The 576716-nt window shown below is 41.3% G+C and overlaps 7 protein-coding genes and 1 pseudogene across 14 annotated transcripts; 7 read left to right on the forward strand and 1 right to left on the reverse strand.

Annotated features, from left to right (window-relative positions):
• Window positions 1-2687: 2687 nt before the first annotated feature.
• On the forward strand, window positions 2688-123755 carry gnai2b (guanine nucleotide binding protein (G protein), alpha inhibiting activity polypeptide 2b; the record flags this gene model as incomplete). Its single annotated transcript, XM_080424706.1, has 8 exons — window positions 2688-2805; window positions 91828-91870; window positions 93935-94076; window positions 104301-104461; window positions 112673-112801; window positions 115887-116016; window positions 118361-118514; window positions 123565-123755. The coding sequence occupies 8 exons, from the start codon at window positions 2688-2690 to the stop codon at window positions 123753-123755; spliced, it is 1068 nt and encodes a 355-aa protein (XP_080280832.1).
• LOC308082932 (phospholipid hydroperoxide glutathione peroxidase-like) lies at window positions 60930-61481 on the forward strand (annotated as a pseudogene). The gene has a single exon. The product of its transcript is annotated as a phospholipid hydroperoxide glutathione peroxidase-like (transcript).
• Window positions 123756-130118: 6363 nt separating the features above from the next.
• inka1b (inka box actin regulator 1b) lies at window positions 130119-134645 on the forward strand. Its single transcript, XM_080423668.1, has 3 exons — window positions 130119-130287; window positions 130957-131009; window positions 133635-134645. Exons 2-3 carry the CDS (start codon window positions 131007-131009, stop codon window positions 134565-134567), a joined length of 936 nt encoding a protein of 311 aa, XP_080279794.1. The 5' UTR covers window positions 130119-130287; window positions 130957-131006; the 3' UTR covers window positions 134568-134645.
• An 813-nt stretch (window positions 134646-135458) lies between these two features.
• Window positions 135459-270785, reverse strand: uba7 (ubiquitin-like modifier activating enzyme 7). Of its 2 annotated transcripts, none has more exons than XM_080424409.1 (24): window positions 270652-270785; window positions 269766-269934; window positions 269539-269673; window positions 269272-269378; window positions 268915-269005; window positions 268648-268774; window positions 257807-257904; window positions 257561-257710; window positions 256854-256994; window positions 255443-255559; window positions 254601-254678; window positions 235219-235374; window positions 230381-230546; window positions 224745-224941; window positions 224202-224266; window positions 215751-215946; window positions 209321-209395; window positions 203883-204087; window positions 203336-203427; window positions 198919-199011; window positions 194019-194210; window positions 144991-145092; window positions 142441-142532; window positions 135459-138389 (listed from the first exon to the last, which is right to left on the reverse strand). In XM_080424409.1, exons 1-24 carry the CDS (start codon window positions 270696-270698, stop codon window positions 138260-138262), a joined length of 3021 nt encoding a protein of 1006 aa, XP_080280535.1. In that variant the 5' UTR covers window positions 270699-270785; the 3' UTR covers window positions 135459-138259. The 2 variants fall into 2 exon arrangements, with proteins under 2 accessions (XP_080280535.1, XP_080280534.1); XM_080424408.1 differs by having other exon boundaries at window positions 254601-254681.
• A 4600-nt stretch (window positions 270786-275385) lies between these two features.
• Window positions 275386-310347, forward strand: mst1ra (macrophage stimulating 1 receptor a). Of its 3 annotated transcripts, none has more exons than XR_013932933.1 (22): window positions 275386-275667; window positions 279758-281034; window positions 286328-286504; window positions 287588-287707; window positions 288360-288530; window positions 289869-290032; window positions 292196-292331; window positions 292461-292597; window positions 293485-293655; window positions 294605-294692; window positions 295220-295444; window positions 296802-296948; window positions 297540-297699; window positions 298215-298304; window positions 299836-300024; window positions 301459-301539; window positions 301953-302134; window positions 303601-303710; window positions 305146-305311; window positions 305923-306059; window positions 306800-307563; window positions 307598-310347. XR_013932933.1 is itself a non-coding variant. In XM_080424368.1 (21 exons), the coding sequence occupies exons 2-21, from the start codon at window positions 279841-279843 to the stop codon at window positions 307011-307013; spliced, it is 4059 nt and encodes a 1352-aa protein (XP_080280494.1). In that variant the 5' UTR covers window positions 275386-275667; window positions 279758-279840; the 3' UTR covers window positions 307014-310347. The 3 variants fall into 3 exon arrangements, 1 of the variants encoding a protein (XP_080280494.1); XR_013932934.1 differs by having other exon boundaries at window positions 306800-307485; window positions 307581-310347; XM_080424368.1 differs by having other exon boundaries at window positions 306800-310347.
• A 128407-nt stretch (window positions 310348-438754) lies between these two features.
• Window positions 438755-441247, forward strand: LOC308082933 (nibrin-like; the record flags this gene model as incomplete). The annotated part of the gene is made up of 1 exon (XM_080425013.1): window positions 438755-441247. The coding sequence occupies one exon, from the start codon at window positions 438755-438757 to the stop codon at window positions 441245-441247; it is 2493 nt and encodes an 830-aa protein (XP_080281139.1).
• A 5121-nt stretch (window positions 441248-446368) lies between these two features.
• On the forward strand, window positions 446369-460109 carry camkva (CaM kinase-like vesicle-associated a; the record flags this gene model as incomplete). Its single annotated transcript, XM_080425014.1, has 10 exons — window positions 446369-446467; window positions 448378-448509; window positions 451129-451203; window positions 454335-454473; window positions 454925-455045; window positions 455911-455986; window positions 456693-456829; window positions 458982-459060; window positions 459335-459422; window positions 459885-460109. The coding sequence occupies exons 1-10, from the start codon at window positions 446376-446378 to the stop codon at window positions 460107-460109; spliced, it is 1164 nt and encodes a 387-aa protein (XP_080281140.1). The 5' UTR covers window positions 446369-446375.
• A 13114-nt stretch (window positions 460110-473223) lies between these two features.
• Window positions 473224-493093, forward strand: rbm6 (RNA binding motif protein 6). Of its 4 annotated transcripts, none has more exons than XM_080424607.1 (24): window positions 473224-473307; window positions 474886-474954; window positions 475149-476655; window positions 476795-476884; window positions 476997-477066; window positions 478366-478439; window positions 481128-481202; window positions 481579-481894; window positions 482433-482590; window positions 482677-482777; window positions 482872-482941; window positions 483053-483227; window positions 483831-483889; window positions 484663-484786; window positions 485091-485188; window positions 485567-485807; window positions 486190-486389; window positions 487291-487437; window positions 487897-487959; window positions 488499-488723; window positions 489403-489477; window positions 489572-489672; window positions 490434-490485; window positions 491086-493093. In XM_080424607.1, exons 2-24 carry the CDS (start codon window positions 474908-474910, stop codon window positions 491176-491178), a joined length of 4161 nt encoding a protein of 1386 aa, XP_080280733.1. In that variant the 5' UTR covers window positions 473224-473307; window positions 474886-474907; the 3' UTR covers window positions 491179-493093. The 4 variants fall into 4 exon arrangements, with proteins under 4 accessions (XP_080280733.1, XP_080280734.1, XP_080280736.1 ...); XM_080424608.1 differs by having other exon boundaries at window positions 486193-486389; XM_080424610.1 differs by having other exon boundaries at window positions 483053-483203.
• Window positions 493094-576716: the final 83623 nt, after the last annotated feature.

The raw sequence follows: 576716 nt of genomic DNA on the forward strand, positions 1-576716 counted from the left end.
GAACTCAAACAATCACACATCTCGGTGGCAGTGGTGGAAAGTAACTAAGTACATTTACTTAAGTACTGTACTTAAGTACAATTTTGAGGTATTTGTACTTTACTTGAGTATTTCCAATTTCCAATACTTTTACTTCTACTCCACTACATCTTATACTTTTACTCCGCTACATTTATTTGAAAACTTTAGTTACTAGTTACTTTGTAGATTTTGATTACCGGTATTATCACAAAACATACATTAACCACATTGTGAGCTTGTAGATCTGCTATTTTCAAAAGATTTTCATACATTGAAAACCTGAAATAGGACATTCTGCCTAATGGGTACTTTTACTTTTGGTACTTTAAGTACATTTTAATGCCAATACTTTTGTACTTTTACTCAAATACATTTTGAATTCCGGACTTTTAGTTTGACTTGTAACAGAATAGGCTATTTCTATATTGCAGTAGTGATACTTTTACTTAAGTAAAACATTGGAGTACCACTGCTTGGCGGTGATGATGTCCACACAAAACACTTAAAGGTAGGGTAAGTGATTTTCTTTGGTTAAAATACGTGTTAAATAGCTCTATATTCTGATAGTACTCATTGCTTTAGAGTGTTTGTTCAGTATAAGGAGTCTCCTTGTCTCTCCAGCTCTTTATAAAACAGAAAATGCATTTTCGTTTCAGTTTCAGTTCCAATTTTATCCAATCAGGATAGAGAACTCAATCAGGATATAGATTAAACAAGTGAAATTCGAAGTGATGACACTAAGAAATGAGCAGGCAAAATTGGAACTGGAACACTATAACAATGAAGCTTAACTCTATAAACGCCATTGACTCGAAAACGCGTCAATTGCTACTTAATCCACCCCCGCCGTCGACGCGTTAGACGCGTTGGACGCGTGTTCATTGTTTAATCTCTGATTGCGCTATGCTGCTTAATATTCAATGTTATTTTCGAGTTCCACTTACTTCACCCACATCTGCATCCGGTTTCATGACCTGGGTTCCGTTTCCGGTTTTTGATTATTTTTCGTCCAGAATAGGTTAACACACGGTTTTTCACACGGTATAACAAACGAACGGACAGGTTCTCTTCTATAATCTATGGTCTGGGTGACGATCAGTCATCGCCGTCGTGTATCACATCGTAATTTTGGCCGATCGGACAATCTGAGACCACGTCACATCCGTTTTGATGCATTTCACTGTTTGACTGTGTGTGTGAGGAGCGAGTGGCTCATTGAGCTGATCAAGCTGTCATGTGCTGCTCTCTAGTGGCGGATTTGTGCTCTGTCTTTAAAAAAAGAACTCTGATAATATATTTTCATGAAAAATTACAAAATATAAAAATAAAAAACACGAAAATTGCTGGCAATGGGGGAGTACTTTATGAAAATACTCTGGCAGGAAAAATGGGTACTTTCTCCTGATTGGCTGAGATTTTGACACCTACCGGAAAATGTATTTTCTGTTTATTAAAGAGCTGGAGAGACGGGGAGACTCCTGTTACTGAACAAACACTCTATAGCAATGATTACTATCAGAATATAGTGCTTTAACCTTTTAACAAAATACTTTTTGTTTTAACCCAAAAATATCACTTACCCTACCTTTAACACATAGCTTTTACACGCGCATTATTTTAAGTCGGCGTGTGTAATTGGATAATAGCGACACATGTGTCCAACTAGATTGGTTAGCGAACCATGGTTGGCTAACCAATCAACTGTCTATAGATTGCCTAATTGAGCACAGATCAGTAGACTAGCAGTGGTTCCCAAACTTTTTTAGCTCATGATGACCCAAAAAAGAAATTATTAGACGTTTGTATGGGACCCAACTAGTCGGAAATAGCAGATCTACAAGCTTGGCGCCACGTTGTGAGCTTGTATTGGCTATTTTCACTACTTCTTAAACATTTTGTTTTTGAATTAATGGAATTTCTTTGATTGTTTAGATTTAAAAAAATATATTATTCATGAAACTATTTTTTTTTTAAAGTCTTTTTTTTTCATGAAAAAAAATGCTATTTTTTTTTGATTATTGGAGGATTTTTATTTTATTTTTACATTTACCCGTGACCCATAAAAATGTGTCCGCGACCCACAAATGGGCCCCGACCCACTGCTTGGGAAACAGTGCATTAGCCTGTCCTGTGGAAGAACAGTTGGAAGAGAGAGAGAGAGAGCAGGATGGATCCTCTTTGAATGGATAAGACTCTGAGTGGTGGAATTACCAAATGGACCTCCAATCCGCTATATAATAACAGCTGTGCGAGCGCATCTCTGATTTGGTGTTAAAGTCAAATGACATTCAAGCTCGAATAACCGAATTGGACATCAAATTGACTTTAGGAGGTGAAGTCTGGGCTTAAATATTTTTTGTCTTTTTTCTTTACTATTGTCAGTGTCACGGTTTTAGAATTTAGGGCGGTTTATTTGGACTGCATTAGCCTTGGATCAAGACTATCCTAGATGTATTTGATCGATTTTGACATTTGCATATCATAGATACGAAAGTCAATCAGACTCGATAAAACACATCTATGATATAGTCTTGATCCAAGGCTATAGGTCCTGCATATTGGTTTTGGCATCCGATCCGGGGCTGTCTGTTACACAAGGGAATTCATATAACGGTCATCATCACCATAGCAGCTGCCTTGCTGTTGGATTGGAACCGTCAACCGCCATGGGCTGCACGGTGAGCGCCGAGGATAAAGCCGCCGTCGAGAGATCCAAGATGATCGACAAGAACCTCCGCGAGGACGGCGACAAGGCGGCGAGAGAAGTGAAGCTGCTTTTGTTAGGTAGGTAAGTTATTGCTTCTTTGACCTACCTAACCTATTAGGCAACGTTGTCTTTGTCTCGCTACTAGCCGACCGACTACTCCATTGTAAAGGAATTGGGACGCCACCATCACTTGCAATTTAGGAAACATCTGGACTGGATGATGATGATGCACTGCAGGCAGCACTGTAGCGATGCTGTGTGATCTGTCAACTTTAATTCGGGCGCGCACGCACGCACGCACGCACGCACACACACACACACACACCCACACACACACACCCCACACACACACACACACACACACACACACACACACACACACACACACACACACACACACACACACACACACACACACACACACACACCTGGCTCCTGGCAAATCTTATAGGGAGGGCTAATTGATTGTATATAGGCTATTGTGTGTGTGTGTGTGTGTGTGTGTGTGTGTGTGTGTGTGTGTGTGTGTGTGTGTGTGTGTGTGTGTGTATAATATATATATATATGAATATATTATTCAGCTAGTTAACTTTGACATTGACATTTTTCTAATCTAATTTACCTACGTGCAGACTACAAATACAGTAGGCCCATGTGTGTCCCAACCTGAAAATGTAGATTATTTTCTGTTTAATCAACCCGATCTCCAGAGATTACCGTAACATTGCACGGAACGAGTGCACTTCATTCCGTGGATAGCCGCCTCGGAACTCCCGAAATGCGTGCATATGGTACGGCGCTGCCTTTGTGACAAAACCATTTCGGAGGCGCGCAGTCACAGGCGAATTGTCACCCCGTGAAGGACCACCGAGGGAGCTAAGGCGACCGAGTTGCCGTCCTGAACGGTGGGACATTCGCCTGTGCCTACTCAGCGCCGTTTGAGTTATGTACCGATAGGCACAGAATCGTAAATTTTATTGTGCGGACTGCTCTGCTTCCGGGTTTTTCCGTGTTGCGACTGGTTACGCCCACCGTGGGACTCGCCGTACATATGCACGCAATTTGGGAGTTCCGAGGCGACTATCCACGGAATGAAGTGCACTCGTTCCGTGCAATGTTACGGTATTCTCTGGAGATCAGGCTGGTTTAATAGAGAGCTGGAGAGACCCCTGTTACTGAACAAATTATTACTATCAGAATAGAGCTCCAGGGTGGGAGGTGGGGGGTATCATTGAGAACCAATCATAAAACGACTTTATCAAGCTGTGGGCTGGCACACGGGAGAACGCATTGAGAGTTTTAAAGCTGCTTTGCCCCCAAAGGGGCGGGCCGATAGACACCACTTTTGGTATAACACCATACAATGGCCAGTCACAGCATTTAGAGTTACATGGTAGAATTAAAAAAAATCTCTTTCTCTTCTCCCATGGGGGGGGGGGGGGGTCGTCACCTGCATTGTACATAATAGACAAGCCGTCACTTGCACACACACACACACACACACACACACACACACACGCGCACACGCACACGCACCACACACACACACACACACACACACACACACACACACACACACACACACACACACACACACACACACACACACACACACACACACACACACACACCTCCACCTCCTCCTAAAGCTGCAGTGTGAAGATTCTCACCCTTTGAACTATATGTTCAAGGGAGGGTGAGTGTTCATCCATGACTGCTGCTAGAAATGACACAAATTTGATAGCATCTTGTAATTACATTCTCAACAGGACAGTAGCATTTTACCCATGAATCTTCTGTTAATACATGCAGTGACATCTTACCTAAGGCTATATCTGTCTTACTTTTACGCACAACTAATCTTGATGTATAGCCTGTGAAATTATAATTAGAAGAACCCAATTCTAGTTTATACACTACACTGAAGGTGGGAGGCACGAGTTGTTGGCGTGTAAACTCTGCACCTTTAGAAAGGTCTTCTCCATAGATATATTACAGTGTATTCCATTATCGCCAACTTTCAAGCAAACGTCAGTAGGCTACATATACACAAGTAAGACGCGCGAACGCTGGAAGCGAACACAGCTCGAAAATATTCTGTATGTACGGACTTGTAATCCGTGTTATTTCACCGTGATGGGGAGAGAACATGACATTGTGTGTGTGTGTGTGTGTGTGTGTTTTGCAGGCTGTTGTGCATTTTAATCAGAGCATTGTCTACATTCCTGCACTCTGGCGCACTCTGGCGGCTGCACACAGGCAGTGCACGCACACAGAGACACAGAGACACAGAGACACAGACACACACACAACCCGAGCACGGTTTCATAGTAAGCTGCACTTGGGCGGAGGCGCGGCTTCGCTGCGCCTCCTTCCGCGTTCGCAACAAGGCATTGTACAGCAGCCATATTGGAAATAAATTGGGCCTCTTCCTTACTTCCTTCACACTTGTTACAAATGATTCTAATGAAGGCTCTGTTCCATTTAGTGTAGCACATTGGTTCTCAAACCTTTCAATTTCAAACTCTCAGAGTGTACAAATGGAACCAAATGGACCCTTACGGGTCCATTTGGTCCCATTTGTACACTCTCAGAGTTACACACCCATAAGAGGCCATTTGGAACCCCCTCAAGAAACCATGAGGGTCCCTGGACCACACTTTGAGACCCACTGGTGTAGCATAGAGTTTCCAATGAGTCAACATGCACAATATCAGCACCCTGACTCTGTTTGACCAGAATGGAACAGAGCCTTCATTAGTATCATTGGTAACACATGTGAAGGAAGTAAGAAGAGGCCCAATTTCTATCTATATGGCTGCTGTGCATAGAGCCTATTATGATTACAATCTCTTACAGTAGGTTGTGACACCGGTCTAAAGTAAGGTGCTCTGGGTTAAATTACACTCTCCTCCTCTGAAGTGGTTGCCAAGTGAGACTTGGTGGATAAAATCATTATTGTTTAACTACCTCTTGGGATCTGTTGGCCCCTTTTTTTCTCTTTCAAACAATGTTCTTTATATATTTCATTCTGGGAATTGATTCAATCATCATTCAGAGCCAGTGTTCCATGCTAATGCTTTTGCCCAAATTGATTCCTCTCCCCAACTACTTTTGCACTTCAGTGGACTTGCACTCCCCATTCATTTGTTTGTGTGTGTGTGTGTGTGTGTGTGTGTGTGGGTGTGTGTGTGTGTGTGTGTGTGTGTGTGTGTGTGTGTGCGTGCGTGCGTGCGTGCGTGCGTGCGTGCGTGCGTGCGTGCGTGCGTGCGTGCGTGCGTGCGTGCGTGCGTGCGTGCGTGCGTGCGTGCGTGTGTGTGTGTGGGCCTATGTGTGTGGGCCTATGTGTCTCTCCGTAATGGGGATGCAGTTGGTTAGACAACGCTGCTCTATGAGCGCATGCTGTGAAAAGGCAATGTTGTACAACCACAGCACAAGTGCAGCAACTCATTTAGTTCAGCAACCCATGACTTCCTTGCTGGCTCAGAAAATACATGCTACAGTTATTCACCACTTAAACCCCATATACTTCAGTTGACCGGTGTCCCCCAGGGGTCTATACTTATTACTTGGGCCCTAGCCTGCTGCAACCCTCCTGATTTCGTGTATAAAGGGGCGTGTGTATAGAGCCGGCGAGAGACGGCGCCTGATCCCATTGGTTCACCGATCTGTCCGTCAACCCCCGCCCCGTTAACACAACATTACGAGCGACGCCCACTGCACTCTGGTTGGTTGGGAAATGAAACACTTCCTCATACCCAGTACAGGCTATAGTTGGGCCATTTTTTAGCAAAACTAAGCAATAAAAGCCTGGAGATCGAGGCTACTTGGGCCCTAACTTTTTTCCCCTGTGCACCAAAGTCTCTTTGTGAAAATAGCCGATCTGTAGGTTGGCTCATATATTTTCTATGAATGTTCGTCTATTACTACATGCCCATAATAGAGATGCGAGGGATGAAGGGACTGTTGATATGAGACCTGTGACCGCCCGCACGCACGCACGCACGCACGCACGCACGCACGCACGCACGCACGCACGCACGCACGCACGCACGCACGCACGCACGCACGCACGCAGGGGGGGGGGGGGGGGGCATTTATTAGCCAAAAAGCACTGGATGTGGTTCTAGCGTGTCCCTGAGGGCAGCAGCTGGAATATGCTGGCTTGAATAAGAAGGGTCAGATATAATGATGTTGGCATGTTTAATCATCCGTTGGATGTAGAGGAATTCTACTGAGGGGAGGGACCAGTGATATTAAGAGCCTGACAGAAGCCAGATTTTTGTTTCCTACACCGATCCCAATTTTGGAGCGTCCTAGACCACCGATTACCTATATTTCTTTACTGATATTTTGTACAAAAGGAAGGACTAAATCAGTTCTAATAAGTTTTAAAAACTTTGCTTTGATTAAAGTTTGTCCAAAATAGAAAATGCCAAAATAGCCAAACTCAAGCCCATAATGCAAAATCCAAAATATGACGCCAGGTTTAAAGTGATTAAAATCGGGACACATTGCCTGCGTAATTGCAGATCAGACGTTGTCAAGGAAAGTCAAATAATCGCCAATAATCGGCCAAACCAGTGTATCGGTCCGGCTCTAATGATTTTGGATGCTCTGTTTATAATGCGCTGCATTTTGTGTTGTGAGTGACGGTCCAGATTACCGTGCCAAACTGTGATGGATGATGAGAGAATACTCTGAATGATGGCTGCGAAGAACAGCTGTGAAATACAGCTGTGTCGTCGTGTGTTGCTGATGAGGTGGACCGCTTGGGTATTCCAGCCGAGGGACTTATTGATGTGAGTTCCAAGGAATTTGAAACACTTCGTTATGCGATGCGATTGCAGTTGATGTGAATCAGTGGTGGAAAGTAACTAAGTACATTTACTTAAGTACTGTACTTAAGTACAATTTTGAGGTATTTGTACTTTACTTGAGTATTTCCAATTTCCAATACTTTTACTTCTACTCCACTACATCTCAGAGGCAAATATAGTACTTCTACTCCACTACAATTATTTGAAAACTTTAGTTACTAGTTACTTTTCAGATATAAATGATTATATTATAAAACTTACATTAACCACTTTAGCCCTATTTTATACATAGGCTATTTGAAAATAGCCGATCTACAAGCTCACAACGCGTCGCATCGTGAGCTTGTAGATCTGCTATTTTCAAACTTTTTTGTACTTTTACTTTTGGTACTTTAAGTACATTTTGATACCAATACTTTTGTACTTTTACTCAAGTAAATTTAGAATTCCAGACTTTTACTTGTAACGGAATACTTCTACATTACAGTATTGATACTTTTACGCAAAAACTTTTTCCACCACTGATGATTGTTCACTATGATTGTTCCTTTGTCGCCCATTGACATCTCTATATCCATAGACAGATGGAATGTCATTCAATGTGCATTTCTTTTCTAACAGTTATTGATAGAGTTCGAGGGGGCTGGATAGTAGGCTACTGAAAACAGAGACAAATATGTGTTCGTACGTGTTCTTTGAGTTCAGGCGTTCTAGTGATTGATGGAGTGCAAAGTTGACCACATCCTCCACGGAACGGCTAGCTCAGTATGCTAATTGCAAAATATCCAGAGATGAGGAGGTCTGAAAAGGTCTGAAAAAAATATTTTTATAGCAACAGAAGTAAGAGCAAATGGCAGGAGGGGCGAACTCCACTTGCGACTGCGACGGGTCGCTTCGACGGCTGTCTATCTCGTCGCAACGGGTGCCCATCGTCGCGGGTGCCTGACTCGTCCCGACGGGTCGCCACGGGTGCCCATCGTCTCGACGGGCGCCTGACTCGTCGCCACGGGTGCCCATCGTCTCGACGGGTGCCTGAGTCGTCGCGACGATTGCCCATCGTCTCGACGGGGGCCTGTTTTTGTCGGCGTTTCACCCGTGCGTCGGAGAACGGGCGCTCGTGGTCGCATCTGCCTCTCTCCCTCCTTCCCTCCTTCCTATGTGTGTGCTCCCCCCCCCCCCCACCCGACCGCCTCCCCCTGTGGGGTAGGGGGTCGGGTGGGGGGTCCCTGCGGACCTTTGGGGGGGGGGGGGGGGGTCCGGTTCCCCTTGGGAATCCCTTTACGCATGCCTTCATTTGTCCCCGTGAATTAGGGCTGCATTCCCTAAGTTAACTTTCAATTTTATTGCTTCCATTATTTTAATCCAATAACCATATGTTGCATCACATTTTATCGATTGATATAACTTCAATAACCTCCGGAAATAAGGATTTTTTTTTATTCGATTTGAACGTTTAATGGCCTATTGAAAAGACAAGTGTTTCTTTTTTTTTTCCTTTTACGCACGAGAGAGAGAGAGAGAGAGAGAGAGAGAGAGAGAGAGAGAGAGAGAGAGAGAGAAAGAGAGAGAGAGGGGGGGGGGAGAGAGAGAAAGAGAGAGCGCACGCAAGCAGACGGAATGTGTTCACGCTCGTCCTTCTGGGGGGTCCCCGGGAGACCCCCCCAACGCAATAGATAACACAGAAATCACACTATACAATGCATTTACATTCAGCCGATCTACGAGCTCATATCTGCTGCTTTGCGAAAGCCGCGCATTGCGACGTATTCTGTCTGTCTGTCTGTCTGTCTGTCTGTCTGTCAGTCAAAGGTCCGCGGCCGTAACACACACACACAAATGAGAAACCCCGCTCGCCACACGTCCCCTCCAAAGTGGATAAATAATAATTAAAGAATAATAAATTATATGAATATCTATCTATCTATCTATCTATCTATCTATCTATCTATCTATCTATCTATCTATCTATCTATCTATCTATCTATCTATCTATCTATCTATCTATCTATCTATCTATCTATGTCAAGCTCTTTACCAAAAGTAGCCGATCTACAAGCTCACAACGCCTCACGCTGCGAGGCGATGGAGCGTGTAGATTGGCTTGTAAATCGATCTGTCTGTCTGTCTGTCTGTCTGTCTGTCTGTCTGTCTGTCTGTCAAAGGTCCGCGGCCGTAACACACACACAAATGCGCAACCCCGCTCGCCACACGTCCCCTCCAAGGTGAATAAATAATAATTAAAGAATAATAAATAATATTATCTATCTATCCATCTATCTATCTATCTATATGTCAAGGTCATTACCAAAAATAGCCGATCTACAAGCTCACAACGCCTCACGCTGCGAGGCGATCGAGCTTGTAGATTGGCTTGTAGATCGATCTGTCTGTCTGTCTGTCTGTCTGTCTGTCTGTCTGTCTGTCTGTCTGTCTGTCTGTCTGTCTGTCTGTCTGTCTGTCTGTCTGTCTGTCTGTCTGTCTGGCTATCTATCTATCTATATCTGTCAAGCTTTTTGCCAAAAAGAGCCAATCTACAAGCTCACTACGCTAGGAAGACCCCCAAGAATATTAGGCTAAAGTTAGCTATATGTACAGTACACGTTGTGTATTATTATGTTACAACATGCACTTACGTGCGTAATTACGCAAGTGTAAAATTCCGCTGTTACGGTAGTTGTTCCACTCAGAGAAGGGGGGGGGGGGCACCTTCATGTCTCAGGAAGCCCACAAATTATATGTATTTGGCCGTGGACCCATACCTCTATGCGTGGACCCCAGAGAGGAGAGAAGGAGAGAGAGAGAGAGAGAGAGAGAGGGAGGGAGAGAGAGAGAGAGAGAGAGAGAGAGAGAGAGAGAGAGAGAGAGAGAGAGAGAGAGAGAGAGAGAGAATGCTTTTTTTCCATTTGTTAAAGTGCTAATAACAACAACAATAATTTGGTGCAGCGTTAATGGAGGATCAAAGAAAGTCTGATTATATTTTGGTTAATTTAATATACCTGTTCATTAATAATCATCGTATTAATCTAAACACTGACAAGATGCAGCAAGGTGGATCGGCGAAAATAACATGGGAGACAGTTATTCGACCTGAAATCCCAACAAATGATGACACTGAAGAGGGCACAGAAGAATGAAGATCTCCATTTATGTTAAAATGTCCATTAAAGCCGGACTTTGATACAATTTTCGGTAATTATTTTGGAGCAAAAACACATCTCAGACATTTGTCTTTTTTTTTAAATGGAAATAAATATCATTTAATAACTTCAAAATTAACTTTATTACAGCTTAATTTTTGCATTCGAAAAACATGGCTCTGAAGTCAACAAAATAAAAGAATAAAAATTCGAAGAAAAAAAAAGGTTCTGCTAATAACTTTCATTGGCATCAATCCAATCTACAATGTCACAATGCGTCGCTTGTGTTAGCTTGTAGATCTGGTTATTTCAAAAGATTTGTATGAAATTTGGACATTTAAATTTTTTTTTATTACATAGGCCTACAGCTGCTTTACTGGACCGGCCATAATACACGGACTGTGGGTCTCCTTTCTTTAATATCTAATTTCATTGATTGATATGATCATAACGCATAACGTTACAGCTTTGATTATGTGGATTGACTGCCCTTATCAAAGCATCAAGTAATAAAACGTGCATACCCAAGTGCCGCAGTATTTTATTTATTTTGGCTAATCTATTTGAGAACGGGGTAGCTAATCATGAACGAGTTTAGCCCTGAAACATCAATGTCATATCATGACAGTCATGGATGAACTTCAACCTGTTGTTTGCAATGTCTCCCTTTTTAGACCGTAAATCACATAAACGTTCATATTTCAAATAAATAAAGTGCTGACCTCATGGCCACGGATGTTACATTTATGGACGTTTACTCATTAATACCAGTATCTTCTGTATTGTTCAATAAAAAACATTTGAATCGGATTGGTGGACATTTCTTCCGTATTTTCTCTATGTGCTTTCAAATACGTGACCCCATTGGTTGAGAGGTGTATTGCAGTCATATACATTAAATGAGACAATGGCCACCGATCGGATTAAAGTATTTTTATTGAACAATACGGACGAGACAAGTACTTTGGAGGGCCCGAACATAATTTTAACATCCCTGGCCATGGGGTAAGCAATTCATATTTGGAATTTGAACGTGTAGGCAGATGAGTCGAACCTATAAAGTCTGTTCACACCAAAGTACGATAAATATAACTGCATAACAATAATCGTCCACACTGATGAACATCCCCCCACCCCCCCAGAACAGAAGTGTCATTTTATCTGACGGTCTGAGGTTGGCAGGTATAGCCTATAGAGAGACAGCGGTATCCGAAATCGACCTGATAGCCTATGCCAACAGCAGCGGCTTGTTTTCATAGACCTCGTTGCCACTAGCAGTGTTGCTTAATCTCTCTTGCAACGCTGCTCGCCCAGAACGGACGCTGAGCAGCTCGTCTGCAGATGTGTAAAGTAACTAAGTACATTTACTCAAGTACTTTACTGAAATGTTGTCTTATACATTACGCTGTGTCACGGTGATTTGAACCGGCGTATATAGTAGCCGAGGCGAGAGTCTTCAGACTTTAAAAAAAAGAGGGAAAAAAAGAGGATTGTAATAGAAGGGTCGGCTTTTAATTGCTTATTTCAAGGCACTCCCAGTCATTAATAGAGGGCCGGTTTTTAATTGAATAGAGGTCACTATTAGAGGATTTACTCACAACGCCTCGCAGCGTGAGTTGTGAGGTTGTAGATTTTTGGCAAAGAGCTATCAGTGTATGGGAAAAAAGACCAGGAGACCTGGTTCTGCCAGACCCAGACTTCACATGACGTGTCAGCCTGTGTCTATGCCCATGAATGGCCGGGCTTCGCACGACGTGTGTCCCTTCTATGCCCATGTATGGACAGACTTTTTGGGGGGGACAGAATTTATTTGGGCTGGGGCCGGAGGACAAAGTGACCATGCCCATGTATGGACGAAACAGGTACAAAGCCTCATGCAAGCCCGACCCCTTGGGTCTGGCAAAAAGAGCAGACCACGTAAACAAAAGAGAGAGAGAGAGAGAGAGAGAGAGAGAGAGAGAGAGAGAGAGAGAGAGAGGGGGATGGATGGATGGATGGATGGATAGATAATATAATTTATTATTCTTTAATTATTATTTATTCACCTTGGAGGGGACGTGTGGCGAGCGGGGTTGCGCATTTGTGTGTGTGTGTTACGGCCGCTTTGACAGACAGACAGACAGACAGACAGACAGACAGACAGACAGACAGACAGACAGACAGACAGACAGAATACGTCGCAATGCGCGGCTTTCGCAAAGCAGCAGATATGAGCTCGTAGATCGGCTGAATGTAAATGCATTGTATAGTGTGATTTCTGTGTTATCTATTGCGTTGGGGGGGTCTCCCGGGGACCCCCCAGAAGGACGAGCGTGAACACATTCCGTCTGCTTGCGTGCGCTCTCTCTTTCTCTCTCTCTCCCCCCCTCTCTCTCTCTTTCTCTCTCTCTCTCTCTCTCTCTCTCTCTCTCTCTCTCTCTCTCTCGTGCGTAAAAGGAAAAAAAAAAGAAACACTTGTCTTTTCAATAGGCCATTAAACGTTCAAATCGAATAAAAAAAAATCCTTATTTCCGGAGGTTATTGAAGTTATATCAATCGATAAAATGTGATGCAACATATGGTTATTGGATTAAAATAATGGAAGCAATAAAATTGAAAGTTAACTTAGGGAATGCAGCCCTAATTCACGGGGACAAATGAAGGCATGCGTAAAGGGATTCCCAAGGGGACCCGGACCCCCCCCCCCCCCCCAAAGGGGGAGGCGGTCGGGTGGGGGGGGGGGGAGCACACACATAGGAAGGAGGGAAGGAGGGAGAGAGGCAGATGCGACCACGAGCGCCCGTTCTCCGACGCACGGGTGAAACGCCGACAAAAACAGGCCCCCGTCGAGACGATGGGCAATCGTCGCGACGACTCAGGCACCCGTCGAGACGATGGGCACCCGTGGCGACCCGTCGGGACGAGTCAGGCACCCGCGACGATGGGCACCCGTTGCGACGAGATAGACAGCCGTCGAAGCGACCCGTCGCAGTCGCAAGTGGAGCTCGCTGTCTCTCGCAAATGGACTGAAATTATTGAGGCTGGAGTATGCTGGCAGATATGTACAGGGATGGTGGAGAGTTTGAAATATGATGGGACAGGGTGCATTGACTTAAAGGAGTAGTTCAGCCAAATAATTACTTATTTTGTGGATTCAAGGCTAAATGGGGTGTGTAACTGATAGAAAATAAGTAATTATTTGGATGAACTACTCCTTTAAAGAGGTGTTCAATGTTCTTAAAAACCTGGACCTGTTAAAAACCTGGACCATATGAGCGGCACAGTGATGCAGTGCAGCGGTGCTAACTGCTAAGTGGCCGGAGGCATTATGTTGTCCGTCCGTCACTCCGTCTGTCTGTCCGTCCACAAGCTCACATCGTGAGCTTGTAGATCTGCTACTGTATTTTCGCTCTGTTTTAATTTTTGAAACGTTTTTTATCCATGTCCTCAATCCAGCTCAGTCTTAACCCATTAAGACCGGGAACGCATCTGTGTGTCATTTTTAGATTTCTTTGGCTATTCAAAAATAGATAGCGTGGCACCGAGTGCCGCGCTATGAGCTTGTATATCTGCTCTTTTTTTTTTTATCGTGAAAATGTGTGCAAATCTTTGAATATATTTTTCTTAAAGCCAAATTTTTTCACTCAAATCTTTGCTTCGGGGGGATTCTACAAATGTCTTCTAAATCCTAACAGTTTTTTGAAAAAACGTATGTTAAAAAAAATTAACTCAATTTTTTTTCATGTCAAGGACCCCCGAAATTATATGTATTTGGCCGTGGACCCCCATCTCAAAATATTTTGTTCCAGGGACCCCCCAGAAACAAAGATTTGAGTTAAAAATGTATATATATATATATTCAAAGATTTGCACACGTTTTCACGATTTCTTTCCAAAAATAGCTGATCTACAATCTCCTAGCGCGGCACTCGGTGCCGCGTGCGCTATGAGCTTGTAGATCTGCTATTTTTGAATAGCCAAAGAAATCAAAAAATTACACACAGATGCGTTTCCGGTCTTAAAGAGTTAAGCTGACAAGCCCAAAAACGCTCAGATGTTCAGGTATACTATTTGGAGGTCATGGTGAGTTTTCACATAACATTTGGGCTGACAACTTACAGTAGAGTAGTGATTACATTATGCAGAGGATAGCCCACTCATCCTGGCAAGGCGTGACGGTAGCCACTGAGGCATGAAAGTGGTATATGTCAAACCTTTTTGATGACTTTATGGCACGTGGCCGAGCCTGCTGCTGCCTTTCATCACAGATTGTCAGAAGCAGTACCGTATGCGTGACGTGTTCCCTTTTGTTCTCGCCGAATGACTGAATTGAGTCAGTATCTACCTATCTCTATGTAGTCAGAAAATCCACAGTGAGATATCGACCGGAGCCCTCCTCATTATGTTCACCCCTGTGGTGATGGTCTTCCATTAACCCTTTCAGACCGGGAACGCATCTGTGTCATTTTAAGATTTTCTTTGGGATATTCAAAAATAGCAGATATACAAGCTCATAGCGCGGCACCGAGTGCCGCGCTATGAGCTTGTAGATCTGCTATTTTATGAAAAATCATAAATCATAAATTTTTTGCTGTAAAAATATTTGTATCAGCGCAGGCGGGGCCCCCCCTGCTGGTGCCCCGACCCGCACCGCATCACTTGCTACCCCTCCGTTACGCCACTGGTGACTGTACCGGTAGCAGAATGGATTTGCACAGTGTTGACATTACGAGGGGAGGAAGTTACAGTTGTACATGCTGTATTGACTTAGAATACAATATTGGCCTATAAATGTATATTGTAAATGTCTAGCATTAAAAACATGCCATTTGCAATGCTCTAGAAGCGTCTCTCTACTGTAAAACGTTAGATTAAATTTATATTGAGGATGCAGTATAAGTATCCTTATATATTATGTTTAATAGGGAGTTTAGGTGAGTTTACCACGGTGGACTTTACAAAACTACTCAACTATGATTACTGAATGTTGGGGGTATTTGAACATCCAGCATTTAAAATGATCTGTTACCCTGCCTTTAACCACTTAAATAATTGGTTGACCGTAGTCCCTCAGGGCTCTGAACAAGTAACGTTTCTGTTTTTGCTCTACATTGAATATACAGAATAGCCGATCTACAAGTGACAAATTGTCAGCTTGTAGATCTGCTATTTCCTGCGAAAGTTTTAATCACAATAGGGATGCTGGGGTTTTCCAGAATACAAAAAAATATATTTATCGTTTATTGCCGAATTATAACATCCAGTAAGTATTGTTTTTGTTCTCCTTATTTGAATATCCAACATTTAAAATGATCTGTTGCCCTGCCTTTAACCCACCTCATCCGTGTCTGTGTTGCCAATGCTATTGTAGCCTGCTGGTTAAGTGTAAGTAAGTGGGTTTGACGGACACTACTTTAGGACTAAAACAAATAAATTAACACATTAATTACATTTGGAAAAAAAGAGAGGCCACACTGTGGCACTGTGTTCTCTGACTGACTGGGTTTTAGAGTAAATAACACGTTTGGTGTTGATAAGGGTGTGTGTGTGTGTGTGTGTGTGGGGGGCCGTTTTCTACAGAAATGCTAGATTACCAGCTTCAATGTTTGAAAAGTACTTCTCAAAAACCCAACGCATTGTTGTGAATTTAGTTGACCCTCCATGTGGTCCTAAGAGTCTCCTAACTAAGGGTGATGGTGAGGAGTGGTGGAAAAAGTACTTAAATGTTTTAAGTAAAAGTATCAATACTGCAATGTAGAAGTACTCTGTTAATCGACAATTGGAAATACTCCAGTAAAGTAAAAGTACCTCAAAATTGTACTTAAGTACAGTACTTGAGTAAATGTACTTAGTTACTTTACACCACTGGTGGTGGTGAGTGATGGCTCAGTTGAGTGACGACTGATGAGATGACACCGGGCGGTAGTGATGAGCGGGTCAACCCGCGGCGCGGGTGGTCGAGTCAGGATTTCAGAGGCAATTATGCGGGCTGCGGGTGAGCGGGTCAGCCGCTCTCACACGCAAAAAAAAACAAAAAAATCACATGCTCTTGTTTTGTCTTTATTCCTAATAAGAATAGGAATAATAATAATAACAATAAAACAGTTTGAATACACTTGGGGTGTATACTTTTATTATTATTTTCTAACCTTCATGATTTGCGGGGCGGGTTGAGCCATAGATTTATATATGGGTTCGCGGGGCGGGTTGAGGCGGGTTGGGTTCCGTGGCGGGGCGGGTCATGAAAAAACCCGACCCGCACATCACTACCGGGCGGGCAGTATCACACGACAAGTTCTAAAGTTTATTACACTCATAAAGAATATACACACCAGAAGATATGAGACATGGAAGAGAATGAGTAGGAATACAACAGATGCATCTCGTATTATCATTGTGAACAGGCGTCAGTCTATCTGACAAAGTGGTTGATGGCCATGGTGTCAAGTGTATCAGTATGTGCTTGATGAGAGTGATTCAACACATGTATTTACTGGGTCAAGCAGATACATGTCAGTCCTATAATCATAACAGGCATTGATTGCACCGGACTGTCCCATACTTTGAGAAATCAAGGCGTGATTCAATGCTGCCTTTACACCAAAAAAAATAATAGAACGCTTGGACTAAAAGACTAAAACCCATGCTGTGAAAGACCATGCTACAACATACTTAGCCTCGATCTCCAGGCTTTTTATTTTCCTTCGCGTTTTGCTCAAAAATAAGAGCCTGGACCAGCCTGTTGACGTTCCTGGCATAGTAAGTGTTTCATTTCCCCAACAAACCAGAGTGCAGTGGGCGTTGCTCCAAATGTTGTGACGTCAGGGCTCTCAATGCTGCACATTAGGGGAGGAGGAGGGGCATGGGGCGAGGTGGGGGCTGACGGACAGATTGGTGAACCAATGGGATCTTGCAGAATTTTTCTCCGAAGATTTTGAACCCGCCCCTCTAGACCAGATGTCAGACGCACTAGTCCAAACTGGGCGTTATGACTTCAAATCAATATCACCATTTGTTTTAAAGGTTTTGCCTCGATTACGATTAATGAACAATTATTATATATTTTTTTATAAATCTTTTTATTGGAGAATACAAATTTAACTAACAATAACATTTACAGCTCTCCATATATTTTTCTTTTTTTTAAGCAAGACATTGACCATACAATAAAACACTATCACAAGATACAAATAAAATGACAGTAAACAATAACACAAAGAAAAAACAAAACAAAACAGACAGATATAACTATTATTTTAAAACAATCTACAGGTATAATGAAAACATAGAAAATATGATATTTGCATTTTTTTTTTTTTATTAATTTCCTTTTAATTTAATTGACCAGCCCAAAGGCTTCCGTATTCTTCCCATGCTGAATAAACTTGATGCTAATTCCTTTTTCTGGCCAGACATTTAATGTTCTCCTTATGCCGAAAAATAGGAACGGTTCCAACGTGAGAGCTTCCGAGCCAACATTTAATTAAATTGAGTCCATTCATAGACTCAGAGCAGGTCATCAGTCAAACATTATGGTTAGACAGTGATACCCTCTGGTATGCATCATCTTTTTCAAAATATCTTACAGCATTGATTCTCAACCTTTTCGCAACCAGATTTGGGACCCCAATCTATGGACCAGTAAGGGTCCATTTGGTTCCATTCGTGCACTCTCAGAGTTACAGACCCGTAAGGGTACATTTGGACCCCTTCTGGTCCCCAGACCCCACATTGAGAACCATTGTCTTACAGAATACCCCCCCCCCCCTCCAACATTGTATCTTAGGCCATTTCCTTCTTTTATTATATTGTCATCATCAATCATTTCTAGCCTACTTTAATTTTTGCATTACATTGTCTCAATCTTTGCATCTTTACATTTGAATTAACTCGAGTTATTGGTAGCTTCCATACCCACATACTGTATCATTATTTCAGGAACTGTATAATTATACTGCTGTATGCCATGCAACAGATGATAGTTATATTATCCCTTTACATTACTGTAACTATATTACCATAATCTTGTTGCAGCTAATACGCAGATAATTATTTTTAAGAAGGGAGGCAGTGAGCAGATAAATGACTGTTCCTTTACCTTAAAACAACTCTTGTTAACCAATGTGGATAGTCCACTCCTTAAAGATGTGACTCAGAGACAAGTGATGATGGTGCCATGCCATTAGTCAGACAGTCCACCAAAGCACCATTGGTCCGATTGGCGTGCATGATTACTGAACCTAAGCCTAACCTCACAATAACCCAACATTTGTTGATTATTTGTACTGTACGTGATGTCCTAATGGGTAGCCCTAGTGATGACCACGTTTAAAGTAAACTATGAGTCCTGCAGATGACCACTTCACAACTAACCTCAAACTGCTGGACTGCACTTACATGTATCTAGTCATATCTCTATTGACTGCCACTACTCATGTCTGTTAGTCATGTCTCTATTGACTTCTACTTTTGATTGATTGATTGATTGATTGAATAATTTATTAACAGTTTGCAAACATAAGCACAGAGGTACAGATTTATACAAAAGGATGCTAAAAGGACAACCCAAAAAAGCCTATGGCTTATATCCAAATTAAACATATCAGACAGTCTACATTTCCCAAAAGAAAATATATGTATTTATTTCAGTCTGACCAGAAGCAGGGATAAAACATGTCCCGACCTGCCATACAAATGAGTGACCATGAGGGGGGGATATCCAAAGCAGAAGCATGAATTCTCCCCCTCCCCCTATAGCAAATCCAGTGTTTCGTGCAGGTATAGCACGGATGTGTGCTGTGTGGTAGACATAATATAGTGGGAAGTGGGTTCTAATTATTGCCTGGTGCATGGTGGTGGTATATGACACCTAGCAGAGTGTTAGCCTCACTGCATGTGGAAATGTGAGAGTCAACCCACGACAGACATTAACCCATTCAATCCGGGAACGCATCCGCGTCATTTTTAGATTTCTTTTGGCTTTGATTTGACTTGATTTGATTTGACTCTCACACTTCCACATTGTAGATCTGCTATTTTAGAAAATGTGTGCAAATCTATACATTTTAAGGCAAACATTTGTAACTCAAATCTTTGCTTCTGGGGGTCCCTGGAACAAAATATTTTGAGATGGGGGTCTGCAGCCAAATGCATATCTAAAAATGTTTTCTAACACTATGTTGCTATATCAGTGGTGCTCCAACTTTTCCATGTCAAGGACCCCCAAAATGTTATGTATTTGGCCGCGGACCCCCATCTCAAAATGCTCGCTTAAAAAAATATGAATTCAAAGATTTGCACAAATGTTTTCTTGATTTTTCTTGCTTGTAGATCTGCTATTTTTTAATAGCCAAAGTATCAAATAATGGTTAAAGTGGTTACACAGATGCGTTCCTGTCTTAATGGGTTAAGTGTTGATGAGTGTTATTGTTTAGAATCGGTGTGCAAATGTGCACCATCTCACACAGGGCAGTCACCATCATGACATTTTACTTGACTTTTTATGATGATTTAATCAATTTAATGGTGTATTTGTGTTTTTGGCATTGCACATTGGAACATACTGTATACATACAAATAATATTTCTGTTTGCTCAGTGCACATAGTCTTCTTGCTTATAACTTAAATATATTGTTACTATTACTAGGGGTCACGATACGCCTAATCGACGATTCGATTCGACTTTTGATTTTAACACATTGCGTGCCAATCGCGTAGTTCTGCGCTAACCTAAATAATTGCGCAGCGTGCCAGTCGCGTAGTTCTACGCGATGTGGTCTTTTTTTTTTTCACATTTCATTGTAGGCCTTCCTCGCAGTGACACATTTCATTGTAGCACACCCGGATATGGAAATATCCGTATCCGGAGATTTTCGTTCCCACCCGCCGGCGCTCTAAATCTTCCCCTAATCCGCCATTATCTCTGAGTTTTTTTTCTCCTTGCTGAACGCTGTTTAACATAAACCGCGACTACTGCAAAATGGAATGTCGCCCATTGAAACGGTCTTCTCTGGGCCACTCACACAGCTACCCTGTGTGTCTACAAACAGTTTAACGCACGATCTTAAGGTATTTAGCAAGGTCTGTGGCGACGTGAAAAAAATAAAAAATAAATCGCTGGTACATTATGATATTAAACTCTGGCGTGGAATGTGTTAAGGTCGCGATTCAATCCTTTTTTACAGCACTGACGGTTATATCATTATTAGGCTATTGAGTCTTGATTTGTAAAGAAAAACAATTGTTTCTCAATAAATAACTTGTTTGAAATAACAAATGAGAGTCTAAAATAATAAAACGTTTAACTTATGAACAATTTAAACGTTGGGTTTTATGCCCTAACAACTTTCATTGACATTTTCATATTCTTCTTTAAACAGTATTTGAAAAGTTAAGATTTTTAAGTGGCCATGACTGCCTTCCAAAGTTGTGGGCCCTGGGTAGGCAACCCGGCCTGGGGGAGATCTGTGCTCAGAGGAGCAGACTATTGCCTTCACGTTCTCATACTGTACATCGCATCAACACACTTGTGCTCAAATGCGATCTGCTTGGCACTTTGTAATGTGGTTCTAGAAGGCTGATTAAATGTTTGAATCCAGCGTTCTCCGGCCGCCCCTGAAAAGGGTCGCATGTCGCCACGACTGCGCTCGTTATTTCTTGAGTGCGGACAGCTGGTCTAATGATGTGGGAGTTTGGCTCTGTCAACTCGGCTGTCCGAGTGTCATGCTCCTTTTTTCCCCGTCGGAAGCACACATGATGCACAGGAAAACGACAACAGTGTGAATACTTGTGTGTTTTTAAAAGCAAGTAGGCCTACTCCAGTACTTGAACTCAAGTACAAGTTTAACTGAGCAACTTTCACTTGTAGTTGAATAATATTTGCCCGGGAGTATCTATACTTTGACCCAAGTACTGGCGGTGATTACTTTGTTCCACTGCTACTAGTACTCAGCTATGCAATTCAGAATATCCACCATGATGACTGCTCATTAGAACGCCCTGGGTTACATACTTCTATTTCAGAGTTCAGAACCAGCTCTAGCCTTCGGGCAAGATAAGCCAGCGTTAGGAGTTTGACGTGATTTATGAACTGTGTGTGTGTGTGTGTGTGTGTGTGTGTGTGTGTGTGTGTGTGTGTGTGTGTGTGTGTGTGTGTGTGTGGTGAACTCATAATACCTCAGTCTGGTGAAATGGCACTATATTCTGCAGCTCATAACTCTGTGCTTCTCAAACATTTTCATGTCCAGAACCCTGAAATGTATGTATTTTTTGTCCAGAACCCTGAAATTTATGTATTTTTTGGCCGTGCCGTGGACCCCCTTCGGAAATGTTTTTTTGTGCCAGGCGACCCCGTAAGAGAAGATTTGTGTTTGAAGATTTCTTCCCCAATTTTAAGGTTTTTCAAAATGTTTGGAAAATAGCAGATCCACAAGCTCACAACGCCCCGCGGCCGCGACGAGTTGTGAGCTTGTAGATGCAAGTGTACAAGTGTCCTATTCAATGATCAAAGGGAACTGAACAATGTCAACAATTTGTGGATCAATTGTTTCAGGGAGCTAAGTTATGAAATATAATTTCCAACATAAATGTAATAACTGAGCTCCCACACAAGTGTAGTTGAAATATACAATGCAATTATATTAATATGTATTATACTTAAAGGTAGGGTAAGTGATTTTCAAAATAAGTGTTAAATAGCTCTATATTCTGATAGTACTCATTGCTATAGAGTGTTTGTTCAGCAGCAGGAGTCTCCATGTCTCTCCAGCACTTTAAACAGAAAATAAATTTTCAGGTCGTGATACCAATTTTATCCAATAAGGATAGAGAACTCATTCAGGATACAGATTAAACAAGTGAAATTGGAAGTGATGACACTAAGAAATGAGCAGACACAATTGGAACTGGAACACTATAAAAATGAAGCTGATAAATGGGTACTCTCTTCTGATTGGCTGACATTTTGTCACCTACCTGAAAATGTATTTTGTGTTTATTAAAGAGTTGGAGAGACGGGGGGGACCACTGTTACTGAACAAACACTCTATAGCAATGATTACTATCACAATATAGACCTTTAACCTTTTAACACAAAACCTTTTGTTTTAACCAAAACATATCACTTACCCTACCTTTAACCACTTAAACTCATAATAATGTAATGTACGTCATTGACTGGTGTCCCCATCAACAGTGGTGTAAAGTAACTAAGTACATTTACTCAAGTACTGTACTTAAGTACAATTTTGAGGTACTTTTACTTTACTGGAGTATTTTCAATTGTCTATACTCTTACTTCTACTCCATTACATCTCAGAGGCAAATATTGTACTTTTACATACTCCACTACAATTAGTTGAAAACTTTAGTTACTAGTTACTTTGTAGATATAAATTATGATATTATAAAACATACATTAACCACTTTAGCCCTATTTTATACATAGGCTATTTCGCGACGCTTTGTGAGCTTGTAGATCTGCAATTTTTTTTTAACTTTTGATTTCGATACCAATACTTTTACTCCAGTATTTTTTTTAAACTTGTAACAGAGTACTTCTACATTGTAGTATTGATACTTTTACTTAAGTAAAACGTTTGAGTACTTTTTTCCACCACTGCCCATCAATAGTTGATTTACTGCACAAGTACGGTAAATGTTGATAGGATATTTTCTTTGAATGTTCGCCTATTATGACAGGCCCATAATAAGGACGACACCAGGGTTCATGTGGTTAATAGAACCATACTAATGGCAGAGTTTATCTACCAGATGGTGTTTTTTCAACTGCCAGGCACTCAGCCGGTGCCTCTTAGCTTTTTATGAGGTAATAAATGGTAAATGGTGCATTTGCTGTATATATTGCCCCTTTATCCAAGCTTCTTTAACCCATTCAATCCGGGAACGCGTCATTTTAAGATTTCTTTGGCTATTCAAAAATAGCAGATCTACAAGCTCATAGCGCGGCACCGAGTGCCGTGCTATGAGCTTTAGATCTGCTATTTTTGAAAAATCATGATCATTTTTGCAAATCTTTGAATATATATACAGTATATTTTTAAAGCGAACATCTGTAACTCAAATCTTTTCTTCATGGGGGTCCCTGGAACAAAACATTTTGAGATGGGGGTCCGCGGCCAAATACATGTTTTCTAAATCCTAACAGTTTCTTGCTATATCAGTGGCGCTCCAACCTTTCTATGTCAAGGACCCCCAAAATGATATGTATTTGGCCGTGGACCCCCATCTCAAAATACGTTGTTCCAGGGACCCCCCAGAAGCACAGATCGGAGTTAAAAATGTTTGCTTCAAAACATATATATATATATTTTAAAAGATTTGCAAAAAAAATCCACGATAAAATAAAAAAAAAGCAGATCGACAAGCTCGTAGCGCGGCGCTGAGCTTGTATATCTCTATTTTCTGAATAGCCAAAGAAATCTGAAAATGACACAGATGCATTCCGGGTCTTAACGGGTTAATGACACTTTGGCACTAAGCCAGGAGGAGCCGGGGATTGAACCGGGAACCTTCGGTGTCCCAAGCGGCCACTCTGCCTCCTGTCCGGCCACCGCTGCCAAGGCCATGACAGACATTCAGTGGAAAATGCTTATGTGTCTGAGGAAACAAAATGTGAAATACTCACTGTGTTTTAACTCATTAACCGCTAGAGTAAAAACATCGTCTATAGCTGCCCTTGCCAGCGATTTCAATAACCTTTGATAAATCATAGAATATTATTCTTCGCAACGATCCACCCTTTAAAAGACGTAGTAGAATCTCGTAGAATCGGAGATTTCGCTCTTTTTGCCGCCGCGATAAACCGTTCCATAGTTATTGGCAGTTGAATGTAGCTTGTTTTTGCCAAAAAGCAACAGAAAGCAGAGAATTTTTATAAATCCTATACACGGTAACTAAACCACTGAAAACACCACATGACAAGTGACTCGTCTGAGATTGGCTGAGATTGGCTTCCAAAGTTTGCAGGAGTGCTCCGTTTTGAGCAAAATGCCTCAAATCATGAACGTAGCGTGCGATTGCCGTGTTACTTTGCACGCACATTCCCACTAGGCCGAGGAAGAAATGCCACCCTAAATTTTTCAAATCAGCCTCATTGTGGCGCTATAACAGGCCGATTCACATTTTTACCCGTAACTGGACCGATCGGCGTGAAACTTTGCACGCACATAATAATTTGATGGAAGATGCTAATGTCTCCAATAGGAGACTCTGCAAGTCATCAAATTATTGGCTTAGGAATGCGACAAAAACAAAAAAATCTCCATGAATTTTTGGGTGAACTACTACTACTAAGCAATTCCATTACAATGTCATTCTACATCATTTCCATCTCTCTTTTTTTTCTCTTCTTCTTAATTTTTTTCATATAAGATGGATCTGGTGAGATTGAATAGAGAGGACCTACAGTAGAGTGGATGATATAAGTGCGGGCTGGGTTTTCCCGTTAATAGGCTACTACTAATGTAATAGGAGTAGTGTCTTTTTATCCATATAGCCTAATGCAGTGATTCCCCCAAGCCCCCCCAGATTGATATGCATTAGGCAATGGGCCTCCATTTGATACCATTTTATGTCTCTGGGACCCCACAATGAAATCCTCAGAGTTTATTTTACCCATTCAATCCGGGAACACATACAGTGGTAGCCAGTTGGTTTCTTCACCATTTTCAAACCAGTACCTTTTTCACCCCCAGGTACCTTTTTCGGCCACACCCCCAGATTCTCAGACACGCCCCCCAGATGTATTGTATCTAATTTCAACATGTAGTGTGGCCATTCAGCCACAGGGTGGCGCGTTCACACTGAGCACCATCACAGTGACTGTATCTCCTTCCACATTTATCTACAATCTACAAACTCACTGTGAGCTTGTAGATCTGCTATTTTCAATCGGCTGAAATATATTTAGGGCTGAAGTGGTTTGTGTGTTTTGTAATTGTAATCAAAATCTACAAAGTAACTAGTAGTAACCAAAAGTTTTCATTTAATTGTAGTGGAGTAAAAGTACAATATTTTCCTCTGAGATGTAGTGGAGTAGAAGTAAAAGTATTAAATACTCCAGTAAAGTAAAAGTACCTCAAAATAATTATTGTACTTAAGCACAGTACTTGCGTAATTTTCAGATGGGGGTTCCTGGCACAACACTTTTTCAGATGGGGGTCCGCAGCCCAAACACATATTAATCTGGGGGTCCTTGACTTGAAAAGGTTTGAGAACCACTGCTGTAAGAGTCCATATGGACCCCTAGTGGGCCCCGGACCTGATGTTGAGAAACAGTGTCTAGATCAGTGGTTCTCAAAGTGTGGTCTGGGGACCCCCAGGGGCTCCAGGGGGTCCCCAGCTAAATGATTGAATCAGTTGATTCAGTTACAGATCTACAGAGCAGAGGAAATAGCTAGGGACAAGCCCCAACCCCCCACGTGGCTGCTACTTCTTTGTTCAAAAGCAGGGCACAGATTTGCATGTCAATGTCACTGGCTGACGCAGGAAGTCACACAAGACACATACACACAGACTCTCAGCTGAGGTTACTTGAAAATAGCTATTCTTCAAGCTGAGAGACAGATGAAGCAGGGACCCCTTAGCTGAGAGACAGATGAAGCAGGGACCCCTTAGCTGAGAGAGAGATGAAGCAGGGACCCCTTAGCTTAGAGATCTCTCTCTCTCTCTCTCTCTCTCTCTCTCTCTCTCTCTCTCTCTCTCTCTCTCTCTCTCTCTCTCTCTCTCTCTCTCTCTCTCTCTCTCTCTCTCTCTCTCAGTTAAGGGGTCCCTGTTTCATTGTGTTAAAACTGCAGGACAAGCAGGTCAAACCCCAGAGCAGAGGAAATAGCTCATCTACAAGCTTATTCCCCCCCACTACAACTTTAGGGGAACATTAGCCAAAAATAGCAAATCTACAAGGTGAAAACACATCACAATGAGACTTTGTAGATGTGCTATTTTCTGTAATTTTCAGTTAATGTGGTCACATACAAGCCTGGCTCAGAGACAAAATCAAACATACTTCTTCTCCTCTGGGGGTCCCTGACACAACACATTTTCAGATGGGGGTCCCTGGCACAACACGTTTTCAGATGGGGGTCCCTGGCACAACACGTTTTCAGATGGGGGTCCCTGGCAAAACACATTTTCAGATGGGGGTCCCTGGCACAATACATTTTCAGACGGGGGTCCCTGGCACAACACATTTTCAGATGGGGGTCCCTGACACAACATGTTTTCAGATGGGGGTCCCTGGCACAATACATTTTCAGATGGGGGTCCCTGGCACAACACTTTTTCAGATGGGGGTCCGCAGCCCAAACACATATTAATCTTGGGATCCTTGACTTGAAAAGGTTTGAGAACCACTGCTGTAAGAGTCCATATGGACCCCTAGTGGGCCCCGGACCTGATGTTGAGAAACAGTGTCTAGATCAGTGGTTCTCAAAGTGTGGTCTGGGGACCCCCAGGGGCTCCAGGGGGTCCCCAGCTAAATGATTGAATCAGTTGATTCAGTTACAGATCTACAGAGCAGAGGAAATAGCTAGGGACAAGCCCCAACCCCCGACGTGGCTGCTACTTCTTTGTTCAAAAGCAGGGCACAGATTTGCATTTCAATGTCACTGGCTGACGCAGGAAGTCACACAAGACACATACACACAGACTCTCAGCTGAGGTTACTTGAAAATAGCTATTCTTCAAGCTGAGAGACAGATGAAGCAGGGACCCCTTAGCTGAGAGACAGATGAAGCAGGGACCCCTTAGCTGAGAGAGAGATGAAGCAGGGACCCCTTAGCTTAGAGATCTCGCTCTCTCTCTCTCTCTCTCTCTCTCTCTCTCTCTCTCTCTCTCTCTCTCTCTCTCTCTCTCTCTCTCTCTCAGTTAAGGGGTCCCTGTTTCATTGTGTTAAAACTGCAGGACAAGCAGGTCAAACCCCAGAGCAGAGGAAATAGCTCATCTACAAGCTTATTCCCCCCTATTAGTTAGTGAAAAGGATCTGCAAAGTTGGAGGTCAGGGTACGATTCCTACTTGGGTCGCCTAGACTAGAGCCTTGTGAAAAATGATGGTGTTTTTTACTTTACTGGAGTATTACTGTAGTTTGAGTTGCTATTTTTGAATAGCCAAATAAATCTAAAATGACAGAGACATTACTTTGTAGATCTTGATTACAATTACAGAACACACTAACCACTTCAGCCCTACAGTATATATATTTTGAGTCATTATTATTGTCTCCGCCGAAGGTGGAGAATATGTTTTCGCTTTGTGTGAGCAAACATTGTTAGCCAAGCTAACATTGGGCAAGCTCCACGTGACACGTGTCAATTTGTTGACACCAATGCCTCTGATTGGCTAGAGGGACGCGTGACGAAATAAAATTCTATAAATAGGTGTGTCACTTCAAAAAGCTGCTACTTTTTGAAGTGAGGTAAAACAGGATCAATCAGACTTGATTGGAACAGTACCTTCAGTAAGTCCAAGTCACCCGTCTGTGCGTGTGTGTTTCCCTCTGAGAACACCTAACATTGGTCAAGCAAAGGCGCAGAAGGCCAAAGCTAAGAAAGCATACTCATCTACAATTGTAACGTAGAAGAGGACTAGAGTTGAAATGATCCCACAACAAAGCCGAACTCTTAATACGTGTCAATATGTTGACATCAATGTCTCTGATTGGCTAGAGGGACGCATGACGAAATACAATCCTATAATAAAAAGGTGTGTCACTTCAAAAAGCCGTTTACGTTTTTGAAGCGAGGTAAGACAGGATCAATCAGTCTTGATTGGAACAGTATCTTCTAGTCCAAATCACCCGTCCGTGCGTGTGTGTGTCCCTTTGAGAACACCTGACATTGGTCAAGCAAAGGCGCAGAAGGCCAAAGCTAAGAAAGCATACTCATCTACAACAGTAACACAGAAGAGGACTAGAGTTGAATTTTTAAACATTAGAAGACAAAATATGATTTTTAAATCATTTTTTTAAAAATAAATATTTCTTTAACATACACCTTTTTATTTAAGTACAGTATATATCTTTTACTCTACTGTATCTCATTAGTTATTGCTATGATAATATAATTGCTATAGTCTGCTGGCGGAGACTTGTGCTCCGAGGAGCACATTTTCTAGTTATTATTATTATTATTATTATTATTATTATTACCCTTATTAAAAGAAAATATATATATTGTGATACAAAATGCCTAAATAAAGCAATAGATATGAAATACATACTGTAATGAAATTGAAATGAAAAAGGTTGAGAATCACTGGGTTAAACTGTAGAATATAGTTAAAGGGATATTTCACTTTAAATACAAATTGAAATGTGTGTGTAAACCCTTTACACACACGTGTTTTTTAAATTGTCTCTTTAACAAGAAAAAATGCAGTGCAAATAGGACTTGGTTTAGAATAGTACCAATAGTTGCTCGGCCCTGCCATCTACTGTCCACTTACTGTATTGCACGGTGGGAAAAAAAATTATGCTAAACTCCTCCCTCCAAGGCAAAACCACCCCCCCAGAGGGGTGTGGCTTTGATGGGTACCTGAGAGGTACTGATCTAGTGGGTACCCAATGTGATGATCTCAACTGGCTACCACTGTACAAATGTCTTCTAAATCCTAACTGGTTTCTGAAAAACGTATGTTGCTATATCAGTGGTGCTCAAACTTTTTCATGTCAAGGACCCCAAACTTGGCCAACACTGTTTATATAGTTATTTGAGTGAAATATTTGTCACCACTTCTCCAGTCGACCCCATTGCTGACACTGACACAGGTCCTTTGCCATATTACTGAGAAATGCTATTAAAATAGGACCAGATCCTCTGGGGTGGTTAAGCTGGACGTATACTTCGTCGTACGACATCCTCGCATGCTGAACATGTCTGACTTAAGCTCACAATCCGTAGCAGAAGTGTTGTGAGATTGTAGATCGCCTATTTTCGATGACAAGAGGTTATCGAAGCAGCATCGAACATGGCTACTGCATAGCACACTTCATTTACTATTTTTTCCCCCCTAATTTTTCTAATTGCCCCCTCGCCCCACTTTGAAAAGTACTGGTCTAGATGTGTGTGTGTGTGTGTGTGTGTGTGTGTGTGTGTGTGTGTGCGCGTGCCTACTCTTGCAGGTGTCCATGTTTGTTGATATAAAGTTAAAAATATCATAAGTTCTTTGTCACTGTATGTTTGTATCCTAGGAGCAGTGAGCAGCTGTTGGTTGTAGCGCTCGGGGAGCTGTTTTAGGGGTTTAAGTGTCTTGCTCAGTTTGACGCTTTGACACATTGTTGAGGCCTGGAATCGAACCTGGGACCTTTGCCTTCCCAGGCGGGCTCTCTAACGATTCAACTATGGCGGCCCCATGTTGCCATGGTTACCTGATGTGTCCAATCACAGTACGTTGAGGCCGGTCTGGAGTCACATGGAACTCCATTTTTTGGAAAATTACGTCATATTTGATGAGTCAGGATTTGAGCAGCTGGATTTAAAGGCTGATTCCACACAGTTCGAGGAAAGTAGTGAAAGAGAAGCAGACTTTTCGTCCTCCAATTAAAACCATTTGAGCACAGAGTGGAAGTAAAGACTGACCAGTCCTGGATCGTAACTTGAGACAGCTGGAGAAGACACTCAGTCAAGAGATGAAGAACAAGCTGTGCGATGCTGATATGAGGAGGATCCAGCAATATGAGGTGGATGTAACTTTGGACCCTGATACAGCACAACGCACACTCATCCTGTCTGAGGATGGAAAACAAGTGCGTTGTGGAAATGTATGGAAGAATCTCCCAGACAACAAAGAGAGATTCTCTACAAGTTTCAAGGTCTTAGGAAAACAAAGCTTCTCCTCAGGAAGGTTTTACTATGAGGTTCAGGTTGGATGGAAAACTGCCTGGAGTGTAGGAGTGGTCAAAGAGTCCATCGACAGGAAGGGATACATCTATGTGGATCCGATTCCCAACAAGGGTTACTGGACTATAGGGACGAGGTGGATCCTCCCTGTAAGAGAGGTGCTCCATAAAGTGGGAGTGTTTGTGGATTATGAGGAGGGTCTGGTCTCCTTTTATGATGTGGAGACCAAAGTTCACCTCTACACTTTCACTGGCTGCACCTTCACTGAGAGACTCTACCCATACTTCTGTAACCGTTATGGTAACTCTGTTCCTCTGATCATCTGTCCTGTCAATCACACTGATTGACAGGATTAATCCTTACATTTACAATAGAATGTGTAAATTACACAGTATAATTGTAACTCTGAACTTATCTGCTTATCTGCAGCAGTTAGGGCTTCAGTGCCTTGCTCAAGGACGCTTCATCCGGTTCAAAACACTGGTGACGACTTAAAAGGCAGTCAAGGTCACATCACCTCACCTCCTGACCTTCAGGACATGATCCACCCCTACGCCCCTTCACAAACACATACTGTTTGACTGTAATTGGATTCATACATTTGTTGGCGGGCTGGGACCTATTTCTTATCCAAAAAACTAAACGTATCACGAACACAACATCCAATCAACCCCAAATTAGAATCACATAGAGCACACCTCCAAAAAGCTAATTTCTATGTTTTTATTTAACGTAGTGAGTGGTTATACAAGCACACCAGTGCATGCAGCAGTACAGGTGGTTTCATAGAGTTACTTCTCTGAGACAAGAGTTACAAGGTCGACCAGACGTTGAGACTCAGTGGCCTAAGAAGCAACATATATATTTTTTTAATTGGATGATCTGACTACCCTGCTCCCTTGGTTTAAGCACTTAGAATACAACACCCATGTTATGTTTCATCTCCAAAGACTCAGGTTTGCGTGGTTGTTATTTCTGCTTGTCTCTGTGGATTAATTGCATACTGTGGTATCCGGAAGGCATTTTATCGCAGGATAATTCTGTTTCCATTGTTCAGTAAAGCTCCACTGCTCAATATTTCAGTGGTTGGACATGGCGGTGAATTCAAGCTTCATCACACCTGCTCTTGTAGATTACAATAACACTTGATGCTATCTCTTCCAATTCCACTGCGTTTCATAATTTATTAGGAAATCAGTGTGGGTGCAACAATGTTACGTCTAGAGCTTGTACAGTCCTCTATTTTCGCTAATTTTTAAACATTTGGGGAATTTAAAAAAAGAAAGTTTGAACATTTATGTCAATAATGAAATGCCCTGATAATCAAACCAAAGAAAGAGGTCCTGCACACTGTCCGGACCTTGCAAAAATGTTTTTTTTCTTTATTTAGGTCAACGTTTTGGTCGTTAGACCTTCATCAGGACAGACAAAATAGACTTATCTGATCAGAGATCAGACGTCGGCCTTCTTCTAAAAAATTATGAAATGGAGATGTCCGGTTCAAACTGGCACAATATGTTTTGAACCCATTAAGACCGGGAACGTATTTTTAGATTTCTTTGGGCTATTCAAAAATAGCAGATATACAAGCTCATAGCTATAAGCTATGAGCTTGTAGATCTGCTATTTCTTTGAGCTTGCAGATCTGCTTATTTAAAGCGAACATTTGGAACTCAAATCTTTGCTTCTGGGGGATTCTACAAATGTCTTCTAAATCCTAACTAATGTTGCTATAATATCAGTGGTTCTCAAAAATTATATGTTTTTGGTCATGGACCTCCCATCTCAAAATATTTTGTTCCAGGGATCCACAGAAGGTCCTTACACACCGGGGGCGATTTTTTCATGCGAATAATACGTTTTTTTAAAAAACCTTACAAAGTCAATGCAAGCTTCCACATCAAAGACGAAGTTTCTCGGAGCGAAAAAGCGGATTTTATTTATTAGGACTGCAGTCGAATTTAGCGTACATTCGCATAATCGCCGGTGTGTAATGACCTTAACACTTTAAAATGTTTGCTTTAAAAAATATATATTCAAAGATTTGCTACACATTTTCACGATTTTGGCTATGAGCTTGTATATCTGCAATTTTTGAATAGCCAAAGAAATCTTAAAATGACACAAAAATGTATCCCGGTCTTAAAGGGTTAAATGTTTCTCTTCTTTCCATTTGGCCCCCATGGTGGCCTCTTCACTTTGAAACCCACTGGCCTAAAGCGCTGCCATGCACCACATGGAAGATTTAGAGCCACCACAGACAGACACTCACTCTCTGCACTTCTCATCTCTGCCATAACGGCTGCTGGAAGTCATCCAGGACCAAACCTGGTCTAACGTTGTGTTGCCCTGAGGCAACAGACGAACAAAAACATCTCCGCCAGGATCGAGGCACACCCCTACCTCCCCTACCTCCCTCCATCGTTGCATATGTGATGAGTGATGACATTGTCAAGGTTTCTGTCTGACAGCAACGATGTGATGCAAATGTGGGGTATCGATCATATCAAGAGTTTTGACGTTTTTTTTTTTGTTTGTTTGTAAAATAGGCCACACACTTCTTCCCCGCTCACTCATTTTATTGGACACGGACATGTCTGGTATATGTATATATTTCTTATTCAGACAAATTAAAGGCTTATAAAGGTAGTTTGTTGCCTGAGGGCAACACCATGCCATACTGCATTATAGAGGGCTCATGTCTTAGTTGAAGCTAGTGCCACAGTATCCCTCTAAATAACTCGAAAATCCGGTTAATAGTTTATTGATCCACAACATTGCCAGATGTATTTCAGAGCAGATTTAATACTTGCGGAGGTCTTGTTTTCTAGATGAAATGCTGTGGAAATGGACATTGAGCTGAGTAGTTCAGATCGTACCAATAAAGCACTCTTGCAGGCTGTGAAGATGGAATATTGCTCAATAAATCAGGCAGGTGAATGGTACTGTATAGGATAGCTGCTACCTCTCACTTTTATAGCTTAATATCTCAACTTTTTGTCAAGTATGAGCATTGGTGGAAGAAGTAGGCTACTATTTTTTTTTTTACTTGAGTAAAAGTAACAATTCCACAATATAAAATATACTCTGTTACAAGTGAAAGGCCTGTATTCAACATTTTACTTGAGTAAAAGTACAAAAGTATTGACATCCCAATATCCAACGTAAAAGTACTGACATGTTTTCATAATCTGTCAAAGTTCTTCGAAAATAACAGATCTACAAGATGTGACGCAGCGTGGGGCTTGTAGATCGGCTATTTTTTAATAACCAAAGTATAAAACAAGGCTTAAGTGGTTATTTGTTGATTAATAATCTGAATATACAAAGTAACTAAAGTTTCAAGTAATTATAGTGGAGCAATAATCCCATTTATTTTGAGCATGAGCATGATATGCAAGGGCGTCACTTCTAGAGTGGATTGACTCAAAGTCACGCCTAAATGTACATTGTACAAATTGAAGGAACATTTTACATAACGCACTGAAATAACAAATGAATGACAATATGTTATTTATCCAGGTGATGTCCATTATGTAAAAGTTTGCCAGTTCTTCAGGGCTGCTATCTGTAATAGTGACGGTCTTTTTGCTGCCATTATAACAACATTTACACCTGTGTGCGTATAAGTGAGCAAATCACACTGTTGCATATAGTGTAGATCTTCAGCACTATGGTGTAAAGCTGCTTTACATCAATTTTGGCCTTTACTGCTTTCAACACATGAACCCATTCTGGAAAATGCAGCTGTCCTCCCGACACAAGTCAATTCCACCATATTATATCATGAAATTTCAATTATACAAATAATGACACGAGTATCAATCAAAAGCAAAGAGAGAAACATTAGCGTTGGTCCTTCTCAATCGGGTTTAATCAGGGATGGTTGCCGTCGGGCAGAAACCTCATATCTCCGTGTAGACCTTTTATGTTTTTTGTCGTAACTGAATGATTGTCCTTCATCATACAAGAGTGTCGCACAAAATGTAGTGAAAATAGTAGGCCTATCCCCGACTAAGGATTTCTATAGTCGAATCTGATTGGCCAAATGTTGCTTATAGTCGATTAATAGTCGACTAATGCAACACCAAAAAATAAAAATATATATGTATATATATATTTTTTTTTTAATTAAATGTTTTGGTATGATTCGACTGAGATTGGCTGTCGAATCAGTCTGATTCGACAGCCATTCTCTGTCGAATCATGCAAAAAATGTTTTGCAATAGAGGAACATTCCATTTGGGCTGTAGGGGTGCTTAATGTCTGATTTAAAGACGGGGTGCCGTGATTTTCAGTGATTTCTTCCCCCCCTAAAACATAATCATCAGGTATTATGGTTATACTAGGAGGAAGATTTTTTTCAAAAAAGTATACAGAAATTGTTAAAATTATGTTTTTATGTGGACACGCCTCCAGTTCATTAAGTATACCTGGTTCTCACCTTAGCACCTCCTCCACCACCTTAGCACCACCCACCTATCCTAGTCCCTCCTCCTCCTCATACATAGGTTTCCGCGCGACGTCATCACAGAGCAGAATGCGCAATCTGCGCATGCCCGGGGTAGAACGAACCCGGAAGTGCCCTTCACTCTGTTGTTGTGTTCGGGAGTTAGATAGGCATAATGCTGCTATTATAGGCATAATAGGCATAATGCTGCTATTGTATACAAATAAAAGACGAACAGATCCAACTTCCGACAAATCATTTTTATTGAGTAAACAAGATATTACAAACGGCATAATTTAATCTACTTTCATTAAACCCGGTGAAGACCATTTCTTTTATGAATGTAGATTTGACCAGAGCTGCTGCGGGTAATAGCGCCCTCTATAGGCTCACCCCTCCACTGCGCGCACATATCCTCTCATGTTTACAAACAGGAAACCTGTCTATACCCACACCTGTTGTGTTATGATAATGAGGGGGAGGGTACCTTTGTCACTAAAGGGCTGTTTTTCTATTGGCACGTTTGACCCTCAAGGTTTCAGCCTCCAGGTAGAAACTCAAAATAGTCGTAGAGAAGACATAAAACACCATAAAAACACCACCAGGGGGCTTAATGAAGTTCTATCAACCTCATAGACACATGAAAAACAGAAAAAGTGCAAAACCATGGCACCACCTCTTTAACATATACTTGCTTGGTTTCTCCCAATAAATCATGATGTATATCCTATTTTTGGCAAACTATTAGTTAATTAATTTAACAAATTGGGCCAATCTCTCAGTCGAATAATGATTTGAAAAAAAAATAAAGATTAGTCGACTATTCGAATAATCGAGGTCAGGCCTAGAAAATAGCAGATCTACAAGCTTTTTTACTCAAGTCCAAAATTGGAGTACACCTTCCATCACTGGCTTTGAGACATCTCAGACGCTTGGCAGTCGTCACAAACAGCCCTTGTCCGGGGGTGGTGTTGCCTGTTGTCTGTCCTAATCCTTTTGGCTATCCTCAAGCAAAAAGATGGGGGTTGTCAGCGTGATATAACTATGAGAGTGACGACACTAGAATAGACTCCCATTGTAAGAATGGAATGCGGAAGCTCTCTTTCTATCTCAATGAGGACGTTCCAATGTTTGGAACTACAGGAGGCAACATCCCGCTTTGCGGCGAGATCAAAGCGTGTCACGACTCTCTCTCTCTATGGGCCTGGTCTGGGTCAACCACACATTAGGGTTGGGATCCTTTAGGATTTTAACAATTCCGGTTCCTAAACGATTCCCTAACATAACGGTCCAATTCCTTAACGGTTCCCTTTAAACGATTCCTAAATATATATATACATATTATTTAATTCTGGCAATCATTATACTTTTTGATAAACACAAATTAAATCATACATGCAGTATACATATCGTTGCTGTTGGGCAGAAACCAGCTAACTCCATTTTGACGCTTTTGCATTTTTTCCCCATACATCAGGGCCATTGAACACCCTTTATGTCTGTGTGTTGAAAAAAAAATTGAACCAATGAAAAGTATTAAAGAGCGGTTCTGACAAAACCTGCTAACTCCATTGGAGTTAGCTGGTTTTGCTGACTCCAGGCTTCACCCCCTTTTGACCTCTAACCTCATTGTGATTATGATGGTCCTTGAAATTAAAAAGTTTGATTCCGGTTCCTCAATGTTGGATTCGGTTCCTTCCGGATCCCAGCCCTAAACGCACAATGGCCCATCTGACCCACATCTCTCGCTTCCCTACACTATCAGAGCAGTGTCAGTATAAATCTCAGATCTACAATCCCTGGTGTCAGCTGACTGAAATGTGTCCGTGTCCTTGTGCTGGTGGGAAGTAGCTGAGCCAATCTAGCACCGTAGCTATGGCAACTAGTGCTGTGTGCGTGTGCGTGTGCGTGTGCGTGTGCGTGTGCGTGTGCGTGTGCGCGTGCGCGTGCGCGCGCGCGCGTGTGTGTGTCATGGCATATTATTGTGACAGTGAAGTTCAAGTATAGGGTGAGGCCAGTGTCCAAACTTGTCAAAACACACGCACGCACGCACGCACGCACGCACGCACGCACGCACGCACGCACGCACGCACGCACGCACGCACGCACGCACGCACGCACGCACGCTCACACACGCACGCTCACACACGCACGCTCACACACGCACGCTCACACAGACAGACAGAGCCTCAAGCACATAAATACAAGCGTGCTCATTTCTGTCCCAGAGTGTGATATAAGCACAGGTGAGGCAGAAATAGAAAGCTGGTATGTCAGCTGTGGGTTGTATTCAGACGTGTTAAAAATAATAATATATATATATATATATATATATATATATATATATATATATATATATATATATATATATATATATATATATATATATATATTCTCACATGGTCACATAACGATGTGTTTGATATCTCCGAGTCAGAGAGTGTAAATCGCCTGTTACTTGTGAAGACTGAGTCCTGTCCATGCTTCGGTGGTTAATGTTTTGTAACCAGTTTTGATGAGTAAGCTTTTGTGGAGATCTTGTACAGGCTGCCTCCCTCATATAACTTTTCAATTCGAGTGGTAATTTATGGGTTGTGTATCCATACGCAGGTATTGATTAGCAGTAGCATAGCACCGTGGTTTCACATACATGTTTCAACACAACGACCCCACAGTGAACTAAAGGACGGTCGTGGCTGGATGTTTCGAGTTGCACAGGTTTCCATTTAATGTTAAATGCTGTGTATCATCTGGTAATCAGAAGGTCACCGGTTTTGCGGCCCGGTCAGTGGCGTTTCCGGCCATCCCGGGCACCCTATAGGCGAGATCACCAACCGGCGGAAAACAAATGGCCGTCTAAAATTTTGTTCTTACAATCACAATATCAAAAAGCAGGTGCGCAACACATTTTTGCAGTTAGCAAATGTGAAGCATGACACTTAAGGATTTGGGTCTTCAACAGGGGGTCCGGGACCCCTAGGGGGTCCTCAGAGCTACTACAGGGGGGCTGCCAAAATCTTTGTGTGAAAGTTTTTTTTTTATTATTTTTTTTACTTAAACCAGTTGAACCCCAGCATACCTATTCTGAGGTAGCCTGACACTCTGCCTGAATTTTCATTTCGTTTCACTCCATTATTCAGTCTGAAAGCCCTCTCAATGCAGCCGATTTCTGAGATGGGGGTGTGGCCAAAGTTTTTTTTTCAAAGACTCTTTGGCGATTGGTTCATACTGGATTATCCCGATCCCGATTCGTCGTACAGATTTTCAACCGAGAAACACCCGCCTTCGACAGCGTCACCAGACCCTGAATGCGAGGCAAACGATTCAGGGGGTGGAGCCAGGCTAATTCTGAGGAGAACTTTAGCCGAAAATAGTAGATCTACAAGCTCACAACGCCTCGCAGTTGTGAGCTTATAGATCAGCTATTTTCGGCAAAGAGGTTTGGTGTAGAGGGAAAAAAGAGCAAACCAAGTACAGAGTGAAAGGCCTACTAAGTATTAACGGTTTACGTGGTTAAATGTCAGAAAATACACATTAACATCAAACCAACATACACTGATGACAGTGCTGTCATAACAAGTCTATGAAGCTATCTACGAAATGCGGGACTAATATTGGTAAAACAGGAAAAAGAAAAGACAGATATTATTATCATAATATGATGTTAACGTCATGATACGGAGGTAATTGGTCAAAACATATTTAGATTTTATAATTGCCCAGGCCTAAAACACACAAACAAGGGTGCACTAATTAAACTATGCAAACGGGATGCCATTTATATGTCGCCGCTGATGTCATTTCCTCTCAAATGCTTTATGTGACCCCGCAGCATGTGTAAATGTCAGTGTGAAATGGCTTCCCGGCGGCGACCTTTAAACAAAAACCTTCGGAGAATGCAAAGTCGTGTCACTGTCGTAAAGGACGGTCCCCAACGCCGCACCCTGTAAATGAGATGATTAACCCTTTCATGTCTTTCATGTCTCTCACGTTTGTAATTGCTATACTTGTGAGGGCATCAACATTTCAAGACGGCGATTTCATGAATGCCATTTAACCACGTAAACCCCATATGGGTAACCGTAGTTCCTCAGGGCTCAATACTAGTGTTTTCTCTGTTTTCTGTTATTGTGGGGAAAGCTTTCGCTGAAAATAGCCGAGCGACAAGCTCACGAAGCGTCGCGTTGCGTCGCGATGTGAGCTTGTCGATCTGCTATTTTCAGCAAAAGCTTTCCTCACAATAACGATGCTGGGGTTTAAGTGGTTAAAAAAACTACATTTGGCATTTTTAACGATAAGCCGAAAGCCATCTACAAGCTTGCATTGTGAGCTTGTAGATCGGCTATTTTCCGGTGCGCGACACCAGTTTGCAACCAAGTGCAAATCAGGCATCTCTAATATCTCTAATCCCTAAACCTAACTCCTAAATGTCTACTCCTACTACTACGGGAAAGCATCATTTTAGATTTTAACCGCTTTAATCATTATTTTATACTTTGGCTATTAAAAAAGAAAAGCAGATATACAAGCTCATAGCACGGCACCGAATGCCGCACTACGAGCTTGTAGGTCTGCTATTTATGAAAAATCTTGAACATTTGTGCAAATCTTTGAATACATTTATTTTTTTAAACAACATTTTTAACTCAAATCGTTGCTTCTGGGGGTCCCTGGAACAACACATTTTACAAATGTTCGCTTAAAAGAATATACATTCAAAGCTTTGCACGCATTTTCAGGATTTTTCAAAAATAGCAGATCTACAAGCTCATTGCGCGGCACTCGGTGCCGCGCTATGAGCTTGTATATCTGCAATTTTTTAAATAGCCAAGGACATCTGAAATGACAGAGATGTGTTCCCGCATTGAATGGATTAATGGACCTATTATCTTCACTGTAGGGCTACTGTGAGTATCCATGTAATAAGCAGGATAATGAACAGTCAGCCTGTCATTACTGAGAAATAATAAAGCCCTTCAGTGTGATGATTAGACCCCTCTGCATCATATCGGAGTCTAATCACCCCGTTCATTATCCCTTACATATCGTTGCTGTCTGGTGGAAACCTTGTATCTCCATATTTCAACTTGTTAGGTTCTTTTTCCCCGTAAAAGAATGCCCTTACTTACATCATACGACAGTGTCAGACGAAAGTAGCCAAAAATCCGATGTGAGCTTGTAGATGATCGGCTATTTTTGCTACAGTATATTAGAAAGTGGTTAAGCGTGTCTGTGGGATTCATACATATTGAACCAATGGAAAGTATTAACAAGAGCTTGAGACTAAATAATAACTACATTGGATCCATTGGAACACAGGTTCACAGGTTCTTCTGTTTCCTGAAAAGTAACGTTTTTTTTTTGGACATACAAGGTTTTCACCCGACACACGACCATATACAGTACTACTGTATGTGACATGGCTTGGTTTTAAAGGGATAGTTCACCCCTTTCTATCGAATAGTCACCCCATGGAGACTTGAATTCATAGATATCTTTTAGTTTTTGTCGCACTCCTAAGGCAATAATTTGATGACCAGCGAACCGGTAGGCAGCGGTTACGGTAGGAGACACAAAGGATTGTGACAAAAACAAAAAAAATATCCATGAATTCAAGTCTCCATGGGGTGACTAATCGATTGAAAAAAACATATTTTTTGGGTGAACTATATCCCTTTAATGGCTGCATTCGGATTGGTCAATCAACAGCATTCTCTGGTCTGTTATTTCTAGATAGCAAAAGCAACAGGCAAAAAAAAGCGCACACCAATATTGTCGAGGTGCTGACCACGGTGCTGCAGACTTTGAAGAAAAAGGAAGAGGCCGCACTGCTGTTAGCCATGATGCAAAAAAATATGTTAATATAGAGCCAAGGTTTCGGCCTGATATATGGACTTTTCAGGGTATATGATTCATTTCTAGATAGCAAACCACTCGCTCTGCCTCTGTTTGCTATCTGTTAATGGAACTGGAAACTTGTGAGCTACAGTCATTTAAGCTTGCTTACAGTAATACAGTAATCGTGAGTAAACCATCTAATCATGAAATAACGCCCTTCGGGGTGATTCTTGCATCACCCTGTTGGGATTTATGTATTTTGCAATAACGGCTGGCTTGCTGCTCATTAGTGCTTATCTTCAGGGAACGGGCGGAAACCTTGTATCTCTAAAACGGTTCCCTTTTAAAGGAACCGTTCTTTCGCGAGCTTGTAGATCAGCTATTTATACTTTAGTGCGACACTCTTGTATGTTGAAGTAGGGCCTTGTTAATTTACAAAAAAAAAAAAAAACGTTTAAAATATGGAGATAAGAGGTTTCTGCCCGACAACAAGACTTAATCATTCAGACAGCCAATAATGTATGACCCGTTTACAAGTATACCAAGATCTGTGTTTGGATTATGCATGAACCATTTCACTGACTTTTGACATGATAGAATGGGTCCTCTCCATCTATTGGGCAGTAGTTCTTGCTTTGTATTAATAGTCACAGTGTAGAGAGACGGGAAATAGGGAGGGAGAGAGTCTGGGAGTTTTGCTATTTGCTTTTAAATCTATCAATGGTCTGCCCCCCGCCCCCCATATATGGCTGAACTTTAAGGCCCCATAATCCATACAGAGCTCTTAGACTCTGCTGACCAGTCACTGCTGACTGTGCCATCAAATCTAACCCTCAAAACCAGAGGTGACCGCGCTTTTGCGGTGGCTGCCCCAGAGCTGTGGAACAATCCCCCCCCCCCACATCAGATCTGCTTAAAACTCACCTTTGCTCACCGTGTTCTCTCCTCCGCGTCATCAGTGCCCAGCCATACCCTAGGTGGGGTTGGCGAAAGGGCCTTTCTGTGTGGAGTTTGCATGTTCTCCCCGTGTCTCCTAGGTACCCTCACAAAAAACATGCAGTAATCCTGATGGAGGGGAAAAGGAACTGGTGGAATAACGTGTTACTTCCACTCGCTACGTCCTACCGGGGAAACCCCCCCCCCCCCCCTTCCCCTGTCAGGTGATAAGAAGCGGCCTGCTCACTCCTCATGTGTTGAAGGAAGCTTGAGCTCAGTTCGGGCCTCTCCCCAGGCTGGCAGAGAGAGAGTAGCGCCCAGGATTACATGCTTAGGCAATTGGCACTGGGTGAAAAAATGGGTTAAAAAAATTGTGGGGTAAAAAATTTAAAAATTAAAATAAATCACCTTTTCTCTCTGGCTTTAACAACATCCAATCCTAAATATTACGTTTTTTGTTTGCGCTTAGCCTACACGGTGCTCAATGTACAATTCCTGTTTTAACTCCTATCTAACATTCCTACCTTCTGTGTACATAGGTGTAAATGTACAATCTCACTCTTTGTCTGTGTCTCCTGTAGGCTATGTATAGGCCTACATGCCATGTGTTTTATACATGTTATGTGTTTTTGTTCTTTGTTTTGATGTATTGCTTTGCTTTCACCTGTGCAGCACTTTGGTTAAGGTTGTGTGAAAGGTGCTCTATAAGGTTGTGTGAAAGGTGCTCTATAAATAAAGTTTGATTGATTGATTGGGGGTTGACGTGCAGCAAATGGTCTGCCCAGCCGGGTAATGGAACCGAGGACTCGCTGTCAGTTACCAGAGACTATGTGGTACACGCCCTAACCACTCTGTCCCTGCCCTGAAAATCCAGCTTTTTTAACATACAGTACTGTATTAAGACCTGAGGTCGATTCTACAATTGTCTTCTAAATCCTAACAGATTTCTGAAAAACGTATGTTGCTATATCAGTGGTGCTAAAACCTTTTCATGTCAAGGACCCCGAAAGATATATGTATTTGGCCGCCGAACCCCATCTCAAAATATTTTGTTCCAGGGACCCCCAGAAGCACGGATTTTCGCTTTAAAATAATATATATATTCAAAGATTTTACAAAATGTTCAAGATTTTTCAAAAATAGCAGATCTACAAGCTCGTAGCGCGGCACTAAGTGACGCGCTACGAGCTTGTAGATCTGCTATTTTTGAATAGCCAAAGTATAGAATAATGCTTTTTTCGCTAAAACCTCAAATGACACAGATGTTTTCCCTGTTTTAATGGGTTAAAAAGTGTTATAAATGTGCAACATTTCTTAAGAATGTTACCCTGCCTGCTGGGTGACATTACATGGACATAGTCATGGACTTTAAATACCTTGTGATGTTAAGTCAGAGTGACTGCCTTGACAGTCTGCCCCGCTGTATGTCTAATACTGATCATCCAGTATGAAGGCTTAATGCCTCCTGTGGTCCCGTCCCATGCATGTTTGCTGAAGTCTGCAACTATTTTTTGCACGCATGCAGTTACAGTATGTGCAACATGTGTGTGGAAGGCAGTGGTTCTCAAAGTGTGGTTCGGGGACCCCCAGGGGGTCCTTGAGAAGGTACCGGAAGGATCCCCAGTAGAGGAACAGACAATGAAGCCCTAGATATTAGAAAATATCTGATATATAAGTTCATAACGTTGTGAGCTTGTAGTTCAGCTAATTTAGAAACACATCTTCTCTTACTCACTGGGTACAAAACCTTTTCAGATGGGGTTCCATGGCAAAATACTTTTGGGGTCCTTGAGATGAAGATGTTTTGAGAAACACTGGAATAAGCTGAGGTACTATACAAACACAAGGCCCTAGGTTTTATGCTAATTAACCCATTTAAGACCAGGAACGCATAGTGTGTCATTTTAAGATTTATTTGGCTATTTCTTTTTTTTCTTTTTTTTTACCGTGAACATTTTTGCAAATCTTAACAAATTTCTTCCAAATCCTATCAGTTTTCAGACAAACTTATGTTGCTATTATATCAGTGGTTCTCAAACTTTTTCATGTCAAGGACCCCCAAAATCATATGTATTTGGTCACCGACCCCTGTTAAAATATGTTGTTCCAGGGACCCCCAGAAGCAAAGATGCGTTCCCGGTCTTTGTGGAATAATGGACCAGAGATGAACAAGACTGATCTGTAGCCAGAAGTATTAGACCGGAGAAGAAAGAGACAGATTGATCTATAGCAAACATTATTGAACCAGAGAAGAAGAGATGACTGATGTGTAGCCAGCATCATTGGTCAGGAGAAGAAGAGTGCGTTGTGCCTCAAGTCCTTTACCTGTTAATTTGACACAGCTTCCCCATCTGTTCCTGTGGCTTCGACGCTAATTGACTCAACACCCCCCCTCCTGTGCTGCTCATTTTCCACTGCCTAGAATCTTAAGGGCATTGGTTCTCAACGTCGGGTTCGGGGACCCTCAGGGGTCCTTCGGGGGGTCCCCAGCAAAAGTAGTTAACGTAGCGTCACAATAATTTTAACCACGTTATACATTTATATATTGGCTATTCAAAAATAGCAGATCTACAAGCTCGCAGCGCGGCACGAAACATCTGCTATTTTTGAAAATGTTTGAAAGATATCGAAAATGTTTAATCATTTAGATTTTTTTTAACATAAATCTTTTCTTCTGGGGGTTCCTGGCACGAAACATTTTCAGATGGGGGTGCACGGCCAAATATATATCAATTTGGGGGTCCTTGGCACAAAAAAGTTTGAGAATCACTGCTTTAGGGCAGTGGTTTTCAACCTGTGGGCGGGGGCCCACTGGTGGGTCATAAGGATATTGCAAGTGGGCCCCCAATTATTTGAATGATAATGTATATTATTATTATTAATAGCTATTATCAATGGATTCGAACCCACAACCGGTGGGCCGGCACTTTATCACTGCACTACCTGAGGCCCGAGCGCTCTTACAATTATCACAAAAATAACACACAAGCTCACAACGTGTCGCGAATGCGACACGTTGTGAGCTTGTAGATCGGTAATTTTTTGCCGAGAGATTTGGTGTAGAGAATCAGAATCAGAATCAGAATCAGAATCAGAATCAGTTTTATTGTCACATCACAGGTTTACAAGGTAAAAAAGTGGGTGAAATTCTTTTTTGTACATCGTTCCCATCGCAACGTTAGTTTCCATAGAAAGAAGAGGGGGGGGGAGAAGAAGAGGGTGGGGGGTAAGTGGGAAGGAGATCAAAACAAGAGAGCAACAGAAGGCCAGACAAGTTATCTACATATTTACAAATTACCTGAGATAATAAAAACTAAAAAAACTAAACTAAGGTGCCTGAGCATAGCAGCAATGTATTGTATACTGTGCATGTTATACTTATACTGTGCATGATAGACAATGGACGTTAAGGTGCTTAGAGGAAAAGGAGCACAATTAAAAAGACCAAAAAAAAAGTCAGTGCGTTATACAAGGGATTAAGGTGCAAAAGGTCAGTGCGTGTCCACCTAGAGTGGACTGACCCTAGTATAATCCGCATGTAGCTCCATGAGGGAGTGCAACAAAAAGTCATTTGTACCTGGTGTAGTCCACAGGTGTGTCCGAGGGGGGGCTAAAGTCCAAGTCATTGTCCCTGGTATAATCCACAGGTGTGTTCAGGAAGAGCCAGAAAAAGTCTGCGCTGCCTGTTGTCAGGCTGCTGAACAAGGCCTATGCCTCATTCAGGCTTATGCCCCATTCAGCATTCTGACAGCAGCCGGATTGAAACTACACCAGTACCTGGTGGTGGAACTCTTGATACTGCGGTAGAGCCCCTTGCCCGGTCGCGGTCGTTGTAGGGGGTTGAACAGTCTGTGACTTGGGTGGTGCTTGTCCTTGATGATGCGCTTGGCTTTGACCACGCACCGCTTTTTGTACAGTTCCTGGAGCGCTGGGAGCTCGATTCCCATTATCCGCTCTGCCGATCGCACTACTCGTTGTAGGCTGATCTTTTCTCGGGCAGTGCAGTTCCCGTACCAGGCCGTGACACAGCCTGTTAGGATGCCTTCGACAGAACTGTTGTAGTATAGCCTGAGGATGCGACGTCCTACTCCGAGCTTCTTCAGGCGGCGGAGCCAGTACAGTCGCTGCTGAGCCTTTTTCCTCACGTGTGTGGAGTGCGTCTCCCATTTGAGGTCCTCCTCGATGTAGAGTAGATATAAAAAAGTGGTCAAAGTACAACTCCGGTTCTCCATGACATTATGTAAAAAAAAACTAATCACAGTCATTTCCTTTAAAACCCCAGAAGAAACATGTCTTCATTGTGATGTCTTCATCTGATCCAAGCCAACAATGGATCGATTGATCGTTAAAATAAGCACGCTCCGAAAAAGCACGCGGCCCACCCATCTGTCCACTTAACAAGTGGTCAGACGGGTGGGCTGCGAACGTGCATGTGAGTCAGGTGTGTGAGTATGCAGGCTCATGCTTGGCTGTGTGCACGTGCGTGCGTGTGTGCGTGCGTGTGTGCGTGTGTGTGTGTGTGGTGCTCAGGACAGTCCTGATGAGATGGTTTCACCTCACAGCAAGTTACATAGATTGTGTGGGACCTGTCCTGTGCTGTTAGGCATGGTGGCCGATACTATAGGCCCTATAGCAGTTTTTTGCCATGCCTGCCCTGCTTCTTACATTCGAACATTGTCTTTCCATTTCTGGAGACAAAATACTCTTATTAACTCTTTCACTGCCAGGAATGAATTCATTCATCCGTCTCCAGTCCTCTTGCCGGCGAAAACAGCGATTTTACTGTACCTTTGAAAAATCATGGAATATTCTCCGTGACCTCTGTCCTCACGGAGATCGGCTCATTACACGCACAGGGGTGTCGTAGTATAGGGGGAAAACATTGTCCGGTCGTGATCCTCCATTCCAGAGTTATGGCCGTTTCAATGTGGCTTGTTTTTTGAAAAAAAGCATAAAAAGTGTCAGTATTGATGTTGACTACAGTAAGGATTCTGTAGAAACTCTGCCTGCACTGTTGTTACTATGGGTCCAGTATGATGGTCAAATATCTATCTCTATCTATATACTGTATATCTTTCTCTGTGGCAAAAGGTAAATTTAGACCACTGCTGATCCTGCATATTTTGTGTCAGTGTGATTTGCCTTTCGTGGGCGAATGGCCCAATGGTCTTATCATTTGCAGACACACTATAATAAACTAGAAAAAGTGCTCCTCGGAGCACAGGTCTCCGCCAGGTCAGGTAGGTTATTGTGGGCCAGCAATGTTCAGAATTTGCCAATCAGGATGGAATATAAAAAATCGGACGGAATGATCTTTATCATTTGACTATAGAGATAATGTGTACTGATTTGCATGATGTTTGGACAAAATATGTAGGAGTAATATAAAAAATATGAATCGGCCTCCTGGTGGCACTATAATAGGGCAATGTGAAAAGGGTGGCGTTTGTTCTTCAACGTAGTGCGAATGTGCGTGCAAAGTTCCACCACAATCGGACGCTGCGTTCATGATTTGCGGCATTTTGTTCAAAACGGGCCACTCCTGCAAACTTTAGATGTCAATGTTAGCCAATCAGGATGGAATATGAAAAATCAAATAGATCCATCTTGATCACATGACTATAGAGATCATGTGTACCGATTTGCGTGAAATTTGGATAAAATATGAAAGCTTAATCTCAAAATATGTGTTTTACATAAGTCGGCCTCCTGGTGGCGCTATAAAAGGCTAATGTGAAAAATGCAGGGCAGATGTTTTTCCTTGGCCTCTAGGGAGTATGCGTGCAAAGTTTCACGCAGATCGGTGCAGTTACACTTACAAATGCAAATTGGCCTTTTATAGCGCCACCATGAGGCTGATTTGAAAACGTTCAAGTGGCATTTGTTCCTCGGCATAGTGGGAATGTGCGTGTGAAATTTCACGGAAATCGCAAGCTGCGTTCATGATTTGAGGCATTTAGTTCAAAATGGACCAAAACTGCAAACTTTGGAAGGCAACTGTAGCCAATGAAGATAGAATATGGCTAATCTGACAGATCCGTGTTGATCACATGACTATAGAGATACTGTGTACTGATTTGCGTGATGTTTGGATAAAATCTGTAGGAGTGATATGAAATAATGGGTTTTGCACAAATTGGCCTCCTGGTGGCGCTATAACAGGTCCATGTAAAAAAATTGGGGCAGAGGTTCTGAATTGGCATCCAGGGAGTGTGTGTGCACAGTTTTGCAGTGACCGGGCCAACGGTGCCAGAGATTAGCTGTTCACAGACAGATGGACGGACGGACACACAAACGGACGGACACACAAACGGACGGACGGACGGACAGGGGGTAAAACATACTCTCTCGCCATGCCTTTCGGCCTGGCGGAGACAATAATAAGCATCAGAGTCACAGACACTTTTTCATGGGGATACTCTACCTAAATCTGACTTGAATACATGTATCTTCATGGTCTTATCTTATACAATGTAATGGATCAGGATGGGAATCTTATTTCATTTTCTCATTGCCTCCCAGATAGTCACAACAGAGACTAAGATTGATTGTTGTTATCGATTCCCATATCTGTACTATCAATCTCACTTTCAATGGCGGGGGGGCAAAGATACTGCGAGCTTCCTTTGTATCAAGCCCACTTCACCAGACATGAAACAATTAAACATTATTTATTGTTTCCCACCACACTGGTTCTTAACACATTCCCCGCCAGAGGGTTTTTTTTTTTTTACTTCCCCCAATGCCAGCATTGTTTTAACCTTTTTTAACAATTTTTTAAGTAGTCACAAAATATTTTCCGTGATCACCGTCCTCACGGTGATCCCCTCATTACACACACACAGGAGTCTCGTAGAATCGTGGGAAAAAAAATCCGATTGCGGTAATCCGTTCCATAATTGCAGCCAGTTGAAAATAGCATGTTTCACCCAAAATAACATGGTAAAAAAAAAAAGTACACAGGAGCCGAGATACAGGATTTTAAAGTAATAAGTTAACCAAGGAGTGAATGGAGCTAGAAATCTTTGGATCGCGATATCTCTGGTTCTGTGTGGATTATTTTTTTTTGAACAACGGTTATACTCGTTGTTGGCGGTAAACGGGTGTATTTTTCAACAACGGTTTTACTCGTGTTTGGCAGGTAATAGGATCCCTGGCTAAATACGCCTTATATGCCTTAATCCTATATCAAAATTGCCTAGAGGGTCAACCGACGGTGGGTGGACGTCACAAACGTAGCATGTGGACCTGCGAGGCGCACTGTTGTTCCGATCCGCACTAAACCGGTCAGGGGTCTGCTATCAGAATAGCCACACCAGAGACCATGTGTGGCGCACCCATTGCTCCGCCCCCTCTGTGCAGTGGTGTAAAGTAACTAAGTACATTTACCGAAGTACTGTACTTAGGTACAATTTTGAGGTATCTTTTACTTCACTGGAGTATTTCCAATTTTTAGTACTTTTACTTCTACTCCACTACATCTCAGAGGCAAATATTGTACTTTTACTCCACTACAATTATTTGAAAACGTTAGTTACTAGTTACTTTGTAGATTTTGATTATTATGACAAAACAGTATTAACCACTTCTGCCCTATATACATTTTGGCTCTCAATGCGTCGCATCGCGACGCATTGTGAGCTTGTAGATATGCTGTTTTCAAAAGATTCTTAGACATTTTAGACATTTTAGAACGTGTGAAATGGCCGGGACATACTGCATAATGAGTACTTTTACTTTTGTACTTTAAGTATATTTTGATACCAATACTTTTGTACTTTTACTCAAGTAAATGTTTTATTCCGGACTTTTACTAAGTAACAGAGAATATCTACATTGCAGTATTGATACTTTTACTGAAGTTTCAACAGCCGCACAGTGTTGTCTATCAGTAGCCAAAGAGCTCATCCATTACTTCACTGTATGTGATCAATGCCCTACTTTGCCTACTACACTGTCCAAACCGATTGATTGAAGGGTGGTAGTAGTACAGATATCAGAATCGATAAAAAGCAATCAATCTTCCCTGTTGTGGCTAGCTCTGAGTCTGAGTGCATTGATTTTTAAAGGTTGTCTGGAAAGTGGAAACTGTAGGCTACCAATTTACAATTTAGGCATTTAGCAGACGCTCTTATCCAGAGCAACTTAAAATATGCAAGGTAAACACATACATCAAATGCAGAGAGACAGTGTGCCTCAGTAAACTAGGATCACAGGTAGAACCTACCAGTGAGCAACTAGAAAGTAGGTAGGGTAAGTGATGTGTTTTTGTTAAAAGATTAAAGCACTATATTCTGATAGTAAGCATGGTTATAGAGTGTTTGTTCAGTAACAGAGGCCTCCCCGTCTTTCTGGCTCTATAATAAACAGAAAATACATTTTCAGGTGTATTTAAAAATGTCCATACCCATTTATCAGCTTCAATTTGATAGTGTTCCAGTTCCAATTGTGTCTGCTCATTTCTTAGTGCCATCTGTTCCAATTTCACTTGTTTCATCTGTATTCTGTGCAAGTTCTCTCTCCTGATTGGATAAAATAGGTATCCTGACTGTTTACTGAAGAGCAGGAGAGATGGGGAGACTCCTGTAGGGGTCTATACGCAGCCTCCTCTTTTTCCATTTTTACAGAAAATCTCTTCGCTAAAAATAAACCAATCTACAAGCCCTCGAGGTTGTGAGTTTGTAGAGTTTGTAGAGTTCAGTTCTTTCCCTGAATGTTCGCCTACTGTATTATGACATGTCAAGAATAGAGTTCATGTGGTTAAAATGATTGATCAAACCATGCCATGCATCTCATACTCACTCGACAGATATGATAGAAACATTTTATGTAATATTTGAATTAGTGGTTGTATGTTGAGACAGTGTCAAATATAATGCTTAGAACACAGTATGAAAACTTTTTGGGGGATCTGGGCCCACTTGAACATCTTGAAAGCGTCGCGACCCACCCATGAGCATGTTTATTTTAATGATCAATCAATTGATTGTGTTCCGGCTTGACACATACAGTAGAAGTAATTTTTTCAAGGTTTAATTTGTATTTATTTATTAGTATTATTATTTTTTAAATATGTTTATATTAATAAAATAAGAAAAAGAGGTTGCGCATCAACAATGGGGTTTCTCAGTTTAAGTGCTAGACCCACAATCCAGTTTACACATCAAAAGTAGGAGTTGAAAAAATCTCCAAAAAGGGTCGCACATCCAAAATTTCTAATCAACGGAAGACAAAGTACTCACATTTCCACTTTTTTATTGGCACACACCAATAAACAAATCTTCCATTGATTTGAAATTTTGGATGTGTGCCCCTTTTTGGGATTTTTTTCAATTCCTACTTTAGATTTTTATATTAACCCATTGAGACCGGGAACGCATCTGTGTGTCATTTTTAGATTTCTTTGGCTATTCAAAAATAGCAGATATACAAGCTCATAGCGCTATGAGCTTGTAGATCTGCTATTTTTGAAAAATTTTGAAAAATGGTGAACATCTTTTTTAAGCGTTAGGATTTAGAAACTATTAAAAAAAAATCGGCCTCAGGTCTTAATGGGTTAATGTTATATTATCATTGAAATCTTGCCAATTATTTGGGGACCCATATCCTCACGGGGCTCCCGGCCCACAGGTTGGGATGGGAATGGCTGATCCACTGCATTACCATAATGAAGAAAGAGCGCGCATTGATTCCTTTCTAAATCAGTCTAGTGGGCTAATGTCTACAGTATTCTCTTTGCCATCCGATACTTCCTGCAACCTGTCACACACATCGGGCCCAGAACCACTTAACCTGCTGGGAAAGCTATATTCCTGAGCTTAGTGTAATCTAGTAGTCAATATACACCCAGTGAACTGAGATTGGAACCCACTTTCAGAATCCCTGAGGCGGTGGGAGGTAAGTAACTAAGTACATTTACTCAAGTGCTGTGCGAATCCCGGCATGCCTATATTCTGGGGGGACATGCGCTGAAAAATCTCAATTGCCATTTTTAGATTTCTTTGGCTATTCAAAAATAGCAGATCTACAAGCTCATAGCGCGGCACCGAGTGCCGCGCTATGAGCTTGTAGATCTACTATTTTTTTTAAATCGTGATTTTCTTTGCAAATCTTTGAATATATATATATTTTTAAAGAAATTTTTAACTCAAATATTTGCTTCTGGGGGGTCCCTGGAAGAGCATATTTTGAGATGGGGGTCCGCGGCCAAATACATATAATTTTGGGGGTCCTTGACATGAAAAAAGTTTGAGAACCAGTTATATTATAGCAACATAGTTTTTTTTCAAAAGAACTGTTAGGATTTAGAAAACATTTGTAGAATCCCCCAGAAGCAAAGATTTACACAAATGTTCACGATTTAAAAAAAATAGCAGATCTACAAGCTCATAGTGCGGCACTCGGTGCCTCGACGAGCTCACAGCACGTCGAGTGTTTTTATATTGTTGTATCGCTACTTTTACTTAAGTAAATAATCTGAGTACTTCTTCCACCTCTGGCCGTCACAGAGGACTATCATCAGAGCTTTGATCAGTGATTTGTCCAAGCCAGACTGAAAGAGGGCTCTGCCCCTGTAGCACACTGCTACCTTCACTAGTCCCCTTTCCTTGCAACCTCCCTTACTTCCTTCCCTAACCCTGTAGATCGGCTATTTTCTAAAAAGAATTACGCCACCATAGTACAACCAAGTATAATACAGGTTACGTGGTTAATCAGACTAATTGATTAGGAGATACATGAGAAAAACTAAATGTATATATTAAAAAAACGTTTTATTAATATATATTAAAAAAATGCTTCTCAATTAATTGATTAACCTACAAGAGACAGATTTTTTTAAATATATTTAAATGTTATTCCACAGTTTTGCAGTTGTACATCACATACCTATATATGAATATATAGAACATAATATCGCATAAATACATTTACTGGCAGGTTTACAGGTTTACCAGCAATTTCAAGGTCAAGGTCAGTGCTTTCTTGTGAAACATCCCCTTCGGTTATCCCCCTGCTCCCAAATACCCCCTCCCTACCTGCCCACCAGCCTACCCACCCCTTAGTATTAAACGAGAGGAAGAGGGGAAGGGAAAATAAAAATGTTAAGAAAAGAAGGAAAAATAAAAATAAAAATATAAATAAGAGAAGTGAGAATAAAAAAGAAGAAAAGAGAAAAAAAGAAAAAAGAGAAACGAAAGAAAAAGAAAGAGTGAACACAGCATGTTGTCTCTGCCTCGAATGGTGCATGCACCTCATGGGTTGTGATTCGGAACTCAGAATCCACACCTTAAAATTTCGGGTGGTTTATCTAATCAGGTAGATGGTTTGTAGTGCATCAAAGTGGGAGATGAGAGGCTGCCAGTGTTTATAAAAAATGTCAAATTGAATGGACAGCAAATTGAATCTTTTCTAGTTTAAAAAATGTCATTAAATCCCATAACCATGATGCGTTTGAAGGAGGTAAGTGTTTTTTCCATAAAAGGAGGATTCGACGACGAGCCAGATTACATTGACTGCCAGAGTTAAAACCTCGTTCATAGCAGCCCTTGCCAGCGATTTTCGTGTTTTTTTGTTTCGTTATTTTGTTATTTAATTCACATATAGAAAGTCTATCTGGACAGTTGAATCGTTTTGATCGTTCCACCACTAGAGAGCAGCACATACCAGCTTGATCGCCTCTCGATCACACTCGCCCCCCGCCACACCCACTCACACAGTCAAACACATGAACCGGAAGTGAAATGTCTCAGATTCTGTGATCGGCGAAAATTACGATGTGATACACAACGGGGATGACTGTTCGTCACCCAGACCATAGATTATAGGAGGGGAGGTCTCCGATCGTTTTTTATAGCGTGTGAAAAACCGTTTGTTTCCCTATTATGGTCGAAAATGACTGGGGGGAAAAATGTAAAACCGGAAACGGAACCCAAGTCATGAAACCGGATGCAGTGGTGGTTGAAGTAAGTGGAACCTGAAACTTAGCCTGATTCATAACAGAATAAAGTGATCAGAGCATAAAGATCAATAAAGACCATAGATCGCATTAATGCGATCCTGGTGGCCAGGCGTGCTATTTATTAGATCGCATTAATGCGATAATGGCGGCCAATGAGTTAAGTCAATTATTGCTTCTTAATATCGGTTTCGGTATATCTTCGATTAATTGCCCAGCCCTAATACAACATACTTACATACATATACTACTACATTTATTGTTGCTGTTGAAACCGCATACAGTATGTCCAAAACTGTTATTTTTCAAGATTCAAAAGAAACAATTTGCAAAAATTGCAGATCTGCTATTATTTTTGATACTTTTGGGTGAAACCGTAGTATGAGCAAGTATAGGCCATTCGTTTACGGAAAAAAACATAAGGAAATGAATGGAGATAAGAGGTTTCTGCCCAACAGCGATGGATGATATACTGCACATTCTCTCTGTTCTCTCCTTTCCCTCCCATTGCCTCCAAGCCTGCAGAACGCCTTACATCTCATCATGCATCACATCAGCCCACATGCTCAACCCCGCCATGTGTAAAGTAACTAAGTACATTTACTAAAGTACTGTACTTAAGTACAATTTTGAGGTATTTGTACTTTACTTGAGTAGGCCTATATCCAATTTCCAATACTTGTACTTCTACTCCACTACATCTCAAAGGCAAATATTGTACGTTGTACTCCACTACAATTATTTGAAAACTTGAGATCCTAGTTACTTTGTAGATTTTGAGTAAAACATACATCAACCACTTCAGTCCTATATACATTTCGGCCATTTGAAAATAGCCGATCTACAAGCTCACATTGCGTGGCTATGCGACGCATTGTGAGCTTGTAGATCTGCTATTTTCAAAAGATGTTTATACACTTGAAAACATTTTGCACAATGACTACATTTACTTTTGGTACTTTAAGTACATTTTGATGCCAATACTTTTATACTTTTACTCAAGTACATTTTGAATTCCGAACTTTTACTCGTAACAGAGTATTTCTACATTGCAGTATTGATACTTTTACTTACGTAAAACATTTGAGTTATTTTTCTACCACTGCCGACATCCCACCAGCTTTCACTGAACTAAAGGGTTAATGTTTTACACTCCATTCCCCTCCTCCGCCTCCAAAATCTGATGAAAGCCATTGTCAGTGGTCTGATACTAGAGACTGATGTCCCACTTGATTACATTGGAAGAGAGATACTGGAATTCTCTGGAAGACAGTGACTGATCAAAGCTGTTGGAGCGGTTCAGTTCAGCAGTTTTTTTTAGTAGTAGTTGAAAGCTTCTGTCACCTCAGAACTTCCTTATATTTACCTCTTGATGCAACTGTTTTTAAATTGCCTGTACTTATAGGTCATTCACTGATGTACTTTGACAAGATATACGCTGATGTATTTGTATTTGACCTATCTTTATTCTTTATTTTGTACCCTACTTTCTCTTTTGTTGTTTAAAGGGAAAGGCCACTTTGGTAGAGGTTTGGGTTGTGTAGTTACCTTGCCATGATGTAACTCCAAAGGTGGACAAGAAGAGGAAAAAAAAGCTCCAGTGATTAGAAATTGATACTTCAAAATATGCTCCTCATTGACTTGAAGTTGATTAACACAATATAGAACATCACCAATCCCGGTACTGTTGTTTTTGAAATAAAAATGTTAACTTCCTGTTGATTTTACTATTTGAAGATCCGGATCCACGGATCCACGGATCCAGTCCGGGTTTTCTTCCTAATAAAAACAGGAACAGGAAGTTAACAGTACAGTACTGGGTTTGGTGATATTCTTTATTGTCTGAATCAACTTCTAATCACTGGAGCAATTATTTTTGATTTCTTGTCCACCTTTGGAGTTACATCATGGCAATGGTAACCACACAACCCAAACCTCTACCAAAGTGTTCTTGCCCTTCAACAGCTGATGGTTGGTGGTGCGGCTGAGAGAGGGTGAGCAAGCTATCAGTGTATGAATGTCTCCGTGACCGTGTACTTGTATTGTATTATATTGCATGTTCTTATGTCTTATGTTGTGCATGAGTTTATGGGACCCCCTTGCAAATGAGATGCCGCTTCTCAAGGGGAAATCCTTTCAATAAATCCTGAACAGTCTGAAGTTTCACATCCTGGTTTGACAACTGACAACTGAATTTCCCCCGGGATCAATAAAGTCCATCGATCTGTTTGTTGAATTTCAACGCTGTTCATGTTAAGAATAAAAAGTACTTTCCCTCTTTATTCCAATATTCCCCCCTCTGTTCTTTTAACCCATTGAATCCGGGAACGCATGTCTGTCATTTTAGATTTCTTTGGCTATTCAGAAATAGCAGATATACAAACTCATAGCGAGTGCCGCGCTATGAGCTTGTAGATCTGCTATTTTTGAAAAATTGTGAAAATGTGTGCAAATCTTTGAATATATATTATTTAACATTTGTAAAATATTTTGTTCCAGGAACGCCCAGATGCAAAGATTTGTTTATAAATGTTCGCTTTAAAAAAACATGTATACCCAAAGATTTGCACAACTTTTCAAGATTTTTCAAAAATAGCAGATCTACAAGCTCATAGCGGGGCACTCGGTGAGCTTGTAGATCTGCTATTTTTGAACAGCCAAAGAAATCTAAAAATGACAGAGACGTGTTCCCGGATTCAATGGGTTAAAAAAATGGCATCCTATAAAAAATGTAGAGTGTGAAATAGACTCGTACGTTCAATAATGGTTCGACTGATCTTTATTTACACCGTCCTTTGAGCACGTTTTTGTGCATGGGTGGATCTATTGGGACACTGCATGTCAGTTCAATTAAAGCACATAGTAGGCCAATGTATAGGTTCACATCTTTCATGTTCCGTGGAAGGAAATGTAATGAATTCAAATCCAATCTCATCTCTAAAACGCATGCGGCATTAGCTATGTTTCCCACGTTTCCCTCGGTGGCCTCCCGACTGACAGGCAAGAAATGAATTATTCAGCACTGTCGCTGCTGTGTTACCTTTTAACCTAGACCTGAGGCCGATTCTACAAATACCCAGTGGTGTAAAGTAACTAAGTACATTTACTTGAGTATTTCCGATTTTCAGTACTTCTACTCCACTACATCTCAGAGGCAAATATTGTGCTTTTGCTCCACTACATTTATTTGAAAACTTTAGTTACTAGTACTTGAGTAAAAGTACTCATTATGCGGAATGTCCCATTCCACAACATTCCTTTGAAAATAGCAGAAGCTCACAACGCGTGGCAAAGCTATCTTCGAATTTCCAAAGTATAAAATAGGGCTTAGCTGGTTAATGTATTATGTTTTGTCTTAATAATCCAAATCTGCAAAGTAACTAGTAACTAAAGCTGTCAAATAATTGTAGTGGAGAAAAAGTACAATATTTCCCTCTGAGATGTAGAGTAGAAGTATAAAGAATTGAAAAATGGAAACTCCAGTAGAGTAAAGATACCTAAAAAATGCAGTTAAAGTACAGTACTTGAGTAAATATAGGCTACTTTAGTTACTTTCCACCCCTAACACAATACTGTAGCTCTAGTAGCAGTTGTTTGATCCAAGGATTTATTTAATGACCGCGGCTCAGAGCAAGGCAGGCTGCTGTGCACGGATAAATCCTGCTAATATCGTCATTTCACAACATGGCGAGTTCCATTCAACCCCCCCAGTTTGCATACGGGTCCATTTTGGATCCATTTGTACACTCTTGGAGTTACAGAATTGTAAGGTTCCATTTGGCTGGTATTTTTTACTTTATTGGAGTATTTCCAATTTTCAGTACTTGTTCTACTCCACTACATCTCGGAGGCAAATATTGTACTTTTACTCCACTACAATTATTTGAAAACTTGAGTTAGCCTACTAGTTACTTTGTAGAAGGGCTTTTTTCCCCCAGACTTTATTATATAACACGTATCTCTAAAACACATGAAAGACACAAATGGCAAATTATGTAGCAAAGCTCTGTTATAAATTGATATCTTTGAAACATCTTCCTAGTATGAAAATCCTAGTATGAAAATCATGCAGCCACTTTCATATTAAACTATGCGATGGACCTGTGCTATTATACTAGTTTCTTAATGACAACGTACCATTTTAACCTATAGCGCACCATAATGCTACATGTTTAGCAAAGAGTGGTATTTTACAATTGTAATAATATTTTTTATTTTGTTCAGTTATTTAAAAAGAAAAGGCCGCTCAGTGACTTAAAAACAAACAATGCCATTTTAAAATCTATTCTGAATGCCACAGGTAGCCATTGCAGGGAGGCCAGAACAGAGGTAATGTGGTTGTATTTTCTGGTTCTCGTGAGAACCCTAGCTGCAGTATGTTGGAGGCGGTTCATAGATTTACGTGTTAGTCCGGAAAATAGGGAATTACAGAAGCTCAGGTCAGTTTGTGAATCAGAAAATGAAATAAGTCATTTTGGCAATGTTCCTGGTTTGGCAGATGGATGAGTTGGTGATGCTGGGAAAAAAAATAAAATCTTTATATTGTTTTTGAGGACGTGTGTTGAATATTACCCTACCCCCAGATTCCAGGCCTCATGGGAGCACTGCAAACCATGTGTTTGTTGCAGCTGGCATACACTGTCCCTGTGTGCTTTTGGTCACATTATGTGTCTCTACGGAAAGGTACACTGCTAACATAATGATAGGCAGGTCTCTTTGGGAGGGACAGCGAGTGCATTTTCCGGCAGCAGAAGATGCCGCGGCGGAGCAGCGGGCTGCCGGCGGGGGAGCAGCGTGAAGCCGGCGGCAGAGCGGCAGGTGCCGGGAGGCGGGGCGGCAGCAGCAGAGGCGGAGCGGCAGTTTCCTATGCCTAAACCTAACCCCTAAACCTAACCTCAGTAAAACTATACCTAAACCTAACCCTAACCCCTAAACCTAACCTCAGTAAAACTATACCTAAACCTAACCCTAACCCCTAAACCTAACCTCAGTAAAACTATACCTAAACCTAACCCTAACCCCTAACCCTAACCTCAGTAATATTTTATTACAAGGATTGGTAGGCTATAGTCCTACTGATTCCACGCTGCCGCTCCACCGCCGGCGACTGACGCTCCTCCGCCGACAGCCTGCCGCTCCGCCGCCGGCAGTCACTGCCGGCAGCTGCCGCTCCTCCACCGGCAGTTCCGCACCAGCATCCGCTGCCGGAAAATGCACTCGCTCCTTCTGCTCCTTCTCCTTCTTTGAGTGGTGTTGAGGTTCTGATGTTACAAGCAGAGCACTCCCTGTCATGCTGATGACCTACTTTGAATACATTGGTTCCACTCCAGGATTATGGTGCATGGTGTGGTGTACCCTACCATGTATAAAGGAAACCCTGTCATCTCTCCTACAGCCCCCCACAGCACAAGACCGGATGGCTACCTTGAAGCACAACATCTCAGAAGTCCGATTGTCCAGAACCGCCGATCCAACCGCTATGCCCAATTGCCCATGTATGTGACCAACTGACTTCAAACTCGGTGCACACATCTGCGAGGACCTGAGGGAGTGTGGTACCCGGCCAGATAGGTGGTTGTTATGAACCGACGATCCGACCGATATGCCCATATTTGGGCATGCCAGTGCATTTCTGTGTTTCTCGAGGACGTACGTATCAACTTCTAACTCTGCGTATGTGTTGCCGAGGCCCAAGGGGGTGGCGTGCCAGGTGTGTAAGTCAGTGGGATCAGCAAATCTCCAAAACGATCTATAAATCCACAAATCCCCCATATGGTGATCCCCGATGTCTTCAATATGACGCCATAGACTGGCCTCCAAGTACAACAGGCTCAGCGCGCGTGTTCCGACCATTCAACTCCAACGCGACGCCAGACTGCTGCACAACGACATGGCGGACGAGTCAGACGAAATTGTTGCACGGCTGGACTCCTTAATTGACGGTGTAGAGAATGAGCTAGTGCTGAAGTGGCTGAGCGACATGAAGGTGTTCGCTCAGGATCCTCGAAATCTTGAAAGGTGGTGGGAGCAGCGGAAGGACATGGAGGAGGAGCAGACCGAACCAAACATTGCAGACACGAGCGTCTCGCCGCCGACAGACATACCACCAAGTGAACCCCAAACGCCACCCCTGCCGAAGGACATACCACCAAGTGAACCCCAAACGCCACCCCCGCCGAAGGACATACCACCAAGTGAACCCCAAACGCCACCCCCGCCGGAGGACATACCACCAAGTGAACCCCAAACGCCACCCCCGCCGATCCAGGTTGCGATCTCCCTGTGTGGAAGAGTCGATGAAAGCAACCCTGAGGCTGCTTATGAAGCGTTCAGAAGGCACTACGTCTCCTATGGGGAATATGCCAAGGAACCAGATCGCTACATTGATGATGATGATCTGTGTGTGAAAATAGGCCCAAGATACTATAACGGCCAAGATGCATATGATGAAATATTAGCTTTGTTTGAAAAAGAAAACCCTGATAGAAATGAAGAGGCTTAGCGGACAACACCGCAGAGGAAATGCTGAAGAGACAAAGTAACATTTACAGCAGGAGGATATGAAGGCCTTCCCCAACCCCCCCAAACAAGAAAGAAAATAAAGCAAATAATGACGCAAAAAAAATAATATATAATGATAATCCCTGCATATCTCGAGAACCATCCGACCGATACACTTCAAACTCGGCGTGTGTGCTACCAAGGACCAAATCTCTAGAGTGTGCCAACAGCAGAACCGGGCGGTGCTATTACCTTAAACATGAAGTAGGAATAAACTGTTCCTGTTTAACACGAAAAAGGAGGTCGTGCTCCCAGAGGCAAAAACAAATACTTTTTTTTTCTTTTTTTTTAACCGAATGGCTTCCCAGACTGCAGAGGACCTAAGGGAGAGCCGTGCCTGGTGTGAAGTCGGTGGGATCAGCGGAGCTCCAAATGTCAACAAATCCCCATATATGGAGTGCCCTGATGTCATCAATATACTGTCCTCATAGATGGGCCTCCAAGTACTATGATTATGGATACTGCACTAAACACTCGACCCGAGGGGGTTCCGTGCCCGGTGTGGAAGTTCAGATCAGCAGTTCTCCCAAAATATCAGTCATTCCACAAAATCCCATTTATGGAGATTCCCTGATGTCATCGGTATGAGGTCATAGTGCTGACATTGACTTGCCTCGAAGTACTAAGTACTATTGAAGCCGTCAATGCTTGTTTTAGGAGCTGGGAACCATGGGGAACAGTGCAACGAATGCGCAAACAGGAGAGTCCATCTGTGGGTTCTCCGCTAAGGACATAGACGGCAACGAGGTGTCCCTAGAGAAGTACAAAGGCTTGGTTTGTATCGTCACTAACGTGGCCTCTAAATGAGGAAAGACCAAAGTGAACTACACTCAGCTAGCGGGAATGCACGCCTCGTACGCTGAGGAAGGTTTACGCATCCTGGCTTTCCCCTGCAACCAGTTTGGAAGGCAGGAGCCAGGCACCGACGCCGAGATCAAAGAGTTTGCCAGAGGTTACAACGCAGAGTTCGACCTCTTCAGTAAGACTGAGGTGAACGGAGACAACGCTCACCCTCTCTGGAATTGGATGAAGGCACAGCCCAACGGCAAGGGGACGTGGCTGTTGGGAAACGACATCAAATGGAACTTCACCAAGTTTCTCATCGACAGAGAGGGGCAGGTGGTCAAGAGATATGGGCCATTAGATGACCCTGTTGTGGTTGAGAAGGACATGCTGACACACTTGTCTCAACCTTTTGAATTTCAAGGACCCCCAGTTTGATATGATTTGGGCAATAGGTCTTTTTTTATGTCTTTGACCCCAATCTCCACAAATTCCTCAGTGTTAATTGAACTGACTAACTACAGACCAGTAAGGGCTAGGGACCCCCTGGAACCCTGTTAACTCTTTAAACTGCCAGATTAATAGTGTGACGCTACTGCCAGTGAAAACGAGCGATTTTACTGACCTTTGAAAAATCATGGAATATTATCCGTGATCGCCATCCTCACGGTGATCGCCTCATTACACACAGGGGTCTCGGGAGTCCCGGAAAAAAAGATTGTCCGCTCGTGGTAACCCGTTGCATAGCTGTGGCCAGTTGAATGTGGCTTGTTTTTGCCGTAAAGCAAGAGGAACGGATATTATTTCCCACAGGAAATAAACAGGAAGTAAATTAGCCGTTTAAAAACAAAATGACGTCAATTCCGGGTCTGTCGTCATCTGGTAGTGAAAGCATCATTCATAGGGTAGCGAACAGCGTCCACTGGTGGAAAACCCACTGAAAACACAAATCTTGTCATTCTCGTCAGTGGCAGGCTGCGCCTTGGCAGAATCCGCAGGCAAAGAGTTAATGCAACAGATTCCTCCGCCCGTGTGTGCGTGCCTTGGCCTCTCCCATGGGCCGCTGGGTTTTGGTGGAGGGGGGGGGGCGTATCTGGACCAGTGACGGCCTGTCTTGTAAACCCAGCAATGGGGAGGACAGGCCTGATGACCCCTAGCGTGCAACCAGACCCCCCAGAGCCACCCCCCCCCCCCATTGTACCCCATATAACCAGAGGGAGGATCATAGACGAATGGCTCATTTCTATTGTCGCTCAACAAAAGAAAATATATTTTTTCTGAGTAAGTAGGTTGGAGTGGCCCTCGCGAACGATGGCGTCTATCCCCTTTACAATGCAGTGTTGAGAACCACTGCACAGGGGTGGAAAGTAACTAAATACATTTACTCAGGTACTGTACTGTACAATTTTGAGGATTTTTTTTACTTTACTGGAGTAATTCCAATTTTCAATACTTTTACTTCTACTCCAGTCTCGGAGGCAAATATTGTACTTTTACTCCACTACAGTTATTTGAAAACTTTAGTTACTAGTTACTTTGTAGATTTTGATTATTACTACAAGACATGCATTATCCACTTTAGCCATATACTTCGGCTATTTGAAAATAGACGATCTACAAGATCACAACGCGTCGCATCGCGACGCGTTGTGAGCTTGTAGATCGGCTATTTTCAAAAGATTTGTATAGATATTGTGAAATGGGACATTCTGCATAATGAGTACTTTCTACTTTCGGTACTTTAAGTACATTTTTGATGCCAATACTTTTGTATTTTTACTCAAGCGGCCATAGCTGAGTGGTTAGTGAGCCCGCCTAGGGAACCAGCTGGCCCTGGTTGCCCCAGGTTCGATTCCAGGCTATCCCAGCATATGTGCCGATGATATGAAATTTGTCCCTGAGCAAGACTCTTAACCCCAATTGCTCACAGGTTCTCATTGGAAACAAGACTGCAAGGACTTTCATGAACGACCTGTTAAAAGGAATTATCCTTATCCTAAGTAAATTTTAAATCCCAGTCTTTTACTTGTAATTGAGTATTTCTAGATTGTACTGAGTACTTTTTCCAACACTGCCACTGCATTAGGACGTGAACACATTGCAGCCAGTCTGTATATAGCGCTGCTTCAGCACTGAACACCACAATGTGATTTGTGTTGCTTTGTTCACTGAGTGCACACATAGTAACTTACTATTGAAAGCTAAAGATTGGATTTCTTCTTTTTTTTCCTCTCTCCCCACTGTGTGGCTGGTAGCTCCATGGTGCCTGGTTGATATTGGATAACGTTGCTGTCAGGCAGAAAAACCTTGTATCTCCATAATTCACCTTTTTTATGTTTTTTCCCCCCCGGAAACTGTATGGCCTACTTCGTGGTGCAAGAGTGTCACACAAAAGTAGCGAAAATAGCTGATCTACAAGCTCACGACACATCGCGATGAGATGCATTGTTAGCTTGTATATCTACTATTTCTGAAACATTTTGAAAGTGAAAGTGGTTTGTGGTCTGTGGGTTGTATAAACCTTTTTTTTTATATATATATTTTTTATCTTTATTGATAAAAACAGTAGACTGACAAGAAACGGGGAGAGATGGGGGGGGGGTAACATGCAGCAAAGGTCACGCTGTCAGGCCTAGGTGCCCAGACGGTTACGCCAACCGTCAGGGCCTTATAAAACATATTTAGCCAATGAAAAGTAATTAACAAGAGCGTGTGACTAGATAACTACATTGGATTCATTGGAACGCAGGTTCCCCATTTCCTGAAACCTGTTTTTGGATGTACAAGGTTTCCACCTGACAGCCTCAATAAGAAACCTATTTATATGTACAGTGATATCCTTTGGAGGAACAACAGTACTGAAAAGAAGGGAAAAAATGGGAGGAAACTAAAGAGTCCTCAGTGTTTTGGATGACATAAATGAGAGGCTCAGCGCTGCTATGCCTCAGTAAGCAGCTCATCTCTGGGCAATCTTTATGGGGCGGCAGTGGCTCAGGAGGTACAGAGGCTCTTTGTTTGGGAATTGGACGTTTCCCGGTTCGATCCCCTGCTTTTGATTGATTGATTGAATACTTTATTAGCAGTTTGCAGAAAAAAAGGATATGAAGGTACAGTTCAATACAAGGTCAGCGAAGAGGATTTAAAATCCATTTTAAATTTAAAATCCAAGAAATCCAAGAAAGCTCCTCCTATAGCGTAGATGTGAGCAAGACCCTGTGATATCCAAGCCTTTTAATTTCAAGGACTCCCAGTGTGGTATGCATTAAGGCCAATTGACCCCACTTTTGATTATGATTTGTATCTCTCTGACTCCAATCTGTTAATTTATCTCTGGGAGTGTACAAATGGAATCAAATGGACCCGTAAGGGTCCATTTGATTCCATTTGTACGCTCTCAGAGTTGCACGCCCGTAAGGGTCCGATTGGTTTTCTATCAATCATTTAGCTGGGGACCCCCTGGAGGCCCCCTCAAGGACCCCTGAGAACCACTGCCCTAACTGCTCCTGATGACGCACGTTGTAAAGTGCTTTGGATCAAGTGACTCTCAACCTTTTTCGTTCGTTTCAAGAAGTTTGAACAAGATATCCATACTTCAAACGTATGTCCAGAAGAAATACGCAGGTGGTCTGGAGGAAGATTTCACGGCCAAAAACGTTTCAGTTCAGAGAATTTATTAAAGAAAACGAGAACACCTCAGCAAGGCCACTCACTGGCTTCTGCAGCTTATAATAAGAGGAATGAGTGTTTCTGAATGTTGATATAGTATAGCACTCCAACAGTGGTGGAGCAAATACTCTGTTAAAGCTTAACTTAACTTAAAGCTCTGTTATGTAAATTAGTTTTAGTGAATAAAATGTTATTTTGTCCAATCCTTACGGTAGAGTATGTCAATCCAATATACTGTAAAGTATACCGAAAGTAGCTAAATACATTTACTCAAGTTATGTACTTAAGTACAATTTAGAGGTATACTTGAGTATTTAAGTTTTTTGACAAACCTTTGGCAGCAGCAGGTTAGATATACTGTAGACCTTCGGACAGAAGCTTTGTGTGGTGCAATAGGCTGCAGAGGAAGGGTGGATTGATTGATTGATTGATTGAATACTTTATTAGCAGGTTTGCTAACAGTACAGGTAGTACAGTCAAAGGTTATGCTAAATGGATAACACAAAAAGCCTCAGGGGGGTTGTTTCCAGTGGTGGAAAAAGTACTCAATTGCTTTACTTAAGTAAAAGTATCAATACTGCAATGTAGAAATACTCTGTTACAAGTAAAAGTCTAAATTTACAGGAGTAAAAGTGCAAAGGTATCAAAATGTACTTAAAGTACCAAAAGTAAAAGTAATCATTATGCAAGTTTTCAAATGTATAACAATCATTTGAAAAGAGCAGATCTACAAGCTCACAATGCGTCTCATCGCAACACAGAGTTGGAAGATCGGCTATTTTCAAATTGCCGAAATGTATACAGAGCTGAAGTGGTTAATGTATGTTTTGTAATAATAATCAAAATCGAGAAAGTAACTAGTAACTAAAGGTTTTCAAATAAATGTAGTGGAGTAAAAGTACAATATTTGCATCCGAGATGTAGTGGAGTAGAAGTAAAAGTATTGCCAATGGGAAATACTCAAGTAAAGTACAAATACCTCAAAATTGTACATAAGTAAATGTACTTAGTTATTTTCCACCACTGGTTGTTTCCAACTTTCCGTTGTGGTCCATAATAAAGACCACTTCAACTGTGAGTGTGAATACAATGTGACAGTATTTACCACAAATAGCAATGCTACAGAAAAAAAACGGGGAGAAAAAAAACGTTTTCACTGTGCATCTGCAAGCAGGTGACAGCTTTTAACTAACAGGTACAGTACTCGGTACAGTACTCCCTGTTTTAATTAGGCACATCAGTCACAACTCCCTTATAGAGGCACAAATATAACCCCTGTGGAATACTGGAATAAAACAAACCCATATAAAGAACAATAAACAGCAGCACATAACAGCAATATTTATTCAGTTTTTCTTCCATTTTGTCTGACAGAGAACTCCTTAACCGTTAAAGTGTCTATATAAGTGTCTGCAACAAAAGTAACAGTACAATAAATGGAATTAAGGTAACCACACACTATAAATCTAGCTGAAAGCTTGTAAAAAATAGATATTTTTAGTCTGCTAATGAGGCCAGTAAAAATCTAATTTGCGCATAAATTCACCTTCAGTGGACTGGACATCAGAGAAGGGTGATTCAGACTGCTTTGACAGATTCTAGATCTCTGTCTATTTTTAACTGGTCCCAGATTTGAAAATGATGCTCTCTGTTGGCATTGGTTACAGTCACAGTCATAAATAGCCAGAGTGCTGCTATATAAACATTTGGTAACACTGACTGTAGCGTCCTTCCTCTTACAAGTTGCAGCATTTATTGCCCTTGCTGAGGTGTACTTGTTTTCTTTCATAAAGTCTCGGAATTGTCTGGATTGCCTGAAAGTAAGAGCTTAGAAGGGCTTATAGCGCAAAGTCAAAACTGGAAGACGATAACCAAGGACCGTCGGTTCTCTTATCGATCTCTAGGTGTAAGCCTATATACAGTACCGTAGTACAACAGAAAGGTTTCTGATATCATGTAGATTCTCGTGACGTCTATTGAAAACGTGTCTGGCTTGCAGACAGAAATCGGGCGTGTGCCCCGTGAGGCACGTCCGAGTGAGTGCCAACGTCGAGATGGCTCCACTGACAATCTATTTTGTTGCTTGACATTTTGATAACATAATCACATTGCTATTGTAATGGCAATTATTATTGTATGGCAATTTTTTAACTTTTTCCAATGTCCCTTTACCCGTTGCCATTAATACACCGGTAGGGAGATATCTTACACACACCCAGTATGTGTAATTTAGTTTGTTGTTTATTGGCATAGTTGCACAGAGACATGAACATATAGCAGGTTATTCCGATGTCTGTGTGTTGTAACGTGTTGCTCTGTATTGGTGTGGTGTGTGCGCTGACTGCACTCACTTTACTCCTATGTCACCTGTGTCCTCACACCCATTACCAGGCTGCCGTAGGTGTTAGAAAACGCAAAAACCTTTAGAAGGTGTTTTCTCAGCTTCTAGATCTCTGGTTTAACAACCTTCAAATAAGCAAATCTTAAAATATATTTCAATCTATGACACATCATTTGAAAGCTTACATTCTGTACTTTCATAATTTGTAATAAAAAACAAACTCATAAATGACCAAGGCCTACATGTGGAACAAAGCTCTGGACTTTGATCTGATACTGTACATCGTTTAATTGATTGAATACTTTATTCAGTTTGCAAAAACAAGACACGGTGGCACAGATTTATACAAAAGAATGCTAAAAGCAGTGGTTTTCAAACTTTTTCATGCCAAGGACCCCTAAATTGATATGCATTTTGCCACGGACCCCCATCTGAAAATGTTGTGTCAGGGACCCCCAGAAGCAAAGATTTTAGTTAAAAATGTTTGCTTAAAAAAATATATATATTCAAAGATTTGCACACATTTTCAACATTTTTCAAAAATAGCAGATCTACAAGCTCATAGCGCGGCACTCGGTGCCGCGCTATGAGCTTGTAGATCTGCTATTTTTGAATAGCCAAAGCTAATTGGTTAAAATGATTGTGACGCTATGTTAACTAATTTTGCTGGGGACCCCCTGGTACCCCCCCAAGGACCACTGGTGGTCCCCGGAGCACTGGTTGACAACCACTGCTAAAAGGATGACCGAGATAAGGATGACCGAGATAAGCCCTCAGGGCTTGTTTCCATTAAGGCCCTGTGTAAAAAAAGACATTTAAAGACAAACAACAATATACAATAATATGCAAAAAAAACATCATATGAAAGAAAGATGTACAGTAAACAGTTTGAGGGGGGGTGGGGGCATTTCCGGTGACTTTCTACTTTTTCCAGTGGCCAGTTTCGATTGGCCATATATAGGTGCTCTTTTAGAGCGGTTTTGAAGGAGGGGAAGGAGTCACACTGTGTATGGCTGTTTGTAGAGCATTCCACATTCTGGTGGCAGAGCAGTGGAACGAATTTGACCCAGTTTTTGTGCCGAAACTGGGTTGAGTGAGATCAAGGGGGCTCCTTCTGGTGTTGTGCCTGCCCTCTGTGTGTCTTTTACGCTATTAAAGTAGTCTGACAGGTACATGGGTATCCCTGTATTCTCGCGTATCTTGAAGACCAGGCCCAATGCACGTTGCTTTGATAATAATAATAATAACTAGAAAATGTGCTCCTCGGAGCACAAGTCTCCGCCAGAAGACCTGTGCTATTTTAATAGCACGGGTCGTCTTGGTAGAACGGGTCGTCTTGGTAGAATGCGCGTGGTTTTTGGTGTTCTGCAGGGGCGTCTGAATATGTAGTGTCTGCATCTAAAAAATGTTCTTCTTGAAGCAATGTGTCATATGGGAGTCGTCGTAATTGACTGGTTTGTTCAAATGCTTGTCTGTCTTCTTCATCTTCATTGTCTTGAACAGTTTCAGCAGTTGATTGGTGTGTTTGATCTATGTCAGTTTTCTCTAGTGCTACATAATGTATTTGATCAAGGTGGCCAATTGATACAGTATTAAGACTTCGGCCTTGTTGTGGGATCAATTCAACTCTATAGTCCTCTTCTGTGTTACTGTTGTCCTCTTCTGCGCCTTTGCTTGACCAATGTTAGGTGTTCTCAGAGGGACACACACACTGGAAGGTACTGGAAGGTACTGAAGGTACTGTTCCAATCAAGACTGATTGATCCTGTCTTACCTCACTTCAAAAGATAAATGGCCTTTTGAAGTGACACACCTATTTATAGGATTTTATTTCGTCATGCGTCCCTCTAGCCAATCAAAGGCATTGGTGTCAACATATTGACACGTGTCACGTGGAGCTTGACCAATGTTAGCTTGGCTAGGGGCCATGCTAACACACGGCGGGACGAAGCGAAAACATACTCTCCACCTCCGGCGGAGACAATAATAATAATAATACTTATATATATAGCGCTATTCATAGTACCCAAAGTCGCTTTGCAAAACAAATAAAAAAGAAACAACTTTATTAACAGATAAAGTCTTTAAAAGGCTACAACTTGAACAAGGAGAAAAACACAAGCTAAGACTAAAAGGCAGAAAGGGAGATTTGATTTAAGTTAGGCGGGGAAAGCGAGTCTGAAAAGGTGGGTTTTTGAGGGAGGCTTTGAACACTTTACAGGCTTTGAACAGGCTTTACTCTGTCCTCTACCCTGAGCCATCCCACCCTAGCATAATGAGCAGGGCTTAGGTGAGTTCTGGGTGTAAAGGCGGTTACACACCGGCGAATATGCGAATATACGCAAAATTCGGACTCGTTCCGAATAATTAAAAGACGCTTTTTTCGCTCCGCGAAACTGGTGTGGAAGCTTGCATTGACTTTATAAGGTTTTAAAAAAAAACATATTATTCGCATGAAAAAAATCGCCCCGGTGTGTAAGGACCTTAAAGGTATCATGACATTCATTTTCACTTTTTTTATTTTCAATGTTTTATTTGGGGTTTTATGACCTCAATTACACCCCAAAAACCTGAACTTAGAACATTCAGTGGATTTTCTGTGGTCTGGGGTTTTCTGAATAATTAGGCTGAAAAGTAATCTGAGCTTGGCCCTTCGACAGTGAGGTCACAGTCGATTAATCCCGCCCACTCTCCTCCTCGCCCCTCCCCTCCCCTATCCTTTCCTTTGGGGGGGGCGGAGCAGAGGTGATGATTGACAGGCAAAATCCCTCACCAGCGACACCCGCAGGCAAAGATTTCTTTTTTCATTGCAGTTGAAAAGGCTTTAGAAATGTGAGAGAAAAACACCTGCCATGGATCACTGGAATGGAATTTTCACTTAAAACTTTTTGTACACTTTTGAAGGACCAGGACAAAGACTTTGAATGTGGTGTAAAAGTGAATGTCATTAAACCTTTAAGGCCTATAGTAGTAACCTGACCAGTTTGTTTTGAGAGGTCTGCTGTTTTGTTTTGAATGCCTTTGAGGTGCTATGTACGTGCATAGTCGAAATAACGTTGGATGAGTGCTCCTGCTAGTGTCCTCAGTGTGTTCTTAGTTCTTACTGACCACTGAGAAGATCCTGAATAGAAAACTTGTTCTTTGTTGACTTTTCTGATGACTTTTGTTGCCATTTTTTCACTTGAGACTTTGGCCTCTAAGATACAACCCATAGGTAATGTTGTCTTTCCTTGTGACTGTCAGGTAGAAACCTTGTATGTCCAAAACGGATCCGTTTTTAAATCATTTTTAAAAGGATTTAAAATAGTGAGAGAAAGAATTTGCATGAATGTGCAAAAAGAATATCAGCGTGTTGTACACGTGATAGTTTGCCCAAATAATTACTTATTTTCTATCAATTACACCCCCCATGAAGCCTTGAATTCATGGAGATTTTTTTGTTTTTGTTGCACTCCTACAGTAAGCCAATAATTTGATGACCAGGTCATTGGTCAGTAGGAGACTCACCGGAGACTCCGCTGGTCATCAATTTATTGGCTCAGGAATGTTACAAAAACAAAAAAATCTCCATGAATTCAAGGCTTCTTGGGGTGTGAAAATAAAAACAAATGCATATCAAACTGGGGCTACTTGAAATTCAAAAGGTTGAGAATCACTGCTCTGCAGTATATCTCCCTTAAAAAATATTATCATAAACTATTTTCTGATAAGACGGGGGCGGCCAGGTTCATTAAACTGCCCTGGTGGTGTAGCTTTCTGGGGCCGTATATCTCGCCTGTACTCCAAGCCTCCCTGAGGGGGGCGTAAATGGCTGATTCATGCCTCGTCGGAGCTCGCACCGACGGTGCCGCGCGCCGAACATAGCCGATCTACAAGCCCACAACGTGTCACGGACGCGACACGTTGTGGGCTTGTAGATCTGCTATGATCGGCGCGCGGCACCGTCGTACGACGAGGCGTAAAACGCACTTCCACTGCATGAGGAGTCTGTTCTCCAGCGTCTCCAGCCTATCAATTACAGCTGCACTCAGCACTTTCCCGCTAAAACGAGGTGAACTGACCTATTTTGTAGCCCGTACCGCTGGGTGGAAGTGCATTTTGCCGATGCCAAGGGAGATACACTTACTGTAATTTAATTTTAAAACTCTGTTTCGCAATATTTGGCACCGACGGCAAACCATGCAGTCGGCTGCCAAAGATGCAACACACGCACGCACACACACAAAAGGAGAGACAGACAGAATTCCATCAGCAATGTAATTAGAGTTGTGTTTTTGTGAAGTAATTACATTCATTGGTTAATGTTGTACGTCGCAGGTAAAGAGGCTTCGACCAAATTATTGTTCTGCCAATATATTGTACCAATTTGCATATTGAGTGATATTTATTGGGAGTTTTTCCTCCAGACTGTTGAATACCGTACCAATGACGTTTATTAGAGAAGGGAGGCAGTGGCTCTGGCTCTGCCGGGAGAGGGATAGTCTGGTTACCTAACGTGCAATCACGCTTCAGCATTTCCTAATTCCCCCATAAGATGGGAAAGCTACACTCTCATTGACTGCTGTTTTCAAATCACACCTCCTCATTTCCATTTAATGGAAATGCTCGATTCTAATTAGCTGGGGAAAAGATGGAGGTGGAGATAAAGAATTTGGAGACACCTGATTCGTTTTTCTGCAACCAACCAGCAAGCGTTCCTTCCAGCTTCTCTCATCTTTTTTTTTTCAAGCACAGGTGTGTTGATTAGGCTACAGCTGAACTTATGGTGAACTCTGCTTGCAAGTTGCTATGACATCAAAGGGGCTCCAATGGAGCTGAAACCTTGCCCTTTTCCAGTAAAGAGTTTAATAGCAATTATTTAAAAAAATGTGTATATTTTGCAATAAATCTTTATTTCTACAGCTGTACTTTTGACTTGTTTCTACCAAAGATATCTGTAAAAATAGCAGTCAAGCAAATATATTTTATTTTGTGTGTGTTGTGTGTGTGTGTGTGTGTGTGTGTGTGTGTGTGTGTGTGTGTGTGTGTGTGTGTGTGTGTGTGTGTGTGTGTGTGTGTGTGTGTGTGTGTGTGCTACACGCTGCATACAACTCAGTCCATAATTATAATATGGTATATATATATATACTGTATGCATACACTATAATTATGGACTGAGTTATACACACACACACACACACACACACACACACACACACACACACACACACACACACACACACACACACACACACACACACACACACAGTAGCACAAGACTGTATAATCTATGTCACACACTTCATATAAAGATCAGTCCATAATAATTCAGCTCTGTACATCATACAATTAACACATTGAATGCCAAAAACGGTCCGGACCGTTTTTGAGGGTCCAAACGAGAAGTGCCGAAAACGGTCCGGACCGTTTTTGACCCAATTCTATTTTTATACATGTGGGCCACGTGGGGCGCTAAAACGAAACTTTGACATCACCCAAGGAGTTTCTGAGAATAAGAGGCTGGATGTGGCTCCATGTCAAAAATCCTTCCGGTCGGCGTTTTCAATGTTATCTCCTTGACTAAAAGCTTAATATCTCCATTTCTTTTTAACGTGGTGGAAACGAGCCGTTTTCGATCGGCGATCACGCTGCAATGGAGGGTCGCGTTGGAAATATTATTGTTCCAGGCGTTAGTCGGGACCCTCCGCCGTCTCGCACGCACGCTTTGTTTACATGCACTTCCGCGTCTGGGCTTCTCACAGCACGAAACGTATAACGCAAGTGGATGGAAGAAATGCAGGCACTCAACGTATAATATTTTAATAAACCTCTGGCACCCAATGTGTTAAAATATCACTACAGTAAAGTATTTAACAATACAAAATATAACTACTTGGCTGTATGGCAATCTCATAAGACACTGACCTCTTTGTGTCACTAATTAAATGATATTTGAAAGATTCATATCACTTGGTAAGACTTTGGGTGGGTTAGAGAGATGTTCCGGTCGGGAATCGAACTGGTGACCTTTCGATCCACAGCTCCCCCTTCCTCCTCCCCCACAGCTTCTCCTCCCCCCTCCTTCCCCTTTTTTCCTCTTCTTCCCCCCCTCACCCAGGCTATTGTTCCCCAGCTTTAACTGAGGAGGCAGTGCAGCCGTCTAGGAATCGGAAGGTTCCTGGTTCGATCCCCGCGCCTCCTCCTATGTCCGCGTGTCGAAGTGTCCTTGAGCAAGACATTAAACCCTTCCCCTCCCGATGAGCAGGGCGGTGCCTTGCGTGGTTTTCTCCACTGTTGGTGTGTATGAAGCTCCATTGAATTGTGTGAATGTGAAATACATTTGGAGCTTTGGAAAAAGGCACTATATAAATGCAGTCCCTTTACCATTTAGAAGTACTTTTCGGGGCAATTCTATTTTGAATTTGCAGGAGTTTTTTTTCTTTGTTTTTTGTACTCAATGTTTTATAATAAAAAGAGAATCGCTCTAGTAACGCATTCTTTAGCTTTTGTTAACTTATTTGCACAGAAAAGTTCAAATGAATATCGGCACAAGATATTATCTATCGCCAGCGTCAGTTAAAAATAAAAGTGGTATCTGTGTTTAAGAAGAAAACCCTACTGAAGGGCCTGTTCACACTAAGCACGTTAACGTTAACGATAACTCGATAAAATATAAACGATTATAAATTAATATAAACTATTCTAATTGAAGTGAATTGCAGTGTCCACACCATCGTTTAGATCACTTTCAGCATGATCTTCTGAACAATAGAAACATTGACAGCCATTACAAATCCATCATGCAATCAGTCTCATTCACCTTCGCAAAGTTTTGTTATGGACGGAGATGAGGAGACGATGATTATGAATAGCTAACGCTAGCCGGTAGGCCAGCCTGATCTCCAGAGATTACCGTAACATTGCACGGAACGAGTGCACTTCATTCCGTGGATAGCCGCCTCGGAACTCCCGAATTGCGTGCATATGTACGGCGAGTCCCACGGTGGGCGTAACCAGTCGCAACCCGGAAAAACCCGGAAGCAGAGCAGTCCCCACAAAAAAAATTACGATTCTGTGCCTATCGGTACATAACTCAAACGGCGCTGAGTAGGCACAGGCGAACGTCCCACCGTTCAGGACGGCAACTCGGTCGCCTTAGCTCCCTCGGTGGTCCTTCACGGGGTGACAGTTCGCCTGTGACTGCGCGCCTCCGAAATGGTTTTGTCACAAAGGGAGCGCCGTACATATGCACGCAATTCGGGAGTTCCGAGGCGGCTATCCACGGAATGAAGTGCACTCGTTCCGTGCAATGTTACGGTAATCTCTGGAGATCGGGTTAGGTAGGCTCTTGAGGTAAGGCCATTACCTCAGGTAGGCTTTGCCGTTCTTCAGTGTGGACGCTAACTTAATTATCTTTCTGGTTGTAGTTATCGTGCTTGGGGCAAAATGGCCCTTAATTTAGGACAGTTTCTTGGTGGGGGGGGGGGGCGTGTGTGTGTGTGTGTGTGTGTGTGTGTGTGTGTGTGTGTGTGTGTGTGTGTGTGTGTGTGTGTGTGTGTGTGTGTGTGTGTGTGTGTGTGTGTGTGTGTGTGTGTGTGTGTGTGACAAGGTCTTTTGGACTCTGGGTTATCCTGTTATTTGGCTGTGTCCATTAATTCCTGCAGAGTTGTCCTTCTGTTTGTCCTCAGTGCAAAAACAACTCAAAACCCTGAGGGGGTGAGTCCCTGTGAACCCAGTTTGTCACACCTGTCCTTGTGAATCCAGGAAATGTCATTATCATCATACTGTATCTGCCATATTGCTTGTACTTAAGTAGTCACGAAGGCCTGGTAATAAATTACATCGGTATATCACTGTTGAATACACAGTTGCTCTAGGGCAGTGGTTCTTAAATGTATTTGTATTTGACCCCTATCTGAAAATATTTTGCGCCAAGATTTGTGTTGTGAAAATATGTAGTATTTTTTTAGAATTAGCATACGTGTTGTGAGCTTGTAGATCAGCTAATTTCAAAAGGTTGACACATTTTTAACATAAAAAAGAAGTGACATGGGCCATTCATAATGAGTACTTTTGCTATGGTACTCTAAAGGCGGCTTTCCATATACATGGACTTACCTAGCCCCACCCCACACCGCCCACCACAGCAACGGTTTCCACTACAATGAAGTGGGTAGAGTGGTGTGTAAGTGGTACTAAACTGGTGCCTAAAAAGTACCCAGTCTTGGGTAGGTCTGAGCTGGGCTAAGCGGGGCTAAAGCTGTGACTGCTATTGATTGGTCGGCTCACAGCTGTGTCTGTCCACTCAGGTCTCTGTAAAATGTAAACACTACGGTAGCAGTGTTGCCATGTCCACTTATTATAAGCGACATTGGGCTTATTTTTCTGTAAAGTTGCTTGTAAATATTGGTAGTACTTTTACTCCACTACAATTATCTGAAAACGTATTAGTTACTAGTTACTAGTTACTTTTCAGATATAAATGATTACATTATAAAACATACATTAACCACTTAAGCCCTATTTTATACCTAGGTTATTTGAAAATAGCCGATCTACAAGCTCACAACGCATCGCATCATTGTAGATCTGCTATTTTCAAACATTTTAGTACTTACTTTTGGTACCTTAAGTACATTTTGATACCAATAGTTTTTGTACTTTTACTCAAGTAATTCCAGACTTTCACTTGTAGATGCTTCTACATTGCAGTATTGATACTTTTACTTAAGTAAAACATTTGAGTACTTTTTCCACCACTGCTTGTTTCTAAAATGTAGTTGATTATTTGGGGCTTGTTTCCATATGTTGTTGAAACCAGTGGTTCTTAAACATTTTCATGTATTTGTCAACATTATATATGTATATATATTTTTTAAATAGCAGATGCACACACTCACAATGCGTCGCATCGCTACGCGTTGTGAATTTGTAGATCTGCTATTTTCAAATAGCCGTAGATAGTCGCTTCTTTTGGGATTGTTTTCATAGACCTGATTGCTTATTTTTTTCTGCTAAACCTGGCAACAATGAATGTGCGACGATACACGCTAATAATGTTTTTTATATAAGTGATGGCAACGTGTTTAGACACCACACAGGTCTTCCCAACAATAGCGAAGATTAAAGTCAGGGTGAACATGGCCAAATAATAACTTAAGAGCCAAACTAGCTCTGAGGAAGCAAGCTAGCATTTAGGCTAACCCTGTAGCCTGAGGCTAAGTTGGTGTGTTAAAGAAAGGGGCGTTGATTTCCTTCGGGAGGGGAGGGGAGGGTGGGGATTTTGCGAGTGGGGACTTTTGTGCAATGGAAACGCAAGACATTTTGAAGCGGTGTGGTGCGGTTCTGGACTGTACTGGACAGTGTCGTGCTTAAGCTGTGATGGAAAAGGGGCTTAAGTATGTTTTGATGCCGATACATTTGTATTTTTACTCTTTGAATACAGGCCTTTTACTTGTAGCAGAGTATTTCTATATTGTGGCATTGCCCTAACCTGTCCTCTCTTCTCATCAGCATGTGTGCTATCTGTTGAAATTAGATGCGCGGGTGGCGTGCTGCGTTCATGTTATCAAACGCGTCACGGTTGTTGATGTAGCATGAGTCTGGCTGCGTGCTGCGCAGGTGTCTGCAAACAGCTTGTAACGGAGATGGACTAATGTACTAATTCACCCCCCGCCAGGTCTTTTGGATATCACCTTTATTTCACTAGTAGGAAGTCACCCTGAGATTGGAAACTTGTTTTACAAATGAGAGCTAGCCAAGACAGGACCAAAGCAGTATAAAACAACATAAAACAATTATTTTTTAAAACACCCCCAAGGAAAAACAATAACCAATGAAGTACACAACAAATTGCTGGCAAGTATGAGATGATAACGTTTTGTAACTTTGCAGTGACTTGCATTCAGTGTAAAACAAAGAAAAGGTGGGTTTTGAGTGTGGTTTTAAACGTGGTGAGGGTGGGGGCAGCTCTGATGTGATGCCGGGAGTGAGTTCCACAGTGACGGGGCGGCCACCGCGAGAAGGCCCTGTCACCCCCAGGTTCGCTTATTTGTCCTGAGGGTGTCCAGGAGGTTGGCATCACCCGACCTGAGGGAGCGGGATGAGAAGTGTGGCGTTGGATGAGTTCAGAGAGGTTGTTGAGGGCTTTGTAGGTAGTGATTAGTATTTTTGAAGTCTTTTCTGTGCTTGACTGCAGTGGAGGTAATGGAGGACTGGTGTGATGTGGTCCCTAGATTGGGTTCTGGAAAAGATGACCATTTTCAACAATTCGACCTTGTTCACACCATCAGCTAAAAATATCAGCGTTTCTTTCAGGGCTTTTAAGGAAATTGCTGCAATCTGGTCGAGGAGAGTGGATTGGGTCATTTTAAGAAACTCAAAGTTGTTCCTCGGTGCTAAACTTTCTACAAATCACAAGAGGCGTCGAAAGTGGGTCGTTTTCTTAATTCCACTTTTTTTTTTATCGTTTCCAGATGCAGGCCATGTTGACTCAACTCTACATTTCCATGTCAATTGCAATTTTGGGTAGACTATTTCTGAGAATGATTATTTACTGTTCTGTGCCTATCGGTATGCAACTTGGAACGGCACTGAATCAGCAGAAGCTGGCTTCACGCCACTCACTCAACTAGGGCTCCCTGGCCTGGGGCGTGCCTCTCTGGGCCTCAAGCCCGCTGCTGACAGCGCGGACTAAACATCCCAAAACACTGCCATTGTCCTTTATACTTTTAACAGTAAACAGAATTGAAGCCACCACGGGACCCCCCCCCCCCCCCCCACTACATCGCATACAATTGTGTTGCAGATTAACCTTTTTAGATTTCATAGATGGCTTCATTAACTATCATCAGTGTTGTGTAAATGAATGTTTATTGTTCACTTCAGACATTTAACCACAAACCTTCAATACTTGGTACTTGATTTGCTCCTTTTGCACCTCTTTGCCGAAAATAGCCGATCTACAAGCTCACAACGCCTCGCAGCGCGAGGCGTTGCGAGCTTGTAGATCTGCTATTTTCGGCAAATGTTCCTCAGAATAGAGATGCTAGGGTTCAAATGGTTAATTAAAAAAAAAGAAATCCTATCATAAAGATTTGGCGGACCCCTGGAGTAACCCCGAGGACCCCTAGGGGTCCCGGACCCCCTGTTGGAGGTTAAATTGAGAATCGACTCGCAAATTTGGTCCGAAAAATCACCCAAGTACTCGTACTTATTATTTCCCCTACATCGTTCAGCCATGCTGGTGCTGCATGCAACGAGGCAATCCATCAAAGTGAACGTGGTTTACACAGTGCTTCACAAGCTTCTCTTTCATCATGAAATGATGGACAGCACATTGATCCTCAGAGAGAACAGGCCTGTACCCGGTGTCAAGGATGGTCTGGTCACATCTATATCAGTGGTACTACTGGTACCCACCAGAGACGTTGTGAAAACGTGTAACATTCAACAACCTCTAAGCCAAGTGCAGCAGTGATTCTCAAAACCTTTTTTCATTCCAAGGACCCCCAGTTTGATTATGCATTAGACCAGTGGTTCTCAAACTTTTTCATGTCAAGGACCCCCAAAATGGATATATGTTTGGCTGGAGACCCCCATCGGAAAATGTTTTGTGCCAGGGACCCCCAGAAGGGAAGATTTGAGTTAAAAACGTTCGCTTGAATATATATTCAAAGATTTGCAAAAAAAATTAAGATTTTTCAGAAATAGCAGATGTACAAGCTCTGAGCAAGCTATGAGCTTGTACATCTGCTATTTTTGAATACCCCCCCCAAGGACCCCTGGGGGTCCCCGGACCCCACTTTGAGAACCAATGCATTAGACCACAGACCCCCATTTGATAAAGATTTTTAACGGGCGGCCATAGCTGAGTGGTTAGTGAGCCCGCCTAGGGAGCCAGAGGCCCTGGTTGCCCCAGGTACGATTCCAGGCCACGCCAGCATATGTGTCGTCGATGAAATGAAATTTGTCCCTGAGCAAGACTCTTAACCCCTAATTGCTCACAGGTCCTCATTGGAAACAAGCCCGCAAGGACTTTCATGAATGTCCTGTTAAAAAGGAATTATCCTTATAACCCTTTAAGAACTGAGGCCGATTCTAGAATTGTCTTCTAAACAGTTTTCTGAAAAACTATATATAAAAAAAGCTATATATCGTTGCTGTCGGGCATAAACCTCTGTGTTTTTTCGTAAATGAATGCCCTACTTGATCACACTACAGCGTCACACAAAAGCACCAAAAGTAGCAGATCTACAAGCTCTGTTAGATCTGCTACGTTTGCTATTTTTGAATTTGAACCCTAAAAAGTAACAGTTTTGGACATAGGGTTTCCACCCGACAGAGACGATATATAGCTAAAGTCTAAAATGACACAGATGCTTTCCTGATTTTAATGGGTTCACTTATTTAACGATCTAGCTAAGTGTGGGAGCTTGTAGAATGTAGATCGAATATTTTCGATCCCCCCCCCCCAGAATAAGGACACTATAGCCTATAGGGTTCATGTCATTTAGCATGAGCATTCACACATCGTGCCTCCTGTCTCTGGAATGCTCTCCCTCCAGCTGTTAGAGATGCAGACTCTTTGGAAATGTTTAAATCTAGGCTAAAAACCCATCTTTCTCCTTACATTACGGTTCCCCCTAGTTTTATCGATTTCATCGTTATGTCCACCTCTTCTTACCTTGTGGCAGTGGCGGAACAACTCAAAGCCGGGCCGGGAGGCACAGCACAGTGATCAGGCCCCCCCCTGCGCATGCACGCACGCGCGGGTTTTCGGCAGATTCGGTCACTTTTTGGGGGGCTTTTTGTCACTTTATTTCGGTTTTAGGGTTAGGTTAGGGTTATGTTGTTTAATTCATATTTTTGCCTGATTTTACCGATTTATTATCTGACGGCCCGGGCCCTCCTGGGTCGTGGGCCCGGAGGCGGCCGCCTCCCTGGCCTCCCCGGACGCTCCGCCACTGCCCTGTGGTTTTTAACCCATTTAGACCGGGAAAGAATCTGTGTAATTTTTAGATTTCTTTGGGCTATTCAAAAATAGCAGATCTACAAGCTCGTAGCGCGGCACAGAGAGAGCTTGTAGATCTGCTATTTTCTTTTATTCGTGAAAATGTTAGCAAATCTTTGAATATATATATATTTTCAAAGCAAACATTTTGTAACTCAAATCTGTGCTTCTGGGGGAACAGTTTTTTGAAAAAAACGTATGTTGCTATAATCAGCTAGCCTGGTAAACCCTCCCTCCGGAAATCTCATTTCCATTTGATCACTCCTGGAATCAAATGGAAATGAGATTTCCGGAGGGAGGGTTTACCAGGCTAATAATCAGCGGCCCCAAACCTTTTTCATGTCAAGGACCCCCAAAATGATACGTATTTGGCCGCGGACCCCCATCTCAAATATGTTGTTCCAGGGACCCCCCAGAAGCAGAGAATTTTTCACGAAAATAGCAGATCTAGATGACGACGTGTTGTGAGCTAGTAGATCTGTTATTTTCAAATAGCTTATGTATACAATAGGGCTAAAGTAGTTAATGTATGTTTTATAATATAATAATTGATAATTGCAAAGTAAGTAGTCACTAAAGTTTTCAGATAAAGCACAATATTTATAAAATAGCATTTAAAATAGCAGATCTACAAGCATACAACGCATTGCATCGCGACACGTTGTAAACCTTTAGATCGGCTATTTTCGAGCAAAACAGTCGAGTGCCATCAGGTGTTAATTTTGCTAACTAAAACTATGTCTGCCTTTTTCATTGACAAAAACTAAATAAAAATTGCACTATGATGACAAAACTATGACTAAATATATGGACAATTTCGTCAACAAATAAAAACCAGACAAAAATGTTAAGGAGGGACGAGTGGAGAAGAGATCCAGTAGAACTAAGACAAGTCATATTATGCTTGGGTGTCGCTCTCCGAAAATAGATGATATACGAGCTCACAACGCTTGTAGATCTGCTATTTTTGGCATGCAGCTAAGTATGAATCAGGCATTACAACGCCATCGTGGCCCACCAGAATACATTCATGTCGACTAAATGAACTGTTTTAGTTGACTAAAATCGTATGATATGTAGTCAACTAAAATTGTACTAAATCTAAGACTTTCAGATGACTAAAATATGACTAAAACTAAATGGAATTTTACTCAAAATTAACACTGGTACCATCAGTGTAACAGTGATAGAACAGATTTTGAGCAGGAGATGAGAGAGCCAAGAGAGTTAGTGTAGAAATAGAAAAGGAGGGGGCCAAGTACAGACCCCTGGGGAACCCCAGTCAGGAGGGTGCGGTGGATGAGAGCAAACCTTTTCAAGAAACCTGGTAGGTCCGGTCAGTCAGGAAATAAGGAGGAGGAGAACCAAGGGTTCTTACACCTGACATAAGCGGAGGCCTATTTTTGTTACTTTTGTGTGACACTGTAGTATGACAAACGTATACTTTTATGTTTTCATTTACAAAAACACATAAAACATTGGATTATGGAGATACAAGGTTTCTGCCTGACAGTGACGACATGATTAGTAGTGAAAGTAGCGTTGCGAGCTTGTAGACCTGCTATTTCCAATATTTGTTTTGAAAAATATTTAAAAATGTCTATTTTTCACAATATAATGACCCAGAAATGCCAAGTTATGATTGTGTGCACCATGTTTAAAATGTTGGACTGCCGGCTCCAAACAGGCCTCGTGCTGCCGACCCCAGGCACCGCTGTTGGAGACGTGCGTTGCAAATGATGTGTCCCTGCAGCACATTAGCAACACCGCTACACACACCGTCACTGATAGAGCTTGTTATTTTTGTACATGGGCTGATGGCGCCCTACTTCACAGTGATACCACGTCATACCACAGTGTCACACGAAATGTAGCAAAAAATAGCCGATCTACAAGCTCAAAATGCATTGCGATGCAACACAATTTAACCCGTTAAGACCTGAAGGCCGATTCTACAAAATGTCTTCTAAATCCTAACAGTTTTCTGAAACACTTACGTTGCTATAATATCAGTGGTTCTCAAACTTTTTCATGTCAAGGAATCCCAAAATGATATGTATTTAGCCACGGACCCCCATCTCAAAATGTCTTGTTCTAGGGACCCCCTGAAGCGAAGATTTGAGTTACAAATGTGGCCTTTAAAAGATTTAAAGATTTGCACAAATGTTCGGGATTTTTCAATAATAGCAGATCTACAAGCTATGAGCTTGTAGATCTGCTTTTTTTTAAAAGCCAAAGTATGAAATAATGGTTAAAGTGGTTCAAATCTAAAATGACAGATGCTTTCCCGGTCTTGGGTGGGTTAAGCTCATAGATCGGCTATTTTTGGTTCTTTCGAATGCTGAAAAGTTACGGTTTTGGACCCGACAGCAGCAATATACTGTAAACGGTGCTTAAGTGGTTAAAAGGGATTCTAAAAATTGACATGAATACTATAATATGCTTCCAGTCGCTAGTTTAAAGTCTCCTTTCAATCATCATGATATGCGTTTTGGTTTTATTTTAAAATTGACGATAAAGTAGGTTATGCTCTGGGAGGGGCGGGATGATTTGATTGACAAGCTACACAACCAATAGCATTCATTCCCCGCCCGGCCGCCCCCCCCCTTTTGATTGACAAGCTACCCAACCAATAATGGTCTGGTGTCATTCTGCAGGATATGACGCGATATGACGCGATATTGAAAGATGGCGGATTGCACACAGCTGAACAATCGGCTTCATTTACGGTCTGTAGAATCTAGGGGCGTAACGCTGTCCATTCATTTTATACAGTCTATGGTAGGAGCAGGCAACCAGTGCAACATGAATAAAATGGAAGTCCCGCACACTGGTGTAGTTTATTAGGCTACAACGGACAATGACCAAACTGACACAGAAATCACTATTCAAAAAGCTAGTAAAGAGACACCTGGGAAAATATTTGTCGTAGGATGTTCTAGATTGTTTTTCATGCATTTTAATTAGTCTTATATGTATGTGTTCTTAAATTTATTTTGTATGTGAACTATAAAGTTGAATGTACTTTTTATTTTTTATACATGTTTTGTCTTTTTAAATGTATGTTTTAAATGTACATGTATTGTTTTTATATGTGGACCCCAGGAAGACTAGCGGTGCTTTAGGGCACAGCTAATGGGGATCCTAACAAATAAACGTTTCAGTATAAACGACCTTGAAGGTCGTCTAAACCGAAACGTTGTAGCCTAATAAACTACTCCTGTAAGTGAAGACAGTGTGCGGGACTTCCACTTTTATGCACTTTTAAATAAATACAACTAAAACTGATTTAGTGCTCTGCCAAGCAAACATTCAACCTTGACATAAGGTGTGTAAACAAACACAAGGATAATCACTTAGGCATCCAGCTGTTAAAAATCACACTCCTGTCCTCCTCATTAGCACCTGACTAATCATGTGTCCACACCATAGTGATGACTCGTCTGTCGCTCTGGCCTATTGCATTGTGTGCCACATGGAGCAGTTAAGGTCCCGCATACTTAAATTAGGATTTAGATTTTGACGATTTACAATCACTATACCATAGCATTAGTTTTGGTCATGTGCCTGTCTGCTGTGGAGCTGAACTAATGTAATCACAATTCATAATTATATGAACATAAATAATGAACAGACAGTGGTGGAAAAAGTACTCAAATTCTTTACTTAAGTAAAAGTACCAATAATGCAATATAGAAATACTTTGTTACAAGAAAAAGTCCAGAATTCAAAATTTACTTTGTAAAAGTATAAACGTATTGGCATCAAAATGTACTTAAAGTACCAAAAGTAAAAGTACTAAAATGTTTGAAAATAGCAGATCTACAAGCTCACAACACGTCGCGATGCGACGCGTTGTGAGCTTGTAGATCGGCTATTTTCAAATAACCTATGTATAAATTAGGGCTTAAATGGTTCATATATGTTTCATAATATCATAATTTATATCTGAAAAGTAAAATAACTAGTAACTAAAGCTTTCAAATAATTGTAGTGGGGTAAAAGTATAATATTTGCCTCTGAGATGTAGTGGAGTAGAAGCAAAAGTATTGGAAATTGGAAATACTCAAGTAAAGTACAAATACCTCAAAATTGTACTTAAGTAAAGTACTTAAGTAAATGTACTTGTTACTTTACACCGCTGTGGACAGATAAATAAATAACTACCCAAAAAAATCAATAACTACTAGCATGCTTACTCCCTCAGGTTAGGGTGATAAGCTGACCTGAATGTCGTTAAGTGTAAACCTACAGGAGCGAGTGACCGCTGCAATGTGTGCCTTGAAGGACAGTTGACTGTCAGGACAATTGGAAGTTGGAACCAGTGTTTCCAAGTCCGCTTATTATAGGCGATTTTGGGCTTGTTTTTCTGTAAAGTTGCTTGTAAATATTGGTATTGCCGGTTGTGTTTTTTTTTGCCTTGTTTCTAAAGTGTACTTGCTTATTTGGACTTGCTGTCTAATGTTGTTTAAAACAGTTGTTTTCATGGCAAGGACCCCCAAATTTATATATGTACAGTATTTGTCAGCGGATCACCAGCTGAAAAGATTTGGTGCTGGTAACCTTTTGTCAAGATTTGTTTTGAAAATACTAATAACAGATCTACAAGCATCGCAACACGTTGTAAACCTTTAGATCGTCTATTTTCGAGAAAAACAGTCGAGTGCCATCCAGTGTAAATTTTGTCAACTAAAACTATGACGGAGAATGTTCGTCTGCCTTTTTCACTAACAAAAACTAAATAAAAACTAAGCTTTGATGACAAAACCATGACCATATTGACAATTTCGACAAAAAAAACTATACTAAAATGTTAGTGAGGGACTACTGGAGAAGAGCAGAACTAAGACAAGTCATATATTATGCTTGGTTGCGCACAGGTGTCACTCTCCGAAAATAGCTGATATACACTTGTACTGTAGATCTGCTATTTTCGTATAAAAGTATAAATCAAGCATTACGACGCCATCGCTGCCCGCCAGAATACATTTATGTCGACTAAATCAAAAATCGTATATTTAGTCGACTAAAATTTTACTAAAACTAAAACATTCCAGATGACTAAATGTGACTAAAACTAAATGGAATTTTACTCAAAAGACTAAAAACTAAATCAAAATTTGCTGTCAAAATTAACACTGGTACCATCAGTGTAACAGTGATAGGAGAGCTTCTGAGCATGAGATGACAGAGCCAAGAGAGTTAGTGTAGAGCGAGAAAAGGAGGGGGCCAAGTACAGACCCCTGGGGAACCCCAGTCAGGAGGGTACGATGGATGAGAGCAAACCTTTTCAAGAAACCTGGTAGGTCCGGCCAGTCAGTAAATAAGGAGGAGAACCACTTTAATGTTGTCACAGTGATGCCAAGGGTTCTTACATTTGACAGAAGCTGAGGCCTATTTTTTGTTACTTTTGTGTGACACTGTAGTATGACAAACGTATACTTTTATGTTTTAATTTACAAAAACACATCAAACATTGGATTATGGAGATACAAGGTTTCTGCCTGATAGCGACGACATGATTAGTAGTGCAAGTAGCGTTGCGAGCTTGTAGACCTGCTATTTCCAACATATTTTTTTTTAATCTTGAAAAATGTCTATTTTTCACAGATAATGACCCAGAAATGCCAAGTTATGATTGTGTGCACCATGTTTAACCTATTTAGACCTGAGGGCCGATTCTACAAATGTCTTCTAAATCCAAAGCAAAGATTTTTGAGTTCCAAAAAATATATGCATCAAAGATTTTCCCAAATGTTCAAGATTTTTCAAAAATAGCAGATCTGCAAGCTCGTAGCGCGGCACTCGGTGCCGCGCTACGAGCTTGTATATCTGTTATTTTTGAATAGCCAAAGAAATGTAAAATGACAGGTCTTAATGGGTTAAAATGTTCGACTGCCGGCTCCAAACAGGCCTCGTGCTGCCGACCCCAGGCACCGCTGTTGGAGACGTGCGTTGCAAATGATGTGTCCCTGCAGCACATTAGCAACACCGCTACACACACCGTCACAGATAGAGCGTGTTATTTTTGTACATGGGCTGATGGCGCCCTACTTCGTCATGCCACAGTGTCACACGAAATGTAGCAAAAATAGCCGATCTACAAGCTCAAACTGCACTGCGATGCAACACAATTTAACCCGTTAAGACCTGAAGGCCGATTCTACAAAATGTCTTCTAAATCCTAACAGTTTTCTGAAACACTTATGTTGCTATAATATCAGTGCATGGTTCTCAAACTTTTTCATGTCAAGGAATCCCAAAATTCTATGTATTTAGCCACGGACCCCCATCTCAAAATGTTTTGTTCTAGGGACCCCCTGAAGCGAAGATTTGAGTTACAAATGTGGCCTTTAAAAGATTTAAAGATTTGCACAAATGTTCGGGATTTTTCAATAATAGCAGATCTACCGGTCTTGGGTAGGTTAAGCTCATAGATCGGCTATTTTTGGTACTTTTGAATCCTGAAAAGTTACGGTTTTGGACCCGACAGCAGCAATATACTGTAAACTGTTAAGACTGAGTTTTGTTCAGAACCCAAATGCAACCACTCAGGAGACAGGAAAGGGTTAATGCCTTGCGAGGCGTTTTAATGTCCAAAATAATACACAAAACTGAACATGTATAGATATATCTATATAAATCTACATGGATATACATATATAACTAGTGGCACAAATATATATGTATATATGTAGATATTATATAATATAAAACTATACTTAGGGAGAGTCCATGAGAGTAGTCAGAGTCCAAGCATGTGGTCGGTAGCCAAACAAACGATCCAGAGGAATGGTGGTGGCAAGCAGGGAGTGGCACTGCAGATCTGGAGTGAGACAAAAAACAAGCGATCAGAATGATTGCAGCAAAACCACAGAAAATAGCTCTACAGGGTACGGACAGCAACAATGTAGGCTTCAGCTATACTTGCCAGGTAATTCTATGGGAAGATCTGGCAAGGGGCGGAGTCAAGGCAGGGTTCTTGAAGACTCTGGTGATGATGGGAAAATGGAAACAGGTGTGCAGTGCCACACCCAGTCAGCTTGCCACAGGGAGGAGAATGATGAAGTGAGCCTGAGTGTCTAGGTGGAAGAATGAGAACGGCGCACTGGATTGTGCACAGGAACTCCAGACGTAGAAGGTGCAGGTGAAGGGTTCGAAACCGTAACAGTAAACAGGGCTTAAGTGGTTAAAAGGGATTCAAAAAATTGACATGAATACTATATGCTTCCAGTCGCTAGTTTAAAGTCTCCTTTCAATCATCATGATATGCGTTTTGGTAAACTATGGTCCCATTTATTTTAAAATTTACGATAAAGTAGGTTATGCTCTGGGAGGGGCGGGATGATTTGATTGACAAGCTACACAACCAATAGCATTCATTCCCCGCCCCCCCTTTTGATTGACAAGCTACCCAACCAATAATGGTCTGGTGTCATTCTGCAGGATATGACGCGATATGGCGCGATATTTACATGTATTGTTTTTATATGTGGACCCCAGGAAGACTAGCGGTGCTTTAGGGCACAGCTAATGGGGATCCTAACAAATAAACGTTTCAGTAGGCTATAAGCGACCTTGAAGGTCGTCTAAACCGAAACGTTGTAGCCTAATAAACTACTCCTGTAAGTGAAGAAAGTGTGCGGGACTTCCACTTTTATGCACTTATAAATAAATACAACTAAAACTGATTTAGTGCTCTGCCAAGTAAACATTCAACCTTGACATAAGGTGTGTAAACAAACACAAGGATAATCACTTAGGCATCCAGCTGTTAAAAATCACACTCCTGTCCTCCTCATTAGCACCTGACTAATCATGTGTCCACACCATAGTGATGACTCGTCTGTCGCTCTGGCCTATTGCATTGTGTGTCACATGGAGCAGTTAAGGTCCCGCATACTTTGTCATTATATATCATCGGGGAAGCAAACCTAAATTAGGATTTAGATTTTGACGATTTACAATCACTATACCATAGCATTAGTTTTGGTCATGTGCCTGTCTGCTGTGGAGCTGAACTAATGTAATCAGAATTAATATATGAACATAAATAATGAACAGACAGTGTTGGAAAAAGTACTCAAATTCTTTACTTAAGTAAAAGTACCAATACTGCAATATAGAAATACTTTGTTACAAGAAAAAGTACCAAAAGTAAAAGTACTAAAATGTTTGAAAATAGCAGATCTACAAGCTCACAACACGTCGCGATGCGACGTGTTGTGAGCTTGTAGATCGTCTATTTTCAAATAGCCTATGTATAAAATAGGGCTTAAATGGTTCATAAATGTTTCATAATATCATAATTTATGATATTGGGGTAAAAGTATAATATTTGCCTCTGAGATGTTGTGGAGTAGAAGCAAAAGTATTGGAAATTGGAAATACTCAAGTAAAGTACGAATACCTCAAAATTGTACTACAGTACTTAAGTAAATGTACTTGTTACTTTACACCGCTGTGAACAGATAAATAAATAACTACCCAAAAAAATGCAATAACTACTAGCATGCTTACTCCCTCAGGTTAGGGTGATAAGCTGACCTGAATGTCGTTAAGTGTAAACCTACAGGAGTGAGTGACCGCTGCAATGTGTGCCTTGAAGGACAGTTGACTGTCAGGACAATTGGAAGTTGGAACCAGTGTTTCAAAGTCCGCTTATTACAGGCGATTTTGGGCTTGTTTTTCTGTAAAGTTGCTTGTAAATATTGGTATTGCAGGTTGTGTTTTTTTTTGCCTTGTTTCTAAAGTGTACTTGCTTATTTGGACTTGCTGTCTAATGTTGTTAGAACAGTTGTTCTCAAACATTTTCATGGCAAGGACCTCCAAATTAATATATGTACAGTATTTGTCAGCGGACCACCAGCTGAAAAGATTTGGTGCTGGTAACCTTTTGTCAAGATTTGTTTTGAAAATACTAATAACAGATCTACAAGCATCGCAACACGTTGTAAACCTTTAGATCGGCTATTTTCGAGAAAAACAGTCGAGTGCCATCCAGTGTTCATTTTATCAACTAAAACTATATGACGGAGAATGTTCATCTGCCTTTTTCACTGACGAAAACTAAATAAAAACTAAACTTTGATGACAAAACCATGACTAAATATATTGACAATTTCGACAAAAAAAACTATACTAAAATGTTAGTGAGGGACTACTGGAGAAGAGCAGAACTAAGACAAGTCATATTACGCTTGGTTGCGCACAGGTGTCACTCTCCGAAAATAGCGGATACACTTGTACTGTAGATCTGCTATTTTCGGCATGCAGCTAAGTATAAATCAAGCATTACGACGCCATCGCTGCCCGCCAGAATACATTTATGTCGACTAAATCAAAAATTGTATATTTAGTCGACTAAAATTTTACTAAAACTAAAACATTCCAGATGACTAAATGTGACAAAAACTAAATGGAATTTTACTCAAAAGACTAAAAACTAAATCAAAATTTGCTGTCAAAATTGACACTGGTACCATCGGTGTAACAGTGATAGGGGAGCTTCTGAGCATGAGATGACAGAGCCAAGAGAGTTAGTGTAGAGCGAGAAAAGGAGGGGGCCAAGTACAGACCCCTGGGGAACCCCAGTCAGGAGGGTACGATGGATGAGAGCAAACCTTTTCAAGAAACCTGGTAGGTCCGGCCAGTCAGTAAATAAGGAGGAGAACCACTTTAATGTTGTCACAGTGATGCCAAGGGTTCTTACATTTGACAGAAGCTGAGGCCTATTTTTTGTTACTTTTGTGTGACACTGTAGTATGACAAACGTATACTTTTATGTTTTAATTTACAAAAACACATCAAACATTGGATTATGGAGATACAAGGTTTCTGCCTGATAGCGACAACATGATTAGTAGTGAAAGTAGCGTTGCGAGCTTGTAGACCTGCTATTTCCCCCCCAAAAAAATCCAAATTTAATCTTGAAAAATTTCTATTTTTCACAGATAATGACCCAGAAATGCCAAGTTATGATTGTGTGCACCATGTTTAACCTATTTAGACCTGAGGGCCGATTCTACAAATGTCTTCTAAATCCAAAGCAAAGATTTGAGTTAAAAAAAATATATGCATCAAAGATTTGCCCAAATGTTCAAGATTTTTCAAAAATAGCGCGCCACTCGGTGCCGTGCTACGAGCTTGTAGATCTGCTATTTTTGAATAGCCAAAGACATCAAAAAGACACAGGTGCGTTCCCGGTCTTAATGGGTTAAAATGTTCGACTGCCGGCTCCAAACAGGCCTCGTGCTGCCGACCCCAGGCGCCGCTGTTGGAGACGTGCGTTGCAAATGATGTGTCCCTGCAGCACATTAGCAACACCGCTACACACACCGTCACTGATAGAGCGTGTTATTTTTGTACATGGGCTGATGGCGCCCTACTTCGTCATGCCACAGTGTCACACGAAATGTAGCAAAAATAGCCGATCTACAAGCTCAAAATGCATTGCGATGCAACACAATTTAACCTGTTAAGACCTGAAGGCCGATTCTACAAAATGTCTTCTAAATCCTAACAGTTAACACTTATGTTGCTATAATATCAGTGCATGGTTCTCAAACTTTTTCATGTCAAGGAATCCCAAAATTCTATGTATTTAGCCATGGACCCCCATCTCAAAATGTTTTGTTCTAGGGACCCCCTGAAGCAAAGATTTGAGTTACAAATGTGGCCTTTAAAAGATTTAAAGATTTGCACAATGTTCGGGATTTTTCAATAATAGCAGATCTACAAGCTCTGTGCCGCGATATGAGCTTGTAGATCTGCTATTTTTTTAAAGCCAAAGTATAAAATAATGGTTAAAGTGGTTAGAATCTAAAATGACAGATGCTTTCCCGGTCTTGGTTGGGTTAAGCTCATAGATCGGCTATTTTTGGTACTTTTGAATCCTGAAAAGTTACAGTTTTGGACCCGACGGCAGCAACATATTGTAAACAGGGCTTAAGTGGTTAAAAGGGATTCTCACAAGCCTCATGAGGAGCGAGTTGGGAGACGAGGCAGCGCCAAGTAAAAGAAGAACAGAGAGAGAAATCAATGCTCCACCATTGGCAGGTTTCCTGCACACAGCTTCAGTACCTGACCCCGTAGGGGCACAAATAAATAACGTCTGGGCATGGCACCAAAAGATCACCCCCTCACCTCACCTCTCCTCTCTGTGGATGAGAGCTAGGCAGTCAGGTGAGTGTGTGTGTGTGTGTGAATATGATGAGGGCTGGCAGGTTGGAGCGGTCCCCTGAGCGGTGGATCAAGGCAGTTTTGAGCTGATGCCAGGTGACAGACAGGACAGGGTCGGGTCACTGTGGTGCCACGAATGAGTCACACAGTCAGTGGACTCTGAGAACAGCCGTTCTCACTGGTTGCGCACGTGAAAAAAAAGAATCTGCTCTGGGCGGGAAGAAAAAAACAATTCTGCACGTATTCTCATTGAAATGCATTTAATTGACCAGCAGACGTACTACTGTGGCCACGTTTGGCGAGAACAGTCACACACAAGCCTCCCCCCATTTGATACCCTAATTTAAATTGTCTGTGTTTGTTTAACACAGACCCAAAAGGGTCCATTTGGACCCCACGTTGTGAAACAGTGTACTACAGGATGGGGCGAGCGAACCATGATGCTGAATGTTCACCTATTATCACAGAATATGGACACTGTGGTTATGCTTATGTATATTTATTTGTCTTTTTACAAGGGAAACCATAGCAAGAGTTGACTTCTGTGTACAGGAAGACTGAAAGATTGAACAGCTCATGCATAAATGTGTGTTTTATGTCAACAGGTGCTGGGGAGTCAGGGAAGAGCACCATCGTCAAGCAGATGAAGTGAGTCACACAAAGAATGTTCTTTATTGTTATATTTGGTTTACGGGTACAAGAGCAAAATTCAGCCATCAATGATAATGATAATAATACTACATTATAATAAACATTGTCTTTGGAGCCTAGCTGAACACATTGGACCACACAGCTTGATAACCTGTGACTTACCGGACGAGACCAAATCTGAATGCTTTGGTCCAAGCAATAATTGATATTCATCCTAAAATCAATAAACAATCTTTACTGTTTTTGGCAGTAAATATTGTGCAACAATGTTTTATGAAATAAGTGAGGGATAGTTTTTTTTTTCTTTCTTTTTTTTAATACACCAATTAATCAAGTGAAACTCTCAAACCCACCAAACCATGGCTATAGGCCCAACTGAGGTGAACAGAGCAAAGCGGAAAAAAAATTAAACATTTTTTTATTCATGATGTATTTTTGGTAAGTTTGGGTCCCGGGGGGGACACCGAATGTCTCTTTTGGGTCTCGAGACAACATGTTTGGGAACCACCGTTACTGCGGAATGCGCTATTGAGACAAGTAATACACTTCGATGGAAGTTGAGCTGAAGGAGGCATTTAAGGAGAAGAACTACTATGTCTCTTCAACTGCCGTCATCTGGACAGGAAAAGATTTCCCAGGATAAATGAGTCGCGTTTGTAGAGAATGCAGCTGTCAGTGCTGTGGCATGAAAATGGATCGGGGGAGAGACGCATAATGTTGTAGGCGCGGAGATGGAACAGATTAATTCACTTTATTCACAGATTTATGGACTTTAAAATAAGCCGAGGGACACTGTAACTCCTATTTCACTGCGGGGAAAGTTAGACTTGAGTCCTCAGCTGACTGTTGCCTGATAATGCAAGTCCTGCCAACACGCAAATCACCAAGTTCCACCAAGGCGCTTGGAAATTGTAACCACGCACACACAAACACACCCATGCACGCGTGTCCAGCTTATGTCCAGCAAACTGCCCGACATAAAACAGCAGTCATACCTCACACCAGTTCTGGAATTTCATCATTATTTTGTGTATTTTTTTTAGGTCACAAAGGCCAAATGCCTGGGCTGGAAGGCCATCAAACAAAACAATGTATATATATAATGTAGTGTGTATATCTGTCTGTCTCTTATATGTCATCATGATTTGTGTGCATGGGGATCTCATCTTAAACAAGCTCAGTGCTTAATGAGTCTTCCAGTTTAGTAGACCTTGTATTGTGAATTTGTACTTCCATGTACTGTTATTCTCATGTCTTATTAAATAAAGTACATCAATCAATCAATCAATGATTTTACGTCCACAAATTATATAATTCTTTTTTTTTATTAAACATAGTACAACTATCAGTGAAATGAATAGTTAATACGTGCTCAGCCCTGGAATAATTAGAGTCACTGAACTCATTTGAAGATGGGGATGGGGAGTCACGGGGGGATAAGAATTCAGAATCTCAACAAAACACACTGCTGTTTAAAAACTGTATTGACAGTAAAGAGACAGAGAAGAAAATGGTACTCTCAGCTAGGGCAGTTTTGGCGGAGCATCAAGGCCACTGTGGCCGAAGGGCATATAATTTTTTTAAGGGGCAGAAGCAGGGGCGCCGATTTATGTCCGCGCTTTTGGGTGCGCAACGCACGCGCACTAGATAAATACAGCACTTGCCTTGCTCAAAATAAATCCTTAATATATTTTTTTCATCAAAGACGGAGTGCCTTGGATTTCTTTTCGTTGCAAGTCTGCAGTCCACACCATTTGGGAGTTAAGCAGTACTTATATGAAAAAACTTTTTCGTAAATACAGCACCCATCTGATCGTTTTTGAGTGGTGCCAGCCACTCCTACACTTGACCGTGTGTGTGGGTCTGTCCGTTTGTCCGTCCGTTTGAGCACGGCCTCAACAGCTGCAGCTGATTGCAACACTCTTCACACTGGGTGTGATTTTTATTCTTCCTGACCAGTATTTAGTTTTCCGTTTTTTTTTTCTTTTAATTTATTTTATTACTCCTGCTTATAATCGTGTAATTAAGCGATGTTCCACTTGTTGTTGTTGTTGTTGACAGGATCATCCATGAAGCAGGCTACTCAGAAGATGAGCGTAGGCAGTACAGAGCTGTGGTGTTCAGTAACACCTTACAGTCCATCATGGCCATCGTTAAAGCTATGAACAGTCTGCAGATAAACTACGATGACCCATCACGAGAGGTAAGAGGCACGCACACGCACACACACACACACACACACACACACACACACACACACACACACACACACACACACACACACACACACACACACACACACACACACGCACACAAACTATTGTAACCTGCCGGTGCAAGGAATTTACTATAGCAATAATAATAAATATACTAGTGTAAGATAGTATATAATAATATAATATAGTATTACAATAATGTTAGATAGTATATAATGGTATAGTATAAGAATCTTACTATAAATGCAGGGAATCTCTGTACGTACGTCGTACCTATGTACGTCTGTAATCCACGTACCTCGAGAACCGTTCGCCCGACCGACTTCATATTCGGCACACACGCCGCAGACGACCCGAGGGAGTGCAGTGCCTGGTGGTCACTGTCAGTCGGAGAGGCGGCTGTCCAGAATCGCCAGAAAAGGCTCTGGCCCTACGGCCCAAATGCCATGTTTGCCATGGCAACCTAGTGGTGTAAAGTAACTAAGTAAATTTACTTTTGTACTGTACTTAAGTACACTTTTGAGGACTTTTTTACTTCTCCGGAGTGTTCTCAATTTTCAGTACTTTTACTTCTACTCCACTATATCTCAGAGGCAAACATTATACTTTTATTCCACTACAATTATTTGAAAACTTGAGTTACTAGTTTCTTTGTAAATTTTGATTATTATTACAAAACATACATTAACCACTTCAGCCCTATATACATTTCGGCCATTTGAAAATAGCGGATCTACAAGCTCACAATGGGTCGCATCGCGACGTAGTGTGAGCTTGTGGATCGGCTATTTTCAAAAGATTTTTATACATTTGAAAACTTGAAATAGGACATCGTGACTAAGTAAGTAAAGTTAAAGTTTGAATTCCAGACTTTTACTTGTAACAGTAGAGTATTTCTACATTGCAGTATTGATACTTTTACCTAAGTAAGAAACGTGAGTACTTTTACCACCACTGTGGCAACCCCAGCCTAAGCTTGGTTCCCCACCACTCGGCTCCCTCTGACATAGATTAATGTGCAGCAAGAAATAGCTCAGATAACATCATATCAAACAATAAGCAATCTAGAATGAATCTAAACAAAGCACCAGTGGCGATATAAAGGAGGGGATATAAAGTCAAACATTTAGTACATTATACAAACAAACAAATCATCAAAGCAAGTTATTTGTTTTGCGTAGTTGTCCGTGTGTTCTCCAGTGGTGGAAAGTAACTAAGTACATTTACTTAAGTACTGTACTTAAGTAACATTTTGAGGTATTTGTACTTTACTTGAGTATTTCCAATTTCCAATACTTTTACTTCTACTCCACTACATCTCAGAGGCAACTATTGTACTTTTACTCCACTACAATTATTTGAAAACTTTAGTTACTATTTACTTTTCAGATATAAATTATCATATTATAAAACATACATTAACCACTTCAGCCCTATTTTATACTTAGGCTATTTTCGAATATTTTAGTTTTGGTACTTTAAGTATATTTTGATGCCAATACTTTTGTACTTTTACTCAAGTAAATTTTGAATTCCGGACTTGTACTTGTAACAGAGTACTTCTACATTGCAGTATTGATACTTTTACTTAAGTAAAACATTTGAGTACTTTTTCCACCACTGCATACAGGTACCTAGTTGTCCGTGTGTTCTCTCCTATCATTCCCTCTCATCACATGAACCCACCATGTCAACTCTGCACATGGAATCAACCTGAGTGAACACAAGATGTAGATCTAATACCAGAGTTCAAGAAACATCATTTAAACATACAGTATAGGCCTACATGCAACACGTTACTCCCCCTGGCACCAGAATAAATCAAACTTAAGTGTTGAGACCCAGGTCGCAAGACCCACGGCCAGCAACCACCACGCAGCTTATCGTTTTTGGCAGACAGCAGGGCATTTAACTCATTCACTGCCAGGAATTCATGAATGAATTCATCCGTCTACCATCCCCTTGCCAGCGAAAACGGCGATTTTACTGTACCTTTGAAAAATCATTCTCCATGACCTCCTTCCTCGCGGACACCTGCTCGTTAAAATTGGCCAGCTGGATTTTTTCTAAGTGTTTTTTGAAAAACAACAGAAATCTGCGAAAAATTGACTTTTGTGAATCCTTTAAAGGAGAATTTTGGACTACGTTTTTCTTACCTTTTCTATGACGTTATGATATCTTAGGATGAATGGTACAGTAGAAAATTTTCATAACTCGATCCCGGGTCCGCCACAGCTTAAAACGTGCGCGGATAGGCCTTGCGTTAGATCGCATAAGAAAAGCTATTAAAATATGCAAGGCCTATCCGCGCACGTTTTAAGCTGTGGCGGACCCGGGATCGAGTTATGAAATCTCCTTTAACACATTGAATGCCAAAAACGGTCCGGACCGTTTTTGAGGGTCCAAACGAGAAGTGCCGAAAACGGTCCGGACCGTTTTTGACCCAATTCTATTTTTATACATGTGGGCCACGTGGGGCGCTAAAACGAAACTTTGACATCACCCAAGGAGTTTCTGAGAAGAAGAGGCTGGATGTGGCTCCATGTCAAAAATCCTTCCGGTCGGCGTTTTCAATGTTATCTCCTTGACTAAAAGCTTAATATCTCCATTTCTTTTTAATGTGGTGGAAACGAGCCGTTTTCGATCGGCGATCACGCTGCAATGGAGGGTCGCGTTGGAAATATTATTGTTCCAGGCGTTAGTCGGGACCCTCCGCCGTCTCGCACGCACGCTTTGTTTACATGCACTTCCGCGTCGGGGCTTCTCACAGCACGAAACGTATAACGCAAGTGGATGGAAGAAATGCAGGCACTCAACGTATAATATTTTAATAAACCTCTGGCACCCAATGTGTTAACATGGAAGCAGGTGATCTTTTTGTGATCACGTGATTTCTGGGTTTACTCTTCAGCAGCGCACCCCCCCCTCCCATCCAAAGAAATATTAGAAAATCAATACTGATCGGCAACATGAGAGCGGAAAGCGCAGCTGTCCCTACGGTGGCCCCAAAGGCCACTTAAAGGACAACTTCACCGATTTTCAACCTATCTTCATATAATTGGTCCTCACTACTACTCATGATAAAATGGTAAAAAAAAATTCTACTCGTTTTCTCAGAGGAGGGCTGTGGACAGTTCAGAGTCCCGTCTACCAGTGACATCATCAATGGGGAATCCAAGCTAATAGAAACTGCAGGCTTTCTATTCCTGGAAAGTTGCAATGCAATAAAAGAGGCCATTGTTCTTGTGTTAATACAAATCTAAATAAAAAATGTGAAATCTTGTTGGGAAAAAAAATCATGCCTAACGATGATGTCACTGGTAGACGGATTTCTGAACTGTCCACAGCCCTCCTATGAGACACAGACCAAGTAGAAAAAAATGGTACCATTTTATCATGAGTATTAGTGAGGACCAATTATATGAAGATAGGTTGAAAATCGGTGAAGTCGTCCTTTAAGACCGGTGTCGCGCACCAGAGATAGCTGACCTACAAGCTCACAGTGTGTCGCAGGCGCAGCACTTTCTTGGTGTTAGTATAAAAGCATATAAAGGACCCCGGGCAGTAGCATTCTGAATCAACTGCAGTCGTCTGACATTTGTTTTCGGGAGACCTGTAAAGACACTGTTACAGTATTAGTCGTGTCTACTGAAGATGAATGGATGAATAATGGGATGGATGAAAAGCTCACAAAATGTGTCGCGTTGCGACGCATTGTGAGCTTGTAGATCGGTTATTTTCACTACTTGTGTGCGACACTCTTGTATGCTGAAGTAGGGCATTCATTTACAAAAGAAATATGGAAATATGGAGAAATATGGAAAATATGAATGGAGATACAAGGTTTTTGCCCGACAGCAACGCAATGCCGCAAAACCAGTGGTGGAAAAAGTACTCACATTTCTTACTTAAGTTAAAGTATCGATTCTGCATTGTAAAAATAGTCTGTTACTGTTTACTTTAAATAGCAGATCTACAAGCTCACAACGCGTCGCGATGCGACGCATTGTGATCTTGTAGATCTGCTATTTTCAAATAGCCTAGGTATAAAATAGGGCTAAAGTGGTTAAAGTATGTTTTATAATGTAATAATTGAGTATCTACAAAGTAACTAGTAACTAAAGTTTTACAATATTTGCCTCTGAGATGTAATGGAGTAGAACTAAAAGTATAGACAATTGGAAATACTCCAGTAAAGTAAAAGTACCTCAAAATTTTACTTAAAGGGATACTTCACTTTCGGGCCGGGGACACATTTAAAAAAAATATTAAAAATAAATGAAAAAAGTTATGGAAAATTCATGGCCCCCTCACGACACGCAGTGTCCTACTAATGTGTGAGGGGGCCATGAATTTTCCATAACTTTTTTCATTTATTTTTAATATATTTTTTAAATGTGTCCCCGGCCCGAAAGTGAAGTATCCCTTTAAGTACAGGACTTGAGTAAATGTACTTAGTAACTTTATCACCACTGTGCAAAACACAACTGCCCTTCAGGGAGGAATAAAGTTGCCGGTGAAGTTGCCCTGTAGTTGAGTCAGAGAAAGTGGAGGAGAGGATACGCAGTAAATGTAAATGACAGAGTGAGAGGGCCGGGGCCCAATAAGACCCAAATGTGCAAGATAAGGCCAAGCCACTGTGAGCTCATTGTGGGAATGGATTGATTTGAGGCTGTTGGCAGGGCACATTTTAAATGTGTGAGTATATATTTTATTTCGCTTTTTGCAGCGCTGGCAACACTGTAAATCCAAGGGCTCAGACCCTCTCTGAGCCCCAACCTGCTAGTGCAAACACAGACTGTTTTACATGACTTCTTTTGGTTTTGTTTTTAAAAAAAAAGTAATGCAGTGGATTCCTAACTATCACTTTTTTAACTGGGGAGTAGGACCCCCTGGAACCCCCTCAATGACCCCTGGGGGTCCCCTGCACCCAACTTTGAGAACTAGTGTTGCAATGCATGGCCATGTCCCTTGTCTGGGTGCACCCCTCCATTCCTAAACCCCCCCACTCCTACACCCCCCCATTCCGAACCCCCCCCCCCCCCCCCCACTCCTACACCCCCCCATTCCGAATTTTTTTTTAGGAGTGGGGGGTGTAGGAGTGGGGGGGTTTTTAAAACTTGGAGTAAACCCTGCCATTCCGAAAAATAGATATAAATCCTATCTATCTAACTTTTTTCTTTTTTTTTTTTTTGTGCGGGGGGTGCATATGGGGCACCCCTCCTGTGAAAAAGTCTCCCGGGCGAGGCGCCGACTCGCTCCAGAACGTACCTATGGAGCTTGGCCGTCGCGAAGCCCGGGGCGAGGCTCCGTCTCCGTCTCCGCCGGGTGGCCCGAGCGGGGCCCCCTCCTTTGAAATTCTCTCCCGGGAGTCTCTGCAACTTTTCCCAGCCCGGATATATGGACCAGCGTGCGGACGCTGGGGACGGACGGCAGGCCTGCCCGAATGCAGGGCCCGCCGTCGGCCACGGTGGCCACTCTAGTCTCGCACTGTGTTCCGAGGAACCACGCCGCCCGCAAGGGCCGTGGAACCCGCTACGTTTTCTGACTGATAGGCACTCGGAGTCGTTACCCGCCTCTTGCAAGGGCCCCGTCGGCACCTCGCGTGCTTCGGCGGACGCTGCTTGCAGCCTGCGGGCCCGACCAGGCGCGGAGGGACCACGTGCGGAGAGGCCTCGGTGGCCTGTCCTCCGCACTCCTCCGCGGCCGACCCCGGCCAAGCGAGACCGAGACGCACCGTCTGTCCTAGTTGCCTTGCAACGGACCGCCCGAGGGCCCCGCGGTCGGCCTCGCCTCGAGCCCCATCACAGGGCTCGGCGAAGAGCTCCGTATGCCGCGGGGGCGCGAAGGCGCGCTCCGGAGACTCCGTTTCTCAAACCCTGCTTGTGTCGTGTACCGAGTTAATCGAACGAGATTCCCACTGTCCCCTACCCAGCGAAACCATAGCCAAGAGAAATGAAATCGGCTCAGGCCATAGAGGGAAGAAGACAATCCTCAGCGAGGAAACAAGACTCTGCTAATGGGCATGATAACTATTGCGGCAGCGCTTGTACCACCAGGTATATGCGGTCCGTAGGCCGCAGGACCCCCCGACTTATCGCCCGTCGAGGGGTGCTTAAGAGTGGGCGCTAAGTCCATAATAGTCCCATGGGCGCGCCAGGCCGTTTGTACTACCAGGTCCCTGCGGTGCTTTGGCCGTGGCCTGTCACTTCACTTAACGCCCGTGGAGGGGTGCTTAAGAGTGGGTCCACGGGACCGCCTGGGGAGCCGGGTGTCCCCCGGAGGCGTGGGTCCCCCGGACTGGAGCGAGTACCCAGCTTCGAGGCTCCCTGGGCCGGGTCGAGGCTTCCCCGGGGGTCCCCGGCTGGAGAGTCCTGAGCCCGGCCAGGGTCGAGCTTCTGGAGCCAGGGACCCCCCGGGACCCCCGGGGGTCCCCGGACTGGAGCGAGTACCCAGCTTCGAGGCCTCCCCGGGGGTCCCTGGGGGTCCCTGGCCGGAGAGGCCTGAGCCGACCGGCCGAGTGGCCAGGGTCGAGTCTCTGGAGCCAGGGACCCCCGGTTTTTTTTTTTTTTTTTCGGGGGGGGTGCCCACAAAAAAAATAAAATAATTAGGTAGATAGGATTTATATCTATTTTTCGGAATGAGTCCACAAAAAAAATAATTGCAGGGGGGTGCCCCATATGCACCCCCCCCCCCGCAAAAAAAAAAAAATTAGATAGATAGGATTTATATCAATTTTTCGGAATGGCAGGGTTTACTCCAAGTTTTCAAAACCCCCCCACTCCTACACCCCCCCACTCCGAAAAAAAAATTAGGAATGGGGGGGTGTAGGAGTGGGGGGGGGGGGGGGTTTCGGAATGGGGGGGTGTAGGAGTGGGGGGGGTTTAGGAATGGAGGGGTGCACTTTGTCTTTGTCTGGATACTGAAGTCAAGCCTCATGTTAAAGGTAGGGGATACTTTTTTTTGTTAAAGGAGGAGTTCACCCAAAAAATGACTTATTTTCTATCAATTGCACACCCTATGAAGCCTTGAAGTCTTTTTTGTTTTTGTCGCATTCCTAAGCTAATAATTTGATTCCCGTCTCCTACCGGCTAATGTATCCGGTAGGAGACACAAAGTAGATTATTTGTGTCTCCTACCGGAAATACACACGGTCATCAAATTATTGTCTTAGGAATGCCACAAAAACAAAAATAAATCCATGAAACCAAGGCTTCATGGGGTGTGTAATTGATAAGTCATTTTTTGGGTGAATTCCTCCTTTAAAGTAAGTGTTAAATAGCTCTATATTCTGATTGTAATCATTGCTATAGATTGTTTGTTCAGTAACACAGGTCTCCATGTCTCTCTAGCTCTTCAGTAAAGCAGAACATGCATTTTCAGGTTGGGATACCAATTTTATCCAATCAGGAGCGAGAACTCTACATGATACTGGATAAACAAGTGAAATTGGAAGGGATGACACAAAGAAATGAGCAGACAATATTGGAATTGGAACACTCTCCTGATTGGACGGAATTGGCAACCCACCTGAACATTTATTTTCTGTTTATTAAAGAGCTGAAGAGACAGGGAGACCCCTGTTATTGAACAAACAGTCTATAGAAATGGTTACTATCAATATAGAGTATTATAGTATAATAATATAATATTATTATTATTTATTAAAACTTAAAGTTAAAATATGGAGATGCAACAATATGCACTTTAGTGCAAGTAACAGTGTAAGCAAAACCGACAAGGGCCTATTTACAGATTCAATGCAGTTTTGTTTTGTTTTGTTTAGTTTCTTTTTTGTACCCTCTCAGGTGTAGACGGGGTGAATGGGAGAGGATAAAACTCTTACAAAGATTTATCACTGTTTGAATAAACAGATAAACCCCCGTATGTCTCGTTTAGTTCTTCGGTATGAGACAACACAGATTTGTATCGCTGTGCTAGCTTAACCTTTCTGTCCTTGCTGCAGTACAAAGCCTCCACACCCATTACCGTTTTTTATTTAGCTATACATTATATATATGTGTCCAGATACGAGCCACAGCGACTATAAAAGACAAATAATTCTACCTAAATTATTTAGCATTCCTCTCCAGATCACTGGTTTTCAACGTGGGGTCCAGGGGACCCCCAGGTGGTCCTCGAGGTGGTCTCTGTGCGGTCAAAGTTAGGAACAAAATGGATGGTTTATGGGTCTGGAACTCTGAGCAAAATTAACACTTTGACAGTGTCGAAAAATAAATGCTAATTAGACAAATTTTCAGCTTCACCCAGCTGAGTGCTTCTCAAGTGAGAGTGGGGGGGTGGGGGGTTAGGGGTCAAGTGCCTTGCTCAGGGACACCTCAACACATTACTGTGGCCTGGAATCGAACCTGGGATCTTCTACTTCCCAGAACAGCTATGGCCGCCCCAAACAAATATAAAGAATAATATTAAAATGGGGATCTATGCACCTGATGTATATGTCACAGGTAAATTGGCATTCCAGGTAAATTGGAAGGGGAGCGCTTGTTTTTAGGCGCGGGGCTGCGAGGCGAGGCTTTGATGCGAGGACGACAACAAGAAGATAGCAACCAGGAAATATAAGCATCAGGCTTAGTGGCGCACTTCGATAATAATTGGACTCCCCATCCACTACCACTGGGAGTCTTGTCTTGACTCCCGCTTGGGACATTACTTTTTCAAACAACCGCGGACTACTTTCTTTCGCCGATAAAGTATAGTTTTGGACCATGACAGAGGCGCGCCGACTCAGCAGACCTTGAGGCCGAGGAGTCGCGCCCGAGCGCCTCCAGGCGCGAGTGCCCGCGACGACCGGCCGATGGTCTGCTAGTCGACTAAGCGCCGTCCGAGTTATGTACCGATAGGCACAGAATCGTAAATGATGTTGTGGGGACTGCTTTTGCCCCAACTGCCACTCACTGCACTAACATAGCCCGCCAGCACTGCCCCCTCGCCCCCTTGTGCTTCAACTGCATGGAATAAGGCTGTTCGCGGGTGTGTGTGCGTGTGTGTGTGTGTGTGTGTGTGTGTGTGTGTGTGTGTGTGTGCGTGTGCGTGTGCGTGTGTGTGTTTGCGTGTGTGTGTTTGTGTGTGTGTGTGCATGCGTGTGTGCGTGCTCGTTTGTGCGCGTGTGCATGCGTGCGTGTGTGGTGTGGGGCTCATGTCTGGCTTGCATTGCCCTCTAGCGTTGATTCTACAGAATTGCCTGGGGGGCGGTGAAAACAAGCGCTTCTTTTCCAATTTACCTGGAATGCCAATTTACCTGTAACATATATATGAAACTGGGGGTCCTTGAACTTGGAAAAAGGCTGGGAATCACTGCTCTCGATAATGTGTGCATTTTAGCTGTGTTTCTCTCTGTTTCATAGATGAGTCAAGCATTATTACGTCCTTGACTCATTGCTCCTCTGATTGGATCATACACATACAGTCTGGTGTTAGAAATTAGGCTTTCTCTGTTAGTGTGGGAAGCGGTGTTGATTTCGTCGACTAAAACTATGACGAAAAATGTTCATCAACTACCTTTTTTCACTGACGACAACAAAATAAAAACTAAGCTACGATGACTAAAACTATGACTAAATATATTGACAATTTCGTCAACAAAATTGTTGACGAAATTGACTAAAATGTTAGTGAGGGACGAGTGGAGAAGAGATCCAGTAGAACTAAAAGACACGTCATTTTATGTAATATTGCAACAATACTGCTAGATGAACCATCCTTGAGTACACTTCACACCAGTGGTGCACAAAGTCAAAATCAACACTGGTGTGAGGCAGTGGTGGACAGTAACTATAGCACATTTACTTGAGTACATTTTTGTATTAGTATTGCGAGCTGCTGACTTTCACTCTGCTACATTTTAAATAGAAATGTTGTACTTTTGACTCCACTACATTTCTAGGAAGGGACTCTTAGGAACCAAACTTATATTACACAAATATATTGTGAATTAACCACTTAAGCCCCATTTCCGTTATAGTGAAAATAGCCGATGTACGAGCTTGTAGATCTGCTATTCTCACTATTGTTGAGCATTTCTGAACATTTACTTCGTAATTTGTTCTTTTGAGTGCTTGAGTATTTACTTGAGTATATATACTTTGTGCACCACTGGTGTGAAGTGTTCCCTTAAATTCAAGGATGGTTCAAACGGTTTAAATCAGAATTATTTCAATCTCAAAATGTTGTCTGTCGCCCCCCTGCAGGAGGATGTCCGCCAGCTCTCTGCCTTGCTGCCGGCAGCTGAAGAACAGGGTATCCTGCCCGGCGACATGGCCAACGTGATCAGGCGACTGTGGTCCGACAGTGGCACACAAAGCTGCTTTAAACGCTCACGAGAGTACCAGCTAGACGACTCGGCAGCATAGTGAGTTTCACATCATATTCTATATCTCTGCTGTCGGGCAGAAACCAGCTAACTCCAAAATGTAAATTTTCAGGAAATGACTAAAACAAAACAAAAAGTGTAGTTAGGAGGTTTTGTTCATCATTGAACAGCTGAATGGACCTCCAAGCTTAGCTCACAATGAGGGTTGAGGTCAAAAGGGGTGGAGCCTGGAGTCAGCAAAACCAGCTGACTCCACCCCCCTTTGGTGGAGTAAGCTGGTTTAGCAGAAAGTTTGATGATCCAATGGAGTTAGCTGGTTTTGTCAGAAGCGCTTTTTGATACTTTTCATTGGTTCAATATTTTTATTTACCAACACACAGACGTAAAGGGTGTTCAATAGCACTGATTTATGGAAGAAAATGCAAAAGCGTCAAAATGGAGTTAGCTGGTTTCTGCCCGACAACAACGATATCGTGTAGGGTTGGGATCCGGAACCAACATTTAGTGACCGTAATCGGTTCCATCACATTCGGAACCGTTTCCGGGAACCGGTTTATCACACCGTCAGAGCTGGTATGTGGACTTCACGTCAGCTATTACAATTACAATAACGGTGGTCTTTTAATTTCAACTCTGTGAGCGTACCAATGGAACCAAATGGACCCTCACGGGTCCATTTGGTTCCATTTGTACGCTCACAGAGTCACAGGCCTGTAAGGGTCCATTTGGAACCCCCTGTAGGAAACTTTTAAAGGGAACCGTTAAGGAATTGGACATTTAAGAGGGAATCGTAAAAATCCTAAAGGATTCCGACCCTAATATTGTGGTGCATGCTCTGTTATTATTCTTTTTTTTTTAAAGGTGAAGGTGGCACAAGGGTAAAGCACCATTCCACCACTGCTGAATCAAGGGGCTTCGAATCCACCGCGGTGAATCCAGTTTGGCCGAGCATTCATTGATAAGAAGTCTCAAAAGGAGGATAAGACTCTATGCACAGCAGCCATATTGGAAGGAAATTGGGCCTTTTCCTTACTTCCTTCACAGGTGTTACCAATGATACTAATGAAGGCTCCGTTCCATTTCGTGTAGCACAGTGGTTCTCAAACGTTTTAATTTCAAGGACCCCCATAACTCTGAGAGTGTACAAATGGAACCAAATGGACCCTTATGGGTCCATTTGGTTCCATTTGTACACTCTCAGAGTTACACACCCGTATTGAACCCCTTCAAGGAACCATGAGGGTACCTGGACCACACTTTGAGACCCACTGGTGTAGCAGCAGAGTGTTTCCAGGGAGCCAATGTGGCACTATATTAGCACCCTGACTCTGTTTGACCAGAATGGAACAGAGCCTTCATTAGCATCATTGGTAACACCTTTGAAGATCACTCTTTACAATATGGTTGCTGTGCATAGATAGAGCCTATTTGGTTGTGTTTGGGGCAAGGAAGCCGAGCAGGGAGCGTGATATTTTGTCACTGCACAAACTCCTACGGGCTGGGAAGGCACCTGTCAGCGGGGAACGTTGAACAGGAGGAGTAGGACGGAGGCGTTACGCGACGTCCTCCCGGTGGGGGCTCCTTCCTCCCTGGCAGTTGACCCAGTAGGGTACAACAGCAGTGGCAAGCAGTGGGAGGAATTAATTGGGCATTATGAATAAATTAGGAAGCAAAAGGGTAAAGATAATTGGCTTCTTAAAAACAACCTCTGGTCATAAGAGTGAAATCTTCTGGCTTCACCCCCTTTCATGCCTAGTTTCTACTCTGACGCATGAAAATATTCGATTCTATAAGCTCACAACGCGTCGCGGATGCCATAGTACGAAGGAGTATAAATCGGACTTCAATCAACTCTGTTTTTCGACTCCCAATAAGAAGGCTGTCACGGCCACTTCCGCATGCACTTGTCTGCAGCACTTCAGTCAATATGCAACCTTTTATCTCTGTCTCACCACTCTAAATGTAAATGTAGCCAGGTCTGAAACCACAAAGTCAGTTGAATCTCTTCCTCATCTCTCTAATTTATTTTTCATTAAAAATGTTAACCTTTTAAGACCGGGAACGCGTCTGTGTCACTTTATATTTCTTTGGCTATTCAAAAATAGCAGATCTACAAGCTCATAGCGCGGCACCGAGTGCCGCGCTATGAGCTTGTAGCTCTGCTATTTTTGAAAAGATAAGTCGTGAAAATGTCTGCAAATCTTATACATTTTTAACACAAATATTTGCTTCTGGGGGTCCCTTATTTTCAGATGGATGCCCGGGGCCGAATACATATCATTTTGGGGGTCCTTGCATGAAAAAGCTTGAGAACCACTGATATTATAACAACATACGTTTAAAAAAAAAAAATTAGGATTTAGAAGACATTTGTAGAATCCCCCAGAAGCAAAGATTTGAGTAAAAAAAATCAAAATAGCAGATCTACAAGCTCATAGCGCGGCACTCGGTGCCGCACTATGAGCTTGTAGATCTGCAATTTTTTAATAGCCCAAATACATTTTTAATGACACAGTTCCCGGTCTTAAATGGTTAAAAGAGACAGTTCTTTCCAGCCCTCTTAAGTCACAGTTTAATATGTTGTTGTACGATGAAGAAATCAAAGTGTTTTTATGAAACGTATACAGTATTTTAGTAAGTCCTTATTTATAAGTAAGTTATACATTACATTTATTCTAATGATACAGTCATCATTAGATTTCCTTTGGTTAAAATAAGTGTTAAATAGCTCTATATTCTGATTCATTGCTATAGAGCAGGGGTTCTCAAACTTTTTTATGCCACGTTCCCATTTTATGGTGGAATATTTTTGGCGACCCCACAGCTTATTTATAGAGCGATTTCAAAGTGGAAATAAATAATATTGTTGGCCTTATATATGAATATTTATTAGAAAATTAAATTAAAGCAGTGATTCCTGCAGATTTGTAAGACTATCTTATCAATGAAATGAATGAATAATGTTTGTTAGAGTGTTTTTTTATGCCTTTATTTGGACAGGACAGTTAGTAGGCTGATAGGAAATGGGGGGGAAGACATACAGCAAAGGTCGTTGGGAACGGGAGTCGAACCTGCGACACGTTGTCATGCTGGATTACCAGCTTATGTGGTATGCGCCTGGACCGCTAGGAAGCGGACACCCTGCGTGGAATAGAGTGTTTTTCAGTGAGAGTTTATGTTTAATAAACATAAACTACCTGTTCAGGTCAAGATTCCAATTTTATCCAATCAGGATAGAGAACTGTCAGGATACAGATTAAACAGTAACAGTGAAATTGGAAGTGATGACTCAAAGAAATGAGCAGACAAAATGTATAACTAACTGGAACACTATAAAATATATGAAGCTGATAAATTGATATCTCTCCCAATTGGCTGAAATGTTTTCACCTACCTGAACATTTATTTTCTGTTTATTAAAGAGCTGGAGAGACGGGGAAACATTTAAACAAACACTCTGTAGCAATGATTACTATCACAATATAGTGCTTTAACCTTTTAACAAAAAACGTTTAGTTTTAACCCAAAAATATCACTTACCCTACCTTTAATTTCATTTAATTTTCATTTCTAAATGTATACAACATCCATATGGTCCTCTAAATATAATAATGTTTTGGTAGTTTTTAAAAGTAAACAGAATTGAAGTCTGTCTTCAAATCACAAATTTTATCGCAATATACACTGAAACATTACAATTGGATATTTCCCCCCACCAGCCCTAATAGTTGGTCAGTCTCCCACTTGACATTGTATCAGCTAATATTATGTTGCTCATCTGTAGTGCTGTGACTGATCTAATGACGACATCGTTGTTTCTGCATCGGTCTTAAAGGTTTAATGACATTCACTTTTACACCACATTCAAAGTCTTTGTCCTGGTCCTTCAAAAGTGTACAAAAAGTTTTAAGTGAAAATTCCATTCCAGTGATCAATGGCAGGTGTTTTTCTCTCACATTTCTAAAGCCTTTTCAACTGCAATGAAAAAAGAAATCTTTGCCTGCGGGTGTCGCTGGTGAGGGATTTTGCCTGTCAATCATCGCCTCTGCTCCGCCCCCCCCAAAGGAAAGGATAGGGGAGGGGAGGGGCGAGGAGGAGAGTGGGCGGGATTATTCGACAGTGACCTCACTGTCGAAGGGCCAAGCTCAGATTACTTTTCAGCCTAATTATTCGGAAAACCCCAGACCACAGAAAATCCACTGAATGTTTTAAGTTCAGGTTTTTTGGGTGTAATTGAGGTCATAAAACCCCAAATAAAACATTGAAAATAAAAAAAGTGAAAATGAATGTCATGATACCTTTAATGATGCAATCGTGCTACCGCAGTTTCCCTGTGAGCTATTATAGATGACCGAGTATCAGTGGTGGAAAAAGTACTCAAATATTTTACTTAAGTAAAAGTATCAATACTGTAATGTAGAAGTACTCTGTTACAAGTAAAAGTCCGGAATTCAAAATGTACTTGAGTAAAAGTATAAAAGTATTGGTATCAAAATGTACTTAAAGTACCACAAGTAAAACTACAAAAGAAATTGAAAATAGCAGATCTACAAGCTCACAACGTGTCGCGATGCGACACGTTTTGAGCTTGTAGATTGGCTATTTTCAAATAGCCTATGTATAAAATAGGGCTAAAGTGATTAATGTATGTTTTATAACATAATAATTTATATCTGCAAAGTAACTAGTAACGTAAAGTTTTCAAATTATTGTAGTGGAGTAAAAGTACAATATTTGCCTCTGAGATGTAGTGGAGTAGAAGTAAAAGTATAGACAATTGGAAATACTCCAGTAAAGTAAAAGTACCTCAACATTTTACTTAAGTACAGTACTTGAGTAAATGTACTTAGTTACTTTACACCACTGCCGAGTATAGACATAATAACACATTGACTGGTCATTTCTGCCTCTCTCATGGGATTGTCTGATGCAATGACTTTAAAAACTGACATCAGCAGAAGGTAATAATACAGCTCTGTCCTCAGGAGCACCGCAAAATGCTGTAAAGGATTTCTCATGGACAGCTTAAGATAAGATACAATAAACCTCTATTGATGCCCTGAGGGAAATTCAGGTGTCACAGCAGTAGTGGTGGAAGAAGTACTCTGATATATATATTTTTTTTAACTTAAAGTAATACTAGGTAACTTTTTCAATAAAACTAAAGTTAAATTGTATATCTTTTGTGAGTGGCAAATGTTTCACAACACCCACTCCATGAATTTCACCCCCGAAAGCCTTTTATTTATATATTTTCTATTGAACAGTGTCGGGGGAGACTCTCCCGCGAAAATGACGTCATCTGGCCGGAAAACGGAAGCGGAAATGCACCGGTTTCCTGTTTGGCCAGGAACTACCTCACCGGTTTCCTGTTTGGCCAGGAACTACCGCGCTAATAACAAAAAGGAAACTCACGCTGATTTTAAGAGATTGTTTGATTTGAAGATCGAAAAACAACAGAAAAAGAAAACACAGCTCACGGTAACTAAAGCTCCACTGGCTAAGAGAAAAACAATTAAAAGAACGCTTTTTGAAACGCTTCCGTCTTCCGGTGAAAACGAATGGAATTCTGGGTAACAGAGGAATAAACGAACGGCCTGCAGTGACGGTAATGACCAGCAGAGGCTGCTAAAAATCGTTATTTGTGGACCTGCATTGTATAACTTTAAGTGAAAGTAGCAATACCAGGATGTAGAAAGAATCTGTTACAAGTAAAAGTCCTGTATTCAAAATGTTATTGAATAAAGGTAAAAACGTATTGGCATCAAAATATATTTAAATTACCAAAAGAAAAAGTATCCCTTGTGTAGATTGCATTTCACAATTTTTTTCAAAGGTTTTCAAAATGTGTCACAATCTTTCGAAAACAGAAGATCTACAAGCTCACAACATGGGCTTATTAATAGGTTAATATATCATTTGTAATTGTAAATCTACAAAGTAACTTGTAATTGATTTGTAAAAGATTTCAAAATAATCATTCATCATAAAATTACAATATTTACCTCTGAGATGTAGTGGAGTAGAAGAATAAAGTATTGAAAAATGGGCATACTCAAGTAAAGTAAAAGTACCTCAGAACTGTACTTAAGTACGGCTTAGTTACTTTGTCCACCACTGCTTTAAAATGGCATCAGCTCAGCAGAGGATAATGCAAATCTGCACCTCAGGAGCACAACAAAAGGCTCTAAAGAATACTTTCCTCTCATTCCCTGCTTAAACCATTCAGACCGGGAATGCATCTGTGTCATTTTAAGATTTCTTAGGCAATTCAAAAATAGCAGATATACAAGCTCATAGCGCAGCGCTATGAGCTTGTAGATCTGCAATGTTCTTTTTTATCGTGGGAAAATGTGTGCAAATCTTTGAATATATATATATATTTTTTTAAAGCGAACATTTTTAACTCAAATCCTGGGGGTCCCTGGAACAGCATATTTTGGGATGGGGGTCCGTTGCCAAATACATATAATTTTGGGGGTCCTTGACATGAAAACAGTTTGAGAACCACTGATATAATAGCAACATAAAGTTTTTTCAAAGAACTGTTAGGATTTAGAAGACATTTTGTAGAATCCCCCAGAAGCTAAGATTTGAGTTACAAATGTTCGCTTTAAAAATGTATATATTCAAAGATTTGCACCAAATTTTCACGCTCTTTCCAAAAAATTGCAGATCTACAAGCTCATAGTGCGGAACTCGGTGCCGCGCCATGAGCTTGTAGATCTGCTATTTTTTTAAATAGCCAAAGAAATCTTAAAATGACACACAGATGCGTTCCCGGTCTGAATGGGTTAAGATAAGATAGATACTATAATGCTTTATTGATTGCCGAAGGGAAATTCAAGTGTCACAGTCTCAAACAGCAGTGAGAAGGAGACGCAGTAGAGTAAAAGAGCCAAGAAACAAAAGATAAAATATAATCAAATAAAATACTGCGCAGATATAGGCCCCTGATATAGAAGTTCTGCCCTGGATCTCCGAATGAGTCCATGAGAGTGAACTCTGCCGTATTGAGTGGGAATGGGAAGGTCGCTTCTGTTGATTTATCGGCTCTGTTGAAGTGTCCCCGAATAAGACACTTAACCCCTAACTGCTCCCCAGATGAAAGTATTATTAATAGTGCCCTCCTCACTGGCCTCCTGGGCATGCTCTTTTAAGCCCCTCCAAATGATCCAGAAGGCCGCAGCACGCCTGGTCTTCAGCCAGCCAAGTTTTACCCTATTTTCCGCTCCCTCTATTGGCTCCCGGTTGCAGCCCGCACCGAGTACAAGAGTACGTTGGCCTACAAATCAACCAAAGGCATACTTGTTTTTTTCGATAACTTTGTTACGTGTTTTTTCGATAACTTTTTTCATTTCTTTTTTATATTTTTGGGGTAAAATGAAAAAAATAAAATACGATAAAAAAATAAAATAAAATAAATGAAAAAGGTAATCGAAAAAACACGGCCACCAGAACCAAGGACGGGTTTTTGATGAATCTAACATGTTAAAAATTGAGTTTGAAGTTATAATGGGTTTGTATAGGAAGGGAAGTCTGATAAAATTAATATCAAATATCTAAATACTGAATCAAGCAACTTAAAAACGGTCTGGGGGGCTCACATAAGCCTATGTAGACAATAAAATGACCCAAAGTTTTTTTTTAAGTGAAATATCCCTTTAAGTACAATTTTGAGGTATTTTTTACTTTACTGGAGTATTTTAAATTTTCAGTACTTTTACTTCTACTCCACTACATCCCAGAGGCAAATATTGTACTTTTACTGCACTACAATTATTTGAAAACTTTAGTTACTAGTTGCAATTATAAATGATGATATTTTAAAATATACATTAACCACTTCAGCCCTATTTTATGCCTAGGCTATTTGAAAATAGCCGATCTACAAGCTCAGAACGCGTCGCGATGCGACACGTTGTGAGCTTGTAGATCTGCTATTTTCAAACATTTTAGTACTTTTACTTTTGGTACTTTAAGTACATTTTGATACCAATACTTTTCTACTTTTACTCAAGTACATTTTGAATGTCTGACTTTTACTTGTAATGGAGTATTCCTATATTGCAGTATTGATACTTTTACTTCATCCTGCTTCATAATTCATAATGTGTTTTTGTATGTTTGGGTCCTGGGGAGACACCAAATGTATCTTTTATGTAGGGCTCGAATTGAAAGGTTTGGGAACCACTGTGTTCTCCCATGCATTTTTGCTTCATTGCATTGATTGATTTGGATCGTTGACAGCTACTTGAATGACATGGAGAGGATAGCCAAGGCAGACTACGTCCCCACCGAGCAGGACGTGCTGAGGACCCGCGTGAAGACCACCGGCATCGTGGAGACACATTTCACCTTCAAGGAACTGCACTTCAAGTAAGCATTCATACAACGAAAGGCTTGTTTATTGTACTATAGCGGCGGTTCCCAATGAACCTTCTCTGGATCAGGGCCCACTCGAGTGAACAGTTACAATAGCCTGCTCACTCTCACATATTTTTCCAACACGCCCATCCACAGCCGCCTACATTGAATGTCACATCAGCAGCATAAAAACAAATAGATTATCTATCTATCTATCTATCTATCTATCTGTCTGTCTGTCTGTCTGTCTGTCTGTCTGTCTATATATATATATATATATATATATATATATATATATATATATATATATATATATACATACATAATAACGAAATTGTGATAAGATTGTGGATCGGGATTCTGGCTGAAAATGTTAGTTTTGCGATATTGCCCACCCATATGAATGGTTATATCAGCATGCAATTGGGCATTGTACTGATGACATCAGGGATATCCATATATGGCCATAAAAGGGACAAGGACTGACAGATAGAGAGATCGCCATATATGGTTAGATCAGTCAGATCGGCAGTGCGACGATCTGACTTTAAACTAGAGACTGAAAGACTTTAAACTAGAGACTGAAAGCATAACATATTTATGACAATATTAAAGTAATAAAATCGAGTGCGGTCAAATAACAAAACGATGGAGCTTGCACAAAAACAAATTTCACCCACTGTTTTACCCCCGTAAACCTGTGATGAGACAATAACGTTTATTCTGATTCTGATACCCATTGAGTTTAATGACATGAAAGGTCTTCTGCAACCAGCTGGCGGGGAAATAGAGACATCTTTTAGGCGATTAGCGTTTTCGTAATTTCCGCATTGGCTTCATATTCAGCGACGAAAACTCACCGCCTATTATTTTGGACGTTGTTTTGAAAGTGAGGGCCGCCCGCCAGAGAAGAAAATAAATAGTACAAACGGAAAACAAAATTCAATTGTCTTGTCTGCCTGAGGGCTCATGCTGTATCTTTGGCTGTGACTCGTTTCCAGATCAACTGGCTTCACTACGTGACATTTACTCTCCATCACAGACTTTTTGTTCAGTGTGAATAATACATGGAGGCAATCAATAAGCAGACAGTCGCTGTCTCACTTTTGTTTGCCAAAACGTGAAGCGAAGCAGCCTCCTTTCAGACACACACAATTCATCTTTTTGGGGATAAAGGGGGTTTTGTTGATGGATGGGACCCAGCCTAGAGTACTGGAGGCAAGCTGGGCACGTGCAGACCTTTTGGTTGGCAGACACTCAGTGGTGGAAAGTAACTAAGTACATTTACTCAAGTATGCTATTGAAGTACAATTGCTTTTACTTTACGTGAGTATTTCTGTTTCGATGCTTTATTCTTCTACTCCACTACATCTCAGAGGCAGATATTGTACTTGCACTACAATATTTACTTGCACTACAATTATGTGAAAGCTTTAGTTTTTAGTTACTTTGCAGATTTAGATTATTAATATAAAACATACAGTAGATTAACTATTTAACCCTATTTTATCAACAAGCTCAAAATGCTTCGCAATGTGATTAGCTATTGTTGAAAGATGTACATTTTGCATAATGTACTTTAAGCATATCTTTGATGCCAATTATTTTACTCAAGTAAACATTTGAATGCAGGCCTTTTACTTGTTTAATGTGGCATTTCTACTAAAAGATCGAAGGCGTTCTTCCACGACTAGTTGGCAGAAACTTGACAACACTCTATAGAGTTGTCCTGGCAGAGTTCATGTGCAGGGCATCTGTTTTCTACACGGCAAGGACTGTTTGTTGACTTATAAAGGCTTCCATCACGGTCACCAGATTGTCCACCATAGTCAAGTGATTCGCTCTGCACAAGCTTAACAGCCTGATCAGACAGGCTTTGCAGACGTCTTTTCTTTAGTCCACAAAGCAGAGCACCTTGCAGGGCCGTTTTTTCCCTTGACGCAAGTAAATTGCTTTAACTGCTTTGAGTTGAATTCTTTTGATCTGGGGCATTCAAGGTGATACTCTTAAAACCCCATGAAAAACGCAATGCTCCCTGTGGCACAAAAACAGCGGGCAAAAGCTTCGGCCTCACGTCAATCACAAAATGATGCCTGATGTCTGATAGGGCACACACCATGCTAATCACATCTTGACTTCTGCACATTTACAGAGATTGGCCCTGCCTTAAAAATAATGTTGTTTCCTCGAGTATATGCATACAGTATGTTTACTCAAGTCGATTCCAGCTGACATTTGTAAACGCCATTATTCACTGTCATTCATGATAACATGTTGTGGAAAAGCACTCTACGAGACTTTAAAGTTTCTATGTGTAATTCACCCTTTTGAAAGTAACTACGCTGTTTAAATTACTGTATTACTCTTATACAGATACATTCAAACCAGTGGTGGAAGAAGTATTACAATTTTGTACTTAAGTAAAAGTATCAATACTGCAATGTAGAAATACTCTGTTACAAGTAAGAGTCCGGAATTCAAAATGTGCTCAAGTAAAAGTATAAAAGTATTGGAATAAAAATGTACTTAAAGTACAAAAGTAAAAGTACTCATTATGCGGAATGTCCCATTTCACAAGTTTTCAAATGCGACGCATTGTGAGCTTGTAGATCTGCTATTTTCAAATGGCAGAAATGTATACAGGGCTGACGTGGTTAATGTATGTTTTGTACTAATAATCAACATCTACAAAGTAACTAGTAACTAAAGTTTTCAAATAGTTGTAGTGGAGTAAAAGTACAATATTTGCCTCTGAGATGTAATGGAGTAGAAGTAAAAGTATTGGAAATTGGAAATACTCAAGTAAAGTACAAATACCTCAAAATTGTACTTAAGTGCTGTACTTAGTTAATATTACTAATATACTATATACTTAGTTACTTTCCACCACTGATTCAAACACAAAAAGCATGTCTGAGACCCAAAACAGGTCCACAAGCCTACATGTTTGGTAATGCGCAGCTGCAAATGACATGTCAGCCTTCACCTTTCTCTTTTCCTCCATCCATCGTCTATCTCTTTCCCCTACACCTTCTCTTTCACTGCTTTCTTTTTGTGTCCCCCCCCCCCTCCCTCTGCTCCCCCACCCCGATGGCAGGATGTTTGACGTGGGCGGTCAGCGTTCAGAGAGGAAGAAGTGGATCCACTGTTTTGAAGGGGTCACCGCCATCATCTTCTGTGTCGCCCTGAGCGCCTACGACTTGATGCTGGCCGAAGATGAGGAGATGGTAAGGAATCATTGTGTGTGTGTGTGTGTGTGTGTGTGTGTGTGTGTGTGTGTGTGTGTGTGTGTGTGTGTGTGTGTGTGTGTGTGTGTGTGTGTGTGTGTGCTATCAACCATTTAGCTGGGGACCCACTGGAAACACCCCCCCCCACACACACACACACCTGGGGGTCACCAAACCCCGAGAACCAGTGCTGTACCAAGATGCTGGAACCACCCCGTCTAGCACTAACTTACCATGTTCTGTTCATGTCACCTGGAACCACCCCGTCTAGCACTAACAATCATACCACGTTTTGTTGGCGTCACCTGCTCACTCTGATGTTGGTAGAACTGTAACTGAACCTCTGGGCCTTTTCTGCATACAATATCATGGTTCTTCAACAGGGGGTCCTCAAGAGTTAACCACCTGAACCTGTAGGATCCCTCCCTTATTCTGAGGGGAACATTCGTCAAAGATAGCAGATAGATCAGCTTTACTTGGTTTGGTGGAACTAAAGAGCAAACCAAGTACAGTGCCAACGGTCAAGTATCGAGTTTGTGGTTAAATGTCTGAAAATACACATTAACATGAATCCAACATATTAACAGAAAATATAATGTTTAAACAAAAAAACATAAATAAAAAAAACATTAATTTACTATAAATTACTAGTACTATCAATGAAATCTAAAAAGTGTAAACACAATGTTGTACAGTGGGCTATGTAGTGGGGCTCCCTGCTTCATCTCTCTCTCAGCTAAAGGGTCCTTGGCCTGAAAAACCCCTGCTCAGTAGACGAATCCACAAGAGCGCTGGCACCGCGCTGCCATAGCTGCGGTGTCGCTGTACAGAGCGGCAGCCGCTTGACACCGTAGTTATGAATGCCGTTCTGTGGATTCGTCTATAGTCTATAGTGAGTTGCAGACACATCACTCTCCTTTGTGGAGGAGTAGAGTAGGCTGTTTGCATTAAAATGAATGGGTGTACATTGTGAAGTGCCCACTGAGTGTACTTGCTGAGTGATAATGATGCAAAGAACAAACTGTGCTAGTTTGGCATCACAGTTTAAATATAGAACAACACTGACACCTAGAGGCCCATGTTTGAACTTTAGTTAAGTTGGGTTTAACATACACTGGTTCTTAGCATGGGGTCCAGGGCCCAACCAGGGGTCCAAATGGACCCTTACAGGTCTGTAGCCTAACTAAGAGAGTGTACAGGGTCCATTTGGTCTGCATGCAGATAAACAGGGGATGGAGAAAGAGGGGACACATTATCGGTTCTACATCCTCTTTCTCTACCTCTTCCCTGAACATTAACCTTTCAGGAACCCTGTGAAAGGGCTATTTCAAAAGGCAGCCATGGGGCATAGACGGCCTAGTGGTTAAGGCACATACCACATATAGGCTCTAATGCAGCTTGAGAGCGAGTCACAGGTTCGATTCCCAAGCCCAGCAGTGTTTGCTCCGTGTCACTCCCCTTCTCTCCCTGTGCTATCCAAAATAAAGACAGAAAAGTCAAAAAAAAATGAAAGGCAGCCATAGTACTTACAGATGATGTTTTATAACACCCCATGACATGGGGCATTCACCCCATTCACCCCAGTTTTATTTCATGGCTTCCGTGTAGTTTAGCCAAATTGAACACTTCAAATCCTTCAAGCTCCAAAACAGAGAAAATAGAGTGCCGTTGGGAGCCAGGATGTGATGTTGGAATAGGAATATTTGTCTTCTGGTTAAGAGCAGGAAGGAGTCACATGCAAAGTCATGCACAGAATAGGCTTTTTTTGTTGTTGTTTTGCAAAAAGTATGTTGCAAGCAGGCATGCAGAACCGTCATGAAACTGGGGGACAGTGTCAGTGTCAGTGGTGTAAAGTAACTAAGTACGTTTACTCAAGTACTGTACTACACTACTCTGAGGTATTTTTTACATTACTGGAGTATTTCCAGTTTTCAGTACTTTTACTTCTACTCCACTACATCTCAGAGGCAAATATGGTACTTTTACTCCACTACAATTATTTGAAAACTTTAGTTACTTTGTAGATTTGGATTATGATTAGTAATGCAAAAACATACATTAACCACTTCAACACTATGTACATTTTGGCCATTTGAAAATAGCAGATCTACAAGATTGTTATACAATCTATACATTTGAAAACTTGTGAAATGGGACATTCTGCATAATGAGTACTTTTGGTACTTTAAGTACATTTTGATGCCAATACTTTTGTACTTTTCCTCAAGTACATTTTGAATTCCGGACTTTTACTTGTAATAGAGTATTTTTATATTGTAAAAAAAAAATTGTACTTTTTCCACCACTGGTCAGTGGTCTAACCTATAGCTCTCCGTCCCTGCAGAACCGCATGCATGAGAGCATGAAGCTGTTTGACTCCATCTGCAACAACAAGTGGTTCACAGAGACCTCCATCATCCTCTTCCTCAACAAGAAGGACCTGTTTGAGGAGAAGATCTGTCGCAGCCCGCTCTCCATCTGCTTCCCTGAATATGCAGGTAGGTGGCGCTGTCGCGCACAATGGCTGAGCTTAATTTAATATGCTTCATCAGTGGAAAGAAAACTAAAAGGACGTTATTTTCAGCAGTTTAGAATATGTCATTGTTAGGGGCCTCCGGGTGTGTAGACACAGTAAAGGCAAGATTATTTGTGGTAGCTCATTTCAACAACAAGGCCATTCTATTTTCTTTACATAAAACATTAAGCAAAAGGAAAACATTATTAAAGGATGTTTGAATTCGATAAACAGGAAGAAAAGACAAGTTAAACACCTATCTCCTTAACTCATTCACTGCCATAGGACGACTTTGCCGACTTTTTTCCAAAGGCCCAAACTTTGACGACTTTGGACGATTTTTTTTTTACATTTTATTCTATTTCTCCACAGAACCAGGAGATAACGTGATCCAAATATTTACTGCTCCATTCACTTCCTGGTTAAAGTATTTGGGACATTTTCTGTATCTCGGCTCCTGTGTTTTACTGTGTATTTTTGGCGAGACATGCTATTTTCAACGGCGTATGACAAGCGGACGGGAGGTCGTGATGACATTTTTTTTTTTTTTGTGGAAGCACAGTGAAACCCTCCGTGATTAGCAACCATCAGGGGATCGATCATACTGGAGATAAATATTCTGTCACTATTTAAAAAGGTAAAAAGATCGAAAGATCGCTGGCAGTGGATGATTGATTGATTTATTTATTCTGGCAGTGAATGAGTTAATAGGAAACACCTGATTAAGACACATAGCAAAAAAAACGGAATAAAAGGACATTTGAATGCAATAAAAGTAAATGTAGTATAAAATAAAACAGAAAAATCTGAGCAAGATTAGAGTGCAGAATAATAATAACAAGAAAAAATCTAATAAAAACTCAATAAAAGGCAGCATCAAACAGAAAGGTCTTTCCTGTGCTCTAAAAGAAGTGAGAGTTGCACAGCAGACCTTGCAGTTTTCTGAGAGTTTCTTCCAGATAATGTGAACGCTGCTTCTCCGTGTTCAGAGGTAAAACACTTAACACAGCGGAGGCCACGTTCGATTCAGGGCAGTGCCTCCAGTTTAGAGGCACCACAACCAACACTGTTGTCAAAGTCAGTCCACGAGTGGGAAGCCAACAGCTGTTCAGTGGGGAAGGGAACCGGTGAAGACAGTGTGAACATCTGCGCGCATTAAGCTCTGCCGGTTCAACTCATTGTTAAGTGAGAAATAAGGTCCAGAGCATTAGGAAGGTTGTTTCATTGCCATTATATACTGCACATAATCTCTCGTGAGGGAGAACATTAAAATATATATTTGTACTAATGTGTAGCAGTAGGACGGTTATCTTTTATCCAATTAATTAAAATACATTTTCTGGCTGAGTTTATGACATAGCTTGGAATATAAAAATGGAAGATTAATCTCTACTTAGGGGAGACCCAAGATGAAAGCTCCCGAATGCGTCTTTATTTTAACCCTAAACAGTAGCGTCCCCAGGAATTACATTTAGGGCAGGCGAGATTTTCTTTGCTTTTTTGGACGGACCTTTTAGACAAAGTATTATAAATGTAATTGTGCTGTTTACATTTTTTGCCTATTAAAATATTCAATCAATCAAGATCTATAGGCCATTTACAGCACAAAGGATATATTGAGCGATCCATTGTGCAGTCTGTGAAGGACTTTATGCTGTTTCTTTTATTAGTCTATTGCAGGTGAAAGTGTTCAAGTCAAGAGTCAATGGCCTCCTGCCAGCCATGCTCAATGTATTCATTGTTTACGTCCTTATCTCCCACTTAGGAGTTTACCTCCAGAGTGCCAAGGGAATATAACGGAGAAAAAAAGGACAAGATGAAGTGTGACACATTTTTACAATTACAAATAGAATCCTCCACTTTGCTGTGAAAGGGAACCATGAGGCAGGGGCAAACACAGTGAATTAACCCTTTAAGACCGGGAACGCATCTGTGTGTCATTTTCAGATTTCTTTGGCTATTTAAAAAAAATAGTGTAATTTGTTTTTAAAAGCTAACATTTTTAACTCTGTTACAACTTCTGGGGGTCCCTGGAACAAAATATTTTGAGATGGGGGTCCACGGCCAAATTCATTTTCAAAGAAACTGTTAGGATTTAGAAGACATTTGCAGAATCCCCAGAAGCAAAGATTTGAGTTACAAATGTTCGCTTTAAAAATATATATATATTAAAAGATTTACAGACATTTTAACGATTTTTTTCAAAAATAGCAGATCTACAAGCTCATAGCGTGGCCACGCTGGGGATTCAGTCTGCAGTCCTGACTGGGGATGGGGGTCATTCCACGGCAGGGGAGCCAGGAGGGAGAACAGTTTAGGCCCAGGATGCATGGAGCACTAGCCAGGATGTAATAGGGAAAAGGGAGGGACAGACAGGGACTGTGTTAGCTGATCTATAAGTGTGCATGAAGTGGTGTAGGGGTGGGATCATGTCCTGAAGATAAGTGGGTGACCATGCCCTTATTGCCTTGTAGGTCATCACCAGTGCTTTGAATTGGAGGCGGGCAGCAACCAAAGGCTAGTGAAGGGGGGGGGGGGGGGGATTCACGTATAAATGTAGGGAGGTTTAAGATATGTTGACCACATTTTCAAAAACCCTTAATCACTTGCAGGGAATCCAATTTCAGAAATAGTGAAAATGGCAGATCTGTTATTCTTTTACTTTTCTTTCTTCAGGATGGGGGACAATTAAATTAGCACTTGGCACACCTAGAGACTGCACCTTTCAACAGTACACTGAACATGATAAACATCTATGTAAGAACTCAAAACAAGTGGTGTTATTTTCGTAGTGAAGACCGGGACATTTTAGTGGGGACTCAGGTCATGTGGTTGTCTAAACCCTCCCCAGACCAACAGTGGGGGTTTGCATTGAACGGAGCCGTAGTACACATTACACAATTACAATTCAGGCATCTAGCAGACGCTATTATCCTGAGCGACTTACAAGTGCAAATCCGAGGAAGCAGAGAAAGCATGAACCCCAGTCAACAAACATAAGGTAAATAATCACATAAGTCGAGTGCAGAGAGAACAATGTAATGCCTCAAAGAAACTAGGATAATACTCTGTCTAAACAACATGCTGTTTAAATAACATTATTAACATTTTGTGGTCAAGAGAAAACTAATCTAAATAACAAAAACATGTCAACAAGTAACCAACGTGTATTGGCATAGTAAACTATCATCTATCGAACAAAGCTGACAAGAAGGGATACGAGGAGAGAGAAGTGCAATGGCAAATGGCTAGTAAGTTCAGCCAAGGGGGAGTTTATTCCATTGTTTTATTGGGGAGCCTGGAAGGAGAAGAAGGACAGTGGTTTTCAACTGGTGGTCCGTGGACCACTGGTGGTCCGTGAAAGTATTGCATGTGGTCCCTGACCATGCATTCAGTAATGCAGGAAATTGAGGATTGTATTATATTTTGGTGAACTTAGACCACCACAACTGTCATGTAATATGAGGACAGTGGAATTAAAGACATTATCATGACTATTATCAGTGGTCATTTGAGGAGGCTTGTGCTTCATTTCCAAATTTACTTCAAGCTGAACAACTACTACATCAGAGGATCAGCTCATTAAGATCCACAGACTCTGTCAGGAGGCAGTGAGGCACATGTATGAAACACAGCCCCTTGTGAAGTTCTGGATATGAGTTGCCAGAGCTTACAGTAAAAGCAATGACGTGTGTGTGTGTGTGTGTGTGTGTGTGTGTGTGTGTGTGTGTGTGTGTGTGTGTGTGTGTGTGTGTGTGTGTGTGTGTGTGCGTGTGCGTATGCGTGCTTTTCCCCCCGTGTTTTTTCTCTTTCTTGCTTCTTTTTTTACACGTTTTGCAACCACGTATCTCTGTGAGAGTTTTCTTTTTTTTCCCCACACATACCTGCATACCTGAAGGATAAGTAGAGGGCAGGTTTGGAGCCAGAAAATTATATGACTGTCTCATGTCCACTGTGACTGTATATAGCCAAGAATAAACAGACTCTGTGCAACTCAAGGAAGAAGACAAATAAAAAGAAAAAAGTTGATTCTATAGCCAGGATAGTGGTCCTTACTGGCCGGTGGTCCTTGGTTCACAATCATGGTACATGTTGATTACTTTTGATGCAGTAATGGTCTTATTTTATTTTAGAGGAATTAAAAAGCTCTTAAAAGGTCCTCTTAAATTGTCACTTTAGAACTGTGCAGATACCCTGTATACACTTATAGGCCTATACTGAAAAAAGCAAATCATCTGGGTACCCCCTCGGAATCATGTGGGGACCCCCCTGGGTTTCCCGGCCCCACAGTTTGAGAACCGCTGTGTTATACAGGGGGGAATGGTGTCAGAGGAATAACAGTCCAATCACATAGCATTGATTCAGGCTGACAAAAGAAGCACAAACCTATAGGTCAGTTCCTATCAGTGGTGGAAAGTAACTAAGTACATTTACTCAAGTACTGTACTTCAGTACAATTTTGAGGTACTTTTACTTCACTGGAGTATTTCAAATTTTCACTACTTTTACTACCCCATTACATCTCAGAGGCAAATATTGTACTTTTACTCCACTACAATTATTTGAAAAATTTAGTTACTTGTTACTTTGTAGATTTAAATTATTACATGCATTAACTACTTCAGCCCTATTTAAACTTTGGCTATTGGAAAATAGTCCAATAAATAAATAATATCTACAAACTCACAACGCGTTGCATCGTGATGCGTTGTGAACTTGTAGATCTGCTATTTTCAAAAAATATATATCAATATATATAAATGCATATACATATGATAACTTGTGAAACGGGACATTCTGCAAGTACTTTTACTTTTGATACTTTAAGTACATTTTGATGGCAATACTTTTGTACTTTTACGCAAGTACATTTTGATTACCGGACTTTTACTTGTGACGGAGTGTTTCTACATTGCAGTATTGATACTTTTACTTTGAAATTGAGTACTTTTTCCACCACTGGTTCCTATGTGCATAATGTTCCTACGGGGGAAGCTATACTTCCTCACCGTATCCACATTCTCGCCTCCCAGGAGCCAGCAAGTATGACGAAGCGGCCAGTTACATCCAGACCAAGTTCGAGGACCTGAACAAGAAGAAGGACACTAAAGAGATCTACACCCACTTCACCTGTGCCACCGACACCCAGAACGTTCAGTTCGTCTTTGACGCCGTCACCGACGTCATCATCAAGACCAACCTGAAGGACTGTGGGCTCTTCTGAACGCACCACACACACACGTTGAGGTGGGTACAAATATTAGCTACATCCCAGTACTTTCTGTTGAACTACTCTCAAGTATTGGGCAGCCGGCAATGCCATAGCTGAATAGGTAGAGAGCCCGCCTTGGGAAGCAGCAGGTCCCAGGTTCGATTCCTGGCCCTGGCAATGTGTCGATGTGTTTCTATTTGTCAGTTTTTTGTTCTGTTTTTCTTTGTGTTATTGTTTTTTGTCAATTTATTTTTATCTTGTGATATTGTGTTTTATTTTATGAATGAATGAATGAATGAGTTTTATTTCAAACATTATTTAAAAAAAGACAACAGAATACAAAACAGAAGAAAACAACAACAACAATGTCTGAAAAGGAGTAGGATGAAGTCTAAAACTTATAAACTCCTACCCCCTTTTTCACTGTTCATTTTCAAAAAAATTCAAAAGTTATTCACAACCTAAACGTCTCCACCGCATGTTAAAAAGAAAACATAAAAATAGAACAAAAAAAATAACCCAGAAAACCCAGAATACAGACGCTAGTGTTAATGTGATTAATTTGTACAGTATGTGTAATTTATATTCACATTTTATATGCACAATTATATTGTATAATTGTATTATTATTTTATATGTGTTCTCTCTCATATAGAGCTGCTACTGTACAGAATGTTTGGCACAAGGCACAGAGACACTGCACGAGAGACATGCGATGAGTACCGCTTTTCATAATGAAAACCATCATCATCCCAGACTGGAAATATCAAGCGGAAACCTGGACGACGTTCAACTGATTCCCAGACATCATGATTCATGTGCACTCTGTCACAATGGCTTCTTCTTATGTAATGTCTTTACTGGTCTAGAACGGCGGCTCACAAATGGTTCGTCAAAGAAAAGAAGACATTTCATTGCTGTCGGGTGGAAACCTTGTATATCCAAAAAACGTTCCTTTTTTGTTATTATTTTTAAAACATTTTAAAAGTAGTGAAAATAGCCACTACTGTTGCGCGACACTCTTGTATGTATGATGAAGTAGGGGCATTAATTTACGAAACTCTGTACTTTCAGAGATATGAGGATTCTGCCTGACGGCAACGATTTGTAACGTGCACTCCCCAACTGTCCCAACATTCATGTCAGGAATTAGTCTGAGAATTGATGATTTGTAATATGATTGCTACATAGTGCAAAGCCTTTGCTCAGACCAAAGATTTGTGACGAGGCGAAACAAACGTTTTAAGACAGAGTTAACTGTTAACTACTTGATTGTATGACGGTGCATAAGCCGCTCTACAAACTCACAACGCGTCGCAGATACGCTGAAGAATACATTAAGCAAATCTGAATTACCCCCTGAAACGTATTTCTCTATGGCCTTAAATGTTAGAGAGAATATACTACTATAAAATGTTAATAGCTGCTGGTCGTCAGCAACCCTCCCTGTTGTGTAATATTCCAAGTCTTTCCATGCTCGTGAATAACAGTATCTAGATGGTGAAATTAAGTCCTTTTATTTCTTAATAAAGTTATCCCTCATACACTAGCTTCACCTATCGGGCGGGGGGGACTACTGAAACAGCACTATAACATTCCTTAAAGAATTGTTATGTCCAAGAAAAATTTAATTCCTGAAGCTTTGTGTCACTTAAAGGAGCACTTTGCCCATTTTAAACCTTACCTTCATATCCTCACTAATGCTCATAATACAGGGTTCATCGCCATGCTGGCTTGTGGTGGACATTTTTGTCAAAAAATATTTTTTTGCCACGGACATACAAAATGAGAGGACAATAATATTACCAGAAACGCATAAAGAGCTAGCCCTGAATGACCATCTCAGGTTCTCTTTTTTTAATCTCATCCTTTTTTTTGCAGTTCAATCAGAGGTTAGAACACAGAAGAATTACTTCTTTATACATGCGTTACATTTATTTTCATATCAGAACGTAAACTCCTTAAGATGCGAGATTGTGTTATCATAAGTAATACATTATGATGAATTGAACAATCCAATGACACAAAACAATCAACACAGCAACATCAACATCAACAAGGACATATATATACTGTAAGGGCTCTCGCACCATCCCAGACCATACTGTAACTACATCTCTTTAAAAAAGAAAAAGAACATGCAAAAATACTGAGCGAATGTAAATACAGTTTGAATAATAATTCAATTTGAATAATTAGATTTAAGCAACCAAGCAAAAAATGTTTTAAGAAATGAAAATAAGTAATGGATCTAAATGACTTCGTAGGTAAATCATTTCAGTCTGATGGCAGGGCCGGACTGGGACCAAAATTCAGCCCTGGCATTTTGGTTCGGACCGGCCCACCACCCCCCGGGCCGTTTTGTCAACGGGGGGGGGGGGGGGCGTTTCACTGTTTCAGCCCAGCACATGAACTCTGCAGCCGCACTGAGGCCCCTGCTGGAAAGCATCTCAGCCCAAACATTAACGTAACTAATAATTGGGCCACGCGACCCTGAAATGACCGTAATAATCCTAAAACGGGAGCGAAAATAAATGGCCCAGCGGCATTTGCCCGGTACGCCAAATGGCCAGTCCGCCGCTGTCTGATGGTGATTTCAACATAAAAGCATGTCTCCCAATTTCATTAAATAGGCCTGGTTTCAAGCTGGGTTTCCAGCATCCCAAAAAATATATCTAAAACACAAAAATGTCCCGGTTTTCAACATTCACTACCAAATTGTCCTCCTGGTTTTCACCATAATTCAAATAACACTTGTTTTGAACCCTTATGTCTTGTTCTGTTGAAAGGTGCAGTCACTAGGTGTGCCAAGCGTTCAAATAATTGCACACTTGAAAACGGCAGGCAAAAATAAAGATGTCCCCCCAAAAACATGACAATAGCGAAAATAGCAGACACAGCACATTGTAGTCTTGCACATCTGCTTTTAAACTTTTTATTTACTTGACCATACCCGTCGGGGGATATGAGCACCCAAAGTGCGTCATGGTCCGCTTGTTTCACGGATGTGGCAACACCGGCGCTTGTTTCACGCACATGATTTGGCAACCCGGGAGCCAGCAAACACAAAAACCAAGCCCCCAGAACCCAGTGGTTGCATTGAAGCATATTGGACATGCTGGCCATTCATAGGTACTGCAGCTGGGGCCACTGTACATGAACGAGCAAAAACGGTTTCGACCAATAGGCTCGGCTCACGAGCTTGTGCACGGGGCTGCGCACTTCTGTGATGCAAAACGCGTCACAGAAGTGACGCGGAGAAGCCCTAAATAGGCCTCGCCCATCACATTTTCAACCCGGAAGAAGGGGTGATTTCGGCCCATGCGCTGGGTGAGCAATTCAATGCAAGTGGATGGGAAGGGATATCCGGTGCCCTCTCTTTTATTTTTAACTCTATGAAAAAAAATGCTAATAAACAGCTGACATTTGGGGAATGTCAGCTGTCAGCAAAAAACGGGTCTCGGTGTTCAATGCACACGGTAATGGTCAATGGCTGTGTGCAAATGCAGATCAATTGCTCCAGCCACTGAGGAGAACCGGGCAGAAGAGTTTTTTTAAGACTTTAAAAAAGAAAATAAATTAGTATTAGTGATGACCAATTATATGAAGATAGCTTGTGAATGGGTGAAGTGGTCCTTTAGGTGATGTTTTTTCCTTTATTTTAAACTTGATTGCACATGAGACAGAGCATGGAGAATGAGAATGGATCGAAGGGAATTAGTTTTTTTGTACAATGTTTGTTTACACTGCTGTACTATTACTGCATTGTTCTGCATGACCGTCCATAGATAGATGAGCCAGTATTCCTCACGGACTGGAGAGCATTCCTTAAACGTCTTTTGAGAAACAAAACAAACAAAAACAATTTCATTTTTTTTATGTCTGATTTCCAAACCAGATTTGTTTTGGTTACTTTATGTTTCACTCTGGTCTTTTGCTGTATATTTGTGCCTTGATATCTTTTCTTTTTTTTTTACTTCTACCTTTTTATTCTTTAGATATTTATTTCCTTATGATTAGGGCTATTTTCTACTCAAGTTCACAAAGGCCATTGTTTAGGCCTACTATATGATGACATCAAAACTCCTGGAGTTCTGTATGAAGCCTTATTTATGGTTATGTTTATAACATGCATAAGTCGTTCAGCCGGTGTGTGTAAATAATGGTTTGATAACTTTCATTTTTGCTGTGTCATATGTCAAAATGTAATGTACTGCTGCACTCTAACCAAATCCTCTGAGATCCAAGTAAAAAGCAATGTCATGTATCAACTTAATCCATTAGTACACTGTCATGGGTGTATTATTACACATCGTATTCATCTGTCTTGAAGTCTGCAACATTCCTTTACATGTTCACTTTAAACATGTATATCTTCAGAAATACATTAACCACATGAAATCTATAGCGTCCCTATTCTGTGGGCGAACATTCAGGGAAAATAGCCCATCTACAACGCGACAACGCAACGCAACTCGTGAGCTTGTAGTTTGGTGACCAATCAGTGCATTCTCAGAGCATGTTAATTTTAACGATCAAACAAATTGAATTTTGATCAAATACATATTGCACATTGATTGTGTTCCAGCTTGGATCAATGGAACCAACATACTTAAGCTCCTATTGATCGGTATAACAGTGATAACATATACAAATAATACATTTTTAGCACTACTTTTTACATAATATAATTGTTATATCATCATTAAAACTTGTTTTGCCAATGATGGATTTTGGGGGGCCCACTTGCAATACCCTTGTGGCCCACCAGTGGGCCCCAGCCCACAGGTTGAGAATCGGGTGTAAAGGCAAAAAAGGATTGTGTGGGACCCCGGTCAATGAAGTATGGTATAAGTGGTTATAGTGGTACATAACCATTTGGAAGAGAGACAAGGAAAATTGATCAATTATTGGCAAAGCAACTCTTAATCCCTCAATGGACATGAGAAACAGAGCAATCTATACAGATGCTGTCCTTTTTATCTGAGGTGTTAACAGGAATGTGGAGATTCTTCAAATGAGACCAACTTCACATGCATTCAAGTTCTTGAATGGTCCACCATATGCAAATGCAACCATGACACCAGTTCGGTGGAATATTTGCATTGCAAATCGCCCACTTAATAAAAAAAAGAATACAATGGTGCTAGGCATTGGCACAACAATAGGCTACATAAGGATATAAAAACACACACAGTTTGGAGCAGTGTTTCTCAATGTGGAGGTCTGGGGACCCAATTCAATTTTCAATTCAAAGGAGCTTTACAGGCACTTTACACCACTGACCTCCAGATACCATGTATTATTTTGTACAGTCCAATCCAAGAAGGGAAAAGAAAATAGCCACAAGGTGGCGACACCAACACCTGTAAACGTAGAAGTGGATGCATTTCTATCAGCAGTCAGGGCAAAGCTCTTTCAAGCTTTGTCCAAATCAAAACATAACAATGGTATCTAAACTCATACATTAAGATCCATTAGCTCAGTAAACATCAAGGTAAAGTTTTGGTCTTCAAATGCATGGGTCGGCTAGGTAATAATTCCATAGTCTAAGCAAAGACATTTTAATGTATGTATTTTTTAATTGATGTAAATGTTTTTTTTCTCTCGAATATTTTGGATAATAGCACACAAAAACAATACCACACTGCACAAAAGCGTAGTAAATGAAATGGAAAGAAAATAACGCAAATAAAATATTTTTTGAAAAGGAGGGAGAAGCCATGCTTGAGATATTGGGCAAACAGAAAAGATGTCTTATGCCTCATAGTCAGAAAAACAGCGCCCTCTATCATGATGTGGCTTTCGTGGTCATTGTCAGTGTTGCCAGAGTGTATGAGAGAAATAATCAACCAGGTCTAGGAAAGCAAGCCCAAAAGAAGCAAATATTATATAGGCCACATGAGCACTTTAACCCTCTGAGTATTTGGAATATTTGTTTTAACATTCTGACAACACAAATCTGGCACGGGGCTCCCTGCCCCTGACACAAAACATTTTCAGAGGGGGTTGTAGGGACAATTAATTTGGGGGTCCATGACATGAAAATATTTGAGAAACACTGGTTAAAATAATTAAAAAATTGTGAATCAAGCCCAAATAAGCAACTACACTTTAGAAACCCCCCCCCCCCCCCAAAAAAAAAAACGCAACCCGCAACTACCAAACTAAACAAGCAACAGTAAAATTCACAGAAAAATAAGCCCAAAGTCGCTTATAACACGCGGACATGGCAACACCGGTCACTGTCCCTCAACAACTGTACGGTAATTAAAACAAGGTATCCTGTTTCAGGCTATGGTTTCAGGTGGCTTTCTATTGGTTGACTCTGTGACGCGCGGTCGCTGATTGGCTGCAGGCAAAGCCTCGGCATCAACAAAGTGCGCTGTCAGATCAGAGCCAGCATGCAGACCCGTAGACAGTCTGACCAGACAGGACGACAGGACTGTATCTGATCTGAGCTGAGGATCACATTGACACATTGTTTTGGGAATTATTATGATCTCTTTGCCCGGGGGACACTGTGACTGCAACCAATGCTAATGTAAGTAACCTATATCTCTAGTGCACTGTTTCCCTTTATTTTGTGTTTCCTAAAATGTTGTCATTAATTCTAATTATTTTAAAAAGATTTTCTAAAGATTTTCCACACATTTTCATGAGCTAACTAACTAACTAGCTGAAAACAAATTTATTTTATTTTTTAAATCAAAAAGAATGTCATTAATAAAATAACAATAATCAAAGAAATTCCCTAAATTAGAAAATAAATGTTTAAGAAGTAGTGAAAATAGCAGATCTGCAAGCTCACAACACGGCGCGAAGCGACGCGTTGTGAGATAGTTTGGGTCCCGGGCAAAGATCTGATTTCTCTTTTTGGGGTCTTGAGCTAAAACGTTTGGGCTAAGTGGGTCTCAAAGTGAGGGTCCATTTGGTTACATGTGTAGCCTATATCAGAGTTAACTTAGGGAGGTTCTTGAAATGTGAAAGTTTGAGAACCACTGGCACTGACCTATCTTAGCCTGGGATCAAGACTATCACAGATGTATTTGATCGTGTCTGACTTTTACTTTATATGTCAAAATGGATAAAATACATCTATGATAGCCTTGATCCAAGGCTAGACCTTTATCTGATGTTAATAACGTCGCAGATCATTATACTGTAAATAGATGGACTTGGTGTTAATAACTGCATTGTCTTTTATTTGCAGGAATCATTAAAAACTCGGACTTCGCTTCCCGACGCAAGAGAAAAAAAACAATGGTAAATTTTACTGCACTGCAATGTTTAATCATTATCATTGACATTATCATTATTATAGGCCTATTTGTTCGTTTTTGTAAGGACAGCATCTTTTATTCTGTTTTGTCTGCGTAAAATGATCTAATTTACTTTTCACATTACGATCAAACCTGGTTCTGGTGGGACTGAGGTTGTAATGCTGAAGCGTATCTTTTCAATCTGAAACACCCTTGCCGTTATTTTGTCCCAAAACAGTCGAGATTCCATTAACCCAGGGCCAAGGCACTAGTCATTTTATTAAGTGTCCTCCTGTGTCCAGTTGTGTATGTGTGCAGCTGCGTAAATCAATTGCCTTGTGTCTGTCCAAGGAACGCAATTAGATTAGAATCTCTGATGACTTTAGAGTCACTTTAGAGTGTGTCCCTCAAGCTCCCCCAAGAGCCAAATGGCTGAGCCGAGCTCCCTCCACAGCTGTGATAACAGCATGACTCTGTCAATGCAATGGCAGTGATGGAAGAAGTACTCACATGTTTTGCTTAAGTAAAAGTATCAATACTGCAATGTAGAAATACTCTGTTACAAGTAGAAGTCAGGAATTCAAAATGTACCAATATAAAAATGTACTTAAGTACAACAAGTAAAAGTAGCCTACTAAAATGTTTGAATATAGCAGATCTACAAGCTATTTTCAAATAGCCTAGGTATAAAATAGGGCCAAAGTGGTTGATGTATATTTTAATCATTTATATCTGCAAAGTAACTAGTAACTAAAGTTTTCATGTAATTGTAGAGGAGTAAAAGTACAATATTTGCCTCTGAGATGTAGTGGAGTAGATTTAAAATAAAGACAAATGGAAATATTCCACTAAAGTAAAAATACCTCAAAATTACAGTACTTGAGTAACTGTTACTTTACACCACTGCACTGGTGTCTGCACCGTTAGCACTGACTAAACTGTAGAAGGACTGGGGAATCGGGATGTGGGCTATGTGGAACTAACAAGCTGGCTGTAATTGTGATACAATGGAGAAGTGTTTGTGTTTGAAGTGGAGGCAATAGGACAAAGCTCTCAACCAGCAGGGTGGAAGAAGCTCAGTTTGAAGGTGGAAGCTGTTATAAGGAAGCTGTTAGCACTATGGTGGTAGTGGCAGTTTTATCATAATTAACCACTTAAACCCTCTATAGTAAAAGTTGACCTGAGTTGGCTATGTACTTGGTGCGCTCTTTCCCCCCCTCCACACCGAATGTCTCTTTGCAGAAAATAGCCAATTTACAAGCGGTTGTGTGCTTGTAGATCAGCTATTTTCGACTATTGTTCCCCCCAGAATAGGGCTGCTAGTTAGTTCTAGGGTTCCAAAGAAAGAAAGAAGAAAATTATGTGGAACCAGTGGTGTAAAGTTACTAAGTACATTTACTCAAGTACTGTACTTAAGTAAAATGTTAGGTACTTTTACTTTACTGGAGTATTTCCAATTGTTTTATTTCTACTCCACTACATCTCAGAGGCGAATATTGTACTTTTACTCCACTACAATTATTTGAAAACTTAAGTTACTAGTTACTTTTCAGATATAAATTATTACATTATAAAACATACATTAACCACTTAAGCCCTGTTTTATACATAGGCTGTTTGAAAATAGCCGATCTACAAGCTCACAACCTGTGAGCTTGTAGATCGGCTATTTTAAAACATTTTAGTACTTTTACTTTTGGTACAAGTATATTTTGATGCCAATACTTTTATTCAAGTAACATTTTGAACACAGGCCTTTTACTTGTAACTTATAATGTGGTATTGCTACTTTTACTTAAGTAAAACAAAATAAGTACTTTTTCCACCACTGCGTGGAACCATAGGTAGCCTGGGCCATTCAGGTAAAGAAATAAAATCATGGACATGATTCACAAGCAGGGGTTTGTGTGTGACCTCCCATTGTGTAATAATTCCAAGATGATGCTGTCACTTCCGCCATGGTAATAATCAGCCAATTCCCACAGTATCCTGTATTTTAGAGCAGAGAGGATGTAGCTCCTCGGAGATTCATTAGCTGTAGTTTGTTTAAACTTCCCCTCCATGGTCGAGATGCAGCGACAGCTTCCCTTGCGTGGATTACATGTGCATCCTGTTGTCAGAGCTGTGGGCTGTAAGATAATGGGAGCATGCTGGGTCAGCCAAGTCGCCATAAAGCTGCTCTGAGGTTTTGTCAGGAATGTTCAATATATGGCCTACAGCAGAGTTACCTCAGCTGGTAAAAAAATAATAATCGTATTTCCCTCCGGTGCAGGAGAGAGACACACTGGGGAACGGTTCACACCTCAAGGGGGTTTGTGGCATGACTTTAGAAAAGGACTGCCTTGATTTGCAGGATTCTGCACTGTATATAGCCAGACGAGCAGAGATCTCTGCCTACTGAAATGTACACAAATAACCTCAAGGAACCATGAGGGTATCTGGTTCACACTTTGAGACCCACTGGTGTAGCAGTGTTTCCAGTGAGTCAACACCCTGACTCTGTTTGACCAGAATGGAACAGAGCCTTCATTAGTATCATTGGTAACACCTGTGAAGGCTGCTGTGCCTATTCAAGCCTTGCTATCGTCTCTAACCCTTTGTCTCTCTCTCTCTCCCTGTGTGTTAAAAGCTGTGTCTCGGCGATTCTACCGACTGCCTTCGAGACCAGATGCAGTGCATGATGCGATCGCTGCAGGACCTCAAACACATCAGCGCGCCCACCAGGCCACTGAGCGAGCCGTGCCCTCGCAGCACGTTCGCAGTGACACGCCACTGTCAGCAGAAGGCGCAGCGGGAGCGGCTGGCGCGCCACCGCGTCTCCGAGGCCAGCGAGCCGAGCGCCTACGACTCGGCGTGCTGCCTGGCCAGCCCGCTGGAGGAGGAGGAGGAGGAGAGGCACGAACGCTTGGCGCAGGCCTCCCCCAGCAGCGAGAAGAGCCTGGACTTTGACTCGGGCTACTCCGAGGCCTCCTGGCACGACGAGGGCGTGGTGCTCAGGAGGACCCGGAACGTCCGGGTCTCCAACTCGGCGTGCCTCCGCACCAACAGGGGGCCCTCCGGCCGCGCCCGGCCCAAATCCACCTCGGACGCTTGCCTGGAGCGCTGGACCTCGTTCGAGGCCAGCAACCCGGAAGACTGGACCACGTCGTTGCTGAGCCGCAGCAGGAACAGGCAGCCGTTGGTTCTCGGGGACAACAGCTTTGCGGACCTCATACAGAACTGGATGGACCTCCCGGAGTGTCCGGAGCCGGCGCGGCTCAAACCCAGAGCGGGCCGACGCCTGGCTAAAGACCTCCTGGTCAACATGCGCAAGAGACTGGCGGGGATGTCGAAAGGCGTGGAAGTGAGACAGAGGCCGGCGGATTCTACGAGGGTCAGCTGGGCCGACGAAGCCCCCAAACGCATGTCCTGTCCCGTGGGCTTCCAGGCGCGGAAACCGTTCTTCCACCAGTCCCACACGGGCCTGCACCAGCTGGATACAGACTTTCACAAGTTCACTGCTCTCATGAAGACTGGCAGTCGACAACCCATCATATGCAATGACATCATTGGATATATCTGAGTCATTTACGGATATACGGACCATTTACTTTCCAACGCATTTGTACAATACTGTTCTATTTTCCTGGTTTCTACAATGTCTATGCTGTTGAAATAAAACCTTTTTCTATTTAATGACAATGTGGTATGTCTGACAACACTGCTGGGGAAGTGTAATAATTAAAAGGGAACTTGCTCGTCACCTGCTGACAAATGACCTTTAACATCTCATCAAATTACATATTGTATTATACAGTATAGGGATGCACGATATATTGTTCATCGTATCACATCGACCAATATTTACTTAAAAATGCAATATGGGTATCGAACCGATATCAAAATAATTGCTATTCTAGCCTTTTGCAATGACACAGTGCAGTGCAGATCTGCACCCAGAATCACAGTTACTGTATAACGGATATTAAGTAAACCCTACTGGAGACTCAATATCGGTCAGTTTGACCATACATATAATGGGTTATCAGATATGGGCCAAAATGTCAATCTTGCCAGCATTTCAATCTTGTGCATCCCTACATTAATTTAAATATGAAAACTGTTAAAATGCTGATATCATAATAATGGTGCTTCGGCCAGCTTCAGATTGATTGATTGAATACTTTTTTAGTCAGAAATGTAAACAGCACTTGGTACAATAAGACATTAAAGCTAAAGGGATAACACAAAAAAAGACCCATGTTTACTGGGTGTTTCATTGGAACAACTAAATGAGACTTGAATCTAATAGCAATGCCTTTGAAACAAGCACAGTCATTCTGAAGCATGTAACTAGAACATCTAATGAAAGCCGGCTGTGGCTGATTCACAGCTGAATGGAACTGGTTGAAAGAGGTCTAACATCATCATCGTGTTCCTCCTCAGAGGGAAAGATCACACACACAAACGCAACTTGAACCGGCAAAGCATATTTATTAACACGTATCCAAAACAGAAATCTATCACAAAAACTACATCTTCATAATGAAATCCTTTATCCCAGCGTAATCAAAACAACAGTTTAATTAAGTGCATTAGTCATTTATATTTTCAGATTCCCTGTAGTGTGTTGGATACCTAATGAGGATTCATTTCTGCATGTGTGAACCAGATGCAGTCGGAGTTGCAGGACAATTTGCAGAGGTATAAAGCCTGAGTTATACGTGGCTGTGCATCGTGGCACGCACCGAAAATAGGCGATCTACAAGCTCTCAATAATTTTGCACGACACCCGTGTGCATCATAAGTGTAAAACTCAGGCTTATGACAACATGTTCACGTGAGTGCCCCCAAGCTCAAGCCACAGTTCTGGGTCCTGATCCCGGCTCAGCGACAGAAACCAGGACAGAGATATTTACGTAATGTTTGAGGATGGAAATCAAAGCTATAGGTTATTCCCTGCCTTCGTCATAGTGACATGATCCAAATGAAAGTAATAATTGTTTCTTGTTTTGTTGTTGGGGTATTTACCACAGTACATTTGTACTTAGGTACGTAGAATTTGTCCTCTGCATTTGTACCCATCTTAACTATTAGGAACAGTGGCTGCCATTAATGCGGTAGGCTGGGATGTGTGTCTGCTTTGGTGTTGCATTTAAAACCTGGGGCCTGGTATTTTGGTCATCGTCGCTTTTGGGTAGAAACCTTGTATCTAAATTTGGGTGGTTTTTTTTCATCATTTAATGCCCTACTTCATCATACAAGAATGCTAAAGTATGCAATGCATTGTGAGCTTGTAGATCTGCTATTTTCACTATTTCTGAAGAATTCCGTTCCATTTGCTGAAAAGTAATGGTTTTGGACATACAAGGTTTCCACCCGACAGCGACGTCATGCAAAAACCACCGCAAATCACCCAAAAACCTACTGTGCCAGTTCACAATTCTCCCTGCAACCGGCCCTCATCCTTCCCATGGTCAGTCTGACCTGAATTAGACATGAAACCAATCCAGCGTTCGCTCATCAAATCCATATGCCTTGGCATAGGTCTCTATGGAGCCCTAGCCTGGCTTAACATAAACAGAGAAGACCCGACACGCAAATCCAAAGGACCGTTCTGCAAACACAATTTTAGCATCTGCCAACTGGCAAAGCTGATATGAACGGAATAATGAGGTTATGATGGCATTTCCAAGAGGAGAAAACACATACAGTTATAAACATTTGCAGGATGTTACTTTTGCCAAATGCCCCGAAGAACAAAGGACGGAATGGTTTGGCGTTTAGCGTGTTGTTGGCTATTTTCAGCAAAGAGATGTGCGGTGTAGAGGGAAAAAGGGAGGGGGCCACATAAAGACCCCTGGGGGACCCCGGTCGATGAAGTATAATAGTGTTTAAGTATTTCATACCGTTTGGTGGGGACAGGGAAAATGGAACCATTTATAATCTCAGAGTCAAATTCACTGCCACTGACGTAATTGACGTAATTATTCCCGTTTACCAATCCTGCCACTGACGTAAAAAACGTAATTTTAATTTTTTACTTTTTTATTTTATTTTTTTTAACTTTTATTTTTTTTAAATTTGACCCAAAGACCAAGGAGATATGATTTGTCGAAGATCTAGACTCCCATCCACTTCCTTGTTAACTTAAAACTTAAAAATTCTGTATCTTGGCTCCTGAGTACTTTTTTTTTTTCGATGAAAAATCTCTGGCAGTGGGCAAACGCGGCCAGCAATAATTGTGGCAGTGAATGAGTTAACACTGAGAGGATTTTACAGAGCCAAATAAAAAAAATCTGGTGAGACATCACATTTCTCTTTTGGGCCTCAAGCTAAAACCTTTGGGAGCCACTGGCCTAATCTGATGAATATCAAAAGGTTGAATCACTGTTATAATACAACACTATGAAGGGGAGGAGCCAAAGGTGTGGAGAAGATCACTATCAATCCCTTGTATTGTAACCCAGACCAGCCTTTCACATGCTGATGCTGCAGATCATGCTATGAATAACAAAGCTCAACAACAATGATCCAGGCAGGGCGGAGCTCAGCTCCACACACACTGATAGCACCCCATCACAGGTGATCTGCAGGTGAAGACATCTCTGGCAGTACAAAGTAGAGCACTGTTTCCCAAACACTTTTGTTTTTTTAAATAACTTGTAAGAAGTAGTGAACATAGCAGATCTACAAGCTCACAATGCGCCGCTTCGCGGCGTGTTGAGAGCTTGTAGATGGGCTATTTTAGACACTAGTTTATTTCACTGGGAGACATACAATCTCTTTTGGGTCTCGAGCTAAAAAGAGAAACACTGCAGAGAACAGAAAAACAAACCATTATCAAAGAATGATCAAATTCACACGTGTGTACCATCTATCAACAAGAACATGACTTTTTCCTCTGTGGTGATCTGCTATACTGCATGCAACAGGTTTGTTAGAATCAGAATCAACTTTATTGTCACAAGACAGGTTTACAGGTGTAAAGAAGCGGTTGATTTTTATTTGTGCAAGCTTGGGTACAAAAATCTAAAATAAGGAATGGTACTGACTCTCATTCTATGTATGTATGCCTGACTCCATTGCACATTCCATTGGTTTCGGTTTTATCACTGTATAGTGAGAAACAATATAGTACTTAAGTTAATATATTATTACGTTTAGTATGTCACACTTTTCCTGGACAAGTAGCCAACAACATTTCGTTGCTTGTAAAGTGACAAATAAAACCTTGTTGATTCTTCTTGATGCTGGATTGACTTGAAGTCCTCATCAGAGCAGGTACCTGATGCAGGGGACAGTGTCACAGTCCTTGTCCTCAGCAAAAGAGGGGACCAGCTCCAGCATGTGCTTGTGATGAGGAACCTCTGCCTTGGTCACCAGCTTCACCACGTCAGACACACTGGCAAAGACAGACACACGCACGCACAAACGCACGCACGCACGCACGCGCACACACACACACACACACACACACACACACACACACACACACACACACACACACACACACACACACACACACACACACACACCAAGGAATGTACAATGTGACTCCTGTCCTATATGAGTGGTTCCCAAACGTTGTAGCTCGAGACGCGGCGCGTTGTCAGCTTGTAGATCTGCTATTTTCACTAGTCGCTTATATAATTTATATATGTTTTACATGCTAGCTAGGATGTTCAGAGATATTGATATTGACAAGTCTTTACTGGGTAAAGATGAATTATTAACCTCCTCCAGAAAAAAACAACAACAACACAGATGTTAATGTTAACAAATACCCTCAATCAACCGCGTTTAATGGTTTGACATTACAGATCAAATCCAAAGTTATAGCGATTATAGGATTTTTCTTAAAATCTGAAGTTCATTATTGTTATGGTTATGTTGTGTACAGTATTGCAGAGATTGCAACACTTGCATTTCACTGCTTCTACCTGTGTGAGTAGTGACAATTAACATTCTCAAAGTTATAACACAGGTTTAAAAGTTCTACTAAAGTGTCTGCGTTGGCCGGGAATCGAACCCGGGTCAACTGCTTGGAAGGCAGCTATGCTCACCACTATACCACCAACGCTTCCCCAAACCTTTTACATTTCCATAATAGGCAAAGAGAGGGGAGGGGGTATATAATAGAGGTAAGGTACAAAACACCTACTAGGTGTGATAATGACCAAAGACTAGGTATAGTATATAGACCACCATTCAAAGTAGTAGAGTGACAGAAAAGAACATGGGACATTGAGTTCAGTGGAGAAGTGGTGCCCTGTTATATTCGGTTCCCCAAGCTTTATACAAATAAGAATTGCACTTTGCCTGGTTATTTAGGTAGGATACTGTATGTGTGTGTTGCAGCCAAAAAAAAATAATATACTAATAGGTCAGAGTCTGCTCAGAAACTGGAGAGCATTTGTGTCCTATACGATGGACTGGGAGGACAGGGTGCACAGCAAAATCTTGAATGTTAATTTAACTGAGTAAAATGAAGTACACCTCCATGAAGAGTGTTCATATCATCAGTGAGCAGCCCCGACGCAGGAAGCTCGGCGCGCGTCCTGACAGCTTCAGGATGTGACTACTGGAGGAGGCATTTGTCATGTGGGGGCCGTGCTGTCCGCATGGACGCCCCGACCCCTGCAATCTGCATCTACATCTCCCTCTAACTACAGCCCTGACACCAGATCCACACAGCCACACGCGTCAACAACTGGCTCAAGACAGATAAATCCAGTGTTGCCAATTCTGCTTTATTGTAAGCGACTTTTGCTTGTAAATATTGTTAGTTGCGGGTTGTGTTTTCTCGGGGGGGGGGGGGGGGGGGGGGGGGGGGTTGTTTCTAGTGTAGTTGCTCATTTGGGCTTGCTTCAGTTTATCCACTTTAACCCTATATACATCAGCTATTTAAAAAAATAAAAATAAATGTGGAATGTTTTTGAAACATTTTACAATACAATTCATGTATGGGGTCCCTGGCACAACATATTTTCAGGGGTCTGTGGTCAAATACACATTAATTTTGAGGTGCTTGACCTGAGAACCTTGATGTTTGAGAACCATTAAACAACATTGACTGACCTACCCTATAGTCGCTTATTTTAGGCTTGTTTTCATAGACCTGCTTGCCTGTTTCTCTCACAAAATCTGGCAGCCCTGGATAAATCCACTCTGGGACTCCAGATGAGGAGAAGGGAAATGAGTGGTGAAAGGCTCCACAGAGTGTCAAATAGCCCAAACTTAGCAGGTAAACCACCTCTAACCCCCAGTGAGGTTGAGGCTGATTTGTGATGCATATTTCTGCTGTGCTCAGTGGAAATAAAAGCATCCCTTCGGGGGCCAGTTTGTGCCGTGATGATGAATGCCTCTCTGACTGACGGGGAGAGTTTATAGCACACACCAGCTGAGTCATTTCAAACTGCCCTGGAGGGTTAAACTATGTTCTTTTGGTGGTGGTGGTTCTACTGCCAGGCCTGAAGAACACAGCTTCTGAAATGTTCAGCCAAAGAGAAAAGAGCGTGATAGAACTCATTTAGCAAACCCTTTCTTCTTATGATGTATTGTTTTTTAATATTTCCAATATAAAAAAGCCACTCAGTGAAGGCTTTTTGAACTTTCTCGTCAATGTAGCGCCTTAGATGTTCTTCTTTTGCAACGTTTTTGGGTTCCTAACCACAGAGCACCTTCATCACGTTTTTTTTTTGACTACCCAGTGCCCCAGAACCTTTTATTTTTTCATTAGCAATTCATTACTTGAACCCATACTTCATTGACTGGGGTCCGCCAGGGTTCTATACTAAACCCCTTCCTTTTTTATCAGTAAACCAAATCTCTTTGCAGAAAATAGCTCACTATGTGTTGCATCTTCAGCTATTTCAGACCAATTTTTTATGGGTCGCAAGTAAAATAATATATATATATTTTGTTTCCTACAGTATATTTAAACAATATACATTATTATTTCAAAAGATTAAAACAAGAAGAACTTCATGAATAAATAAAATGAAAGAAATTCCATACATTTTTTTAATGATTAAGAAGTAGTGAAAATATCCGATCTACAAGCTCACTACACGTTGCATCAGCATCGTAACGTGTGGTGAGCTTGTAGATCCGGCTATTTTCACTATAGTTTGACTATATAACTTTTTCATGTCAAGGACCCAAAACTTGACACTTCTAAGCCCGCGGACCCCCATTTGAAAAAATATGCCAGGGACCGCCATAAGAGAAGATTTTTTTACGGCTCCAGCAGTGATTCTCAACCATTTTAATTTCAAGGACCCCCAGTTTGACATGCATTGGGCTACGGACCCCCATGTAATGGCATTTCTATCTCTGGGACCCCAATTTATATTGTAAAATCAATGTTAATTTAAATCTGAGAGTGTACAAATCTCTCCCAAATGGACCCCCGTCAGGGTCCATTTGGTTTCATTTGTACACTCTCAGAGTTACAGACCCATAAGGGTCCATTTGGTTCTTATTAACTATCCATCATTTAGCTGGGGACCCCGTGGAACTCCCTCAAGGACCCCTGGGTGTCCCCGGACCCCACTTTGAGAACCACTGCTCTATAGGGTTCAACTGGTTAATGCGTCGGTCCTCAAAGACAGAAGGAAACCCGAGGGTGAAAACCTGGAGCCTCAATCAACCTGGAGCCTCAATCAAGCGTTCAGTGAAGCACTGGGAGTGTGTGCTGACGAGTCCCTCAACGCTCTGCCTTCACACACACTCTCAGAGGAAATACCCCATCCTGGCTCTAAGCAAACAAAGGGAGGCTGCTTTATTGTGTGTTCTCCTCACACTTGTTTGTTTTTGTGTGCATGCTTTTGTTTTTGAGTGCACGCTTTTTGTCACCCGCTAGCACTTCATTCTCACCTACACCCGGGCCCTTCTTGCCACCTTTTCTTTCGATTGATGCTAGCGGCAGTGGTGGAAAAAGTAAAAGTACCAATACTGCAATATAGAAATACTCTGTTACAAGTAAAAGTCCAGAATAAAAAATTTACTTGAGTAAAAGTATAAAAGTATTGCCATCAAAATCTACTTAAAGTACCAAAAGTAAAAGTACTAAAATGTTTGAAAATAGCCGATCTACAAGCTCACAACGCGTGACCTTGTAGATCGGCTATTTTCAAATAGCCTAGGTATAAAATAGGGCTAAAGTGATTAATGTATGTTTTATAAAGTAATAATTGATACCTGCAAAGTAACTAGTAACTAACGTTTTCGAATAATTGTAGTGGAGTAAAAGCACAATATTTGTCTCCGAGATGTAGTGGAGTAGAAGTATTGAAAATTGGAAATACTCCAGTACAGTAAAAATACCTCAAAACTGTACTCAAGTACAGTACTTAAGTACATGTACTTAGTTACTTTACACCACTGATGGTCATGTATATGCATTTTTTAAAATCAATATAAACATCAATAAATCAATCGATGGGACGAACCTCATCTGCAGCCTGTCCTGGTGACCAGAGTGGGCGTCGTATAAGAGAGCACTGCCATAAAACAGAGCGCTCACCTCCAGGCTGGAGCTGTCCTGCAAAACAAAGACACAGAGCAGCTTTGATTGATTGATTGATTGATTGATTGATTGATTGATTGAACACTTTATTAACAGCAGTGATGTAAAGTAACTAAGTACATTAACTCAAGTACTGTACTTAAGTACAATTTTGAGGTACTTTTTTTTACTTTACTGGAGTATTTCCAATTATCAGTACTTTTACTTGTACTCCACTACATCTCCACGCAAAATATTCTACTTTTACTCCACTCCAATTATTTGAAAACTTTAGTTACTAGTTATTTTGCAAATGTAAATTAGTACATTATAAAACATACATTAACCACTTTTGCCCTATTTATACCTAGGTTATTTGAAAATAGCCGATCTACAAGCTCACAACGCGTCGCATCGCGACGCGTTGTGAGCTTGTAGATCGGCTATTTTCAAACATTTTAGTACTTTTACTTTTGATACTTTAAGTACATTTTGATACCAATACTTTTGTACTTTTACTCAAGTAAATATTGAATTCGGGACTTTCACTTGTAACATTGCAATATTGATACTTTTACTTAAGTAAAACATTTGAGTACTTTTTCCACCACTGATTGTACAGTGATAATAATAATAATAATACATACAATTTATACAGCGCTTTTCTTATAGCACTCAAAGTTAGCCTGGCATGGCCAGACTAATATCACTGCGTAGATATTAGTCTGGCATCTCTGTGTGGAACCTGCATTTCCGAGGGAAACAAATTAAAAAATAATGCCCCTGGTGATAAACCCGCCCCATATTTGCATACTGGGCCCTGATTGGTCCCTCACAACTTTTTGCAATGGCAGATTCGTCTGGAACCAGGCTAACTCAAAGTGGCTTAGTGGTACAGTTATACAATAATGCTAAAAGGCTAACACAAAAAAAGCTCTGGGGGCTTGTTTGCATTGTAGTCCTATGTATTCTATTCATCAAAATTCATAGAAAAATATATGGTTGCTGTCCTGTGGAAACATGGGGGGAATGGGCATCCGGCATAGCGGGCATATGCCCAGTGGGCATATTTCCGAAATAGCTAAGCAAAAGTAGTGAAAATAACCGATCTACATGACGATCTCGCGACGCGATGTGAGCTTGTAGATCGGCTATTTTCACTACTTTTGCTTGACACTCTTGATACAAGATACAAGGACAGAAGGTCAGACACAAGGTTTCTGATATTCTGAAGATATTTAGTGTAGTAGAGGGAAAGAAGGAAGGGGCCTAGACAAGACCCCTGGGGGATTCCAGTTAAATACGAATATAGGGTTTAACTGATTGACTCAAAATGCACAGACAGACATACAGATAGCCTACACATGTTCAAAACCCGGTCTGCCAACTAGCTTTGTCAACACAATTGCTTTCAGAGGCTGAATAAAATGAATGTACCTACTCGACTTATGGAAAACATGCTAGTTCACTGAAAAGGCAGAGGTATATAGATTTGAAGATTGTATACATTTATTCTGTGTGAGAGAAAGGTTTAAGGTACTACTAAAGTCATTGCGTTGGCCGGGAATCGAACCCGGGTCAACTGCTTGGAAGGCAGCTATGCTCACCACTATACCACCAACGCCTGTTAACATACAGTCACATTTACATAACAGACAAAAAAAGAAAGAGAAAGAGAGAGAGAGAGAGAGAGAGAGAGAGAGAGAGAGAGAGAGAGAGAGAGAGAGAGAGAGAGAGAGAGAGAGAGAGAGAGAGAGAGAGAGAATGAGAATGAGAGAGAAACAAACAAACAAAGAGAGAGAGCGAGAGAGACAGACAGACAAAAACAGAGCGACAGACAGACAGACAGACAGACAGACAGACAGACAGACAGACAGACAGACAGACAGACAGACAGACAGACAGACAGACAGACAGACAGACAGACAGACAGACAGACAGACAGACAGACAGAGACACACACTAGATATTGTATGCAAAATGGGGGATTTCACACACTCCTCCAGTCACAAAGAACGTGTATTATGCATAGAATGTCTGTCTGTCTGTCTGTCTGTCTGTCTGTCGGTCTGTGTCACATCTAGGACACACTGATCTGCAGATGTGAGCAGGTGTGAGCAGACTATAGTATTAACAGTGACCATTGTGTGCACTGAAGGAAGCTTAACATAAGACCATGTACTATAGTCTGGCTCCTCAGGTGTAAATACACAAGTAAAGTGGAATGTCTATGTAACCCCCTTTAAGCAACGCTAATGCAGTGATTCTCAAACTCAAAGTGGGGTCCAGGGACCCCCAGAGGTCCTTGGGGGGGTTCAAGGGGGTCCCCAGAAGAAAATCAGTTACTATAGCATCAAAATCAGTTGAACCACTTTAAACCTATATAAATTTACAAATAGCAGAAAAATGGCAGATTTACAAGCTCACAACAAGCTTGTAAATCTGCCAAAAAAAATGTGAGTCCATCCTGGCTCTGTGAGGAGTGTCAGGGTACCTTGATATACTTGACTAGTTCTCCCAAGGTCATTTCCTGTTGACCTTCACATCTGCCCTCGACCAGGAAGTCATCCCACAGCGTGTACTCCTTTCCTGCAACCTGCCGACACACACACACACACACACACACACACACACACACACACACACACACACACACACACACACACACACACACACACACACACACACACACACACACACACACACACACACACACACACACACACACACACACACACACACACACACAGCAATGAGAGATAAAGTACATCATTATGAGCATGCATTGTCAGTGGTGTAAAGTAACTACAGTACATCTAACAAAAGTACTACTTACTTACTTTACTCGAGTATTTTCAATTTTCAAGCCTTTATACTTCTACTCCACTACATCTCAGAGATAAATATTGTACTTTATACTCCCCTACAATTATATTGACAGCTTTAGCCGCCGATTTAGATTATTGTTACAAAACATGCATAAAATAATTAAGCCCTGTTTTATACCAAATTGAATACAGGAATCTAACTTGTAACAGAGTATTTCTACCTTGTGGTATTGCTACTTTTACTTAAAGTAGTAAATAGTACAACTTCCACCACTGATTGTGAGAAACAAGCATGCATTGTTAAGCTGTTCACCTCCTAAATGTGTTGTCAAACTCAGGGGAGGTGAGAGGAGTGAGACAGTAGGTCTAATTATAACCCAAACGGCCTGTGTTGAGGTCAAGTATGTGTGTCCGCTCAGTGTTACTGTACACAGAGTAAGATGATACGCCAGAAGGTCTCTTGGACACTAGCCTTGAGACAAGACTGATGACCGTCTTGATCCAAGGCTACTTGCACACATGTTGATATCATATCGTCACACACACACACACACACACACACACACACACACACACACACACACACACACACACACACACACACACACACACACACACACACACACACACACACACACACACACACACACACACAATTCACACACCGGCGGCAGAGGAAACCACTAACCATCAGGAGCAGTTAGGGGCTCACTTCAGTGTCTTGCTCAAGGGCACTTTGACAGTTTTCATTGGTTCAATATTTCAAAAGTTTGAAGAAAAAAGTTCATCACATCGCGATTAGCCATTTTTGATACTTTGGCATGACACTTGTCATACGACAAAGCATAGAGTATGGCATTAAATTATATAAATGTTTTAAATACCATTAACAGAATATAAATATGGAGATTTCTGACGATATAGAGTAGATGATAAGCAAGAAGGTCTCTTGCACGTGTCTTTTCCTCCTCTGAAAATATCCTCCTTTTGATAACGTTGGTATCTCACCATCATCTCATGGGAGAGATTTACCGCAGCTCGCCAAACACGATGCGATTACGATCAGAGATGACACAAAAAGAATGTGACTAATAAAACCTGCAACTTCACAAATACACACGTGCTTCTCCGGACAGTGAAATAACAACACAGGAATGTTTCCACACGCCTTGCCAGGTCAAATAGCCAAACTGAGCAGCTTCTAGCCTCAGTCAGTGGTGGAAAAAGTACTCAAATGTTTTACTTAAGAAGTAAAAGTATCGATACTGCAATGTAGAAGTACTCTGTTAAAAGTAAAAGTCCGGAATTCAAAATGTACTTACTTAGAGTAAAAGTACAACAGTATTGGTATCAAAATGTACTTAAAGTACCAAAAGTAAAAGTACTAAAATGTTTGAAAATAGCAGATCTACAAGCTCACAACGCGTCGCAATGCGATGCGTTGTGAGCTTGTAGATCGGCTAGTTTCAAATAGCCTCGGTATAAAATAGGGCTAAAGTGGTTATTGTGTGTTTTATAATGTAATAATTTATATCTGCAAAGTAACTAGTAACTAAAGTTTTCAAATAATTGTAGTGGAGTAAAAGTACAATATTTTCATCTGAGATGTAGTGGAGTAGAAGTAAAAGTAGAGACAATTGGAAACACTCCAGTAAAGTAAAAGTACCTAAAATGTTTACTTAAGTACAGTACTTGAGTAAATGTACTTAGTTACTTTACACCACTGGTCTCAGTTTGTCTGTTCTGGAAAAAGTGACGGTGAAAGACTCCACATGGATGTTTTTCATCAGGTTTAGGGTGGTTTACAATCCCAGAGATGCAGTTTTTACTGCAGTCAGTAAAAGTTCTACCAGGCCTGTTACACGACCGTGAAACAAACAAAAGGTCCTGAGCATTAATGTAACTGTGAGTGTAAAAATACGCCCGTAAGGGTCCAGGTGTAGTTACGGTGTTGTTTTGAAAGAGCTATCAAACCAGGCTGCAGCATAAGCCTCTTCAAAAATGAGGTCCAAATGATGCAAATGATGGTCCTGTTCGTGTCAATGGTGATGCACCTTCAAAGCACCTCAAAGGGTCCTATAACTGATGTACATTTAGTTGTTGTCGGGCAGAAACCTGTTTGTTTTTCCTTCGTAAATGAATGCCCTACTTTGCTATACTACACACAAAAGTAGCAAAAATAGCAGATCTACAAGCTCAAAACGTGTCACATTGCGACGTGATTCTTTTATTTACATCCTGAAAAGTAACAATTTCAGACATATGAGGTTTCCATCCGACAAAATATAGCTATTGCTTTACCTTACTATTCATTATTCTTAAAGGTACACCTTTAAAAAATATATAAGAAAAAACTATGAGCAATGATCAAAAGGTGGTCATAGCGGCCACGTTCAGAGGGTGCTGGTCAGAGCAATTTTTCTGGCCGAGCAGAACGCAGAGCAGCTCATCCAAGCTGCTGGTCCTTCTATGTATCAGCTGTCAGCCACGCAGGCATCCACACCCAACTACCACCGCCGTCCCTCCCCTGTTTCTACCTACAAAAAACTGTGTATTAAACGTATAATTACTAATATCAATAACATCATATTCGCTATATTCATAGTGGAGTTATATGTTCTTAAAGTGAGACCAATGAATATATCAGCATCCACCAGTGTCGGCTGCACTGCTCCATACAGAGAGAGCCAGCAGCCATGCGAGGCGAGGACAAACAGAGACCAGTCGGTGTTCGTCTGACGGCGTGTCTATAATAGGTCAATACATTTTAGGTGAGAAATATGCCATGCAGTTGCTCAATCTTCATTAATTCCACATTTACACCTACGAGGCTAAAATCTGTTTAAAACAGTGGCTGAAAAAATGAAACAGTGAAAAAAATCCATCTACAAGCTCACAACGCATCGTTGCAAGCATAAGCGCACGGATAATGCTTTTCTTACGCTCCATATTAATGAATGTAGCCATTATCTCAGTGGCGGCGCACGGACGCTGTGCTCGCTGTTTTTTTCCGCTCTGGGCAGGGGAGAAAAATCATATAGAAATTCTCATAGAATTCCCATAGAATTATCAGCCATTCTCATAGAAATATATTGTATATAGCAGGGGTCTTCAACAGGGGGTCCCGGACCCCTAGGGGGTCCTCAGAGTTACTACAGGGGGTCCGCCAAATCTTTGTGATATGATATTTTTTTTTTTTACATTAACCACTTGAACCCTAGCATCCCTTTTCTGAGAACTTTAGCCAAAAATAGCAGATCTTCAAGCTCACAACACCTCGCGCTGCGAGGCGTTGTGAGCTTTTTGGCAAAGAGTTATAGGTGTAGTGTAGAGGGAAAAAAACAGGAAACGTTTATCTGAAACACAATTTTATATAATATAGAGGGGGGTCCCTGCTTTATCTCTCTCTCAGCTAGGGGGTCCTTTTTTTCGGGGGTTCGGTGCCGTTAGAGAGCAATCTAATCCAGTGAGATCAGACGTTGCGACCAGTGACCCCACAAGAGGATCATCTTCCTCTAAATCACTGCTCCGCCGCCCATCTGTAAACAAAGATTCAACGCTTGAAACCCCAAACTCATGTGTGATCCATTTAACCCTGTGCACACATAAACACAATGAAGCCGTTTTCGGCTGTCACCCAGCAGACATTATAGACATGAATGGCATCGTGTGACATCATGTGTTTACCACCAACACCATAATCCATGTGTGTGCAGGTCCCACAGGGAACCCATCAACCGCAGGGTGAATAATGTCTCAGTGTCAGACACAAACCTTGTATCTCCATATTTCAACTCTTTTACGTTTCCCCCCCCCCCCCCCGTAAATGAATGCCCTACTTCATACATGGGCAACTGGCGGCCCGGGGGCCACATGCGGCCCCCACCTCTTCACTTAATGGGGCCCACAGATTAATATCGGAATACTGATATATTATTGATTTCAGCTGTTACAATTACGACGTGACGCGCTTTAATTATTTCAGTCTATATTAGTAGCTTAATGACTAGTATTAAAATTCTATTGTCTTTTTTATGTCCAATGTATTTGTATTTAAGTTGATTAAGTTAACATAAGTATAACTAGATGCATTTGAAATGAAATAAAAATGTAACTTTTCAGGATTCCAATTCAAAAAGAGCACAAAAAAATCTGGATTTCCAATTCAAAAATAGCAAAAATAGCAGATCTACAAGCTCAAAACGTGTTTTGAGCTTGTAGATCGGCTATTTTTGCTACTTTTGTGTGACATAGAATGGCGAAGTACGGCATTAATTTACGGGAAAAAAAGTTACAATACTGAGATAAGAGGTGTCTGCCGACAGTACAATGCAATGTGGCCCTATGGAGTGAGTGTGGAAATGTAGTGGCCCTCTCCATCATCAAAGTTGCCCACCCCTGCCCAGGGCCGCAGGAAGGGTAGTGCGAACGGTGCGGCCGTGAACAGAATCACGTTTAGTAAGAGTTATAAAAAGAAATAACCGCAAATAACCACCAAAAACTCAGAAATAGCGCGTGCGTGCGCACGCGACTTCGCACAGGGCCCCGCATTTCTCCCAGACGGCTCTGCCCCTGCCCTACTTCATCGTACAAGAGTGTCTCGCAAGAGTAGCAAACATCTCCAAGCTCACAACGCAAGTAGATTTGCTGAATAATCTGAATAATTCTGAAAGCGAAAGTGGTTCTTTCTGTCTGCCTGTGGGTTTTTATAAATATTTAACCTATGAAAAAGTATTAACAAGAGCTTGTGACTGATTGGAACACAGAATATTTTTTTCCATTTCCCGAAAAGTAACGCTTTTGGACATACAAGGTTTACGCCCGACCGTGAAGATAATGTCACCCTGTCAGGGTGTCTCTGCCTGCACGGCTTCTTGAGTTGTGACAGATCACGACTTGGACTGAGACGTTGAAATACCAAAACTCCCACAGAACCTGGCTCCAATTATCCATGCTCCAGCAACCAAGAGGAACAGTCCATCTTACTGCAGCCCAGACTACTCCCAGTGTGTGTGTGTGTGTGTGTGTGTGTGTGTGTGTGTGGTTTGAGGTTATAGACACACACACTGAAGAGGAACAGTCCATCTCTACACTGTAGTCCAGACTACTCCCAGGGTGTGCATGGTTTGAGGTTTTAGGGAGACACACTGGAGTTCCTGCGGTTCCCCTCTAGGCCTGGTTCCACGTCTCAGGCAATGCACAGTGATTCTCAACATGCATGCCTTAAGTCATATTGGCTTCATATCAGTGTTGGTTTCGTTGACTAAAACTATGACGAAAACATTTGGTAGACTACCTTTTTTCACTGACGAAAACTAAATAAAAACTTAGCTATGATGACTAAAACTAAGACTAAATATATTGACAATTTCGTCAACAAATAAAAACTAGACTAAAATGTTAGTGAGGGACGAGTGGAGAAGAGATCCGGTAGAACTAAAAGGCAAGTCATTTTATGCTTGGTTGCGCTCGGGTGTTGCGCTCTGAAAATAGCCGATCTACAAGCTCACAACTGGATCGGCTATTTTCAGCATGCAACCAAGTGTAAAATCAGCCATTACGACGCCATCAAGGCCTGACAAAATACATTTAGGTCGACTAAATCATCTGTACATTTAGTCGACTATAATTTTATAATATGTAGTTATACAAAAACTAGACTAACAGTAAAATATTTCAGATGACTAAAACTAAATGGAATTTGATTCAAAAGACTATGACTAAAACTGAATAAAAATGTTCTGTCAAAATCAACACTACTTCATATATGTTTGCGCTACATCAGTGTTTTGCAAACATAGGGCTGTGACCCATTATTTTATTTTTTTTTATGGGTTGAGCTTTTAGATTGGCTATTTTCACGATATCTTAAAATAACAATGCATTTCTGTACGTTTGGATCCTGGGAAGAAACCAAATATCTGTTTTGTGTCTCTCGAGCTGAAAATCTTTGGGAACCTGCACCAGATGAATCAACACAGTCTTCGTTCTGTCGGTGACAAACCAGAGCATTACTCTTACTTAGGGCTTACGGCAAATGTTTACTTTGACTTTGATTTTCAACTGAAAAACATCTATTTCCAGCGAGCGATGCGGCCGTACACTTAAGTGTAAATTAAGCATGTAAGCAGTAAATACAAGCGGCTATAAAAGTAACATGTCATAACAATAAAACAAATATTGAGCTTTTCCAGAGCTTTCATTTAGGCCTTTGTGTGTGGAGAGTAGATTTAGCACAATGTGAACCGAGGCAGGCAGGCTATTTTTAATCTCTCCCCTCCCTTCCTCTCTCTCTCTCTCTCTCTCTCTCTCTCTCTCTCTCTCTCTCTCTCTCTCTCTCTCTCTCTCTCTCTCTCTCTCTCTCTCTCTCTCTCTCTCTCTCTCTCTCTCTCTCTCTCTCTCTCTGTGGCAGAAGGACAGCACGAACCTCAAGCCAGTGGGTAAAAGGCCTGTACCGGTATTCAAAATATACTTACAGTAACAAAGTAAAAGTACTAAGATTTTTCTAAACGTGTCACATTTCTACAAGTTCACAAAACACGTCAGGTAAAGTAAAAATACCTCAAAATAGTAATTAAGCACAGTGCGTGAGTGAATGTACTTAGATACTTTCCACCAATCGTCACTGTCGGGTGGAAACCTCATATGTCCAAAACCGTTACTTTTCAGGATATAAATTCGGAAAAGTCGCGATACGACGAGTTCTGAGCTTGTAGATCAGTCATTTTTGATACTTTTGTGCGACACTGTAGTATGTACAGTAAGTAAGGCATTAATTTACGGAAAAAAGTACAAAAAGTTGAAATATGGAGATAAGAGGTTTCTGCCCGACAGTATGTGGACCAGAGTGACATCATCACCCGTTGTGTTCACTGTTACAGCAGAAACACAAGGCGGAACGCAGGAACCAAGCCGCTTCTGGAAGCAATTAGCGAGCTTTTAAAGTCCCCACATCCGCCCAATAACTCTCTGTTAGGGACATATAACAGAAAACACAAATGTCCCACATATAAATGACGGCAAATGTGTGTACTTTAGTTTTTCGTTTTTCTTCCAGTGCCAACTGCCGATGCTGGAATGTTTGCCAGCATGAAAACCAACCCAAGACCGTATAACAATGTAGCTGCACCGTTACCACATGTAGGACTAGTCATTACATCATTGCTTTACTTAATATGTATTTGGCCGCGGACGCCCATTTGAAAATGTTTTGATCCAGTGGACCCCATACAAGATTTGTGTTGTTAAAATGTTCCAAAAGTATTCCAAAAAATAACCATATAGGGTTAAAGTGGTGAAACTTGATTTTGATGCTATATTACCTCATTTTGATTAGGCCACCCTGGAGCCCCCTCAAGGACCCCTGGGGGTCCCCGGACCCCACTTTGAGAACCACTGCTTTAACCAATTTATCCCTGGCATCCCTATTTCAGACATACTATTCACATGAGAACGTTTCCCCAAAGTTCTAAAAGATTTCCAAAATGTTCACGCGAAAATAGGCGATCTACAAGCTCACAGTGTGTGTCGTGGCAACGACGTGTCTTGAGCTTGTAGATCGGCAATTTCCGCGATTCATCGTAGGATGAGGTACATATATGTAGCCCTTTAGGGCTTAAAGGAGGCCCGAACAACATGACAGAGTGGCCTTGATGGTTTGAGCGTTTATCGCGACGTGTTGTGAGCTTGTAGATCGCCTATTTTCTCTAGTTTGGGTCCCGGGGAGTCATAAGATTTCTCCTTTGGGTCTTGATCTAAAACGTTTGAGAACCCCTGATCTAGTCATTCCGTATTTTGGCACTCGAAATGCAGAGAGAGAGAGGTTGAGGGGTGAGATCCTGTGTGTGTGACGGCCGGGAACAGGAAGGTGCCTCGGCCTCACACTAGAGAAACAGGAGACAGGGGTTTCGCCTTGTGGACCATTTGGACGTTTGGAGAAAGCATACTTGTTGACTTACTTAATGCTGGACCAGTGTACAATATTATTCTCTGTCTCTCTCTCTCTCTCTCTCTGTCTCTCCCCACTGTTTTGCATGTAATGTGTACTGTTGCAGAGGTCTGTTCGGACACAGAGCAGAGCTGGGAATCAGGAACATTGTTGCCATGTCCGCTTATTAAAAGCAACTTAGTTTTTTTGGGGGGGGGGCCTGTTTCTTATTCGGGCTTCCTTCTTAATGTTGTTTAAACCAGTGGTTCTCAAACATTTTCATGTCGAGGAATGGTTGTGTGACCCAAAAATGGGTACTGACCCATTGTTTGAGAACCGCTGTCTATTGGATGACAGCCAACATTCTCATCTTCTGTCCACATCATTGTCACCAACAATGTCTCTGCTTTTCCTCTCAAACCTTACACAGTTGAGCTTTACACAACAGCAAAGTCATACAAAAACACTTTACATTTATCCATCATGTCGTTGCTGTCGGGTGGAAACCTTGTATGGCCAAAATGGTACATTTTCAAGAATCCAATGGATTCCAATGGATCTAATGTAGTTATTATTTAGTCGCAAGCTCTTATACTTTTCATTGGTTAAATAGCCTATTCATATAGCATATCGTCAGTGTCCAGCCGGGACCAGCTAACTCCTTTTTCAGTTTTTTTTTTTTTTTTCATAAATCAACGCTATTGAACCCCCTCTACATCTGTGTAATTTTTTTTTAAATAATAACATATGAAAAGTATTAAAAAGCGCCTCTGACGAAAACTCCTAACTCCATTGGACCCTCAAACTGTCCGTCAAAAACAAACAACTCCCCCCTCCTCTCAGGCTCTCGAGAAGCTCTGCTCTGTATGAGGCAGACAGGGAGAAGATTTTTCAATGCTTTTGGGAGAACATAAACTGGGAAGAGAAGAGAATGTATGTGCAAGGTTTGATAGATGTCACCCCAGTAAAGAGGAGAAGGGTGTCTTCACAAAGGTCATCTGCTCGTGTTTTCTTTTTAAATGTTAATGGACAGAGAATGAGTGTGTGCAGGAGTTTGTTTCAAACATCTCCAAGAGCTCAAGGAGATCATGCCAAAAGACTTTCACAGCTTTTATGACAATCTAAAGCACTAAGAAACACCCACCACACACACGCAACACACAACACACAACAGTGTGATAATAAAATGTTGATAGGTATATGATAGGTAAATTCAACTGTGGTTGTTATTGTTAGTGCAGTAGGCTACAGATTTGATAGGCTAAAGATTCTATTTTTCATGAATGTATTTTGTATTTATATGCCATTTTTTTATTGTTGGTGTGCCATGATCGCTTTTGTTAAATACATGATTGAGTATTGAGGCAGAATTGTTTGTTGCACTCAACTGTAGAAGAACAACAGTGGTAACAGTTAGATCCATGGTTGTTTACAATGCATGTTAAAATAAAAGTTGTTTAAGTACAGAATTCAGCTTGATCTATATGAGGATGGCGCTCACCATAAATAGCTGATCTCCAAGCTCACAATGCGTTGTGATGTGTTGTGAGCTTTGAGATCCATTGCCAGCTGTTCTTATCAATGATGGACAAAACCTCCTAACTCCACTTGCACTGGATTTGGGTAAAGTGGTGATAATATAATGACACATGCAAGTATCTGATAATATATAAAGTCACAATACCAAGTTTGATGAGGCAGTATTGCTTAGTTTTAAAAATATAAGGTTTTCTTCATTTTCTGAAAATTTTATATTTAGTTTTTCATTTCCTGAACAATTACCATTTTGGATTTAGCTGGTTCCGGCCGAACAGCAGAGATATGATGTTATAATATATGATTCTTCGTTGAGCAGAAACCTTGTATTATGTTACTTTATATATTTTAGACTTTGTTGAATGACAGTGGCACACAAAAGTAGTGAAAATAGCTGATCTACAAGCAAGAATTTTGTCAAATATGATTGTTGTAACAATTCATATGAAACTATTACGTTTCAACCAGTATAGCTATCTCCCAGACTTTTTCCTTCATCAGGTCATGAATCAGAAAATATTACCTTTCCATGTTCAATGTGACTTCAATCCTTTATGTGTATCACAGGAATTATGTGTGTGATTTTGAGTATCAGGAAATAGTGTGTCAGAGTCCCAGTTTCCATCAATTAAAACCACCACTCCCTAATATTCTGCATATTACGAATCTAGAGGTGATAGATATACACGGTGTCTCTCCACCCCACATTAGCAAGTCTTTCCTCTATGTTAAGAGCACTTCCTTTCTGACAGGAAGCTTGGTGGGCATCCACTGAGACGCTCCGGCTCTTCCTGAGGAAACAAATCTTTGGCTGAAACGGCTTCCAGGAAAAACTTACTGGAAGAAGTCTTCCACCCAGGTATTGTTATAGTAACGTGTTGTTTTATTGCACTGCGACCGGTCTTGAAGGGTGGTTGGCTTTTAGAGACCAATACTGTATGCTGCGTTTTATAATTATGTTATCTCTGTGCCTGGACCCTCCGCCGAAGAACAGGGTCTGAGTGTCCGGAGGGCACTTGCCTGGAATCAGCGGTGGAAAAAGTACTAAAATGTTTTACTTAAGTTAACGTATCACTTAACTCCCTCAGCCAAAAGTACACCCTGCATATGTCACTGATCACATGACCTCAATCAATTATCCCGTTCTAGGCAACATAGAAGGGGGGGGGGGGGGGGGTATTTTTATTCTTATTTCCACACAACAGTTCTAAGGTGTATTAAAGACATAGTTCAATGTTGAAAATGAGTGGTATTCCCCTTTAAAGGTTCGATGACATTCATTTTAACTTTTTTTATTTTTTATGTTTTTTTGGGGGTTTTATGACCTCAATTACACCCAAAAAATCTGAATTTTGAACATTCAGTGGATTTTCTGTGGTCTGGGGTTTTCTGAATAATTAGGCTGAAAAGTAATCTGAGCTTGGCCCTTCGACAGTGAGGTCACAGTCGATTAATCCCGCCCACTCTCCTCCTCGCCCCTCCCCTCCCCTATCCTTTCCTTTGGGGGGGGGCGGAGCAGAGGCGATGATTGACAGGCAAAATCCCTCACCAGCGACACCCGCAGGCAAAGATTTATTTTTTCATTGCAGTTGAAAAGGCTTTAGAAATGTGAGACAAAAACACCTACAGTGAATCACTGGAGTGGAATTTTCAGTTAAAACTTTTTGTACATGTTTGAAGGACCAGGACAAAGACTCTGAATGTGGTGTAAACATGAATGTCATGATACCTTTAAGAACCATTTTCTTTCTGTGTTAAGAAAAGGCCCTGGATGGCGTCTGTACAAGAATGCTACGAATGGCACTAGGTGTCACATGGGCGGACCACATGACAAACGCGGACCTCGGAGGCCTCCCACAGGTCACAGACAAAGGTCGGAGCGAGAAGGATGAGGCTAGCAGGGCACTGTGTCAGGCATCCGGAACTGGTAGTGAGCAAACGGACACTGTGAGAGCCAGCGCTAGGTGCAGCTATAGGGGAAAGAGGTGCTGTCCGGCAGGAACCAGCTAACTCCAAAATGTTCATTTTTCAGGAAATTAAAAAAAGTGGCGTTAGGAGGGTTTGTTCATCATTGATAAGAACAGCTGAATGGACCTCCAAGCTCACAATGAGGTTGGAAGTCAAAAGGGGGTGGAGCCTGGAGTCAGCAAAACCAGCTAACTCCGGTGGAGTTAGCTGGTTTAGCAGAAAGTTTGAGGATCCAATGGAATTAGCTGGTTTTGCAGAAAGTTTGAGGATCCAATGGAGTTAGCTGGTTTTGTCAGAAGCGCTTTTTAATGCTTTTCATTGGTTCAATATTTATACCAACACACAGACGTAAAGGGTGTTCAATGGCCCTGATTTATGGAAAAAAATGCAAAAACGTCAAAATGGAGTTAGCTGGTTTCTGCCGGACAGCAACACGGTGAAATCTTTGTATACTATGAAATCTTTAATAAAAGATTCTTTATTTAAAACAAAAAAGAACCTGAAGAAAATAACTTGACATTGTCAAATTAAACATGCATAACTTTGTAGCTCTATTCCTGTTTCTTTTCTATTTAAAAAATAAACATCTATTTAAATGTCCCACATTTTACATGTTTAGATTGCAATAGTACTGCAGGCCTTTCACAAAACGATCTAAAAAAACTAAGCATTGCTGGATCATTCTTACCAGCTCCAGTTCCCAGCTCTCTGATTATCACTGTGATATTAGATAACCTATTATCGCTGATCACTTGCGGTGCACCTCAGGGGTTCGTTCTGGGCCACATCCTTTTTCCTTATAGACATTCCTGCTACCCTATCATTTGAAAACAAACTACTTCCCTCTGCTAGCACAGTGGTGGTAGCCAGCTATTTTTATCTGTTGGCACAACCTGTCTGCAGCAACGTACATGCTAATAGACTTCCTTATTCCTTTAATTGTATTCTAGGACATTGTTCTTTTATTTTGTAAAGCTGATCTAGAAATGTCCTATATAAATAGAGTGTATTAATATTATTATCATTATTATTATTTAATCCATTATGGAGTTGCTTTAACCCAAGCTTTGTTTTATATTTGGCTTCCTCTGTGTTCATGATCATTTGTTTGTTTGTTTATGTATTGCAAATATTTGTTATTAATTATGCAATACAAAACTATTCTTCACTGTTATCTACTCCGCTGGTTTAGCAGAACTCCGCTGGTTTAGCAGAACGGAAACAAGTCCGCAAGGACTTTTTTGGCCGGACCTTTTAGACAAAAGCATTATAAATGTAACTGTGTTGTTTTACATTCTTTTGCCAAATAAAAATTTCAATCAATCAATCAATATCTCTCTGTATTCACAAATGAGAGACATTAACACACAAAGGTAAACAGTCATTCATTATAATGGACCTGCACACTTGACCTAGTAATCAGCACACTTATAACGAGGACTACTGACTGATGAAACCCAGAATTATAATCCTCTGACACCAGATATGAACTAACCAACTAAACATACACACAGGATGCTGAGGCAGCCTGGGATTAGTGCAGGGGAGCCAGAGGAAACTCGGTCACCGAGTCCAGTGAACCTGAGTCGCCGCCCCGGCTGATAAGAAAGCAGAATGGATGTGATTCGGACTCCCTGGCCATCAGTATCAGAATAGAGTCCTTTTTGCTTAGGCTGCTGTGGCTGCAGTGTAATCGCAATGTAAGGTTTGCAACATTAACCTTTAACACAATGGCACATTCTCAGAGACAGGAAACTGCAGGGTTCAGGGAGCAAACCTTGATAAGTCCTGCTTCCTGTAAGCTACTAAAAATAAATAACTGTTTGACGCGGACTGCAGCCGCACGTCTACAGAGTACAGCCAGGACAGAATCACCACAGTGCTAGTTTGAGGGATTGAGGACCTTGCTACATTGGCTAATAAAAAAATATCCCATTATGTGATACACACTTTGTTTTGTATTTTTATTTGTGTATTCTATCTTATGTAATACATTTGTGTGTGTCTGTGTGTGCGTGTGTCTGCGTGCGTGCATGTGTGTGTGTGTGTTCTATTTAATTGGTTATGTATTGTATCTTATTGTCTTGGACCCCAGGAAGACTTGGAAGGAGGAAGCGTTGGTTTAAGCACCAGGTCAGGTACGTTGTTGTGGCCTCCTGGTGGCGCTATAATAGGCCAATGTGAAAAGGGTGCCATTTATTCTTAGGTCGTTCACGGCAATTGGACACTGCATTCATGATTTCAGGCATTTTGTTCCAAAAATGGGTTTTGCTAAATTAGACCTGCTGGTGGCGCTATAACAGGCCAATGTGAAAAAGGGTGGCATTTCTTTCTTGGCGTAGTGGGAATGTGTTTGTGAAATTTCACGGAAATCAAGCTGCGTTCATGATTTGAGGCATTTTATTCAAAACGGACCAATCCTGCAAATTTTTTAAGCGAACCTTAGCCAATGAGGATGGAATATGGGAAATCGGACAGATCCGTGTTGATCACATGACTATAGAGATACTGTGTACCGATTTGCATGACGTTTGGATAAAATCTGTAGGAGTAATGTAAAAAAAAAGGGGTTTGCACAAATCGGCCCCCAGGTGGCGCTATAACAGGCCCATGTGAAACATTTGAGGCAGAGGTTCTGAATTGGCATCCAGGGAGTGTGTGTGCACAGTTTCGCAGCGGCCAACGGTGCCAGAGATTAGCTGCTAACACACGGACAGGACACACGGACACACGGACACACACACGGACGGACGGACGGACGGACGGACGGACGGACGGACGGACGGACGGACGGACGGAGGGTAAAACATACTCTCTCGCCATGCCTTTCGGCCTGGCGGAGACAATAAACGGGGGCAGCATTTTCATGTGCTACTGTAGCTAGGGCAGTGGTATTCAAAAATGTTCAAGTCAAGGACCACCGAATTGAAGTGTTTGCCAAAGACACCCATCTGAAAAGACTTTGTACCATGGATCCCCTGGAGAGAAAATTTATGTTAAAAAAAAACCTTGTGAGCTTGTAGATTGGCTATATTTGAATGGTTAAACAGATTCTATTCTATATTAAGTCATTTTGGTGACCCTGGAGCCCCCTCAAGAATCCCTGGGGGTCCCTGAACCCCTCTTTGAGAACCAATGAGCTAGAGCACGGTAAAGTAAGTAGCTTAGCCTACTGTCTTTGCAGTTTAGGGGTTACAGATGGAAGATTTCAAGTCTTAATTTGATCAGCTTCGACTTGTTTCCTTGTTCAGACTCTTGTCAGATTCAATCATTCTGTTGTTCTCTGTGGTATTCTGGTTTCTCACTGAGATTAGCATTAAACTCACAATTTAGTGTGAAAAGTCAAGCGACAATAATTGCCTCCACAAAAGCATCCGATACATGCCGTCTCCAACAGACATCACATGAAATCGTTGTTGTCGGGTGGAATTCGCTTGCACGTCCAAAACCGTTCCTTTTTTATTATTAGCTTAAAAACAAAATGTGATGCGACGTCTTGTGAACTTGTAGATCTGCTATTTTTTGTATTTTTGTGAGACACTCTTATATGACGACGTAGGGCATTCATTTACGAAAAGAAACATGGAGATACGCTGTTTCTGCCCGACAGCAACCAAATCTTAAGATGACATACTGCATACTGGACAAAACATAATAAAATATTCTCACGGCGTAGGACAATACCAACTTAATTCAGGAAATTCCTTTCGTCTCTCGACTGACGAGTGCATTGACATTGAGTGGACAATCAATTTCCTCTGTGACCTTATTGACCATATCATCACAGTATCACAACGGCTCCCGATGACGTCAGTCCTACGACATAGAGCCAATGGTAATATGTAAGAGATGCAGTCAATAACAAACAAATCAATATCAACCCAAGGCTGGGAATGATGACCGGGGTCACCAGGTCCAGGTCGTCACTGTGTGTGTGTGTGTGTGTGTGTGTGTGTGTGTGCGTGCGTGCGTGCGTGCGTGCGTGCGTGCGTGCGTGCGTGCGTGCGTGCGTGCGTGCGTGCGTGCGTGCGTGCGTGCGTGCGTGCGTGCATGCGTGTGTGTGTGTGTGTTTTTGCAGGAGGTAACCCAAGCCATAGAGGTTGTATTGACATGCGTGATATTGCAGGCAAGCATTCTTGACACGAAGCCAATGGTGAGCAAGCACTGATCTCAGTACTACTGCACTGCTTGTGTTGAGATATTAAAACTGTTCATGGAGCACAAGAACAAAAAAAGGGACATCAATGATTGCACTCGATATATACAAACATTATTGGCAATTTTCAACTGCTAGTAAACACTCTAATCGGTGATGCATCCTTACGACAGAAAGCCTGGTGCTGCTCATCTGACACGGAAAGGACGACTGTGTGGTTCATTTAATGTTAATCTATTTTCGCAGAATGTTTTGTGTGCGTAAAGGTACCGGTTTGGGTGTTTGAAATTAAGGTCACCCCAGTAAGTAGCCTTGCTGCATAAGCTCTTTTCATTGGAGTTTGGCGGATACAGATGATAGATTTCGAGTCTTCATTTGATCAGCTTATACTTGTTTCCTTTTTCAGATTCTTGTCAGATTCAATGTACAGGGATTAGGAATACGGTACCAAAAACCAACAGGAGATTTAGGGTCCTTGCTCGGCCGGGCCCCCTTCGATCTATCTGTCTGTCTGTCTGTCTGTCTGTCTGTCTGTCTGTCTGTCTGTCTGTCTGTCTGTCTATACACGCACGCACGCACGCACGCACACACACACACACACACACACGCACGCGCACGCGCACGCGCACGCGCACGCACACACACACACACACACACACACACACACACACACACACACACGTTGTATTTTTTGGCAGTTTTTGTTACATTGAGCGGGACATAATGCTAATCTTTGACAAATCATGTAAAATTCTAATGCAAAAGAAGGATTATGCTTTATTAAATGTTTCATTATTCCACAGTTTTCCTGTATATTATAGGGCTGTCAAATGATTGATTAGTCGCAGATTAATAATGAATTAATCATGATCAATCCTCATTCGTAACCATACTCAAAATCTGTCCATTTTCTCTGTATACGTTTGTGGGAAGGGAAACGTAACTGACTGGCTCTCGTTCTCTCGCTCTCACCCCATTGTGCTGATGTGATTTTAGCCGCTCCCTGCGTAGATTGCACACCCTTTTCTGACAATAACTGACTTGTGTTTTTCCCCATCCAGACAGGTTCTCTGTTCATCTTGTTTGGATCATTGTTTGGATCTGTCACCCATCAGATAACAGAGCGATGACTAGTGCAGAGTGGGTGAATTATGGCATGTATGGGGTGGGTCTTGTCACATGCGTTAATTGCATCTTCTTCTTTTTTTATTCCATAAATTAATTAACTCTGTTAACTCAGTTAATTTGACAGCCTTAATGTTATCATAATCTTATGAAAAAATACAATTGACACAACCCAGTTACTATCATGTCAGTATCATGGTCAGTATCCTGTCAGTATCATGTCAGTATCATGGTCAGTATCATGTCAGTATCATGTCAGTATCATGGTCAGTATCAAGGTCAGTATCATGGTCAGTATCATGGTCAGTATCATGGTCAGTATCCTGTCAGTATCATGTCAGTATCATGGTCAGTATCGTGTCAGTATCATGTCAGTATCATGTCAGTATCATGTCAGTATCATGGTCAGTATCATGTAAGTATCAGTATCATGTCAGTATCATGTCAGTATCATGGTCAGTATCATGTCAGTATCATGGTCAGTATCATGTCAGTATCATGTCAGTATCATGGTCAGTATCATGTCAGTATCATGTCAGTATCATGGTCAGTATCATGGTCAGTATCATGTCAGTATCATGTCAGTATCATGGTCAGTATCATGGTCAGTATCATGGTCAGTATCATGTCAGTATCATGGTCAGTATCATGTCAGTATCATGTCAGTATCAGTATCATGTCAGTATCATGTCAGTATCATGTCAGTATCATGGTCAGTATCAAGGTCAGTATCATGTCAGTATCAGTATCATGTCAGTATCATGGTCAGTATCATGTCAGTATCATGTCAGTATCATGGTCAGTATCATGGTCAGTATCATGTTCAGTATCATGTCAGTATCATGTCAGTATCATGGTCAGTATCATGGCCAGTATCATGTCAGTATCATGTCAGTATCATGGTCAGTATCATGGTCAGTATCATGTCAGTATCAGTATCATGTCAGTATCATGTCAGTATCATGGTCAGTATCATGTCAGTATCATGTCAGTATCATGGTCAGTATCATGTCAGTATCATGTCAGTATCATGTCAGTATCATGTCAGTATCATGAGTCAGTATCATGGTCAGTATCATGGTCAGTATCATGGTCAGTATCATGCCAGTATCATGTCAGTATCATGGTCAGTATCATGGTCAGTATCATGTCAGTATCATGGTCAGTATCATGTCAGTATCAGTATCATGTCAGTACTACAACTACATTGGACTCTTTGACACAGAGACCAACTGCTGGCTGAGCACGCATTCTGTCCAGCTTCTTCCAGGTGACCTCAGCCCCTTTACCTACAATGGAGAGCTGTACATGTTTGGTGGTCACACTCCCAACTGGAGCCGGACCTTCAATAATCTGTGGAAATTCAATCCAGAGACCTTCTCCTGGAAGAAGGTTGACACCAAGGGGAAAGGACCGGGTCCAATGAACAGTAGGTGCTGTTGCATGGTGGGAGATCATATCATCCTCTTTGGAGGATATGACACACCCAATGACCTGCACATCTTCCTAGTCTGAAGACGTTATGCAAGCTAGCGGTTATTCAGTACCATCTAGAGCAGTTGGAACTCTCACGTGAAATCAGGTGGGAACTGGCAGCCATGACTACCAACAGCATCAACAAAAAATATGTCCTTATAAAATATATTAAATTAAATTAAATTACTCGCTGGCACTGATTCATAAAGCACAGATCTTCCGTATTTTTCAGTTACCTGCAGCAAATGAGCACCTTTTGATTGCCGTTTGTGATCAATAATGAGACCCATTTAGAGTCTGATCTTCCAATATAGAACTGTAGCTGTTGTTTAACAGTAAATAATAATATCATTGCACCCCCGGCTTATTTTAAGGCTATACAATTCTTTCTTTCTTTCTTATTTTTTCTCTCCCTGGGAAGTAGGCTAATAATTCTAACGGTCCAGTTTACTGTGAAACATGTGATGTGGTATTCAGTGGCACTCTATAGCAGTTAGTACTTTTGGAATACAGAGCTATTTAACAATTATTTTAACAAAATAAATCACTTATCCTATTAACAGGTATAAATAAAAGCAGGTATAATTTAAATATAAATGTACAAAACGTGTATACGTTTATGAATGTAGAGCCTACATATAAGGCCTATAATATAGGCCTAAGTGTATATAAAACAATTTATCCGCAGTAGTGTGGGTACATACTATAGCATTTGCCTTCAATCTATTATTTAGAGTTAACGATTTTGTTCATGGCCGTATATCCGCGTATAACGAACCCTCACACAGACGCGCACAGAAGCCACAGTATTGCGTTAGAAGGCGTGTCATTCGTCTGTATTGACGAAGTCATCTGCTGCTACCTGATCACTATTGATCATCCTTCTGTTTGGACTGTTGTACAGAGACAGATGGCTGTGCCTAAAAGACCCCCCCCCCACCTCCAACTGTTCAGCTCAGGCTGCTCACTTTAATCATGTTCAACCTGGCCTCGTTGGGCTTGTTCATCATAATTTATAGGCAAACATTTTGTAAAAAGAAAAGCCTAAAAATGGCAAACATTTTCTAAAAATGTTAACATTGTAAAAAAATTGTAATGTCCAAAAAGTCAAAGATTTTTTTTTACATTTTAAACATTTTCTAGAATTAGGATATAGCCGATCACAAGCTCACAACGCGCTGCATCACAATGCATTTTGAGCTTGTAGATTGGCTATTTTCCCAATTCATAGTACAATGAAGCATATGTGTGTTTAAGTGTTTAAGGTCAAATTCATACTTTGTCATGCAACAGTGTTGCTCGCCAAATAAATAACCGACTTTTAAGGTGAAAATCTATCTATTCGCGAGTTATTTTTGGCAAGCGACGCTGTCGAGCGACGAAGCTTAAATCCGGCTTAGCCTTAAGGGACCCAGACTAAAGCTACAAGCTTTGCATACCATTTCTATGCACGAAAAGATAGTACAGGCTGGACAGCGTGTGATAAAGATAGCCTCCATTTTGAATGTTACATAATCTTACAAGTGTTATCAGTGTGCCAATGCATGCAGAGTGAGGAACTATAGCGGGGGCGGATGGGTGGATGGGTGTGGGGCGGTGGGGGGGAAGTTTGCGAGGCTTAGCTCCTCTCACGAGAGTGCCAGGTTTGACCAGTGGCGGAAGAAGTACTCAGATTTTGGACTTGAGTAAAAGTAGCAGTACTGCAGTGTAAAAATACTTTATTGTTACACGTAAAAGTCTTCCATTCAAAATCTTACTTAACCACTTGAACCCCAGCGTCCATATTCTGGGGGGGGGGGGGGGGGACATAGCCAAAAATAGCCTCTACGAGCGTGTAGATCGGCTATTTTTGGCGAAGAGATTTGGTGTAGACGGGAAAAAGTGGTCAAAGTACAGTTGTAACTCAAGTCCAGTTCTCTAAGTCTACAGGGGTTTAAGTGGCCCATTTCAAAATCATATATATCTTGTCATTAACAACGATGTCAAGTATCAAGAAATGGAAATACTCAAGTAAAGTAAAAGTACTTGAGCAAATTTACACATAGTTACTTTGCACCACTGAGTTTGACACAAAGACTTAAAGCAGACTAAAAGCAGACCCCCGTTCCTTTTGTGAGGCCGCCCATTGGCGTGTAAACCAGCAAACAAGAATCCTAAAGTGATGGTCTTTCAAATGGAAGATATCACACACTTCCATCTGACTAAAATGACCCGGGGCAGAAAGGCTGAGTCAATAAAAATCCTCACGTTACGTATGAGCTTCTGACAAGTTGCAGCCTGTGTATTATTCCAGCGCAGACACACTTAGAAGAAACAAAGTGCTGGGGCCCACTGACACACATAAACAAATGATTTAGCGGTGGCTATGGCTCTGATGATCCTGCCAAAAAGCACTTTGGGTTATGATAACCCATGTCAGAGTGGTTTTGTTTTGGCTTTATTACTCATATTTGCAGAATGGGCATCTACATCACATGCAACAGCAATGTTATGCAGAATGATTCATGAGAGTGTAACTCATTTCCTGCCATGGAATAATCCACTCATATGAAACAGGGAGTCTTTATGAGTTGCAGTTACTGTACTGTACAGGTCTGATTCATAGAACATGATGTTTTTAAACACACATTTCTAGTATGTAGTATTATGTTTTCTTACATGTAATACAACCACAGTTTGCAGCATCGGTCAAGGCACTGTTGATCAACTCCTTTGCACATTTAACTGGTTAACTGATTAGATATGCATATATGCATATTACCTGCACACTAACTGCACATTGATAGGCTAATGTACAAGATCCTATATGTGTTGTGTTGAAAATGTTTGAAAGTAAAAGTGTGTCTGTGGGGTTTAGAAATATGAACCAATGAAAAGTATTAACAAGGGCTTGTGACCAAATTATAACTCCCATTCACTGAAAAGTAACCGTTTTGGACGTACAAGGTTTCCACCCGACAGCGATATGTAAAGTGTCTTGAGACAATTGAGTTGAATTGAATCTAATTGAAATGTGTAATGCTGGAAGCAGATGTGTTCCTGGAGCCAGACACCAACAACATGATGGGTCAATACAGCCACTGAGTAGCAGTGATAGCCTCAGGCTACCAGTGCTCTGAACAATGACCTGACTGCCAGGTCAACTGTCCCTTTAACCTGTAAACTCCCGCTCACACACACAGTAGATTTGATCACAGCATAGATTGCACATTTTTAGATTACATTGTGCCTAGGGTAGAACTGTTGACCACACAATACTGACCACAAAGTGTACTATGTACGTATTTAATTGGTTGCTATACTATAATCTTTTTTTCCTGTATACTGTATATTCTATATTCTGTATATCTTTTATTTTTTGGCTTCAACACACACATACAGTATACCCTACTTAAATAACCAAGTCAGTATCACACCTAGAAGGTTTTTAGTACCTTACCTGTATTGTATCTAACCCCTCCCTCTCCCCCTTCCTCTCCCCACTCTCTCTGTCTATTATGGAAATGTGACTTTAATCTAAAGAGCGTTGGTGGTATAGTGGTGAGCATAGCTGCCTTCCAAGCAGTTGACCCGGGTTCGATTCCCGGCCAATGCAAACTCTTTAGTAGTACCTCAGACCTGTGTTATAACATCAAGATCAATTGCCACTACTCACACAGTTACACGCAGCAAAATGCAAGGGCTGCAATGCTGTTCACATCAACATAACAATAAGATTGAATAATCAAAATAACAAGTATAGTTAGTTTATTATAATGCCATAGTTGTAACACATTATAATAATGTTATAATGCATTATAATCAATGTTATAATCCATTATAGTGTGATTACAAGTCACTATAAGTGAGCTTTAAGTAAAGTAATTACATTCCTGAAGGTATGACCAGAAACATTTTGTGTTGTTCTTGCATACATTTTTTGCTATTATTTTTTACTTTACTTCAAGTACCCAATGGCCACTTAACGTGACTTATAATCACACTATAATGCATAATAACAGTGATTATAATGCATTATATAATAATTATTATAATGTATTAATGTGCAACTATGTGAATTATAAACAAAACTATGATGCTGGCCAAAAGAAAAAAAGGTCTGTGAGTGAGTGTTTTCTACATAAGTACAACCACAGTTTGCAGCATCGGTCAAGGCACTGTTGATCACCTCCTTTGCACATTTAACTGGTTAACTGATTAGATATGCATATGCATATTACCTGCATGCTTCTGGAAACCTGCACATTGATAGGCTAATGTACAAGATCCTATATGTGTTGTGTTGAAAATGTTTGAAAGTAAAAGTGTGTCTGTGGGGTTTAGAAATATGAACCAATGAAAAGTATTAACAAGGGCTTGTGATCAAATTATAACTCCTATTCACTGAAAAGTAACCGTTTTGGACGTACAAGGTTTCCACCCGACAGCGATATGTAAAGTGTCTTGAGACAATTGAGTTGAATTGAATCGAATTGAAATGTGTAATGCTGGAAGCAGATGTGTTCCTGGAGCCAGACTCCAACAACATGACGGGTCAATACAGCCACTGAGTAGCAGTGATAGCCTCAGGCTACCAGTGCTCTGAACAATGACCTGACTGCCAGGTCAACTGTCCCTTTAACCAACACCCGCTCACACAGAGAAGATTTGATCACTGCACAGATTGCACATTTTTAGATTGCATTGTACCTAGGCAGATTGCATTGTACCTAGGAAAAAGTACTCAAATTATTTACGCAAGTAAAAGTATCAATACTGCAATATAGACATACTCTGTTACAAGTAAGTCCAGAATTTAAAATTTACTTGAGTAAAAGTACAAAAAGTATTGGCATCAAAATGTACTTAAAGTACCAAAAGTAAAAGTAGTGAAATGTTTGAAAATAGCCAATCTAAAAGCTCACAACGCGTCGCGATGGGATGCGTTGTGAGCTTGTAGATCAGCTATTTTCAAATAGCCTATGTGTAAAATAGGGCTGAAGTGGTTAATGTATGTTTTATAATATCATAATTTAAATCTGAAAAGTAACTAGTAACTAGAGTTTTCAAATAATTGTAGTGGAGTGAAAGTACCTCTGAGTTGTAGTGGAGTAGAAGTAAAAGTATTGGAAATTGGAAATACTCAAGTAAAGGACAAATACCTAAAGAATGCACTTAAGTAAATGTACTTAGTTACTTTCCACCACTGTACCTACGGCAGAACTGTTAACACAAAACTGTGTTTTTTCTGTATACTGTATATTCTGTATATCTTCTATTTTTTGGCTTCAACACACACATACAGTATACCCTACTGCCTACTTAAATAACCAAGTCAGTATCACACCTAGAAGGTTTTTAGTACCTTACCTGTATTGTATCTAACCCCTCCCTCTCCCCCTTCCTCTCCCCACTCCCTCTGTCTATTATGGAAATGTGACTTCAATCAAAAGAGCGTTGGTGGTATAGTGGTGAGCATAGCTGCCTTCCAAGCAGTTGACCCGGGTTCGATTCCCGGCCAATGCAAACTCTTTAGTAGTACCTCAGACGTATGTTACAAATCAAGATCAATTGCCACTACTCACACAGTTACATGCAGCAACTGTGTGCAATATAACAATAAGATTGAATAATCAAAATAACAAGTATAGCTTGTTTATTATAAATGCCATAGTTGTCATACATTATGTTATAATGCATTATAATCACTGTTATAATCCATTATAGTGTGATTACAAGTCACTATAAGTGAGCTTTAAGTAAAGTAATTACATTCCTGAAGGTATGACCAGAAACATTTTGTGTTGTTCTTGCATAAATGTAATGCTATTATTTTTTACTTTACTTAAATTACCCAAGGCCACATTGACTTATAATCACAATATAATGCATAATAACAGTGATTATAATGCATTATATAATAATTATTATTATAATGTATTAATGTGCAACTATGAGATTTATAAATAAAACTACGATGCTGGCCAAAAGAAAGAAAGGTCTGTGAGTGACCAGTAGTTATGGAGTATTACGATACTTGACCGTATAAGCCATTATAAAATGCTTTATAATGTGTTGTTATGAAGCATTACACTCACCAATTAGCAACGGCAATAGCAACATCATTATAACTTTGGATTTTATATTTTAGTACTGACATTATTATTATTATTATTATTATTATTAATAATAATCTTTTTATTATTACTGGAATTAGCAGAGGAGGTAGAGTGGCCGCTTGGGACACAGAAGGTTCCCAGCTCGATACCGGGCTCCCCCAGAGTTACTGTCAAAGTGTCCTTGAGCAAGACACTGAACCTCTATTGCTCCCGATGAGCAGGTTGGCTTGCATGGTTTCCTCTGCCATCGGTGTGAATGGGTGAATGTAATGCATAGTGTAAAGCGCTTTGGATAAAGGGGCTATATAAATGCACCATTTTACATTACTTACAGAGTTTGCCACACCAACAATTCACGTGAGTATGTGAAGTAAAATCTTTGAATCTTGAATCATTAAAAAAACAAGATATGACACAGTCATATTCTACCAGGTTGCTTATTTCTCTCACTAAACATGGCAACGTTTTTAGATCCCATATTCTAAGAGGACATTGAGCAACGGCGCCACTTACCATAGAGTTACATACAGTGGCCGAACACAGTATTGTGGGTCGTCTTTAGATCCCATATTCTGAGAGGACATTGAGCCCTCATTGGTTGAAGGACCAGCCAATGAGGAAAAAGTCACGCAAAAGTCAGGACTAGCGAGTGTAGATGTAGACCAGGTTTTGCAACCTGGTAAAAATACTGAGACAAATGGCAATACTATACTGCAATATTTTGAACTAACCCCTCTCCAAATGCATAAGAGGAAATCCGGACTTGTAGTGAAATCTCCTAATTACTTTAAATGGAGAGGAAATGAGTGAGTGAGAGCAGAGCTGGGCAGTGTGTTGACACAAACACCCAGGGGTCTAAACTGACAGTGTGTGAAGCTGTAATCACCCGTGTCTGACCGCACTGGCCACCACTTCAGAGGGACGAGTCAAACGACCGTGCAACCACTAGTCACGCTGTGGCCTGTGAGGCGTCAATACTGCTGACAAAACAACATGGAGGAGAGGGATTCAGAAATAGTAAAAGGAACGGTGGGCAAGGACAGATAATTGAGCATATTCACACAGCGGCCAGTTTGCTCGATGCAGGGTGAAAAGACCCCTCACTGCTGATTGTTAGGTTTTGAGGCATTCATATGTTTATCAAAATATAGACGCTATTTTAATGACGTCACGCGCACCGATAGGCACAGACACGCTCTGACCAGCATTATGAAATTATTATTTTTTGTTTGATAATATTTTGTTAGGTTTAGGTGTGCTTTAGTTAGGAAGTAGTTTTAGTTATAAATGCACAATTTTTTGTATAGTTTTTCTCGTAACTTTTCCAAAGAATGCCTTGATTTATAGAAGTTTAGAAAGAAAGGTGGATAATAGAATGCATAGGCTATCAATAGAGGTGATGGTGGAAAAACTAAAGTAGTACTTTGTCTTTGTATAGCTACCTGTCTACAGTATGTTCAGTTGTAATTATTCCCATGAACACACAGATAACAAAGAGGAGAAAAGAACTCCTTTGCCCTGGCACCAACGCATTCTACTGAATGGAGAGACCAGACAGGGGTTGGGTTGCTGATGGGGTGTGAAGTGCCTACTGCTGGCTATTGTTTTCCTAAGTAGCTACACTACCAACAACTAATCTGTGTGCTAGGCTACAACAGCCGTATTGGGTACTACAGTAGTAGCAGTGTGGGACCATAGTATAGGAACACATGCTTGATTGTGCATGCACGTGACCCTGCAAAAAACAACAACAAAAAACTGTCGGAACGCTGTGGTGTTGCGTGAAGCGAACAGTGCACCCCTGTCTACAAGACAGCACTACACCACAGGACCTATGTTAGCATTAAAAATAGACCATATCATTATGGAAGGGACTCAAACGTGTTCAGAGACTGAGCACTAGGCCACTGCACCACCACACGCAACAACAGTTGTATTCTTGTGCTTTTGTAGTGTTAGCCTTCAAAACTTCAAAGTACTCCAGCATTTAACTACAGAAAGTCTGCGGCTCAAAAATGGAAAGTCTGTACTGAGACACAGAGATTTGAACACTGTACTACACCACAACTTAATGCGTAATTGTTCTTTCCTAGTGCTTTTGAAGTGTTGTTGTATGTTAGCCTTCAAAGTATTAAAGTACTCCAGCATGTAGACCCATAAGGCCAGGGATTCAAACATGGAAACGTTGTGTTTAGAAACAGAGCACTATAGACAACAGGACCACAACACCTTCACAGCCAACCAATTTCCCATAGTACATTTGTTCTTGTTAGTCTTCGAAAGACTCCACCATTTAACTTTGGAAGGCTTTGGACTCAAATAAGGAACCTCTGCTGTAGTGTTACCTATCTTCACAAGTGCTTTTGAAGTGTTGTCTGTTAGCCTTCAAAATGTTTTAACACTTTAACACTTCAAAGTGTTAAAGACTCAAACAAGGAACCAGTGTTCAACTGGTGTTACCTATGCTCACATTACAGATGCAATTTACATTTTTATTTTAGATTGATTATGGGAATTATCTGAAAATAATTTGTGAACAGCGACAAAAATGCCTGCTATGGCTATCGTAGCCGATAAGGAATTCTGTTCGTTCTAGAGTTAAGGCGTGTCAACATGGAGCTTATCTCAGTCTTTACAAGTTGAATTGCTCCCCAGCGACAGGTCAAGCTGCTCCAAGCCAGAGCAGAGCAGACAGGAAATGAAGGGAATGCACTGAGACCTGAGGTGAGAGCACAGGGAACGCACACCGCAACCTCTGACATGGGAGCTGCTGTCTACACCAGAGGCTTTTCTTCAACTCCGGACCCAAAAGTGAAATGTGGTGTCTCCCCGGGACGCGAACGGCGTTTTCCTAGCGACTTGCAGGCGAGGGGGCGGGGGAGTTTCAGCTACTATGCATCCCAGAAATATATAGCTTATAATGATTTGTTATATAAGGAATTTGTAATTTGTAGGAAATGTAAATATGGCAACTCATTTAGATGTAGGCCTACGTAGGTTTATGGTTTCCCAAGGACTATAGCCGTTTCACTCATGATACAATTTCTCTTTCATAACAGATACATTTGCCAGATAATCCCCTACAACAAAACACCAAGAGAGTAAAAACTTGTGGAAGTTTATAATATTTAGAGAAATTTTAAATACAAGTTATAAAAATAAAAGTTTAAAATACAAAAGTAGTAGTAGTATTTGTGAATTAGCAAACTGGACATTTAGACGGAATGTTTCCTTTATCCTCAACTTGCGCTAATGCACGGAACTGTTTCGCAAGGTTTTATTTTTGTTGTTTCTAATCCGTTGTCCGTCAACAACACAGCCGTCTGTGCCTTGATTCTGTGCGCTCTCCCCACCCGGCCCCCCGCCCCCTCGCCTGCAAGTCGCTAGGAAAACGCTGTTGTGATATTGACCCGTGACCCATAAAAATGCAAATCCAACCAATATGTCTGAATCATAGTGTCGGAGGCTTTGTCAGGGTACCCGTTGTACTGTTGTACTGTACGGTTTGTTTATGGTTATGTCTGAGTCAGAGAGACGTGGCCGTGGTCCTGCCTATATATGGCCGTATCTGGTTTGGTTTGTTTACGTCCAGTCGTCCACCCTCCCATCAGCCAATTTTAATATAGGATAAAATAAAACATAAATAAATAAATGCAGGAAAGGTTAATGAAAATATTGCGAGTCGCAACCTATAAAAACTTGTCTGTGACCTAAAATGGAATAGCGACCCTGTTTGGGAAGCACTGGTCACCAGTAAAATGCAGTATAACCAGGAAGAGCAGGGATTCCTCTGGTGTCTTGTGTCAGGGTCAGACAGTACAGTGATGACAACCATATTGAATCAACTACACAAGGGGAAAAAAACAAAAGGAAATATCACCTATTGAACCAGAGCTCTTTGAAGTAATTGCTAGTCTGCGTCGTGACAATCGCTGTAAAAAATATATATAATTATACAGAAAATCACAGTGTGATAGTGATCTCATCCTTTTGTTTGGGCTTTTTGTTGCCTTCCTCTTTGCTTGAAATAAGTTCCCACAATTTATGATGCCAAACGCTCAGTGATCCCTATCGGACTTAGTTCCCCTGTCTTACAGAGCATGATGTAACTTTATTGCACGCACAGATGCATGTCATTAGCAAGGAAAGATTTGGGGTTTTGGTTCCCTCAACGTCCCACGTACTGTATATGCAAAGTTTAACAACAATTGCAGGACTTTTGTGAGTGTACAATCACTACAGAACAAAGGCAAGGCCTTGAGGCTCGAGGCGCGCCCGAGCTAACTGCTAGCTGCTAGTTATCTCATCTCCAAATTCCCCCATTGACTTCTATTATGAAATCAAAATTAAATATATATTTTTAAATCTATAAAACATATGTGGAAACAATGCCAGTGTGCACAAGAAATTCATTCCAGCGATTTGCAAAATTAGCTCCGGACACACACACACACACACACACACACACACAGACAGACAGACAGACAGACAGACAGACAGACAGACAGACAGACAGACAGACAGACAGACAGACAGACAGACAGACAGACAGACAGACAGACAGACAGACAGACAGACAGACAGACAGACAGACAGACAGACAGACAGACAGACAGACAGACAGACAGACAGACAGACAGACAGACAGACAGACAGACAGACAGACACAGATCCTCTTAAAGACAGCTAGCCTGTTACAGAGCCATGCCATAAAAATCACTATTAATACACTCACACAAATGGAACCAAATGGACCCATTTGGTTCCATTTATACACCCTCAGAGTTATAGACTCATAAGGCTCCATTTGTTTCCTATATCAGCCATTAGCTGGAGGTCCCCGGACCCTGTGTTGAAAACCAATAGTCTACACAGCACACTTCTCTACCTAGATCAGACGATACTGGGTCTGATGTGTCAGTCTAGACACCAACATAACGACCTGCTGTTACACACAGTTAGCCATGCTGAGAACTCTTTGTTTAGAATATGTATGAGATAGCAGCGTGTGTGTGTGTGTGTGTGTGTGTGTGTGTGTGTGTGTGTGTGTGTGTGTGTGTGTGTGTGTGTGTGTGTGTGTGTTGATTGATTGATTGAATACTTTATTAACAGTTTGCAAAAAAAGCACAGTGGTACAGTTCCATTCAAAAGGATGCTAAAAGGATAACCCAAGAAAGCACTGTGGCTTGTTTCCATTGGGGCCCTGTGTATTCAATTTATCTAAACATTTAAAGACAAACAATATGCATTAATATGCAAAACATCGCAGTACATGAGTAATCAAAAAGAAACATATTTACAGTAAACAGTGTGTGTGTGTGTGTGTGTGTGTGTGTGTGCGTGTGCGTGTGCGTGTGCGTGTGCGTGTGCGTGTGCGTGTGCGTGCGTGCGTGCGTAATAACAGCATTATACACACACACACATACATATATATATATATATATATATATATATATATATATATATATATATAAACCTACTACAAGTAAGACGCGCGAACGCGGTAAGCGAACGCCAAAAAATTAAAAAAAATAATGAAATAAAATATTTTAAAAAAAAGTAACCAAAAAAAAAAAAAATAATAATCAAAAAAAAATCTGCGTTAAAAGGAGCATCTTAGAAAAATACAAATTCCCAAAAAAAAAACTTTTAATGTTTTTGAACAATTCAACAAAGTGTTTGAAGTGCCTGTTTCACCCACTTCCGGGGGGCGGAGCCAAAATCCGAGCCCGAAGTATTTGTTCGTAGACCCCCACTTAGGGGGGGTAGAAAAAGTTTCGGAGCGATTCGGGCACTTTTCATTTAACATGGGGTTTCAATGGGGAGTTTTTAGGAGCCTTCTCCGGGGCGTGGCTTCCGGGGGAAGGGGCGGGCTTAAACGCAACCTTGACAGGTGTGTTCAGTTTTCAAAGACCTTTCATTTGATGTATGGTACGTCTAAATTGGACATTTACTTATCTCAGAGGAGCTGCACACAGGCAGTGCACACAGGCAGTGCACACAGAGACCCAGAGACACACACAAGCCGAGCACGGTTTCATAGTATGCTCCACTTGCGCGGAGGCGCGCCTTCGGCGCGCCTCCTTCCGCTGCGTTCGCAACTATTTTTACCTACTGTATTTGACTGCAAAGTTGCAATGTTACACAGTTATGTTTACACATTTCTGTGTTGTAGTAGTTTTGAAGTTTAGATCTTCTACAACTTGTCAACACATCTCTACTCTCAGATTGCTTCCCACTGCAGTCATAAAGCCTCTCTTAAAAAAGAATAATGTCGACGTGTACAAATAAACTTGCCTTGCCTAGTACCATATGTTTAAGATACTACTAAAGAAAATGCGTTGGCCGGGAATCGAACCCGGGTCAACTGCTTGGAAGGCAGCTATGCTCACCACTATACCACCAACGCTTGCTTTCAAATAATCGTATTTGCAGAGGAGTGTGTGAGAGAGAAGGAGACAGCCTCCCCTTTGAGAGAGGCAGCCAAAGGCAGTCCTGGCTAACAGGAGAAGACAGACTTTTCCACCAAAATAACTTTAGTTCAAGAACTGATTTCGTTCTGGATTCTTGGATCCATTGGTGCTTGCACGGAACCGGCCGCAAACCGGCTTGCGTTTCCACCAGTTTGTAGCAGAACCATCGTAAGTGGGCAATGTGTCGAATAATGACCGATTGAAGTGGCCATTTCAGTGGAAATTCAATCGTCGAAGTCAGTTACAGTTCCTAATAATGACACGCCACTTTGGTTCCCAGTTCAGTAAAAGTAAAGTCCGGAATTAAAAATGTACTTGAGTAAAAGTGCAAAAGTAATGATATCAGAATGTACTTATGAGTACCAAAAGTAGAAAGTACTCATTGTGCAGAATGTCTCATTTCACATGTTTTCAAATGTATAAAAATCTTTTGAAAATAGTAGATCGGCTATTTTCAAATGGCCGAAATGTATACAGGGTTAATGTATGTTTTGTAATAATAATCAAAATCTACAAATTAACTAGTAACTAAAGTTTTTAAATAATTGTAGTGGAGTAAAAGTACGATATTTGCCTCTGAGATGTAGTGGAGTAGAAGTAAAAATACTGAAAATTGGAAGCACTCCAGTAAAGTAAAAATACTTCAACATTGTACTTAAGTACAGTACTTGAGTAAATGTACTTAGTTACTTTACACCACTGCCCACAGATTACAAACACACAACGGGAGTTTAAGAAGACATGACAAACAAAAAACTCCTATATTTCTGTTGGGTGAAGTACAGCATTGTGCAAATACAGATTTGTGAGCTGTTCAGGAAAAGGACATCAAATGGAATACAGCCATTGTAAAGACTCTCAATCATGTATATTCCTGCACTAAGTCCACTGCAATGATCTCAGTATATAGACCTACTAAACAGAGCGGATAAATTGCTGCTGTTTTTAAAGTTTTATATAATGTAAGTGTTTTCTATCTACATTTTCTATATTTTAAGTGTTCTTTGATTGCAGCTCTGTGTCACATTCTAGTAGGCCTATTATTTTAAGGCCCTTATTTTTGCTAGTTTTTATTCCACACTTGCTTTGGTATTGTAAACCTATTTTTTTCACGTTTTGTTTGTCTTTCTCACTGGTGTGGCAGTCAAGGCAAAAAGTCCCATAAGAGTAGGGAAGGACTTGACTCGCACACAAGAATAAAGAGATCAGTCTATAAGTCATGGTTGCAGATTAAAACAACGTCATTCGATCCAACGGCAAATGTTTCAGTCCAAAGAGGGACTATCGTCAGTGCATGTAAGATAAAAATAAAACATTACAGTTCTGCTAAAGTATTTGCGTTGGCCGGGAATCGAACCCGGGTCAACTGCTTGGAAGGCAGCTATGCTCACCACTATACCACCAACGCTCTCTTGCTTGCTGCCGTATTTACATATCAGATAGAAAGAGAGTGTGTGTGTGTGTGAGAGAGAGAGAGAGAGAGAGAGAGAGAGAGAGAGAGAGAGAGAGAGAGAGAGAGAGAGAGAGAGAGAGAGAGAGAGAGAGAGAGAGAGAGAGAGAGAGAGAGAGAGAGAGAGAGAGGGAGGGAGACAGAGAGAGGGAGATGGAATGCCATACATACTTTGATGCTTCAGGCAGGAAGAATGACTGAGTTAAGGCATGTCTTCACTGTAGGAAGCAGATCCAACTTGTGTTTCATATTCTATCATAAATAAGCATGAACTGACTATAGGCCTGCTTTATGCTTTGTTGTGCGATGATGTCACGTGCCGAATACGCTCACGATGTGTCGAAAATAGCCGATCTACAAGCTCACAAAGCATCGCAGTGCGACGCGTTGTGAGCTTGTAGATCGGCTACTAAGCATACATCTGGCTTAATTTCACTGGGTGGGGGGTGGGGGGGGCTGTATCAAAGTGCTCTCTGGAGCGATCACATCAGCCAGCTCTAAAACAGCTGCGGTTCTGTACGGCTGCACATTCCCATCTTCAAGGATGGGATTACATGAAAATGGGCTTGATGACAAAATTGTTTTCATCTGTTTTAGGGGGTTTAGGTTAAAATTCCACAAGAGTCTATCAAACGAGGGGGAACTTTCAGTTCCCTGGCAAACCAGAGCTATAGCCCGATATTGGAGTAAACTGAACCCCCAAATAAAGTCAGTAGTAAAAACTGTGCTCTATATATGCTGATTCATAAGAAATACACCACTTTTTTCCAGATGGGAAAATAAACAACACCAATGCACAACAGTCATGGGAAACAGCTTTTCACCAAAAATTTAAAATGTAATTTCATTGTATGGAAAGACATGAACTTCACTGTTCTCTTTGCACAATGTATTTAGTGGACACTACAGTAACTAAATCAGTGGCGGAGCGTCCGGGGAGGCCAGGGAGGCGGTGAACTAAATACATTTACTTGAGTACTGTACCGTACATTTTAGAGTATTTGTTTTTTGCTTCTGTTTTTTGCCAGCTGATGACTTTCACTGCAGCTACATTTCAAATAGAAATATTGTTCTTTTGACTCCAACTACATTTCTAGGACTGGACTCTTGGGAGAACCCAAAAGCAGAATATATGATGAATTAACAACGTAAGCCCTATTGAAATAGTGAAAATAGCCGATCTATGAGAGCTTGTAGATCTGCTATTTTCAAAATTTAAATAATTATACTTATATAGTATATAGTCAAATAATTTTGACTTTTTAGTATTTACTTGAGTATATCGTCTCTGTCAGGTGTCCAAAACTGTTATTTTTCAGGATTAAAAAGCAAAAATAGCAAAAGTAGCAGATCTATAAGCTCAAAACACGTTTCAAGCTTGTGGTGGATCTGCTACTTTTGATGCTTTTGTGTGAAGCTGTAGTATGATCAAGTAGGGCATTCATTTACAAAAAAACACACAATGTTAGAATAAGAGATAAGAGGTTTCTGCCCGACAGCAACGATAGACTTTGTCCACCACTGTATTTATGTGACTATTGAGTATTTACTATTTACCCTGTTGTTTGACTAGAGTTCTCTGGTTTTGCACTTTTAAGTCGCTCTGTCTGGATAAGAGCATCTGTTAACTGCCTGAATTGTAAATTGTAAATGTAAAAGTCCCAGGCAGGTTCCCCTGTGTTCATTAGTGTAAAAAAAAAACAGTTTTTTATGTGGTTTGTTAGAAGCTGATGATCAGATGAAAACCCACCATCAGCAACCACATGGCAGAGGCCTCTCAACAGGAAACACATGGACAACTGCTTTCACATAGGACAGGTTGTGTGTGTGTGTGTGTGTGTGTGTGTGTGTGTGTGTGTCTGCATGTTCGTTCGTGCACGTGCGCATGTGCGTGCGTGCACGTGTGTGCGCGTGCGTGTGTGCGTGCATGCGTGTGTGCATGCGTGCACACGTGTGTGTGTGTAGGTGTGTGTGTGACTGTGTGTGTGTGTGTGTGCTTGTATTATACTTGTGAGGGCCAAACGTCCCCACGAGTATAGTAGAACAGTGGTTCTCAAACTCTTTCATGTCAAGGACCCCCAAATTGACCCATTATTAGGCCACGGACCACTATTAGAAAATATATGCCAGGGACCCCCATAAGAGAAGAATTTTACGGCTTAAATTACGGCTTTAATTTCAAGGACCCCCCAGTTTGACATGCATTAAGCTACAGACCCCCATTTAACGGCATTTCTATCTCTGGGACCCCAATTTATATTGTATAATCAATGTTAATTTAACTCAGAGAGTGTACAAATGGAACCAAACAGACCCATAAGGGTCCATTTGGTTCCTAACTATCTATCATAGCTGGGGACCCCCTGGAACTCCCTCAAGGACCCCTGGGGGGGTGTGTGCGTGTGCGTGCATGTGTGTGTGTGTGCGTGCGCGCGTGTGTGCGCGTGTAGACATTTGGAACAAGGCCAGGATAACAAGGCCTCTTTGATGCAAAACATCAAGTTAATCCATTAACGTCATTTAGCCTACAGGGCTTGCCTTTTACATTCAATTATTCTGCTCATAATCACCAGTTAGACCTCAACATTTTTCTTCCTGCACTTCCTGCTCCATTTTATTATGTTGTTGTAAAATCATAAACATCAATTATTACTATATAGCTTTGTATTCTCAAATATACTTAGGTAAACACTGTAGACTAAAGTGGATTTGCAGGACACTACAAGCTTGCTTTATATTAGAAACAGTAATATCCTTAGTGTTAATCTAACTCAGAGAGGGTACAAATGGAACCAAACAGACGCTTACAGGGCCATTTTGGTTCCATTTGCCTTATGCAGACTTCCTTTCTTATGCGTTCTGTGGACCTGCCTTTGTTTACTACTATACGTTCTGCACCTAACCTGTGTGGACCTACTCTTTTGCACCTTATGTCTAATGTCATGTACCCTGATGCTGCTTTTTGTGCTATGTATATATATGTAGATATCTTTGCTTTTTTTATTTGACATGTTTCTTTTTCTATGTTTCTCCCTGCTCTTTGTCTCACTGAGGATTTCAGGAGTACAACCATTAGGATATAACCCTATGCTTCCCAAACAGTGGGTTACTTGGGACCCATTTTTGGACGCAAATCCATTTTTATGGGTCGTGAGTAAATACCCCCTTTTTTGCATTTAAACACATGAAAAAAATCTTCATTATTATTTCTAAAGAATTGTATAAAGAATTTCAATCCATAAAATAAATCCATACAAAAAAAGAGGAAGAAATTGTGAAAATAGCCGATCTACAAGCTCGATGCAACATGTTGAAAGCTTATAGATCGTCTATTTTCACAATTATATTGCATTAATTCATAATCGATTTCTGGTCCGTTTGGGTCCCAGGGAGACGACAAATGTCAAATGTATCTTTTGGGTATCAGCTGAAAATATTTGAGAACCAGTGATCTAACCACAGAAACGGAGCCCCTTCAAAGGCTGCATGCAAATGGTCTATAACTGTATTCCATATGCTTAATAACTTCACAACTCCAATTAGTGCATTCACTAACATGTGCACTCCAGCCCATAAAAGCAGCATGCATTCTCCCATGAGCTCAGTCATAAAGCCAGAGGGGTTTTCAAAGATCCTTTAAGTGTATTTTTAAACTATTCAGACTCCATACGTCTCTTCATATGGCACATTAAGTGATGCAATTAAACAATACTGTAATCATAAACTATTAGTACATCTTAATATCTTAAGTTCAATCAATTTTAAGTAAATCTTAAATACAATCTCAGATCAAGCTCAGATTAAGCTCAGATCAACAAGCTCAAAAAGTGTTGCGCTGGAACGCATTGTGAGCTTGTAGATTGGCTATATTCAGCACACGACACTGGCAACAAAGTAACTGTAAGTCAGGCTAATGTCTTTAACCTGAACTTAGCTAGGTAAACAAAATCTTAGGAGTGAGGCATCTAGAGTACAGTACATAAAATGGGAATAATTTGAGTCTTTACGTAAAAGTCTTAGAAAGTAAAAGAAACAAAAGAGGAGCAATAATGACACAAGCCAGAGCCAGCAGATGACTTAATGAACCGAAAATACAATGTGATCGACCACAGCACTAGGCTATAGGGCCAAAGCGTACAATGGCACCACCAAACAAAACAGAAAGAGTGCTGAACAACAGGAGGCACAAGCCGTCGGTGTTGAGTACAGATCATTCGTTATCCCCTGAGCGCCATTCATGTCTGGGTCTTGAGTTACATTTTACACAATGCAGTCCCATGCCGGGGCTCCCTGAGGACTGCTGCAGGCTGCAGATCATGTTCACCTTGGTTCTTACTGGCACAGCGCAGGCAGGCAGACCAACACACAAACCTAACCCAACCACATGTGCTGACTGAGGTAACCCCCGTCCCCCCCCCTTTGTCCCCCCCGTCTCAGCCTGTCCCTTTTTTGTGTGGCAGATGTGTGCCCTGCAATTACGAGAGAGAGCTCAAATCACCAATAAGACTCTGCCACCGACATTCCTTCCAATGCATGGAAAACAAACCTATGGTTGCCTTGTGTAGAATGCATAGAAAACAAACCTATGGTTGCCTTGTGTAGAATGCATGAAACACAAACCTATGGTTTTCCTTGCGTCGAATCACCAAACAGAGATGGCAACATGGTGGTTTGTTCCTGGTACGCTCAGAGGTGCAAGCACGCCCTGGGAGAGAATTGCAGTGGTGGACGAAGTACTCAGATTTAAAAGTGGCAATACCACAATGCAGAAATTCTCTGCTACATCTACAAGTGCTGCATTAAAAATGTTATGTGAGTAAACGTAGAGAGGTATTGGCATCAGAATATACTTATAAGTAAGTAATAAGTAATAAATTAAAAATACTCTTTTTGAATATTAACTCATCTCACATATTTTTTTTTTTAGAACTTTCCAATTTTGTTCTTAAAAAATTGCTTCCAGCTATTTTCAAATAGCCGTAACACAAATTAGGGCTAAAGTGGTTAATGTGTGTCTTGTAATGATAATGTAAATCTGCACAGTAACTAATAACTACATTTTTCAAATAATTGTAGTGGTGGAGTAAAAAGTACAATATACAGAGCAGAGTATCAAAACATGGAAATGCTAAAGTATACGTACGTCAAAAATGCAGTACCTGAGTTAATGTACTGTACTTAGGTTATAGTTACAGTACAGTTACGTGAGTACTGTACATAAGTAATTATTTTCAGTATATGAACTATACTTAAGCTTTTCTTTCTTCTTCTTTTTTTACGTATGACGTTCACTCCACTACATTGATCCTTCTACATTGATAATGTAATGTACATATTTTCCTGGACAATGCCACTTCTAAAGCCCCTGGAGGGATTTTAGGCATTCTCCCTCACTTTCTACTTAAACCTTAATAAACAAACAAACAAACATATAATTCAAAAGAGGGACCCCCGGGACCCAAACTTACAAAACTACTTAATGAATTCACCACTTATGCCCTATTTCAAAAATAGTGAAAATAGCAGATATACAAGCCCACAACACTGTGAGCTTGTACACAGTTTTTTTGTTTGTTCGTTTTTTGGAAATGTTCTATATTTCATCCCAGGGAGAGAATTGAGTGGACAGAAAAGTGGATGTCAGAGGTAACAGAAAAGGGCCCGTCTCGACCTGGTGCACTATGCAGACGCTCACACCGGGACAATGTGGTTTCAATAGAACACTTCCTGTGAAGGCAGGAAACAGACTTCACTTCTTTCTGGCGGCGCACAAAGCAGCAGTGTCTGTGGGCGCCGACCTTGGGAGTGAAGGTTCCCTGGGATCAAGGGAGCTGCCTCCATCGCTGCTAATTCAATTAGGAGCGAGAGAGAGAGACGGCGAGAGGGGCACGGAGGCAGCGAGAGGAGGGGGTACACAGTTAAGACAGAAGGGGTGTGTGGGGGATTTGATGGGAGAGGGAAAGGAGGCAACAGTCCAGCGGTGGGGGAAAGTAACTTTTACTTAAGTACTGTACTTACAATTATGATTACTTATAACTTGAGAATTTCTGACATGGGACATTCTGCATAATGAGTACTTTAAGGATATTCTGATGCCTATACTTCTGTACTTTTACACAAGTAAATGAAAAGTCAATACTATAATGAGACTGTTTCTACATTGTAGCATTGCTATTTTATTAAGTTTAAAGGGATAGTTCACCCCCAAAATGACTTTTTTCCTATCGATTTCCCCATGGAGACTTGAATTCATGGATATGTTTTAGTTTTTGTCGCATTCCTAAGCCAATAATTTGATGACCAGCGAACCGGTAGGCAGCGATTCCGGTAGGAGACACAAAGGAGACTCCTTGTGTTTCCTACCGGAACCGCTGCCGGTCATCAAAATATTGGCTGAGGAATGCACCAAAAACAAAAGAATATCCATGAATCCATGGGGTGACTAATCGATAGAAAAAAAGTACATTTTTGGGTGAACTATCCCTTTAAGGTATAACCACAACTTCCACCACTGCAAAAAGGGTGTGTGTGGCTGATGGGCGAGGAGACAGCGGCCCAGCGTGCTGCAGACCAGTAAAGATCACTTACTAGACAAGCTTATACGTTGGCACAGAGCGCCGGCCCAGTCGGCTCAGGGGAAATAACCCAGAATGATTAAATACCCAGCTGAAGCCCTGACTCCTCTGTCCTCGCCTGGGGCCACATGTTTCTGCAGCTTTAGCTTTTTACCGGGGCTCCGCTTTCACCTCACAGCACCCAGCGGCCCCATTAGGGGCCCGCCCGCTCAGCCTCCCCGTGTCACAGGCAGCGTGCAGATACTAGCACTGATAACAAAGCCAGTCACCCAAAAAAACAACAGGACACTGCCGTCTTTGTGGGCCTGGTTTAGGATTACGCAACACGTAACAGCACACAACATGTATGATCTATGATAACAAACAGATTAGCTCATACTGTATCTGGGCCCGACGTGTTATTCTATTCGACTGATGCCAGATCTTTGGGTCCGATGCCAATCCGGATTTAGGAGTTCTAGACCAGTGGTTCTCAAACTTTTTCATGTCAAGGACCCCCAGATTGACACTTTGTGTGGACCCCCATTTAAAAAGATATGCCAGGGACCCCCATAAGAGAAGATTTTTACGGCTCTATAGCAGTGATTCTCAACCATTTTTATTTTAATTACCCCCAGTTTGACATGCATTAGGCTACGGACCCCAATTTATATTGTAAAATCTATGTTAATTTAAGTCTGAGAGTGTACAAATGGAACCAAATGGACCCGTTAGGGTCTATTTGGTTCTATTTGTACACTCTCAGAGTTACAGACCCATAAGGGTCTATTTGGTTCCTAATCTATCATTTAGCTGGGGACCCCCTGGAACTCCCTCAAGGACCCCTGGGGGTCCCCAGACCCCACTTTGAGAACCAATGTTCTAGACCACAGATTCACGATGTTTTGACTTGTATTTTGCAAAAGAGTGCTAAATCTTTAAATCAGTTTAAAAAATTAAAAAACCTTGATGTATTTACATTTCCTGTTTTGGAAGATTTGATGTGTAAGCAAACCAAAGAATACAGAAGGGGGTATAGCTCAGTGGTAGAGCATTTGACTGCAGATCAAGAGGTCCCCGGTTCAAATCCGTGTGCCCCCTCAACAATAGTTATAGATTCATTGTTATATATTATACTGGCACCAAAACATGGAATGACCTACCAGAAGACATAAAAAGCTCCCTAACCAAATTCAAACCTAACCGCTCCCCTACTTTCACTGTATATAACTTATTATTCTACTAAGCTTTATTCCATTTGTTTCGTAGTATATTTTGTATTGTCTGTATTATATGCATGACTGATGAATTGAGTACAAAGGACCACAATGGAAACAAGCCCCTGGGGCTTTTTGTGTTAACCTTTTAGCATAACCTTTGACTGTACCAGCTGTACTGTTAATAAGCATGTTAATAAAGCATACAATCAATCAATCAATACAAATAAACACAAATAACATTTTGATAGAATTTAATATATATAATAGTGCCAACAGGCCTTTTAAAAAAAATCTGGTTCAGATCTTCTACAAGTTGTGAACACATCTCTTCCCACAGGCCCTGAAAGCAGCAACATCAAGCCACTCTTAAAAAATAATAATCTAGACACGTACAAATAAACATATTGCCATAACTTTTCAAGTAGCCTACTACTAAAGAACTTGCGTTGGCCGGGAATCGAACCCGGGTCAACTGCTTGGAAGGCAGCTATGCTCACCACTATACCACCAACGCTCTCTTACTTGCTGCCTTATTTACATAAGAGAGAGGAGTCAGCCTCCCTTTTGACAAAGGCTGTTACAGGCAGACCCGGCTCCTAAGAGAAGACAGACTGTGAAACCACTGCACACAGATGAGGGGGAAACCAAGCTACGGATTTTAACTACCTGCCCAGATGATAGAAATTTTTCGTTTGAAAATTGTTGCCTATAATGACGTGCCAGGACAACACATTGCCAGTTAAATATGGGGACGCATCGGCTGCATAATTGCCGATACAGTAAATATTGACTGATATATCTGCCAGACCGATGTATATGGGTCAGGCTTTATTATGCATGCATGTCTAGTGTCTACATGTATTTTCAGAACAATGACATGGCTACCACAGAAGTAAGTACAATAGTGCATCCTGAATCCCCCCCCCCCCCAGGGGATGAAAAAAGGTTTATCTTATCTTAATATACAAACATGCAAAAGGTTTTACTGTCCGTGTTTGATCCACATGATTGGAGAGATAAATGTTTATTTTGGTGGAAGGCCCTTTCGATTGTGCTGCCTTGACCTCGAGCACACCTGACTTTATCCTGCTTATAGAAAAAGTAAGTAAACCTTCAGAAATCAGACGCATCATTCTGAACCCTTGACCCTTGATTTATGCGAGTTAGACTGAATTGTAAACAGAAAATTGTTATAGGCAGTGGCTCCAGAGGTAGAGTGGGAATCTGAAGGTTCCCAGTTCAATGCACAGTTCTCCCTAGGTTAGTGTCAAAGTGTCCTTGAGCAAGACTGAGCACCTAACTGCTCCCGATGGTTGGTGCCTTCCATGGTTTCCTCTGCTGTCAGTTTGTGAACGTGAAGGGGTGAATGCAATGCACATTGTAAAGCGCTTTGGATAAAGGCGATGCATAAAGTATACTGTATAAATGCACCATTTATGTACGGCACTGACAAGTGTGAAGCCTTCAAGGGTAGATTATAATCTACCACATAACTTTGTAACAATCAAACTGCCATATGGCACTGTACAATTAATCAATATCTCTATAACAATAACTTTCCATTATAGCTAAGGTGTGCTAACCTCCTTTAGCTGCGATATGACAATTTACCATGTACCAAAGACTTTAGACGGCATAGCTAGGTTAAATGATTATTATACCACACCTATCAATCCTCCCATTGAAGATATCACCAATATCCTTCAAATTCAAAGGAAACAAATTTTTTTCTCCTTTCTTTTGCCGATGGGTTCCCAGATTGCATCATGGCAAGTACACAACCAAAACCTCTACCAAAGTGTCAAGTCACGCTAGCATTTCTACAGGCTGTTAAGGAGCTAATCATCAGTTTCAGAGTCAGGTTTCGCTGCTCTTTAGGTTTGTTCCATGTGGTATGACCTACTGTTTTGGCCCCGACTCCAAAACATAAATATGACGGGGAAAAGCGATACTAAGAGTTGCAACGCAGAGCTGAAAAAGGGCAGCTTCCCGTTTGTTTACATATTTCTGACGATACAGACGATAACAACTGTAGGGAAAAAGCCAGGGGAGCGTCCTATTTTAGGAAACAGCTGCTTTTAAAACAACAATTTCCGGAAGAGGGCTCGGACGACGGACGGTGGGAAAAATGGTGGTGATTTGTCTTTTATGTGTGGAACTGCGAGTAAAACTGTGACACATGCAGAGAGCAGAGAATCCACACCAACATGGAGTATAAAGATCTTTATCTACTGGCCTTGTCGCGCTCAATGACCTGAAGATAGTGTAGGTCACTGGCTCTCAACATGGGGTCCAGGGACAACCCAGGGGTCCCTGAGGGGGGCTCCAGGGGGTCCCCATGCAGCGAAGTGATTGATAGTTAGGAACCAAATGGACCCTTATGGGTTTGTAACTGAGAGAATGCACAAATGGAACCAAGTGGAGCCGTTCCATTTGTACACTCTCAGAGGTAGATTAAGATTAGATTTTTTGATTCGATTCATTCTTTTAAACAAATAAAGTTGCCATCAAACTCATAATACTACATAATTACTTTTTATGTATATTATTATTATTATTATTATTATTTATTATTATGATTTAAGGACACAATCCAAAAATAGGGGCACCAGGTCTGGAGAACCCCAGGGGTCCTTGAGGGGTTTCCAGGAGGTCCCCAGCAGAATTTGCTAATATAGCATCAAAATCAGTTTAACCGCTTTAACCCTATATATACATCGGCTATTTGATCTACAAGCTCACTGTAAATCTGCTATTTAAAAATAAATCTTGAAAATTCAACAAACATGTGGAATATAACATAAATCTTGTATGAGGATCCCTGGCCCAACATATTTTCCGATGGGCGGTCCATGGCCAAATACAATATATCATTTGGGGGTCCTTAACAAGACAATGTTTGAGAACCACTGTTGTAGACCTGCAGTGGGCGGACCACCGGGCGGGGGGGATGAACAGGGAGACTTTGACTGTGGATATTTGATATTAATGAACTGAGTGTGATCTCCCAGTGCTCAGTGCACAGTGAAACGGAGCCAGCATGGTCCTCCATGTCAGATCACACTGATATCTAACAGCTGCACGTCTGCACTCGCCTGCTTCAAAAGAACACTAATAAAAACCCTCTCCTCTGATCCGTCAGCACTGGTGGAAAGTACATTTACTCAAGTACAATTTTGAGGTACTTCTTTTTTTCAATAGCTGTAGGGGTAAAGGGACCCTGGACTCTGGGAAACCCTAGAGACGGTTGTGTGAAAAATCCCAGTAGATCTGCAGTTATTGAAATACCAGCCCGCTTCGCATCACAAACCACGTTCAAAGTCACTTAAGTCTCCTTTCATCAGAATGGGGAACATTGTGATGCTCAGTTTGAACTGCAGCAGATCGTCTTGACCACATGGTCAAGACGATCTGCTGCAGTGCATGCAGTACATGCCTAAATGCATTGAGTTGCTGCCATGTGATTGGCTGATTGGAAGTTTACATTAAGCAGTTGGAGTGTACCTACTAAGTGGCCCGTGAGTGTACATGCCAGTCTTCCTCTCTCTCTCTCTCTCTCTCTCTTAAACGTGTCTCTAAACCTCTACTTGAGCGACACATTTTAGAAACAAGACTATGTACTCTCGGTACGTTGTTATTGTGCTCAGGCTCTGACTTTCCTTGGAGGATGGTGGGTGGATGTAAGCTAATCGGACGGATAGATGACAGATTTATTTTCTTGGCAGAAACATCAAAGCTCAAAGGATTTCTTACTCAGATAGGTTGATCTCTATCTCCCCCTTTCTCTACCCCTCTCTCTCTCTGTTTGTCTGTCTGTCGCCCTCTCTGTGTCTCTCTCTCTGTCTCTCTGTCTCTCTCTCCCTCTGGGATTGTGTTTATGTAAGTCCATGTGTCCCTCAGTCATCAGTGCATACCCATATTCAACTCACCAAGTCCCCCCTCACCCCCTTAGCGCCCACCCAGAAATTCAGCCAAGCCTTTTCCATCTGGTGGCCTCCTGTCTCTCTCTCTATCTCTCTCTCTCTCTCTCTCTCTCTCTCTCTCTCTCTCTCTCTCTCTGTGTGTTTTAAACAAAGCTGTTTCAAAGCTAAGACCACAAAATGTACCGCCGTTTTGACAAAAAAAGAAAAGAAAAATCGTTGGCGTCTGGAAAAGCTAATGTCCCCCCACTCCCTCACTACACTCCATTATAAATGATCAGCCTTGTTAGTGATGTCAGGTGCGACCGCAGCGTGACTGCTGGCGCTCTCTGGGTGAATCAACCGTTCCGTGGTCGTTGGACAGCGTTTCGAGTGTCCAGGCCAGGAAAACGTAGGAGAATTTGGAGGAGACGCAAGGAACTCAAGGAACACTAGGGAATGCGATACAAGGCAGACCTGTACTGAGTCAGTGCCTCGTGTCACTGCTCCCCTCACGTCGCAGGGGGACTTCCCCCATGACTCACCGAGCCTGTCCTCTTCTCCTCTCCATCTGCATACATTCAGGTGCCATCAGTGCATGTTTTGGCTGAATGACATTACTTCAAAACAATAGCATGACTACTTCAAACTTTTGTATCGATTACGATTAATGAACGATTTTAACATTAAAGAAACTAGACCATACCCGTCGGGGGATATGAACACCCAAAGTGTGTCATGGTCCGCTTGTTTCACGGATGTGGCAACACCGGCGCTAGTTTCACGCACATGATTTGGCAACCCGGGAGTCAGCGAACACAAAAACGCTAATAAACAGCTGACATTTGGGGAAAGCGAAAAACAGGCTTCGGTGTTCAGTGCACATGGTAATGGTCAATGGATGTGTGCAAATGCAGATCAATTGCTCCAGCCACTGAGGAGAACCGGGCAGAAGAGTTTTGGGGACGCACAGACAGACGCACAGAGCTTTGTAGAATTATAGGATGATAGGATGATAGTGAAAGTAGCCTATCTACAAGCTCACAATACAGCTTGTACTATAATATCGGCACAATTCAACGCTACCATTGTACATTGTGCAACAAAGTATAGTACAGGCTTAAGTAGTTAATCAGACTAATCAATATAATCGATTTTATAAAATAATATGAATGTTTTCGTGTCGATTCATTGATATATAAGACATTTTAAAACAAAATATAAAAAAACTACTGCACGTTAGTAACGTGACTCTTTTCCCCAGAGTTTCTGTGCTTTCTTGTCTCCATGGATGGTGATTGTGGAGTATGCAGACCCCTAGGGTGCGGATGGAGGGTCTCCATGGACTATGGCTGTGGACTGTTATTATAGCTGTTATTGTTATTATTGTTGTTTCTGTGCATCTCTGTCCCCCACTCCCGCATTCTTTCTCTCTCTCTGCTTCTCCCTCTTTCTTTCTCTCTACCTCTTTCTCTCTCTCTCTCTCTCTCTCTCTCCCCCTCCCTCTATCCACCTCTCTCTCTATTTCTCTCCCCCTCTCCCCTGAACCTAAGTCAGGGTTCCAAGTCTCTGTCTCTCAACCCAACCGGTCAAGGCAGATGGCCGCCCACCTAGAGTCAGGTTATGTTTTTGGTTTCTTCCTGTTAAAGGGGATTTTTCCCCTTGCCACCGTCACTAAGTGGCCTACTCATGAGGGGAACACGTTGGGTCTCTTGACCTGCTACCAAATGTAAAGTGTCATCATGAGATACCGTTTGCTGTGATTTGGAGCTATAAAAGTTAAATGACACGACTTGAACTGCAGAGAAAACATAATTGCAATACATATTCAAAGTATTTGAGTATCTGCCGATTTTTCATATTCCATCCTGATTGGCGAATTCCGAACATTGCTGGCCCACAATAACCTACCTGACCTGGCGGAGACCTGTGCTCCGAGGAGCACTTTTTCTAGTTATTTTAGTTCAAAGGGGGTCTGTGGTCTAATGCACTTCCCAAAATGTTTTTAACCCATGTTTATGGGTCATGAGTAAATATCATTTTTTTTGTTTCTCACATTTTGTTTTTAATTATTATTAGGCCTACTTCAAAAGATTTTCCAAAAAAATCCCAAATAAATTCAAAATTCTTCAACATTTTTCAAAAGAATATCATAAATAAATTGAAAAAAATCAAAGAAATTCCACAAATTAATGAGAAATATCAAACTCCGGCCACAGGCCTGCATTCAAAGCAGTGAGTAGCAGAGCACAGCTGTCCCTGTCATCATGGCACCTCACGCAGCTGTGTTCCTGGCTCTGCTTGTAACCATAGCTGTAACCAGAGCTGCACTGTCTCAGCGCGCCGTGTCACCGCTCGCCTCACGTCCCAGAGGGGGACCGAGTAATGCCACTGCCCAGTGGTGAAAAGTAACTAAGTGCATTTACTCAAGCACTGTACTTAAGTAAAATTTTTAGGCACTATTACTTTACTGGAGTATTTCCAATTGTCTATACTTTTACTTCTACTCCACTACATCTCAGAGGCAAATATTGTACTTTTACTCCACTACACTTATTTGAAAACTTTGGTTACTAGTTACTTTGCAGATATAAATTATTACATTATAATACATACATTAACCACTGTAGCCCTATTTTATACATAGGCTATTTGAAAATAGCCGATCTACAAGCTCACAGCGTGTCGCGTTGTTTGCTTGTAGATCTGCTATTTTCAAACATTTTCGTACTTTTACTTTTGGTTCTTTAAGTACATTTTGAAACCAATACTTTTGTACTTTCACTCAAGCACATTTTGAATTCCGGACTTTTACTTGTAACAGAGTACTTCTACATTGCAGTATTGATACTTTTACTTAAGTAAAACATGTGAGTACTTTTTCCACCACTGCCACTGCCTGACCCTGTTCCACCCCGCTCTTTTAGGCAGGGGTCCGACTCCAGACCAAAGCCCCCGGTGAGAGAGCACGTCCAGCCTCTCAAGTCCAATGGTGGAAGAAGTAGTCAGATTGTGTTTACTTAACAGCTTAAGCCCTACACTTTGGTTGACCGGAGTCCCTTAGGGCTCTATGCTAGTAGCCTACTATTTCCTGTGAAGGTTTTCCCCACAATACGGTTGCTGGGGTTTACAAGTAAAAGTACTGATACTTAATTAAAGAAATACACTGTTACAAGTAGAAAGGCCTGATTCAAAAGGTTACTTGAGTAAAAGTACTCAAGTATTGCTATCAAAATGTACTTACACTACCAAAGTAAAAGTACTCTCACATTTTCGAATAGACAGAGTATAAAATAAGGTTTAAATGGCTAATAAATGATCTAAATCTACAAAGTAACTAGTAACTAAAGTTTTCAAATAACTGTAGTGGATTAAAAAGTGCAATATCTGTCTCTGAGATGCAGTGGAGTAGAAGTATAAAGTATTGAAAAATGGACATAGATATTCAAGTAAAGTAAAAGTACCTTAAATACTTAAATTTAAGTACAGCACTTGAGTAAATGTACTTAGTTTCTTTCAAGCCTAACTCCTTCCAGAGGTGAACTATGAAGGGGCAGGCATGAAAGGCAGGCATTACTTCACCAGGCACGTTCTCCAGCGGCGACCCAAAGCATAACCCCCCCCCCCCCATGCGCTGCTTGGCTTTCAGATCTGGCTGGCTCATATGTCGCTGTTATGATTTACGGCCTCTGGCCAGGGCAGAACGTCAGCCCGTGGCCCAGAAGCCTGGTATTACCGTTAAAGCTACTGTAGATTACAAACCCAAAAGGCTCTCTGTCTGCACAGGACAAGCCCTCTCCTTTTGCTTTGAATCATGCCTGCCTTTGTGCATTGAACTTACTTGATTTGAGCAAACAAAGTTGGAGATATGGTGTGTATGGGCGGGTGTGCGTTCACTCACTGCCTTATGTGGGCTGCAGAAGCCTGTGGCTATACGTTGAGCTGTCTAACAGACCTGCTTTATGCGCCATAGATGGATCGTTTTGAACTGCCGTCTCTTAGCTCTGAGGCAGCTCATTCATAGTTTAGACTCTCCAGAGAGGAAGGACATAATTCAACAGTTTTATCCCTGATTCAGACGTGCTTAAGTCTGCTTAAGGCTGTTAATCTATACAGTACTTCAGACTCCACCTCACCCCCTAGCACTTCCCTCTCCCTGGACCCCTTCTTGCCACCTTCTCTTTCAATTGATGCTATTAACTGACCAATATAATGGCTACTGTGCAGACACTCGTTCTCATGTCTTTTGTTTCTTAGATCTGTTTTTCTCGACCGTGATACTTAGATAGCATGTTATTTAGGCAAATGCTATGTTCATTGTTTAAGGCCTTTGCAGACAGGGTGCGATTAGTCAATCAGTTTTTACCGAATGCGAAAGACGCACAAATCGAACTGGGTTCGATTGGGAAAAAAACGCATCGCCGCATCGCATCGCCGCACGGCAAATTCGGAGCCGGTGTGCATGAGGTCATTGAGAACCATGTGTTCATTAAAAAAATGATATTGTCCGTTTTTTCGTGCGAAAAATCGCACCCTGTCTGCAAAGGCCTTTACCTGGTATCTTAGAGTTTCAATGTACAGAATGCTATTTAGATTTTATTAATTTTTTAAGTTTCTTGAAGGAACCACACTGTTCTCTCTGCGTTCTATTAATGTGATTATTGACCTTGTTTATTGTTAGTCACTCTGGGTAAGAGCGTCTGCAAAATGCCTAAAATGCAATTGCACATTACAGTTCAACTCTGTCAGGCTGTGGAATGTGCCATACATTATGTGCCTGTGGGCATGTAAGGCAAGGTACAGGTCACTCACAGTGAAACGCTGAGGGCTGGACGGCTGGAAGAGCTGAAAGAGCTGCACGGCCAGGTTGACGTAGGCGGAGCGGTAGGAGGCCATCTTCCTGTGGCCCTGCACCAGCTTGTAGAGCTCCAGGCACATCAGACCAGCTACCGCCGCCGTCGTGGTCGCTATGGCCGGGATGATCCTGCCCGCAATGCGCTTACTCTGTGGACGAGAGACGGGGAGATGGTGGCTTAAAAAAAGCTGCATTGCTTGTTTATACACTTAAACCCTCTAGACTTTAGTAAACTGGACCTAAGTTGGCTCTGTACTTGGACCTCTTTTTTTTCCCGTCACGTTGTGAGCTTGTAGATCTGCTAATGTTCTCACCAGAATATGGATGCTGGGGTTCAAGTGGTCGTGGTAAATCTTTGAATGATACAGTGTTAAATAGACTCTGGCTTTAGAGTGTTTGTAACAGGGGTCTCCCCGTATCTCCAGCTCTTTAAGCTGGCTCCAGACCAATCCAAATCGGCCCGACTTTGGGCCGATTTGGCTTCGGGAAGCGTCGGCCAGTCGGTTAGGGGTCCGTCGGGGGGTCCGTCGGGACCTTTTCGGCCGACCCAGAGCCGACCGAACATGTTCAGCTTTTTAGCCGACTGGTAGCGCAGTGGCAGTGACAACAAAGGGCTGTCGGTGTTGCCAGATTATGTGAGAGAAACAAGCGACCATGTCTATGAAAACCTACATTCACTGTTTCTCGTTGTTGCTCCCAGAGAGAGAGAGATTGATTGATTTGACCTACTTTTGCGCTGTGGTGATGTAATTTATTGGGAGCAGGTGTGTAAATTACAGCGGTGGAAAAAGTACTCAAATGTTTTACTTAAGTAAAAGTATCAATACCGCAATGTAGAAGTACTCTGTTACAAGTAAAAGTCCTCAATGCAAAATTTACTTGAGTAAAAGAACAAAAGTATTAGTATCAAAATGTACTAAAAGTAAAAGTACTAATGTTTGAAAATAGCAGATCTACAAGCTCACAACGCGATGCGACGCGTTGTGAGCTTGTAGATCTGCTATTTTCAAATAGGCTAGGCATAAAATAGAGCTAAAGTGGTTAATGTATGTTTCATAATATCATAATTTATATCTGCAAAGTAACTAGTAACTAAAGTTTTAAAATAATTGTAGTGGAGTAAAAGTACAATATTTGCCTCTGAGATGTAGTGGAGTAGAAGTAAAAGTATTGGCAATTGGAAATACTCAAGTAAAGTACAAATACCTCAACATTGTACTTAAGTACAGTACTTAAGTAAATGTACTTAGTTACTTTACACCACTGGTAAATTAGTTTTCAAAAATGTTGTGTACATGTCAGCAGTGGTGGAAAAAGTACTCAAATGTTTTACTTGAGTAAAAGTATCAATGCGCGATTTTCCTGTCAATACGTTTTTTTTTAGACACCAGTCCCCTGTTCATTTGTCAACAATGTGACAGTTTTAGTCCGTTTTTTGGTGTGCAACACAACCCTCGTTTAAGTGAATTGCTTTCACCTGCTGCTGCTGTGCGGAGTGTGCATGCTGTGCGGAGTGTGCATGCGCTACAGGGCATATCTCCGCCAAGCCAGGGTGAGCTACCCAGGCTCATGAAATTCATATTCAGGCATAGTAGCCAATTAGAATGAAATCTGCAAAAACGGACTCATATACTGATACAGAACCATATATTGGCTATATATTATGGCTGTCGGGTGGAAATCTTGTATGTTCCTTTTTTATTATTATTTAAAAACAATTTAAAATCGTGAAAATAGCCAATCTACAAGCTGTAATTATTAATAATTAAGAAATACTATATTTTAAAGAGTGAAAAATCAACTAAAGTCATTATTAGTGCAAGTTCATTCACATTTCATTTGAATGAAAATAACTTGTGGGTAAAATACATTCTGTGAATCTAATGTGATTAATGTGACTGACCCCTACTTCAGTCAGTGAAGTCCAGGGCTGAATGTGACATATTGAGACCTATATAACTAAATATTGGTCATTTGCCAACACATTATTTTGTGAAATAAATGGGTTATATTTCACAGATAGTTATACTATTCTTATAATATATTAAAATACAATCATCCTTAACCTTCAAGTTAAATGCATTATTTTCGTGGACTTAAAAATCATTTTTGGACTTAAAAATATTTATTATTTCTTTGGATGGCCTTCCTGCCCTGGCATTTGGCCTTTGTGCCCTCCAAAAAATTACAACACCAAAGGCCAAGTGGCCTTGCCCCTAAAATGACGAAATTCCAGGCTTGAATGCAATAGTACTCTGAGTCTGTTACAAGTAAAAGTCCGGAATTCAACATTTACTTGAGTAACATTACTAAAGTATTGGTATAAAAATGTACTTAAAGTACCAAAAGTAAAAGTACAAAAATGTTTGAAAATAGCAGATCTACAAGCTCAGAACGCGTGCATCGCAACACATTGTGAGCTTGTAGATCTGCTATTTTCAAATAGCTTATATGTATAAAATAGGGCTAAAGTGGTTAATGTATGTTTCATAATGATTTATATCTGCAAAGTAACTAGTAACTAAACATTTAAAATAATTGTTGTGGAGTACAAGTATAGACAATTGGAAATACTCCAGTAAAGTAAAAGTACCTCAAAATTGTACTTAAGTACAGTACTTAAGTAAATGTACTAGTTACTTTACACCACTGCACATCAGTGAAGAAAAAACGCTGGGAACATCCCTAAGTGGCTTTGCAGGGAAACAAGCCCAAAGTCGCTTATAATAAGCAGAGCTGGCAACGCTGGCAGGCTAAAAGTCAAATTAGCACATGAATGGCCAGTCGGCCGACAGACTTAAATGGTAACTTTTGCCAACCGAATACCAGTCTGTTGCAGTCTGGAGTAGTCTGCAATAGTCTGGACGAGTCTGTTTGGTGCGGAGTTGCCTTTAGTAAACACTAAACAGAAAATACAATTTCAGGTTCGGGATACCAATTTCATCCAATCAGGAAAGAGAACTCTCCCTTGTTGACACTACAGAATAAACAAGGGCATTGGAACACTATAGAATTGAAGCTGATAAATGTTTTCATTTTTTAACCACTTACAGGCAGCACCTTTAAATGGGAAGCAAGGCCACATTTAGACATCTGCCTTTTTTTTTATTGATTGAAAACTTTATTAGAAGTTTACATTTGAAAGTAGAGCCTTTCGACGGTGTTGCTCGCTGAAACCCAGTTATTTTTCGGCGAGAGACACCGTCGTACGACAAAGTCTAAATTAGGGTGAAGTCATCAACAAAACAAGATCCAACACGCACAGCATCTCAGTACCATTACACAGGAGGAACCCCCATTGTGTCCCCAACCAACGTCACCCCACCCCCAACCCCTCCATCTGCCTAGCAGTGTGTGTGTGTGTGTGTGTGTGTGTGTGTGTGTGTGTGTGTGTGTGTGTGTGTGTGTGTGTGTGTGTGTGTGTGTGTGTGTGTGTGTGTGTGTGTGTGTGTGTGTGTGTGTGTGTGTGTGTGTGTGTGTGTGTGTGTGTGTGCAGTGCTGCTGCTGGTGGCTCAGGTGTCACCTCTGGGGCGACAGGTAAAGTGCTGTGATTAGTTCTGCCTCAGGAAACAAAAGGTGAGGAGGGTTTAGGAGGCTGTCACCACCGGGGCTTCAGGGCAGGTGTGTGCACAAGGCAAGCTAATCCAAAACACTAGCCTGGGGGAGGACGGTATAGTATAGGGGAGGTGAGGAGGTGACTTGCCCTTTGCACCAAAGGGCAGGTCAAAAAAGGCACACCTTTATTCATAGCGAACATAGACATTTATATAACATTTTAATGAAAACATTTAAGTTTGAAACTGTAACTCGACATGCCCGAAAATAGGGGCGCCAGGTTTAAAGCGGTATATATACAGTATGTGTGTATAGAATTTGGGAAATGAGTGTGCACAAAGTACTGATACAGTAAATAAGAAAGAAATAATTGATAACTTTTTGTGTAGATGTATAAACATTATTGCAATACTAATGTGTGGTTGTCACCAGCCATGTCATGGTGATTTTTTTACTGGCAGGACAGTAGTTTGATGACGTCACGCGCACGGCACGCGCACACCGCGCACATTTTATTTTACCTTAAATTAGGAAACATGTTTGTATAGGAAATGTTTTTTAGCTTAGTTTTAGTCTTTTTAAACTAATACAAATTCAAGGAATGCCATGAATTATAGAGCTGAAACTAAAAGTTTGCTTTGAACGATTATCTTTCTCTTCTTCGACGGTGGCTGAGGCATTGCTGCGTGCAGATAGGATACTGGCAGCAGCGGCTACTGAAGCCAACATGCTGTGTTGCTTACCGTGTAGCGGCTACACGGTAAGCAACACAGCAATGTATCCTCAGATTCCTCACTCCTCGCATCTATAGGCTACACTGTAGCCTATAGATGCGAGGAGTGAGGAATCTGAGGATACATTTTCACACTCACTAGTAAACCTGTTATGCAAAGTAGCCATTTGGGTACTTGGCTCGTGAATCTATGGGGTGGGGGGGGGTGGTGCACGTTCTAGCGTGCACGTGCGTGCACTGTACCGTGCCGTACCCTTGCGTGTGAAAATATTACTGCCCACACGCCGTCCTACTCCGTGTGGCCTCCATAACACCACTGGTTGTCACAAAATCCCAACGCACACCTGGACTTGTCTCACGGCACACCAGTGTTCCTTGGCACATGTAGTCTACATGTAGCCTTTCACTAGACTAGATTCTACGATTCACATTAGATTATAAGCATCATGATATGAATGTTTGACTATATGGTGTCAATCAGCTGCAGGGATGTCAGTTCTCTGCTCTCAGATGCATAATGTTAAGCATAATGATAAACATAATAATCATGTTAAACATAAACGTCTAACCTGGAGACGATCAGCTGCAGGGATGTCGTAGTTCTCCGCTCTCAGGTTAGAAACAGCAACAATGTAATCCATGTGGAAGTTTGAGTCATCATCCTGTAGCAAATACAATAATAAACATACAGTACATTACTTATTATTATGTCATATTCCAAACCCATTAGATTATGAGATAATCGTGTGTGCAAAGTTGACATTTTGGCCTGAAAGTGGCACTAGAGGAAAGGTCACAGTGTCACCAAAATCAGCATGGTTCATCCTCTGTGGAGGTTAACAGGAAGAGTGGGCACTAAGGAAGAGTGGGCACCTCGATGTAAAATTGGCTATTTTTTACAAAATGTTAAAAGAAAATAATATAAACATGATTATAACATGATACAATTGCTACAAATTGCAACAAAACCAGTATATCCAATCATTTTGGGCATAGACAAAAAGTTGAAGGGTACATTTTAATGAATGAATGAATTGACTCACTCACTCACTCACTCACTCACTCACTCACTCATTCATTGTGTCATTTCTCACACAAAACCAAGCTCTATGATGTGATACTCCGCCTGCCCGCTCTGAGCTTTGAAGCCTTTGTCGGCCGTGTCACATTAATGACTCTAAAATACGCGACCTGCCCACCCCCGAAAATGTGATGTGTGCCGTGATGGACAGGTGGCCAGTGAGGTCATGCTGCAGGTACCGCCACTTTACAAAGGCCCAATGTGGCGACATACAGGACAGTCACACCAGGCTAGCTGTAGGGCTCTGTGAGGTAAGCTCCAACACCGGCAACCTGATGCCTGAGCGGAATCCTCCTACACACATTCCGCTCCGTCCATCCATACACACACACACACACACACAGACACACCGGGAGCCACAGGTATACAGGCAGTGATGAGCGGAACGAGAAGGGGTGGGATGGCACGCGGGGGTGGCACTTTAGGGGTCTCATTCTTATCATGGGTGATATCTGATATGTATACGTGACTTACCTCATCCACCTTCATCACTTGCCTACCCCCCCACTGGGGCCTGCGCGCTCACTCTTGACTCATCGACAAAAGGGGGGTGAACCCCCCTAGGCTGATTTTGCTGTTTGTTTTCCAGTTCATATTAAAAACTACAGCAGGCTAAAAAACAGGTCTTCAACAGGGGGTCCGGGACCCCTAGGGGGTCCTCAGAGTTACTACAGGGGGTCCGCCAAATCTTTGTGTGATATGATTCTTTTTTTACCTTAACCACTTGAACCCTAGCATCCCTTTTTCTGAGGAGAACTTTAGCCAAAAACAGCAGATCTACAAGCTTGTAGATCTGCTATTTTGGGCAAAGAGGTATAGGTGTAGAGGGAAAAAAGAGCAGACCAAGTAAACAAAAAAAGTTTAATCTAAAACACAATTCTATACAATATAGAGGGGTCCGTGCTTTATCTCTCATCTATACGATATGTAGTGGGGGTCCCTGCTTCATCTCTCATATATACAATATGTAGTGGGGGTCCCTGCTTCATCTCTCTCTCAGCTAGGGGGTCCTTGGCCTGAAAACGTTGAAGACCCCTGTTATAGTTAGTATACCGTGAGGTATGCGACACAGCTGATTTAGGTGTGTCTAATGTGCATTGTCAATGTGCATTGACAATACTGGCTGACTGTCTGTCTATGCTTGCACATTGGCTCTGGGCAAACGTAAATCTAACACACCCCGTTATTAACTGTATTAGCTGTGTTGCTTACGAGCCTCAGCCTGCCATATTTCCAATCAGCTGAACTGGAAAACAAACAACAAAATCAGCGTATGGTTTCATGCCACTTGATCCACAATCTCACAACAACACATGGCATCGTTACATCGTTGTGAGCTCGTAGTAGATCAGCTATTTTTGCTACTTGGTAAAATGTTGAAACTAGATTTTTTGTTTGTTTTTGTTGTTTTTTGTAATGACATGCCCAATATATAGGGGACACCAGGTTGAAAGTGATGTAATGTCCAAAGAGAGGGTGCTAAATAGTTGAGAGGGGGAGGGCAGGGGAGTGTGCCTGCACAGACAATGGAGGTGTTACATTATGGAGGGCCATCAGGCCTTCGGGGCTCCGAGCGTGCCACTTCAAAGGCCCCTGGGTTGACGTAGTCGAGGACAGTGTGCAAAAAGACACAGGGACAATCAAGGGAGGGGGGGGGGGGGGTTAGTGAAACTGCATTTCACACTAAACTGAAATGAGCTAATTCCACTTGAACCCTATACATCCCCATTATGGGGAAAACTTTAGGTGAAAATAGCAGATCTACAAGTAGATCACCGGTTTTTGTCTAAGATATTTGGTATATAGGGAAACACTATACTAATACCTAGTATAGAGCCCTGGGGGACACCGGTCAACTAAGTATATAGGGTTGTAAGTGGATAATAATCATCTTTATTTTCAAGATCATGTGTCAATTTGGGCCCAAGGCATCCAAAGACATGCTCTGGGGACAGACTGTTGGAAGCTGGAACACATCATTTTCAAATGTTTCCGCCTAACAGTGTGTAGAAAATAACGTGGTAATTAATTACCAAATACGATACAGTCACTTCTGTCTTCTCATCTGCTTTTGATGTTAGAGTTGACTATTTAACATAAAGACACCCCTCTATCTCGATTAAATTCTGTTCAATGGGGCATTATTGGCATGGAAAACATACGTTTACAATGCCAAGGCAAATGTGAAATAAAAACAAACATTTTGAAATATAATTAAAAAACTATTAAAATATAGGCAAATAGTGTGTCACATTGCAACTTTGCAACCAAATATACTATGTAGAAAAAAGAAAACCTGAAAACAGCACCCCCCCCCACAAAAAAAACAACTAAACTAAACAACAACAAGAATTGTGCATTTGATGTCCTTTTCCTGACACAACAGCTCACACATCTTGCTTCTGTATTTGCACTTGCACATTGCTGTACTTCACCCAGCAGCAGTGGTGTAAAGTAACTAAGTACATTTACTCAAGTACTGTACTTAAGTACAATTTTGAGGTACTTTGACTTTACTGGAGTATTTCCAATTGTCTATACTTTTACTTCTACTCCACTACATCTCGGAGGCAAATATTGTACTTTTACTCCACTACAATTATTTGAAAACTTTAGTTACTTACTTTGCAGATATAAATTATGACATTATAAAACATACATTAACCACTTTAGCCTTATTTTATAACTAGGCTATTTGAAAATAGCCGATCTACAAGCTCACAACGTGTCGCATCGCACACGTTGTGAGCTTGTAGATCTGCTATTTTCAAACATTTTAGTACTTTTACTTTTGGTACTTTAAGTACATTTTGATACCAATACTTTTGTACTTTTACTCAAGTACATTTTGAATTCCGGATTTGCACTTGTAACAGAGTACTTCTACATTCCAGTACTGATACTTTTACAGTGAAAACTACCGGTATTCAACTATTCAACTATATAACTATTGTCAGCTATTAAAAACAAATGTAAAACATTTGAGTACTTTTTCCATCACTGCCCAGCAGATATGGGAATTTTTCCTTATTAGTCATGTTTTCAAACGGTCTTGTGTGTTTCTGATGTATTGGTACAGTGGGCACGTGGTTAGAAAGTACAGCTCTGTTTCCAAGTCATCTGTGTGCTGCGGTTTGACAGTCTGTCTTCCATAAGCCAGGTTTGCCTGTGACGGCCTCTCTCAAAGGGGAGGCTGTCTCCTTCTCTCTCTTTCTCTCTTATGTAAATACGACACATTGAACACAAGCGTTGGTGGTATAGTGGTGAGCATAGCTGCCTTCCAAGCAGTTGACCCGGGTTCGATTCCCGGCCAACGCAATTCCTTTTCTAGTACCTTAAACATGAAAGGCCTACTAGGAAGAACCATGTGTAAAGAGAAATGCATAGCATTGCAACTGTGTATGCAAAATATAGGACACAAAAAAAAGTTTTTTCTTCTGCTGTTAGAAAAAAATATATATATAGTGAACGGAAATGATGACGAACAGATGACAGATTCCTGTCTCAATGTTTGCGAGGTGGAGTTACAGAGTCTGTAGCATTCAATGAATGGTAGAAGAGTTGCCTGGCTTGACCGAGCAAGGACATACCAACAATATACAAGGCTCCTCAGTGTCTATCAAAAAACCCTAGTGGTCTTAAGTCCACACTGGTCACTGTTCACCAGTGCACTTTTTTAAGATTCTCTCCCCATGTGGCATTGCAATAGACAGACACACATAAGATGACTTTGTTTCATTAAGTCTGCTGGAGGGGCCCCGCATAGATTTGGGTCACCGGGGACCAAAAGATGAAGGAAACATTTTGAGGACACCCACAGATCCGCCCATGGATGCCTTCTAAGGCTCTGTCACCTCTGTGTATGTGTGTCCCGTAAACCTGTGCAGTGTGCAGAAGAGCTTTACCTTCTCAAAGTCGACGGGGTGCATCTGCATGGCTAAGCTGTCCACAGGCAAAGAGGACAACTGTTCTTTCAGCTCCTCTAGTCGGGCCTTTCCTGGGGGTCAGAGAGACAGTCAAAGGAGGACACACACACACAGGCAGACACAGCTAGATAGTTGAAAGCAACAACATGGTTACCGTTACATTTAGGGGTGTAATCAGTCAAATGGAGTTAATCGATTCTAAAAAAAGATATTGCTAATCGAAATACCGAGATCTACAAGCTCACAAGACGTTGATTGGTATTTTCTGTATTTTTTGCGTGATATCAATGTACAACAAAGTATAAAACAGGGCTTAAGTAGTTAATCGACTAGATGTTCTGTATTTAGCCTTGAAAGGAAAGGAAGGAACTCTCTCAATTTAGTCAATTATTAAAAAAGGTTGATATATTTAAAAAATATTATCCAAAAAATCCGCTTCTTGATTATTTGATTAATCAGAAAAGTAATCGATAGAATAATCGCTAAGTAAATAATCAATAGTTCCAGCTCTAGTTCTATTACTCACCAGCATCATCACTTCCTTTCTTCTTCTCGTCCTCCATCTCCTCGTCCGTTACATGGATCTTCACAGAGGACGTTGGTGTGAAATGAGGAACGCGGACACTCTCCAGGACTCCTCTGGTGACCACATGGTCTCTGGTCCCCCCCGCGATCCCGTACATTTGACCATATAGGTTTGCTGCTGCCGTCACATAATCCATATGGGTAGTCTACAAACAAATGGCAACACAACATCAATAATTGCAGTATTCACTCCACAATATTATTAACAGAAACCCCAGACCAGAGCAAATATTACATTACATTACATTACAGTCATTTAGCAGACACTTTTATCCAAAGCGACTTACAATAAGTGCATTCAACATAGGTAGGCAAGAACAAGTGCCTTCTCTTCTAAAACAAGCAACTAAGAGTATACCTAGCGCTAAGGTAAAAGTACAATATATCAGCTACCTACTTTGTTAAACAGATGAGACAAATAGGAAAATCAAAGAGCAAGAGCTAAAACAAATAAGTGTATCTAATAAACAAGATCCAGATATTAAATTGAACTACACATTGGAACGGCCATTACCTCCTAAATTATCCTAACACAAACAGATGTTGAAAGTTTTAACATAAGATGTATGTGGAATAACTTCATTGCGTCAAGTTAAAACTACTTAAGTGCTATTTTATACTTCAGCTACATAATAAAATGAAGAAAAGTGTTGTTATGGTGAACCATAACTATATATCTCTGCTGTCCGGCAGAAACCAGCTAACTCCAAAATGTAAATTTTTCAGGAAATGACAAAAACAAAACAAAAAGTGGAGTTAGGAGGTTTTGTTCATCATTGATAAGAACGACTGAATGAGGTCAAAAGGGGGTGGAGCCTGGAGTCAGCAAAACCAGCTAACTCCACCCCCCTTTGGTGGAGTTGGCTGGTTTAGCAGAAAGTTTGAGGATCAAATGGAGTTAGCTGCTTTTGTCAGAAACGCTTTTTAATACTTTTCATTGGTTCAATATTTTTTTAATCAGCACACAGATAGCACTGATTTGTGGGAAAAAAATGCAAAAGCGGAAAAATGGAGTTAGCTGGTTTCTGCCAGACAGCAACAAATATTATAGAAAGCAATACTCTCTTTCATTTGAAAGTGCCAAAGCATCATGTCAGATTCACGGTAACATGTCGCCCCAGATTCACAGGGTGACTGGGTAGATTTATGGCAGGTATTAAAGGGCTGTCAAAAGGCTGTGAATGGTGTTTGAAGCTGCTGTGCTGCACTCAGCCTGTAGAGAACTACATTCCTGGTTCCTGCCCTTTGTTCCTTCAGCATTGTCTGTGAGAGACATGAGGATACTGTAAGTGACCCAGACAGAAGGGGGGGGAGCAGAAAACACAAGAGAGGAGAGATGGACATGTGGAGGAAGTAAAGAGAGGCAAGATGATGAACTCTGGTGGAAGTCCATATTATGCAAATCGTGGCAGTCTCTCCATGAACCCAATAGGCTCTCTATGCACTGCAGCCACACCGGAAATAAATTGGGGCCTCTTCCTTACTTCCTTCACAGGTGTTTCCAATGATTCTAATGAAGGCTCTGTTCCATTTTGTGTAGCAGTGGTTCTCAAACTTTTTAATTTCAAGGACCCCCATAACTCTGAGAGTGTGCAATTGCACACTCTCAGAGTTACACACCTGTAAGGGGCCATTTGGAACCCCCTCAAGGAACCATGAGGGTCCCTGGACCCCACTTTGAGAGTGTTTCCAGTGAGCCAACATGCACAATATCAGCACCCTGACATGAACACAACCTTACTTAAAGAAATTGGGCCGCTTCCTTACTTCCTTCACAGGTCTTACCAATCTTATATATATACTACTATAATTGACAAAAGCTCTGAAGTTCGTCCGGGATTCGCAAGCACAAGATCACTCCACATGCCTCCAAGACCTGTCACAGACTGTTGATCAGAGCTCTGGCTATTATTTAGGCATCTTACCCCACCTCGATCAGTGATCAGACTCTCGGCTTGATTGATTTTCTGATTTGCCTATCAGACCCTCAGCCTGATCTGGCAGCTTGCCATAGCAACCAGATACAGGAAGTTTGACCTCTTTTGACCTCAAGAAAGGCTTTCTATTTGACAGCAGGTGGGTCGTGAGGTTGGGACTAGTTATACTAATTAAGGCTCTGTTCCATTCAGAGTCAGGGTGCTGACATTGTGCATGTTGGCTCACTGGAAACGCTCTGCTACACCAGTGGGTCTCAAAGTGTGGTCCAGGTACCCTCATAGTTACTTGAGGGGGTTCCAAATGGCCCCTTACGGGTGTGTGTACAATTTGGTTCCATTTGTACACCTTGAAATTAAAAAGTTTGAGAACCACTGTGCCACACTTAAAGGGGTACTTCACTCTCGGGCCGGGGACACATTTAAAAAAAATATTAAAAATAAATGAAAAAAGTTATGGAAAATTCATGGCCCCCTCACACATTAGTAGGACACTGCGTGTCGTGAGGGGGCCATGAATTTTCCATAACTTTTTTAATTTATTTTTAATATTTTTTTTAAATGTGTCCCCGGCCCGAGAGTGAAGTACCCCTTTAATGGAACTACAGCGCCTTCATTGGTATCATTGTTAAGACCTGTAATTAAGGAAGAGGTCCAATTTCTTTTGAATATAGCTGCTGGGCAGAGCCTATTTGTATTATCTCACATTAAAAAGGTGACGTTTTTCGGTCATAAAGACCTCCGTCATACATTTGAGCTTTTTACGGCAATACTTGTTCCTGCATGGTTATTTGAGCACACTTTTTGGTAGGTCTAAGCCTTAGACCTACCAAAAAGTAGGTCCTTAGACTCTAAGGAGAGCATACTGAGGACAGACGGACACAACAGAAGAAGAGATCGCTGTTTCTCAACGTCTGGTCCAGGGACCACCAGGGGTACCAAATGGACACTTATTGATCTGTAACTCTGGGAGTGTACAAATGGTTCCATTTGTGGTACCAAGGAACCAATTTGTACCATTTGTACAAATGGTTCCATTTGTGCACTGCCATTGATAGGTCATAATACACAACTTCTTCCATGTTCACAGCCGTATACCTTTCTGGGGGACCTTTGATGACGTTTATTGCTATGGAGATCACAAGTTCCACAACCAACACATACGGAACGAACGCGTCACGGAGGCTCACATGGATGGATGACTTCCTGTTTCCTGTGTTTGTCATATGCCTAGGGTCTGCACTGTGACAGAGGATGTTCTGTGTTTGACATACAGTATGCCTATGGCCTATTGTGAAGTGTGTGTGTGTGTGTGTGTGTGTGTGTGTGTGTGTGTGTGTGTGTGTGTGTGTGTGTGTGTGTGTGTGTGTGTGTGTGTGTGTGTGTGTGTGTGTGTGTGTGCCGTTCACGCCAAGCACTGCAACGATAACTATATTGTTTACCATTGTCGTCTTTGTCATAGTTGTGGTGTGGACTTTGCCATCCACTTGAGTGAGAACGATTTTTCCAATGATATCTTTATTTATAGTAAGCCTTGCCGAGCCATGTGCCCCATAGGGCAGGAGCCTATCTCCTGTTTCTGTACCGTGAGGCGGCTTGATGTATTAAGTATATCCCCAATCGAGGTAACCCTTGATGCTGAGTGACAAGCAAAGGCATTGGGTCCCATGCATTTTTTAAGTGTATGACGCAGCCCCTGAAACCCTGAACTACCACTCTTAGGGCAGACCCTCTAACCAGAAGGCCACTGAGCTGGTTCAGTTATAGTTATAGTTGTAGTTGGGTGTGAATGGCCCATTACTTATGTTTATTATCATGTCAGTAGCTCTGCTGTAAAGGCGCCCCAGGGGATAGCTGAGAAAAGTGCCATTCACGCCCAGCACTCTATAACTATAAAGATATAGTTTTAAAAATGGTTAAACTCAAGTGGGTGGCACAATCCACACCACAACTATAACAAAGACAATGGCGAACAAATACAGTTATAGTTATAGTGCTTGGTATGAACAGCCCTTAAGAACACATACCACATAATCCAATACAATCCAATCAAATCCACTTTATTTATAGAGCACATTTAAAACAACAGTGTTGAACCAAAGTGCTGTACACTCAGTAACAAAAAAAACCCTCAAATATACAAGAACAAAACAATACACAATAAACAGGACAACATACAGTATAGACATAAATAAGGCTATAGTCTTTCTCGCAGCTTGTACCCGCGGTTGGAATCCGACCCGAAGAACTTTTATTCACATCATCCCCCCTCTCTCTCACTCCTTTCCTGTCTCTCTTCACTGTCCTATATCTGAATAAAGCATAAAATAACCCAAACAATTGGAATCGTGTAGATCTCATTATCCACATGCGCTGCTCCAATATGGTTCTCAGACTTCATGTGCCCAGCCTGTCATGTCAGTCATCTACGATATATCTCTGTCGTATGACTCCAAATATGAGCTAGGAAAGGATTCAGCCCGATCCGAGCCCTATTGACTTCTATTATAAAATTGAAGTTAAATATTTGAAAAAGTATAAATGTGTCCAGCAGTTTGCAAGATTAGCTCCGGAGACACACAGCCAACCAGCCAGTCAGCCAGACAGACAGACAGACAGACAGACAGACAGACAGACAGACAGACAGACAGACAGACAGACAGACAGGCAGACAGACAGACAGACAGACAGACAGACAGACAGACAGACAGACAGACAGACAGACAGACATCGTAAAAAGCTCTGCTTTGAATCTATGCGTGAATTTGTACAAAAAAGTAGTTGGGTACATAGTACTAGTGCGATGGCGGGTAAAGGTGGTGAATGTGGCATATTATTTTCTCATTCACTTTGCCTGTTGTCACAGCATTGACAAGAATCCAAAAAACAGCAGCCAGCATGAGGAATACCAACTAGCACTGGTGGACAAAGTACTCAACCCCAGTCAAATATTGCTCAACTAAAAGTTAAGGTTGCTCAGTCAAATTTGTAGATGGGTTACTGGAGTACTTGCTTTTAAATATACTTAAGTATTAAAAAGTACAAATTACCAAGTACATTTTCTTTGTAACATCTCTATGCATTGCTGTCTTCCCCCAAATTTTCATAACATCAGTAATTAATTTATAATGCATTTTTGTACTTTTGAGTCCCGGGAGTCAAAAGTACAATATTTGTCTTTGAAATGTAGAGGAGTGAAAGCTCAGAAAAACACAAATACTCAAGTAAAGTACAGATACTCAAAACATTTACTTAAGTACAGACTACTCAAGTAAATGTACTTAGTAACTGCCCACCACTGACTAACAGGTTGAGACGATGACAGAATGCGAACCAGACCTCCTTGTCAGCTGTTCCCATTGACTGTTTCAAGGGCCTCACCAGGTAGGCTCCGCACAGGGAACACTGAATTATCTGATTGAACAAAAGGCTGTGTAAAACTCACATTGTCAGGGTCAAAGGTCAGCGGGTGAGGACATCTCTTGGTTCCAGACCAGAAGGGCAGACCAGAGCTCGTCAGCTGAGGAGAAGCAGATAGGAAAGAATGCCTTATCAACCGCTGACAACGATTACAAGATGCATTCCAAAACAACACACATGCATTCCAAAACAACACACAGACACAGACACAGACACACACACACACACACACACACACACACACACACACACACACACACACACACACACACACACACACACACAGTGTCGAAATCTCATGTAATGCAATCTTGGCTTAAACACTATTACACAAAAACTTAATTAAACAATACTTAAATACTTAATTGACCAGGTCCTCCAAAGGGTCTAAACTTTTCCCCTCTAAACCAAATGTCTGCCCAAAATTAGCCCGTCTATCAATCAGGAGAGTGAACTCATGCATCCATTTACAGATTGAACAAGTGAAATTGGAAGTGATGACACAAAAACAATTAGCAGACAAAATGGGTATTGGAAGACTAAGCTGATATGGGTAGAGAGAACCCTATTACCGAACAAACACTCTACAGCAATGATTACTATCAGAATATAGAAAAAAATTACTTAGTTTTAACCAAAAAATAACACCTTTAAGTAGCCAGAAAATTATATCCAAACAAGGTATTTTTTGCTGATATAAACACTTGTCAGTGGTCTTGTATAAGGAACTTATGGCATTATAATGGGCCATGATTTAACACTTAATAACCCCATAACAAATACCTGCCCTAGCAGGAGTCCTCCAGCATTCCCATGGGACAGACAGACTAATATTGTTATCAGGTGTGTGTTCTCCACACAGTTTGTGGGCCTGATAAAGACGAGGAACAAAAGCGGCTCAGAGCTTTGATGTGACCAACTGGTCCATATGTTGGACTAGAGGAGAGAGGCTGCTTGCTGAGCCACGTCTGTCTCTGTTAAAACGCTGCCTTCACAGCAGTGCCGAGTGCGTCTGTCTTTCTGTTAACGTTGTCTTCCCAGTAGGGGGGCTTTCTGTGGCATCAAAAGGCTATCTGCAGCATTAGCCCTTTCAACAACAAAGAAGCACTTCTGTTGTCTTGTTGTCTTGTTAGGCTGAGTGACCCTGGCACGTTGTAAGGGAGACGACGGATAATAAATCACTCTCTGAATGGCAGAAATAGACCTCAGTGCTCGCCAGTGGTGTAAAGTAACTAAGTACATTTACTCAAGTACTGTACTCAAGTACAATACTTGAGGTACTTTTACTTTAATGGAGTATTTCCAATTGTCTATACTTTTACGTCTACTCCGCTACATCTCAGAGGCAAACTGTACTTTTACTCCACAACAATGATTTGAAAACTTTAGTTACTAGTTACTTTGCAGATATAAATTATTATATTTGAAAATAGCAGATCTACAAGCTCACAACGTGTCGCGATGCTATTTTCAAACATTTTAGAGCTTTTACTTTTGGTACTTTAAGTACATTTTGATACCAATACTTTTGTACTAAATAAAATTTTGAATTCCGGACTTTTACTTGTAACAAGAGTACTTCGACATTGCAGTATTGATACTTTTACTTAAGTAAAACATTTCAGTACTTTTTCCACCACTGGTGCTCATTGTGAATGGCTAAGATGGGTTTTTAATCAAAAATGTAAATGTTTTTGTAGACCTTTTTAATCCTGCGGGGGACATTAGGTTTCAGCTTCACTCAGCTGATGGCTGCTCAGATGGTTATAATGAGCGCTTGGGGGGGGGGGCAGCAGATAAGGGTTAAGTGTCTTGCTCAGGGACACATTTATTACTGAGTGGGCCGGGAGGCGTACCGGTGACCTGCTGATTTCCAGACAGCCTGTCGGAGCACTGAGTTATGATGCAATACGTTTTGCAGTTACTTAACCTCTGCCTTCCACTGTGACATTTATTCACTTATTATCATTTCATGACCAGATGTAAAGGTACTTCTACACTACAGTATATACGTATTCTTTACCTGAACTCAGTCTCAACAACACAGCGTGTCAGTAACGCCAGTTTTTTTTGCGATTCATAAGATCACATGTGGTTTATCAGTGGTGGAAAGTACATTTACTTAAGTACTGTACTTAAGTACAATTGTAAAGTATTTTTACTTGAGTATTTCCAATTTCCAATACTTTTACTTTTACTCCACTACATCTCAGAGGCAAATATTGTACTTTTACTCCACAAAAATTATTTGAAAACTTTAGTTAGTTACTTTGCAGATATAAATTATTACATTATAAAACATACATTAACCACTTCTATCTACAGGCTCACAACGTGTCACATCGCGACGCGTTGTGAGCTTGTAGATCTGGTATTTTCAAACATTTTAGTACTTCTACTTTTGGTACTTTAAGTACATTTTGATGCCAATACTTTTGTACTTTTACTCAAGTAAGTTTTGAATTCTGGACTTATACTTGTAACAGAGTATTTCTATATTGCAGTATTGGTACTTTTACTTAAGTAAAGAATTTGAGTACTTTTTCCAACACTGCAGTTTATCAATCAACTCTATCATACACAATACACATGGGTCGTCATGTTCAAGCACAATGTCTCAAGCGAAGCCACCAGCCATTAAAGCAGTTGTTCTCAAACATTTTCATGTCAAAGACCCTCAAACTGATTATGCATTTCGACCCCCATCTGAAAGAGTTTGTGCCATTACGCTTTTCAACATTTGAAAAAAACTATAATAGCTGATCTAACTCACAATGCAGCTTTTAGATGGAATATTTTTAGAATAACCATAAAATAAAATCGTGTTTTAATCTTGAAACTGTTGCTCATTTTGGTGGGGACCCCCTGGAATCCACTCAAGGACCCCTGGGGGTTCCTGGACCCCACTTTGAGAACCTGTTTATTAAAGTTACTTATCTGTCAAACCCAACACGCGTGGTCATTGTGTAACAGGTGATGTATTTGTGATATTTATCGTACTTCCTCAGGTTGCTTTGTGGTTAAAAGCGGTTGCACTAGTTTTAGGTGGACAACAACAAAACCTCAACTGACTTGACCCACATTCCATGAGAAAGAGAACTACGCAGGAGCAAAAAGCAGGAACTTAAAAAGTAGAACTGCTAGATATGTGTGTTAACGGTTATGTCTTTGGTTGATGGCAGTAATGGAACCACTGTGACATTTAGGAATATGTGTGTATATTACAGAACCAGAGATGTACCATGATGTGGGCATGACTCATGTCCCTGACAACATGAACATAATAAAGGGTATTTACTGATCACCTGAGGGAAATACTGTAGAAATAATCTGTTACAGGTAGAAGTCCGGAATTCAAAATTTACCTGAGTAAAAGTACAAAAGTATTGGTATCAAAATGTACTTTAAGTACCAACAGAAAAAGTACTCATTATGCTGAATATCCCATTTCACGTTTTCAAATGTATAAAACTCTTTTGAAAATAGCAGATCTACAAGCTCAAAATGCATCGCATCCCAACACATTGTGTTGTGAATGTACATAGGGCTGAAGTGGTTAATGTATGTTTTGTAATAATAATCTAAATCTACAAAGTAACTAACTAAAGTTTTCATATAATTGTAGCAGAGTAAAATTACAATATTTGCCTCTGAGATGTAGTTGAGTAGAAGTAAAAGTATTGAAAACTCCAAAGTTAAAATACCTAAAAATTGTACTTAAAGGTTTAATGACATTCACTTTTACACCACATTCAAAGTCTTTGTCCTGGTCCTTCAAAAGTGTACAAAAAGTTTTAAGTGAAAATTCCATTCCAGTGATCCATGGCAGGTGTTTTTCTCTCACATTTCTAAAGCCTTTTCAACTGCAATGAAAAAAGAAATCTTTGCCTGCGGGTGTCGCTGGTGAGGGATTTTGCCTGTCAATCATCGCCTCTGCTCCGCCCCCCCCAAAGGAAAGGATAGGGGAGGGGAGGGGCGAGGAGGAGAGTGGGCGGGATTAATCGACTGTGACCTCACTGTCGAAGGGCCAAGCTCAGATTACTTTTCAGCCTAATTATTCAGAAAACCCCAGACCACAGAAAATCCACTGAATGTTCTAAGTTCAGTTTTTTTGGGTGTAATTGAGGTCATAAAACCCCAAATAAAACATTGAAAATAAAAAAAAGTGAAAATGAATGTCATGATACCTTTAAGTACAGTACTTGATAATTACTTTACACCACTGGGCGAAAAACATTATATTTTCTTTAAAGTTGTACAATGCAAATTCACAACTAACGATTTTTAGCAACCTCTGCTGGTCACTACCGTCACTGCATACAATTTCCTTAGTCCTCGATTACCCAGAATTCCATTCGTTTTCACCGGAAGCCGGAAGCGTTTCAAAAAGCGATCTTTTAATTGTTTTATACTATCTACGGATCGTTTCTCTTAGCCAGTGGAGCATTAGTTACCATGAGCTGTGCTTTCTTTTTCTGTTCTTTTTCGATCTTCCAATCCTACATTATCTTAAAATCAGCGTGAGGTTCCTTTTTGTCAATAGCGCGGTAGTTCCTGGCCAAACAGGAAACCGTTGCGGTAGTTCCTGAGGACGTCGGCCACGACGTCATGACGTTGGCCAGGAACGTCATTTTCCCGGGAAAGTCCCCCCCGTACACGTTCAATAGAAAATATATAAATAAAAGGCTTCCGGGGGTGAAATTCACGGAGTGGGTGTTGTGAAACTTTTGCCACTCGCAAAAGATATACAATTTAACTTTAGTTTTGTTGAAAACGTTACCTAGTATTACTTTAAAAAACAACGAATAACCTACAAGCTTGAAGATGGTTACAATTACGATAACACACAGCATTACAATAACGCTAAGGATTTTACAGTGTAGGGTTTGGAAATGACACAAATGTGTGTTTTACCTATCATAATTTGATTGCAAAGTTGCAATGTAACACAGTTCTTGATTCTAGCTCATTGTTTGTATTTTAAATTGCCTCCATCGTTTTTATGTGTGATTTGTATGCATGTGTATGCATTTGCAGTACTTGTTTTTGTTACTGTTTTATTACTGCTTGTTTTTGTCTACAGCCCTTTGGGACATGTTTTGTGATATTGGGCTATAATAAAATGTGACTTGGCTACATGTTTAAGGTAGCCTAAGCCTACTAATACATATTTTGCAATGGCCTGGAATCAAACCCCGGTCTGCTTGGAAGGCACCACTATACCACCAACGCTTGCAAAATAGAGAATTGGCTATTTTCCCTATTATCGTGCGACACTGTTAGCTGTACTGTACTGTAAGATAAAGTGGTTAAAGGTGCCGTGCCATAAGTGATTTTTTTAATACATTTTTTTTGTTAAAATACTTGTTAAATAGCTCTATATTCCCGAGTGTTTGTTAAGCCACCCCTCATAAATAATTAGAAATCTATTCCCAAGTAGACCGACATGAAGCAAATCTAGTTCATTTCACTCATCCAAACCTTACTAACAGTGTTGGTTTAAACAGGATATGAATGGAATGGAATGGGTCTCATCAGTCAGAGGAATTTCTATTAGCTGTCATCTAGCAGGGATATCATCACCAGGCTAGACAGGCCCAGCCGCTGGCCTGGGACCGGGGTTAGCGGGGCTCTGTTTGGGTTGTCAGTAATCCTTCCTCCCTGGTCCCCTCAGGTGTGACACCATACAACTTGTGACATCACCCTGTCTGCATGCCTCACCAGCTTATGAAAACTAATATACACACCACAATGAACACATTTTGAAATGGGAACCAAAGTCATTACAGAGTGACGGGTGACACTAGTGTTGTCGTACCCAATATATCAATCAATGGCTAATAATCACATTTAAACCTGCATAATGATGATATTGTGGCGTGTTATATATTATCTCGTAATAAAGACTTTAGTGCGGTGAAGTTACCGACAAAACAGGGTCCCTGTCTTTCCATTGGTGTTTCTCATAAATTCAACTTGCAGGGATTGGTTAAAGCTGCGATCCATAACTTTCATGTCCTACCAGGGATTCAAACCGGAGTTGCCTGGCCTGCGTGAGTGAGCTAATATGGAACACTTGCTTGCTCATGGGAGAATTTTTACCTTCAGGCAGTACCACTTGTCAACCAGTAGTGGTCCTACCAGAGACCACAGGATCTAAATGTCTCAATAGAGGAGCAGGGAGACCATCTATAACCACCACAGTTGTGTTAATCAGGGTTTCTCAAAGTGGGGTGCCGTGACGCAAGTCCAGGGGTGCCGCAGAATACTTTGATAATATATGGAATGTTTCTTCCAGTTAAGGGGAGTTTTTCGTCGCCACCATCGCATAAATGCTTGCTCAGGGTGGGACAATGTCAGGTCTCTGCTCTATATGTAAAGTGTCTTGAGACAACTTCTTGTGATTTAGTACTAAAATAAAATTGAATGAATTGTTTTCATCAGTGTGAAGGTACCTGTCCTGGAGGAAAACAGTGCAACAGTTGTGTGATGTCGTCGTTGTAGAGGGTCTCCCACTGGCGGCGGGCCCACGCTACGCAGTCCTCCCAGCGGGCTGGGCGACTCTTCAGGCTGCCCCACACCCCTTCCAGGACCTCCAGGGCTTCAGCCTCTCCAAGGCTCAGTGTCCGCTCCAAGAACCCTGCAGAGCTCCTGAACAACACAGCACAGCACATAGCATTAGCACTCTGTAGAGTGTAGATAAACAAAAGCTGCAACCAACACACTCTCACTCTCAGGTAGCACTTTTAACGAGTTGGGCCAAAATGACCCAGTGTTGCATGCACGACATATGAGTGTTGGTGGTATAGTGGTGAGCATAGCTGCCTTCCAAGCAGTTGACCCGGATTCGATTCCCGGCCAAAGCACATTCTTTAGTAGTACCCGAAACATATAGCACTACTACAATAAACTCACTTTACTATTAGTTAGGGAATTTTAGCAATATGTGTGGACCATCTGTGAAAAAATTTACTACCAATAGCTTTCTTCACCAATGTGTTCTTATAGGTGTCTAGAATCACCTCTCAATTAATGTAAACCCAAATCCTCGTGGAAAATCCTGGAGAGCCAATCAAAGTTAAGGAGCCCGGAGGGCTTGGGTGAAAAATATTTAAGTCTAAAATGAACTTGTGAGGTGTCTAACTAGTGGTTTTCAGGGGTGCTGAATCCATTCCAACCATTATTTTTGAGTAAAAATGTCTCCCTGGCCATCTAATATTGGTATATTGGTTATTGTTAGTGTATAATCAGTGTATAATCAATGGTAGGGGATTGGGGTGTTGTTGAATTGATTCTATTCTGAAAAATAAAATAAGAAAATATTGCTAAACACTTGATAAGAGTGTACACGGGATACACTGTCTTTATGTGGGGAAGGAGCGGGAGTGTTGCATCCTGGCAAATATGTCTGGACGATTTTAAGGTACGGTAGTTTATCTACCTTTTGGCATTTATTTTCCTCTGCTGGCAAAACTTTTGATTACTGTGAATTTAGATGTCAATTTTCTCTAGCCTATTGCTTACATTGAACAACCATTAGTTAAACAATCATGACACTTGTCTTTTAGTAGACAACATGGAAGAGGATTCTGTAGCTTGTGGCTTAAGGTGCTTCATCTGTGGTGGTCCTGAGACTGAGATTCAAAAGCTCTCAAAAGTCACCCAAAAAGGCTATGCACAGATTTTGTCTTATTCTGAGAGTGTGGATGATGCAGCATTAATCAGAAGACTTCATGAGGACTGGAAAAACTGAGATGACCCCAAACTAAGATACCATTTGGAATGCAAAACCGAGCTATACAGTCGTGCAAGAAGTATATCCACTGGATATTGTACGTTTTTTTTTATTGTGATGAAAGTTGCCACTTGCAGATTTCAATCCTATTCTATGTTGTGAGTGACATCATAATTTAATAAAAACTTTAAACATAATCTATTCTTTAGAGCAAGATGAGCAAGACCAACGGCCAGACAGGAAGAAAAGACGCAGGGCATTGTCTGGGTCAAGTAGTTCAAGTGCTAGCTGGCACACTTGATCTACCATAATTGCATCCTTTGCAATGAAGGTATCAATGTTGGCACATTGAAAAGAAACCCTGGTAAGTCTTTTGTATGTAAGATTCAAATGAATTCTGATAATTGTTTTTCTTGCTCCTCATTGTAGGCTTCCACTCAAAGTCAAATAATTTAATCATGCACATACTGTATGTGGCTACCTTTTATCCAGACAGAGCTTGGCAGTTGTATCGTGCACCTGATAATGTCTACCAGGACCGACTGAAAAGGAGTTTGATGCAGAGAGCAAAGCGACGAGGTGATGACTGGGGACTTGAAGTCGCTGGTCGCCTGGTGGCAGAAGAGGCAGTATATCATATTCGATGCAGAAGAGACTTTGAGAACCCTGTTACAAAGTCTGAAGTAACATTATATGGATACACAATACAGCTGTACAATACAACTCACATTTCTTATCCTGAGGGAAGAAATATAATTTTTAATAGTGAAACTTTTGACTTCAAAATAATTTATTCTGCAAGATTGATATGGGTCCAGGAATGAGGTGGACTAATAAAGGATAAGAAATGTGAGTTGTATTGTACAGCTGTATTGTGTATCCATATAATGTTACCTCAGACTTTGTAACAGGGTTCTCAAAGTCTCTTCTTCATCGGATATGATACTCCCTCTTCTGCCACCAAATCTATAATACCAGACAGGCGACCAGCGACTTCAAGTCCCCAGTCATCACCTCGTCGCTTTGCTCTCTGCATCAAACTCCTTTTCAGTCGGTCCTGGTAGACATTATCAGGTGCACGATACAACTGCCAAGCTCTGTCTGGATAAAAGGTAGCCACATACAGTATGTGCATGATTAAATTATTTGACTTTGAGTGGAAGCCTACAATGAGGAGCAAGAAAAACAATTATCAAAATTCATTTGAATCTTACATACAAAAGACTTACCAGGGTTTCTTTTCAATGTGCCAACATTGATACCTTCATTGCAAAGGATGCAAGTATTATGGTAGATCAAGTGTGCCAACTAGCACTTGAACTACTTGACCCAGACAATGCCCTGCGTCTTTTCTTCCTGTCTGGCCGTTGGTCTTGCTCATCTTGCTCTAAAGAATAGATTATGTTTAAAGTTTTTATTAATGATGATGTCACTCACAACATAGAATAGGATTGAAATCTGCAAGTGGCAACTTTCATCACAATGGAAAAAAAACGTACGATATCCAGTGGATATACTTCTTGCACGACTGTATAGCTCGGTTTTGCATTCCAAATGGTATCTTAGTTTGGGGTCATCTCAGTTTTTCCAGTCCTCATGAAGTCTTCTGATTAATGCTGCATCATCCACACTCTCAGAATAAGACAAAATCTGTGCATAGCCTTTTTGGGTGACTTTTGAGAGCTTTTGAATCTCAGTCTCAGGACCACCACAGATGAAGCACCTTAAGCCACAAGCTACAGAATCCTCTTCCATGTTGTCTACTAAAAGACAAGTGTCATGATTGTTTAACTACTGGTTGTTCAATGTAAGCAATAGGCTAGAGAAAATTGACATCTAAATTCACAGTAATCAAAAGTTTTGCCAGCAGAGGAAAATAAATGCCAAAAAGTAGATAAACTACCGTACCTTAAAATCGTCCAGACATATTTGCCAGGATGCAACACTCCCGCTCCTTCCCCACATAAAGACAGTGTATCCCGTGTACACTCTTATCAAGTGTTTAGCAATATTTTCTTATTTTATTTTTCAGAATAGAATCAATTCAACAACACCCCAATCCCCTACCATTGATTATACACTGATTATACACTAACAATAACCAATATACCAATATTAGATGGCCAGGGAGACATTTTTACTCAAAAATAATGGTTGGAATGGATTCAGCACCCCTGAAAACCCCTAGTTAGACACCTCACAAGTTCATTTTAGACTTAAATATTTTTCACCCAAGCCCTCTGGGCTCCTTAACTTTGATTGGCTCTCCAGGATTTTCCACGAGGATTTGGGTTTACATTAATTGAGAGGTGATTCTAGACACCTATAAGAACACATTGGTGAAGAAAGCTATTGGTAGTACATTTTTTCACAGATGGTCCACACATATTGCTAAAATTCCCTAACTATATCAAATATAACAGGTAAAGAACTTAAGATAATAATTCAAACCGAGAAATTCATTGTAAGTTGCTCTGGACAAGGGCATCTGCAAGATGCCTACATTGGAAATTGAGTGTGCTTTTCAACGCCCTCACTCCCAACTCGTAATAGGTTGACACGTCCGCTAAGAGCATTTAAAAAAAGGCAGGTGTGCCATCAGAAGCGGGCTTGAGTCCCGCGAGGCACGCCCATGAATGGCAGTGTCAAAACACGCTGTTTGAGTAGAATGCCGATCCAGGTGTTGCGACGCGACAGGGGGTCTAAGGCAGGAGTCCTGCCACACCAAACATGTGACACATGGTCAGATTTGCCCCAAATCATCACCCGTTTGATGTAACGGGTGCAAGAACGTGTTGGATAGATCAAAGGTTCTCAACCTTTTCAGGCCGTGACCCCCCAAAATAATCATATTTGAACTGGGGACCCCCCCACCCTGACAAGCACTTGGAATGTAGGAGTTGAGGCATTACATTTTGTTTGACTCGGTTCCACAGATAAATATTGTGAAAATAGCAGATCTACAAGCTCACAACACCTCGCGTTGTAGATCGGCTTTTTCTTTTTTGTCCTCTTTATATTATTTGACAATTTGGCCAGTTTTTATACTATAGTTTGTTTGTTTGATTACTTTTGATGCAGTAATGGTCTTTTTCTTTTCTTTCTTTTTTTTGTTGATGTATTAAAAAATTCTTAAAAGTACTTAAATTGTCACTTCACTGTCATCTGGGGACCTTCCCAAAATCACGTGGGTAGACGTACGCAACTCTCATCAAGTGGGTGGGCAGGTAAGACAAAAAAACAACAACACCACCAATACAATTGAAACAACAATAAAAACTAAATAATGAGAAAAGAGGAATGCTGTTAAGTGTTCCATCATGATGGGTTTTGGATGGTGAGTTAATTTAAACCATCTTGAAATAAAACAACATTGTGCATTGGGTACAATCCCTGGGTCTGACCTCCTCAATGAAGGGATTGACTCTTATTGTTCCAGCAGGGCTTGTTGTAGATTCCAGCAGTAATGGAGTAACAGCTGTGCTGTGGAAACCCACTCTGCCCCTGCTCACCAGAGAAAGTGTCCCAATGCTTATTCTGAATGCTCTAAAACAGTGTTTACCCAAACACTGAGTCGGGACCCATGTTTGGGTCGCCGACCAATTTTTTTGGGTCACGACTCATAAATATCCCTTTTACCTAATCCCAAATTTTCGACAGAATTTCATACATTTTCCAATAAAAATAAAAAATTCCATGAAAAACTAAATCTCACCAGCTCACAAGCTCTGTGAGCTTGTAGATCGGCTATTTTCACTAGTTTGGGTCCCAGGCATTTATTATAAATAAATGCAAATCTGAATCTGTGATGGAGACGGAGCTCGGAGAACAGCAGAACATCTAACCTTAACCTCTCAAGCTGTATTTTATACGTCGGCTATTTGAAAATAGGCATTCTACAAGCTCACAAAGTGTCACATCGCAATGCATTGTGAGCTTGTAGATCTGCTATTTTTGAAAAAGAAATCAAAAACGTTGTGCCTATGATGACATGCCCAAAATAGGGACTACAGTATTCATGTGGTTAAAACAACAAAGGACCTTACTATAGTATTGTCATTAAATCTTTTCACCAGACTTTGCTACGTGCTTCAACCACACAAAACGAAGTGCCTAGAAGGGTTTTCCATGAATACTTTATGAAGAAGCATTCCAAAAAGTATTTTGAGCAAGATGGGGGGAAGGGGGAAACTTAACAAAGCATCATGAAGTTCTTACTCTTACACATCTGTATAGCAAGGTCAGACGTCTTGGACAGAAAGGCTGAATGGTGGTCTGGATGGAAAAAACTAACTGAGCTGTTATCACTTCCCGAAACTCACAAGTAAGCAGTTTTACCTTTTTACAATGTAGGGGGATTACATCAAACCTCAACAAGACAACAAGAGTGTTTATGAGCCACCAACGTCTGTCTTCTCACAACAGGGTTGGATTAGCTGGGCTCCGAGGGTAAAAGCACAGACACTGGTAAAACCCTCAATGTTAGTTTAACTGAGAGTGAACAAATGGAACCAAATGGGCCCATAAGGGTCCATTTGATTACAATAACACAGAGGGTACAATGACACTAAGGATTTTACAGTTTAGAGCTTGGAAACGACAAATTAGTTTCTTACCTACTATTATTTGATTGCAAAGTTGCAATATTACACAGGGCTTTATTAGGGCTATGCAGTATGTTTAAAGTACTCCTAAAGAAGAACATGCGTTGGCCGGGAATCGAACCCGGGTCAACTGCTTGGAAGGCAGCTATGCTCACCACTATACCACCAACGCTTGCATGTGAACTGTTGCATTTCCATACGTGAGAGAGAGAGAGCAAGAGAGGGGGCGGGGGGAAAGAGAACGAGACACACAGAGAGAGAGAGAGAGAGAGAGAGAGAGAGAGAGAGAGAGAGAGAGAGAGAGAGAGAGAGAGAGAGAGAGAGAGAGAGAGAGAGAGAGAGAGAGAGAGAGAGAGAGAGAGCTGTTCTGGAGGACACATTAGCGAGTATAACCTCCTAGAGAGACAGGTCTTGAGGGTCGTTTTACCTCGAGTTTACAGCAAAAAATCCGACAGTAAGTTTCACTATATTTGTGTAACAGAAGAATGAGCTTAACCACTTCATTACGTTTTGCAGGGCAAGAGGAATGCTGTGTGAGCGAGGAGGAAGGCATATTATTGGAAGCAAGCGGGCAAAGAGGCCCTTCTGTGAGTGTGTGGCACTGCTGGCACAGCAACTGGTCTCACACAAGGACAATAAGTAAAAAAACTAAAAACTTGCAACTAAATTCAAACAGAAACATGTGCTTATAAACCGCTCTGAATAAGAGCGTCTACATTGTGTACATTGTAAATAGCTTGTGCTTTTCAATGCTCCCAGAATTCTTGCCCACTGGAAGTGCCGTTCTCACTCCCAACTCGTACCAGGTTGATGTGTCCACCAAAAGTATTTAAAACTAGAAAAGGCAGGTATACTGGGTGAAACTGAGTGGGCTCGCTACAAGCAAACGTGAAAAAGCTTGGAACACCTTTTCCCCAGTCATTAGTTGTGCACCTGCTTGCGTAACTGATGGTGGTATGGTGGAGGGGTATTATGGCAGTATGTGAGGGGTGGGGGATATGGGGTGTTGGGGGGGGGGGGATAAGGGTCCATTTGGTTATAACGACACTGAGGGTACAATGACACTCTCAGAGTTGCAATAACACTGAGACTTTCACAGTGTAGGGCTTGGGCTCAATGTTAGTTTGACTGAGAGTGTGCAAATGGAACCAAATGGACCCGTAATCACTCTCAAAAACACTGAGGATACAATAACACACTCATAGTTACTTTAACACAGGATTTTACAGTGTAGGGCTTGGAAACAACACAAATGCCACCAACATCTAGTTCCATTGTAATCAGGTCATTGCTCTGTCTGTAGTTATCTTTTTATTGTCTTTTTAAACCTCACTGGGGTGTCTATATTAAAAGATAAAGATGAAAAAACAACAATCATTTCCAATTCAATAAAGAGAACAGAAGCCAAAACTGTCTTTCCATTTAGTATGCATAGTCAATGTATTGAACATACAACAGCAAAGAATGTTGCTAAGAGAGAGAGAGAGAGAGAGAGAGAGAGAGAGAGAGAGAGAGAGAGAGAGAGAGAGAGAGAGAGAGAGAGAGAGAGAGAGAGAGAGAGAGAGAGAGATGAATACATACTGTGTATTTCTGCACTATCTACACTTTACTGATCTTGGTCAGTGATGAGCTGTGGATTTTTGAACTAGGGGGGCTATATTTTCTGACGTCACGTGCACGCATGTGCACATAGCCAATCAGCTCAGTGCTAGTTGAAATACTGTATTCAACATGACATTTAATTATAGATATATATATATAGAGATATGTAATTATATCTTATTATTTAGTTGCATTGTTAATTTGTTGTTTTTATTTTTGTTTCAATTAATTAATTATTTTATTTTCCTTTTAGTTTTATATAAAAAAGCCCTTTACATAGACTCACCCACACATAAGTACTTAAATAATCAGACAACTTGTCTTTGTCTTGTCTCAGAGAACTGGGTCCTCTTCTAAGCGATCCCCTTCTCACTCTGCAGTGCAGAGAGAGGAATGTACACATTCAATTCAAGTCCATGGCTTTTTTCGAGTAGCCTAATGTTATGCAAAGCAGCCAGGTAGACGCTATTGAGAACGGCTCGCCGCTGACGGCGCGAACCTTGAGAGGCTATTGTTTAAACTTTAAGGTGTTAAGATCGCAGCTGACGGTGCGTGCTCGCGCGTGCATGTGGAGCTCCCAGCCCCCCAGCCAGCGCCAGAACTAAGGGGTCGCCGACCCCCCATAGCACCCCCTACAGTACATAGACCTACTGCACATACAGAGCAGGTCGAGAGAGCTGTCCTGGAGGACACATTAGCTAGTGTAACCTCCTAGAGAGACAGGTCTTGTGGGTCATTTTACCTCAAGTTTACAGCTAAAAAGCCAACTGTTTGACTATTTGTGTAGCAGAAGAATGAGCTTAACCACGTCATTACGTTTTGCAGGGCAAGAGGAATGCTGTGTGTGCGAGGAGGAAGGCATATTATTGGAAGTATCAAGCAAAGACGCATGCTGTGTGAGTGTAAGCACAGCAAAAAGGAAAAGGAATTCACAGAGGCTTTGAATTATATGAAATACAGATTACCTCAAGTACAGATTCACACTTTCTGGAGTTTGCTTAAAGAGCCACTCAAACCGGTCTCTGGCCCACTAGAAGAATGAGAAAGTTTAAAGTTAGTCTGGAAATAAACAGATCACATACAACCATGTGACATGTGAATAATTCCTTCTTTATAAGGTAGTCTGGATAGAAGCATCCAGTACACTGCAAAATCCTGAGTGTTAACTTAAATCCTTACAAGTAAATGTTAACACCCTAAGAGTGATAATATAATATAAAAACAAAATATTGTTTTTTTAATACTGTATATTTCCTGCATTAATTTCTATCGTACTGTTTTGTCTCCCGAGCTGACAAGCCTGACACCAAATCAAATTCCAATCAATGCATCATTGACCGTAAACATGACTTCAGCACCACAATACTTTTTACTTTTAGATTAAATAACTACCTAGAAACAACACATCTGCTTATGATATAGAAAACGGCATTTACTTTATCACCAAATGTAAGTTTAGCAGTTATAAATTGGCATTTACATATTTAAAATGCCATCCCATGTCTGACCTGCAGGGTGTGCTCAATGCGATGAGGGAAGTTCTTAAGCGTACACAGAGGGATTGCATCATCAGAACCGGACTTGTCGGGTCCATAGGACTCGGTCAGGTGGGGCACCACCACCAGGGTGTGGCCCTTGGCTCCAAGGGTTCCTCCCTCCAACATGGGCTTCTGGTGCTGGACACAGCGGCCGTCCAGGTACACCCCTGTACAAGACATCAACATTTAAAGACATAGTGAAATGAAAAATATGATTTTCACACTTTAAGAGCATATCCGGTCATTCACTGCCACTGACGTAATTGACGTAATTATTCCCGTTTACCAATACTGGTAAACGTCCTCTCGCACATGGACAACAAGCTGCTGAAGGACAAATATGTACGTATGCTGTTCGTGGACTACAGCTCAGCATTCAACACCATTGTCCCAGCAATACTTGACAAAAAGCTCAGAGACCTAGGGCTACACCCAAGCATGTGCGACTGGATACAGGACTTCTTGTCCAACCGACATCAGGTGGTGAGAATGGGCAGCATCACATCCGACCCCCTGACCCTCAACACCGGAGCACCCCAGGGATGCGTGCTGAGCCCTCTCCTCTACTCCCTGTACACGTATGACTGCATAGCCACACATGTCTCCAACACCATCATAAAGTACGCGGACGACACGACAGTGATAGGCCGAATCGTCAACAACGACGAGTCTGACTACAGAGAGGAGATCAAATCACTGGCACACTGGTGCCGCGAGAACAACCTCTCTCTTAACGTCGACAAGACCAAAGAACTGATCGTGGACTTCAGGAGGCCGCGGAGAGACCATGCGCCCATCCTCATCGACGGTGCTGCAGTGGAAAGGGTCAGCGAGTTCAAGTTCCTCGGAGTACACATCGAGGAGGACCTCAAATGGGAGACGCACTCCACACACGTGAGGAAAAAGGCTCAGCAGCGACTGTACTGGCTCCGCCGCCTGAAGAAGCTCGGAGTAGGACGTCGCATCCTCAGGCTGTACTACAACAGTTCTGTTGAAGGCATCCTAACAGGCTGTGTCACGGCCTGGTACGGGAACTGCACTGCCCGAGAAAAGGTCAGCCTACAACGAGTAGTGCGATCGGCAGAGCGGATAATGGGAATCGAGCTCCCAGCGCTCCAGGAACTGTACAAAAAGCGGTGCGTGGTCAAAGCCAAGCGCATCATCAAGGACAAGCACCACCCAAGTCACAGACTGTTCAACCCCCTACAACGACCGCGACCGGGCAAGGGGCTCTACCGCAGTATCAAGAGTTCCACCACCAGGTTTTGGTGTAGTTTCAATCCAGCTGCTGTCAGAATGCTGAATGGGGCATAAGCCTGGATGAGTTCAGCAGCCTGACAGCAGGCGGCGCAGACTTCTCTGGCTCTTCCTGAACACACCGGTGGATTATACCAGGGACAATGACTTGGACTTTAGCCCCCCCCTCGGACACACCTGTGGACTACACCAGGTACAAATGACTTTTTGTTGCACTCCCTCATGGAGCTACATGCGGATTATACTAGGGTCAGTCCACTCTAGGTGGACACGCACTGACCTTTTGCACCTTAATCCCTTGTATAACGCACTGACTTTTTTTGGGTCTTTTTTTATTGTGCTCCTTTTCCTCTAAGCACCTTAACGTCCATTGTCTATCATGCACAGTATAAGTATACAGTATACAATACATTGCTGCTATGCTCAGGCACCTTAGTTTAGTTTTTTTTAGTTTTTTTTTATTATCTCAGGTAATTTGTAAATATGTAGATAACTTGTCTGGCCTTCTGTTGCTCTCTTGTTTTGATCTCCTTCCCACCTGCCCCCCACCCTCTTCTTCTCCCCCCCCCCCCTCTTCTTTCTATGGAAACTAACGTTGCGATGGGAACGATGTACAAAAAATAATTTCACCCACTTTTTTTACCTTGTAAACCTGTGATGTGACAATAAAACTGATTCTGATTCTACTGCCACTGACGTAAAAAACGTATTTTCTTTTAAAATTAGTATTATAATTTTTCTTCAAATTTGACCCAAAGACCAAGGAGATATGATTTTTCAAAGATCTAGACTCCCATCCACTTCCTTGTTAACTTAAAACTTCAAAATTCTGTATCTCGGCTCCTGAGTACTTTTTTTTTTCAATGAAAAATCTCTGGCAGTGGGCAAACGCGGCCAGCAATAATTGTGGCAGTGAATGAGTTGTGGACATGCCTAACAATAGATGCCAAATAAATTGAAAAAATATATCCATTTGTGTATTTCTATATCAAAAGTCCCTAAAAGGCCAATCTTAATTACTTAATTACTACGAAAACGTGCTGTGTTATGACATGTATGACCTATATGACCTGTATGAATATAATTGAATCTTGATTTCATTCACCTGCATGATTCCCATAGTTGCACATTCCTCCAAACACACCTGATTTTAATTACAGAGCTACTCCGTGTTGAATCTCATTCAAGATGACGTCCACTCCAGGCGGTGTATTACTCATTTTAAACTTAATCAGCACACTAAACTATGTATCTGAAATCATTATAGGTTAGAAATAAGCAACTTGGTAACAAACATTCTGCACAGTGGCTGTCTCTCTCTCTCTCTCTCTCTCTCTCTGCAGGCTACATGCTACAAACACTAGCTCTCAGGTGCTGTGAGTGAAATTCCACCGTGCCATAGCCTGAAGGGATGGAACCCTCTGATTGGTTGCGAGGCCGTTTCAGACTGAAACTTCTAAATAAAATGAGCAAAAATGTCATGTCTCTACGTCTTTAAGTCATTGTTTAAAGGTTGTGATTGTTGATTATCATTACTATTATTATTATTATCATCATATTTATGTTCTGTTTGTTTTAATTTGTGCTTAGATTAGGGTTTGTAATATCATTCATAATTTAAATAGTATTTCCATATTTTCATCTCTTATCTTGTGTCCCTTGTTTTATTTTTTACAAATATAAATACGGTATATCTCCTTGACTCTGTCTCTCTTTGAGAATGGTGAGAAAGTGTGCTGTTTGTTGACATTCTAACCAGGCTGCATGGCTAATTTGCATACATAGGCTAATGATTGATGTTTGGAGGCTCTTTTGAAGTGCCTGGCCCAGGTAATTTTATGTTTAATAGGCTATTCATTTTATCCCACTGTTGAGCAAAAGCCCTTCTACCCACAACTTGGCTGAAGTATGTTGTGATGTTTTATATATAGCCATAGTAGCCTATGTTTTATACATTTTATACATACAAAAAGGTGATGTTACTACACTGTCATTTTCTTTTTATTTGCAATAAAATGTCATTGAAATGACATGACCTGCTCTTTATTTTCCAGTGAAGAGTTCATCATATCTATGATTTGGACATTCAAAGTTTTTCTAAGGTGTGGTAGCTGCAGACCAGGAGTCTGCCTGTGAGCTTGTAGAGCTGCTATTTTTAGTATTGAAACTGGGCTTAATTGGTTCATGTACTGTAGTCAGAACTTGAAGTACAATACTTGTCTTTGAAATGTAGTGGAATGAAAGTCATAGTATCCACACACAACAAAACAATACTCAAGTAAAGTACTGATACTTAAACATTTACTCAAGTACAGCACTCAAGTAATGTACTTTGTTGCTGCACTCACAGAACATAGGGTTAGAATACACCAGTTACTTGTTTACAAACATTGAGACTGCACACACACGTGCCCTTTATGCGTTATCCCAAACATGTTCTTTTTAGAAGCGCTCGTTTCGGTTCATTCAACGTCCTGTTTGTGAGGCTGGTGAGGCACTCCCGAGCGAGACGCTGGGAGAGTGAGTGCCCACTGGGCGAGCAGTCTATTGCATCGTGTGCCGTGGAGCGCTATCTCTCTGCGTCTCAGGGCTAATCACAGCGACTGGAGGCGGGGTTTTGAGGACAACTGGTTTGAGAATCTCTATCATCGCTTACACACAACAGAAAGAGTATATATTTGAAGAGGGAGAGATCATAGTAAACAAGCCTTCTTCCTCCGCACTGGGAGGCAGAGGTGGAAAAAGTACTGAAACTCTTTACTTAAGTAAGAGTATCAATACTGCAATATAGAAAAAATACTCTGTTACAAGTAATAGTCCAGAATAAAAAATTCACTTGAGTAAAGACAGGGTCCCCACACATTTTTAGCAATGAATTTCCAAAACTTTTCCAAAACTTTTCCAGAATATTTAGCCCAATTTCCAGGCCTATATAACAATCATTCAGCGCAATAATGTGTCTCTTACTCCTATGTAGAATGCCCAAAGATAGGCAGTGTAGCAAAAATAAAGCATAGAATATAGAATAGTACAATTTCATTCAAAATTTCGTGCAAAATTAGGGCATAGCTCACTGGAAGACTCATTATGGCATCCGTATGACTTATTTTATTTAAATAATATATGCCATCACACAGCCCGTTCGGCGAAAAACTACTTATGTTACATATTTCGTGTAATGTTATACATGTTTATGAAAATGTTTTGCATTAACAAAATCAATAGCCAAAAATAATGCATAGCCAAATATTTTTCCAGGACCCTTGATAAATTCCAGGACCTTTGATCAATTCCCAAACTTTTCCAGTACTGGATTATTTTTTTTTCAATTTCAAAATATTTCCAGGAATTTCATGACCGTGGGGACCCTGTAAAGATACAAAAGTATTGGCATCAAAATGTACTTAAAGTACCAAAAGTAAAAGTACTAAAATGTTTGAAAATAGCAGATCTACAAGATCACAACGCGTCGCAATGCGACACGTTGTGAGCTTGTAGATCGGCTATTTTCAAATAGCCTAGGTATAAAATAGGGCTAAAGTGGTTAATGTATGTTTCATAACATCATCATTTATAGGCCTATCAGAAAAGTAACTAGTAACTAAACTTTTCTGATAATTGTAGTGGAGTAAAAGTAAGATATTTGCCTCTGAGATGTAGTGGAGTAGAAGTAAAATAATTGGAAATTGGAAATGCTCAAGTAAAGTACAAATACCTCAAAATTGTACTTAAGTACAATGGCCCCTGTCTAAGTCTTAACCTACCCCCCCCTACCCCCCCCCCCCCTCCTTCATTTTCCTCTTTTGTATATATATATATATATATATATTTTTTTCTCTCTTCATACCAGTAACCTGAAAGCTGATTGTATGACATTCTGTATAGTAGTGTGTATATCTGTCTGCCTCTTATATGTCATCATGATTTGTGTGCATGGGATTCTCATCTTAAACAGGCTGCGTGCTTAATGAGAGTTCCAGTTTAGTAGACCTTGTATTGTGAATTTGTACTTCCATGTACTGTTATGTGCTGTCATGTACTATTCTCATGTCTTACTAAATAAACTACATCAATCAATCAATCAATCACTTAAGTAAATGTACTTAGTTACTTTCCACCACTGCTGGGAGGAAAACTGCAGCTGAAAGTTGAATGGAATGCATTTTCACACGTGTGTGCTGTGACTTCTTTTGCAGCCAGCCTGCGCTCTCAAGGGATCTATTAGTGTTGGGTTTAATGTTAGTGTTAGGGTTCTGTGAGTGCAGTTCTGTCAGTGCAGGCTCCATGTGTCACCGTAATTGCTGTCCCCACGTGTCACTGTGATTTCAGTCCCCAGCTAGGTTACTCACTGGCTTCTATGTTATCCAGGGCTGCCACCACGCCATCCAGACCCATGAAGAAGTGGTGTCCATAGACCTTCTCACTTTCCTGGTCCAGGCGGTTCTGATGAGCCTCTATGTTCATCTGGGGGTTCATGGTGCGCACTGCCTGGGCTGCAACCTCTGATTTCTGTCGCTGTTGAGGGAGGATTAATGCTTAGGCACCATAGAACGACAGGCTGACACCAAAATAGCAGATGTACAAGCTTAGAACACGTCACATCCGCGACACAGTCTGATCTTGTAGATCAGCTAATTTCGGCAGATTAAATCAAATCAAAATCTAACTTTATTTACATTGCACATTTAATAACAACCGTAGTCGACCAAAGTGCTGTACAAGTTCAGAAACAAACAAAACAAAGCAATACATGCGAGCAAGAAAAACAAAGCAATACATACAAGACGAGAGAGATATGTGTATGAACACAAGCATAAACCAAGTGTTCATAGATGCATGTATCTATGTGTGCACAAGAAACACTCACAGACCTATACTTACAGGCCCAAGTACACACATGTAAAGATGAAGATGAGAGATGTGATACACATTTTACGTAAGGTATAATCAGAATCAGAAATCAAATCAGGCATCAGCAAACAGGAAGTGTGACTAGGTAATTCTGTATGAAAAAGCGGGGGAAATCGTAATCATGCAATTGTGGTAATTTGGGAGTTGAGCAAGGATGATTAATGACATAGATTTATGGAAATTCTAGTATTTTAGGCAGCAGACGGCGAATTCTGCGTTTCATTTGATCAACGTTTCATTATAAACAGTAATGTGCTGTTCCCATATGGAGACATCTGGATTTGACTATGAACTGGCACGCAGTCAGCAGAAATCCTATGGAAAATATTATGTATGGTCTTTTTTTGTGCCACACATTTACTGCTGACCAGCTATAGTTAGTGTGGCTCAAGGCCATGTTGTTACATAACGTAGCTGTCCAGTGGAAACCTTGTATGTCCAAAGCGGTTACTTTTCAGGAAATGGAAACAAAGAACATGTGTTCCAATGGATCCAATGGAGTTATTGTTTAGTCACAAGCTCTTGGTAATACTTTTCACCCTATATTCAAATTGGCTACTGGGAGGGCCGGCCGTCAGTGGCTCTCAAACTGTGGGTCGGGACTCCCAGGGGGGTCCCCATATGATTTTGGGGGGTCCCCAGATGATTTGCTTAATGTGCAACATTGTTTTCTCACTCAACAGTGAACAAACCAACATACAGTGTATACAGGGTAGCTGCACATTGATTACTTTTGACCTTTACAGCGTTCAAAATAATCAACAAAATAGTACTGTAAAAACATTGGCCAAATTGTCAAATATTAAAGAAAGAGGCAAACTATTTGAAAATAGCCAATCTACTCTAAGCTTGTAGATCGGCTATTTTCACAATATTTATCTGTGGAACCGAGTCAAACTAAATGTAATACGTCGACTCCTACAATTCCAAGTGCTTGTCAGGGTGGGGGGGGGGTCCTCAGTTAAAATATGATTATTTTGGGGGGCCGCAGTCTGAAAAGTTTGAGAACCACTGACATATGATAATGGGACCGACCGACTTCAGGACCGGCAAGGACTCGAGGGAGTGCGGTGCCAGCATGGCGAGTCATTCGGATAATGCGGTTTTCCAGAACTGCAGAGATCCAAGTAAATGCCCATATATGGGCATACATGGTATGGGCATAATAATGACATCAGGGATCTCAATATATGGGCATAAAAGGGACACAGGTAGATAGACAGAATGACAGATACAGATATTTCCATATATGGGCACAAAAGGGACACAGACACTATGACTCCACCACATCGGTGGGATCGGCAGTGCAAAGTAGTTGATAAAATATTTGTAAAACCCACAAACAAACTTAACCACTTTCAACCTGGCATCCCTATTTTGGGCATTACATTATCAAATCGTTCAAAATGTTAAAAAGATTGCCGATCTACAAGCTCAAAAGTTGCAAAAATAGCCAATACGCAAGCTCACAGCTTGCGTATTGGCTATTTTTGCAACTTTTGCACAGTCATATGATGAGGTATAAAACATGGCATTAATTAATTAAAAAGCATTAAAAAAAAATGAAATTATGGAGATACAAGGTTTCTGCCTGACAGCAACAATCTTATTTTCCTCTTTGTATTTCAATGCAGAGTAAAATATTATTTTAGTCAAAACAGCTAGAGTGGTTCACAGTTATGAATTTAGCTTTATGGCTCTGTGTTGCAATGGATAGCGCATTGGACTTATAGGCATGTTGAACAGTTGTGGGTTTGAGTGTCGCTAGCACATGCTAGCGACACTCTGCCTGCAGATGTTGTTAGTTTCTTTTCCTCCGCTTAGTAATATGCTTAAATTCAGCGGGTCGTCTCGTCTGATCTGAGGTCGTAAAGCAACGGGTTGCTGGTGGCGGCTCCCCCCGTGAGGGAGGAGGGTCGCCGAGACGTGGTGAGAAGACCGCCAGTCTTCTCACCGAGAAGTGTTTTAAAAATATTTCCTTATAACAAACCTAACCCTTTTTTTCCAGACTGGACAGTACCAAACCAGACATTTTTTTCTTTTAAAAACAAGAAATGTAATCCATATATGTCGAGAACCGTTCGACCCACCAACTTCAAATTCCACACACGCGTCGCAGACAACCCGAGGGAGTGCAGTGCCCATGATCTCTATCACAATATAGTGCTTTAGCCAAAAAAATATTTTTAATTTAATTAAAGTACACAATGACCACTTATAGTGACTTATAATCATACTATATTAGAATATAAATGCATTATAAAATCATCATAATGTATTACAACTATGAAAATTATAATACACTATGATCCTGGCCAAAAGAAAAAGTCAGTGAGTGACCAGTATTTTTTTTTTAAAGTATAATAATACTTGTTTCCTAGGCTGTGTGTTTTCCACTTCCTGTCGATTTCATTGGATATCATTGGTCATCTGACCAGTTTCATTGGATTTCATTGGATCAAATCGACAGGAAGTGGAAAACACACAGCCTAGGAAACAGGTGAATAAGTCATTATAAGATATTTCATAATGTGTATGCAATATAAGAACAATCATATGGTGTTATATAAGTGTACTTATAATACATAATCCATTTTAGACATGGGATGCATAGCAAGCGTTACAACTAATTTTGCTTGGGACCCCTAGAACCGATGGGGGTCCCCCAGACCCACTTTGAGAACCACTACTTTAAGTTGCACAGTGTCAGTGTCAGTTGACTGACATAAGATGGTTGACAGAAGGTTGGAAACACAGTTCTGCTACAGTATGTTGACACAGAAGACATGACACAAACATTCTGTACGTAGATGCTGACCAAATGTAATCTGAGCTCAGCAGAATACGTCAGCACCAGCAGCGATGACCTTTGACCAGTGGTGGAAAAAGTACTCAAATTATTTACTGAAGTAAAAGTACCAATACTGCAATATAGAAATACCCTGTTACAAGTAAAAGTCTATAGTATTCAAAATGTACTTGAGTAAAAGTGCAAAAGAATCAAAATGTACTTAAAGTACCAAAAGTAAAAGTGCTAAAATATTTGAAAATAGCAGATATACAAGCTCACAACGCGTTTGTGAGCTTGTAGATCTGCTATTTTCAAATAGCCTATGTATAAAATAGGGCTAAAGTGGTTAATGTATGTTTTATAATATCATAATTTATATCTGAAAAGTAACTAGTAACTTAAGTTTTCAAATAATTGTAGTGGAGTAAAAGTATAATATTTGCCTCTGAGATGTAGTGGAGTAGATGTAAAAGTACTGAAAATTGGAAATACTCAAGTATAAAGTACAAAGACCTCAACATTGTACTTAAGTACAGTACTTAAGTAAATGTACTTAGTTACTTTCCACCACTGCCTTTGACCTGTCCACGTCATCGGGTCACGCAGGAAAGCCTAAACAAAGCCAAACCTAAACCTAAATCTATATGTCAATATACTGTAAAAGAGTTTCCAGTCAGAGGAAAAGTCTTGCCATCAAAGTGTTGTGTTCTTGTTAGATTGACAAAGGAATGCTTGAAGGAGCACCCATTTTCAACCTATCTTCAATAATTGGTCCTCACGTCTCACTCATTATAAGCTATCAACTATTTCGGTCAACTCACTCTGTGACACTTGGGGTGCGTTCGGAAATTGCGCACCGGAGCACACTCGCCTATTAGTTTGTATTGGCCAGTGCGCTCAGTGCTGTATTTTCGAACGTACCCTTGATATCTACCAGTGACATCATCAGTAGGCAGGTTTGGTCATTTCAAACAAGATTTAAAGGTAGGCTAAGTGATTTTCTTTGGTTAAAGTAAGTTAACGGTTAAATAGCTGTACATTCTGATACTCATTAGTATTGCTATAGAGTGTTTCTTCAGTAACAGGAGTCTACAGGTCTCTCCAGCCCTTTATTAAACAGAAAATGCATTTTCAGGTCAGGATACCAATTTTATCCAATCAGGATAGAGAACTCAGACAGGATACAGATTAAACAAGTGAAATTGGGACTGATGACATCTACCTGAAAATGTATTTTCTGTTTAGCTGGAGAGACAGGGAGACTCCTGTTACTATCACTTACCCTACCTTAAATTATTGTTTTTAATTGTATTATTATTGCAAATGCGTTGCGAGCTTGTAGATCTGCTATTTTCGCTATTTTAAGAAAAAGGAATGTTTTAAAATAAATAAATGCCCAAATTGCCCTCAGATTAAGTGGTAAATTGATTGTCAATTATACCAGGTACTGGTGTAAAAAGGACCTAATAATTGCACAACTCTCACCCCGATGTCCTGAGACCGGAACAGGAACTGGCGGTTTAAGTTGGATCTTTCTATGGAGTCCATGTCGGTGACGATGACACGTCCTCCTTCACCAGCACCGAGGCCAATGCATGCAAAGTTCTTCAGAATCTCACAACCAATAGCACCAGCTCCAACCTGATGGGATGACAAGCATAAAACATTTAATGGTCTCGTGGCGGCCATATTACACTTATGTCATAAATATTGGCACAGTAACTTAGTTGGTTAATGTGCCTGTCTGGTAAACAGGAAATCCTGGGTTCAACTCCCAGCAGTGCCTGGTAATCTCTGCCTTTGGCCTATGAAAGTATCAAGCATATACGTCAATTAGATTTATTAAATCAAAGCTCCACCCAATTACATCTTGGGACTCTGTGTTGCAATAATACTGTATAGCTACAGACGAGAAGCCTGCACTCACAGAACGTAGGGCTAGATTAAACAAGTTAGAGAACTTCAAAGGTTTGGGTTTGAGTCCCACCAGAGTTGCTATTACAAGTTTGTATGCAGGTGTTTTTTCAAAATATTTTCTTATAGCAAACCTAAACCTATTTTTAGACTGGACTGTACCAAAACAGAATTTTTTCTTTTTAAAATCACTTGCTATCAGTCTCTGTGGCGCAATTGGTTAGCGCGCTCGGCTGTTAACCGAGAGGATGGTGGTTCAAGCCCACCCAGGGACGTTTCATTTAAATTCTGTGCAGCTACAGACGATAAGCCTGCACTCACAGAACGTAGCGTTAGATTAAACCAATTGGAGAGCTTTAAAGGTTTGGGTTCGAGTCCCACCAGAGTTGCTATTACAAGTTCGTATGCAGGTGTGTTTTCAAAATATTTTCTTATAGCGAACCTAAACCTATTTTTAGACTAGACTGTACCAAACCAGAATTTTTTCTTTTTAAAATCACTTGCTATCAATCTCTGTGGCGCAATTGGTTAGCGCGCTCGGCTGTTAACCGAGAGGATGGTGGTTCAAGCCCTCCCAGGGACGATTCATTTAAATGCTGTAGCTACAGACGATAAGCCTGCACTCACAGAACGTAGGGTTAGATTACACCAATTGGAGAGCTTTAAAGGTTTGGGTTCGAGTCCCACCAGAGTTGCTATTACAAGTTCTTATGCAGGTGTTTTTTCAAAATATTTTCTTATAGCAAACCTAAACCTATTTTTAGACCGGACTTTACCAAACCAGAATTTTTTCTTTTTAAAATCACTCGCTATCAGTCTCTGTGGCGCAATTGGTTAGCGCGCTCGGCTGTTAACCGAGAGGATGGTGGTTCAAGCCCACCCAGGGACGATTCATCTAAATGCTCTGTAACTACAGACGATAAGCTTGCACTCACAGAACGTAGGGTTAGATTACACCAATTGGAGAGCACTAAAGGTTTGCGTTCGAGTCCCACCAGAGTTGCTATTACAAGTTCGTATGCATGTGTGTTTTCAAAATATTTTCTTATAGCAAACCTAAACCTATTTTTAGACCGGACTGTACCATACCAGAATTTTTTCTTTTTAAAATCACTAGCTATCAGTCTCTGTGGCGCAATTGGTTAGCGCGCTCGGCTGTTAACCGAGAGGATGGTGGTTCAAGCCCACCCAGGGACGATTCATCTAAATGCTCTGTAGCTACAGACGATAAGCCTGCACTCACAGAACGTAGGGTTAGATTAAACCAATTGGAGAGCATTAAAGGTTTGGGTTCGAGTCCCACCAGAGTTGCTATTACAAGTTCGTATGCAGGTGTGTTTTCAAAATATTTTCTTATAGCAAACCTAAACCTATTTTTAGACTAGACTGTACCAAACCAGAATTTTTTCTTTTTAAAATCACTTGCTAGCAGTCTCTGTGGCGCAATTGGTTAGCGCGCTCGGCTGTTAACCGAGAGGATGGTGGTTCAAGCCCACCCAGGGACGATTCATTTAAATGCTGTGTAGCTACAGACGATAAGCCTGCACTCACAGAACGTAGGGTACACCAATTGGAGAGCATTAAAGGTTTGGGTTCGAGTCCCACCAGAGTTGCTATTACAAGTTCGTATGCAGGTGTGTTTTCAAAATATTTTCTTATAGCAAACCTAAACCTATTTTTAGACTAGACTGTACCAAACCAGAATTTTTTCTTTTTAAAATCACTTGCTATCAGTCTCTGTGGCGCAATTGGTTAGCGCGCTCGGCTGTTAACCGAGAGGATGGTGGTTCAAGCCCACCCAGGGACGATTCATTAAAATTCTTTGCAGCTACAGACGATAAGCCTGCACTCACAGAACGTAGGGTTAGATTACACAAGTTGGAGAGCTTTAAAGGTTTGGGTTCGAGTCCCACCAGAGTTGCTATTACAAGTTTGTATGCAGGTGTGTTTTCATAATATTTTCTTATAGCAAACCTAAACCTATTTTTAGACTAGACTGTACCAAACCAGAATTTTTTCTTTTAAAAATCACTCGCTATCAGTCTCTGTGGCGCAATTGGTTAGCGCGCTCGGCTGTTAACCGAGAGGATGGTGGTTCAAGCCCACCCAGGGACGATTCATTTAAATTCTGTGCAGCTACAGACGATAAGCCTGCACTCAAAGAACGTAGGGTTACATTACACAAGTTGGAGAGCTTTAAAGGTTTGTGTTCGAGTCCCACCACAGTTGCTATTACAAGTTCGTATGCAGGTGTGTTTTCAAAATATTTTCTTATAGCAAACCTAAACCTATTTTTAGACTAGACTGTACCAAACCAGAATTTTTTCTTTTTAAAATCACTTGCTATCAGTCTCTGTGGCGCAATTGGTTAGCGCGCTCGGCTGTTAACCGAGAGGATGGTGGTTCAAGCCCACCCAGGGACGATTCATTTGAATTCTGTGCAGCTACAGACGATAATCCTGCACTCACAGAACGTAGGGTTAGATTACACCAATTGGAGAGCATAAAGGTTTGGGTTCGAGTCCCACCTGAGTTCCTATTACAAGTTCTTATGCAGGTGTGTTTTCAAAATATTTTCTTATAGCAAACCTAAACCTATTTTTAGACTAGACTGTACCAAAACAGAATTTTTTCTTTTTAAAATCACTTGCTATCAGTCTCTGTGGCGCAATTGGTTAGCGCGCTCGGCTGTTAACCGAGAGGATGGTGGTTCAAGCCCACCCAGGGACGTTTCATTTAAATTCTGTGCAGCTACAGACGATAAGCCTGCACTCACAGAACGTAGCGTTAGATTAAACCAATTGGAGAGCTTTAAAGGTTTGGGTTCGAGTCCCACCAGAGTTGCTATTACAAGTTCGTATGCAGGTGTGTTTTCAAAATATTTTCTTATAGCAAACCTAAACCTATTTTTAGACTAGACTGTACCAAACCAGAATTTTTTCTTTTTAAAATCACTTGCTATCAATCTCTGTGGCGCAATTGGTTAGCGCGCTCGGCTGTTAACCGAGAGGATGGTGGTTCAAGCCCACCCAGGGACGATTCATTTAAATGCTGTAGCTACAGACGATAAGCCTGCACTCACAGAACGTAGGGTTAGATTACACCAATTGGAGAGCTTTAAAGGTTTGGGTTCGAGTCCCACCAGAGTTGCTATTACAAGTTCTTATGCAGGTGTTTTTTCAAAATATTTTCTTATAGCAAACCTAAACCTATTTTTAGACCGGACTTTACCAAACCAGAATTTTTTCTTTTTAAAATCACTCGCTATCAGTCTCTGTGGTGCAATTGGTTAGCGCGCTCGGCTGTTAACCGAGAGGATGGTGGTTCAAGCCCACCCAGGGACGATTCATCTAAATGCTCTGTAACTACAGACGATAAGCTTGCACTCACAGAACGTAGGGTTAGATTACACCAATTGGAGAGCACTAAAGGTTTGCGTTCGAGTCCCACCAGAGTTGCTATTACAAGTTCGTATGCATGTGTGTTTTCAAAATATTTTCTTATAGCAAACCTAAACCTATTTTTAGACCGGACTGTACCAAACCAGAATTTTTTCTTTTTAAAATCACTTGCTATCAGTCTCTGTGGCGCAATTGGTTAGCGCGCTCGGCTGTTAACCGAGAGGATGGTGGTTCAAGCCCACCCAGGGACGATTCATCTAAATGCTCTGTAGCTACAGACGATAAGCCTGCACTCACAGAACGTAGGGTTAGATTAAACCAATTGGAGAGCATTAAAGGTTTGGGTTCGAGTCCCACCAGAGTTGCTATTACAAGTTCGTATGCAGGTGTGTTTTCAAAATATTTTCTTATAGCAAACCTAAACCTATTTTTAGACTAGACTGTACCAAACCAGAATTTTTTCTTTTTAAAATCACTTGCTAGCAGTCTCTGTGGCGCAATTGGTTAGCGCGCTCGGCTGTTAACCGAGAGGATGGTGGTTCAAGCCCACCCAGGGACGATTCATTTAAATGCTGTGTAGCTACAGACGATAAGCCTGCACTCACAGAACGTAGGGTACACCAATTGGAGAGCTTTAAAGGTTTGGGTTCGAGTCCCACCAGAGTTGCTATTACAAGTTCGTATGCAGGTGTGTTTTCAAAATATTTTCTTATAGCAAACCTAAACCTATTTTTAGACTAGACTGTACCAAACCAGAATTTTTTCTTTTTAAAATCACTTGCTATCAGTCTCTGTGGCGCAATTGGTTAGCGCGCTCAGCTGTTAACCGAGAGGATGGTGGTTCAAGCCCACCCAGGGACCATTCATTAAAATTCTTTGCAGCTACAGACGATAAGCCTGCACTCACAGAACGTTGGGTTAGATTACACAAGTTGGAGAGCTTTAAAGGTTTGGGTTCGAGTCCCACCAGAGTTGCTATTACAAGTTTGTATGCAGGTGTGTTTTCAAAATATTTTCTTATAGCAAACCTAAACCTATTTTTAGACTAGACTGTACCAAACCAGAATTTTTTCTTTTAAAAATCACTCGCTATCAGTCTCTGTGGCGCAATTGGTTAGCGCGCTCGGCTGTTAACCGAGAGGATGGTGGTTCAAGCCCACCCAGGGACGATTCATTTAAATTCTGTGCAGCTACAGACGATAAGCCTGCACTCAAAGAACGTAGGGTTACATTACACAAGTTGGAGAGCTTTAAAGGTTTGTGTTCGAGTCCCACCACAGTTGCTATTACAAGTTCGTATGCAGGTGTGTTTTCAAAATATTTTCTTATAGCAAACCTAAACCTATTTTTAGACTAGACTGTACCAAACCAGAATTTTTTCTTTTTAAAATCACTTGCTATCAGTCTCTGTGGCGCAATTGGTTAGCGCGCTCGGCTGTTAACCGAGAGGATGGTGGTTCAAGCCCACCCAGGGACGATTCATTTGAATTCTGTGCAGCTACAGACGATAATCCTGCACTCACAGAACGTAGGGTTAGATTACACCAATTGGAGAGCATAAAGGTTTGGGTTCGAGTCCCACCTGAGTTCCTATTACAAGTTCTTATGCAGGTGTGTTTTCAAAATATTTTCTTATAGCAAACCTAAACCTATTTTTAGACTAGACTGTACCAAACCAGAATTTTTTCTTTTTAAAATCACTTGCTATCTGTCTCTGTGGCGCAATTGGTTAGCGCGCTCGGCTGTTAACCGAGAGGATGGTGGTTCAAGCCCACCCAGGGACGATTCATTTAAATGCTGTGTAGCTACAGACGATAAGCCTGCACTCACAGAACGTAGGGTACACCAATTGGAGAGCTTTAAAGGTTTGGGTTCGAGTCCCACCAGAGTTGCTATTACAAGTTCGTATGCAGGTGTGTTTTCAAAATATTTTCTTATAGCAAACCTAAACCTATTTTTAGACTAGACTGTACCAAACCAGAATTTTTTCTTTTTAAAATCACTTGCTATCAGTCTCTGTGGCGCAATTGGTTAGCGCGCTCGGCTGTTAACCGAGAGGATGGTGGTTCAAGCCCACCCAGGGACGATTCATTTGAATTCTGTGCAGCTACAGACGATAATCCTGCACTCACAGAACGTAGGGTTAGATTACACCAATTGGAGAGCATAAAGGTTTGTGTTCGAGTCCCACCTGAGTTCTTATTACAAGTTCTTATGCAGGTGTGTTTTCAAAATATTTTCTTATAGCAAACCTAAACCTATTTTTAGACTAGGCTGTACCAAACCAGAATTTTTTCTTTTTAAAATCACTTGCTATCAGTCTCTGTGGCGCAATTGGTTAGCGCGCTCGGCTGTTAACCGAGAGGATGGTGGTTCAAGCCCACCCAGGGACGATTCATTTGAATTCTGTGCAGCTACAGATGATAATCCTGCACTCACAGAACGTAGGGTTAGATTACACCAATTGGAGAGCATAAAGGTTTGGGTTCGAGTCCCACCTGAGTTCCTATTACAAGTTCTTATGCAGGTGTGTTTTCAAAATATTTTCTTATAGCAAACCTAAACCTATTTTTAGACTAGACTGTACCAAACCAGAATTTTTTCTTTTTAAAATCACTTGCTATCAGTCTCTGTGGCGCAATTGGTTAGCGCGCTCGGCTGTTAACCGAGAGGATGGTGGTTCAAGCCCACCCAGGGACGATTCATTTAAATGCTGTGTAGCTACAGACGATAAGCCTGCACTCACAGAACGTAGGGTACACCAATTGGAGAGCTTTAAAGGTTTGGGTTCGAGTCCCACCAGAGTTGCTATTACAAGTTCGTATGCAGGTGTGTTTTCAAAATATTTTCTTATAGCAAACCTAAACCTATTTTTAGACTAGACTGTACCAAACCAGAATTTTTTCTTTTTAAAATCACTTGCTATCAGTCTCTGTGGCGCAATTGGTTAGCGCGCTCGGCTGTTAACCGAGAGGATGGTGGTTCAAGCCCACCCAGGGACGATTCATTTGAATTCTGTGCAGCTACAGACGATAATCCTGCACTCACAGAACGTAGTGTTAGATTACACCAATTGGAGAGCATAAAGGTTTGTGTTCGAGTCCCACCTGAGTTCCTATTACAAGTTCTTATGCAGGTGTGTTTTCAAAATATTTTCTTATAGCAAACCTAAACCTATTTTTAGACTAGGCTGTACCAAACCAGAATTTTTTCTTTTTAAAATCACTTGCTAGCAGTCTCTGTGGCGCAATTGGTTAGCGCGCTCGGCTGTTAACCGAGAGGATGGTGGTTCAAGCCCACCCAGGGACGATTCATTTAAATGCTGTGTAGCTACAGACGATAAGCCTGCACTCACAGAAAGTAGGGTTAGATTACACAAGTTGGAGAGCTTTAAAGGTTTGTGTTCGAGTCCCACCAGCGTTGCTATTACAAGTTCGTATGCGGGTGTTTTTTCAAAATATTTTCATATAGCAAACCTAAACCTAGTTTTAGACTGGACTGTACCAAACCAGAATTCTTTCTTTTTAAAATTGCTATCAGTCTCTGTGGCGCAATTGGTTAGCGCGCTCGGCTGTTAACCGAGAGGATGGTGGTTCAAGCCCACCCAGGGACGATTCAATTGAATTCTGTGCAGCTACAGACGATAATCCTGCACTCACAGAACGTAGGGTTAGATTACACCAATTGGAGACCATAAAGGTTTGGTTTCGAGTCCCACCTGAGTTGCTATTACAAGTTCTTATGCAGGTGTGTTTTCAAAATATTTTCTTATAGCAAACCTAAACCTATTTTTAGACTAGACTGTACCAAACCAGAATTTTTTCTTTTTCAAATCACTTGCTATCAGTCTCTGTGGCGCAATTGGTTAGCGCGCTCGGCTGTTAACCGAGAGGATGGTGGTTCAAGCCCACCCAGGGATGATTCATTTAAATTCTGTGCAGCTACAGACGATAAGCCTGCACTCAAAGAACGTAGGGTTACATTACACAAGTTGGAGAGCTTTAAAGGTTTGTGTTCGAGTCCCACCACAGTTGCTATTACAAGTTCGTATGCAGGTGTGTTTTCAAAATATTTTCTTATAGCAAACCTAAACCTATTTTTAGACTAGACTGTACCAAACCAGAATTTTTTCTTTTTAAAATCACTTGCTATCAGTTTCTGTGGCACAATTGGTTAGCGAGCTCGGCTGTTAACCGAGAGGATGGTGGTTCAAACCCACCCAGGGACGATTCATTTGAATTCTGTGCAGCTACAGATGATAATCCTGCACTCACAGAACGTAGGGTTAGATTACACCAATTGGAGAGCATAAAGGTTTGGGTTCGAGTCCCACCTGAGTTCCTATTACAAGTTCTTATGCAGGTGTGTTTTCAAAATATTTTCTTATAGCAAACCTAAACCTATTTTTAGACTAGACTGTACCAAACCAGAATTTTTTCTTTTTAAAATCACTTGCTATCAGTCTCTGTGGCGCAATTGGTTAGCGCGCTCGGCTGTTAACCGAGAGGATGGTGGTTCAAGCCCACCCAGGGACGATTCATTTAAATGCTGTGTAGCTACAGACGATAAGCCTGCACTCACAGAACGTAGGGTTAGATTACACAAGTTGGAGAGCTTTAAAGGTTTGTGTTCGAGTCCCACCAGAGTTGCTATTACAAGTTCGTATGCAGGTGTGTTTTCAAAATATTTTCTTATAGCAAACCTAAATCTATTTTTAGACTAGACTGTACCAAACCAGAATTTTTTCTTTTTAAAATCACTTGCTATCAGTCTCTGTGGCGCAATTGGTTAGCGCGCTCGGCTGTTAACCGAGAGGATGGTGGTTCAAGCCCACCCAGGGACGATTAATTTAAATTCTGTGTAGCTACAGACGATAAGCCCACGCTCACAGAACGTAAAGTTAGATTACACCAGTTGGAGAGCTTTAAAGGTTTGGGTTCGAGTCCCACCAGAGTTGCTATTACAAGTTCGTATGCAGGTGTTTTCAAAATATTTTCATATAGCAAACCTAAACCTAGTTTTAGACTGGACTGTACCAAACCAGAATTTTTTCTCTTTAAAATCACTTGCTATCAGTCTCTGTGGCGCAATTGGTTAGCGCGCTCGGCTGTTAACCGAGAGGATGGTGGTTCAAGCCCACCCAGGGACGATTCATTTAAATGCTGTGTAGCTACAGACGATAAGCCTGCACTCACAGAACGTAGGGTTAGATTACACAAGTTGGAGAGCTTTAAAGGTTTGGGTTCGAGTCCCACCAGAGTTGCTATTACAAGTTTGTATGCAGGTGTGTTTTCAAAATATTTTCTTATAGCAAACCTAAACCTATTTTTAGACTAGACTGTACCAAACCAGAATTTTTTCTTTTAAAAATCACTCGCTATCAGTCTCTGTGGCGCAATTGGTTAGCGCGCTCGGCTGTTAACCGAGAGGATGGTGGTTCAAGCCCACCCAGGGACGATTCATTTAAATTCTGTGCAGCTACAGACGATAAGCCTGCACTCAAAGAACGTAGGGTTACATTACACAAGTTGGAGAGCTTTAAAGGTTTGTGTTCGAGTCCCACCAGAGTTGCTATTACAAGTTCGTATGCAGGTGTGTTTTCAAAATATTTTCTTATAGCAAACCTAAATCTATTTTTAGACTAGACTGTACCAAACCAGAATTTTTTCTTTTTAAAATCACTTGCTATCAGTCTCTGTGGCGCAATTGGTTAGCGCGCTCGGCTGTTAACCGAGAGGATGGTGGTTCAAGCCCACCCAGGGACGATTAATTTAAATTCTGTGTAGCTACAGACGATAAGCCCACGCTCACAGAACGTAAAGTTAGATTACACCAGTTGGAGAGCTTTAAAGGTTTGGGTTCGAGTCCCACCAGAGTTGCTATTACAAGTTCGTATGCAGGTGTTTTCAAAATATTTTCATATAGCAAACCTAAACCTAGTTTTAGACTGGACTGTACCAAACCAGAATTTTTTCTCTTTAAAATCACTTGCTATCAGTCTCTGTGGCGCAATTGGTTAGCGCGCTCGGCTGTTAACCGAGAGGATGGTGGTTCAAGCCCACCCAGGGACGATTCATTTAAATGCTGTGTAGCTACAGACGATAAGCCTGCACTCACAGAACGTAGGGTTAGATTACACAAGTTGGAGAACTTTAAAGGTTTGGGTTCGAGTCCCACCAGAGTTGCTATTACAAGTTTGTATGCAGGTGTGTTTTCAAAATATTTTCTTATAGCAAACCTAAACCTATTTTTAGACTAGACTGTACCAAACCAGAATTTTTTCTTTTAAAAATCACTCGCTATCAGTCTCTGTGGCGCAATTGGTTAGCGCGCTCGGCTGTTAACCGAGAGGATGGTGGTTCAAGCCCACCCAGGGACGATTCATTTAAATTCTGTGCAGCTACAGACGATAAGCCTGCACTCAAAGAACGTAGGGTTACATTACACAAGTTGGAGAGCTTTAAAGGTTTGTGTTCGAGTCCCACCACAGTTGCTATTACAAGTTCGTATGCAGGTGTGTTTTCAAAATATTTTCTTATAGCAAACCTAAACCTATTTTTAGACTAGACTGTACCAAACCAGAATTTTTTCTTTTTAAAATCACTTGCTATCAGTTTCTGTGGCGCAATTGGTTAGCGAGCTCGGCTCTTAACCGAGAGGATGGTGGTTCAAGCCCACCAGGGACGATTCATTTGAATTCTGTGCAGCTAAAGATGATAATCCTGCACTCACAGAACGTAGGGTTAGATTACACCAATTGGAGAGCATAAAGGTTTGGGTTCGAGTCCCACCTGAGTTCCTATTACAAGTTCTTATGCAGGTGTGTTTTCAAAATATTTTCTTATAGCAAACCTAAATCTATTTTTAGACTAGACTGTACCAAACCAGAATTTTTTCTTTTTAAAATCACTTGCTATCAGTCTCTGTGGCGCAATTGGTTAGCGCGCTCGGCTGTTAACCGAGAGGATGGTGGTTCAAGCCCACCCAGGGACGATTAATTTAAATTCTGTGTAGCTACAGACGATAAGCCCACGCTCACAGAACGTAAAGTTAGATTACACCAGTTGGAGAGCTTTAAAGGTTTGGTTTCGAGTCCCACCAGAGTTGCTATTACAAGTTCGTATGCAGGTGTTTTCAAAATATTTTCATATAGCAAACCTAAACCTAGTTTTAGACTGGACTGTACCAAACCAGAATTTTTTCTTTTTAAAATCACTTGCTATCAGTCTCTGTGGCGCAATTGGTTAGCGCGCTCGGCTGTTAACCGAGAGGATGGTAGTTCAAGCCCACCCAGGGACGATTCATTTGAATTCTGTGCAGCTACAGACGATAATCCTGCACTCACAGAACGTAGGGTTAGATTACAACAATTGGAGAGCATAAAGGTTTGGGTTCGAGTCCCACCTGAGTTCCTATTACAAGTTCTTATGCAGGTGTGTTTTCAAAATATTTTCTTATAGCAAACCTAAACCTATTTTTAGACTAGACTGTACCAAACCAGAATTATTTCTTTTTAAAATCACTTGCTATCAGTCTCTGTGGCGCAATTGGTTAGCGCGCTCGGCTGTTAACCGAGAGGATGCTGGTTCAAACCCACCCAGGTACGATTCATTTAAATGCTGTGTAGCTACAGACGATAAGCCTGCACTCACAGAAAGTAGGGTTAGATTACACAAGTTGGAGAGCTTTAAAGGTTTGTGTTCGAGTCCCACCAGAGTTGCTATTACAAGTTCGTATGCGGGTGTTTTTTCAAAATATTTTCATATAGCAAACCTAAACCTAGTTTTAGACTGGACTGTACCAAACCAGAATTCTTTCTTTTTAAAATTGCTATCAGTCTCTGTGGCGCAATTGGTTAGCGCGCTCGGCTGTTAACCGAGAGGATGGTGGTTCAAGCCCACCCAGGGACGATTCAATTGAATTCTGTGCAGCTACAGACGATAATCCTGCACTCACAGAACGTAGGGTTAGATTACACCAATTGGAGAGCATAAAGGTTTGGTTTCGAGTCCCACCTGAGTTGCTATTACAAGTTCTTATGCAGGTGTGTTTTCAAAATATTTTCTTATAGCAAACCTAAACCTATTTTTAGACTAGACTGTACCAAACCAGAATTTTTCTTTTTAAAATCACTTGCTATCAGTCTCTGTGGCGCAATTGGTTAGCGCGCTCGGCTGTTAACCGAGAGGATGGTGGTTCAAGCCCACCCAGGGACGATTCATTTAAATGCTGTGTAGCTACAGACGATAAGCCTGCACTCACAGAACGTAGGGTTAGATTACACAAGTTGGAGAGCTTTAAAGGTTTGGGTTCGAGTCCCACCAGAGTTGCTAATACAAGTTTGTATGCAGGTGTGTTTTCAAAATATTTTCTTATAGCAAACCTAAACCTATTTTTAGACTAGACTGTACCAAACCAGAATTTTTTCTTTTAAAAATCACTCGCTACCAGTCTCTGTGGCGCAATTGGTTAGCCCGCTCGGCTGTTAACCGAGAAGATGGTGGTTCTAGCCCACCCAGGGACGATTCATTTAAATTCTGTGCAGCTACAGACGATAAGCCTGCACTCAAAGAACGTAGGGTTACATTACACAAGTTGGAGAGCTTTAAAGGTTTGTGTTCGAGTCCCACCACAGTTGCTATTACAAGTTCGTATGCAGGTGTGTAACTAAATATTTTCTTATAGCAAACCTAAACCTGTTTTTAGACTAGACTGTACCAAACCAGAATTTTTTCTTTTTAAAATCACTTGCTATCAGTTTCTGTGGCGCAATTGGTTAGCGAGCTCGGCTGTTAACCGAGAGGATGGTGGTTCAAGCCCACCCAGGGACGATTCATTTGAATTCTGTGCAGCTACAGACGATAATCCTGCACTCACAGAACGTAGGGTTAGATTACACCAATTGGAGAGCATAAAGGTTTGGGTTCGAGTCCCACCTGAGTTCCTATTACAAGTTCTTATGCAGGTGTGTTTTCAAAATATTTTCTTATAGCAAACCTAAAACTATTTTTAGACTAGACTGTACCAAACCAGAATTTTTTCTTTTTAAAATCACTTGCTATCAGTCTCTGTGGCGCAATTGGTTAGCGCGCTCGGCTGTTAACCGAGAGGATGGTGGTTCAAGCCCACCCAGGGACGATTCATTTAAATGCTGTGTAGCTACAGACGATAAGCCTGCACTCACAGAACGTAGGGTTAGATTACACAAGTTGGAGAGCTTTAAAGGTTTGTGTTCGAGTCCCACCAGAGTTGCTATTACAGGTTCGTATGCGGGTGTTTTTTCAAAATATTTTCATATAGCAAACCTAAACCTAGTTTTAGACTGGACTGTACCAAACCAGAATCTTTTCTTTTTAAAATTGCTATCAGTCTCTGTGGCGCAATTGGTTAGCGCGCTCGGCTGTTAACCGAGAGGATGGTGGTTCAAGCCCACCCAGGGACGATTCAATTGAATTCTGTGCAGCTACAGACGATAATCCTGCACTCACAGAACGTAGGGTTAGATTACACCAATTGGAGAGCATAAAGGGTTGGGTTCGAGTCCCACCTGAGTTGCTATTACAAGTTCTTATGCAGGTGTGTTTTCAAAATATTTTCTTATAGCAAACCTAAACCTATTTTTAGACTAGACTGTACCAAACCAGAATTTTTTCTTTTTAAAATCACTTGCTATCAGTCTCTGTGGCGCAATTGGTTAGCGCGCGCGGCTGTTAACCGAGAGGATGGTGGTTCAATCCCACCCAGGGACGATTCATTTAAATGCTGTGTAGCTACAGACGATAAGCCTGCACTCACAGAACGTAGGGTTAGATTACACAAGTTGGAGAGCTTTAAAGGTTTGTGTTCGAGTCCCACCAGAGTTGCTATTACAAGTTCGTATGCAGGTGTGTTTTCAAAATATTTTCTTATAGCAAACCTAAATCTATTTTTAGACTAGACTGTACAAAACCAGAATTTTTTCTTTTTAAAATAACTTGCTATCAGTCTCTGTGGCGCAATTGGTTAGCGCGCTCGGCTGTTAACCGAGAGGATGGTGGTTCAAGCCCACCCAGGGACGATTAATTTAAATTCTGTGTAGCTACAGACGATAAGCCCACGCTCACAGAACGTAAAGTTAGATTACACCAGTTGGAGAGCTTTAAAGGTTTGGGTTCGAGTCCCACCAGAGTTGCTATTACAAGTTCGTATGCAGGTGTTTTCAAAACATTTTCATATAGCAAACCTAAACCTAGTTTTAGACTGGACTGTACCAAACCAGAATTTTTTCTTTTTAAAATTGCTATCAGTCTCTGTGGCGCAATTGGTTAGCGCGCTCGGCTGTTAACCGAGAGGATGGTGGTTCAAGCCCACCCAGGGACGATTCATTTAAATTCTGTGCAGCTACAGACGATAAGCCTGCACTCACAGAACGTAGGGTTACATTACACCAATTGGAGAGCTTTAAAGGTTTGGGTTCGAGTCCCACCAGAGTTGCTATTACAAGCTCGTATGCAGGTGTGTTTTCAAAATATTTTCTTATAGCAAACCTAAACCTATTTTTAGACCGGACTGTACCAAACCGGAATTGTTTCTTTTTAAAATCACTTGCTATCAGTCTCTGTGGCGCAATTGGTTAGCGCGCTCGGCTGTTAACGGAGAGAATGGTGGTTCAAGCCCACCCAGGGACGTCTCATTTGAATTCTGTGCAACTACAGACGATAAGCCTGCACTCACAGAATGTAGGGTTAGATTACACAAGTTGGAGAGCTTTGAAGGTTTGGGTTCGAGTCCCACCAGAGTTGCTATTACAAGTTCGTATGCTGGTGTGTTTTCAAAATATTTTGTTATAACAAACCTAAACCTATTTTTAGACTAGACTGTACCAAACCAGATTTTTCTCTTTTTAAAATCACTTGCTATCAGTCTCTGTGGCGCAATTGGTTAGCGCGCTCGGCTGTTAACCGAGAGGATGGTGGTTCAAGCCCACCCAGGGACGATTCATTTAAATTCTGTGCAGCTACAGACGATAAGCCTGCACTCATAGAACGTAGGGTTAGATTACACAAGTTGGAGAGCATTAAAGGTTTGGGTTCGAGTCCCACCAGAGTTGCTATTACAAGTTCGTATGCGGGTGTGTTTTCAAAATATTTTCTTATAGCAAACCTAAACCTATTTTTAGACTAGACTGTACCAAACCAGAATTTTTTCTTTTTAAAATCACTTGCTATCAGTCTCTGTGGCGCAATTGGTTAGCGCGCTCGGCTGTTAACCGAGAGGATGGTGGTTCAAGCTTACCCAGGGACGATTCATTTAAATTCTGTGCAGCTACAGACGATAAGCCTGCACTCACAGAACGTAGGGTTAGATTACACAAGTTGGAGAGCTTTAAAGTTTTGGGTTCGAGTCCCCCCAGAGTTGCTATTACAAGTTCTTATGCAGGTGTTTTTTCAAAATATTTTCTTATAGCAAACCTAAACCTATTTTTAGACCGGACTGTACCAAACCAGAATTGTTTCTTTTTAGAATCACTTGCTATCAGTCTCTGTGGCGCAATTGGTTAGCGTGCTAGGCTGTTAACCAAGAAGATGGTGGTTCAAGCCCACCCAGGGACGACTCATTTGAATTCTGTGCAGCTACAGACGATAATCCTGCACTCACAGAACGTAGGGTTAGATTACACCAATTGGAGAGCTTTAAAGGTTTGGGTTCGAGTCCCGCCTGAGTTGCTATTACAAGTTCTCATGCAGGTGTGTTTTCAAAATATTTTCTTATAGCAAACCTAAACCTATTTTTAGACCGGACTGTACCAAACCGGAATTGTTTCTTTTTAAAATCACTTGCTATCAGTCTCTGTGGCGCAATTGGTTAGCGTGCTCGGCTGTTAACCGAGAGGATGGTGGTTCAAGCCCACCCAGGGACGATTCATTTAAATGCTGTGTAGCTACAGACGATAAGCCTGCACTCACAGAACGTAGGGTTAGATTACACAAGTTGGAGAGCTTTAAAGGTTTGTGTTCGAGTCCCACCAGAGTTGCTATTACAAGTTCGTATGCAGGTGTGTTTTCAAAATATTTTCTTATAGCAAACCTAAATCTATTTTTAGACTAGACTGTACAAAACCAGAATTTTTTCTTTTTAAAATAACTTGCTATCAGTCTCTGTGGCGCAATTGGTTAGCGCGCTCGGCTGTTAACCGAGAGGATGGTGGTTCAAGCCCACCCAGGGACGATTAATTTAAATTCTGTGTAGCTACAGACGATAAGCCCACGCTCACAGAACGTAAAGTTAGATTACACCAGTTGGAGAGCTTTAAAGGTTTGGGTTCGAGTCCCACCAGAGTTGCTATTACAAGTTCGTATGCAGGTGTTTTCAAAATATTTTCATATAGCAAACCTAAACCTAGTTTTAGACTGGACTGTACCAAACCAGAATTCTTTCTTTTTAAAATTGCTATCAGTCTCTGTGGCGCAATTGGTTAGCTCGCTCGGCTGTTAACCGAGAGGATGGTGGTTCAAGCCCACCCAGGGACGATTCATTTAAATTCTGTGCAGCTACAGACGATAAGCCTGCACTCACAGAACGTAGGGTTACATTACACCAATTGGAGAGCTTTAAAGGTTTGGGTTCGAGTCCCACCAGAGTTGCTATTACAAGTTCGTATGCAGGTGTGTTTTCAAAATATTTTCTTATAGCAAACCTAAACCTATTTTTAGACCGGACTGTACCAAACCGGAATTGTTTCTTTTTAAAATCACTTGCTATCAGTCTCTGTGGCGCAATTGGTTAGCGCGCTCGGCTGTTAACGGAGAGAATGGTGGTTCAAGCCCACCCAGGGACGTCTCATTTGAATTCTGTGCAACTACAGACGATAAGCCTGCACTCACAGAATGTAGGGTTAGATTACACAAGTTGGAGAGCTTTGAAGGTTTGGGTTTGAGTCCCACCAGAGTTGCTATTACAAGTTCGTATGCGGGTGTGTTTTCAAAATATTTTGTTATAACAAACCTAAACCTATTTTTAGACTAGACTGTACCAAACCAGATTTTTCTCTTTTTAAAATCACTTGCTATCAGTCTCTGTGGCGCAATTGGTTAGCGCGCTCGGCTGTTAACCGAGAGGATGGTGGTTCAAGCCCACCCAGGGACGATTCATTTAAATTCTGTGCAGCTACAGACGATAAGCCTGCACTCATAGAACGTAGGGTTAGATTACACAAGTTGGAGAGCCTTAAAGGTTTGGGTTCGAGTCCCACCAGAGTTGCTATTACAAGTTCGTATGCGGGTGTGTTTTCAAAATATTTTCTTATAGCAAACCTAAACCTATTTTTAGACTAGACTGTACCAAACCAGAATTTTTTCTTTTTAAAATCACTTGCTATCAGTCTCTGTGGCGCAATTGGTTAGCGCGCTCGGCTGTTAACCGAGAGGATGGTGGTTCAAGCTTACCCAGGGACGATTCATTTAAATTCTGTGCAGCTACAGACGATAAGCCTGCACTCACAGAACGTAGGGTTAGATTACACAAGTTGGAGAGCTTTAAAGTTTTGGGTTCGAGTCCCCCCAGAGTTGCTATTACAAGTTCTTATGCAGGTGTTTTTTCAAAATATTTTCTTATAGCAAACCTAAACCTATTTTTAGACCGGACTGTACCAAACCAGAATTGTTTCTTTTTAGAATCACTTGCTATCAGTCTCTGTGGCGCAATTGGTTAGCGTGCTAGGCTGTTAACCGAGAAGATGGTGGTTCAAGCCCACCCAGGGACGACTCATTTGAATTCTGTGCAGCTACAGACGATAATCCTGCACTCACAGAACGTAGGGTTAGATTACACCAATTGGAGAGCTTTAAAGGTTTGGGTTCGAGTCCCGCCTGAGTTGCTATTACAAGTTCTCATGCAGGTGTGTTTTCAAAATATTTTCTTATAGCAAACCTAAACCTATTTTTAGACCGGACTGTACCAAACCGGAATTGTTTCTTTTTAAAATCACTTGCTATCAGTCTCTGTGGCGCAATTGGTTAGCGTGCTCGGCTGTTAACCGAGAGGATGGTGGTTCAAGCCCACCCAGGGACGATTCATTTAAATGCTGTGTAGCTACAGACGATAAGCCTGCACTCACAGAACGTAGGGTTAGATTACACAAGTTGGAGAGCTTTAAAGGTTTGTGTTCGAGTCCCACCAGAGTTGCTATTACAAGTTCGTATGCAGGTGTGTTTTCAAAATATTTTCTTATAGCAAACCTAAATCTATTTTTAGACTAGACTGTACCAAACCAGAATTTTTTCTTTTTAAAATCACTTGCTATCAGTCTCTGTGGCGCAATTGGTTAGCGCGCTCGGCTGTTAACCGAGAGGATGGTGGTTCAAGCCCTCCCAGGGACAATTAATTTAAATTCTGTGTAGCTACAGACGATAAGCCCACGCTCACAGAACGTAAAGTTAGATTACACCAGTTGGAGAGCTTTAAAGGTTTGGGTTCGAGTCCCACCAGAGCTGCTATTACAAGTTCGTATGCAGTTGTGTTTTCAAAATATTTTCATAAAGCAAACCTAAACCTAGTTTTAGACTGGACTGTACCAAACCAGATTTTTTTCTTTTTTAAATTGCTATCAGTCTCTGTGGCGCAATTGGTTAGCGCGCTCGGCTGTTAACCGAGAGGATGGTGGTTCAAGCCCACCCAGGGACGATTCATTTGAATTCTGTGCAGCTACAGACGATAATCCTGCACTCACAGAACGTAGGGTTAGATTACACCAGTTGGAGAGCTTTAAAGGTTTCGGTTCGAGTCCCACCAGAGTTGCTATTACAAGTTCGTATGCAGGTGTGTTTTCAAAATATTTTCTTATAGCAAACCTAAACCTATTTTTAGACTGGACTGTACCAAACCAGAATTTTTTCTTTTTAAAATAACTTGCTATCAGTCTCTGTGGCGCAAATGGTTAGCGCGCTCGGCTGTTAACCGAGAGGATGGTGGTTCAAGCCCACCCAGGAAAGATTCATTTAAATGTTCAAATGGGCCCTGGTCCAGAAAAGTTTGAGAACCACAGTCCTACACTTATATACACACAACAGATAATTTGCCATTTAACGGTGTGCCTCAATGAGATTCATCTCTCCAATTTTGGCCATGATGACACTTTCTCATATGAAAATTTTAACTAATAGTTATGCACCAGTTGATATGTAGTTTGTAGGTCCCTGGAACAACATATTTTAGATGGGGGTCTGCGGCCAAATACATATCATTTTGGGGGCCAACTTAGGATTTAGAAGACATTTGTAGAATCAGCCAGAGGCAAAGATTTTAGTTAAAAATGTTCGCTTTAAAAAACGTACATTCAAAGATTTGCACACATTTTCAAGATTTTTCAAAAATAGCAGATTTACAAGCTCGTAGCGCGGCACCGAGTGCCGAGCTACGAGCTTGTAGATCTGCTATTTTTGAATAGCCAAAGAAATCTTAAAATTACACAAAGTACTGATCAGAGGAAAACACAGATGGAGCCTGTTCTTTTTTCTTCTTTTTTTGACATGCAGAGTCTGCCCCCTTCTGGGCAAAGATTAGAAATACACTCACCAGGAAATACTTCTGCTGCAGAAGTCTCTCCTGGAAGCCTGACCCGAACACAGAGATCTGTCCATCATATCGTGTGTCCTTCTGCAACAGAGACCAACAGAGGAACAATTATATGAACATAGGTTGAAAATGGGTGAAGTGGTCCTTTAAGTTTTTTATTTTTTATTGACCTTTATTTATTCAGGGTAGTCCGTTGAGAGCAAGCTCTCTTTTGCGAGGACGCCCTGAGTACAACACAGATACAGTATATGCAATAGAAAACAATAAACAGTGAAGTAAGATATAGTATAGAAGAACATGAAAGAAAATAATAATAATAATAATACAGAGAATATAGAGAATACACATGATGTAAAATCACAATGGATGTGCAAAACAGGTACATTCTTTATGTGATACCTCGTTGAGAAGAACCTTAAAAGACTCTATGGAGATTAGACTATCCAGTTTCAGAGAGACCTGGAGTTTGTTCCATTTGTCAGGGCCATAAAATGAAAAAGCAGATTTTCCTTGTTCGCTATTCATTCGGGGAATTTTAAGAGAAATATAAGCTTGTGAGCGTGTGCGGTATCCCGAAGGATTGGTATTTAAAAAAGAAGATAAATACAATGGGAGCCTGCCTGTTCTGTGGGTTTTATTTTTTCTGTTTACGTTTCCATTATAATAAAACAAACTCGTAAAAAACATTTGTGGAAATTGCCGATCTACAAGCGCATCTTGAGCTTGTAGATCTGCTATTTTCACTATTGTAGAACAATTTTGAAAGTACACCCTCTGATTTCAACTTCTGGGTTCCAAGAACTCAGGGTTAGCCCAACCTCAACAAAGTAACAAAGTCTTACTAAAGAACAGCTGCTCTGCGTCAGTTGTTCTTTCATTTCTTCATGGTCTTCAGGGAGGCATTCCAATGCATCAAAATACAGCCACTGCTGAAGAGGTGTGAACTTCCCACTGCAGGCCTACAGGGAAACAATGGAGACAATATACTGTACATCAAATATTATTTACATTATATTCTGACGAAATGACACAGATGGTACATGCACAGAGCAAGTTCAGTCAGGAAACTGTGCAGTTTGCTGGTAGCTGAACATTGGTCGGTGTCAGCTCCATATGCTTCTATTCTCATCCAATCACATACTCACTTCAATAATAGAGTGCCCTGTTTAAACGAAAGTTTGCATTGCTCATTACTGCTTGCTGTTTGCTGCTGCTTTACTGCTCTGTGCTTACTGCTGTCGCTGCTGCTTTTCAGATGGCTGCTCACCCTCCACCACCTGTTGTTTTGGATGTGCTTTCATGTACTATGGGGGTCTTCGTAAGGCCCCTATTTGGTAGGGCACATGAAGCGTGCTCCATGAATCAACCATGTATGCCATATTTCAAATATAGTGGGAAATAACAGATCTACAAGCTCATAAAGTGTTGCATCGGCTATTTTCAACTTTTTATTTTTTCTTCTTCTGGAAAACCTTTTTTGGAAAAATGCCTACATACAGCAATGTATAGTAAACATCCTTTGTAATTTTTTTTTTATTTATTTTTGAATACTTTAGTATTTCCATGTACTCCAGTATTTCAACTCAAGCATACATTTTACTCAGCAACTTTTACTAAGTTGAATAATAATTCAGCAGGAGTGTCTTACCTTATAGTTTGACTTAAAGCGGCACCATGTAACTTTTTTTAATGAATAAAATGTAATGTTGTCCAATCTGTATGGTAGACAGAGTATGTTAATACAATATAACTTATACAATTGGGTGGCTGTATTTTGTCTCCCTGCTCTTCTATTGAGACATTTAGATTGTGTCAAAGGTCAGGTCTCACCTAGACACAGGATCTGACACAAATGTTGACCTAATGGTTAAGACTAATGTCTCTCTCCCTTCCCCCTCTCTTGATAGGGAGGCTCTCTCTCTCATATGGTAATAAAGCGTTGGTGCTATAGTGGTGAGCATAGCTGCCTTCCCGGCCAACGCATATCATTTAGTAGTACCATAAACATGTAGCCCTGCCAGAATAAAAAACGGTGCAACTTTGCAGTCAAATATAGTGCGTAAAAAACACATTTGTGTCATTTCCAAACCCTACACTATAAAATCGTCAGTGTTGTTGTAACTCTGAGTGTGTTATTATAACCAACCATGGACCCTTACTGTTCCGTTTGTACGCTCTCAGAGTTATGGTGGTCCGTGCCCATAATGCATAGTAAACTGGGGGTCCTTGAGATTAAAACGGTTGAGAGCTTACCTTCAAAACTTCCTGCGCGGCCAGTCCTCCAATGAAGGCATTGACAGGAGCCAGGTCCCCCTGGGATGTGTAGGAGAAGCATCTCACCACATCCTCATCTTCCAACGGTGTCACCATGGACACCAGTAGATCAGCATCAGTCTGTTGACAGGTAAACATGCAAATAGAAAGATGGTGTAATGGCATTCCTTAACGTTTTCTTTCAGAATATGCCATGACTGAGCTCTAGTAGGTACAGTAACTTCACTCTGAACAACAGGATATGTAATCCAGTTTAAAATGTTAACTGCAAACATTTCTAAATTACATTGTGTCACCAATCATCACTGTCCAATTAATCTGCTAGCCAATAAACATGGGGCAATTGTTATGGTACATATTATTAAAAATGAAACAACAACATGAGGCAATTGTACTTTTTACTAGTGTACAGTACAAAGTTGTACATTACATACAAACTACATATCAACTGCAAATTGTGATAAATATATATCTTGTATGATGTAATTATTATATTCACACACTGTGGCTCTACAGAGGGGATGTATCATTAAAGATAATTGAGAGTGAAAATGAAATGACTTGAGGCAAAACTGGGAAACAGTTTTGGCGATCTGAGAACCCATTCAGTTAAAGAACAAAAGGAAGTTGGAAAATGTTACATCCATGTAACAACAGTCATGACATCTCTCATCTCATCTACTGACCTCTGACCAAGGCTTAGGAAGTCGCTCTTTTTCCTTCACAAAGCCATGGAGAGCCTGAAAGGCCAGGTGCAAGGTTTGATGCCTGATTGTCTTCCCATAATCAGTCATCATAATCAGCTGGGGGTCTGATAAGGCCTGATGGAGTGGTTTCTGTAATGCATTGAAAGTTGTAGTTACATCGCTTGACAATGGGTGTTAAATCTCAAGAGGACAGGAGTTTACACTGAAGGTAATGTCACTACTTACAAATGTGAGTACTTTAGGCTGTTTGGCTTCAGTTACTACACCACCGTGTTCATAGTCAGAGAAACCTGAAGTGTCTCCAATGCTGAAGGAGTAAGCATCTGGTGATAAAACAGGACATTTAAATATGGTATGAGAGATTCACCTCATTATAAGAACCAGTTAATCAAGAAACATACAATCCCTGATTTTGAGTGCAGATAAGGTCCCCTTTTGACACATGTATATATAATAATAACTATTCATAAATCACTTATCAAAGCAAGGTTACAAAGTGTGTTACATAATAAAATAAAATAAAACTAAGCAATAGTATATAACATGATAAAGTGCCTTAACCCATTGAGACCTGAAGCCGATTCTACATGTCTCCTAAATCTCAATAGTATTCTGAAAAACGTACGTTTCTATATCAGTGGTGCTCAATCTTTTTCATATCAAGGACCCCCAAAATTATATGTATTTGGCCGCGGACCCCCATCAAAATATGTTGTTCCAGGGACCCCCAGAAGCAAAGATTTTAGTAAAAAAAAAAAGCTTTAAAAATATATATATTCAAAGATTTGCACACATTTTCACGATTTTTCTAAAATAGCAGATCTACAAGCTCGTAGCGCGGCACTCGGTGCCGCGCTATGAGCTTGTAGATCTGCTATTTTTGAATAGCACAAAGTGTAAAATAATGCTTTTTAGCTCAAATCTAAAAATGACACAGTTCCAGGTATTAATGGGTTAAGTACAGTGAGATATAATAACACAAAGAAAATCAAACAATACCATTTCAGAATTTAAAATCATGGAAATGTCTTTTGATTAAAATACATTTTAAGAAGTGACTTAACCACTTATGCCCTATACACTTAGGGCGGTTTCTCACTGGATCCGTTTGAATCGAAGCGTTCCCGAGTACGCTTGGCTGGCCAGCATTCACACTGCCCAAGATCCAATCGCACCAAAGAACACTTGCATGTATACCCCCGATCCTATAGGTGGCGGCATGCACATAGTGTTTCTTCTGTGGACACAGACGTCATCAACTATGCGACAATGTTTGTGGTCGTCACGCAGAAATATAGGGTTGCGGCTGGAGAGCTATGCTGGGGAGGGGAGGCGATCTATGTAAGTGCACGGTCTTTGGGGAGCCTCGCCCCGAAGCGGGGAGAACGCACTGAGCGCTCAACACAGTGAGCGCACAGAAGTCAAGCCACAGACTTCTGTGTTGTTGACGGACAACGGATGTACGCTTATGAGAAACAACACAAATAAAACCTGGTGAAACACTTGTGTGCATTAGCGCAAGATGAGGATACAGGAAACATTCAGTCTAAATGTCCAATTTGCTAACCTTCACAACTACTAATACTTTTGTATTTGAAACTTTAAATTTCTCTAAATATTATAAAGTACAAAAATATATCATTTATGAAAAGGCAACTATAGTAGCCTATACAGTGAAGTCCGACTGAATGACTGAAACCTTGTATTGTGAATTGTACTTCCATGTACTGTTTCTCATGTCTCATGTCTAAATAAAGTACATCAATCCAACGTCTTTTCTTTTTTGACTCTCTTGGTGTGGGGATTATCTGGCACATGTATGTATCTGTTATGAAAGAGAAATTGCATCATGAGTGAAACGGCTATAGTCCTTGGGAAACTATAAACCTACGTAGGCCTACATCTAAATGAGTTACCATATTTACTTACAAATTTCAAATTACAAAGCCTTATAAGCTATATATTTCTGGGATGCATAGTAGCTGAAACTCCACAAGATACCCACAAGATATACTATATGCGCTGCTCGCGCACCTGAAATGCGCGATGGAGACCCGCCAATGTTTCATGACTGATATACATGAAAGAAGGCCCTTCACATCTAATAGAGAATTTTAAATTTTAAGAATCGGTTCAGAATTGAATGAGTAAAATTGTTAGAAAGGCTCCCATAATATAAGTTGATTATTATTTCAATTGTTATGTTCCACCTTAAGAGTAATATGCACCAGCCCACCTTAAGTGCGCAATGCATTCTGGGGCGTTTTCATTCATTCAGTAGCACCGGCTAGAAGAGCAGTGTTTTTGTTGGCTGTTTTTGTCGAGTTTATATACCGTCACCTATTCCAAATAGCGGGCCACTTCCGTCTAATGGTACGCTTGCTTTCACATTGCAGCGTACCGTACCCGAAAACGCATGATCCGGATCCGAAACTGCCTCCGGAGGTGGTTTCGGGAACGGAACGGTTACCCGTTTCGCGGGTCGATTCGCTACATTCACACTAGCCAAGCGGTCTGGAGTGCGCACCCGGGACCTGAGTGTGAAACGGCTCTTAGTTAATCGGAGTGCCCCAGTACTCTATACCAGGCCCCCTCCTTTTGCCCCTCTACACCAAGTCTCTTTGCCAAAAATAGCCGATCTACAATGTTCAAAACGCTCAGGCTGATGTTATGAGTAGGCTCATAAAGGGTTATTTGGGTCATTCTCACGAACACTTGGTTTTAAAAATTTCAGCATGAAAATTTTAAAAAGGCCTTTATCAAGAAATTAATTTTTTAAGCATTATTAACAAGGTCTTAAGTGTTTGTGAATATTAATTTAAAAATATTTAATGACAATTTAACACCTTTTTTGAGCATATTTTCAAAAACGTGTCCATAAAAATCTCATTACCGCAACAGTCTGAAAACGTCAGGACCATTAGGAAAGCTAATAATTTTGCCCAAAAAAAGTATGGATTATTAACAGTCATGCACAGTTACTTAAACTGTGAAATAATATGTATTTGTAAATTTTTTAATTTTTATTTGAATTTGACTGATTTCTCTCATTACCGCAACACCTTTCATAAATTACAACCCAATATTTGAGATATTTCATTGAAACCTGATATGTTTTCAAAATGATATGGCAATCCTGAAAGAACATAACATATAGATTCTGCACATGTATTTAAAAGAAAACTTATATTTTCCTATATATTAAATTAACATTAAATGAACACCTGTTGCGGTAATGATACGTATGTTTCGGAAATGAGGTTGATGATTTCGGTAATGATAATAAGTATACTAAGTCTGAGGTATGGTTAAAACACTATAAAATATGGGTTCTGATTTGTCAATATATTCATTATGAACAACCATGCTAAGAAGAATTTGGGCACAGAAAACATACTTGCAATAAGCATGGCAATATAAGCATGAAACAGACAAGTATAAATGCAGACATGCAGTACTGACGTCATAGTACTGACATCATATATGATCAAGAATGATCGGAGCAACAGGAGCTGTTTTGCAGTTGCTGTACCGCACTGTCGAAAAGAGAGCTGAGCCAGAAGGCAAAGCTCTTCATATAACGAGCATTCTTCGTTCCTACTCTCACCTATGGTCATGAAGTTGGGTCATGACCGAAAGAATAAGGTTGCGGATACAAGCGGACAAAATTCGTTTTCTCAGACGGGTGTCCAGCCTCTCCCTTAGAGATAGGGTGAGAAGTTCAGTTATCTGTGAGAGACTCAGAGTAAAATCGCTCGCTGCTCCTTGACTTGGAGAGGAGCCAGTTTAGGTGATTCGGGCATTTAGTACGGATACCTCCCAAGCGTCTCCCTAGGGAGGTCCTCGCTGCACGTCCCATTGGGAGGACACCTCCTGTTAGACCAAGGACCAGATTGGGATTTGATCTCCACACTAGCCTTGGAACGCCTCGGGATCCCCCAGGAGGAAATGGCTAATGTTGCTCTGGAAAGGGAATACTGGAAATCTCTGTTGGAACTGTTACCCCCACGACCTGATTCCGGATAAGCGGTTGAAGATGGATGGATGGATGGATGGATGGATGGATGGATGGACAGACAGACAGACAGACACTGCTAATGTCATGGTACTGAAGTCATAGACTCAGTAGCCTACTCTGACAATGGGTACTGATGATCTACAAGCTGATAATACATAGCAAACCGAAACATTGTTAGCTTGTCTGTTAGATAAAGCGGATGCCATGTCTTTGTGTCCGCCTGTCTAGCCGGGTTATGTCCGAACGGTCATGTTTGCCATAGATTACTGACGTCATGGACTGGTCTTGAACTACTGTGCAATAATGTGGGCAATGCTGGGTACAATATCGTCAAGGTGATGTCATAGCTGACTTTACATCATATACTGGCTTCAAACTACCCACAATAGAGGTGTGGACATTTGTCGATTCTAAGATGCATATAGATGCGGACGTGGACGATTCTCAACGATGCAGCGACATCACATAATCGATAGCCTAACGTTTATTGTTGATTTTCCAAATACTTCCAGGACCAATGTTGCATTGAACTGTGCTACACAAACTGCTCACAATCAAGAACGTGCACACCATTTAAAGCATAGAATTATAATATCTAGAGGGCGGATTGCCCCGCCCCTAGCTATTCATTTCAATGAAATTTCTCAGTGGCGTTTTGAAGCACCTGGAAGTAAGAAATATTGGTTCCATATTGGTTCCATGGGTCCATTCCATTGGTTCGTGGGTCATGACACGTCGTGAGCAGGCGCACAAACGGCAGATGCACAAGCAAAATGCGGAAGTGTTGCAATATCAGATTTGACCACCAGGCTTGGCCGCTTAACTGTTCTACCGTGGTTCTGGGGGCTTGATTTAAAGTAATAGAAAGAACCGCGTCCATTAACTCTACAGATTTACAACCTCACAATGTGTTGCAATGTAACAAGTTATAAGCTTGTAGACTTGCTATTTTCAGTGAGATCTTTACAGGTTTTGGTTATATTGTTTTTTTCCCTCTGACTTCGATTAACAAAGCATTTTTCCATATACCGGTACTCATAGTTTTACTTCCTGCTCAGTCATGTTTGTGAAGTGCCCTAAGAGCTGCTACTGTATTGTAGATTTGTAAGAATCTGGGTGTGACCCTGGACGAGCAACTGTCGTTCTCGGCAAACATCGCATCGGTGACACAGTCCTGCAGATTCCTCCTCTACAACATCAGGAGGATTCGCCCCTCCCTCACGGAGAAGGTAGCCCAGGTGCTCATCCAGGCTCTTGTCATCTCCTGCCTGGACTACTGCAACTCCCTCCTTGCTGGTGCTCCGGCATCTGCCATCAGACCTCTGGAGCTTGTTCAGAAAGCTGCGTCTCGTCTGGTGTTCAACCACCCCAAGTTCTCCCACACAACTATCCTTCTCCGTTCTCTACACTGGCTCCCCGTAGCGGCTCGCATCCAGTTTAAAACCCTGGTGCTAGCCTATAGGGCAGTGAAAGGAACAGCTCCTTCTTACCATCGGGCTATGGTCGATGCTTACACCCCTGTAAGTCAACCACTTTGGTCTGCCACCTCGGGGTGACTGATTGCCTCGTCGTTCAAGGGTCCTTCTGGCCGATCTACACGGTCTGCCATCTCGGGGTGACTGATTGCCTTGTCGTTCAAGGGTCCTTCTGGCCGATCTACACGGTCCCAACTTTTTTCTGTTCTGGCCCCACAGTGGTGGAATGAACTCCCCACTGATGTCAGGACAGCAGAGTCACTGCCCATCTTTCGCCGCAGGCTGAAAACCCACCTCTTCAGGAAACACTACCCTTCCTCTTCGCCTTGCCTACTTGTTGTTAACTAGTGTACGAACTCTTGTTTTATTATTGTATTGTTTTATTGGATATTGTTTAGTCGATACACTTATTTGTTTTAGCTCTTGCTCATTTGATTTTGCTATTTGTCTCATCTGTTTAAGAAAGTAGGTAGCTGATATATTGCACTTTTACCTTAGCGCTAGGTATACTCTTGGCTGCCTGTTTTAGCAGAAAATGCACTTAAGACTTCTGGTGATTAGTAGTTTTGTTCCCTACCTATGTTGAATGCACTTATTGTAAGTCGCTTTGGATAAAAGCGTCTGCTAAATGACTAATGTAATGTAATGTGTCACACTAGATTTGTCCCTAGCATAACTCGGAAAACGTCCGACCATATGGTCTCAAACTGTACGGAGCCGAATGGCAATTCGGATGGACCAACAGGTTCCGAGGACAGAAAAATCACAAATATCTGTTGGCCCGCGGGTCTGAGAAAGAGGCAGACATTCCCAGTGTGTTCGGGAGTTTGTATGCATCGGTTTCCCAACTTTCCCTGATTGGCCAACCCAAACCGCCAGCTTCATCACCTCACGTTTGTGGTCCCTGATTGGCCGCATAGCAGTACGTTCACAATATGCATGGCCCCAAATAGGCTGGCCTAGAATAGTCCTAGAATCTGTATTCAGCATTGGACGGGTTATTGTGTGGTTGAAGGAGGCTCTCTTGAAATAGGTTCCAAAGTGATGCCTTGTACTGTAGATTGTCAGTGTCATATGACAGATTACTTGGAGGCCGGTCTATGACTTCAAATATATGATCAGTACTGTGACATCAGCACTGTGTGCCTGTCGGTACCCAGCATCGACCAGGTTATAGTGCAGGTAGAATAGACACTAGGGGTGTGCCGATATATCGACTCAATTGTATGTTGGGGTGGGCGGTTATCTGTATGCCTGCATTATGCCCAAATATGGACGTGTCCGATTTCAGGGGGATCAGCCTTGTTAGGCAACAGTTCACATCAGACAGACAGAGAGAAGGATAGAGAGAGGGGCAGATAGGGAGAGGAAGGGAGAGAGTTGGGGAAACAGGGAAAGGGGATGTTGTGTGTGACGCCAGACCAGAGCTCACTCATCGAAAGAGAGGGGGAGGGAGGAGGCAGGGATAGGTAGGGGGAGATTCCATTAACAGTAATTATAATGCATAACTCAAATGATTAAAATGTATTGTATGAAGAATTAAAAGACACTATGATCCTTGCAAAAGTCAGTGAGTGTCCAACAATTATGAAGTATAATGTTACTTGACATGTCATTATAAATGGCTTTGTGTTATGATTATTGTTATGAAAATAAATATGTTTGAGTGCTTTTAAGTAATTATGCAGTATTTTAAGTAGATTATAGTGCATTATAGATATGTTTATAATGTATTATAGGCATGGGCTTCATAGAAAGCTTTAGCAGATTTTTCTCAGATTTTTGACAGCCTAGTCTTTGCTGAAGCTTTCTTCTTATGAAACAGGAAATAAAGATAAATATCTACAGTTAATAAATAATATTTAAATGAATAGTTCATATTTTATTTAAAATATAGTCTGAGATGATTAAATTCTCATTACCGAAACAGAAGTTCTCTCTACCGCAACTACCCTAAAATTGTAACGGTGTATGAGAATGGGTGTTGCGGAGGATGAGAACCCTTAGCATGTTTTGCTAACAATAGAGAAGCCATGATGGATGAGGCAATTTTTACTCAAAGTACATAACTAGACATTAATGAAGTATATTGTCACCCAATTCTTTTTATCTAACTATTTTCTAAATGACAAAAACTACCTGTATCGGTAATGATAATCAGAAAGTTCGGTACGCAGTCTGACAAGAGAAATGTTAACTTTTAACTAGAAAAATGTGCAGAGATCTGCTAAACTGGTAGCCATCTTGAATGTACTGGCAGATGTGTTGAGTCATTCAAAACTCAAACTTTATTTACAATTCTCTTTGTGTGTTTAAACAGTCCTTCAAAAATGTTGCGGAGGATGAGAACATCACTCATGGACACTTAATTTTTCCACTATTTCTTCATTATTATTATAGATGGATATTCAGTTAATACTTTTTCTGTCATTTGAAAACAATTATTAGAACATCCATTAAAAAAATTCTGAATATTTACGCATTAATCTGTTTAAATTACAACATAACATAAGCTCACGCAGATATGGACGCGTTGCGGTAATGAGAATTTCAGGATATAATGCAATAAAATACAAAAATGATTAATTCCTATGTTAAAATTACTCTTTGTGCAAGGTAGAGGACACTATTATCTTTATTATGATATATTGTTATCTTACTAATTTGCATATTTTATAGTTAAAATCCTTACTGCCATGGTATTTTTTGGTTTCATGAGAATTACCCATTTAGTAACTTTATTAGAAACGTGATTAGGAGCCAGGCCATAAAGTGCCTTCAAGGTAATAAGTAAAATCTTAAACTCAATCGTACTGTAAGTCCACAAAAACCACTGCTGACTGTGTGCACGGACTGCAACTGCAGTATCCAGAGGCACCAGCAATCGTGCTGGGAGACTTAAATCAGTGCTATCTGGACACCGTGCTGCCGGGATTTGAACAATATGTTAAGGATGCGACAAGGAAAAATAACATTCTGGACAAGTGTTATGTGAACATTCCACATGCATATGTTGCCACGGTTGGGCCGCCTATATTGACCTCTGATCACAACGTTGTGTGCATGACCCCAATTTATAAGTCAAAACTGAAGAGAGGAAAGCTGGAGAAGAAAGTAGTTAGGACATGGACAAATGAAAGCAAGGAACAACTAAAAGCATGCCTGGACTGTACAGATTGGGACACTTTTAGAGATGGTTCATTGGACGAAATAACCACAGTTACAAATGATTACATTAATTTTTGTGTACAGCTGGTTGTTCCTACAAAAGAAATTAAAATCTATCCGAACAATAAATCTTATGTGACCAAGGACATAAAGAATGTTATAAATGAAAGGAAAACAGCCTTCATAAACAAAGATTTCGGTGCACTTAAATTGACAGAAAAAAAGCTAAAAACTAAAATGAGGCAGGCAAAATTGGCACATAGACAGCATCTAGAGGATGCGTTTAAAGCCAATAATCACAAAAAGGCGTGGGATACTATGAAATCCATGACAGGAATGTCATCCCCAACCAAACCTATTGTGACAGACAATGAACTTGGCTTTGCCAATGACCTAAATACTTTCTATGCCAGATTCGAATCATTAGGTGATTCCTCTAAGTGCACTGAAATACTGAAGGCTGTAACACCTGCCCCCTCAGACAGAATTATCATCACTGAAGAGGATGTCAGGAGAGTGTTTCGGTGTACTAACACAAGGAAAGCTAATGGGCCGGATGAGTGCAGTGCTTTTCTCCTCAAAAACTTTGCATCTGAGTTGGCTCCTGTGTGGCAACCAATATTTCAAACCTCTGTAGATACACACATAATTCCTGTGTGTGTTGGAAAACCTCGCACATAAAACCACTACCCAAAATCCGATGTCCAAAAGAACATAAGGATTATAGACCCATAGCTCTCACTTCAGTGACCATGAAATCACTGGAAAGAATACTGTTGCAACATCTTGTAAGTATAACTAAAGACAAATTTGACCCCTGTCAGTTTGCTTATAAGAAAGGTTGCGGTACAGAGGACGCGGTTGTCACACTGGTCCACTTCATTACAAAACACCTAGATAAGTCTAACAAGAATCATGCAAGGGTGCTGTTCTTAGACTTCTCTTCAGCCTTCAATACAATACAGTCTGATATTCTGGTGACAAAGATGGTACAGTTGGAACTGAATCCATACTTAATTCACTGGTATGCTTCCTTCCTTACGAACAGAGTACAGAGGGTGAAAGTGAACAAAACCCTCTCCTCAGCATTAACTACTAATGTTGGTGCTCCCCAGGGTTGTGTAAGCTCAGCTGTACTTTTCACCCTTTATACTGACAGCTGTCGTACTGAGGAATGTCTGTCTGAATGTCGCACTGACAAACCAGACCAATACATTCTAAAGTACTCTGATGATACAGTTTTGATTTCTCTTTTGGATAGTTCCAGTGATCCTGGACTGCACCAACACAGAGTAAATAAGGTGGTGGAATGGAGTGATAACAACGCTCTTATCATTAACACAAAAAAGACAGAGGAGATTGTTTTTGGTGCCCCACTAGAGATACACAGATCCCCCATTACTATTCATAGTGAACAGATCAACCAGGTATGTTCGTATACATACCTAGGAGTAGTAATTGACCACCTTCTGTCATGGAAAGACCAGATTGAATCAGTGGGTAAGAAGACAAAGCAAAGAGTCTATTTCCTTCGCCGCCTGAGATCTTTTGGTGCTAGTAGACAGATTCTTCTTTTGTTTTTCACTTCTGTTATTATGAGTGTTCTGCAGTACTGTAGTACCACCTGGTATGGATGTCTGTCTGTAGCCTTAAAGTCACAACTGCTGCAGCAACTGAACATTTGTTCAAAGATTGTTGGACAACCACTTCAGAGGCTCTATACATCTACGTATAATGACAGTATGATAAAGTTGGCAAGGAATATCACTTCAAACACTAGCCATGCTTTGTATGGAGAATATAGGTTGCTGCCTTCAGGAAGGAGATACAGTGTTCCTACATACAATAAGGTCAAACTGAAGAGGTCCTTTGTCCATCAGACGACATTGAGGCTTAATCAGGAGTTGTAGGCTTGGGGTAGGCTGAGAGGTGGACATTGCTCTTGTCTTTGTATGTCTTTATGTATGTATTTTGTTTTGCTTTGTTTTCTTGTGTCATGTCAAATGTGTGTACTGTTTACTGTTTATTGTTGCATACATGGCTGCTGGGTCGCAAGACAAATTTCAGTGTGAACTGACAATAAAGTATTATCGTATCGTATCGTAGTCAAACAGACCCCATAACTCTAAAGTTAGAGACCTCTCTCGGTGTTACAGACCTGCTGAATTGGTTCCTAACTATCAATAATTTAGCTGGGGAACCCCTGGAACCCCCCCCCCCCCCCCCCCCAAGGACCCCTGGGGGTCCCCGGACCTCACTTTGAGAATCACTGCTCTAAAATGTAATCAGAGGCCAGGCCATGAAGTTCCTTCAAGGTAATCGGTATGATCTTAAAAAATGTCTATCTAATACTCGTTGATGAAGGCAAAAACATGATCTTAAAACAACAAAATCTGAGGACCTACCAATGAATTGGATCTCCAAAGGACCAGCGTTGTTGAGCTCTGTCATACCATGGACTTCAGAGAAGGAGACTCTGAAGCCATCGTGAAAACCATGCTTCTGGTCACAAAACACCACTCCAGGGTCTGCCTAGAATGGAGAAGTGGAGAGAAAAAACACTTTTTAAGGTGGTGATGCTCAAGCGACCTCACCTCCTACATACGTGATTTTAGAAATATCAGTACACTCGTACATGCTTCTATAACAAACTTAATTGAAGAAACAATTACCTTAGTAATGTGACCTATCATGGCTGATACTGGCATTTCTCCATTGGAGTCCAAGACCTCGAAATGCTCCCCAAAGTCACAGAATAACTGACTGCAGATAGACCATAAGGTTTGTGTGTCTTTATTTAGCACTTTGATGGTATTACATTGGATACGATTACATTAGATTACACTACATTACATTACAATTTTGATACAGCTGCTACTCTTTGATTCTTGATTCTTACTTGTTCTTTTGTTTCCCATGTTGTTTGAAATTATTATTACTATTAATGGCTGCTACAGTCTCTGAGGAACCCGAACGAAATAACTTGAACCTTGATTAGATTAGATAAATGGCATGCTTTTCTTCCTTACCCACACAGTCCTTTGGTGTCTGCCACAATGAACTTGATTCCATTCGAATGACAAAGCGAACCAAAACGCATCTGATCATCCAGTGAAGAGTCAGTGAGGACCACCACCTGAAAAATGGAATTCAGCCTTTTAAAAGTTTGCTGTGGTTTCCTGTACAGGAAAACAAACTACAAATTCAGTTTTCATGCCATGATGTGATGGCTACTTCCCTTTCTGTGAACTTTCAATGAGTTATTTATTTCAGTGAGCTTTCTCTAAATAATGTACCTGAAACCCGAGCAGCAGGTCTTCAGTGAGCGGTCCAGAGTTGGCAGAGACGTGAACATGGGGGTTTAAGGCAGACAGCTGACCCAGGGAGCTCGTAGCCCGGTTCTGACCCAAGTGGGACTCATTCAGGAAAAACTGGAGTGGAAATCACAAGTTTACATGAACATCTATCCAAACATTGTGGTAATAACAAACACTGTTATTTCAGACATGTGTTAATGACATACCTGAGAGGACAGGTCCAGCCAGGCGGTCAGACCTTCATCCTGGACGGTGACAGACTTGACTCCGGACAGGATGACGTTCTTGGCTATCTCCACACCTAGACCCCTCATCCCCGCAATGAGGACATCAGCGGCCCCCATCCGACGCATGGCTTCATGACCCAACACATACCTGGACACACATGGTTCAATATGTAAAAATATGTAGACCAAACGTAAGGATAAGACCAAACTTATCCCCACCGCCCATAAATGAATGACTACTTCACTACTTAAGTACAATTTTGAACCATTTTTACTTTACTGGAGTATTTCCAATTGTCAGTACTTTTACTTCTACTCCAGTACATCTCAGAGGCAAATATATTGTTCTTTTACTCCACTACAATTATTTGAAAACTTTAGTTACTACTAGTTACTTTGTAGATTTTGATTATTATTACAAAACATACATAACCACTTCAGCCCTATATACATTTAGTATATACATTTGAAAAATAGCAGATCTACAAGCTCACAATGCATCATGGGCTATTTTCAAAAGATTTGTATATTAGAAAACTTGTGAAATGGGACATTCTGCATAATGACTACTTTTACTTTTGGTACTTTAAGTACATTTTGATACCAATACTTAAGTACTTTTACTCAAGTACATTTTTAATTCTGGACTTTTACTTAGGCCTACTTGTAACGGAGTAATTGCAGTATTGATACTATAAGTAAAACATTTGAGTACTTTCCCCACCACTGATAAATTGTATATCTGTTCTTTTAGACAAGCAATACGGTCGTACGGGGTATAAAAGAGGTAAACAGGTGTAGGCCTTCTTCGAATTCATGACAAATATCCCTCATTCACGCTCACTGAATTATAATAATTACTTACAGCTGTCGGGAGTAAAACCCCTCGTCGATGTCATTGATTTCAGACATGTTTTATCCTCTATAAAGTGACTTTCTGTGCCTAAAACTAAACTAGCTAACATAAAGTGCAGGTAGTGATATGAAACCCACTTCTCTGTGTGACTGGAGAGTTTGAATGAATTCATTTTACTTTCGTTTCTTAAGAAATCCTGGGGTTCATTTCTTTTTGCCCACTAGAGGGCGCCACGTGACAAGAAATAAACAGTTCACTTCACTGCACTGCCACTTGCAGTGGTGCAAAAACATATATAACAACTTATTTACTTAAGTAAAAGGATCAATACTATACTGCAATGTATACTCTATACTTAGATATACTTAGAAGTACCAAAAGTAAAAAGTACTCATTATGCAGAATGTCCCATTATTTGAAAATAGCAGATCTACAAGCTCACAATGCCTAGCATCGCGAAATTGTGAACTTGTAGATCGGCTATTTTTAAATGGCCGAAATTGATAGGCTATAGGGCTGGAGTGGTTAGGTACTGTATGTTTTGTAATAATAATCAAAATCTACGAAGTAACCTAACTAGTAACTAAAGTTTTCAAATAATTGTAGTGGAGTAAAAGTACAATATTTTACTGCAAATGAGGGCCTTTCTCATTATGCCTTCAATGAAAAGTAATTTCCTTGGGTCAGAGATCAATATCCTACTGGTCATTTACCATATTATGTACATTTAATTAGACCTATTCATTATACCTAGGGCTTAATTTAATCCAGTAATGTATGTGATATAAAGATAATAAATGAATAAGAAAATGCAATCCTTGAGTGGTTCTACTTAAAATGCATTTATCATCAAAATAAATAGTACAGTATTAAAATAGATTGATGTTCTTTTGTGTGATTAGCTATTATTTGCCACTTTTTTGTCCATGTAATAATGATCTCACTGGACAACAAATTTCAACATTAAGTTGATTATAAAAATGGATGGCTTACTTGTCAATTTTGTCATCAGTTTGTGTAAAACTGCACTAGTGTCAAAACAAATTCCATTAGCCTGTGCATTAAAATGTGGTTTGCAAAACACATCGTAGGACTCTGACTGATCAGCGAATGGATGTGCTTATTAGCCTATATAAAAAATAACAAATATGAGAGCCTCTCTTATTTAAATTCCAAGGCAGAGTTTTGTTTCCAGTCTGCCATATTATCTGTATTGCTTGGCATTGAGTTGAAAACAATATATTTACATTTCTGTGCTGTTTCAAAGTTCCACTAATGTCCCAGGTCAATTCGATTTGGCTAAACACCACCAACGCTATCCAAACAGAACATGCATGTTGAACTATTTTGTTTGCTTGAATTCACTTCTGTATTGCTACAAAGGGAACAATTTATTTTTTAACCTTTGTGTTTATTTAGCATTTTCAGCACGTTCGACAGGGGAAGAACATCATTTCATCACATCATATCATAACATATCATTTCATCACATCATTCTTTAGTTTTTTCCCCCGAAAAGGACATCCTTTCATCATATCAAAGGGAACTCTTAGTGAAGTCACATCATTTAATTATTTGTTATAACAGGTGTGTGTGTGAATGTACGTAGGTTCTGCTTTGTTGTCATGTGGTGGTCCACAAGGTGGTCAAATGGTATGTAGGCCAGGGGTCTGCAACAGGGGGTCCGGGACCCCTATAGGGGGTCCTCAGAGTTTTTACATTAACCACTTGAACCCTATCATCCTTATTCTGAGGGGAACATTAGCCAAAAATAGCAGAATTACAAGCTCACAACGCCTCGTGCTGCGAGGCGTTGTGAGCTTGTAGATCGGCTATTTTCGACCAAGTGGTTTGGTGTGGAGGGAAAGAAGGAGAAAACAAACCAAGTACAGAGCCAAGGCCAAATGTAGGGTTTAAGTGGTTAAATGTCTGAAATAAACTAAAACCATTCATTCACACAACACTGATAGTCAATAAAGCTATCTATGAAATCTATTACATTTCATATACAATATGTAGTGGGGGTCTCTGCTTCATCTCTCTCTCAGCTAAGGGGTCCTTGGCCTGAAAAACGTTGAAGACCACTGATGTAGGCTATATGATATCACGTAGGCCTATATATTATCATGGTAGGCCTGTTTCACAAATGCATAGTTAATGCTGTGAATTCATGACACTGTAAAAGCTTGGTTTAATGTATAAGCTGTTTATATGTGGCTACACATTTGTCCATGTCAGATAAAAAGAAATAGCTATTTCTGTGAAATAGCTGACTTTCACATGACCACAAATTCCTGTCTTGACACATAATAAATATCATGGTCTGCCTCCTCCTGATAAGGTAGACTGGGGCAGTTGTTTGAATATGATCTCAGACTTCTGGGAAATATCTGACCTTGGGAAAGTATTTTGGGAAGTTGGCTGCAAGTATACATAGGCCTACTTACTTTCCCCTGTTATATCCTACAGCCTATTGCTTCTTAAAGTAAACACAACAAAGATCTCAATATGATATCTGCCTCTTGAGATAAATAGGCCTATCCCAAGGCTTTCGGAATAAAGGGCCTACATGGTTCTCAAACATTTTCATGTCAATGACCTCCATATTGATATGTATTGGCCGCAAACCCCCATCTGAAAAGATTTTGTGCCAGGGACCTCCAAGATTTGCGTTGTTAAGATTTTTTAAAATGTTTAGAGAATAGCCAATCTACAAGCTCATAATGCGTTGCAATGCATTGTGAGCTCGTAGATCGGCCATTTTCAAAAAGCTGAAGTATAAAGGGTTTAAGGGTTTAACTGGACTTGTTTTGCTGGTGACCCCCTGGAACCCCTTAAAGGACCCCTGGGGGTCCCTGGACCACACTTTGGTAAGAAGAGTAAGAGAGATTAAAAGGTGCGGCAATTTGGTGAGTGATATACATTTGTTAAAATAAGTGTTAAATAGCCCTAAATTCTGATAGCAATCATTGCAATAGTATATACTATGTTTGTTCAGGTGATCTATCATCTCCCCGTCTCTCGTTTAGGTCTGTATACCAATTTTATGCAATAGGGGGAAAGAACTCATACGATACAGAACATGTGATACAGAAGATACAGAACATGTGAAATTGGAAGTGATGACTGATGAACTGATAAGCTGATAAATGGGTACTCTCTCCTGATTGGTTGAAATTGGCAACCCTGTACTCTGTACTTTTACTTCCACTCCACTATACATCTCAGAGGCAAATATTATACTTTTACTCCATTACAATTATTTGAAAACTTTAGTTACTATTACTTTGCAGATATAAATGATTATAATATAAAACATACATTAACCACTTTACCCCTATTTTATACATACTCTAGGCTACTTTTACTTTTGGTACTTTAAGTAGCCTACATTTTGATGCCAATACATTTGTACTTTTAATTAAGTAACATTTTGAAAACAGGCCTTTTACTTGTAACAGAGTATTTTCATATTGTGTTATTGCTACTCTTACTTAAGTAAAATATCTGAGTACTTCTTCCACCACTGCACATTTAGCCTTTGGTAGTATAGCTACACTAGACTGATTGCTGGACTTTGGATTTACGAGTAGATGTTTAACTTCTATTGGCCTCATTTATGTGAATGCAATAATTTCCTTTTTGCAAAATAAACATCTCCCACATGATGTGTAGTGGTCACTTGTTACAGTAGTAGACCTACATTATTACTTTAAAAGGAGGCAGTCTGGCGATCAGAAAGCAAGGCATTCCTTTCATACCATCTAGGTTATGCATGAGTAGACTGAACTGAACTGTCCTCCTCTAGGCAATGCATTTTTGGCACAAATCCTAGGCGTAGACAGGGAAAAGTACTCACATGTTTTACTTAAGTAAAAGTATCAATACTGCAATGTAGAAGTACTCTGTTACAAGTAAAGGTCCGGAATTCAAATTTTACTTGAGTACAAGTACAGAAGTATTGGTATAAAAATGTTCTTAAAGTACCAAAAGTAGAAAGTAGCCCACTCATTATGCAGAAGTTCCCATTTCACAAGTTTTCAAATGCATTAAATGTATAAAAATCTTTTAAAAATAGCAGATCTACAAGCTCACAATGAGTTGCATCACCACAAATTGTGAGCTTGTAGATCGGCTATTTTCAAATGACCAAAATCTATACAGAGCTGAAGTGGGTAATGTATGTTTTGTAATAAAAATCGTAAATCTATAAAGTAACTAGTTAAGTTTTCAAATAGAATAGTGGAGTAAAAGTATAAAATTTGTCTCTGAGATGTAGTGGAGACTAGAAGTATATAGTAAAAAATACCTCAAAATTGTATTGTATTTAAGCATATATATATATATATATATATATATATATATATATATATATATATATATATATATATATATATATATATAGTACTTGAGTAAATGTACTTAGTTACTTTACGCCACTGGCTACTTGGGGTAATTTTTTCCATATCCATAATACTGGCGAGTCACTGGTACGTACAGTACAAGTCTCTGGACTGGAGTGAATGAAATATATTAATAATGGTGAAGAAGGTAGATTTCGCAATTCCTCCAGGCTTCCTTGTCGCGGACGGGGCGTGACACACACACACACACACACACACACACACACACACACACACACACACACACACACACACACACACACACACACACACACACACACACACACACACACACACACACACACACAGACAGGAGTGATCCAACCAAGGACTGAATAGATCTGTGCCAACATAGTGCCAGCCTACGCCCCGTGCCCACACAGGTGTGTGTGTGTGTGTGTGTGTGTGTGTGTGTGTGTGTGTGTGTGTGTGTGTGTGTGTGTGTGTGTGTGTGTGTGTGTGTGTGTGTGTGTGTGTGCGTGTACGTGTGCGTGTGCGTGTGCGTGTGCGTGTGCGTGCGTGCGCCGCTTCAAGATCTACACAGCTCACTGTGTGAGTTGGTGTGTCACTCACATTGCATTGATTTGGAGTCGTCTGGATAGGAATACGATTGATCAAAACGGTAAGATCATACGATCCTACGTAGGCTACTGTTGCGACTTCTAACTTTATGTGAGGCTGTTCGCCGACTTATTATAGTTACACTAGCCCAGTTGGTTCCCAAACTTTTTTGCCCGATAAACTAGTGAAAATAGCAGATCCACGTCAAGCTCACTGTGAGCTTGCAGATCGGCTATTTTCACTACTTCTCAAAAGTTTATTTTTCTTTATTGAATTAATGGAATTCGTTGAATTATTCAGTATTTAATAGTAATAGTTACTATAGTTACGATTTTTTTAGAATTTGTTTTTATTTCTGATATAGATTTTTTTTAAAAATCTTTTTAGATAATAAAAAAAAAAGTTGGAAACAAATGGGGTATTTTTTCGCCACCCTTAAAAATGTGTCCACGACCCACTAATGGGTCCCGACCCGACCCAGTGTTTGAGAAACAGTGCACTAGCCTATACAAAGATAGCCTTAGATCAAGACTATCGTATGTATTTTATCGATTTTGACATTTTTATATCTACGAGAATCTTAGCGACCTCCCCTCCAGTTTGCCCTGGAATGTCACGAGTAAAGCCCGTATTTCTCCAAATATGTACAAATGCTAAATATAAGGTGCTTACCCGATTGCCCCAAATGTTAACTAGGTGTCCGGAGTATTTGTGCAATGTATTAGTCTATATTTTCCAATAAAAAAGTGTTTTAATCCCGTCTGTGGCCGAACGCCATTTTTTTCCTCCCCTCGTTTACTTCCTGTTTACATTGAGTGTGATTCCGGTTTTCACCGGATGCGCCCCGTCACTACTGCCCATTGGGAACTCCAACAAATTCGGCCACAGACGGGATTAAAACACTTCTTTATTGAATAATATGGACTAATACATTGCAAAAACAAGCCGGACACCTAGTTAACATTTGGGGCAAGCGGTTAAGCACCTTATATTTTGCATTTGTACATGTTCGGAGAAATACGGGCTTTACTGGTGACATCTCAGGGCAAACAGGGGGGTGGTCGCTAAGACTCGTAAACTCGAAAGTAAAAGTCAGACTCGATATAATATACTGCTCAAAGAAATGTAGGGAACACTTTGATCCCTTAATTATTTTGAGTTTTCATGAACTGTGTACATACTGCTAACAAAAACTGCTCAAAAGAATTAAGGGATCAAAGTGTTCCCTTAATTATTTTGAGCAGTTTACATCTACGATAGTCTTGATCTAATACAAAGATAAGCAGTAGCGGCAGCCGTAATCTGTGTAAATTACTCCGAATTATTACAATAGTTATAATGATACTAATCATTCTGTATTTGTCTGGAGTTTATATGCTACCCTATTCAAAAAAATATATATATATTTCTTAGTTCTCATTTTGTAGAGTTGCATCAGACAGAGTTGCATCTTGAACAGTGATTTAATACATTTGGTGCTACAGGAAGTTGCTACACAGATACAAACTGACATTCACATCATGCCATCGTAAACTAACTAAATAACTTATTAGGCCAATTAAAATACAAGCATAGAATGAGTCAATAATATAATTAGAACACCTAACAAAGACAGAAATCAATAATGTAATATGAATAATAAATGTAACATTTTGACTATCTGGGGAGAAAAGTTTTATGCAAATCAAACAATAATGATTGTTTTTGTCAATTCTGTTGATCATCTCAATACATTAATAGCCCAATCTGTGGTTTCCCACCCCTGGTCTAAGGCAGTGGTTTTCAACCTTTTCTGGATCAGGGCCCACTTAAAAATCTCAAAAGCTTCCGCGGCCCACCCAACTGACCACTCAACAGGCAGCCGAAGTGGTCAGATGGGCAGGCCGCATGCATTTTCAGAGAAAGTTTATTTGAATGATCAATCAATCGAATGTGTTCCGGCTAGGATCAATGGTGTTTTGGCAATTATTTGGGGGTCAACTTGCAATACCCTCGCGGCCCACCAGTGGTCACCCAGCCCACAGGTTGAGAATCAACTCTAAAGGGGACAAGTGGAACCATGCCCCCCCCCCCCAAGCATAACAGAACCACCCCACTAGGGGTCAAGGGTTCAGGCCTGTACCGTTCTTTTGGTGTACGCCATTCGTCCACAAGGATAACTCATCTGACCTTATCACTTACTCTCCACATTATCTGTAGAACAGGGGTCGGCAACCTTTTTTACATAAATTGCCATGTTTCTTGATAGTCAGTGTGCCTTATCAACATTAAGTTTAATTATGACACCTCATAAAAATACAATATTTCCAACATATTTTGATTGTCCATATAGATAACCTTAATTTTCTTTTAAAATATTTGCTTTTACCCCAGGATGTAATGATCATTAGACTAACCCCACCTATCTCCCAGACTCCCTCCCCAGTCAGAGTTCAGGGTTTGAATGAATGTAGAATTATGAGCAGGATGTAATTTGCATACATCCTGAGGGGACTTCATTTAATTGACTACATGTATATTTTAAAATATTTTATTCTAAAAGAAAAATCCTCTCTCACACTTATGCCAGTGTGCCAGTGATCACCCTCCCCCGTGCCTAAGGTTGCCTACCCCTGCTGTAGAATATTGTCTATGTTTTTTTGCACCAGTGGCTGAACTCTCAAATATGATGCTCCTGCCATCCGTGCCCCAATAACAAGCCCTCTTGCATAGTAACTTTAGATATTTTTTCTTTTGCTATCTTGATCCAGAATCGAGGTTCAACTGGACTTGCTCAGCATATAATTTACATTACACAGAGCATGAATGTAAGTGGTTCTCAAACTTTTCAATTTCAAGGACCCTCAAATTAATATGTATTCGGCCGCGGACTCATATCTGAAAAGATTGTGTACCAGGGACCACCCATACAAGATATTTCTTAAAATATTACAAGTTTTCCCGCTTATTTTTTTCAAGATCTTTTGAAATAGCAGATCTACAAGCTCACAACATGTCGTGCATTGTGAGTTTGTAGATGGTCTATTTTCAAATAGCCGATGTATATAGGGTTAAAGTGGTTACGCTGATTTTGTTGGGGACTCCCTGGAACCCCCTCAAGGACCCTCTGGGGTCCTCACCCCTCTTTGAGAATCACTGATATACATGTATGTCATGCAGTACAGATGTATGGAAGCATCTGCATTCATGTCTAACCCTAAGCCTAACCCTAACCTTAACCCTAACCCTAACCTTAACCCTAACCCTAACCTCACAAAAACTATGCCTAAACCTAAACTCAAAACTACATCGACCTGGGTGAAACACCAGGAAAAGACAGAGTCCGCTCACAACACTTCGCTTGTAATGTACGCTTGTAGATTGCCTTTTTATTGACTAAAACAAAAGAAAAAAGAATAGGGCTTAAGGCTGCAACCCATAACCTTTATGTCCCACCTGGGATGCTATCCAGGTCCCCTGCGCAAGCATCACAATTTCTATTGCTGAGCTATTAAGGGAAAGCTCATTTGAGCAATTATAGTATTAATATACTATAAAACTATAATAATATACATATTACAGATTGGTCAAAATGACGTTTTAAGTGATACATTTATCACCTGTCTGTCAAGTGTGTGTGTGTTGTAGTAGTCAATGTGTTCGTCTGTATCCTGTGTACAGTGTGTTTCCTGGTTGTGTCAACATGATGCAGCATGTCATGTCTTGTTCACAGTGCATTCTATCTTCCCTCTGCGGTCTTCCTATTAGGCACGGCACTTAAAGGCTTTCTCCCTAATCTCTGCTATGCTATTCTTCTATATACACACTTGTTTCTATCTCAAATCCACAAAAACATACAGAAACAATGACACAGAAACGAAGACAGTCATTAATTAATACAATTAAGCTCATAAAGCAAGCAAGAAACCAAATGCTTCTATCATAGAGCTTTTCTTCTGCTTCGTGCATTGTTGCCTTATGGACTTATTTCCCTCTTTCCTCAGTTTAACAAGCTAAATTGTTTAAATTTGTTTGCAGTGCATGTCAACTTCAAAAGCTTTGAACCTCTGTGTTGAATCAGGAGTAAAACTACTACTCAGCCAGTCAAATGTCAACATTCCCCTCTCTCTCTGTCTCTCTCTCTCTCTCTCTCTCTCTCTCTTCCCACACAGAGATCCTGCTGGTCTCCAGAATGTGCTTGGTGCGACACGTCTCCTGTAGGTAACATACACTCCCAGTGGACCTCTGTGTGGAGATGGTCCTGTGGCCCACTGTGCTGACAATATGCTTGTGGATACAATCACACCCTGCATTAGGACTGTGCCCTGTGGAACCTCGCAGGCTGGAGGACTTCAGTGTGAATTACTCCCTGACCTATTTCGAAACAGAAACACCCGTACAGAACATAGCGGTGAACTCAGTCGATGGGGAGGTATACGTCGCGTCACGGAATGTAATCGAGGCGGTGAATGGCGAGCTGAACAGACTGTGGGAGGTGCGCACGGGCCCCGTGGGCAGTGCGGAATGTACCACGTGTGGGGTGTGTGACGTGGAAACGGACCCCGAGGACCCGGTGGATACAGACAATAAGGTACTGCTTCTGGACCCTGGATATCTGACCTACCTGTATGTTTGTGGGAGTAATCAGCATGGTCTATGTTACATCCTTGATTATAGCAGCTCACCCGCCACACCTTATAAGTGTTTATTCCAAAAAGAGGTGAACTCTCAAAGGTACTGTCGTGACTGTGTGGCCAGCCCAAAGGGCACAAGGGTCAGCATCGTCGAAGACGGTAAGACCGCACTTTTCTTCGTCGCCGCCTCTGTGGATGAGGATGCTGCGCGGAGGTACCCGAGGCGGTCGATATCGGTGCTGAGGCCGCTTTCGACCGAGGATGGTTTCGAAATGGTCTCGAACCTGACGGTGCTCCCCGCTCTGCAGGCGTCCTATCCCATCGATTACATCTACAGCTTCTCCACAGAGGAGCATGTTTACTTTCTGTCCCTTCAGAAGGAGGATCCCCTTAAGAACAGCCAGGCGTTCCAGACTCGTCTGGGACGGTTGCCGGTTAAAACCCCGGAGTCGTGGATGTACCGGGAAGTGGTCCTGGAGTGCCGGTACGCACCTAAACGCAGGAGGAGGCAGAGGGAGGACTACAAGGACACTGTGTACAACGCCCTCCAGGCGGCATACTTCGGTCAAGCCGGGAGGGACTTGGCAAATGATCTGAGGTTGACGGCTGAGAATGAACCTGTACTGTATGGGGTGTTTGCAGAGATGGGTGAGGACGGTCGTCCCCAAAGAAACTCAGCCCTGTGCGCCTTCCCCATGAATTATATAAACAAGGCGATCAATGATGGTTTGGAGGACTGTTGCAAGAAAGGACCGGAGCAGCTGTCCAGAGGACTATGTCACTTCTTCCAGCCCTGTGAGATGTGCCCACATGAAGTGAGTAGAACCCGACCGATGACAGATTTTTGGGTACGATGTTGATCCCGATTTTGAGTCCAAGTCCACCGATTGCAGATGTTTTGACACATACCAGAATCTGAATCAATGAACTTATGAGTAAACATAAAAATAAACATAACATTTTGATAGATAACATTTTTAAGTATATATTTTAAACTTCAATATATGAAAAGAACATTAAACTTTAATACAACAATTAGGTCAATCTAGAAATAAGTTCCTCTTATTTTGATACTGGGCTGTCATCATGTTCAGAGTAGAGCACAAGTACAAAGGTCCTTCCTGGCACAGACAGGAAGCCGACTACCAAGACAAACATAGTATAACTAACTAAGCCACTTGTGATCAGAGGCGATGGCATCATATAAAAGAGTGAAGTTAGACTGTATGGGAGTTCAGCCTGTGCCTGGCAACAGTGTGCAGGAAACAAGGTGCGTGTGACTGTGAAAGGGAGGGTCTGATGAGTCACATGTGACCTGAACATTGCCACACCAGTTTTCCACTCCGTCGAGTTTCAGGCATCAACCATTGATGAATGCCTTCTTTAAAAAAAAAAAAAGGGTGGGAACTGTTTACATTCCTTGTCTCCAAATTATAATTGAAGATATGAGTTAGACTCACTGATTACCTCCCTGGATAAAGTCGAATGCATCTATTTACTTCCAATAATCCTAAATACTTTTGAACATATATGCATACATACTGTGGCTCTCTGGTTTGTGCTAGTTTGAACCTGGATTGAGAGGGGGAGGGGCTTAGTTGCTGCCTGTTTGTTCTCAATGGGATATCAGTCCAACTTGTCATACACAATTTTATCCTGTAACTTTAACATAGCTAACTCACACATTGGGAAGCACAGTAATAACATTGTTAAAAGGGTAGAACATTAATCACATTCAATCTGGCATCCCTATGTTGGGTATTATAAAAAAAAGGTTATGAACCAGTGTGTTAGTGGAGTAGAGTGCAAACGTTATCATTGCAGTCTAAGGACAACATGTTGAATGATTGTGTTGGCTGTGCTACAGAACAGAAAGGTGTGGTTTTATCTTTATGCCTTCCAGTGTGTAAGTACAGCCATGTGTTCACTACACCTGGGGGGGGTTAACACACCAGAGTTATAAATCCTGACGATAAAAACATGGAGTGTGTGTGTGTGTGTGTGTGTGTGTGTGTGTGTGTGTGTGTGTGTGTGTGTGTGTGTGTGTGTGTGTGTGTGTGTGTGTGTGTGTGTGTGTGTGTGTGTGTGTGTGTGTGTGTGTGCGTGCGTGGGGGTGGGTGTGGGTGTGTGTGTTGGGGGATTATAGACTGTGCTGGGCTGTGCCTTTCACACATTTTATTGGAGTGCCTGGAAACGGCAGAGGAAGTGCAGATCATTTTTGTTTATTTTGCACATAAAACGAAAACATCAAAATACACAAGATAGGAGGGGGAAGAGTACATAAGGAGCAGAACATCTGTTAATATAATATGTGCGGGGAGCCTAAAAAGGTGAGAAGTTAAGGGGGTGTAAATAAGTGTTTAGCTATATTCTCATAGTGATCATTGTATAGAGGGTTCTCCCCATGTCTCCAGCTCTTTAGTAAAGACAAAATACATTTTCATGTCTGGATACCAATTTCATCCAATGAGGAGCTAGAAGTCATACAGGATACTATACAGGATAAACAAGTCAAATTGGCAGTGATGAAACAAAAGCCAAAAAAATGGCGGACAACATTGAAACTGATTGAAGCTGGTTAATGGATACTCTCCTGATTGGATAAAATTGGCAACCCACCTGATTATGTCATTTCTGTTAAAGAGCTGGAGAGACGGGAAGACTGCTTTTACTGAACAAACACTCTGTGCCAGTGGTAGGCAACACAGGCTGCTTGTGGGCCAGAACTGGCCCGCCATCGATAATATCTGGCCCAGCTAATTATTTCGTAAATAATTTACAATATCTGCCTGACAGTCCCACATGGGTAGGATATGGATGGACAGCAATTGCTTTGCATTGATGAAACCTGGTAGAATGAACGCCTAGTTCTATTTCCATTCTTTGAATATTTTTGTTTTCACTGTTACCTTTCCTCTTTAGACTTTTGGGTGAAAAACAGTCAGTTCAGCAAAAGCTAAGGTATGGCAAGGTTAGGGTTGCCAGCTCCCAGAGATTAAAATAAGGGACACCTATCCTGGGCCGCACGGCCGAATTTCTTTTGGGGGGTCAAACCCCCCTAAACCCCCGAAATGCAAAGAAAACTATGCATTATACCTATAACACAATACAAACAACATGGTCTTACACCTGCATTAGGCTACTATTAATGATTTAAAAAATATATATATAATCTTTTTCTTTTTTTTTTCTGGAGCCAAGGTATGGCACCTGCCATACCTTGCCATACCCAATTGACGCCCCGAAACTGTGTTTCACACGCCTTAAACAATACATTGTTTCTCTCTGAAGAAACCTTTAACAAAGAAAAAAGCTCTCGTTCAAAAAGGATTATGACTGTCTGTCTCCAAGAAAAAATATATTTTTAAAGTGCCACATTCAAGGATGCGGCCTGTACAAAATGATTATAAGCATTTCTATATGCAACTGTAACATTTGATTCCACATGTGTTTCTATCAGTAGTTATACCAAACACATCTTAATTTCAACTTTTACTTCAATATAGTTATTATTGTATTGTATTGTAAGGTGGTTTGTTGCATGTTTCAGGTCCTAACTTTGTCATTGATAGTGTTCTGGACAACCATATATAATGGCTTAGAAAATAAAATAGGCCCGAGGCCAAACTTACTTGCCGACCTGTGCTCGTTAACAATGATTACTATCAGAATATAGAGCTTTAACCTTTTTACAAAAACCTTTAGTTTTTACCAAAAAAAATCTACAGTTAAATATTTAATTCTGATATTTAGCACAAACAAATCCCTGTTGCTGTTATCGATGACTCAGCACTATAACACCAGTAATACGTGACGGATGGATGATTCTTCTGATGATCACATAACATTCGTGTCTACTGTCTACACTTAATTGAATCATACAGTAGCTTCCCTTTTCTGGGGTCAGCCTTTGGTCAAAATAGCAGATCTACAAACTCACACAGTGTGCGAAGAGCTTTGGCATAGGGAGAAATATAACGCTCCTATATAGAGCCCTGAGACTATATGGTTTAAAGGAGTAGTTCACCCCCAAAAAATCTTATTTTCTATCAATTGTACACCCCATGAAGCCTTGAATTCCTGGATTTGTTTTGGTTTTTGTGATTTTGTCGCATTCCTAAGCCAATAATTTGATGACCGGGTGTATTTCCGGTAGGAGACACAAAGAGTCTACTTTGTGTCTCCTACCGGATACATTAGCATCCTTCCACCGGTAATCAAATTATTGGCTTAGAAATGCAACAAAAACTAAAAGAAATCCATGAATTCAAGGCTTCATGGGGTGTGCAATTGATACAAAATAAGTAATTTTTTGGGTGAACTACTAAGTTATTAAAACATCTCAAGTAGAAACTGACAGCGCTTTACATTATGTGCAGATAAGATCAGATGATATGCAACATTAATGAGGTAAACAAAAAGCTCTGTGTTTATCCTTGCATTTCATACAGATATTACATTTTCCTTATCCAAATAAACCATACTCCCGTTTGTATGCGAGAGCTGGTGAGAACCAGTGGTTCTCAACCAGTGGTCCGGGGACCACCAGTGGTCCTTGAGGGGGGTTCCAGGTAGTCCTCAGCTAAATGATGGAGAGTTGGTGTAACCAAATGGACCCTTATAGATCTTAACCAAATTAAACCAAATGGACCCTTAAGGGTCATTTGGTTTCATTTTACGCTCTCAAGAGTTAAATTATTGTTAAACTTAATTTAATTTAATTAGTCTACACAATTATAATAATAATGTAGAAGAATTGTTATTTTGATCAACGTTTGCCTGTTATCTCTCCTCTCTATGGTACCTCATCAATACAGCATGGATGGAATTGTGGACAAAATCTCATCCAACGACAACAAAATATTCAAAGTTTTGGGTCTGAGAGTCTAAATCTCATCAAACGGTGGTTCCGTGGCTCAAATGCAGAATAAATAATGGACCTTGATATGAAAAGGGTTGAAAACCACTGACATGAACCATAGCATCCCTATTCTGGCCATGTCAAAATATGACCATGTCGAATATTCTGCAAAAATAGCAGATCTACAAGCTCACAACACTTGTAGATCAGCTATTTTCGAGGAAGAGATGAGGGTGTGTAGAGAGGAAAAAAGGAGGGGGCCTAGTAGACCCCTTTGGGACTCAATGAAGTATATAAGTGGTTAACCACGTTCCATTTTACTGGCCACTTTGCCAAGAATCTTCACTCGTACATCATACGCTGTCACTCTGGGTGTAAATCATGGTGATAGAGCAATATCCCCAACATCTGCTTTGAATTTTCTCTTCAGGATAATCTGTGTTGAGAAGCTACAGTCTCCTGGCTCACTGTTTCTCAACCTCAGGTCCGGGGACCACCAGGGCTCTAAATGCACCCTTACGGGTCTGTAACTCTGAGAGTGTACAAATGGAACCAAGGGTCCATTTGGTTCCATCTGTACACACTCTCAGAGTTAAATGAACATGGAAGCCTGTACAGTGTAGATCGTGGTCCCAGAGACCACTGTAGCCTAACGCACATAAAACTGGGGCTCCTTGAAATGAAAAAGTTTGAGAACCACTGTCCTAGCTTATATAACTATCCTTGCTATCGGGCAGAACTTTTAATGTTTTTTTGGAAATGAGTGCATGTCGCTGTTTGGAAATAGGGTAGGGAGTACAGTAATTCACGCTGAAGTCCCCCACCCATATTTTCACTATTTAAATAAATAGTAATAATAATAAAAAAAGAACAGTCTTGGACATAGGCTACAAGGTTTCCACCCGACAGTGACTATATGACATCCTGGAGGCAGAGTTCGTTAGTGTTTAATGACTGGTTGCATGTACTCTCTGCTGGCGAGCTGCTCGTGGCTGGAGGCGTCAGACTGGGACACTTCCTCTGTAAATAAATACTGCTTCCTGCACCCCCTAAACAACTAAACATCAGCTCTGGAGCTCATGTTTAATACCTGTATTAACTTGCCTGTACATTACTGACAATTAAATCCTTTGTATCGATGATTATTTCACTACACAGTGACATCCCCTGTGTGTTAATTTGTGTTAATTAAATGTAAGTGAACACTCAGTATTTCATAGTGTGTGTTTTTCTCTTGTGTTGCACAGAGCCCAGACACCAATAACACGTGCAGGATCAAACCCACCCTGGTGTCGAAGCCCTGCTACAGAGTGGACCTCTTCAACAAGAAGATGACAGATGTTCTGTTCACCTCCGTCCTGGTCACCACCCTGGGCGACGACACCCTGGCGCACCTGGGCACCTCAGACGGCAGGGTTCTGCAGGTAGCAAAAGTGACAGGATAAAACAAAAAGGAGGAATAGTGACACAGTATATGAAGTTATTATGGGGTTATTTAGTGGTGTGTTTGCTTAATTGATCAATACATTCTGTGTTAAGGCAATGTTGATGTTGGGTTGTATGTCTGGTTATATCAGTGCAAATATTGTCCTTCGCCTTTATCTGCTGCTTCCGTCTGTGCTCTGTGAGTGAGAAACGAGAAATACATGAGAGATTCCATTCCATTCACTCTCATGGAATTATGAAACAAGTAACCAAAATCACACATTTAGCACATAAAGGAATACAAACAAAGCATAAACATAATATTTAGATTACACACTTTTAGTTGACGATTAATTATCATGCAAATAATTGCAATTAATGCTTTAATTGTGTTTTTGGCATTGAACATTGGAACATACGAATACAGATGTAATTTCTGTTTGCCTTTTACTGTTCGTAAACAAAAATTGCACAGGGCAAATAACTGACATATGTAATCATTTTATCATTTGAATTTGTTTTTAAATAGCTGATCTACAAGTTTACAGCGCGTTGAAGTTACGTGTTGTAAGCATGTTGATCAGCTATTTCATTTTAATAATTATTTTTAAATGCATGAACATTTTTCAACATGGAAACGATTATGACGATTATGTCAACTAATTGCGATTATCTCAAATAATTGCGATTAGGCGATATGTAATAATTGTGACAGGCCTAGTTATATTACCCGGCCTTGATGGAAGTTCTCAAGCTCAACAAAAATCCTTAGATCACCAATATTTATGACTATAACGTGTGCGATGACAACGAGGACTTTTAATATATTGGCAGAATCTGCTTTGTTTGAGTCCGTTTATGTACTAAAAGTGTGATTTCGAGACCTTTGAGATGAGTAGTTATAGCTACTGCATTCAACCCAATGTTCTACCAAAGCTCAGCATCACTTTAATAATGAAAGTAGTTTCCAATGTCTTGTTATTGATTCAATAACAATATATTCAATATCCAAGTTCTTTTAGGTCCACCTTCCTGATAGTAGAATAAAAACATGAATGTTTCTTTCTGTTCTACTCGTGTAGGTCATACTGTCTCTCACCCGCATTACCATTTTTGCCAACTATTCCCTGGGAGAGGCCCCGGTGTCCAGGGTAGCAGCTGTGCGCTCAGAGACGTCTCTTCTCTTTGTGGCTGGAAATAAGGTGCTTTTCTCAATAACAACTATAACAGCTACTGTACAGTTGACAGCTTGTCTACATTTGTGAGGATTCTTGTTTGTTTGATTGATTGATAGATTGAATACTGTATTTACAAAGTTTGTTAACGGTACAGGTAGTACAGTCAAAGGTTATACTAAAATGATACACACAAAAAGCCTTCTTTCCATTGTGGTCCATTGTACTCAATTCATCCGTAATGCATACCTCAGTAGCATCAAAAGGTATTTTTGCAGAGAAAGGAGGGGTGGGGGCTACTACCAAGGAGTTCAAAGGTCAGCCATTCTTTTAGGTTAGTTTTGAGTTTGGGTACAATTTACAATTCACAATTTAGGCATTTAGCAGACGCTCTTAATCCAGAGCTTCTTACAGTAAGCAAGGACAACACAAGGTAATACATCAAATGCATAGAAATAGCAATCTAGGATCAGAGGTAAACGAAGAACCTATCATCAGTCTAACAGTAGAATATCCATAGAATAATAATCAGTATATTGAAACTATACACACTATAGGATGCCAGGTCAACAATGACCTGGCACCCGTTTTGTCTTTACCATGAAACAATTATTTCCCTTCAATTTCTTTCTGCCCGTTTTCCCTCCTTGGCTTTTCTCTCCCCTTCATCATGGTCTAGATGTACAGCGTGCCTCCTGAAGGTCCAGGGTGTGCACACTTTCTGACATGTTACAGCTGTCTGAAGGCCCCACGCTTCATGAAGTGTGGCTGGTGTGCAGGCGGCTGCTCCAGGCAACATGAGTGTACGTCGCTGTGGAGCGACCAGACCTGCTCTCCTGTCCTCAGAGAGGTAGGCCTACAGCACATAATGCTGATCGCTTTTATATCGCCAATATATATCGCTATTATGTCCAAAACCGTACCTTAGAATGGGAACTTTCAGAAATAGTGAAAATAGCAGGCCTACAAGCAGGTCTACAAGGTCACAATACGACGCATTGCCTTGTAGACCTGCTATTCTCACTACTTTTGCTTGACACTCTTAGGGCATTAACCCATGAAGACCTGAGGCCAATTCTACAAATGGCTTCTAAATCATTCGTTTTCACATGTTCAGGATGTTCAAATATGTACAAGCTCACAGCGCGGCGCTGTGAGCTTGTAGATCTGCTATTTTTGAACATTTTTTAATAGCCAATGCAAAATCTATTTTTTGAAAAGATTTTTAACATTTCTTTCACATCTTTTTCAAATTTTTGAATTGCCAGTGCAAAAATCTGAAGTGACACTGATGCCTTTCCCGGTTTTAATGGGTTAAATGGCAAAACAACTCTGACATTAGGAGATACAAGGTTTCTGTCTGGCAGCGGCGATTTGATATGTATGCACAGATGACTTCACACAACAAGGATATCGTCGCTGGCAGAAACCTTGTCTGTCCAAAACTGTTACTGTGTTGGATGGATCCAATGTAGTTATTATTTAGTCACATGCTCTTGTGGCTAAATACTGTTAATACTTTTCAATGGTTAAATGTTTATAAAACCCACAGACAGACTTAACCACTGTCAACCTGGCGTCTCTATTTTGGGCATGTCATTGTAGGCGAAAAGTTTAATAAAAGAAAACCGAAATGGCTCATAAATAATGAAAAATAGTGGAAGTAGCCGATCTACAATCTACAGCTTGTAGATCTGTTATTTTCGCTACTTTTGCGTGACACTGTCACACGACAAAGTTTTACAGTATGTTGTGCATCAGTGGTGGAAAAAGTACTCACAAGTAAAAGTACGGTAATCAAACTTTACTTGAGTAAAAGTACAAAAGTATTGGCACCAAAATATACTTAAAGTACCAAAAGTAAAAGTACTTATTATGCAGAATGTCCCGTTCCACAAGGTATCATGTGTATAAAATGTATTAAAATTGCGACTCGTTGTGAGCTTGTTGTGATCGGCTATTTTCAAATAGCCAAACTTTAAATAGGGCTGAAGTGGTTAATATATGTTTTGTAATAATAATGAAAATGTGCAAAGCACCTAGAAACTAAAGTTTTCAAATAATTGTAGTGGAGTAAAAAGTCCAATATTTGCCTCTGAGATGTAGTGGAGTAGAAGTAAAATGATTGAAAATTAGGAGGAAAAAAACATAAAGAGACTGTTCACTGGTTGCTGTTGTGTCTGTGTAGTTTTTCCCGAAGACTGCACCTGTCGACGGCGAGACGGAACTCACTCTGTGTGGATGGGAGTTCCAGTCGGAGCCACGCCCCCCCATCATCAACGACAAGACCCACGTTGTGAGAGTGGGGCAAACCCCCTGTGCTGTCCTCCCTGCAAAGAGCAACAGTGAACAGTGAGTAACAAAGACACACACGTTTCTGTTACTGTACTTGGTTAGGACGATTTTATGAATATCATTTTGAAAAATGTGGGTAATTCTTCTAACCCTAAAGCTGAACATACAGTATTGCTGGTCTACAAGCTCATAACGCATCGTGCGCATCCTATCCTAACTTAGTAACCCAGGGAAGGTGCAATAGGCTCTATGCACAGCAGCCATATTGGAAGGAAATTGGGCCCCTTCCTTGCTTCCTGCACAGGTGTTACCAATGATACTAATGAAGGCTCTGTTCCATTTAAGGCAGGTACACACTGCAGGACATTTGGTCCGATAATGCTGTCTGCGACCTTTTTTGGCGCTCGCCGACAAAACCTCCCGATCTGACGCAGATCGGCCTTTGATCGGCGAGATAATGCTCGCTGTGTGTGAAAGGCACAGCGACACGATCTGGCCGCGATCATCCGCTCTAGGATGGCTTTGCGACCGTTTTCAAATATCTGGTTAGTTATTCGGCCCTGTCGCAGACAGGAGATCGGACAGTATCATACAGTATGAAAGGGTCTGCGAGGAGATCCACGCTACAGCCAATGAGAGCACATTACAGCCACCGTGGCTAGGGGAGCGTCGCTGGATCTGACCACAACAAACAGTCCCTACCGCAATATTACCGTCCAGTCCTGTATTAAGTTAACATTATAAAACAAAATGAGAGAGTGAGCGAGCCTGGTGGGCTGTTTATTTTAGAGGAATTGTACAGAAAGACTGAGAGAGAGACAGAGGCAGAGACAGAGAGCGAGCTCTCAGCTCTGTGTGTGTGTGTGTGTGTGTGTGTGTTTGTGAGTGCAGCATGTGCACGCTGTGTCTGAACAGCGTTGCCAGATGATGCGAGAGAAATAAGCAACCAGGTCTATGAAAACAAGCCCAAGAAAAGGCCACTTGAGCACTTTAAACCTATTTACAAATACATTGGATATTTGAAAATAGCGTCGCAGCTATTTTCAAAGAAAGATCTTGAGAAAATTGTGGAAATTTTTCCAAATCCACACAAATCTTGTATGGGGGTCTATGATGGCACAACATATTTTCAGAAGGGGGGTCTGCGGAAAAATACATATTGTACATGTGTTTAAACCACTGGTTTAAACAACATTAGGAAACAAGGCCAAATAAGCAACTACACAAATAAGCCCAAAAAACGCACCCCGCAACAACCAATATTTACAAGCAACTCTACAGAAAAACAAGCCCAAAGTAGCTTATAATAAGCGGACATGGCAACGCTGTTTCTGAGTTTCATTGCGCACTTTTAAGCTGGTTGACTTGTTTCAGAGAGAGAGAGAGAGAGAGAGAGAGAGATACATACAGAGAAATAGAGAATTAATTATTTAATTTCAACAATCAATAGCGTCCTGTCTCGGTCTCGCGCATATCACGGGAGCTGTGCACGTTTCCATGAGACGTCGGTTAAAATGAATTGGAATAAAAACAAATGTATGTATCGGGTCTGGATAGCATCCTAGTGAACTATCCTACAGTGTGCGATCCCTAGTCGGTGATCAATCGTATAGTGTGAAAACCACAAGGATATTTGAGAGACGATTTCAAGAAATATACTCCTGCAGTGTGTTATGCTTAACGATCAGATGACCCCCCGACCACTTTAAGGTCCTGCAGTGTGTACCTGCCCTTAGTGTAGCTAACAGTGGTTCTCAAACTTTTTAATTTCAAGGACCCCCATAACTCTGAGAGTGTACAAATGGAACCCGTAAGGGTCCATTTGGTTCCATTTGTACACTCTCAGAGTTACACGCCTGTAAGGGGCCATTTGGAACCCCCTCAAGGAACCATGAGGGTCCCAGGACCACACTTTGAGACCCACTGGTGTAGCACAGTGTTTACAGTGAGCCAAGATGCACAATATCAGCACCCTGACTCTGTTTGACCAGAATGGAACAGAACAGAGCCTTCGTTAGTACCATTGGTAACACCAATTCTCTACACTTTATATTACTACATAGTAACTTACTTACTTCTGTATTATAACTTGTATTAACTTATCATACTGTATGTCGTACAGTACAGCACAGCGTGGTGGAGTCTGCTACACCACGATGTCACTGCTCATACACGCATCCTGACAAATTAAACATCTGAATGTGACCTATACACTTGTAGGTTAGTGTGTAAGATTCAACGGCAGGATAAAGCACCAACGCATCCTCTCAACATCACTGTGGAAGTGCATGAAGAGAAGACAGACCACCACTATTCCATCCAAGGACAAGCTCAAATGCAAGGCTTCTTATTTGTGGTGAGGATGAGCCCTTTTCTGAATGCTTGTGTGACATTCATCAAATGACGTTGCCTGTGGTCTTTACTCATGGGTTGATGAGGAAACTAATCAATATACTAACACTAAGTTTGATTGCATTCCATTCAGGAGCCTACGATAACAAAAATCCATCCTCACTATGGACCTAGAATTGGGGGCACAATGGTCACGCTGACAGGAAGTCATCTGAATTCGGGGGTGCAAAGAAGAGTTGTCATTGGTGGCAAAGACTGTGTCGTTCAAAGGTAAAGAGTATGAATAGCACATTTGCATTGGAAGTATAATGTTTTGTTGCAATGAGGTGTCTGTGGTGTCTTTAAGGGAAATGGGAATTAGGGCTAAACAATATTGGGACAAATTGACATTGCAATGTTTTTGTATTGCAATATAATTTATAAAAGGTTACATCATTTCACCAGGAATTTAAATTTATTATATGTAGATCTGCATAATTATATGTAGACATAAATAACTGGAAAACTAACTACAAGGGGGTTTCATGTAGCCTGGTATCCAGCCTGCTTCGCTACGTTCGGCGGACTTTTTTTTCTCTCTTCGCTTCTCAGTCTGGAAAGCCTCCTATCTCCAAGGGAGGCGGGACATGCCAAACGTCGTGAGTCCTGCCGTGGCTTCTGATTGGTCTGTGGTGCGGGGCGGGACAAAGCACCAGTGAGACGTCATTCCAATGCGCAGAAAAACAATAGTGTGAAAAGCATGGAGGGTGGCGCTGGCTGATGACGTAGGTTGCCTAACGCTACTCTCATTCGTTGGAACGACATCCAATCAGCAACAACGTTGACTACGTAACATATGTAGTTCTAGTGTAGTTCTGCAAAACCTCCCAATGGGAGGCTTTCCAGACTGAGAAGCGAAGAGAGAAAAAAAAATCCACCGAACGTAGCGAAGCAGGCTGGATCCCAGGCTAGGTTTCATGATCCCCATTAAAATAATCATGTTATTTGTCATATGGACAGTACTGTTTCTCTTCCAGATTAATGTTGCTAGTTTTTATTTTCTCTCAAGAAGTAAAAGTGTTCTAGGACAATAACAAGCCCAGTTTGCCCTAGCTATCCTTTGCACTGTCACTATTGCACATGTATTGTGAATGATGCTATAACTCTATATTGAGCAGCTCTGGTGGGGATACATCCTCCATAGTGTGTCTCTCTCAACGTGTGGAGGCTGTGGGGGAGAAAGAAGTGACGGTCCTCATTGACAGCTCTACGGCAGTCAACACTAAAACCTTTGTCTACAAAGAGAACCCTGTTATCACTGGTGTCTCTCCTCTCTGCAGCTTCAGACGGTAGGACAACAACCTTCATCTTCTATATTCCAATGCAACCTCAGATGATCTTCCTAATAAGTATAACTTTTGCTTCACGACATGGCGGTGTCCCTCGCCAAAGATAATTGATTAAAGAATGATTTCCATTGAGCGACGGCATTGCAGTAAAATAAACTACTGCCTGCAAACAGAGTTAATAATAATTCTGTTATTTGACAGTTAATTTATCTGGTCAGTAAAACTTGAACTTGAGTTTTGCCGTGTCGTCAGGAGCAAATATTACCAGTGGTGGAAGAAGTATGCACATTTTGTACTTAAGTAAAAGTACGAATATACCACAATGTAGAAATACTATGTTACAAATAAAAGGCTGGTATTCAAACTTTACTTAAGTAAAAGTACAAAAGTATTCGCATTAAAATACAATTAAGTACTGAAAGTAAAAGTACTCATTATGCAGAATGTACCATTTTCACAAGTTTCCAAATGTACAAAAATGCGTTGAAAATAGCAGATCTACAAGCTCACAACGCGTCGCAAAGCTTGTAGATCGGCTATTTTCAAATAGCCTATACATAGGGATGAAGTGGTTAATGTATGTTTTGTAATAATAAAAATTACCACAATGTAAATAATTATAGTGGAGTAGAAGTAAAAGTATCGAAAATCGGAAATACTCCAGTATAAGTAAAAATATCAGACAATTGTACTTAAGTACAGTACTTGAGTACATGTACTTAGTTACTTTCCACCACTGAATATTGCAGTGTCGTTGTGACATTAGTAAGGTGCATAAAGCTAGAAGCGATGGCATAAAGTATGGCATTGCAGCTTAGTTACGTCATAAGAACTCCATGGAAGACAAGAGTCCATCTGTCAAGGTAAATTCATAGTTTTGTTGGCCTGATAAATGGTTAAAATGAACCTTTTTGGACATAACTTGAAGTGTTGTTATTCTTTCATAAAGTGGCTCCAGGCTGATGATTGAAGGCAGAAACCTAGACTCTGTGCACCACACTGTGGTCAAATACACATCTCCCACCAATCAATCACAGGTATGCTATTTAAAAAACGGTGAAAATAGCCAATCTTCAAGCTCATAATGTGCCGTATTGCGGTGTATTATGAGATTGTAGATCAGCTAATTTGCACACAAAAAGAAAAATTGATTTAAAAAAAAAAACTATTTAAAAAATAAATACACTGAAATATGTTTTATTATTTATATGTATTATTATTATTATTGGAAATTATTATCATTAACATTAGAAAGTGTTTCGCCTATAATATAAATAGAGAACTTTCTGACTTCATACTGGTGTGTTTTAATACTACACTATGATCAGTTCTGCTATTCTATGAAAACAATTCTACAGTTGTTCAATTCAGTTTAATTGAAGTTAAATTAAATTCATAATAATAAACAATAACATCTGCCTGAGATGTCTATTCAGAGTGTGGTAGAAAGAAAACAAATAAATAAGTACACTGACGATTATGAACATCAATCTTGTCTTTTGGCATTGCCTTGTCATCCTGCCCAAACTATTTGTTATGATTATTTACGCTGTTTTCTAAACAGGTCACCCGGGTGTGCAGTCGGACACTGAATGCCACCCACATGGAATGCTTGACCCCTGTGTTTCCAGAGGATAAGTCAGACACAGGATGCATCTCCTTTGACATGGACGGAGCTCATAACCTCTGGAAGAAACCTTTTGTCTACTTCCCCGACTTCAAAGTCATTCCCTTTGAGAATGAGAAAGTGTTGAGGCTCATCCCAGGAGTGAATGAAGTCTCACTGCATGTGCGTATGTTCCCTCGCTCCTTCATCTCTCCACATGGATGTGTCATTTTCAACCCATTTATGCCTCTAGTTTTGGATTAAGGTTGTTTTGTTTCTTTTCCACACAGGCCAGGTTAATAGCAAATGTGCACAGTCTACATGCTGTAGCCAATATTTGTTTATTTAAAAAATGTCTCCCAATTTAGTCGTGACACCAATGTGTATAGTCACTGCTGAGTGTGCTGACCCATGTGGGAGGGTGTAGTAGACCAGTGGTTCCCAAACCTTACTTTAGACCCAAAAGATAAAGTAGATGTTTGCCCGGGACCCAAACTAGTGAAAATAGCAGATCTACAAGCTACTGAGCTTGTAGATCTGCTATTTTCACAAACGTCTTAAAAAATTTTTTACAATTATTTATGGAAATTATTATACTTTCTGGTTTTATTCATGAAATACTTTTGGAAAATGTTGGAATTGTTTTTAATTGATGGAAAGTTTTAAACTTTTTTTTTAAATCTTTTGAAATAATATATAGGTCTATTTCATTTGAAATGTAGGAAACAAAACAAAAAGGAGATATTCACTCGCAACCCATTAAAACTGGTCCATGACCCAAACATGAGTCCCGGACCCACTGTTTGGGAAACAGTGGCGTAGACAACATGTGTCCTCTGATACACATGAAGTTGCCAGCTGCTTCTTTTCACCTGACAGTGAGGAGTTTCACTTTCCTCCTAGTTCGACTCTCTAGTGCAGTGACAGAGATCCCCCCCCCCCCTCCCCTCACGAACACGGCCAGTCGTGTTTGTCACCATCCAAGCCTCTGGCTTGGACGGTGGATGATTAGAACCCCAGAAAATCGTATACCACCCTGACGAGAACAATTCATGCAGTAAATTATGATGAAAAGTAGCACAGTTGTGCTACTTGTGATGACTCATTTTTACAGGACAAGTTCATCTATTTGAACCGTATCTCCATGTATCGGTCCTCACTAATGCGATCTGTCAACATCATAAGCTGAGATTTCAAGCTAATGGAAACTTACAGCCTTTCTCATGCAGGATCGTTAACGTGCTAAATCAGTGCGCATGGATGTTGCCTCATTGTTGTTGCAAATAGTTTGGAATCCCCACCAGTTATGTAAACGGCAGATAGATGTAATCGGCAGATAGATTTCATCAGCTCGCTTCTGAGACAAATACAGAAACGCTACAATCTTATAGTGAGAAGAACCCATATAAATATGGAGATGAAGTTGAAGTAAGGTGACTTGTTCTTCTAAGGAAGTGTGTGAATGTGTGATGCAATCACTCACTAATGGGTGGAAATCATTTGTTTTTATTAAATGTTCTTCAAACTGTGTTCCCCGCAGCATTTGGAGCTGAATGCAGTGAACTCGTGCATGAAGATCGTAATGACCATCGGTGGTGTGGACTGTAATGTCCAGGTTCTGCTGAACGAGCTGACCTGCAGGATACCAAAGGGTCTGGTTGTCCCCAGCGAGGGACTGCCTGTCAGGGTAAAGCATCTGTCCCATCAATATCATGACTTATGTGTAAAGAAATAAAGAAATCATCAATCATGACTTAAAGCTGGAATACATAACGTTTACGTCCTGATCTGGAATTCAAGATCCCCCTGTGTGAGCGCCAAACTGCTGCTGAGCTAATACAGAAAGCCTGTTTGGGGACAGGATATATTTCACTTTTGAGCTACATGCAATACCACTAGGATCTAAATTTCTCAAAAGAAGAGCAAGTAGATCAACTGCAACCACTGCAGTTGTTAGTTATTATTGTATTAACATACACATTGGTCAATATCATATTGGTCTAATTCAATACAAAAAAAGTTATGGATTGCAGCTTTAAGCCCTATTAAAAAATAAAAAATAAAATAGCTGATAGCTTGGATGCTGGGGTCCAAGTGGTTAATATAATATACAAAAACTGTACATATATACAGTACAGTGAGATCTTATCTTTTTCTGGGCATTCCCTGTTTTCTGGGTGTCCCTTATTTGCAACCCTAGACACCAGGGTTAATGTGGTTAAACAGTTGCCATTCATGAAGTGTGATTGATCAAGTACATTGCATTTCACGGCTGCAGGTGTGTGTTAACGGGGAGGTTCATGACGTTGGCACGGTGGTGTATGAAGACAACAGTCGCACCATTATTGCGGGCATCGTGCTGGGCATCATCTGTGCCCTGGTAGTTGGTGCCTTCCTCGCATTCATGGTCATGACCCATCTGAGGAGAAAGAAGAAAGGTTTGAGAATTTCATTCAATCTTAGTTGATATATTGTAGATATATGATGTATGTAGGCTGGGCGTTGTGACTTCAAATCAATATCACGATAATTTTAAACTTTTGCCTCGGAAAAAAAAAACATACCACTAAAAATAGCAGATCTACAAGCTCACAACGTGTTGCAATGTGGCACGTTGTGCTATTTTCACCATTGTACGTTGAACAAAACAAAGTCAAATTAAATTAAGTGTTTAATCAGAGTAATAGATTTCATTGGGAAAATCGTTTTGATTATTTTTTTTTGTCAATTTGTTGATATTTGAAATATATAAATAAAAAATTATGAAAAAACCTGCTTCTCGATTATATATCGGCCAGATCTACTGTAGATTGATCATATTCACAATCATTTACGTCATACTAGGGATGTGGGGTTGCGTAATGTTGAGCAAAATGGCCGCTTTGTGTATGTGGTCAATTGGTGGTCTTAATATGAGTTTGTTGTGCAATAAACTTTAAATGTGCCTTTTCAGCTAAAGTAGAGTTCCGTTTGTCAAGACTGTCGAGTCGGAGGCAAATGGGCAGCAATCCTGACTCGTCACATACAGATGATTACAGACAAGGTGAGATTTATTCATTGATAAATCTATTTTATATCGATACATCCAGCAACCAAGATAATCAACTGTTTGATCCATCATTAGGCCTACAACCAATCAAACAAAGTTGCATCCTCAACTCTACGGTACTGTATGTAGTTTTGGATGCCGTGTTCTTGGATATGTTCTGTCTCTCCCGAATAAAAAAAAAGTAGGCCAAGTAAAGTAAACAGACTAAACAATAGCACCTAATAGTAAGAACAACTCTCTCTCTCTCTCTCTCTCTCTCTCTCTCTCTCTCTCTCTCTCTCTCTCTCTCTCTCTCTCTCTGCTTCCAATAATGCCTTCCCCCTCGCTCACACAGCATTCCTCTTGCCCTGCAAAACGTAATGAAGTGGTTAAGCTCATTCTTCTGTCTGTTACACAAATAGTAAAACTTGCAGTCTGCTTTTTAGCTGTACACTTGAGGTAAAATGACCCACAAGACCTGTCTCTATAGGAGGTTATACTTGCTAATGTGTCCTCCAGAACAGCTCTCTCTCTCTCTCTCTCTCTCTCTCTCTCTCTCTCTCTCTCTCTCTCTCTCTCTCTCTCTCTCTCTCTCTCTCTCTCTCTCTCTCTCTCTCTCTCTCTCTCTCTCTCTCTCTCTCTCTGATATGGAAATGCAACATGCCATAAGCAAGCGTTGGTGGTATAGTGGTGAGCATAGCTGCCTTCCAAGCAGTTGACCCGGGTTCGATTCCCGGCCAATGCAAATTATTTAGTGTTACCTCTAGCCCTCCTAGAATAAAGAACTGCAACTTTTCTATCAAATATAGTATAGCTGCACTATATAGCACTGAAGTCTGACGTCCGTGCCTTTAGAGGGCGCTATCCCCCTGGGACACAGCGTTATTTTTCGTATTGGATTCCCCATAGACAAATCTTAGATCACATCATATAAGAACTGTGTTCCAGAAATAAACAAATCACCCCGGCCATTTCACGCATACGGATATGGAGCATCAACTGACGTTGAAAAAGTACTAAGTACGAATGTATTTATTACACAGACGTTATCAAATGTAACTCAATATCATAAACGACACAGAGTCACATACCTGACAAAATCACCGGGGTGGTTTGTTTATGTTTGGAACACAGTTCTTATATGACGCGATCTAAGATTTGCCTATGGGAAATCCATTGCGTTGCGAGCCGTCTACAAGCTCACAACGCTTATGAGGCGTTGTGAGCTTGTAGATCTGCGATTTTCACAATATTTATCTGTGGAACCGAGTCAAACTAAATGTAATGCCTCAACTTCTACACTCCAAATGCTTATCAGGGTGGGGGGGGGTCCCCAGTTCAAATATGATTATTTTGGGGGATCGCAGCCTGAAAAGGCTGAGAACCAATGCTGTAGTCTATTTCAAACATATTTAAAGGTATGTGCTCTGTAGGTCTGTGTAATGTGCCAAGATCAGTAAAGTGTAGATAGTGCAGGAATACACATACCTGTATGTATTCAACCCTCAACCCTCTCTCTCTCTCTCTCTCTCTCTCTCTCTCTTAGACCACAGCCAGACGTCAGGCTCAGGGGGCATGGCGTTCCATGGCTTGCTGTATGCAGCCAACTATGAACCTCTGGCCATCCCACTGCTGCCTCAGGAAAGCCTCAACCCTGATCTGTTGGAGGAGGTCAAAGATGTCCTCATACCCGCTGAGATGCTCCGAGTTCAGCATGACGAGATTATTGGCAAAGGTGGGCCTTTTAAGTAGTCCAGCTATTCCCAATATGTTGGGCCGGAGGGGCCCAGTGGCGGGCCATGAGGACATTACAAGTGGTGCCCCTTTGAAAAATCTATTTTCATTGTGATACCGATAAGTATAAGCGTGCTGTGTTAGTTTCATTGATACGAGCCGGAACACAATCGACAAATTGCTCATTAACCCGTTCAATCCGGGAACGCATCTGTGTCATTTTTAGATTTATTTGGCTTTTCAAAAATAGCAGACCTACAAGCTCATGTCGCTGTACCGAGTGCATGATCTGATATTTAGAAGACATTTGTAGAATCCCCAGAAGCAAAGATTTGAGTTACAAATGTTCGCTTTAAAAAATATATGTATTCAAAGATTTGCACAAAATTTCCACGATTTTTCTAAAGAAATAGCAGATCTACAAGCTCATAGTGCGCCACCTTGTATATCTGCTATTTTTGAATAGCCAAAGAAATCTAAAAATGACACAGATGTGTTCCCGGTCTTAATGGGTTAAAATAAACATGCTCTGAAAACACACGTGGCCCAAGTGGTCAGATGGCTGGGCCAAGAGTCGGAATCAAAATGGTTTCCCTGTTTGATCCCCGGTTTGATCCCCGGTTCCTCAAGTGTCCTTGAGCAAGACACTGCTCCCCGACGAGCAGGTTGATGCCTTGCATTGTTCCCTCCGCCGTCGGTGTGTCAATGTGGATTCTAAAGCACTTTGAAGGGTCGGAAAGACTAGAAAGGCGCTATATAAATGCAGTCCATTTAACCATGGTCAGCTGGTCAGCGTCATTCATTCTTCCATTTCTCTCTTCTTTATTCATTCACTTAAAGGGATGTTTCACTTTCAAACATGTTTGGAGTCATTTTAACGTCTATCATGGAATCATGGAATCATTTTACAGATTCATTGAAAACACCCGTCCTTGGCTCTGGTGACTGATGTTGTCCTTCTAATGCGTGAGGTGTTTTTTCAATTACTTTTTTCATTTATTTTATTGTATATTTTCATTATTATTAAATGTTTTCATTTCCCCAAAGAATCATAAAAAATAAATGAAAAAGGTAATTGAAAAAACACGGTCTCCTCAGTCCTCACGCATTAGAAGGACAGCATCAGTCACCAGAACCAAGGACGGGTGTTTTCAATGAATCTAACATGGTTAAAATGGAGTCTGAAATTACAATGGGTTTGTATAGGAAGGGGGCGTGTCTATTAAAATCGATATCTAAATACTGAATCAAGCAACTTAAAAACTGTCTGGGGTGCTCACAAAAGCCAGAGTAGACGTTAAAATGACCCCAAACATGTTTGAAAGTGAAATATCCCTTTAAAGCAACAAGCTAAATTAACCACTACATTGTTTGATTTCATTACTGTACACTTTCTTGCAGAATATCTCACACCATACTTGTTGCGTTCATACAGGTCACTTTGGGACAGTCTACCATGGATACCTGATGGACTGCAATGATCAAGAGATCCACTGCGCTGTGAAATCACTGAACAGTATGTGAATACCTGCTTAACCCATTTAATCCAGGAACACATACTGTTGTGTCAGCTGTAGCTATAACCATTATTTTATACTTTGGGCTATTCAAAAATAGCAGATCTACAAGCTCATAGCTCATGAGCTTGTAGATCTGCTATTATTTGAAAAAAAACGTGAAAATTTGTGCAAATCTTTGAATACATTTTTCCTTCTTCTGGGGCGATTTTTCAAAAATAGCAGATCTACAAGCTCATAGTGCAGCACTCCTATGAGCTTGTATATCTGTTATTTTTGAAAAGCCAAAGAAATCTAAAATGATACAGATACTTTCCTGGATTGAATGGGTCAAGTCACCGACCGTAACACAAGTTAAAAGCTCTCTGTTTCAGACAGAGTGGTATAATATCGTCGTTTGCTGTGTTCCCAGGGATCACAGACCTGGTGGAGGTGGAGCAGTTCCTCAGAGAGGGCATCATCATGAAAAGCTTCCATCACACCAATGTCCTGTGTCTGCTGGGCGTCATGCTGCCCAAGGAAGGGCTCCCCCTGGTGGTGCTCCCCTACATGAAGCACGGAGACGTACGGCACTTCATCCGGTCTGAGAACAGGGTGAGTCAGCATTACCGTGCAACTTAAGCTTGAACATTTGACCTGTTCAGAGAATGAGTCAGCATAATGTTCTAAAGGTTTTCTGTTTATCCTGTTTCCCCTCTGGGAATTACCCATGTTGGTTATTTTCACCAATGCAATTTCACTCACAAAACTGAGTCATTCAGTCACCTCCAAGAAAATATCACTGAACACCAGTGGTGGAAGAAGTACTCAGATATTTTACTTAAGTTGAAGTATCAACACCACAAGTATAGTTTACAAGTAAAAGGCCTGTGTTCAAAATGTTACTTGAGTAAAAGTACAAAAGTATTGGCATCAACATATACTTAAAGTACCAAAAGTAAAAGTACTAAAATGTTTGAAAATAGCAGATCTACAAGCTCATTGTGATCTTGTAGATCGGCTATTTTTCCAATAGCCCAGCCAAATAGCCTAGGTATAAAATAGCCTATTTATACCTATTTTAAATAGGGCTAAAGTGGTTAATGTATGTTTTTAATATTATAATTTATATCTACAAAGTAACTAGTAACTAAAGTTTTCAAATAATTGTTGTGGAGTAAAAGTACAATGTTTGCCTCTGAGATGTAGTGGAGTAGAAGTAAAAGTATTTGGAAATACTCCAGTAAAGTAAAAAAAATACCTCAAAATGTTACTTAAGTACAGTACTTGAGTAAATGTACTTAGTTACTTTACACCACTGCTGAACACCGCAGTACTATCCGAAACAAGGTAAGACTGAGTCCTGGGGCTACACTTTGCCAAGGTACAACACAGCACTTCCAGACACACAGAGACAGAGAGAGAGACAGACAGAGAGAGAGACAGACAGAGAGAGAGACAGAGAGAGAGAGAGAGAGAGAGAGAGAGAGAGAGAGAGAGAGAGAGAGAGAGAGAGAGAGAGAGAGAGAGAGAGGAGAGGAATTGAGTTAATAAAACATCCACACAGAGGGGGAGACAAACTCTATGCTCCTAAAATGTGCCTGGACACTGGCCACTTTGGCCCCTAAATGTTGAAGAGGATGTTGATATTAGACCATTCCTGTGAATGAATGTCATGTCTCTAACAGTGAGACTGCTGCTACACTTCTACTGTTTCATCTGTTATATGATGTGTTTCTTATTTTTGAGTGTTCTTTGCATAATGGTGTTATGTTTTTCCAGTCAAAATACTAGGTAATTGTACAATTAGTGCCTCTAATAGATAGTATTTATGATGGATATTCCGCCTGAGTTCAAACAATTGTAGGTTTATGAGTTGTATATACTGCAATCTGTGTATATGTGAAAATTAAATATATTAATTATTTATATAAATATATTATAACGTGGTTCTGTAGTTGGGACTATGGGTATTTAATGTCGCTTGAAACATCACTTTTGTGCGGATTAAAAATGATTTGAATGGGAGCTGCTTGATATTCAGGTTTTTACATTTGCATGGTTTCATGTTTCTTCCACAGAACCCAACGGTAAAGGACCTGATTGGCTTTGGGCTGCAGGTTGCCAAGGGGATGGAATATCTGGCCCAGAAGAAGTTTGTCCACAGAGACCTGGCAGCACGGAACTGCATGTGAGTGTGAATCACACACACTTTGAGAATGTCACTGACAAAGCCTTTTGTTGTCAAATCTGTCTGAATAGCGGCGGTATTTACTTAAGTAAAATTTTGAACATGACTTGTTTTCCCCACTGTAAAAAGTTAAGGAAATGTGGAGTTTTTTTGCAAGGAGATAGAATGGGAGCCAGGTTTTTTGGCACGGTGATCCATCTGTCCCTTCCTTCTCAGAGGCACCGTGGGTGGTTCCAAAGTTGCGCTAGCCCCCCCTTGTGGAAAAATACGAAGAAAAAAAACCCCCATTGATTTCACGATTATTTACGGTTTTGGCACCTAAGCGCAAAAAAATTAAAACCGGAGATTCCGGGTTTTGGCACCCAATTTGTTAAGTACATTTTGATACCAATACTTTTGTACTTTTACTCAAGTACATTTTGAATCCCAGATTTTCACTTGTAACAGTATTTCTACATCGCAGTATTGATACTTTTACTTAAGTAAAGAATGTGAGTACTTTTTCCACCGCTGTATTTAGGTTGGTTTAATTTCGATTGACAAAGGTACAGAATGTTATTTAGATAGAATGTTGTTTACACAGCTGCCAGGTTTATTGTTTATCTGATATCTTAGTTTTATGAGGCACTACATTACTCTCTCTGCATTCCAGTTTCGTGCTTACTCTGCTTATTACTATCTCGCTCTGGATAAGCGTCTGCTAAATGACCAGTGGTCGAAAAAGTACTCAAATGTTTTACTTAAGTAAAAAAAGTATCAATACTGCAATGTAGAAGAACTCTGTTACAAGTAAAAGTCCGGAATTCAAAATTTACTTGAGTAAAAGTACAAAAGTATTGGTATCAAAATGTAATTAAAGTACCAAAATTAAAAGTACTAAAATGTTTGAAAATAGCAGATCTACAAGCTCACAACGCGTCGCGATGTGACGCGTTGTGAGCTTGTAGAACGGCTATTTTCAAATAGCCTAGGTTTAAAATAGGGCTACAGTGGTTAATGTATGTTTTGTAACTTAATAATTTAAATCTGCAAAGTAACTAGCAAGTAGTTATCTTAATAATTTATATCTTAATAATAATAATGATTATAATAATAATGTTATTATTAATAATAATAATGTATATTCATAAAGGGATTCTAGGCAACTTCAGAGATCAAAAAAAGAAAAAAAACTGTTGTCAAACACCGCCCCTCCACTCCACCGCCCCTCCCCCCACCTCATCAGCAGTTCGTTTCCCCGACCACCAGACAAGTGACGCAGGGGGACAGAAAATAGGTTGCTTTATTCGGATACAATGCGTGTCACTGCCCGCCCCTGCCGGTTCTCTGAATTTTTATTTTTAAATAGGCTCTGTCATGATTAATTGACCACATATATGAAGTTAAACAACTAAATTCTATCCGAACGATATCTTATAAGTAAATTCCGTTGCAGGCTGGATGAGAACTTCACAGTGAAGGTGGCAGACTTTGGCATGGCGAGAGACGTCTTCGACAAGGAGTACTACAGCATTCAGGACCATAAGAAGGCCAAGCTCCCGGTCAAGTGGATGGCCATCGAGAGCCTGCAGACGCAGAAGTTCACCACCAAGTCTGATGTGGTGGGTTTATGTAATCCACTTAGCCCATTAAGACTGGGAACGCGTCGGTGTCATTTTGAGATTTCATTGGCTATTCAAAAAATTGCAGATATATGAGCTTGTAGATCTGTCGATTCATTTTTTATCGTGGCAAATTTGTGCAAATCTTTGAATGGATATATTTTTTTCGACAAAGAGCTTCTGGGGGGTCCCTGGAACAACTTATTTTGAGATGGGGGTCCGCGGCCAAATACATAATCATTTTGGGGGGTCCTTGACATGAAAAAGTTTGAGAACCACTGATATTATAGCAACATACGTTTTTTCAAAAAACTGTTAGGAAGACATTTGTAGAATCCCCCAGAGGCAAAGATTTGAGGTACAAATGTTCACTTTAAAATATTTATATATATTCAAAGATTTGCACACATTTTTCACACTTTTTTGAAAATAGCAGATATACAAGCTAGTGCCGCGCTATGAGCTTGTAGATCTGCTATTTTTGAATAGCCCAACGAAATCTTAGAATGACACCGATGCGTTCCCGGTCTTAATGGGTTAAATTAAATAATGTGTCTCCCAAACGTCTTATGTATTTAAATGATATACTCTACTGTTAACGCCCGTGGCAGTGGTCGTTTGGGGTGCTGATGTGGGAGCTGCTGACCAGAGGTGCGAGCCCCTACCCTAACGTGGACCCCTATGACATCACCCATTACCTGTTGAAGGGACGTCGCCTTCTGCAGCCCCAGTTCTGTCCAGATGCTCTGTAAGGGTCAATACAATCATACATCAACATAAGCAAATTGTTACATACTTAAAGTAAAGCTTCCTAGCTTTTTCATGCTGTAAGTGATATATTGTTGTTAAAATAAAGTTACAGCTCTATATTCTGATAGTAATCATTACTATAGTGTTTGATCACAAACAGGGGTCTCCCCGTCTCTCCAGCTCTTTATTGAACAGAAAATGCATTTTCAGGGCGGGATACCAATGTTATCCAATCAGGAGAAAGAACTCAAACACAAACACAACATTGGAACTGTCTGGAACACTATAAAATTGAAGCTGATAAATGGGTTCTCTCTCTCCTGAATGTCAACTGGCAATTGGCAACCCACCTGAAAATGTATTTTCTGTTTATTAAAGAGCCGGAGAGACAGGGAGACCTCTGTTACTGAACATACATTCTATATACAGTAGATTACTATCAGAATAGTACAGCTTTACGTATTTTTGTTTTTGATTTACAAAAAAACTTTTAGTTTTAACCAATAAAGATGACTTACACCACTTTTAATTCATTTTATTCATCCACTCTCTCTCTCTCTCTCTCTCTCTCTCTCTCTCTCTCTCTCTCTCTCACACACACACACACACACACACACACACACACACACACACACACACACACACACACACACACACACACACACACACACACACACACACACACACACACACACACACACACACACACACACACACACACATTCTCTTTCCACCCAGGTACGTGATCATGCTCCAGTGCTGGGACCCAGAGCCAGAGTGCAGGCCTGACTTCCACAGCCTGGTGCTGGAGGCGCAGGAGATCTGGTCCTACCTGGAGGGGGAGCACTACATCAGCCTGAGCAGTGTCACCTACATCAACCTGGACCAACCCAGACCCTACCCTGGCCTCACCGCCTCTGCAGACGAGGCCGAGGCCTCAGACACCGACTGACTGACACACACAGTCTGACGCAGTGATTCTCAAGCTTTAAAAATATGTATCTATTTCAAGGACCACCACACCCCCCCCCCCCCCCCCCCCCCCATCTTCTTCTTTTATGTTAAAATTGCCTTGTGGATGGAAGGTGGACAGTGGGCCGTCACAAACAAATCACGCCAATATATGGAGACAACTTTAAACTAGATGATTGAAGGTGCCTGGAAATCTAGTTTGTTAATTTGTTATCTCTGGGAAGCCAATCTACACTGTAAAATCCTCAGTGTTCATTTAACTCTGAGAGTGTACAAATGGAGCGAAATGGGTCCATTTGGGTGCTCTCGGAGTTATAGGGCCATAAGGGTCCATTTGGCTTCAGTCGTACACTCTCAGGAGTTACAGGTCTGTGACGGTCCATGTTGGACCCCTTGGTGGTCCCCGGACTCCCATGTTGACAACCAGCGGTCTTGTATATCTGTATATCCAGGTGGGCCTTCCAAAGCCACAAAGCTCCTACCGTGGGACGGGGAGTCCTGACTGAGACGGTCAAGAAGAGGCAGGAACGGCTATAGAACAGAACAGACCTAGACCTGTATGAGGAGCTAAAAGCCTTTCCCTTTCTACGGATGTCTCTGTAGCCTGAAGACCAAAAGACTAATATCTCCCCGCCCCCCGGGGCCAGGAGGGATTCCCCTTTGGGCCATAGCGTCCCTTCCCGGGCGGGAGAATCGGTGCCGTGACCCGGATTGTTTTTCCCGGTCAAATGGGGGGGGGGGGGGGTGATTGTAGCAGGAGAGTGGATCAGAGCCCCTGTCTGAAGACCAATAGACTAATATGGCTTTAGTGTCTCTTCCAATGCGTTACATTGGTGCCGTGACACGGAACGGGTTTCCCGGTTGGGGTCGAAGGTCAAAGTGGGGGCCGGGGTGAGTGTTGGCTCAGAGCCAGTGGTGGAAAAAGTACTCACATGTTTTACTGAAGTAAAAGTATCAATACTGCAATGTAGAAATACTCTGTTACAAGTAAAAGTCCGGAATTCTAAATTTACTTCAGTAAAAGAACAAAAGTATTAGTATCAAAATGTACTTAAAGTACAAAAAGTACAAAGTACTCAGTAGTTTTCAAATGTATGAAAATCTTTTGAAAATAGCCGATCTACAAGCTCACAATGCGACGCATTGTGAGGTTGTAGGTCGGCTATTTTCAAATGGCCGAATTGTATATAGGGCTGAAGTGGTTAATGTATGTTTTGTAATAATAATCTAAATCTACAAAGTAACTAGCAACTAAAGTTTTCAAATAAATGTAGTGGAGTAAAAGCACAATATTTGGAACCGAGATGTAGAGGAGTAGAAGTGAAAGTATTGGAAATTGGAAATACTCAGTACAGTACTTAAGTAAATGTACTTAGTTACTTTCCACCACTGCTCAGAGCCTCTGCCTGAAGACCAGCCTAATATCTCTCGCGATTTTCCTTTGGGCTAGTAGTTGAAGATGTTGGGCTTTAGTGTTTCCCTCCCCGGTTCAAATGCCGGGTGTTACACCTCTCCCAGATCATAGATGGCCTTTCTGATCTCTCTAAGCCTGAAGCTTTATCTGACTTTGGAGACTTTTTATTTTATTTTCACGTCTACGGCACAAACTGATGAATGTCTGACATGTTGTGTGTATAATTGTTCTAATCTGAAGAATAATAAGAGACAAGGTTGATATTTAAGGATCTAAAACGAGACAACCGTTTCAGCAACAAAGAGAGATGTACAGGTACAGTCTGCCAGGTGAATGTACAAGACTCTATAGTCATCTCTATACCACTTACTCTCAGGGGTCAATGTTGTTACTTGTTCTATAAAAGACATGTGTATGTGTTATATTAAGTTATGCTGTGATAGATGAAATGCTCAGACATAATGCCATAGATAAATTAGATCATTAAAAGCTCTATTAGAACATGTACACGCACGCACGCACGCACGCACGCACGCACGCACACACACACACACACACACACACACACACACACACACACACACACACACACACACACACACACACACACACACACACACACACACACACACACAAACACACCTTGCACTGTCCAGCTGTAACTGAAATCTGGTCACACAATCGCTGTATAAGATACGATCAACCTTTATTGATCCCTGGAGGGAAATACAGGTGTCATACATTAGCAGCAACTGCCATGAAGCCAAATTTATATTTTGTTGTGTGCCGATGTCATGAGCCGAAAATAGCCGGGCTTGTAGATCAGCATTTAAAGAATTAAGCAATAGAGTCAATTAACCAAACAAGTAGGTGTTTTCCAGTACCTTGATGCACCACTAGAGGGCAACCAAGACCTTGTTCAAGAGCAGAACAACAACAGCTTCAGTGGTCCTGCAGTTTGATATGCATTAGGCCACAGAACCCCATTTGATACCTTTTTTATTTCTTTCATCTCTGGGACCCCAATCTGTACTGTAAAATCCTAAATGTAACGTAAATTGTCCACCATGTGGTTCCATTTGTACACGCTCAGAGTTATATAGACCCTTAAGGGTCCACTGGGACTCTTGGTGGTCCCCGGACCCTATGTTGAGAAGCAGTGCTGTACTGTACAGTACAATGAGCCCTAGAAGGCCAGTGTTTGAACCTGATTTTGGTTATGCTCAGGTTTAGAGGAAAACGATGTAAGAAATGTGTACAACACACTCTCCCCCTCCCCTCTCTGACATACATCAAAGTGATGGGTGTCTTTGATGCATTAATACATAAACAGTGGAACAAAACACAAAAAATACAGCCAGAGGGATGTGTCTTCTTGCAGGGAAACACACCAGTACAATAGTATAGTGGCTGACAGGGGAAAATGATAATTAAGTTTACCTTTAAAAGGGAAGACAAATCTGAACCCCTGGAATGTAAAACTGACCAATCCAATGAGCAAGCAGCATACTCAAAACCGTACAGTTGTGGAAACATGTAAATAATACTTAAAATGAGCCAAAAGAAACATTTTGGTTTTATTTCCTTAAATCATCTGCTCTGCTGCTTAAATGGAGTGCATTGAGAAAAAGAAATCTTAGCTTTGTCCTGACATTTTAACGTGTTAAAAAATATGTTTAAAAAAACAACCATTTTCTTTAACTTTCTTAGAACTGTTCCCGGGAAAAGCCTATTATTGGGGTTCTGTTATTCAGTCTTGGGTTTTATTAGCATTCTTTTCACACTATACTCACAATTCAGCTGATGTTACCTTGAGATTATTTTGAGATGGAGTAATTGCACTGTGTGTGTGCCTCTAAGATGTAACATAATAAAAGGTCTCCCTTGACTCGTTTTCCTACATGTTGTATCCTCAGCCTTATTGAATACTAAAAGCGTTTGCTGCAGGTGATGCAGAGACTTTCTCACCTCATATACCTCGTGTTAAAGGGACATACCAGTATTTTACTAGAGGGCCCACATATCTAGAGTTCGGGGCCGCTACGCAGTCCTCACACCTTATCAGAGTACACGTTGTACCCATCTGTCTGTGTCCCTTTTGTGCACATACTGTATATGGAGATCTCTGTATCTGTCGGTCTGTGTCCCTTTTATGCACATATATGGAGAAGAAAACCCAAATGGCTGCAATATTCCCAAATACAAGATGTTATGTTTTTCTTCAACACAGCCAGTCGTCCATGCTGGCATTCATTGAAGGCTTATTTACGCCAATAATGGTCTTTTATTTAATTCTCAATAAAAACTGGTCAGCTTGTCTCAAATAAATAACTCCATCTGGGCTACAGTTCCATCTGAACCAAAAACAACGACGTGTGAGGAGGCAGACTGCATGCAGTGACGTTCGAATGAGCATGGTTATACTTCATCTACGACGGTGCTGCACAGTGAGCATAGGCGATTTTAAAAGCCTTCAAGGCCCCTAGAATGTGACCTATAGAGTACAGAAGTCCTGACGTCACTCGTTCATCCCCTGGGTCGTAAAGTAATTTCGCTATGGAGGACAACATTAGGTCATTTTAGAATCGTCTCATATAAGAATTGTGTTCCAAAAATAAACAAACTGTCTCTGCGAAATTGTCAGGGAGGTGGCTCTGTATCGTTTATGATAGTCAGTCACTCATATTTGATACAGTCTGTTTCTGGCGAAAATTTTACTAATTCGGTGGAAGTAACATTAGCGTTTTCTCACCATCATTTGATGCTTCATATCCATAAGAGTCAAATCGCCGGGATCATTTGTTTATTTTTGGAACACATTTCTTATTTGACGTGATATTAAAGACGTCTATGGGAATTCAGAATGGGGGTGGAAAACCGCGACCCGGGTAGGATGCGAAAATTAGGTCAGACTTCGGTGCTCTATTGTGGGCTTGTATCGGCTCGGTTCACCGTGCGACTCCGTCATATGGACGAAGTACAAATCAGGTTTTACCGGAATTCCTCCAACACTCGTGCGTGGTACCGTATATGACACCCACACCCCCTCTTACACCAGCAACCCTGGCTCTGGCTGGAAATCAGATTTTTAGTAGCCAGTACCACACATCACAGTATAAAAATAGAAAGGCCAAGCCAATTTCACCAGCAATAATAATAATAATAATAATAATAATAATAATAATAATAATGCGTTAATTTATTAATAAAAAAATACTATGTTTGGGACAAATTACATACATTTTGGATCAGTTAAATGTGTTATTTTTGGACAGATGTGGGACGGTGGTAAAAGTTAGTCTGGAGCCCCGCTAAGTCATGATGACAGCTGTTAACGGAAACACTAAGTCTTGATTAAAAATCTCACTTGGCTCTGGGACAATGACGACGGAGCACCCGTGCGCAAGGAAACCGGGGTTTTGGTCTGCCTTCAGCGTTTCACTTCCGGTGGTGCGACTATGTTTTCATTCCCACTAACAATATTTCTACACGGAACACTAACACCACTTCTCCAAGAGAACAGGGATCGTTTTGGTTATAAGCCCACTTGTTTCTATGATGAAAGAGCAAGTTAAAATGTGAATATCTTTTCGTGGTTTTGTCTGCTCCGCGGACGCTATTGTTAAATTGGTTTTGGTTGGTTTCGAGTGGGGAAGGATCGGCGGACACGTAAATCCCGCCCACTACAGTTGATTGGGTAAAGCGCGGCCTGCTTCCTGATCTGAAGGCACGCCCACTTGTAGCCCAGTGTGTACACGTTATGACGAACCTTCACGACAGATTCCAACGCAGAGCAGAATCTGTTCTTGAGAGATTAGAGCAAGAGTAAAAGAGTGTTTTGTGCAGTTTGTGCAGTAACATGGAGGCATTTGATTGATTGATTGATGTAGTTTATTTAGAAAGACATGAGAATAGTACATGACAGTACATAACAGTACATGGAAGTACAAATTCACAATACAAGGTCTACTAAACTGGAAACCCTCATTAAGCACTAAGCTTGTTTAAGATGAGAACCCCATGCACACAAATCATGATGAAATATAAGAGGCAGGCAGATATACACACTACTATACAGAATGTCATACAATCAGCTTTCAGGTTACTGGTATGACGAGAGAAAAAAAAAATATATATATATATACAAAAGAGGAAAATGAAGGAGGGGGGGGGGGGTAGGGGGGGGTAGGTTAAGACTTAGACAGGGGCCATTTTCGAATTGCAGCCTCCTGAAGGTGTATCTTTAGGGCAGTTTTGAAAGTGAGTAGGGTTTTACACTCCTTTACTCCTTTTGGTAGGGCATTCCACATTTTTGTTGAATAGCATGAGAACGAGTTCATACCCTTAGTTGAGCCAAATCTGGGTTGAACATGATCCGTGGAGCTGCCTCTGGTGTTATGATCATGGACTGCATTAACATTTTGGAAGTATTTTGACAAATACAGGGGGATCCCAATGTTGTGGTGTATCTTGAAGACCAGGCCCATAGCAAGTTGCTGTACTCTGTCCTCAACCCTAAGCCATCCAATCCTAGCAAAATGAGCAGGGGTTAGATGGGTTCTGTGATTGAGGCCAAGAAGTAGCCTTACAAGTTTGTTTTGGGATGTTTGGAGCCTTGTTTTTAAGGCCTTGGAGGTGTTGTGATACCATGAAGTGCATGCATATGTAACAGAGTTAAAAGTTAATTTAGAATTTGTCCACTATTGAGCAGCACCAGCCAATATTTGTTGGTTCAAACTAATGTTTATACTGTGGTATTCTGGTGCACTGCATATCGCACTGTATGTCCTAGTGGTGTTGCCGTAGCTGCCTCAGTGGATTCCTGGTCTGCTGAGGGTAAGCGGTGCTCTTAAAACACAGTGATGTATTTTTATGATTTTGCTATGAAGAACAGTTAATTTCAGATGTAAGCTGAAGCACACAGTGCTTAATTATTTTATGACGTTGGGTCATTATGAGGATATCATTCTGAGTGCAATTAACCCTTTTGTAAACGTCTTTTGTTTCATCACATTGGGACTAGTGATGACGTCATTCAGTGTTGTTCTTTTTCCGAGAAAATGAAATGAATGTACTTTTTGTTTTGTGTTGCACACAGAAAGTCTTGATGATATGCAGTGCCCATCCAAAGACAAATATTGTGTATATTTGTCTGTTTCCTACAGGTATGTGCAATATATAATGTACCAATTGTATGACAGTTGTTTTCATTGAATGTTCTGGCTGGTAGTTTTTCTGTCAACTCAATGTTGAGTCTAGTATGCTGCAATGGCATTGTTACTTAACTACTCTATTTAAGAGTATATAAAAAAACACTATTAGATAGAAGTTTCTGTTATTGGTCAGGGAAACAGTATTAGATAGAGGTTTCTGTTATTGGTCAGGCTAAAATAAAAGAGTGGATTCCTGGTCTGCTGAGGAAAGTCTTGATGATATGCAGTGCCCATCCAAAGACAAATATTGTGTATATTTGTCTGTTTCCTACAGAATAAACTGTCAAACGTGGTTCCTGGTCTCCTCTTTGCCTACCAAGTGGTATCCGTTACACTGGTGCCGTGACCTTCTGGATCTTCAAGATCGACTCAAAGTCGGTCGCCGTGGATGCTCTGGACGGTCTGAACATTGTTGAGTGTGTTTAACACAACGCAAGTGATTTAGAGTATATGTCATGGATAACTTCAGGATTATTAGTGAGATGGAGGCTTGTGCCAGTCCTGTTCTGCCAAGAAGGGGAGGTGTTCAATTTGCTGACAGTGACTGTGTCACCAGAGACAGTGGGAGGGTGGGGGATTCCCGGTATGCTACTGACAGTGGAAGGGGTACGAGGTCGTCTCAAGGCCAAGGTTGTACTCCTGTTCGCCAGTTCATGGGGGAGGGTCTTCACACTTCCACACCCAACAGTGACACTGATGTTATGAATCACCTCACAGGTATGGTGGGGCAGTTGGGTGCGCAAATTGGGGAGTGAAAGGCTGATGTCGGCCGGGGTAGTTAACATGAACAGTGCCCCACAAAATACTTCAACCAGTCAGGACCCACCCAGTAACGTTAGCAGGCATGAGACTCCACACGTGACAGTTCATGTTAAGTCAGACAGAGAACCTCAGATGTTCAGTGGGGATCGTGATAAGTATTCAGTTCAGGAGTGGATTGATTTAACTGATAACCACTTCAGAAGACAGGCGATACCTGTACGTGAACAGGGTGACGAAATCATGTGCCGGTTAAGGGGTAAAGCCAGGGATGTTGTGAGGGTTGCCTTACGCAGTGATTCATCACTTAATGTCACACAGCACCCTGAGCTAATTTACAATGTTCTTCTTCAGTACTTTGATGATGCTTCCTCATGTCTCCCTATGGCAGACTTTTATGCCACCCTGCCCAAGCACAGAGAATGTCCAGTTGACTACTGGATTAGATTAAACAATGCAGCTGACCTGGCTGTGGCGGGGTTACGCAGGCAGGGCAAGCGAGCCGGGAACATGAATGACGAAGTAGCTCTCATGTTTGTTAAACATTGCCCCGACCAAGAGCTGTCCTGCATTTTGAAATGTAAGCCGATGCATGAATGGACAGCACGAGATGTTCAAAAGAGGATTGATGATTATCAGAGAGAGGTGAGAGCGAGTGGTAGGATTAGTGGGGCAGTACAAATGAAAAGTCACACTGCTGCTATCGCCTTTGAGCAGCCCAATTCATATATGCCTGAGCAGTGCAGTGCCTCAGGGCCCTCTTTTCCTTCCCTCTCATCTCAGTGTCAGGGTTACCATCCTCCTCCGCAGCCCTCTAATGTCTCAGATTCGGTTCAAGGTCAGGCCTGCTGTGCCCCATGCCCTGCCACAGTGCCGGTTGTGGCCCAAAATCTTCAGCAGTCGGAGGAGAGACTTCTCAGTCGGATGGTTGACATGTTTCAAGGGATGATGGAGAAAATGCAACAGCGCAATACTGCTGTCCCAGCACGAGGTGGAAGGTCCCAGCGTGCTCCCGGTGAGAGGCGTGTCAGAGAGACAGCTTGTCGGGTCTGTAATGACTCTCGTCATACCACAGTGTCTCACTGCATGTCTGACAGACTGTGTTTCTCATGTCTGGCCCCTGGCCATACCAAGGCCAACTGTCAAGCCAATAATCAGTCTTCCCAGCCCCAGTCTGAGGGAAACTAGCGGACCTGTGTTTTAAGGGAGGCAATACAGGTCTGGACATACTCTCACAAAATGATGACATGTCTGACGTTGAGACGGTTTACATGTCTGTGAAAGCTTCTTGTGATGACATAGAAGTTGTGCATCAAAACATACACAGAGTTGGCAGCAGTGACAGTCTTTTCTACACACCTGTGGCTATGGGTGATAAAGTAACAATGGGGGGTATGCTGGACAGTGGGTCTATGGCTTGTAGCATCAGTGAGGCTGCAGAGGCGAAGCTTGTAGAAGCCGGAGTGATAACTAACCATGATCAGATTGATGTGAATGTGGTTCTCATTGGATGTGGTGGGCAACGTGTCAAGCCTAAGTCTGCCTTTAACGTGAAGATGGAAGTATATGGCTGTAAAATGTTGGTTCCCACGCTTGTTGTTTCGGGTCAGCACGATGAACTGATACTGGGCACTAATGTGATTAAGCACGTCCTACGTGAATCCAAAATGTGCAATTCCTACTGGAAGACTGTGTCTGGTCCCTGTTCTGCAGAAGACCCTGAAACTGAACAGTACCTGTCAATGCTCTCTGGTCTGAGTCCTTGGAGAGGTGATAGCATTCCTGACAAGGTTGGCACTGTGAGGTGTAATTCAGCTGTCTGTCTTGAACCTGGCCGTGAGTATCTCGTATGGGGGAAACTGCCTGCGAACACCATTGTATCTCCAGGCAGCACTGTAATGACAGAGCCCACATCAGCCCGTTCGGCCCCGAGGGGAGTTTTAGTAGCTAGGATAGTTACGCCATTGTGGGGAGATAGATGGGTACCTTTGAAGCTCATTAATATGTCTCACAAACCTGTGGTGCTGAGGCGCAATGCGAAGGTGGCTGATGTCTACCCCTGCATGGCACTCGAGGACATGGATGTCACTGAGCCATTGAAGGTTCCCTTGGTCAGCTGTGTTCAGTCGGCGACATCTACTACTGCTGACATGCAATCCGTTGGTGACAAGCTCAAATCAGTTGGGCTGAATACTCTCGATGTACAGTCCTGTGATGTGTCTGAGGGGTGCAAGGGAAAGATGGCTGATCTGATTATGCGGTACGAGGCCATCTTTTCACGCCATCATCTTGACTGTGGGGAAGCGAAGGAATTTGTGCACCGCATTCATCTAGTTGACCATAGACCATTCCGCCTGCCATACAGGCGAGTGCCTCCTAGCCAGTATCAAAAGCTACGTCAGGTGTTGTGTGATATGGAGGAAAAGGAGATAATTTCGAAATCTTCCAGTGAATATGCATCACCGTTAGTGCTGGTGTGGAAGAAGGATGGGGACCTCCGGTTGTGTACGGATTTCCGCTGGCTGAACAAGAGGACAGTGAAAGATGCTCATCCCCTCCCTCACCAAGCAGACTGCCTGGCTGCACTAGGGGGCAACTGTCTATTCAGTTCAATGGATTTGACTTCTGGGTATTATAACATGCCACTACACCAAGATGACCGGAAGTACTCAGCCTTTACTACTCCTATGGGCCTGTATGAATACAATCGTCTTCCGCAGGGCCTCTGCAACAGCCCTGGGAGTTTTATGAGTATGATGACCTGCATTTTTGGAGACCAAAACTACTTGAGTCTATTGTGCTACTTGGATGATCTTTTGGTGTTTGCACCAGACGAAGAGACTGCTTTGGAGCGCCTTGAAATGGTGTTTGAGAGACTGCAGTGCCACAATCTGAAGTTGGCCCCCAAAAAGTGCTTCTTTCTGAGAAAGTCAGTGAAGTTCCTCGGTCACATAATTGACGAGAATGGTGTGTCGACGGATCCTAGCAAAGTGGAGAGCATCTCCAAGATGACGAGTGCTGCCCTAATGGAGCCTGATGGTGTGACTCCGTCACAGAAGCGAATAAGATCATATCTGGGGCTAATTAATTATTACCAGCACTACGTGCCTAGATTCTCTGCTGTCGCCAAGCCTCTCTTCTCTCTGTTGAAGGGTGTAAAGAAAAAAGGGAAGCACGGGAAGTGCAAGTTGTTGAATAAAAAGTTGACTGCGGCTGACTGGACCCCGGCACAGGAACAGGCGTTTGAGGGACTGAAGACAGCCATAGTTAATACAGCCGTTCTGGCCCACCCTGATTTCACTCGCCCTTTCATGCTATCAACTGATGCGTCCTTAGATGGTATTGGTGCTGTGTTGTCGCAGGTTCCAGAGGGCGAAGTCAGAGCCAGGCCCATCGCATTCGCCAGCAAGTCATTATCTCAGTCTCAGAGGAATTATCCAGCCCACCGTTTGGAATTCCTGGCCTTGAAATGGGCTGTCTGTGATAAATTCAGTCATTGGCTGAAGGGCCACAAGTTCACGGTCTGGACAGACAATAACCCGCTGACTCACATCTTGACAAAGCCTAAGTTGGACTGTTGTGAGCAACGTTGGGTGGCCAAGTTGGCTAGCTATGACTTTAGCATCAAATATGTGCCGGGTCCGCAGAATGTGGTGGCTGACGCCCTGAGTCGTGTACCATTTGTCAATGGGGGTGTTGGCCTCAGGCTGTTGTCTGAGCCTTTTTCAAGTCTCCTTTCTGATGTCAAGGGTGTTTCAAGTGTTTCTGTTCAAGGGGCCTTCAAGTCATCCTGTGATCGCGGGCAACCTGATTCAGTGAGTGCCAATTCTCAGAGTACATGTAGCCCTGTCCTTGCACATACTCAATCCATTGAGTTGGAAGATGTGTCTGCCGTTGTGGAGTCACACATGGAGTGGGAGGCTGGTGCGAGGGTCCGTGCTGTGGTAGCGTTGCAGTACTTACCGCAGTTGTGTTCGCCTGGAATTGACTCGTTGCCGGCCTACACAGAGAAAGACCTGCGTGATAAACAGTTGGAGGACAGGGTCCTTTCTCGTGTCTTGTATTACGTGGAGAGATGTCGAAGGCCCTCTAGGAGAGAGAAAGGGAAGGAATCTGTCACCGTGATGAGATATTTAAAGCACTGGGAGAAGCTTGTCGTGGACAATGGTGTGCTGTACAGGGTTTCGAGGGATCTTATCACCAAGGCGAAGCGGTCCCAGTATGTGGTTCCACAGTCACTCAAGGATGTGGTACTGTGGGGTATTCATGATGATGCAGGACACCAGGGTCAGTTCAGAAGTCTTGGCTTGACTAGACAGAGGTTTTTCTGGCTAAACCTTGACAGGGACGTGAGGGACTATGTACGCAACTGTCATCGCTGCATTGTCACGAAGACGGTTGAGCCTGAGGGGAGAGCTCCCCTGGAAAGTATAACATCTGCCAGACCACTGCAGCTTGTTTGTATAGATTTTTGGTCAGCTGAAGATTTCAGAAATAAGTCGATAAATGTCTTGGTTGTGACTGACCATTTTACGAGGATGGCGCAGGCATTTGCCTGTAAAGACCAGTCTGCTAAGCAGGTGGCAAGAGTTCTCTGGGACAAATACTTCTGTGTCTTTGGGTTTCCTGAACGGATTCACAGTGATCAGGGGGCGTCGTTCGAGAGTGAGCTCATCAGTGAACTTCTCAGGGTTTCGGGCATTAAGAAATCCCACACAACCCCCTATCATCCGATGGGAAATGGAAGTGTGGAGCGGTTCAATAGGACCCTTGGTGGCATGATTCGTGCCCTGACACCTGACAAAAAGATTGACTGGCCTCGGCGTTTACAAACATTGACATTCATGTATAATTGTACAGTCAGTGAGTCGACAGGGTATGCTCCCTTTTACCTTATGTTTGGTCGGGTTCCCCGTCTGCCCATAGATGTCCTTTTTCGGACCGTCCTGAATGACTCGCATGTGACGAGTTATGACAAGTATGTGGTGTCTCTCACTACGGACCTGCAGGAAGCCATGGTCATTGCTCAGGAACATGTGACTAAGGAGCAGAAGAGGCATGCTGCGCTCTACAACAGGAGGGTGAAGGGATCTGCTATTGAAGTGGGCGACAGGGTGCTTTTGGCAAACAGGAAGGATAGGGGGAAGAGGAAAGTTGCTGATAGATGGGAGTCGACAGTCTACACTGTGCTGGACAAAAACGCTGACACTCATACATTTAGGATTGGTGACACGGTCACTGGACTGGAGAAGGTGGTCAATAGGAATTTGCTCATGTCTGTAAATTTCCTCCCTGTAGATATCTCAAGTGAGGTACCCGATTCCACTCATTCTGAGTCTATTGTTTCATGTCGCACAGACGTTAGTGTGAGGTCCATGGTGGGGAGCGGTTCTGAGGGTGGAAGTGCGATTCCTTTGGATGGAAGTGAAGGACCTGATGTCGGGGGCTCACCTGCGACCGAGGGGGAGGGGCGTGACTCCTTGGTTGATCCGGGCACTGTGGATTCTGGGGGACGGACCCGGGATTGGATTTCACGACTGTCTGTGTCCAGTCTTACGCAAGCTTCGGATGTTTCTGATGGTGGGAGTGAGATTTCAGTATCCCAAAATGATTCGGATCTGCCTCTGGACCAGCGGGGTGGCCAATCTATGAGCTATAATCCCAGGTCATTAATTGATGCTGATATTGATTCTGATGATGAGAGTGTGGGACAAACAAGATTGTCCCTTGAGTCAGTGGCACGAACCGACGGGGTACAGGACGCACATACTGATCATACCTGTGACCCTACGCGGGCTAGGTCGAGGCATGGCCGCCTCATTAGACCGGTTAATAGGTTGATACAGACCATGTCAAGGCAGGATGTTGTGACACTACACTCTACTGTTGACTCAGTTTGAGAGTTTACAGTGTGTTGCCTTTGTGTTTATGAGGTACTTTTTTTTTTTGTGGTTTATTAAAAAAAAAAAAAAAAAAAGTGTCGGTATGCTACAGTATGTGAGGGTCCTGTGGAGTGTATAAGGCACTCTGCTACCAGTTGCTGGAATGAGAGTTTGGTTTAGCTTTCATGCCACTTCGCCCCAAGGGGTACTTTCGAGGTTGGTTTTCTTATAACGGAGACCCTGTTGTTGTAATGTACTGTGTATTTTCGATACTTGCCCAATATTGTGAAAATTCTGTGGGGGTGAGTGTAACAGAGTTAAAAGTTAATTTAGAATTTGTCCACTATTGAGCAGCACCAGCCAATATTTGTTGGTTCAAACTAATGTTTATACTGTGGTATTCTGGTGCACTGCATATCGCACTGTATGTCCTAGTGGTGTTGCCGTAGCTGCCTCAGTGGATTCCTGGTCTGCTGAGGGTAAGCGGTGCTCTTAAAACACAGTGATGTATTTTTATGATTTTGCTATGAAGAACAGTTAATTTCAGATGTAAGCTGAAGCACACAGTGCTTAATTATTTTATGACGTTGGGTCATTATGAGGATATCATTCTGAGTGCAATTAACCCTTTTGTAAACGTCTTTTGTTTCATCACATTGGGACTAGTGATGACGTCATTCAGTGTTGTTCTTTTTCCGAGAAAATGAAATGAATGTACTTTTTGTTTTGTGTTGCACACAGAAAGTCTTGATGATATGCAGTGCCCATCCAAAGACAAATATTGTGTATATTTGTCTGTTTCCTACAGGTATGTGCAATATATAATGTACCAATTGTATGACAGTTGTTTTCATTGAATGTTCTGGCTGGTAGTTTTTCTGTCAACTCAATGTTGAGTCTAGTATGCTGCAATGGCATTGTTACTTAACTACTCTATTTAAGAGTATATAAAAAAACACTATTAGATAGAAGTTTCTGTTATTGGTCAGGGAAACAGTATTAGATAGAGGTTTCTGTTATTGGTCAGGCTAAAATAAAAGAGTGGATTCCTGGTCTGCTGAGGAAAGTCTTGATGATATGCAGTGCCCATCCAAAGACAAATATTGTGTATATTTGTCTGTTTCCTACAGAATAAACTGTCAAACGTGGTTCCTGGTCTCCTCTTTGCCTACCAAGTGGTATCCGTTACACATAATCATAATGACCTTGAATGAGGGCCCCTGCAAGAATCTTCAGAGTATTCTTACTGACTAGGCGATCAATCCTCCACAAATAGCGTGTTGTTTGGTTGACAATTTTGATCACTTTTTCGGCGTTTTTGTTACCAGAGAGGTTTGCCTCCAAGATGGAGCCCAGGTAGGTAATTTCATCCTTTCTTTGGATGACATCATCACCCACTTTGATCGTGAAACTCTCTGCCTTGCTAAGGTTAGGACTGGACCCAAAGAGGATGGATTCTGTTTTACCCAGGTGTAATGAAAGTTTGTTGTCAGAGAGCCAGATGCAGATCTTGTTGAGTTCGGAGCTGAGAGTTTTCTCAACCTGCAGCCTGTCCCTGTCCGAGACTAGCAGGGCCGAGTCATCTGCGAACAGGAACAGCTTGCAGTCGCAGGCCGATGACATGTCATTCACATATATCAGGAACAGTAAAGGTCCTAGTATACTTCCTTGTGGGACACCACAAGTCACAGGGAGGGGGGGGACTGGGTGCCGTTTACTTCCACCACTTGCTCCCTCCCTTCCAGGTAGGATCTCATCCAGTTCACTGACGTATCATCAAAACCTATTGCTTTGAGCTTATTGATCATAATTGGGTGATTGACGGTGTCAAAGGCCTTCTGGAGGTCCAGCATGACCATGCCGCAATATTTGCCCTTGTCGACATCTTGTTTGATAGAGTCGTTCAAATAGAGAAGGCATGTGTCAGTGGAGTGGTTTGTTCTGAAGCCAGATTGGAATTTGTAGATTAGATTTTTTTCGGCAAGATACTTATCGACCTGTTCATAGACTATTTTCTCCATGACTTTCGAAATGGAGCTAAGAATAGAAATAGGGCGGTAGTTGCCAGGGTCTAATTTGTTTCCTTTTTTGTACAGAGGGGTCACCCTTGCTTTTTTGAAATCGTTAGGGACCCGTCCCTGTATGATGGAGAGGTTTATTATGTGGGTAATGATTGGAGCAATGGAGGCGGCTGAGTCTTTTAGAAATTTGGCGCATTAGGCTCAACGTGCAAATGATTTCCCCCTGGCTAGCAACAGGGAGAGATGCACTAAAACTGTACCTCGAGGCAGCTCAATTGTTTATGCAATATGCATGCCATGATATTTTCTACTGCGTTGGCTACACAATCAACTATTAAACCAATCATGTTACAAACTGAACGAATTGCAGCCACCTTTAAGTGCTCTTTTAGAGCGGTTTTGAAGGAGAGTAAGGAGTCACACCTTTTTTTTCCCTTTAAGATATTTTTTAGGGCTTTTCTGCCTTTATTTATAGGTATAGTGGAGATGGACAGGAAACAAGGAGAGGGAGATGGGAAGAGACGTGCAGTAAAGATGGTCGGGAACGGGACTCGACCCCGCAATGCACTGTCATGCTACATTGGAGCCTAGGTGCCGAGACCGCCAGGTCGGAGGTCCGAGCCAGGAGTCACACTTTTGAATGACTGTTAGTAGGGCATTCCACATTTTGGTGGTATAGCAGTAGAACAAATTTAACCCCAAGTTTGAGCCGAATCTGGGTTGAACGTGATTTGTGGAGCTCCCTCTGATGTTGTGGAAGTCTTTAACGTTTTTGAAGTAGTTTGACAGGTGACTTTGTGGTGTAGTGTATCTTGTAGACCAGTCCAGGCCCATTGCAAGTTGCTGTACTCTGTCCTCTACCCTGAGCAGTCCCACCCTAGCATAATGAACAGGGGTTAAATGAGTTGTAGGTGTGAGGCCAGGCAGTAGCCTGACCAGTTTGTTTTGAGATGTCTGAAGCCTTGTTTTTAAGGCCTTTGTGGTGCTATGGCATGCATAGTTGAAGTGACACTGGATGAGTGCTCCTGCTAGAGTCCTCAATGTATTCTTCTTACTGACCAGAGAGGAGATCCTGTACAAAAATCTTGTTCTTTGGTTACTTTAGTTGCCATTTTTTCACTGGAAAGATTTTCCTCTAAAATACAACCCAGGTAGGTAATTTCCTCTTTTCTTGTGATAACATTGTCACCCACTTTGACTGTGAAGCCACCGGCATTGCAGAGGTTTATTTTGGACCCAAATAGAATGGATTCAGTTTTACCCAGATGTAATGATAGTTTGTTATCAGCGAGCCAGGTGCAGGTTTTACAGAGTTCCGAGCCAAGGGCTTTTTCAACCTGCAATTTATCCTTGCCCGAGACCAGGAGAGCCGAGTCATCCACAAACAGTACAAATTGCAGTCACAAGCTGATGTCATGTCGTTCACATATTAGGGACAGTAAAGGCCCTATAGTATGCTTCCTTGCGGAACGCCACAGCTCACTGGGAGGGGGAAGGACAGGGTTCCGTTCACCTCCACCACTTGTTCTCTCCTCTCCAGATAGGATTGCATTCAATTCACTGATGTGCTATCAAAACCGATTGCTTTCAGCTTATCAATCAGTATAGAGTGGTTTACGGTGTCAAATGCCTTTTGGAGGTCCAGCATGACCATGCCGCAGTATTTGCCCGCGTCCACCTCATGTTTGATGTGGTCGGTCACAGTCACAACAATTTACAGGAGGACATTGTCTAGGGGGGGCGATAATTTACAATTCTGTGCCTATCGGTACATAACTCGGACAGGGCTGAGTAGGCTCAAGCGGACTTCGCAAAGTTCAGCACGCTTTAGCGTGCTCAGTGGTGCTTCTTGTGGCTCAAGTTCTCTTGAGACTGCGCCCCTCCGTTGCGGTCCAAAACTATACTCTATGGCAAGTCACTGAGGCCGGTGCTGAGATTGGGTATTTGGGCTGTATTAGAATCGCACAACGCCCACCGTTCCCAACTCTTGGGCCGTACTGGCCGAGGCTACTGCGAATGGCTAGTAAAACACTGCTCGCATCTTAGACATGAAGAGCAGCATTGTCTGACCGTCTAACAGGCATCTGGACACATGTATCCACTCCAAAATGTATATCTAACACACTAATAAATAATAAATCCCTGTGAAAATATAACATTTTATAAAGGCATACATCATGGACATGTACGCCTATTTTATTTCCAAGTGACAATGACAAGCAATTCAAATCTAACATAGCCTATTTGCAATGTTACAAGTCAGGTGCTTAATCATTCACTCATTTAAACAAACTAAACTGCTTTAACAGTCATTCAAATAAGATTGCAGATCTGGTTGCATTGGCTATTTGAATAGCAGATCTACAAGCTCACAACTCGTCGCGATATGACATTTTGTGAGCTTATAGATCTGCTACTTTCAAAATATATTTGGGACAGGCGTGACGGAAATAATGAACGGATTACAATAATATAAAATTCTCTATATCAGCAACATGTAGGTGATAATTATGTCGATCAAATATGGTTTTATTCAAAGGCAATCAAAGGCTACAGCGTATGAAGCAAACATCGGGTATAGTGTCCAATGTTTCGTCGCCCCAGTGCGGCTCCAGAGTTTGTTTGATTAATGCAGAACAGAAGCAGATTGCTGTAATTTAAAGTTGTCTATAACCAGCAATGTGTGAGTGATAATTCTGATATCAAATATAATTTTATTCCAAGGCAACGTCGCTCTTCCATGGCTATGGCGCATTGGGCAGAGAGGGAGAGAGCGAAAGATTTCACTGGGGATAATGGCTTGAATAGTCTTCTCTTAAAGGCAATGGCATCTGGCACGGTGATTGGTTTTATTATTGTCCAACGCCCAAACCACACCTATGCATAATTTAACGGGTAGCGCCACAGTTTTAGGGATAAGGCTGATGTCAACTTTTGCACGGGAACGCCCCTTGCGCAATGCTAAATCCCAAAATAGTGGCTATAGGATAAGGCTAAGGAAAATAAGGCTCTGTGGGCGCTGCCCTGTCCCAAAATGTTATTCTAGCACTGTATGCGCAATCCGTAGAGGCCAAGGAAAAAGCTTTGCCCTGCATTTTTCACATGTGCCTTTTATAGCGCCACCAGGAGTACGACTTATGTGAAAAAAAGGGATATTACTCCTTAAGACTGTATCCAAATTTCACATAAATCGGTACAGTCATGTAATCAAGACGGATCTGTTTCTGTCATATTCCATCCTGATTGGCTAAGATTGACATCTAAAGTTTGCAGGAGTGGCCCGTTAGGAACAAAATGCTGCAAATCATGAACGCAGCGTCCGATTGCGGTGAAACTTTGTACGCACATTTGTACTACGTTGAGGAAATGCCACCCTTTTAACATTGGCCCAATATAACGCCACCAGGAGGTCGATTTTTGCAAAACAATTTAGTTTTATATTACTCCTACAAATTGTGTCCAAACATCACGGTACACATTATCTCTATAGTCAAGTGATCAAGACCATCCTGATTGGTGAATTCCGAACATTGCTGGCCCACAATAACCTACAGTACCTGACCTGGCGGAGACCTGTGCTCCGAGGAGCACTTTTTCTAGCGTAATTGTTATTGTTATTATTTATTCATTAACGTTAATAAGTGAAATTACATATACCCACCCACATAACAATTTAAAAGGGCATGTACGTTTGTGGGTACAGTACATTTATGTTCTTAATTCACTAAACTGTTGTTGTCACTGTTGCTGACATTATTGTATAAATTTGATCCCACAGAGGATGTTCACTCAGTTTTCAGCTTCACACAGCTGATCGCCTGCCACAGAGGAGCGCAGAGGGGGAGCTCTTAGGACTAGTATTAAAATTCTGTTTTTTTATGTCCAATGTATTTCTATTTAAGTTCAAGAAGTTAACAGAAGTATAACTAGATGCATTTGAAATTAAATAACATTTTTACTTTTCAATAAAAAAAATAGCAAAAACAAAATCAGGATTCCAATTAAAAAATAGCAAAAATAGCAGATCTATAAGCTCAAAACGCGTCGCAGTGTGACACGTTTTGAGCTTGTAGATATTTTTGCTATTTTTGTCTGACATAGAATAACGAAGTACTGCATTCATTTACGAAAAAATAAGAGGTGTCTGCCCAACAGTATATCTCTGCTGTCTGGCAGAAACCAGCTAACTCCAAAATGTTCATTTTTCAGGAAATGACAAAAAGTGGAGTTAGGAGGTTTTGTTCATCATTGATAAGAACAGCTGAATGGATCTCCAAGATCACAATGAGGTTGGAGGTCAAAAGGGGGTGGAGCCTGGAGTCAGCAAAACCAGCTAACTCCACCCCCTTTGGTGGAGTTGGCTGGTTTAGCAAAAAGTTTGAGGATCCAATGGAGTTAGCTGGTTTTGTCAAAAGCGCTTTTTAATACTTTTCATTGGTTCAATATTTTTTTAATCAACACGTAAAGGGTGTTCAATAGCACTGATTTATGGGGGAAAAAATGCAAAAGATAGAGGTTTCTGCCGGACAGCAACGAGGCCCTATATGGAGTGAGTGTGGAAATATAGTGGCCCTCTCCATCATCAAAGTTGCCCACCCCTGATCTGGACATAAAAACCTCACACATGCGTTCTGTGGTGTAATCTGTTAGATACACTGTGTAATGGTTTAGCCTAGTCACCCCTTTAGTTGGTATCGCCCGGGACACCGGAAGTGGCATGCACGGATGTAACGTGCTATTCAAGGAATGACATTCCTGAGAGCCGGTGTGACAAACATCCCTGGAGATTCCTTCCTGTTAATAAAGCCTACAGTACATTATACCTCGTCGTAGCAGAACTAATCCTTCAACTACATAATTGCCTAACACAACACGTTCAAATGTAATCGTGCCGCAAAGTAAAATAACTCTGATTCAACTTCTGTGGGTGGCATATATTCACTGGAAGAGCATGTATAGTGAGAGACCACTTAAATATTATATACATTTAACTGATCTTCTTCTACAGCTAATACATCAATTAGTTCAAAGCCACTGCTAAAAGGTGAGAACATTACACATCACTAGTGGAGTACTACATCTGCGTTACTGGTTAAAGCAAACAACTCACAAGTTAGTTTGAGTTAGTCACTGTAAACCACATCCTGTTCGTGCCACCATTATTTTGTTGTAGTGGAGCTACTTTTAATGCTTCATAATTTGTAAAGCATTGCAAGGAGAGAGGGAATATCCAAGCCAGGCAAAAAATAAATAAATGAACATAATCAAAACACACGGTTCGGACGAAACCGAGGTGGGGCACATAGGGCCCTATTTTCGCAGGTGCCTTACCCATTATCCCTACATTTCTTTGCCATTTTTTACTATTTTTTAAAACATTTTCAAATAGTTCAAATAGCCAATCTACAAGCTCACAACGTGTTGATGTAGATCGGCTAGTTGAACTATTTGAAAATATTTTTAAAAATAGTAAAACATGGCAGAGAAGTTTAGGGATAATGGGTAAGGCACCGGCGAAAATAGGGCCCTATGTCCCCAATATTTATAATGTTTTCTTAGGTTCTGATGTAATGTTTTCCAGGTCTTGATTTATGTACCAACAGACACTTCTTGACAATTTATGTAAAGTACGTCCCACAGTTAATGATATTATCATTAACTTGCTATGTGGCTGAATGCATGCATTACATACGTGTAAATCATTATCCTGCACTCGGCACCCATCCGGATCGCATTACAGTCTCTAGTCCATCCCATGTACTGCAAGTACTCTGTAGAGTATTAGAAATACACTAACCATATGAAAGAAAAGTAATAACCACATGAAAAATATCAAATAAATGAATACACACATTACTACATAAAGAAATATACCACGTGTCTTTTGTCACTCGATAGAGAGAAATCATTTGTCTATGCACATAAGAAATTCAAGATCGCAACCAAACATCACACCCATAAGCCACTTTCACCCATACTATGGACGTTTTCCAGACTTTAATCAGAGTATGTATGAATGCAAATGTCCGACTCAGTAGGACCTGACATGAAACAGACTTCACGCTGCCAGCTCCCTTGAGTTAAGTCGGGGTAATGTCTGATTGAGCCCAAAACAGCTCAATGTGTGAATGGATTCAGTGATTGTCCGGTGGATTTACATTGAGCAAGAGGATGTGTTGATGACGCTTATTTTTTTTAATTTTATTTACCACAAAGTCGTTCTCCCAATAGACCCCTTATAATACAACGTCTCACTGATAAGAACCAATATGCAGGCCGGCACGAGGAGGAAGGAGGAAGTGGGTTCCACACCGTTGCGTACAGGTAATCACGCTTGCAAAAGCACGTTTTACAACATGTGTTGACCTGTTGATTATATCTGAATTCACTGCAGTGAATGTTCTTTGTAACCTAGGGACGAGTGCATAGAGACTGCATTAGTTTAATTGACCTATTGACCTATTCAGAACCTTTTTGGCTGTGACACGCAGAATGTTCATGCTGACAATGGCACCCAAAGTGGTCCTGTGAGTACTGATCTGAGAAGTTTTCATTGAAAGCACGTGTGCCACCCTAACACTGAGGCGTCTGAGCCTCCGGGCCCAAGAGAAACAAGAGAGCTGTTTTTTCGTCGGGTGAGTGGGTTACTGGGGTCAGTAGAACATCTCAGGTGGGGACTGTGTAGTATCCAAGGCTGCTGGTGGTGGAGGGAAGGTCTGCCTTGGCGTGCTTTGTCTGTTATGCATAATGTGCTATTATTTTATTTAGTATTTTAAATGCAATGTGTTTATAGGGTTGAATCTGTCATGAGGTTCATGTGTTATGTGTTGTAATCAATATGTATGCAGTCATATCAGCATGCTAGAGGGGTAGTTGTGGTTTCGCCCCCTCTCCATTTCCTCATCTGTCTGGTTTGCTGTGTCACAAATACAAGAACGATCTGCCCAACAGTCTTACAATACTGTAGTTTATTTTTGATATATCTAAATTGTGGGGATTTTGTAATGACAACCATTTTGGTTGTCAATACATGTTGTCCATCTCTGTCTGTATTACTGTACTACAGTAGACTTACAGTTGTTGGGGTGGAAACCTTGCATGTCCGAAACATATTTACTGTACAACTACTGTAGTTGTACATATGCCACCCCCTGTGTCCTTTAATTGATGTTTTGAAGGGTTACGGTTAGACTCAATTGCCTCATTGGAGATGAAAATTAATTATCTTCCTACATTGCACCTGTTGAACCACTATTTCATCACCCCTGGGCCAGATGTCATCACTGGGAAAAACACACCAGGCTTTGCACAGCTCATTAATTTGTAACCACCTGGGCATAGTCTGGTGTTGCCAGACGATCAGAGATGTCCGCCTACCAATGCGTCTGGACACTTCTGAATGCAAGATAGTTGCAAGAACACCAGCGAGAACACAAATCTACACCCACTGTTTTAGAAACCAATCATAACATTACCCCAATATGAAGGACCTCCCTATAACCTTTTGATTGGTTCTATATTGCACTTTTTTCAACTAATAGTTTCCTCCCAGTTTTCCAAACTAAAGCAGGGAGATTGCATCATTCTCTAGTTGAGTGACATTTTTAGAGACTCACTGGTAATTTTCCAGGTGCTGGAGCTCACAAACAACCTGTTCCTCTTGGGAACAGAAGGGATGACATTGATTGTTTCTTATATTATTAAGAAATATGTCAAAGTCAGGTATAAAATATTAATATTAATGTATATTAACTTAGTAATAAAGAGAGCTAAACATAACATGTATGCAGTGTGTGTGTGTGTGTGTGTGTGTGTGTGTGTGTGTGTGTGTGTGTGTGTGTGTGCGTGCGCGCGTGCGTGCGTGCGTGCGTTTGTGAGTGCGTTTGTGTCTGTGGGTGTGGTATGTACGTATGTACGTATGTACGTATGTACGTATGTACGTATGTACGTACGTACGTACGTACTTATGTATGTTCGTATGTACGTACGTACGTACGTACTTATGTATGTTTGTATGTACAGTATGTCTGTATGTATGTACAGTATGTTTGTATGTATGTACATACACTGCGTACGTACGTACGTACATACAGTACCTGTAGCATGGGACTGACCATCAACAACCAAAACGCAGTAATCTGTCAGATGTGTGCTGGCCTCCCACATACCCAACAGCCTTCGCAGCAGAAGGGCAACAACTGGCCACTCGTCGTACATAGTACATAATATATATATCTCTGCTGTCCGGCAGGAACCAGCTAACTCCAAAATGTTCATTTTTCAGGAAATGGAAAAAAAAGAAAAAAGGAATTCTGGATAGCATAATATCTGACACCTGCACAATGACTTTTGAGATCCAAAACTGACTCAAACAAGCCTCAACATCATTTGGTTGTCTAAGTAGAAAGGTTTTCCAGAACAACAACCTCAGTCTCCACACCCAAAGTGAGTGTATACAGGGCAGTATGCATCTCCACATTACTATATGGTGTGAGGCGTGGCCCATCTACAGCCGTCATCTCAGAAGCCTGGAGGCCTTCCATGTGAGATGCCCCTGGAAGATCATCAGCATCACTTGGGAGGACAGGGTGCTGGAACCGGCAGGCAGTTGCAGTGTGGAGTCTAACCTGAACCACCATCAACTCAGGTGTCTTGGGCCTGCATGGGTTATAAGCATGGTCTGTCACAGACGCCCACGCAAAGTTCTCTATGACGGCCAGCTACACGCTGACCAGCTGGTGGGCAGAAGAAGCAATTCAAAGACCAAATGAAACCACACTGAAGAGATGTAAGATCAGCCCTCTTCATTGGAGATATTTGCTTCCTGCCGGTCTGTGTCACACCTCACAGTGCATGAAGCTATGGAAAACCAGTGCACACGACACTGTGCAGCAAAGCCTGCAAAGAGCCATCGCTCGCAAAACGACACGTGTATACTGTGCGTATGCATGCGCGTGTGCGGCAGGGGACACTGATTGAATATGCCATATCATCCAGGTGGTGCAAACAGCATTTGGGGGGTCATGCAGGTCTAGGCCTTTTATGGATCAGACCTCACTTGAAAATATTGAAAATATTGAAAGTGTTTACGGCCCACCCATCTGACCACATGACAAGTGGTTTATTTTAGTGATCAATTTTGGCCTGCCTGTGATCTCACTCACCACCACAGGACAGGGGCCTGAACCTCATTAATGGTCCAGTTCAATAGTACCAACTAGTGGGAAACTAGTGTGAATTCTGGGGCTAGAGTGTGTTTGCATGCACTCACAGATCAAAACATGCAGGCAATTCCACTCTGCCCTAAAAGCATCATGGGAAAACACTAACTGTCAGAACATCAAACGAACATTATGGCCACACGTGATTGTTACTATTCATTTTTTAATATCAATTATTGTCTAAAATCCATGGGTGACAAGTTGGCAAAATAATGCACATTACGGCACACACATGTACACACACATGCACGCGCCCACACACACACACACACATGCACACGGCCACACACACGTGTACACACACACACACACACACACACACACACACACACACACACACACACACACACACACACACACACACACACACACACACACACACACACACTATTTTGATATGAAATGATTGTTAATGTGTGGTAAGTCCTGCCCATACTTCTGCCTCAGCCCAGATGGGTGTTGTGAAAGATTACGTAGGGGCATACGTTGGCACAGCTAGGGATGGCACAGCACGGATGCCTTGGCACAGGGGATGGCACAGCACTGTGTATAAAACTTAGCAACTGGACAAAGGATTTAGAAAAGGGGGGAGGGGGTTAGGAAGAGGAGGGCAGTCATGAGCGCTTCTCCAGACATACACCTGCTTTCATACTTGCACTTGATTTCGATATTGTTCTCTTCATTCTCTGCTTTGTCTTCCTCACCTTCCTCTTCTTGTGAGTTACAGGCACAGTTTAATCTCAACAGATTTTACAAGGCTGGGGACTTTGTTCTGGGTGGTTCATTTTCAATCCATCAATCAGCACCTGCACGGCTATTGTCTTACACCTCCAAGCCACAACTGGACACCTATTGCTTTGGGTGAGTATCACAAATACAGTAGCAAGCAAGAGAGCGGGGAACTTGTTTTTATAGATAATATGTTGTGTATCTCTACAAAGATAAATATTCAATATTAGGCAATATTAGGACTTTTGTGTGTTAGGTTTTCCTTTAAGGGGTTCAGGGAGGCCCAGACCATGATCTTTGCCATTAATGAGATCAACAAGAACACCAGCCTACTACCCAATGTGACTCTGGGATATGATCTCCATGATAGTTGTGGCAAAATGAGAGCTGCACTCGATGGATCATTGTCATCGGTCAATGGGAGAGAGGAGCGATTTCAACTGAATCAGAGTTGTGTTGGGTCCCCTCCAGTGCTCGGAATTTTGAGTAATTCTTACACGTTAAATTCTAATGTCATCGCTAGTGTATTATGTTTGTACAGCGTGCCCATGGTAAGTTCATACTTGAATCCCTTTTTACCGTCACCAATTTGATTATGCTTTATTTTGATTATTGATTTAGCCTACAAATATAAAAGTGTTTATTTTTTTACAGCTTGAAATACATATCATATGTGTATTTACTTGAAGGCAGAGAATGTGAGTGGGGCAGGCAGATTTTGCATGGAGTGTGAAGCAGGTTTTCAGATGGTCAGAGTACACCTGTGTAAGCACTGTTCACACCGAGCACAATAACTATAACGATAACTATAAATATGTTGTTTTAAAAATCTGTGTGCAATTCTTACTGAAGTGGGTGGCAGAGTCTACATCATACATGGGCAACTGGAGGCCCGGGGGCCACATGCAGCCCCCACCTTCACTTAATGCGGCCCGCAGGTTAATATCGGACTGTTATATATATTTCAGTCTATATTATTGGTTTAATTACTTTTTTTTATGTCCAATGTATTTGTATTTAAGTTCATAAAGTTAACTTAAGTATAACTAAATGCATTTGAAATTAAATACAAATTTTACTTTTCAGGGTTCCAGTTCAAAAATACCAAAAATAATTCAGGATTCCAATTCCAAAATAGCGAAAATAGCAGATCTACAAGCTCAAAACGTGACCTTGTAGATCAGCTATTTTTGCTACTTTTGTGTGACTTTTGTGTGACATACTAGAATTCATTTACGAAAAAAGTAAAAATATGGAGATAAGAGGTTTCTGCCCGACAGCAACAATATGCAAAGTGACCCCCTGGAATGAGTGTGGAAATATAGACAGAAACAGGCTCACACAGCTGAACTGTGCAGATGTTACTGTTTGGTGTTACTTACAGAATGTAATGTTCATCAGTGTGGATTCCCACATAATTATTGTTATTGTTACAGTTATAGTTATTGTGCTTGGTGTGAAAAGCACAACGAATGTCCCCGAGTCCATATTCAAAATGTTATGTATAATATTGTAACCGTAAACCTTATCTATCAATCACTGTGATCAATATATAATAAGGTTACAACAATAATATAAAATGCATTTCGATCATATTTCTGCCATTCAAATTTCTCTGTAATCTGCAAAGTCTGATGTTTGGATGTTTTTTTTTTGTTATCATCGCTCAATCAAATTATAGGCTACAATTTTAAATTGAATTGTCGGCTTTCTGCTGCTTATACCACACTCATTTAATGAGTCTATTCGAATACTTTCAGGGGAGAGAGGGGTAGAGGGGGTGGGTGATTATCCCACAAGATGTATTGTTGTATTCTCATGCTCATAATCTCTGCTTGCATGGGGCATTTGTTAAAAAAGAGCATATTTCAGATGTTTTGTACCTTTTGCAGGTCGGTTACCTTACCCTGTTACAGCGGAACCGGTGCCCCTCCTTCTTTACAACAATCCCAAGTCCCAGATTATCGGTGAATTTCTTAAGATGTGTCGATATCAAGTAGGCTAGTATATTACTGCTGGTGCTGATCGGTCTTTAAAGACCTATTATTGACCGTGTCACTGTCAAAAGAGAATGATTAAACCACTTCCTTTTATTTGTGAAATCTGGTGATTCATTCACTGACGTATCACTATGTGATTAATAACACTTCCCCATTCTGTAATCAATCAGGAGGTGCAGGCTTTTCTCCAGATTATAAAGCGGTTTGGATGGACATGGGTTGGATTGGTGACTAGTCCTGGTCTAAAAGTCAGCCGGTCTTGGCTGGAACAATCTGGGGTGGGTTGTCTGGCATACGTGGAGGCTGTGCCCAGGAACGCTGACGATGCTGAAATTCAGAGGATTGTCACTGTGATAAAGACATCAACAGCTCGCGTTGTCATTCTAATTCTATCGTATATGGATAGACTCATGGATGAGGTTGGAGTTATGATTGTTAATTTGGGGATTCATAATTTTGTAAGGAATGTAAAATATTTTGGCAATAATTTTTTTGAATTGCAATTTAATTCAATCACTCTCTAGGTTCATCATTTTGTAATTGTGTATTATAGTTTTTTTGTTTAGTTTCGTTTTTTACACTGACTTTTTCTTATTTTTCTTTTGCTTTGGGTCTCGTAAGTAGGTTAATTCTCTGCACAATAAGCAAAGTGATAATCACACCATTCACACATCTCATATGCTATAGGCTACCTAATTGTTATAACGTTTGTCTGTGGGTTTTATAAATATTTGTATTTAACCAATGAAAAGTATTAGCAATGATATACTCCAATATATTTTGTTCAACACAACAGCTGGTAAAGCAGAACGTGACAGGTCTGCAATGGATAACCTATGCGAGCGCGACGATAGCCAAACATCTCATGAAACCCAAGTACATGCCTGTCTTGACAAGCCTCCTGGGTACGACCTTCCACCATGCAGAGACACCAGGTCTCAAGGACTTCTTGTCAAAAATAAATCCTTACAATATCCCTTACAACATCTTAGTGAGTATTTTGTTTAATTTAATATTTAAGCTCCAATTTCAAACTGTGTGTTTTAGTAATTCACATTTTATTTTATTCATGCTTAAGACTTCATGTTGTTTCTTCAGGTGAGGGAGTTTTGGGAGTATACATTTCTGTGTACATTTGCACCCATTGCACCATGGTGGGCTTTACGGATTTGTACTGGACAAGAGGACCTAAACAATCCTGTCAGTCGTAGTGGAAACACATTTTTGGATATGTCAACAATAAGGACAGAGTATAATGTGTACAAGTCTGTGTATGCTCTGGCCCATGCCCTCCATGACATGTTACAATGTGTGCCAGGAAACGGGCCTTTCATTGGGCACAGCTGTGCCAGTTTGCATACAATACAACCATGGCAGGTGTGGTATGAATTCACAGTTTCTGTAAATGTTTTAAGTTGGAATCAAATTTTGAATATTATGTAAATATGAAATTGTGAAAAGCTAAAGTAAAGGCGTTGTGATATTTGTTGATTAAAACAGACACACACACACACACACACACACACACACACACACACACACACACACACACACACACACACACACACACACACACACACACACACGTAAGTATAGTGTATATTGTATACAGGAGATTTAATTTGTTTATGTGTGTACACACTCATAACTCGTAATTTTGCTCATCACCATTTCTAGCTTGTGTATTACCTGGAAAAGGTGAACTTCACAACATCATCTGGGGAGCAAGTATTATTTGATGAGAATGGTTATGCTTTATCAATCTGGGATATTGCGAATTGGGTGTGGCTCCCTGATGGAAGAGTAAAGGTTCAGGCTGTAGGTGTGTTCAAGGAGACAGCCTCTGGAGATAAAGAATTCATCCTTGACGAAGACAAAATCTTCTGGAACTTTGAATCCAAAAAGGTCACTTCCCTCTTTCTGAAATAGCTAATGTTGAGCTCATGATGTGAATGTAATTTAGTTTAAGACTGAAATTGACTATGGTTACTTTACTCTGTAGCCTGTTCGGTCAGTGTGCAGTGAGAGCTGTTCTGCTGGAACCTGGAGGGCCTTAAGGAAAGCAGAACCTGTCTGCTGCTTTGACTGCATTGCTTGTTCTGAGGGAGAGATCAGCAATCAGACAGGTTGGTCCATACCTGGAGATATTCACACCCAAACTACATGCAGACTAGAGACTAGGGACTGCAACTTTCACTTTCATCTGGCACCCATATTCTTGTAAGCATGATATTATTTTATAACGCTATTAATAACGATTACTACAATATTCGGCCACTCCCCGGGCATGCATTTACATAAAATAGATTACATTGCATATAGATCATTGTTAGAGGCAAAGAACACACAAACAACACAGACTCTTTGAACCCAATGTTGCCATTCAACATGAAGCACGTTGCAACTGTCCCAGACTAGAGTGACCAGTGGTTCTCATACTCAACCTTTTCAACATAAATCTTGAGACCCCCCTCCTTTACAACTCACCGATCTAGACACATACACGCACTGAACAATCACGCAAACTCTGATGGTTTATTAATGTGATTTGGATGTTTGGTGTAATACCTCTTCATTGTGACCCAAAACCACCTACAGTACATTTGGTCTGAGCCATTTCATACGTAACATAGCAGGTGAATCCATATTGTATAGTGGAGTCTGAAACTTCAATTCCGTGACCATTCTCTAGCTAAGATGTATTGATTATTGATTATTGATTTAGGTTGGCAAAGGGAGTGTAGTGCCCAGGATTACATAGAGATTAGCACTGGGTGTAAAAATTGGGGTTACAAAATCGTGGGATACAAATTATAAAAATAAAAAAAAGAGGCAAATCCAAAATGGCCCCTGGTGCCATCGTGAAAATATAACTTCTGAACCAGAGCACCAAGAATCATGTATGAAGACACTTATTCATATAAGTCGACCATGAGGATTCCTATTTCATAATAGTTTTGTATTGTAACATCATTTTGACCCATAAATGGGTCATATTAAAGATCGCGTCCAAGTTGACTGCCGGCAGCTTAAAATTACTATATCTCTATTACTATGTTTTGGTGTCTAACCCTAGTTTTTATGGCTCTTTTTATGGGATATTATACTAAATGTTCCCCCCTAGGCTAAATTCCACCCTTTACCCACGGTATGAAGCTGTTGCCACTAACCTTACATCAACAGTAATGTTGGAAAGCCTGGTTTCTATTTACTGTTCAGAGCACAGATCCGATCCAGAGCCCACCTACTATATTCAGTATTTTCCACACACATACTGTACATGGAAACACAGGAGCCTTTTCCGTAGACAGGAACTGCACAGTGGTTCTCAAACTTTTTTAATTTCAAGGACCGCCATAATTCTCAGAGTTACTAAGGAGCCATTTGGATCCCCCTCAAGGAACCATAAGGGTACCTGGACCCCACTTTAGGCGGCTTTCCATATACATGGACTTACCTAGCCCCACCCCACACCGCCCACCACAGCAACGGTTTCCACTACAATGAAGTGGGTAGAGTGGTGTGTAAGTGGTACTAAACTGGTGCCTAAAAAGTACCCAGTCTTGGGTAGGTCTGAGCTGGGCTAAGCGGGGCTAAAGCTGTGACGTATAACGCTGCTGCTACTGATTGGTCGGCTCACAGCTGTGTCTGTCCACTCAGGTCTCTGTAAAATGTAAACACTACGGTAGCAGTGTTGCCATGTCCACTTATTATAAGCAACATTGGGCTTATTTTGCTTGTAAATATTGGTAGTACTTTTACTCCACTACAATTATCTGAAAACGTATTAGTTACTAGTTACTTTTCAGATATAAATGAATGAAAATAGCCGATCTACAAGCTCACAACGCATCGCATCATTGTAGATCTGCTATTTTAAAACATTTTAGTACTTACTTTTGGTACCTTAAGTACATTTTGATACCAATAGTTTTTGTACTTTTACTCAAGTAATTCCAGACTTTCACTTGTAGAGTGCTTCTACATTGCAGTATTGATACTTTTACTTAAGTAAAACATTTGAGTACTTTTTCACCACTGCTTGTTTCTAAAATGTAGTTGATTATTTGGGGCTTGTTTCCATATGTTGTTGAAACCAGTGGTTCTTAAACATTTTCATGTCAAGGACCCCCAAATTAATATGTATTTGTCAACATTATATATGTATATATATTTTTTAAATAGCAGATGCACACACTCACAATGCGTCGCATCGCTACGCGTTGTGAGTTTGTAGATCTGCTATTTTCAAATAGCCGTAGATAGTCGCTTCTTTTGGGATTGTTTTCATAGACCTGATTGCTTATTTCTTTCTGCTAAACCTGGCAACAATGAATGTGCGACGATACACGCTAATAATGTTTTTTATATAAGTGATGGCAACGTGTTTAGACACCACACAGGTCTTCCCAACAATAGCGAAGATTAAAGTCAGGGTGAACATGGCCAAATAATAACTTAAGAGCCAAACTAGCTCTGAGGAAGCACGCTAACATTTAGGCTAACCCTGTAGCCTGAGGCTAAGTTGGTGTGTTAAAGAAAGGGGCGTTGATTTCCTTCGGGAGGGGATGGGAGGGTGGGGATTTTGCGAGTGGGGACTTTTGTGCAATGGAAACGCAAGACATTTTGAAGCGGTGCGGTGCGGTTCTGGACTGTACTGGACAGTGTCGTGCTTAAGCTGTGATGGAAAAGCGGCTAAAATGAGACCCACTGGTGTAGCAGAGTGTTTCCAGTGAGGCAACAATATCAGCACCCTGACTCTGTTTGACCAGTTGGACCATTTTGCTACGATTAAACAAACTAATAAAAAGACAAATTAATCGCAAAAACTGACAAACAAATAAAAGAAAATATGCAGGGCATATTTTTTTAAGTCTCTCCCTGGTGGGTGGGATTAGCCTCGACAATTACGTCATTGTCAGGGAGCATCAGAGTACCGTTTGAGTGCACACATCATTCAGAAATACCCTGACCACAAATAAACCACTGAGTGTTTTTTTTCCTTTTCTTTTGTAAAAAGGAGGCCATAGAAACCCCCAAAAAGACCAAGAACTAAGACTAAACTAAAACTAAAACAAAGTTTGTTCCGTACTTGGAGGTGACAACTTGGAAGCAAAGGCATCACATATCCATTCATTCCCAGTCAATACCCATGTGCAAGTTCAGATCGATTGGTCAACTCAATGAGGAAGACAGACAGACAGACAGACAGACAGACAGACAGACAGACAGACAGACAGACAGACAGACAGACAGACAGAAGGACAGATGTTTCTACATTTATAGTAGGATAGTATAATAGTATCTTAGTAGGATATAGTAGGATTTAGCAATGTTTAGTATGATACTTTACTTGTCTGTCCCATTAATGCCATCTTTTTTTTAGACTCTACAGAGTGCACCAGTTGTCCAGAGGACTTCTGGTCCAATCCCCAGCGTGACCACTGTGTCCCTAAGAGCGTGGAGTTCCTCTCCTACCATGAGGCCCTGGGTATCTCCTTGACAACCATCTCGTTGCTAGGCACACTTATCAGTACCATTGTCATGGGAATCTTCATCTATCATAGAGACACACCCATGGTACGTGCCAACAACTCAGAACTCAGCTTCCAACTTTTGGTATCACTCAAACTGTGTTTCCTGTGTTCACTTCTGTTCATTGGCCGTCCCAGGCTCTGGACTTGTCAGCTGAGGCATGCAATATTTGGGATCAGCTTTGTGCTGTGTGTCTCCTGTATCCTGGTAAAGACTATGGTGGTGTTGGCTGTGTTCAGGGCCTCCAAGCCTGGGGGTGCAGACATTATGAAGTGGTTTGGTGCCATGCAGCAGAGAGGAACAGTTCTGGTTCTTACTTCCATCCAGGCAATAATCTGCACAGCCTGGCTTGTGTCTGCCTCGCCAACTCCTCATAAAAACACAGAATACCACACTGATAGGGTTGTCTATGAGTGTGAAGTCGGATCAACAGTTGGTTTTGCAGTGTTACTAGGTTATATTGGTTTACTGGCACTCCTCAGCTTCGTCCTAGCATTCATGGCAAGGAATCTTCCAGACAACTTCAATGAAGCCAAGTTAATCACTTTCAGCATGTTGATCTTCTGTGCAGTGTGGATAGCCTTCATCCCAGCATATATCAGCTCTCCAGGCAAATATGCAGATGTAGTGGAGGTATTTGCTATTTTAGCATCTAGTTTTGGCCTTTTGATGGTACTGTTTGGGCCAAAGTGTTATATAATGCTTTTGCAACCTGAGAGAAACACTAAGAAGTCCATCATGGGTCGCGGTGCCACAAAGACATAGAAGCAGAAATTCAATTATGATAATTATTTTCTGTGTGTATTTTATAACAATACATCTTTGATTTCTGAAAACATTATCAGTTATAGTTATAGATTATATTTTCTATAAAAACTCTATTAAACTAAAAGCAGTAATCCAGTCAGAGATGCCAACATCTATTATCTATCATGCAGACAAGTTGGTAAAAACATTAGAATGTTGCAACTTTATGGTTTTTCAGTCAGTTCACTTTAATAGCATTTCCTGAATTGATGCGAACTGTTTGTTTCAATCATTAATCATCCATTCATTTAACTTTAAATAAAACTGTGATGTCAAAGGAATTGCTATGATGTGTTTTATTCAATACTTTTGATTTCAATCATTTCATTTGGGAAATACAGTACATTTAATTCCATACTATATTTCAGTGACACATTTTGTATTTTACAATATTATCATCCAAAATGTAACTGCAAAACTTAACATCATTAGCCACTTAGACCCCATATGGTTGAGCGGAGTCCCTCAGGGCTCTGTTAGTGTCAATTCTGTTTTCGCTCTAAATGAAATAACTTAGCTGAAAATAGCAGATCTACAAGCTTACGTGTTGTAAGCTTGTAGATCAGCTATTTTCTTTTAATATGCATTTATTGCTTTTGACAAATACAAAGGTATCCAATAGCCATAGGATGTCAAAAGTACTTTTTTATTTTTATGCCCTTACATCTACCCCCCACCCCGGGTCCAACATACAACATGCAACATAAAGGCAATTACTGTACATAACTCAAAGAAAAATACATTATAACTAGAAAAAGTGCTCCTGGGAGCACAGGTCTCCGCCAGGTCAGGTAAGTTATTGTGGGCCAGCAATGTTCGAAATTCGCCAATCAGGATGGAATATGAAAAATCGGACGGAACCATCTTGATCACTTGACTATAGAGATAATGTGTACCGATTTGCATGATGTTTGAACAACATTTTTAGGAGAAATATAAAAAAGAAAAGTGTTGCAAAAAGCGGCCTCCTTGTGGCGCTATAATAGGGCAATGTTAAAAGGGTGGCATTTGTTTCTCAACGTAGCGCGAATGTGAGTGCAATGTTTCACCGCAATTGGACATGATCGGACATGATTTGCGGCATTTTGTTCAAAACGGGCCACTCCTGCAAACTCTAGATGTCAATCTTAGCCAATCAGATTGGAATATGAAAGATCTAACAGATCCGTTTTGATCACATGACTATAGAGATCATGTGTACCAATTTGCGTGAAATTTGGATAAAATCTGAACGCTTAATATCAAAAAATGTGTTTTACATAAGTCGGCCTCCTGGTGGCGCTATAAAAGGCAAATGTGAAAACGTTTTACCTTGGCCTAGAGAGTGTGCATACAAAGTTTTACCCAGATCGGTGCAGTTATAGGTAAAAACACGAATCGGCCTGTTATAGCGCCACCATGAGGCTGATTTTAAAAATTTCAAGTGGCATTTCTTCCTCGACCTAATGGGAATGTGTGTGCAAAGTTTCACGGAAATTACATTCTGGGTTCATGATTTGAGGTATTTTGTTCAAAACGGAGTACTCCTGCAAAATTTGGAAGGCAATTTTAGCCAATCAGGATGGAATATGAAAAATCTGAAAGACGTTTAATTACTATAGAGATACTGTGTACCGGTTTGCGGGATTTTTGGACAAAATCTGTAGGGGTAGTGTCAAAAATGTGTTTTGCACTAATCTGCCTCCTGGTGGCGCTTTAACAGGCCCATGTGAAAAATGTGGGCCAGAGGTTCTGAATTGGCATCCAGGGAGTGGATGCCTTTCGGCCTGGCGGAGACAATAAATAAAAATTATTCAATTCATATAATAATTATGATTTCCCTCGCTATCCCTCCTGGTACTCCCTCATGGTACATACTGTAATGGTGTGTATACAAAAATAATAATAACTAGAGCTTGTCAACGTATCGATGGTGGTATAGTTATTTTATTTGTCTTGTAGCGTCTTTAATTTAGTTATTATGTTTAATCATAGGGCCCCCTACCTGATAAAACTTTCCCGGTGATCCCCTGAGATTGTTTTATTTTCTCCAAATTTAGATACATCATGAGGTCTTTAAGCCATATAGATGCTTTAGGGGCCAGTGTTGATTTCCACTCCAATAATATCCTTCTTGCTAATAAAGAAAGAAAGGCAAGATTCATGCTTCATACCCCTCCCCATAATTAGGTTCAGCCTAGCGCAAGATGTACTATCATTACCTCTCATTAAAGCATCCTCCCAGAATTTGTCATCTACTGTATAACCCTTCCCAGTTCGTGTTCCCAATCTTTTTAAATTTTGTCCAAAGAAATTACTGTATGAAATTGAAGTGTAAACCTTTGAAATTAGACCTTTCCCAGTCATGGAGATGTCCAAAATTGTGTCAATTAACGAGTTGGGGATAGCATTTGGGGAGTTATTATTTTTAACAAAAATCAAACAAAAATCTTTATCCCTGGACTCCTTGGATCATGACACAACATCCTTGGATCATGACACAACATCCCATATACGATCATTGGCTGAAGGTGTTATCAGTCAACGGTATTACTCCCGCCCAACTCCAGCCCACAGCCAATATTGCAGAATGGGCGATCAGGCCAGACTCACTCCTGAAATCAAATGGAAATGAGATTTCCGGAGGGAGGGTTTACCAGGCTAATATTTTGCTACTACTCCTACAAATGTTGTCCAAAACTCACACAAATCGGCACACACTCTGTCTTCGGTCATGTAATCAAGATGTATCAGTCAGACTTTTCATATTCTCTTTGGATTGGCTACGATTGGCAGCACAAAAGCCCAAAATATGTCCTGCCTTTTGTAGCTTGTCTGTATAAACCTGCTGTTTTTGCACGAGCATCTCCTCTCACTGTTTTATCCTGCTCTAATATTTTCAGTGTCTCCAACAAGGTTGCATAATGCGGTATTCACGTGTGAAATGGCCCGTGTGCGTACAACCCATATTGTGGGGCATAATGACAACAAGTTGCAGACCACCTCATCACCACCAAACAATGACTGGAACAGCGACTTTCGCTTTGATGACTCCCCTATCACCACTGAGACGCCCTGAACAAAATGTCTGCAACAATACGAATTTCCCTCGCCACTTCTTGTAACACAAAATCCAAAGAATGATTACTGCAGTGCACATACAGTGCATCTAAGCACTGCTCTTTGAGTTTAGCTTGCACACCCGAGATGCGCCCTGACATATTAGCAGCCCCATCAAAACAAAACCCTTTAAACGCTCCAGTGGCAAGTTCAGGCGAATGAAAACATCTTTAATGCTAACCCATAGAAAGTGCTCTCTCGCGTCTTTCACGATATGTCTTTGAACAGCATGAGCGAAGATTTCCAGGATCTCGTTCTGAATAGTGTCAGACATCCAGTTGTCTCGTCTCTGTAGCCACTCGACATTTTGGTAGTGAATAGGTGCGCTCCATCATCATGTTCCATAGAACCCCACCTCTATGGTCCTGCCCTCTCAGTGGAAGCCCGTTACTGCCAAGGAATCGTATTGACCTAAATATAAGTTCCAGGACTGTTCTGGCCGTTTCTTGGTCCTTAGCAACACACTCTGACAGCAGCGCATTAATGGGGGTCTTATTTAAGGAAGCTAGCATTCTGACAGAGTCTGAATGTATATCAGACAGCTCGTGCCCGCCAAACTTTGTAGTTGCTTTACGCCAGTTGCTAAAGCCTCCACTTGTGAATGAACTGGTCTTATATTGATGCTTTAATCCCTTTTCTATGGCTTTGCAGCATGTGAAGCATAGAACGACATCTCTCTCTGTGTCATACTGTAACTCAACCATTTCCACTTGGTGAACCAACTCTTCTGAAAAGACCTCTCAAAAGTTTCGGATCCAAACTTCTTCCCAGGAAAATGCATGTCTGGCTGACAAGGCTCGCCGGTTCCGCTGGGGCTGGGGCTGCCCGGGCTGGTGGTGAGCCCCCGGGGACAGGGGGGCCTCCGCTTGTCCGGGAAGGTCTCGGAGCTCCTCCGGAGATCCGAGGGCTCGGGCTGCGGTGATGATGTCACTCCCGCTGGGGCACGGTGTGCAGTGGTGACCGTGCTACTGCAAGAGGCTTGCTCATCCTCCGTGGCCGTGCTGGGGATCATTATAGAACAATCATCATCTTCTTCATCCTCGATTTCTGCATCAAGTTGAATCCTAGATGATTTTGCTTTAGCTGATTTCGAACCGAAATCAAAATTATTGAATAAAACACATCATAGCAGATCTTTTGACATCACAGTTTTATTTAAAGTTAAATGAATGTATGATTAATGGTTGAAACAAACAGTTTGCATCAATTCAGGAAATGCTATTAAAGTGAACTGATTGAAAAGTCCTAAAGTTGCAACATTTTAAAGTTTTGACCAACTTGTCTGCATGATAGAATAGATGTTGGCATCTCTGACTGGATTACTGCTTTTAGTTTAATCTGATAGAAAACAGAATATGTAACTGATAATGTTTTCAGAAATCAAAGATGTACTGTTATAAAATACACACAGATAATAGAATTTCTGCTTCTATGTTTGACGGCTAACTTCATACTTTTAGCTACAAACTCCGTTCCTACTCTACAACGTTCGGCCTACTTAGGACATGTCGGCTATCATTTGAATTTTTGAAATAATTTGTACTTTTACTATATTTCACTTTTAATTGGCAAAAAAAATCCATTCATTTCAATGGGGAAATTCATACTTTTAGCTAGAAACTCCGTTCTAACTCTACAACGTTCGGCCTACTTAGGACATATCGGCTACCATTTGAATTTTTGAAATAATTACGGTAGTACTTTTAGAGATATTTCACTTTTAATTGCTTTCAAAATCCCATTAATTTCAATGGGGAAATGCAATTTAGCTACAGTGGAGCATAGCAACTGCTTATTAGACCCTAGCAACACCATATTAGAGCCTAGCAACCACCTATTATACCCTAGCAACCGCCTAGCTACCTAACTTGTCTGCATGATAGAATAGATGTTGGCATCTCTGACTGGATTACTGCATTTAGATATAAAACAGAATATATAACTGATAATGTTTTCAGAAATCAAAGGTGTATTGTTATAAAATACACACAGATAATATAATTTCTGCTTCTATGTCTTCGTGGCACCGCGACCCATGATGGACTTCTTAGTGTTTCTCTCAGGTTGCAAAAGCATTATATAACACTTTGGTCCAAACAGTACCATCAAAAGGCCAAAACTAGATGCTAAAATAGCAAATACCTCCACTACATCTGCATATTTGCCTGGAGAGCTGATATATGCTGGGATGAAGGCTATCCACACGGCACAGAAGATCAACATGCTGAAAGTGATTAACTTGGCTTCATTAAAGTTGTCTGGAAGATTCCTTGCCATGAATGCTAGGACGAAGCTGAGGAGTGCCAGTAAACCAATATAACCTAGTAACACTGCAAAACCAACTGTTGATCCGACTTCACACTCATAGACAACCCTATCAGTGTGGTATTCTGTGTTTTTATGAGGAGTTGGTGAGGCAGACACAAGCCAGGCTGTGCAGATTATTGCCTGGATGGAAGTAAGAACCAGAACTGTTCCTCTCTGCTGCATGGCACCAAACCACTTCATAATTTCTGCACCCCCAGGCTTGGAGGCCCTGAACACAGCCAACACCACCATAGTCTTTACCAGGATACAGGAGACACACAGCACAAAGCTGATCCCAAATATTGCATGCCTCAGCTGACAAGTCCAGAGCCTGGGACGGCCAATGAACAGAAGTGAACACAGGAAACACAGTTTGAGTGACAGCAAAAGTTGGAAGCTGAGTTCTGAGTTGTTGGCACGTACCATGGGTGTGTCTCTATGATAGATAAAGACTCCCATGACAATGGTACTGATAAGTGTGCCTAGCAATGAGATGGTTGTCAAGGAGATACCCAGGGCCTCATGGTAGGAGAGGAACTCGATGCTCTTAGGGACACAGTGGTCACGCTGGGGATTGGACCAGAGGTCCTCTGGACAACTGGTGCACTCTGTAGAGTCTAAAAAAAAGATGGCATTAATGGGACTGACAAAGTATCATACTAAAGATAACCTACATTGCTGCATCCTACTATATATTACTATAATACTATTATACAATCCTACTATACATGTGGAAACATCTGTCCTTATGTCTGTCTGTCTGTCCTTATGTCTGTCTGTCTGTCTGTCTGTCTGTCTGTCTGTCTGTCTGTCTGTCTGTCTGTCTGTCTTCCTACATCCATTTATATCCTCATTGAGTTGACCAATCGATCTGAACTTGCACATGTCCATTGACTGGTAATGAATGGATATGTGATGCCTTTGCTTCCATGGTGTCACCTCCAACTGCGGAACAAATTTTGTTTTAGTTTTAGTTTAGTCTTAGTTCTTGGTCTTTTTGGGGGGTTCTATGGCCTCCTTTCTACAAAAGAAAAGGAAAACAAACACTCAGTGGTTTATTTGTGGTCAGGGTATTTCTGAATGATGTGTGCACTCAAACGGTACTCTGATGCTCCCTGACAATGACGTAATTGTCGGGGCTAATCCCACCCACCAGGGAGAGACTTAAAAAATTATGCCCAGCATAACATTTTTTTAATTTGTTTGCCAGTTTCGCGACTCATTTGTCTTTTTATTAGTTTGTTTAATCGTAGCAAAATTCTTTGTTACATAAGCAATATGCTCTACGCACAGCAGTCATATTGGAAAGAACTTGGGCCTCTTCCTTACTTCCTTCACAGGCGTTACCAATTATAGTAATTAACGCTCTGTTCCATTCTGGTCAAACAGAGTCAGGGTGCTGATATTGTGCATGTTGGCTCACTGGAAACACTCTGCTACACCAGTGGGTCTCAAAGTGTGGTCCAGGTACCCTCATGGTTCCTTGAGGGTGATCCAAATGTATCTCTGAGAATTATGGCGGTCCTTGAAATTAAAACAAGTTTGAGAACCACTGTGCTAAACTAGATGGAACAGCTTTAATTAGTATAATTGGTATGACCTGTGAAGGAAGTAATTAATAGGCCCAATTTATATGCTTTGAGCCCATTATTGTAACCAGCACCACTGAGAAGCACTTTGTTAATCTAAAATGATGAAACTAAGAGAGATGACGGCGAAAGAAGGGACTAGCAGAAGTGGCAACGGTTTTGTGTCAACATAAATTGGGATCAATTCGCTTTGCAGGTTGCAGTTCCTGTCTACGGAAAAGGCTCCTGTGTTTCCATGTATGTGTTTGTGGAAAATACTGGAAATAGTAGGTGGGCCCTAGATCGGATCTGTGCTCTGAACAGTAAATAGAAACCAGGCTTTCCAACATTACTGTTGATGTAAGGTTAGTGGCAACAGCTTCATACCGTGGGTAAAGGGTGGAATTTAGCCTGGGGGGGAACATTTACTATAATATCCCATAAAAAAATAACAAATAACTGAAGGTTATTTCACTGATTCAGTCTCTTTCTTTGAGCCATAACACCTAGGGTTAGACACCAAAACTACCTTTCTAGGTTTAGTAGTAATAGAGATTTTAAGCTCCCGGCAGCCAACTTGGACACCATCTTGAATATGACGTCTTTCCGGAAGTTACATTTTTCATATATTGACCAGTCTATAACATTTCCACTCTACTGGATGGCGGCCATCTTGGATTTATGGGTAAAAAATATGTTACAATATAAAACTATGTAAAACTAGAAAAAGTGCTCCTCGGAGCACAGGTCTCCGCCAGGTCAGGTAGGTTATTGTGGCCTCCTGGTGGCGCTATAATAGGCCAAAGTGAAAAGGGTGCCATTTCTTCTTAGGACTTGCAAGGCAATCGGACACTGCATTCATGATTTGAGGCATTTTGTTCAAAAAAAATGTTGTACTAAATTAGACCTGCTGGTGGCGCTATAACAGGCCAATGTTAAAAGGGTGTTATTTGCTCCTCACATAGTGTGAATATGTGTGCAAAGTTTGACCGCAGTCGGATGCTTTTCATTCATGATTTGCGGCATTTTGTTCAAAACAAGCCACTACTGCGAACTTTAGATGTCAAACTTAGCCAATCAGGATGGAATATGAAAAATACAAACACATCTGTCTTGATCACATGACTATAGAGATCATGTGTACCGATTTGCGTGATTTTTTTTTTACATAAGTCGGCCTCCTGGTGGCGCTATAAAAGGCAGATGTGAAAAATGCAGGGCAAAGGTTTTTTCTTGACCTGTAGGGAGTGCGCTTACAAAGTTTTACACAGATCGGTGCAGTTATGGTAAAAACACGAATCGGTCTGTTATAGCGCCACCATGAGGCTGATTTGAAAAATTTCAAGTGGCATTTCTTCCTCGATATAGTGGAAATATGTGTGCAAAATTTCAAGGAAATCGCATGCTGTGTTCATGATTTGAGGTATTTTGTTCAAAACGGAGCACTCCTGCAAACTTTGGAAGCCATTTTTAGCCAATCAGGATGGAATATGAAAAATCTGAAAGACCTGTTTTGTTTAATGACTATAGTGATACTGTGTACCGATTTGCGGGGTTTTTGGACAAAATCTGTAGGAGTACTGTCAAAAAGTAGGTTTTGCACAAATCGGCCTCCTGGTGGCGCTATAGAAGGCCCATGTGAAAAATTTGGGGCAGAGGTTCTGCTGTGGCATCCAGGGAGTGTGTGTGCACAGTTTCATTGCGAGCAAGCGAACGGTGCCGGAGATTAGCTGTACACAGACAGAATGACGGACGGACACACGGACGGACGGACACACGGACGGACGGACAGGGGGCAAAACATACTCTCTCGCCATGCCTTTCGGCCTGGCGGAGACAATAAATAGGAAACCTCATGGTCGACTTCTATGAAAAAGTGTCTTCATATACATGACTCTTGGTGCTCTGGTTCAGAAATTACATTTTCACGATGGCACCAGGGGCCATTTTGGATTTGCCGCTTTTTACACCACAGGGTCTACACCATGAAAATCACTTTTTTCTTGGTTTTTTGTATTTTTTTGGGGTCCCCAGTGTCTCTTGTACCCCAAGTTTTTTTAATTCAGTCATTCCTTCTCATTTCATGGATTTCCAGAATGGGCGTGTCTGAACAGGCGATCTCAGAATGGAAATGTTTATGATGTCACAAACATTAATGATGGCAAATCCGAAACTTTTTCTACCCCCCCTAAGTGGGGGTCTACGAACAAATACTTCGGGCTCGGATTTTGGCTCCGCCCCCCGGAAGTGGGTGAAACAGGCACCTCAAACACTTGGTGGAATTGTTCAAAAATGTTCAAAGTGTTTTTTTTTTCGATTTTGTATTTTTCTTAGATGCTTCTTTTTATGCAGAATTTTTCCTTTTTTTTATTTTTTTAAATACTTTTTTTTAATATATTTTTTTATTAACAGACAGAATTGCTCAGTAGCCCCCCCCTGCCCAATAGGACGTTTTGGTATTGCAGCTGAAAGTGCTGTATAAGCCAGAGACAATTGACTTGGGATGAGTATATCTGAGTGATGATTTAGGCTCAAACCTTTTGAAAAAGGTTTGAGGGACATACACCATATGATATTAAATATCAAAAAAAAAAATTTTAATTCATGGTGTAGCTCCTTTAATCAATAATCAAAACATCTTAGCTAGAGAATGGTCACGGATTTGTTTCAGACTCCACTATACAATATGGATTCACCTGCTATGTTACGTTTGAAATGGGTCAGCCAAATGTAGGCTACTGTGCTCCGAGGTTTTGGGTCACAATGAAGAGGTATTACACCAAACATCCAAATCACATTAATAAACCAGCAGAGTTTGCGTGATTGTTCAGTGCGTGTATGTGTCTACAGTAGATCGGTGAGTTGTAGGGGGGTCGCAAGATTATGTTGGGCGTTGCAGGCCAAAAAGGTTGAGTATGAGAACCACTGGTCACTCTAGTCTGGGACAGTTGCAACGTGCTTCAAGTCATGCTGAATGGCAACGTTGGGTTCAGAGAGTCTGTGTTGTTTGTGTGTTCTTTGCCTCTAACAATGATCTATACGCAATGTAATCTATTTGATGTAAATGCATGCCCGGGGAGTGGCCGTATATTGTAGTAATCGTTATTAATAGTGTTATAAAATAATATCATGCTTACAAGAATATGGTAGTTTGCATGTAATGTAAACCAACCTGTCTGATTGCTGATCTCTCCCTCAGAACAAGCAATGCAGTCAAAGCAGCAGACAGGTTCTCCTTTCCTTAAGGCCCTCCAGGTTCCAGGAGAACAGCTCTCACTGCACACTGACCGAACAGGCTACAGAGTAAAGTAACCATAGTCAATATCAGTCTTACACTAAATTACATTCAAACCATGAGCTCAACATTAGCTATTTCAGAAAGCGGAAGTGACCTTTTTGGATTCAAAGTTCCAGAAGATTTTGTCTTCATCAAGGATGAATTCTTCATCTCCAGAGGGTGTCTCCTTGAACACACCTACAGTCTGAACCTTTACACTTCCATCAGGGAGCCAAACCCAGTTCGCAATATCCCAGATTGTTAAAGCATAACCATTCTCATCAAATGATACTTGATCCCCAAATGATGTGGTGAAGTTCACCTTTTCCAGGTAATACGCAAGCTAGAAATGGTGATGAGCCAAATTACGAGTTATGAGTGTGTGTTGTACACACATAAACAAATTAAATCTCCTGTATACAATATACACTATACTTACGTGTGTGTGTGTGTGTGTGTGTGTGTGTGTGTGTGTGTGTGTGTGTGTGTGTGTGTGTGTGTGTGTGTGTGTGTGTGTGTGTGTGTGTGTGTGTGTGTGTGTGTGTGTGTGTGTGTGTGTGTGTGTGTGTGTGTGTGTGTGTGCGTGCGCGTGTGTGTGTGTTTTTAGCATGAATACATGTATTTCTGTGTCCCAGGAACATCTACCTCGTCATAATAAGTACCCCCCACCCTCCCCCAGCTTTTCACGATTTCATATTTACATAATATTCTAAATTCGAGTCCAACTAAAAGCATTCACAGAAACTGTGAATTCATACCACACCTGCCATGGTTGTATTGTATGCAAACTGGCACAGCTGTGCCCAATGAAAGGCCCGTTTCCTGGCACACATTGTAACATGTCATGGAGGGCATGGGCCAGAGCATACACAGACTTGTACACATTATACTCTGTCCTTATTGTTGACATATCCAAAATGTCTCCAACAGGATTGACTTGAATTTGTAGGTCCTCTTGTCCAGTACAAATCTTGAACCCCCACCACCATGGTGGAATGGGTGCAAATGTACACCCAAAATTATACTCCCAAAACTCCCTCACCTGAAGAAACACCATGAAGTCTTAAGCATAAATAAAATACAATGTGAATTACTTTAAAACACACAGTTTGACATTGGAGCTTAAATACTAAATGAAACAGAAGACTCACTAAGATGTTGTAAGGGATATTGTAAGGATGTATTGTTGACAAGAAGTCCTTGAGACCTGGTATCTCTGCATGGTGGAAGGCCGTACCCAGGAGGCTTGTCAAGACAGGCATGTACTTGGGTCTCAGGAGATGTTCGGCTGTCGTCGCGCTCGCATCGGTTATCCATTGCAGACCTGTCACGTTCTGCTTTATCAGCTGTTGTGTTGAACAACATATATTGGAGTATATCATTGCTAATACTTTTCATTGGTTAAATACAAATATTTATAAAACCCACAGACAAACGTTATAACAATTAGGTAGCTTATAGCATTGAGATGTGTGAATGGTGTGATTGTCTGTTTGCTTATTATGCAGATAATTAACCTACTTACCAGACCCAAAGCAAAAGAAAAATAAGAAAAGGTCAGTGTAAAAAACTAAACTAAACAAAAAAAACAATAATACACAATTACAAAATGATGAACCTAGAGAGTGATTGAATTGAATTGCAATTTAAAAAAATTCATGCCAAAATATTTTACATTCCTTATAAAATTATGAATCCCCTAATTAACTATCATAACTCCAACCTCATTCATGAGTATATCCATATACGATAGACGTATGATGACAACACGAGCTGTTGATTTCTTTATCACAGTGACAATCCTCTGAATTTCAGCATTGTCAGCGTTCTTGGGCACAACCTCCACGTATGCCAGACAACCCAACCCAGTCCGTTCTAGCCAAAACTGGTCAACTAGATCAGTACTAGTCACAAATCCAACCCATGTCCATCCAAACCGCTTTATAATGTGGAGAAAAGCGTACTCCTCCTGATTGATTACAGAATGGGGAAGTGTTATTAATCACATAGTGGTACATCAGTGAATGAATCACCAGATTCCACAAATAAAAGGAAGTGGTCTAATCATTCTCTTTTGACAGTGACACTGTCTTGTAGCCTACTAGCCTACTTGATATTGACACATCTTAAGAAATTCACCAGAAATCTGGGACTTGGGACTGTTGTAAAGAAGGAGGGGCACCTCGGGTATAGCCTGGTAAGGTAACCGACCTGCAAAGGGTACAAAACATCTGAAATATGCTCTTTTTTAACAAATGCCCCATGCAAGCAGAGATTATGAGCATGAGAATATAACAATAAATCCCCCCCCCCCCTGTACATTCATACATACCACACTCATTAAATGAGTGTGGTATAAGCAGCAGAAAGCCGTCAATTCAATTTCAAATTGTAGCCTATCATTTGATTGAGTGATGATGAAAAAAAAGGAAAACTAACAAAGGAATTAACCATCAGACTTTGCGGATTAGGCTACAGAGAAATTTGAATGACAGAAATATGATCGAAATGCATTTTATATTATTGTTGTAACCTTATTATATATTGATCACTGTGATTGATAGATAAGGTTAAGGTTACAATATCATACATAACATTGTGAATATGGACTCGGGGACATTCGGATTCTTTTCACACCAAGCACGATAACTATAACTGTAACAATAACAATAATTATGTGGGAATCCACACTGATGAATATTACATTCTGAAAGTGGCACCAAACAGTAACATCTGCACAGTTCAGCTGTGTGAGCCTGTTTCTGTGTCAGAGCCCACACGGAGGGGGGGTTGGGGCAGAAAAAGAGAGTGAGAGAGTGTGAGACAGACAGACACAGAGACAGAGAGAAAGAGAGAGAGAGATAGAGATAGAGATAGAGAGAGAGAAACGGGCTAAGGTGGAGTCTGAAGAGGTGAGTCCTCAGATTATGGCAGAAGATGGGAAGTGAGTCTGCAGTCCTAACTGCAGACAAGTAAACTGTACTCCTGTAAGAATATTGTTACTTTAAAATGATATTGCTCAAGTATGAGCAAAAAGTACTTTACATTTTCAAAAGAGTACAGAAATACACAAAAGTTAGTTGAGTAAATGAAACAAAGAGCATAATACCTACCCAGAGCAGTGATTCAATCAGAAGTGGCACACACATACAAGGTTTCCTTGGTATGAGGTTTCTTTAGTGACACACAGAGTGAACATTCAGAGAGCCGTAGGGGAGGGGGGAGCCACACACACACAGGCACTCAATGAGAGGAGAGAGAGAGAGAGAGAGAGAGAGAGAGAGAGAGAGAGAGAGAGAGAGAGAGTGATTATCTCCATCTCGGTGGTGCTGAAAGACACATGCATGTGGACTCTGCCACCCACTTCAGTAAGAATGATTTTTAAAACAACATATTTATAGTTATTGTTATAGTTATTGTGCTCGGTGTGAACAGTGCTTACACAGGTGCACTCTGACCATCTGAAAACCTGCTTCACACTCCATGCAAAATCTGCCTGCCCCACTCACATTCTCTGCCTGCAAGCTGCAAGTAAATACACATATGATATGTATTTCAAGCTGTAAAAACACTTTTATATTTGTAGGCTAAATAAATAATAATCAAAGCTTAATCAAATTGGTGATGGTAAAAGGGGATTCAAGTATGAAACTTACCATGGGCACGCTGTACAAACATAATACACTAGCGATGACATTAGAATTTAACGAGAAAGGATTACTCAATATTCCGAGCACTGGAGGGGAGCCAACACAGCTCTCATTCAATTGAAACCGCTCCTCTCTCCCATTGACCAATGACAATGATGCATCGAGTGCAGCTCTCATTTTGGCACAACTATCATGGAGATCATATCCCAGAGTCACATTGGGTAGTAGGCTGGTGTTCTTGTTGATCTCATTAATGGCAAAGATCATGGTCTGGGCCTCCCTGAACCGCTTAAGGGAAAACCTAACACACAAAAGTCCACTGTAGGCCTAATCTTGAATATTTATATGTAGAGATACACAACATATTATCTATCAAAACAAGTTCCCCGTTCTCTTGCTTGCCATTTGTGATACTCACCCAAAGCAATAGGTTTCCTGCTTTGGCTTGGAGGTGTAAGACAAATCACCTATCCGTGGTGCCTCGCTGTGGATTGAAAATGAACCACCCAGAACAAAGTCCCCAGCCTTGTAAAATCTGTTGAGATGAAACTGTGCCTGTAACTCACAAGAAGAGGAAGGTGAGGAAGACAAAGCAGAGAATGAAGAGAACAATATCAAGATCAAGTACAAATATGAAAGCAGGTGTATGTCTGGATAAACCCTCATGACTGCCCTCCTCTTTCTAACCCCCTCCCCCCTGTTCTAAATCCTTTGTCCAGTTGCTAAGTTTTATACACAGTGCTGTGCCATCCCCTGTGCCAGCGCATCCGTACTGTGCCATCCCTAGCTGTGGCAACGTATGCCCCTACGTAATCTTTCACAACACCCATCTGGGCCGAGGCAGAAGTATGGGCAGGACTTACCACACAGTAAAAATCCTTTCATATAAAAATTGTGTGTTTGCGTGCATGCGTGCGTGCGTGCGTGTGTGTGTGCGTGCGTGCGTGCGTGCATGTACGTGTGTGCCGTAATGTGCACTATTTTGCCAATTAGTCAGCCACTGATTTTAGAAAATAATTTGTATTAAAAAATAATAGTAACACTCACGTGTGGCCATAATGTTTGTCTGATGTTCGGACTGTTAGTGTTTTCCCATGATGCTTTTAGGGCAGAGTGGAATTGCCTGCATGTTTTGATCTGTGGGTGCATGCAAACACACTCTAGCCCCAGAATTCACTCTGTTGCCCACTAGTTGGTACCATTGAACTGGACCATTAATGACGTTCAGGCCACTGTCATGTGGTGGTGAGTGAGATCACAGGCAGGCCCAAATTGGGCCCCTCATCCACAACCACTCCAGCACATGATCCATGTCTTAACACCATGTACCCTCTTTTCAAATACAATCTTTGAATCTCTTTTCAAAGTTCAATATTTTGATTATTATCAATAACAGAAAGTGATACATATAAATCTGCTAATAGTGAAACTCTACCCTATATTTATTATTAATATTACAAATTACAATGTAGTAAATTGATGGTACAAACTGTTTAATCCCACCGGTCACATTTCTGGAAGCTCTAAAAGGGTTGTTTTTGGCTTTGGGTTACAAATCCAACTTGAAAGAAAAGATTGTCTGTATTTAAATGTGACAGTGTCATGTGACTAGTGTGAAAGGTCACAGAACCAGGTCAGTTTATTTCCAGCTTGCACCTCTGGAGGAAAATGTCTTCCTCAAACTTTTACTAAATGAATTAATTAAAACACCTTAATTAACAGAACTATGATATTTTGTACATACATTCTTTAAAGGGTCTACTATTGATATCATTTGAGAATTATACTCATGCATATATATTTTGTTCAGAAGGGGACAGGGGTGTAAATATATGAATGGTCACAACTGCGTCCGGTAGTCAGTGGTGTAAAGTAACTAAGTACATTTACTCAAGTACTGTACTTGTGAGCTTGTAGATCTGCTATTTTCAAACATTTTAGTACTTTTACTTTTGGTACTTTAAGTACATTTTGATACCAATACTTTTGTACTTTTACTCAAGCAAATGTTTAATTCCAGACTCTTACTTGTAACAGAGTACTTCTATATTGCAGTATTGATACTTTTACTTAAGTAAAACATTTGAGTACTTTATCCAGTAGTATAACACAGTGTTTAAAAACACAAGTTGTGGCCGTTGTCATGTATTTGTTTTTTACAGTTTAAAACTATTAGATGTTACATGACCCCCAAGTACTGTTTACACCATCACAATAAAAACAACTGTCAAGGTATTTTTTCTTTAAAACCTTTAAAAGTGTGTTACATTATACAGTACATGATATTATATCGATAAATAGGATTTTAAAGCTGTTAGTATATATATATACATATACTGTATATATATACATATATATACATATATATTCACATATATATATATATATATATATATATATATATATATATATATATATATATATATATATATATATATATATATATATGTATATATATATATACATATCTTTAAAACCTTTAAAAGTGTGTTACATTATACATTATTATATCGATAAATAGGATTTTAAAGCTGTTAGTTCCATTCATCCAAGATGGAACACAATTGATTGATCACTAAAATAAACCACTTAACACGTGTTATGTGGTCAGATGGGTGGGCCGTGAATACTTACAATATTTTCAAGTGAGCTCTGATCTAGAAAAGGTGGAGGCCCAGCATGACCCCCCAAATGCTGTTTGCACCACCTGGATGATAGGACATGTTCAACACACGCACGCACGCACGTACGCACGCACGCACGCACGCACGCACGCACGCACGCACGCACGCACGCACGCACGCACGCACGCACCGGCACCGAACCGGGTCCGCGCTGAACCCCCCCCCCCCTCCCCGTTGACAAAATGGCGCCGGGGGGCACTGGACCTTTTATTTACCATTTATTTGGTGAGCACCAATTAACATCTCCAGGTGCTCTTCTGAGTACTAGACCAAAACAGTTATGTGCATATATATACATACATATATATATATATATATATATATATATATATATATATATATATATATATATATATGTATATGTACTATATATATGTACTATGTACGAACAGTGGCCAGTTGTTCCCCTTCTGCTGCGAAGGCTGTTGGGTATTGTGGGAGGCCAGCACACATCTGACAGATTACTGCGTTTTGGGTGTTGATGGTCAGTCCCATGCTACAGGTATGTACATAGACTGCGTACGTACGTACGCAGTCTATGTACATACGTACGTACATATATACATACATACTGTACATAAGTACGTACGTACGTACAGACATACATACGTATATACACACACCACGCACGCACGCACGCACGCACGCACGCACGCACGCACGCACGCACGCACGCACGCACGCACGCACGCACGCACGCACGCACGCACGCACGCACGCACACACACACACACACACACACACACACACACACACACACACACACACACACACACACACACACACACACACACACACACACACACACACACACACACACACACCGCATACATGGTATGTTTAGCTCTTTTTATTACTAAGTTAATATATATTAATGTTAATAGTTTACACCTGACTTTGAAATGTCTTAATGTCTCTAATTTTCATTTAGTTTTTCATAGAAAAGTACAAGAAAAAAAAGAAACAATCAATGTCATCCTTGTGTCCCCAAGAGGAACAGGTTGTTTGTGAGCTCCAGCACCTGGAAAATTACCAGTGAGTCTCTAAAAATGTCACTCAACTAGAGAATGACGCAATCTCCCTGCTTTCGTTTGGAAAACTGGGAGGAAACTATTAGTGAAAAAAAAGAAAAAGTGCAATGCAGAACCAATCAAAATGTTATAGGCCGGTCCTTCATATTGGGGTGATGTTATGATTGGTTTCTAAAACAGTGGGTGTAGATTTGTGTTCTCCCTGGTGTTCTTGCAACTATCTTGCATTCAGAAGTGTCCAGACGCATTGGTAGACGGACATCTCTGATCGTCTGGCAACACCAGACTATTCCCAGGTGGTTACAAATGAATGAGCAGTGCAAAGCCAGGTGTGTTTTTCCCAGTGATGACATCAAGCCCAGGGGTGATGAAATAGTGGTTCAACAGGTGCAATGTTGGAAGATAATAATAAATTTTCATCTCCAATGAGACAATTGAGTCTAACCGTAAGCCTTCAAAACATCAATTAAAGGACATATGGCATATTTACAACTACTGTAAGTCTACTGTAGTACAGTAATACAGACAGAGATGGACAACTTCAAAAATGGTTGTCAATACAAAATACCCAAAATGTAGATATATCAAAATAAACTACATTATTTCAAGACTGGTGGGCTTCAGAACATTCTTGTATTTGTGACCCAGCAAACCAGACACATGAGGAAATGGAGAGGGGGCGAAACCACAACTACCCCTCTCTACCATGCTGATGTGACACATACACGGTTACAACACATAACACATGAACCTCGTCATGACAGATTCAACCCTATAAACAAATTGCATTTAAAAAACTAAATAAATGAATAGCACATTATGCATAACAGACAAAGCACGCCAAGGCAGACCTGCCCTCCACCACCAACAGCCCCGGACACTACTCAGTCCCCACCTGAGCTGTTCTACTGACCCCAGTAACCCACTCCCCCAACACAAAGTCCACCTGAAATGTTTACTGACCCCAGTAACCCACTCCCCCTACGAATTAAGTTGAACAGCCCGGAGGCTCAGACGCCTCAGTGTTAGGGTGGCATGGTGTGGAGGTGCTCTCTGTCTCCACCCGGTTCTCTTCCTCTCAAATGGGTCAATCGGCCACACCCGTGCTTTCGATGGAAACTTCTCACATCAGTACTCACAGGACCATTTTGGGTGCTATTGTCAGCATGAACATTCTGCGTGTCACAGCCAAAAAGGTTCTGAATAGGTCAATAGGTCAATTAAACTAATGCAGTCTCTATGCACTCGTCTCTAGGTTATAAAGAGCAATCTCCAGCAGTGAATTCAGATATATTTAACAGGTCAGCACATGTTGTAAAACAGTGATGTCAAACTGGTGTTTTGCGGGCCATTTCTGGCCGTCAAATCTAGCTAGCGTGATTACCTGTACGCAACGCTGTGGATCCCACTTCCTCCGCTTCTGGATCAGCCCAAGCAAGATCTTCTCACTATGTCCTGTGCTTTTGGAGTTCATTAGATGTGTAGGTTCTATATAATAATCTATATCTATCTACGATATGACAGGCACAATGACCAACATGAAAGCGAGATTCATGATCATTTCCAAGTCTGCACGTGGTACATTATGGTCACGATGTGAGGATCAAATGCAATCTTTTCTATTTCCTTCCACAGATCATGACAGATAGCCTACATTGAATTGCTCGGCATGCAGTCTCACATTAATGCGCCCATGCAAAACACAAACAAACCATCTTTCCTACCTACTGAGGGGTTGGACCTGGCTGACACGCTGATATTTTGTCTGGCCTAATACCGTACCGTTCGCTTGATGCTTATATACACAACAGCGCTACCCCATGGTCACATAAATCACCCATTGATTTATGGGATTTCACCCATTTGGCTCCTACACTACCTACACTGTAGTAGGCCTAATGTACAACGAGCTACAGCCTACCTCCCATCAAAACAAGCTGTCCTGCAAGCTGGAAAAATAACATCGGTATATGTACAAACCAGAGCTAGCCTGATTATCAGACTGAAGCTGCGTGGAGCTTCAGTCTGACATTGGCTCCAGTGTAGGCGATTACAAGGGAGAGGGAATTAGAATTTCCCTAAACCAATTAGAATTGGTTTTGAATTTCCCTAAACCAATCACAAGGGATCACCACCCCCACCTCCGACTCTCATTTGACGGTACTTTTTGTACCAAATAAATCCTAGGTTTACATTACAATACCAGACCAAGCGAGGCAGTCCACTCAGAGAGTGGGCGGGGTCTATGGTTTGGAACCACGCTAAACCAGAGTGTAACCCTAGTTACGGAACTAGTAATAGAGAAAACAGGTAAGTAGTAGTCAATAGTGTTTATGTCAATATCTGGGCTAATATCAGAAAACTCTAGTGTTTTTAAGAGCCAGTGTTGCATATCAATAATGACACAGACAATGATGAATTGAATTGTGGTGGCCACTTATTATTACACACAATAGAAATTACAACAACTGCAGTATATGGAAAATAACAAAGGAAATAATAAAGCCGGCAAAATATATGAAAACCCTTTGTTCCCAAAGTTTGAGGTTTTTGTTCTCGTTGGGGCCCTTTATCTGAATCCTGACAGTGTTTGGTTTGGTCCTACCACACAATCCGTGAGGGAGGGGAATCACCATCAGTGTCCAGACTCTGTAGGTTGGTTAGCTCGCCACCCAGTATGAACTGGGAATCTATGGATCTGGGGGATCGTTGATGTTGGGTATGGAGACTGTGGAGTCTCACATGCACCTGGTGCACCTGGCTCCTCAGTGAATGGAAGGGAAGCGCTGTCCTCTTCTCCACATGAAGCACTCCAGGAGATGATGATGGTTGGAATCAGAATCACCCAATGATAAAAAAAACCTGACCGCTGATCAATGAATGAATGGGCACACACTGCAAAATCACCTGGCTGGTCAGTGATTTGCACACCTTGGTCTCACACTGCTCAAGTGGATTGCAAAAGATTGTCTCTGTGTCTGTGTAAACAACAGCACAATGAAGAACCACCATGTGTATATGAACAGGAAAAGGAAGTTCTCTGCTTATATAGTAACAGGAAGTAGTCACTAGTAGGCTGGTCATAAAAGGCTCACAGGCTCACTGATTGGCCACTTGGGGAGGCAATCAACAGGTAGAGCCAGGTAGTTTTAACCTTTTGCAGAAACCTGTAAGGCACCTTGTTGTTTGTTTTGGCAGTTTTTTTCCTTTCATGTATATAGCTTGTTTTGCATTTTAAACAGACGTGTAGAGCAACATTTTAGGTATACTTGTATAACTTAAATGTGTGTATTTCAAAAGGCATTTTAATCGTTTTTAGCACTTTATAAGTCAACTAAAATTAACTTATTTTATCCCATGAATTATTATTAAATTCAGGCAGGGTAATTTCAAGCCTGGGTTACAAGAGCATATGAGCGGAGCGGCGGGATTTTGAATTGAGCGTGGAGCTGGTTTTAAAATGAGTCAGAGCGGCTTCTGAGCGGGACCGTCCTCCGCTCTGATGCCGCTCTCAGTGCGCGACAAATCGCCAATAAAGAACACGTTTGGGCACGCCCGGCCCCAGTAGACCGGTCCACAATGCACCTGTGCATTGTTTACATACATCACTTCACTATTGCGCTTAAAAGAAAATCTCACAACAAACATGGAGTTTGCCAAGTATTTAAAAAAAAATAACAGACAAAACGTACAGCTGTACTATTCGTGTTAAAGAAACAGAAGAGTGTGATGACGAGGCGGAATGTGGTGAGAGTATTACAGTAAGCAAAGATTCAAATTGAAATCTGAAAAGACACATCGCTAGGAAACATGATGACCTACTTCGTCAACATACTGAGAGGAGATCAAAAGGTTTGTTGTCATTATTAGCCGTTTTGAAATAGATAATTTGCAAAGAAAGGCCAGCTTATAATGTAGACCTAATAAGCATGCATTTGTTTTATAGATAAAGAGTCGCAGCAGCAACAGACAGAGAAACAGAGTGAGCAACTGCAAAAGTTTTTCACTGGGAGAAAGGGCCCTACTGTGACACGGGAAAGAAAAAGGGAACTGGATGAATCATTTTTTTAAATGATACATGGACAAACCTCTAAGTAAAGGAGAGTGTGAAGGAATGCGACACTTTGCCAGTATGGCCCAACCAGATTATATTCCGCCCTGCTACAACACTGTCCGGGACACTCTTATGCCAAATGCCATGCAAGAGATGGAAACCAAGCTAAGAGATCTACTGGAAAAGGGTAAAAGATCCGTTCTCTCAGGTGACATTTGGACAAATAGAAGAGGGCCCAGTTTCCTTGCCCTTGTGGCGAGTTTCATAGATGGGACGTTCAAGGGCCACACAGTTCTGTTAAGCTGTGAGCACATACAGCACAGGGGCACCATACCGCAGACCGCATTTACCAAACGTACGAAAGTGTGCTGAAAAATTGGAACATTCATCGACACATGATTCGGGTTGTGACTGACAGTGCCAGCAACATGATTCGGGTTGTGACTGACAGTGCCAGCAACATGATTCGGGTTGTGACTGACACTGCCAGCAACATGATTAAGTATGATCAATATCCTCCCTGAAGTTGAAGAGGAGAAGGAGGATGATGAAGTGATCGCCATGCCCGATGGACAGGAGGAAGAAGAGGATGACATTGCGGAACTACCTGCACTCTCACAGAACCAAGTGGACGAGGTTACCAATAATGTTGTAGAGGATATGATAAACCAGTACTTCACTGTATCAAGTTTGCACCTACGATGCCCAATTCATCTGCTTCAGTTAGTTATCAAAGACGCTATTAACAAGCATGATGATATCAATCGCCTGTTAATTAAAGTTGGGAAGCTGGTGAAAAGTGTGTGCAAGAGTTGTCTGAACACGAAGGAAACCGACCGTCTGGGTGTACGACCCACCACCGCTTCTCCGACGCGATGAAGCAGCCAGTTACGTATGATCGAGTCTGTCCTTAAATTGTTCGAAAAAGATCCATTATGGCAAAGCAAGCTTAAGTTTACAGCTGCAAACCTCACCCTAAATGATGTGCGTCGGCTGACTCTTCACCTTGTCGAAGTATTGTCACCGCTGGCTGACCTCACAGACAAAATGCTACGGGAATTTAGGGATGATTCTCCCCGCTGTCAAAGAGCTCAAATCCCTGCTCGTCAATTCCAACGCTGCCCTTCCAATAGGTATTGCTTCGTTTGCAGAAACACTGGCCAATAATGTGTCAACCCACTGCAGAATGTACTATGATGATAAACACATCGTCTTAGAGTCAGTATTAGATCCTCGTTTCAAGACAGAGTGGATAAGCCGAGAAGATTTGGTTTGCTACAAACTTGGAGACATTGGTGACCTCCTCGTCAAAGAAACGGAGGAAATGAGCGCAGCAGGTCAACACGGCGGTGCCGAATCAACCAGTAATTCCACAACATCTCCTGGTCCCGCACCTGATGTAATCAAGAGAGCTCGCATGTTCGGGTCGTATTTCTCAGAGAAGCGCGCTGCAGGAGATGTGAAAAGTGAAGTTGAAAGCTACCTCTCCTCCCCAAGAGCTAACCCAGATGAAGATGTCCTTGACTTTTGGAAAACAAACTCCACGGCCTTTCCACGCCTGACTAAAGTAGCCCGCAAAGTGTTCAGTATTCCCAGTGGCCCTGCCATCGCAGAAAGGGTGTTCTCAGCTGCTGGTCTGACCACCGCATGAGTTTGAAGCCTCAGACTTTGGCCAAACTTGTGTTGTTGAAATAACTTTTTTTTTGCACTTTTACCTTAAGTGCTAGGTATACTCTTAGTTGCTGGTTTCAGAAGAGAATGCACTTAAGACTTTTGGTGATTAGTAGTTTTCTTAACTACCTATGTTGAATGCACTTGTTGTCTCCGCCAGGCCGAAAGGCATGGTGAGAGCCCCTTGTCCGTCTGTCCGTCCGTCCGCGTGTCCGTCCGTCCGCGTGTCCGTCCGTCCTTCTGTCTGTGACCAGCTAATTGGCCTGGTCGCTGTGAAACTGCGCACACACACTCCCTGGATGCCACAGCAGAACCTCTGCCCCACATTTTTCAGATCAGCCTGTCATAGAGCCACCATGAGGCCGACTTTTGCAAAACATTTTTTTAATATTACTCCTACAGACTCGTACGCAAATCGGAAAGTGAAACTTTGCATGCACACTCCCTAGAGCCCAAGGAAAAACCTTTGCCCTGCATTTTTCACATATGCCTTTTAGAGCGCCACCAGGAGGCTGAGTTTTGTAAAACTTTTTTTTTGCTCTTACTCCTTCAGATTCTGTCCAAAAATCACGCAAATTGGTACACAGTATCTCATGTGATCAGGATGGATGTGTCCGATATTTCATATTCCATCCTACTTGGCTAACATTGGCTTCCAAAGTTTGCAGGATAGGTCCGTTTTGAACAAAATTCCTCAAATCCTCAAAACTCAGTTTGTGATTTCCTTGAAATTTTGCACGACCATTCCCACTAGGCCGAGGAAGAAATGCCACCCTTTTCACATTGGCCTGTTATAGCGCCACCAGCAGGTCTAATTTAGCAAACCACATTTTTGGTACAAAATGCCTCAAATCATGAATGCAGTGTCCGATTGCCGTGCAAGGCCTAAGAAGAAATGGCACCCTTTTCACATTGGCCTATTATAGCACCACCAGGAGGCCATAATAACCTACCTGACCTGGCGGAGACTTGTGCTCCGAGGAGCACTTTTTCTAGTTGTAAGTCGCTTTGGATAAAAACATCTGCTAAATGACTGTAATGTAATGTAATGTAACTTAAAGGTACTGTAGGGCTCTTAAAGGAGTAGATCACCCCAAAAAATCCTTATTTTCTATCAATTACTCACCCTATGAAGCATTGAATTCAAGGCAAGTTTTTAGTTTTTGTCGCATTCCTAATTTCCTAAGCCAATAATTTGATGACCGGTGGACAGGCATGCAATGCTCATGTGGTATGTTCTTGCACTCTATTTCAATGACGTGACGTGCACGTCGCTTAACACCTACACTGCAATTCACACAATGGACAATTGATATGCTAGGCTTATTCCTATGTTAATTCGCTAGGTGTGAGTCGGGAGCCTTTGAAAACTTTGTTGAGGTGCGAATTTAAAGTAGTTTTAAATCTATGCGTGTGCCTGCGTGTGCTCCTGGTCAAATAGGTTCCGGCACGGCGTGCAAGGCTGTCCAGTGAGAATTGCACCCCTGCCGGTGGACATATGCTAATGTATCCGGTAGGAGACTCAAGGAGTCTCCTTTGAGTCTCCTACCGGAGAGACCTCCGGTCATCGAATTATTGGGGCTTAGAAATGCATGAATTCAATTCTTCATGGGGGGTGTAATTGATAGAAAATAAGATTTTTTTTTGGGTGAACTACTCCTTTAAGTTTTATTTTATGTTTAAAGGGATACTTCACTTTCGGGCCGGGGACACATTTAAAAAAAATATAAAAAATAAATGAAAAAAGTTATGGAAAATTCATGGCCCCCTCACACATTAGTAGGACACTCTAATGCGTGAGGGGGCCATGAATTTTCCATAACTTTTTTCATTTATTTTTAATATATTTTTGTGTCCCCGGCCCTAAAGTGAAGTATCCCTTTAAATGTACAAAGTGAATAGCCTAATTAATCGCAAAATGCAATTGGTCTAAAGTTAGGCCTAATGGCTACAATGAACAAACTGTCTTTATTAGGCTACAGCAGCCAGCAGGGCTTTTATTATTTTATTTCATACATTATAATGTAGCATTCTTTTTGTTTTAGTTTTTATACATTTCTGGAAATGTAGCCCTAAAGCACATGATTGTATGGAGCTTCGTATGGAGCCTGTATGGAACACATTGAATGTGTATTTCCTTTATGGTTTACTGTGAGACGTTTTGCAGTCATGTCGATTAAATTAGTTAATTAATATAGCCATACTGTATGGCATATTATGCATGGAGAATGAGAATCTAAACAGTGCTTTTCTGAGTTTGTTTGATAACAAGCCTATTGTGTTGTAGTGTTCAGTGGCATAATCCTCCGTCATTATTCTAACTTGGCCACAGTGTTTTTTTCTACCTACCTGATTGATTGATGTAATACTTTATTAACAGCCGGCAAAGAGGTACAGTGGTATGATTATGGGTCATTCCAGAATTGGAGGACATTTTACGTCCCACCCAAGAAATGTCAAATAATCCATTTACAAAATACTAAATAATGCAGTTGTCGTGTAACTTTGACTTGTCCTGAGACCAAATCTAAATCAACATGGAGAAAAAATGTTTGAACATATTTAAAAAAAATACCAAATAAGTCTGTAGTACCCCTAAAATGCTACTTTTCTCTTGTCCCACCCCCTTGGTGACCAAATTGAATCTCAGATAAAACTGTTAAAATGACATCTAAATCTACTTTCTTTTGCATTATTTTGTTCATAGATGTCTCTTGTAGATGTGCAAACATATTTTTTAATTAACATAATATTTTAAATAAGTATTATTATGCAAGGAACCTGTGTCCCACAACTTGCATGCAACCCTGTTACCTTAACCTTTTTAGCATGGTAAAAGAAGAAGAAAAGTGTGAGTCACATGACACACTAGAAGTGACATCATCAAACACTTTCCTAACAGCATGGGTAGAGCAAAGGTATCTCCTCTCTTCTATTATTCATATTTTTATAACATTGTCAGCCTTGCTTGAATGTCTCAACCTACCTCACGCAACCCTGTTATGCATATTTCCAGAATAAGATAAATACTTGACAAAAAAATCTGTACTTATTTACTTATGTGAGTTTGTCCTCTTGGTAAATCCTAACAGCTATCTAAACAGCTAGCTTCTATTCCTCAGAAAAAGCTAACATTAGCATAGATTTGCAATCCTGTTACTTGCAGCCCTGCTACTGTGATTAGAGTAACAGGGTTGTACAACATTAACAGGGTTGCATTAATAGAATTAAAACACTATTATTTATGGTTAAATTAAAAACATTACATAATCTAAACTATAATTTAGGTTAATCTACGTATTTTAAACATTATTGAATTTTACAGACTATATTGCTTCATTTTATTTTAACCATGTAGTCAAAATGAGTTATAGTTGTTTGGTGGCAGTGGTGGGATGGTATGCCTTTATGAATTTGACAACTGTGAAGTAGACCATGATGCCAGGTGGTCGTGGAAGAGGCTGAGCTACCAGGCTGAACCCAGTTGAACTGGGGAGTCAAGAAAGTGTTTGGCGTGAGGGGAGCATGGAGTTGGGGCCTCCAGTTAAAGGGGTTGTCATCTCTGTTCCCGATCCATCTGACTGTTCTCTGGTAGCCGCCAAACCAAGTGATTAAGGACCAGTGGTGCGACCAAAAGAGGCTACAGTGAGTACTCCAATGGCACCACCTGTTGATACTAACTTCATGGAAGAGATGAGGAACTTTATGTGTCGTTCTAAACGGACTGAATAAATCTTGTTCTGGCCGTAACCAAGTCCAAACAGCTTCTGGTGCAATGGACACAGAGACATCACGACAGCCCATGCCACTGGATCAGAGACCTGATAATCCACCTAACCGAACTCCAGCCTCTCATGTTTCAGAACTGAGAATCCCAGACATCAGAGAAGGTGAGGATGCTGAGAGCTTCTCTGTGCGGTTTGAGTGCATGGGGGTGGAGGCAGGGAAAATGGGTTGCCCCGGTTGTCACTTTATTGACCAGACGGGCCCTTGAAGCATATGCTGGCATGGATGAACAACAACAGTCAGAGTCATATGAAGCTATCAAAACAGCAGTACCAAACAAATACAATGCTGAAGAGACTTATCGACAGAGGTTCTGCAGCACCATTGTTCCAGCAGAGGAGACTGTCAGAGAGATCTGACTGAAGGGGCTGTACAAGTGATGGATGCGTCCAGGCAGTCGTACCAAGGACGAGATTGGAGAGGTCATCATTCTACTACTACTACGCTACTACTTGCTGGGGAGGGAGTTCAAGCTGCTGACTGACCACTGAGCCCTAAGGTGGATGCACTAGCTCGATGCAACATCAGAATGCCTGCATCCTCCAGGCATAGTCTATAGCCCTCCAACCATACCAGTTCACTATTAAGCATTTTTGTGGTAAGAAAAACCTTATTATTTTTCAAGGTTATGTGTGAGCCAAAGGGAGAAGGGGTGAAAAATATCATGGAGGCTCATTTCTCCAGTCCCAAAATTCCAAACATGTAATCACATTCGTATTCAGGTATGAGGTCATTGATTGTGTAATGTTTGCAAGGGGAAGGTTCGGATTCCTCTTGCTCATGTTTTCACTATTCACTTTCACTATTCTTTGTCTACACTTAAATTTAAATTCCTGGACATAACCATTTAAGAAGGAGTGTTCATCCCCCTTACGTTGTCATGTGATTTCCTGGTTATATTGATTTTCTGGTTGTATTATTAATTTCACAGAAGGAAATACTAATTTATTAACATTAACACAGTATGTGTTATTGTCTGCATTGTACACATGGTTATGGTAAATGGTTATGTCCTTTAACTTAATAGGCTTGACAGGTTAGGTCTAATTGAGGTGTGATCAATGCCACCTGTGTCTAAGTGGAACTACTTAGTTAGAGTCTTCCCTCAAGTTAGCTGGTGATCAGGTATAAAAGGTCTCCTGTTTGCAAAATAAAACCCTGATTTTCTGGAACAGCTCTGCTGCATCCTGGTCCATTTTCCATTTCCACACTACCTACCAACCATCCTCATGTGAAACATATTAAAAGTTATTCAAATAATATTACATTTTCTGTTATTAAAAGTTATTAAAATACTAATTATGTGGTCTTGAGCATTTATTTGTCACGTTGAAAATAATCTATAATCAGAATTAATGTAGCTATTCAACCCTGTTACTGTAATTTCAACCCTGTTACCATTAACATTTTAATCAATATTAACATAAATGTCTTTCTCAACGCATAAGGGTTTGACCTATTGTCCTTTAAAGAGTTTAAGTAATTATATGCATAATGGGTTAGAGCAAATATTTGAAAATTAATACTTAAATTAGTAAAGTGAAACATGCCACAATTGAAAAGTTGTGCAAGATAGATTTCAAAAGTTGCTTAAACTAATTGAAATAAATTCATATCTGAAATCAAATGTTTATTCGGAGAGAATGTTACTTCTTTAACCTAATGGTAAAGGAATTATGTTTAAAAAATACATTAATGCACTTTTTGCAGGTTCCTGAGTGTTGGTAACAGGGTTGCGCCAGGTATAGCAAACAATAAATAAAACATGTAATAAAAAAAATATCTTTGATGCCTGAGCTGAGCCAATCAAGCTTTTGATAGTTTAGTACCTATTATTGATGAATATATAACAGAAATGTGTCAAATAGAAGGTTAATTTTTCAAAAATTTGAAAGCCCAAATGTCCTCCAATTCTGGAATGACCCTTATACAAATAGTGCTAAAAGGATAACACAAAAAGCCCTGAGGGCTTATTTCCATTGTGGTACTGTGTATTTTGGTCCTGTGTTGATGCCAGGTGGTAAATCAAAAATATATACCTCAGTTGGTAAATTTGAACTTGGTCTGTTTTCATTACTCTTCTTCAGCTAGAAACTTAAACCATATTTGAAAGTTATTCAGTGACATTTAAATTATGTTTGTGGGGTTAAATATATTACCATGATATATTAATGCACAAAAAATAGTTAAATAAAGAATTCTTATTTTAAACGTTACAGAAGGACAGCTAGGCATATAGGCTTCTCTTATAGGCCTAGTTAAATATGGTAATATAATAGGCTACATTTACCTATAGGCTATTGATATAACAAACATACAAAGATACAGTCTGCCAGGTTGATATAGTCATCTCTATGTGACTTAATCTCAGGGATCAATGTTGTTGTTATTTGTTGTAATATTTGTCAATCTGTATTTGTATGTGTTATATTAAAATAAAAAAATAGCTGATCTACAAGCTCACAACGCAACGCCTTGTGAGCTTGTAGATTTTTTTTCAGCCAGTGATACCGCTGTACCACAAGCATTAAAATAATTAAGCAATAGTCTATAACCAAACATGTAGGTTTTTCCAGTACCTTGATGGACCACTAGAGGGCAACCAAGACCTTGTTCAAGAACAGAACAACAACAACAGCAGATTCAAGTGGTGCTGCAGTAGTGCTCTGCACCACAGTATAATGCTGTGTGTGCACGTGTTACACGCACGCACGCGCACACACGCATGCACGTACGCACGCACGCACGCACGCACACACACACACACACACACACACACACACACACACACACACACACACACAGCATACTGTGCAGCAGTGACTCTCAATCTTTTTAATATCAAGGACCCCCATTTTGATATCCACTAGGCCACAGAACCCCATTTGATGCCCTTTTTTTTTATCTCTGGGACCCCAAACTACACTGTAAAATCCTCTGTGTAAATGTAATGTAAATTGTCCACCATTAGGTTCCATTTGTACGTACGCTCAGAGTTATACGACCCGTAAAGGGTCCACTGGGACCCCTGGTGGTCCCCGGGCCGTACGCTATGTTGAGAAGCAGTGCTGTGCCATTTAAGCAGCAGCGTAGATGATTTAAAGAAAACAAGGAGAGTATTAAAGTATTATTTTCATGTTTCTATTTTGCTTGCTATTGGATTGGTTTGCGACAGCTTGTAGATCAGCTATTTGTGGCCAACGTTCCCCCCAGAATGTGGATGCTGGGGTCTAAGCATACATTACGGTAACAACATCAGGTTCAAAGATCGGTTCTCTAGGGCTTATTGTATAGTGTGTCCATGACATTTGAATGTGTTAAAAAATGCATAAAGACAAACAAACAAACCAAAACATTCACCAGTTCCTTATACTATATAACTGTTTTATAAGCATTCTTTTCACACAATACTCACAATTGAGCTGATGTTACAGGAGTGTTAATTACTTTGAGATGTAGTAATTATTGCACACAGCAGCCTCTAAGATGTAACATAATAAAAGGTCTCCCTTGTCTCGTCTTCCTACATGTTGTATCCTCAGCCTTATTGAGTACTAAAAGCATGTTTGCTGCAGGTGATCACACACAAAATGCAGAGACTTCCTCACCTCAAACACCTCGTCTTAAAGGGACATACCAGAATGTTTTAACTCATTTTTATTTTACATACTGTAGAATTTATGTCCTCAAAGCCGTTTAAAAGAAACAATGTTTTGCCATTATTGAGATATATCAGCCTTTTACTGATTGCAAAGACTGATGCCTCTCACAACATCTTTGATTAAACACCTCGAAATCAATTTACCACACTTCATCAAAATGCTATTATGATGGTGTTTCTCACAAATGGAGAGTTCACACTACAATATTTTAGCACCGATTAGGCTATCCACGCATCACCAAGCAAAGCCCTAAATTAGATAAGGTTTCTCTCCCCAAGGTTTTGCTCGCGGTGAGTGAATGGTTTGAGTTCGTAATTTCGGTCCATTGTGCCATATTATGCTCACATGCCCCCTCAGTCCCATGCTATGCATATGGACCGAGCATTAGAATGGGGGGAAAAGGTGATTTAAAGAGGTGGTGCCATGGTTTTGCACTTTTTCTGTTTTTCATGTGACTATGAGGTTGATATAACTTTATTAAGCCCCCTGGTGGTGCTTTTATGGTGTTTTATGTCTTATCTGACTACTTTGAGTTTCTTCCTGGAGGCTGAAACCTTGAGGGTGAAACGTGCCAATAGAAAAATAGCTTTAGTGACATAGTAAAAACATGCCCTCCCCCTCATTATCACAACACAGCAGGTGTGGGCATGAGGAGGAGGAGCGACTAGGACAGGTGGGTGGTGCTAAGGTGGTGGAGGAGGTGCTAAGGTGAGAACCGGGTATACTTAATGAACTGGAGGCGTGTCCACATAAAAACATAATTTTAACACTTTCTGTACACTTTTTTGAAAAAAATCTTCCTCCTAGTATAAACATGTTTGTTAATGCCAAACAGGCTGGTCTGAGTAGGCCCTATTTTAGAAACTGCTGATCCAATGTATGTGATTTTCACGCACAACCATCTCCAGGGTTTCCAGAGAAAAAATCAGACTAGGCAACGCGTTTTTTCAATCTTCTATTGTCCTACTCGTGAGCCTGTGTGCGAATGGTAGCCGCAGTTTTTTGTTCTTAGCTGGCAAGTGGGACCTGTGTGGTGTTGTGCTGTTGTAACCCATCAGCCTAAAAGTTCAACCTGTTGAGTGCTCCGAGATGCTTTTCTGCATGCCTTGGTTAGGCCTGTCACAATTATTACATAATCGCCTAATCACAATTATTTGAGATAATCGCAATTATTTTGCATAATTGCCATACTCGTTTCCATGTTGGAATATATATATATATAAATATATATTCATATTTTCAAACATTTTCAAAAATAGTGGAAATAGCAGATCTACAAGCTCACAATGCATCGCGATGCCTCACGTTGTGAGCTTGTATCAAGTCCTGCCCTGTGCAACTTCAAAGCCTAAGAGCCAAACATTGATGTAATGTTTATTCATTATGTTCCAGTGTTTAACGACAAAAACACAATTAAATTGTTAATCGCAATTATTTGAGCGACAATTAATCGTCAAGTCACATTTCATAATCGTGACAGCCCTAGCCTTGGTTGTAACAAGTTATTTGAGTTGCCCTTCTGTCAGTTCGAACCAGTCTGGGCCGTCTTGCCATTCTCTTCTGACTTCTGGCACCAGCAAAGCATTTTCGTTCACAGAACTGCTGCTCACTGGATAACAGTGTCAAAGGACCAGTATGCCCCTTTAACCACATGAACCCTAGCGTCTCTATTCTGAGCACTTTATAATAGGTGAACATTCGGCAGATCTACTGTACAAGCTCGCAACGCATCACGTTGCAACGCAAGCTTGTAGATCAGCTATCAACACAGATCAGTGGTTCTCAAAGTGGGGTCTGGGGACCCCCAGGGGTCCTTCAGGTGGTTCCAGGGGGTCCCCAGCATTATTTAAAAATATCGCATCAGAATCAGTTGAACTACTTTAACCCTATTTTATACTTTGGCTACGACTTTAGCCAATCTACAAGCTCACAACCTTGAAAAATACATACATATCAATTTGGGGATCCTTGGCATGAAAAAGTTTGAGCATCACTGCCATAGATATGTGCAGATGAGGCATGATGATGAAAGGCAGTGAAGGACAGGCATGAGGCAGGGTGGGAGTAGCGTTGACGCAGCCCTGACTCTGAGCCTCCCCAGATTCAAGAAGCACACATTCTGAAAGATTCTGTCAGCTCACCCCGGAATGGAAAGTACACTCTCCTGCCCCATCTGTCTATCCTGCATGTGCAATAGTCTCTATGAATAATTTAAAGACCCAAAGAAGACATGGTTTGCGCGTGCATGCGTGCGTGTTTGTGTGTATGTGTGTGTGGTGTGTGTGGTGTGTGTGTGTGTGTGTGTGTGTGTGTGTGTGTGTGTGTGTGTGTGTGTGTGTGTGTGTGTGTGTGTGTGTGTGTGTGTGTGTGTGTGTGTGTGTGTGTGTGTGTGGGCGTGCGCGTGCGCGCGTGCGTACGTGTGAAAATGTATTTCCAGTAGTTATTGCAATAGTGATGATTAATAATGAGTAGGCCGATGCCCATTGGGAACGATGCCTGTTGAGAACGATACCCTCTAGGGATGCCCATTGGGAACGATGCCATGCCCAAATATGGAGTCTAGGCCAATTTATGACATCAGTACTATGGCTACTATTAGGGTCAGGGATCTCCATATATGGGGATTAGCATTCATTAATATTTCTGGAGAAACCCGTCGATCCAACCGACTTCACACCAGAAACGCCGCACTCCCTGGTGTCCTCGGCGATACACATGCTGAATTTGAACTCAATCGATCGGACGGTTCTTGAGATACGCAAAGGACGGGTACACTCATGCACACAGAGATTTTGCACATTTTTAGAAGGAGTTTATACTATAGGTTGGAGTGGGTCACCAACCAACCTAAATGTGAAGATGTTTCAACTGTTTCGACTGAACAGCATGCTAACTGGGTTGATGGAGAAAAGCGAAGAGCCACTGGGAACAAAGCCAGTTCAGAGTAACATACATCCAGCAAAATCTTTTCTCATCACTGCTTCTTTTTTAAGTAGTTATGCTTCATTAGACAGCAGTTACACCACAGAGTTTAAGAAACAGAATAAATGAAGGTAGAATAAATCAAGGTGTGAATGAGCGCAGTGGTGGAAAATAACCATACATTTACTCAAGTACTGTTAGTGTCATTTTGAGGTACTTTTACTCGAGTATGTCCGTTTTTCAAAACTTCTACTCCACTACATCTTAAAAGCTAAATGTACTTTTTACTCCACTACAATTATTTGCAAACTGCAGTTACAATTTACTTTGCAGATTTAGATTACTATTACAAAACATTTAGCATTTAGATTTTGTCACAAATTTTGACCTGAAGGTCAAGATTCAGTTTATCCCCTGAGCAAGCAGGCAGGCTCTATTTGCTCAATTGTAAAAATGTCAGCACTTGCGCAGGAATCCGGGTTAGAAGAATCTTTATGGAAGACAATTTTTTTCTACTGTGGCCTTTGACGCGGTGACGGTTTGATTGTGTAAATTGTATAACTCTGTAAGGCTGTTTTTAGCCCTTTTTATCTCTGTTTGTAATGTACTATTTGTTATGCCTCTTGTTGTTTTCTTGTCTTAATCTGTTTTCTTTGTCTAAGTATATTTTAATGCCAACACCTTTGTACTTTTACTTTTTTAATTCAGTACATTTTTTTAAAGTAAGTACATTTTTTTAATACAGAACTTTTACTTGTAATAGAGTATTTCTACATTGTGGTATTGCTACTTTTACTTAAGTAAGACATTGAAGAACTTTAAGGAGCAGCCATTTTCAACTTCATCTATAATTGGTCCTCACTAATGCTCATAATAAGATGGCACAATTCACGTCTACGTCTACATGACATCATCGATGGGGATTCCAAACTAACAGCCTATCTATTCCTCGAAAGTCTCTCTCTCTCTATCTCTCTCTCTCTCTCTCTCTCTCTCTCTCTCTCTCTCTCTCTCTCTCTCTCTCTCTCTCTCTCTCTCTCTCTCTCTCTCTGCCCTACATCATCGCCTCCAGTCATCCCAGTTCTCCATACATCTGGCCAGCTCGTCTGTACTTTGCGCTCCTGGATCATTCTTGAGTACGTCCACGTAATCTATGAGGGACGTCACCGGTCGCGAGGACGTCACAAGGACGCTGAAATAAAAGCTGATGTTAATGCATTAATAAAAAATAAAAAATATGTTTGACATCTTGTTTGAAATTACCAAACCCTACCGCTGCCCATAGCCCTCCTCTGAGAAACAGAGCAAATAGACAGAAATGGTGGACCAATTTTATGAAGATATAAGTTTAAAATGGGTGAAGTGCTCCTTTCCACCACTGCAGTTTGACTGGACCCTAAATGAAATACTAGAGAACATCAAAGGCCTGTGCAGATGGTCATAATATGTTCATGTGCTGAGACTGAGAGGTTGCCGGTCTAGTCCATTAAGATTACATGAAGGAGAATTATTTACAGACGCTGTAAATCTATTTTCACATGGCCTTACCACTGCAATCTCTCCAGTGTTGGCCAGTATTACAACAGTAATGTATTACTTAGTAACTAGTTACTAAATAATATATTGCTGTAATATTATTAATTTCCCCACTAACTGTGTAACTTATTACAATTGTCAAAACAGTACTAATATTACAGTTATTAATCCAAGTAGCTTTGAGTTACCAAATTATAATGAACGCAATTTCATTGCCTTTTTTTTCTTCTATATAATCACTTAAATATTGGTAGTTGAGGGTTGCGGTTTTTTTTTGGGCTTGTTTCTAATGTGTAGTTGCTTATTTGAGAATGTTTCCTAATGTTGTAGGCCCTACAGTAGCTATTTATTGTTTAAACCAGTGGTTCTCAAACATTTTCATGTCGAGGACCGGAAAATTAATATTCATTATTCCACATCTGAAAATATTTTGTGCCAGGAACCGCATTGTGAGCTGTTTTTTTCAAAATATTTTCAGATGGGCGTCTGTGGCCAAATACATATTCATTTGGCGGTCCATGACATGAAAAAGTTTGAGAACCACTGCAGTATAGTGAATGAAGACTTTGAGGGAATTTAATGAATGTGTTTTGTGAGGTTACAGCAACCTTGACCTTTGACCTTTGACCACCTACTTCTAATTAGTTCATCCTTGAGTCCAAGTGGACGTTTGTGTCAAAGGTCATGAGATTCCCTCTAGGTGTTCGCGTTCAGAGAGGGGCAAGAGGTGGACTGATAACTTTACCACTACCAAACTCCAATTAGACGAAGAGGTATTGAAGAGGGGTGTATTTTATAGGGCAGTTGTATCATGGAACAGTCTTCCAGGTGATGCTCATTACATCAAAGGAAAGGCTTGTTTTAAAAGGAAACTTGGGCTCTATTCACTCACACACACAGTACAATAAAATCTCAATGGCTAGTGCAGACCATGATACATTATTTTATCTGGTTTTAAATCTGGTTTTATCAAATTTTTTCCCTCTCTTTTTCTAATGTGATACATGATTTATTTTGTGATACATGTTCTACAATACCTATTTTATGTTAAGCGGTTGCGTTGGGTGGGTCGCGAACACTTTCAAGATTTTCAAGTGGGCCCTGATCCAGTAATGGTTGAGAAACTGGTTACGCAGCGCTGTTCCCACTTCCTCCCCAAAATGGTGCGTGGAAATATGGAGCAATGCCCCAGTCAACAGCATGTTGACTTTATGTCATTGGATGTCTGTGGACATTTATATCTTAAAGGCATCTACCTTGAAAATAGTTGATCTTATATTTGAATACTGCCATTTATTCTGCAATTTCACCGAATACTTTCTACCGGGGCCACTAACATCGCTGAGTCCTTTACAGGGAAAAAAGGGGAAAGAAAATGTTATGTAAAGCCTAATGTATTTATGTATTTAAATTAAATGAGGCTGAAGAAGTTTGTTTGGTGAAGTTCTCTAAAACGTAGCCGATACGTCTGTGACTGTCTGTGAACTGTGCACAACTTTCCAAGTGTCATTACCATGGAAACTAGCCGTAGCGCTCAGACATGAATATTCCTCTTTTTCACACAATCTCTGCAAGGCAGCCCTTAGTCATCTGTTTCACGCTTGATCTTTTTTCTTCCCTTTTTGTTTTTGTTTTGTTTTTCTTACCTTTTTTGTTCTCTGAATAATTGATTCAACCCGCTGTGTCCTTGGCTGCTGTCACAGGTATATACTTCTTCTGCTCTGTCCTACTCCTAGCTCCTCTATCGCTACTGAACACGGTTATGTAAAGAAGGAAAAGGACAACCTTTTGAATTTCAAGAACCCCCAGTTTAATATGCATTAGGCATGGACCCCCATTTTATACTTTATTTTATTTTTATCTCTGGGACCCTAATCTACACTGTAAAATCAGTTATTGTAATGCTGAGAGTGTACAAAGGGAACCAAATGGACCTTTATAGGCCTGTTTGGTTCCATTTACCATTTTCTTCTTGGACATAAGGTAGTGACGATATAGCCTACTGTCGCCTTCAGACGGAGGCTGGACAAGTGGAAGGTCACAGATGGAGAGAGACATGTTACATCTATATGTGTTCCCTTGAAGGTCACACAAATGGAGAAATGTGTTCCCTTCCCCTGACTGATTGTCCATTGATGGCACTGTATTGAAAAGCAAACCCAATTTACAAAGCGGTGGAAATGCTTCTCAGACCCAAGGCCATGCAAGGCACAAGGCTGACTCTACTTGTTCATAAGAGCACTTCTCATCGCCTGTATCATTCAGTGCCCCAGCATCTTTAGTGGAAGAAGTGCTCTGATATTTTACTGAAGTAAAAGTAGTAATACCACTATAAAACCACATGTGGTAGTATTTGACCACCAACTCGGTGCGCACGTCGCCGACGACCCGTGGGAGTGCAGTGCCCGGCGTTGAGTCGGTTGTCCAGAATCGTCGACCAGACCGGCATGCCCATATATAGGCATATATGGAGGAGATTCAGTTGTCCAGCACCGCCGATATGCCCATATGGGCATATACTGTATGAGCATATACTGTATATACTGTATGCCCATATATGGGCATATACTAATGACATCAGGTTACTCCATATATGAGCATAAAAGGGACACAGACAGACATACAGACACATAGAGATCTCCTTATATGGGTATAACCAGGTTAGGGTCAGAGTATAGACAATGAGTACAGCAGGTACAACAGATATTGCATAACCTGGGGGATGCATTCCCTCCTCGTATCGTTCCTGAGGTCTAGTATAGTCAAAGTATCAAAAGTGAAAGTACTTTTGCTAAATCTAATTTAGCTAAATCTGTCAAACCTTTTTGAAAATAGCAGATCTACAAGCTCACAACGCGTCGCTGACGCGTTGTGAGCTTGTAGATCTGTTATTGTTGAATAGCTGAAGTATACAATAGGGCTCAAGTGGTAAACGCATGTTTTGCATTAATCTAAATCTGTAAACTTTTAGATTAAGTAACTAGTAAAATTGGCAAATAATTGGAGTGGAGTAAAAAGCGCAATATTTGCTTCTGAGATGGTGGTGGAGAAGCAGCATAAACTTCAATAAAGTGTTAAAACAAATGTAAACACTCAAGTAAAGTAAATGTACCTCAACATTTGTGTTAAGTATAATACTTGAGGAAAGTATTAGTATTATAAGTATTACAGTAGTTACGTTCCACCTCTGCATAAGAGAACTTCCCATCGTTTTATCATTCAGTTCCCCAGAGTGCTAAGTAGTTGAAAGAGGTGCAGACTGCCTGCAGCAACAGTGTGCATGTAAGATTTGCTACAAAGAACACTACAGTATGTTTGTACACCATCCATAAAGAGGACAAACTCATAAAACAAAGACATGAACGCCAACCTGGTACGGCATGAACATGGTCGAAAACTGTGTGGCTTCTCCCATTGCACACCTGCCCACAGCCACCCACTGACTGTGAATGACATGAAGTCATAGTCATCATTACCAAGGCCACACCATTCCATTATAAACAAAATAAACAGAAATTGTATTTTGGCTCCAACAAACATTATATTCACAAATGTGAATCACTGGTTTCTTTCAGAACTAGCCTGAAAAACTATCTATCAGGAGACCACAAGGGGAGATAAATGCAATTTCCCATAGAAAGAAGGCGTCATTCACTGATGACGTTTTTCCCTTTTACCCTTTTTCCTTTGTACATTCATGTGTTTTGTATTTATTGATGAAGAAGATAGTGCATCCGTTAGTCCAGGTGCTTAGACAAACAAAGTATAATGAAAAAGAATAAAGTCTGCACACTGGTAGTTGCAAAAAGCTCCAGAATGTATTGCTCGTCAACGTTTCGGCCTGTTCAGGCCTTCATCAGGACATATATAGTGGAAAAGGGCATACACAGAGGTTTATATAGGTACTACTATGCAATGATAGGCTCACCCCAATAGGGCAAGTGAGGTCACATGCAGCCAACTCAATCAGGAGGTTGGCTAATACATAAAGTCAAGAATATCTGGAGATAAACAGTGTGTACCCATCCCAAGATCCAAGAATAGCAATAAACAAAAATACATTTAAAGTTTCCCAAGATTAATACATTTAGTTATAAATATATAGAATAGGTACTCAAACTTGTATTTATTGATGACATGTATTAGTGTGTTAATTGTTATGCTATGTTGATTAATTGAATACATACAGTAGGACCACAATGGAAACACGTCCCCTGGACTTTTTTGTGTTATCCTTTTACAGTGGTGGAAAGCAAATAAGTACATTTACTTAAGTGCTGTATTTAAGTACCATTTTGTGGTATTTGTACTTTACTTGAGTATTTCAAATTCTACTACTACCAGTACTACTACTGTACTTTTACACTACATCTCATTGGCAAATATTGTACTCTTACTCCACTACAATTATTTGAAAACTTTAGTTACTAGCTACTTTAAAGATTTTGATTATTATTACAAAACATACATTAACCTGTCACGGTCTGGGCCTGTCCTCTGCCTCTGACACGGGGGCCAGCCTCATCCCGGAGAGATCATCCTCATCTTCGGCGCGCCCGAGGGAGTGGGCTCGTTCACGACCCCCGCCCCGCGGGAGTCCGCCGCCAGAGGTCTCCATCGCGGGACCGCCGCCCCCTCCCCCGCGAGAGAGTGAGAGATCGTCGCCATAGGTCCTCATCGAGGACCTATATGGACGTATGGCCCGGACGTATGGCTCCGGACGAGCATGAGCGGCGGTTCCGGCGGGGCCTGTGTCTGTACTGTGACGTTGCGGGCCACTACCTACTGGAGTGTCTAGTAAGGCCTGTGCGTCCCAGACAGTATAGAGTTACGTTTGTTTTTGTCTGCTGTTTTTTGAGTCTAGTCTTGTTTTTGTTTTTTTGCCCTAGTATTTGTGGTTCACCCTTTGCCTTGTTTTTTCCTCCTTTTCGGTCCTGCTCCTGTGATGGAACCACGGGTCAGAGCTGCCCGTGGTGCGTCTCGTGGTCATCACTGGCCGGTTCTTTTCCTTCCGCCGTGGTCCTCCGGCTCTTCGTCCGCTGTCCGGGTCTCTTCTGCTGCTACCCCTCCTTTCCTGGGGTTCCCTGACCCTGTGCCCTCTCCCGTGCGAGCGCTCGGCTCTTAGGCCCCTGCCCTTCCCGTCCTGGTGGTTGACGTTTTGGGGTCCTAGCTGTCTCGTGGGCCGGCTCGTGATGGTGGCTGCCCGGGTCGTTCATCGCCAGTACCCCGGCGGCCTTTGAGGCTCGAACCTTGTCTGCCTGCTTGCGCCCTCTGCGCCGGTGAGTGCCAGAGCGCTGGCAGCGTCTTCCTCAGACATTTTCAATGTAACCATGTCCATGATGCAGCATTCCTCGTGTACGTTGCATGCAAACAAAACGGTGCACATGCTGTACTACACCATACAGCTAGTCGTATGCTCCAGTGGTCCTCAACCGTTTTTGGATCAGGGCCCACATGAAAATCTCAAGAGGACTGACCACTTAACACGTAAAGGGGTCAGATGGGTGGCCCGCGTGCATTTTCAGAGCATGTTTATTTTTAATGATCAATCAATGGATCGTGTTCTGGCTCGGATCAATGGAACTAACATATGGATATGTTATGTTCCAATGTATCGATAAGTTGGAATCACAATGGTATCACAATGAACCCAGGGTTTTAAAGAAAAATACCATGACTTTTTTTTAAATAGCCGACTGATGTTACATTATCAGTACAATCTAAAGGTCGCTTCCGACGGGGAGCGGTTGGCACGCCATAGTAATTCATTTTCAATGAGAGGCGGGCGATTATTTGGGACACGCGGAGAAGTTGAAGGACGGTGGGTCCTGTGAAATTCTCGCGCTGGTGCTCGTTTCACGTATAATCAGGCACATGAACGATCTGACAAGAACCAGAACGAACCAGGGCAAAGGGAAATGCTAAGCTGCCCCCCCCCCAATCATCCGTCCTTTTCTTACTCTATTATGCCTGAACTGCACCTACTGCACCTAATCTGCTGTATATAGAATATACTGTAAAGTTGTTTACACAAAGTTGGCAGCTACTGAAGAAAAATGCTGGTGGTGTATGTATTTTTTCTTTTTATGCACGTTTACATTTGATTTGATAATGATATTTTTATTCTCTTTTTGCTCTTTTTGCACTCTTTAAATCTTTTTACGTTTTCTATCATTATTCTATTGTTATTACCTATGCTGCTGCATTGTCTGAAGGAAGCCAAACCAAAATAAGTTTTACTCTTATGCACACAAGATGTAACATTAAAGTACAACCTTGAACCTTGTTTCGTGCACACGACCGCGGGTGGTGGTGAGCTTTTTTCCCCCTCTACGCGCAAGAGGACAAAACAACAATGATCGCGGTGTGATCCCCGCTGATTCAAGCGAGATCCCCGTCTTGCTCCCCGTCTGACACGACCTTTAGTGTTTTGCCAATTATTTGGGGACCCACTTGCAATATCCTGACGGCCCACCAGTAGGCCCTGGCCCACAGGTTGGGGCTCACTGGTGTATACTTCAGCTTCAAACAGCTTTATTAATCCCACCAGTGGCAATTAGCTTTGGGCAGCTTGTTATATGAGAGCACTTGGGGCGCTTCTTGTGTTATTAAGGCCAACAGTGTGTGTAGGAGGGTTCTTATGAAAAGGACATGATTCATAGTTTATGCTTCATCTTAACCCATTAAAACCGGGAACGCATCTGTGTAACCCCATAAACCATTATTTTATATTTTGGCTATTCAAGAATAGCAGATCTACAAGCTCATAGTGTGGCACTCGGTGCCGTGCTATGAGCTTGTAAATCTGCCATTTTTTAAAAATCGTGAACATTTGTGCAAATCTTTGAATATATATATAGGCTATATGTTTTAAAGCGAACATTTTTCATTTATGGGGGTCCCTGGAACAACATATTTTGAGAAGGGGGTCCACGGCTAAATACATATCATTTTGTAAATTTTATTTGTACGTTTGTAGAATCCCCAGAAGCAAAGATTTGAGTTACAAATGTTCACTTTAAAAAAATATATATTCAAAGATTTGCAAAAAATTTCATGATTTAAATAAAATAAAAGTAGATCTACAAGCTCATAGTGCGGCACTCGGTGCCGCACTATGAGCTTTTATATCTGCTATTTTTGAATAGCCAAAGTATAAGATAATGGTTAAAATCGAAAATGACAGATGCTTTCCCAGTCTTAATGGGTTAACCACTTAAACCCTGAATAGAGTTCACTGACCGGGGTCCCCCAGGGGTCTATCCTTGGCTCCTTCTTTTCTCCCCCTCAACAGCACATCTCAGAAAGCCCAGAATAGGGGCGATACAGTTCAAGTGGTCAAAGAAATATAACGTTTAAAACATAAAAGTTGGGTATATTGATGTGAACGTCAATGCACTGTAAGAGACTGATCTATAAACAAACGAATAAACAAAAAACGCAGGCAAAAACTACTTGGCCCTGCCAGTCTGTATGTGGTTATTCCATTGGAGTCATACATTCAGGTTTAACTGGAGGACAATATGGATGTTATTTTCTGTTTTCAAATTTCTATATGCCTTTTATATTGATACCAAATCATTAAAAAGTTGAAAATGTATGAACCCTGTGAAACATTTATAGTGGGATGGGGGAAAAAAGCATGATCAAATAAAGTGTATCTTTTATATTTGAACTTGTGCTGTTGTCACAATGCAGTAATTGGCAAGAAATGCACACATATTTATTCATGTAATTGGTGTGTGTAATCATTGCTCTGTTTTTAGACTAAATGGTTTCTCTTTTGCATTGCAAACAAAACATCAATCACAAAAGGCACGTGTTGTGTGTGTGCGTGTGTGTGCGCGTGCGTGTAAGTGTGTGAGTGTGCGCGCGCGCATGCATGCATGGGTTTGTACACGTGTGAGTTATTCAGTCACTGTTACTTTGCTTTCAGTCTTAACAATAAAAGGGTAAAATTTAAGTGTGAGGTACAGTTTGTACTTGTTTGTTGCAAAAAATAAGACCAAGTAAAATGAAACCAAATATATTATGTTCCACCAAAGAAATGCCCCTTTACTTAACGACATAAAAGGACCATCAGGTAGCCGGTGCAGTCGGCTACATTCACTCTGGCTGGTAGCTGTAGCCCACCCTGTAGTTGTCTTAAAATAGACAACCGTCACTTAATTATTTACACGTACCTGTCAAAAATGTCAGCTTGAATTCAGCTTGGGAGAGAGAGCAGGCAAGAGAAGTTTGTTCACTTCCAGAGGGTGATCAATCCAAGCTGCTCGCAGTGTTCACCCATCAAGGTCTAGGTCTTGCCTTAGGGTTAGGGATAGTGCCCCCTAGCGTCTCTATTCTGGGCATGTCATAAAAGGCATACTGTAATAGGCGAACATTCTCCAAAAAATAACAGATCTAAAAGTGTGCAACAACATTTGGTGTTAGACCAGCCGACCGGTAGGCAGCGGTTCCGGTAGGAGACTCTTTGTGTCTCCTACCGTAACCGCTCATCAGATTATTGGCTTAGGAATGCGACAAAAACTAAAAAAATATGCATGAATTCAAGTCTCCATGGGGTGACTAATCGATAGAAGTAATTTTGGGGGTGAACTATCCTTTTAACTAGCCTTTATATTAAAGCTTTTATTTGTACTTTTTCAGAAGGTGTGCCTTGTTTTTTTCCCCAACTTTGTTAAATAATACTTTCTGTGTCAACATTGCCCTTTTACAAAGTGGGTGCCTGTAGTTCTGTCACAAGTGGTTTATGAAACACAAAAATCTAACTCCATTGGTTTAAGAGAAGGTTTGCAATAGGGGTGGAACAGAGCTAATCAACTCAATCTTTTTTTTTTTAAAGAAAATTGATAATCCATAATTTAATTAAATTATTACTTACCAATCAATCCCTATTTTGAGCATGTCATTCTAGGCCAAAAGGTCAAAAGAAATAGCCAAACATGTTTAAAATTGTGATAATAGCAGATCTGCAAGCTCACAAAGCATCACAACTTTTTGTGAGCTTGTAGATCTGCTATTTTTGCTATTTTTGCACAACCCCATTGTGCGACCAAATATAAAATAACGCTAAGTGGTTAATCGATTTGTTGATATATAAATAGTTTATAAAATGTAGAAAAACACACTTCTCGATTGTTTGATTAATTGAAAAAGTAATCGATAGAATAATTGCAGAACATCAATCAATAGTTTTTTAAAAAGCCCTTGTTTGCAGACAGTGAATGTTTTATTATGCTGATCCCCAGTCTGTTCTAGCAGACACACACACACACCCCCCCCCCCCCACACACACACACACACACACTCATGTTTGTCCTCCAGAAGCCATGTTTGTGGCTCCTTAGCCTGTTGCTATGGTAACCGTGATTTCACGCCAGTGGTGTGTAGGAAGGCAGAGGCATGTGTTAAAAAAAAGCAAACTGCTGTGAATGCATGTTTTTAAATTCTGCTTCATTCAGGTTTTAATGTGTGTTAACGTCATTATTATTATTATTATTATTATTATTATTATTATTATTATTATTATTATTATCACCCTTATTATTATTATTATTAGTAGTAGTAGTAGTAGTAGTAGTAGTAGTAGTAGTAGTAGTAGTAGTAGTAGTAGTAGTAGTAGTAGTAGTAGTAGTAGTAGTATGGTTATTTCTTTACATTTGTATTGTAAAATCATTTTGTCTTGTCCTCCAGAGAAAGTGTCTTTTATTGTTAAAGAACCATAATAGCCCTGAGACCACAATTTTTGTTTGTGTGTATAGACAATAAAAGTCTCAATATTTATATTATCTAAGTATGTGGAACAATGGAAATTGAGATGTGTGACTAGGAATTGCATTGACCTTGCACCATTCACAGAGGGACTGTGGAACTAAAACAGAATACGTTTATATTTTTTCATCAACCTTTGAAAGTGAAGTGAAGTGTGAAGAACAGTGATGCTATGACCACATTAAATATCAATGTCCCTTTATCGATGTAAAATACAGCTTGTTTTATTAACATAAAAATGTGTGGGTTTTTTTCAATTATTTGGGGGCCCACTTGTAATACCCTCACAACCCACAGGTGGGAGTCACTGCTATAGCCCTACAACCAAAGCTAAAACTTTGTTTGCAATGGTTCTGCATTAGCAGGTGACTATACTTTTGTGTGTGTGTGTGTGTGTGTGTGTGTGTGTGTGTGTGTGTGTGTGTGTGTGTGTGTGTGTGTGTGTGTGTGTGTGTGTGTGTGTGTGTGTGTCGTGTGCCGTGTGCCGTGTGCGTGTGCGTGTGCGTGTGCGCGTGTGCGTGTGCGTGTGCGTGTGCATGTGCGTGTGTTTGTACGTGTGAGTTATTCAGTCACTTACTTTGCTTTCAGTCTTAACAATAAATGGGTAAAATTGAAGTGTGAGGTACAGTTTGTACTTGTACTTGTACTGCATGGGTGCGTGCCTGAATGTGCGCACACGTGTGCGCGTGTGTACACTAGTAGCAGCACAGAGCCAAGGACAGCGTACAAATTCTAAATGAGCACAGGAAAACAGCATAGCCCTGACTAGCACAGGTGCTGACGAACAGCAGTAATTAAAGTGCTATGAAAACCTTTAAATCTCATCAACTGTGTGCTTGCTGTGAGCTAAAAACACACCAATGCCTCTCTGATGGAACACTGGAAGCTCTCTGGGAGCAATCACCGATAATTGGCACCGGAGCCCAACAGTGGTATCAACGATATCACAGCAGTCTGAATTTAAGATGAAGGCTTTGTACATGGAGTTAGCTGGATTTGATCCCATATTCATTTATTCCAGGGGCTTACTTGGAACCAACCGAGACAGAGAGTAGAACAAATAAGCAACATAAATTGTTCACAAAATTCTATTTGCAAACATTCACATTTGAGGATTCCAGTATAAAGGCTTTCAGAACTATAGCCTACTGCTGTTGAAGCTGAAATCCATTTCATTTTTGGCAGAAAAAAAAGCAGTCGAGTATACAATCCTATATCAAAATTGGCTAATGGGAGGGCCAGCCGGCGGACGGGGCGACGGGCGGGCCACATCATCATGCAGGGTGGCCATAGCTGAGTGGTTAGTGAGCCCACCTGGGCAACCAGAGGCCCTGGTTGTCGCAGGTTTGATTCCAGGCCAGGCCAGCAATGTGTCAATGTGTGTCCCTGAGCAAGACTTTTAACCCCGAAATGCTCCCCGAGCGCCTTAGAATGGCTGCTCACTGCTCCTGCTGTATGTGTTAAATGCAGTGGACACATTTCACGTATGTGCGTATGCATACATGTACATTGACCAAAAACACCCCAATTGAGAGAATAGAGGTATTGCATAAAATTCAAAGGGAAAAAGGCTTTCTGTTATAGGTCAGTAGGCTACACATTTTGGATAGGTCATGGATCCGTATCCAATACTCATTGGATACGGATTTCCCCAATGAGTATTTGTTCAGCATAAACTCTCAGAGTTACATACCCATAAAGGGTCTGTTTTGACCCCTGGTGGTCCCGGGACCTGGCGGTAGATGTTGTGCTAAATTAATTTAACATGATTCCAAATAAAATTCATATTTACAATCCATACCTGCATTCGACCGATACAGATAATACTCAAATGGTGATTCAATAAAAGGAGAGATCAAGTTGTTGCAAATGAAAAGTTTTATTGAATAAAATATCAAACATTTTGTCAATAGACTCCGTTAACAGTTCACGTATAAGATTAGCTTTTAAACGGGAGAACCACCCGGGAGTCTGGATGCTGGTGGTGGCAATGATATTTAAAGGCGGAGTCCAATCGCCTGATTGGCTGACTGCAGATTGGCAGATTGGCTAGAAGTGCTCACACTTCAAATTGTGAATGACAGGATGTTTGTGAAGCATCCCCAGCAATAAAGATGAGTGTGGGAGAGAGATCTTCCTTATTGAATTTACGCTTAGAGCTATTCAGTCTGCCTTGAGTCCATGTCAGTGACCTCTGAAATGGTAAGTAGCAAGATATAAATTAGTTGGCTAATTTAAAAGTTGATAATGCATTGAGGTGGATTGTTGTACCTAAATAATCTTTTCATTGTGAGCTAACAAAATTCATGCCGTTTTGATATAATTCAGCACTATGTGTTTGAAGTTATGGAGGTCAGTGCCCTCTGGGGAAAAAAAGAAAAAAGAAACTGCAGCGCACCCATGGTTTATACAGTATGTCAGCAGTTATGCTGATAGTGGTCCTAATTAAATACCGTAGGCCGGGCATCGGTTCTGGCAGTGTTGTGGTAACCATGGAAACTTGTGAGTTTACCCTCAAGGGCACCAAATGTGTTATGGTGTGAGGCTATCATGTGTGATGCTGCCCCTCCTCCCCTGACTCACCCATTCTATCTCCACTGGGCACCGTTCAGACACCATTCAGCTTGAGAGAGAGAGAGAGAGAGAGAGAGAGAGAGAGAGAGAGAGAGAGAGAGCTGTAAAAGTGTCCTTGAGTAAGACACTGAACCCCTAACTGCTCCCGATGAACAGGTTGTGGCCTTGCATGGTTTCCTCTGCCATCGATGTGTGAACGGGTGAATGCACATTGTAAAGCGATTTGGAGAAAGGCGCTATATAAATGCACCAGTCTATATGTAAATACACCATTTACACACATTTAATAATGTATTCATGTCCACATAAGAGATACAATACAAGGACACAAATATTTACAAGGTGCTGTACAAAATGTACAGTCAGAAAATCTTGGACAAATACCCATGCACCCTTCAAGGGATCAAGTAACAGTGTCTTCGCCATATTTAGCGGCTACCGATAAGAGATTGCACAGAATTTTGCAAGCCGTTTAGCTGCTTTTTTTGTCATCCCAAGTTGTTGGAAGCCAAAGATAAACACAAGTAGATTGCACCTATAACCTAGCTCTGTGATGGTATATGGAGGAGCGGCTGGTATTTAATGACTTTGGTCATAAAAGCTTCCTCTAAGCTAGAGTCAAAGGTGCAGGCCACTTCAAGAATGAAGGAAAAACCTCAATACATTTTTCACAGGCAAAATATCATGTTGCATGAAAAGAAAAGGCAGGTACAGTGTATATTAGAACCTAAGTGCTAAAATGTGGTATTATTTACTCAATTCAATTCAATTCTATCACTGAAATCAGCCACACTCTCTTCCAATAAATATTTAAACTGCATTACAATCTGTAAGCATAAAAACAATAGGATTCTTTCAAAAGGCTATAAAATGCATTAAAAGGAATCACAAGAAAAACAAAGTGCTAAAAATTGACATTATATTCATAAATTCCCTGGCCGGGTAATACCAGAGACAAAAAATGGGACCCAATGCCTCCCTGCTTGGCACTCAGCATCAGGGGTTGGATTGGGGGTAAGCGCGACATACTAGCGTCAGGGGAGTACTTGTACATCATGGCAGGGGGATCAAGCTGCCTCACACACTACACAAACAGGAGATATATAGGCTCCTGCCCTATGGGCCACATGGCTCGGCAAGGCTTAGTGATTGTACGGGTTCATTTAAAGTGTGCATTCGCTTCCTCGCCAGTCAGTTTCTGGAGATCCATATGGTGTTTTGGATGGCGGCTGGGGTGAGCCGGAACTATTAGACAACTCTGATGGTGTTAAAGTTGTCCTGGCCCACCCCGTACAGCAGGGTGCCCACTGGTCTACAGCACCCAGACACACCCAGAGCAGATGGTAACCGGAAGAAGTCTGGGCATGCCTCCAAAATGTCAAAACATAAAGAATACATGTATGCTTTGGAAAACAGTCTGGAGTAATGTAAAATATACATGTTTTGAACATGCTTGAGTATTTTACATTTAAGGTCTAATGTTCAGATAATTGCTACAAAATGCAACACAACTGTGGACGGCCAGTCAAAAACAAAATAATATTTAGTACATTTTGGTAAATTTAGGTCTGATAATGATGGACCATGCATGTCCAAATCATGTATACTTTACATCATTCTCCACAGCATACTTTTATTCTTTACTTTTGTGCCCAGACATCTCTGGTGCCCACTCTTCCTGTACCCGAGCAGATGCCTCGGCGACTCAGGCGCACCACAAACCCGGTCGGGGGCAGGTTGAGTGCTCTGACATGTCGTGAGAGTGCATTGGAGAGAGAGTGCATGAGCGACCAACCAACCAACCGTGGTGGAAAAAGTACTCGAATGTTTTACTTAAGTAAAAGTATCAATGCTGCAATGTAGAAATACGCTGTTACAAGTAAAAGTCCGGAATTCAAAAAGTAGCCTACTTGAATAAAAGTACAAAAGTATTGGTATCAAAATGTACTTAACAAGTTCAAAATGTATACAAATCTTTTGAAAATAGCCGATCTACAAGCTCACAATGCGACGCATTGGCCAAAATATATATATGGCTGAAGTGGGTAATGTATGTTTTGTGATAATAATCTAAATCTGCAAAGTAACTAGTAACTAAAGCTGTCAAATAATTGTAGAGGAGTAAAAGTACAATATTTGCCTCCGAGATGTAGTGGAGTAGAAGTAAAAGTATTGAAAATGGGAAATACTAGTAAAGAAAAGATTCCTCAAAATTGTACTCAAGTACAGTACTTGAGTAAATGTACTTATAACTTTACACCACTGCCAACCACGATAGGTCGCAGAGTCTGTTTGAGAAGGCGGTATGGCTTACGTCGCAGCAAACTGTTGTGGGCTTGCCGATTGCGAGGGGACGAGCACCGGACCCACTGGCTCCCAGCCGAAATAGAGAAGCTGTGATTTTGTTCAGTGGTTCTGAAGGTGGAGTCCGGGGACCGCCATGGGATCATTTTGCATCCCCAGCTAAATGAATGATGGTTAGGAAGCAATGGATGCTTACAGGTCTAACAGCGAGAGTATACAAATGGAAATCTGCAGTAAGTCTAAAGCTGTCAATAGTTGACAGCTTTGTTGAGATGTAGTGGAGTCGTAGAAAGCATGAAGTATAAAGCAAAGGAAAATGTGAAATAATCAAGTAAAGTAAAAGTGCCTCCAAATTGTACTTAAGTACAGTACTTCAGCACTGCAGATACACAGACAGACAGACAGACAGACAGACAGACAGACACACACACACAGAAGAATGCTCTTCTAGAAGGCTCGCTCCCTATGGTGCCACACCATAAAAACAAGTATAATTCCCCTCTCCTTCCGTATCATCATCATCTCTCGTCTGCGTCAGGCGTTCCCACTTGGAGCCCCACGAGAAATTAAAAATGGCACGGTCAAGATCTAAAAGCAGGATAAAAAAAAACCTGAGGCGATCAATGAAAGCAAAGGTAAAAGCACTGCCTTAATGATGAAAACCTGGTCTTCTATTGTCAGGCTTCTCATGGCGGTAGAACACAATTTTTTTCTCACTTTCCCCATAAAGTCTGTGCCAATTTAAGACCCCCCCTTCAATTTTACTCCACTTTCAAGTCAGGCTGGGTCACAGTCTGTCGTCTTCGTCTTTGTCCATGGTACTGTATGTAAAACTGGGTCTTTAGTCTGTAAAATTTTGCTCCAAAAGCCTGTCCATAAAAATTGGTCCAGCGTCCTGTTCACAGATAAAGGTCAGTGCATAAAATATTCACGTTGCCCATGTATAATAATCTAATAAAAAGCCCCAAGAGACCATGGTTTACGGTGATAGTGATGTTAAATCACTGTAAAACACGGTCTCTTGTAGTTTATTGCTTTTACAAAATGGCTACCAAATTATGGTAACGACCCAATTAAAATCATTTTAGTTTCACTACACAAGAAAATAATAATTTCTTCAAGAAATATTCCCAGACTGCCTGCACAAACAAGATTACATTCATACTGAATCAAACCGGCTGTTAAATGTGAAATGAATCAATATTGCATAACTGCATGGACCAATTCTCACTAAAATGTTATCAGAAGCTGTTCTTGTAACAGAATTGGACATTTCTGAAATAATTTGTTTGGCACAGTAATTTGATGTCAGGTGTGTGTTTGTGCGTGTGTTAGTGTGTGCGTGTGCGTGTTTGAGTGTGTGCGTGTGTGTGCGTGCGTGCGTGCGTGTTCTCCCTTAATGAGACACTTATCTCGGGCATAAATTCAACATTGCAGTATAATGGAAGTAACAAGTTAACATCATCTTGTCCAAGTTCACATCTAGGTCAGACTTTATCAACAGATGCTCTCTACCTTTAACTATAAAGCTATAGAGATAGAGGGCATTAGACCGGTAGCACTGTCAAAGTACAACACTTCTTCTCCAATCTTCACATCCAGCAGAACGTATAAGTGAAATGAACAACAGAACAGTGAAACTTAGTACGTAAGTGGTTTGCCCTGAACACACACAGCACCCGTGATATCATTTCCCATCCTCAGTGGGGGGACGGCTGGGTGTAGTGTGTTGTGGACTTATACCAGCATGCAGTAATGGAAGAAGTACTCAGATATTTTACTTAAGTAAAAGTAGCAATACCATAATATAAAAACACTCTGTTACAAGTAAAAGGCCTGTGTTCAAAATGTTACTTTAGTAAAAGTACAAAAGTATTGGCATCAAAATATACTTAAAGTACCATAGTAAAAGTACTAAGATGTTTGAAAATAGCAGATCTACAAACTCTTGTAGCTTGTAGACCGGCTATTTTCAAATAGCCTATGTATAAAATAGGGATAATGTGTGTTTTATAATAATGATTTATATCTGCAAAGTAACTAGTAACTAAAGTTTTCAAATAATTGTAATGGGGTAAAAGTACAATATTTGCCTCGGAGATGTAGTAGAGTAGAAGTAAAAGTATTGGAAATACTACAGTAAAGTAAAAATACATAAACATTGTACTTAAGTACAATACTGGAGTAAATACATTTAGTTACTTTACTAGTCCATGAGCCAGACAAGATTTCATTATCGAAAGAGTGGGCAAAACCATACCTATATTAAATTGTTCATAGGGTCAATACGAGTAAATAAATATATGATAACCTCTCCACAGGAGCAGCTTTTTCATGGTTATCACACATTTTGTTATTTTCCCCATACGTACATGACAGGTGAAAAAATGTCAACATTTAAAAAATAGTTATCATAATGAAACTTCCTGAGTTGATTAGTTACATGAAGACAATGATTTATCGTATTACAAGTTTTCTGAAATTGTATATTCAAATATGCAAATTAGGCATTACGAAAATATGCCCGAATTTGTATAACTTTCCAGAATCAACATTGGAACATTGGACAAAGCCAGAGTCAACGTTCTTATTTCATTTCGTTAAGATGTTGGAGTCAAAGGTTTTTAACGAGGGAATATTCAATATCTGGCTCAATTTTGGGGCTCTGGCTCATGGACTAAATGCCTAATTTGCGTATTTAAATATACAATTTCAGAAAACTTGTAATACGATAAATCATTGTCTTCATGCAAGTAATCAACTCAGGAAGTTTCATTATGATAACTCTTTTTTAAATTTTGTCATTTTTTCACCTGTCATGTACGGGGAAAATAACAAAATGTGTGATAACTATGAAAAAGCTGCTCCTGTGGAAAGGTTATCATATATTTATTTACTCGTATTGACCCTATGAACAATTTAATATAGGTTTGGTTTTGCCCACTCTTTCGATAATCATTGCTCAATTTTTGGGCTCTGGCTCATGGACTATACACCATTGCCAGCATGCGCATATCCCATCTATTGAGCATGCTGAATAATGATGACAGGGAAGTCAGGGAGCTGGCTAGATCTTCCCTGTTCCTTGATCTAAGGAGACGCAAGGTCCCTTTAGCCAGGGAGTCAGAGCCCCACTTCCTAGGGTTCAAAAGGAAACACAGTGGGAAACTGGACACTCGCTCCCCGGGCTATCGGACTGGCCGGGCTTGAACGATCTCTGTGTCCAAACTGGACTGTCCCTGGAGTGGGTGTGGTCTGACTCGGAGACTGTGAGGGTCTCTGAGGACATAATAACTGACCCCCTCACCTCTGTTACAGCTACAGTGACCTACGGTGGACACACTCACATGCTGACATCTACAGGTGCTCGGAGGACCCTGCTGGATCTGTTTCAACACCAGCAACAACAACACTGGACCGTACTTAAACTTCAGGGAAAACTTGCTTGTCTTCCCTCTGCTGATCACGCTGTTTCTCTGTGTGTGTGTGTGTGTGTGTGTGTGTGTGTGTGTGTGTGTGTGTGTGTGTGTGTGTGTGTGTGTGTGTGTGTGTGTGTGTGTGTGTGTGTGTGTGTGTGTGTGTGTGTGTGTGTGTGTGTGTGTGTGATCTAATCTAAACATTTTACACCGGCAGTGAGAATTCCCGTGTTAAACCTTCCATGTATCAACTCTGTACTGAAAATCCTTAAATCTTTGCACATCTCTCTGCTAATACACTAGATGTAGTTGTTGTCAATGAAGGCTCCAGATCAGTTTCCATACTTGAAGTGGCCTGGCTGCACCTTTGACTCTAGCTTAGAGGAAGTTTTTATGAATGAAGTCATTAAATACCAGCCGCTCCTCCATACCATCACAGGTTATATGTGCAATCTACTTGTGTTTATCTTTGGCAGCCTAGGACATGTACATAGGTTGGTTGTAAGAAGCTTCCAACAACTTGGGATGCCAAAAAAAAGCAGCTAAACAGCTTGCAAAATTCTGTGCATATACCTACTGCTCTTGTTAGATGCCCACCAAAAAATGTGCTCAGATGAGTCATCCACCACCATACAAGTGGGCGAGAGAACGGTACAGGCCTGAATGCTTGACCCATACACAGAGGTGCTTCTGTTTTGTTGTGGTGAAAAAGTACTGTTATACATAAGTAGAAGTAGAAATACCCATAATGTAGAAATATTCTGTCACAAGTAAAAGGCCTGTATTTAAAAATGTACTTGGGTAAAAGTACAAAATGCATGAAAATGCACTTATGGTACAAAAGTAAAAGCACTGAAATTATGTCAAAAATGTTTTTTGGTAAATATCAGATCTACAAGCTCACAATTCTTCGCATAGCCAAAGTATAAAAAACTAGAGGTTCGGCCCTCACACCTAACATCGCACCGCCGATCCGACCGATATGGCCATATGGAGATCTCAGTCCATGTCAGTCCTTGTCCCTTGTATGCCCATAATATGGAGATCTCTGTATATGTCAGTCCGTGTCCCTTTAATGCCCATATATGGAGATCCCTGATGTCATCAGTATATGCCCATATACGGGCATGCCCCCTTTTGTGCCCATATATGGAGCTGACGGAATGGTTTGCACCTGATGGCATGACGACACATTGAGGTTAGACAACACACTCCATATGTGGGCGTAGCTGCATTGGGAACTCCTTACAGTATATGGTTATGGCTGAGTCATGGTGTCATAAGCGTGACGACGTGGTCCGCCCGCCGATCCTCCCTTAAGCAATTTGATTGTAGAAAAACTAGAAGTTCTGCCCGCTACGCGGGCAGAATTCTAGTACCCCCCCTAACCCCCCCAAAGAAAATTTCGTTTGGGGGTACAAAATCATGGGATTAAAAAAAAAAGAAGAAATACCCAGAGGGTTCGGCCCCCCCCCCTTAGGGGTGCCTGGAGACCCTGGGGTCTCCAGGCCGTGACCTACAGACACGGCGAAGGAAAGCCACACATGCAAGATGTTGCACATGAACTCTGCAGCCGCACTGAGGCGCTCCAACACAAACACTCTGACATTAAGCTGCACACAACAAACATCAGCAGCACACACAACATTCACCACAATGACAAACAAATTACGGCCGCGCAAAAATAAGCGAGGGCTCGCTTATTTTGGGGTTCAAAAATCGTGGGATAAAAATTTCCCCCAAAAAAGTTTTTAAATTTTTTAAAATAATTTTCCCCCAGGGGGTCCGCGGGAGTCTTGGGGACCCCCACGAAACATCGCGGACCCCCGTGACACATCGCGGACCCCATCGGCTGTTTTTTGTTTTTCATGAAGAAATGTCCCCCAAAAAAGTTTTTTATTTTTTTTTTATAATTTTACTCCCAGGGGGTCCGCGGACCCCCTTGGAGTCTTGGGACCCCCGCGAGACATCGCGGACCCCCGTGAAACATTGCGGACCCCATCGGCTGTTTTTTTTTTTCATGAAGAAATTTCCCCCAAAAAAGTTTTTTTTTTTTTTTAAATAATTGTACTTGTAGGGGGTCCGCGGACCCCCTGGGAGTCTTGGGACCCCCGCGAGACATCGCGGACCCCCGTGAAACATCGCGGACCCCATCGGCAGTTTTTTTTTTCATGAAGAAATTTCCCCCAAAAAAGTTTTTATTATTTTTTAAATAATTTTACTTGTAGGGGGTCCGCGGACCCCCTGGGAGTCTTGGGACCCCCGCGAAACATCGCGGACCCCATCGTGTCCACGCATGCGCAGTGCGCAGCGCGCAGCTCTGTGTACTCTGTTTTTTTCATGAAGCTGGTTGCTTGTTGCTCACGCACAATCTGGCAACACCAGTGAAAGACGACACCGGTGAAAGAAAGGAGACAGAGCACGCGCACTCATACGCATGCGCAAAACAGCTGTGGTGACTGATTTTCCAATGTCCCCTTTCAGCCAGTAATGCGAATTGTAAGGTAGATTGTAGTGGAGTGAAAAAAAAAAAGTAATACATTTTCCTCTGAAGATGTAGAGGAGTAGGCCTACAAGTATAAAGTATTTAAAAATGAAATGAATGAAATGCTCAAGTAAAAGTACCTCAACATTTTACAAAAAAACGCTTAACAGGTTCCAAACTGTGCAGAACTCTGTTGCTAGACACATCTTTATAAATCTGATTTGGCATTTCAAACCACCTGGAGTGTGGTTCAAATAGGATTTGCAAAAAGTTGTTTTCCTGTGTGTTTTTTTTCCCAGACTTGATAAAACCCAACCTCATTACAATCTGGCAGTGGAGGACAAAATACTCTTCGCTTCACAACAGTCCAAACATCCTATACTAAACCCCATAACTTAAACTTTTAGTCCTAACCAAAAATAAATAACCAAAAGACAATGGCTAAACCTAATTACCTAAACTAAATATACACAGGTGAAAACAGGAGGGAATAGCATAAAGTGAATTAACCAAACAAAATAACCATCATTCACCCCTACAGCTCTCTGACAAGATTCAGAAAATAAGTGAATTAAACAAAGTACAAACTAAGGGAACAAATAATTGAGGCTCAAAGGAAATAAAGGATCAACTTAACCAAACACAAGGGAACTAATTGCAAATGGACTCAAAGCAAACACAATTTTAACACAAAGCTACACGTTTTGGTTGGGGGAAGGCATGCTTGATTCTATGCTGCTTTTCAGCTGCCATTCCTCAGAGTTGGCAGGGTGGAAGATTTTATAGACCAATTGTTTGTTTACCAACTTTGAGACTGGACGCACAGGTGATTGTTTCATGCAATCAATTACCAACATATTCTTTCCGGGTGCGCTGGTTTCAGTTCATTCAACAAATGGGTTTCATTTGGTGCCGGCCTGCGTGCGCATACTGGTTCTTATCAGTGTGACATCGTATGTTAAGGGGTCTATCCACCTGTTTCCGCGGGAATTTACTGGAGCAAAAATCCTGTGTGGGAAACATCCTGCGGGGGGACCGGAAGTAGGAAATAGCGGCTCAGTGTGTTTACATTTGCCAGCAGAATGTAGCTCGTATTTGTATTAGGCTGTCCTAAGAGTTTATAATATTTAGAGAAATGTAAGGTTTCAAATACAAAAGTATTGGTAGTAGTTGCTGGACATTTAGACTGAATGTTTCATTTATCCTCATCTTGCGCTAATGCACGCAACTGTTTTGCCAGGTTTTATTTGTGTTGTTTCTCATAAGCGTGCATCCGTTGTCCGTCAACAACACAGTAGTCTGTGCCTTGACTTCAGTGCGCTGACTCTCTCCCCCCCCCGCCCCCTTGCGCTTCAACTACATGCAAAAGACCCGTTCGCAGTACAGCTACGTTCTGCTGGCAAATGTAAACACACTGAGCCGCTATTTCCTACTTCCGGTCCCCCCGCAGGATGTTTCCCACACAGGATTTTTGCTCCAGTAAATTCCCGCGGAAACAGGTGGATAGAGCATCGCAGTTCCCGCCCACTTCCTGGTTCCACTTAAAAAAACTCAATGCATTTTTCCCATTGACATTTCCAAAAATATTTATATCAATTAATTTAAGCCTACTCAGCCAACTCAGCTTTTCTCTGTTCTCCTCTATGGCAGCGAGTGCTGGACCCTGAAACCAACCCTGCAGAAGTCTCTAGACGGGTGCTACGCCAGAATGTCGTGCCGTACTCAACATCAGCAAGAGTGACCATGTTACCAACAAGAATCTCTATGAGGGAACACCAAGGGTGGGCGGGAAAATAGCAGCCAGGAGAATGAGACTAGCAGGACACTGCCAAAGACATCAAGAACTGCCAGCCAGCAAATTGGTGATGTGGGAACCAACACACACGGGTATCGGTCACGAGGACGTCCCACATTAACATACGTGGACGTACTCAAGAAAGATGGGGGAGCGCAAAGTACCGACGAGCTGGTCAGATGTATGGAGAACCGGGATGACTGGAAGCGATGATGGAGGGCACGTCTCAGGACGACCTAGAGAGACAGAGATAGTGACATGTGTGACAGTTTCTTAAACACACACAGGGGGTGAAACTCCGGCATAAAACATTGCAGTTAGCTGCCACTGATGCTGGTACGAAGCAGCTGGCTTTAACCAGCCTGCCACTTCCGCTGCAGATACCGTGACTGTTAGTTTTGGTTTCTATGACAACCAAGTTGACACATCAATTTGTGCACATAGTTACAGCACAGGAGGAGAAATGTCCTTGAGAAGAAAATTATGTAAAGAGCCATCTCCATTTTCTACAAAACCGTTCCTCAAACATTTTCGTGTCAAAGACCCCCAAATTGATATGTATTTTGGCCCACGGACCCCCGCTGAAAACATGTTGTGCCAGGGATGGACCCCCATAAGAGAAGATTTGTGCAAAATTTCTTTCAAAATTATTCAAAAACCACAATTGCTCAACATTGTTCAAAATGTTCAGAAAATAGCTGAAGTACCTAAAGTGGTTAAATTGTTACAAATTTTGTTGCGGACCCCTGGAGCCCCCTCAAGAACCCACTTTGAGAACCACTGTTCTACAAGACATGGGTGCGCTATCACTTTGCTAATGCGTGTAGACCGGCTATTTTTGCTACTTCTGTGTGACAAACTAGGCCGGGCATGCATGGGTTCTCAAAGTGGGGTCCGGGGACCCCCAGGGGTCCTTGAGGGAGTTCCAGGGGGTCCCCAGCTAAATGTTAGATAGTTAGGAACCAAATGGACCATAACGGGTCCGTTTGGTTCCATTTGTACACTCAGAGTTAAATTAACATTGATTTTACAATATGAATTGGGGTCCCAGAGATAGAAATGCCATTAAATGGGGGTCCGTAGCCTAATAAGGCATGTCGAACTGGGGGTCCTTGAAATTAAAAAAATGGTTGAGAATCACTGCTAGAGCCGTAAAAAATCTTCTCTTATGGGGGTCCCTTTTCAAATGGGGGTCCGCGGGCTAATGTCAATTTGGGGGTCCTTGACATGAGAAAGTTTGAGACCCACTGAACTAGGTCATTAATCTATGAAAAAAAACATAAAAATATGAAATATGGAGATACTGTCTGACAGCGAGAATATACTTCGTTGAGCGGATTCCCCCAGCACTCTATCCTTGGTCCAATCCTTTTTTTAATATGGTTAAAGAAAGCACTGTCCTGTAAAAGCAAACAGAGTAATCTCCTCACTATATTGCAGTTACTGTATATGTAATTAAAACTTTAATGAAGATCCAAATTAGGACTCAGGAGGATCGTGCCACGTTTGCCAATATGAATGGACGTGAGCGATGCTTCATTTATACTCTGTTGCGTGGCGGACGAAAATAGACTATCGACACGATGTGACGCGCTGTGAGCAGTGGTGGAAAGTAACTACAGTACATTTACTCAAATACTGTACGTACAATTTTGAGGTACTTTTACTTTAATTGAGTATTTCCATTTTTCAATGCTTCATACTTGTACTCCACTACATCTCAGAGGCAAATATGTTACTTTTCACTCCAGTACAATTATTTGACAGCTTTAGTTACTTGTTACAAAATGCATATTCTATACTGAAACTATTCAAAAATAGCTGAACTACATGCTCACAACGCGTCGCACCGAGACGTGCTTGTAGAGAAGTTTGAATACAGAACGTTTACTTGTAACTGAGTATTTCTACATTGTGGTATTGCTACTTTTACTTAAGTAGAAAACCTGAGTGGCCTACTTCTTCCGCCACTGGTTGTGTGAGCTTGTTGATCTGCTATTTTAAGCGTGTGTGACACCGCCCTAGTACTCGAGTCAAAGTATAGATACTCCTGGTCAAATATTACTCATAAACCCATTAAAAATCCTAACACTTATGTTGCTATAACATCAGTGGTTCTCAAACTTTTTCATGTCAAGGACCCCCAAAATGATATGTATTTGGCTGCAGACCCCCATCTCAAAATATTTAGTTCCAGGGACCCCCAGAAGCAAAGATTTGAGTTACAAATATTCGCTTAAAGATATATATTATATTCAAAGATTTGCACACATTTTTAAAATTAGCAGATCTACAAGCTCATATGACGCGGCACTCAGTGCTTGTAGATCTGCTATTTTTGAATAGCCAAAGTATAAAATAATGGTTAAAGTGGTTAAAATCTAAAATGACAGATGCTTTCCCGGTCTTAATGGGTTAAGTGACTCAGTTGAGTTAAAGAACTGGAGTACTTGCTTTTAAAAAAATACTTGAGTATTCAAGCCAGGAGGGGTCGGGGAGGGTTATTGTCGGTATCAGCCGAGAACGCAGGAGCCTATCCCTTGTTTCAATGCACTAGACCCCTGGGAGATGGATTTGCTGAGGTGGAGCGCAACACCTACTATCAGCTCCCAGTACTTACCTCACGACTCACCGCACCCAAGCCGTGCTACTCATACGCTGAGTTGTCGGTGCCCAGGATCGAACGCATGACCTCATAGATCCAAAGGCGAGAGCTCTACCGACTGAGCCGGCTCTGAAAATTGTGCTTCGTGAACTATTCTAGTTCTTTTACTTTTGGTACAGTATAACTTTTGATGCCAATACTTTTCTACTTTTACTCTAATAAAAGGTTGAATACAGGCCTTTTACTTTTACTTGCACAGAGTATTTTTATATTGTGGTTTTGCTGCAGCACTTTTACTTAAGTAAACTTTCTGAGTAATTCTTTCACCACTGGTGACGCACGTTCCGCTTTCATCCACTGCTGCGACAGTCCAGACGCCCTTCTCGTGGATAATTAAAACTCATATAAATCACATTAAAGGGAATCTACAGTAGGACATGGGATATTGGAGGACCTATTCCCAACGGAGGGAGGATAAGGACTGTGCTCTTTACGAGATATTTTAAATCTGTGTTGAAACCCATGGGATAAATACTGAAAAACATTATGCGAGTGATATTTGATGAAACTCAGGGATATGATAATATATCGTCATTCAGCCACACAGTCAATTGACAGTAACTATTATGTTATTGAATGAAGGTTAAAGGAAGAAATAAAGTATAGCCCCAAATAACTCTTCCAAAATGCAATGTTGGGCAGACCATAAAGACAGACAGACAGACAGACAGACAGACAGACAGACAGACAGACAGACAGACAGACAGACAGACAGACAGACAGACAGACAGACAGACAGGCGTGACTACAATTTCCTGTGTCCGTGAGCTATAATGTTGATCTATTAAACAGATTTCACAGCTCAACAGTTCCTGATAATTGTAAGTAATTGAATATAAGTATTTTTCAAAACCACAATGCATTGATTTTGATCATTAATTAAACACAAGATGTATAAAGCTATGTCATGGTGAAACAAAAAAACATAATTAAAGTACTCTTTACAAGATTTTTTGTTAGACACAATATGAATGAGAAAAAAGAAGCATAAATCCAAATGTCCTAATGTTCCACCAAGTGTCAAGGACCAGTCGAGCAGAAAAGAAAATAATGAGTAGTTCATGAATGAGAAAGTATTTGAAAAGAGATTCTTCACTGTAATAAAAGATAACACAGCTGTGACTTGTCAGAGGGAGCTGGAGCCTTTCATCACTTTGAAAGATAGAGTCATTCAAGACTTTTTTGTGAATATCCTTGCCAGGTTTTGAGCCTTCCACACATCTACAGAATGAAGTCTGAAGCATAATCTGAAGCCTTACTGATATGCCGTGGCCTGATTTACAGTACACTTTGTCCTACGCCGAAAGTACAATACGCGTCATGGTGTGATGCATTGTGAGCTTGTAGATCTGCCATTTTTCGTGCGTGACTCCATCTTAAGGGCCCTTGCACACAGTGGTCGGTGTGAGTTTGTATTGGCCAATCCATTTTTTACGCATCCCAAAAACAATGAACCAAGGTTTTGAGAAAATAAAAAATGACGCACTGTCGGAATAGGAGTGCAAGAGCTCATGGGGAAGCTTGTATTCGTTTTATGTCCTAGTATGTTATTATAAAAAAACACTCCAGACTAATTTGCTCCGTTCAGCTGACTCAACCCCCCCTCCTTTTTTTACTTCTCAGTCTGGCCGTCTTCCATTTGAGCCCGATTTTCGAACGTCACCTGTTACTGTACTTAGGCACGTCATTGCTGATTGGATAGTGCTCAACGAATCGCAATAGGATGGACTTTAATTTTACATTGGAAGGCTTTGGCTCGCCCAACCCACATACCAATCAGAATCCTTGGCGCCTGGGTTTCTGAGACCGCCCCTTTCCCAAGCAACTTGTAGATCTGCTATTTATTTTTTTTTGGGGGGGGGGCTTTTTCTGCCTTTATTGATTGGATAGTAGGCTGACAGGAAATGGGGAGAGAGATGGGGGGTTGACATACAGCAAAGGTCGTCAGGATCGGGAGTCGAGCCCGCGACACGTTGTCAAGCTGGATTACCAGCATATGTGGTATGTGCCTGGACCGCTAGGCCAGCGGACGCCCCAGATCTGCTATTTTTGAACATGTTTGAAACACCTAGAATTTTGAATAATTTCGAATACGTGACCAAAAACTATTTGGGGGTCCTTGAGATGAAAATGTTTTAGAACCACGTACTGCAGTAAGCGCCTTGCAGAGATATCTTCAACTCAACTTAACAATTGATTTTGCAGCACAGCCTTCTTTACGCATTGCTTGTCTCCCTTTCCAAAGGACAAGGTTGTATGGTAATCCATTCTCATTTTATACTTTGATGTATGACAGCATGGTTTTGCAGTTTTTCTGTGGAAAGCTTCACGGTTATACAAAGTGTATAGGCATGGAGTTAGGACAAGACTAGGACAAGACTCAAGGACTCCCAGGGGTTTTGACCTTGTATCAACCCCCAGGGGTCCTTGAGGGGGTCCCAAGGTCCCAAGGAATTAATAAAAACAAAATAATAATAATAATAATAATAATTATGGAAATATTTTCTCTGATGGGGTCACTGGCACAAAATCTTTTCAGATAGGGGAGCAATTTGGGGGTCCTTAACACTGTTTCAGAAACACTGGGTTACGACACAATCAAACTATGATTGTGTGGTACCACGCCCTTCTTCATAGAATTGCAAGCTGAAAATCACAGGGACGATACAAGGTCAAAATCACAGGGATGATACAAGGTCAAAATCACAGGGATGATACAAGGTCAAAATCACAGGGATGATACAAGGTCAAAATCACAGGGATGATACAAGGTCAAAATCACAGGGATGATACAAGCCATGGCGAGAATTGTATATCATTAAAAAGCCAGTCACTCCTGGGACATTGCTATGGTAACCACATAGTTGTGAAAAAGGCATGATATTCAGAGGCAGAATGGGGAGAGCAGAGGCTATTAGCAATGAGGCAGGTGGCATTGTCGGTAGGCTGAAGGTGCTCCACAACCAGTGGTGGAAAGTAAGTACAATTATGAGGTACTTTACTTAAGTATTGAATTTATTTTTGATCCTTCAATACTGTCGCAGAGGCAAATTATTGTTCTTATTACTCCTGTACAATTATTTGACAGCTTTATAACTAGTTGCTGTGGAGATTTTGTTATTATTACAAAACATGTGGGCCATTCTTAAGGAGTATTTTTACTTTGGTTTTTAGATTTTTTTTATGCCAATACGCTTGTACTTTTACTCAAGTAAAAGTTTGAATGTATGTAACAGAGTATTTCTACATTGTGGTATTGCTACTTTATTACTTACAGTAAGTAAAACCTCAGAGTACTTCTTCCACCACTGATGGTGGGTAGGTGGGAGCAGGCTGAAGCAAGGTGCTCCACAATTGGCTCTATGCACAGCAGCTATTTTGGAGAGAAATTGTGCCCCTTCTTACTTCCTTCACAGGTGTTACCAATGATACTAATGAAGGCTCTGTCTTGTTCCATTCTGGTCAAACAGAGTCAGGGTGCTGATATTGTGGTAATTGTGCATGTTGGCTCACTGGAAACATTCTGCTACACCAGTGGGTCTCAAAATGTGGTCCAGGTACCCTCATGGTTCCTTGAGGGGGTTCCTAATCGCCCCTTAAAAGGTGTGTAACTCTGAGAGTGTACAAATGGAACCAAATGGACCCATATTTGTACACTCTCAGAGAGAGTTATGGGGGTCCTTGAAATTAAAAGGTTTGAGAACCACTGTGCTACATGAAATGGAACAAAGCCTTCATTAGTATCATTGGTAAAACCTGTGAAGGAAGTAAGGAAGAGGCCCAATTTCTCTCCTCTTTAGTGGGATTACTCATTTTAGGCAAGAGACTCTCCTGCTATATAAGCCAGCTGTTTCTCAAACATTTTCATGTGAAGGACCCCCAAATTTATATAGGCCTATATTTGGCTATGGACCCCCATCTGAAAAGATTTTGTGCGAGAGACCCTGGAGAATATTTGTGTTCAAAAATCAATATTTAAACATTTTCAGAATTCTTCAAGATTTTTCTGAAGTTCTGAAGGGACTACACCATGAATTTTAACTTTTTCTTCTTTTTTGTGTGTTTTTGGTCTCCCCTACCTCTCTTCTATCCCCAAAAATACCCCAGTTTGAACACTCGATCAGGCTTTCACAGCAAATCTGGGGTTTTCTGTAAATTGGTCTCAAAACAGGCCAAACTGATTTGCACCCTGTGACGTCACGTCAGGGTACAATCCCTCCCGTTTTTCAGTTCCAACAAAAAACGTCAAGGGAGGAGCTGTTGTCAAGTGAGTAGGAGGAGTTTTTTTTTTTACTTTTTCCACACAGAACCAAATAACATGCATACAAACTGGCTCAATAGTGCCCCGTGCCAAACAGGACAATGTGGTATTGCAGGTGAAAGTGCTTTATAAGCCAGAGAGAAGTTAGTTAATGAGTATATCTGAGGCTTGATTTAGGCTCAAACCTTTTGAAAAAAGTTTGAGGGACATAAACAATATGATATTAAATATTATTATTATTTCTTAAATTCATGGTGTAGATCCTTTAAAAAAAAACTGCTTATCTGTAAGCTCACAACACCTTGCATTGTGAGCTTACCCCACATACCCCCTGGTGTCCCAATGAACCGATATAAGCCAATGCTGTGAAAGTCTGCTATCGACCTGCAGATAATTGCAGTGTTGAATGGTGGGCACTTAATGTCCCCATCAGTCACCTGCCTTGAAGGCTGAATTGGCCCCTTGGAGGTACCTATACAAATGGAATGGTTAGAAACTCTGATAGACAGTAAAAGTAGCCTAATCATGTCTTCGGCCCTTAGCACTCCTATCTCCTTGTATCCCTTCTTGTCACATTTTCCGATAGATTATCACTTGTTCACCTGTTTTTGTTATTCATTTTTTATGATTTTTTTTGCTTGACCACAAATGTTAAGGCTGTTATTTAAAGAGGTGGTGCCATGGTTTTGCACTTTTTCTGTTTTTCATGTGTCTATTAGGTTGATAGAACTTCATTAAGCCCCCTGGTGGTGTTGCGAGCTTGTAGATCGTCTATTTTCAAATGTTTTACCTCTTTCTTATATTATTTCACAATTTGGCCAATGTTTGACTAGTTTTTATAGTACGTTTGACGCTCTAATGGTAAAAAACTTAAAAGTCCTTAAATTGTCACTTCACTGTCATCTGGGGACCCCCCCAAAATCATGTGGGGGTCCCGAACCACAGGTTGAGAACCACTGGTCTATACAAACACACTTGTACCATGGCCCTCAGGAGAGGGAAGCCGGGCAGGATCACTGCACGTGGCTTTCGTGGCACCTGTCAGTGGGGAATGTTGAAAGGGAGGTGTAGGACAGAGTCCACAACACCTCTTTGAGCATTTTTAATTGATCTACTTTACAAAAACAGAGTGGATGAGTGGATTTGTTCCCTCGCTAAATTCACTAAGAGGTTTAGATCTTACTTTCATGTTCAAATTGTGCTTCAAAATAGATACCGCTCATTAAAAAAGTTACAATGGTGTCTTCACTTTCTAATCTTTTGTGACAGAGGCTGAGCTTAGGCAAGTGTTTCTAAGGTAAGTATAAAAAAGACGTTTAAAAGACAAACATAATCAGTAGATGAAAGTAAATTCAGTTCACAAAAACCTGCATGTTCCTCAACTTGTTTGAGAATTGATATAAGATCCTGCTACACTAATTGACGAGTGACACCCATGGAGTGTTGGTGCCCAGTCTCACAGCAGACACATGGCCCAACTAACTCCACACTTTGGCTAACCCTAAACTTATTTCTAACCTTATCCTCAGTAAAACAAATACAAGAATAGAAGAACCCCTGGTCCGCGAAAACAATGGGGGCGAGCGTGTTTTGGGGTGAGTATTCCGGTTACCAATACAACCCGGCTGATCTTTTAACTGCATGTACATTTCCTTTACAAATGAGGGGCTAATTACATATAAGACCCCCCCCCCTTAATTACAGTACATTTACGGCCCAATACAGTATATTTGAGTACATTTAGGAGTAAATGACAGGGGGCGAGAGACGGACAGAGAGAGAGAGACTCAGTGTTGCCATGTCCTCTAATTAAAGCGACTTTGTCCTACTTTTACAAAAAGCTCTCTCTCACACTGTGAGGTGGGGTGGCTCGCGCAGGTGGCTCTGCGCTGCAAAGAGGGCGCTACTGTACGTCATGCTAGATGTTCGGCCGAACTTCTAGTTTATATAATTAAAAAGACAGTTTTGATGATGGAATAGCCTGTGATATGTAAGGGGGGAGGGAGGGATACAAAATCCAATGCACGAGTGACTGGTAGACCTGAAAGGTATACAGCATATACTGCTCACTTATTGGTGAAAGGGGAGGGGTTTGGGTGGAGCAGCTATCAGTTACCATGGCAGTTAAGTCAAGTAGAGGCATAACAAGGGTGGAGTTGTGATCAGTTACCATGGCAGTTAAGTCAAGTAGAGGCATAAGGGTGGAGTGGTGATCAGTTACCATGGCATTTAAGTCAAGGGAGGAGCTGTTGTCAAGTGAGTAGGAGGAGTTGAGTTTGGTTACCATGGCGATTGATCAAGAGACGTTACCTGAATGAGTGAACCGGGAATCAGAGATATTAGCAGAGTAAAGGAATGGAGTGAGGGGAAAGCAGGGTGAAGAACGATTTCATTGTTTGAAGGCGTACTCTTCCTCCCGAACTGTGCCAACTCCTTTTAAATGGGTATGAATACAAAATAAGTATTTTTAAAACATTATGTTTAACACAATGTGCACATTAGTGCACATGCATTTAAAACACATAGCAATAAGGATTATGAATATATTATTCAGTGCTCTTTCCCTGACTTTTAACTACTGTGGACTGGAGTATGTGATAAAAGAAAATAATGCTACCCAAAACGTGTTCTCTCCAGTGGTGCAAAGTAACTAAATACATTTACTCAAGTACTGTACTTAAGTACAATGTTGAGGTATTTGTACTTTACTTGAGTATTTCCAATTTCCAATACTTTTACTTCTACTCCAGTACATCTCGGATCCAAATATTGTACTTTTACTCCACTGCAATTATATATATATATAATTATATATACATTTAGGACATTTGAAAATAGCAGATCTACAAGCTCACAACGCGTCACGATGCCGACACGTTGTGAGCTTGTAGATCTACTATTTTCAAAAGATTTGTGAAACTTGTGAAATGGGGCATTCTGCATAATGATACCATTACTTTTGTACTTTTACACAAGTAAATTTAGAATTCCAGACTTTTACTTGTAACGGAGTATTTCTACATACTTCACAAGTATTGATACTTTTACTTACGTAAAATGTTTTAGCACAGAGCTTCAGACCTGTATAGAAGGATCCATTTGGACCCCTGGTGGTCCCCGGACCCCAACGTTGATAACCAGTGCTGAATTACTAAACAGATAAAAAAGCGACATCAGCTGTTTCCAGCGAAGAGGGGAGCGGAAGTTGAAGTCTCTTGGGACCACGAGCAGAGTCAATCTCAATTTAGACTGTCACTCGTTGAAAGGAACAGACAGTGTCGCTTTTTGGCAAGCGACGCCGTCATACCACTGAGCATTCAATTAAATTAAAAATTTATTTTATTATACTGCCAAATCACAACAAGCTGTCTCATAACACTTTACATAATGGAGCAGAGACCCAAAATTACCCCCCTTTGAGCAAGCTTTTGGCGACAATGGCGAGGAAAACATCCCCTTAAACTGGAATAGACCTCGAGCACAGCCAGGTCCGGGGTGGGGGCGGCCATCTGCCTCGTAAAAACTAAGTTTCAACTGGTATCATGTAACTTTTTTTGTGTGTGAATAACATTTTATTTTCTCCAATCTGCAGAGTAGAACTCATGTGGTGGAGTACTCAAATTTTATCAAACTGCAATGTAGAAATACTCCATTACAAGTAAAAGTCCGGAATTCAAAATATACTTGAGTAAAAGTACAAAAGTATTGGTATCAAAATATACTTAAAGTACAAAAGTAAAAGTACCCATTAGGCAGAATGTCCCATTTCACAAGTTTACAAATTTATAAAAAAAATTCTGAAAATAGCAGATCTACAAGCTCATAATGCGTTGCATCGCGACGCATTGTGAGCTTGTAGATCGGCTATTTTCAAATGGCCGAAATGTATATAGGGATGAAGTGGTTAATGTATGTTTTGTAATAATAATCAAAATCTACAAAGTAACTAGTAACTAAAGCTTTCAAGTAATTGTAGTGGAGTAAAAGTACAATATATGCCTCTGAGATGTAGTGGAGTAGAAGTAAAAGTAAATAAATTTGGAAATACTCCAGTAAAGTAAAAGTACCTCAAAATTGTACTTAAGTACAGTACTATAGTAAATGTACTTAGTTACTTTACACCACTGGTAAGACTTATATGGTGGGGGTGGTAGTATTTGGTCTCCCTGCTCTTAGACACTTAGATCCCGTGTCTAGGTTAGACACGACCTTTGACCTTGATCCTGTTTCTGGCTTGACATATGAGTAGAATTTTGGTCAAAATTCTATTTCTCCCCAAAGCAAACAGGCTATTTGCTCAGTGCTAAACAAAAAAAAGAAAGATATAATAGTAATAATACTTCAGCTCTTGTGCAAGAGACCCAGGTTCAAACCTAAAGGTAGAACAGGAAAGTTACATTTAAGTCTTTGCTTTAAAGGATCTACACCATGAATTTAAAAAATAATAATAATATTTAATATCATATTGTTTATGTCCCTCAAACGTTTTTCAAAAGGTTTGAGCCTAAATCAAGCCTCAGATATACTCATTCCAACTAACTTCTCTCTGGCTTATAAAGCACTTTCACCTGCAATACCACATTGCCCTGTTTGGCACGGGGCGCTATTGAGCCAGTTTGTATGCATGTTATCTCCTGGTTCTGTGTGAAGAAAAGAAAAGTGAAAGGTGCTCAGTGGCGTTTGAAAGTCTGCCGGAAGTATAACATTAGGTCCATTGGGTCTATGCCAATGAGTCTGCCGGAAGTACCAATATTGGGTCCTGAGCAGGTGCACAAACGGTAGATGCACGCGCAGTAGCATTTTAAATGTGGCAGTATTGCATTCTCAGATTGACCACCAGGCGACGGCCGTTTAATTGTTTACTCTGTCCGTTTCATTGTGGCTCTGGGGGCTTGGTCTGTCTGTGTCCCTTGTGTCCATAATGGAGATGTCTGTTTCTGTCTGTCTACCTGTGTCCCTTTTATGCCCATATATGGAGAATATATGTATGCACAAAACTATATATGGGCATAGCGGTAGGATCCGTGGCTCTGGACAACCGGATCTCTGTATCTGTCAGTCCTTGTCTCTTTTATGCCCATGGAGATCGCTGATGTCATCAGTATATGCCCATACTGTATATGGGTACCACCGTACCAGTATGTGTATAGGCCCCCTTTTGTGCCCATATATGGAGTGGATTTGTTTGAGCCTGCATGATGCCATGACGACACATTGAGGTTAGACAACGCACTCCATATTTGGGCGTAGCTGCATTGGGAACTCCTTATATGGTTATTATGGCTGAGTCAGAGTGACGTCAGAGTGACGTCCGCCTGCCGGCCAGTCCGCCCTCCCAATAGCCAATTTTAATATACTGTAGGATTTAATATAGGTGCTTTTAGCATAACCTTTGACTGTATACTATTCACCTGTTTTCTAAGCTGTGTGTTTTCCACTTCCTGTCGATTTCATTGGATATCATTGGTCATCTGACCAGTTTCATTGGATTTCATTGGATCAAATCGACAGGAAGTGGAAAACACACAGCCTAGGAAACAGGTGAATATGTATTGTTAACAAACATGTTAATAAAGCATTCAATCAATCAATCAATCAATCACAATGTGACTGAACTTTAACACCACTGGTGGACAGTAACAAAGTACATTGACTCAGTATTTGTATTTTTGGATACTTGTTACTTTCATTTCCCTACATTTGCACAGCAAAAGGTGCACTTTTGACTCCACTAGATTTTGAGGAAGGGAAAGAGTAGGCTACATTATGAAATAGACACTTAAGCCCTATTTAAAATATAGTGAAAATAGATGATGTACAAGCTCACAACCGTGGCATGATGCGACTCTTGTGAGCCTGTACTGCAGATCTGCTATTTTCTCTATTTTTTATAATTTTTTAAATGTTGGATGATCTTAGATTTTTTGGGGAAAATATCAAAATGTACAGCAATGCATTGATATTAAAACAGAAAATGTACCTGATCATTTGTACCTTTGAATATTTTTTAAAAGCAAGTACTCCAGTACTTTAACTCAAGTATACATTGACTTAAGCACTGCATGTGTTGAGTACTTTGCCCACCACTGATTAACACCAGGCCATATGCACGAACACATGCTGTGTTTATAATCAAAGCTGTATTCAATAAACGAATATTTGAAGTATTCTCCCATATGTGTGGAAAAGCAGTAACTCCCTCTTTCCACACGGCCATTTTTGGCATAACTCCCCCTAACTGTACAGTCACATCTCCACAAGCAAACGCTTTGGCATTTGCCTCCTTATTAGCTCGTAGACTGATTCTCTTAAATTGGAAGTCTGATAAAGCACCCTCTTTCTCGCAATGGCTAAAAGAAGTCTTGTCTTTCCTACCTCTTGAGAAACTCAGATATAGAGTGTGTAGAGCCCGCAACAACTTTATTTTAGCTTGGAGTCCCTTTGTTGATTTTGTTGAAGACTTTTCCTTTAATTAAAACTGTTAGTTTAGTTGTTGTTATTATTATTATTTTTGTACATTTTTATCTGTGTCCGACTTATGATGTGAAAAACTGTCCCTGTTATATAAAATGAGGAGAGGTATCTCTGTCTAGAATTGTGAAAATTATGTTTTGATTGTAATCTTTGTCCCACTGCTTTGTTTTGTTTTTTGCTTTTTCTTTGGAGCCTAATGGGGGAGGGGGGAGGGGGGGGGGGGTTGTATGTGTGTTTATGTAGTCTTGTATGTTATATCAACGTGATATCTAAAAAAAAAAAAAAAAAAAAAGCTGTATTCAATATTGAATCTGCGGTCTATTCCCCCTTGGCGTTCTGTGGGAATTGGCCAAAAGGCAACATTCTGATTCAGAACAAGGAGTTCACCATTTTGAAACCATAAAGTAATGCCTTTGGATTATCCTGTGAAAACACCACTGGATTGCTGATTGATTGATTGAATACTTTATTAACAGTTTGCAAAAAAGGCACAGTGTTGTAAAAATGTATATGAAGTGTCCTCTATGGTGCCCTTCTAGAGGAGAATAATCAATGCGGTGTCTATAGGGTGCCCTTCCAATTGACAAAAATCAATGTAGAGCCCTCTAGGGTGCCCTAGTGTTGAATAAGCAGTGCAGAGCCCTCTAGGGTGCCCTTCCAGTGTACAAAAATGTAAACAGTACTCTCTATAAAGAAAACATCGCATGGATGCACCTGGGACGTATCATCAGTGTTGTAGCCTGGGGTCATCGGGTGTTTCGTGTCTCGCAACAACAGGTGACCCAGCCGGGGTTGATCAAGCCCTGACTTACGTCCCAGTAGCTACCCACGGCCAGTCCTCTTAGGGAAACACAGGGCCACTCAGTCCGCTTCTACGGAACTACTCTGCCGGGAATCGGGGAGGCTCTGGCACGTGGAGGGGCTAGGCTCTGTGGATGGCCTCCTGGCCGGGCTCCTCCTTCGTCTCACCAGGTCCAGGACCTGAGCGCTGCACCAGACTCCCCCCGATCCAAACATCTCATTCTGGCGTGATGGTTTCTTGGGCCGTGGTGGTACTGCAGGCTCCACTTGCTTGAATGGCCCTCCTAAAGGCCTCACCATGGATAGAGTTAGCGAAAGGAAAGACTTATTCCTCTACGTCTACCCCAAGATGAGGCTGGAGGGGCTTCGTCAGTCCTTTGCTATGAGAATGTATAACGAGGAACGCAAAGGGCAACGGTAACTGACTCTCTGTGACTTAGTAGCATTAAGACGGTGTGTGACTATAGTAACATCCAATCTGTTGTCACCTGGAATGTTACCTGTGGTCTGTGCTGATGTCATAACTAGGCTTACCGTGCTACTATTTTTCATATTCTGCATCATTGACGGTGTCTCTTGTTCTGCACCAGGCGGCAGTGGTGTAAGTACATTTACTCAAGCACTGTACTTAAGTACAATTTTGAGGTAGGCTACTTTTACTTTACTGGAGTACTTCCAATTTTCAATACTTCTACTTCTTCTCCATCTCAGAGGAAAATATTGTACTTTTACTCCACTACAATTATTTGAAAACTTTAGTTACTAGTTACTTTGCAGATATAAATTATTATTTTATAAAACACACATTAACCACTTTAGCGACATTGCCTTGCCTTGCCTTGCCTTGCCTTGCCTTGCCTTGATGAAATACCTGGACAAACCAGACACAGCGGTACCTCAGAGATACAGCTCCCAGTCTTCTACAGAGGACGGTGAAGATGGTTGTTTATTCTCGACATCCTCTCCAAGGAGCTAAAGAGATTCAAGGGGAAGGCTGACACCCCAACAAATAATCCTGTCAGGTCTTCACTGGCTTATCATCTCAAGTGACACTGGAAAGACATGACAGATAACAGATGTTGCTCGGTCTGTTAGAGATGTTTGCTGGTTTTATGATGTGGAGGGGGAGAATACTGTCACAGAACTCAAGGTGTTGTTCTATATTATGCTCTTCCGACCAGCGATGTTCAAGTTATGCATATAGGCAGTGGTGGAAAAAGTACTCAGATATTTTACTTAAGTAAAAGTAGCAATACCGCAATATAAAAATACTCTACCAGGGGGTCCCCCCAGCGAAATTAGGTAACATAGCGTCACAATCATTTTAACAACTATAGCTTTGGCTATTCAAAAATAGCAGATCTATAAGCTATTAGATCTATAAGCATGGCACCGAGTGCTGCAGCTATGAGCTTGTAGATCTGCTATTTTTGAAAAATCTTGAAAATGTGTGCATATCTTTGAATATATATTCATAAAAATATATCAATTTAGGGGTCCTTGGCATGAAAAAGGTTGAAAACCACTACTTACAGGGTGCACATCACATTATCAATGAATAGCCTCGCACGCACGGCGCGCGCTTTTCCTCCGCACTCAAAATACCCAGTCACACGCACGCGGAGTATTTAAGCGTCTCTCACGCCTCCCGCGTCATAACCCGCATCATCACACTGTATAGGCTACTACTCTCTAGCTATACTCTCTCATCACATGGAGCTGAGTTGGTAGGAATGCGCGAGGATCTACAGTCAAAATCTGCCGTAATAATATAGCCATATAATAATATAATAATATATATAATAACTCAGTGGGAATTGAAGTCAGACAGAAGGAAAAGTCACGCCGATTAAGGAAAAAACACCCGAGATTGTGGATATTTTAGGCTGATCGTTTCCACTTATTGTTGAAGGTAAGCCCGCAATTTGCGTAATTTTTTGATTGTGTCAGGAGGAAGTGTGAATTCAACCTGTAAAAAAAAGAAAAGAAAAGAAAAGATTGAAAAAACACCATTATTTGTCTCGTGTGAGTTTCGATCTCGTCTTTGATCGATCATTAATGTGTCAGCAGCAGTCAGCAGTGACATGATTTGTTTCCCAAACTTTTGAAACAGCAGGCTAGCCCAGTGGTCCCTTTTCATCAAGGTCCATTATTTATTCGAGCCACGGAACCACCGTTTGATGAGCCTTAGACTCTCAGACCCAAGACTTAGAATATTTTGTTATCGTTGGATGAGATTCCGTCAAAATAACAATTCTTCTACATTCTCTAATTGTGTAGACCTAGACTTCTTTTAAATTAAGTAGGCTAACGCAGATGTTTAACAATAATTTAGAGAGTGTAACATTTTACATTTTACACTCTCAAGAGTTAAAGATCTAAGGGGTCCATTTGGTTACCAACTCTCCATCATCTAGCTGCATATTGGGGACCACCTGGAAACTCCTCAAGGACCACTGGTGGTCCCCGGACCACTGGTTGAGAAACACTGGGCTAGCCGAAACACTGCTGTAGTGACACTGAACAGGCAAACTGCAGATGTACACAGCATGCGTGCGCTCTCCGAAAAAAAAAGGTCCCCGGACCCCACTTTAAGAACCAATGCTATATAGCCTCCATTTAGATTCTCAACGGTGTCTAGTCTTCACTGTAGCGCTACAAGTTTCTGCAATATTTTTAACCGCATATTATTCACATAAATGAATAGCCCCATATAGGCCATATTGGTTATCAAAGTGGGATCCGGGGACCCCCCGGGGTCCATGGAGGGGTTCCAGGGGGTCCCCATCAAAAGTGGTATATGTTGGCTTGACTATTCAAAAACATCAGATTTACAAGCTCACAGCTTGTCACTTTGTGCCGCACTGCAAGCTTGTAGATCGGCTGTTTTTAAAAATGTTTGGAAGATTGAAGATGGAAGAGTTATTTTTTATTTCTTTTGACATAAATCTTCTCTTCTGGGGGTCCCTGGCACATATCAATTAGGGGGTCCATGACATGAAAAAGTTTGAGAACCACTGCCAATAGGCTACCTTAAAACCTCTTCCCCAAATGTCCAAATGAATGGCTGGTAGGCCAGCGGTGGGCATCATCTTTGATGATGGAGAGGGCCAGTATATTTCCACACTCACTCCAGGGGGCCACATTGCATACTGCCAGGCCATTCTGTCACACAAAAGTAGCAAAAATAGCCGATCTACAAGCTCAAAACGAGTCAAATGCATTTAGTTATACTTATGTTAACTTTAGGAACTTAAATACAAATACATTGGACATAAAAAGACAATAGCATTTTAATACCAGTCATTAAGCTATACTAATATAGACTGAAGTAATTAAAGCGGGTCATGTTTGCAATAGTAACAGCTGAAATCAATAATATATCAGTATTCCGATATTAACCTGCAGGCCGCAATAAGTGAAGGTAGGGGCCGCATGTGGCCCCCGTGCCGCCAGTTGCCCATGTATGCTGTAGTAGGCTATAGGCTACCTTCAGTTCAGCATGTTTGTCGCTAGTAGGCTACCACTTTCCACAGACTACACTGTGTTCTCAACCTTTTTAATTTCAAGAACCCCAGTATTAACTCTGGGACCTAAAGTCCCAGAGTTAATATTAATATTAATTGTTAATTCAACCTAGAGAGTGTAGCCTACAAATGGAAGTTAAATACAGACCTGTAAGGGTCCATTTGGTTCCTATTAACTATCAATCATTTAGCTTGGGACCCCCTGGAACCCCCTCAAGGACCCCTGGACGTTGAGGACCAGTAGCCATACTGTAACTAACTTATTTATCAGAATCACATAGGTTAAAGGAGTAGTTCACCCAAAGAATGACTTATTTTCTATCAATTACCCACCCCACGAAGCCTTGAATTCATGGAGATTTTTTAGTTTTTGTCACATTCCTATAAGCCAATAATTTGATGAGTCTCCTATTGACCAATGACCCGGACATCAAATTATTGCCTCAGGAATGCGACAAAGAAAGGCTTCATGGGGTGGGTATTTGTTAGAAAATACGTTTTTTGGGTGATATACTCCTTTAAAGGGGAATTTTGGACCACGGTTTTCTTACCTTTTCTATGATGTTATGATATCCTAGGTCTAGGATGAATGGTACAGTAGAAAAATGTCATAACTCCATCCCGGGTCCGCCACAGCTAAAAACACCGGAAGTCTCGCTAGACGAGATTTCAATCTCGTCTAGCGAGACTTCCGGTGGGGCGCATTCAAAACAATCACACGTTCTGTCACTATATGAACGTCAGATCTCTCTCTCTCAAAAAAAAAAAAGCTATCAAAATATGCGATCTAGCGCAAGGCCTATTGGCGCACGTTTTAAGCTGTGGCGGACCAGGGATGTAAATGGAGTTATGACATTTTTCTACTGTACCATTCATCCTAGGATATCATAACATCATAGAAAAGGTGAGAAAACCATGGTCCAAAACTCCCCTTTAAGCACTCCAGGTGGCTCAAGCGTCAGTCAGTGTGAGTGGCATAGTTCACAGAGTGTGCAACTCTCCAAAGTAAGCCATTATTACAATGGAACAAAGATTGATATATATACTTTAGTGATTGATGATGGCCACTGACATGTTGTAATGTGCACGGTACTAAAAGGCTCATCCGGTGCGTGGGGGAAGAAGAGTGTGACCAGAACTGTCCCATAAATCACAATGAATGACCACCTCGGATTGTAGCTGACAAGATTTGCAATTGAGTGAACGATTGATTGAACTTGTCAGGGGGGGGGGGGATTAATGCCCTACTTCATCATTTGATTGATTGAATACTTTATTAACAGTTTGCAAAAGGTACGGAGATGTCCTACGAGAGAGTGTCTAAGTAGTGAAACTACTGTAGTGAAAATAACAGATCTACAAGCTCACAACGCGTCGCAATGCGACGCGTTGTGAGCTTGTAGTAGATCGTCTCTTTTCACTACTTTAATTTAGAAACATAAGGATAATGCAAATAGCAACGGTTTTGGACATACAAGGGTTCCACCTGACGGCGACAATACATTACATTTAATCTGTGTAAACAGTATTATATTGTGTTCTAATTCACTGCTTGAGAATGTTCCACAGTTCACATGTCTGTAGAACCAACACACCCTGTAAACTCAGTCCACACATGACTGCAACCATGCACACAGAAAACTGTCATAATGGACCCATATGGGTCCACATTTAGGTGAGAGAATTGACCCATTTCAGTCAAACGAACAGTGCTGATTTCAGCATGCAGAGCTGGGTCTGTGGCTGTTTGCGGCTCCGTGCAGAAACACCCAGAGTATACAGCCAAATCTGGAGTGTAGAAATGGATCCCTTAAGGGCATCTTTTTACTCTGGGGATTAACTCTCAGACTTACTGTAAATGCACAGTCTTGTCGAGATAAAAACACATGCATCATCTTGACAACAGGTTGTTGGTTTTGTTCCTGGAATAAGCGTTCCTGTGTAATGCTGTGAATTGGCACACATGGAAAGATGGAGCCTATTGATTTAACTCTGGGCTGTGCTTGAGTGATTATCATGCTTGCTGACAGGCTTGTGAAGGATTCTATACCCTCAGCCATGTATATGTTACAGGGAAATTGGAAAACCAGTGAAATTGAAAAAGGAGCTCTCGTTCCCCCCCCCTCGCTCCCCCCCCCCTCGCTTCCCCCTTTGTTATCGATTCACTTTGATTGCGACTGGTGAGGTTAATCTGTCTATGTAATCAACACACCTGTTACTAGGCAATTCTGTAGAACCAACACTAGAGGACAATGCAAGCCACACTAGAGCCCCCCCCCCCCCCACACACACACACACACACACACACACGCACGCATGCATGCACACTAATTAGAGAGTGTCGTGGATAGTAACCCATGAAAAGATCTATTCTTCCCCTATCGGTTTACAACTCGGACGGCGCTGAGTCGACTAGCAGACCATCGGCCGGTCGGCGCGGGCGCGCCTCCTCGGCCTCAAGGTCTGCTGAGTCGGCACGCCTCTGTCATGGACAATAACTATTATCACCGTCTCGTGAGTTAAAAATACAGCGTTACTCTGCTCAGTTTGTCTAACCGCTTCATTATCCAACCTGTCATAGAATATTTCTCTCATATTATCCATTTTATTTTAAGCGCTCCTCCATCTCGCATCAAAGCCCCGCCTGGCGCCGAAGCCCCGCGCCTAAAACGAGCATACCTTTCTAATTTCCCAACGAACGCCAATTTCCCTGTAACATATAAATCAAAACATCTGTTTGATTTTTAGGACTGTAGTTGTTGTTTTTTGTTAAATTGTCTATTCTGCTGTCTATTTATTTTATACTTTATTATTATCGTATCTACTTCTGAATTATTGTCTAGTCCTGTTCAGTGGTGGAAAGTAACTAGGTACATTTACTCAAGTACTGTACTTAAGTAAAATCTTTAGGTACTTTACTTTACTTGAGTATACCAGTTCTCAGTACTTTTACTTCTCCACTACATCTCAGAGCCCTATTTTATACATAGGCTATTTGAAAATAGCCAATTTACAAGCTCACAACGCGTCGCGATGCGACGCGTTGTGAGCTTGTAGATCTGCTATTTTCAAACATTTTAGTACTTTAACTTTTGGTACTTTAAGTATATTTTGATGCCAATACTTTTGTACTTTTACTCAAGTAACATTCTGAACACAGGCCTTTTACTTGTAACAAAGTATTCCTACATTGCAGTATGGATACTTTTACTTAAGTAAAATAATTGAGTACTTTTTCCACCACTGGTCTTGTTTGGTCTTGTGTTGTTTTGTTTTATAACACCTGTCCTGTCTACTGACAACAAGCCTCTTCTTTTCAAGGATGTACTGTCCCTATAGTTGCCAAAATATCATCACCATGTTGGAACAAATTCTTATAACTGTATTTTCAAATAAATAAATAAATATTCCTAAAATAAAATTAACAAAATGATAGCTTCATAGACACAATATACTTGTTTGAGAGCTACAGTTAGGCTGCCCCAGCACGTCTGATATCTGGTCTAGAGGGGCGGGCTCAAAATCTCCGGAGAGAAAATCCGCCGGATCCCATTGGTTCATAGATCTGTACTCCCGCCCCCACGGCCCTCCTCTTCCCCAATGTGCAGCATCGCGGCCCAAAGCGAACTTGAGCCACTAGAGGCACCACCGAGCGCGCTAAAGCACGCGAGTTGCCGTGCCAAACGTTGCGAAGAGACTGCGCCCCTCCATCGCGGTCCGGTCCAAAACTATACTTTATCGGGAAAAAAAAGTAGTCTGCGGTTGTTTGAAAAAGTAATGTCTCAAGCGGGAGACGAATCCAGACTCCTAGTAGTAGTGGGTTGGAAGTCTAATGATAAGCGAGGTGCGCCACTGAGGCCGGTGCTAATAATGGGTATTCGGGATGTATTAGAATGTGACTAAGGATAATTCCTTTTAACAGGTCATTCATGAAAGTCCTTGCGGTCTTGTTTCCAATGAGAACCTGTGAGCAATTGGGGTTAAGAGTCTTGCTCAGGGACAAATTTCATATCATCGGCACATATGCTGGGATAGCCTGGAATCGAACCTGGGGCAACCAGGGCCAGCTGGTTCCCTAGGCGGGCTCACTAACCACTCAGCTATGGCCGCCCCTATGACTACGCCCACCGTTCCCAACTCTTCTAATGTAAGCCCGAATAAACTCTTTTAATGTAAGCCCGAATGTAACGCCCCTTCCCAACTTGAAATTATAATCTCCTACAGTGTGCCTCACTTACCAGGAACCATATTTAGATGTATTCACAGAGCAGCAGTTGAGCTGTGTGCTTCACCCCACCTGACCCCCATCTCTGACAGGGTGAATTTGTGCACGCAGGCACACGTATGCACACTTAAGCACACTGTGCATAAGTGTGCATGAAGTTATTAAGATATCACTGTATTTTCTCAAAATAAATTAAAGTAATAGCTTGTGGTAACAGCAGCTCAGTGGCCTTGTGGTTAGAGTGTCTGCATCAGGTTCAGGGGGTGTACTTGTACATCATGGCTGGGGGATGTAAGTGTACATTGAGCGGCCTCACGCTACAGAAACATAGGTTCCTGGGCTATGGGCCACATGGATTGGCAAAGCTTACTTATAAAACTTGCTAGACAAATTACCTCTCTGAGAGGTAGACCGTATTCTCTACATACATGTATGCTCATCAGCTTTATTACATAATCACCTAATCTCGATTATTTGAGATAATCGCAAGTGTTTTGCATAATCGGCATAATCGTTTCCATGTTGAAAAATTTACATTTTCAAATATTTTCACAGAAATAGCATAAATAGCAGATCTACAAGCTCACAACGTGTTGCGATGCGACGCAATTACATTTTTAATCGCAATTATTTGAGTGACAATTTAACCCTACATGCTCAGTCAGTTGTGACGTGACTGATGGCTGCAGTTAAATGAAACCACACGTCCACACATGCAATGGCTAAGTTGTCAAGTGTCTGTGTGTCAGTGTTAAAAAGGTCTTGTATGGCGGTGGTTCTAAAATTGGATAGCTCAAAACTCAAAAGAGAGATTTGATGTCTCCCCGGGACCCAAACTAGTGAAAATAGCCGATGGCTCACGTGTCTCGATTGTGAGCTTGCAGGTCTGCTATTTTCACTACTTCTTAAAAAAAGAATCTTCTAATTTATGGAATTTCTTATATTTCTTCATTGATTTATGATTTACATTCTTTTGGGAATAAAAAATTGAATTTGTTTTTAATTCAAGATTTTTTTATATTTAAAAAAAATTATCTTTTGAAACAATAATAATTAAAGACAAAATATAGGAAACAAAAAATCCAGTGTTTGGGATTTAAGCATTGTATTCAGACTGAATAGTTATGTGAAAAATCTGAAATTATTATCGCCTACCTCACTTACCAGGATGTATGCACATTGCAGCAATTGAGCTGTGTGCCTCACCCCACCTGACCCCCAGCTGTGATAGAATGAATTTGTGCTATACATTTGTCACACTTTATGCCTAATATATGCTCAGATGCATGACAGCATGGCATGCCAAAAGTAGCAGGCCTCAACCTACATGCTCACAATGCATTGTAGGCAGTAGTGGGAAAAGTACTCAAATGTTTTACTTACTACTAAAAGTATCAATACTGCAATGTAGAAGTACTCTGTTACAAGTAAAAGTCTGGAATTCAACATTTACTTGAGTAACAGTACAAAAGTATTGGTATCCAAATGTACCAAAAGTAAAAGTACTAAAGTGTTTGAAAATAGCCTAGGTATAAAATAGTTCTAAAGTGGTTAATATATGTTTTATAACGTAATCATTTATATCTGCAAAGTAACTAAAATGTTCAAATAGTTGTAGTGGAGTAAAAAGTACAATATTTGCCTCTGAGATGTAGTGGAGTAGAAGTAAAAGTACTGAAAATTGGAAATACTCCAGTAAAGTCAAAGTACCTCAAAATTGTACTTAAGTACAGTACTTGAGTAAATGTACTTAGTTACTTTACACCATTAGGTCTGCTATTTTTGTCACATAATGTCCGACAAAATATGAATCGGGCTTCACTGTTTAGCGATGGTTCTCAAAGTGGGGTCCGGGGACCCCCAGGAGTCCTTGAGGAGGTTCCAGGGGGTCCTCAGCAAAAGCATAATTGTTTTTCTTCAGTTTGAGACACTGAGGGATTTTACAGTGGGTCCGAGAGATCAAATGCAAATCTAATACATATCAATGCATATTGGTCCTTGAAATGAAATAGGTTGAGCATCACTGCTGTACTGCACAGATACATAGACACTAGAGGTGTAACGATATAGTAACTGCATCGAAAAATCGTTTAGAATTTTCAACGATCTACTATATCGATATGCAAACAGCAAAATATCGTATCGTTTGACTTTGTATCGTATCGAATCGTTTTGCAATGCAAATAATCGTATCGAATCGTTTTGCAATGCAAATAATCAATTTTATCAATACTAAGTAATTTTAAGAAGAAAAAAGAGAAAGAGGGGTTTATATCCAGTATCCAGGTATATATTTTTCACACAGAATTCTTGGGTAAATAAATAGTTACTATATCGATTTTAAATCATTGAATCGAATCGTATCGTTCTAAATTAACCTGTCCTGTATCGTTCATGTATCGTATCGACTAAATCACTGAATCGAAACGTATCGTATCGTTCTAAATTAACCTGTATCGTTCATGTATCGTATCGACAACCAAGTATCGTGATACGTATCGAATCGTTGTTAAAACGTATCGTTACACCCCTAATAGACACACACTGTACAGATGGTTCCATGACGTGCACTGTTGCAATTGGTAACCATGGCAACAAAACGACATCAGAACTGAATGGTCAGATTATAGGCAGTGATGCCTGAAGTGAGGGAGTGGTCTCAAATTGGCTCTGTGCACAGCAGCCATTTTGGAGAGAAATTGGGCTCCTTCTTACTTCCTTCACATGTGTTACCAATGATACTAATGAAGGCTCTTGTTCCATTCTGGTCAAACAGAGTCAGGGTGCTGATATTGTGCATGTTGGCTCACTGGAAACACTCTGCTACACCAGTGGGTCTCAAAGTGTGATTCAGGGTTCCTTGAGGGGGTTCCAAATCGCCCCTTAAAAGGTGTGTAACTCTGAGAGTGTACAAATGGAACCAAATGGACCCTTACAGGTCCATTTGGTTCCATTTGTACACTCTCAGAGTTATGGGGTCCTTGAAGTTTGAGAACCACTGTGCTACATGAAATGGAACAAAGCCTTCATTAGTATCATTGGTAAAACCTGTGAAGGAAGAAAGGAAGAGGCCCAATTTCTTTCCAATATGGCTGCTGTGCATATAGCCTACTACCCAGGAATCACATGTGAATTCCTCTGGCATCTCGCTTGCTCGTTGCAAAAAGAAAAAGTCATAACAAAACCAAGCAAGGTTTCAATCTTTGAAACAAACCAATTTTCTTTTTTTATATGAACACAGCCTGATAAAACAATGGTGAATAAAGCTGCCTGGTTAATTAATTTTTGGAATGGCATCTTGCTTGTTCTTTGTAATTAAAAAAGAAAAAGTAAAAACAAAGCGAAACAATAAACTCTGAAGTAAAAAAGAAAAATAAGCTAATATTAACACAACCTGAAAATGGAACACTGGTGAATAAACCGCCTAATTAAGTGTTTGGAATGGCCAGTAGCAACACTTTACACCAATGAGGAGTCTGTTTGGCTTTGTTGAATGGCCATGTGTCTCCACATGGCCAAGCCTTTCACATTGAACAGGCTGCATTTATTATGCCAAACCCATGATGCTGGCCCTCCGCCACACACACTCTGAACTGACTTTCATCAACAAACCAGCCCCAAAATAGCAGCCATATAGCAGCCAAAAAGAACGTTTTTTAAATGGTTCTTTGAAAGAACCATTGTATATTTATTTAGTGAATGGTTCTTTGTGTTCGTCTTATGGTCTAGAGAACCTTTTTGCACCTAAACCCTATCATCCCAATTCATAGGTCTTAATAGGTGAACATTCGCTGAAAATAGCACATACTGTAGCTGCAACTTGTGAGTAGATTGCCTATTTTCTATTAAGATAATGGTGTAGAGGGAAAAATGTAACGGCCAATGAAGTATACGTTTAAGTGGCTATGGGTTTGGAGTCGCTAGTGAGAAATGTATCTGTGCAATTGACAGTGATAGACAGATGGCTTTAGAAATACACAAACAGAATGAAAGCCCACAGACTTTGGGTTTATTCTCTTCAAAAAATGATGTACAACAGTGCAGGGGTCCCCAAACGTTTCCATGCCAGCTGGGGATCCCCAAATAGTCATAGCCTCTGGGTGCAGCTGCCCTATTGCGAAATGCCTTTGGAAATAAAATATAAAATGCCAAATAAAATGAAAATAGCTTATAAGGTTAGAGTTGGCATGAGGAAATGTGTGCTTAAGAATGACCTGTGAATTACAGCTGTGGTGTTTAGAGCTCAAAACAACGTGAAGCAAGGTGAAGCCTATTGTTATTCAGTGGTCCTCACACCAGTGTGAAAGGCAGAGACATTCACTTTAGCTACACTCAACCTGACAACATGTGAACAAGACCGTGACATTATGAAGCTGGTGCGGGGGGTGGGAGGGGGCAGATATTTCGGACAAGAATTCAGAATCGGACGGTCTAGAGCTGATATAGGGCGAGTGATTGTCCCTTACCGCGCAATGGTGGCGCTGTCGCTGGGGTTGGGTTAGACAATCAGGGACTTATACTGGCTTAGAGTCACAAACGTGACGTGACACCCGTCCATGAAGCCGGCGGTTTGGGTTGGCCAATCACGGAAGCTGGATCACTGTTCACTGATAAATTGTGCATTTTTATAGCGAAAGGCGCTTTACAAAACTGCACCCATTCACACACACACATTCATACACAGACGGCAGAGGAAACCTTGCAAGGCACCAACCTGCTCATCGGGAGCAGGGTTCAGTGTCTTGCTCAAGGACACTTCAACACTAACTCTGGGGGAGCCCGGGATGAAACTGGGAACATTCCTGTGTGAATGCAATGTACATTGTAAAGCACTTTAGACAAAGATAAAGGCTCTATATAAATGCACCCTTTTCAAGTGCACTCAGTAGAGGCTGCAAACCTCCACCAGGAGGCATGTACTAATAATGATAGCAATTTATGCAGTGAAATTACTACCTAGAATCATGAAACAGTGGGGCGGCATGTAATTACCAGTTGTACATTGTCTCTACTGTATTCAGAGTTAAAATAGCTCTATGAAATTATGCTGTGTAACATAAAGAGTTCTGGCCACAAAAGTGAACTCTCTCTTTAAACACCCCCCTCTCCCCCTCTGTCTGTCTGTCTGTCTGTCTGTCTGTCTGTCTGTCTGTCTGTCTGTCTGTCCCTCTGTCTCTCTCTCTGTCTGTCTCTCTGTCGCTCTACTCTGTCTGTCTGTCTATCTGTCTGTCTGTATGTCTGTTTTGTCCCCCTCTCTCTCACTCTCTCTCTGATTGTTAATGCTACGTGTCAGCTGTGCTTGTATCGCTAGTCAATCAAAGTTTGAAATGTGACAGGTTTCTGCTGCCCATGGTCACTTTGCAAGGCTTTTGCATGAGGAAGTTAGCACTTTAATGTAATTGATGTCACGGCTACACAAGTTGACAGTCAATTGTACATGAAACCAACATATTCTCACTCTCAAGTACTACTTTAGTGATGGCTTGGGACAACATCTGACCAAACTGCAATTTTACGTCATCGGGTCCGTTGTAAAATGACGTGACGAGGCTCCTGTCCCTATAAACCCACCCAGCCTTGAATGTGGGAAGTGCTGTTCTCAAACCCAACTTATGAGAGGTTTGACGACGGCGCTATAAACGACGCACCGTCTGAAGCAGACGTGATACACCCCCCCGAGCGAGCAGTTGGGTGAGCAGAGAGTTGTGTAGTCCGTTTCCAGTGGTGGAAAGTAACTATAAGTACATGTACTCAAGTATTGTACTTCAGTACAATGAGGCAAATATAGTACTTTTACTCCACTACAATTATTGGACAACTTTAGTTACTTTGTATTAAATATCATATATTGTACTTTGATTTAAAATATAATTACAAAACATACATTAACCACTTCACCCCTATATAGACTTCGACTATTTGAAAATAGCCGATCGACAAGCTCACAATGCGTCGCCATGCTAAGCATTGTGAGCTTGTAGATCTGCTATTTTCAAATATGAAAATGATATGAAAATGGTTGTATACATTTTGAAAACATGACATGGAAGATTTCTGCATAATGAGTACAGTACTTTCTACTTTTGATACTTTAAGTACATTTTGATCCCAATACTTTTGTACTTTTACTCAAGTAAATTTAGAATTCCAGACTTTCTACATTGCAGCATTGACACTTTTACTTAAGTAAAACATGTATGTGAGTACTTTTTCCACCACTGCCCACCTCATCACCCGTGTGCCGGCACGGGTGATGAGAATGCGTTGATGAAACTGAAAAGTAATGGCAAATAGAATGAGATGTACCATATCTGAAAGGTGGCAGACCATGCCAGCATAGTCTCAGGAAAGAACCCTCAGCCCTGTGTGTGCATGTGTGACAATCTGCATGAGATGAAGACATGTCAGCTAGGTGTGTCAACCTATACACAGAGGATGGTGTATTTAAATGCATGCTCGATTTACTACAGAGATTACCAGCCTTTTCTGGATCAGGGAAGTGTTTACGGCCCACCCATTTGACCATTTTGGTTGGATGGGTGGGCTGTGTGCATTTTCAGAGCATGTTTATTTTAATGATGAATCAATCAATAGTGTTCCGGCCTGATCAAGTACAGTAGTATACTTTAAGTTTATCGGTGTCACAATTAAAAAATTGTTTTCAAGATTTTAAATGCCTTTTTTTACATACATTTCTTTAAATATTAATGTTACGTTATCATTAAAATCGTAGTGTTTTTCCAATTATATGGGGGCACACTTTTTTGTAAACAGAGTTTACAAAATGTAATCAAATGGACCCGAACACAAGCTTACTGATGGAAACCATTGTAAAACAACACAGATTTAACATCTCTCTACTGTTTGCCAGTCCCGACATCCCCCACATCCACAGGAAACCTCCCTCAATGTCACAGCTAAACTCGTGATGAAGTCAGTCTTTCAGAATGTGATAAAATTCCCATTAATAGGGAAGCAGCATGTCATTCAGATTGTTCAAAGGCGAAAGAGAAAAGAAGTCTGAATCAGCTATTCTGAAGTGGCAGACTCCCTTCGCTCCTTCCTGCCGTGAAGGAGGGCAGCCTTTTTATCTTGTGCTGTAATAGACCACTTTGAGGGGGGGGGGGGGTTTAGTCTTTGTCTAGTTTTAGCTTGTAGATCGACTATTTTCAGACATTTTCAACATAAAATGACTTGTCTTGTCTGACCCAAATGACCTCTATTGGAAAATAAAAATGTGTTTCTTTGCCGTGCGCACATAAGACATAATGTGTTCTGATCGGTCCAGCAGTTTGTGAGATTAGTCCCAGACAGACAAACACATAGTCTCGCGTAGCCAGACAACTATTCCACAATCTCTGAATGCTATATAGAGTCTGGAACTACAACTCCCAAAATCCGAGAGAGGAAACTGGCACTTCCGTTCACGAAAATATATTTTAAAATATCTTTACACTTTACTTTTTAATTTCCATTCTAAGCAGCAAGCTATGTATACTTAGATGATTTGTATTTATATTAGGATAAATTTACGGGACTGTAAAGACGAAACGTAAATGGAGAGGAGGCTCCACATCCGGTTTATATTCTAATCATGATCAGAGCTTCCGAGTCCCAGACTGTATGCCGGAAACATTTGAAAATTGTGGGAGGCAACAGTCTGGTAACGCGAGACTAACAAACACATGGATAGACATAGCCCTGAAGCATGACCGTCATATCGGTCATCTTGTTACATCCATGGCCGTGGGGTAAGCACTTTATATTTGAAATCTGAACGTTTACGCAGACTAGACCATACTCGTCGGGAGATATGCGCATGGTCCGCTTGTTTCACGGATGTGGCAACACTGGCGCTTGTTTCACACACATGATTTGGCAATCCGGGAGCCAGCGAACTCAAAAACGCTAATAAACAGCTGACATTTGGGGAAAGCGAAAAACGGGCTTCGGTGTTCCGTGCACATGGTAATGGTCAATGGTTGTGTGCAAATGCAGCCACTAAGGAGAATCGCGCAGAAGGGGCACAGACGCACAGACGCACAGACGCACAGACGTACACACAGACGCACAGAGCTTTGTAGAATTATAGGATGATGATTACACCTTTTCCATGTAATGGAAAAAGTGCCAAAACCAGGTTGAAGTTCCGCCATGACTCATGTGACAGACGAGCGTCATGTGAACCATGGCTAGGATAGACACACAATCAGACCCTCTACTAGATGGCTTGCCTCTATACAGTGTACAGTGTACAAAGTGTTCTTTTGTTACGCCTTGGCTCTGCAAGAGTAGCCGTCTGTGACATGGTCTGTCGTCTGTATGTCAGCTAATCTCGCAAACCACCGGACAGATCAGTGCCAAACATTGTATGCAGACTGCCAGTATAAGTCTTCAGTCACATAACATTTTGAAATATTGAACATACATTTTATAATGGAAGTCAAGGGGTTATGATTCATATGTCATAGATATGAGTCATAATGTCATATTATGTCATAGATGACTGACGTGAGGCTGGCCACGTGAAGATTCACAGTGGAGCCACGTCATTCCCACAAAGATCCACATGATTAGATTTTTCTTTTGGTAAATTTCGTCGACTAAAACTATGACGACATTTTTTTGTCGACTACCTTTTTTCACTAAATATATTGACAATTTTGTCAACATATAAAAACTAGACTAAAATGTTGGTGAGGGACTAGTGGAGAAGAGATCCAGTAGAACTAGAAGACAAGTCATTTTATGTTGTATGTCTGAAAATAGTCGATCTACAAGCTAAAACTAAACAAAGACTAAAACATTTCAGATGACAAAAATATGACTAAAACTAAATGTAATTTTATTTCTAAGACTATGACTAGAACCCCCCCCCAAAAAAATGCTGTCAAAATCAACATTGGTGAGCACCATTGACTCTGCATCTTATGTATAACTGGATCAGGAACATTGGCCTCATCATGCCATGTGCTTACAACCTCTTCCAAACTGTCTCACATCGCCAGATCAGAGACCCCTCTCTTATTGATTGCCTGTGGAAATCTAAATTCAATGTATGTGTTAGAACTAGAGCTGTCCTGTCAGTCAAATTATAATGTAACCAGTCGGTTTGGTCTTAATCAACCAATTAATTTGTTTAGATTAAGTGTATGTTTTGTTTTGCTTTAGCTTTTTTCCATATCGATTCTGAATGAATAATTGATTTCTTACATACTGACATGCGGCGGTGGACAAAGTATAAAAGTACAAATTACGAAGTACATTTTCAGAAATTGTCAGAAATGTTGAACATTTTCAGAAAGTTAAAAAAAATTGTGAGAATAGCAGATCGACTATTTTCACTATTTGAAATAGGGCTTATGTTTCGGTCGCAAGACTCCCCTCATAGAAATGTACATGGAGTCAAAATATTTCAATATTTCTATTTGAATAAGCACCATCACTCAAGTAAATGCACTTACTGTAGTTACTGTCCACCAATGCTGACATGGCACCACATGGCTGAGAAAGGATCATCATTCATTGAATCACTTTTTTCCTCCAGTCAATGTCAATTTGAGCCTGCATAATATACTGTATCTAGCTCTCCAAAATTCTACACTTGTGTAGAAATCCCAGATGAATGACAGGTACTGTAACAGCAACAGGGAGTCTGGGTATCATTCTGGCAGCATCTGTACCAGAGGAAAGAAGGGCTCAGCAGGAAGAGAGTCAGGCCCGGTGGAATAAAATTATTACTTACTCCATGTCTTACTAGAGTGATGCTGAGCTTCACAGTATACTGTACAGTAGCTCCTAGAAAAACAATAAATACTGCATTGTGGTTTAATGCCTCGCAGCCACGTCTGTCCAGAGACTCGTACAGTATTTCAACGGTTCCCAAACAGTGGGTCTTTATAAAGAAAAGAAAAACACGTTTCCTTTTTTTTAATTAATATTTCATTGTATTTTTTTCAGAAATACAATACAAAAAAAAAACAGAAATGAAAAACAAAAATGGAAATATTGAAAAAAGCAGATCTACAAGCTTGCAACGCGTCGCATCAATAGAGCATAAGTGGTTAATTCATAATACATTTTTGTAAGTTTGGGTAGCTAAAAAGGTTGGGAACCACTGTAGTATTTGTTGTAAATTAAGACTTTCAAGGAATTGTTGTGTGAGGGCACTGTGACCTTGACCTTTGGCTCTTGACTGCCTATTTCTAATCAGTTCATCCTTGGTAGTCCAGTGGCTTAATGCTGTTTTACCGTTACAGAGCGGATTGAAAAGCACCAAATATTGCATGAGGCTTCTTTAGGACCTACCGATGGATTTTAGCCTAGGGGCCCATCAGAAATGTCAAAACCTCGCACAATAATCTTTAATAAATAGTCTTTATCAATATCCATTAAAAAAACAGGCCGATTCACCTTTTGGCCTCTAACTCCTGAACCGTAGGTCGTACAATCAAAACATATTTTTTTCCTGGATTCCTTGGATCGTCTCGCAACTTACCATATAGGCAACGCCCATTTCTGCCTATCAAGATTTTCCGACATTTTGCACTTTTTGCTACTACTCCTACAGATCCACCCCAAAACGTAATGCATAAAAAGAGGGTGAAGGAGCATATTATTTAATATTACACATAACACCATACATTACATCTCCAAATCCTCTCTCATACTGGAGAAATAGTGAAAATAGTTCTAAACTAGAAAAAGTGCTCCTCGGAGCACAGGTCTCCGCCAGGTCAGGTAGGCTATTGTGGCCTCCTGGTGGCGCTATAATAGGCCAATGTGAAAAGGGTGCCATTTGTTCTTAGGCCTTGCATGACAATTGGACCCTGACTGCATTCATGATTTGAGGCATTTTGTTAAAAACACTTGTTTTGCTAAATTAGACCTGCTGGTGGCGCTTTAACAGGCCAATGTTAAAAGGGTGGCATTTGTTCCTCAACATAGTGTGAATGTGCGTGCAAACTCAAAGTTTGACCGCAATCGGACAGTGCTTTCATGATTTGCGGAATTTTGTTCAAAACAAGCCAATAATGCAAACTTTAGATGTCAATCTTAGCCAATCAGGATAGAATATGAAAAATCAAACACATCCGTCTTGATCACATGACTATAGAGATCATGTGTACCGATTTGCGTGAAATTTGGATACAATTGGAAGGAGTAGTATAAAATAATGTGTTTTACATAAGTCGACCTCCTGGTGATTTGAAAAATGCAGGGCAATGGTTTTTTGTTGGCCTCTAGGGAGTGTGCATACAAAGTTTTACACAGATTGGTGCAGTTATAGGTAAAACATGAATCGGCCTGTTATAGCGCCACCATGAGGCTGATTGGAAAATTTTCAAGTGGCATTTCTTCCTCGGCCTAATGGGACTGTGCGTGCAAAATTTCACGGAAATTGCATGCTGTGTTCATGATTTGAGGCATTTTGTTCAAAACAGAGCACTCCTGCAAACTTTGGAAGACATTTTTAGCCAATCAGGATGGAATAAGAAAAATCGGAAAGACCTGTTTCGTTTAATGACTTTAGAGATACTGTGTAGCGATTTGTAGGAGTACTGTAAAAAAAAAAATTGCACAAATCGGCCTCCTGGTGGCGCTATAAAAGGTTCATGAGAAATATTTGGGGCAGCGGTTCTGAATTGGCATCCAGGGAGTGTGTGTGCACAGTTTCGCTGCGACCGGGCCAACGGTGCCTGAGATTAGCTGCTCACCAATCTGGGAACCCATCGCCAACTGAAAATGAAAAACAGCGCCCTCTGCTGTTTGTTCTATGTCTGTTGGCTCTGGGCGGACGATAACGTAACACCAGAGCACAAGGAAACCGGTGTTTGTGATGCGCCTTCAGCGCATCACTTCCGGTTGGTGCGACTATGTTTTCATTCCCACTAACAATATTTCTACACGGAACACTAACACCACTTCTCCCAGAGAACATGGATCGTTTTGGTTATAAGCCCACTTGTTTCTATGATGAAAGAGTAAGTTAAAATGTGAATATATTTCCGTGGTTTTGTCTGCTCCGCGGACGCTATCGTTAAATTAGTTTCGGTTTGTTTCGAGGGGGAAAGATCGACGGACATGTGAATCCCGCCCACTACATGTGATTGGGTAAAGCGCGGCCTACTTCCTGATCTGAATGCGCACTCGTTATGACGAACCTCCCCGACAGATTCCAACGCAGTGCAGAAGCTGTTCTTGAGAGATTAGCTGCTCACAGACTGATGGACGGACGGACACACACACACACACAGACACACGGACGGACAGGGTGAAAAACATACTCTCTCGCCATGCCTTTCGGCCTGGCGGAGACAATAACATGCATTGCAAGTAGTGTCTTCAGATATACTCCAGATGTGTTGCATATGCAACACTTGTGGTCCTATATACATATTTATACGGGACATGTATTCCTTGTGCATGCATCTGGAGGGAGAAGACACAATGCTGAATTATTAATTTAAAATAACATAAGTAACACAAACTGCAGTAATGATCGCTCTGGCTGGCCATTTCAAGAGAGAGCTCTTTCATCCCTTACTTTATACTTAGTAGTCGCATAGCAAAAATAGCATATTAGTTCATACATTCTCTTACATTTGACATACTTATGAAATATTATTTACAAATATATTTGATACATTTAACAAAATGTACAATATCGTTGCTGTCGGGCAGAAAACCTGTATCTCCATATTTCAACTTTTTATGTTTTTTTGGGGGGGTAAATGAATGCCCTACTTGTCATACTACAGTGTCGCACGAAAGTGCAAATAGCTGAGCTTGTTGAAATGTTTGAAAGTGAAAGTGGTTAAGTCTGTCGTTGGATTTTATAAATATTGTGACTAAATAACGACACTGGATTGATTCAATGGTGTAAAGTAACTAAGTACATTTACTCAAGTACTGTACTTACTTTACTGGAGTATTTCTAATTGTCTATACTTTTACTTCCACTACATCTCAGAGGCAAATATTGTACTTTTACTCCATTACAATTATTTGAACACTTTAGTTACTAGTTACTTACTGCAGATATAAATTATTACATTATAAAACATACATTAACCACTTAAGCCCTGTTTTATACCTAGGCTATTTGGAAATAGCCGATCTACAAGTGCACAACTACTGAGCTGGTAGATCTGCTATTTTCAAACATTTTAGTACTTTTACTTTTGATTCGTTAAGTACATTTTGATACCAATACTTTTGCACTTTTACTCAAGTAAATTTTAATTCGGGACTTTTATTTGAAACAGAGTACTTCTACATTACAGTATTGATACTTAAGTAAAAAATATTTGAGTACTTTTTCCACCACTGGATTGATTAGAACACAGACTCTATTTTCCATTATGGTTTTGTACATACAAGGTTTCCACCTGACAACGACGATATATTTACGTAAAATGTTTTTTCCCCATGGATCCACACGACTATCATGATGTGCTGACATACTGTAAAAGTGTTAACATGTTGTAATTAGATGTAAAAACCAAGACTCATTACGAAAGGATATCATGCACGGCCCCAGCGGGCCGTCTCTCTCCGTCTGCAGCTCACAGTAAAACCCAGTAATCTGCAGTAAAATGTTATTACTGTACTGTACACGAGTGGAGATCAGCCCCATGCGTGCCAGCAGGCATTTGCTTAGCTTTGTCATCCATTGTGACTAATAAAGGGCATTATTTAACAACTCATGCCTTCGGGGTTGAAGCTACGGTGGTTTTCGTTTATTTATTTATTGCGTAGTGTATTGTTTAACCACATGACATGTGCCCTATTCTGGGCATCTAATAATATATTGTTGCTGTCGGGTGTAAACCATATGTATGTCTAAAGCCGTTACTTTCTTAATATTATTTTTAAAATGTTTTGAAAATAGTGAAATTAGCCGATCTACAAACGGCTCGCATCGTGAGCTTGTAGATCTGCTATTTTCACTACTTTCGTGCGACAATCTTGAATGATGATATAGGGCATTCATTTTATGAAAAAAAACATAAAAAGAGTAATTACGTTATATAACATGCCCGGAACAAAACAGAGATCTACACGGTCATAACACGTTGCAACGCCTGTGGATCGGCATTTGTTCACCGAATGGTCGGACCCAGAATAGGGACGATAGGGTGATGTGGCTAATGAGGTTGGAACATTGGTTCTTCTCATGGTTGTGTGACGCACACAAAATGTTTGGTCACATTTATGTTGTTTTGTGTATTTATTTTGGTTTTGGTTTTGAAGATGATATTTTTGTGAAAAGAATGGTTGTCATATGAACCAGCATGGACAAGAATGGACAATTATTTCTTGGTTGGAATCCAAGTTTTCAAAGTAACACTACACACAGTGGGACTCTCCTAGTGTTGCCACTGCGTGTAGGTGTTGGAGGTCTCTTTCAGCCTGATGACTTGACTGATGGCTGGATCATCTCGTTGAGATTTAATGAGCTCATCATGGGGGATGGTTGGGCGCAGCTCTGTTGACTGGGAGGTTGAGCTATCGTGTGACAGGTTCAGGACAGCGACATAAGCCGCATCCTTCTGCTTGGCAGCATGACTGCCTTCCCACGTTGCCAGTATGATGTCTCTGGACAGCTCCTCTGTGCATGAGTCAACATAGCTGTTGATGTCTAATGGCATCCTGGACAAGGTGTCAGCATCCACATTAACCTTCCCCGGTCGATACTTGACTTCAAACCGGAAGTCCGCTATAGCTCGCCAACCCATCGGTTGCCGACAGCATTGAGCTTAGCGGTGCTCAGCACGTAGGTTAATAGGTTGTTATCTGTATACGCAACAAAGTGGGGCGCATAGAAGAGGTAGTCTTTGAACGTTTCGCATATGGCCCACTTTAAAGCCAGGAATTCAAGTTTGCCTGAATGAAGGTTGTAATTCCGCTCTGCAAGCGTCAGCGTCCTGGACCCGTATGCAATGATTCTGAGCTTCCCTCCCTGGCGCTGGTACAGCACCGCACTATGACCTTGTTGTGACGCGTCTGTGTGCAGCACATAAGGGAGCCTCGAAATCAGGGTACGCTAGTACCGGTGGGTTGGACAGGGTGTGGATGAGCTGGTCGAGGGTTCTTTGGTGCTCTTCAGTCCACTGTATTGGGGTTCTGGATGACAGCTGGGCTCCTTTTCCCTTTTTCTGTCTGGGCTGAGGCACGGTGGTGACAGGGTTTTTGGATTGTAAGAGCTCATACATCGGCTTGGCAATTCTAGAGAAATCTTGAATGTACGTTCTATAGTAGCTTAAAAATCCTAGCAGCTTTCGGACCCCTCCAACGGTGTTGGGGGTTTTACTCCTCAAGGCCTGGATGGCTTCCAGGTCTTTGGGGTCTAGCCGCACTCCGTCAGCAGAGACCAGCTTCCCCACATAACGGACATCTTTTCTGGTTGGCCACTTGGTTGGCCTGAGCTTTACACCGTGGCGTTGGAGAGCCTTCAGCAGCCGTCTCAGTGACTCAACGTGATCTTCAAATGTCTTACTGTAACAGAGGACGTCATCCAAGTATGGGATGCAACATTCGTCTAGCATTTCCTCAATGCTTCTCTGAAAAGTGTGTAACTGGGAGGGATAGAGTGTTCCTCTGCATGCGTTGCACCCAGGCGGCAAGGAAGCTCCGCTGGATTTGAGGTTTATAAGGACATTCTTTTAGCTTGCAGTTCTCATTATTGGCCCAGCAGATGTCGTTATTTCCCCTCCTGCTGGCTGCAGAAGGATTACCACGCCATCTATACTACAATTCGAGATAAGGCGCATGCGCGAGATGTAACTGGTTTGACTGGTTTCGTCACGTCTTTCACCGCTGTTGCCAGATTGTGCGCGAGCAACAAGCAACCAGCTTCATGAAAAAACACAAAGCTGCGCACTGCGCATGCGTCGACGCACTTTCTCTAACCAATTTACACCCACTTCACGCTTACAACACCTGGACATGGCAACCCAACCTCACTCTCCGAGCCTTCAGCGTCGTCGCTCATCGTTCTGTGATTGACAGCAAAAGTTGGCCAATCAGGTGGCGAGTTTGAGTGAGCCCGAATGGCTCCGAGTGCAGCCTCAGTGCAGCCGACAAAAGACGAACGGCAGTTGTTTGTGCGAGTGCCTTCACTTCTTACTTTCGGTTATAAAACGCTCTCAAACTTCTTCTTTGAGGCACGGAATTTACTTATAAGATATCGTTTGGATAGAATTTAGTTGTTTCACTTCATATATGTGGTCAATTAATCATGACAGAGCCTATTTAAAAATAAAAATTCAGAGAACCGGCAGGGGCGGGCAGTCACACGCATGTATCCGAATAAGGCAACCTATTTTGGGCATGGCCATCTCAAAAGTCCCGTTGCGTCACATTAGTCGCGGAGGTGGAAAAAATGCACTGCAATTGGCTGAAGGGGAAAAACGGTGCACTCACACTCACCCACCAGCGTATGTTGGTACACACACACACACACACACACACACACACACACACACACACACACACACACACACACACACACACACACACACATCTTTTGTGCTGTAGTCAAGGCTTTGTAGTGCAAAAAAAAACAGCCGATGGGGTTCGCGATGTTTCACGGGGGTCTGCGATGTGTCGCGGGGGTCCCAAGACTCCCAGGGGGTCCGCGGACTCCCAGGGGGTCCGCGGACCCCCTGGGAGTAAACTTTTTTTTTTAATTAAAAGAATTTGGGGGAAATTTTCATCCCACGATTTTTGAACCCCAAAATAAGCGAGCCCTCGCTTATTTTTGCGCGGACGTAATTTGTTTGTCATTGTGGTGAATGTTGTGTGTGCTGCTGATGTTTGTTGTGTGAAGCTTAATGTCAGAGTGTTTGTGTTGGAGCGCCTCAGTGCGGCTGCAGAGTTCATGTGCAACATCTTGCATGCGTGGCTGTGGATTTACAGTTTTCCTTCGCCGTGTCTGTAGGTCACGGCCTGGAGACCCCAAGGGTCTCCAGGGACCCCTAAGGGGGGGGGGGCGGATCCAATGATTTTGTACCCCCAAACGATATTTTCTTTTGGGGGGGGGGTTAGGGGGGGGGTACTAGACGTTCGGCCCGCGTAGCGGGCCGAACTTCTAGTTGATTACAATGGGGATTTGACCGGACTTTACACTTGATCTTATCAACCTTTTAATCATTGCCATAAATACGTTATGCTTTCAGTAGCTAGTTTGCGGTCTTCTTTCAATTACCATATGCCTTTCGTAAATTATGGACCCATTCATTTAAAAATGTATGATAAAGTTGGGTATGCTTCTAGGGCTTCTTCTGGTTCTACTGAGTGAAGACCCGCCCTCGCTGCCCTTCCAGGCAAAAGCATTTGTTTCCGGTTGCTTTTTTGGTCTGTAGAAATCAATGGCTCCCTTCGTCCATATTTTTTAGTCTATGGTTGCACCATCCTGACGAAACTCCTCACTGTCGGGTGAAAAGTGTAGAGCCTGACCGAGTAGAGCCTGACCGATGCCAGAGTTTTGGGTTCAATGCCGATCCCTATTTTGGAGAGTCCTAGGCCACCGATTCCCAAACCCTTTTGACCCATATTTGTTTGGGGGGGAAGAGCAAAATCGATTCTAATCGAATTTGAACAACTTAGATTAAATTTTAAATTAGCTGATCTACAAGCTCACAAAGCGTGGTGATGCTTGTAGATCAGCTATTTTCAGAAAGAAAAGGAATGGCTTTTCACCCGACAGCAACAATATGCAAAGTGCAGTGAAAAGTCCCCTGCAAAGAAACAGCTTTTTACGTTCCATGTCATTTTAGGACACATGCATGTGAAGGCATCTCAGGATTCACATTGTATTATTTGTCTTCCTCATGACCAGGGTTCAATTTGCGGTGGAGGGGGGTCCATGCCTCTGCTTTTGATAGTCAATCAGTCGGATCGGCAGTTCTGGACAACCACCTTTGTGACCGACTCAACGCCATGCACTTAACTCCCTCAGGTCGTGTGCGACACGTGTGCCGAATTTGAAGTCGGTCGGTCGAATGGTTCTCGACACATGTGCAGAGATTCTGCGCATTTATTGTACGATGTCATAGATGACTGACGTCATAGATGACTGTCACAGGCTGTTTTTTTTGTTAACATATAATTGGCATTCTGCCAAACTTTAGTTTAAACACTAAAACATTTTTTTTTGAGGGGTGTATTCAATTCAGTTGGGCTGATCTTACAAATTATTAAAACTAAAACATATTTTTCAATCACCAGTGACTGGCTATCACACTGTAATGCATTACGAATCTGCTTTTGATACTTGCTGAATAGCACATCGACTTCAGCAAGTTTTGTAATCAAATTAAATTGTTTAAAGGTCATACACGCTGTCTAGGGTTTTCTGTGTGGTACTTTGGCGAGACACCATGTGGTGACTGGTGGTCACATCATTAACGACTTTGTATGTGATTTCTGTTGTCAATATAGATGTAGGCCTAAAAAAAGCAGCAGTGCATACGTCATGAAATTGCTGTAGTTTGCAGTGACAGAAGCCTGCATGAGTTGTGGACCATAGAACATATTCATATATCTATACGGTATATATTTGGTGAATGTTGTAGTTCTTGACAGAATGTGGATCTTGAAGCACATGGAAGCCGGGGGTGAGAGCCACTACCTCCTCCCTGGTAAAGAGTATGTTGTGGGATGCAAGAACTGTGACATCCTGCTGTCCAGTGACCAGTCCATCAGCAGGGCTCACGCCCACCTCACTGCTACCGACCAGACCCTAATGGTGAAGGACAGCTCTAAGTACGGGACGTTTGTCAACAACCGGCGTCTGTCAGAGAACACGTCGCTGAGCCTGAGAGCAGGGGACCACGTCGCTTTTGGAGTTTTCCAAAGCAAGTTCAGCGTGGACAGGGTACGGCTGGTGGTGTGTTCGTTGTGTGTGGATGACGAGGGCAAGGCGAGGCTCTCCCGGGCCCTGCTTCCCCTGGGAGGTAAGCTGGTCGACAGCTGGACGCAGGACTGTACCCACCTGGTCACGCCCACGGTCAAGGTCACCATCAAGACGATAAGTGCTCTCCTGTGCTGCCGACCGATCGTCAAACAGGAGTTCATCAGCGAGCTGAGCGGAGCGGTGCGGCAGAGACGTCCCGTCCCTGAGGCTGACGGTTTCGTCCCAGAGTTGGACGAGCGCCGTCTGAACGGAGAGGAGGTGGATCTCACGGCCAGGCCAGAACGCAAACGGCTCTTCGAGGGGAAAACCTTTGTCTTCCTCAGCGACAAACAGCTCAAACGTCTGAGCGCGGCGGTGGGTTTTGGAGGTGGGCGGAGCCAGCTGTTGGAAGAGGGCGGTCTTCCTCGCCCGCTGCTGCAGTCGCCACAGAGCTGCGTGGTCGACGTGACCAGGACCTCCATGCTGCCTTCCTCCACCATGGACTGGGCTGACTCTGTGAGGAGGATTCTACAAGAGAAAGGCCTGCGGTTGATCCCAGAGTCTGAGATCGGCTTGGCTGCCATCTACATCTCTTGTGACAAATACTGCAATCCAAGCAGTGCCATGACAGACACATTGGAGGTTTCAGACACCGGGCAAAGTGCGAAGTCCAGAATTCCAGGTGCCACACATTCCCAGAACGCAGTGGAGGAGACGGTGTTACCAGGAGTATCTCTGAACATCACAGCATACGCCGCAAACACAGAGCCCTCCCAAGGGATCAGTGTGGATCAACATGAGATAAAAGGGGTGACGGCAGTAGGAGAGACTCCAGAGAAGAAGCAGGGTGACAGAGGCAGCTCTGTGATTACGGTGGCTGAGACCATCAGTTCATCCATCAGCTCCACACAGAACACAGCCTCACACAGGAAGCAGACGGATACACAACCACACCAAGGTGTCGTGACAGCAGGTGCGGCTGACCATACTGTGCATCCAGTCCTGTCTAAGGCAACCAGCTTTGGGACCACGTTGTCTCAGAAGCAGTTCCCTCGGATACAGAAGCCTTCTGCAGTGACGTCTCCACAGAAACGGTCCTCTCTCGCCAGCTTCTTTCAGCCACTCAATAAGAAAAGGCCTCGGGAAGATGACTCCCCTCCTGTTGGGTTGGAGTCAAAGCGGGCCACGCCTCCACCCTCTGGCTCAGGACACACGTCCTCCAACAACCAGCCAGACAGCATCCCCAACTCCAGGGGTCTCCAGGCCTCGGGGTCAGAGCTTTTCCCGGGTCAGTCTCCCACCGTCTCCTACCCTGACCAGGGCAGGAAGAGGAAAGAGATGGATGCAGGGATGGAGCTGGAAGAACTGGTATCCATGATGTCTGAGGACATGGATGACTTCGATGACCAGCAGGTGCAACGAGCAGAACGCCACGCAACCCGGCCAGATCCGTCTGTAGACGCTAAGCTGCGTGAACGCCACTCCACCAATCAGAGAGAGGCTTTAAGTGCAGAGAAACCTTCTAGCAAGATGCTGCGGCTCGACCCGGAAGTGAGTGGTGTAGCCAATCAGCTGCCAAGCATAGAAGTGGAGGAGTTCTCAGTGTCCAATAGAAACCAGAGCCTTGAAACAGAGGAGCGGTCTTCGTCCAATAGGAGACGGCAACCACAGCCTGCGGACGATGAGGCATCCAATCAGAAGTCCAGCCGACGCGAGTACTGGCAAAGTGCCAAAGAGGAGGAGGTGTCTGTCGTTGTGCACTCAGAAGAAGGCGATGGTGTTGTTGGCCTGCAGAAGGCTTCAAAGACCCCACTAAAGCCCACCAAAGTCAAACTGGAGACCCCTGTGTCGGGGGCAGACGAGGATCTTCCTCAAGCTGCGCTGTTGATCGAGTTTAGATCTCTGACAGTAACGGCGCCCCCCAGAGCCAAACCGCGGTACTTCCAGGAAAACGGCTCCACCACAAATTTCAAACACTTCCGCAAGGTTCCAGTGCCCGGAGCCGAAGGCAGACCCAGCATCATAGGAGCATCAGATCTGTTGGCTTACAACAGGAGCAGCAATGCAGAGCTGGTCGAATGGCTTAGAGATGTTGCTGAGGAGGAACAGCGGAACAGCAATGAGGAGACTCTAAGAGACGATCTGTTCAGGTACAACCCCAGCAAAGTTACCGGGAGGAAATGAAACGCATGGCAACCTGAGGGAGTCAGTTTTACCGGCAGAGAATGTATACAACAATGTTTAGAGATGTTTCTAGAATGGCCTTGCTGAACCATTGATTCACAGAGAATAAAAAACCCTCTCTCTCTCACACACACACGCACACATGCACGCATGCTCTCTCTCTCTCTCTCTCTCTCTCTCTCTCTCTCTCTCTCTCTCTCTCTCTCTCTCTCTCTCTCTCTCTCTCTCTCTCTCTCTCTCTCTCTCTCTCTCTCGCTCTCTCATTCTCAGGAATAGTTTGATAATACTTGCTGCACACAGTTCTGTTTCAATAGTTCAGTTGAGAAACACTGTGGGTTATGTTTGATCACTTGTGTTAAAAATCACCTGAAATAATGTTTACCAAAAATGTTGTATTTCTGTCTTGTTCATGATATCATATACTGCCAGAAACATATTCATGCCCAAACTACTAGCAGGTTAATTAAGATATTATAAAGGTAGCATAAGAGAAAAAAGGTTAAAGCACTATATTGTCATAGTAATCATTGCTATAGAGTGTTTGTTCAATAACAGGGGTCTCTCCATCTCTCCAGCTCTTAATTAACATAAAATACATTTTCAGGTGGGTTGGGTCCCATTTTTTTCTGCTCATTTATTTGTGTCATTACTTCCAATTTCATCTATCCTGTCCGACCTGAAAATGCATTTTTTTTTCACTCTGTAGCAAGGATTACTATGACAATATAGATCTACTTATCTTAACAAAAACATCACTTACCCTACCTTACCATAACAAATGTTATGTACAAAAAATAAAATACAAAATTAACCCAGATTAACCCTGCCGTTCTTCACAGTTTCTTTCCCCCATTTGTCTTAATGAATTAATATCTTTTCCTCAAAAAGGCTAAAACAGCAGGATCTACAATCTCACAATGTGTTGCATCGTGACTAATGATATGAGCAACACCTTATTAAACCATCTCTGTGGACGTGATAAAGGAAGTAATGAGTCCCTCTGTGTGCTATACTGCGTCCTGTGGTGTCCTTGTGTAAAGTACTTTCCACTCACACTGAAGGAGCGATTCTCAGCCTGAGACACGTAACCTCTGCTCTCTGCATGCACTCCTCTCATTATTTGCCGATCCTGCTTTATTACCAGAGTCATGTGGCTAATTACATGTACATGTCGCACATCGCTGCTGTCAGGTGGTCCAAAACATCTCTGTTGAGGAAAGGTATACGGTATCTGTGTGCGTGCGTGCGTGTATGTGTGTTTGTGTGTGTGTGTGTGTGTGTGTGTGTGTGTGTGTGTGTGTGTGTGTGTGTGTGTGTGTGTGTGTGTGTGTGTGTGTGTGTGTGTGTGTGTGTGTGTGTGTGTGTGTGTGTGTGACAGACAGACAGACAGACCGACGCACACACACACACACACACACACACACACACACACACACACACACACACACACACACACACACACACACACACACACACACACACACACACACACACACACACAACACACTGAAATGTGTGGATTGGAGCCTAACAAACTGAAACATTGTGTCCTCCCTCCTCCCACTCTATCCGTCTACTTACCGTTCAGTTCATTGCACCTCCATTTACCATGTTTAAAGCACTGCTCTTTTGTACAGCTTTGACTACAGATCCTCACTGCCGGGCAGAAACCTTGTATCTCCATATTTCATCTTTTCATGTTTCTTTGTAATTTTTTCTCGTGAAAGATGAGCTACATTGGATCCATTGAAATACGGGTTCTTTTTTCCACGGTTTCCTGAACAGTAATGGTTTTGGCAGTGGTGTAATGTAGCTAAGTACATTTACTCAAGTACTGTACTTTAAGTAAAATGTTGAGGTATTTTTACTTTAATGGAGTATTTCCAATTTTCAATACTTTTACTTCTACTACACTACATCTCAGGGACGAATATTGTACTTTTACTCCACTACAATTATTTGACAGCTTTAGTTACTAGTTGTTTTGCAGATTTAGATGATCACAAAACACATTAACCACTTCAGCCCTATACATTTCGGCCATTTGAAAATAGCCGATCTACAAGCTCACATTGCGTCGCAACGCGACGCATTGTGAACTTGTAGCAAAGTATTTCTATATTGCAGTATTGATACTTTTACTTATGTAAAACATTTGAGTACTTGTTCCACCACTGGGTTTTGGACATACAAGGTTTCCACCCGACAGCGACCACATATTACGTGATGCTACTACACACAGCCTGCAGAAATGATCCAAACGTGGTCATGATGGGGACATGACTGATGCTCCCATCAGCTCAGTCACAATCACTCTACTCCCACTCTGTTCCAGTTGCCATTTCTAATGCAAGATTTGCCATATATTAAGCCGATTTGCCACGCAAACATTGCATTTCACCGCCAATATTTAGCATCCAGAGATGGAACAGTTGTTCAGTAAATGTGTTGTCCTGGGCAATTTCTAACCTCATTAATTGGAACATGTACGTATGTTTTAATAGGGCTATCCCTTATTTAATAGTGATTATTCGATATATCGCTAACTTTTTCTATTAATGGAATAATTAAGAATCATGTTTTTTTTTTAATATATCGTCACTGTCAGGCAGAAAACTCTTATCTCCATATTTTAACTTTTTTGGTTTTTGTCTTTTAGGTTAATGCCCTACTTCGTCATAGGCCTACTAAAAGAAAGCTAAGATGTGTACATCCACACCCTGTGTTGGGCAGGCGCTAAGCGAAAGGAACAGACGAAACAAAATGAAGAAACACTCATTCACTGAAGGGCTCCATTTAAACAAAAAAGGAATTTATTGCACCCTAAAGTGCTGTAACTTTTCGGGATCACATGCCCTTCATTAGACATACTTCGTCACACTACAATGTCGCACAAAAGTAGCAAAAATAGCCGATCTACAAGCTAGTAGATTTTTTTATTTTTTTTTTAATCCTCAAAAATAACAGTTTTGTACTTATGACGTTTCCACCCAACACCAATTATATACTGTATAACAAATCAACACTAAATTGATTAGTGTGATAAACCACATATGCCCTATTTTATACTTTGTTGTACAACGTTGTCATTCCCCAAAGAAGACCTTGCGTGGTCGAAACGTTGGTTTCCAAATAAATCCTGCATTGTGGCTACGAGTGTGCAGCCTTTTTCTTTATTCTCATATTTACTTACCAAGGTCAGCAGCACCTCACCAAGAGGTGTGCGCCCTCCTCCCTTTTGTACAACGTTGTCATGATTTTTTTTTTTTAAATAGCTCACAACATCGCATCACAATGCCTTGTGAATGTGTAGATTTACTATTTACAGTATTTATTCAAAAGTCTTTGATAAATATTTCATTGATTAAATCGATAAACTTTATCTGTTGCACTCATTTAATGCCATCTAATGCAATATAATTAAGTATTAATTAAGTACTTGTACAGTTAGCCTGTTAATGTCAGAGATGCATTTGTTAAAAATGCATGTGAGCTGATAGGAGTTCAAGTAGGCCTACAAAATAACAGCAAAATACAAATCTTCAAGATGACTTGATAGCTGCCAAACTCTTTCATCTGGGTAAAAACCATTGGACAAGACAATAATGTTTGTGCAATCATCCATTAAAACACACAAAAATGGCAGGAGAATCGTTGATTTAATCATCATGGTTTCGGTGATTTCTGTAATCCATAGAGCTCTCTTGAGATGCAAAAAAGTCTGCAACTCTACAGCTGCTGTTGTTGTTGTTGCTGAAGCAGAGAGAAAGAGAGAGGTTAGGGCTACAGGCAGCACATCGGGTCCTTCTCTGCACAGAGTTTCTGTTTACAGATAGACACTGTAGGGGAAAAAAGCAGACAGAGAAATAACACTTGCTGCAAAACACAGTTGTTGACTCATTCCAGCGTGGAAAGAGCATGGCCTGCAACAGTCCTGCACAGTCCACTCAATACTGGAGAGATTTTGTGTTTGTGTGTTCTCAGTGGTGTAAAGTAATTTTACTTTAGTACTATACTTAAGCACAAACTTAAGCACAATTATATGTACTTTACTTGAGTATTTCCAATTTCCAATACTTTCACTTCTACTCCACTACATCTCAGAGGCAAATATTGTACTTTTACTCCACTACAATTATTTGAACACTTTAGTTACTAGTTACTTTTCAGATATAAAGTATGATAATATGAAACATGCATTAACCACTTTAGCCCTATTGTATACGTAGGCTATTTGAAAATAGTCGATCTACAAGCTCACAACGCGTCGCATCGCGACGCGCTGTGAGCTTGTAGATCTGCTATTTTCAAATATTTTAGTACTTTTACTCTTGGTACTTTAAGTACATTTTGATGCCAATACTTTTGTACTTTTATTTTTGAATTCTGAACTTTTACTTGTAATTGAATATTGCTATAATGCAGTATTGGTACTTTTACTTCAGTAAAGAATTTGAGTGCTTTTTCCACCACTGTGTGTTCTGCTCTGATATATTATATTGCTGATTTAACCATTCAGTGTATATTTGGTAGCTGGGGAAAAAAACACTACTGTCACACGATTACAAAATTTAAGTTGACGATTAATTGTCACACAAATAAGTGCGATTAACGATTGAATTGAAGTGTTGATGGCATTGAACATTGGAACATTATGAATAAACATTTCATTTCTATTTGCCTTTATAGGCTTCGTAATAAAAAATTGCACAGGGCAGATATGACACATTTAATTTTAAACTTTAACAAAAATATATTGCAAAAAAAATAATTAAATCGCTGATCTATAAGCTTGCATTGTAAGCTTGTTGATCTGATATTTCAGCTATTTTCTGAAAATGTATGAACAATTTTCAACATGGAAATTATCATGACGATTATGCAAGATAATTGCGATTATCTCAAATAATTGCGATTATGTAAGAATTGTGGCAGGCCTAACTGTCACTACTATAATGTCATCTATTCTAATGCAAATGTGCTTGTGTTGTTGTGTTGTTAACAGGTTGTGTTGTTGTGTTGTTCTTTTGTTAACAGATTGTGTTGTTGTGTTGTTAACAGGTTGTGTTGTTGTGTTGTTAACAGGTTGTGTTGAGCGGAGTGTTCCCAGGCTGGGGGAGGTGCTGCCATGCCGTTTGGCTGTCTAACAGTTGGGGAGAAGGACTACAACACTCCTTCAGAAGTCGCTGACAAATATGACCTGGGACAGATTGTTAAATCGTGAGTATATACCTGCACAGCAGGCAGTGGTGTAAAGTAACTAAGTACATTTACTCAAGTACTGTGCTTAAGTCAAATTTGTAGGTATTTCTTATTTTTTATGTTGCTGGAGTATTTTCACATTTTCAACATTGGGAGCGAATCTGACTTTCTAACTGCAATGGGGAGTTTGTTCCGCAGTTTGGGAGCCAGGAGGGAGAAGAGTCTGGGACGTTGTAACGATTAAGACCGTTTTGTCAGACACAGCCAGGAGGATCAAAAGTAACCTTGATGTGCAGCGCTCCTCTCCAAAAGCTGAACTATATGGTCTGCTTGAGGAGTCCAGGGCTCACTGCCCAAAAAAGCTGGACGCCAACACAAGTGTTGAATCGCACGGCGCTGGGTCAGAGGAGCGTTCCAGCACATCTTTACCATAGAACTGCATGGCAGACAGTCACTGGCAGCTCAAAAAACAGTTTCTGTGGACACGGGCCCTGGGGGAACAGTTTGCCCTTTTCAGCATACAGTAATCTGTGTATACGGGTCCTCACTAATGCTCACTGTGGGACGGTGCCATTTCCAGGGGTGCAGTGCTACTTTTAGAAGTGGGGAAGCATATCTATACCGCGCTCTTCCCTCTACACCAAATCGCTTCGGCAAAAAATAGCTGATCTACAAGCTCACGGCGCGACACGTTGAGCTTGTTGTGAGCAACTATTTTTTGGGTTTTTAGGTTTGGGCCTCTACGCGGCCCTCACACACGTCGCACCGCCGATCCGACTGATATGTCTTGAGTCATAGTGTTGGGAGCTTTGTCAGAGTACCCGTGGTACTCGTCTGTCTGTGTTCCTTCGTGCCCATGTATGGAGATCCCTGATGTCGTCACTATATGCCCATATATGGGCATATCGGTTGGATCGTTGGTTCTGGACAACTGGATATCCATATATAGCCTGGTGAACCCTCCCTCCAGAAATCTCATTTGTATTTTATTTCAGGAGTGAGTCTGGCCTGCAGACCTATATGGGCAATTTGGCTGTGGGCGGGAGTAATGTAGCTTTGATGTCCAAGTGGCCCTTTGATGTCCAATTAAGCCACTTTAGGCTGCAGTGATTATCACCAGGAGTAATTGGTTTGTCTTTGATGTTAATGAGCAGCTTGTATGAAAGGTGTATTGATTAATGACGTGTGAACCACTCGGGTTCCACCTGATTGGCCTACCCCCGCTGTCAATCACAAAACAATGAGCGAGGACGCTGATTGGCTCGGTTATTTGGTAATGCACTAGAAACGCCCATACAAGCCTTCATGCCAGACTCACTCCTGGAATCAAATGGAAATGAGATTTCCGGAGGGAGGGTTTACCAGGCTAATCCATATATGCCTATATATGGACATATCGGTTCTATCGGCAGTTCTGGACCAATAGCAGATCGTACATCTACTATTTTTGATTAGCAAACACATATAGATAAAGTGGTTAAAATGAATGTGATGCTGTACTAACTCATTTAGCTGGGGACCCCCTGGAACCCCCCCCCCCCCCCAAGGACCCCACTTTTAGAACCACTGCACTACACCCTTGGCCATTTCTGTACCAGCTCTGTGTCTCAGAGGTGGTTAAACAAGATTTCAAACTTTTTGTTATTACTTTGTTGATGCAAGAACATAATGGCTTCTATTTCATCACACTAACTTCCTAGGAAGAGAAATCTATTAGCTTGAAATCCCCACTGATGATGTCATTGGTAGGCAGGTTTCTGAACTGCCCATAACCCATTTCTGAGAGGCAGTGTGTTTAGAGAGAAATTATACCATGTTATGATCATTAGTGAGGATAAATTATATGACGATGAGGTTGAAAATGGGTCTTGCTTTAAGTGGTTAAACTGATATGATGCTAACGTACATCTTTTGGTCTGTCTTGTCAGAGAGGAGTTTTGCGAGATATTCCGAGCAAAGGACAGGAATACGCTGAAAATGTTCACCTGTAAAAAGTTCATCAAAAAGGATGGGAGAAAAGTGAGGAAAGCCGCCAAGAATGAGATCCTGATCTTGAAAATGTGAGTGACGTTTTTAATGCTCTTATTGCTCTAATTGCGAAGGGGCCGGTCTGCCCAGCGGTGTCCGAGATTAGCTGCTCACAGACACACGGACAGGGGCGAAAATATAATCCTGGCCTTTTGTCCTGGCTGAGATAATATTATCAAAGAATATTGATTGATTGATTGATTGATTGATTGATTGATTGCTTGCTTGCTTGATTGATTGATTGATTGATTGATTGATCGACGATCGATCGATCGATCGAATAATTTAACACCAAAAATGTTAACAGCACAGTCAAACGTTATGCTAAAAGGAGGACACAAAAAGCCCCAGGGGCTTGTTTCCATTGTGGACCATTTTACTCAATTCATCAGTAAGACATAGACAATACATACAATACAATACATACAATACGAAACAATACATAACAGTATAAGCTCCAGTAGCAACAAAAGGTGTATTTGCAGAAACAGGAGGGATGGGGGTGGGGGACAGAGGATGCTACTTACCAATGCGTTCCTAGGGTGTTCTGTGTTGATATGAAGGACCATTGGGTCAGTAATTGACAGACATTTTTCATAACAATGAAAATACTCAAGGGGCTAAATTAATTTAGATAAAACTATGTCACTCATTAAGCACAATAATGTCATTATCTTTTAATTACATTTTAGGATGATGTCGCCCTCAGGTGGCTTGAATCATGGCAACAATGGCAGGTTTTGAGTGGTTTCAACTTGTGTTTTGTCACTGTCGGGTGTAAACCTGTCCTGTGTTCCAATGGATCCACCGTAGTTATCTAGTCTCAAGCTCTTGTTAATACATTGGTTACATATCCTATATTAAAATTGCCTAGAGCAGGGGTCTTCAATGTTTTTTCAGGCCAAGGACCCCCTAGCTGAGAAAGAGATGAAGCAGGGAACCAAACTTTTCCAAAGATTTCATAGACTTGTTTGACAGCACTGTCAATGTGTAGCTTCAGGCACACAGAGGAAGGATTCATGTGAATGTGTATTTTCAGGCAGTTAAAGTTGTACAATGCAAATTCACAACTAACGATTTTTAGCAACCTCTGCTGGTCACTACCGTCACTGCATACAATTTCCGTAATCCTCGATTACCCAGAATTCCATTCGTTTTCACCGGAAGCCGGAAGCGTTTCAAAAAGCGATCTTTTAATTGTTTTATACTATCTACGGATCGTTTCTCTTAGCCAGTGGAGCATTAGTTACCATGAGCTGTGCTTTCTTTTTCTGTTCTTTTTCGATCTTCCAATCCTACATTATCTTAAAATCAGCGTGAGGTTCCTTTTTGTTAATAGCGCGGTAGTTCCTGGCCAAACAGGAAACCGTTGCGGTAGTTCCTGAGGACGTCGGCCACGACGTCATGACGTTGGCCAGGAACGTCATTTTCCCGGGAAAGTCCCCCCCGTACACGTTCAATAGAAAATATATAAATAAAAGGCTTCCGGGGGTGAAATTCACGGAGTGGGTGTTGTGAAACTTTTGCCACTCGCAAAAGATATACAATTTAACTTTAGTTTTGTTGAAAACGTTACCTAGTATTACTTTAACCACTTAAACTCTCACTACTAAAACCTCTTTGCTGAAAACCTCTTTGCTGAAAATAGCTGATCTACAAGCTTGAAGATCTGCTATTTTCGGTTAATGTTCCCCTCAGAATAGGGATGCTAGGGTTCAAGTGGTGAATGTAAAAAAAAAGATCCAATCACACAAACATTTGGCGGGCCCCCCTGTAGTAACTCGGAGGAACCCCAAGGGGTCCCGAACTCCCTGTTGAAGACCCCTGGCCTAGAGGGTGAGTGGGTGGGCGGGCCGACGGTGGAGGTCACAGACATAACGTCCGGACTTGCGCGGCGCACTGTTGCTCCGATCCACACCGAACCTGACACAAACACTGGTCAGGGGTCTGCCATCAGAATAGCCCCACCAGGGCCTCTGGTGCCACAGCTGCACTGTTGCTCCAATTCCCACCAAACTCGGCACAAACACTGTTCAGGGGTCTGCCATGACAATAGTCACACCAGGGGCCACGTGTGACCCAGGGGGCCACATATGGGGCCCCCAGAGGCCAAAGGCACACCATTACTTTCAACCTAGTGTCCCTGTTTTGGGGATGTCATTATAGGCGAAGATTTTAAAGTGATCTTCATAGCTTCGCTACTTCTGATGAGGCATTAAATTATGAAAAAAAAACATAAAAATATGAAATATGAAGATGAAAGGTTGCTGCCCGACAGTGATGACATTTCCAAGCTGATGTTGGGCTTGATGGTAGGCTTGAAGCTTGTCATGTTGCTTGAATATATTTAAGCCTGATTTATATCCTACATCGTATGAGAGGAAAATAGAGGGTCAACAAGCTCATTATGTACTGTGATGTGACGCGCTGTGAGCTTATAGATCTGCCATTTTTGGCCAACGGCACCCTTGTACAACAAAGTATAAATCAGGCTTTACTGCTCAAACTAAACACATTTCCATTTCTCCGCCTCCTGCCTCCTGCCTCCTGCCTTCTCCTCTCCTCTCCTCTCCTCTCCTCTCCTCTCCTCTCCTCTCCTCCTCTCCTCTCCTCTCCTCTCCTCTCCTCTCCTCTCCTCTCTCCTTTCATAGGGTGAAACATCATAACATCCTCCAGCTGGTCGATGTCTTTGAGACCAAGAAAGAGTACTTCCTCTTCCTGGAGCTGTGAGTGTCATGTCGAGGCGCTTTGTGAGCCAACGGGTGGCCTTTTCATCGATTCATTCATTGATTAATTAAAGGCAGGGGTTCTCAGAGAGGGTTCTGGGGACCCCCAGGGTTCCTTAAGGGGCTTGGTTTGTTTATTTCACATACAAATCAATTTAAAAATATATACAACAAATAGTAAGTGTAATGTGAAGGTGAATTCCTAAAAAAAACATTGAGTGGCATTCTCCAGGGAATATTTGATCACAAAAGTAGGGGGAAATTGCAACAATTTGGAGTACACGTCTTTCTATTCCAAAAAGGAACATTCATAGTCGTGCGACCGACACACACACGCACACGCACACGCACACGCACACGCACACGCACACGCACAGTAAAGAAAAGAAAATATATGCTCATTATACTATGAAAAACAGGAAACAAAAACAACAAAAGCCATATTCATAACAGACTATATCCTCTTGGGAAAATACACAATGCTGTGGCTTTCGTGGTTTAGCTAACTAGCAGCCTTTCATAGTTTGATGGCAGCATCATTTCCATTTTCCCTGGCAATTTACATAAATTGTATAGGCTTTCCAGGGACTCCGCAGCTAACATTATAGGAACAGCTTAAACACTTAAGCCCTGTTTTATTTCTCAACTATTAAAAAATAGCTGATCGAATAGCGCTCTGAGCTTATAAATCAGCTATTTTTTCAAAATGTTACATTCTGAATCTCCGCATTCATTCACGCCCTATTCATTATGTCTGTGTGTCTCACCCTTTTTCATTTGAAGGATCCATAATGTGATACGCATTCAGTATGGAAAAGTACTCAAATGTTTTACTTAAGTAAAAGTATCAATACTGCAATGTGGAAGTACTCTATTACAAGTAAAAGTCCGGGATTCAAAATTTACTTGAGTAAAAGTACAAAAGTATTGGTATCAAAATGTACTTAAAGTACCAAAAGTACGATGCAACGCGTTGTGAGCTTGTAGATCAGCTATTTTCAAATAGCCTAGGTATAAAATAGCGTTAAAGTGGTTAATGTATGTTTTATAATGTAATAATGAGATGTAGTGGAATAGAAGTAAAAGTATAGACAATTGGAAATACTCCAGTAAAGTTAAAGTACCTCAACATTGTACTTAAGTACAGTACTTGAGTAAATGTACTTAGTGACTTTACACCACTATTCGCGTTAGATCGCAATTTGTATTAAAACATATATATCTCTGGGACCCAAATCTAAGAAATGTTTTATTGTTAAACGTGAGTTGGTTTGATAAGGTCTTTTCATTTGGTCCAGCACTCCTTTACTGTCTATATACTGTAGAGATAACAGTGAGACTGTGATCAATAGACATTCTTTTATCATTTCCAGTTGTATTCACTTGTAATAATGGTGAGGATTAACTAGCCTCGCGTAGCCAGACTATATCACTGCGTGGATATGAGTCTGGTGCTTCTATGAGGACGTTTTTTTTCCTAAGGGGCGGGATCAAAACAATGGCTCTGGACGCGATTGGTTAGACCTACAACCAACTACCAATTACAGTCTCCCATATTTGAATACTGGGCCCTGATTGGTCACCCCAGACTTCGGGAGCAGGACATCGATTCACAACGGAGCAGTGCCAGACCCAAATCGCTGAGGGCAATTTTTTTTTTGCACTGGCAGATTCGTCTGGTCCCAGGCTAAGGGTTAACTATCCATCATTTCTGCAGACCTCCTGGAATGCCCTCAAGGACCCCTGGGGGTCCCTGCCAACTCACATTGAGAACCAGTGCATAAAGTCAGTTATTACTGACTTTATGCTCCCTCCCAGAATCACATTTAATGTAGATGAATAATCTCCCTAGGCAATGGTGGGATTTACTCAAGACAAGTACAGTACTTAAAGTGATATTTTTGGGTTAAAACAAAAAGTATTTTGTTAAAAGGTTAAAGCACTATATTCTGATAGTAATCATTGCTATAGAGTGTTTGTTCAGTAACAGGAGTCTCCCCGTCTCTCCAGCTCTTTAATAAACAGTAAATACATTTTCCGGTAGGTGTCAAAATCTCAGCCAATCAGGAGAAAGTACCCATTTTTAAGCTTAATTTGTATAGTGTTCCAGTTCCAATTTTGCCTGCTCATTTCTTAGTTAACCTCACTCCGTCAAATGGAAGAAGCTTGCGACACATATTTTGTTTCACAGCGTACTTGCATCTGAGACTCCGGGCGCAGAATCGATGACAGACGGAGTTTCATTTTTTCAAGCTACTAGGCAGGTGATTGGATGATCCCGCCCCTAGCAGCCGCTGATTGGTTCGTATGCGCAGTGGTTCGGGCAGCTTTACTCTGTGAGCAATCCCAGACCCTCCTTCCTGAAACCAAATGCAAATGAGATTTCCGGAGGGAGGGGGGTTTACCAGGCTATTTCTTAGTGTCATCACTTCCAATTTCACTTGTTTAATCTATATCCTGATTGAGTTCTCTATCCTGATTGGATAAAATTGGAAATGAAACTGAAACTGAAACTAAAATGCATTTTCTGTTTTATAAAGAGTTGGAGAGACAAGGAGACTCCTTTTACTGAACAAACACTCTATAGCAATGAGTACTATCAGAATATAGAGCTATTTAACAATTATTTTAACCAAAGAAAATCACTTACCCTACCTTTAAGTACAATTTTGAGGTACTTTGACTTTACTTGAGTATTTACATTTGTTGATACTTCCACTACATCTCAGAGGCAAATATTGTCCACTACAATTATTTAACATCTTTAGTTACTAGTTACTTCGCAGATTTAGATCATTATTACAAAACAGTTTTGTAATAAAAACATTAACCACGTAAGCCCTGTTTTATACTTCGGCTATTCTAAAATAGCCAATCTACAAGCTCACAACACGTATGAGCTTGTAGATCGACTATACTTTCATAAAAGTGTTTAATTTTTTTTATGTAGAAAAAAAGTGTACTTTCACTTTGGTACCTTGAGTATATTTGAATGGCAATACTTTTTGAGCTTTTACTCACATAACATTTTAATACAGGCCTTTTACGTGTAACAGAGTATATTTTTATATTGTGGTATTGCTAGTTTTACTTCAGTAAAAGGAATACTAATAGTACTGTACTCTCCTCAGGGCTACAGGCAGGGAGGTGTTTGACTGGATCCTAGATCAAGGCTACTACTCAGAGCAGGACACCAGCAATGTACTGAGACAGGTGCTGGAGGCTGTGGCCTACCTGCACTCACTGAAAATCGTCCACAGAAACCTGAAGGTACTGGTTCATTACATACATAAGCTGCCCATCGCTGACACCTAGTGGTGAAAAGTAGCACTTTGCATGCCACATTATGCTTCACATAATCAAATAAATAAATAAATAGCCTAAATAAATAAAATAAAGTGCTCCAGTGGTGGAAAGTATTGAAAGTAAATGAGTACATTCACTCAAGTACTGCACTTAAACACAATTTTGGTTTAGGCGACTCTGATCAAATGAGTATCTAAATATTATATTAAATAACTTTAAAACAGCCTTGCGTGCACACAAAAGCCAGAGTAGACGTTAAAAAAGTGTTTTAGAATAAAATACCCCTGAAAGTGCAAAGTACTTCAGTTCTTACACCACAGTAAGGTACAATTGCATTTGATAATCATGGCAAAAAATACCTTCATGTAATTCCTTTCCATTACAATAATTACATATTTATTTCTGTCTGGTGCAGCTGGAGAATTTGGTGTACTTTAATCGTTTGAAGCACTCCAAAATTGTTATCAGTGACTTCCAACTAGCCAAACTGGAAAATGGACTCATTAAGGACCCCTGTGGCACACCAGAGTATCTTGGTAAGGATTTAGATCAGTAACAAAAGTGTTAATTTTACTAATTGATCAACTGTTTGAAGGCATTTTGATTAAAGATGGTGTAAGTGGTATTTTTGTTCAAATACGTGTGAAATAGCTTTACATTCTGATCGTAATCATTGCTATAGAGTTTTTGTTCAGTAACAAGGATCTCCCCATCTGTCCAGCTCTTTAATAAACAGCAAACACATTTTCAAGTCAGGATGCCAATTTCATCCAATCAGGAGAGAGAACTCATACAGAACACTGGATAAACAAGTGAAATTGGAAGTGATGATAGAAAGAAGTGAGCAGACGATATTGGAACTGTTACGCTATCAAATAAAAGCTGATAAATGGGTCCTCTCTCCTGATTGGTTGAAATTGGCAACCCACCTGAAAATGGACCTGTTTATTAAAGAGCTGGAGAGACGGGGAGACCCCTGTTACTGAACAAACACTCTAAGCAATGATTACTATTGAAATAAAGAGCTTTAACCTTTTCACAAAAAGCATTTTGTTTTCCAAACAACATCACTTACACTACCTATTAGAGCCCATTGCTGAAATATACAGTAGCACATTGATGTTTAACATGATACGTTTTATATATCGTTGCTGTTGGGCAGAAACCTCTTATCTCCATATTTTTTTTTTTTCATTTTTCGTAAATTAATGCCCTACTTTGCCCCACTAAAATAGCTGATCTATAGCAAATCTATAAGATCTATAAGTTCAAAACGTGTTGCATTTTGAGCTTGTAGATCTGCTATTTTTGCTTCTTTTTTTTTTTAATTCCGAAAAGTAACAGTTTTGTACATTCCTTTCCACCCAACAGCAACGATATTGTGGTTTTGTGTTTTGTCAGCTCCTGAGGTGATTGGGAGGCAAAGATACGGAAGGCCAGTTGACTGCTGGGCCATTGGAGTCATCATGTACATACTGTAAGTGTTCACAACTAGGGCTGACACTATCCATTATTCTTATCAATTGTTTTTATGGATTACCTTTTTTGATTAATTAAGAAGCATGCTTTTTATCAACAAATCAAGGCAAAAAAAGTAAGGATTATTTCTAAATATTGTCTAAATTGATTAGTTTGATTAACCACTTACCCCTTAATTATGATTTTTGAGTTCTTATAACTATGCTTATACAGTGTTTTAATGGGTTTATAGTGCATTATAGACATGGGATGCATAGTACGTGTTACCAAACCTTGTTTTATCCTTGAGCTTTTAGATCAGCTATTTCTGCTATTTCTTAAACTTTTGGTCACCTATAATAACAAAAAAAAAAATGTTTTCACCCAAAATCTATTATTTCATCAAAATAAATGATTTGTTATAATCAATTATTCTTTTTTTATATGATGTACTGTATATTGATGTACTGTTGCACCCTATTCACAACTGCATGAAAGTATAAAACAAAACAAAAAATCTATTTAACAAAAGTAAATTTTTATATAACCGTCAATGTTATGTTTTTCACAAGAACCATTCCACATGAATGGGGCTTTTTTTATAACTTCTATCAGCGCTACTTTTAGTCGAGTGTCTGCCCTAGACACTCTACCAAAATTACGTAGGCAGTGGCACGCTTTAAAAGAGAGGTTAAAATGGTGTCTTTCTTTTCCAAACTCAACAGTTTGTCGGGGAACCCTCCGTTCTATGACGACGCGGATGAGGAAAACTATGATAATCACGATAAAAACCTTTTCCTGAAGATTTTGTCAGGAGACTATGAATTTGATTCACCATACTGGGATGACATTTCTGACTCAGGTATGAGATCGCTAGGGCCTCATCAGGCTAATGTATTTTTAAGCAGAACACAATAATTGGGTCACAGATAACCTAAAATATATCAAAACAGACATTTAAAACCAATAACCGACTTAGTCTTGCTCATGTAGGTCAGTTTTTCTTTTTAAATGTCTTCAACGAATCGACATGAAAATGTTCCACGCTCAACTTCACATCACACGCTTCTACTGGTTTTAGACGTGTTTACACCTGGTCAAATGAGTTTACATCAACCAGTGGGTTATTTCATGTAAGCGTCCCACAAATTGCAGTTAAATTTGAAATAAAGTATAAGAGTCAAGAGTGACATACAGTATATTGATTGTACAACAAATGCTGCTGGCACAAGCAGATTGAGGAACAGCTTCTTCCCCCAGGCTATAAGACTGACACATAAGAAAAAGTGATGAACACATCACTTTTTTTTCATGGCATGCTGATCTGGGTTTTTAACTTGTTTTTAAGCTCTTGTTAATTGCTTTTAGGTTCTGTTCTTCTTGTTGCTATTTATGTATTGTACTTATTGTTTATTTGGAGCTCCCCAACCTACGTTTTTCACAGTGCATGTAGTGTGTGAAGACCTGTGTGAACTTGACTGTCTGCTATCTCTGTGTCTGCATCTCTCCTGCTGAGCTCTACAGAGTGTTTGACTTCCTGAATCTTCAATTGACTATCCTTGATCATCTGCTGAATTTCAGCCTCTGTCTTTTTCTTTCATATTCTTCTTTCAACTTTTGACTCCTGAACCGATGAACCATCGCAGGAACAAACTTATTGACAGATACTCATGGTCTCTTATAGAAGATTGTTGTACACAGTGGACACTGACACACATCATTAGTGTCCCAGTAATGTGTGATACAGGTTTTGCAGTCGTTGTGTCCACATGTAGTGCTGACTGGATCAGTGAACACATCCAGACAGATAGAACACAGGAAAGTCCTCTTTAGGCAGGACACATTTCTAAAACAACTTAAAACATGGGTCTTCATCCCGGGTCCGGGACCCCTAGGGGGTCCTCAGAGTTACTACAGGGGGTCACCAAATCTTTGTGTGATAGGAACTCTTTTTGGTACATTAAAGGGATACTTCACTTTCACATAAAATAAACATTTAAAAAATATATTAAAAATAAATGAAAAAAGTAATGGAAAAATCACGGCCCCCTCACGCATTAGAGTGTCCTACTAATGTGTGAGGGGGCCTTTATTTTGCCATAACTTCTTTCATTTTTTTTAAATATTTTTTTTTAATGTTTATTTTATGTGAAAGTGAAGTATCCCTTTAACCACTTGAACCCTAGCATCCCTATTCTGAGGGGAACATTAGCCAAACATAGCAGATCTACAAGCTCATGTGAGCTTGTAGATCAGCTATTTTCGGCAAAGACGTTTGGTGTAGGGGAAAAAAAGAGCAGACAAAGTACACGTTTTCTAAGTATTGAGGGTTTACGTGGTTATCTGTCTGAAAATACATATTAACATGAATCCAACACAACATTGACAGTGCTGTCAAACAAGTCCATGAAGCTATGTAGCAATTATGAAATCTATGAAAAAGTGTAATCTGCAACAACATGTTATACAATATGTAGTGGGGGAGGGGGCGTCCCTGCTTCATCTCTTTCTCACCTAAGGGGTCCTTGGACTGAAAAACATTGATTATATGACCTGGAATCTTCACTGTATCAGCAATGGTACTGGGGACCTAGCTCAACCATTAATCTGATCTGACTTTATGATCCAGGAATGTTTATGATAGGAGGAGAATATTGAAGGTTTAGTTTTCTGTCGGTGGTCTAATATTCTATTTCAATCTCTCTATAAAGGTTTCTCTTCTCTTTGACTATAAATGACTGGTAATTAGGAACCAAATGGACCGTTAATGGGTCTGTAACTCTGACAGTGTATAAATGGAACCATATGGACCAGTAAGTGTACACTTGGTTCCATTTATAGAGGATTTTACAGATTTGGGTTCCAGAGATAAGAAATTATATCAAATGGGAGTCTGTGGCCATAATGCATATCAAACTGCGGGGTCCTTGAATGTGAATGTGATGTGATTCAACGGTTTGAATTTTAGTATTTACTGGATTAACTCTAGATTTGGTTTTAATATTTGTTTACAGCCAAAACACTCGTAGCATCATTGATGGAAGTGGACCAAGATCAACGACTAACAGCACAGGAGGCTATAAACCATGAATGGTAAAAAAAAAAAATCATTCTCACTCTTCTATGGAATGAGAGATGACAGCTCTCTGGTCCTCAGTGGTGGAAAGTTATTTAGTAAATGTACTCAAGTGCTGTCCTTTAATACAATGGTAGGGCTTTTACTTAGTTGAACAATTTTGATGGTCTCAGTCTCAGTCAAATATTGTACGTTTTTTACACTACAATTATTTGACAGCTTTGGTTACATGTTACTTTGCAGAATTAGATTATTAATACTTCTTCCACCAATGGTTGTCCTTTGCCTCAGGATTTCGGGGAACGCAGCCTCAAATAAGAACATCAAGGATGGAGTGTGTGCGCAGATAGAGAAGAACTTCGCCAAAGCCAAGTGGAAGGTAACTTTTACTCAAATTCTGTATCTTAGTACCATTTTGAGGTGCTTTTACTTTTACTTGAGTATCTTAATCCACTACATCTCAGAGGCAAATAATATACTTTTTACTCCACTACATTTATATGCAGTGGAGTGTACAGTAGTTGCACCCCTAGATCAGAGATCCAAAATGTGCTGTCTCCCTGGGATCCACTCTAGTGAAAATAGAAGATCTAAAAGCTCACATCACGTGTGAGCTTGTAGATCTGCTATTTTCACTACTTCTTAAAAGTAAAATATATATATTTTTTTGTTATGAAATTATTTCAGAAAAAATATTTATTTTTTGAAAATCTTTTGAAATTATAATAATAAAAAACAAAATGTAGGACACGTAGGACAAAAATGTGTCCCGACCCACTGTTTTGGAAACACTACCCTAGATGTTATAACTAACTAGCCCTCGGTTGTTTATGGCTCACAGAAAGCGGTAAGGGTGACCACCCTCATGCAGAGACTTCGGGCCCCTGAACAGAGTGAGTCGGGGGGCTCTAGTCCTGTCGTGGGGCCTGTACCACCTGGCAACACTCCTGCGCCCCCAGCTGGACGCCCAGGGGCCCTGGGACCTGCCGGCACACAGGCTCCTGTCAACACATGCACTGCCATCAGCCCTGCAGCCTCCATGCCCAGCAGTGCTGGCCAGCCATAGACCCACTGCCACGGGGACAATCTCCAAACATTATTGTAAACACAGGGACATCAGACTGATTAAAAGAGTATTTCACTTTAAAACACGCCATTTTAACGTCTACTCTGGCTTTTGCGAGCATATGAGACAGTTTTTTAAGTTTCTCGATTCAATATTTGATATTCATTTGGTCAGACACACAACCTATATATAACCAATGAAAATTCAAACTCCATGTTAACCGTGTTGGACTTGAACCATGTTAAATTAATTGAAAACACTCATCCCTGCTTCTGGTGATATTGTCCTTCAAATGCGTGAGGGGGCCGTCATTGTTCAATTACTTATTTTTTATGAAAAAAGTAATGAAATTAAGGATAAACGTGTGTGTGTGTGTGTGTGTGTGTGTGTGTGTGTGTGTGTGTGTGTGTGCGTGTGCGTGTGCGTGTGCGTGTGCGTGTGAGTGTGTGTGTGTGTGTGTGTGACGGTCAACTCAAGCATTAGAAGGACAACATCGGTCACCAGAAGCAGAGACGTGTGTTTTCAACGAGTCTAACATGGAGTTTGAGGTTGACTGGGCTTATATATTGTAAGAGGGGCATATCCTACATGAAATTTAGGAGCATGTCTTAAATTTCTAAATACTGAATCAAGCAAAACTTTAAAACTGTCTGGGGTTAGAAGCCAGAGTAGACGTTAAAATGACCCCAGAAGTGTTTTAAAGTGAAATATCCCTTTAAGCAGCAGTGGAAAAAGGACCTGTGCCATCCCTGATACATAATGTAATGGCATGTTGATAAAGTCTGTATTCTGTTCAGCTGTCTCCTAACCCACATCCTTAATGGAGCACTGCTATGTTCACACTTGCAGCCCAAATCCCATGTAAGCCTATTCAGATTGAAATCAAATTGGTCTGAACAGCAAACAATTTAAGAAAAAGGGGGAAAACTGACTTTTACTAATCATGATGATTTGAACCACATTCCTAGTTTAAAATTCTTTCAAATCAGATTTATAAACAGAGTATAAGTAAAGCATTACTCACACATACAGTATGGCGTTACCACAACCAATGTAGATAGGTCGACAACGACACAAATGCCATCTGATCACTTATTAACAGTGTGGACGGTCTGTCCTAAAGATCAGATTTCATAAACCAATGGGATTTGCCTGCAGTCTGAACAAAGCCAAAGAGCCATGTTTGTATATTTGATTCACCCTCTGTGAACTGTGTGATTGTGTGATTGTCTTACTGTATGTACTTACTTCCTTTTAAACATTAGCTGAAGAGCTAATCTCCTGACGTGTTATATCGTTGCTGTCGGGCAGAAACCTCGCATCTCCACATCTCAACCTTTTAATGGTTTTTCGTAAATGAATGCCCTACTGTGAGTGTCCTACAAAAGCAGTGAAAATAGCAGATCTACAAGCTCACAACAATGTGACGCGTCGCGACCTTGTAGATCGGCTATTTTCACTATTTTAAATGTTTCTTTTTTATTATTATAATAAAAAAAGGAACGGTTTTGGACATACAAGGTTTCCACCCGACAGCAAAATATGGGAAGCAAAGCTTTATTAAAGTAGCTTATTGGTCTGCTATTTCTTCATATTTTTTTATTTATTTTTTTATGTTGTCTCTTTCTGTAGCTCCTTTGGTCGCAGTTTCACAAGTTGCTATACTGTAAGTTATTACGAGTCATGATGCTCAAAAACGTTTGCGTGTGTTTTGTCTTTCTTTGCACTTTATTCGTTCAAAAATAACTATTTTGTACGTTCTGTGGAAAGTAAAGTTTTAGCTGTTGTGCCGTAATTTGTTCCGTAATAGCCCAAGTTTTTTTTTATTAGTTTTTCTTACGTTGATTGTAGCGTTTAGCTGAGCAAAGGGGTTTGTTAAAATGCTTGTTAACTAATAAACTGAGCAATATTACTATTAGTGCAACTGTGATACATTCCTTAAAGAATCACTCAACAAAGTTTTGTTTTTAGTTTTTTTCAGAATATTTGTGGAGACTCAAACATTTAAACCGTCAACACAGTCTTCAGTTTTGAATGTTACTGTTAATACACCAAGTTTTCTGAAATAAATAGTGATTCGATCAAATTGCATTGTTTCTATATATCTCAAAGTAAGTATTGTAGCATTGTGTATGTATGTGGTAGGGGTGTGTGACTTGACTTGACTGACCAGTAGTGGTTCTGAAACTTTTAATGATCAGGGCCAACTTGAAAATCATGAAAGTCATCGGACCACTTATAATTGTTTCTTTCAGTGCTTCTTTTATATGGAATTGGAATTGCTCTAACGCACACTGGAGCAGTGGTGGAAAAAGTACTCAAATGTTTTACTTAAGTAAAAGTATCAATACTGCAATGTAGAAGTACTCTGTTACAAGTAACAGTCCGGAGTTAAAAAATTACTTGAGTAAAACTACAAAAGTATTGGTATCAAAATGTACTTAAAGTACCAAAGTAAAAGTACTAAAATGTAAATAGCCTAGGTATAGCCTAGGTATAAAATAGGGCTAAAGTGGTTGATGTATGTTTTATAATGTATCTGCAAAGTAACTAGTAACTAAACTAAAGTTTTCAAATAATTGTAGTGGAGTAAAAGTACAATATTTGCCTCTGAGGTGTAGTGGAGTAAGTAAAAGTAAAATAATCGAAAATTGGAAATACTCCGGTAAAGTAAAAGTACCTCAAAATTGTACTTAAGCTCAAAAGTAAGTACAGTACTTGAGTAAATGTACTTAGTTACTTTCCAACACTGTACTGGAGTTATGAATAGACACCAAAACCAAAATGGTATATCTTAGTCAAATGTATGAAAAAAAAGAGCAAACGAGTCTTATTCTGCTTAAAAATATTTTCCCTTTATTACAGTATGGTCATTGTAGTACATAAATTCATCAATTAATTTGACTCATAATCATATTTTAAGAATTAACATGTTTGTTTAAGACATAATCCAGTATACAGGCAAGAGTCGGAACAGGGAGACCAATCAGAGAAGGCAAACTTAACCGACAGGGATCAAACCAAGAGTCAAAACCAGATCAAAGAGAGAGTCAGAACCAGGTTAAACCAAAAAAAACGAGGTTACCGAGGCTAGCAGCAGGGTGATTGTGTTCAAAGCTGCAGTGTACAATATTAAATGGTCCAACACTGACACTTAGTGGTGTTTCTCAGTCTTTTCAGTCTTTGCTAGTGGAGCTAAACTGTCTCTGCAGTGGCCAGTCCTCATTTCACCAAAACATGTCGGGCAGAAACCTCTTATCTCCATATTCTAACTTTTTGTGGGGTTTTTTTGTACATTAACTACATCATACTACAGCGTCAAACAAAAGCATCTAAAGTAGCAGATCTACAAGCTTCGCGCCGCGTTTGGAGCTTGTAGATCTGCTACCTTTGATGCTTTTGAATCTTGAAAACTGTTTTGGACTGTCGGGTTTACACCCGACAGAGACGATATACTTGTATTATTATTTTGCAAGAAGACCTCACTTTTGGTCAAAACATGAAAAAAGAAGAACAAATATATTGTCAATTAATTATCAAGGCTTTTGTCATGACCAGCAGGTAAATATTTATGGGCCATTGCATAAATACTTTGTGCATCCTTGATAGTGGTTCCAATTATTATTACAATATACGCCTATTCAAAAGTTTTTTTAAAGGTAGGCTACTATACCAGTACACAGACATACAGTATGTCATGTGTCTGTGTGTCTTTTACTTAACCAGGCCTTCAGTAGTCATATCAGTATTTGAGCCATTCATTTCAATGCGGACACAAAGGCTGCTAATCCTTTACATGGAGAAGAGCAGAAAAACACTGAAAATGTTCAATTTGTTTCTATCATCATAAAGTCCAGTGTTTTCATTGAGACGCATGGAGACGACACTCCCTTGCTCCAGCTGTAGAATCAGTGCGTTTGATATGACGGTATTGCCTCTAGCTATCTCTGCATTGTGCAAAATTCTCTGGCCGTCGTGGTAGAGGTTTACTGCCATCCATTGTCCTTGGCGGTTGTTGAACGCAGTGAATCTGAAGTAGTAGACTCCCTTGACTGGTGCTGTGAATAGACCTGCGTCAGAAGAGAGACAGCAGTTAACTGAAATCCTATTTAATTCTGCTTGAATATTAGGGTTTGAGTAGAAAATATTCACAGATTGAAGTTCCATGAGTTGGCTCATAAGCTAAACAAAAAACATAAACATCTCTTTAGTAATTGTCAATCTGGGATCCCAGGTTAAAAAAAAGGAAAAACAGGACATTCTCCTGTTGCATGCTACATGTGTGAACAGCCAACACCGGGCAATGTCCCCACCTGATTCACATTTTCCAGTTCAAATGAGAAAGCACCTCCTCTATGGGGTTTCTCAAAAACAAAATCCCTTTTTGTCTATTTGTCACTGCCCTAGTTCCTGGATATGTCATGTGGAGATATGACATATCCATAGTGTTAGTCCTAACACTATGGACCAGAGCTAAGTATGATCCATATTTACTTTACCTGCATTATCTCTCTCCAAACCAGCCGTTTTGTCTTTTTGGAGCTGGAGTTCAGCGTTGGCGTTTCTCAACTCCACCCTCATCTCCAGGGTCTCCATGTCTCTGAGTTCCTTCAGTTCGGACCACATGTTGTTCTTCATATTCGTCCCCAAGGGGGTCTCCTCCTCGACTCCTTGACTGTCTTCCATGCCTTGAGACAGAGCAGCAGACAGACAGAATAGCAACACGGACGGAGCGGCCTTCATTCTGAGTGTGTGACCTTTCAAAAACAAAACAAAAAAGCCCAGCTGCTGCTTCTCACAACGTAAACGTAAATACTAGCGACTTCTATATGTATATACGTGTATCACATACAGTTTTCTGTCAGCAGTACTGTTAAACGGCCCCCTCTCTCTGGTTAAATAGAGCTGTCTTATCAGTTGGACGACCACAGTGACCACACGAAAGGCGGTCTGCCAACTTCTGAGGCAACTCTGTAATTCAACTCTGGAAATGTTTGCTAGTAAATTAGTCCAGTGGTTCCCAAACTGGGCCGTCTCCCAGATGATTATTTTGGGGGGACCCCAGATGGTTAGCTTAATGTGCAACATTGTTTTCTCACTCAACAGTAAACAAACCAACATACAGTATACAGTAAGTGTATACAGGGTATATCTGCACATTTATAAAGTGATAATTTTATGATTTTATTTTAATACCAAATTGGCCAAATTGTCAAATATTTCGTAAGAAAGAGGCAAACATTGTGAAAATAGTCGATCTACAACTGCGAGGCGTTGTAGTTCGGCTATTTTCACAATATTTATCTGTGGAACCGAGTCAAACTAAATGTAATGCCTCAACTCCTACAATTCCAAGTGCTTGTCAAGGTGTCGGGTGGGAGGGGAGGGAGGGTCCCCCCCCTGAAGTTCAAATATGATGTTCAAATAGTTCAAATATGATGTTCAAATGGTTCAAATATGATGTTCAAATAGTTCAAATATGATGCTCAAATGTTTCAAATATTCAAAACTTGGTGGATTTATATGTGGTGGTTACCGTTCACGTTCACATCATCCAAACATTATTACTGTAAAAGACTTTTATCTATGACTTGGTGGAAAGATTGCCACATGCTAGATATGTGGGAACATTTGCACCTGTGCATCAGGAGTTGGACTCATGCTCACCCTTAGGCCTCGGCCACACGACCACTGCAGCCCTTCACAAAGTACAAAGTACATTCACTTGAGTACTGGACTTAAGGACACTAAGTACATTTTTTTTGTATCTGTACTTTACGTGAGTATTTAGTCTGACCTGACATTCTCAAGATTCTGCCTCTATTGCATTCCTCCACACACTCAGTGAAAGTTGTCACAGACTCTACAGAGACAAAAAGACTAATACAGAAAAGAACACAGTAGTTGTGGAACACATTCTGTTTCTGATCAAATCCTTTCCTTGCACTATGTTCAGTTTGTACTGTAGTGGTCTGCATGTCAATCATCTTGTTTTATTCAGTATCGTTTGACAGTGGTTCTCAAACATTTTGAGGTCAAGGAAGGCCAAATTCATTGATTTGTATTTTGCCTTGGACCCCCATCTGAAAAGAATGTGTGTCAGGGATCCCTATAAGAAAGAAGTTGTGTAAAATGTTTCACAATGTTGTTTTTTTTCAGAATGATGATTAAATAATAGCAGATCTACAAGCTCGATGTGACGCAATGTGAGCTTTTGAAGGTTTCTGAAAAAGTTTGAAACGTTCGCCCCTGTCCTTCCGTCTGTAGTCCCTGTCCGTCTGTGTACAGCTAATTTCGGACTATGTTCAAGGTTCAAGACTCAAGTGCATGAGATAAAAATTGTTATCTAATGTGTTACTTAGATTAATGTGCTAATGTGTTTATTGCTGTGTTAATTGTTCCTCAGAGACAGACAGACTGACAGACGCGCGCGCGCACGCGCACACGCACACACACACACACACACACACACACACACACACACACACACACACACACACACACACACACACACACACACACACACACACACAATCTTACAAGCAATCTTACAAGCAATCTTACAAGCAATCTTAGAAATCAAAATACTCAATCATGAACCATGAATAAGAAAAAAACTGCTAAAACTATAACAAAAGTCCATCGCTTTATGTAAATGATGCATCCAAGTTTAGTTTTGTCAACCAAAGAGGGAGAAACTATCATACTAACCTACTAACCTCTGTCTAACATTATGTCCTTATTCATTTCTATCCTAGGTGGGTACACCAATCGATCTGAACTTGCACACATCAACATTGGCATTATGAAGAGCACCATTTATTTTTCACCTTTCCAACATTTAAGCTGTTTATTAGCGCTTTTGTGAAGTGTCACTCAATTAAGACTGCTGTGGTTGGAAACAGAGAGTTAACTCCAGCAGTGTCAGGGTTAATTGATTGGTAGGTGTTTTCAGTTGTCTAATTGTGCTCTCCTCTCCGACCTGTACGGGTCGTGATCATGTGTGACCCCCCACATAATTTTTGGGGGGTCCCCAGATAGCAGTGAAGTGACAATCTAGGGACTTTTAAGAAATGTTTAATACCTAAAAAAAAATAAAGAAAGAAAAGAAAAAGACCATTACTGCAACAAAAGTAATCGACAATCTATACTATAAAAAACTGGTGAAATATTGGCCAAATTGTCAAATAATATAAGAAAGAGGCAAAAAAAAAAAAAAAGACAAACTACAAGCTCACAACGCCTCGCAACAGGCATTGTGAGCTTGTAGATCTGCTATTTTCACAATTTTTATCTGTGGAACCGAGTCAAACAAAATGTAATGTCTCAACTAACTTCACGTGCTTGTCAGGGTGGGGGGTCCCCAGTTCAAATATGATTATTTTGGGGGGTCACAGCCTGAAAAGGTTGATAACCAATACTGTAGCCTACCTGGGGGCTACACGGGTCCGCGTCACTAATAGTTCATGAGCCATACAAGATTTCATAATCAAATGAGTGGGAAAAACCATACCCATATTAAATTGTTTATAGGGTCAAAATTAGTAAACAAATATATGATAACCTTTCCACAGGAGCAGCTTTTTCATATTTATCACACATTTAGCTATTTTCACCATACAAACATGATAGGTGAATAGAATGAAAAAATTCAAGAAATAGTTATCAGCATGAAACTTCCCCAGATGATTACTTACATGAAGACAATGATTTTTTTTAATGATTTGTACTTTATTTTCTTTTGTAGACAAACATACAGAGAATTTATTTCAGCATTGATGCAAGCATACAATACATACAATACATACAATAAACATCACAAAAACATTCTTATTCAAATAGCGACATTACTGACCATTATAACGAGACAAGACATAACATACACATAATACAAATAAACAAACCGTGAAAACATAAGGACATCAACAAAAGGAAAAATCAAAAATACAGTGCACAGAAGCCTACCGCCCGCAGTCTACCTCAGCCCTACCCCAGATAAATCTAACCCAAGTCACTATATGGTTATTGAAGCTCACAGTGAGCCGGAGACGTCAACCAAGACCCGTAGCATGTAGATGATAGTGTCCCCATTTTAAATCATATTTATCCATTCTGTTGAGCAATCTATAAGACAATCTTTCATATGCGGCCAATTGACCCAAGGAAGTAAACCACAGAGAAGGAACCGGTGCAGATGGGTCCTTCCAGGCCCTGACCACCAATCTCCTGCCTAACATAAGGGCAGTTTGAATCCACTCAGCTAAGGATGGAGAGACAGTTCGTAAAGTGGAAGGGTCGCCCAGAACAAAAAGCCTGGGAGAAAAGGGGATAATCAGCCCTGTCATCCTCTCTAGCTTCACATGTATAGCAGCCCAATAGTCCTGGATTTTTGGACAACTCCACAGAATATGCATTAAGGTACCATCTCTATCCTGACACCTCCAACACTCCGGGCTCTCGGTCAGGCCCACCCTAAATAGTCTTGACGGGGTCCAATATATCCTATTTATAATTTCAAATTGAATCAATCTCGTACGCAGTTATGAAGACAATGATTTATCGTATTACAAGTTTTCTGAAATTGTATACTTAAATACGCAAATTAGGCATTATATAGGAAGATACTGTATGCCCGATTTTGCATTACTTTCCAGAATTAACATTGGAACATTGGACAAAGCCAGAGTCAACATTCTTATTTCATTTTGTTAAGATGTTAGAGTCAAAGGTTTTTAACAAGGGAATATTTAATATCTACAGTATATGTATCACTCCATAAATAAGAAAATACTGTGAGCAGGCATAAAAAGAACACGCTTTGGTGGCCAAATTCTATTTTTTTGTTTGTTTCTTTTACCTTTGTATACACCAAGTTAACTAATGAGTTTGTTTCCTATGACACAGAGAGTTTGAAGGACCAAATGATCAGTTTATCAAGTAAGATGAGTTAGTTATGTGGAAATGTATACAGAGAGTGGCGGCCCAGAAGGCAGACGGAGGCTGTTGTATTGGTGAACATTTCAGTTTTTCTTTTCAAAAAAATATAGAGACAGATACAAAGGAGGAGTGTAATGACAAGGCCAAGGGAGGGATATGGCAGGGAGAAGGTTCAGGGGTTCTGGGACACATCAGGGGCAAGGCACAGCAAATTCAGTCCTCTATTTCCGAGTTAGTCAAGTCTGCCTCTGTGATAATCAGGACCTCTTTTTTTTTATAGACATTAGGAACATGTTGGTTCTCAGCACATACTTTCAAATTGGGGATATTTACAATACTTATTTTCAAATTATTCGATTTGTGTGCAAAATCTTGCATTAAAAAGCCATTTAACTCATCCCAGTGCCAGAGCCAAAAATACATTGTAAAAAAAAAAGTGCTTAGGAAGCGAGATACAGTCTTTTCCAGTAAGATGTTAAAGAAGAAGTGAATGGAGCAGCAAATCTTCAAATCATGATATCTTGTTTTTTTTTCAAAAAAATAAAAATAAAAAAAAAGATTTTTTGGGGGGGATTTTTTTCATTTTTTTTCATGACGTCAGCGACGTCATTGGCAGGCTGGGCTTATAAAAACGTGACGTCGGTGACGTCGATGGCACTGTTAAGCATATATGGAAGTATTGAATAAGTAAAATAACCTTTCCAATCAATTCCCCATACTCGAATTGTGCAGAAAAGTGTGCTCATAGGTCTCTACACAACAAGACCAGGAGACCTGGTTCTGCCAGACCCAGAATGAAGTCCTAGTAGCTCCCAGAGCTTTACTTAATTACATACTTGTGACATAATAATGATGTCATGAATAGTTCGTGACGAAAGGGACTTTTTTTTGGCTGGGGCCGGAGGACAAAGTGACCATGCCCATGTATGGACGAAACAGGTACAAAGCCTCATGTAAGCCCGACCCCTTGGGTCTGGCAATAATAATAATAAAAACTCACACCTAGCTTTGCCCACCCATTTGAGAACCAGGGCTCAATTTTAGGGCCCTGGCTCATATTATCACATTAACATAATAGTGTTTCTGACTCTGTATGTATCTCTAGAGTTACAACCACATATTACCACTCAAAGCTTAGAATGGTGAGCAGTTTTCTATAGCCATTAAGAACATGTTGGTTCTCAGCACACACTTTCAAATGGGGATTTTACTAGCCTTATTTTAAAATGATTGTATTTTTTTTAAATGATTGTATTTGTGAGCGAAATCTTACATTAAAAGGCCATTTAAGCATATATGGACGTTTTGCAGAAGTAAAATAACCATTCCAATCAATTCCCCATACGTTAATTAGGCAGAAAAGTGGGTTCATAGGTCTCTACACAAAATAAGGTTAAAAAGTTGCTCATACAATTTGCATATGACAATGTAGGGGTCGACATATTCAACACATGATAACACCAATAAGCTGCTTGTCTGCAATGGTTATCATGCCAAACTGTAAACTAGAGATGTACACCAAGTCAAAAAATCAAACCTGGATTTGCCCACCCATTTGATAATCATTGCTCAATTTTGGGGCTCTGGCTCATGGACAATAACCCTAACCGGACGGAGGCCACGTAGTCGGAGTAATGGGATGTCGGACTTATGGGCAGTCCCCGGGCTACACACGCGCACACACAGCACTGGCAGAGTCACTGAACTGGCTCCCTGCTACAAAAAGTTATGAAGGACTGCCAGCAACAGGCAGCGTACACGTAGCCTATAGACTTGGTGCATGTATGTGTGGTCAGCATAGAAACTTTAATTAGAAAATACTATATATTATTTTTTACTCTGCTAGGAAAGGGATCATTTACCTACAATTGTGCCACCCAGTGGAACAGTCTTGACACAGCAATCAAACTGACAACATATGAAAGCTTTTAAACTTTTAAACAAATCATGGCTGTTGGAAAAGGTTCCTGTTTGTTATAGGCTAAATATTTTAATTTGAATAATCTAATAAGGGTTGTTTGTTTGAATGCATTTGCTTTGTATTATCTGTTAAGAAATGGGTTTATTTTGAGTGTATGCATTTGTTACGTTTACTTATGTTGAGGACCAGAATGGAAATAAGTCCCTGACTTTATTGTGTATTATCCTCAAAATTGCATTACACATTGTTTGTGGGAAGCTTATTGCCTTTTCTAATAAATCAAAACCATTTGCACATAATAATAGTGACTAATAAGAGTTGGTAGGATCCCCATAGGATCCTATCACCAGACCTCCAGGTCATTAAGGGGCGTTCCATCTTATCCGACTGACAGGCCTTCATTTCCCCATACACCTGCTGGCCTGAGTCCCTTTTTTATGTTTTGTTGTAAATTAATGCCCTACTTCATCATACAAGTGTTGAAGTAGTGAAAATAGCCGATCTACAAGCTCACAGTGCTCATCCTTGTGAACTTGTTAGGCTATTTTCACTATTTTAAAATGTTTTTTAAAAGAATAATAAAAAACAGCACCCAACAGTACCAAATTGTCCTTTAAGGTGAAATCCATGCCTCAGAGGTCAGTGATAAGTTGAAACAAACAAGGCCTTGAGTCGAGCTGGCAGTATACTCAGTGGATTCCCGTAATGTTGGCGCAAACAGATGAATTCTCGGAATATTAGCACACATGCAGAGGTATAGCTCCTTGACCTTGCTGTATGAGCCTGCTGCTTAATAAGTAGGCCTACACTGAGGGTGTACTAAACTCATAAGATATTATCAGACTAATTTACTTCTCTTGGGACATTACATTCAGACAAATCAGCATACAGTCATATTAATATAACTGAAGCAAGATGAATTCTAAATGCATAATCAATAATCGATAAATCAATAGCCTGAAGGGAATATAAATTGTATTTCCGTTACAGTTACCATGCTGCATTTAACAAACTCTGGCATTGTAAACATTTTAAATGTCATCTTTATTATAATGTTACTATGGTATACAGTTATACAGTCCTATATTGTGCTGATCACAGCATTGTCACAGAGTTATTTGAAATATTAGACCGCTGTAACAGTGGTAGTGACACATATGTTTGCCAATTATTACTTATTTTTTGGTGTGACTATTGTCATGTCAGATCCCTGAACAGCATTTGTGCCATGCCATGTTTGGTGAGAATTGGAGCAACGTTGTGCTGCCTGTGGCCCCCTGGGGCCCCACTTGGCCTCTGGTGTGACTATTGTCATGGCAGACCCCTGAACAGTGTGTGTGCCAAGTTTGGTGCTGATCAAACATGCAAGGATGTTACATTTGTGACGTGATGTCCATGGTCCACCGTCCACCCGCCCGACTTTTGATTGATTGATTGATTGATTGATTGATTGATTGATTGATTGATTGATTGAATACTAACAGTTTGCAAAAAAAGCACAGAGGTACCAACAGTTCACAGTTTCATACAAAAGGATGCTAAAAGAATAAACCCAAGTTTTGTTATTTTAATTGCCGGACTCTCTGCCGGAGATTTTATATTTACCCCAAATAGTGACCCCCAGGTTAACCAATGGATTATGTCTGTTTTGCCTGTTTGTATCTTTTGTACGTAAAATCGGGTACAATAAAGCAAAAAAACACAGCTCAGATTTTGCCTCCATCTTTGTTTCCGGCTTCGCTTGCTCCGCACTCTCCGCACATAGGAGACAGACAGCGTTGCCATGTCCGCTTATTGTAAGCGACTTTGAGCTTGTTTTTCTGTAAAGTTGCTTGTAAATATTATTGGTGTTTGCGGGTTTTTGGGCTTGTTTTTTTTTTAAGTGTAGTTGCTTATTTGGGCTTCACAATGCTTTAATTATTTTAAACAGTGGTTCTCAAATATTCATGGACCCCGACGCCCGTCTCCCAAATGAATATGTATTTGTCCCACTGTAACCCCCATATGAAAATGTTTTGTGCCAGGAAGCCCCCATATCAGATTTGTGTTAGAATGTTTCAAAAAACATCCACATTTTTTAGCATTTTCTTCAAGATATATATATTTTTTTAAATAGCCAATATACAAGCTCACAACGCGTCGCATCGCGACGCGTTGTGAGACTTGTAGATCTGCTATTTTCAAATGGCCGATCATTTTGGGCTTGCTTTCATAGACCTGGTTGCTTGCTTATTTCTCTCGCAAAACCTGGCAACACTGGAGACAGACATACGGACAGCATCGTATCCTGTTAAGACTGAAATCCCTTCATCCTCCATAGTGGACTATAAATATTTAAAGGTCGGTATTTCAATATATACATCGCACTGTCTGCCAGCTTGTTGATAAAAAAAAGAGGATATGAGATGATGATTATGATTTTTATTACTTTAATGCAATCCAGTCCAAGATCTGTTAAACCTCTTTCTCCAGCATAGCTTTATAGCTACTGTGCTAATGTGGCTATAAGAAGCGCGTCACCTTTTTCTTTTCCTTCTTCAATGGCCTAGATTATGATATTATTATTATATTATTTATAGATATTATGTTATTATTACTAAATTAGACTGGTTTGGACGATCATTGCCCACGATCCACCCGGCATGTGGACGGATTATTGCCCATGATCAATAGGCCGGGTGGGTGGTGGGCTGTGAGGCTAACGTTAGCCTGCAGTGTTTAAAGCCTCATTTAGAACCCGTAGTACCATGGTGTCGCAGCTTGTCAAAAGGAATAGATTTATAAGCTCTCTAACAATAGCTTCTTGTAGCACTTATAGGGCACAATTAAGCCCTTTTGGAACCCTATACACTTTTATTTTATTTTATTAAAAAAAGGTATACAGGGTTCCGAAAGGGTTCCAGGATAGGTGGGCACTTATAGGGACATCTGGGCACCTCCATGTAACATTGGTTTTACATTGTCCAAAATGTTAAATAAAAAAATTGGAAAATGTTTTTTAACTAAAGTAAACATTATTAGAACATGCTTAAACATGATTAGAACATGCTTAAACATTCGACAACTAAGGTCTAATATTTCTACAATTGCTACAAAACCTGTATATCCAGTCATTTTGAGGCATAAACAAGAAGTTGAAGGATAAGATTAAGTCAGATAATGATGTACCATGCATGTTCACATCATGTATACTTAACATTACTGAAGACCATATTTTATTGTTTTACGTTTTGGACAAAATAGCCAATTTTACATCGAGGTGCCCAGATGTCCCTTGTGCCCACCTATCCTGTATCCGTTTTATGCTTCGTACTACAATGATACTTGTGGTTAAAATAGCTGTGTGAGCTTGTAGATCAGTGCTTCTCAAACTTTTGAAATTCAAGGACGCTCCTGGTTCCATTTGTACGCTGTCAGAGTAACAGACCTATAAGGGTCCATCTAGAACCCCTTCAAGGAACCCTGAGAGTCCCTGCATTCTTTGAGACCGCTGTTGTAGATCAACTATTTTCGTGTTTTTTTATGTTTAAAAAAATCTAGCCTAATTATGTAACTAGGTACTCCTGGTAATGTTGAATTATAGCCCATGATTGATTGCTTGAATACTGAATTAGCAAAAAAAGCTCTGTTCAAGTACAGTTCAATACAAGGTCTACTAAGAGGATTTTAAACCCAAGAAAGCCTATGGCTTGTTTCCATTGGGGTCCTTTTGTACTCAATTCAGAAACATTTAATGACAGACAAATATACACTACCATCTATATAACACATATTTATGTTAAGTTTAAATTATTGTTTTCTATTATGGAGTTAATGTCTTGGTCAAAAGGCCATATTTTAGCTTTCTGTTCAGGTTTGGTAAATTGACAATTATGCTGTAAAACCGGGACATGCTTCTGAATGAAACTTTGCCACCAGATAAGACACGTTCTGGAGGAAAATGTGGGAGGGACCTGGACAAGGACCGCGAGGGGGGCCACCCTTTCGGTAAGCAGAGAGAATTGTACCTACCGATGGTGATTCATGTTACGTTACTGAACGCAACACTTGTATTTGTTCATAGTAACTGTGATGATTACTTATGTAATTGCATTTGAGTTCAATGCTTGATTATTTTGCGTATTTCGTGGTCTGTGTTTCTTTGCCAAAGCTTAACTTCAAAGTATAAATGTTTGTTCTAGTGGTGACCAGCGAGGAGAGATGTTTGCAGGCCGCGATGGTCCCATGCCTGATTTTAGAGGTAGAGATGGGATGAACATGGGTCCCGGGCCTCTAGATCTACCACCTATGGACATGAGGAGGGGCGACGGGCCCCCCATGAGAGGACGTGACATGGAACGGGATATGCGAGGTAGAGATCAAAACAGAGATTTCTTCAGACCTGATGGAGAGCGAGACTTGAGTCTTAGGAGGCAATATGAAATGTCAATCAGAGACAAGCTGATGACTGCACCTGGCTTCATGGGACCAGGCCGAAACTCAGCAGACACAGAAGAGAGAGGTATGCCACAGAGAGAGCCAATGAACAGGTTAATGGACATGAGAGACAGAGAGATGATTCGCTACGATATGCCAGGCTTCAACAATCAATCAGCAATGGATGGGAGGAGAGGATTTCCCCTGGAACCAATGGGAAGAAATGACGGGTTTAGGGACATGCGTGATAGGCCTCCAATGGGCAGGGATGACATTGATGGCTGTGATATGGACACGCCTTCACGTGACAGGAGGATGATGGACTTTGACAGAAGAGGGGGGCCACCGTTTAATGCAAGAGGAGGATTTGATTCCGACATGGACTTCAGAAATCGCCCCCCTGGACCTGAATTCAGAGGTAGGGACCGGTCTCCCATAAGGTTCGGAAACAATGATCGTGCCCCGGTGGAAAGGGGAAGGTCAGGCATGCCTCCAGATGCTGGTGGTCCGAACAGACCAGACCTCAGGGGTGCCGAAGGCGCACACCGAGACAGAGAATTCCTGAATTCAACGGATAGCCCCCCAATCGACCACTACAGAAGTGGTGAAGAGATGACTCTCGCAGAGGAATGGAAGAACCGTCGCAAGGAGAAACCCCCCGTGACAGATGTGTTTAAAGGTATGATGGACCAAAACGCACCTCCAGGTTTTGGCAGAGAGAGTATTCTTGGAGCCCCGCCACCATTCAATGACAGGGAAAGGCCGCCTACTCAGTTCCCTGGGAAAGATGCAGGCTTCCCCCATGATCAGTTTCCTGCCAGGGATCTGCCATCAGCTGGCCTCAAAGCTCCCCTTGACCTGCCATTCCCGGAAATGGGTCATCCTGGTTTGCTCGGCAGAGCGCCTGACAGTAAGCTTTGGCGTGGAGAACTGGATCCCAAGCAGATTCAAAATGCAGCGAATTGCGACGGAAGGCCTCCTTACCATCAAGATAAGAATGAGAAAATTCAGGGCCCTCCAAGTGAAGGCTTCAAAGGGCTGAAGGCTATACTGTGTGATCAGCGACCTGTTAGGCCTAAGATGGGGGCTGAACCTGAGTTCCAAAGTGGCAGCGCTGCAGAAGGGAGAGACCAGGACTACAGGGACATTGATTATAGAACGGGGTCTGTGAGAGCTTTTGATTACAAGCATGAAACATTTCAAGCACCGGAGAAAGTTCTGAAAGAATCAAAGCCTTTCCCACCACCGAAATTTAGTGATTCTGGATCTCAGGTATTTATTTTTTTATTTATTCTTTTATTTTTTTATTTTTTTTGTGAAAGTTGTTAAGACATCTCTTTATTCTCTTAGGAACCTCTTGTGAACTTTTCATGCTTGATAACTGTTATTTGATTACATATGTCCATGAAAGGATCAAGATTACAGGAGTGCATCAGTGGAGAACAAAGTTTCCAATACAATATCCATAATTGGCATTCCAAAGACTGCTACAATGGAGCAGGTAAGAATTCCTGTTTTAATCATATCAACGTCTTGATTTGAATGAGGAGTTTTGGTTGACGCTGCCATGAGTCTTATATTTTTCTTTCTTTCTTTTTTCTTCCTTTCACCAGATTCTTGGTGCCTTTGCTGTTCGTGATGGCGTTCCAATGCAGGGGATGAAAATAAAAAGTGTTGTGCCAGGTGAGAAACAAGTTGCTTTGCGGAACTGTTTAGGGCAATCGATCGCCCTTATACCCTACGATATATTTCGCTATTACGACATTCGAAACTCCGCACTCTTCTCTTCTCAAGCTTCTTTGTTGCCTTTGGTTTTCTGGGTCTTGATGAAATCACGCTGTAAGAGAGTTTTCTGTGTTCTGACGATCTAGGGACGTTATCAACAGTCCAAGAGGATTTCCTTAACATATCTGCCTTGGAGAGTTATATTTTTGTTGACAGTCACAAATGTTCTGTGACAAGTGATTCACTCGTGGGGTCCTTCAGAGGTGTATTAGCCCATTCTCTTTTGTTTTAGTGTGACCTCATCGACAACATGCCTGGAACAGAGATGGTTTTGTTAGTGCTGTGCTTAGAACTCAAGTTGTTCATGTCGCTGATGGATTGATGGTACACACGTCAATATGAAGACGAGCCCTTTTGTCGAAATTATGACCACATCAAACATTCCAGAGGCCATAAGTATTTGATTAATCTGTTCATTTAACATTAGATGAGTTCTCTACTCTTCTTCTGCAAATTAATTGTATACATTTTTTTGGGCCTAAGTTTGCCTGTTTCCAGACCCCTGAATCCCTATTCTATACGTACCTTTGCTCATCCCGCCTAGTTTTCAAATTGTGTCATGCGATTCAGAGGTCTGGTGTGTCCCTTGTCTACGGCTTCTTCCAGGTTGGAGAAACATCAAGCCAATCAGTACTTTTGCCTTTGGGACTTAGGTCGATGCTGTACACTGACTGGCTGCTAGGGCTGGCTACAGGGCGTCCATATATGTCGATCACTACTGAGCCACCCCCCCCCCCCCCAAAGAAAAGAAAAGGAGAAAAAAAAGACACAGAAAACGGCTAACGAGAAAGCAATTTCAGACTGAATACTGGAGTGGTAAAGAAATGGCCATTCAGTTTGAATATCAGGCAGTAATAAATGTCTCCATATGCAGCCCGCATGTTGTGCTAACATGCAGCCTGTATGTCGGTCTGGAATATCTTCCTTTTAAAGACATAGCTTTAACACATCCTGTCAAACAAATGTCAATATACTGAAGGCAGGAGAAGAAATAAGTATGAAATGTACCATGTGCGTTGTTATAAAAGAGGTATGCGTGTCAAAAGGTGTACATTTTGACACTACAGAAATGCTGACTGTTACATCGATGTGTTCACGAACTACTGTTTTTTTATGTTTATTTTTTTTTTACTGGGTGACTGTCCTTACTGGCATTGACTAACAAAAACCCATCTGTATTTCAAATGCTGTCCCCAGGTTACAGCTACGATACGGCCTATGTGGAGTTTTTAAACCTCGATGATGCAGTCCACTTCATGGAGTCGAACAAGGTGGCCCATTCTCGTCACTCTACGAAGGCTGTCTCTCCCACCAGGATTACGGGGGTTGACAGGGCTTTACAGAGGAAGCGGGAGGGAGATGTGGGGGTTTGGGGGGCGAAGTGGTTAATTAGGCTTGGGCGGTATCTGTCTTTTCATACCTACATACCATCCCGATACTTCACCAGGTATACGGTTTATGGCGGTATTTGTGTTCAATAAAAACACAAATGCTGAGCTGCTAGTGATAGAAGTCGTTGTAGAATGTATGACATTGTCTAATCTACAATGTTGTGTTTTAATATGCCTTCTTAGACGAGGCTTGCCAACACATCAGTGGGGCTGAACGGAGATGTGCGGGTGGTGGTGACAGACTGGCAGTTTAATCAAACCATGTGGCTAATAAGCTGCTTTGTAGTTGAAAGAAGCCATCATCTAAAGTTACATAATGGCATAGGAGTGTCTGTATTTTTGATGGTATTGAAAATCATACCGTGGGGATTCCGTAGTACCCTGGTATACTGTACCGCCCAAGCCTATGATTATGTTTACTGTCCCTGCATTAACCATGGGGGTGGAGATTATCACTTGACATTCACGACCGCAGTATTTTGAAAGTAAACAGTTGGCACACCGAAAGTTACTAAAGTAATTCAGTTACTTAAGCAGTAATCCAGGATAGTACTTCATGTTACTTGGGTAGCATCTAAGATGAGGTTTAAAGATACAATGTTTTACTTTTACCCTGGAAGACACCTTTGCACCTTTATGTCTAGCCTGTAACCCTTTGTAATGAAGCAGAATTCAGAATTAATTAATCAGAAAAGGACACACTATTACATCCTCACCTCCTGCTCAGAAGTTGGTCACTTTGTCTCACTGACGGTGTATTATAACAAAAAGGTAATTCCAGACACTTCTCATGTGTTGTGACTTGGTGTTTGTTCTGTAGAGGACAAGAGGGTATTGCAGCATTTTTAACTCTGCGCCGCATGGGAAGATTTTGCCACCCTGTTTTTTTTCTGTGGCCACAGGCTTTGAAGTTCTGTGTCTTCGGAATACCTGCAAATTGCAATACTTTAGTCTCTGGTGCCTTCTCGCTGTTGCATGCGCATTTTAGGTTTAAAGCGCAAACGTGGTTGGTTCATTTACATTACGAGCTGAGATGACCATTTTGATAGTACGAGAAGTCAAACACTTGCTTATGTAGTACTTCAGTCGATTGTGGTTGATAGAAGTTTGGTTCTATTTATCTTCATTTCACATCCTCAAGTATCAAGTCTTCAGAGGGGTTTGGTCTTCAATGTTCTGCTCCAGTCCTTATCTGGAAACATTCTTGGCCTATTCATGCCCTTTTTCATTGGTCTGTGACCTTCTTCTTGAACAATATATACCCTTGGGCTAGTAATCTCGACTACGTGGGCTATGTTGTCACAAGATCTTCAGCTTTCAATGGCATGCTTTGTGTAAGTTTCTGACTTCTGAAGTTTTCATCTTGATATAATGGAAGCGCTCTTCGATTAAGTTGTTTTTGGAGTATTTGCACATACAGTACGTGAAATGTGTCCTCTGCATTTACCCACCCTAACTATTAGGAGCAGTGGCTGTCATTAATATGTCACCCGTGGAGCAGTTGGGGCTTAACTATGTTGCTCAGGGACACTTCGACACATACACTGTGGGTGGGTGAACCGGTGACTTTCCGATTTGCAGACGACCTCTCTCTACCCACTCGGCTACGGGCCAGGAGAACTCTGCGCTGGGCATATATATTTTTATTTTTATTTGGGGATTGGGGATTAGATCAGATGTTCATTGGGATGACCTCGGGTTTTGATGACTGTGCAGATGCTGTGATTTATTTAGCACTGCGGTTTCCATTGGTAGAGACTAGAGAGGTTCACTGCAAATGATACCATTGATGGTCTATACTCTGCAAACTGATAGCTCAACATAAATATTAAGATGCCACCAACAGCTGTAACTGCGATTTTGTTTTATTTAAATCCATTACAATATTGGATTAAAAGCCATTTAGGTGGTAAGTTATAGGGATCGTTTTTGTGGGTGATTTTTGTGCTAATTTCCAAATACATTTATAGATGGCTGGATCTGTCCCCCCCCCTCCCCCCCACAGTGGCTTCTTGCAAACAAACTGATGTATGAAAACAAGTGCTGTGGAGGTTTTCTTTTTTGTTTAGTTTTTTGGTAATCTTTGACATTGACGATCTTAGGCATACAGTATCTAGTCACACAATGTGAATTTGTCACTTTGTCTGCCAAGTATATTAACATTTACTCGTCTTTGAATCAACTCGTTATGCTTTGGCATAAGATGTAGTTTAGTTTTTTTCATTACACAGTTGCACATGGCTTGTTCCGGTTTGCAGTCCTGATTGACGGTTGAATTTTGTTTTAATTCGTGATTGCAAGATGTCATTTTGGTTACCATTTCCTCGTTATCAGATATGTAATATTTCATTTCCTTGCAAGGATCTTACTGTAGTAGATCCTCGCGGGATCTGTCCTTTTTTGTGCACAGTGCACACACACACACCTGGCTATCCTTGTCACCCTCAACACTGAGGTAGAAGGCCGTACCTGCCACAGTGCATGTTGGGAGTCATTTGACGTGTTAAATAGATGTCAGTCAGTGGTGCTGCCGGTCGATGTACTGACGGTGACTGTTTTTACTTTCAGGGCTCCCTCAAGGTTGGTGCTAAAACGGCCTCCATGAAATACGTCCAGCAAGACAAGAGTGAGAGAGATCTGCATGTGAGTGACACAGATTTATCCATACCATCATTTTTATTCATCCTTTTTACTGCAGTGGTTCGCAAAGTGGGGTCCCCATCAAAATGAGGAACTATTTAACCACTTAAACCCGATTTTGTACTGATCTACAAGATCGCAACTAGTCGCGTTGTGGTGCGTTGTGAACTTGTCGATCGGCAATGTTCAAAATGTAATTTTTGAAATGACAAAAGCTTCTATATTGGCTATTTAAAACAAATATATAGTGAAAATCTGTAAAAGGAAAAAATTTTTGAATAGTTAATGTAATAAAATAAATAAAAATTACATATATTTTTTGAGAACCACTGTTTTACTGTATGTCATGAATATCAAGTCTCGATCCTTTTATCATTAGGAGTCCCTTCCCAAAAGACCTACAATACCCCAAGTTCAGGAGGCCCTGTTGCCCAGTCCAGGTGAGCTCTTGGACAGTTCAAAGAACAACGTGAATGGCTCCCAGCAGGCCAAAGAGCTGCTGGAGCCTCTGGCCCAGTGGCAGAGGAACTGCGACCTGACCCCCGAGGCCTGGCAGCAGCAGGTGGACCAGCAGCTCAAACAGCAAGAGGCAGAGCTGCAGGCCGAGTCCTGGGCCGGCCGCAACCCGCCACGCCACGGCCCACCCCCTCACGGCCCACCCCCCCACGGTGACCCCATATTCAAAGAGAGCAAGAGTGAGTTTCATTTACTTAAACCACTTTTGACCTGAGGCATTCCTATTTTGGGCATATTGGTGGCATCATTGTTGAAAACATTTGATAATGTCTGGGTGTTGGGCATGTCATCATAGGTGAAAACTTAAGAAATGTCCCTATTTTGGTATGTCATTTATAGATAAACATTTTCAAAAATAGCTGATCCACAAGCTCTCAACACGTTGAGCTTGTAGAGATTGGCTATTTTTGAATTTGTTTTGTTAACATGTTAAACCACAAGTTATAACTATTGATGTATTTGGTGACTCCAGAGCTCCAGTAGATTGGCTATTTTCAATCAATATGTGTGCTTGTAGATCTATTTTCACTGCGCAACACCGGCATATGACCTGTATACTGTATATGAGGCATAATGGGCCTAGGCTATTTTTGAGGATGTTTGCCTATAACGACATGCCCAAAATAGGGACTGGTATCCACTGATGTTTTTGTTGGTGGCATGAGCTGTAATTGAGGCAAGTGTGCTTAAGTCACCTTTTCCTTCATTACTGAACAGCAATGATACTAAAGAACGTGAAGCCCACCACCACAGTGGAGACCATCCTAAAAGCCCTGGACCCCTTCGCATATCTGGACGAGAGGAACGTTCGTCTGGTCAAGGGCAAGACACCCGGCGCCAAATGCTTCTGCTTCGTAGACATGGACTCCCACGAGGTATTGCATCACAACAACACTCTTAACACTGCCATTCAAAAGGACCATACAAATAAAGTTAATTTGTTATTTATATTGTTTTGTAGCAAGTGGTGCGTCTGGTCGAGTTGCTAACCAAACCACGGCCCCTCAGCATCGACGGTGTCAGAGTTTACGCTGAGGTTGCCAAACCACTAAAGAACCAAAAGTGAGTATTCAGCTTAGAATAATGTCGTGAAATAATTTCTAGTAATGTAAATCCCCAGTCATTCACGAGTGATGTTTTTCCTGTCTTATCCAAGTATCAAGAGGGAATCGGATAAACCATTCACGTCTCTTCTGGGGTACCCACCAGACGCCAATATGATGGAGGTAGGTCTGCGGCCCTTCTGCCCCTGCTTTGTAATTCAATCAACTGAAAAAGATGTGACAGCATTGTAGTACTCTGAAATACAACACACTTGTTTTGTTTTGTGATTTCAGCAGCCACAGATTCCCGATCTCTCTCTGCAGTATTCACAACATCTGCAGCAAGCAGTTCATCCACCAGCTGGCATGCAATGTCTTCCACCAGCTGGCATGCAAGGTCATCCACCAGTTGGCATGCAAGGTCATCCACCAGCTGGCATGCAAGGTCATCCACCAGCTGGCATGCTAGGTCAGATTTCCTCAAACATGGAATATCTTAGCCTCCATATTACAATGTACATAGATGAATGCTGGTTACACCAGCCTAGTCATAATGCAAGTGTTTACTAAGGTGAGATTGATTTAGTTATAAAGTAATAACGTTAGAAAGTGTGAAATACGAATTTCAGTGGTCTTACATTTTGAGAAAATCTCATAGATGGGTTACACCATTTCTGAATTGTTACCTCAATTCACTTTGGTGTGATTTTAATTGTCCATTTTTATACATGTTCCATACAAACAAAACGGCCTTAATCTTTGTATCCTAACTGGTAGAAATGACCTGGTACATACTGAATACAGTATCTGTGCATCCATAACGCCCTCCAACCAATCCCTGAAAGGTGGCAACCTTGCATTGGCATTGCTATGACTGACACAGATTCTTTAACAATGATGTAAAACTAGACTTACATTTCCACTCAAAGTGGAAAAAATGTAAAGTGCCGATTCCCTGTAACTAGTAGTTAAAAATAATGTTAAGCATGGGCTTCAGACAAACTAACAGATTTACAAATGTAAACCTGTCCTGTAGTAGATAAATGTCCTAATGAGTCATGTATTTCCCCAGGTGATCCAATGGCTGGAAGTATGAACCCACCTCTATTACCAGGCCCCAGCTATACCCAGGTGGGTGCTCTCTCAAGTGCAATGCAACAACTAACCAGTGTCTGCCCTGCTATAGTTGATTACATGGATTAAAGCTCTCAGTTGCCATGACTGATTTCATTCATTCTGATTCCAGTCTTCTATGGAAGCATGTTGGTCAGCGAAAACATTGTTTCGGTTAATATTTTAAGATTATCTGGTTATCATTTTAAGATTAAAGCATTTGAAGTGGTCAAACTAGCAATATGTTCAGAAGCATCTTCCATAAAACCCAAATGGTGTCGGATATTTCATAAAAGCAAAGGTTAAAAGCCTCAATCTGTGATTTCTTCACCTGGTTGGCAGTATGTAGAACAGCAGGAACAAATCACTAAAACATAAACAATCTTTGTGTTAATTGTTTAGGAAACAGCGCTAGTGTGGTTCCTTTCACACGGATTCACAAATCGCACATTAGGACTTGGCCATACAAAATCTTTCAGTTGTGAGATTTTATTTTGCTTTAATTCCTGTGATTAAAGGGATGGTTCACCAAAAAAAAAAAAATCTTTCAACTACACACCCTATGAAGCCTTGAATTCATTGATATGTTTTTGTTTTTGAACTTCGAGTCTCCTACCGGAGACATTAGCATCTTTCCGCCGGTCATCAAATTATTGGCTTAGGAATGCGACGAAAACAAAATAATCTCCATGAATTCAAGTCTCCATGGGGTGTGTAATCGATAGAAAAAAAGTCATTTTGGAGGGTGAACTATCCCTTTAACAAGACGTCTCCCCTGCCATTCATTTTAGGGAGTTGTCTACGGAGAGAGCCCCGCTGTGGACCCGTCCTACCATCAGGCTCTGCCGCCCCCTATGTCTGGAGAATCAGCCGGGCTGACATCCGCGGGACACGGAACGGAGGGTTACATCTATGGTACGAGACAACTGAAGCACTCCAGTCGTTCTGCTATTTCGAAAGCAGCTTGTAACTTAAAGGACCACTTGACCAGCTCAGTGACCTTGTAGTTAACACATTCACTAACATTGACGGACATAGCCATCATTTAAAATCCACCCGTTCACCGCCATTGACGGATATGTCCGTCATTTAAAAAAATGACGGCTTTTGGAAATGAAAGAGTGCACTGCTGTTTTTCCACATGAGCTATGCTGCTGCAAAGCCATTCGTGCTTTTGATGTTTGTACTGAATACACATATTTGTTTGTCCCCCCCATAGGCTCTGAGACTCCAGACATGTCCGGCTACCTCTATGACGGTACCTCCGGCTTCTTCTACGACCCCCAGACCACTCTGTATTACGACCCCAACTCAAGGGTGAGAATATCGCACAACCGGTTACACTGACCATATTCACACAGCGTCCATTTTGCTCTTCTGCATTACTCTGCTCCAGGGGTGTAACAGTTAATTATTTCCTTTCAACCTTTACTTAAGATCCTTGGAGAAATTATTATGGGTGACCCTCATTTACAATGATGCAAAGATTAAAAACTAATTATGATGGCAAAGTAAAAATGATGGTAATTGATGAAGAAGAAAAAATAGGCCAATAAGTAGATTATAATATCAATTAGGATTTTAGATGATATCAAAAATCAAGCTTCTCGATTATTTGATAAAGTAATCGATGGCTAGTTGCAGCCCTACTCGGTTCACTCACTCTTGTTTTGTTTTGTGTGTGTGCATGTGTAGTATTTCTACAACTCCCAGACTCAGGAGTACTTGTACTGGGACGGAATGACCAAGACCTACATCCCCGTACCAAGCGGTGGCTCAACAACAGAGACCACGACGACCCAGCAGCCTCTGGCCATGAGCGCTGAGGTCCAGGCCATTCTGGCCAACCCTGCCGCGGACGCTCCTCTAGAGATGAAGAAGCCCACAGACCCCACGCCATCACTCCAGACCACCGCCACTTTACCTCCCCTTACCGGTAGGCTTGTCCCAATTATTACACAATAATCACCTGATCGCAATTATTTGAGATAATCAGTTATTTTTGCACATTTTTTCCCATTCATCTGTATATGAATTAATCTATTGAAAAATTGATAGATTTCCAAATATTTTCAGAAATGGCAGATCTACAAGCACACGGTGCATCGCATCCAGATGCATTGTTGTGCATTTGTCTTATTATTATTATTTGTCATATCTGCCTAGTGCAATTTTTGTTTACAAACCCTAAAAGGCAAACGGAAATGTAATTTAGATTTATGTGTTCCAACGTTCAGTGCCAAAAACAATTCAATCATTAATCGCAATTATTTGACGATTATGCCAATTCATCTTGAAAGAAATGTTCATGATTATAGCAGCCGTCGCTCCTGAAGGCCAGCCACCGGCCCCAGATGCTGCTGCTGCTGCTGCTGCTGCTTCTACTATTGCTGCCCCCAGCAACCCCACCCCAGAGTCTGCCCTGGCCTCCACGCTGACCGCTGAGAGGAGAGAGGACGAGGACTCTCCCAAAAAGGACAATAAAGAAGAAAAGCCCAGAAGTCTTGCTGCTGTTAAGGTAGCCCTTTGAACACTTAACCCATTAAGACTGGGAACGCATCTGTGTAATTTTTTAGATTTCTTTGGCTATTCAAAAATAGCAGATCTACCAAGTGCCACGCTATGAGCTCGTAGATCTGCTATGTTTGATAACATTTTTTTAATTTGTACAAATCATTGAATAAATATATATATATAATTTTTAAAGGGAACATTTTTAAATCTTTGCTTCTGGGTGGTCCCTGGAATAAAATATTTTAAGATGGGGGTCCCTGGCCAAATACATATAATTTTGGGGGTCCTTGACATGAATTAGCAACATAGGTTTTTCTAAAAACTGTTAGGATTTAGAAGACATTTGTAGCAAAGATTTGAGTTACAAATGTTATATAAATAAATATTCAAAAATGTGCACACATTTTCATGATAATTTTTTTTTTGCAGATCTACAAGCTCATAGCGCGGCACTCGGTGCCGCGCTATGAGCTTGTATATCTGCTATTTTTGAATAGCCAAAGAAATCCTAAAATGACACGGATGCGTTCCCGGTCTTAATGGGTTTAAAGCCCCATATACGGCGAATGGTGAAAACATCTGCTCTACAAGCTCACAGTGCCTCGTATCGATGTGTTGTGAGATTGTGGATTGGCTATTGTGTGAACATCTCAGGCCATTTAGCCCCTTGAAGTAGGGTTATTTTCCCATAACTGACTCCTGAAGTGTGATTTTTTTTTTCATACTGATCACAGTGCATTATCCTGTTTATACCACGGCTTGAGTAGTCTAGAGTGGTCGGATAATTTTAGGTGCTGTGAAAAAGTATAAATGATAATATAGGTGCCCTTCATTGAAATATACAGTACAGTGATAATGTATGCTCAATAGGACGTGGTGACTGAGCATTGTTTGACTGTCTTTAGATCATGAAAGACATGGAACGCTGGGCAAAGATCCAGAACCGTCAGAAGGACGCCGTCCGCTCCCCGTCCCCCGTCCTGAAGCCTGGACAAGAAGACAAGAAGAGCTCCAAGGCAGCTGATGCAGGGTTCGCCATCTTTGCCAAGGCGGTGAGGGGATGATGTCAAAATGTTGTTTACCCCTTTTCCTCCCCAATTCAGTCATTATGTCAATTAAATCCTCCCCGCACACATTTTTGTGTTATCACTGCTGTTGCATCCTACCGACTCACCTGCCAGTGAGGAGCCCCCACTGGCACCCCCACTCTCCAAAAATAGCCGATCTACAAGCTCACAACAACGCATCGCATTGCAGTGCATTGTGAGCTTGTAAGTCTACTATTTTTGAGGAGCGTCATCTTTGAACAAAGATTGTAAATTAAGTATTACACCTTTTGTCATTACTTTGTTACCAAAGCAACCAACACGGATAAATTGATGATGTCCGTATACACAAATCTGAACACTGATCACTTGCAAATAACAGTGTGGACAGTCAGTCCTAAAGATCAGCCACCAAGTACAATATTTAGTTTTTGCGTCATCCTCTATTTGTGTCCTCCTCTACAGGGTGCTGGAGATGATCTCTTCAAGAAGCCCCTTGCTCCTCCTAAGAAAGATGAGAAGGGAAAGGTGACAATCACATTGCATTGCATCACATAAACACATATCAAGTAAAAATAGATAAGATTAGAGATTAAAAGAACAGCTTCATCTAATTTAAAGCTGCAATCCAGAACACCGCGTGGCTCTGCAAGAGGCTTAGTTGTTTGTCTGTGTGTGTTTGTGCGTCTGTGCTCGTCCGTAACTAATCTCGCATGCTGTTGGACCGATCACCGAACACCAAACTTTATATGCACACAGCCATTAGGCCGCAGAAGTATTTAACTTTCTAATTATAATCATAATAAAAAAGAATTGATGCGGCAAAAGCGTCAATGGCACTGAATGAGTTAAAGTGAAACCTTACCCCTTAAATCACTTTTTAAAATGTATGTATTTATCCTTAAATTAACCAGGGCAAAACAAGATAAGTCATCATACATATAGTGCAATCAAAACAACATTAAAACAAGCATATAATAACATTTACAACATGGCTTAAATGGTTATACCGATCAATTCCAATGAGGAGATCGTAAGTTGAAGGTGTGCTGTGCCTCCCTCCCCAGCGTCCTATGGGCTCTCTGGGTCTGCTGGCTTCAGACTACGGCGCCGGCAGCGATGAGGAGGTGGAGGAGGAGAAGCAGGAGGCTCCGAAGGCCTCCAAGAACAAATCGGACGACAAGGACGATAAGCTGACAGACTGGAAGAAGATGGCCTGCCTGCTGTGTCGACGGCAGTTCCCCAATAAGGACGCACTGATCCGCCACCAGCAGCTCTCCGACCTGCATAAGGTAGGGCTGTCCCGATCATGACATTGTACATGACGATTAACTGTCACACAACTAGTTGCAGTTAACAGTTGAATTGTGTTTTAGGCATGCAACATTAATTTGGACACATATAGTAAATAAAAATGACTACTACGTTTATATGGTAGAGACAAAAACAAACGGAGTGCCACTACAACTAGGGATGGGACGATAATCGTTATCGTTTATCATGATAAAAACGCTCACAATAATTGTATTGTATTTTAATTTATCGTGAAATTGTCCTCCGTCATACACTAGACTAGAATGAATTGGCTTTTGTTGAGCTGCAAATTCAGTACCATTTAAACCCTCTATACTCTATAACGGACCTTTGCATTTGGTACGCTCTTATTTCACTATACACAAATCGATTCGCCAAAAATAGCCGATCTACAAGCTCACAAACGTTCCCCCCAGAATAGGGATGCTTGAGGGTTCAAGTGGTTAGCAAAAGTGGCATTTTCAGTTTTAAGCATATTTTGATTATCACAATAACATTAATCGCAATTATCTTTTCCACAATCGTGACATGCAATTTTCTTATGGTTTTCACATCGTCCCATCCCTAACTACAACTAGTTGTGGAAAGGTTTTTTACCCATTAGAGACGGCTATGGGCTGTATGAATTCACATCTCACTGCTGTGTCCGTCTTACAGCAAAACATGGAGATCCACCTCAAGATCAAACGCTCCAAGAAGGAACTGGAGGCTTTAGAGAACCAGGAAAAAGAAGTAAGTGACAATAAAGAATCACTCTCACGCCCCTGAATGCTTGATGAGAGGCATGCATCATGTTCATTGATTCACTGTAAAACATCTTCTGTAGCTGATCGCCAAGGATGCCGGGCCCGTCAATCCTCCAGAGCCGAAGAAAAGGAAACACCATCAACAGCAGCATCACCATAACACCTGGGCTGGAAGCTCCAAGTAGGTGACCCCACCACCCATCCCCCAAAATGAAATGAAGTCTCAACTAGGGTTGTGATCCTTACGGATTTTAACGATTCCAGTTCCTTAATGATACCCTCTTAACACAATGACTGCCGGAGTAAATAAATACAAATAAATCAGCCCTTGCCAGCGTTTTTGAGCATTTTTACTAACCTTTCAAGAGCCACAGAATATTTCGATCGACACACCGAGTGTCGCAAAAGACGGAGGATTGTCTCTGCTTCCTTCGGAGAAAAAAAAGCGTTTCACCGCAACCCTCCGTTCTTTACATTAGTTATTGGCTGTTGAATATAGCTTGTTCTCACCAAAAACAAAGCAGAGAAACATTTATTTTTCTAAATCCTTGAATATTAGATCGGACGGGGCTGGGTTTGACAGAAACACTGTTTCTCAACGTCAGGGCTATGGACCACCAGGGGTCCAAAGGGACCCTTATGGATCTGTAAGAATGTCAATATGTGAGTTTGTACAAATCGAGCCATTCAATTTGTACACACAGTTAAATAAACTTTTTTTTAACGTTTAGATCGGGGGTCCCAGAGATTTAAAAAAGAAATTGTATCACAAGGGGGGGGGGTCCGTTGCCTAATGCATATCAAACTGGGGAACCTTGAAATTAATAAAGGTTCAGAATCACTGCTTTAACATGTTCTGCTCTTAAACAGCAACCACTGTCGATGTATAGTTAGCCCATCGGCATTAAATCTTTGCATAACTTTCTTTTTGTCCACACTCAGGGATAGCTTCAAGGGCAGCGAGAGGCCTGGTCTGGGTGCCGAACCTGTGGAGGTAGGTGTTAACCCATTAAAACCGGGAACGCATCTGTGTAACCTTTTTAACCATTATTTTATACTTTGGCTATTCAAAAATAGCAGATATACAAGCTCATACATGAGCTTGTAGATCTGCATTTTTTGATAATTTGTGCAAATCTTTGAATATGTTTTTTAAAGCGAACATTTGTAACCCAAATCTTTGCTTCTGGGGGTCCCTGGAACAAAATATTTTGAGCTTGGGGTCGGCGGCCAAATACATAATACATTTTGGGGGTCCTTGACGTGAAAAAGTTTGAGGACCACTCATATAGTAACATACGTTTTTCAGAAAACTGTTAGGATTTAGAAGACATTTTGTAGAATCGGAACCTCAGGCCAAGTTGACTTAAAATCACTTTTTGCCTAAGTCATTTTGGAATGTAACAAGCATTCTGATTGGCTTAGGACGTAGGCAATAAGGCACAATGATGCAGCAGTGTTAGGAGAGTAGATCTAGGCAAAAATGACAATTTGACCAAAAAGTGAGTTAGGCAATTATGCTATGAGGCTAACGATATTAAAAGCTGCTCTCTCTCTCTCATTCTCTCTCATTTCCTCTCTCTCTCCCCAACAGAGGAAAAAGAAAGAGCCTGTCGTTTGGGACCATGCCACTTACAAGCAAGCAGTTCGAAAAGCCATGTTTGCAAGGTTTAAGGAGCTGGAGTGACCTGTCCCCCCCCCCCCCTCCTCCACCATGTGAGGCAGTGGCTATAGTGTCGCCCCTTTGTCTCTGTGAAGAGTTAATCCAGTGGTTCTCAACCTTGTCAAAAAGCATGTTCGGTCCACCCACCCTGACCCCTTTCAGCTGCCGCGTTAAGCGGTCAGATGGGTGGACCGCGTGCATTTTCAGACCACGTTCAATTTAACGATCACTCAATCGATTGTGCTCCAGCTTGGATCAGTTGAACTAACACCATCTGTATCGCAAAGAAAACTCATTGTTCACGGTTTTAAAGGAAAGAAGAATGCCATGTCATTTGTTTTACATATATTTTTATTATATTAATGTTATATCATCGTTAAAATCATAGTCTTTTGCCAATTGTTCAGGGGGCCCACTTGCAATACCCTCGCGGCCCAGCAGTGGTTGTTTGGCCCATAGGTTGAGAATCACTGAGTTAATCGGAATGAGCTACCTGCCTTGGCGTGAGAAAGCCCCCCCAAATCCCCTCACAAAGCCGCTAGCAACGTAGGAGGCTATCCCATCCCAACCTCTTAAGTTGCTATTCCCTCTGTTGACAGCCCTGTCCGTGAGACAGACAGAAAAGTCCACTCTGGTTGTATTAAACGATGATAAACTCACCAATATTGCACCTCTACGGACAGCTTGGGTTATCCTCTTTGTCTCTGTAAAGCCGAAAAATCCACTTTTATTGTCTGTCAGTGGAAGGAATTGTAACTTAGAGGTTGGGGTAGCCTCTAAGTTGGCTTGCGGTTACCCCTCTCTCACACACACACACACACACACACACACACACACACACACACACACACACACACACACACACACACACACACACACACACACCTGACTGTGTTTACTGCCTCTCTGCCTTCTGGCCCGTTCATGTACTTGTTTTGAACTGAGGTTAACGGAATAATGCGATGAGCCAAAAGGCCTCGTTTCTCACCTGCAGTGGAGCTGCGACGGCTCGTCTAGAGCAGTGGTTCTCAAAGTGCGGTCTCCAGGGGTCCTTGAGGGGGTTCCAGGGGGTCCTAAATAACTGATGATTACAAACCAAATGGACCCTTACAGGTCTGTAACTCTTGAGAGTGTACGAATGGATCGGTTCCATTTGTACACTCAGAGTTATGGGGGTCCGTGGCCTAATGCATATTAAATTGAGGGTCCTTGAAATTAAAAGGTTTGAACTGGAAAGAAGAAATCTGCAAAAATAGCAGGTCTAAAAGCTCACAACATGTTGCAGTGTTTAGATCTGCTATTTTCTGGGGGCTTTTAAAAAGCCATTTAGCAATATAGTGGCCACAGCCAGAGGCTATGGCTGTTTGGGGTTCCTTGGCATGGAACAGTATTGTGAACCACTGGTCTAGAGCGTCGTCATCGCTGTGTTTTACGCTTGTGTCGATGGTTCCTCAACTCTAAACAGTTTATTTTTCTGCTCCTACTATTATGTTTGACCGATGTACAGTGTTGTGATAAGTGTCCAAACCTGTTGTGAAGACTTTTTTGTTTTTTTTGTTTTTTTGTATTGTATGTTCACAAGCTCGCTGCTTGGTTTAAATTTGTTTTAACACAGGAGTTTTTTTACGCGGACTATTAGGTTCGTATTGGTTGGAGTTGGTATTATATGTATGTACCCATGTTTATGTACAAAGAAGCGATTCATAGTGGACTTGCATAACATGGCATGGTCTTGTTTTTCCAAACCCTTTTTGCTAGGATTAACACAATGCTCTGTGTTATGAGTGCTCAAGTCGCTGTCTTTACAGGGAAGTCCCTCTGTGCAGTTTCTTCTTATCGCCACTGGGTGGCAGCAAGATCCTTTTTATGTTCATATACCTGAGAAAAAACCATGAGATGTTGTGACCTCCTTGTTAATGACAATAAAGAAGTGATAGAAATACACTGAATCTGTCCACCTGTATCTTTTCTGTCAATGATTTTTGGGCGGTGAAACCGCCCCTATAAGTGAGGTTTGGATATTTGTACAATTTTGTACAATTTTATTTGTACAATTTGTACAATGCACCGTGATTGGCCAATCACAGTCAGTCTATTCAGGACTGTGATTGGCCAGTGTCACATGAGACATGTGCATAGCCCTGCTGTATAAGAAACCATAACTTGAAAAAAACCATAAAATGGTTTTTTTCAAGTTATGGTTTCTTCCATCATAAAGAGTGTTTCAATAAATGTATTTATTTTTTGTACATGATTGGTTGACTCCATTCAGTATTGTGATTAGCTAGCAAGACACCACCCACTTCACACAGGGTGTGATTTATTTATTTTTTTTGGCTATTTGTCAAAATCAATTACATTATATGGCAAGTAATGACAAGTCTCCAAAGATAAAACAAAAAAGCATCGTCGGTAACGGATGATGTTCTTGCCATTGTGAGTCATGCATTGTCTACGTTTCAAACACTGCAAATCTTCTTTGAATTCTAACTGTAAAAGTAATTAAAATCCCCTCAGGCGAACTTGAGTTGATTTTGAAGCATAGTGTGGTCAGATTGAAGGCCCAGATGAGATCCTTACACTGGCACATGTGTTTTTATGTTGTAAGTAGGGGATTAACAGAGTTGTCTCTGACACAGTTCTCTGAGAGCACGGTAACAAGATCTACACTCCTATCCCAAACAGCAGCAATCCTTCAGGGCAGTGTTTCCCAACCTGGGGTCTAGGGCAGGCTCCCTTCGGGGGGCATCTAAAGATCAAGGTCAAACTTTTTCCATAAAGGGAGATAACAGCATTTTGACTTAATTCTGAACTCTTATTTTTTTTGGGACGCTCCTGCACCCCCAGATGTCCGCCTGACTGCCCGAACTAGTTCGGAAAGCCATTTTCCAAAATGGCAATCTACGAGCTTGTAGATTGGCTATTTCCACTATTCTTTGTATGAGAAGTATATAGGGCGGTTAACGTGTTAGAAAAACACAAGTGTGTGCATGTGTGGGGGATCTCAGCTTTTGTCAGATATAAGATGGGGGGGGGGGGGCTCCAAGGGAAAAAAAGATTGGGAACCGCACCGCTGCTTCAGGGAGAGTTCTCCTGGTGAGGGCCAGATTCCAACACCTTTTTATCAGTGATAGGCTTCAGTGCAGAATCTGCTCTCACACTTTGTCCTGAAGTGTGTCTGACAAAGAACCTAAAACTATGCTCCACATGATGAAATCTGTGCTTTAGTACAATAATGGTGGAAAGAATTTCCTTTGATTTGAAGTCATTAGGACGTTGTCTTTCACCTTGCCTCTGTGTATTTCGTGTATCCACGCTCCTACCCTTCTTGAGTCAAGAAAGGCCAGGTATAAATCAGGCTTATCGAGGGGTAAAATCTCAAAGGTAAACAACTAAAACATTACCTCAGCAGACTGAGGCAGTAACTGTGGAGCCTGAAAAAGAGTGTGAACGATGCGTTGCGGCCTGGCAACAAAGACGTATGAAAGCACAACAAATAACCACACCACAACCATTATCTCAGGTAGAGAGGGAACACCCCAGATGCACAATGTAACATAGTGTTGCTTAGCTGTTAATGACTCAAACAGCTTGGTATCAGAAAGTACAGTACAAGTGTTACTCTGTTCTGGTCAGGATTTGTATTAGTTTATGTCCAGGAAGAGAAGGCGCAACACCACTTCAAACGGGGTCATCCCTATGATCCCCAGGTTCTATGTTCCCCACTTACCTTATAGGGTTTATAGACACACTCCCCTTCAAACTATTATAGTGGGGGAGATTTGTAACAAAAATAGGCTCACTTGTTAATTTGCATATGGAATCTTTGAAGTATGCCAAGTTCAAATTTGGCCGGATCCAAGCACTTTTCCCATGGGATCCGGTCGCAAAATGGGAATTGAAGATGGCCGCCAACATCATTGGTTCATTAGGTTTCTTTTCATACTCCAATCTTTGACACCTCATCACTTTGGAATGTGAAACAAGTTTTAATATGTTGATGAAATCCAAATTCTAATGCAGCAATATTTTCTAAATGTAAGTGTCTGTAGATGCTTTTGGCAGATTACCGTCTGTTTTTACGGTCAATTTTATTAAAACCAGTGCTACTCTAAAGTGCTTCATCTGAGCCTTGCGATGTTGGTGTCTTTACCTATGTTTTCAAGGGTATTTATTTTTCACATCATCATTCCCTACCGTCGAACCAGGGGTACCCCTACCCCAAACATGAATGTTCAACCCCATTTCCTTGTAAGCAGTGTAATTCGGAACCCCTCTGTTAGAATCTCATGATGTTGGTGTGTTTACCTTTGCTTAGAAAGGTGATCTAAGAGTCTACTGTATGTTTGTGATGTCTAGTAGAAATTAATCTGTAACCATAGTGCAATCATGCCACCTTTCTCAATTTGCACAATGTGCATTCATTATGAAATATTAGGTAAAAAAAAAAAAGGCATTTCTACATGTTTTCACATTTCGTCAACTTAGAAAGATGATCTTTGACTCTCATAGACTGAGTCTATGTGTACATTTCTAGAAATTCTTATCTAGCCATAGCTAATTATGCCACCCGATGAAATAGATTTTAGTGTATTGAGAAGGATCTTACAGTCTAAGTCTGTTCGGGTGTCCATAAATGAATCTCTTAAGTCATGTAACCTTTCCTTATTAGCAATACATCATTTGCATAAATTGATTTGTGGAAAATTTGCTGACTTCGAACCTGGGACAAGCCTTGAAGAAATCAAACCTTACTATGCAATCATGGCACCTGAGAAGCCTTTGACAGAGGTCTTCGTGCTTTGCCTTTGATTGCAGCACTAGCTCATGAATGTCAAACACTGATATATATCACTCTTGAGGCAGAGCAGACACAACACATGAACTGCATAGTCATTGGCCCTTACTTTAAGACTGTGATGAGCTTGGACATGGCCCTGTAAGAATGTACAAAGCAACTAGAGAAGACCAGGGATGACTGCATGGTAAGTGGGTGCTGAGGCCGTCATGACCCATCTGTTGTGTACTTTTATAATGTAGTGTTGTCCTAGAGTTTCCTGTTTTATTTAGTGATACCTGTCTTGTCTCACCTGTGTCTCACTGTGATTAGCAAATGTGTTCACCTGTGTCTTGTTTAGCTGTAGCCAATCATGTGTTAATTGTCCCTGGCGCTCTCACCTGTGTCCTGTTAGTCTGTGTCTACTTAAACCTGCCTGTGTTCTATATATGTTGAAAGTTTGTAGTTGATGTTATGGTGTGTTCCTGCCCTTGCATGTCCTGCATTATTGCCAGCTTTTATATTGAGTTTCTGTTAATAAATCATCATTGAACTTGACCTACCTGCCTGCCTGTGTGGTTCTGCACTTGGGTCCAACAGTCTCATATAAGTTGTGTGAAATGCATACTGTGATGACAGCACTGAGGGCTGCTGGTTAGAAGATAGTGGGCTTGATGAAGCCCGTAATGAGGCAGATATACACCACAACAAGGAATTTCCTAGAAGGGAAGCACATGAAGAGGACAGCCCAACTTAAGCCCTGGTTGACCTCTGTGGAGCAACTCTTCCACAGAGTATTATCCAAACCTGAAGGGTTGTGGTTGATGTGCAGAGTCAGCACAGCTGGTTGACTGAAGCTGTGTTGAGCACTTCCATCAAGAGTTGGCAAAGGAGCAGCATGCCATGCTAGCTAGACTCAAACAAAGTCCTGGAGGCCATGGCAGTGTTTGACAAGAAAGAGGCCAATAATCCCAAGTTCCTGGATGCCTTTGGGAACTTCACCTTTCTTTTCTCAATATCTCTATGGAAATTCTTCTCTGCTCATGACAAGCAGAGAACTGTAGGCCACAGATCTAGAGATACCGTATACCATGCATTAATGGCTAGAAATGTCACTGTCAATAAGAATCAGATACCATTTTGTGCCATTGGGGTGGATAATGCACTTGAGCACATCAATCACAGCATGAAGGTCCCTGGATGCCCTGTGGACCACAGAATGCTACCACTGAAGGTTTTCCGCTGCCAACAAAGACAAAAGATTATAGTGGAATCCATGTAGTGTTTGACTGCTATGATCTCCCATCTTCCCTGAAGGAGGCCACACGGAAGAGACGCCAGGGTGGCAAGCCCCCAACTACTTATCATGTGGAAGACAGCAAACCTATGGGTAAGTGTCAGATTTTTTATTTATTTTTTCTGTTAAAGACTGATGGTTTAAAATAAGACTAGAAGCAAAGGTATAAGCAATTGGTACATGCAGCCAAGATGAACAACAAGCTTGCCAGACTAATTAACCCATTAAAACCGGGAAAGCATCTGTCATTTTAGATTTTCGTGTTTTTCGTGAAAATAGCAGATCCACAAGCTCACCGCGCGTCACTTCATGCCGTGCATTTTCAGATGGGGGTCCGTGGCCAAAACATTTCAATTTGAGGGTCCGTGGTGCAAAAAAGTTTGCAAACTACTGATTTTGAAGGCATTCGTAGAATTTAGCTTAATGGGAGTACAGATTTTCTGTATTTTGGCATGACACTGTTGTGTGACTAAGTATAACATAGGGCTTAAGGGGTTGATGTATTAAAAAAATGTTAAAATATTCAATTGAATCGGCAAGTAATCGGCAGAATAATCGCTAAGAACATGAATCCATAGTTGCAGCCCCACTATCAGAGGTAACCTGCTATAGTGATTTGGATTGGGTTGTCAGGACTCAGACTCCTCTTCATCTACTCTGAAGCCTACATCATACATCATCCTTTGCCGAAAATCTGTTACTATCAACACTATCCTACGATGATAAATTAGGCTTACGTGTGGATAGGGCTCTGGCCACAGAACTCACTGCATCAAGCTTTGATCTGAGAGCCGAAGACAGCATTAGTGTGCAGGCTTTGAGTTTCATCTCTAGAGCAGTGGTTCACTGGTTCTCAAACTTTTCAGACCGTGACCCCCCCAAAACAATCATATTTGAACTGGGGACCCCCACCCTGACAAGCACTTGGAATTGTAGGCGGCACTACATTTAGTTTGACTCAGTTCTGCAGATAAATATTGTGAAAATAGCAGTTGTGAGCATGTAGATGGACTATTTTCAAAATGTCTGCCTCTAATATTGGACAATTTGGCCAATGTCTGACCAGTGTCGCAGTAATAGTGTTATTATAGTTTAATTTTAGAGGTATTAAAAAGGTCTTTGTCACCTTTGAAATGTGCAGATACCCTGTATACACTTATACTGTATGTCGGTGTGTCCAAGTGGTCCCAAGCAAAATGAGTTCATATAGCATCGAAATCCGTTTAACCACTTTAACCCTACACATCAGCTATTTGAAAATAGCCGATCTGCAATTTTCTATTAAAAAATATATAATATATTTTAACATCACAAACCTTGTCTGGGGGTCCCTGTCACAAAACATTTTCAGAAGGGGGTTCACGGCCAAATACATTTTTTAGGGGGTCCTTGACATGAAAAAGGTTTGTTCTGTTCAGTTTAAAATGTGCGTGCAGCAAAGCGTGACCTCCGCTCCTCCACGGAGATATTTAAAGCCGTAACATATTCATGCCAGGTCCGTTTGGACAAATCAAAGCCCTTTCTCTTGTTCTTTTTGTTGTGGTATGTTGATTGATATCTAGCATGTGGGAAACATTGTGGAAAAATCGTCAACTACGCAGTTGAAGCAACATTTTTTTTGTTCCTGTGTCGCTTTTATCTCGTTTACATCTGTTTCTTCCAGTGTGCACTGCACAACGTTAAGTGTCCTTAGCTCTGTGCAGCTGCGAGGAAGTGAAAACATATCTGGCATGAAAGGTATGAATGGAGTAGGCTACGGCACTGGTTCTGAAACTGTGGGCCGGGGGTCCACTGGTGGGCCGCAAGGCTATTGCAGGTGGGCCCCCAAATAATTGGCAAAACACTAAGATTTTGATAATTAAAAGTGCTATGAATAAATAAGAAGCATACTACTATGTTCTATTGATCCAAGGTGGAATTCAATCGATTGATTCATCATTAAAATATGCTCTGAAAATGCATGCGGCCGCGAATGCTTTCAAGATTTTGAAAAGGTCGATCCAGAAAAGGTTGAGAACCACTGGGCTAGTCTGTAGGGCCTATGTCCAATAGGCCCTACAATTCTCAAAGTGGTGTCCGGGGACCCCCCAGGGGTCCTTGAGAATGTTCCATGGGGTCCCCGGCAAAATGAGGAACCGTTTTAAACACGTATGAGACCTATTTAGTTGGTTTGGATATTTGAAAATAGCCGATTTACAAATCTTGTAGACCGGCTATTTAAAAAACTAGATATTGACAAATCTTGTATGCGAGGTGGTCTACTAATTACAGTAATAATCACACATTTTGAAGTAAGACGTCGCTCTGTAGTCTGTATACACCCAATTAGCAAAAAAAAAAAACAGTCACATTGAGTTACAGTGCTAAGGAGGATTGCTCTTATTCCCATGAACAATAAAAACATGACCTTTATTCTTTATTTAATCTAATCCTCAAATTGTTTTCCAAAAAGATTTTTTGGGGTAAAAAAAAAAGAGTAACTAATGCACTGTGTTAAACTCTTAAAGGAGTAGTTCACCCCAAAAATGACTTACTGTTTTGTTTTTGTCGCATTCCTAAGCCAATAATTCAATGACTGCTCAGTAGGAGACTCTGTAGGAGACTCTTTGAGTCAAGAGTCTCTGCTGGTCTGTATGAATGCAACAAAAACAAAACAAATCTCCAGGAATTCAAGGCTTCATTGGGTGTGTAATTGATAGAAAATAAATATTTTTTTGGCTGAACTACTCCTTTTAATATGTTTCATATTCAACTAAATGTTTGATCACAGTTCTGATGTCACAAGATGCTGAACTGACTTCCATCCGTATTTCTACTGCATGTTTCAACTTCTCAAGGTCGCCTGTTTGATTTGTCCAGGTTGTTGGTAGAAGTAATCTGCACATTATTCTCACCTCAAGAAACTCATTGCAAGCCTACGGCTACCGATCAAAATGAATATATTTTCAGCGCAAACACCTATAGGCCTTTAGTGTCTGTGTATTTGCATATAGATGGAGTATTTATCAGCGCAGATCTAACATGGATGGTTGCACTCATTTATTTCATTATACCGGCGTCCAAGTCATACAAAGCCCAAAGTCAATGAAATGTGTGAAACCTAATGCCAGATAATCTGATTGTCAACGCGGGGAGAAATGTCATTTCAGGAAACTGCAAGCGCCGCGCGGGAAACAAAAGCGCAAGTTTGATTCTGTCGCCCCGAAAGACAATGAGATGTCTGTGCCGATAATGAGCAGGCGCTCAACATTGACCGATGACCGGTTGCCGCGCACATCCACCGTCTAACAATGTGCACGCTTGTGCATCGCACGGTGTCAACAGCAGGAATGGGGGCTCTTTGCAGCTTGATTTATGCAGACGTCTCAATTAAAGTCACAGAAAAAGGGGGGGATCAGTAGGGGAAATTCCATTATTTTTCTGTTGCATCGCAGCGGGCAAAAAAATGGGGAAAAGGGGCCATTTTGAAGAGTGGTCTCGGGATATTGTGGTCTAATTTCCATTCCTCTTTTCTCTGCCCCCCACCCTCAAGTCCCCCCCCCCTCTCTCCCAAGCCCACCGCCTGTGACAGATGTCATCATTAAGTCAGATTTATACTTCGCCGTATGACGGTGTTGTGTAGCAAAAATTGCCGATCTACAAGCTCACAGTGCGTCTCATCCGCGACACGCTGTGAGCTCTTAGATCGTCTATTTTCGTATGCGACAGAGCATTAATGAGGCATTACCCCCCCCGTCCCGCGTCCCCATCCTCAGCATTGGAAATGATTGTGGCACCGTGACTTCACCGGGATGAGGGGCTAAAAACAAGAGATGCAGGGGGCAGACGGTCACCTTGTTTTGTATCCCCGGCACGTGCAAACGGGGGCTTTCAGGCACCAGGGGTGGCAGTCAGGGTTGGACTGGGGGGCCAATTATCCTCCCAGCTGGCTGGCTCCCAGCTAACAGCAGCAGGCAGGTGGGGCCCGGGCTGGCTGGGCTGGGGCTCGGTGTGTGTGTGTGTGTGTGTGTGTGTGGGGATGGGGGTTTGTGAAGAACACAGCCGGCAGGACCCTCAGATATTTAGATCAGCCATCAGTCACCAGACTCACCACCAGTGGAGAGAAAAGGCAAGGAGAGGCTCTTTTGATGGAGGTGGCTGCTCGCTCGTCCCTGCAGCCGCAAATGGACAGACACAATTATTGAAAAGAAAAGAACGAAAATAATAGCATGAATATCATTTATTACAGCTCTATTTATTATGCCCTATTAATATTCATACTCACATTTATGAACCCTACACTGGGGTGAACATTCTGCGAAAATAAGCGATCAACACAGTGCGTTGTGAGCTTGTCGATCGGTTATTTCCGGTGAAGAGATTTGGGGTTGAGGGGAAACGGGAGCGGGCAAAGGACCCCTGGGATACTCCGGGGTATTCCGGTCAACAATGTATATAGGGTTTCTAAGTGGTTAAACACAGCATCTACATTACGTATAAACGTACAGGCAATTCAAAATAATATATTTATTATGATTATAGTCAGGTGGTTTGGCCTGATTGTTTTTAATGCATTTTGTCCATGCTGAATGAAAACATTTTCAAAATCTCTTTCAAAAAGATTCTAGAAACAAACCTTTAATTCTCTGCATGATTGTATGCAGACAGTAAATATAGCCCGTATTTTGCAAATGTGTTAAATTAAATCAACTAGTCGATTGTCGACAGTTTCTTTTGAAGACAGAGAAAACAACACAACAAGGTCCTTTCGCCCTGATGAAGACCTGTTGCGGTCGAAACATAATTGCCGTTTGCCTTGTGGCTTTTGCCTCCTTTTACTATTGAGTTTTTTAAAGAATGTCTTTAGTCCAAGACAGCCCTACTATTATATTATCTTATTAGCTAATTGTGCAGTTAGTTTCTTATACGAAATATATCAGTAGCCTACTTATGTTTAGGCGAATGAAAGACCATGACGTTTCTGCAACGTTATTCTGCAGTTCTGAAAAGCACTGACGTGTGCGAAACAACAGCCTTTGTCACACTGGGCCACATTTACTGTATATCGTTTTCTTTAAGTCAGTAAGTGACAGAAGTGTCACATTTTAGTATGTTGAAAATGTCTATCCGTCCAGCATTTAAGGACGATACTTTACAGCATCAGGCTTATGTAACGCAGTCACATGCACACGCACATGCTTTATGGCCATCTCTAATCTCTTTTGTCCAACGTGACAAATGATCAAATGTATGCTTCATGTCCAATGACTCCCCTTAAGGAGTAGCATGTGTTTGCGGTCGGCCCCGTGCAAACAAAAGGGAACAGATCATCAAAAGACTAATAAGAAAATCATGCTAGTCTGAGCGTGCTCGCTGAGCAGCGCACATTGTGCTTTCAAGTGTGAGTTGAAAAATGAGGCCTGCTCTTGACTGATAATCTACCAGATCATCTTGAAAGTTGAAAATGTCCTTGTGCTTGTCAGACTATAGGGAGCATATTTGGGGAGCGCTGCGTTATGTTGTGACTGGTTCGACCACCGCTCCGATGTCTGACCTGTCGTTCAAGAACATTATTATAGACGTTGGACGTTTGGGAAGTGATGTCACGGCGCTCTGCCTCAGCACGGACATGAGAGCGTGCGAGCGGCACGACTGACAGGCCTTAAACCAACACATGAAAACATACGGTTGAAATATTTCCAGAGATTTCTTCTCTTAGTCCATGAGCCAGACAAGATTTCATTATCGAAAGAGTGGGCAAAACCAAACCTATATTAAATTGTTCATAGGGTCAATACGAGTAAATAAATATATGATAACCTCTCCACAGGAGCAGCTTTTTCATGGTTATCACACATTTTGTTATTTTCCCCATACGTACATGACAGGTGAAAAAATTACAAAATTTAAAAAAGAGTTATCATAATGAAACTTCCTGAGTTGATTACTTACATGAAGACAATGATTTATCGTATTACAAGTTTTCTGAAATTGTATATTTAAATATGCAAATTAGGCATTTAGTCCATGAGCCAGAGCCCCAAAATCGAGCCAGATATTGAATATTCCCTCGTTAAAAACCTTTGACTCCAACATCTTAACAAAATGAAATAAGTATGTTGACTCTGGCTTTGTCCAATGTTCCAATGTTGATTCTGGAAAGTTATGCAAATGTGGGCATATTTTCTAATGCCTAATTTGCATATTTAAATATACAATTTCAGAAAACTTGTAATACGATAAATCATTGTCTTCATGTAAGTAATCAACTCAGGAAGTTTCATTATGATAACTCTTTTTGAAATTTTGTCATTTTATCACCAGTCATGTACGTATAGGGGAAAATAACAAAATGTGTGATAACCATGAAAAAGCTGCTCCTGTGGAAAGGTTATCATATATTTATTTACTCGTATTGACCCTATGAACAATTTAATATAGGTTTGGTTTTGCCCACTCTTTCGATAATCATTGCTCAATTTTGGGGCTCTGGCTCATGGACTATCTCCGTGTCTGATATTCTCTGTCTCGCTCACTCACCCTCTCTCTCTGTCACTCTCTCTCTCTCTCTCTGTTTCTCTCTTTTTCTCCTTATCCCTTTCTCTCTTGCAGAGCTCTATCCCACCATCCTCCTCTCCCCATCCCTCTCTCTTCCCCTATCCTATCTCCCTCTCTCTCTGTCTGTCTGTTTATCTATCTCTCTCTCTCTCTCTCTCTCTCTCTTGGTGATCGAGCCCTGTCTGACGTCACACACAACAGCGACCATTGCCTCATGCCAACCGTTGCTGTAAATAGCAGATCTACAAGCTTACTGTGGTGCCTTGTGAGCATGTGGCTCAGCTATATTTGCCGTCTGCCACCGTCATACAACATTAATTGAATGGCTGAATACTTTATTGTACTCAATTCATCAGTATATACATATTATGCATAGTTTTACACACAAAGTATGAAATGGAGCTGTTAATTTGATTGTGACCTTTGTTTATCTGTTTATACGCCACGTATACATAATTTAGTTAGAGTAAAATGGCAACAGTGGTCTGTGTGAACTCTTGACGTTTGGAATGTGTTTGCTGTTAGCAGCAGGGCTGTCCTGCAGAGGTTTATTAAGACTGACAGCTGAGCCGGCCCTCACCCACACGCTGTGTGATTATCAGAAATGTAGACAGCACGGAGGTACAGTAAGACATTAAAGGGATATTTCACTTAAAAATGTATTCAGTATTTAGATGTTTGATATTCATTTAATCAGACACGCCCCCTTCCTATACAAACCCATTATAATTTCAAACTCCATTTTAACCATGTTAGATTAATCATAAACACCCGTCCTTGGTTCTGGTGACTGACATTGTCCTTCTAATACGTGAGGAGACCTTGTTTTTTCAATTACTTTTTCATTTAGTTAAAAAAAAATTATTGCAAAATGAAAAAACTATTAAATACAATAAATAAATTAAATAAATGAAAAAAGTAAACGAAAAAACACGGCCCCCTCACGTATTAGGAGGGCAGGGTGAGTCACCAGAACCAAGGACGGGTGTTTACGATGAATCTAACATGTTAAAAATGGAGTTTAAAGTTATAATGGGTTTGTATAGGAAGGGGGCATGTGTGATGAAATGAATATCAAATATCTAAATACTGAATCAAGCAACTTAAAAACTGTCCGGGGGGCTCCAAGCCCCCAGAACCCAGAGTTTGCATTGAAGCGCAATGGACATGCTGGCCATTCATAGGTACTGCAGCTTAAAATGGCTGGGGCCACTGTACATGAACGAGCGAAACCGGTTTTGACCAATGGGCTCGACTCAAGAGCTTGCGCACGGGGCTGCGCACCTCTGTGACACAACACGCGTCACAGAAGTGACGCGCAGAAGCCCCAAAATAGGCCTCGCCCATCACATTTCCAACCCGGAAGAAGGGGTGATTTCGGCCCATGCGCTGTGTGAGCAACTCAATGCAAGTGGATGGGAGGGGATATCCGGTGCCCTCTCTATTCTTTTTTTAACTCTGTGGGGGGCTCACAAAAGCCTGAGTAGACTCAGTAGATAAAATGACCCAACATTTTCATCATCAATGCTAAAAGGATAACACAAAAGAGTTCTGGGGATTTGTTTCCATTGTGGTCCAATGTATTCAATTCATCAACATTATAAAATAGAATATTAACACATTAATACATGCTGTCCACACAAACCGATCCATTGATATATATAAACTAAAACACATGACGAGTGATTTACGACACATATCCCAACCATCCGTTTGCTTCACGACATGAAGTGATGAATTATTATCCTTTATCTCTTCTGCCAGATAGTTGAAGGTTTTGCTTTTTTATCATTTTCATATGAGCTGTCATGACGCCCAGCAATTCTTATTGAATGTTCCATAAATTATAATCTCATTGGCAGTGCCATTTAATCACATGTCCAGAGGGAGTTGACAGATAGATCCCCATGAATATTAGTGTGATGAGATGAGAGGTCACAGATCGAATGGCTACACCTACCTTTTATAATGTGAATGGTTGGTTTATGATTGAACAATTCCAACATTCTGAATACAAGAAAAAATTGCAGAGAAAACTCTTACTGTATTTACACTTGATTCTTATCTCATTCTAATGACAGTCATAATAAATGTAGAGTATACATCACAGAAGTCCCATGTTTGTGTTGCTACACTGATATTTTGTTTAGTTTAGATTTAGCATTCAAGATGCATAAGGAACACTGTTTTTACTGCCTTACAATGAATCAAGACACAAGATTCTTAACCGTACGCTCAGAAATATTGTGAAGAAAATCATTTAGAGCTGGAATTAATAAGTGTCATTTTTTCCTTTTTTTCTCTGCAGAGTACAGGCAGGGATTTCACAGGATTTAACTTGTCAGAATTATGAAATTGATCACGATTACCTCACTCCACTGGAACATAGGGCATTCACAGAATAGTCGAATATTCGAATATTCGAATATCAAACCGACTATTCGAGTATCAAACCACTATTCGACTATTCGAAAAAGAAAAAAAAAAAATTTTTTTTTTTTTTTTTTTAGATTTTCTTTTTTTTAGTGGCTTTTCTAGAGCAGACACGCAGCTGTGAGCTCTGGTGTGACGTCAACTCGCATTCCTTGAGTCGAGTCATCAATGTAATAAAAAAAAAAAAAAAAAAAAAAAAAAACTTTGCACTCTCCGAACACATTTGTGGGGAACGACAAAGTGACAACCGCTATTATGGTTTTAACCTAATTGATGTCATTACATGTTGCATAGTGTGCGAGTTGTACAGTAACGGATGTTCTGGTAGCATGCCTGCTGGATTGGAATAGATGGACGTTAACTGGTAATTGATGTTGAAAGTGTTTGTTTTCCATTCTCGGTTATGGTTTTGACAATCGCAAGGATAACTCTTTTGTATTCCCATGTGGCTGGCTGTAATGATGACAGCTTGAGGCGGTAGAACATTGCTATCATATATGATAGCAATATACACTAGGACTCGTATCCCTCCGGTTGGTTTATTGTTTAGATGCATCGTCTAAAATGAAAAGCCTTGCAATCCCCTGTTTATTGCTCTGTTTTACATCAAATCCATTGAGTTACTTATTTTTTTTACCCCTTTTTCTCCCCAATGTAGTCACTGCTGTCTGCAGCCAAATACATATAATTTTTGACATGAAAAAGTTTGAGAACCACTGGGTTACAGCACAGCCAATGTTTGTAGGAATTGTAATCACTTTTGAGGCCTAAGTTTTTTTTTCACCTGAGTTGACTTTGTCTAACATTTTTTCTCAGAGAGAGATCTATGTCTGGAGGCTCTCTTATTGGCCCACAGGTATAGACGAATCCACAGACGCGCTGCCTGTAGCTGCCTGTAGGCGGCCATTGCTGCGGTGTCGCGTCCGCGGAGCGTTGACACTGCTGCAATGGCTGCGCGCAGGGCAGCGCTCCGTGGATTTGTGTATAGAGGTATAGGGAGGGCAGAGTAGAGTCTGTGTTGTCTGTGTTTGTGATCTAGCGTCTGGCAGGCAGGTTCTGGAGAGCAGAAGGCACATTCTTCTCTATGGTATGTCTGACATACCATACTATGTCCCCGTGTTGGCGCTCTGCCATCTGCTAAGGGTGGGAACACCTGCCCCCCCCATAAGTACTAGAAGATAAGATGAATGAGGTATGCTCCACCCCAAACCTCCACCAATCACTGTCCGGCTCTTATTGCATGTACACAGTACAGTACACTGCATCTGCGACACAACTACACTCGAAAACGTATATAGCGTCGCTGTCTGGCAGAAACCTTGTATCTCCATGTTTCATTATTTACTTTTTATAATTTTTTTCGTACATTAAAGGGATAGTTCACCCAATATTATTCTTTTTTTCTATCGATTAGTCACCCCATGGAGACTTTCCTAAGCCAATAATTCGAGAACAGCGGACCGGTAGGCAGCGGTTCCGGTAGGAGAGACAAAGGAGACTCTTTGTGTCTCCTATATCGGAACCGCTGCCAGTCATCAAATTATTGGCTTAGGAATGCGACAAAAACAAACAAATATCCATGAATTCAAGTCTCCATGGGGTGACAAATCGATAGAAAAAAAGTCTTTTTGTGGGTGAACTATCCCTTTAAAGCCCTACTTCATTGAGAGCGTCACACCAGGGGAAATAGCCGATCTACAAGCTTACAACGCGTCACGATGTGATGCGTTGTAAGCTTGTACATCGTTTATTTTCACTATTTCAAAATGTTTTATAAATGATATAAAAAAAAGGAACGGTTTTGGACATCAACATTCATTTATTTTTTCTTCTAATTTAGTTGTATCACTTTGCAGTACTGCCGGGACAACTGAATTTCCCTCATGGGAACAATAAAGGTCTATCTAATGTAACTCACTTTACTGAATAGGCCTAATTGAAATTGTATTTGTTTTCCTGGTATCCTAGTTACTTTAAATCGTGTTCTTTCCACTCTATTTACATGCCCATCAACCCTGCTGTTTGTCTAGGATTCATGCCATTTGAGTCCCATGTCGCATTTTGTAAGTTGATTCAAGACAAACGCCTGTAGTTGTACTTGTAGATTGCATATTGTAGAAATACTTTGTCCATTTTGCTGCTTGAGGAATATAAGAACCTGTATTTCTCAGGAGATTATGGATGTCAAACCCCGGAGAGTTAATCTTGACAGTGTTATATAAACCAGAGTATTGTAACAGCTGGTAAAGAGATCCCCGAGTAGAGCCCTCGATGACAGAAACATGGCCGTGGTTTTGGGCACACCACTGCAGCTCACAGTGCCGTACCTGTAGTGTAATGTTGGGGCCTCTAAATCAGTGTTGCCTGATTTTGCGAAAGAAACAAGGAACCAGGTCAACAAAACCAACAAATACTTGCCCTCAAGAAGCGACTAGACCACATGAGCACACACACCCACACGCATGTATGATAAGTAACTACACTTTAGAAACAAGCCCCAAAAAAATCACAACCCGCAACTACAGTACCAATGTTTTGTCTGTCGGGCGGAAAATTCTAAGATAGCAAAAGTAGCAGATCTACAAGCATAAAAACGCTACGCTTTGCCACCGCGTTTCGATCTTGTGGATATGCTACTGTTGATGCTTTTGTGTGACGCTGTAGTAGGATCAAGTAGGGCGTTAATTTACGAAAGAACTATGAACTAAAAATATGGAGAATATAAGGGGTTTCTGCCCGACAGCGACGATTTACAAGCGACTTTACACGGAGAAAAAAAAGAAGAAGCCCTAAGTCACTTATAATAAGCGGACATGGCAACACTGCTCTAAATGTGCACTGAATCAGTGGGTGCTGAAAGGTACTTACAACACCAGCCTTTTACCCTGATCCAGGAGTCCTGTGGTCTTTACACGGACTTCCCACCGCGCTCCTGGGACCCGGGGACACATGGCTGGTTTCATCAGCGCTTGGGTTTACATTAGTTTTCTTCAGCTGATAAACCTATCAGCACAGCGGCAGGGAAACAAATGAAGATGTGATGGAGTTGCTTTCTGCGTTCCTTTCCTCACCCACCTTAGTTCCCGGCTTAGACCCTCGTATCAGCCTTTTGTACGCTGCCCTCCCTGGGGGGGATTTTAATAAGCCCCTGTTTTGTTCTTCGTCACACAACGACAATGGCCGATCTTCAACCTCGCAAGCGTCGCCTTGCGAGCTTGTAGATGTGTAATTTGGTAACACTTTTTACTTTACTTAAAACACCTGATACAATCACGCTATAATGCATTAGAACAGTGACTATAATGCAATATTATATTATTGTTATTTATTTCACTATATGGCCAAAGGAAAGTAATTCTGAAGTATTATGATAAAACTACTTTATAAGTCATTATGTAATGCTTTATAGTGAGTTATGATTGTATTATGAGTACTTATGAGTGATCACAGCGCATCACTTCGTGCCACGCTGCGAGCTTGTACATCTGCTATTTTTGAACATTTTCAAAAAATCTTGAAAGAATTTTTAAGAATTTTGCATTTCTTTACACAAATCTTCTCTCCTGGAGGTCCCTGGCACAAAACATTTTCAGATGGGGGTCCGCGGCCAAATGTATATCAATTCAGGGGTCCTTGGCATGAAAACGGTTGAAAACCACTGCTGTAAGTCATAAAATGTTTCATAATGTATTATAATTATTGAGCAAATATGAGTATTTATGAGTTCTTATAACTATAATTATACAGTGTCATAAGCATATTATAATGCAAGTATATTATAGTTAATCCCTTTCTCTTGGCCGACCACATTCAGTATCATTCCATTTTATATCGTACAGTTATTGCAATACCAGCACCTGCATCGCAGCCAATTTGTGGCGGCGCAAAGCGACTGTACAAATGGCCTCCATGTCCCGGAGGCACGGACCAGTATGGCCACAACATTAACATCCATATCAAGGTTGTCAGCCGTGAGGGATTATAGTGGTTCTGTAATGTTGCCTGCACTCTTTTACACAAATTAAAATGGATGCTGCATGCAAATGTTATTGTCTGCGATCTGTGCTCAGAAAACTCCCCCCCCATCCACTCTCATTGATTGTCACCAATGCTAAAAGATTACTACAGGGTTTGTCATCTGTGATAATATATATGGGGTTTGCAAACCAGCTCTGGCTTTGATCTATTACTCTGCACAAGGAGAGAAATGTCATGTTTTCACGGCCGACCTTTGCTATTCCATTAGTAATGACACACCATTGCTGATTGTTTGACTTAACAGTTTTCAAAATTGCACAATAGATAAATGTCTCTCGAACAGAACACCTTTTGTTGAAGCAAAGCCAGGCCTGTACACTGTGGAAAAAAAGACATTATGTTTTGGCGTTGTTAAAGACATTATGTGTTGACGTTGTTAATGTCATTTGTCTTGAGCTGAAGTGCTTGAGGCCCCATGGGTGACAAGGAGAGGCCATAAATCACTCACATGGTTCTCTCTTCCAGAGAGTCTACTATATAGAGGAAATACATGGAGTAGAGTAGACCTTCAGCAGAGTAGACCTCCAACGAGGTCGTACTGTGAGCTTGTGGAATGGCTGTTTTCAAAAGAGAGAAAAAAAAGGAAAAGAAAGAGACACATTTTGAAACATTTGTAAAATTATATTTTGATGGCAATACTTTTTTTTAAATACAGGCCTTTTACTTGTAATAGTCTTTCTATATTGTGGTATTGTTAATTTTCCTTATCCCATTTAGACCTGAGGCCGATTTTTTAAATGCCTTCTAAATCCTAACCTACAATCTTTCAGAAAATGTATTAAAAACATTAAGACGCTTTCAAACCCTCTAGTCTTAGAGAACTGGACTTGAGTTACAACTGTACTATTCCCGCATTTTTCCGTCTACACCTAATCTCTATACCAAAAATAGCCGATCTACAAGCTCACATTGCGTCGCAATGCAGCTTATTGTGAGCTTGTAGATCTGCTATTTTTGCCCAATGTCCCCCTCCCCCCATAATATGGATGCTGTGGTTCAAGTGGTTAAGTGAAAAATCTGAATGCTTCTTCCACCACTGACACCTGAGAAGGTCTCTCTACCTGTGACCATCACCTCACCTCTCTATGGAGACACAAGTGATGACAGCTCAGCCGCTAGACGCATTCAGCCCCAGGGGGAGGATTGTTTAGGTGTGTGAGCGTGCGTGAGAAGGAAGGCTTTAATGTGGGTGTCTGTCTTGTAATGGAAGCCTGTCTAATGTGAGCTTTTTTTGTGGGACAGCATTGTGCCAGTGGTGGCAGCTATCTCTGGAGAGTTGTGGTCTGGCAGTGTTGTACAGAGTCGAGTCTGTTTCATGCTCCGGTGACAAAGTGACGCGGCGCTTCGACACGTTGTCGCCGAAGCATAAATCAGGCGTTACAAAGTTTCCATTGGTTTCCTCAGATGTGTTTTAGCTTTGTAGAGTCAATTCACGCGATGTATTTTTATTTCAAATGTAACCCCGCCATTGTGCAACAGAGCCTATAATGTCCGAAATTCATCCGAACACCCGATGGCCGATTGGAAGCAGTAAATGGGTCCTCGCAACCCCCTATACCCTGTGCAACAAAAGACTCCTGATGGAGCCGAGATTTGGCCCGACTCAATGAAAATTGTGAGGTAAAAAAATCTGGTCAGAATCGGGGTCAAATCGTACAGTGCATGCCCGGCTTAAATTAAGCATTAGAACGCTGCAGAGCAGAATCACAGCAGTCTGATTTAGCCTTAACAAACACGTTCCCCTGCAGTTTGAAAGCACTGCACAACTTGCACCATTGGCAATACATGACTTACAGTAGGTGAACAAAATGCATTTGTCCCAGTACTTTAAAACGGTTTCCCATAATGAAAACCATTTGAGCATGGTAATTTGGCAAAAGTGGTATTGAACAAGATTTTTTTATTTTTAATATTGATTCAATATCTTTAGGTCCCTCTTTCTCTTCTGTGATCAATAGAAAAGATGATTAGTTTGACATGTGTCTGCTGTGTGTTGAATGTAGAAACGCCTGTTCGCTCTAAACCTGCAGAGAGTGTGTGTGTGTGTGTGTGTGTGTGGTCACGCATGGTTTTTCATGGCATATACTAGGTCAATGGGTTCCTTGGGTCAATGCGGTCGGTAGAGGAGCGCTACTAGAGGCTGTAGAATTCCCATGCTCCTTGAACACATCATGCCTGACCTCATGTTAAGCATCTGCAACATCTGTCTGCTCTCTGATGCCACACAGATCAACGGTTTTCAACCCTTTTCTGGATCAGGGCCCACTTCAAAATCTCGAAAGCGTTCACGGCCCACGTTCACGGCCGTGTGCATTGTTTATTTTAATGATCAGTCAATTGTGTTCCGGCTTGGATCAATATAGCCTGAAAAGTCATCCTTAAACTTTCTCTCATTGGGCTCAACTTCCGGCTGGTGAAATGATATTGTCATTAAACTTTTAGCTGAGGACCCCCGGGGGTTCCCAGGCCCCACTTTGAGAACCACTGCTCTATACAAACCATAGGCGTTGGTGCTTATATATTAACCATATGAACCCTATTAGCGTCCTTATTCTGGGTAAGTCACGATAGACAAATATATGGTGTAAACTGTCTATTTTCAGTGAACTGCTACAGGGGGGAAAAAGGAGTACAGGCCCCTAGGGGACCCTGGTCAGCAAAGTATATCTAGGGTTTAAGTGGTTAACTTACAAACTAAAGTTTTGAATGTCAAACACTGCAACCCCAGAAGCAGAAATCCAAGAAAGTCTTGCCGAGGGCCTTTTGTTAAATCAAACGCACCGAAACAAAACAAATGATGTCAGCTCAGCCAATGACTCTATTATTTGGACTAAATGAGGCAACGTCCCCAAGTATTAAATAGTCATAAAATGAATCCTCAGTCAAAGAGCTCCTTTGTGCAGTGCTGATTTCAGCACTTCTTTTGTGACGCGCGCCAGGCTCCTCCACACTGCCGAGAAACTGTTTATACGAGCTCTGATCCCGAAGAGCAAAAGAAAACATCACAGTTGATATATTCAATGCCATCGGACAGCTTGGATGATGGTTAAAATAACCCAAAAGCCTTTTTTCCTCTTTTGATGGTAGTTTTGACATTTTAAAGTACTTCTAAAAGCAAGAGACTGCCATGGCATGAATTCAAAAAACCCCTTTTTTGTTCTTTGAATCAAGGCATTTCACACAAGAATAGCATCAAAGTATACAAATGTTCCAGCATGACATATCCTAGGTTTCATTAGAGAACACAAACATGATAATAACCTTGCATTAGACATGGTTGGATGGTTGAATTCACTACAGGGAATAAATCCAACATGCAAATAAGAAGTCCTTTGTTGTCCTTTGACTTTCTCTGTTCTGTTTTGACAACCGTAATGGTAATACAGGATATGTGTATGGCAAAGAATCTATCGAATCTATGTGTATGGCAAATAATCTATCACTATAATAAATGAATAAAGTGCGTACGACTATCTATTAACTTAATCTAATCTATGAATATACTGTATGACATATTGGAATGCATGTTTATTATTTTACATTGCTTGTAACGTGTTTCCTTGCCAGCCCATTGCCACCCACAATGCAAACAAGTCTCTACTCATCTTACGGAGCAGAGCAGCACTCAGGGCAATAAATGTGTTATCAAGCTCCAACTGCTGGAGGTTTGGCTCAGACACCTGTCTTCATACACCAGACTGGCCTTTTCACGGCAAGGACCCCCAATTAATATGTATTCTAAAACGGCTAGTCCCATGTACTTGATTCTGATTTTCTGTTTACGTTTAGTAGACGTGATAAAACAGACTATACTCCTTAGATCAGCTTATCAATCACAGGTGTGTCATTTGTTTATACAGTGATCCAGCGTATCTGTAGCTGAACGAGGGAAGGGGAGCGCTTGTTTTCCTTACAAGCCCGCTTAGGACGGCGAGTGACTGAGGGGCTTCGGGCGGGGTTTGTAACGAAAACAACTGTTTTAATCGGGACGTCTCTATGATTTTCATGTCGCCATATTTGTAACCGTTTTAGAAAATCAATAAGCCACGCGACTGACGCGAGGTCTCAGTTTACCTCTATTTTGTAATGGCTATTTTCAAAAAATGCTCTGGTAGTTGTTCTGATGTGGTTCTGGTGCAGTCACTACGGTGTGCACAATATATCATAATAACATATAATGATATTGAATTGAAAACTCAGTCATTTCCTGGAAAATCGGCTTTGTCATTCCCTGCATATGCCAATGGTCAATGCCCATGTTAAATTTTCAATCGATTGGTCAACCCAGAGAAAAATAGCATGTGAATGGATGAAGACTGTATTAATTGAGTGACAGAGTTCACAAAAATGCTAATAATGACATTACATTTGGGAAGAGTTACAAATCATCTTCGTCAGACCCTGCATGTTCCATTGATCAATGCCCATGTGCCATTTCCGTTTCCAAATCCCTCCACTGTTCTTGGAAAACATTTCTAGTTCTGAAAATAAATTATATAATAAATGGTGTATTTGTTTGGTAGTGTGGAATTGGACTTAGTCCAAATGTCGTTTTATTTTTTATTTACACATAACAAAACAATGTGTGTGTGTGTGTCAATATTATTCCCTTTTCAATTGTCTGTCAAGGAAAGTGCCAGGAACACAACGTAGCCTAGCTAACAAAGGTGTACTTGTGTATCACTGAAGTAGTAGCCTATTGTTGTACAAGCAGCCTTCTGCTGCTTGCACGACTGTTGAAAATATACTTATTTTCAACTGAGAACATTTATCATTTGACACTTAAAGCCTTTACCACCCGTGATGCGGGGGTGCTTAAACCCACACATGTCAGAGATATTTCTCTTAAATCACCATGATCAGTCAATGTGAGAAAGTAAAACGCTTGAAAGATTTAAACTTGTAGTTCAAATACAACCATTTGCTCCCAATACACATAGATCTGTTTGTAATTTCCTCTTCCGTCAATGATGAAGTTAAGAAGCCCTTATAGCTTGGGGGTTAAAAGCAGTGCTGGTGGGCCCGTAGAGAGGAATCCGCTGAGCTAAAGAACCTCGTTCAGAGCCGCTGTCATTGCTGCTTAACCCTCCTGTCCATCAATAAATATCTCTCTTCAGAATCTCTTTGCACATGCAAGTGCCAGTTCTTCTGAGAGCCTCTTTCAAGTTGTCCCTCTCCTGCCTCATGCATCTGTTGTCAGAAGTTTACCTTTGAAATCCCTGGCTGTTTCGCTCTTGTCTATTTCAGCTCCCCGCCGCTCTCTCTACCCAATTAGTGTCAACACAGTGAGTCTTCCCTCTTTGCCTTTCGCATGATCTTTCCAGCGCTATACTCTGCTACTCGTCAAAATGGTAAATATTTTCACTTTGAAACCGCACAAAGGGAAAAATGAAAGCCCGGGTATATATTATATCTTTGCCGGTGTTTTGCAAGAACGAGTCAGCGAACGTCAACCCAAACATGAGGGGCCGCGTGTCCCCACAACAAAGCCCACCCATCAATCAAGTTCCGTGCAGACTGGGGGGTCCCGCCGGGGGTCCGCATTCCCGCCACCTGGACGCACAGCCCGGCACAGTGAATGGGTGCTGTCACTAAAGCCTGACGGATGGCCAGGGAGAGGCACAGCAGCAAGGTGAGCAGGTCAGGAGAGGTAATGAGGGCGGTAATGACACCTCGTCTGCTGCCCAGGGCCGGCGTGACGCGTGGCCAGAACTGAGTTTAACCACTCTCAGCCTGCCGTCTCTATTTTAAGCATTTCATTATAGGACAACATTTCCCCAAATGTTCAAAATTCCAAAAATGAAAATAGCAGATCTACAAGCTCACAGCGCATCTATTCTTGCTATTCATCATGCGACAAAGTATATACTGTAGGGCAGGGATGGGCAGCCACCTCCTTTTTGATCTACCAGGTGCAACCACCTCTTTTTGACACCTGATTTATTGATCCCACCCTCGTGGGATCAATAAATATCAATATCCTGTCATATTATATCAGATTGGACTATTGAGGTGATCAATTGATTGTTTAACATTTTCTCCCCAGATACACAGAATTGATCTTACCTTTTATTACTCATATAAATGTATCAACACATTTCTCTACAATGGAGAGGTGTACATATTGGGTGGCTACAGTTTTCTGTCTGAGGCGAGCCTTCAATGATCTGTGAAATTCAATCCAGAGACCTTCTCCTGGAAGCAGGTTGAGCCCAAGGGGAAAGGCCCATATCAGATGTCTGTGACATGCTGTTGCATAATGGGAGATCATATCATCGTCTTTGGAGTATACAAAGGGTTCTTCTGACCTGTACATCTGAGACATAAGTCCTAGTCTGAAGACGTTATGCAAGCTTGCAGTTTTTCAGTGCACTCTGGAACAAAAAAACAACAACAAAACATAATGGTAGGTACTGGCCGTGATGACTCAGCAACAGAATAAAAACAATGTGCTCGCTGCCAGCATGTTCCGGATGTACTGGATATTGAAGAACTTGAAGATGAAAACTGGGTTAAAAAGGTCACAGCAGCCTTCTGACAGCTTCCGAGGCCCAAAGCGGGCTGCCCTTATATGGCAGCCACCATTCCTCTCAAAGAGACTTGCCCACCTCCAACATTTCCTGGAGGAACTAGAGGATGTCACTGGCCCCACAAGAGAAGGATAAAATAGGACGTCGCATAGATCTCAAATAACGAGGCACCTCGCCATAAGACCCATGAGGTAGCGAGGCCCTTCGTGGAATGCATACGCACATCCACCTGTCTCACATTGCAACACAGGCAAACACTCCTCACCGACCGGGATACACTGCCCCAGTCCATTGAGCCCGGGGCTTGCCTTGCCCCATTCAGGCAGCGCAAACTCCTGATCACCTGATCAGTCACATGCTCACTCCATCTGATTGGGGCGGGCTATTTAAACCTCTCTGTTCACAGCTCATTATTTTGCTGCTGCTGCTTTGCCATCTTGCTGCTCTGCTATGCTGCTGCTCTGCCATCTTACTGTTCTGCTGCTACTCTGTGCTCTGCTCTATGACATTTTTTTGTTCTCCCACCACCACTCCAGCATCCACCTGTGGGCTTTGTTTCTATACATGATTCCCACTATGGGGATCTACTTCCTTCCCTATAAGATCTATCTGGCAGATCATTTATTGTAATAAATTCATGCTTACAGGGAATTAGTGAAATGAGAAGAAGACTTGACGCCAAATATGATAGGTATTTATGCTCAATATATTTTATATTTTTGCTCTATAAATATAATCTATTCAATCCAAGAGTTGTCTGACTGAAATAAATAAATTAATTTATTTATTCGTTCAGTCTAGGTCGGTGCTACTGACCCTTGTTTGTCAATGCTCAGTCAAGTGGGAGTGTTAAAGCTGCAATCCGTAAGTTTTCTGTCCTCTCCTGAGGCAGAAAGGTAAATGTAACACCCGTGATTAGAACCCAGGCCTCCCATGTGGGTAACAGAACGTCTACCACTCATTCAAGAGGGGATGCCCTACTTGGCCAGGGGAGATATTGGGCCCACTGGTTGTCAAAATCGGGTCTGGGTCCAAATGGACCCTTACGTGTCTGTAACTCTGAGAATGTACAAATGGAACCAAATGGACCCTGTCCTACCCGATACTAGGGTCTAAATTTCTTGCAGCTTGCAGCTTTTAACCAAAGCATTTTCCACCATGCATGGCTTCCGATGTGGATTTGGAGGTCAGCATCAGATTATGGTGTATTTTGGCACAAAGGACCATATGTGGGTGTGATCATGCATGTGGCTGACCTTAATTTTGTCCATCTCATCTGCAAAGAGAGCACCAGCCTTCCATATTGTGTCTTAGCACGTTATATGCTGTCATGAGTTACACAGCAAAAATCCTCACTGTTAATTTAACGCTGAGCATGTAGAAAGGAATGAACCAAATGAACCCGCTCAGAATTCAGTTACTGTAATGCTGAGGATTACTGTGTGTGTGTGTGTGTGTGTGTGTGTGTGTGACTATGTGATTGTCTATGCGATTATTATGTATGTACAGTATGTGAACATTTGAGTCACACGCTAAGATTTGTGGATAATACATATCATAATCCATATCTCACTTTGTGCTGCTGTCACATGAAACGCTCTCAACACTTTTGTCTTTTTCTGTCTTCCATTTTTATTTATGAATTCTGTGCTGACCTACAACTTAGTGAACCAAGGACCACTCCAAAGTGGTCTTTAACCGTTGAAATGTGGATTTTTGCGGAAGTATTTAAATCAGCGGATATGTATACTTATTTTATATTCTCAAATGACACGACAAGTCTAACACAGCGATATTGAGCAGCATACATGAACTGCGTCGCGGAGTGCAAACAGAGTACAGTGTTTGATAGTTCTTTCACATGACCTAAATGGTTTGCAGGGCTATCTGGGCTTTACATCAAGGCTGATTTCTTGTACAGCCATCACTTTCATAGATTTGTGCTACAGTTTAGCTATGCCGACAGTTATCCCTTGAGCCGTTGATCAAAATGTCATGATAGTCACGCCGGGGTGTTACGCCTGATCTATATTTTGTGGGCGCACCATTGTCGCGGCCCGGAAATCGCCGATCTACAAGCTCACGCTGCGTCTCAGTGCGACAGGCCGTGAGCTTGTAGATCGGCTATTTTCGGGCCGTTCTATATAAATCAGGCTTTAGCCAGCTAATGGAGTTCATGAGCCGGGGACACGGGGATCCTCGCTTGTCTGCGCCGCGTATGGACCAGCGCCAACGAGCCAGGGCCTCCCAGTGCCTCTCGCTTTGCACGTCTTTCCCCTTGATGATGTGAACTTAATCACCTTCATGGATCATAATATCATGGGGTGGTTCGGGTGGGGGTAGGATTACATTACAGCGCCACAGAGAGAGCTAGCGCCCACCTTTGTGATGTGTTCTCATTATGTGTGAAGCTTGGCTGGCCTGCCAACCACCTCTGCAGCTGTTGGGGAATAAATCAAACACGGAAACCCGATGAGGCCCCCCTCAAGGGCAACACGTGGGCATGTTTTGACCAATCGCAGTGACCACGAATGCCCTCAGATTTTCTGATGTTTTTTGTTGTTTATTTTGTGCGTTACTTTTTTATATAATGGCAGGCTACTCCTCCTGTGAAGGCCTTAAAATGAGTCCGATTTTAATAAAGCTGCGATCTGTAACTTTCAAGTGCTACCCGGGATTCGAACCCGGGCTGGCGCCAGCGTAAGCGCCCACATTTTCACTTTTGTGCTATAAGTGAGAGCACATTTAGGAAGGTGAGTTATTTCCGTTTGAGTTTCATGCATATAATAAACACTGCAGTTGTTGTGTTAGTAGTTAGTATTAACATACTCTACCATACAGATAAAAAGTGATGACAAAGTTACAGGTATGATTAGCAATACTCTACCTCTAAATTCTTGGTTAGTATCCAAAAATATGTAGTGTCAAAAATACGTTTTTAGGTGCAGAGACAAAAATAAATGGGAAGATCGGATGTAAGTTTTAAGTAGCAGGTTTTACGATTTAAGACCTGGAGGCGTGGCCAATGCTGTTTGGCCACTCAAAATAGAGAAACAGTATTTGCCACGCCTCCAGGTCTTAAGTCATAAGCCCTACTTGAGACGCACAAAATAGGGCCCTACACGTAACTGACATGCTCCAAACCCAGCCTTATTCAAGCACAGTATTCCTAGAGTCCTAGCGTCCTAATGCACAAAGCTAGGTTACCCTCAAGTTAGTCTCTCAAGCCAGACTATCTCTTCTACAATTAGTCCATGAGCCAGACAATATTTAATTATCGAAAGATTGGGAAAAACCAAACCTATATTAAATTGTTCTTACGGTCAATACGAGTAAATAATTATATGATAACCTTTCCACAGGAGTAGCTTTTTCATAGTTATCACACATTTTGTTATTTTCCCCATACGTACATGACAGGTGAAAAAATGACAACATTTTAAAAAGAGTTATCATTATGAAACTTCCTGAGTTGATTACTTACATGAAGACAATGATTTATCGTATTACAAGTTTTCTGAAATTGTATATTTAAATATGCAAATTAGGCATTATATAGGAAAATATGCCCGAATTTGCATAACTTGCCAGAAACAACATTGGAACATTGGACAAAGCCAGAGTCAACATTCTTATTTCATGTTTAGTCCATAGAGCCCCAAAATTGAGCCATGGTTATCAAATGGGTGGGCAAAGCTAGGTGTGAGTTTAGTGGTAGTTATCATGCATTGAATATGTGGACCCCTATATTATATATATTTTTCTGCACAATTGACACAATTGTGCAGAAAACTTTTCTGCACAAAGTATGAAACAAACTCATTAGTTAATTTTGACTTGGTGTATACAAAGGTAAAAAGAAAAAAAAAAAAACTAGAATTTGGCCACCAAAACGTGCCTGCTTACAGTATTTTCTTATTTATGGAGTGATACATATAGATATTGAATTCCCTCGTTAAAAACCTTTGACTCCAACATCTTAACAAAATGAAATAAGAATGTTGACTCTGGCTTTGTCCAATGTTGTTTCTGGCAAGTTATGCAAATTCGGGCATATTTTCCTATATAATGCCTAATTTGCATATTTAAATATACAATTTCAGAAAACTTGTAATACGATAAATCATTGTCTTCATGTAAGTAATCAACTCAGGAAGTTTCATTATGATAACTCAATTTTGTCATTTTTTCACCTGTCATGTACGTATGGGGAAAATAACAAAATGTGTGATAACCATGAAAAAGCTACTCCTGTGGAGAGGTTATCATATATTTATTTACTCGTATTGACCCTATGAACAATTTAATATAGGTTTGGTTTTGCCCACTCTTTCGATAATCATTGCTCAATTTTGGGGCTCTGGCTCATGGACTAAATCTTTGAATGCAACAATAGGCTCTATGCACAGCAGCCATATTGGAAAGAAATTGAGGGGGTTCCAAATGGCCCCTTATGGTGGGGTGTGTAACTCTGAGAGTGTACAAATGGAACCAAATGGACCCGTTTAAGGGTCTAACATACAGCCTGTTAGGCAGAAGCATTTAAAAATTGGAGGTGTCTTGAAAGACCACGCTAAATTGATGCATTACCATGAATAACTTGTCACATACCACCATCAAAATTTGAAAAGTGGTGAAGTGACAATAAATCAGCAGACGAGCATAGCAACAAGTCTTCAATTCTAGCAACACATTGAGAGCTTGTAGATCTGCTTTTATTCCACTGTACAATATTGTCGTACGACAAAATAGGGCATAGCCTACTGTAAGTGGTTAAAGTGAACTTCCTGCCAGAGAACAATGGTGGCTGTGTTTTCTGAGGCCAATTGTTTTCTCATTCACCGGTTTCTCCTGAAACCCTAGAAAGTGACGGACCCCTCCGTGTCCCTTTGCATTACAACAATGGAGTGTTACCCCCATGGTCTCGACCTCTGTAGGAATCTCATCTGTCGGGGCGGAACAAGAGGGGACCTGCATCTATGAAAATACAGCATCTGAAATTACACCACACTTTACAGCAATTTATATGTCAGCTGTAATCGTCCCACATTCATTCTGTCCTGTGACAGGTATTAATTATCATTAACCCCCCCTGAACCCCACCCCCCCCACCCCTCCCTTTTTCTTCTTCCGCCAACCTGAAGCTTGATTTATACTTTGTCGTACGATGGTGTCTCCAGTAGTGGAAGAAGTGCTCAGATTATTTACTTGAGTAAAAGTATAGCAATACCACAATGTATAAATACTCTGTTACAAGTAAATGGCCTGTATTCAAAAGTATTGGCATCACTTACCAAAACTACTCATTATGCATTAATGTGTTCATCACTTTAATGTTGCAGCTGGTAAAGGTGGGGAAAATTGTAATGATTTTACTGCTGGGTATCTTAACCTATAATAATACATCATCATGTATCACTTAATGTACCATATATTTTGTTTTATAGTCATAATATAAATCTAAAGCGTAGCTATAACTAGTAACTGAAGCTGTCAAATAGTTGTAGCGGAGTAAAAAGTACAATATTTGCCTCTGAGATGTATAAATTAGGAGTATAAATGAAAACAAAACATGGAAATACTCCACTAAAGTAAGTAGTTGAGTAAATGTACGTTGTTAATTCGCACCACTAGATGTATGCTTAGTGGGTGTGTCTGTCGTGGATTGCGACGCGTTGTGGGCTTGTACATCTGCCATGTTCATCGCATGATACTGTTGTATAACGGAGCATTAATTTGGCATTAGACCTCTCCCTGGTGCTTTGGGGAGAAGCTTTGATATCGGAGCTGCCGATGATAACATCTGATTCCATTATACTGTATGTCATCGCTGTCAGGAGGAAACCTTGTATGTCCAAAAGCGTTCCTTTATTATTATAATTTTTTTAAACATTTAAAAATAGTGAAAATAGCCTATCGACAAGCTCACAACATGGTACGAAGCGACGCGTTGTGATCTTGTAGATCTGCTCATTTCACTTCTATTGTACGACACTTGTATGACAAAGAAGGGCATGAATTTACGAAATAAAAACATACAAAAGTTGAAATATGGAGATACAAGGTTTCTGCCCAGACAGCGACGATGTATTGCCGTGATGTGAGAGCTGCTCATTGAGACCATGTGAAAAAGCCAAACGATATCTGACTCCCTTTGAGGTGACTGTTAACAAGCTCTATGGATGTAGTTGCGGCTGTAGTTGAATGAATTATTGTCTCGAATGGAGCCCCTGCAAGCTGTTAACACAATGCTGGACACATGCTTTTCCCCCCCAAAGAGTTCTGGCCTAAAGGGAATAGGTAATTTTTTTGGTTCCCCAGGCCAAATAAAAGAATAGCACGCGGATTAAGTTTCTCCGTCTCTGAGCATCTGGTGCCAAACACAACATTGCGGAGCCGATGAGGAATCGCCACACTGACTGTGTGCATAGATGGACTGCAGGGTCTATTCCAACTGTGTGCATACAGGAAACATGCAAACCCCTTCCTCATGTGCTCAAATAAAGTCCATTTAACGTTTCTTAGTGCTGCAAAGTGCTAGACATACTGTAGTATAGTTCAGTGGTTCTCAATGTGGAGATCCTGGAGGGGGTTCCAGGGGGTCCCCAGCAAAATGTGTTAACTTCAACCTAAGCTATTTGAAAACAGCCGATCTACAGGCTCACAACGCATTGCAATGCAATGGGTTGTGAGCTTGTTGATCTGCTATTTTCTAACAAATAATAGGAATATTTTTTAGGAGTGCCTGCACATACTGTAACATTTTCAAAAAAACGTAATTTGGTGGTCCTTGACATGGAAAAGTTTGAGAACCACTGGTATAGTTAAACCACACGTTCTGATTAAAACCAGTGATTCTCAACCTTTTACATTTCAGGAAGCCCAGTTTGATACTTTATTATCTATTTTTTAATCTTTGGGAACCCAATCTATACTGTAAATTCCTCGGAGTTACAGACCCATAAGGGTCCATTTGGACCCCTCTTGGTCCCCAGGCCTGACATTGAGAACCTGACTTCAGTGGTTGTACATACAGTATTTATGTTAAAATGCTTGTTTAACCACTTTCAACCTGGCGCCCCTATTTTTGGCATGTCATTATAGGGTGAAAATTGTGAAAATCACAATATATATTATCACAATATATCCATTATTTTTTTATTAGGGCTTAAGTGACATTCAGTAATTTACTAAAAGTATAACAAAAGTTATGGATATTGTCGTCAAACTTTGCCTCTTTAACTGGCTATATTTTCATCCTCTTTATTCTTTCTCCTCTTTTTTTTTGTGCATTTCACTCCCTTTTCTCCCCATTTGGTCATTTTACCAATTAATTCCTCCCCACAAACATTTGTATATGATCACTGCTGTTGTATCCCACTGACTCACCTGCCAGTGAGGAGCCCCCACCGTGAGGACGTAGAGCCTTCGTCCTACTCCTCCCGCCCAACACTCCCTGCTGACAGAAGCCGCCCCAGCCTGTAGGAATACGTGCAGTATAGACGCTCGACAAAGCGGGATGCACCGCGGTGGATTCGAACCCACAACCTCTGAGGTGGCGGTCAGGCACTTTACCTCTGCACCTCCCGAGCGCCCTTATTCTTTCTCATCCTATTTTATGTAACATAAATATATGTTACATAAACTTGTAACACGCCAATTCTGACCAGTAAATATTATGCATTGGTTAGAAGTGGCGTACTTGGAAACAGCTTGAAGCTGCTTTAGTAATCCCACTAGAGGGAATTGATTTCTAGCAGCATACTGTAACAGAGAGACAGTAACATACACCATGAAGACAAACAAAAGGTCCAAGGAGCAAAATGTGGAATAACATTATTTTAAGCATTCTGAGGTACAACAAGGTACAAATAAGTGTGAGAGGGGGAATGAAAGAAGAAATAAAAAAAACGTTTGTATTATTTAAATGTCGTATTTCCGAGGGGATGAAGGATTTGAAATGGCGATTAGTTTTACAAGCGAGTAAAACATAAGACGCCCTGACGGCACCAGAAGATGAATACATCTATTTACCATGTTCTCGTGGCCATCATTTTGGCCACCGTTTGCTCTTATGTCATTACTCAGTCATGGGAGCTCACCCACTCTCATGCCTCATGAAAGACCAGACAGCCTGAGCCGACAGAAACGAGAAGTTAGTCCCCTTTTCTACCATCAGGATAAGCCAATACCTGAAGCGGGTATAGTTACTGTGTGGCGGTGTGGGAATGACAGACACATTCTTGGACGAGCTTTCCAAAGAAAACATACTATGGGGTCTATAGGATGTATTCTGACTGTGACATCAGTCAAGGAAATTATCCATTTATCTAAGAAAAAGAAAAACACATTTCTCTTTCAATTGCTGTCTTTTATCCCCAGCACTTGAATTATGTGTCCCTCTGTCTGGTCCCAATGTTGCCTACCTCACTTCCTCTGTCTGTCTGTCTGTCTGTCTGTCTGTCTGTCTGGTTCACAACTCAGTGGTGGGGGAAGTTCTCAGATTTGTTACATTTAAGTAGCAATACCATAATGTAGTTACTCAACAAGTAAAAGTCCTGCATTAAAAACAAATACTTGAGTAAAAGTACAAAAGTATTGGCATCAAAATGTACTTAGAGCACCAAATATTAATAATATACATATGCAAAGTAACTAGTAACTACATTTTTCTAAAAGTTGTAGTGGAGTAAAAAGTACAGTATTTGCCTCTGAGATGTACTGTAGTGCACACGTATAAAGCATAAAGTATCGACAAATGGAAATACTCAAGTAAAGTAAAAGTACCTCAAACTTGACCTTAAGTACAGTGATCAAGTAAATGTACTTAGTTACTTTCCACCACTGAACATCACGGCCAAAGTCTTGGGCTAACTAACTAGCCTATAAGAAAGAAAAGCCATGTTGTCATAGCAAAGATCAGGGAATGAGTAGAGGATTGATATGGCCCGGCTAAATGATTACACACAGAGTCACATCTTTCTCCTTCTATTCAAACCTGTGCCCGGGGTGGGTGAGAATATCCCTTCTGTCAATAGGTATAGGCAAATCCCATGAAAGCACAACTGCTGCCTATGTGTTAATTAATAACCCTCTTGGACCGAACCAGAAAAGCAATTTGGGAACTTCAGGAACAGACTGGCACGGATGCCAGGGCACAGTGTGCAGGGTTCAGCAGCTCCCTCCGTGTGGTAATTGCTTTCTCGTTTAAAGCCCTATTTAGTCCCAGATGGGCCGGCGGGGGGGTGCAGACATTCATCACTCCCTCCTGATGACAGATGAGCACAGACACACAAACGTGGTGCAGAGGTCTGAGGCCACCTGCTGTGCTGCAGAGTGCTGTGTCACCCTAATGTCAAACCAAGGTTAGAAACAGGTATCTGGAGCAGTTATTCTCAACCTCTCGGTAAGCAGTCGGGTGGAAACCTTGTATGTCCACAACCGTTCGTTGTTATTATTATTTTTAAAACATTTGAAAATAGCCTATTTTAGATTGGCTTTTTTCACTACTTTTGTACGACACTCTTGTATGACGAGGAAGGGCATGAATTTACGAAAAACATAATAAAGTTGAAATATGGAGATACAAGGTTTCTGCCAGACAGCAACGATATCAAGGTTGGGTCAATAATGCATGATAAGTGCATTCATAATTCATTATAATGCACTTATAAGGCTTCATACCACTCGTTGTACATATTTATAATTATGCACAACAACTTATAATTTCAACTTATAATGTGCTGTTCCTCTGAGCTAATGACCAGCACTTATTATACTTAATGAACCTTGTTGTTATGCATAACTATGAATATTTATAACAAGTGTTATAATGCCTCATAAGTGCATTATAATTTATTATTAATGGGCCCACCCATCTGACCATGGCAGTCGAAGCGGTGAGATGGGTGGGCCGCCTGCATTTTATTTAATTTTAACGATCAATCAGTCGATTGTGTTCCACATTGGATCAATGGAACAGACTATACTTCTTTTTCTTTTTAAATATTAATGTTATATTATCTTTACAATCTTAGTGTTTTGCCAATTATTTGGGGGCCCACTTGTTGCAATACATCCTCGGCCCCACCAGCGGGACCCGGCCCACAGGTTGAGAACCACGGCATTAGGCCACGGGACCCCCATTTGATAGTTTGTATTTTTTTAATCCAGGACACCAATCTACTCTGTACAAATGTGTTAATTCAACTCTGAGAGCGTACAAGTGGAACCAAATGGACCCTTACGGGTCCATTTGGTTCCACTTGGTACACTCTCAGAGCTACAGTGTCCATTTGGACCCCTAGTGGTCCCCCGCAACCGGGCGTTGAAAACCAGTGTGCTGTGTTGTGTCACACTAATGTCAAACCAAGGTTAGAAACAGGTATCCTGTGGAAGGTAGCCAGCATGACACTGTAATAAGAACTGGTCCATGCATGGTGGTATGCATCTTCATGTACCATGGCGGCATGCAGGGATGGATATTTCGGTAACACTCTCTATGAAGCCCATGTCCATAATGCATTATTATAAACACACTTAAGTAAAGTAATGACACTCCTGGAGGTGTAAGCAGAAGCGTTTTGTGTCTATCTTGCATAGATGTAATGCTATTTTGTGTGGCTTGAGGACTCTAGCCGTCTAGAAGTGAAAGTTGAAATGTGGAGATACTAGGTTTCTGCCCGACAGCAACAATATAAAATATTGTTGCTGTCGGGCGGAAACCTCTTATCTCCATATTTAAATTGTTTGTGTTTTTTCGTAAATGAACTCTTACTTGACCATACTACAGCGTCACACAAAAACTTTTTTAGAATTTGAATCCTGAAAAGTCACAGTTTTGGACATACGAGGTTTCCACCCGACAGAGACGACATCATATATTAGCGTTGATAATTGCACTGCTTTACACACAAATAGTCAATGCCTGCAAACACAACTTGCCCGATAATTCTTTACACACTGTAAAGCCAACAACAGCATGCCCACACATTTAAACCGCCAGTGCAAAAGAAACCGCAGGAATCCATAACACGTTCAAAGGGGGAGAGTGCGCACATTCCTTAGCAACACACCGTAACGGACCACCTTTAGAAGTGGTGGTCCCTGCAGCATACCTGAGGCTTTTGTTTATTTACATCGCATATTTAGAGGAAGAAAAATAAAATTGGATAAACCCGCAGCTTCCTGCCTATATGGAAGTACTTATAAAAAGCACATTGCTGCAATGTATAGTATTGCAAATGTGTTACAGCAAAGATAATCTAAACCCCTCGTTTTTATATTTACTTTTACGTCGTGGCTCTGCAGGAGTCTATAGCCGTATGTAAGAGGGTCAGTCAGTGTGTCTGTGTGTCCAGAGCTAATCTCGCAAAGCACTGGACCGATCAGTAGGCCACAAAGTACCTACACTAATTTATTTTCACACATGTTTTATACTTTTTAAAATATTTTTTTAACTATTATAATGGAAGTCAATGGGGCACTGATCAGGCTGAAACCTTGCCCAAATTTGGCGGTTCTGGACAACTGGATATCCAAACTACTGGACGGCGAGCACCGCACTTCCTCGAGTCCTTGCCGTTGCTCGCGCCGAGTTTGAAGTTGGTCACTCCCATATAGTCACATGACCATATATGGGCATAGCGGTCGGAGCTGTGGCTCTGGACAACCGGATCTCTGTATCTGTCAGTCCTTGTCCCTTTTATGCCCATATATTGAGCTCACTGATGTTATCAGTATATGCCCATATATGGGCATGCCCCCTTTTGTGCCCATATATGGAGCTGACTGATTTGTTCGCGGCTGATGCGTAGCTGTCTTGGGAACTCCTTATATGGTTTGGCTGTGTCAGAGTGACGTCTGAGTCCACTCGCCCACCGGCCTCGCCGGCCCACCCTCTCATTAGCCAATTTTAAGATAGGATATAGTTGTCATAATCATGGCCTCGGTCAGTGTCCAGTGTGCCCCTGTTTTGTCCCTGATGTGACTGTTTGCCATAGAGCCTGTGCCTCTACCCCTCCCTTGCCCTGCTTTTATTTCCTCTCAGCCAATCTCCTCTCCCCTCTCCCTGAGGCCAAAAGTCTGATTGCCCTGAGTCACCTGTGAGGACCAGCTTAGCCTGGTTGGGTGACGAGCTCCTGAGACTATTTAAAAACGGTGTTCTTGAGTGTGTACAGTACTGGGTCATACTGTAACCACACTGGAGCCACGCAGTTCCCATCTGGGTCCCTGTGATGATCCTGACGAGATTCAATTTGCTTCTTTACAGCAACAGCGATTCCCTTGACACTTTTGTCTCTTATTCAGCTTGGACATCACGACTCAGTGACATAGCTATAGAGGCAGGTCTAATTAGAACAGTGGCTCTCAAACATTTTAATTTCAAGGACCCCAATAATCCCCCACTAAACTCTCAAGAGTTACAGACCTGTATAGCGCAATACATACTTCTTCCGACGTCCAAACCTTTCTTCGGAAAGGGAGGTGATATAACTACAAATTGCGCTTCGGAAAGGCGGTCTCAGAACTTTTCCTCGGAACCCGTGCACCTCCAGATGTCCTGACTCTGCAAACTATACTTCGGAAAGCCTTTCCGAACTGGAAGATTTTCCGACGTTGGAAGGAGCATGTATTAGCCTTAATGGTCCATTTGGAACCCCCTCAAGGAACCCTGAGTGTCCCCTGGGCCCCACTTTGAGAACCACTGAAGCAGAATAATGAGCAATAAGCCATATCTTTGTCCCTGAATCGAGAAGCAGGTTATGTGTGCACACAGGCTCCAGAGAGGCCCTCGCGGGGTGCTAAGCCCCTGAACCTCAGGATTTCACGTGGCCTAAAAGTGAACTTCCAAGGATTTCCGACACTTTTGGACCTCTGACCTGTAAGCCAAAGGAAAATTCAATCCACCATTATTATCCTGTGAAGCTTTTATAAACACCAGCAGACTCGTAGAGCAAGACGTCCTGGGGTGCTGCGGGGCGGATCGAACCTTTTGTCCAAGACATACAGTAGGGAGTAGGCTGTAAGCTCTTCATTGAATTCCGGGCAAATGAAGCATGCATTGCCCAGTGGTTGAAAGTAACAAAGTACATTTGCACAAGTACTGTACTTAAGTACAATTTAGTTTTTTTTCCCCAATGTTCAATACTTTATACTTTTACTCCACTACATCTATATAATATTGTACTTTTTACTCCTCTACAATTACTTGAAAACTTTAGTTAGTAGATACTTTGTAGATTTTGATTATTTAGTAAAACACAACCACATTTGAGTACTTCTTCCATCACTGAGCATTGCACAAACCCATGAATAGTTTTTTCCCCCTCTACAACACACTAAGCCTTACACCTACAGATTGTTCGCTGCTCAAGAACAGTGGTTCCCAAGTTTTTTAGCTAAACACCCAAAAGAGAAATTAGATGTTTGCCCGGGACCTAAAACTAGTGAAAACAGCAGATCTACAAGCTCACAATGCATCCCTTCGCGCCACGTTGTGAGCTTGTAGACCAGCTATTTTCACTACTTCTTGAAACGTTTTTATTGTATTTATTTATGAAATATTTTAATTTTTTTTTGCTTTTAATTCATGCAAAGTTGTGATTTTTTTTTGTCTTTGTTTAAACCTTTTAAAATCTTTTGAAATAATTTATAATTTTTTTAATATAGGAAACGAAACAAAGGGATATTTACTCACGACCCATAAACATTGGTCTGCGACCCGACAGTGCTCTAGAATATGGGTCAGAAAATCCCACATGACTGACAAAGTCACAGCTCACAAACCCAGTGGGAAGGGGTCAGGCAAAGGGAATGTGTGCATTAGCCAAAGCCTTTACTAATGAAACCTTTTTGTGTGTGCAAACCAACATGAAATTATCCTGGATTAAGTTTTTGTCCTGTTGTTTTTAAGGATTAAGTTGACCACTTTCCAACCTGGCGTCCTTAGAGGTGAATATTTACCCCAAAAATAATATATTTTTTGATGTTTTAAAAGGTTTTAACATTTTTTATTTATTTTTTTGCCGAAAAAGTTGTTGATCGGCTATTTTTGCTATTCATCATGCGATCAACTAGTATAGGGCTTAAGCTATTGAAAAGCTACCGTAGGACCAAAACCAAAAAGGTGATAATAAACTGCAAGTGTGTGATTGTCTATTTTCACCATTTGTAGTGAAATCACGACACAACAAAGTATCATAAAAGGATTAAACGGTCAAATGAATGAATATGAACTATTCAAAAGCTGTTTTTAGATCATCATCCCTCTTCCCTGTGTGTTTATCTCCTCTGGACGACCGCAAAGGAACCACCTGAATCAATGTCCTTCCAATCCACACACACACACCACAGTAAACACTTGTGATCCCTCTGACCAAAGCAGGCTTTAATCTGCACAGCAGCATCCTCCAAATCACCACATCTGTTCCAATCTCTGACAAACATCTGACGACATGCAGCTGTTGCCATGGCCCAGGCCTCCCAGGAATGCATGCATGCGCGCTTCCTGGATTGCAGCATAGTTTACACACACGCTACTCTCATCGTAACCCATCATCCCCCCACCCCACCCATTCGCCCAACTGGGTGCCTGGGAAATGCCATTGCCAACAGTGGTTCTTATTTTTTTATTGAGTATCCCCTTCACCAGCACACAACATTCTTCCCAAAACTGACACGTTATTGGTTTATGTATTTTTCTTTAATTAATTTTCGACACTCACTCAGGCAAGGGCAAGAAATGATGCAGTGAGCTACAGTAGCTAGTTTTTTCCCCCTTTTTTTCTTTATTTTGGCTGATGTATTTTGGCAAGTGGTTGTATTGAGATATATGGCATTTAAAGTATTTAACAGATTTTATGAACGTGGGATAAATTATTCATAACCAGTATCAGACAAAAAAAAAATTATAAGTACCCCTAGGAGTACCACAAAGTACTCCTAGGGGGTACTCCTAGGGGTACTGCTACCCCCATTTGAGAAACATAAGAGACAAACCTGGGTATGGTGCATGGTCGCCCACTTTGAAATCAGAGACAAAGTGTGTCCTAATTACTCTGTTATTATGAAAACTAAAACTCATTGCAACAACATTGTTATTGGCCTTGAGAGTCGTGTTTGTGGTCTGCACCACTTCTGGGAACTCAGATTAGCACCTGGGTGGCTTAGAGGCTTCATAGAGTCTTGAGAGGCAAATCCCGCATACACAGTCGCACACTCCCGGCACTCTTCAGGAATTTCAATTTGTTGTCTTCGAATACAGTTTCTACCTTAGTAGTGGATCAGTTGCTGTGTATTGTATGTATTATTATGTATTACTGATGAATTGAGTACAATGGACCACAATGGGTACCTGGGGCTTTTTGTGTTATCCTTTTAGCATAACCTTGTTACTTGACTGTACTACCTGTACTGTTAACAAACGTGTTAATAAAGTATTCAATCAATCAATCAATCAATAGCAAGATGAATAACTGTTACTTTTCAGGATTCAAATATAGAAAAAAATGCAGATCTACAAGCGTTTTGTGCTTGTAGATCTGCAATTTTCGCTCCTTTTGTGTCACGAAGTAGGACTTTCATTTAAAATGTAAATATGGAGATGAGAGATTTCTGCCCGACAGCGACGATATTCAAGCTATTCAAGGAGACAAAGCAAGTCATCTCCTTTTATTTTAACAGCGTTAGAGGTTGTTTCATATTCAGCTGGAGAAAGGATTTGTGCCTGTATTTTGTATCCATTCACAGTCTATTCATAGCACAAGATCCGTGTGAGCAAAACCAATGGCAGTTTGATGGAGCCCTCCTGGAGTCTCTGTAGGCCCTGACCGACTCGGAACTGGGCCTCATCTGGACTGCATCTGGACCTCATTGGGACTCAGGCCAGCACTAGGGTGTGGGGAGGGGGGTGGCGGGGCCAAGTGGTCCCACACAGATCACCAGAGTGCAGAGCAGAGGAAATTAAGGAGACAAAGGTGTCGCACCTGGGTGCGCCTTCCTAACCTGCCTAACCTGAACTTCATAGTTCTGGTTAAACGTCTCCAGATGAGCAAGCGATCATCTCCATGCAGTAGTGGAGCTAGAAGTACTCAGATTTTGTATAAAAGTACTATACAGTGTAAAAATACTTTGTAGAACTGCGTTCAAAATCATACTGAGGTCAAATTGCAAAGGTAGCATCAAAATGTGCTTGCATAATGCCCATTTCAGTAGGCCTATTTATCACGTTATTGGACTATAATTATTGATCATTAAACCATTATTTAATTTTTAAGCTACTTGAAAATAGCTTACAAGCTCACGTGGCACATTGTGAGCTTGTAGATCAGCTATTTTTGGAAAAATATTTGTTGTTTCTAATAATTTGATTTATCATTCATATAAAATATCTGCAAAGTAACATGTAACTAAAGCTTTCAAATACATAGTGGTGTAAAATATCTAACATTTGCCTCTGAAATGTAGTGGAGTTGGATACTCATATAAAGTAAAAGTACTGAGTCAAATGTACTTAGTATTAGTACTTACTGTAGTAGCTACTATACACAACTGGCTGAAAAACAGGGGGGCTGCATGTTTCACAGGCATCTATCAGGCCGCTCCATCCAGCTGTGCGTAAACAAATAATCACACAGCGATCTGGACTAATTGTTAGCTGGATTATGATGTGGTGAGAGCGCAGCATTGACTTTGAGCCACCATTGTTCATCTGGAGACCTCATAAGCTCCCCGTGATTTAGACCAGCCCTCCACTCGCCTGACGTCCACGCATCCAAATGTTGACAAATTCCACAGCTTCTTTGCGTTAGCTGCAGGTCATCTAATACTTCCCGTATTACAGGGTGAAACTGTAGTCTTTTGGGGATACGTAACCAGAACAGGATGCTACGGGGGAATCGGAGTTACTTAACAAAGTTTGTATGACATATAGACAGATATTTTATCGTTTCCAGTGGTGGAAGAAGTACTGCACTCTGATTTACAGTACCAAAAGTAAAAGTACTCATCATGTAGAATGCCATATTTCACACGTTTTCAAAATTTGTCAAAATCTTTTGAAAATGTATAAAACAGGGCTTTATTCGTTGTATTGTAAAATGTAGTAATAATCTGAATCTACAAATTAACTCCTCTACAACAAATAGTTGTAGAGGAGTAAAAAAGTAGGCTACACTATTTGCCTGTGAGATGTAGTGGAGTAGAAGTATAAAGTATTGAAAAATAGACATACTGTAGTCAAGTAAAGAAAAAGTAAGAATAAATGTACTTTAATAGTTGCTTTGCAACACTGATTCTTCCATTGAATGATGTTATTGTCTCCGCCAGGCCGAAAGGCATGGCGAGAGAGTATGTTTTGCCCCCTGTCCGTCCGTCCGTGTGTGTGTGTGTCCGTCCGTCCGTGTGTCGTCATTCTGTCATTTTGTGTACAGCTAATCTCCGGCACTGTTGGCTTGATCGCAACGAAACTGTGCACACACACTCCCTGGATGCCAGAGCAGAACCTCTGCCCCAAATTTTTCAAATTAGCCTTTTATAGCGCCACCAGGAGGCCGCTTTTTGCAAAACACACTTCTTGACAGTACTCCTACAGATTTTATCCAAACATCACGCAAATCAGTACACAGTATCTCTATAGTCATGTGATCAACACGGATCTGTCCAATTTTCCATATTTCATCCTGATTGGCTAAGGTTGGCTTCCAAAGTTTGCAGGATTGCTCCGTTTTCAACAAAATGCCTCAAATCATGAACGCAGCTTGCGATTTCCGTGAGATTTCACACGCACATTCCCACTAGGCCGAGGAAGAAATGCCACTTGAAAATGTTCAAATCAGCCTCATGGTGGCGCTATAAATGGACGATTTATGTTTTTAACTATAACTGCACCGATCTGCATGAAACTTTGCACGCACACTCCCTAGAGGCCAAGGAAAAACAACTGACCTGCATTTTTCACATTTGCCTTTCATAGCGCCACCAGGAGGCCGACTTATGTAAAACACATTCTTTGATATTAAGCCTTCAGAATTTATCCAAATTTCACGCACATCGGTACACTTGATCTCTATAGTCATGTGATCACGATGATGTGATCACGATGGATCTTTTAAAATTTTCATATTCCATCCTGATTGGCTAACATTGACATCTAAAGTTTGCAGGAGTGGCCCGTTTTGGACAAAATGCCACAAATCATGAATGCAGCGTCCGATTGCGACACTTTGCACGCACATTCGCACTACATTGAAGAACAAATTCCACCCTTTTAACATTGCCCTATTATAGCGCCACCATGAGACCAATTTTGCAACACTTTTCTTTTTTATATTACTCCTACAAATTCAAACATCATGCAAATCGGTACACATATAGTCAAGTAATCAAGATGGTTCCATCCAATTTTTCATATTCCATCCTGATTGGCTAATTCCGAACATTGCTGCCCCACAATAACCTACCTGACCTGGCGGAGACCTGTGCTCCGAGGAGCACTTTTTCTAGTTCAAGTTAAATTGGTTTGTGTCCTTTGACAACTAATCCTGAAATTACCTCCTGAAACCATGATCAGAGGGGCTTGGTATAGTTGCTTTTACAGACAGTACCCACAAGCACTATCATTCACTCAATACAGTTTGTCTGGGAATAGTTTGCGCCTTAAATCCTCTCACAAATGATTCAGGTTCTCATTCTCAAGCCTGATTTATGTTTCGATGACAGAAAATCGTGCGACGTGTCACTCAACAGAAATGACTTTCTTTTTAATCTAATCAGCAAAGAAGCATTTTTGTCAAGTTATAGGTCAGTGGGGTGTGGAACTACAGTACAGTAGGATGAATAGCGTGTTCCTTTGCACGTGTTACATCCTCCCGAGTCCCGGTGAAACTCATGCCAGGTTCCAGGTGAAAAGAAGCAGCCTTGATGTGGTCGAGACGTGGTTGTGTTCTCCCTAGCAGCAACTGTAGGATTTGGCAGTGACGAGGGACTATAATACAGAGGGAATGGTGAATTGACATAAAGACTAAATAAATAGAAGAAAAAAAATACTGCATTGGGTTGTATGCCTCCGCCAACCAGTTGCTTTTACCGACAGCATCCACAAGTGCTACCAGTCAATACAGTTTTTCTGGGATTTGTTACTGGGATAGTTTGTCAGCGAAATCCTCTTACAGTTGAATTGGGTTCTCATTGTCAAGCCTGGTTTATGCTTTGGTGTCATGCAACGTGTCACTTGACACTAATCAGCAAAGCAATTTTTGGTAACATTTTGTCGGCCAAAGCATAAATCAGGCTTGATTACTGTTTCATAAATATATTTTTTATCCCCTCTGAAATCATTACAATCTTTCAAGCGTGTGTCCCTATATTTTGTGTGTCATCATTATCTAAAAACAAGTAGTGCTACAGTAAAAATGGCACCAAATTGGTTCTTTGGCTCGTAATCATAGGGGAACCTCTTTTGGTGCAGGGCTTAAAGGTTCTGTAGCAAATGGTGCTATATAGAACCATCAGGGTCGGTGTCCACCAAGACATTTTTTTTCCTGAGCGCAGCGTATGTTTTTAATTGTTTACAAATTGGGAGCGTCGCGATTTGGAAAGACACTTAGCGTTTATTTTGTGGTTGCGCACGTTTTACACGTTTTACTGAAAAATTGTAAAACAATGGTAACAATGGTAAAGACTCAAAAATGGAAATAGCCGACCGAGGTAGGTAAGCTATTTCCTCTATTCGTCGTAAGAAGAAGTAGCCCATACAGGGCTTAAGTGGTTTTATAACGTTTTCTGTTCACAGACACTCAACAGGAAGAGTTGTCTGGACTTTGCCGTGCTTCCTGTAGTAGTTTTATTTTTTAGCAAACTTTCCCTGTGCCCAGCAGGCGTCCTGTCTGTCTGTCTGCCACTCCACTCCGTCCAAGCTGTTCCTGGTTAGCGGCGCTGTCAGTGTGTGTTTGACAGGTCCTGTTCCAACCTTCCTCTCAGCCATAACAGACCCCAGGGCACAGCAGGAGGCAGCACTGTTTCTTGAAGATTGGAACCTGCTAATGAAGCCAGCCTGGCCAGCTGAGGAGAAGGAGGAGGGGGGGTCACCAGTGGTGGTGGAAGAAGTACTTGCTTAAGTAAAAGTAGCACTGCCACAATGTATAAATACTCTGTTTACAAGAAAAAGTCATGTATTCAAAATGGTAGCCTACTTGATTAAAAGTACAAATAACCAAAAGTAAAAAGTATTGTGTGTGTGTGTGTATGTGTGTGAGCTCGTAGATCTGCTATTTTCGAATAGAAGAAGTATAAAATGGGGCGAAAGTGGTTCATGCATGTTTCTAAATTAGAAAGAAACTTTTCAAGCAATTGGAGTACAATATTTGACTCTCAGATGTAGGGGAGTGCAAAGCATTGAAAAATGGACATGCTCAAGTAAAGTCAAAGTACCTCAAAATTGCACTTAAGTAACAGTACTTGAGCAAATGTAGTTACTTTCCACGGCGCTGTGTTTCACATAGCCTTTCGACAGGAGAGCAGGGCTGTGACTCTGTGAGGGTCTTCCTGCTTGTTACGGAAGCCCTGCAGGCCAGGCAGAACCTTAGACAGCCCCCAGAGCAACCCCGCTGCCAATGACTAAATCAGCCACTGTAGCGCTACGTACTGTACTGTATGCCCTGGGGAACGACAAGGCTGAACTCTGTCCAACAGGACTGGAAGTCTACTGAGCCAGCTTTGTGACAAAAGGGGAAATTGTTTCCTGAAAGTTTCCCTGCTTAACCCATTAAGACCGGCAAGAATGCATCTGTGTCATTTTAAGATTTGTTTGGCTATTCAAAAATAGCAGATCTACAAGCTCGTCGCTACGAGCTTGTAAAATCGTGAAAATGTGCAAATTGTTGAATATATAGAATATATATTATTTTTTTTAAAGCGAAAAAAACTAAAATCTCTGCTTCTGGGGGGTCCCTGGAACAAAATATTTTGAGATGGGGGTCCACGGACAAATACAGATCATTGGCATGAAAAAAGTTTGAGGACCACTGATATTATAGCAACATATTTCTTTTAAAAAAACTTTCAAAAGACATTTGTAGAATCGCAAAGATTTTTGTTAAAATGTTTGCTTTAAAAATATATATTATAACAGATAACAGATTTTCACGAATGTTCACGATTTTCCCAATAAATAGCAGATCTACAAGCTCATAGTGAGGCACTCAGTGCCGCGCATTGAGCTTGTAGATCTGCTATTTTTGAATAGCGAAAGAAATCTAAAGTGACTCAGATGCGTTCCCGGTCTTAATGAATTATGGTCCCAGTTTGAGCAAATAAACATGATCTGGAATGGAGTGATTTAGATTTGACGGAGTATAACCCGAAGCAGAAGGATCCGAATGTGATCATCGTTGGACCAATCCATAAGGTCGCCTAGTCAAACGTTTGCATGTAATAGGATGCAGATTGTTGTATTTTTGGTGAAACAATGACTTCTGAAGTATAGAAGTAACGCCAACAAACTCAATTGGTCGTGTTTGCGGGTGAGAAGTCAGGCAGGAGAGGGCGATTTCTGTCGCTGCTCTTCTACAGGTTGCTCAGGCCGCTCGGATGAATAGCATGTTCCTCCACACGCGCCACGTCCCTCCGGTGAAACTCCTCACTTGCAGGTGAAAAGAAGCGGCTTTGATGTGGTCTCGTATCGGAGGAGACACGTGGGTGTGTTCCAGGACCAACTGCAGGAGTTAGCACTGACAAGGGACGAATTGGCATGAAGACTAAATTGTAAAAGAAAAGTAGAAATATCGCACTGCGGTTGTATGTCTCCGCCAACCAGTTGCAGTTTACAGCCATATATATGTGAAGTATATGCAGTGAAGACTTTCATGTGTTTTGTGAGGTCACAGTGACCTTGACATTTACGTGTAATCAGTTGATCCTTGAATCCAAGTAGAAGTTTGTGCCAAAGGTCAAGAAATTCCCTCAAGGCATTCAAGAGACATAGGTCTCAGAGATGCGGGATATACGTACGTATGGCCTAACAACCAAAAAAAGAGACTGCTTCTAGCCACGGCTATCCGCACGGAGGTATTAAAAAAAAAGAAGGCTGAGGATTTTACTGTTTTACTCTGACATTTATGATCTCAGTGGATCCCATCTCACTGACTGGTCTCTCTGCAGCCAGCTCAGTAACTGTGCAGGGAGAGACAAATTAAGGCTTGATTTGTACGTTGTTGTGTGTGACGGTGTTGTACGGTAACACTAAGCAGATCTACTCACCGCGTGTAGTGGATGAACTAGTAGAATGCACGAAGAGGTATACATTCAGCATAACACAGCTTTGTGTCTGTGAGGATCCCAGTTCAGCGTGCGATCTGGCTGACACACACTACCTCTGCCACATCATAATGCAATTCCTTCCAGATGTTTTACTATGTGTTGACAGTTTGTTTTATTCATATTAGAATCATATCATTTTAACTGCCGTGAGCTAAAAAAAAAAAAACTCAGACCATGCGTCATTTTGTGGTGCTTTCGTTGCACCTGGGTTTATCTCCTTTCTCAAAGGTCAGAGGTGACAAGTTGAAACACATCGGGTGAGAGAAGACTGAGTGTGATGATGAAGGCTCTCACACGCACGCACGCACGCACGCACACACACATACGCACGCACAACCAGAATATCTGCTCAAATACTTTTCATCCTCTTTAGCTGAGAATGGCACCTGAGTCATGGAGATGCTGTACAGCATGAGGATGTTAGCCAAGAGGTGGAGTGGAGCTCTGTCTAGAAGGTAATTCTAAGGAGGAGGAGTTACAAGATTTAAACACTTAAAACATATATACTATATACGCTGATCGGCGTCACCCATGGTTCTATACTTGGTCCTTTTTGTCTTTTTGGTCCTACCTACCTTCTAGTTCTACTTGAAATGTTGACATAGAAATAATAGTGTTTCAGTAGTGAGAGCGCCAAAAAACAAAAACAACTATCGACCACTCATAGCTAGTTGAAGACTAGGATACATACCAAGGATTAGTGAGTTATGTGACAACATACACTCGATGGCATGCTCAAAGCTGCTTATAAGTTACCAAGGATGCGTCAGTGATGTCACTGTCATGTGACAATTGTTCAGACAATTGGCTGCGCAGCAATGTGCAGCAATGTTTCAAAGACCGTCAGCACGCACTGCTTTGGTTGTGTATAGTTGCTCTGTTATTAGTGTGTGACTGAGTGAAGAAAGTGACTCTTCTTCTGTCACACTATCTCCCAAAGCCCCATAGTCCATAGTGCTCCCTTGAGGCACCTATGTACCATTACTGTTGAATTGAAGTGTACTCGGGTACGAAACAACATTACTAATGAAAAGGGAGGGCAATTGTATTTGGGAACGGTTCGAAGCATCCAGTGACCCCTCCAAAGTATTTGGCGACCCCTCTGTGAAATCACCTTACTATTTGGGGGGCGAGACGTAAAAAGCGATAGCTCTTGTTTTTACAAACGTGACGCAAAGTTCTACCAATCAGTGAAGCCGACAGGTCCAGTTGGCCGATCAAGGAAGCCGGTGCCCCAACAACACACAGAGATTCGGTGTGTCCTCTGCAGACCGCCCGCAGACAAACAGACACTTATTCGCGTTTTTTCGGTTCTCGGAAACCGTTGCTCTCATCGATTTGCCACTCTCCACCCACGCCCAGTTTGAGGTCGTTCGGTCAGACGGTGCCCGAGTTATGCCCGGGGACAGAAAGACCACTCACGCACAGGTTTCGTGAATGAATGGATATAGGTGATGAAACTAGCATGTTACAGAAAGGTTTGTAATGAGGTGTCTGCCCAGAGCCTGAGATTAGATGAACTGTCCTTGGACTTCGGCACAGTTGATCAAAATACTTCTCCTGGTCTGATTTCCCCTGACACAAATACCGTGTTTATTCTAGAGCTCTGTGCGTGCGTGCGACGTGCTCCCATCGGCTGCGGGTGGTGTGTGTTCACATCTGGAAGCGCGCTTGTTGATGACGGCTTGACAGCTTTCCCATGTAGCATACAGCCGGCCACTTAAATACAATTCCAGCTGTCATAAGTGGTCTGAGAAACACTCAACCACCAGCTGCAAAGGTGACCAGGTGTGTGTGTGTGTGTGTGTGTGTGTGTATATATTGTCGCTGTCGGGTGGAAACCTCATATTATGTCCAAAAAACGTAACTAGGGAAAAAAAATGAACGTAGTTCCAATGTAGTTATTGTTTAGTCACAAACTCTTGTTGATACTTTTTGATAGCCTTGATTTCATGAATTTATTTTTGTTTTTGTGCCATTCTTAAAAGCAATACCACAATATAGAAATATTCTGTTAGGCTTGTTTTAAAAAAATTACGAATGAAAGCACAAAAGTACTGGCATCAAAATATACTTTAAGTACCAAAAGTATCACAGTGTGAGATGGCAGATCAGCTATTTATTCGTGTAAAACGAGGGCTTAATTGTATGTTAAATGTCTGTTTTGTATAATAATCAAAATCTGCAAAGTAACTTGTAAAGTTTACAAATAATTGTAGCGGAGTAAAAAAGTATAGTATTTAAACATGGACATACTCAAGCAGAGTAAAAGTACCTAAAGAAAACTGTACTTAAGTAGAGTACTTGAGTAAACGTACTGTGCTCAGACCTATTTCTAGGACTCTTGATTGCTCTTTTTGGCGATTTCACACAACCCTCCACAAACCATCCAACTGCTGTCAGCTTGCTTTAGTACCAGTCCATTATAAAAGTTGGAAAAAGACATCCGGAGTGGTTTTAGCCTTAGATCACGTATCCGCTCATGCAGCGGCCGACCCAAGGCCTGAAATGGAATTTAAATCTAGTGTGAAATAGGTCTCGAGACCAAACCAATACGGAACCTGTCAGAAAGACAAAAAAAGAAAGTCTGTTTCTGGCGGAGAGAGAAACACTAACAAACACCATTCTGTCAAGAAGCTGTTGACAGCACTTCAGTTTATTGAGCCTCTTTTGTGTTTGTTCCGTGAGGAGATATCAACAAACTCAATAAGGGAGTCACAATAACAGCCAAAGTCCTCATTAATAATGCAACCCACTTGACTGGATGCAGGCTCAATGGAGAGTACACACAGCAGCAAGACACTGCAGTCGGGTAGAAACCTCTTATCTCCATATTTATTTTAGTTTTTTTCGCAGATGAATGCTCTGCTTCGTCGCCCAACAGTGTCACACAAAAAGCGACACGTTGTGAACTTGTAGATTGGTTATTTTCACTTTTTAAAATGTTTTTGAAATAACAACTAAAAAGGAACGGCTTTGGACATACAATACAAGGTTTCCACCCGACGGCGACGAACACAAAGTGAGGTCCCAGAGAGACTCCTCTGAATGAGCTTAGCGAGGTTAAAAGGCCTATCAACAAGGGAAAACAGTGGCGGAAAGTAACTAAGTACATTTACTCAAATACTGTACTTATAATAGGCACAATTTCGAGGTACTTTTACTTTACTTCAGCATTTCCATTTTTCAATACCTTCTTTATGCTCCTTTCTACTCCATCTCAGAGGGAAATTCTGGCAGCTTTAGTTACTAGTTACTGTAATGGCTATTTCAGAATGCCAACCTGTTCTAAATCAATCTATGTATCTATCTATATTTTGGCCCTAGAATAGTAGCCACACAGCAGGGTTCTTTTCACAGCTTCTGTTCCTGTCATTCAACAATTGATACAAAGGTCTATTTCCACATTATGCTCTGTGTCAGCATGTAATTTGTCCTGTGATACTATACATGGTCATTGCTAATTTAACCAGTCAGCTCTATGGTACTGTTACTTAGTATAGCCTGTTTTAGGGGAGAGATCTTGGTGTATAAAAGGTGTCGCATATGACACTTCAGAAGGCTTGTGCCCCGAATGGGCTGTTGGTCAGGCCAGGAGGCCTGGCTCTGAATGATCTGTATGCTGTTGCTCTCTGCCTGAATCTTCCTAATAAATGATCAAAAACTTCACCTGAATGGAATACTATATTTCTATTACATTTGGCGTTGTCGAGGCAGGATCAATATTTCATATTTCATAACTAATTATGATTATGGATACTTGATCAAAAGAACTTAAGGGTGAAGGACTTTTTGGGGAGAAGATTTTCTCAAAGCAGATCCGGACCACATCCAGACGATGGAGGACAAAGAGGAGACCGCCACAGAAGCAAGCTATGCAGAATCAACTTCTGATGATCTTCAACAAGGTCTACATGATTGGAACCTTGCAGACCGATCTATTCTGTCTGTGATGACAACAAGGAAACCACAAGCTTCAAGCCACAGAGGGAAGGAGCAGAGCATGCGTTTTCCACAGAGCATGCATGGTCACCAGCCATGAGAGCAGCACCAACAATGTCACCATGCAGCAGCAGAGGTGACGAAATCGACACCATACAAACAACAAGAGACTTTGCCACAGCAGGAGGACAAGGCACAGAGAGCCACAGAGAGCATTTGAGAGCCACTGAACTGGGACCCACCAGCCCAATGGAGATCACTGCCACAGAGAGACATGCTGCACGTGAGAGACACTACTGGAACCACTAGCAAAGTGGAGATCGCTGTCAGAGACATAACCAAATGGACCCGTATGCCAAGTGAAGATGGAGGAAAGAGCCATGAAGACTGGAAAAATATATTCGATAACTAATGTGAACATATTTGTTCTTACTGCCTAATCTCTGGCATATCAACGTCTGGGGTGAGATAAACTAGGTCGTGAAAAGCGAGCCCTCCGTTAAACGGTAAATACCTGTACTCCGGTGCAAAGTTGGTGAAAGCCAAATTAAGAAATTAGGTCGTGTAAGACGAGCCGTCCGTGAAAGTCGGAAAATACCTGTACTCCGGTGCAAAGTCCTTAAAAGGAAATTAGGTCGTGTAAGACGAGCCGTCCGTGAAAGTCGGAAAATACCTGTACTCCGGTGCAAAGTCCTTAGAAGGAAACTGTCAAAATCAATCCGTGAAAGGCGGTCCGAATTGGTAAATGAATCTGTATGGAGCCCTCAGTCTTGAGAAACAGAGATTTAACATACAAACAGAGATAGATTTGACATTATGAGGGAGAGGCTTTCAGAGCTTTCAAACCTAAAACAACCAGGTCTATTAGTCTGTAATATGTTTCATGTGATATGTTTGATATTTATCTGAATAAATTAATATAGGAATTTTAGATAAAAGCTGATATCTAAAAGAAAAAAATTAGTCAACTGGGCATTGGCCATAAATGTGGAAATATTTGTTTTGACTGCATAGTCTCTGGCCTTTTAACGTTTAGAAGGGAGAGAAGTGTTTAGACACGCGTATCGCCCCAATTAGCCAGCGTGCTAAGGGCCCTTTGCCTTGAAAAACAGAGATTTAACGTCCAACCAGATAAAAGATTTCACATATACTAAATTCTAGAAAATGAGAGAGAGAGAGAGCTCTCAAACCCAAACAAGTAGATCTACTTTGGATATTATTATTAGGTTAATGGCAGAGTCAGTGATGCCTTCTGTGTCAGGCAATTATGCATCAGTTATAAGTCGCACGTCCTGTCTCCTGATATTTTTGTCTGATTGATCATACAGTAAATGGTTGAGTAAATATATAGCTATATCAACATGTAGGTAGGAAAATGTCTATTGATTTGGCATTCTATGTCGTATGTACATGAATATGCTTATTCATGTACAAAAACAAAAAACTCTGGCCTGTAATGGCTATTTCAGAATGCCAACCTGTTCTAAATCAATCTATGTATCTATCTATATTTTGGCCCTAGAATAGTAGCCACACAGCAGGGTTCTTTTCACAGCTTCTGTTCCTGTCATTCAACAATTGATACAAAGGTCTATTTCCACATTATGCTCTGTGTCAGCATGTAATTTGTCCTGTGATACTATACATGGTCATTGCTAATTTAACCAGTCAGCTCTATGGTACTGTTACTTAGTATAGCCTGTTTTAGGGGAGAGATCTTGGTGTATAAAAGGTGTCGCATATGACACTTCAGAAGGCTTGTGCCCCGAATGGGCTGTTGGTCAGGCCAGGAGGCCTGGCTCTGAATGATCTGTATGCTGTTGCTCTCTGCCTGAATCTTCCTAATAAATGATCAAAAACTTCACCTGAATGGAATATTATTATTCTATTACATTACTTACTTACAGAACATACATTAGCCGATGAATCCCTATTTTATACTTTGTCTATTCGGAACTAGCAGATCTACAAGCTCACAGCGTGTTACATCGTGGCGCGTTGTGAAAATTGTAGATCCGCTACTTTCAAAAAACGAGAAAGAAATGACAAATCTTGAAAGATTTGACTTTAATTTGGTATCGCAACTATATTTCGATGCCAATACTTTTGTACTTTAACTCAAGTAAAAAGAGTATTTTTATATAGTGGTATTGTTACTTTTACTCAATTACTTCCACCACTGAGGGAAAGAAGGGGCAGTCTGGTGATTTAATCTCTCCGTTCTTCTCTCTCTCTCTCTCTCTCTCTCTCTCTCTCTCTCTGAGAAAGTCTCTGTGGTTGTTTTACATTTCACAAAAAGAGAAGTCTGTCTCTTGTTGCTAAACTCTCTCTACACCCTGACCTAATCCTGATCTGAAGTGGATCTCCTAGGATCTGGATCTGAAGTAAGCCTGAGGGTCACTGGCATGAATGTTGGAGCGACCTTGACACAACAGCCCCAACTGTTTCTAGATTCATTGTTCCAAAGTAAACGTGGACTTTCTCCCTAAGAAACAGTTGGAAATGAAGGTGGGAAAATAGAGAGAGCCTGTCAACATAATCAGGTTAGACCAGCTGTTCCCAACCTTTTCTGGATCAGGGGGGGCCCACTTGAAAATCTCGAAAACGTTTGCGACCCATCTGAGCACTTAAGAGCACTTTTTTCCAAGGTTCCTGAGTAGGTTTTTTTAACCTAAATATAACTGATGTTCTGTTATCAATAAAGTCTTTAGTGTTTTGCCAATTATTTGGGAGCCCACTTGCAATATCATCACGGCCCATGCCACCAGTTGTCGAGATTAGCTCCGGACACAGACAGACATGTACACAGACCATCTCATAGACCACTGGTTCTCAATGTGGGATCTGGGGACCACCAAGGGTCCACAACTCTGAGAGTGTACAAATGGAACACTCCATTTGTACACCTTATGAGTTAACTTTTACACTGTAGATTTGGGTCCCGGAGAAAACAAAAAAAAATTGGTATAAAAAATGGGCCTAATATGCATTTCAAACTGGGGGTCCTTGAAATTAAACAAGACCAGGAGACCTGGTTCTGCCAGACCCCTAGTGGTTGAAATCTGAATGGCCGGGCTTCGCACGACGTGTGTCCCTTCTATGCCCATGTATGGACAGACTTTTTTTGGGGACAGAATTTTTTTTGGCTGGGGCCGGAGGACAAAGTGACAGACTTTTTTTTGGCTGGGGCCGGAGGACAAAGTGACCATGCCCATGTATGGACGAAACGGGTATAAAGCCTCATGTAAGCCCGACCCCTTGGGTCTGGCAAAAAGGTTGAGAATCACTGTCATATACATCATCGGGTCCCAGGAACCCCCAGGGGTCCTAGAAGGGCTTTCAGGGGGTCCCTGCTTCGGATATTGAAAAATAAGCCAGTGTTGTGAGTGTGTAGATCTGCTATTTGGACACTTATTAAACGTATATCCTCTCTTATGGGGGTCCCTGGCACAAAACATTTTCAGATGCCGTGATCAAATGCATATCAATTTGGGGGTCCTTGACATGAAAATGTTTGAGAACCACTGATATACGGTACTGTACATAGATGGCTAGCCTCTTGCATAGCCACGCCGTAAACAAGGTAATGTGTTGTCAACTCAGCGCTTATGTGTGTATGCAAACAATCTGAGCCAGTGGCACGATTCCCATGTGTGTCTGGCTTAAGTCCAGGATGGTGCCATTGATTTTTCTTGGGTCTGTTATCCTCCCCTCAGCCTCAATCCCTCCCTCCAGCGCATACTCTGTGTCTGAGCCGCAAGCCAACCACAGTGAAACCTGTGCATTAGCTTCATCTTCACAGAGCTATGTGGTATCGATCGCTACCTCTGTGTTTGATGATGAATTGAAGGCATGGGCTCTCTGGAGCGCTCTCAGACGCTCCCACCTCATCGTCGTTGTCGGCTTGGAAACCTTGTATGTCCGAAAGCGTTCCTTTTCAGGAAATGGAATAAAAATAACCTGTGTTCCAATGGATCCAATGTACTAGTTATTGTTCACAAACTTCTGTCAATACTTTATAATCAGTGTTAATGTTTTTGACTAAGACTAAAAGACTTAAGATTTTGATATTTAGACTAATTTAGTCTTAAGACTAAACAATTTCGGACTAAAACTAAAATAGTACTAAAACTAAATAGTGTGTTATTCAAAAGATTAAGACTAAATCAAAATTTGCTGTCAAAATTAACACTGCTTTAAATTGGTGCAATATTTATAAAACACACTCACGCAGACACACACACACACACACACACACACACACACACACACACACACACACACACACACACACACACACACACAAATCGCTAATATTTTTGCTACTTTAGTGTGACACTTGTATAACGAAGAAGCAGGGCATTAATTTAGGAGAAAACATAAAAAAGTTGAAATATGGAGATGCATGGTTTCAACAGCGACGTTATGAGGGTTCTGTTGTTGTAAGAAGAGTAGGATAAACATATCCCATTCAATAAAGTTGAATAATTGATGGAAATGCACAAAGTAGCTCTCGTTTGTCAGTTCAGTGCACAGGGTAACCTACTGTCTGCATTTACTGGTACGATTGCGGTCAAGGTTTTAATGGTGCCAGTTAATTCAATTGCCTGTTTGCACGTATGTGACACATTTATATTGTTATACTATCTGCATGGTATTATGGAGATAACGGATAGTTCATAAAATACTATACAGTAGGCTACTGTAAAAAAAAAGATATATATATATTATAGTGTGTATATATAAGAGAGACAGCAAACAGAGTACAACGATGGAGAATGAACACAGGCCTCCCACTGGATCATCAGGGGGAAATTACTTTTCTGCATTTACCCAGCAGAAGGCTTGCTCAATGAACGCTCGGTGGGGAGCAGTTAGAGGTTAATGCTCAGGGACACTTTGACACGTACACAATGCCTTGCAAACTTGCAACGCATTGCAAGCTCGTATATGTTAACCGAATGTTTGCCCCCAGAATAGGGACACTAGGGTTCGTGTAAGTGTTAATAAATTCATTGTGTTTGTCCTTAACGGTCGTGTGTGTGGTCTCACTGAGTGTAAACATCTTTTGCTGTGAAACACAAAAGCCTCTAGTTTATCATTTATATTTAAAATGGTGGTCTGACATGTTGACTATGACTGACTTGACATTTACTAACAACCATTTTCCAAGGGACTTGAAACCAGTGGTGTAAAGTAACTAAGTACATTTACTCAAGTACTGTACTTAACTACAGTTTTGAGGTACTTTTACTTTACTGGAGTATTTCCAATTGTCAGTACTTTTACTTCTACTCCACTACATCTCAGAGGCAAATATTGTACTTTTACTTATTTGAAAACGTAAGTTTCTTGTTACTTTGCAGATATGTATTATTACGTTATAAAACATAATATATGAACCACTTTAGCCCTATTTTATACCTAGGCTATTTGAAAATAGCCGATCTACAAGCTCACACCGCGTCGCATTGCGACGTGTTGTGAGCTTGTAGATCTGCTATTTTCAATTACTTTTGGTACCAATACTTTTCTACTTTACTCAAAGTAAAAATTTTATTCCGGACTTTTACTTGTAACAGAGTGGGCTACTTCTACATTGCAGTATTGATACTTTTACTTAAGTAAAACATTTGAGTACTCTTTCCACCACTGCTTGAAACTTGAGATGGGGAATCCAACCCACTAAACTGTATGTTATTGTGGCGTGGATTGATTTGAAAATGTACCTGGCCTGAGTCAAACTAATTAGACTCTGAGCCGGATGTGATGACACACCTGTTGTGATCGATCTAATGCACACAGCATAAATCAGCCATCCCTGTGCACCCGCAATTCCCAACCTCTAAGGGCGGGCCGTGAGGATATCGCAAGTGGTCCCCCATATAATTGGAAACACACTAAGATTTTGATGATAATATAACATGAAAAAATAATTGTTTTCATCATGATACCGATATTTAGGAGCTTAAACTTTGTTAGTCGCATTGATCCTATCCAGTACACAATCGATTGAAGTGATCATTAAAATAAACATGCCCTGAAAATGCATGCGGCCCACCCATCTGACCGATTAACGCGACAGATGGGTGGGCCGTGAGCGCTTTCAAGGTTTTCAAGTCGGTCCTGCGTGATCCAGTAAAAGGTTTGGAACCAACCCACTGCCCTAATACACACATTCAGCAAGAGAGCAACAGAGCCACTGTCATGACAAGTTTTTGTTGTATCTGCTCATTCTTACTCTGTATATTCCCATGGGACGATATGGTTACAACCCAGGCATGCCAAGCAGTGTGGTGTTGCATGGAAATCAAGAGTACTCTGTCTGAACCCAGAACCTTGGCTGTCTGTCCTACCATTGAGCCTGTCACAAAAGCCATTAAGAGAAAAATGGTCTGTTTATATACTGCTCAACTCACTGAAGGTTACTAGCTAATGCCCCAGAGACGAGCTTTGACTGCGCGCAGTTTATTAATAAGTCATAGCGGAGCTTTTGGGACGTGACAATACGATTTGGGGATAGACATTGACAAGTATTGGCGCCAGTGTGGGTCCTTTAACAGCCAGAGGGGCGGGCGCATCTACCTCACAAAAGAAAACTCCCATTTACATCTCTCGGTCTCACAATGGCCGTGTGGCCGCCAGTGGTAGGTTGTCCCCTTTGAAAGCCTCATTAGCAGAGCAACGACGGCTGACCACTGAGAGCCATGTGCGAGGGGCCCCCTTGGGACCCATGAAGGGGGGGGGGGGCATACTAAGGAGTTGGTCTAGGGCAAACGGGTGGGTTGGGGGGGGTTCTGTGGTGTTAAAAGAGCAGAGGGGTCACAGTGGGTACAGAGAATCTCTCCGGCGGCCCTTTTAGTCCAGATCAGGTGTCAACACTGCATGCCAGAGTTTATTTAGCATCGGGCAACAAGTTGTGAGGAAATCCGATCCTCTCGGAGACGGCGGGTTGCCTTTCCTCGCACTCAAGCGGCCCTGTGGCTCGCCGTCCCAAGCCAAGGTCCCCTACTGCCAGGGGGGCATGCCTCCCCCCACTCCTTCAATAGTACTGAAGAAGAAGCTGACTTACCCCTTCCCGCCCCCCCAAAATATGAGGCCTGCCCCGCATCTTGCGGGTCAGGTTTCACAGACACCGCTAGTAAAGCCCCCCGACGACAGCTCCGTCGGCAGCGTGTGAAGCAGAAAGGGGATCGTCTGCCGCGGGGGCCGCTCCCCGGACTGGACTCGGGGAGAATTGGAATGCACTGCAGGAAGAGAGGAGGACACCGCAGCTTCTAACCCTCCTCTCATCTCAGCATGTAATGCAATCTGGCATGGCTGTAAAGCCTCTTCCACTCTCTCTCTCTCTCTCTCTCTCTCTCTCTCTCTCTCTCCCTCTCAAGCGCTCTCGCTCTCGCTCTTAGACTGAACTCTGTCTCTTCCTCGCACCATCCATCCAGCCCTTCCAGTGGTGGACAAAGTACTCAACTCCAGTACTCGAGTCAAAGTAGACTGTAGATGCTGCTGGTCAAATATTACTCCACTACAAGTGAAAGTTGCTCACTCAAATTTGTAATTGCTTTAATTCAAAAGTGCAAATGACAACATATATTTTCTTTTTAGTAGACTATCAATGTTTTGCTGTATTGACATTTAGACATTTTCCAAAACAAAAGAAGTTTTCAAAAAATATCTATAATAGTGAAAATAGCAGATCTACCAGCTCACAACACTGCGTGCTGCGACATGTTGTGAGCTTGTTGATTTGCTATTTTCACTATATTTGAAATCGGGCTTAAGTAGCTAATTCATAATGTGCCATATTCCCTTCCTAGGAATGTAGTGGATTTTGGCCCGGGCCGCTTGGTGTGGCGCTCTTGGCACTTAGCAGCGTGTCGCGGGTTTGAATCCCAATCCCTACGACCTTTGCTGCGTCTCACTCCACATCTCTCTCTCCCTATTTCCCGTCAGTCTGTCTTATCAAAAAAAGGCATAACTTCAGAAATGTAGTGGAGTCAAAAGTATGTTTTGTCGTGGAAACGTAGTGGAGTGAAAGTATCCAAAAACACAAATACTCAAAATGTACTATAATATTCAAATAAATGTACTTTGTTACAGTCCACCACTGCTGTAAAGTCTCTTCCACTCTCTTGCCCTCTCAGACTGAACTCCCCGTCTCCTACTCCTACTACCGTCTCCCATGATCCATCCTTCCTTATCCATGTGTCTCGACCCGGAGCAAACTCCACTTTATCAGTGCAGATGGAGGGTGGAGATAACACATTGTTTTTAGCCTGATTAGCTATCTGCGTACAGTACATGACGGGATAAAGATGGCAGATGGATATAATGAAAACACTTGACTTTTGATCATCTTAACAATTCCATATCTTTTCCCCGAATGGTACTTGGAGTCATTAAAGCTCATTATGGCCCCGCCAACCCGCACTGGGGACAGACAAGTGGCATCGTCATCGTCTGGTGATGGCACGACACATGTACCTGAGCAGCCATCTCTGTCTGTTTCCCAAACATAGGGTTGTGACCCACTTTGGACCCGTTTTTATGAGCCGTGAGTGAATAATGGTAATCTTTTTTACCTTTCCTACAAGTATATTAATTTTTCTAACAAATTTCATATATTTTTCTAAAGCTTTGCAGAAATGTAAAAAAAAAAGAAAAGGAAAAACTGTCAGCATCGTATGAGTTTAAAACTGGGCTTTAGGTGGTTAAAAAGGATACAATATCAACTTCACCCTTTTTTGTTTCATTGCATTCTCCCAAGATGTTCTCCCTAGTTTCCTTTAACTGTCAAAAAATGTCACATTGCGATGCATTGTGACCTTGTAGATCTGATGATTTTCACAATTTTTTACATTGTATTCATTTATTCCTGAAATAGGTCTTAAGCTATAAATTCATATAATGTATTTTTGTAAGTTTGTGTCCCATGCAGGGAGACACATTTCTCTTTTGGGTCTTGAGCTGAAAATGTTTGGGAATCCCTACTCTATCCAGTCCTTGGATGGCTCCAGTACGGAATTATACAGTAGAGCCTTCAAAAAATGTAAATGAATGCAAAAGCAAAGCCTGTAGAGTATAGAGACTCATCAAGGCGGAGCGCCTAAAAACACTATAGCAAATAAAGGAGCTGGAGTTTAAAATCTCTTGAAGTCTGACTCTTGGGACAAATATATTTGAGTGATATTGCTGTCTTAAGTATGATGAGTTCTCCATGAGGCGTATTTATTCAAAACGGAGGGTCTGGTAAGACACTCAGCCTCATCTCCTGATCAAGGCTGTCACTAGCAGCGACAAAAGTCTACAAAACGACCAAGCGTGGTCAGCTACACTGTCACTGAGTTGCCTTTGAATTGTCGCTCTACATGCTTGTTAAAATATAAAGGCACATGGGTTAAAAAGAACAGGGAACTGGCTGATGGCTGGAATTATAGAGAGAAGGTGAGTGGAAATCGTGAATTGATTGATTGACACGGCTTAACTGCATCATTGAAGCGCAGAAAGAAGTTGTAGCCAGCTCAACTTTTTGTGGCTTTTGTGGGCTTGTCACACAGTGACAAGAGTCGGGCGTCAGTTTCTATCGCCATGTCGCTTCCTTCCATTGAAAATGAATTGTAGCCTGTCGCTTTGTCACTGCTAGTGTGAAGGCATCACGCCGTAGCCTCGCGTAGCCAGACTATGTCACTGCGTGGATATGAGTCTGGTGCTTCTATGAGGATGTTTTTTTTCCAAGGGGGCGGGATCAAAACAATGGCTCTGGACGCAATTGGTTAGACTTACAACCAACTACCAATCACAGTCTCCCATATTTGAATACTGGGCCCTGATTGGTCACCCCAGACTTCTGGAGCAGGAAATGGATTCACAACGGTGCGGTGCCAGACCCAAATTACCAAGCGCATTTTTTTTTTTGCACTGGCAGATTTGTCTGATCCCAGGCTAATCACGACGTGCATAGATCATCCGTTTATCCATGATGCTGGCGATTACCCGTCATGAGCTGGTGGTTCTCATCAATCAAGCAAGGTATCAAGTTTGATGCAGAAGCACCTGGATGGGTAGACTCTACCCATTTCTATTAGCTTCTATTAGCTTTGGAATCCCCACTGATGATGTCATCGGTAGGCAGGTTTGGTCATTTCAAACAATTGTTTTTAAATGTTTTATTAATGCAAGAACAATGGCTTCTATTTCAGGGTGCTTAACTTTCCATGAAGAGAGATATCTGTAGTCTCTATTAGCTTGGAATCCCTATCGATGATGTCATTGGTAGGCATGCAGGTTTCTGAACTGTCCATAGCCCACCAATGAGAAGCAGACTGAGTGGACAGAAATTGTATGAGTGTTCAACAACTGAGAACCGTTGAGGAGAAGTTAGATTATAAAATACACTGATATTCCGTAAACTGAGCCTTGACCTGATGTAGTATTTGTCATCCTTAGGTCAGATTTTATTTCATTGTGCTGTATTATCAGTTGCGCCGATCACTCGCAAACAGCCAAAAAAAAATCCTATTTACGTTAACCAGAGTGCATGGGAAGATTTATTCACAACAGTTATTGATTCTTTAATCTTAAAATACCCCCAAAAGACAAATGCACGTCCGGAAATAGCACAGAAGAGGTCTTTTCTCCTCCTGTAAACATTTGTTTCATGTATGACAGCATCTGTGACAGGGAGCTAGATAAACACTGTTTAAAGTAATCCAAAATGAATGATCTTTATTTGGAGATGTAGTTCAGATGTTGTAAATATTGCTTTAAATGGGTTTACATGTGGAGGTGAGACTGCGCTGGTTTATGAAACGTGAGGCCGGTGGCGTGGGCCTCATGAGCTCCATGGAAGAATTTGTGGTCCCGGCCCTGTGGGTCTGCTACAGACATTGTCCCTTTGAAATCCTACAAAACGCTGATGAATTGCATTTCCACCTCCCCTCATAAGTCTTTGTTAGCATTATACTTCCTATGCTGATGACTCGCGCTTTGTTTATTGCTCTGTCCTCTCTAAGCAAAATCCCTTGTTCGTATGCAAAATCTTTTGCGTGTGTCATACGGTGTGTTTGTTACATGAGTTTGTGGATTAACGGCAAACGACAGGCTGCCAAACATCTACGGGACTAATTGTAGCAGGCCAATTATAACCTAAACACTGGCAAACAAGAACGTAGGACAAGCAACACCATTATGAATGAAAATGCAGTGGTGGGAAAAGTACTACAATTTTTTATGTAAATATCAATACCACAATGTAAAAATACTCCAAGTAAAAGTCCAGAATTCAAAATGTACTTGAGTAAAAGGTACAAAAGTATTGGTATCAAAATATACTTAAAGTACAAAAGTAAAAGTAGTTTTTATGCAGAATGTACCATTTCACAAGATTTCAAAAAGATATTTTGAAAAAGGCAGATCTACAAGCTCACAATGCGTCGCATCGCGACGCATTGTGAGCTTGTAGATCGGCTATTTTCAAATGGCCGAAATGTATATAGGGCTGAAGTGATTAAAGTATGTTGTAATAATAACCTAAATCTACAAAGTAACTAGTAACTATAGTTTTCAAATAATTGTGGTGGAGTAAAAGTACAATATTTGCCTCTGAGATGTAGTGGAGTAGAAGTAAAAGTACTGAAAATTAAAAATAATTCAGTAAAGTAAAAATACCTCAATTGCACTTAAGTACAGTACTTGAGTAAATGTACGTAGTTACTTTACACCACTGTGAAAATGGCAGATGGCGAACACTGAGAAACCATAGTGGGTGATTTCCAAGGAGATAAAATGCAACAACATCTCTTTGGTTGAACGGTGAAATTCCGCCTAGGCATGTACTTCCACAGGCATCCAGTCTGGAGAGGTTACCGGGGCAACAGACTAGAGCGTTGGTGCCAAGGTGGGCCACGCGTGACTAAAGTTGAGATGATAACCTGTGGCCCGCAGTGTCTCAACGTCGGGTCCCGGGGCCACCACAGGGTCCAAATGGCCCCTTATACGGGTCTGTAACTCTGAGAGTGTACATAATGCAACCAAATGGACCCGTCACACGTTACACTGAGGATTCAGTGATTTTCAATGTTTAGAATGTTGTGGTGAATGCAATTAGTGTTCATTTAATACATCCTTGCAGTAGCCGAGGCAGGGCTATAAGCCTGAACAGCTGTACCTATTTTGTTGATTAACATCCAGTAGTAAATTACAGAAGAAGCCAGAGAACAGTGTGAGTTCATGACAAATTTCAAGCACCCCCAGTTTGATATGCATATTAGGCCACGGACCCCCATTTTTTTGTCACTGGGACCCCAATCTACACCGTAAAATCCTCAGGGTTAATTGAACTCTGACAGTGTCGATACCTGGCGGAGTTACAGACCGATAAAGGTCCATTTGGTCCACCCTGGTGGGCCCCATACCCGACATTGAGAACCGGTGCTGTAGCCATAGCGTGTTGTCGTCTCTCGTTCTGGACGTTCGGTCTGCAGTTGGACTCCACCCAGGCCCTCGGTTAGATAACGAGGCTGAGGTAATCGAGACAAAACCTGAACTGATGAGATCTCCCCCTTCAGTCTGTCAGCTCCGCTAGCGCGGCCACCGATAAGGCCCGTCCACGGTCCATCACGCCATAAAAAGCAACATCCCCGGAGCTGTCTGTCTGACAGAGTCTTGCTGTCTCCCCCCTCCACCCACCCACCCACCTCATCCCCGGATTCCTCTTCCAGGAAAGACTTGTCAGACAGCCTGGGAGCCAACGGCAGGAGAAACAGTGAACCAAATAATAGCGACATTGGAGCAACATGATACGGGCTGTATACGCTCCAAGGAAAAGATTAATTTAAATAAATTCATCATCATCATTATGTATCCTCAGAATAACTTTATGTCTGTCCACAACCCAAATACTAGAACAAAGCTAGTGATTTTCAGGGCTTTCCCCTCAAACCCATCCCCCCCCCACTCTCCCCAAATCAACACACACATAAACATATCAGCATCCCGAGCATAAGCAACACTGTCAGCATGAAAGACCCTCGCGTGAAACGCAATCTGGGTGCTCCGAATGCTATCCCCGAGATCTAACTCAAATACCCCCATCCCCTCCGTCCTAACAACAAAGGGATGCACCGCTGATAATCTGTATTCCGTGCGGCGAGAGTGAGGGAGGCAGGCTGGGGGGGGGGGCGGGTTTGGGGAGGGGGGCTACTAGAGAGATCTTCAGCAGCGTCTTATTTGCTGTCGGACCATTTTTTAGGGGGGAGAGTGACTTTTGTTTGAAGTGTGAGATAACAAAGGAAGATTAAAAAGACGAATTAGACTACGCAACTGGCTCGTCCGACAGCACCGGCGTTCCAGATGGCGTGCAAAGGCTTGAGCAAGCAACAACAAGGGTCTCATGATGGATGCACAGTTAATCCCCACAATCAATATGCACTGCGTGATAAACCATCTCCTAATTCAAGTGTAAATAAAGGTAATAGATTATTATTATTTTGATGTAATAACAGCCGGGACAGACAAAGGCTGGATAAAGTGCTTGTACAGTAATCAACAACGGGTGTATGGAACCTATACTCTCTGTGCGCCGGGGCCCCACTGGTTGGCCCTGAGGATGTTGCAAGCGGGGCCCCAAATAATTGTCAAAACACAAACTTTAAGTATACTACATTCGTTTTTAGAACCAAGCCACAACACAATCGATTGATTAATCATTCAAATAAGCACGCTCTGGGGTGCGCGCTGGCCTAGCGGTCCAGACGAGTAGCCTACCACATATAGGCTCTACTGCAGTGTCGCGCGTTTGAGTCCCGTTTTCCGACAATCTTTGCTGAGTGTCTCTCACCCGTCCCTCTTTCCTGTCAGTCTTCACTTGAAACTATCAATAAAAACTATAAGCATGCTCTGAAAATGGGTGGGCCATGAACACCTTCAAGATTGTCAAGTTGGCCCTGATCCAGTAAAGGTTGGGAACCCCTGGAAGTGCTGTACAGTAATCAACAACTGGTGTATGAAACCTTTACAAAATGTTGGGACTATAAAGGCAGAGAAATACTAAGCTCTTAACAATCCACCAGTATGCGTCTGAGGGGGCCTTGTGTATTTTGTCTGGCAAAAGCTTTCGGTAGAATTTCACTTGCATGACGACACAAACTATACCTGACAACCGGCCTCGCTTGTTAAAAAGTGGATATTGTCCATTCTACTCACTCAGTTAACCCAGTGTTTGTTTTCTGTACATGACATTTTGGTGGCGGAGTAAGCCAAAATGTCACTCTGAATGAGGTCTGATGTGCTAATTGGCGACAGGTTCAGACCCCTGGCGAGTAACTTAAATCTGTGCACTACCAAACAAGGGGAATTTCAGCGTAAACATATAGCTCCCTCCCTCTCATGAACATAAAGATACAGTCAGTACCCCAAAAACCACCAATTAACCCATTAACCCAAAAATACCAGATCTACAAGCTCATAGCGCGGCACTCGCGCTATGAGCTTGTAGATCTGCTATTTTTGAAAGATCGTGAAAATGTGTGCAAATCTTTGAATATATTATATTATTTTAAAGCGAATATTTAAGTCAAATCTTTGCTTCTGGGGTCCCTGGAACAAAATATTTTGAGATTCGGGTCGTTGGCCAAATATCATTTTGGGGGTCCTTGACATGAAAAAGATTGAGTACCACTGATATAGAAACATATGTTTTTCAGAAAACTGTTTGGATTTAGAAGACATTGCAGTCATTCGGTTCAGAGTGGAGTTTACACAAGAGGATAGAAGTCAGATCTGAGCATTTGAAGTGGAACGTGGAGCTCAAAACAGTTTAAAGTTCCAAACCGCAAACTCAAAGCAAGTGTTATGATGTTAATATGTGATCTAGTGGTATATTGTTGTTGCCGTTTCAGTCTTAAAGTTACAATCCGGAACGTATTTGAATTCATGCGTTATACTATACGTAACTAATCTGTATGGTAGAGTAGCCTACAGTATGTTAATACAGTCTAATCAGTATATCTGCAGTGCACTCTTCCATTGAGACATTTTGTCGGGTAGGACACTGACTGGTTAAAGTTATTTTAAGTATACAGCGCACTGGATTGGACACAGGATACGCTACTATCTTTATTGTAGTTTTGGACATCGTTGCAATTATCTCTCATCGGGAGGAAACAACGGACATAAAACTCACAAATTGTAGTTTTAAGTTGTGACAATCCTTTAGATCTCACTTCCTAAACCGTTGCCAATTCCAACGTGTCTCGGTGACGGGGCCAAGTGCGTGTGCTTTAAGTGACATGATAGGTTTCCATAACATTAGCCAGTTCACAAGGCTCCGATTAAAGCTAAACGACCATTGCCAGAGACAAGAGGGGGAGAGATGGGGCTACTATTTCTCAAGACATCGGGAACATCCGACTTTCTTTGGTTCTCTGAGATGACAGGAAAGGCCTGAATCTTCATCCAGGCACAGAGACTATGCAAAAAATGTCCGCCGGGTCGTGGGAATGGGGTTTCGTCAGAGCGGACCGCGTACAACTCACCAGCTCCTGTCATGAGAAGATGTGACTGTTACACAGTGCAGATGCACAGAGTTATTTCAAGAGATTACAGAGCAATATCCCCAAATGCGGTACGGCCGAGACGCTCGGCACTTAATAGGATGCTGCTTTTTGTTGAAGGATTAGGCTACTTTTAGATCAAAGATGATACCAAATGATTCGCATGTGGATTTTATATTGTTCTTGTTCTGGCACCATGTACTTTGGTACTATATGGCAGTGATTCTCAACCTTTTGAATTTAAATGACCCCCATTTGATATGCATTAGGCTAACGGATCCCCATTTGATGAAACATATTTAATTAACATTTTCTTTTCTTTTTTTTACCTCTTCCAGTAAATCAGCAGTGGTGGAAAAAGTACCCAAATTCTTTACTTAAGTAAAAGTACCAATACTGCAATATAGAAATACTCTTGTTACAAGTAAAAGTCCAGAATTCATTTTGAGTAAAAGTACAAAAGTATTGGCATCAAAATGTTCTTATAGTACCAAAAGTAAGCTTGTAGATCTGCTCTTTTCAAATGGCCTATGTATAAAATAGGGCTAAAGTGGTTAATGTATGTTCATAATATCATAATTTATATCTGAAAAGTAACTAGTAACTAAAGTTTTCAAATAATTGCACTGGAGTAAAAGTACAATATTTGCCTCTGAGATGTAGTGGTGTAGAAGTAAAAGTATTGGAAAATGGAAATACTCACGTACAAAATTGTACTTAAGTACATGTACTTAGTTACTTTCCACCACTGTAAATCCGTAAGAAGCAAAAACTCAAGAAATATCAACTTATAGTTCCATCTGCAATATCCATCCATCCTTAGATCCCTATATATTATTACAGTTCTCATACTATAAACCTAGGCAATGATACATTTGCTTGTGTTGATGATGACAATGTGAACCTAATAGCTACAGTAATGCTTCCATGATTCCGGCAGTCAAGAGACTCTGAGAGTGGTGGGAGCGAGGGGAGAGCGAGGGCAGGCCAGTCCAGGTCAATTAATCGCCCTCTCCTTGTCACATTGTTATTGGATGTGAAATTCAATTAAGGCCAGACCGCTTGCCTCAGAGTAATTATCACAGTATTCCCGCCGCAGGGCCCCATGACGGCCCCCGGCTCATTTAACTCCGTGGCCGCGGTTCTTGACGGACAGGCACCCCATGCAGAACGTGAAGTGAAAGAGCAAGCACCCTGTGCGACGGCCTGATTTATACTTTGTTTCACGACTTTGTTTCACCCGCGACCGAAAACCAGTGGTGGAAAAAGTGCTCAAATTTTTTACTTAAGTAAAAGTATCGATAATGCAATGTAGAAACACTCTTTTACTGTTACAAGTAAAAGTCTGGAATTCAAAATTTACTTGAGTAAAAGTACAAAAGTATTGGTATCAAAATGTACTTAAAGTACCGAAAGTAGAAAGTACTCATTATGCAGAATATCCCATTTCACAAGTTTTCAAATGTATAAAATCTATTCAAATCTGAAAATATTGATGCGACGCATTGGGAGCTTGTAGGTCTGGTATTTTCAAATGCCCGAAATGTATATAGGGCTGAAGTGGGAAATGTATGTTTTGTAATAATAATCAAAATCTACAAAGTAACTAGTAACTAAAGTATTCAAATATTTGTAGTGGAGTAAAAGTATAATATTTGCCTCTGAGATGTAGTGGAGTAGAAGTAAAAGTACAGAAAATTGGAAATACTCCAGTAAAGCATAAACTCAAAATTGTACTTAAGTACAGTACTTGAGTAAATGTACTTAGTTACTCAGAGTTACTTTACACCACTGCCGAAAACACAGCCAATCTACTAACTAAGCTCACAGCTTGTTATTCGTTAGTCGTCTATTTTCGCCGTACGAGCCACTGGGAGTATCACTCATTCTATGTAAACACTGCAGAGGTCGCCTGTACAAACACATTACTATGCTGTGATTTTTAAGGTCTTTTCACAGGATTTCTCTACCCCTCTATGGATATAGCCAAATAAAAGTTCATATTTAACATAAACAACAATGTTCTCCGCAGTGGCTATACTGCTGTTGTTCTGGGCTCACACAATGAACGCCGGAGTGTTCATTTGAGTGCAAAAATGGACCTGCGGGTCAGATTTAAATGAACAGCCGGGGATTTCATTTCATTGTGGTGTTCTTTACGTTGATCTTTCATCAGTTTAACACATGGTGGGAACAGAGCAATTGTGGCATAGGGTTCCATGTTGGCCTGGCTCTACGGCCACACAGTGGCGGATAGTAACTAAGTGCATTTACTACTGCACTTAATCAAACTTTTGAGGTGCTTTGACTGTACTTGGGTATTTAAGTTTTTCAATACTTTATACTTCTACTCAACTGCATCGCAGATGCAAATATTGTACTTTTTACTCCACTACAATTATTGTATTGTTGCTCATGAAGACATGCATTTGTCGTTTTGAGCTATTTTTGAAAATGTTAGAAAAAATAGCCAATACTTTTGTACTTTTACTCAAGTAAACTTTTGAATACAGGCCTTTTACTCGTAATAGAGTATTTCCATATTGTGGTATTGCTACTTTTACTTAAGTAACAAAGTAGGCTACTTCTTCCACCACTGCTTTGCGGCCACACAAGCTGTGTATGATACCACAATGATATGATGTCAAAACAATCATGTCATAAAAAAAGGCTCCACAACCAATTAAGTCTCAGGCCACCAAATCACTCAGTATTGGTTGGACACATGAATGCAGCGCTCCATAAAAAAGAAGCCTTGTGAAGGAGGGCATGAAGGAGGAAGGCTGACAAGTTGTAACTGTCTGGAACCGATTTCACAGCCAAACATTCAGTTAAATTATATGTTAAGTCTGAGCCATGCTTTCATTTAACAAGGGAATTTTCATCTCTCATTGTGAATTGGTATTTTGTTGACTCACACACACACACACACACACACACACACACACACACACACACACACACACAGAGACACAGAGACACAGACACAGACGTGCACGCGCAAAAACACGTACACACAGGCAGGCAATATATTGTCTGTGTGTGTGCGTCCTTGGAGTGTATGATCATGGATTTGTGTGTGTGAGTGTGTGTCCGTGTGCGTGTATGTATGTTTGTTTGTGTGAATTTTGTGTGTGTGTGCGTGCGCGTGTGTGTGTTGTTCCCTCGATCTGTCTCTTCGCATTGCATGTCTGGCGTTCCAAGTATCTGTGTGCTTTGGCTGTGGCACGGCTGTTGTTTCTCTGCTGGCTCACGCTCTGCAGATAAGGACAGGAGTGGAGTGGAGATAACACAGAGAACCCAGACCTACTCCCCCCTTAATCCTCAGAGAGCCTGCACTGTGATAGCCTCATTCCAGAGCTGATACAGTGACTCTGACACTACATAATTACCCCGTAAGCACAGATAATCATAATCTGTATCAATGACAATTAGTAGCAGACATACTGTAAGGTTGAGGGCTCCCTTGGGCACATCCAGGCCAGACGCATGCAGGAGCATTAAGCCCCGATTTGGACTTCGAAAATAGCAGATCCACAAGCTCACAACGCGTTGCGATGCAACGCGTTGTGAGCTTACGGATCTGCTATTTTCGGCACGCAACACCGGCTTACAATGGACTATAAATTAAGCATTAGGTTGAACAAAGGAGGCGTGATGAGCACATTGTAGCCCTGAATAACCCTCTGGCAGTGCATTGTTCATTTGAATAGCTCTGTTTGCCAAAGAGCCCTTCACTGTGGATGTTTGTTTTTCTCAAGTACAATATGACAACCGTAACAACCTTTGTTGAGCCTGCGTCGCTTCTGAGATCATTACTGTCAAGGATTCCTTGACATGTAACTCCTTGTTTTGAAAATGATTTACTTTTCAAATGGAGAAAAGAACTAATGTGGCAGCGCATCTTACAGGGAAGCTCAGAAACTTTGTCTGATCTGATTCTGTTTTGATCAGAAAAGTATTATTATGAATCTTGAGGTGCTTATCTAGACTAGCATTAACCGAAAAGTCCAAATTGAAATTGGCCGGTAAATATGAAGAGAATGCATTAATATCAAGTCATGTTTATTCCTGTTGTAACATAAAATCAGCTGATTACTGTATGTAAAGTCTGTCTTTCATACAGTTATACAGTAACAACATAAACAATATCCCTTGCCTTTTCTGTCATGTCAAGTCCAAATGAAAATAAATTAACCACTAAATCAATCCTTGTTTTGAAACGAAAATGCAAAAGGCATTCTTCTTCGGTCAGTGAAAAACGACACGGAGGAAGTGAGGCATTACAGTGGAGATGTCGGGATACGAGTTTTTAGCTACCAAACAAAAGGTTTTGTTTGCATCCGTGAGGTAGTGCATGCCAGCGCAGTGACAGTAGACAAATGATGGGATTACGTCAACATATTTATTTTGTTATAGACATCTCTGTCTTTTGTAAGGGATACATTTGAAGAGAGCCACAACCCACTTACTCATACGGCCATCCAGACACTCAGGCCCCAATTGTCTGCCTCCTGCACACACAAAAGAACTTCTTCTTCACCTTGAACTCAGCAAATTCTGGGATAGGGGTCTGGCTAGAGCTTAGTGAGAACAAAACCTCTTTTGTTACATCTTTGTGGCTCAGACTGATGAAGTAATACAGTATGGTAGGATTGTTGACCCCCAAAATCAGAGCTCTTTTATGTTTTGATATATTTCATCATTTATAATTATTGATTCTTAGGGGGGTCCCAATTCCAGTTCAAAAGCCAACATTTGTATGTACTGTATGAGCATGTGGAAATATTCTAATGTTTTTATTGTCTTGACCTGCTGGCAATTGCCTTCATGAGGTCTAATTTTTGGTGTAAAAACATGTATGAAATGTATATAATTTATATCAGTATGTATGAGAGTGTGTTAATGCTATGGAATTATATTATTCTAATGTGTTTGCAATATCCTAATTTATTGGCAATTGCCTCCATGTGTGTTCAATCAAGCCTTAAATCATTGACTAGGTGAACCTGTAGCGTAAGCCCAATTAATACTTTTCCGTATGATGTGTGCAGAAAAAAGCCGATCCACAAGCTCACAATGTGTCACGGATGACACACGTTGTGAGCTTGTAGATCTGCTATTTTCGGTGCATAACATCATCGTATGACGGAGCATAAAGAAGGCATAACAGGGTGACTCATCATGCATGCCTCTGAGGAAAGTCCAACATGGATTCAAACAGTTACTCTTCTGTCTGTACAGTCCTCTAAGGTCTCAAATCCCAGACTCTGAACTCCTTTTTTTTGTGCTGCATATAACTTTTTCCCTGACTACCAAAGATGACAAACAAAGGCGCAGCTCAACCCTTAATTGTGCACCATAATTTTATGATTCAAATTAAATGCTGGTGGAGCAAATTCGCCATTATCCATTTGTTGCGTAAAGTAACTATACTTATATCAATTCAAAGCATACGTTATTTTTCCAAAGATGTATTTCGAGCAGAGCTGAGAAAGTATGAAAATCCATGTCAAAACTTTGAAGCCCGATTCCTCAGAACTTCAGATTTCAGAAACCGAGTTTAATAAGATCCCAAAACTGCTCGGTCAACCAATGGGTGCCTCATTTTGCAGCGCTGATGATCTACTTTAATTTGCTATGATTTCAGTGATCCCAAGCCTTTTCACAGCAGCCATATTGACATTAGATATTAATGTTACATCCTGTACAGATATAATCAATGATACTAATTAAGGCGCTATTTAGTGGAGCAGAGCCTTTCCAGTGAGCCAACCAGATGCCGCATTGACCACTAGGGGCAGTATGTCACCAACGCTGTCACTGACCCCGTATTAAGCAGGGCTTAACTCCATAACTCCACTGCAACTAATATGCCTGAGTTGTAGTATACCTGAGACCAAAACATTTCTTTTTTATGATCGTTACTGTTATAATCTACATAATAATATAAGGTGTTTTGGTATGAAAACGCAAATCGGTAGAGAATTTGGCAAGTAATGATCATTTTAATTGTGGACAGACCTCCTGCTTCCATATGAGGAATACATGATACATTAGGAGGCACATCTTGCTCTCTAACCAATATGGTGGCCCTGTACTAGGCTGGGCCCCATCCCCATTTTTTCCCTCTACACCAAATATCTTCCCCGAAAATAGCCCATCTACAAGCTCACAATGCATCACAACACGTACAAGCTCATCGCAACATCATACAACACGTATCAATGTTACCAATTAAACACATGAACCCTAGCGTCACCTATACAAAATAGGTAACGCTAGGGTTCATGTGTTTAATTGGTAGCGTTGATATTTCATGCCAATATGGCTGCTTTGAAACAGATTTATGTTCCTGATTAGATTTTTAGATTTTTTAAGTTGGACAGTCAATTACTACCTACATTTTGAGTAATTTTTAACATTTGGGGGAAATGGGAATCAGGCTACTTACTGAAATTGTTTAGAGGACACTATCAGTAATGAATAGACATTGTACTGCAACTGCAGTAGGCCTACTTTACTATACATCTCAAGTATCTATACCAGGGGTAGGCAACCTTTATTATCAAAAGAGCCATTTTTGGCCCAAAAGATTATTACAAATCTGTCTCGAGCGGCTTTTTTTGTGTGCTTTTTCTGGTGTTTCAATATAACTTTTTATTTATTTTATTGTTTGCTAATTTCTCAAAGCAGATCAAGTATACCAGTAAGCCAGAAACGATGGTGGTGAAAGCAAACAAACCAAGCATTCTTTATTTTCCTTCAATGATTAGTTTCTTATTTTTATCTGGTGTATGGGCGACACTTTTTATTAGTAATAACTTTACTTTAATAACTTAACTTTATGCCTAAAGTAAAACAAAAACAGAAAGAAAACCTCTTATTCCTTTGCATACTTCTTTGCCCAAGCAACTGGGAGCCACGGGAGAGGGCCCAAGAGCCACATGCGCCGCAGGTTGCCTACCCCTGATCTATACAATATCTCATATCATGTTTTTTTCTGAATTACATTAGACTTATTGACATATTGTAAAATATGAAGAGATATTTTGGGCTGACTTATAAACCAATGTATTATGTCCAGGTCAAATCACTCTTTGTTGATCTGAACACACACACTTGAGCAACTACAGGGTCATTGCTTCTTGCTGTTTCTGACTCCATGCAGCCCTGTCTGTCTGTGTCTGCGCCCCCCTGGGCGTCAAGGAGGAGCAGACCTAAGCCAATAAGTCAGGAGGTCAGTCATGATAGCCTTTTGCTCTGGAATGGAGACAGAACTTGATTTGCGTGGGTGAATATTTGTTTAGGCCAGTGTACAGGTCACAGATGGATTATTGTCTATCATACATACCAGTACATTTACTTAAGTACTTAAGTCAAATTTTGAGGTACAGTATTTGTACTTTACTTGAGTATTTCCAATTTCCAATACTTTTGCTTCTACTCCACTAAATATTGTACTATTACTCCACTACAATTATTTGAAAGCTTTAGTTACTAGTTAATTTTCAGATACAAATTATGATATTATAAAACATACATTAACCACTTTAGCCCTATTTTATACATTGGCTATTTGAAAATAGCCGATCTACAAGCTCACAACGCGGCGCATCGTGACGCGTTGCGAGCTTGTAGATCGGCTATTTTCAAATATTTTAGTACTTTTACTTTTGGTACTTTAAGTATATTTTGATGCCAAGTAACATTTTGAACACTGGCCTTTTACTTGTAATAGAGTATTTTTACATTGCAGTATGATACTTTTACTGCAGTTTGTTCACATGGATGTTATGTTGCAGGTTCCACACTTTGTAACTTAGAACGCTTTGTCACGTATTGATACTCAGCCTTTGGACTTTGACAGTTTTCCTCAGTTCGGTTTGGGTGTTTAGTGTTGTTTATACTTGTTTTAGATTCTGTAGCCCTGTGTTCTGTTGTTCAGTTCTGTATTAGTCTTGTAATTCAGTTTGTCTGTTCCCTTTGTGTTGTGTATCTTATTTTGTAGTACCCTAGTATTGTAGTTGTTTAATGTCTGCCCTTGTTGTTGTTACCTGTATTGTCTCACCCTGCCCTGTGATTAGTTAACCCTAGTCACCTGTATCCTGTTTGCCCCGGACTATCCTTGTGTTGCTACTGTAGTATTTAGCTTTCACCTGTGTCTAGTTAGCTCTCTGTCTATTTATACCCTTCTGTTTCAGTATGTGTGTTTGTCACTCAGTAAACCTTCGAAGTCGGAGAGAGATAGTTGTGGTCTCACGCCTTCTGAAAGGCCTGTAACAATTTGTTTCCTGTGACGTAATCCCCTCTGTTTTTTTTATTAATACATGCTTTAAATTGAGCTATTCTGCATCAGTCGTCCTGCTTTTGGGTCCTACTCGTCACCATTTCTGACACTTAGCATATTGTAAATACTTTAATGCCATAGCGGCATAGCCTCAATGCAGAGATTGTACCCCCATACAGTACACAACATTCAAATGCATAACATGAGACAGGAGTTGGTATTCCATTTACAAGAGTTAATAGCATAAAGCATTGATTATCACTGACAAAGCACTTTTAATCACATGATATTCTGTGCATGTCATAATAAGCAAACATTGCGGATGCATTGCGTTGCGATACGTTAGCTTTTAGATCTGCTATTTTAAGCAAAGAGATTTGGCGTAGAAGGAAAAAAAGGAGCGGACCAAGTACAGACCCCCTGGGGGACCCAAGTTAACAAAGTGTATAGGGCTAAAGTTAATGATGACGGCAGATTGATGGGTAGTAAACTGGGGGAGAGGTGCTAATTGTGGGTTTGGAGTTGGAGAGGGTCTAATTAACAGAGCTTTTCTGAGTTAGATTGCAAAAATCTGCCCAACAATCCCTTCTCTTCTTGGCCCAGACTCCCCGGTCTGCTGAGACGATGTCGTATTTCAAAGACCAACAATAAAATGTCTGACCTCACCTCTGCTTCAACTTGCTAAATAGGTTTGTATGCGTGTTTAGCTGAGGCAACACCCGGCCATTTGTAGCAAGATGACATTTCTTGCGGAGCAGCCTAGAGGCTTTATTTGTTCCCCGCAGCCTTTTAAGACGGCATAATTGAATAGTTAAATGGCTCTACCATGATATGATTGCTTTTACTGTTCTAATCTAATTGCCCTAATTTTATTTTCCAAGGAAAAACATAGTATCGGGCTTCCACCGAGAATTTTCCTTTCACTTGCATTCAGCAAACCGCTGCATCTTTGTAACACAATTTTATATAATACGCCTTCATGTTACAAGCACGGATGCGGTATACGCATAAAGGAGCACTCTGCTGTTTGCGTGTCACTTCCTCTGGGACTAAAGTGAAACAGTTGAAAATGGAGTAGCGAGAGCCGCCTTTCCCCCCCGAGGCTGAACATTCCCTCACTTCATCTCCTCTGTCCAGGTTTGTGTGTCTGAAAATAAAGTGGAGGCCCGTTCAAATCAAGGGCCTTATGTAAACATACTCGGAAGGAGAGCAAAACAATCACAGCTGAGCCTCGGCGGAGAGTCAAAGTTCAAGAGAGACATGTTATTCATTTTGAAAGGATACTCCCGGGTTTGCAGTGCCGACGTTGGTCGGACGAGCTCTCTGCTATCAGCGAAGACAGGAACGTGCGGGGCCTGACATCATTGACATTCTGATCAGTCAGAGTGACCGTGATTATCCTCTTGATTCCCCCAGAGACGAGAGAGAGAGAGAGAGAGAGAGAGTGAGAGAGAGAGAGAGCCTGTCACTCCACCAAACGAGTTGCAATCTCAGGACTTACAATAACACACATACGTCGTTGAACACGATAGCACGATGCGTCACTGCTTTCAAAACTATTTTTATACCATTGTGTTGATTTTATTTTTAGCAATTAGCAGCTTAACCAGATGAACCCTTAGCGTCCGTATTCGGGGGATGTCATAATAGGCGAACAATGGGGCGAAAACAGCAGACAAGCTGACAATTCATCGAATCAACTGTTTTTGGCAAAGAGATTTGACGTAGGGGGGGAAAAGGAGTGGGTCAAGTACAGACAGAAGTAAGTGATTAAGCCATACTTCATCGTAGAATAATAAATAGCAAAAATAGCCAATTTACAAGCTTCACATCGTGATGCATTGTATGCTTGCAGCTATGCTATGTTATGCTATTTTTTAACATGTGTTTAATTACTTTAGCATTTTCCCCTTTGACATGTCCAAAACAGGGACGCCAGGTTAAAAGTGCATTTGGTTCAATCTCAGATTTAACAGATTCCTGGCCGATTTGGTTGCCTTGGCTTCCCTCATAGCCAGTCAGACGTCGCATATTGCTCCCCTGGAAGAGCCCTAACCCCCCTCTAGTGTGGCATCCTGGTTAGAAGTCAACCTTTTTTCAGTTTAGGAAAAAATAATAATGCAGTTACATTTATGGAACCTGGAATCCATTTCTCTTTTTAATTCATTAATTCCATAACTCCAATTGATATAACCCTAGATTAATACACCACCCCCCCCCCTTAAAAAATATATGTCTTGTATTTTAAATGAAAAGAATTGAATAAAAATGTGTTTAAAAAAGAGAGTTAAGTTGTGAGTGCATGTTATGCAAATGACACGAATCCCTGTGTCATCTGGGTGCAGAGTTTCACAGCATGGTTTGAAGTCGTGCGTCTATCGGGGGGGGGGGCGTTTTCAGGTAAACACGACGTATTCCGTGCTCGTCTTTGACCTTTGGCCCCCGACACTGCTGGATGTCGCTCAGATGACATGGCAACAGCTGAGGCTGTTATTCTTTGTGCTCTCGGTGACTGTGTGAATGGAGCATCTCCTTTGAAGCACGCAGAGCGGCGGAGGAAACCCGGCCAGTATGCGAAGGTCTCTGTAATTAGAGACCTCGGGTGCGACAGCGGGGAGCGAGGCAGGAGAGCCGTAAACACTTCCCAAAGAATATCCCTGGGCTTTAGACTCATGCCAAGGCGTTAAAAGTGCCACGGTAAACAAGGATGACCCCCGAATAGGATGGACTGCCAAGATGTGCGCAATGCGAGTACAAATAATTATAAATGAATGCAAATAGCTCATTGCGAAATGCAAATGCCGGTGCGGTCCCTCGAGCGAGGACCCTAAAACTCCTGGTAATTTATTCCTTATTATGTTCCTACACGTGTTTACCCTTTAGTTTTATTGTTTGTTTTTTTATTCTTAATCATACCACTTTTGACAACTGAATTTGTCTCATGGGATCAATAAGGTCTGCCTGTCTGTCTTCTCTCTCTCTCTCTCTCTCTCTCTCTCTCTGTCTATATCTCAATCTATAGTCCATGGCATTATCAACATTGAAAACAAAAGTTCCGGTTTACAGAGATATGGGTTGAAGCAAGGGGTTAACATGGTCATTGGATTATAAAAAAAAAAGAAAAGTCAAAAGATTTGTTTGAATTAGAGGCGGGTGCATATTACTTGGCGTGTGGTTGGAGGTTGATTCATTGTGACAGAGGCTGACAGTTCCCGTGGTGTGGTGATATATTCTACCACACATGGGGATTGGGAGGGCATTTAAACCAGGGGTCACCTTTTCCCTGTGAAAGTATCCGCTGAGTGTGACGGCTGTGAAGTAGTTCTGTCTCTTCCAATATAGCCTGATTTAGACTTTGCCGCACGGCGGTGTCGCGCTCGCTGATAATAGCAGATCAACACGCTGGCAAAAAGCGTTCAAGTTCTTAGTTTCAGCAACATTATAAATATAAAAGTATATTTTTCCTTTCAAAACATAATGTATTCGTAGCTGGTCTTCTGTAAAACGCACTGAAAATAATTTGACAATTTATAATAAAATGACAGTGGTGTAAAGTAACTAAGTACATGTACTCAAGTACTGTACTTAAGTACAAGTTTGAGGTATTTTTTTACTTCACTGGGGTATTTCCAATTTTCAGTACTTTTACTTTTACTCCACTACATCTCAGAGGCATCTCTTTAAGTACATTTTGATACCAATACTTTTGTACTTTTACTCAAGCAATTTTTTTTTATCCGGACTTTTACTTATCAGAGTATTTCTATATTGCAGTATTGATACTTTTACTTAAGTAAAACATTTGAGCACTTTTTCCACCACTGTAAAATGATGACCTCTAATTTGACTGTTCAAACCTACTGATGAATTGGAAGCAGGGACCAGAGACAAAGGTCAAAGGTGACATCCTCCACTGACATGGCCGGAGGCTCCGCGCTTGCAGACCTGTTGCTCCGCTAATATTTAGTGCCTGGTCTGTTTGGTCTGGGGGGGAGGGGGGAGCAGGGTATAGGTCTATATTAACAACAGGCCAGCAGAAGGAAATGAAAGCACAATAACCTCCTAAGAGTTCAGAGAAGCAGTGGAATGTCAGCACACACTGCATGTGGACTCTGCTGCCTCAACAAATAAGTGGATTTTTTGGGGGGAAAAAACTACTGAAGATCAATATGTGCTCTAGGATGAACAAATATGACTTTAATCATGTGGTAAATGGTGCGTATAGCGATTTTATCCAAAGCGCTTTACATAGATTGTGCATTACATTCACCCACACATTCATACACCGATTGCGGAGGAAACCATGCAAGGCACCAACCTGCTCATCGGAAGCAATTAGGGGTTCAGCGTCTTGCTCAAGGACACTTCGACATTAACTCTGGGGGAGCCCGGGCTCGAAGTGGGAACCTTGCGGTTGCCATCCGGCCGCTCTACCGGCCACTCTACCGTTGAGCCACTGCCAAGGATAAAGGTCCTTACACACCGGGGGCGAATAATATGTTTTTTTTTTAAACCTTAAAATAAAGTCAATGCAAGCTTCCACATCAGTTTCGCGGAGCGAAAAAGCGTCTTTTATTTATTCGGGCCGAGTCCGAATTTTGCGTATGTTCGCATAATCGCTGGTGTGTAATGACCTTGAGCATTGAAACTAAATCACTAAGTTATTATTGTTGCCGTTATTAAATTATGATGTTATAAGTATACTTTCAATTTACAATTTGTAATTCAGGCCTTCATCCAGAGTGACTTACAATAGGCAAGGTAAACACATACATCAAATGCAAAGAGACAGTGCCTCATTAATCTAGGATCAGAGGCAAACCAAGAACCTAGCATCAGTCTATACAATATTATCAAAAAATTATAATCTTTACATTGAAAAAATGCCAACCTTTCACAGAGTACAGTAAAACATTTAGGCTAAAAGGATAGCACCAAAGGTCCTGGGGACTTGTTTCCATCGTGGTCCCATGTCATTTATTTATTCCTATTTATTCCTAATTATTTATTTATTCCTAAAGGATAAATAAATAATCCTATCGATATCATGAGCCCAATATTGCCCAGTATCGTGAAATTAGTGTATCATGACACCCCTAATGTCCATGTATTGATATGTAATTAAAATAGATAAAAGTGATTGGAAATCATTTCAAATTGAGAATCCATTATTATTAAATCGAGAATTGTTTTGAATTTTAAATCGATTTAGAATCCGAATCCAAGAATCCGAATCAAATCGTGATATAGCAGAAGATTCACACCCCTAATAAAGTGTGTGTGTCTGTCTGTCTGTCTGTCTGTCTGTCTGTCTGTCTGTCTGTCTGTCTGTCTGTCTGTCTGTCTGTCTGTCTGTCTGTCTGTCTGTCTGTCTGTGTGTGTGTGTGTGTGTGTCCTGGGCATGAAGTTAAACTGCCCCGTTGTAACTACCATCGTCAATGTAGTAGGTGCAGTGGATGCATTTGCAATTTCTGTGGACTATGTAGCTTGCATACAAGAAGGCACTACTCACCGACGCTACCTGACGGCCCCTCCTTCCCGTGAACAGCTACCGGGAAGAGAGGCAATAGACCCGGCGACATATCCGTCCGCTGTCGGAATAGCAACGGGTGGACTTCCAGGCCCATGAGAACAACTACAGAGAACGCTTTAACACCAAGCAGCAGTGCAAGACTTAAGAACTTTGTTTCCTCTGGTGATCCAGCCAAGGACATTATACCCACAGACTGGTTGTTGGAGGGTTTCGAACAACTTGGGATGCCCAAAGACCAGGCAGAAAGGCTGGCAAAGTATTGTGCTGTCTCTGCTGCCATATGCGGAGGAGCCGCCGCTACATGGAGTGCTGAGTGACATGCGTGTTATATAGGACATATCCATGAGTTTGTGAATGTAATCTTTACTGCACCTAAAATATTTGTGTCCCTGTATGCTTTCCCTGTGTGTGAACATAAATAAATTGTTAAACTGTGTGTGTGTGTGGGTGTGGGGGGGGGGGGGGGGGGGTAGTTGTCCAGGGGGTCTGGGGTGCATTACCGCACCAAAGAGCTCGTGCATTTTCACTGTAATTAACTTTGCATTCATTTCTTGTCAAAGGGCTCGGTCATTCATGTCAATAACAGTCAGAGCCCCGAAAGCCTTTTAAGTGCACGTTTATCCCACCAGTTTATCTATAGGACTTTAGAGGGGCATGCAAAAAGCTAATGCAAAACAGCATTGGAATCTCTAAAATCCTGTTAGCATGGTGTGGGGCATACATGGGGACAGGTTGGGGACATGCTGGGGGTAGCTGTCCAGTGGGTGGGGGGACAGACTTAAGGGTTATGTGACCATGAATCTCTGGGCCGTCTGACATGCAGGCCAAAAGGGAATGGACGGTAAAACAGGTGAATGCCTTTACTGATCTCTTTAAATGCATTAGACAGTGAGCCAGACCGTGATTGATGGTGTTTAACCCAATGGGAGAGAGGGGGAGGCACTGTGTGTATCTGCACTTAAAACAGTTAAATCACCTGACGATTGAAGCTCAAATCAGTTCCATACTGTAAGCCAGCCTTGGCTGAGAGAAAAAAGCACTAAAGGCTGAAAGCTGTCGATCATTTACATATCAATTAATTGATGCTTTTTCGATGCATTTCGTAATCTTGAAGCATTTTTTTTTTACAATTGTTTAAAGAATGTATATATCAACGATTCATGGCGTTTATCAGATTAATCTGATTAACTACTTAAGCCCTATTTAATTTTTGTGCAGCAGTGTCACTCAAAAATAGTGAAAATAGCCAACCTTCAAGCTTACAACGCACCACATCGTGTCGGGTTGTAAGCCTGCAGATCTGTTATTTGTGAAACATTTTTACAATAAAAGAAAATCATTTGTATAAATGTATACTTTTTATTATTAATAATCAATTAAAACTATACATTCTATTAACATTTGCACACTTAAAAAGCACTTGAATTTAAGTCGAAGACGCCGAAGTAAAGTGAAGCACTTCAACTATCAAAAGATAAAATGGCCGCCACGGCATGCGGCTCCGACATCCACCTGCCATCCCTCTCCGTTACAAGCTACCTGTCAAAGAATCCAGAGGGGCTTATGGGATGCTGAGAGCACCAAAATATCATGCCACCATGTTGACAGACACGCTAAGCTGTCTGTGTGTCTTACAAGTGGCTGTAGCCGGCCATTAAGTATCACATATCATGATGCCAGTCAATCCCCACACTTGGCAGGGGCACTGCAAGACAGTTGGCAAGGTGAGCCATGTACAATAAACACCAAACATATCAACAAATATGTCGCTCTGGCATAGCAGATATGATGCCACGCTGTAATGATGTGCAGCGACTGACAACCGGAGCTCACTTCTAAATATTATACGAAGTTGATACTGCACAGCTCTTTCGTGACACCGTCCAATTTAAGATCGTTGCTAACCGTGGTGTTATTCTGAGTTTTTGAGCCACAATCATAATCAATCATCTTGTCTATAAATAATTGTACTATCCAGGCGGCTGTCCAAGATATCGTCGCTGTTGGGAAGAAACCTTGTATGTCCAAAACGGTTACGGTACTTTTCAGGAAATTAGGCAAAAATAATGTTCCAATTTATCTAGTGTAGTTATTATTTAGTCACAAGCTGTCAACATTAGCAGCTCTACAAGCGCACAAAGCATTGCATCACAACGCATTGTGAGCTTCAGCTGCTTCGCTACTTTTGTGTGACGCTATCAGGCAACAAAGTAGAAAACAGGGAATTCATTATGGGGAAAAAATCATAAAAATATTAAATATGGGGAATTGGAGATACAAGGTTTCCACCCAACAGCAACAATATCTAAGACTTGTTCAGACTATTCCAACAGCTGTGGATGAGGTCAGCCACTTTTTCTCAGCTGGCCCTATACTTCTCCTGGCCGCGGGGTGAAGACCTTTACCTGGAGCTTCTCATTAAACAAACTTAAAACACTAATTACCAGCAATGCCGAATATGTCATGAGTGAATGAAGTATGTAAGCACTAATCAAAATCAAGCTCTGTGTTTGAAACTCTCTGGACGGTGGAGTGAGAGAAGGAAAACACACGCATAGCTCAATAACTGGCCAGAGGGCTGCTCAGCACTCCCTGTGCCAGATGGACTTCCTTTAAGGTGCAAAGGGCAGATAGTTTATAGAGCTCAAATCCTATGGGTGTCTGACTCACTAAGGTAGAGGAAGTTCATTTTTCCACACACGCATACATCAGCAAACGCACACATGTTGTCTACAGGTGCGCAGAAACGCCATAGCAAGGCACGCACGCGCACACATGCTGTATACAGGTGCACAGAACTACGACACAGTGGTGGGAAAAGTACTCAAATATTTAAGTAAAAGTATACTGCAATCTAGAAGTGCTCAGCTGTTACAAGTAAAAGTCCAGAATAAAACATTTACTTGAGTAAAAGTACAAAAGTATTGGTATCAAAATGTACTTAAAGTACCTAAATTAAAAGTGCTAAAATGCCTAGGTATAAAATAGGGCTAAAGTGGTTAATGTATGATGATGTAATACTGTATATCTGCAAAGTAACTAAAGTTTTCAAATAATTGTAGTGGAGTAAAAGTACATTATTTACCTCTGAGATGTAGTGGAGTAGAAGTAAAAGTATAGACAATTGGAAATACTCCAGTAAAGTAAAAGTACCTCAAAATTGTACTTAAGTACAGTACTTGAGTAAATGTACTTAGTTACTTTACACAACTGTGACTACACGCATGCAATCACGCACACACGCACGCACACACTAAATCGAGTCATAAAGAGAGAGCTTTTCCAAACAGAAGGAATAGAGATGATGATGTTTTTGGGGGGTGGTGACAGTGCAGACCCACGAGTGTGTTGTCCAGATCTGGAATGGGGGGCTCCATTCTCCCAGATGGCAGAGCTGATGGCGTCCGGATTTGACCATGGGAGAGATGCAGAGGATGTTTTATTATATGAGCTGGTTATAGAATCATACAGCCCAGCTCACATAGTCCTGATCTGCCATTGAAGATCACGTTTCACACCCTCAGTATAAGTAAGAAGGTCAGCTTATTGTCGGCATCAGCTGAGAACGAGGACGTTTATCCCCTTTCCAAAGTGCTATAGGCCCCTGGGAGATGCATTGCTGAGGTGGAGCGTAACAGCTCCCAGTGCTACTTACAAGCAGTGGTGTAAAGTAACTAATGTACTCAAGTAGTGCACTTCAGTGCACTTTTGAGGAATTTTGACATTACTTGAGTAATTCCAATTTTCTGCACTTTTACTTTCAGTACTCCACTACATCCCAGAGGCAAATATTATGCTTTTACTCCACTACAAACATTAACCACTTCAGCCCTATATACTGTACATTTCGGCCATTTGAAAATAGCCGATCTACAAGCTCAGAATGTGTCGAGATGCGACGCATTGTGAGCTTGTAGATCTGCTATTTTCAAACGATTTTCATACATTTTATACATTTGAAAACTTGTGAAACGGGACATTCTGCATAATGAGTGCTTTCTACTTTTGGTACTTTTGTACTTTTACTCAAGTACATTTTGAATTCCTGACTTTTACTTGTAAGCATTTCTACATTGCAATATTGATACTTTCACTTAAGTAAAACATGGGAGTACTTTCTCCACCACTGCTTACAAAGCCATGCTACTCATATGCTGAGTAGGCGATTCCCAGGATCGAACCCAGAACAGTGCATTCCTCAGACGAGCGCTCTAACCAACCGAGCTCAGCTTATCAACTTTGGGTGCCTTTTTTTCATCTGTTGTAATTGTATGTCCGATCTCTCCCAAAGAAACGGACTTAACCACATGAACCCTA

Source organism: Gymnoscopelus braueri (assembly GCF_963280865.1).
Source record: "Gymnoscopelus braueri genome assembly, chromosome: 3".
Lineage (NCBI taxonomy): Eukaryota > Metazoa > Chordata > Actinopteri > Myctophiformes > Myctophidae > Gymnoscopelus > Gymnoscopelus braueri.

Excerpts from the sequence above, each read along its gene's own strand:
- mst1ra (XM_080424368.1), top strand. The coding sequence starts at position 279,841 with ATGGTCCTGTGGCCCACTGTGCTGACAATATGCTTGTGGATACAATCA. Across the intron at positions 292,598-293,484 it reads AAAGACTGTGTCGTTCAAAG|CTCTGGTGGGGATACATCCT; the intron begins GTAAAGAGTATG and ends TATATTGAGCAG. Across the intron at positions 298,305-299,835 it reads TACAGATGATTACAGACAAG|ACCACAGCCAGACGTCAGGC; the intron begins GTGAGATTTATT and ends TCTCTCTCTTAG.
- uba7 (XM_080424408.1), bottom strand. The coding sequence starts at position 270,698 with ATGTCTGAAATCAATGACATCGACGAGGGGTTTTACTCCCGACAGCT. Across the intron at positions 230,547-235,218 it reads TCCGGTCTCAGGACATCGGG|CGACAGAAATCAGAGGTTGC; the intron begins GTGAGAGTTGTG and ends CTCCCTCAACAG. Across the intron at positions 224,942-230,380 it reads CCTGGATAACATAGAAGCCA|GGGTGTACCTGGACGGCCGC; the intron begins GTGAGTAACCTA and ends TGTCTTGTACAG.
- rbm6 (XM_080424607.1), top strand. The coding sequence starts at position 474,908 with ATGTGGGAGGGACCTGGACAAGGACCGCGAGGGGGGCCACCCTTTCG. Across the intron at positions 484,787-485,090 it reads AACGGAGGGTTACATCTATG|GCTCTGAGACTCCAGACATG; the intron begins GTACGAGACAAC and ends TCCCCCCCATAG. Across the intron at positions 490,486-491,085 it reads TGGGTGCCGAACCTGTGGAG|AGGAAAAAGAAAGAGCCTGT; the intron begins GTAGGTGTTAAC and ends TCTCCCCAACAG.